Below are 576,716 nucleotides of genomic sequence, written 5' to 3' on the forward strand. Positions count from 1 at the left end.
TATTTTTTATCGCCACTACCGCTGAAAATGCTCTTTCGCACAAATAAGTGCTTGAAAATGGTAAATACAGTTTCAGTGCTTGTTCTGCTGTGCTGGGATACACCGTGAGATATTTCACCCAAAATAAAGGCTTATCCATCTTCTCAAAGTCATACTTCGCTGCAGAATCATTTTTAATTTCTAAGACTTCCTCTTGTAGTCTGTCTGGCAACACATCCACGTCAACGTGAAATGGATCTGTCGCTAACCTATAATAAATTTTATCATCACGACTGTTAGGGAAGTATCGTTCGAATTCATCAATGAGGTGCTGCAAATGGTTCGATATTTTACTCTTAGTATCAGTATCCTTAAAATCGTTTTGAAATCAGGCTTCTTCCAGGATTCCAAACAATCTGGGAAAGCAGGAATAATTGCAGGCTAAAATTTTACGTTTCCGTAGTTGCAACTTATCAGTAAACGCTTTGATGGCATCCCGATGAAAAATTATGTTTGACTCTCCACCTTGTTATTTCAAATTCAATGTGTTTAAAGATTCGAAAATATCTGACAGATAAGCCAATGCAACCTGAACACTGGGCTTACTAAATTCCATATATAATTCAGTTTGTTTGTTATTTTGCGAAAACTGCATCACTTTGTCCCGAAGTTCAAATTACCTTCCTAGCATATTTCCTTTTGAGAGCCAGCGTACTTTTGTATGAAATAAGTGTTTTATACTCTGCTCTCAAGTCTTCACAAAGAGCCGTAAATAACCTGGAATTTAATGCACTCTTTTTTAATACGATTCATGATTTTGATGCACAGTTTCAAGACATCATTCAGTTCCTTTGGAAGTGTCTTAGCTGCCAATGCTTGACGGTGTATTACACAGTGGATAGCAGTAACACTAGGGTTTTTTTCTCTGACCATCTGCACGAATCCTGAGCGACATCCAAGCATTTATGGGGCGCTGTCTGTGCATACGCCTATCAGTTTCTGCCATGATAACTCATTTTTACAAAAGAATTCAGAGACGGCTCTCATTATATGAATTTCTTTTGAAGTTGACTTTAACTCTGTAGAAAACAGCAACTCTTCTTTAATTGCTTAATTTTCTATATAGCGAACGAAAGCTAGCAGTTGGCAACAATTCGCAACATCGGTACTCTCGTCTAACTGTATTGCGAAAAACTGCGATTGTTTGACGACCGTAAGTAATTGATTTTGTACGTCTTCGGCCATATCATCAATCCGACGTTTCACAGTGTTGTCGGAAAGCGGTATTTGTGAAAGTTTTTGTTTACTTTCCGACCCAAGAACAATATCAGCAGCTTTCAACAAACAGGGTTTGACTAGTGTCCCTCCGATAATATGAATTTTCTTGGTCCTTGAAATAAGTAGCAATAACTCATACGAGGCTTCCAGTACCTTTTCTGATGTCTGAGCGAAGGATCCAGCAGCGTCAAACTTCATTCGTTTCAAATTATCACATTTTGCAGCAAAAAATTCCTTCAGCTTCTCTTTCAATGCACCATGCTTTGCCCACAAATGGCGTTCCAGACGAGGTGGTCTCATAGAATCATTGCTCAATACCTCATAGCAAATAACACATTGTGGCTGGTCAACACCATTTTTTGGATAGAAGCAAAACCGTCTTTGATATAATCATCATTATATTTACGTTTTTTCACGACACTCATGGTGAAGTAAAAAGAAAACAAGAAGTTAACAGTATAATTTCGTACTAACACTGACTTTACTGAGGCGCAACTGTGAAAGATTCAACGCGATTTCAGCAAAATCCAACACATCAGATGTGTCAACAACTGCAAGCAACCAACTGAAATAAAGGAAAGCTACTGTCGTCTGTCGGCACCTCAGATGACTGCCTGTGAGGAGTGGGGCGAAGAACGGGGAAGCCCAGCCGCAGCGCAGGTAGTCAGTGCACTGTCTGTCTGCGACCTGTTGGCCGAGCAGGGCTCTTGCTGGTCAGAAACGGGCTTTTCCCGGATTAGGGCGGAATCAGCCCACAGGTACCCTAAGAAGTTGCTACCTGTTCTGCGGTGCTGTTCTGAGCAGTGCAGCCTGGGGTTTTATGCGAAAATCGTTTTCGTGCCCCCTATCTTTTGTTACTTATAAATGAAACGTTATAAGTTTTGAGATAACATCAATGAATTGGTTGTCAGATTTCAAAGTAATTAAGTAAGGTCATGGATACACGTGACACATCGCTCGCAGCAAAGAACGTACACTAATTTCAAACGAAATTATGCCGCATTTCAAAAAGGCAGAAGAAAAATAACTGTTTTGTCAGATAAGTAATCTGAATGAAAGAGCTGTAGTAAAAAAAAATAGCCACACTGATGGACTTCATTGTCTACCTAGCTGGGTTATGTTTCATTGTTTGCAGTCACGACAATACAGCGTGAAGTACTCTGCTCAGAACGAACACTTGTACTAGTTTCACATTCACATCGTGCCAATTTTTCTGGTGACAAAGGGCATAACCCTGGTGTCCAAATTACGAACCCGCCAGTTCATTTGAAGCGTATACAGTCTATTAAAGTCACTGTAATCGCATCACATGGGGATCCGCGGGTTGACAGGATAATAAAACGCCATTTTTGCAGTTACGCAGTATAAGTGATTATTACACTGATGAACATAGCCTACTACGGCTAAAAGTTATAACATGATTACGTTCAGTTCATGTGTACAAATGTACGGAATAGTTAATACCTGACTTTTCTGTCTTCCAATTGTCAGAAGTAAGTTATTTGCAAATCTGATATATTAGAATTAACCCATATCGCCTTCGTAATTTTGAGAGTTTCTGTGTGTGACATTCTAAACGTGATCTTCAAAAGCTGTATGTTCTAGGATAGGTTATTGCGACAGGATTACGGGAAGTGGGACGCCAAACGATTGCATTTAGCGCCATAATCTATCATTAATACCTGCACATTCATTTTTATTAAAATATCTACATTAAAAAGAAATATTAGGTTTATACCGCTAACTCCACCCGCGCAACATCATCACGCCCCCCCCCCCCCCCCCCCCAGGGGGCTGCGCCCCCTAGTTTGGAAACTCATGTCTTACAAGGAAAGAGATAAACACATTGCAGCAGCGTCCAACATGTGTAATTACAACTCGTGCCTACACTAACTCAGTAAACAGTATGCTGTCAAGGAGATGTATACATGGGGGTTGCAGTGTTTCACAAACACCTATCGCTAACTTAGAATCATCTTAATTATGAAGCTGAAGTCTCGATTTTACACCCAAGATGCGTCACGAGGATGGAATACATCGCATAAACCTTCGTTTGTTTAGAGGAATGTGTCGAAACAGGATGGTCGCGTTTCATTACACGTGAGATTTCACTACACATGAGAGGTAAGTCCTCTGATGACCGAGAGGTTTGCTGTTATCCATCGCCAGTAGACAGTGCTTAAGTCACATACAGGACACGTGGTTGTGCATGAGTCGAATGCAGGCTATGTCACATGACCGTTCCATCCCGATAAAACACCTCCCACGCTAGAATGCATCATCAGTCTGCCATTACATCCAACCTCGTTACAGCTCCATCTCCATCGATCACACCGACTTCTCTCTCTCTCTGTTATTCTTTAATGCAGATACATGTAAGTTTAGAGGCAGATGCTTCTCTGTCTTCCTGAAAAGAGTCAAATACAGTAGTCATGATTTGGAATCTGTTACATCACCAACAACGGTATTCGCAAGCGGAAATATCAGTGTACTCTATTTGCTATTCCAGTTCTCATGTAAAGGTCTTCACAGATGGCATAAGTCTCTAAATACTCAGTGGTTTACAGCATGCTACACTTCGCTAGAGTTTCAGACTTCTAGAGAAATAATTTCCAGTCTATTTCTTCGAAATTATGCAGTCGAGCGATACTAATACTACGCAAGCGATATTGCTGTGTGCTTGAAATCGAGAAGTATCGCATAAATTGTGTGATGTTCTGGCAGACCATGTGAAATTATATATGTTCTTGTAATCCGAGACTCTGGAGATTTTGTAGAGAGCAAGCAAGCATGCAGGTCGGGGCCAGAAACCGTAACGCCTTTGTGCAAAGGGGAAACGAACCTGTCTTCGTACAACAGCTTGGAGAGCGATTCCAGTCCACTGTGGGCACTCTGGTCATGCGTCGGGAGCAGATGACTTGCAACTACCAGACCTTGTGGGAAATATCTAGTGCTGTGAGGAGTATATACTGAGCAGTCTGTCTTTGTGGTGTATGTACGAGTGTTTGGCGGTCGATAGCTATATGAATTATGCAAAATGGGCGATTTTCTATGGCGCAGCATTCGAACTGTACGTTTACTACATCGACACGGTACACGGTGATATATTGTTAGGTTGGAGATCGGTTTCATGCGTTAATATTCAAATTTCCGTTCCCAGTGGCAGAGTAGTGTAATGGAGTAAGAGTCTTTCCATATTTCTCGATCTGTAGGCCACTTTTGTATGGTTTAACTGTCAGTGCAATGTGGCGACATGTACAAAACAGTTTAGCCACTGAACATCTCGTCTGCAGAAAGAAAAAGGCGGACAGTGCTTCCACACTGGCAGCATCAGCAATTTGGGAGGTAAATTTAGTAAGAGCCGATCATAATGCTCCATTCATTCAAAAGACATCCTTTGTGCTGGGGCATATGAGCCTATATATAGGGGTGAGAACGTGTCGGAGACGTTTGTTGAAAGCAGGACTTAACGATTTCCACGGAGAGTAACACATGACGGATGGGATGCCACATTAGGACCATCATGAGGACACGTTATGTTCAGCCAAGAATTTCCATGGGGACAAGCTGAGACATCACGAAAGCTCCTACAAAAGTGACCATCAACTATTTCTGTGGCACTTTACAGTTTCTGAGAGGTCGACTTGACTCTTATTCACATAGCCTTGTGACATCAGAATAACACTGAGAACTTTTTAGATATGCCCACAAGGGTGAGCCGCTACGCAAACATAACTCACTTGATGCTGGACTTGCAGGTAGACAACAGTCACAGTAAACCCGTGCATGGCCAGAGGTGTCTCACATGTCCCATTCGAATCGTTAGGTGCAATCATCCCTGTGCTATTCTCGGAAGCATTTTGACAGATTTCTATAGTGTGACCTGTGACGTCTGTATCCACAGGTAGAAAGGTATTTCGCCAGAAATGGTAAACACGCACGTGCGACCCAGAGGGTGACTGTCTCTTAATTACATGGACAGGTGATATCAGTATAACACTCGAAGAACTCTAACTGCATACCCGAAAATAGACGCGACTTTCAATGCTGGCTGTAGGCATTAGTGGCCTGAGAGCAGTGGCTCGTACCACTGCACTTGTCTGTCTGGCAGAGACTCACAGCGGCGTCGGCATGTGAGCGCATTGGAGCCTCTATGTTGTAGTTGATGAAAGCGTTTTTTACATACACTGTGTGTTTCTCCACTATATTATTTTTGGCTGTTTAAGCATTGTGATCATCTTGGCAGAGCGCTATATATGCATTATTTCGGTGATTTATCAGTAGTTTTCAGGTCTGTGTGCTGTTTGCTGCATTATTTCGGTAATTTACCGGTTTTTTGCGTGTCTGTACATCAGTGTACTGCACTATTTCGACATTTATGAGTAGTATGCAAGTCTGTTGGTTATGTAGCATGACCCCAAGCACGTCAGGGCGAGTATTTTGTATCAGAGTAATAAATGAACTACATGAAATCTGTCCCTAAACAAATTGTGCCGAAATAAATACACTCCTTCCTCTCTCCAGCAATCCAGCACAGGCTGGGTCATTTTTTGCCATTTTTCCCCCAGACCGTCATCTTAGACTAGATCGCAGGAGGGATGATAGTGCCCTCTGGTGGTAGTAGTGTGTACTAGGTCAGTTGGACCTTGGACCTCATGGTGAACAGACTGGTTGGAGCTACTGTCTCAAATTGTTCAAGTAAATTGTTAGCGGAAGTAGCCCAATTGACCTAATTTCCCGCCAGAATTAGAACTTCCTGCCATGATGTCATTGCGACATTGCCACTTCTATCGACGCCATCTTGGATACGCCATCTTGAATAAATTTCGCAACAATGGAGAGCTGGGCCATAGCCCTGTTTTCCTGCTACTGATGGTTGTGTACCACCTTGTACAAGTGAGAACTGAGAACTGAAAATTTAAACTTGGGGACAGTTTTATGTTATTACTAGTGTCAAGGTGGACTGGTACCAGACTTCTGCGTATGCGTGATGAGTGTAAGGACTTTCGTTTGATCATTCAGCTTCCACATCATCAACAATCACCCACATCGTGCTGGTTACATGTATGCTTGTCCAAGTGATATTGTGGACAGATAATCATCAAGAATGTTAGTTGGCATAAACACTTGTGACTTAGAATGTAAACTGTGGAACCTGCAATTTTCTTATCATCTCAGAATATAGTTGTTCATACAAGATGTAGAACAGTGTTATGTTTATGTTATGATAAGAAGTACCGTACAATTAATTTGGAGAGTGAACTATTTGTTAATTAACAGAGACTGTTAATTTGGATTGCTGAGTGATGTCACGTTAGCTGTAGGATATGTATGCCAAAGAACTTGCGACACAGTGAATACACTCGTCTGATTCTTGACAGTGCAAAGAACCAGAGCTACGAAGTAAACATACTTCATAGAGATGCGCTTATGACGACGCTAGCGGCAACTATGTGTAAAAGTGAACACTTATTTGTCAGCCATTACGGTAGACGATGCTAGTGACATCTATGGCTAAAAGTGGAAACCTTTTTGGCAGTCATCGCCGTATGCGACGTGGTCGGCGCATCGGAACGTCGCTGCAAACATTACCACGCTTTGCAGAGAGGGTGCAGTGCTGATAGCGGCGCGGCGTCAACTGAGTCGGTGCTACGAAACAGCCACGGCCACAAGGCGAGAAGACAATGCTAAGTAAGTCACGCATCACAACGTTACCTCATGCAACTGAAGCATCGAGACTAATTAGCTGGCAGTGCAGATTGCATTCTGTAGCTAAGTATTTACAAAGAGTGACAGTTAAAATACTTTTGTTTCACTAAATTACGAGACGTTACTTACTTTGTCGATCATACAGTAAAGTAAATGTCACTGCCAGGCCCTGCTTATGTAGTGGTTTAAATAAATGTTCAAATGTATGTGAATTCCTAAGGGACCAAACTGCTTAGGTCATCGGTCCCTAGACTTACACACTGCTTAAATTAACTTAAACTAACCTATGCTAAGAACAACACACACACCCATGCCCGAGGGAGGACTCGAATCTCCGGTGGGAGGGGCCACAGTGGTCTAAAATTTTAACAACAGTTAGTTCAGTTGCACAACTGTATTTCCCTTACCTTATATTTCATTCTTTTTTCTTCTTTTACGTGGTCTTGTCAAGTTATGTGTGCTTCTGAGCACGAATTACAGTGTTGAATGCATGCGGCGTTGTAGTTTGGCTGTGGTTATTGCCGTACATTCTGTGCTATGAGTGTTACTGTGATTTGTTTATTTCTTGCTTGGGTGACTTATTTGTGGTTCAATATGACAAATAATGAGGTTGGTGCAACTGTAGTAGACAGGGAGGTGAAAGCAGACTCTTTAGGAGAGAGTAATCAGGTGGAGACAAAAATAAAAGTAAATAGTAGTGAAGTGTCGAAGGATTCCGGTATAGGGGACAGTAGTATATCAACAGAGATGGGAAGTCCTAATGCAGTGTAGTCACCAATCATGAAGACGCCCAGACGGGCTGAGTGTAAACTTGGGCCTGACCTGTCTATCGTTGACATGCTCAAAACATTATTGCATGATAACAAAAAATTATTGCACCATAACAAACAACTAAATGAAGATATTAAGCGCCAGAAAGAAGATATTAAGCGATCGGTAGAGCCTGAAAACAAACAATTAAGGGAAGATATTGTGTACCAGAAGGAAGATATTAAGCGATCGGTAAAGCAGATAAACGAACGACTCAGTGAAAAGGTCGACGAAACTAATGAGGCTCTAAAGAAGCTGACTGAGTCAAGTCATCAGAGGATAGGGGAACTTACCGTTCGGTTTGATGAGAACGTTGCAGACAATACTAAACCTTTTGAAAAGGCAGAATCGGATGTCATAGAAGTGATGGAACAACTTACTAAAAAGGTTGAGGTTTACGGCGAGTATTTCGAAGAACTAAATGTGAAAGTGAACCACTGTAAACGTAGGATATCAGCTGTTGTGCTCAACCCAGATGCTTATGCACTGCGAGTAGAAGAGGCGTACAGTGAGGTAGGAAAGACTCAGGAACAGGTCGGTCAGCAGGTGGAGAACCAAGTGAAATCACTATTACGTAATGGAAGCATTGCTGGAGGTAGCTTAATTGGTATACAAAATGACGAGGTTTCTCACAGTACAGCAGATATTAAGAACTTCGAACCAAATGGAAGATAGCATCCCAGAGGTTTCCTAGATCAACTTGAGGGCGTGTTACCTTAATTATGGGATGAGCAGAGAAAGGTAAGCTTTGTTGCAGCAAGATTGGAAGGTGAAGCTGATACCTGGGGTATGATAATAGGACATAAGTTGTGAAAAGGAATTTTTGCAGCAATATTGGTCGCGACGGAAGGGAAATGAAGTACGTAACAATCTACATCAAGGTAGAAGGTTTGAGAGCGGGCGTGGCCAGCACTTAAAGTAAATTTTTGAAGATTATTATGAGAGGAACTTGTATTTAGATGAACCAATGATGACAGAAGCAATACTGTCCCCAATCATAAGTAAACAACCAACTGGAGTTCAGGGTAAGTCGCTAGCAATCCCTAGAGATTACATAGAGGCAATGAAGTCACCCTTAGGACAATTACACACGTTGTATGAGTCACGAGGAACAGGAGGAGTAGAAGATGATAGAAGAGTATCAGGGAACAACGAACCCAATGCAGATACCCATTCACACCCTAACAATTTACATACTGAACGGCACTGGAATAATAATAATGGAAGGAGACATGACTGTGGTTTCCATGGCCGTGGTGGTCACAGAGCACACTGTGGTGGCTACGGATATCAGAACTCAGGGTACAATGCATCGGATGACCAGGTACGACTCTGGAAACATAGCAAGTGGAAAGAGTATATAACATATTTTGAGGGTACAATCAGTAGCCTACCTCATGACATGTGTGAATCTGTACATTTGTCACCTGCTATTGTCCACAAGTATAAACATTCATTTCTGATTATACGGGGTGTCCCAGCTGTCTCGTCCACCCAAAATATCTCTGGAACAATAACAGCTATTGGAAAACGACTTTCACCGGTATCAATGTAGGGCTGGGACCCATGAATGTACGAGGGCAGTTCAATAAGTAATGAAACACATTTTTTTTCTGAAACAGGGGTTGTTTTATTCAGCATTGAAATACACCAGGTTATTCCCCAATCTTTTAGCTACACAACACTATTTTTCAACGTAATCTCCATTCAATGCTACGGCCTTACGCCACCTTGAAATGAGGGCATGTATGCCTGCACGGTACCATTCCACTGGTCGATGTCGGAGCCAACGTTGTACTGCATCAATAACTTCTTCATCATCCGCGTAGTGCCTCCCACGGATTGCGTCCTTCATTGGGCCAAACATATGGAAATCCGACGGTGCGAGATCGGGGCTGTAGGGTGCATGAGGAAGAACAGTCCACTGAAGTTTTGTGAGTTCCTCTCGGGTGCGAAGACTTGTGTGAGGTCTTGCGTTGTCATGAACAAGGAGAAGTTCGTTCAGATTTTTGTGCCTACGAACACGCTGAAGTCGTTTCTTCAATTTCTGAAGAGTAGCACAATACACTTCAGAGTTGATCGTTTGACCATGAGGAAGGACATCGAACAGAATAACCCCTTCAGCGTCCCAGAAGACTGTAACCATGACTTTACTGGCTGAGGGTATGGCTTTAAACTTTTTCTTGGTAGGGGAGTGGGTGTGGCGCCACTCCATTGATTGCCGTTTTGTTTCAGGTTCGAAGTGATGAACCCATGTTTCATCGCCTGTAACAATCTTTGACAAGAAATTGTCACCCTCAGCCACATGACGAGCAAGCAATTCCGCACAGATGGTTCTCCTTTGCTCTTTATGGTGTTCGGTTAGACAACGAGGGACCCAGCGGGAACAAACCTTTGAATATCCCAACTGGTGAACAATTGTGACAGCACTACCAACAGAGATGTCAAGTTGAGCACTGAGTTGTTTGATGGTGATCCGTCGATCATCTCGAACGAGTGTGTTCGCACGCTCCGCCATTGCAGGAGTCACAGCTGTGCACGGCCGGCCCGCACGCGGGAGATCAGACAGTCTTGCTTGACCTTGCGGCGATGATGACACACGCTTTGCCCAACGACTCACCGTGCTTTTGTCCACTGCCAGATCACCGTAGACATTCTGCAAGCGCCTATGAATATCTGAGATGCCCTGGTTTTCCGCCAAAAGAAACTCGATCACTGCCAGTTGTTTGCAACGCACATCCGTTACAGACGCCATTTTAACAGCTTCGTACAGCGCTGCCACCTGTCGGAAGTCAATGAAACTACACGAGACGAAGCGGGAATGTTTGAAAATATTCCACAAGAAATTTCCGGTTTTTTCAACCAAAATTGGCGGAGAAAAAAAATGTGTTGCATTACTTATTGAACTGCCCTCGTACATATTTGGAAACATTCTAAAACGAAAGCATATGTGTTTTTAACACAAACTTATGTTTTTTTTAAATGGACCTCCTATATTTTTTCTTCAGCAATCCATAGCATGACAAAGCACATACACAATGGCGTTGATCGCATCGCAATATTCCCATTACATCCCGAGATATTGCGACGCGTTCACGCTTGAAACACCCGGCATGCGCTGCTAGCGCACGTCCTGAGGCTCAGGCGTGAACCCCATGCTGCCCGTAATCGCGATGTGATTGACATGCGTTATCACACTTCCATACTTATCAAGAGGTCCGAAACGAATAATACGGTCTGCTGCCATCCTGCATTAACGTCGTACATTCCAGCAGGTGTTTATCCCATAGGCTAGGGGTGATGCGGTTCTGTAACATATCTGTGTACCGCAACGTTAGTCACAAAGTTAACTTCGCTTATCGTTAATACGTTACTAAAAAGGTAATGCAGTTCAACGTTAAAACTTTACTTTACTGTAGATCTAGCGCAAGTGACAGTTAATCATTCACTCGTAATAGTAAAATTCATGTTGATGGTTTTAGTGAAACGAGCAAGTGGACTAAAAGTTTGACCGTTGTTTGGGTAAAAATGTTTTGATTTGGGAAGTTCAGGTAGGACATAGACGATGAATGTAAACATGTTTAACCAATTAGTTTTATTATCGCATAATTATCAATGTTATGTTTATCTAATGCGTTAAACGACAAATTGTTGCAAACAAATGTTTCTTAACATCACTGGGTAAAATGGCCCTTTGTAGAAACTTCCACTGTGATACCAGCACTACATACTAAACATAGCGTTCATATCTCATGTTCAAAGTGATGCCCATTGGCTTGCATACATAGGGTCACTCTGCGGATGAAGGATGCCCTACTTCGTGCTACTGTTTCCTCTTTGATGGCTGTACAAGCATCAATAAGGCGTTGCTTCATGTCCTCTGGTGTTGTTGGTTCATGCTGGTAAACAGCATCCTTCACTGCTCCCCAAAGAAAATAATCCAGCGGTGTAAGGTCCGGAGATTGGGCAGGCCACCTAACTGGGCCACCTCGTCCAATCCACCTATCAGGGCGTGCGCTAGCAGCGCATGTCGGGTGTTTCAAGCGTCAACTTCGCGTCTCAGTATCTCGGAATGTAATGGGAATATTGCGATGCAATCAACGCCATTGTGTATGTGCTTTGTCATGCTATGGATTGCTAAAGAAACAATATAGGAGGTCCATTTAAAAAAACATAAGTTTGCGTTGAAAAACACATATGCTTTCGTTTTAGAATGTTTCCAAATATGTACATTCATGGGCCCCAGCCCTACATTGATACCGGTGAAAGTCGTTTTCCAGTGGCTGTTATTGTTCCAGAGATATTTTGGTTGGACAAGATAGCTGGGACACCCTGTATATAAGCTTTAATGAAGGCACTCTAATCGAGTGAGACTAAAATAGGATGTGTTACTGCCATATGCAATATTATAATTTTTTCACTTTCTATCTGTTCAGTCTAGACTATATATATTACGTTTCTTCTTTCCCATACTATGATATGGTTAGAGTGATTACTAGTGTCTATAGGTTGTGCTACCCAAAAAGTTTTTCATTTAAAAATATCTTACTGCACCTGCTTAATGATTGCGTACCTGTTAATATTTTTGTGTTATTCACTTAGTAACTGAATTCAACTTGCAGGAGTTTCATATGTATATGTATATGTATTTTAATTAGCCAATTGGTGTATTATGTCAGATAGAACATTGTAATGTCTACTGTAGTAGTAACAGACTATGAGTAGGTTGAATAAGCATTGCTATCACAACACTGAGAGCGTCATTAACCTATTTCATGTATGCCAATGAACGGATTACCACGAGGCGAGAGTGGCGAGCAGATGACGACTATACTGCACATCTGCCGGTCGGCGAGCATCGACGCTACAGTCACTCTCCACCCCCTTGCAGTGCAAAGAACGCTACCTTGTGACGCAGTGTTGTGAGTAGTGAAAGAATATTTTTTTGCTGGATTTTTGTCGGCCTAGTGCTGATGGAGGTTCTCTAGCTTTTTTTTGCCTAATAGTGTCACCAGTGATATTGTCTACCTGGAGTAGCAGTGAACGTGTGTGTTTTTCTGATCGTTCTTTATCTCTTTCTTTCAGGCACCGCCTATCATATCTAACCTCTTGTAATTGTAAAACTTTCTGTTTCAGGGACTTAATGTTCGTGCGCCTTGTTATATTAACTATTTGTTTATCCGCTGTATTGTAACTGTGTTTTGCTATACAGGTTGCACTGTAGGTAGGGTACTTTTGCTATGTATTTTTTTTTTTTTTTTTTTTTGTTGGCAACCGTTTAATTAGTGGTCTTTATGTTTCCACGATTGTGAGTGACTCATGTCTGGTCCACAATATGGCAATGTGTCTATATCCGTGGGGTGGGGCAGTGTACCCCTTCCCCTCACACCAACTCTTTAAACCCCTGCAGGAGAGAATTTATTTTTTTTTTTTTTTTTTTTTTTTGGGTAAGCTCTTATGGGATCGAACTGCGGGGGTCATCGGTCCCTAAGCTTACGCACTACTTAATCTACCTCAAACTGAGTTACGCTAAGGGCAACACACACGCACACACACGCACACACACACACACACACACACACACACACACACACACACACACACACACACGCACACGTTCCCGAGGGAGGACTCGAACCTCCGACGGGGGGAGCCGTGCGGGCCGTCACAAGGCGCCCCAGTCCGCGCGGCTACACCACGCGGCTATCTGTATTTCGATTTCTCTTCGACAATTCGAAAAACTTTTTCGTGTGGGAATGTAAGCGTTTGTCATATCGCTGGTTTCGGTTGCGGAGTATCTTTGCTAGCGGCCGCGTTTTGCACAGTCGAGCACGGGACACGGAGCTGTTATGTTGTGCTGTGGGTAGCTCTACATGTGAAAGCCATTATTATGGAAGTTAAAGTGTGGCTTCAAGTGCTATTACAGTGAAGTAATCAGATATGAAGTGAATTCAGTGAAAAGGGGCGCCAAGAAGTAATTAAATATGAGCAGTGCCGCCGATAACGTATTTGAGTATCCACTCGCTGCGTGTCGTACCGAACAGCATGAATCAACAGCGCCGTGTTCGGCCTCCTGGTATGAACTAATGTGAATCATCAAAAATAGTTACCACAAAGGAGTGCAATCAAGTGCCAGTGTCTTGTAGCGAGCGCGAGAACGTGCGTTCGGTCATCGCGTTTTCGCGTCACCAACAGTCAGCTGCGTTGTGTCGGTTACGCGTACGCTCGTCCAAGTGATGTTGTGGACAGATAATCATCAAGAATGTTAATTGGCATAAACACTTATGACTCAGAATGTAAACAGTTCAACCTGCGATTTTCTTATCGTTTCAGAATATAGTTGTTCATACCAGACATAGGGCAGTGTTGTGTTCAATGTTGAGTGGTTCCCCTAAATCCGACAGCATTTTAGATACATAATTTCAGGCAAGCCAGCAGCAGTGTGGAGCATAACAGTACGACCGCCGCGGGAGTATCAGATACGTGGTGTGGACGGGGCGCACGGTCATGCGAGAACAGTTTAAAGGACCTCCACCATTTGTACCCCCGGGCATGTTACACTCGGTATCTGAATCTCAATCTAAATTGGTATTTATGTAAAATTTTGCCACCACCTGCAACATAATTACTACGCTTAAAATTTTCATTGGAGCGCCTAATTACATAAATGAGTACCAAGTGAAAGCTAAATAAACTTGACAGAAAAGAATTGGTATACCACTTGATATATTTATTCTGAGAGATCTGTTCACCTACTCAACCAAAGATCTACACACTGATTTGAAACTTAATGGAAAATAATAGTTTTATCTGCTGTTGTTCTTTGTATCTCGAAATAGTACCCCTGTTTCTTCTCTGTTCTTTGCACCTATCAGCTTCCAGACAGAATCTTTGTTTATAAAGTGTAACGTTTTACATGTGATGTACTACAACAGGGGAAGGTGTCTACGGCCATTGGCGGTATTTTACCTAAGTTTTATAGGCGCATTAACATTTAGGTTCAGCTTTTAGTCCAAGACTTCCAAAGAGCCGTGTGCCCAAACAGTATTTTGTGTGTCTAATGGAAAGTGGCACACGTTACCCCAAAGCTGTATCATAACACACAAGTCATATCGATCACATGTATCACTCAAGCAAAGAGTTTAGACCCCCCACTGACAGCGCGTGCACTCTTCGCCTTGGGAAGGATCTAAAGCCTGCGCGTGAGCGGCAGGGTGAGATGTGTCTAATATTACACTGTCAAGCATAGAGGGGTGCACTGGTGGCCGAGAGCGCCGCCATTGCCGATGCGGATGGTCAGCAAGGAGACAGTCTCGTAACCGCCGCCGACCAGACGAGATACTCGAGAGCGCAGTGTGCTGTTGTTGGCCCAGCGGGTCGCGGTGAGGGTCAAGGTTAGATGGACCGCGCCAAAGGCTGCTATCTTAGTCTCATCCACGCTGCCAGATGAATGGTGAGAACCTGCCGGGCATTTCATTTGGACTACATTTCCCCTCATTACTTGGATCCTACATTTGCCTAGGTGGTTAGGGTTTCAAGTGGCATGTCAGTGAGAAACTGTACACTGTTAGTTATGTGTTTAAACTAATGGGTGGAACTGGACGCTGTGTTTACCAAATGCATTTGCTCTCTGAGCACTGAACTACGAATATTTGTTGACTAGCTGCGTTAGTACTATGGCGTTATATAAAGCAGTGCGGATTGCTGAATTCATGCATAATTGATTCGCTTTGTTGTAAAGTGTAATTTAATTGTTTTCTTTGTGTTGTAGAAGCCTGTTATAACTGTACACGTTAAAGTAGCGTGGCAGGAGATACGGGTTTACTGGTGGGTTGTAGAAGTACCCGTCTGAGATGTTTTACCTCAGCTAGATGTCACAGAGTCAGCGTCATTTTCCTGAATGTATGGCACTGAAACATTATTTGTACCGCTGGAAGAAGGCAGCATCAGGTGTAAATTCAGCATTGTACTGCGTTTATTGTTACTGCTATTGCTTTGGGCACTTGTATTTTATTTATTCTTAATGGTTAATGGTACTGATTTTCTTGCGGAGTGGCGAGCTGAGTAGAGTTTGGATTTCAGAATACTGTCAGTTGGATGACAACCGAAGTTCAGCTTAAATAATCGAATTTTGCTTTAGTCTTATTAAAATCTTGGAATAGTGATGTGCAGTTCTTTAGTAAACCAAATTTAAGTGACTTTACACTGTTACTTGTAAGCGCCCAGGTCCGTTGTAATTCCATAATTTTGCAACTTAGTACCTGTACAAAGTTTTAATTGTTAATATTAATGCACCTGTTTGTGAAGTACCAATTTATGCAAATTGCCTTGGTTGTTTGATAAATAAATGTCATATAGAAGGGATCAGTGGCTTACCAATCAAAGATCCAAGTTTAACCCACTATTCCTAATATCTAATGCACCAAAATTTACATGGTGATGGAGGTTTCAACCTTTGAAACACATTGTGAGGATAAATTAAACAGTGGCTGGTAACAAAAAACTTTTTTCGATGTAAAGTTCTTACTCAGAGAGAGAGAGGCGAGGAGGAGGGGTGCAGAGGGGGGAAGGGGGGGAGTGGGCAATAAGCGCAATGTCCCTGCATTTCATTGCTGACCGTTTCTTGCTGCCCAGCATACGAGAGACTCCATCAAGAGCTTAGAAGAGGGATGTTCACATACCGTCATATCAATAGAGTATCTTCTGTGCTTCGATTTGAGATAAGCTGCGACTGGCAGAGTCATCTGTCGAGGGCAACACTGTATTGTTGTGAGATGTCATCAACTACAATGGACAGCTGCACTTGTTAGGTGGCCTTCACTGTAGCAAGTCACATCAATGCAATGACGAACTGAATGATGGCATTTTCATTCGGTCTCTACTTATTTATCAACTCCCAAATTCATTGCCAGTTAAAAACTGGCTAGCAACCGTACCATCCTAAACCTTCTTCATGGCACAGGTCACGTGGGCTGCGACCTCATTCGTCTACCTGGGTACTTCCCCCAGCACAGAGATTTATGTGGGGGAAAATCACCACCATCACTACATCAGGAATGAGGAGTCTTAGCACTCTCCAAAACTTCGGCCTCATCACTGGGAAGAATTATTCCAGAACAAATTACAACACATATGTTTTTTAGCACAAAATCCCATTTTGACAGATGTGAAAACTTAATAAGAAAAAATAGCTGAGAAAGTAATCACTGTATACAGTAGTGACACATACCACATTTGCTGGAGACAGCACCAACAGGGTGAAAAGTACAGAAGAGAAGCCTACACAAAGTAATGTGCAAGTGACACACGTAGAATCGTGGAGGACGAATCTGACGTAAGTGGACTAATGACAATAGAAGTAACTATATAATCAAGAGATTTGATGAAAGGAGCAGCACACTGGGAACAACTGAAGTTCCCAGGCAAAGAAATTTGTGACTGCATGCACCATATCCAAATGAAACGTATGCAGCAGAGAACAGTGTCCTCCTTACATGACATTTTACATCCACTAAATTGTTTCGTAATATTCGTTTGACAGTAAAATGACACTCAGTGCTTGCGCTTGTGTGCCTTGAGTCTCACAAATCTTGCAAGCACTGGAAAGTAAATAGGAATGTACACTATTACCGCAGATACATGACCATGAGCTGCTTGGTATGGAGAAGTGCACATGCGCCAACGGAAAAAAAAATCGCAACACCAAGAAGGCGTTGTGCGACATGAACAAAAGATGGTAGGCGTGTTTATACACCTGAAAGATGATGTCTATTCGAATTGCACGCCTGTTACATGAGTGTGGCTATAGTAGTGTCTTTATGAGGATGCGAATCTGGTTTGCTTTAAATACACCCTTAACGGTCGTGAGCGTTACTTACTTTTTGAGATTGGACGTGGTTAGAATACCTTTATCATCATCAACACGTCATTGACTTTGAACGAGATCTTGTAATAGATCTGCAGGAGGCTGCATGTTCGTTCTGTGACACTACAGAAAGACTTGGCATGAATGTAGCCACAGACTATTATCGCTGGTAGCGGTGGTCACGAGAATGTACAACCGCGGGCTCCAGACAACCACGTGGCACCACCAAGACCATCGTGTTCTGCATATGGCTCTGGCATATAAATACTGCATCTGCAGCAGGAATTTGAGAAGCAGTTGGCAGCACGAGCTGCTACAAATCGGTTATTTCAGCGACAGCTCCTAGCCACACGCACTGCAGCGAGCATACCAATTACCCCAAACCACCGCCATTTGCGACTTCAGTGGTGTCAAACAAAACCTCGTTCGATGGCATGTTGGAGGTATGTTGCTTTTTCTGATGAAAGCTGGTTCAGTGTCGGTGCCAATGATGGCCGTGTGTTGGCTAGAAAGAGGCGAATTGAGAGCCGGCAGCCAACCTGTCTGTGTGCTAGACACACTGCACCTATACCTGGAGATATGGTCTCGGATGCGATTTCGTGTGACAGCAGGAGCACTTTCGTGGTTATCCCATGCACCCTGGCTGCAAATTTGCACATCAGTTTAGCGATTTGACCTGTCGTGTTGCCATTCATGTATAGCATTCCTGGACAACGCTCATCTGCACACCGCTGTTGTAACCCAACTTGCTCTTCAAGGTGTCGACAAGTTGCCTTGGGCCTGCTCGAACACAATATCCTTCTCCAATAGAGCAGATATAGGACATCATTGGACGACAACGCCAGCGCCATCCACATTCAGTATTAAGCGCCCCTGTATTGACCGACCAAGTGCAAAAGGTATGGAAATCCATCACAGAAACTGACATCCAACACCTCGGTTACACCAGTTATTAATGTAACAGAATTTCACATTTTCAACATCTTACCCTTCACTTACATTCACCTGTAAACTTGAAGTGTTAATCACTAAATATGTTATGTAGGCAAATGTATTCCCGATATTTTGTTACTCTACATTAATTATTTTTTGTGTTGTAATTTTTTTCTGTCAGTGTATAAAATTACACATCTTAACACAAATGCTGAAGGAATCGCAAGATACTGTAGAAGTACACTTGGCAATTGAAGGCCAACACCTTGAGACAATATTTGGTATCATAGGTCTTTACCTCCCACATTGATTTCTGCGGTTATTTCACGCTGTACTGATTGCGTGTCAGCACTGACAACTCTATGTAAATGCCAATGTTCTCAGTTGTTACGCAAAGGCTGTGTTGCCCGTGGTGAGAAGTAATGCTTGAAAATAGGTATTCTCGGCACACTCTTGATACTGTGGATTTCTGAATACTCAATTCCCTAACAATTTCCGAAATGGAATGTCCCATGTGTCCAGCTCCAACTACAATTCTGGATTCAGAGTCTGTTAATTCGCGTCATGCGGCCATAATCACATTGGAAACCTTTTCACATGAATCACCTGAGGACAAATGACAACTCCGCTTTTCTTTTCATTATTGTGATTTCATTCCCCTGGCATGGGCAGGGGAGGGCTGTCAGCGGCACAATCCGCCGCTCTTCAGCCGAGTGACATGGCAACTAAAATAAGATAAAATGTTACATACATAAGGCGATAAAAATGGGAACATAAAACAGAGTAAAAGGAGAAAATGGAGGTAAAAATAGACTGACATGGAGACGTTCATGGGGGACAGTAAAAAAAGTCACCAGAATGTTAAAAAGCACAGTTGGCGAGTCTTAAAACACAAAGAAGACACTGAATGGACATGTACAGGTTAAAAGTCGGCCACAGTATTAAAAACACTCCACAACAACACACTTAAAACCCACTTGTAGCACACACAACGAAGAATAAAACTGCCAGGTGGGACCTGCCGAGGGAAAGGTCAGAGAGGATGGAAAATGAGGAGGAGAGCAAGGGGCAGCAGGGGAAGAGGCAGCATGAAGAGAGTAGGGGCGTCAGCGGGTACATAGAGAGGCAGGAGACACGTGGGGTGGGAGTTGAAGAGGGAAGACAGGGGACGGAGGGAGTGCAGAGACACTGAAAGGGGGCACAAGAGAGGAGGGGGAGTAGGAGGGGGAAGGCGCTCAGGAGGAGAGAGAGGGAGGAGAGGGAGCCCTGAGGAGGAGGCAGGAAGATGGGGTTAGACTTGGTAGGAAGGATAGATGTCAGGGTGAAGCTCATCATCCGGGAGGAGCTGACAGTGGAAGCTGCGTTGGGAAAGGAGATGGAGGGTATGGAGATGGAGAGAGGGTGTAACACAATGGTAAAGGCACAGCAACTGGTTACGGGTGGAGTGGAAGGGAGACGCCAGGGGGTGAGGGGGATCACGGCGGCGGACAATATAGAGTGTGCGGATGTGTTCATGGAAAAGAAGAAGGTGAGAGAAGGGGATGATGTCGTAGAGGATGCGCGTGGGGGACGGAAGGTGAATGTGGAAGGCGAGGCGGAGCGCATGGCATTCGAAGATTACAGCTCCGCCAATGCACTGCCTTTTTATACCTTGTGTGCCCAATACCGCTGCCATGTGTGTGTGTGTGTGTGTGTGTGTGTGTGTGTGTGTGTGTGTATGTGTGTATCGCTATCTCATGGGTTTTGCCACCTCAGTGTAATGTGGTCACTCAATTACAGCTTTTGTAGCCAGTCATTAGTTTCTGCATATCTACTGCCACATGTATCCATTTGAATCTTCATATTGCTGCCTAATTTTGGTGTTCATCTACAATTCTTCTCTCCATGCTTACCTCCAATACCAAACTAACTTTTCGTTGATGGCTCCAAAAGTGGGGTACTCCTGCCGATATCCTTGTCTCTGACGAACACTCGCAGTCGATGACAGCATACTGGGATCTATTACTTAAGATGTGTTTGAGCCATTCATACCTGAAGACCTATTCCATTCGCTGGTATCTTCGTCGACATTCTGCAGTAGGGCACCACGTAAAATGCATTCCACAAATCTAGAAACATGAGCTCTCCTGTAACTCTTCATCTATACCTCGCATTATATCATGTGGGAAAAGAGCAAGCTGAGTTTCACATGAGCGATGACTTTTAAAACCCTGCTGGTTTGTGGACAAAAACTTCTTGGTCTCAAAAAAATTTATTGTATTCGAAATGAGAATGTGTTCTAGATTTTTGCAGCAAACCAATGTTAGAAATATTAGTCCGTAATTTCTCGGGTCCGATCTTTTACCCTACTTATATACAAGTCACCTGCAGTTTTTTTAAAGTCGCTTGGGGTATTGCGTTAGGCGAGAGATTCACAATAAACTCAAGCTAAGTGTCCAGTACCCTACTCTTCGTAAAACCGAAATGAGGTTCCACCCGTGTCTAGCGACCTATTTATTTTCAACTTTTTCAGTTGTTTCTCTACGCCAGTGTTGCCTATTATTACAGTCTCCACACGGGGGTCTGTGCGATTGTCAAATGACTTTGTTCGATGGAAGCCATAGACCCACTTCGTGATTTTACATAGGACCAGAATTTTCCCAGGTTCTCAGTCACATATTTTGGTGAGGCATTACGGTGGCAGCAGTTTTACGCTTCGCACAATGATGTTTTCAGAGACGCACGAATCTCTGAAAATCTTGGCCTGCCACCTTCTGAGCGTTCTCGTTTGAACCGAGAGTGCAACTGCCTTTTGATTCCCCAGCGTTTTGCAAATTTCATTATTAAATCACGGTCGGTCTTACCCGCCCTTAATATGCTCACAATATGCGTTGTTCTCGACACCACGATTTAAAATCTTTTTAAATTTTGCCCGTAATTCCTCTATGTCCATCTACTGGAAGTTAGTGATGTCATATCACTGTCTAATTGAAATGGTAACAACTGCTTGTCTGCTCTTTCTAGCAGAAATCCTCTCCTAGCCTCCTATGCTGATTTATTGACTTCCATAAGCATATTGCTATAAGGACAACATGATCATTAGTCCCTGTCTCTCTACTGATGCTGTCGATAACGTCTGGTCTGTTTGTATCTACAGGGTGTAAGGTATTTTCGTTGCACTGGGCTGCTGAACTAGCTGCTCTTAGCAGCTTTCTGAAAACGATTGCAAAAGTACTTTGCAAGACTGACTAGCTGTACCCCTGAAATACATCCATAGATGTCCCATTCTACACTCGAAATGTTAATGTTGCCAATACTTTTCGCATCTGCAATGAAGACTCTCCCTCCTATGACATCTTATTAGCCTTTTCAATACAAGTCCCAAGCCCTGACAAATATCTGAAAGCTTGTGATTTGACGTTTTGGCCAGCTCTCGGTCTTAAGAATAAATTGAGTGAGAGACGTTTCTGGAGGGCTGTAAATTCGGGAACATTGTAACGACTACTTGGACAACCTATAGATAAAAGTTTGACTGCCGCTTTCCTTCCTGTGTATTGACTGGCGAATGTTGATAGGAGTCCCTCAAACTACTACCTAGCCTAAAGAACATCCATGTGCGCTCTTCAAGTACTCTGCTACCCGAGTAGCTGCTTCCTTTCTGTAAAACACGCCTGACTTATCAATGGGAGTCCTACAAATCCCCACCGATAAAGCAGGTCTGGAAATCTGCAACAAAGACTGTTGCAGAGTTGACCAAGCCTTTAGTAGAGAACCTCCACTCGGCTCCAAACTGGGAGACCCCGATCAACTCTGGGAACAATGCTGCAGTGTTCACCATATTCGCCAGTTGCCTGTATAAGCTGAGTATCATCTCAGAACCCATGTAACAAGCATAGTTTGTGCCGATGTGAGCCACAACTTGCAGAGACATGTACTCTTCATGCTTAATAGCCCATGCAAGGCCACCTCCAGATCTTGGATCACACCACCAGCACACATACCAAGACCACATTCGCTTTCTTTCCAGTCCTGAACACTATCTTCCTCAGGGGGTCCAATAAGTGCCTGAGAGAACTCCCTAAAACTAGCAAGCTCCTACCCAGCGTGCCTGTTAAGAACGTGCTGAAGGAAGAGCTACGTGTTCTCCAACAGGGCAAACGGGATAGGCCAGGCAGTCAGAGTTCACATTCGCCCTCCATGTCAACTGACACTAATGAGTGAACAACGGCCACTGACCCTGCTGTGAAGGCAGATCCGCCGCATTGGGTACACTAGAAAGTACCTCGGCAGTAGAGCCCCTGCATGTAACAACTGACATCTTGGGCATCCCATGCAACTGGCCGGATTCTCTGCCACTGCTAAACCCTACGGCACCAGCCTGGAGACAGCTGACCATAACCAATAATGCATTCAGCAGTTCACAAACTGTACCCAGCTCCTCCTGCATCCGTACACAGAATGCACATCTCTTACCCATGCTGAAGAAGCCATGCTGAATAAGTAAACTACGAATGCAGACAGACGCCTAGATATGCAACTTTAACAAGTGTCACCAATGGATGAGATTGCCTGCATTTACACTTAACTGTCAGATTAAACCTCTTCAATAGGAAAACACACAAATTTAAGAAATATGCCACTAGTAAAACATAGAAAAAGGTAGATACATAACTTGTTGCACTGTAGACATGCACAGACAACAACTGGGGCTTTTACTGCCCGGTAGCCAATACTGTTATAAAATCGTTTCAGCTCATTAGGTATGTATTGTAGAATTTCCTTTATATCATCTAGTTCCTTCTTCTTTATTGGAACATTTTGTACCATAACAGCTTAAATTTGACTAAACAGTTTATCAAAATTTTTGGCTACCTGTGACTATGATTTGATGCATGTAAGTATCGATGTTCCCAAATTATGTTACAAATATGGATGTTTCCCATGTCACACACATTAACAATCTGTTAAAAGTAAATGAAGTGATATATATTGTTTAAAAGAACCAAAAGCACAAAAGTGATATTCATAAGTTATTTTACAATTGCATATTACGTTTGTCGAAGCAAATAATGAACTCAGGAATCCACTTTAGGTTTTCAGTCGATAGTTTTACGGATGAATCGGCTGCTAAGTAGTGTGGCATGGACAGAACAAAATGAAAAGACAGCACTCGCGTACAGGATTGCCTGGTGTACATAACATAGCTGCGACATGTTTATCAATGTCAAAATATTTCGAGTGCTGAACCTGCATATGGGAGTGGAAGTTGGTGCAGCAGCAGTAGCTTTTGGGTCAAATCAGCCGCCATCAATATAAGTTGGAATCTGCAAGCAACGCAACTTTGAGGAAAATTCCCACTGCAAGCAACATGGTAGTAACAAAATAATTTCATCTCACTGGAGGCATGAAGAGCCTAGCCAGATACCATTCTGTAATCTCTAATTACAATATCACAACAAAAATGATAAACAAGGCAAGATTTTCTTTTGAATCTCAGTAACAAGTGTGTAATGAATATTGCAGTCATGAATGTCATATCTAGTTACTGAGTGGACATAGCTATTTAAAAATATCTGTTAAAATCTTTATCTTAAAGTCATAAACTGAATCCAAATTTCATTGACAATGTGATTAAATAATTTAGTATAAATCTAAATGGTCGCAAGATTGAGAATTATGATAATGCAAGACTGTCACACATGCATTTAGCTGGAAATACAGCTCTAACTTCATGCGTGTATATATAAAATTATATGGCTGCAATGTAAATTCACTTCATGGTTCACATTTTGAGGTTACATGTGTGTGTATATAAAATTATCTGGCTGCATTCCAAATTCACTGCATGGTTCAGATTTTGAAGTTACATTCACTTAAATTTCAATTATTCAATTTTTGTGAATACGTAACTACAAACTTTAAATATGGTAGTCACTGAGCTACATCAGAGTCTCACAGCTTGGAACCATCTTGATTCCAAGCAGAACATTGAATAGTGATCGTAATAATTTAAATTCATTTCAGTAACTGTTAAACACCCTCTGAAAGATAATGTCAAACTGCTTCTTCGAAGCTGTTGAACACAAACATTCATAGAATTAATCTCTTCTTTGGAGGGACTGTTGTACGGTAACATTATACTATTCTACAATCAGATTGTTAATGTGATTAGATTCAAAACAGAAAGTAGGCAGTGAAGTGTTTATTCAGTGTAATATCTTTTGTTTTATGCCAATATTATTTCAGATAGAGCCCCAGTATTCACACCACACTTTGGATAGAGGTCCATGAACTAGCAACATTCCGTTACTTTACAAACTGTGATCAGTAATTAAATATTGTTGGAGTCAGCAAAAATAGTGCAGATTAAATGGCAAATCTTGCCTGAGTGAACAAGACACACTGCTATTCTGAGAAAAATATTGTTGGAGTCAACAAAAATAGTGCAGATTAAATGGAAATTCTTGCCTGAGTGAACAAGACACACTGCTATTCTGAGAAAGGAAACATGGGGTCCAGTGAGGCCTTTTTCTGATGATATCGGATGCAGCAGGTGGTTCAAGCACTACACTGCTATAAAAAAGAGCAATACAGCAGCTTGTTTCTTCATAGTTCTGTATACGGCAAAGCATTTCCTTTACAGTAACTTAAAACATTATTTTGTACCATATTAAATCTCAGAGAGCAAGTACAGCTACTACAATAGTTTCATAGTTAAAATCAGACACCTTCCCTGCCTTAAAAACCTACAAAAGTTCAATTACAAGAGACTCTTGTACTTTAAAAATAAAAGATGAATTAGTAATACATGGAATCAGTGGTTTCAGTTACAAGGTCCACTATATGCTGCTTTATATCCACATAACCCCTTCTCTGACTCAATACCCTTCTAATGACCCGCTGTTATACCAATCAATGTGCACGGGTATAAAGATCAGTTACCTCCAGTAAAAAAAAAAATGTGGAAAAAATTTGAAGAGACCACTTTTCGAACTCACACACTCAAATGTAATTGCTAATATCTTTCTGGATGAAGTGATTTAAGTATGGTTTCACTGCAACACTTGAAACTAAGAAAATTTCTATGAGGTGAACATGCATCCAAGAATAAGCCACCATGACTGGTGGTGACATAAAAAAACTGCTTAATTTTTAGTCAGTTGCAAAAGGAACAGTAATATTAACTGTACCTGACTACTTTGATCACCTCATGAGTTTCATGGATCATAGAACTTAGTACCTACACTACTGAGATCAATTTGCATTCTGTCTCTGGTTATCAATATTTTAAAATGTTATTTAATGTCAATATTTAATTTCTTTTCAGTTTGATGCTTCTGATTTGAAGTATTTTCTTGATTTTTTGCAATATACCATGATTTCTACCTTACATATTGATGAGGTCTGTCTTATGAAATTTGCAACAGTTATCCACTCCTTACAGTAAGAGGCGTCAGAACACCTGAAAGTACTTATGAAATGACTGTTCTATTAAATGTTACAAGAACACTACACAGCATTAACAACAACGGTTCAATATGATACCAATACTAGTGATAGTGATGGTGTCATCACAGTATGTTTGCAATGAAGAAGTATATGAAATTTTTCAACTATACTAATACATTGTTTTGTTCTAAAGGCTATCTTATCCCTGAATCTACTTTATATTGTGGATCAACAAAGCAGTATCTATGTGTTATTTCTGATTTATTACATCCATTGAATATTGAATTCACTGTGACTGTCATCTGGATACACAAGAAGCATTAGTTTTTCTTTCTGCAGTCATAAAATACAACATACAGCTTTTAATATCAAGACCTTCTATATATCATGGAAGTTAATATAAACTGTTTTTAAAAAAATATTTCATCTGATGGAGAACATGCCATATAAAAGAATAAATCTTTCTGCACAGCAATCAAATTTTTCAACATAACTAAATATTCCCCCCATGAACCATGGACCTTGCCGTTGGTGGGGAGGCTTGTGTCCCTCAGCGATACAGATGGCCATACCGTAGGTGCAACCACAATGGAGGGCCAGACAAACATGTGGTTCCTGAAGAGGGGCAGCAGCCTTTTCAGTAGTTGCAGGGGCAACAGTCTGGATGATTGACTGATCTGGCCTTGTAACATTAACCAAAACGGCCTTGCTGTGCTGGTACTGCGAACGGCTGAAAGCAAGGGCAAACTACAGCCGTAATTTTTCCCGAGGACATGCAGCTTTACTGTATGATTAAATGATGATGGCGTCCTCTTGGGTAAAATATTCCGGAGGTAAAATAGTCCCCCATTCGGATCTCCGGGCGGGGACTACTCAAGAGGACATCGTTATCAGAGAAAGAAAACTGGCATTCTATGGATCGGAGCGTGGAATGTCAGATCCCTTAATCGGGCAGGTAGGTTAGAAAATTTAAAAAGGGAAATGGATAGGTTAAAGTTAGATATAGTGGGAATTAGTGAAGTTCGGTGGCAGGAGGAACAAGACTTTTGGTCAGGTGAATACAGGGTTATAAATACAAAATCAAAGAGGGCTAATGCAGGAGTAGGTTTAATAATGAATAAAAAAATAGGAGTGCGGGTTAGCTACTACAAACAGCATAGTGAACGCATTATTGTGGCCAAGATAGACACGAAGCCCATGCCTACTACAGTAGTACATGTTTATATGCCAACTAGCTCTGCAGATGATGAAGAAATCGATGAAATTTATGATGAGATAAAAGAAATTATTCAGGTAGTGAAGGGAGACGAAAATTTAATAGTCATGGGTGACTGTAATTCGTCAGTAGGAAAAGGGAGAGAAGGAAACATAGTAGGTGAATATGGATTGGGGGGAAGAAATGAAAGAGGAAGCCACCTTGTAGAATTTTGCACAGAGCATAACTTAATCATAGCTAACACTTGGTTCAAGAATCATAAAAGAAGGTTGTATACCTGGAAGAATCCTGGAGATACTAAAAGGTATCAGATAGATTATATAATGGTAAGACAGAGATTTAGGAACCAGGTTTTAAATTGTAAGACATTTCCAGGGGCAGATATGGATTCTTACCACAATCTCTTGGTTATGAACTGCAGATTGAAACTGAAGAAACTGCAAAAAGGTGGGAATTTAAGGAGATGGGACCTGGATAAACTGAAAAAACGAGAGGTTGTAGAGAATTTCAGGGAGAGCATAAGGGAACAATTGACAGGAATGGGGGAAAGAAATACAGTAGAAGAAGAATGGATAGCTCTGAGGGATGAAGTAGTGAAAGCAGCAGACGATCAAGTAGGTAAAAAGACGAGGGCTAATAGAAATCCTTGGGTAACAGAAGAAATATTGAATTTAATTGATGAAAGGAGAAAATATAAAAATGCAGTAAATGAAGGAGGCAAAAAGGAATACAAACGTCTCAAAAATGAGATCGACAGGAAGTGCAAAATGGCTAAGCAGAGATGGCTAGAGGACAAATGTAAGGATGTAGAGGCTTGTCTCACTAGGGGTAAGATAGACACTGCCTACAGGAAAATTAAAGAGACCTTTGGAGAGAAGAGGACCACTTGTATGAATATCTAGAGCTCAGATGGAAACCCAGTTCTAAGCAAACAAGGGAAGGCAGTAAGGTGGAAGGAGTATATAGAGGATTTATACAAGGGCGATGTACTTGAGGACAGTATTATGGAAATGGAAGAGGATGTAGATGAAGATGAAATGGGAGATACGATATTGCGTGAAGAGTTTGACAGAGCACTGAAAGACCTGAGTCGAAACAAGGCCCCGGGAGTAGACAACATTCCATTAGAACTGCTGACGGCCTTGGGAGAGCCAGTCCTGACAAAACTCTACCATCTGGTGAGAAAGATGTATGAGACAGGTGAAATACCCTCAGACTTCAAGAAGAATATAATAATTCCAATCCCAAAGAAAGCAGGTGTTGACAGATGTGAAAATTACCGAACTATCAGTTTAATAAGTCACAGCTGCAAAATATTAACGCGAATTCTTTACAGGCGAATGAAAAAACTGGTAGAAGCGGACCTCGGAGAAGATCAGTTTGGATTCCGTAGAAATGTTGGAACACATGAGGCAATACTAACCTTACGACTTATCTTAGAAGAAAGATTAAGAAAAGGGAAACCTACATTTCTAGCATTTGTAGACTTAGAGAAAGCTTTTGACAATGTTGACTGGAATACTCTCTTTCACATTCTAAAGGTGGCAGGGGTAAAATACAGGGAGCGAAAGGTTATTTACAATTTGTACAGAAACCAGATGGCAATTATAAGAGTCGAGGGACATGAAAGGGAAGCATTGGTTGGGAAAGGAGTGGGACAGGGTTGTAGCCTCTCCCTGATGTTATTCAATCTGTATATTGAGCAAGCAGTAAAGGAAACAAAAGAAAAATTCGGAGTAGGTATTAAAATTCATGGAGAAGAAGTAAAAACTTTGAGGTTCGCCGATGACATTGTAATTCTGTTGGAGACAGCAAAGGACTTGGAAGAGCAGTTGAACAGAATGGACAGTGTCTTGAAAGGAGGATATAAGATGAACATCAACAAAAGCAAAACAAGGATAATGGAATGTAGTCAAATTAAATCGGGTGATGCTGAGGGAATTAGATTAGGAAATGAGACACTTAAAGTAGTAAAGGAGTTTTGCTATTTAGGAAGTAAAATAACTGATGATGGTCGAAGTAGAGAGGATATAAAATGTAGACTGGCAATGGCAAGGAAATCGTTTCTGAAGAACAGAAATTTGTTAACATCGAGTATAGATTTAAGTGTCAGGAAGTCGTTTCTGAAAGTATTTGTATGGAGTGTAGCCATGTATGGAAGTGAAACATGGACGATAACTAGTATGGACAAGAAGAGAATAGAAGCTTTCGAAATGTGGTGCTACAAAAGAATGCTGAAGATAAGGTGGGTAGATCATGTAACTAATGAGGAGGTATTGAATAGGATTGGGGAGAGGAGAAGTTTGTGGCACAACTTGACTAAAAGAAGGGATCGGTTGGTAGGACATGTTTTGAGGCATCAAGGGATCACAAATTTAGCATTGGAGGGCAGTGTTGAGGGTAAAAATCGTAGAGGGAGACCAAGAGATGAATACACTAAGCAGATTCAGAAGGATGTAGGTTGCAGTAGGTACTGGGAGATGAAGAAGCTTGCACAGGATAGAGTAGCATGGAGAGCTGCATCAAACCAGTCTCAGGACTGAAGACCACAACAACAACAACAACTAAATATTTTTAATGAATCAGTCTTGTGAGCTGTTTCTTATATATTACATTCCTTTCTGTGTGGATTACCAAAAAACTCTCTGAACTATGTAGCTGTGTCCTCTGTACATCTGCTTCTGCTGTGTCCTAGATAATGTGTGACAAGTCTTTCCACTCATTATTATCTGCAGTGCTCTCTCTATTATTACAATTTTGTACATAATCCACTATCCTTCTTCTTAGGATATTGTGCAGGCAGTCTCTCTTTTCATGTACAATGACCACTTATTAAATTCTCTGTCTGTCAATATAAGCACATCAGCAAATCAATGACTTTTGTTACTTTAAATTGCAAATTATATGTTTTACTGAAAATCATTAAGTAACAAAAAATAGCCAGTAAATAAAGCCGAATAATAATAATAAATAATAATAATAATAATAATAATACTCTAACACAGAACAAATTGAGTAAAACTCAGGCTATCCCATCATAGTGTGTTGCAACTTTTATGATAGACAGAAAATTTAATCATATTGCACTACTGTTACTGTGCTTTCATTATAAACCCACATTTCAAATGCTGCACAGATCTTAAAATACAAGAAGTCAGTCTGAACATTTCAAAAAACTGCAGCACAGAACTGAACATTACTTTTTACCTAGGGTGCAATACAAAGTATTACAAGTTGGAACTATAGCAATCCTTGGTAATAACTGCAGAGGTTACATTTATTTTAAAACAATTGTCTTTTACACTGATGTAACAAGACAATACATACTGTGTGTTCTCCAACTGCAATAGCACTCATGTAACTATTAATTTTCAGGTCTTAACAGAGTTCACAAACTCAGTAAATAAAGCTCCTTACTTGTCACATGGCCTGTTTACATTTTTCACAGATGATATCATTTGTCTTCAATTTCTTCTCTATATCCTTTATCAGTTGTTCAATGTGATCTTTGTATTTCTTGTAAACCTCACAAACGAAATGCATGAAGACATTGGTCATTTGTATGCCGTTTATCAGATCAAACTGGCGCTTATCTACAAAGTTATGTATCTGTTTTTCAAGATTTAGAGCTTCATCATATGTATTGCACATTTCCTTAACAAGTTTACTAACATGGTGCCAGATAAGGTGCCACCATTTCGCATATTTATTGTCTGTCTTTGAGCACACCAGAACTGTGAGCTTGTCCACAACTGACAGCATAAGCATAACCTCATTTCTGCCTATGGTTATCCCTTGTGTTCCCTGCTGCAGCTGTGAAGTCAGTATTTTTTCTGCCTCCATTACATCACTGTCCTCAGATGTGTTCCTCCCAGAAGAGCCAGAAGTGTTAGTGCTGAGCACAGAATCAAAACGAGCTTTTAAGGTCGCATCAGATACTTTGCCCTGTGATGCCTGCTTGGCCAATGAGAGGAATTCTCTCCTTTGCTGTTTGCCCAGTTCATACAGTTTCATTGGATGTATCTCTGCACCACCATTCACAACTATGTTTCCATTTTCAGAAAAAACGGCTTTGTGGCCGCCAAAGTCTTTCCTTGTTCTGACCATGCCAGCAAAGAAATCATCCTTGTTATCAATGCTGCGGATGCCCCTAATAACTCTTGCATTACCATCCATTGGATTCTCACCAGTAGCTGCGGTGTTCTTCGCCAACTTCTTGAACTGTTTCCTGTGCCGGTTGCTTCTTAGACTCTTCTCAAAATCCTCCATTACTCCTTTCTGTGTTTCCTTGATTATTTGTGAAGCTGTCTGGAAATTGACTGTTGCATGAGCGAAAAACAACAGTGAGGCACTGAACTGGAAAACTTCTAGAGCTGTTGCCTCCCCCTCCTTGATGCGTTCACGAAGGCTGATGGCGCCAATACCAATACCTGTGGCATTGACAGCCAGTGAGGTTACGTTGAGAGCATTGCACGTTATTTGTCCTGTCTTGCTCATCACCTGGCCATTCCTCGCCAGAGTTGCTGCTCGACTCGCTGCCGCCCCAGCTGCCATACCGACCACACTGCCCGCCACAGATATCCACGACATGGCTGCCTGTGAAGTATAGAACAAGATGAAGGTGCTATACACTGCTAGTTCGAAGCATACACAAAATATCAGTACAAAAGGATGGTCATAAACTGCATGTTTACTCTGCCTGAAATGACTGTCTTCGATGGAACACTACTTTCTCTATGCCTTTGAGTGACACTGAAAAGTGAGGTATTCCATGCTAAAATCTTACCACCTACTCAGTGATGTGAAAAATTTACAAGATAATGAAATCAACCTCACAAACTAGAGTCATTCATGGTTAACAACTTTAATGAAAAGGTCACGAAATGTAATTGTATTTGTTGTGCCATTTATGTTGAACATCCCAAATCAAGAAAGCAAAATGAGAAAGGTAATGGAAATGCCATTTGGCTAGGACCTCCCATTGCGTAGACCAGTCGCCATATGCAAGTCTTTAGAGTTGACGCCACTTCGGCGACTTGCGTGACGGTGGGGAAGAAATGATGATGAGAAGGACTACACAATACCCAGTCCCTGAGCGGAGAAAATCTCTGACCCAGCCGGCAATTGACCAGGCCGCTAGGTTTGACATTCCATCGTGCTGACCACTCAGCTACTAGGGGCGGACATTAGACAGGTGTAAATCAAATGATATTTAAGTACCAAACGACATTAGCCAATGTGACTGTCTTTCTGTAACTTTGTTCTTTACGAACATATGAAAAACAGTACATTTCTTAAGACCAGAAGGTACACTGAACATGATGAAAGCATTTTATTGGTGATTATGATGCTCAAGTATGCTTTGTGATGATATTAAGGTATTTTAGACCAAAGCCTTAGCTAGAGGTCCTAAATTCAGTGTAGATGGCAGTGTGCAAACTCAAGACACACCCATCTGTTGCTCTGTATCATCTATTCTTCGAATTCATAAGCCTAGTGGCATTTTTTCCAATTGCTTTCAGCTTTCAGCTATTGGCTACACTGTTGTCTTGCTTTCAATTGATTCCTGTAGTATCAACGTAACTTTTTTTGTCTCTGAGCAGAGGATGCCTGGTCTTTTACAGTTTTCAAGTTAAGGTGTGGAGGACATGAATGAATGAAAGTAGTGAATATACTGAGAAGAACATTATGTTTGTCAGTGGCACGAGTACTATTGGAAAGGGGTTGACAGCAGGAAAAGCTTTGTGTGATCATGAATTTACCAAGCTCTCCTACCAAATTTCAGATATATAATTCTTTTCTCAGGGCTGCTTGTAAATTAATGATAGAGTAACATGTGACAGATGCAGGCAAATGTGGTGTGAATGTAAAGACTGGGTGCACAGCAGGACTATATTAAAGAAACTGTAAGTTCAATAACAGTTAAACACAGTTTCCTGTGATTTCCATTTTCTCTAGCCATATCTAGTTTTTCTCTGAAACCGTTTATCCCTTCTAATCGTCAGATGTCTTAGCACATGTGCATTAAGTGACTTTTTATAGATATTTGTAAAGGCTTCTATGGCCTCTTATTTTAAAAATTTAAGCAAAAAACCAGCCATTATTAAAACATTTTCAGGTGTACTTTGCTGAAGTTTGCCTTGCAAACACAAACCACTCTCCCCCCCCCCCCCCCCCCCCCCACTTGCGATTCCATTTTTGACCCTTTTTTTATAATTTAGCGAAATTTTTTTATTTGGACTAATGTCCACATTGTTTTTTCTCGGGGTACCTCAATTCAATATGCTCTCTGCCACGATGAGAATCCCACTAATCGTTTATTACTGAAATCGGGATTTATAGAATTATGTGCCCAGAATGTCCGGCCGAATGTATCTGACAGACGTGGGGGTTATGTACTAACAGATTCAGCGAATTCTTGCTAGCAAAAAGGGTAAATTAAAAAATATTCCCTCTCTGAACATTAAAAGCGTCAGGTCATCAGTCACGAAGTTTGGAAAATCTTATAATCTTGCACATAGAAAATAAAATTAAATTTGCTTGATTTCGAAATTTCAAACATTCACTTCACAATGCCTAGGCTTCTAAACGAACAGTTATTGTCGAAAAATCAGGCGCTGTTTGGCACTACGATCTGAATCTTCAAATCAGTTTACAAACTTATATTATTTCAGAAACAGGGCGTTCTTCCCGACTATTTGCACATAGGCTCCCACAGTTAGAAACTGTGGTGTTGCCACATGATGAGGTTCCTGGTACTACGACACGGTAGGCCTCAGCTAAAAATCTTGTATATGAACTGACATCATTCTTGTTTTAGGTAAAAATTGTGACCATCAGCATTCTTCTATATTTACCTGTTATAAATGCACTTAGCCCATTCTTTCCTGCGTGTAACTTTATGCAATTGATTCCTCACTCACGAGATTATTATTTAGCCATAGTTTTGTAAGTGTTAAATCTTATACTGTATGCTATGGGAACTAGTACGCTCTTTAGTTACCATCCCCCCACCCCCTAAATGTAATTTAGGATTTGTAACTTTTATGTTGTAGGGTTAAAGATTTTGTATATGGCCATTATACGTGTACTGGGTTTTGTAGTTTTCCTAGATTACCTGCAGTGCTTTTCAATACAGTCAAAATACGTTGCAGATGAACTAATAAATCTATCTTTTTTGCAACCATGAATATATTCTCTCTAGAAATAATGCTGTTGGGAATGTCACTCAGAGACGGCCTTTTGTTGGCAGAACATTTAGAAGATGCAACAAATCTAATAACACTATGCTTTCCCATCCTCTGCTAGAGAGTTGCTTTACAGTATGAGATCCTTATCACATAGGATTGATGGAGGACACTGAAAAGATCAAATACGGGTAGCTCATTTTGCATTATCATGAAATAGGGAACAGAATATCACAGATATGATATGAGAGTTGTCGTGTGAATCATTGTAAGAAAGGCTTTTTTTTGTTACGGCAAGACTTTCTTCTCCAAACGCTGAAATGTTTTGTTGACACCCATCTACATACGAAGGAATGATCATCATGATAATATAAGAGAAGTCAGAGCTCGCAGGTAAAGATTTGAGTGTTCGTTTTATCCATGAGCTATTCGACAGTGGAGTGGTAGAAAAAGAGTATGGATGTGGTTTGATGCAATCCCTGCCAAGTGCTTAAGTGAGCACTACAGAGCATGTAGACTCAAATTTACCTGTATATTTGATTAGATTAATTAGAGTCATTAAGTATCTATTGCTGCTTATTTGGAAAGAGATCAGTAGGCAGAAATGAAAGAGAAAAAATTGGAAGGTCAAGGAAAGCATGCAAGCCTGATTATTATCACTGTTGTTAAACTTTTAAGTTAAAGAAATCAAGTAAGCAAAAGCAAATTTCGGAGGAGGAGTAACAATGCAATACAACAGCAAATTTCTGAGAAGGAGTAACAATGCAACACAACAGATACCAGCGCTAAGGTTCGCAGACCTTGGGATGGGTGTAAGGCAGATTGAGAAAAAGCCTCCAAAATAAATGACCGCTATACTTAGCACAAAATATGGCTTAGGAGCTGGTAATATTTGAAATATCGTTTTATTGAAGAATGGTTGGAATGAAATGCTGAGATAAATTTTTTGTACTAAAATTAGTAGATGAGGAACACCGTTATTTGACAAAGGGAGACATCAATGGGACATTTATTATAACATCCAGGAACCAAAAAAATGGCTCTGAGCACTATGGGATTTAATATCTGTGGTCATCAGTCCCCTAGAACTTAGAACTACTTAAACCTAACTAACCTAAGGACATCATACACATCCATGCCCGAGGCAGGATTCGAACCTGCGACCGTAGCAGTCGCGCGGTTCCGGACTGAGCGCCTAGAACCGCTAGAGCACCACGGCCGGCCCATTCAGGAACATTGAAGAGGAAAACTAACAGGGGCACCGAAGATCAGAATATGTAAAACAGATTACAGGAGATTAGCCAAATGACTCTGACTTGAAAAGTAACACATATTCTTATCCCAATTAAGCCAAAACCCCAAAACATGGCGTGCCAAATGGTGGAGAAACTTTACATACCCACGTGCTGTGTGCTTTGTTGGAAAATAGACATGTTATTTTGCCAAACAGATTTTTCCACCGTATCTTGAGACATATTCATTTATCAAGCAAATAGCAACAGTTCTTTGCAATCAAATCTAACATTCACCTGTTTATTAATCCCTCTGATGTAACACAAGAAACTTAACAATCAAAACGAGTCTAATAACGTGATCTATAGCCAATATGTACACAATACACAATAATGACGTATCAAAAACCAAGACATTTACATTTCCGGTTTAAATTTTAACAAGCTTTCAGTGCCACTGTATCGAACAGAGGAAGATCTACTTATGGTTTGCATCTCTACATACAATGTTTAAGACATGGTTGTAACATACAGCCATTAATTATTTACAAAATAATAGAAAACTGGTACTAGCCAACTTCAAGAAGATTCGTTTGGGTTCCAAAGAAATGTAAAAACACTAGGCAATACTGACCCTAACACATTTTAGAAGATACACTGAAGAAAGGCAAAAGTATGTATATAGCATTTAGAGATTTACAGACAGCTTTTGACAGATTTGATGGTAATTGAAGGTATCAAGGACAGTCGGTGATAGGAACTCTGATAGTATTTGTCTGGCTTGTAACCCTGTACGTGGATGACACACCGTTCAATACAAGCTTTTGAAATGTGGTGCTTCAGAAGAACATATAAGATTAGATGCGAAGATTAGATAACAAGTGAGACGGTACTCGATAAAACTGGGGAGAGAAATGTTTATAACGTGAATTTCATCAGAAGAAGGTATTAGTTGATAACACACATTCAGAGGGTTGAAGGATGAAGGAGTTTTCTCTTTGGTCAGAGAGGGAGGGACAGGGAGAGGGAGAGGGGAAGAGAGAGAGTATGTGTGTTTCTTGAGATGGTGAGGATTAAAATGTCAGGAGGAGACCAACGCTTGAATACAGCAAGCCAGATTGCAGTAGTTATTCAGAGATAAGGAAGCTTCCACAATACAGATTAGTGTGGACAGCCGCATCAAACAATCTTTGAAGTGCGGACCACAGCAGCAGTCTGATTGAGTGTATGGCAGAGAGTACATACCAAGCTCATTTGCCTTTCCTTTTTCTGTTCCACTTGCAGAGCAGGAAGAATATGAATTTGCACCTCCACATTCACCATAACATCAATTTAGTTCTTATTGTATTTGCAAGCAGGATATACTGTAACAGCAGTAACAGTCAATTTAGTACATGCATCCTTGAGTGTGTCAATGTAGAAAGTTGCAAGTTAGAACATTAACGACGGGCTTAATGAGAAGTACATGAATCATGAATGGACTTCTTACACCGAGCTGGCGTAAGGTCAAAAGAAGGTAATCAGTAAGGTAACTTCTTATGCAGTAATTCTGAACTAGTGTAAGTTTGTTCGAACAGTCCACGGGTGTACTGCCGGTCCATAGCGTCCAACGGACACAATATTTCGGCGATCAGACATGTCGCCATCATCAGGTGCGCTGACGAACTGAGCTCCTGGGCGGCCGTCTTAAATCCCCTACCCTCGCGAGGCATTCTCTCTGCGGTCCACACCCGCGCGTCAGCGGTCGGTGAGACGCTGGCGTCGGCGTCTGTGGCGGCGTCGGTGTAATTGCCTCGTCCACCCTAGTCACCCGTTCGTTTCCTTTACTGAGCGTCTTTTTAATTAGACTCAATGCTGGTTCCCATGTCCTACTGAGGTTGTAGCTGCAATCTCGGCTGATGAGACCGTAAGTGTAAGTTTGACTAATATGGAAGTTAATTGGCATAAATGTATGGGAGATAGAAACAAAACACCTTTCTCGCCTTTTTTGTGTTACCAGTCCTCTGACTGGTTCCATATGGCCCGCCACGAATTCCTCTCTAGTGTCAACCTATTCATCTCTGAGTAGCACTTGCTTCCTATGATGTCAACCTCAGATTGTTATGGAGTCTCCTGGAACAGACACAGACTCAGGGCACAATTTAGTAACGATAAAGAATACATTGAAATTTAAGAGACTAGTTAGGAAGCACCAACACGCAAACGAATGGAACACGAAGTACTACAAAATGAGGAGATACGCTTTCAGTTTTCTGAGGCTATAGATACTGCAACAATTAATAGCTCAGTAGGCAGTTAAACTGATGAAGAATAGACAGCTCTAAAAATGGCAGCAACAGAAGCTGGAAAGAAAAACATAGGTAAAAGAAAGGTAACTGTAGAGAAAATACGTGTAACAGAAGAAATACTTCAGTTGATCGACGAAAGAAAAAAGTACAATAATGTTTATGGAAATTTTGGAGTACAGAAATACAAGTCACTTAGGAATATACTAAGTACGAAGTGCGGGGAAGCTAAGGCAAAATCACTGCATGAAGAATGTGAAGAAATGAAAAAAAAATTTCTCGTAAGGACTGATTCAGCGTACAGAACAACTGTCACTGAAATTAAGCAAGGGCAAAAAAATTAAGAGTGCAATGGGAGCTCCATTGTAAAATGCATAGCAGAGTGTGGATAGGTGGAAAGACTACACTGAAGGCCTCTTACAAGGGGACGACTTTTCTGATGAAGTGACAGAAGAAACAGGAGACGATAGGGAAGACAAAGGAGATTCAGTATTAGAATCAGAATTTGAAAGAGCTTTAGAAGACCTGGGATCAAATAAAGCATGAGAGATAGGTAGCATACCATCGGAATTTCTGAAGTCTTTGGGGAAATTGCAACAAAACGGCTTGGTGTGTAGAATCTGTGAGACTGGCAACAGACGAACAGACTTTTGTAAAAACACCATCCACAGAATTACAAAGATTTCAAGAGCCAACAAGTGCAAGAATTATTGCACAATCAGCTTAACAGCTCATGCTTCCAAGTTGCTGACAAGAATAACATACAGAAGAATGGTAAAGAAAACTGAGGATTTGTTGGACGATTGTCAGTTTGGTTTTAGGAAAAGTAAAGGCATCAGAGAGGCAATTCTGACATTACGCTCAATAATGGCGGCACAATCGAAGAAAAATCAAGACACGTTCATAGGGTTTATCAAATTGGAAAAGGCGTTCGGCGATGTTATATGGTGGAAGGTGTTCGAAATTCTGAGAAAAACGTGGGTAAGCTGTGGGGAGAAATGGGTAATATATAATATGTACAATCATCAAGACAGAACAATGAGGCTGGAAGATCAAGAACGAAGTGCTTGGATTAAAAATTGTGCTAGACAGAGATGTAGTCCTTTGTCCCTACTGTTCAGTCTACACATCGAAAAAGCAATGAAGAAAATAGAAGCTGAAGAGTGGGATTAAAATTCAAGGTGAAAGGGTATCTATGATATGATTCGATGAAGACAATGCTATTGTCACTGGGTATGAGGAAGTATTACAGAAACTGTTTGACGGAATGTGCAGTCTATCGAGTACAGTATGTGGACTGAGAGTAAACCGAAGAAATACTAAAGTAGTGAGAAGTGCCAAACATGAGAACAGCACGAAAGTTAACATTAGGATTGACGGTCATGAAGTATCTGAAGTTACGAATTTTTCAAAATCTAAGCAACAAAACAGCCCCCGGTAGACGAAGCGAGAATGACATAGAGAGACCACTAGAACTGACATAAAGGGATTTCCTGGCCAGAGGGGGTCTAGTGGTATCAAGCTTAAGCCTTAATTTGGGGACGAAATTTCTGATAATGTACGTTTGCAGTACAGCATTGTATGGTAGTGAAACATGGACTGTGGAAAACCCACAACGGAAGAGAATCAGAGCACTTTAGATGTGGTGCTATAGACGGATGTCGAAATTAAGTGAACTTATGAGGTAAGAAACGAGGAGGATCGCTGCAGACTCGAGGAAGAAAGGAATATATGGAAAGCACTGCCAATGAGAAGAGACAGGACGATAAGTCATGTGTTCCGACATTGGGGAATAACTTCCCTTGTACTAGAGGGACTTTTAGAGGAAGATAGAGATTAGAATACACCTAGCATATAATTAAGGACGTAGGTTGCAAGAAGACGAAATGTTTGGCACAGAAGAGGAATTCGTAGTGGGCCGCATCAAACCAGTCGGAAGACTGAGGACCAAAAATAAATAAATACAGTAAGACGTTACCTGACGATCGCTTAAGGGGTTGACGGTTTGGCCGTGTTTACCACGGTCGACCAGCGATTTACCACTGCGTGCCGCGCCGTAGAGGCCGCTAACAGCTCCACAAGCACCAGCTACCGCCATCACTGGTCCTAACGGGGTGACAAGACCGAGGAGATACACACCAGTCGCCCCTAACGCAGCCACAGTGCTGACCTTATCCGCTGCTTCAACCACCTGTAAACACAATGAAATTTCAACTGATGAATACAGGGTCTCACATTCATTTAGTGTCAATGATTATACACTGTGTGATAACAAAAGTATCTGGACACCTCCAAAAACATACGTTTTTCGTGTTATGTGCATTGTGCTGTCACCTACTGCCAGGTACTCCATATCAGCGGCCTCAGTAGTCTTTAGACCTCGTGAGAGAGCAGAATGGGGCGCTCCGCGGAACTCTCGGACTTCGAACGTGGTCACGTGATTGAATGTCACTTTTGTCATAAGTCTGTGCGTCAGATTTCCACACTCCTAAAGATCCTTAGGTCCACTGTTTCCGACGTGATAGTGAAGTGAAAACGTGAAGGGACACGTACACCACAAAAACGTACAGGCCGACCTTGTCTGTTGACTGACAGACTGCCGACAGTTGAAGTGGGTCGTAATGTGTAATAGGCAGACCATCTATCCAGATCATCACATACGAATTCCTAACTGCATCATGATCCACTGAAAGTACTATGATAGTTAGGCTGGTGGTGAGAAAATTTGGATTTCATGGTCGAGCGGCTGCTCATAAGCCACACATCACGCCAGTGAATGCCAAAAGACGCCTCGCTTGGTCTAAGGAGCGTAAACATTGGACGATTGAACTGTGGAAAAAACATTGTGCGGAGTGACGAATCACGGTACACAATATGGCGATGCGATGGCAGGGTGTGGGTATAGCAAATGCTCGGTGAACGTCATCTGCCAGCATGTGTAGTGCCGACTGTAAAATCCGGAGACGGTGGTGTTATGGTGTGGTGGTGTTTTTCATTGAGGGGGCTTACACCCATTGTCGTTTTGCGTGGCACTATCACAGCACAGGCCTACGTTGATGTTTCAAGCACCTTCTTGCTTCCCACTGTTGAAGAGAAATTCGGGGATGGTGATTGCATCTTTCAACACGATCGAGCACCTGTTCATAATGCACGGTCTGTGGCGTAGTGATTACACGACATTAACACCCCTGTAATTGACTGGCCTGCACAGAGTCCCGACCTGAATCCTACAGAACACCTTTGGGATGTTTTGCAATGCCGACTTCGTGCCAGGCCTCACCGACCGACATCGATACCTCTCCTCAGTGCAGCACTCCGTGAAGAATGCTGCCATTTCTCAAGAAACCTTCCAGCTCCTGGTTGAACGTATGCCTGAGAGAGTGGAAGGTGTCATGAGGGCTAAGGATGGGCCAACACCATATTGAATTCCAGCATTACCGATGGATGGCGCTACGAACTTTTTAGTCTTTTCAGCCAGGTGTCCGGATACTTTTGATCCCACAGTGTATTACTCCGTCGAAGTTTATGGTGCTATCTTCAATACGACCATTTGCTGGTATGTTTCCACGGTAGATTACTTTCTAGTGCGTTACATTTTGACTTTTGTATGGGAAATCCCAGCAGAATCCTAAGAGCATCTGGTAGAAATCAGCCTACATCTCCCACTGTGTGAGTGTATAGTCCTGGCCGACTCTCAGCTGGGACTAAGAGGCAAGCGCTTCGGTCAGAAGGAGTTTTGGAAGCACTGGGAACCAGGTAAGCAGATATTTTTCGTCACAACGACAAGACGGTTGAAATAGAATGTTTAACGTGGTTGACCACCAAATTTAGAGTAATAAATTTATATACGTCGGATCACAAGCCCAGGTGTGACCCCAAAGTTGTCGACAATCGCCTTGTAAATTTTCACAAAGTGTCCTTAGCCAAGGAGTGGCGATTACCAAATGGGTTAACTGCAGTATAGAACGACAAAATGGATCGCGTGTCTGACCACGTGCAGGACTGCTTAGACCCTAACAAACGATATTTACGATGTGGCTCTTCACAGTCTCCGCCAATCACAACCTTGCAGTGTCAGCTAACAAACAACTGCTGTATGGCAACAGTTTACTGTGTGTCTATTGAGGTAATAGTGATATATTCCATTTGACTGCTGACTTTGAATGCTTTCCTGGAAAAAGGAGAGCTACCTGCGGTAGAAATTTTTGGAAATTTGTGATCTAACTGCTAAGATCATCGGTCCCTAGGCTTACACACTACTTAAACTAACTAACGGTAAGGACAGTACACACATCCATGTCCCAGGGAGGACTCGAACCTCCGACGGGGGGAGCCGCGCGAACTGTGGCAAGGCGCCCTAGACAGCGCGAATCGTGGCAAGGCGCCCCAGACCGCACGGCTATCAAGCGTGGCGGAGAGTCATCTGCCTCTAAACTTAAATGAATCTGTGCTAAAAGACGACAGGAAGTAGATGCAATGATCGTTTGACAGGGAGAGAAGGAGTTGTTGTTGCAGGTCAATTATGAAGCATTTAACCATTTTTTTCTATTGTTCTCTTGGGGTGCATCAGTTGTATGGTACAGTCTGCGATCGACTCGTATACAATTCTGTGTTCCGTGTGCAACTTGCAGACTATCTAACTGCGATCGTTAACAGCAAACCTCTCCAAATCACAGTCATCAGAGGACTTCAAACTCCTGTGTGATGAAATATGTCTATCAGTGGAAAAGCTGTTTCGGTAGCCTCCTCTAGACGAATGAAGATGCATATGAAATAGCCCATTTCTCTGCGACATCTTGGACGAACGAACATGCATGTGAAACAGCCCACTTCTGTGCGACATCTTGGACGTAAATCGAGTCTTCGGTTTCATATTGGTAAGTGTTACTACACTTTTCATGTTCATACTATCCTAAATGCATGCAAGTGGATGATCAGGGAGAGGGCAAAAAAAAAAGGCTCAAATGGCTGTGAGCACAATAGGACTTAACATATGAGGTCATCAGCCCCTTGAACAACTACTTAAACCTAAATAACCTTAGGACATCACACACATCCATGCCCGAGGCATGATTCGAACCTGCGACCGTAGCGGTCGCGCGGTTCCAGACTGATGCGCCTAGAACCGGTCGGCCACACCGCCTGCCAGAGAGGGCAAGTCCTTGGAATTTTTTAGTAGGTTAGTGTAAAATATGCGGAAATATTCTCATAGAAAATCAAACAGCACATGGGTATGTTGGCAACATGATGATTTACATATGAAAAACTGTGGAAAAAAATAGACGATGACATAAAACCCATAAAATTCGAGGAGAACCTGGTATAACCACGAGAAATTGACGTGAGATACATAAAAACTGAGGGAAATACCGTGACATACGTAAAATCACGGAAATGTGGTGAAATTACGAAATTGGCTCAGAATACATAAAACCAGGGACAAATAACTTGAAAAAAGTACCGAGCAAAATCAATAAAATTGTGTGTTCTGGAGGAAGACGGCAGACTGATACTACTTATACACACCTCACTGGTGAAGGCAGGAAACGTTATAGAGATATGACATCAAGGCAAAACGGCAATATTATCCCGCACATAAGCAATACCATGATTTCAGTGTGCAAGAGCAAGTTTACAGAGCGTGGTGCTAAACTGCGGTGAGACCGTTACATCTCCTCTGGCTCCTGATCGTGGAGTTTATTTGCTCATTGTTTCTTTGTATGCATTTACAGTTGTCAACATTCATTTTATAGGGCTGTTGTGAACATACCATAATTTCTGAACTGTAGTCGGGCTTGACCTTCGTAAACAGCAGGCGTCATACTGCTCTTGAAACCTATGTAGTATTTGTGTTACAAAGAATCGCTGTTTTCTTTGGGTGTGCATGGTAGTAGTTTTATCACTTTACAGTTTGTCAGGATAATTTCTCTTAGAGATACTTGCATGGAGAATGTATGTCATGCTCTGGGAATATATTTCTTGCTTTGAAATATTAAAAGCGTTGTATTCCGCATGACTAATAGGTCGGAAGCCACACCGCTCTAGCGTTATAGCGTGTTTTAAGAGCAGAACCGTATAGCTTTAGGAATACATGTGTTAATGTTCCACGATCATTTTTTCTTACCAATACTTTCTTGGTACTGACCCCAGACACTAGAATAATACTTCTGAATATCAAATATCGAGCAGTTGCCGCCACTTGACACTTTATTTAGGGCTTAGCGCGACATTTGGTCTCTCAGTCACCGGGTCCGAGCGGACACCTCTTGGACACCGGTGCATGGCGCAGCCGCTGAATGACGTATCGCTTTGTGGGACCCAAGTGGCCTGTATTTGCGGTGGCGCAAGCTGGCGCTCTATGCGGGCAGTTGGTGGAGGATGACGGAGAGCACATGCTTCGTCATCAAAGCAGTTATTAACAGTGTAATTACGTGTGATTTCTGTTTCATGGGGATATTCCTTGCGCTATCAGAATAAAAAAAAAAACGAACTACTTAATTACTTCTTTGGACGTATTTTACAAGATCTGTATCTTTACAAACAGCAGAGAAAGATGAGCAAGAGAGATCCAGTCCCTGGAATAAATATTTTTTTATACATAAACATACCCTCTGCTATGTAAATGAATTTCCTATCTTGGTTCCCTCCTCTCCACTCTCCATCACAGAACCGCCAGTTTCCAGATTAAGGTGCGGGGGGGGGGGGGGGGGGAGGAGCCTGGGAGCGGAGCGTTTGAGGATTTACCAGAAGCAGAGGGGTTAACTAATTTAACAATTTAATCAATTAGTCGATCAACTGAGGCCTGAAAGTGTACCTTGTAAGGTGCTTCTTGCGTGAAGAAGACATTTTTACCAGTTTTCATAAATTATTGTCTCTTATTGATGTATTCACGATAGTTAGGAAGTGCTGTAGTCCGTAGCGGGCCATGAATCGGAGAGCATTTCCCACGCTGGCTGGCTAGGTGACGAAGCGACCATATGTAGTGCGTAATGGGGTGGGGCTCGGCGCTGGACCGTAGCAACAAGCGTTAGCCTGGGAAACATACATGACGTGAAGTACCGCCATCTTGGTGCCAAAGTCACCGATTTTGTTTATTTTTATTTAATAATTACAGTAATTTGTGACAACATGAATACTAGGAGGAGCCTCTGGATGTTTAAAGCTATTTATCATAATTTTGCCTCGAAATCCACGAACTGTAACGAAACTAGTAAGAGATACGGACTGCGCGCCAAAGTCGGCAGCCGGCGTTAAGAGCTCTTCCTGTCTTGTTCGATGGTAGCCATGCTCTCGGTTACGAGTAGTTTGTGACATGAGTGTTTCATTATTGATCTAACAGGAATAAAAGTGATATTACGGCATTCTGAATGTTAATTTCGAGTAAATAGATACCCCAAAGTTGACCGCAGCAGTTTCAGATAATTAGCTTCCACCGACAGAGACATCCAATACGCCAATGGAGAATCTGCACGGGACGACATTTACGAGAGCTGCACCGCGCACAGGTAGGAGGAAATCCGACGACACGACCCACCAAGGCGGATCAAGGAAGGTCCGACTTACACTCGCAAATTCCGGGTGGAAATGCTGACCAGTCATACTGTACGTCACATATACCACCCTCTACGGACTCACGGCTGAGTAATAACAGTATCAGTGTAGAAGAGAGCGGATCTTGCAACCTGTATCAGTGACAGGGAGGGGGCGCAGGGTTGGAGAGTTGCAGAGGGGTTGGTACGAGGAGGGGAAAGGGGTGGGCGGAGGTATCTCAGAAGGACAGATTATACCCAGGGGGTCAAATCCACTTAGCAGAACCATATGTTAAGGAAGAACAATAGGTTGTCCCTGAAGGTATAGTTGCCTCTGATGTAGGCAGCCCAAACTAATAAACTGTCCCACTACTGACAACCCCTCATTAAAGATGTCGGACGTCGTAGGCTGGGCAGACTAGTAAAACAGGACAGTCGGCGAACAGTAGTGGAACTAAGATCACACTTTAATGTTGGGCAGAGTACATAAGTACGTATGTGTCTGAACACACAGTGCACGATCATTCCTAACGATGGACTTCAGCAACCGACAACACAAGCATGTGCCAACATTAATACCACGAAATCGGGAATTACGGCTTAAATGGGCGTGACCATCGACTCTGGACGCTGGCGCAGTGGCACAGCGTTACTTGGTTGGTGAATCCCGACATCTTCTTCATCATACCGATGGAAGGACGCGAATCCGTCACGTTCCAGGGGAAGAGCTCCTTGTCACATGTACTGCAGGACGAGCCAATCTGCCGGCAGCTGTATTATCTTCTGGGGATTATTTACGTGGGCATCCATGGGGCCAGTGGAGCTGGTGGGAGGCACCATGACGCCCAAGGAGTATCTTACACTTGTTTCAGATAACATAAACCCCTTGACAACGAACATGTTTCCCAACAACAGCGGCATTTTTCAACAAGGTAATGCGCCATGTCACAAGTCCTGGAGCGTGATGGAGTGGCTGGAGGAACACTGTGACGAGTACCAATCGATGTTGTCGGCCCCCAATTTGCCAGATCTGAAATCTATCGGGCACATCAGGGACGTGGTTGAACGTGGCGTCAGAGCTCTTTGCACCCTTCCCCGGAATTTACACACGAATTGGTTGACTTGCGTGTGCTGATGTGGGACCACTTCCCTCCAGCGACCTACCCCGACCTCACTGCTTCCATGCCACGACGCGTCACCACTGTTATCCGTGCCAAAAGTGAGTTGGTTCAAATGGCTCTGAGCACTATGGGACTCAACTGCTGTGGTCATCAGTCCCCTAGAACTTAGAACTACTTAAACCTAACTAACCTAAGGACAGCACACACATCCATGCCCGAGGCAGGATTCGAACCTGCGACCGCAGCAGTCGCACGGTTGCGGACTGCGCGCCTAGAACCGCGAGACCACCGCGGCCAGCCCAAAAGTGGGCATACCAGCTGTTAGGCAGGTGGTCACAAAGCTCTGACTCATCACTGTATATTACCACAGTTACCTCTTCCATATACTTGTGTGCACCTCAGCCTCCCCAACCCTCTCTCCCCCAACTGCTTTTTCCCTTCCCCTTGTCTACACAGTTCTCCACTCAAATTCTCTTGTTTCCTAACAGCCATCGTCTGTTTGATTTCAATCTTCTTCTCTTTCATTATCCCTTCCATTTCTTATAATACCAAAAAAGGCTTCAACTGTGCTAAACTGATCAATATCCTTCTTAATGCCTCCAGTATTTTATTATTACCCTTATTATTAATATTACTATTGTTATTAATAATATAATTAACAGCAATAACAATAATAATAAAGCAAATTATTATTACTGTGACGTATGTAATATTTTTAATGTACCTAGTTCCCGTTCAGATGTAAGAGATGTAACCCTAATTTGGTCAGGGTAAATAAGCAACAAATAAATAAGTAAATAAATAAAAACAAGAAGTTCCTGTAGACGAGCAGATTAATGCAACAATATAATGATAATTACGTTAACTACAAAAGCGAAGCAGGAACAGTAAAGGAGTATGTTTACCTTATTGCCGGGTTGTGCTGCAGGTGTTACGCCCCATCCTAGTTGCACTTTGTCGTCGTCGTCGCCACTGTATATTCCGTTGAGAGGCCAGCAAAATTTTCCTTCGGGTAATTCATTAGATTTCAAGTAATCCTGCCACGAAGAATAGACGCGGCAATTCGTATCCACGAATTTCCACTTGGATTTCGTGAGCAATATTCGAAATACGGGATACTGCAGCACCTGCTTCTCGTATTCCACGAAGACAAATATAATGGCCATATCAAGTTGATCTCTCTCTTCCGTCTTCTCCTTGTTTACGTCTCTTATGAAGTCGACGACAGCCTTTATGGTTTTGTACTTGTTCTCACTGTATCCAGTGTGGGCGTTATCACATTTCGATTCTTCGTCTGGTATGCCACACAAGGCGTAACCAACTTTTCTATGCAGTATCAGCAGTCCCCTGCTGGTGTTTGTTTCGTACGCACAGACGTCCCCCAACAGCTCGTAGTATCGCTGCTGGTCTTCAGTTGGATCCCTGCTCCACTCGGACGCCATTGTACGCAATACTGCCTTCAGGGAACGTCTGCTACGTTTACCTGCAAGTAGAGAACACCAACTAATTAGTATATTTATAATAATTTCACTCAGGTTTGCAGAATGTGCACAGACTGCCTTAAAATGATACGACCGCGCATCTTCTTGTTACTATAAACGCAGTAAATCTTCTGTAGCTGAAGCAAACACACGGAGATCATAAGCTCACGTTAGTTGTGAGAGAAAAAAAAAAAAAAAAAAAAAAAAAAAAAGAAGAAGAAGAAGAACACTCTTCCACATCAGTATACGGGGCCGCGATGGGAGGTTAAACAGTGCTGTAGGGTTTCTTTCCAGTTTGCGCGTTGTTTACGCACATTGCATCAGTTTGCTACATTCGTCTGTCTCCGAAGAACGTCTGTGCTCTCACATCCCAAGCTCAGTGATCTGTTGGCAGTTCCCAGTTTCCACCAGCTGTCAATTACGGAGACGTTAAGCTGGTACTCTATATTGTTGGCCACCGAAAGTAACTTACAGAACGGAGTAAAACTGAGTCTTCGTAGTGGAGACGGTGCGATACTAGGTGACACAACACTACGTAGCACAATATACAGAGTGCACGGTGCAAGGTGCATGGTCTCAGAAAGAAAAGGAAACAAGAATCACAAACGGAAAACCTGTACTGGCGTTTAAAACAATCACCTTTAGATACCTTTAGGTACAACACACTTCAGAGATCTGTAAAGGGACATCCTCCTCTAGCATTACTTTCCCTCAACAGTAGCAGTCGATACGAGTAATATTTTTCGAATTTTGGCAGGTCAATGTTATCTCAGATGTTTTTTCTAAAAAATCTGATGTAGTTTTATACACAATATTTTATATATCAGGCTAAAATTTATGAAAAGGAGCTACTTTATTTTCGTTGTTACAATCGGTATGTACTAGCTCAAAATACACAGTTAATATTGTATTTTAGTAACATTTGAAATTACGAAATACTTGGCACACTTACAATTTCTATTATTAATTAAGCAGTCTACTACTGTTTATAATGTTTATTTCTGGATTCATTTACGAACTAATAATCGAACTAAATGGAAATTCATTTGTCAAGAAAAATTGTAAACACATTGGAATATTGTTATTACCACAGAGTGAAGTAGTAGTAAGCATGCCTCTGATGTGATCGGACGTATTTTTGTATTTCGGGCGAACAATGCAATTTCGGCTTTGTTAATGTGAAAATGCAAGAGACTGTGTGATGTATTAAAATTAGACAAAATAAATTAACGTAAAAACAAAAATTCAGCAACGACATTTCTCAAAATTATTGAGATCAACTGAACCATGAGAACCTAAAATGTGACCCCTAGACAAGAGCAACTGGAGAAAAGATAAGTAAACTAAAAAATTTATTGTAATCTTACTCTTGTCAAAGCTCCAGAAAAAACTTTGCACATTGGTGAAGAATAGCAGCAACCAAAACGGAGGGGTAGATGACACATCAGTTTGTGAAGTCAACAAACGCTTATCTTGCAAGTTCTCGAAGCACCTTGGTAACGCATTGTTGGATATCCTCAACGTCTGCAACGTTTTTTTAACAATTGTGCTTAGTCTGTCTTTGCTTACGTTTAGCTCTTCTGCTGTTTTTGTAAAAGACAGCAACAAGCAGTGGTCGCCCTCGTTGGATGTTGACACAAACGCAGCTCTTCCTCGACACAGTCTTTTCCGCCTCTAATACGCTTGAACGACACACACACACTCCTCTTTCTCACAGCTTCAACAACGTGCTCTTGGACTACCATTTCCTGTGTCTCCGTCACCGGTTTCCCTAATTTGAAACGAAACTTCATGTTAAGGCGTTGCACCATTTTGCGCTCCATTTTGCAATGACATGAGTGTGATGGATGTCTTTGAGAATGAGAGCAGAGTATGCACTACTGTTCCCGGACATTCACGGACGTTGAGGATATCCGACAACGCGCGACCACGGTGCTTCCAGCACTGCATAAGCAGCATTCGCTGAGAGCTTCCAATCGCTTGACAGCCGATGTCGGAGGTGTGTAGCAGCTATTGGTGATGACTTCACAAGACAGTAAAGGTATTTTGTTAGTAGCTCTTTTTTTCCTTTATTTTCTGAGGCCAGTCACCGAACTTATCAGATGCACCTTGTAGCTTGGAGCTTATTGTAAGACTTATGTATTACAGATTATTTGCTACGACAAGGAGTATGACTGGGAAGGTGAAGTACCCAGGACCCAAACTGCAGCAGTAACCACTGAAGATTTGGATGCTGCATGTAAAGGTTTCTAAAGTTTCCAGTTAACAGTGAGTTACCAGTTATCTATTATTAACGGTCTGCTGTGCACGAAGACTTTGCGAGCCGAACGCACCACATTAGAAAATTAATCTCGCTCTTGAATGTGCAATAGCGAAAGCCAAACGTACTTCAAAACAAAGGTGAAGAAGCAGTTGGAAGACTTTCACTAAACAACCACCAATCACAGAAATTTTTCAGGAAATTAAACGCTTCGCCAACAGAGGGAGGACTACGTGACGGGAATCCCAGACCACAACAAAGATGTGAGAATACGAGGCACGAGCGTTTGCAGTCGTATCCCCTCACAGACACGAGCGATGCATTATTTCATGCCAAACGTACAGCACCGGGTCCTGACAATATTAGCTCCTAAATGCGCATCTCACACCAATGGGAAACCACCACCTAATCAGTATCTCCAATGAAGTACGGGATCAGTCCGTCGTTGCCCATTGTATGAATCTAGCAAGAATTGTAACACTTAAGAAAGAAGAAAAGGACAAATAAAGTTGAATCCCATAGATCGATAACGTTGATGTCTACACGCAAAATATTAGAAAGTACGATTACGTATAGATTGGGGTAGTGGCTGAAAAAGGACAGGCATTCTGTCGCCATAGCAACTTCGGTTTAGAAGAGGAATGGGGACAATAAAAGTTCTGACCGACATTCGCAAGTTTCTAAGCGAAAGTAAATGCTTATTGGCAGTTTTCACACGTGTATCTAACGCACTATCGAGATGAACACATAAGCTGCTTAACTTTGGTGTGTCCAACAGATTTGATCAAAATATACAATAAGTGTTATCAAACCGACAAATCATCATCAGAAATGGCCTACAGACAATCGGATCGCAGACGACAATCACTGTCTTGCCCCCCAGGTTTCATTTTGTCCCCATCGCTTTTCAATCGGTACACACGTGGCAGAAAGGGCTAACAGTATGTTCGAAAACGCCGCACGTAAATACGGCACTTTTCTGGGGCTCATACTTCGGGTTTTATTGGTGACAGAAAGATAGGGTCAAAGTATTTTGGATATCCCTTGAGGTAGGGACCGTTCATATACCGAAAAGAAGGATCGTATTACTGCAACTATCCGACAAAATATGGTCAAAATTTGAATATTCCACACGTCCTCCAAATTAGGCAAATGGTGAAATCGGTTGGTTCTTTTTGCATTAGATGTGGTCTATGGCGCACCTTAGGGGGCTTATGGAGGTACCATTTACAGCAGCGGATATCTAAATAACTAACAGCAAAAAACCGCTCAAATTTTAATGGTAAAAACTCTAGAGATTTACCTAGAAGGACCGTCTTCCCGTTTTCATAAATCTTTATCCAACATCGAGAAACACCCCATAAAATATTGTTTTAGGCACCGAAATCGAGCCGCGAATGTCAGTACGGCTACGCATAGCAAAAACCTCTGAAATTTTGCGATGTATTCCTAAGACGCCGTTCGCGAAATACAGAGGTTCAATGTTACCCTACTTAAGCACGTAAAATTCGGTGTGAGGCGGAAAAGTAAGTGACGTAGCACAGAGAAACATGCTGTGAAGTGACTCCATCATCATCAGAAGAGTTCTGGGAACCCCGTGTTGTAGTACTGTGTTGTAAATTCTGTGCAAGTAAAATACGGACTGAGATGCAAAATTTGTTTTGCGTTTTTTTCAATTTCACATAAAAAACTGTCAAAATTTTTCTTGCTCATAAAGCTCTTCTCATACGAACAGCATGCCCAGCTGTGGCATGGAAAATAAGCGAAGCCGCGGGAAGATGCTTCTATCCGAGCACAAAAAATGAGAATATGTTCCTGTTTATTTAGAAGGGTGACCAAAAAGTTGGGTACCAGCTTACTCATTCTATCTTCTACTTTAAAAATTTTCCCAAAGGTTTTGGTATGCGAACACATTTTAGTTTTTTATGGTGAGGGAGATAAGGAGACAGTGGCAGTGGGAAAGGACTATAGAGAAGGAGATAGTGAAAGTGGGTGAGAGCAAGTGAGAACGATAAAGAGAGAGATAGTGACAGAGAGTGAGAAGATAAAGCAGCCGCGATAACGAATGAATGAGGCCGTGGCTGTTAGACAGAGCAATAAGGAGACAGTGACAGGGAGAGGAGACAGTAGTAGTAGTAGTAGTAGTAGTAGTGAAAGGTTCCTGTAGCCACCTTTCATTAGTCTGGTAGCCCATTTTCACTACCATTTCTCCTTCTTTTCCTTGTTTCTCTTTCCTCATAACTCTCATAGTGGTGTGATTGAATGAATGTGGTTGTGTGTCACGATGCTAGACGGTGGCGTAGTCTGTTGCAGAAAGTCTGCGATAGTCATACAGATTCAGCAACAGTTGTACAGAATAGCCAACTCTGGTAGTGGTCAAGTATGCAAAGAGGTTTGCGCTACTAGTGAGAAATCCACCTGCGTTAGGTTGGTGGCGGAAATGGCATCTTTGGGTTATCCGGGCCACGCGGAGCGTGGAGGAGGCTGGAGATGAAAAAGGGAGGCAGTCTACCACCGGTACGGGAAGCGTCCACAGCTGTGCTCCAGTCGAAGAAGGGTGAGTTAGACTGACCGCGTGGTGCGTTGTTACTTGGCGAGGAGAGAGCTGTTAGCTTTTGGTCTCGCTTTTCAACTCTGAAAGATTGCTATGCCTTGTCGCAGCAAGAAATGCAAAACTTTGGCAGATTTTTCTTTTAGTAAATTTCTATAGTAGACTTGGATCCACCGGAAGAGCGCCACACAAAGGTGTCGTTAAGAAGTGAGCACTCGCTTCTGTATGAATGTCTGTTTGCCTTCAGCTGTGCCTGTAGAAGCTTTCATTTTTTCTCGTAAAATTTTCCTTGCTTTATATATCTTTCGTCCGTGGGGAGCCGACCACGTGGTTGAACATTAGCGTTTGTTGGGCTACCGTCATCACTAACTGTCCGGTCTCATGTTTGTTTTAAAGAACGTTAACTGTTCATGATTGTGTGATGTGATATTGTTGCAACTTGGCCACGATACCTAGAAATTGCGTCTTCACAAACCACGTGAACACGCGGGTGTACTGCGAAACGTGTACCGTTTTACGAGTTATTGCGATCAGTTACTAGGCAACAGCAGTTGTATGAATGATTCACACCATTGATTTTAGGTGTTGATTATAACGGTGTATGTATCGATGGTCTTCTTTAATGTTTGAGGAATTAATGATACCAGGAATTGTGTACACGCCTCACATCCTTATCTTAGGAATAAATGATTTTATCTACAATTTTCTCTTGTGTTCCGAGGTTACGTTTTTGCACCTAAGCCACTCACCTCGTATCTTTCCCGTTAGCACATCCAACGCGTTTCCTTACGCACAGGTCCAGTGATTAGTTTCCCCTTGTATTTTATAACAAATGCTTTAGATTAAGTCTTATTTTCAGGTGCGTTGCTGGGAGCTGATCTTATGCAGTGTTCATGCATTTTCTATTTTATTTTAAACGTTTGATTGTCGTGAACAGTGTACGGGCAATACTATTAATTACATCGTATCCCCTATGAGCGACATCACAACGTATGCATTTTTGTGAGTTTTTGGTCTGTGATCAAATTAATTTATTTTCCGACTCGACCAAACCTTTGATTAGTTGTATGGTTAGAATCGGCGGCGACCCTAATCTTCTCACGTTAATTTCACAATCAATAAGCATTTCCATTCCCAATAATAACGTAATAACCCGTAGAAACAGGTTAGTTACATTAGTAGTAGTAGTTGTAGCAGCAGGACAAAATGAAAGACGCTGTGGCACACGAGACAGTGACAGAGAGACACAACGAGATAGTGACAATGAGTTGGACTGAATAAGAGAGTGAGAATGGACAAGTGGGAGTGGATGGGTACGAGCGACGTACTGCATTGGACCAGCAGCTGTGAGCGAGTTACAATTACGGGCACTTGGGGGAGTGAGAGATGAGGTGCATGTCAAAAGAGTACGAATATTTTTGCATGCCAAAATTTTTGGAAAAAATTTTGAACTTGTTGAAAGTCGAATGAGGCGGCTGATAACTCCATTTTTCAGTCAGAGTCTTTTAAACAGGAGCATATTCGCCCTTTTTGTCCCCCCAATAGCATTTTCCCGCTATTTATACGGTAGGAATATACATGACCTAGTGGGGGATGGCATTCAGATCTTGCGATTTGCTGTTGATCTCTTCATTTATGCAGACAGAGAGAAATTAAACCACTGGATTCTGACATACGACAACTAAAGGAGAAATCCGATGTTTTCTGCTAAATAGTAGGAAGGCCTCCATCTGAAAATTCACTAGACGTGCAGGCTTGACTCAAATAAAACGAGGCCCATACACATTTCAAGTCAAGAAAACTGTCACGTATCTAGGCTTGGAAATGGAACAGAAACTTACATAGAGCACACATGTTGGAAGAGTTAATATAGAAACGTGTGAAAGAGAATTAAATATCCTACGAGCAGTTACGAATATTGCCTGGGGGGCTGACCCCAATGTGACTAAGCATTTATCGAGCAGTTATCCGTGCCTACATGAACTAATTGTCAGCTATGGTTCTGCAAATAAGTCCACCCTATTGAAATTGGACAAAAATATTAAGGGCTCTGAATATGCTTCGATGTCGGTGCGATGAAACCGATACCAACAAATACACTGTTATGAGAGACATCAGAAACACACCCACACCTTCGATGGCGCTATCGCAAAAACATAATAATAGATCTTGGCTATGCAGAATATCTGGACGGTGGCAACAATTATTTTACGCTATTAGATAAACACGGTCTCGTAAACTGAGATATGGCCGGGAGAGCAATGTGGTGACTTCATGCTCCCCCACATCTGCATCCAGTGACGCCCTTGGTCTGAAGATGACACGATGGCCGGTCGGTACCGTTGGGCCTTCGTGGCCTGTCCGGGAGGAGTTTAGTTTCTTAATTATAACAGGCCGGCCGGTGTTGCTGAGCGGTTCTAGGCGCTTCAGTCTGGAACCACGCGACTGCTACGGTCGCAGGTTCGAATCCTGCCTCGGGCATGGATGTGTGTGATGTCGTTAGGTTAGTTAGGTTTCAGTAGTTCTAAGTTCTAGGGGACTGATGGCCTCAGATGTTAAGTCCCATAGTGATCAGATCCAATTGAACTATTTTTTATTATAACAACAAACAAGTGCTAACATACACCGGCCGGCCGGTGTGGTCGTGCAGTTCTAGACGCTTCAGTCTGAAACCGCGTGACCGCTACGGTCGCAGGTTCGAGTCCTGCCACAGGCATGGAAGTGTGTGATGTCCTTAGGTTAGTTAGTTTTAAGTAGTTCTAAGTTCTAGGGGACTGGTGACCACAGATGTTAAGTCCCATAGTGCTCAGAGCCATTTGAACCATTTTTTGAACATACACTGCCGGAAAAAAATTAGTGCACCTGGAAAGACGCCGCCGATTTTGACAGCATATGCCACCTGGGGGATAGTAGGTGAAGTGATAATGGTTTCATTGTCTGACAACATACAGCATAGTGGCGTAGCTACCAGAGCGCCATCTGCGTCTACCCTTTAATATGAAATGTTGAGAGCTGGAAGGCTCATTGTGGCACTAACATGTGAAGCAAGCAGCGATCATCGGAGACACACTAGTTCTTCTTACAACCAGGTGAGTGAGTTTGAAAGCCGTCAAACTGTGGAATTCAAAGTGGCAGAATGGTTCTTTCAGAGAACTGCCACACAAGATGGACCTATTGCGTTAGTTGTGCAACAGTGTTGGTAGTAGTGGTCACTTTGAACACTCTTATACCCCTAGACTAGGTTCTGAACGCCCACGCAGCACAGACGTCCGCCGGGATCGTAGTTTGGTATGGGCAGCAGCAGCAAATCATACAGCTAACCACAGCACAAATAAGAGAGGTAATGAGCCCACACTTGTCAACACGAACTTGTTAACAGTGGGACTACTGGCACGCACGCCTCCAGCCCATCTTCCACTAACGCCACAGCGTCGGCGTGCACAGCTCGACTGATGCTGTCAGAGCATCACTTGGAAAATGTATGGCGCGCCGTGGTCTTCGATAACGAAAGCCGATTCTGCCTGGACGCAAGTAATGGTCGTTTGCACGTACAGCGTAGACCTAGTGAGCAGTGTCTTACAGAGTGCATTCGTGCAAGACACACTGGCTACACCCCAGACATTATGGTCTGGAGAGTGGTAAGCTACAACATTTGTTCACCTTTGATGTTCCTCTGGTGGACGCTAAGCAGCGCTCAGTGCATGCAAAATGTTGATAGACCCGTTCTCTGGCCATTCTTGCAACAGTAAGGTGATGCATTGTTCCAACAGAATAATTCTCTCTCTCTCTCTCTCTCTCACTCTCTCTCTCTCTCACACACACACACACACACAAACACACACACACACACACACACACACACACACACACACACACACACACACACACGAAACTCGACGTGCTCTGCGAGAGTTGCAGCAACTTCCCTGGCCAGCACGACCTCCAGTCTTGTCTCCAATCGAGCACAAGCGGGATGTGGTACGACAAGAAGTAACTCGTGTGACTTGTCCACCAACAACTTTTACCAAACTGTAAACAGGGTGAGCAGGCGTGGCATAAAGTATCCCAGGACAGTATTTGCCATCTGTACAATTGACTGCGTGCCAGAGTCATGGCCTGCATTTCAGCCCATGGAGGCAACACCACATACTGATATGAGTGTTTCAGCATGGGTCGATATTTGGTATCTCAGAACGACTTACTCTACAGATCTGCGAACGTAAACTTTTCATGTTCTGCAAATGCACTGTAGTAGCAATAAATTTCTCATGAATTGGTAACCTCTAAATGAGCGTACTATTTTTTTTCTCAGTGTATGCTTTACATTACTGTGAAATCGAAGAACTCCGGCAACAGAGTTACACGTGCTATAGCTCTATCGTTTTGCAACTGTTACAATATATCAAAGTCAACAATGTGAATGATGCCGATGATAACCCTTCAGGGCTCGTGATAGTGATACAGCTACGCTTGGGACACATGAAGGACGCCAAAATACTGGTATGCAGATAGCGCCAAGAATGTATATGGCACTGGATGTGAATTCATAGGCCACACAACACAAGCTTGGGGACGTTACATGCTACAAGTTCGCATGAAGATGCATTGAGGGCAAAATTATTACCTTTCTGACTCTCGAGCAGCCGTAAAATCTTGAAAAACCATTTTACACAACAACCCAGTCGTTTATGAAATTCTGCAGGTAGTCGATAAGGTACAAACCCAGCAAAAATTAGTCATATTATCCCGGGCCAGAGGTCATAGTGGCAACAAAGAGGCTGACCAACTGGCTACCCAAGGCGCTGTTTCAGAAACGCCATGTTATCCAAAGATACAGCGTACAGAATTCATACGACGTCTTGAAAGAACGATGTGACTGATGTAGGACAAGGTATGGAGCAGAACAACCAACATCGAACAGAAACATTATAGAGCGATACACGCTGTGATTCCGTCAACGCATTGGTAAAGGAAGCACGTATGAAACGTCCCCTTAGAAAAATTTAAAAATGACAGTGCTGATAAACCTCTACGTTATTTGATTTTCAAACAGCTGAGCAAAACTGAACGTACTCAGACATTATTCTCTTTACTTATTCTGATCAACACTAAACTGACACACAATATTTTTAGCGCAACGCAATATGACTTTCAAAAATCCCTAAAAAAGAATGGCCTTGACTAACAATAACCTATACCTTTCATGATTCACTTACCTCACAAAAATCTTCTTTACTCGAACTACTGCAATACAGCGAGCGCCACTACTGCCAGCTAAATAAAGAATTCTAACTACTGCAGGCACTAACTACTGATAGGCATAGTTAGCAAATGAAAGATTTTGATAGAGAACAAACAATGTATTTACCTTAATAATGTTCATATACATATAAGTTCATGATATCCAGTATTACAAATTTACTCTTTCTGATAGACACGCTTTCTGATCGTCCGCTCTCAAACTTTTGCCATCTCTCTCCCCACATCCACCACTGCTGGCGGCTCACCTCCAACTGCGCAACGCTACGCACTGTTCACATCCAACTGCCCAACACTACAATAGCGAATATTCCAGCAATGCAAACCAGCCACAGACTTCACACAGCACAGTCAGTGATTTTCATATAGAGTGCTACGTGGCGTTACCAACATAAAAACCTAAACAGCCTACTTACACGTAGTGTCTAGAGCAGGGGCGGGCAAAAGTTGCACGCGGCTCATGAGCACACGGCGCTGCACGTGTGCTGCTCGCGTGCAATCGTCAAACGAGACAGTGACCACAGCCGGCGGGTTGCGGCAGGCTAAACTGCGGACGTTGAAGCGAAGCGACCACTACGTAGTGAACGTTGTATTTCAAGAACCGGAAAATGCAGAGTGAATCAGGGAAACGGAGAAGTACAGATATGCTATCTTTTAAAAAGGAATGGGAGAATCATTTTTTCTTTGTGCAAAAACGTGAAAATTCTAAATGTATAATGTGTGACAGTATCCTCGCTGGTCAGTCGAAGTTTAATATTGAACGCCATTATAATAAATTTCAATATGTTCCCGTCCTTAGTGCAATAAAAGAGGAATTTCTCAAACGATTTGCGGATATATCATACTTATCCCAAGGTTTTGAATAGTTCTCGAGACAATTTGCTGTTTCTGTAGATGATATTCATCCCAGTTCGCAAATGGAATTAATAGATCTGCACTGTAGATTCTACAGCATAATTCTCGTCTGAGAGACAAGTTCCTTTTGGCAAGACGTTTAATAGATATTTATCACGACTTTCCACAGCAAGAGTTTCCTTGTCTCCATCGTGAAGCCGCGGAGATAATGTCAATGTTTGGCTCGACATACGTTTGTGAGAGATTTTTTTCTGTTATGAAAATTAAAAGACTCGGTTAAGAGCAAACATCAGTAATGAAAATTTACGTAACTGTTTGCGTTTGTCTTAAGTAGAAATTTTGTTCCAGACATTAAACGTATTGTAAACTCCACCTCTGATAATTAAATAAAACGTATCGTAGATAATAGGTACTCTTTCAAACCACGATTTCTTTCAAGCAGCCGGCCGCGGTGGCCGTGCGGTTCTAGGCACTGCAGTCCGGAACCGCATGACTGCTACGGTCGCAGGTTCGAATCCTGCCTCGGGCATGCATGTGTGTGATGTCCTTCGGTTAGTTAGGTTTAAGTAGTTCTAAGTTCTAGGGGACTGATGACCTCAGATGTTATGCCCCTTAGTGCTCAGAGCCATTTGAACCATTTCTTTCAAGCACTCCTACTAACCTTATTCCTTCATTCAATAAAGCAGGCCAGGAAACAAAACGCATTACAGAGGAAGAAGCGGAGAGACGGTATGGTGGGGAGTGGAGAGAAGCGGGTGGCCAGCTTGCCCCTGTGTGCACGCAGAACACCTGTTAACTGCACACGTGCAAGTGCATCGCACACGTGCAGGATTCCTGCCCGCCCCTGGTCTAGAGGATCTTGTATTACCACTGCGTAAAGGTAAGTCAATCATGATCGCTTTAAAGAAATGCGATTACATCGCCTGAGAGCGATTCGACAATCCTCTTCGTGCTTGTGAAGAAGAAGAAGGAGGAGGAGGTGGAGGAGAAGGAGACTTGAACCATATAGCATTAGGATGTCCTGGAAAAACAGGATAGATTGGTCACTGAATCAGCTGAGTGCTATAAGGGTACATAGGTCCCCACTGCTTTAACGCTCTTTTCGGAAAAACCGACGTTAGGGTATATAGACTCATACACGGCTCTGGAGCAATTAGGAATGTCGATATAATAAGCCACGTGATAATCTGCTTCCTGCTAGTACGGCAGGGAAGAGACCAACAAGACGAGCCAACATGCGAGAGCGACCACTGCGAGGGAAAAGGAGCAGAAACGAGTAACCGCATTGCCTGGACGACGGATCCCAATCGAATGTGGCTGATTCACCGTTTCTTCGTTCACACCCAGGGCGTGTTCCTAGCTGCGAACCATGTACGGCCTCCGTCAGTACAACACGAGGTTCCCTGCCTGTCAAGCCGCAATGAAGACAAGCCTTTGGCAGCTATTCACCGACATCGTGGAATAAAACCGAATGTTCTCCGCATTCCCCCATGCGGTATGGACACAGTCGAGACCAACGTGAAACGAAGCCTGCTAGGTCCGCCAGTGACGTCACAGCCTGAGCGCTATGCACAAAGACAGGCGAGAAGCCGCTTGCAGTTCACGGTGTGGTCTCCAGTACAAATTTACGGGCCAAATGTTTGAGTTGTCAAACAGTGTGCATCTCACGAGAAGAAATTGGGGTAAAAACGATACACACCCTTCGTCAAAAATACCTGAAACACAACTTAACTTCAACGCGAATAATTGTTCGTTTTCGTCCTTTCGTGAAATGTGCAGCCTTGGACTACCACTCACTGTAAAAATACAGCCTTTAATTTACGTGGTATAGAAACATAAACATTCAGAAACTAATGCGTAAGATACATTGCAGCACATAAAACAGTATTAATTTTCAAAACGTGAATTTCGTCTAAACACAAGGCGATTGTACCTTATTTTAAAATAACTGTGTGAAAATATTTCCAAAAGAGAGTCAGATTTTTGAGGACAACTCTTATTTTTGGCACAAGAACATCTTATAGAAGAGCATGTATATTCAACCGTCTTTCCATAAGTTGTTTAAGTACTTCTGTGACAAAATACCCACACAGGCTAGGCACGGGTAGGACTGTCAGCGATAGATGACTTCTGAATTATATACACAAACCTTCCTCGTGAATCTATCTATGACTGAAAGCCGTATTAAAATCCTTGCTGTAATTCCTCAGCTAGACCTTCACATACAAACAGAAAATCGTGTTAGGGGACATAATTTTATATAATATTAGCTAACCCCCACTTGCCCACGATGTTTAGTATCAGCCACACAAAGTGATTAGCCCTGTGCCTTGTTGATAGTCGTAGCCAATGTAAGCCCCATGGGAAACTGAAGTCGCTTTTTTCCACTTATTATTTCATCCCCCACGCCCATATGGAAGCGGGGGAAGGGGTGGGACGTGGAGGGGAGGTGGAAGCTCTCACCAGTACAATACTATGATCTCCAGCCAAGGGTATCCACAAATACAGAAAACACGTGATAGAAAAATAAAACTTCGAGGACTGTTTACGTTTTAAGTTAAAAGATTAACGACGGAAAGCTAAAAGGACGGAAAGTACATCCGTGTAATGTCGTGTGGGGCCCCTGCGAGCACGCAGAAGTGCCGCAACCCGACGTGGCATGGATTCGACTAATGTCTGAAGTAGTGCTGGAGGGAACTGACACCACGAATCCTGCAGGCCTGTCCATAAATCCGTAAGAGTACGTGGGGGCGGGGAGTGGGGGAGGGGGTGGAGATCTCTTCAGAACAGCACGTTGCAAGGCATCCCAGATATCCCCAATAATGTTCATGTCTGAGGAGTTTGGTACCCAGCAGAAGTGTTTAAACTTAGAAGAGAGTTCCTGGAGCCACTCTGTAGCAATTTTGGACGAGTAGAGTGTCATTGTCCTGCTGGAATTGCCCAAGTCCGTCGGAATGCACAATGGACATGAATGGTTGCAGGTGATCAGACAGGATGCTTACGTACGTGTAACCTGTCAGAGTCGTATCTAGACGTATCAGGGGTCCCATATCACTCCAACTGCACACTTACCACACCATTACAGAGCCTCCACCAGCTTAAACAGTCCCATGCTAACATGCAGTGTCCATGGATTCACGAGCTTGTCCCCATATCCGTATACGTCCATCAGCTCGATACAATTTGAAACGAGACTCGTCTGACCAGGCAACATGTTTCCAGTCATCAACAGTCCAATATCGGTGTTGACGGGTCCAGAACAGGCGTAAAGCTTTGTGTCGTGCAGTCATCAAGAGTACACGAATGGACTTTCGGCTCCGAAAGCCCATCTCGATGATATTTCGTTGAATGGTTCGCACGCTGACACCTGTTGGTGGGCCAGCATTGAAACCAGCAGCAATCTGCGGAAGGGCTACAATTCTGTCACGTTGGACGATCGTCTTCAGTTGTCGTTGGTTCTTGCAGGATCTTTTTCCGGTCGCAGCGATGTCGGAGATTTGATGTTTTGCCGGATTCCTGATACTCACAGCACACTCGTAAAATGATCGTAATGGAAAATCCCGACTTCATCGCTAGCTCGGAGATGCTATGTCCCATCGCTTGTGCGGTAACTACAACATCACATTGAAACACGTATGTAACATAGCAGCGATGGCGAGGCATTGTAGCATCTGTGACCAGAGAGTATGCGCTTGACCGCGCGAGTGTTGCGAGCGGTTCTCAGTCTGTCAGTCAGTCGTTGCGAGTCTGTAGCTCTGTCTAGTTGAGGGCAATACTCTGTCTGTAGTCGTGGCAGTCGGTAGCTCAGTAGTCGTCATGCAGAGCGGTCGGTCAGTAGTAGCAGCCCAGTGCGGTTGTGTGATGTAGGCGGTCGGCAACACTGGTCAAGATGGTGAATAAGGTATACTATTAATTAATATAATCATTAGATAATGTAAAAAATTTATTTATTGTAATTATTCTCCAACAAGTCCCCCAATAATAATTTTTATTTCAAAAGCATTTTCTCAAAAATTTAATTTTTTATTGAACTAAAGATTTCGTTGCACTTCCCATTTCATTCCGCTTCTTTTGAAGAAAAATTTCACAAAAATCACAAAAAAAGAGAATATTATTATTTGCAATGCAGTTCCTCCAAGCGGTGCGCAACAACAAGAGCAGAAATGTGACATCCATTTATTCTGAGGTAAGACTTTAATTCTGATTGTTTTACACAGGCCCAAAGACCGATATTTCGGTTTAATTAAATTTTCTTATCACTGAATGGACTTTAATTTTTCATGAGGAATTTATATTTGAGTCAGATTGCGAATTTCACATTTTTTGTTGCCATTGTCAGTACATTTCATTGTGGGCAGGTTACGCTTAGAGCAGTGTCCATTAGCATTTGTATTAAGTATTGTCTTTTTCCTTTTAAAATTTCTGTGGGGAGGTTACACTTGGCGACACCCAGTCCAGGATCGTATTTCGTTGAGAGTCTTTTGAGCAACAGTCAGATATCTGCTCTTATTTGCTTAGATATAATTAGGATTTGGCGCTACGCTTTTATTAATCTTGTGACTTTCTTTCCACAGATCAACGACAATTCGTTTGCTCTGTTGTAATTGTGTATTGCTTTTGCATTGTGCTTATTTATTTTGTGAAAAATTGTGACTATAGCAAAAATGCCGCGAAAGACTGTGAATAGTGTATCGCGAGGTATTTTGAATGAAACTACCGATTTAAACAGCGTGACCGATAGTAATTGTCACACGCAGTATAATGATGACAATCCTGCGTTCACTGACAATCAATGCATTCCAACCACTAATGATGACTTTTGTCTTAATGATGAACAAACGAACTCGGTTATGTCGTCTGTTGATTTGACGACAATCGATGACGCGGGACGCTCTATTGTAATGAGCGCTGCCCAGCCTAACACAACCGGTTTATTAAATTTACGTGATGAACATACAAATTTGTCTAACGAAAATGAACAGGATGCACAAAGTAGGACAGATGTATTTAATTCCGAAACAATGACTGATAGTATACATTTGACTGACAAACCTTTTTGTAAATTTCAAAATGACCAAATGGTTACAGAAAGTGAAACAATTCCAGATCCACTATTGAACAGTACAGATAATAGAAATGGTAATTTTGGCTCGGATCCAATTATGGCAATACTGCTACAACTTAGGGAAGATAATAAACAACAGAGTGTAGATAACAAACAATTTAAAGAGAATTTCAAACAACTTAGTGAACAGCTCAGACAACAAAATGAAAAATTAGACGACAATTCCAGACAGCTTGGCGAACAAATTAGAGCCGTTGCCGCGCAATGCCATGACACTAAGGAACAGTTGCGCGTGGAAATTGAGGCTTGTTCAAAAAAAAAATAGCGAAGAAATTAAGTCTGTTGCGCAGGAATTAAGAGAAATGCAAACAGCCGCAACAGATACACTCTGAGACGAAATTAGCGGAGTCGCTAAACAATGCTCTGAAAAAGCTGCACAATTACGGGACGAGTTTAGAGCAATGACGGTAGAACTTTCGCGCACTATGGACGCAAAGATAGACGCGAAATTCGAACAGCAGAACACTCAGATTAACGAGCGCTTTAATCAGCACATACAGAACAGTGATACGCGTTTCCGCAGATTTATTCAGGATCAAAACAAAGTAAAACGACAAGTCATGGAAACAATCACTGCACAAAGACAAGAGGACAAACGTAAAATATTCGCGAAAGCGAAGACGTATGTAGACAATAATATTACTACAGTGTCCGACAAAATTAATACCATAGAACAATTGAACGCGGAATTACGGGATGAAATTTCTGACCTTAAATCAAAAACAGATACACACACAGTAAATATTCAAACAGTGACAGATAGATTCGAACAATTAGATCTAACACAGGATTGTGATGTCATCAAAGCTGATGTTAAAAAACTGAGCGAAACTACGCGTAAGTTGCAAAAACAGATTAATGCGTCCGATTCTAAAACCGACGATCAGGTTAAAATACTGACTGAAAAATGTGATGAATTGGCCAGTCGTATTGATGTTATCGAAAATACTAATGACAATAAATCAGATGATACTGCACCGGTTTCATTTAACCAAACACCTGAATTTCAAAATTTACAGCAGACAATTAATGAGATCGATTCATCTAACAACACGTTACGTAGGAAGTTATCAAATTTACAACAAGAAGTAACAGAGATGAAAAACATTTCAGTTAATAACATACCACAACAGACGCCACTTAATGAACATGTGTCAGACTCACGCAGCGTGTATAATGTGAGCAATTTACAGCAACTACGCGACTTAAAATCCGAAAAGCCACGCGAATTGAAATCTGAAAAGCTACATAACTTAAAGTACGAAATGACACAGACGAGCGGATTCACACACAAGCCTGAGCGTGTTATCAAATTCAGTGACGAGAACGTTGATTATAAGCAATTTGCATTTGTAAGAAAATGTAAGGAATTTAATAATGGCAGAACACAGATACACGATTTGCACTGTATACGACAATTTATTTTTGTACTTTCACCGCTATTATCTGTAATCGAGAAACTAGCTTTGAACCTGAGGCGACAATTTGCTATTGTATTTTCATCAGCATTGCCTGTAATGAGGAAACTGGAATTAGCACGGATACAACAATTTGCCTTTGGAATTTTACCGCTATTGCTTGCAACGCAAAAGCTAAAATTTATTTGCAGTGCGTAATAAACCTCAGGGGATTCATTACGCTTTAATGAATATGTGCCGTAGCGAGCATAGGGCCCCGAGCTGTAGTAGTGCTGTTTCATCTTTAGTCTTCTGCACTGCTGCCTTCTCTTCTACTATCCTTTATATCTATCAAAATTGCTCTTTAACTATTGCTCTACGTAGTATTAAGAAACGTGTAATGAAAACCCGATGTGACAAATTTTTACTGAAAGTGACAACATTCTTTAGGCACTCCCGTAATGACAACTACCGCCGTAATTTTAATAACAGATAAAGTCGTAATCATCAGTATGTGTAAAATTATCAGCAATAGGAACCATATTTTTGTAACAATAGATGTTTTTCACCACAACAGCATGAAAGTAAGCCGCTTAGCATACGTAACCAACAATGCTGTCTACAAGGTCAACCAAACTTTAATGTTTCGCCGCGTGCACGTATGGTCCCAGCTCCAACAAATAGTAACGCATGGCAGCAAAGAAATAACTACGTACAGATAACACACTATTTCAACTCGTATCGCAATACACCGTATAGAAATTACTATCACGACAGACGTAAAAAAATGATGAGCACAATTTTCAGCGTACATTTAATAACAGTCGATCTTATGAGCAGCAACAACATCAGCAACAACATATTATCATGAATGAAACAGACAATAGGTGTCATCCATAGCGTAACACGTCAGTGAGAAATAACAAAGCAGTTCATATAGTGGATATGCCACAACATTCTCCCGTAAATAATAACACGTACGATAGATTTTAACCAGATACAGCACAGATTGCATATTACAGTAACGCAAACATTACTTTTGACACGCAGAATTTTGCTCACGAGAATGTTATTTGAAACATGCTTTGTTGAATGCTCCACTATTATCGCACCCAGATCTTACCAGAAATTTTTCCATTGCCACCGACAGTTCCAACACCGCTTTAGGCGTACATATTTTCCAGGAAATTGAAGAAGATGGCTCTACAGTAATTAAAAACATCGCATTTGCAAGCCGCATTTTGTCATCTGCTGAGCGAAATTATTCCGTTACAGAATTGGAAACATTATGTGTTGTATGGGCTTTCACGAGATTTAGGCACTTTCTTTATGGCAGACATACCACTGTTTACACTGACCACAGAGCGATACAATTTTTACTTTCGGCCAAATTCACTCACGATAGATTAAGTAGATGGAAACTGTATTTACAGGAATTTAATTTTACAATAGTTCACATTCCCGGCACACAAAATGTTATAGCAGACGCACTATCGCGTTCTCTCGGCAACAATCAGCAAGACGTAGCAACCAACTTCTGCAAAACAAATTTCAGTGTCATGTACATTCAGCAAGTTGCATTTGAAAACTTTATTTCATCGTCATTACAGGACATAGCACAAGAACAAAATAAAGACAACGTGTGGAAAGAAATTAAACACCTTTGGCAAGATAAGAATAATGTTACGATTAGAAACCATTACACTATACGCAATGACGTTCTGTTTCGCCGCTCTCATCCTGACAGCAACAATTGGTTATTATGCATTCCTGACGAACTGGTTAACAAATTAATTTGGTACACTCATTTAAGCTACGCACATTACGGAGCACGAAAATGTTTTCTTATACTGAGACAGAACTGTTATTTTACCAACATGGAGAAACGTATACGACGAGTTTTAGCGTCTTGTAAAATTTGCCAGAAAGCTAAATCAGACACCACTTCACATATTCCTCCATTATATCCCATTATACCTGTTAAATTAAGACATATGGCCGCTGTAGATATTTTTGGTCCGATTCCCAGAACTAACAGAGGTTTTTGCTACATATTTGTCGCTGTTGAGCTTACTTCAAAATTTGTTACTTTCACTCCATTACGCAAAGCTACTGCTAAAACTGTTTCGAAAGCATTTGTAAAACATTTTCTATCTCATGTAGGGCATGTAATGAAAGTAATTTCTGACAATGGATCTCAATTTCGTAGTAGCGTATGGACACGCATGTTACGAGCCAGAAACATTTCTCCGATCTATATATCCAAGTACCACGCTTCTTCGAACCCCTGTGAAAGATTAATGAAAGAAATTGGTAAACTGTGCCGAATATACTGCCACAAAAGACATATTGATTGGGATACACACATACTCTCATTCCAAGATGTAATTAATTCCATTCCAAATGAATCCACTATGCTATCTCCGACTGTTATACTGAAAAACGTTGAACCACCGAACAAAATTAAAGAATTAATAGAATTTCCCAAAAGTCGCCGCCTACGACACCACGAAATAATTGACATTGCGCTGAAGAACATCAAACGTGCCGCAGAGCGCCGGAGAAGACAGCAAAAACAGGTTTGTAAACGCCGAGACTTTCACGTTGGACAGAAGATACTAGTACGTACACACTATTTATCCAGTAAATTAAAAGGTAAGTGCAGTAAATTTCAACTTCTATACGCAGGTCCATATCGGATTCGCAGCATCCCTCACCCCAATGTTGTACACGTCGAAACTTTGAGAACCAGAAAATCGAAAGGCAATCACCATATCTCAAACATTAAACCGTTTATTGAGTGAAACCACTGTATGATTCAACACACTATGATGTCATTTACTAATGCAATTAATTCACCTGACTAATTACTGATGATTATCGTATTTTTTCTTGGCAAGTGCCCGGCAAGGTAAGGTTAGCAGGTCGCTTTTCTTGTCGTTACACATCAGACCGTGCACATTTTCCACTTTTTTTTGTGTATATGATTGTACTCCAGTTTTGTTTGTACGTATTGTGAAATAGTTAAGATATAACACACAACAGTCGACTTTGACATTTTTTTTGCCCTATGACATCTCAACATCGTGACTGTTTAACATTTTTTTTTTTTTGCTACTGCATTGTATTATTCTGTGTACATTTTTGCATCTGAACACTGTCAACGTCTTTAACGTATTACGTTTTCTGTCATGTTATGCTGTATGGTTAATTGTGTCACCATAAACCAGTCATTATTTAGTGGGTATATGATTTAAATGCAAGACATTAATCTCTGCTCATCAATTTCAGAAAGAAATGATGCATGTAAGAAATAAATTCAACAGAAATGGGAATTTCACCTACGGGATAAACGAAAGGAGATGCAATAACTTTATGAGGAAGAGTAAATGGATCAGGATTGGCAGGCATTAACAAGAATATACAATACTCATCACAGAATAGCAGTCTTAACTAATTTTTTCTTTCAGAATACAAGGTGATTGATGCAGGCTGTCAGACTGAACTACACACCTTAGTTTTAGTGATGAAATATGCTAGAGATAAGGAATAGTTGTATAATGAGTAATGAAGTGATTTTTTGCAGATGATAATGAATACTGATGAATAATGATGAGGGAAATGGTATTATGAATAATGAAGTTTTTCTTTACAGGTGATGATGATAATGAAGTTATGATGATATGGATAATGAAGTTTTCTTTACAGATGAGGATAATGTTGAAGTTATGTATTTATGTTATGTAGTTATTTAAGTATTTGTTGCAGTTTGCTTTGACAGCAGGTGTAATATTGCATAGTAGGATGACGGAAAGTTTTGGAAAGGACAGCTATGGAGCACATTTTATACACATTTCACTACCTGTTAATTCGAAGTTCACTACTTTTCAGCATAGTGTGCGTTTCTTCTTTCAGGTTAATAATCCATTTTGTAATTTTTCCAGGAGAAGTTTTTCATGATACTTACTAAACCTGTTACTTATTATACCTGTTCTAGTACTTGCATTTTTATATTTTTACCCATTTGTGTCTATCGTTTATAAATGTGATCACATGTACTGCCTTGTTACATAATCTTGCTACAGCTGACTCATGACGAATGACGTTACCTATCCTCATTTGCTGCAATAGGTCAAAAGCAAATAGTGTTATGTTTCAGCAATTAATTATCGATCCCAACGCAATGCATTGCTACCAAAAAAAAATGTATTACCAGTCCCACATAATGTCACTAGTTTATGATAATTCTGAATAATACTGATTAGCTCTGAATAGTATGTCGCTTGAGTAATAACTTCTTAATGAGACAAAAAAAAAAAGTATATATTTAAAATTATGCTTTGTCACTAGCTAATAACTGCCACTGTTTATTGTAATGAGACTACTTATGATGTCCATGATTATTAATGCTATGACTGTAATTAGCTGATTTTTAATAATGACTTCGTAATGATCTGAATGATACTGAATGATGAACTGTTTTATTCTGTTCAATACTTGCTGGCCACTGAGTGCCAATAATTAATGTCACTTGAAGAATTGTTATTAATTATGCCATTAATTAGCCCTTTTTTTCCCATGTTGAGTTTTCATGTTTTGGTTAATGGCCAATGAGTGCCAATAATTTGTATCACTCAATGTATTATGTTAATGCTAGGCCAATAATTGACTCTCCTTTTCAACTAAGACTTCTGATGAACATTATTCTGTCGTACTAAATATACTTTGTAACTGGCCAAGGACCACCACTGTTTATTGTAATACGATCACCCATGATGCCAGCTAGTGATTCTTAATAGATTGGAATGACACATAATTAATTAACTATGGTACTGTTTAATAATGCTTTGTAATTAATTAAGGCTAATAATTCTTACTATATTGAAATGACAAATGATTAATTAATTAACTGTAATTAGACAAATGATTAATTAACGACAAATGATTAATTAACTGTAATTAGACAAATGAATAATTAACGACAAATGATTAATTACCTGTAATTAAACAAATGATTAATTAACTGTAATTAGACAAATGATTAATTAATGACAAATGATTAATTAACTGTAATTAGGAAAAGGCTAATGATTATTGGAATGACAAATGATTAATTAACTGTAATTAGGAGAAGGTTAATGATTCTTAATTATACTCTGTAACTGAAAAGAATGCGATTATTTCATAATGCTTTGTAACCAGGAAAAGAAGGCTACTGATTCTATGTAAAACAATTAATGAACATTTTTCTGTAATACTACATACATGGTACAGAAATGTTCAATAACTGGGCTATGAATGCCACAAACTACTAATTAAGTCTGTAATTGTCAATATTATGTGACTTGATGTCCTTCACCTCATAAGCTGACTACCCTGAATTACTGCAATGTCCATTTGTCCTGTTTATCCCAGTGATCATGGAGCACTATATTTGGTTTTGCACTAATTCTACATTGGTGTGCCTTGTAAGAGTGTGGTGTTGACACGACATGCTGTCCACCACCGTGAGCGATGAAGACGTTATTATGGTCGAACTGTTTGGTGTACCTAATGTACTGCCAAAATGAAAACGTGGAACATCACTACGACAGTTCAGTGTCTTGGCTACACTGATAAATTCTGATGGGAAAAGAACTTCAAGTTGTGTCACTTGGTGTTGTACTTCTGTGGAAAGATATGGACTTTCAGAACAGCTGTGTGCAATCTAAAGTGCTACAACCATGATGCAATCCTTCCCTTTCCTATCCTAATTCTTGTCACATAATGAAAATCATTTTTTTTTTTGGTAACATCATTTATGTTCATAGGTTATACATTTTTTCGACTTGTTGAACTCCAGTGCGAGTACACTTATGTCACTGGTCGACATGATTTTTTTGCCATTATGTTTATTTGTTGTGAAAATGCTAAAGACATTTTTCAGTGCGTGTGCACTTTGGACATGATTTTTTGCCATTATGTTTATTTATTGCGAAAATGCTAAAGACATTTATTTTTTCGATTTGTTCTGAAGTACAGTATATGTACACTTTTGTCTTTTATATTGTATATACATTTTTTATTTTCTGAACTACAGTGCATGTGCACTTATGTTAGGTGTTAATATGTTTTTTTACTGAACTTCAGTGCCTGTGCACTTTTCTCATTTTTCAATATGATTTGTATAACTTTTATGATTTCCTGATATGTTCATTAAGTCCACTCATGTCCCATAGTGCTCAGAGCCATTTGAACCATTTTTTGAACATACACTGCCGGAAAAAAATTAGTGCACCTGGAAAGACGCCGCCGATTTTGACAGCATATGCCACCTGGGGGATAGTAGGTGAAGTGATAATGGTTTCAACATTGTCTGACAACATACAGCATAGTGGCGTAGCTACCAGAGCGCCATCTGCGTCTACCCTTTAATATGAAATGTTGAGAGCTGGAAGGCTCATTGTGGCACTAACATGTGAAGCAAGCAGCGATCATCGGAGACACACTAGTTCTTCTTACAACCAGGTGAGTGAGTTTGAAAGCCGTCAAACTGTGGAATTCAAAGTGGCAGAATGGTTCTTTCAGAGAACTGCCACACAAGATGGACCTATTGCGTTAGTTGTGCAACAGTGTTGGTAGTAGTGGTCACTTTGAACACTCTTATACCCCTAGACTAGGTTCTGAACGCCCACGCAGCACAGACGTCCGCCGGGATCGTAGTTTGGTATGGGCAGCAGCAGCAAATCATACAGCTAACCACAGCACAAATAAGAGAGGTAATGAGCCCACACTTGTCAACACGAACTTGTTAACAGTGGGACTACTGGCACGCACGCCTCCAGCCCATCTTCCACTAACGCCACAGCGTCGGCGTGCACAGCTCGACTGATGCTGTCAGAGCATCACTTGGAAAATGTATGGCGCGCCGTGGTCTTCGATAACGAAAGCCGATTCTGCCTGGACGCAAGTAATGGTCGTTTGCACGTACAGCGTAGACCTAGTGAGCAGTGTCTTACAGAGTGCATTCGTGCAAGACACACTGGCTACACCCCAGACATTATGGTCTGGAGAGTGGTAAGCTACAACATTTGTTCACCTTTGATGTTCCTCTGGTGGACGCTAAGCAGCGCTCAGTGCATGCAAAATGTTGATAGACCCGTTCTCTGGCCATTCTTGCAACAGTAAGGTGATGCATGGTTCCAACAGAATAATTCTCTCTCTCTCTCTCTCTCTCTCTCTCTCTCTCACACACACACACACACACACACAAACACACACACACACACACACACACACACACACACACACACACACACACACGAAACTCGACGTGCTCTGCGAGAGTTGCAGCAACTTCCCTGGCCAGCACGACCTCCAGTCTTGTCTCCAATCGAGCACAAGCGGGATGTGGTACGACAAGAAGTAACTCGTGTGACTTGTCCACCAACAACTTTTACCAAACTGTAAACAGGGTGAGCAGGCGTGGCATAAAGTATCCCAGGACAGTATTTGCCATCTGTACAATTGACTGCGTGCCAGAGTCATGGCCTGCATTTCAGCCCATGGAGGCAACACCACATACTGATATGAGTGTTTCAGCATGGGTCGATATTTGGTATCTCAGAACGACTTACTCTACAGATCTGCGAACGTAATCTTTTCATGTTCTGCAAATGCACTGTAGTAGCAATAAATTTCTCATGAATTGGTAACCTCTAAATGAGCGTACTATTTTTTTTCTCAGTGTATGCTTTACATTACTGTGAAATCGAAGAACTCCGGCAACAGAGTTACACGTGCTATAGCTCTATCGTTTTGCAACTGTTACAATATATCAAAGTCAACAATGTGAATGATGCCGATGATAACCCTTCAGGGCTCGTGATAGTGATACAGCTACGCTTGGGACACATGAAGGACGCCAAAATACTGGTATGCAGATAGCGCCAAGAATGTATATGGCACTGGATGTGAATTCATAGGCCACACAACACAAGCTTGGGGACGTTACATGCTACAAGTTCGCATGAAGATGCATTGAGGGCAAAATTATTACCTTTCTGACTCTCGAGCAGCCGTAAAATCTTGAAAAACCATTTTACACAACAACCCAGTCGTTTATGAAATTCTGCAGGTAGTCGATAAGGTACAAACCCAGCAAAAATTAGTCATATTATCCCGGGCCAGAGGTCATAGTGGCAACAAAGAGGCTGACCAACTGGCTACCCAAGGCGCTGTTTCAGAAACGCCATGTTATCCAAAGATACAGCGTACAGAATTCATACGACGTCTTGAAAGAACGATGTGACTGATGTAGGACAAGGTATGGAGCAGAACAACCAACATCGAACAGAAACATTATAGAGCGATACACGCTGTGATTCCGTCAACGCATTGGTAAAGGAAGCACGTATGAAACGTCCCCTTAGAAAAATTTAAAAATGACAGTGCTGATAAACCTCTACGTTATTTGATTTTCAAACAGCTGAGCAAAACTGAACGTACTCAGACATTATTCTCTTTACTTATTCTGATCAACACTAAACTGACACACAATATTTTTAGCGCAACGCAATATGACTTTCAAAAATCCCTAAAAAAGAATGGCCTTGACTAACAATAACCTATACCTTTCATGATTCACTTACCTCACAAAAATCTTCTTTACTCGAACTACTGCAATACAGCGAGCGCCACTACTGCCAGCTAAATAAAGAATTCTAACTACTGCAGGCACTAACTACTGATAGGCATAGTTAGCAAATGAAAGATTTTGATAGAGAACAAACAATGTATTTACCTTAATAATGTTCATATACATATAAGTTCATGATATCCAGTATTACAAATTTACTCTTTCTGATAGACACGCTTTCTGATCGTCCGCTCTCAAACTTTTGCCATCTCTCTCCCCACATCCACCACTGCTGGCGGCTCACCTCCAACTGCGCAACGCTACGCACTGTTCACATCCAACTGCCCAACACTACAATAGCGAATATTCCAGCAATGCAAACCAGCCACAGACTTCACACAGCACAGTCAGTGATTTTCATATAGAGTGCTACGTGGCGTTACCAACATAAAAACCTAAACAGCCTACTTACACGTAGTGTCTAGAGCAGGGGCGGGCAAAAGTTGCACGCGGCTCATGAGCACACGGCGCTGCACGTGTGCTGCTCGCGTGCAATCGTCAAACGAGACAGTGACCACAGCCGGCGGGTTGCGGCAGGCTAAACTGCGGACGTTGAAGCGAAGCGACCACTACGTAGTGAACGTTGTATTTCAAGAACCGGAAAATGCAGAGTGAATCAGGGAAACGGAGAAGTACAGATATGCTATCTTTTAAAAAGGATTGGGAGAATCATTTTTTCTTTGTGCAAAAACGTGAAAATTCTAAATGTATAATGTGTGACAGTATCCTCGCTGGTCAGTCGAAGTTTAATATTGAACGCCATTATAATAAATTTCAATATGTTCCCGTCCTTAGTGCAATAAAAGAGGAATTTCTCAAACGATTTGCGGATATATCATACTTATCCCAAGGTTTTGAATAGTTCTCGAGACAATTTGCTGTTTCTGTAGATGATATTCATCCCAGTTCGCAAATGGAATTAATAGATCTGCACTGTAGATTCTACAGCATAATTCTCGTCTGAGAGACAAGTTCCTTTTGGCAAGACGTTTAATAGATATTTATCACGACTTTCCACAGCAAGAGTTTCCTTGTCTCCATCGTGAAGCCGCGGAGATAATGTCAATGTTTGGCTCGACATACGTTTGTGAGAGATTTTTTTCTGTTATGAAAATTAAAAGACTCGGTTAAGAGCAAACATCAGTAATGAAAATTTACGTAACTGTTTGCGTTTGTCTTAAGTAGAAATTTTGTTCCAGACATTAAACGTATTGTAAACTCCACCTCTGATAATTAAATAAAACGTATCGTAGATAATAGGTACTCTTTCAAACCACGATTTCTTTCAAGCAGCCGGCCGCGGTGGCCGTGCGGTTCTAGGCACTGCAGTCCGGAACCGCATGACTGCTACGGTCGCAGGTTCGAATCCTGCCTCGGGCATGCATGTGTGTGATGTCCTTCGGTTAGTTAGGTTTAAGTAGTTCTAAGTTCTAGGGGACTGATGACCTCAGATGTTATGCCCCTTAGTGCTCAGAGCCATTTGAACCATTTCTTTCAAGCACTCCTACTAACCTTATTCCTTCATTCAATAAAGCAGGCCAGGAAACAAAACGCATTACAGAGGAAGAAGCGGAGAGACGGTATGGTGGGGAGTGGAGAGAAGCGGGTGGCCAGCTTGCCCCTGTGTGCACGCAGAACACCTGTTAACTGCACACGTGCAAGTGCATCGCACACGTGCAGGATTCCTGCCCGCCCCTGGTCTAGAGGATCTTGTATTACCACTGCGTAAAGGTAAGTCAATCATGATCGCTTTAAAGAAATGCGATTACATCGCCTGAGAGCGATTCGACAATCCTCTTCGTGCTTGTGAAGAAGAAGAAGGAGGAGGAGGTGGAGGAGAAGGAGACTTGAACCATATAACATTAGGATGTCCTGGAAAAACAGGATAGATTGGTCACTGAATCAGCTGAGTGCTATAAGGGTACATAGGTCCCCACTGCTTTAACGCTCTTTTCGGAAAAACCGACGTTAGGGTATATAGACTCATACACGGCTCTGGAGCAATTAGGAATGTCGATATAATAAGCCACGTGATAATCTGCTTCCTGCTAGTACGGCAGGGAAGAGACCAACAAGACGAGCCAACATGCGAGAGCGACCACTGCGAGGGAAAAGGAGCAGAAACGAGTAACCGCATTGCCTGGACGACGGATCCCAATCGAATGTGGCTGATTCACCGTTTCTTCGTTCACACCCAGGGCGTGTTCCTAGCTGCGAACCATGTACGGCCTCCGTCAGTACAACACGAGGTTCCCTGCCTGTCAAGCCGCAATGAAGACAAGCCTTTGGCAGCTATTCACCGACATCGTGGAATAAAACCGAATGTTCTCCGCATTCCCCCATGCGGTATGGACACAGTCGAGACCAACGTGAAACGAAGCCTGCTAGGTCCGCCAGTGACGTCACAGCCTGAGCGCTATGCACAAAGACAGGCGAGAAGCCGCTTGCAGTTCACGGTGTGGTCTCCAGTACAAATTTACGGGCCAAATGTTTGAGTTGTCAAACAGTGTGCATCTCACGAGAAGAAATTGGGGTAAAAACGATACACACCCTTCGTCAAAAATACCTGAAACACAACTTAACTTCAACGCGAATAATTGTTCGTTTTCGTCCTTTCGTGAAATGTGCAGCCTTGGACTACCACTCACTGTAAAAATACAGCCTTTAATTTACGTGGTATAGAAACATAAACATTCAGAAACTAATGCGTAAGATACATTGCAGCACATAAAACAGTATTAATTTTCAAAACGTGAATTTCGTCTAAACACAAGGCGATTGTACCTTATTTTAAAATAACTGTGTGAAAATATTTCCAAAAGAGAGTCAGATTTTTGAGGACAACTCTTATTTTTGGCACAAGAACATCTTATAGAAGAGCATGTATATTCAACCGTCTTTCCATAAGTTGTTTAAGTACTTCTGTGACAAAATACCCACACAGGCTAGGCACGGGTAGGACTGTCAGCGATAGATGACTTCTGAATTATATACACAAACCTTCCTCGTGAATCTATCTATGACTGAAAGCCGTATTAAAATCCTTGCTGTAATTCCTCAGCTAGACCTTCACATACAAACAGAAAATCGTGTTAGGGGACATAATTTTATATAATATTAGCTAACCCCCACTTGCCCACGATGTTTAGTATCAGCCACACAAAGTGATTAGCCCTGTGCCTTGTTGATAGTCGTAGCCAATGTAAGCCCCATGGGAAACTGAAGTCGCTTTTTTCCACTTATTATTTCATCCCCCACGCCCATATGGAAGCGGGGGAAGGGGTGGGACGTGGAGGGGAGGTGGAAGCTCTCACCAGTACAATACTATGATCTCCAGCCAAGGGTATCCACAAATACAGAAAACACGTGATAGAAAAATAAAACTTCGAGGACTGTTTACGTTTTAAGTTAAAAGATTAACGACGGAAAGCTAAAAGGACGGAAAGTACATCCGTGTAATGTCGTGTGGGGCCCCTGCGAGCACGCAGAAGTGCCGCAACCCGACGTGGCATGGATTCGACTAATGTCTGAAGTAGTGCTGGAGGGAACTGACACCACGAATCCTGCAGGTCTGTCCATAAATCCGTAAGAGTACGTGGGGGCGGGGAGTGGGGGAGGGGGTGGAGATCTCTTCAGAACAGCACGTTGCAAGGCATCCCAGATATCCCCAATAATGTTCATGTCTGAGGAGTTTGGTACCCAGCAGAAGTGTTTAAACTTAGAAGAGAGTTCCTGGAGCCACTCTGTAGCAATTTTGGACGAGTAGAGTGTCATTGTCCTGCTGGAATTGCCCAAGTCCGTCGGAATGCACAATGGACATGAATGGTTGCAGGTGATCAGACAGGATGCTTACGTACGTGTAACCTGTCAGAGTCGTATCTAGACGTATCAGGGGTCCCATATCACTCCAACTGCACACTTACCACACCATTACAGAGCCTCCACCAGCTTAAACAGTCCCATGCTAACATGCAGTGTCCATGGATTCACGAGCTTGTCCCCATATCCGTATACGTCCATCAGCTCGATACAATTTGAAACGAGACTCGTCTGACCAGGCAACATGTTTCCAGTCATCAACAGTCCAATATCGGTGTTGACGGGTCCAGAACAGGCGTAAAGCTTTGTGTCGTGCAGTCATCAAGAGTACACGAATGGACTTTCGGCTCCGAAAGCCCATCTCGATGATATTTCGTTGAATGGTTCGCACGCTGACACCTGTTGGTGGGCCAGCATTGAAACCAGCAGCAATCTGCGGAAGGGCTACAATTCTGTCACGTTGGACGATCGTCTTCAGTTGTCGTTGGTTCTTGCAGGATCTTTTTCCGGTCGCAGCGATGTCGGAGATTTGATGTTTTGCCGGATTCCTGATACTCACAGCACACTCGTAAAATGATCGTAATGGAAAATCCCGACTTCATCGCTAGCTCGGAGATGCTATGTCCCATCGCTTGTGCGGTAACTACAACATCACATTGAAACACGTATGTAACATAGCAGCGATGGCGAGGCATTGTAGCATCTGTGACCAGAGAGTATGCGCTTGACCGCGCGAGTGTTGCGAGCGGTTCTCAGTCTGTCAGTCAGTCGTTGCGAGTCTGTAGCTCTGTCTAGTTGAGGGCAATACTCTGTCTGTAGTCGTGGCAGTCGGTAGCTCAGTAGTCGTCATGCAGAGCGGTCGGTCAGTAGTAGCAGCCCAGTGCGGTTGTGTGATGTAGGCGGTCGGCAACACTGGTCAAGATGGTGAATAAGGTATACTATTAATTAATATAATCATTAGATAATGTAAAAAATTTATTTATTGTAATTATTCTCCAACAAGTCCCCCAATAATAATTTTTATTTCAAAAGCATTTTCTCAAAAATTTAATTTTTTATTGAACTAAAGATTTCGTTGCACTTCCCATTTCATTCCGCTTCTTTTGAAGAAAAATTTCACAAAAATCACAAAAAAAGAGAATATTATTATTTGCAATGCAGTTCCTCCAAGCGGTGCGCAACAACAAGAGCAGAAATGTGACATCCATTTATTCTGAGGTAAGACTTTAATTCTGATTGTTTTACACAGGCCCAAAGACCGATATTTCGGTTTAATTAAATTTTCTTATCACTGAATGGACTTTAATTTTTCATGAGGAATTTATATTTGAGTCAGATTGCGAATTTCACATTTTTTGTTGCCATTGTCAGTACATTTCATTGTGGGCAGGTTACGCTTAGAGCAGTGTCCATTAGCATTTGTATTAAGTATTGTCTTTTTCCTTTTAAAATTTCTGTGGGGAGGTTACAACATTCAAACTCACTTAAATCTTGATAATCTTCCATTACAGCAGCAGTAACCGTTCTAACAACTGCATCAGATTCTTGGTGTCTTATATAGGCGTTGCCGAACTCAGCGCCGTATTCTGCTGTTTACGTAACTTACCAGTATCTTTGGCGTTTCAGTGTACATTCAATTTAAATACGCAGTTAAACTGAGGTCATGTTCGTCTATGAAAATACATTAGAGCAGTGCACTTTCACTTAACAATTGAAGGACCTGCTCTGGAAGAAAAATTGTTCTGGGAGGAGAGAGTATGTTCCTTAGAAGTTGGGGGAGAGGAGTTTGTACAGAGAGAGGGATCTGTCAGGTGGGGAAGCTACAGAGATGATAGATAGGAGGTGAAGCGGATAGCGGGAGTACAGACACTGGGAAGGAGAGAGGGTAAGGAGATGAGGAAGAGGAATGGTGTGTGGGGATGGTTGTGGCACAAGAAGGTCTGAATAGGAGTGGCTGTTGAAATAAAATGAGATAGGAGCTCTGATGTGGAGTGGAATGGGTGGGAAGAGGTTAGCGTTGGTAGGAGAGACAAATATCGGGGTGGATCTCATTATCTGGAAAAGGGACATAGTTGAAGTTGCGTTGAAATAGGATGTGGAGTGTGTGTAGAGGTGCTTTTGCGAAGGCGCAGCAGCGTACCAGGGCTGGTGATCAGAGGCAGAGGTCTACAAATCGTCCTTCCAGCCTGCCTGCCCCTACCTTCGCCGCAACGATTAAAGCCGTTTAGCGTACTGAAGCCCAGTGAGTTTTTAACAGACCAGCTTGCTTTTCCGCTAGCGTCAAGAGCTTCACAGGACCTGTACGGCCTAAGCACCTCACAACAGGTTGCAGCTGTAAATCAAAGGTGACTGCAGAGTAGCTAGGTGTGTACCTGCGTAGGTAGTTTCACTGTGGCTCATTCATCATGACGGCAGGAGCAGCAGAAGGAACGAACTAAACTTAAAGGAGATTCGGGAAGAATTACGAATTGAGGAATATATACCTGTCACGAAACAGAGCCCAGGTCCAGTAGGGGAAAAGGTAAACTTGTAAGGCAGCTTCATATAAATCGATAAGCGTCTCGCAATACAAGTTGTATAAAAAGTTACTACACATTCATTCGTCAACCTCGAGTATGTTACGACATGTTTGTAAAGTTGTCCCAGCAGTTTCCTCACTCCACAACTTTATTCCAAGAGGACAGAGACTTAGCGGCTAACAAGTATGTTGAAATGTGTGCTAAGCGCTTGAGGTCATTTAGCAGTATACAGGGTGTTACAAAAAGGTACGGCCAAACTTTCAGGAAACATTCCTCACACACAAAGAAAGAAAATACGTTATGTGGACATGTGTCCGGAAACGCTTACTTTCCATGTTAGAGCTCATTTTATTAATTCTCTTCAAATCACATTAATCATGGAATGGAAACACACAGCAACAGAACGTACCAGCGTGACTTCAAACACTTTGTTATAGGAAATGTTCAAAATGTCCTTCGTTAGCGAGGATACATGCATCCATCCTCCGTCGCATGGAATCCCTAATGCGTTGATGCAGCCCTGGAGAATGGCGTATTGTATCACAGCCGTCCACAATACGAGCACGAAGAGTCTCTACATTTGGTACCGGGGTTGCGTAGACAAGAGCGTTCAAATGCCCCCATAAACGAAAGTCAAGAGGGTTGACGTCAGGAGAGCGTGGAGGCCATGGAATTGGTCCGCCTCTACCAATCCATCGGCCACCGAATCTGTTGTTGAGAAGCGTACGAACACTTCGACTGAAATGTGCAGGAGCTCCATCGTGCATGAACCACATGTTGTGTCGTACTTGTAAAGGCACATGTTCTAGCAGCACAGGTAGAGTATCCCGTATGAAATCATGATAACGTGCTACATTGAGCATGGGTGGAAGAACATGGGGCCCAATCAAGACATCACCAACAATGCCTGCCCAAACGTTCACAGAAAATCTGTGTTGATGACGTGATTGCACAATTGCGTGCGGATTCTCGCCAGCCCACACATGTTGATTGTGAAAATTTACAATTTGATCACGTTGGAATGAAGCCTCATCCGTAAAGAGAACATTTGCACTGAAATGAGGATTGACACATTGTTGGATGAACCATTCGAAGAAGTGTACCCGTGGAGGTCAATCAGCTGCTGATAGTGCCTGCACACGCTGTACATGGTACGGAAACAACTGGTTCTCCCGTAGCACTCTCCATACAGTGAAGTGGTCAACGTTACCTTGTACAGCAGCAACTTCTCTGAAGCTGACATTAGGGTTATCGTCAACTGCACGAAGAATTGCCTCGTCCATTGCAGGTGTCCTCGTAGTTCTAGGTCTTCCCCAGTCGCGAGTCATAGACTGAAATGTTCCGTGCTCCCTAAGACGCCGATCAATTGCTTCGGACGTCTTCCTGTCGGGACACCTTCGTTCTGGAAATCTGTCTCGATACAAACGTACCACGCCACGGCTATTGCCCGCATCTCGTGGTCGTGCGGTAGCGTTCTCGCTTCCCACGCCCGGGTTCCCGGGTTCGATTCCCGGCGGGGTCAGGGATTTTCTCTGCCTCGTGATGGCTGGGTGTTGTGTGCTGTCCTTAGGTTAGTTAGGTTTAAGTAGTTCTAAGTTCTAGGGGACTGATGACCACAGATGTTAAGTCCCATAGTGCTCAGAGCCATTTGAACCACGGCTATTGCCCCGTGCTAATCCATACATCAAATGGGCATCTGCCAACTCCGAATTTGTAAACATTGCACTGACTGAAAAACCACATTCGTGATGAACACTAACCTGTTGATGCTACGTACTGCTGTGTTTGATGCTAGTACTGTAGAGCAATGAGTTGCATGTCAACACAAGCACCGAAGTCAACATTACCTTCCTTCAATTGGGCCAAGTGGCGGTGAATCGAGGTACTACAGTACATACTGACGAAACTAAAATGAGCTCTAACATGGAAATTAAGCGTTTCGGGACACATGTCCACATAACATCTTTTCTTTATTTGTGTGTGAGGAACGTTTCCTGAAAGTTTGGCCGTACCTTTTTGTAACACGTGCATACGCGCTCTAAACTTAGGGCAAACACTGACTGAAATAGGAAAAAAAGATATGTCTCAGTGGAAATTAAAAATCACATTCTGGTAGTATGCAACGTAGTGTAAATAATGCTTAATAAGAAAGAAAAAAGTCTTTCAGAATATACTTTTGAGATTAACAGAATAATAAAATCGAATTTCGGGTCTCCTAAAACGTATTTTGTTATTTTCAATTAACTATTTGGGTCACTTTGAGTGAATTCAGCGAATCCCCCTCCCCCTTCCCCCAAATACACATCCTTGAAAAATAATTAAAATAGGTGTAACTGGGGCCAAATTTGGTTGGAACACACTAAAGTTCCCGAGCGTGGTGCGCATTCGTAAGAATACTGTACTTGCATTCGGGAGGCCGACAGTTCAAAGCCGCGTCCAGCCATCCTGATGTATGTTTTCCATGACTTCCCTCAATCGCTTCCGGTAAATGACGGGATAGTTCCTTTGAAAGGGCGCGGCCGACTTCATCCTCCCCTCATCCAATGAGACCAACGGCCTCGCTGCTTGGTCCTCTCGCCTGAATCAACCAACCAACCCCAATAAAGTTACAGAAAATAGACTCTAAAACCTTTTTTTTAAGTTGGTGTTGTAGTATAATAGACATCTTCAGGTCCTAAGATGCAACGGATCTCGACTTTCGGAGATGGTTTTCATTACTACAGGAAAAATGTATTAGACATGACCTGATGACGGTTCCAATTTAGAGTAGGCAGTACTAGTCTAAAGAGAATGAAGTTGCAGAGAAAATAGTTCATATCGAAATAAATAAATAAGACCGAAATACGCCGAAAAGGAAAAAAAAGGAAAAATATAATCCACCATTTTCTCGCCTCCAATAACGCAGAAGGAATTCAATTTAATTGACGTTCGTCTTGTGATACTCGGGTATTCTTATCAACTTCCGAACGCTACTCAAAACACCACAGCAAAAGCGTACAGAATGAAATGCTAGTTAGGGTAGCACAGCGGGAAGGCGGGCAGACAGGCAAGACTCCCTAGCCTGCTTGGGTAGGGCACTGCTTGACTTGGATGGGAATAGAGCAGCCTGCATTGGACAGGTTAAAACCGGAATGTTTACACCTCTGATCACAGGCGAGATAGTGGGGTTATCGAAATCTAGTTTGGCCGCCGGAGCGGCCGAGCGGTTCTAGGCGCTACAGTCTGGAGCCGCGCGACCGCTACGGTCGCAAGTTCGAATCCTGCCTCGGGCATGGATGTGTGTGATGTCCTTAGGTTTGTTATGTTTGAGTAGTTCTAAGTCCTAGGAGACTGATGACCTCAGAAGTTAAGTCCCATAGTGCTCAGAGCCATTTGAACCATTTGAAACCTAGTTTCCGGATAGCGTAAGAAACGCAGAGGTGTTCGGTGTCGGCTGCAGTCGTTTTAAATCCAAAGGCGTATTTAAATCGCTGGGTATCGAGAGAGTACGAGGAATGAATAAGTCTATGCCTGCGGCATAGCCGGCCGAAGTGGCCGTGCGGTTAAAGGCGCTGCAGTCTGGAACCGCAAGACCGCTACGGTCGCAGGTTCGAATCCTGCCTCGGGCATGGATGTTTGTGATGTACTTAGGTTAGTTAGGTTTAACTAGTTCTAAGTTCTAGGGGACTAATGACCTTAGCAGTTGAGTCCCATAGTGCTCAGAGCCATTTCATTTTCAACCTGCGGCATACCAGTTGTTGATAGTGGCATATATTACGTTCGGCAATAGGTTCTTCACGGCCTGCCTTCTCCGGTTCATATGTAACAACGACAACTAATCAGTAAATTAGAATATGTAATCGTGTTCCTGTCAAATTCTCAAGTTTTCTTCCGCCCCGCGATCTAGTGACGTGTAATGGTACTGCATGCAAGACGGGTATAGCGCTATAGTTTATTCTCGCGACAGGCATTACATTCAGTTTATAACGATATATTTCGTTTGTTAGGCACTTAATTTTTCATTAATTTTCTGCCTTGTTTCATCTATATGTAGAAATTTGAAGTAAATAAGCCAAGAACGTTTATTGATATTTGGTAACAGCCTTTCCTCTTTGTCTATTACATACACGTATGTTTCAAGTTAGACGACGAAATCTTATGTAGACAGTGATCGAGTGAGAGAGAGAGAGAGAGAGATGTATGGATTTGTGCTGTGAAGCGTCTCTGTGAAGTCGTTTCATAAGACGGTTGTCGAATTCGGTACAACTTATTCACTTTACTACCTGATTTAACTCAATTCATGAACTCTTCCAGAAAGACTGAGCACTGAAATAAGGCCTATTGATAATTATATGTGTGTTTTAATGTGGGGCGGTTTTGCTTTGTGGGAAACGCTGAGTTGGTCATTGTCTGCTGGGAGCAGACGATATTGCTTCTCGTTCGAAGGAGAGCACAGGATGACCAACTTAGGTTTCCAATACCTGAACAGAGACGTTAACCCATCTTAGTCGAAGGCTGCTTTTGTGTGTGAGGTTCGTGACGGAGGGCTACCCCTCTAGTAGCTTCCGCTGCACGGGGAGCTAGGTAATCTCGAAAGAGAAAGGGGCACTCCGGTGAACGCTTGGTGAGTACGGATCGTAGCTCTTAAGGGGTATTTCAGGTGATAGGAAGCAGGTTGAGTTAGGACTTCGTCATGTTTAACTGTTGAAATACTTAGAAACTTCAGGTTAACTGAAGAGTGTGAAGTGAGTTATTTTTTTAATGATTTTTAATCTTATATTTTGTGGAAATTGCTTTTGTCTTTGTGTGTCGATTTTGTGCCACGTGTTTGGTAATCAATGACCCTTCTGGTCCACCATGGCACCGCAATAGGCTTTATTTTAACAGTTTGCTCGTTTAATGAGCTACAATTTCTGCACGAATATCTGTTCTTTCGTGCGCTTTCTACAAAGTAGCACAACAGTTTGAGTCAGAATGCACCACGTGCTCTAGTTCGGCCGTTTGCAAGCAGCAGACGCAGTTCGTATGTTAAATAATTATCGCACAGCCTCGTGTATTGGTTAAACCTCGGTCCAGATAGTTCATGCGTAAAATCGTAGAACAAAACTCACTGAGATATTTTTATGGTATTAATGCAAAGGAGATGATAGTATAATTGTTTCCCACCCCTGTCTTCTGTGTTTCTTCTTGCTGTAGTTAAATTGTGCTCTGTTTCATTCTCACGCAATTCTTACTTAAATATTTCGAGTCAGGCACCAGTTATGTGTAGTTAGGTTGTGCAACCAAATATTTGGTTACAATAAATAATCTACGTGAAAGATAAATTCTTTAGTGTCGATCTCACCTCCTTACTCCGATTTCCAATCCTGAATTAATAAAGTTGCTTCGTGCACGACATGGAGTGCTATTTATCTGGCTGCTTAAAGAAATTTGCGTACTTGTAGTTAAATTATTAAAGTAATTAAACTAATAATTTTCCATCTCCGATTTTTTCTAAACGGTTAGGAAGGGCTTGGGCTGGTGGCGACGTTGAATTTCTGAATTTTTATCATTAATTGTGTGAGAGAAGCAGCTAGAAATGCGAGATAACGTATATGGCTAGATGAGAAACGTTGTAAACATAGTAATAGGTTAGAGCTGCTTAGGTACGAACTTTCAGTGTCATCAGATGTGTGTTTCCAAACTACAGGTATCTTCAACGTCAAACTTCAGTATTAAATATGGGCTTTCCCATAAAGCGCTTCTGGACAGATCGAGTTAGTACGTCAGTGTTTGTTCTGCTTGTCGAAAACCCATCGTTACTGGCACAGAGTTCTTTCAAGTTATTGCACCCTTTTATGAATTTTAATGAAGGTGTCAAAGTATGTCATTAATGAAAATAACCGACGCTCGCCGGTAAATGTAAATGTCGTGTGACGAGGGCGTCCCGTCGGGTAGATTGTTCGTCGGGTGCAAGTCTTTCGATTTGACGCCACTTCGGCGACCTGCGCGTCGATGGGGATGAAATTGTTATGATTAGGACAACACAACACCCAGTGCCTGAGCGGGGAAAATCTCCGACCCAACCGGGAATCGAACCCGGGCCATCAGGAGTGACATTCTGTCGCGCTGACCACTCAGCTACCGGGGGCGGATTTCTCACCAGTACAAGAATAATTAAATTGAAACTGAACTTTATACTTGTAAGCAATCTTACATATTAACAGTTATTGGCGTCATGACGAACGAACAGTACCTAAAACACACTTTCAAGTACTTCCCACCACACACGTCACAGGAGTCAGATAATAAACAAATAGCAAACACATGAAACATGTTATATTAATTTTCAAAGATCAATTAAAGTAAGCTTGTCTATTGGCTGTGGGCAGAAATTTTTTGTTACGTTACTCATCTTAACACTGACTGTGGTAATTGATTGCAGAAAGATTGCTTGAATTTACTCATTGGGAAGGACTGCCAGTTACCTAGCAGTTACTATGGTAATTTTTTTGTAATAAAAGTTATAAATTATGCCACAGACTATAATTTAGAACTGTGCTATGAGAATGAAATTCAGTGTACAAGTTACGTAAAGTTTTCCTGCCAATTTCTTATTATGAAAGTTACTCTACTTTTATCAAGTGAATTAATATTGGCTTTTGCATCATTCTATTTCTGACATTATTCATACTGCAACCAAAGACTTCATTATTACGTAATTGTCCAGAAATTGTAAAAATTTAGTTTTGATAGTCTAAAAAATTACTGTTCACTTCATTTCCAGTTCATTTTATGATTATCTCGGTCCATACAAAGGGATAGGATGGAGACTACTTCGATGATGACTTAGGAAAATTATTTACATGACAATATGCACGGAAACAACGGTATTTAAGCTATAAAATTCCAACTACGCTGGTCAGCCTATTACACCTCTAGTTATAAAAAAATCTACATCTTACTTCACTTTATGATGCCTTTGGTTTCATTTAGCGGTAAAATAGGGCTCAGGTTGATCTTCTTGCCTTACTATAACTTAATATAACTTGATGTTATATCAATTACTCTTGCTGCATTTCTGCTTGCCCAATAAACGCCATACACATAACTTGCCCATATTAAACATCCGCCAAACCATCCATTTCAGTTTTCACTGCTCCGCACTCCGGAGACAGACTTTTTATCCGTACTTTTGCATGGCCACACTGGCGAATACACACAATCACCGACAGCCACAGTCTCCTCGCGACTCCGAACTGCTACTCGCGCGCCCAGCGATAATGCATTCACAGTTTATTACACTGTTTGACAATATCTTTCCCCTCACTAGGCCAGCATGTTTACTTTCAAAGTTTTAACATTAAATGCGTATTCTCTTTCTTAAATATCAAATAGCAGCTGTAACTTGACAACTTTTTTTACAAGAATAATATTCAGCACAACTAATAAAACAAACTTCGTAAACACGTAGAAAAAGTATGATCATCCGCAGAGCTGTGGTATTGTAAGCTCCTCCGGCATTAGTCTATCACTCGCGAAAGCTACCTCCTCGGCTGTAATCTCGCCATGATGTCGACTCGACGATGGCATCTCGGAGACGCAGACACAGTGTGCTCGATAATGTGGAAGTTAACTGTCCGCCCCAAGCTGCACTTGTATGGATGTTGATTCTTCATGGAACTTAACATAATCTATTTCGGAACACAGGTTACATAACCACATTTATCTAGGAGCCAAATCGCATCTAATTGATGATCGGATTGCAGATAGGGCCGGATATTGAAGAACCACTTTACCACGCACGAAAAAAGCTATGCGGAAAGCTACGTTGTACAGAGGCGCGAAGGAATTCAAACTACAAAATTGATGAGGCTTTCGTGGCCACTTGTTGACAAACTGCCCTATTGCCTTCTGTCTCGGGTTCTTCGGCCGACATTCGTCTGATGATTTTTCTAACGTTTCGCTAGCACGAGTGGCTGGCATTGTCAAAGCTTCACCCTCCATTGCTAGTGGTGAACTGGAGACGAGCTCGCGGCCGCCAACATCCGTGGGCTTCTCCGCGGTCATTTCCGGTGCGGTTCTCCTCTTGCTACCAGCGACGGTCGTTTGCTGCAGCACGGGAAGCCGCGATCCGTTTACCTTAAGGCTTCCTTCTTTCTCTTTGAAGGTATTCCCGTGTTTTTGTATTTCTATAGCCTCTCTGAACAAGCGGGTGTGATAGTGCTCCTCTACAGCCAGAACTTCCGTGTCGACGAATTCTACTACTTGGTCGTCTTTACACAGTGCGTACTCTGCCGCGGCCAATTTCTCCACCTGCCAGAACCTGCAATGTCGCTTTTTTTTCTTTGATCCTGGTTTTTATAGACCGTCCAGTCATTCCGACATAAACTTTTCCGCGTGTGCATGGTATGTGGTATATTCCCGACATTGGAAGTGGGTCCCTTTTCTCCTTTGCCGATATAAGACACTCTCCGATCTTCTTTGTCTGTTTGAAAATCGTCTTCACACCGTGTTTACGCAATATACCGCCGATTCTGTCCGTCACTCTTGGAATGTATGGAAGAAAGACCGTACCCGACATTTCTTTTTCTGGTTTGTCGCTTCACCGAATGTTTGGCTCTGTTACACTTCTAATATAGCTTGTGGAGTACCCTTTGCTCCTCAGGACACTTGCCAGGTGTTTCAGTTTGCGTCTGAGGTGCTGCAGCTCACATATTCGTCCTGTTCGCGTTACGAGCGTATTAATCATGCTTCTTTTCTGGCTCGGATGGTGGTTTGATAAATTGTGAAGGTATCGGTCCGTGGGTGTCGGTTTTCGATACACGCTGTGTCCCAGGTTTTCGCCATCCCTTGTGACCAGAACATCTAGAAATGGTAGTTTCTTGTCCTTTTCTACTTCCATGGTAAATTTTATGTTGGCATGGAGGTTGTACAGGTGTCTTAGAAAGTTATCGGGCTTTTCTTCACCATGGCTCCACACAACGAAAGTATCATAGACGTATCTGTAGCAAACTTTACATTTACAAGTCGCAAAGTATAGTGCCTGTGCTCCAAAATGTTCCACGAAGAAGTTGGCTACCAATGGACTAAGAGTACTACCCATGGCGACGCCTCCCAGCGATGATCCTGCTGTTAATCGTCAAATAAAGTCATCCGAAGATCGAAATAAATTGCAAAACGATTTAGATATCTATATAGTGCGAAAACTGGCAACGGACCCTAAATAATGAAAAGTGTAAGTTCCTCTAGAAAAATGGCTCTGAGCACTATGGGACTTAACATCTGAGGTCATCAGTCCCCTAGAAATTAGAACTACTTAAACCTAACCAACCTAAGGACATCACACACATCAATGCCCGAGGAAGGATTCGAACCTGCGACCGTAGCGGTCGCGCGGTTCCAGACTGAAGCGCCTAGAACCGCTCGTAAGGTCCTCTACATGAGTGCTGAAAGGAACTTCGGTTACACGATAAATCAATTAAATCTAAAGAGCATAACTTCAAGTAAATAGCTAGGAATTACAATTACGAATAATTTAAATTGGAAAGAACACATGCAAAATTTTGTGAGAAGGCGAGTCGAAGAATACATCTTATTGGCAGAACACTAATAGGATGCAACGGATCTACCAAAAAGACTGCCTACACTACGCCTGTCCGTCCGCTTTTGGAGTAGTGATGCCACAAGTGGGATATCCTTACCAGATAGGATCAACGGAATACATCGAGAAAGTTCAAAGAAGGTTACTACGTTTTGTATTATCGAGAAATAGGACAGAGAGTGTCACGGACGTGATACAGGATTTGGGGTGCACATCATTAAAACAAAGGCGTTTCTCGTTGCGGCGAGATCCTCTCACAAAATATCACGAAGTTTCTCCTCCAAATGCGAAAATATTTTGTTGACGCTGCCCTACACGGGGAGAAACGGCAGTCACATTGAAATAAGGGGAAGAAGAGCTCGCACGGAAAGATATGGGCATTCGCTTTTTCCGCGCGCTTTTCGAGTGTGGAATAACAGAGAATTATTGTGAAGGTGCTTCGATAAACTCTCTGTCGCGCTCTTAGGAGTGATTCGCAGAGTGTCCATGTAGATTTAGAAGTGGTTAATGATATTCATACATGGACATATTGCATCCCACTGATATGCACTAGATTAGTTTCCTAGATACATATGAATATCTACATCTACACCTAAATCCATACTCCGCAAGCCACCTGACGTTGTGTGGCGGAGGGTACCTTGAGTACCTTTATCGGTTCTCCCTTCTATTCCAGTCTCGTATTGTTCGTGGAAAAAAGTATTGTCGGTTTGCCTCTGTGTGGGCTCTAATCTCTCTGATTTTACCCTCATGGTCTCTTCGCGAGATATACGTAGGAGGGAGCAATATACTGCTTGACTCTTCGGTGAAGGTATGTTCTCGAAACTTTAACAAAAGCCCGTACCGAGCTACTGAGCGTCTCTCCTGCAGAGTCTGCCACTGGAGTTTATCTATCATCTCCGTAACGCTTTCGCGATTACTAAATGATCCTGTAACGAAGCGCGCTGCTCTCCGTTGGATCTTCTCTATCTCTGCTATCAACCCTATCTGGTACGGATCCCACAGTGCTGAGCAGTATTCAAGCAGTGGGCGAACAAGCGTACTGTATCCTACTTCCTTTGTTTTCGGATTGCGTTTCCTTAGGATTCTTCCAATGAATCTCAGTCTGGCATCTGCTTTACCGACGATTAACTTTATATGATCATTCCATTTTAAATTACTCCTAATGCGTACTCCCAGATAATTTATGGAATTAACTGCTTCCAGTTGCTGACCTGCTATATTTTAGCTAAATAATAAGGGATCTATCTTTCTATGTATTCGCAGCACATTACGCTTGTCTACATTGAGATTCAATTGGCATTCCCTGCACCATGCGTCAATTCTTTGCAGATCCTCCTGCATTTCAGTACATTTTTCCATTGTTACAACCTGTCGATGTACCACAGCATCATCCGCAAAAAGCCTCAGGTCATTTATGTATATTGTGAATAGCAACGGTCCTACGACACTCCCCTGCGACACACCTGAAATCACTCTTACTTCGGAAGACTTCTCTCCATTGAGAATGACATGCTGCGTTCTGTTATCTAGGAACTCTTCAATCTAATCACACAATTGGTCTGATAGTCCTTATGCTCTTACTTTGTTCATTAAACGACTGTGGGGAACAGTATCGAACGCCTTGCGGAAGTCAAGAAACACGGCATCTACCTGTGAACCCGTGTCTATGGCCCTCTGAGTTGGATTGGGTTGGGTTGTTTGGGGAAGGAGACCAGACAGCGAGGTCATCGATCTCATCGGATTAGGGAAGGAAGGGAAAGGAAGTCGGCCGTGCCCTTTCAGAGGAACCATCCCGGCATTTGCCTGGAGTGATTTAGGGAAATCACGGAAAACCTAAATCAGGATGGCCGGACGCGGGATTGAACCATCGTCCTCCCGAATGCGAGTCCAGTGTGCTCACCACTGCGCCAGCTCGCTCGGTGGCCCTCTGAGTCTCGTGGACGAATAGCGCGAGCTGGGTTTCACACGACCGTCTTTTTCGAAACCCCTGCTGATTCCTACAGATGAGATGTGTATTCCGATATCGAAGTACGTTGCATGAATAATCATGAATAAACTGCAGCGTGAGGAAATCCTTAGCCTAGCACACGACCTCTTCGTACGTTTTCTGAAGATAGATGTGAAAACCTACTTCTTGAAATTGAGTGATCCCATCAAAAGTATCCTCTCATTCCTTCACAGTCTTACACGGAAGAATGCGCATGTTTAAGCAACGGTTAGGGCCACGAAAGCCCGTCTCGGAACTCCGCGCACGTCGAACTGGAAAAATACGAGCGCTTCTCTTCGGAATTTACTGCCACGGTCGAGTCCCGGTTAATCTGCATCGGGTCTAAGCAGGTGTATTTGCATTCACGGAGTCTCGCGGGATGAACGGCGGAGACCCGCCGCGAGCTTCAAGAGTGCCGCACCTGGAATCCGCAGAGAGAAAGAGGGAGCCCCCCGCCAGCGATGGGCGCAACATCGTTGGCCACAATTCGCGTTCGGGGCACGTGCGGTTCTGACGGCGCGCCCGCACTGTAACTGGCATGACGGAGCCGCGCCGACACCTCGCGGCGAAACAAGAGGGCCGATAGGGGCTACGTGCTATCCCGACTCCTCGGACGTCACACGTCAGCGATCCACGCACGACACTTCCAGACACCCTGCCACGCGTGTCTTCGATACTAAGATCGCCAAAGAGAGGAACTCCAGAAGGTGAGCTTTCGACTAGAGATGGATGGTTCGCGAACGAACGGGTGCAAAGGAACGGTCCACCAAGATGAACGAAAGGACCGAGGAACGAATTCCAAGGAACGATCGGTTCATAGTTCACTTCGGTCGCGGCAGTCTACTTATAGTTCCCGGGAACTAAGAACGATCGGTTCATAGTTCACTAGTTCACTTCGGTCGCGGCGGTCACTTCGGCAGTTCTCGTTCCAGTCTCGGTCGCGTGCTCGTCTCAGTCTCCCTCGGCCGCACTCGTCGTTCTACGCATGACCACTTACCTGTCACAGTTCCACTGCCGACTGCTCCTAGTTAGTTCAGTATCGAGTTGTTCGTTTCGTTCATTCGCTCGCCTATTTTACATATGTTCCAAACTGTTCTTGTACTTGGTTCTGACTATTCAGCGTCCACGGCCGGTAATCAAAAAGTATTTTACAGTTACGTAAATTACATAAAAATTACGTTGTATGTAATAGGTACGTCTTTTCAGGTAACAAAAGGGCATATCAGCTCACTTCATTATATCGATGAACAGTAGAAGACATACTTATAACAGGGCAAGTTTTTTTTGTTATTCATATATTTTTTGGTTTCATCGACTTGATTTAGCAGCTAACTTTCAATAATTTGCTTAATTTTTAGTGTAAGAAATTCATATAAAACGATTTTCGTCTATCTTTCTCCTACAAAACATTACATTTAGGAAAGCTCTAATTATTTTTAAGTTTGTTTGTTTCCAATTTGCATTACCAGCTAGTTTGGTTTCTTTGAAAAAAAAAAGTGGGTTGTGGGTCATTTTGGCTCAGCAGGAAAAGCGGTGCCTCTCCATTCGAAAATACATAGATCGCCATAAAATCGTATTTACTTATTATCTCAAAACCATTTGTTCGGAAGGAGCTTTCAAACCAAAAACTTTATTACTGCCAACTTAATTATTATTATTATTGCTGCATAACTTTAGTAATGCAACATAACCTAATTTTTACTAAGCGTGTGACGTAAGTATGAGAAAACCACATTTTATTTTATGCTTCCATAAAGTCTCTACTTCGCCTACGAACTCAGAGACAACCTGAAGTATATACAGGGTGTAAACGATTATTGTTTACAACGTAGCACAGCTATGTAGTGGAAATCGATACGAAGAATTTTATACAAGACACTTGTGGTCTCTTAAGTTGGGAAACAGCCACCAACAGGTTTACAAGACTACATGAGCTATATAGCCCATGCGCATCGCGTGAGATTTTCATGTTCTCTTCTCCAGCTCTCTACAAGTCGTCATCGATTGTTTCGCAATTGTTGCTTGCATTAGCTTGTTATTTCTTCACTGCCTAATTATTACATGTTTGTCTGTTTGTTGTATCTGCTCGTAACGGGCAACACATCGTCCGTAATTGGCGAGCAGTCTGTACTCGGGGCCGGTTTTCCGTGCGCCACCTTATATGATTTCCCTGCGATCAGCCACACAAGGCTACGGTTGGCTAAACGAGAGGTTCTGCAGAATCACAGAAATTACTTCTAAAAGTGTGTAAGAATTCTGTAATGAATAAAAACTCTATACTCCAGAGGGGAGGCAAGGGCCCCCTCTTGGTGCCCTCCATCCTTCAGTCACCTACACTACTACTTTTCAGTTTTTCATAAGAACCATATACCAAGCACAAATGAACGGTTAACGAGTAAAAATGAACAGTTCCCAAAAACGAACGATCAGCAGTGAACTAGTTCCCAAGGATGAACGAGTTAGCCCATCTCTACTTTCGACCCCGGAGTCGATATCAGTATACACTGAAGAGCCAAAGAAACTGGTACACCTGCCTAATATCGCGTAGGGCCCCCGCGAGCACGAAGTGCCGCAACACGACGTGGCATGGAATCGACTAATATCAGAGGTAGTGCTGGAGGGAACTGACACCATGCATCCTGCAGGGCTGTCCATAAATCCGTAAGAGTACGAGGGGTTGGAGATCTCTTCTCAACAGCACGTTCCAAGGCATCCCAGACATGCTCAATAATGTTCATTTCAGGGAAGTTTGGTGGCCAGCGGAAGTGTTTAATCTCATAAGAGTGTTCCTGTAAACTCTCTGTAGCAATTCTGGACGCGTGGATTGTCATATTGTCCCGCTGGAATTGCCGAAGTCCATCGGAATGCACAATGGACATGAATGGATGCAGGTAATCAGACAGGATGCTTACGTACGTGTCACCTGTGAGAGTCGTATCTAGGCCTATAAGGGTCCCATATCACTCCAGCTCCACACGTCCCAGACCGTTACAGAATCTCCACCAGCTTGAACAGCCCCCGGTGACATGCAGATCCATTGATTCATGAGGTTGTCTCCATACCAGTACACGCTCATCCGCTCGACACAATTTGAAAAGCAACTCGTCCGACCTGGCAACATGTTTCCAGTCATCACTAGTCCAATGTCGGTGTTGACGGGGGCAGGCGAGGCGTAAAACCTTCTGCCGTGCATTCAAGGGTACACGAGTGGGCCTTCGGCTCCGATTACTCATATCGATAATGTTCCGTTGAATGATTCGCACGCTAACACTTGTTGATGGCTCAGCATTGAAACCTGCACTTCTGTCACGCTGAACGATTCTCTTCAGTCGTCGTCGGTGCTGTTCTTCCAGATCTTTTAGCGATGGCAGCTACGTCGGATATCTCATGTTTTGCCGGATTCCTGATATCACGGTACACCCGTGAAATGGTCGTACGGGAAAATCGCCACTTCATCGCTACCTCGAAAACGAAAACGCTGTGTCCCATCGCTCGTGCGCCGACTATAACACCACGTTCAAACTCACTTAAATCTTGATAACCCGCCATTGTGGCAGCAGTAACCGATCTAACTGCGCCTGACCATTGTCTCAGATAGGCGTTGCAGATCGCAGCGCCGTATTCTGCCTGTTTACGCATATCTGTATTTGAATACGCATGCCTATATCAGTTTCTTTGGCGCTTCTGTGTAGTAAGTAGTTTGAGCAGCGTCGCGCACCAAAGCAGTTTGGCGTGTGGCCGTGGGCGCCGGCCACCAGCGGCGATGAGACTGAGTCATCTTTTTCTTCCGCAAGCTGCGCCACAAAAAAATTGTTCAAATGGCTCTGAGCACTATGGGACTTAACATTAGGGGTCATCAGTCCCCTAGACTTAGAACTCCTTAAACCTAACTAACCTAAGGACACCACACACATCCATGCCCGAGGCAGGATTAGAACCTGAGACCGTAGCAGCAGCGTGGTTCCGGACTGACGCGCCTAGAACTGCTCGGCTACAATGGACGGCGCTGCGCCACAAACAAACATATCTTCTTACAGAGAAGTCATGAGGCGGCGCCACTAGATACCACTCCCAATGTGTCATGGATTTTCGAAATTTTAATTAACAGTCAATTAAGTTTAAGTCTTGAAATACCAAGAGAGGAGGTTGTACTTTATGCCTCCCTTTTGAAAATTTTGTAACCCAGTCATTTTATTATATTTTAGAATTCTGAAAAAAACTATTGTTTTTAATGAATTCTTCTAGCAAATTGCATATAAATTTCAAATTTTCGGCTAAACTTAGCCTAAAAATATACGTCTCAGTAGTACAGGTGTATTTCCCAATGAAGATCATATTCAGTATTTCCTGGGCCCTAGTTGCACACCAATATCTCTTTAAACATTATGTTGAGAGTACAAGTCAACAACAATGAATGGAATTCGCATTTTTTTGTTGTTGTGTTGGTCATAAAGTCAGTAATACAATTTCTTGAAAATGCACTGTTATTGCTAAGAATATATTAAAACGTGTTTCCAAGTTGTTGACCCTGATTACACATGGTACCTCTGTAAAAAGTATGTTGTTGTTGTAATTCAACAACAATTAATGAATTTTGTTTCTTTTTAAAAAAATTTTAGGATTGGCACATAGAACCGCTCCCCCCCTTCTAATGTGCGTTATATAAAATAATGCCTTGGTATTGCTAGGGTCAATTGTCTTGTCATAGTGTAACGTTTCGATCTATAGATCTGATGTTACTGGCAAAATTTTTATTCTGTCTTTTACACAGTTCTGTGTTGTTCACAGGAGCTTCCTATTATTACTGCTTACACATTTCATGTGGATTTCAAGTATTAATTTAATTTCACATATTGTATGTCAATTCACGTTTTATTGTCAAACGCTCAGTTTGCCATTTGAAGTAATTAATTTTAATTAATGATTATGCGTACTGCATTTTAACTGCTGAACTTACGATGTTGGTTACTCATGTACCCTAGCTGCAGTGCCTCCAACTGGCCTCAGTTATCTGTATAAATAGTGGAAGCGTCCAGGCCAAGACCAGCACTTACCAACTACCTTGATGTACATATTTTGTCGTTGATACCCACAAAAAACAGTTTTGTTGCTTGTATTGGTGTAATGCATCGCTGTCATTTTTTTTATTTTTCTTATAATAACACTAGGCCTGTTATAGATTTTGAATCAGGTAATTGAACTCAGCCAATCACACCACCGCTTTTCTGATGGCAATGCACGGACTTTTTACAGACTCTATGTCTTGAATTCGTAACCTTGTCGTCTGTCCATCCTGCTGTTAAGACTCCCTTTCCCTCAGGAGATAGTAAGGTCTGCGGTACCTTGCCGGTCTAGAAAGTCTAAGGTTCCGCGTCAATGGAATCAAAAGAAACGGCCAGTTTTTGATGCTCGAAACCTACCTCATCGAAACCTATTGGATAGTTCCCATTGGCATAGAATATGAAATTTGGCAAGAAGGAAGGTTTCACGGTAAAGGTTACGGGAACAATCCGAAAACTGTTAATCTGCAATCGTATCACATAAAAAAAATATTTTTTGTCATTACAAACTCGCAGTGCATTCGTCATCCGTCAGAAATCTCAGGAACTACTGTCGGGATCTTGATCTGGTTTTCAGTAATGGACCAGAGTAAACCTAGAGAAAGGTTTGTGTGTATAATTTACAAATATTTCGAGCTGAACTGCGATGAAGTCCCTCACCATTGAGAGAAAGATGCTTTTGCCACCTCACAGGGATGGGCGTTAGTCTGCGCGAGTGCCGCGCCACGGGGGCGGTGGCACGAGAGGTCCTTCACGAAGTGCTCATTCTACGTTCAAGCATTCCCTGATAGTCTATGCCTACAATACGTACAGAATCTGTTACGTTTCAGAGAAAAGTAACGCTGGTAACTGACGCAGGATTGCACTTCCATGGCTGGGGTTCATCTTCCGATATCCCAAGAAATATTCGTTCTAGCATTCCACAGAAGAATTCGACACTATGTGCCGGCCGCGGTGGCCGAGCAGTTCTAGGCGCTTCAGTCCGGAACCGCGCGACTGCTACGGTCGCAGGTTCGAATCCTGCCTCGGGCATGGATGTGTGTGCTGTCCTTAGGTTAGTTAGGTTTAAGTAGTTCTAAGTTCTAGGGGACTGATGACATCAGATATTAAGGCTCATAGTGCTCAAGAGTCATTTGGGCCAATTCGACATTGTGTCACTGCAATAACCCCACGGGCAGCTGTACCGTCTCCGTCTCTAGTGACTTTCGTCAAACCTTACCAGTAATCGCAACAGCGACGACAGCAGACGAATTCAATCATGTGCAATTGCCAATTAGCACAACATGTTAATATAGCTCTAAAATTAATGAAATAAATGATTACGCATGTGGCCAGGTCTGGAGCCCAACCAGAGCACGACCACCTCGTGCAGGTCTTTTTTAATTTAACGCCATGGCGGCGACTTGCGTGTCGATGAGGATGAAATGGTGATGAAGAAAACACAAAACCCAGCCCCGGATGCGGAAAAATGTCCGACCCGGTCGGGGATCACAACCGGGTGCCTCACATGGCATTCCGTTGCGCTGACCACTCAGATAAAGAAGCGGATAAGGAAATAAACGAAAATTTACAACGGCGAATGCGAAATTACACAAAAAAATTTACACTTAAAATTACAACATTCTCCAATGTATTGGAATTCTCGGGAAGCGCTGAGCACTCAGATAAGGAAGCGGATAAGGAAATAAACGAAAATTTACAACGGCGAATGCGAAATTACACAAAAAAATTTACACTTAAAATTACAACATTCTCCAATGTATTGGAATTCTCGGGAACGATATCTCGCCAGTATCAGTATCGATAACAGGCAAAAATCGTCGAGATCCCTGGGTGGATGAAACATTTGTAGACACAATTAAGTTCGTACGGATCCCGCAGAGTGCGTGACCAACTCGCACTTCTCCGGTTTTCATTTGTTTATTGCGGTCGAACAGAAAGCGACACACGTTGGCAACAAAAAATGGTGTTGGCGATGAAATCTTTTACGTAACACCATCGTTGATGTGCAACAAACTGAGCAGAAAGGAGTGTGTGTGTGTGTGTGTTTGTGTGTGTGTGTGTGTGTAAGGGCTTCCATACGGAGACAAGGCGGTGAGAGGGTGGAGGAGGAGGAAGGACGACCACGCCCCTAGCTCTCACGGAAAGAGGAAATATAGTCCAGTCACACGTTTTCCTTTCAACAAAATGTTTGAAAAGTCAGTATTATGCAGGTATTTAAGTGGGTTGGAACTGGACCTGTTTATCGGCTACCTGCAACTCGCCATTCGTCTTCGAAAATATTAAAAATAATGCATCCCTTCAGGTATTGTTCTCCCTCCTCCTTCAAATTATCGTATGGTCGCTCTTGAGAGTGCGTGTGTGTGTGTGTGTGTGTGTGTGTGTGTGTGTGTGTCAACAGCAAGCTGGCGTGCAGTCTTTATCGTGTGTGAACGCCTCTAGACAGTAGTGGGCGTTGCTTTGGAGAAGAGCTTCGCACAGTGAACACTAGCGCATGCAAGCGAAGCCAAGGGCACAGTGGCCTAACACGGCTCGGCTCAGTGAGGGGTGCACCCCTGGCTAATGGTGCCGTGTCGCACGCCCGCTGCGGCCGTCCCGTTAGGGGGTGGAACGTCCGGGGGGGGGGGGGGTCGCCGGCGGAGGAGGGGGGGATTAGCGGCGCCGTTGTTTGAGCAGCACTCGAACCCCGACCCCGCGAACGGAGACAGCTGCCGTAGCTCCCACACATGCGGCTGGCTGTCCTGCGGCGTGCAGTATGCGGGAGCACTTCGTGCACCTTCTCTCTATCAAGGACAGGCTAGAAAATTACGATTGTCTATTGTAACCGTAACGTTTCCCCTATTAAAGTGAGAAGTTCCTGACGCGATGCGTTACTACATCGGACACACTAATTGCACGTGTCGTAGTCTGTAGAAGTCGGCATGCGGAGGGCCTTAATGAAGAGGTAAACGTCAGCATGACTGCACTGCACTTTTTCCTGGACAACTAAGTAAAGGTCTACCTATCTCATCTAAAGCCATCTCTAGTTAAGGCAAAACGCATGGTTCAAATGGCTCTATGGGACTTAACAACTGAAGTCATCAGTCCCCTAGATTTAGGACTACTTGAACTTAACTAACCTAACGACATCACACACACATCCATGCCCGAGGCAGGATTCGAACCTGCGACCGTAGTAGACGCACGGTTCCGGACTGAAGCGCCTAGAACCACTCGGCTACCGCGGCCGGCCCTAAGGATATCACACAGATCCATGCCCGAGGCAGGATTCGAACCTCCGACCGTAGCAGCAGCGCGGTTCCGGACTGATGAGCTTATAACCGCTCGGCCACAGCGGCCGGCCAGCAAAAGGCATGGGATAGCAATGTGCACGCGGTAGTATCGCGTACAAAAGATATAAAAGACTAGTGCTTTGGCGGAGATGTGATTTGTACTCAGGTGATTCATGTGAGAGCATTATGATCGCAAGACGCGAATTAAAAGATTCTGAACGCGGAATGTTTGCCGGAACTAGAGGCACGGAACATTCCATTTCGGAAATCGTTAGGGAATTCAATATTCCGAGATCCACAGTGTCGAGACTGAGCCGAGAACGCCAAATTTCAGGCATTCACGCCACGGATAACGCAGTGGCCGACACCCTTCGCTTAACGACCGAGAGCAGCGGTGTTTACGTCGAGTTGTTAGTGCTAACAGACAAGCAACACTGTGTGAAATAGCCGCAGAAATCAATGCGCGACGTACGGCGAACGGATCCGTTAGTACGATATGGCGAAATGAGCCGTTAACGGGCTATAGCAGCAGATAACCGACGCACTGACCTCTGATAACAGCACGACATCGCCTGCAGCGCGTCTCCTTGCCTCGTGACCGTATCCGTTGAATCCCAACGACCGGAAAACCGTGGCCTGGTCAGATGAGTCCCGCTTTCAGTTAGGAAGAGCTGATTGGTAGGATCCGAGTGTGGCGCAGACCCCAAGAAGACATGAATCCAAGTCGTCAACATGGCACTGTGCGAGCTGGTGGTGGCTCTAGAATGGTGCGCGCTGTGTTTACATGGAATGGACTGGTTCCTCTAGTGCACATGAACCGATCATTGACTGCTTGGAGAGCATTTGCACCTATTCACGGACTTCCAAGTTCCCAAACAACGATTGAATTTTTATGGATGACAATGTGCCATGTCACCAGGCCATAACTGTTCGCGACTGGTTAGGAAAACATCCATGCCCTGAGTGTCCGACATGCCCCCATCGCACATTTATGGGACATAATCGAGAGGTCAGTGCGAGCACAGAATCCTGCACTGACAACATTTTCGTAATTGCGGACGGCTGTAGCGGCAGCATGGCTCGATATTTCTGCAAGGGACTTACGACTTGTTGAGTCCATGCCACCTAGAGCTGCTTAACCTAACCTAACCTACCTAACCACACGGCAAGAGCACATCCCACATGACATTCGGAGATATCCCATGACTCTTGTCACCTCAGTATATGTTCCCACTCAATTACGAGGCCTGTTCAGAAAGTAAGCTCCGATTGATTGCCAAATTGAAACCACAGTGCACATCAGAAATGTTTTACTTGTAACAATTAGTTACACCTTTCAGCTACTTCTCTACGTAGTCGCCGTTCTGACTTAGACTTTTGTCATAGCGTTGTACCAACTTTTCAATAGCCTCATCATAGAAGGCAGCCACCAGTGCTTTCCGCCAATTCTCCACGCTGGCCTACACCTCGTTGTCTGTGTCAAAATGTTGTCTTCAAAGACAGCGGTTCATGTGACCAGAGATGAAACTCAGGGGGAGACAATTGCGGACTGTATTGTGGGTAATCTCACATTTCCATTTGAAAACGATGCAGGAGCATCTTCATTGCCCCTGCAGAATGCGGCTGAGAATTGTCTTGAAGAAGAAACAGCACGACAGTTATGTAATGTTAGCTGCATAGCTTCAGGCGAAATTTCTCACCAGGCCCTCGTACTTGGCGGCAGACACTATTTTCTAGACATATTTACGCACTCACTGCGAGCTCAGAAATGAGAAGAGCGACGTGATGCTAACTGGGGTTATACTAGAGACACTACCCAACACATCTGTGCAAAGCTTTATCGGATTTTCATAGTCGTTTCCATTTCGCGACCGATCGGAGCTTACTTTCTGAACGCCCCTCGTACTTCTCTATTGACCGCACCTCCTAACACGCGATTCAGAGAAAGTGAGTTTTCAGTGGTCTTCGGGGATACTCCTAAATGCTACAATAAAGTCTCAATACATGGGGTGCCACCTCATTTATTAATTCAAACCAGTATGAGTGAAATAAGTATTTACAATGAACTGTAAACGAGAGCCAGTTTGAATTCATCAGACACAGTCACAATCATAGAACCTGATTATAACCCCTCAAGCACTGTAATATTCACAAAATAATTCACTGTAACCGTTTCCATTTCCCTCAAACAATCGGACTATTCAGAAGAGCACAGAGTTATTTTCTTAGCTGTAATACAGCTCTCATGATCCGTGCCTGTTCAAAATCTAGGCTGCTGACAAGTTTATCAAGGAGGTAGCGATGGGAAAAATCGGCCGGTTAAAATCGATATCGGTGTTTTAGTTCTGAACACCCGATATTTTTCGATATTTATGTGGTCTCTGTTGTAGCAGGTTTTTTTTATTTTCTACTAATAACCGAATAAAAAACCGAAACGTTAATTGTCCATAGCAGCAACGCTACCTTTTTCGTTTATAAATAAACCTTGCATTCTAAGAAAGAAGTAACTTTCATTTGTAAGATTTGGACTGGTTGAATTATTGCGTTATTATAGATAACGGGAAAATTGATCTGCGCTATTTTAATAACAGCGTCGACAGAAATAACATATGTAGAACGTAAACTTTCACGGTCGAGTCACAACAACAATACGTTCCGGACTTTTATGCCTTGGTCGAATGTATTTCACCTATAAACCTCACGTTTCGTCTCCATCTGCGGAGTGCAGTAGAGAGCCAGGGGGTGAATCGGCCATTCAAAGTAGCTACGATCCCGCTTGAAAATGTCCCCCGCAGATGGGAACGAATCGTTGGGTTTTAAGGCGAAATCCATTCGGCCACGGCGTAATAGCACGGAATATTTTGCTAACTGAGAAGTAACAAATACATGGCGTAAGGATTGGTACAGCACTGATGAGACAATGTCCCTGTTACCGTGTGTCAGGGCTTCAGGTACGTGCGTACGTGCAATGTGCAAAACTTGCCCCCACCTGATCTAGCCTATATGGCGGTTTTCCGTTGTTTTCGCCGGAGATCCGTTATATTACAGGATGACACCAATCCTAGTCTGGAAATACGAGGGTTGGAACTTTTATAGTGGCAACTATTTATTTACAGCTGGTACAAAATATATACGAGTTTGAAAGTTTTAGTGACCTTCAAATTAGTCACGAGCATTGTGCATAACCCGTTGCCAGCGATGTGGAAGTCGTAGGATACTCTTAGCAGTGCGAGTTGTGTTGACGGTTCGAGCGGCGCGGTCTATTGCCCGACAAATTTGTAGCAGTTCTGAAGCGAATGAGCTGTAGTGTTTCCTTCAGTTTAGAAATCGAGTTGAACTCACGAAGGCTGAAGTCAGGGGAGTGCAGAAGTGGTATAGCACTTAGCAGCCCCATCAGTCAAACAAATCAGCAACAGCTTGCACTGTACGTGCTTGAGCATTGTCCTACGAAATAATGGTCTGGTCCTGCAGAATGTGTCATCACTTCTGTCTCTGTGCTGTTCATTTTTGGAACACAACCCACGACCAGCTTATTAGAGACAGAAGTGATAAAACTTTCTGCAGCATCTTACCATCATTTTGCAGGACATTGCTCAAGCACGTACAGTGCAAGCTGTTACTGATTTGTTTGACTGATGGGGTTGATAAGTGCTATACCACCTACTGCACTTCCCTGACTTACGCCCCCGTGAGTTCGACTCGATTTTTAAACTGAAGGAAACACTTCACGGCATTCGCTTCAGAACTGCTACAAATTCGTCGGGCAATAGACCGCGCCGCTAGAGCTGTCAACACAACTGGCACTGCTAAGAGTATCCTAAGACTTCCACATCGCTGGCAACGGGTCATACACAATGCTGATGACTACTTTGAAGGTCAGTAAAACTTTCAAACCGTATCTATTTTGTACGAGCCGTAAATAAATAGTTGCCACTATTAAAGTTCCAACCCTCGTATTTTATTAAGCGAGGTAGCAATGAAGTACAATTCTTCATTTGCTTTTAAAGATTAAAGATTTGTCTCGCATTTGTATGAAGTAATAGAAGAGGAAGGAAATTATGGTGACAGTAATAAATTAAAAACTTAACAACAGTTCATTCATAGTAAAGAATAAAAATAGAAAGTAGCTGATCTGTCAGCTGTGTCGACATAAATTCCCTTTAGTGCTTGTAGCCCTTGGAAGAAACAGAGCTCTTCAACTTCAGTTTTCATCGTTTAGCAGTGACCATTCGTAATACCCAAATAATTGTAAGATTCCCGATTACAACATGATTTTTGAGCAGAGTTTCAAAAAATTAGAATCACTAGGAGAATACGGTGACTTTTTTGCGCTAATCACCGACTTCTAACTTTTCTATAAAAGCAGCGAATGTTGGACGACCTAAGCTTCCTTTTAGTTGGATATTTAAATTAATAGTTTGATTGTGTGTACCTTGAAACTATGACAGACAAAATTTTTCAATCTTTGATCGATTTCTACGTTTATTACATGAAGTAGAAGGAATAAAAATACCGAAAATCTGTTAATTCACAAGCCGGTTGTTTTGAGCGGTCTTGACAGTCATGTTAAACCGGCGTGGATAAAAACCAAACGGCCGGGGTGGCCGAGCGGTTCTAGGCGCTACAGTCTGGAACCGCGCGACCGCTACGGTCGCAGCTTCGGATCCTGCCTCGGACATGGATGTGTGTGATGTCCTCAGGTTAGTTAGGTTTAAGTAGTTCTAAGTTCTATATTTTCCATGACTACAGAAATACAGATAGGACAGCTAAACGCACGTAACAGTAGGCTGGTCATGCAGGAGCTTCGAAGGGTGGTGGAGGAGCCTTGATGTGCTCTGTTTGCAGGAGCCATACTCTCTTGCGGGGAATATAGCCTTCACTGCCATGAGTTGGCAAGTAGTAAGTTTCGGGGACGACCCGAAAGCCACCATCATAATAACTAACAAGGCACTGCGGGTAACAGTGCTCTCACATCTCTCGGGCGACCATTGCAATGTCATTGAACAAAGTCACCAATTGGCGTCATATACCTAACAAATATGTACTTTCAGTACGGTACAGACATTGACGTATACCTCGACCAACTTACGCAGGTGACAACGGTGCTGAGTGGCAAAAAGGCAGTTGTGGTGGCGGACGTGAACGCCAAATCCCCCCTGTGGCACAGTGGCACTCGAGATGAAAGAGGAGGCAAGCTGGAAGAAACTATCATGTCTCTACAACTTCTCATTGCCAATAGACCAGGAAACCTCCCCCCCCCCCACCTACACAGGAGGGGGAGGAGATGGAACCAACATTGACATTACGATGATGACAGCCAACATCGCTGCCAATGTACAAAATTGGATCGTCACTGACGGAGACACAACCAGCGATCACAATTTGATCATATTTACAATCTTAGAACGGGAATGCCACTGGGACATAGGGTGGGAAGTACAACTAAACTATAACAGGACCAACTGGGAACGCCTTGCAAGAGAGTTTGACCCTCCGACATGGCCAGAGGATGACGATGATATCAATAAACACGCCGAAGATCTGGTGGACGCTCTTACCAGGGCGATAAAGGCTGCTGTACCAACCAGGAGGAGAGCCGTTGTGGCTTCTCCATCACCTTGGTGTGCGGAGCTAGGGCAGATGCGTCAGTCTGTCAGGAGGGCGAGGAGGTATTACCAGCGAAGTGTCGTCTGGGAAGAAAAACAAAGATGGCTGCAAACATACAAGGAAGCCAAAGATCAGTTTCAGAAGGAACTGCGAGCAGTCAGGTTGGAAAGTTGGAAAAAATACGTGCACAGCCAATTGGCTATGGATCCCTGGGGCACTCCTTACAAAATAGTAAGGGAAAAAAATCAGGTCACCAATGGTGCTCTCCACTATCAGGGACGGAAACCGGATGACTGGGTCTTGGCAGGAAACTGCTGAGGTCCTCCTCCACTCACTCCTCCCTGATGATAAAGAGGAAGAGGACACCGAAGAACAACGCCTAATTAGGCAGGCTATGCAGGCAGACTACCAGACTAACATCATGGTGTACCCTTTCTCAGAAGAGGAAGTGGCAGCACACATAAAATCACTAAAGAAAGGAAAGGCCCCGGGACCAGACGGCATAATCGCGGAGGTGGTGCAATACCTCGCTCCTCAACTGGTGACACCTTTAGCAAGAATTTACAATGAGGCCCTGCGCCTCAAAACATTCCCCACAATCTGGAATCAGGCCAAGTCGTAATTATCAAAAAAGAGCAGGACAAAGACCCTAAAGAAGCAAAGTCCTATAGACCTATCTGTCTGTTGGACTTGTTAGGCAAATTGCTCGAGAGGTTACTAGCTGACAGACTGACAGCACACCGAGTGCTGTGCGGGATGAGTGACAGACAATTCGGTTTTCGGCAGGGGCGATCTGCTTGTGACGCAATTGCCCTCGCGTCCGAGGTCTGTGGGTCGTCTCCGCACAAGTACATAGTTGGCATCATGGTGGACATCAGTGGCGCCTTTGACAACCTGTGGGGGCCTTCGCTCTTCTCCTGCCTGCGGGAGAAGGAGTGTCCAGGGCTGCTATACGGCTGTCTTAGGAGCTATTGTATGGAAAGAGAGGTCTGGTTATCGTCCCCTAGCGGGCGAATTGGTAAGAAAATCACGAAGGGGTGTCCACAGGGCTCTGTCCTGGGGCTACTCTTTTGGGATATAAACATGGAGCCTATCCTGGAGAGCTTGGCGAACAGTGTGGATGTGCTAGAGGCGATAGGTTACGCTGACGACCTCCTTCTGCTGGTTGGCGGCCGAAGTCGCGAAGATCTCGAACCCAAAACTAATAGAACATTAGCAATTCTCACACAGTGGTGCCAAAACACGAGACTGACTATTGCGCCTAACAAGTCGACATATCTATTACTGAAAGGCCAATTGGCCAGGAATCCAACGGTGAGAATCGAGGGCTCACCGGTGATTCGGCGTCGTGAGGCCCGGTATCTAGGAGTAATAATTGATGAAAGGTGGAACTTTGCTAAACATATTGAAACAGCTACACAAAAATCACTAGAAGCTTTAAATAGTTTAATCATGATAGGACACAGCAGATTTCATCTTCCACCAGAGCTCATAAAGCTGTACCATAACACCATACTTGTTTCCATTGTGGGTTACGGATCCGGAGTGTGGGCACACAGGCTCACGAGGGTCGTGCCCGCCATGGCTGTGAGGAGGGTGCAACGCAACATGCTTCTACGCTCCACGGGAGCATACAGAACATCTCCGGGAGGGGCACTACTAACACTCATGGGGGGTTTGTCCCCTGGACATCAAAATCCGGGAACAAGCAGTTTTGTACTGGGTGAAAAGGGGAGATGTAGAAAAGACTGAGAGCATCTTGGGAGTTCGGGTGGGAGACAAGTTTGCAATCAAGAGAAGAGGAAGGCAAGAACTCTGGGACGCAGAGGCAACAGGCCGAAGGACTTACCAGCTACTCCCAAACATCAAAGAACGCCTCCAACTTTCGCACTTTCAGCCGAGTAAGGGATTGTTGCACTTCCTCACTGGTCATGGACCGTATCCGGTATATCTTTGCCGATTCGGGAAAAGGGCTACCCCCTCGTGTGACTGCGGAGCTGAACAGGGTACCCCGGACCACGTGATCTATGAGTGCCCTGTCTTCGATGACGTAGCCAGTGATTTAAGAAACCAGCTACCTAACAACAATACATATCAACTAATCAGAGACCCTACCACATTCAACATAATAAACCGCCTTGCCAGCGAGGTATCAGCAAAGGTCCTGCGGGAATATCTAAGGGAAAACATATGAACTATCAGACATGACAAGACTTAAGGCGACCCATCCCATTCCGCCAGGGCGTGGACTGGCCAATCGCCGTGACGGTAGGAATCCGCCACGCTCTGGAACAGGGGGAGGGAGCGCTAACACCCAAATTTGACATTGCGCACCGATGGTGACTCAGTAGTTATCTAACCCTATGTAGAAAATAGAAAGAATACCTTAAACAGAACCTGCAGCGATCTTCTAAAAGGGCAGCCCGGTGCCAGGGGCATGCTCACTGGGATTAGCTCAGTGGGCACGGCCACATAGTAGGTTTATATGCAATAACTGGCACGCCTGTAATGCTGCAGGAAGTAGCCTCTAGAGTAGTTAGTTAAGTCTAGACACTAGATCTTACCCATTAAGTAACTAACTTATAATTTCCTGTAGCAAGTAAGCTTATTAATACTAGAATTAGAAGTATAAATGCTGCTAATACTAACAAATGTAATGTAGATTGAAGACCCAATAATGTATAAGGTGGTGGGTTATGATGTAAGAAATAATTGGATAGAATAAAGATTTTTTTAAAAAGAAAAAAAAAGTTCTAGGGAACTGATGACCTCAGAAGTTAAGTCACATAGTGCTCAGAGTCATAAAAACCGATATAATCGAAAACAGGTTGTTTCAGCGATAACCTCCATCCCTAGAAGGAGGTACTAGACGCAGGTTCGAGGCGACGTTGTGACTGTAAGCGGTGCTTGTTTCCCAGTCCGGTGGTCGGTTCCAGGACACTTTCCAAAACCGTTATAGTGCTGCAAGCCACTACTTAGAGGTCAGAGGAAGTGGCTGTACTAACCTCAAAAAAAGTTCAAATGGCTCTGAGCACTATGGGACTTAACATCTGAGGTCATCAGCCTCCTAGAACTTAGAACTACTTAAAACTAACTAACCTAAAAGGACATCACACACATTCATGCCCGCGGCAGGATTCGAACCTGCGACCGTAGCGGTCGCGCGGTTCGAGATTGAAGCGCCTAGAACCGCTCGGCAACATCGGCCGGCTACTAACCTCATTCCGGGAGTGTATGCGCGACTGGAGACCCGTTATTAGACCCATATTACCGTGATAGTGTATATGCAACAATGCACAGAAACAATCCAGACCCGCCAACAGAAGTTTCCGAGTAAGTCTACGGAACAGCACGTCGCTTAATCTGCGTCGCGCACCTCACGGAGCTGAGAGAACGGCACGGCCTCGACTCGGTCTTTGCCACGCACTTTGGAGGCTCCGAGGTGACATCCAAGAAGCAAAGTGTTCGTACTTTTATTTTCTACCGGAAAATATTTTATTTGAACAACAAGAAAACGTTGTATTTACTTGCGGGATGAAGGAACCATTAACATTCCAGTACTACATGTGCGACATCATCTCAGCCGGCCGCTGTGGCCGAGCGGTTCTAGGCGTTTCAGTCCGGAACCGCGCGACCGCTACGGTCGCAGGTTCGAATCCTGCCTCGGGCATGGATGTGTGTCATGTCCTTAGCTTAGTTAGGTGTAAGCAGTTCTAAGTTCTAGGGGACTGATGACCTCAGATGTTAAGTGCCATAGTGCTCAGAGCCATTTGAACCATCATCTCAATCGCACAATCCTTAATTTGTTGACTGTTCGAGGCAGTAACATTTTCTAGACACCATAACTCTGATACTTTTTTGCTCATGGAGTTTACTGAACACAGGAGTGTATAATAGATACATGCCGTGAAGCTAAAACAGAAATCGCAACACAAAAGGTTGTGCGAAATAGTAAGCATGCTTCTATATCTGGAAGATCATGTCCATCCAAATTTCGCACCAGTCGCGTAAAAGTGGGTCTAGGAGCGCCCCTAGGAGAATGCAAATCAGGTTTGATTTCAATACACGCTGAAAACGGTCGGAGCTTTAGTTACCTTTGAGAGTAGACTTGGTGAGTTCATGTTAGTTAAGAATGCCTTTAAGGCGACAAAGACACCACCATCCACGCTTCACTGAGTTTGAAACAGATCAGGTAATAGGACAATGAGGAGCTGGATGTTCCTTTTGTGACATTGCAAAAAGAGTTGACAGGAATATAGCCACTGTACATGATTGCTGGCAGGTTGCAAAAAGACCTGGATCCAGACGGCCAAGTGGCGCTAGCGAGAGTGAAGACCTTCGCGTTCGCCTTATGGCCCTGGCGCTTGATACTCCATCTGCAGCAGCAAGTTGACCACAGCTGGCAGCACACTGACACAACGAACTGTCAACACATACCTTACTTCAAGGGCAGCTCCGAGACAGAAGCACTGCAGTGCGCATTTCACTGATCCCAAACCACCGCCATTTGCAAACTTCAGTGGTGTCCAGCGAGAGCTCATTAGATGGCAGTATGGAGGCCTCTTGTGTCTTCTGATGAAAGCTGGTTCTGCCTCAGTTTAGCGATGGCCGTTTGTTGGTTAGTAGGAGGCGGGCTAAGGACCCGGACGCGACCTGTCTGCATGCTAGACACACTGGACCTATACCTAGAGTAGCCTAATTGTCTATGGTCCAATTTCGTTCGACGGCAGGAGCACTCTCATGGTTATCACAAGCTCCTGGACTGCAAATTTGTCAGTCCGGTGGTTCGATATGTTGTGCTACTATTCATGGATAACATTCCAGGGGGTGTTTTCCAACAGGATAACGCTCGCCCACATACCGCTATTGTAATCCAAAATGCTGTACAGTGTGTCGACATCTTGCCTTGGCCTGCTCGATCACTTGACCTGTCTCCAATCGTGCACTCATGGGATATCATCGGACAACTCCAGCGTCATCCACAAACAGCATTAACCGCCCCTGTAATGACCGACAGAGTGCAATAAGCATGGAAGTCCATCCCACAAACTGACATCCGGCACCTGTGCAACACAATGCATGCACGTTTGCATGCTTGCATTAAACAGTCTGGCGGTTACCAGTAATTAACGTACCAGCACTTCCAATTTGCAATGGTTTATCTGCGTTTGTATTAACCTGTGATCTTGTATGATTAATCACTTAAACATGTTATCTAGACAAAAGTATTTCAGAAATTGTATTACTCTATATTGAAACGCCCCCTTAGAAAAATTTATGAATTACTGTGCTGATAAACCCCTTACGTTATTTGATTTTCAAACATCTGAGCAAAACTGAACGTACTCAGACATTTCTCTCTTTACTTATTCTGATCATCACTACCGCAACGCAGTCTGACTTTCAATAATCCCTACAAAATAATGGCCCTGACTAACAATAACCTATACCTCTCATGAATCACTTACCTCACAAAGATCTTCGTTACTCGAACTACTGCAATACAGCGAGCGCCAATACTGCCAGCTAAATACAAGATTCTAACTACTGAAGGCACTAACTTCTGATAGCATAGTTAAGTTCATGACATCCAGTCTTACAAATTTACTCTCTCTGATGGACACACGTCCAGATCATCCGCTCTCAAAACTCCACCATCTCACTCCCCTCATCCACCACTGCTGGCGGGTCACCTCCAGCTGCGCAACGCTACGCGCTGTTCACATCCAACTGCCTAACACTACAATAGCGAATATTCCAACAATGCCAACCAGCCACAGACTTTACACAGCACAGTCAGTGATTTTCATATAGAGCGCTACGTCGCGTTACCAACATAAAAACCTAAACAGCCTACTTACAACATTTATTAATTTTTGGTAATGCAATTTTTTTTTCAGTCAGCGTATTAAGTTACGTGGGATCATGGACACCACCAAAATGATAAATGATTGACGACAGCGTACATAGTTGCGTTTCTCTTACATTTCTTGCCCACATTACATTTTTATTTTGCTTCTACTTTATATCAGTCGGCGAAGAACATTCAGTAGCAGCAAGGTAGGGAGAGAGTACCGTGCACCGGATTGTAAATGGTTCAAATGGCTCTGAGCACTATGAGACTTAACATCTGAGGTCATCAGTCCCCTAGAACTTAGAACTACTTAAACCTAACTAACCTAAGGACATCACACACATCCATGCCCGAGGCAGGATTCGAACCTGCGACCGTAGCGGTCGCGCGGTTCCAGACTATAGCGCCTAGAACCGCTCGGCCACTCTGGCCGGCTACAGTTATCAAAGCATAGGACGCTTCAGTTTAGAACAGTTTATTGTTCGCAAGTCGAGTCCTGAGCCTGTATAGAGAAGAAGCCGAGGGAGACGAGGTCTGTGAGTCGACTTGAGATGACGTGAGGTAAGCACACAAAGTCAGTGGTGATAGGAAAACGAAAAGACACAGCCTCATAAACTGCAGTATTAGTAAAACCCGGAATTCCTGCAAATAGGGTAGAGCATTTTACGAAACCCGCCGCGTAACGGATAGGTAGCAGAACATAATAATAATAATAAGAAGAAGAAGAATCCACAGTCGCTATTCTTTTTTTTTTCTAAAGTCACAGCATGTGTACTGGAGTTGGTATATTTCTTGTAAATTTATCAGAGAGTCAAAAGAAAAGCGAAGTCTCGCCCGTTTTTCACTTAAACTGTAAAACACAAAATTAAATAAAACTATTTCGCCGTAGTTATTTTTCGCAGGCATTTACCTCGCGAACCGTTTCGAATGAAGTATGTGTCACTTACGTCTATACTACCTTCTTTGTTTCAAATGACCATTTATATTCAGTAATACTCCCTTTTCCTCTTAGAGCATCGTGCACAAATTGAGGCGAAAAAAGATATAACAGGTCCAATTTTTTTGTGAGAGCAAATACGATTCACACAAATTTTGGTGAAGTGCAACCAACACAATGTCACGCTTATAAGACCGAGGGCATCAAATTCAGAAATCACTTTTTTTTACTACAAGACATTAAGATGTATGTATGCATTTAGGTTGTAATTATTCTATAGTCTTCGCGTTACAACGTAAGCTTGCAACCGAAACTGGTCATAATAAAGGTAGCTGTTGAGATCACGACTGAATGATTTTTGGCTGGTTGATTTGGGGAAATGGATCAACCAGCGAGGTCATCGGTCCCATCGGATTAGGGAAGGAAATCGGCAGTACTATTTCCAAAGGAACATTCCCGGCATTTTCCTGATGCGATTTAGGGAAATGACGGAAAACCTGAATCAGGACGGCCAGATGCAGGTTTGAACCGTCGTACTCTCTAATGTGAATCTAGTGTGCTAACCACCGCATCATGTCGCTCGGTGAATGACTTTGGAACCCAACTACAAAAAGTAAGAATTAATGTGTCCACTAGATGTCGACCTTACTAAGATTACGTTTCTCACTGAAAGGCAGAAGGTTAGCAGTCTCGTTACTATTAATTTAAACAGATTTTGCACAAATTTGCAATTCTGCGAATTGGCTATTTTTCACTTAATCACACAATTTAACTGTACACATTGCAACAAAAATTGCAGACTCAAGTGTAAAGTCACTTATCAGTTGAACGTCAGTTGTCCGTTCAAAGTTTAATAACTCATACGAGAATTGGAACTTAAATAGTAGCAATTGTTTAATAACATCTTCTACAAAACAGCCAAATGTTTCAAAGTCTTGATGTTCTAAAACTAACCACAAGCACTGTGTATAACACGTTGTCAAGATGCTCTATTGCGAGTGGAACAGAAAAGGTAATGAGTAATAGTTGTACAAGATACCCTCCGTCACGCATCTTGCGGTGACTTCAATTTACGAATCAAGTTGAAGTCAGAAGTGCCTAAGACCGGAGAGAACTCGAACTATCAGCACAACTACGGCAGCTAAGGGTATCCCACGACTTCCATATAGCTGACAACGGCTTACACACAACGCTGGTGACTACTCTGTAGGACAGTAAAACTTTGAAACCTTTCTCTGTTTTGTGTAAGTTATAAATAAACAGCTACCACTACTACAGTTCGAAACCTCGCACTTTTTCCATCATTAATAGTATACCGCTTTATACCATGAATTTATGAGGAAATAGTTTTATACTCTCCCCTACCCCCATCTCTCTTTCTCTCTTTCTCTCTCTCTCTCTCTCTCTCTCTCTCTCACTCTCTCATGCAGGAACGCGTTCGCACGCACGCACACACACACACACACACACACACACACACACACACACACACATTCATTTTATGTGCTTTTCCTTGCGCCTTTCGACTCCTCTTCGTCTCTTATACAATAACACTTCACAACCTCACCATCGTTTCTGAATCAGCCACAGTATTAGCGCAGTATCGAGGAAAATAAAATTTATCACAACGAACTAAAGCAATTTTGTAAGCACGGTACAGGCAACGAACACCTAAGTTATTCCTAAATGGGTAACGTATCATCTAAAGATGATCTGAAATTGACATGTAAAGAATCGTATTTATTCCCCTTACGAATTGTTAAATCCTGCATAGTGTGACGAACACCCTTTTGCAGGACTACATTTTGCATGAAGACTTGTTAGAACATTATGCAGATGACCCCGTATTTAACGTTTTTTGCATCACGCTAAATTATTATCCCCCTATTAAACAGGTAAGTTGGAACATATTTTTTTATGTTCGTTCATGAAAAACTAAAATGATACCTGTGTGGACGTGGGTCACGGTACAGATCATTAATACCTACCAGCGTCCTAGGATTTCTAGTAACTGAGAAACACGCCATGTAATAGATACGACCATAAGTAATCAGCATAATCAAATTAGAACGATGTGCTTTGTCCAAAACTGTCGACCTTTGTCCTAGGCTGTCGACAGTTTTTGATAAGTAGGTCAGCGTATATGACTCAATTTATAGCTCGGATTTGAATCTTCCGCAAAAATTGGCAGTGTGTTTGCGAACATGCTGACCAAACGAACTGTCAACATAGAGAGGTTTGCTTCTAGTATTCGTGGTCACGCCCGTGAATCTGCTATGTGAACACAGTCATGGTCATTATAATTATTACACGCCACGAAAAATGTCGTTCCAAATAGTGACTTAAGCTATCCCTCAATGTCAGAATTGTCGAGCGCTCTTTCAAAAAATTGAGGTTTTGGGAACAAATGTCTTAATTCGTTGAATACCTCTGTCTGTCTTCAACATTTTCTGAATAATTAGAAGAGTTCATGTTATTAATAATTCATATGATATGTCTCAGTCTACAGAAGGTCGAATAGGCCTCATTCAAATGTTAGAATATTATAAACCATTAGAGAGAACGAGAGGAGGCGTATCAGAAAACATTCGTTACAATATCATTTATAATTACATGAAAATAATTAAAATAAAGAAATCATTAGAGCAATTATTGTTGTGTAAATTATTAGGATTTCATATACAATAGTGTGGTTTACAGCAGAAAATTGAACTACTGAAGCAAAAACCAAGGGACAATATTTTCACTTTTAATTTCAGTTTCCCGCTAATTTACAGACTGTCATTATTCCAGTTATTACAGCCTTCTGCAAAAGCCTATGGTATTCTCCTAGGAAATACAGTTCTCTTGCCCACATATGCTATGCGGGAGGTGTGACCACTCTGCATGGAATTATGATTGGAATTTTCGTATTTGACAAAAAGGTGTAAAACGCCATTGTCTATGCTAGTTCCATTGTTCGGCATACCTATTTATGTGTAGTTCAGGTGAGTTCTTTTATTCTGAACATCAACGTTCATCATACAGTTCCTGCACCTAGAATTGTCTAGGTCAGTTATGTCAGAACGGTTGGCTAATTTCGGACGATGTGGCAGTATTGCTTCATAACAATACAGTCCCTCTGGTCTAGTAAATTTCATACTTAAAGACATGAAATTCACACGATGATTTCTATTTTAAAATTTTTTAATATGTTACGACGTGTTCTAGGACTGTCATTGACACATAGGCTTCAAAAAATCTGCCTAAGAATGAAGTAAAAGGATTTTATTAACACGTGGAAGGCATATGTGTGATGCTATTAGAGAAATGAGAACTGAATATACAAATATCAGAAACTGTATTTACATGAAATAAAAATTACATCTGCGCACGTTATAAGGCAAACCGAAAATAAAAGAGAGTTCCACATTATTAAACATAAGTTGCAAACGCTTATTGCTGCAGTCTACAATGAATCCATCTATGCTACGTCAGTCAAGTTGAACATGATAATACACATTTATTGAAAAATTATGGCAGTCTTACATTAACGGTCTGCGAAGGAACATTTTAGTGAAGTTGTGAACGGACACGCACGAAAGTAGAAATTAAAACAATCTCGTGGTACCATTTGAATCTAGTATGAAAGTGGATTCATATGTCACAACGCAAGTTGTCAGGGTTGCCTTTATTTTTCATCTTTTGTCTATTTTGAAAATTTGAATTACTCTTTTCATATTGATTGACTGTTCCGTCGGTTCTTGGTAGAATATTTTATACATTATAAATGAGACAAACACAAAACTTGTGTAACATTCTACAAGTTGTAGAATACTACACCTGTACTGTATGATTTCATTCGCAACGTAATCTTTTTGTAAAATTATATTACATTCGTTCTCCCACATGCTCATAATGAATTAAACTGTAAAACGAAAATTCCGTCATTGCAATGGAACATCGGAAAGGAAATTGTCTACCAAAGATTAATGCCAACACGATTCCGTTTGACGTCGAATCGATGGGCCAATATCAAACGCCCTCCGAAGATTTTCAATTTTAATTTCACATCACAAGGAAAGTGTAATTACTGCGATTAATAACAAAAACCAGACAGAAAGTACGAGATATTCATTTATCATTTAAAAGAGTGTCACCATGAAAAACGTAGGTTCTGCCCTTTATCACCGAACGCTATAAAGAGCAGACTGTCAAACATACATGATTTAGAAGCAATTTCCTTTTGCCCAGAGGAATAATTATCTGACGAATTTCATCTGCATCGACATAAAAGAAAATCGTAATTTACCCGACGATCTTTGCATAATTTTACAGGCGTGCATCGGAATTGCTGTTTATCACAGTTTTAAAAGCTTTTGTTTGAAGAGGAGGAATGCATGTTAAAAATGGTGCAATACATGAGTTTGTTAAATCGCCATCCAAAGTTCCAATAACGATACTGACAGTATATATAGCTTTAGTGACTGATCCATTGTTGTAGCTAAATAGCTTTAGTGACTGATACACTGTTGTAACTAACTCCTTTTAAGTTGTACAAGTTTCTTAATATGAATTAGGATCCCAATAGTAATTTGATAATAACTTTGAGGTATCGACTTCAGAGAATATTCTAATCATTTAGAAACACATTACTACAAGCTGTACCGAATATGCATCATAATAACATTACTTAAATCCGACCAATTGTATAGAAAAAATAAATACGAAATTACAATATTCTACACTCCTGGAAATGGAAAAAAGAACACATTGACACCGGTGTGTCAGACCCACCATACTTGCTCCGGACACTGCGAGAGGGCTGTACAAGCAATGATCACACGCAAGGCACAGCGGACACACCAGGAACCGCGGTGTTGGCCGTCGAATGGCGCTAGCTGCGCAGCATTTGTGCACCGCCGCCGTCAGTGTCAGCCAGTTTGCCGTGGCATACGGAGCTCCATCGCAGTCTTTAACACTGGTAGCATGCCGCGACAGCGTGGACGTGAACCGTATGTGCAGTTGACGGACTTTGAGCGAGGGCGTATAGTGGGCATGCGGGAGGCCGGGTGGACGTACCGCCGAATTGCTCAACACGTGGGGCGTGAGGTCTCCACAGTACATCGATGTTGTCGCCAGTGGTCGGCGGAAGGTGCACGTGCCCGTCGACCTGGGACCGGACCGCAGCGACGCACGGATGCACGCCAAGACCGTAGGATCCTACGCAGTGCCGTAGGGGACCGCACCGCCAATTCCCAGCAAATTAGGGACACTGTTGCTCCTGGGGTATCGGCGAGGACCATTCGCAACCGTCTCCATGAAGCTGGGCTACGGTCCCGCACACCGTTAGGCCGTCTTCCGCTCACGCCCCAACATCGTGCAGCCCGCCTCCAGTGGTGTCGCGACAGGCGTGAATGGAGGGACGAATGGAGACGTGTCGTCTTCAGCGATGAGAGTCGCTTCTGCCAATGATGGTCGTATGCGTGTTTGGCGCCGTGCAGGTGAGCGCCACAATCAGGACTGCATACGACCGAGGCACACAGGGCCAACACCCGGCATCATGGTGTGGGGAGCGATCTCCTACACTGGCCGTACACCACTGGTGATCGTCGAGGGGACACTGAATAGTGCACGGTACATCCAAACCGTCATCGAACCCATCGTTCTACCATTCCTAGACCGGCAAGGGAACTTGCTGTTCCAACAGGACAATGCACGTCCGCATGTATCCCGTGCCACCCAACGTGCTCTAGAAGGTGTAAGTCAACTACCCTGGCCAGCAAGATCTCCGGATCTGTCCCCCATTGAGCATGTTTGGGACTGGATGAAGCGTCGTCTCACGCGGTCTGCACGTCCAGCACGAACGCTGGTCCAACTGAGGCGCCAGGTGGAAATGGCATGGCAAGCCGTTCCACAGAACTACATCTAGCATTGCTGCGAAAGGTGGATATACACTGTACTAGTGCCGACATTGTGCATGCTCTGTTGCCTGTGTCTATGTGCCTGTGGTTCTGTCAGTGTGATCATGTGATGTATCTGACCCCAGGAATGTGTCAATAAAGTTTCCCCTTCCTGGGACAATGAATTCACGGTGTTCTTATTTCAATTTCCAGGAGTGTATTTATTCGGGTCGACTCTGTCAAGCAGCACACCACTAATAATACTGTATACGAGCATTACAGATTTGTTTTTTCTCTACTTATCGGTATTAACTTGCGTTTTTTCTACATTTAGAGCAAGCTGCCATTCAACTCACCAAATAAAAAGGCTGTCTCAGTACTGAGCTCTATTAGTTAAAATCTCTTAAGGTGAAGGAGATAGTGTAGAGCTTTACCTTCGGGATTTATCAGAGTACGAGAACGTAATAAGAAAGCCCATACAGTCGATACTGTACAAGACGAAAGTTTGTATTTTGTTAAATATCATTAATGAAGAAACTGGAAACAACCATACGTTTTTTATGAATTATTTATTTCACCATTCAAAGTGTGACAAGAGGAAGGCAGAATGCCCGCCACCATTATATGAGGACTTCCGCTATCACCGCTTTAGATCACTAAAGCCCGCTTGCTAAATTTCACTATCATGTGACGTAGTATCTGTCCTACCAGTTGATCACCAATGTTACCACAGATACATCTTGACACAGTACTCTTTAGCAATGTTTTCTCTCATATTCAGATCGGTCATGTCCGAAACACGTTAATACAAAAAAGATTAACAAGTTTATTAATGACCTATAGCGGTGATAAAAGGACGTGCAGAATTATTTGTCCTTAACTTGTTGTGGGCCTAGGTATATCGTCTGAAGGTAGCGACGATTTCTCGTACAAATTTCACATTTTTTTGCCCTGTAGTGGAATATTCTAGACTTTGTTGCTTACAAAAGCTTTTACATTATATGAAAGGTCTACAGATGTCACTTACTTGAGGCAAAGTCTTACTTTACACATTCTAGCTTAGAGTACTCCTTCTTTGATAAATGAAACCCTGAACAATGAGGCGGCCGAAAAGAAAGCTGGTGGACACGTGTGTTGACGTGTCTCACGTTTACATCTGCACGATATCAGTTGGTAATTTGATTGGCTGCATCAAAAAAGAAGAAGGTACTATATTGGAACACCTCTACAGTTATCATGGTTATTGTTACAAAAATTCTACTTCTTAGCGTCAGTTTTTAAAAACTGTGGCGATATTCCAATAAAATACATTTTTTTCGTTTTGACTAACTATTCTGCCTGTGGCAGCATACATATTCAATCAACATAAATTATTGGAGTTTGGTGAAATTTTGTAGGTAGATTTGCTTTCGGAACTTCAGTTGCTCTCTCAATTTTCCAACAGGTCTGTCTGAATGTGGCCCAGCATTTTCAGTTTTCCAACAGATTCACCTGCCAGGGAAATGTAGTATGTCTACTCTATGTCGACATACTTTGCAAGTCTAGCTCGTGCATTATCTGTCACATGTGAGTGGGGCACATCTCTAAGCTGCAGTGTTACAGGTAAAGGATCTCCTCAAGTAAGTAAAATGTACAGACTGTGCATGTAATACAAACTTTATGTAATGGACAAATCGGCAAATATTTTGTTAGGCCAAGGGTAAAAAATTTGAAATTAGTATGAAAAATATTCGCTGTCATCTAATAATGGGCACAGGCTCAAAATTAGTGAATATGGAACAAAAAATTCATTCAAAAAGTGTGGCTGACGGCAGTTTTTTTCTTCAGTGATATTTACGAAATCACTCGCGTTATCCTCAAATCACCGTAGAAAAACAATGTTGTTTCGTATTTCTTTAATCACAGGTGCGGAACAATTGTGTAGATACTTACAGAAAGGAGATTGAAGTTGACATATTTAAAGAAGACGGAAGGCGAAAACATTTCTTACGAAACGTCGTGGACAGACTGCGAGCTGGCGCGGCAAGAAAGCCGAGATGATGACATTGAAACTAGAATGTTAGATAGCGAAAACAGATCCTCGCACTTAAAACTTATGGTTCCAAAAATCTTTAGATTCTTATCAGTACCAAAAATGTTGAACGTATGGAAATCCGGCAACAGATAACACCCCTTTACGTAGAAACGTAGAAGAAAACACTGGTATAACCAGGACAGGGTGTGATCTGTAAGATCAGTGATGTATGGTACTGTGACAGAATACTACAAAAAGGGGACTGACTTTAGATTTGCTGTAAAATGACTCGTTCCACGTCATTTCGATAACAGAATCGTTCAGATTATCTACGGAACAGGTAACTAGGTAAGTAACTGGTCCAATTTCTGCAGTGGCGAATGCGATATTCGGGTGAGTTCTTATCAGAGCATACGTAGCATTACTAGAAAACAAGATAGGGAGGAGAGCGAAAGAGTTCTCGCCCCAGAGTACTTTTTTCTAGACAAAAAATGGCGGGATTACATAGCGCCAGAAGGGCCCGAAGTGGAAGGAAGCAACCACCAGGACAGAGTAAAATATCCGGGTATCCCCTCCGCCAGAAGGAAGAAGCGGCAGCGGAGAAAGAGAGAAGGGCAGGCAGAATGTGGCTACGCAAGGGAAGAAATAGAGGAGAGGAAAATGCGGAGATAACGGACACTCTCTTCTCCGAGTCCGGTGCAACGAGTCGAGAAAAAAGTCCTAAGCAAGGACATTAACGACCGGAAAAGTCACACCGCGTGTCTGGCTCCCTTCCAAGAAAACCCAGATCTAAAGGTCTTCGTTTCAGTCCAGCAGCGCAGAACGTAACATGACAGTACGAGAATTGACAATGAATACGATAATCTGCCATCATCAATTACGTTCAGAAAATACGCGTGCAGTTTGCGTGCTGTGTTGAAAACTGTATTTAGTGCTACTAAGCAGAACAACCTCATCAGCAGTACAGCAAGGGCACATGTGTAGCTGACCCATCACACAGAGTAATAGCTCGCCTCCATGGTCGGGGTTGCTAACTCACCCATGTACGGTAGCGCTCGAGCCGGGGGTAAGCCAGTTCGAATCCTGGTGGTGGAGGGAAAAAATTTCACTGCTAGTATTTGTTTGGTAAGGGGAGGAGCGCTGGTTGCGTAAAGTTCCCGATCCCAGACCTTGCTCCAATGGTTTAAATACGAAACCTCCCCACAGTGTCTCAGGAAGTGAGGGCATGTGACCCTGTTGATGATCCGTCCATTGCATGGGGGCGTTAAGCTTGGCCAACCCCTTGGTGTTGATCGCGAGGAGTAGACTATGCGCCGGCACCACGTTTCGCCCTCTCCCTTCTGTCATCATCATCATCATCATCATCATCATCATCATCATCATCATCTAACACAAACATCACACTCCATTCCACGGTCCCTAGGTGAGAACTGTCTAACTCTTGCGTACAATAGCAGAAAATTGAAGTTGAAAGTGTTGCATATAGATAAGCATGTATATACATTCGCGCCACTGATGATGCCTCAACACAGTGATGAAAAACGCGTCTAGCAAATCAGTTACTGACTTTTGTCTGCTGCGTACACACTGTTGTAAGCTAAAAATCATTAAAAAAAATATATGGTATTTTATTCACATGAGTTGTGCCAATCACATGAGACTACCCGAATGCGTTAGCAGTTACAGTATTTTTCTGTGCCGGCCGATGTGGCCGAGCGGTTCTAGGCGCTTCAGTCTGAATCTCAATGTAGACAAGTGTAATGTGCTGCGAATACATAGCAAGAATGATCCTCTATCATTTAGCTACAATATAGAAGGTCAGCAAATGGAAGCAGCTAATTCCACAAATTATCTGGGAGTAGGCATTAGGAGTGATTTAAAATGGAATGACGATATAAAATTAATCGTCGGTAAAGCAGATGCCAGATTGAGAATCATTGGAAAATCCTAAGGAAATGCAATCCGAAAGCAAAGGAAGTAGGTTACAGTATACACTTGTTCGCCCACTGCTTGAATACTGCTCACGGAGATGAAGATAATCTCCAGTGGAAGGCTCTGCAAGAGAGACGCTCAGTAGCTCGGTACGGGCTTTTGTTGAAGTTTCGAGAACATAGAGTAGGGTAAACATAGTCATGTGTAGGGACTGTGGTTGTTGTGAGTGGACGCAAGGAGAATTGGCCACTCTTCGGGGGCAGGTGGAGGCTTTGTCTGTTAGGCTCATCGAGCTCGAGGCGCAGGCGTCGGCTAGTAGTGGCGTTGGGGCAACTGTGGTGAGACCTATGCCTACTTCGGTGGCCTTCGAATCACATGGAACCCCTGATGTCGCTGCGTCTTCCGGCAGTGAGCATCTTACCGGTCAGCCATCACTCCAGGGTGAATGGCGGACAGTGGTGGGCTCGCGCGTGCCTGGCCGAAAGGCGAAGGTGGGATCTGGCCGCGTGGCAGCTGCCTTACCCCTTTCCAACAGGTACGGGGTGCTTCCTAGTGGTGATGACATCGTTTCCGAGCCACCACAGGATGCCTCGCCTGTTGGGCCAGTGGCCGATTCTCCGGCAAGGTCCCGACAGTCACAGAGGGCGGGCCTATTAGTTATAGGGAGCTCCAACGTTAGGCGGGTTATGGAGCCCCTCAGGAAAATAGCGGGTAGGTCGGGGAAGAATGCCAGTGTGCACTCGGTGTGCTTGCCGGGGGGTCTCGTCCGTAATGTGGAGGAGGCCCTTCCGGCAGCTATTTAACGCACTGGGTGTGACCGGCTGCAGATAGTAGCACATGTCGGAACGAATGACGCCTGCCGCTTGGGTTCTGAGGCCATCCTTGGTTCCTTCCGGCGGCTGGCTGATTTGGTGAAGACAACCAGCATCGCACGCGGAGTGCAAGCTGAGCTTAATATCTGCAGCATAGTGCCCAGAGTCGATCGCGGTCCTCTGGTTTGGAACCGTGTGGAGGGTCTAAACCAGAGGCTCAGACGACTCTGCGACTATAATGGTTGCAAATTCATCGACCTCCGTTATTGGGTGGAGAACTGTAGGGCCCCCCTAGACAGGTCAGGCGTGCACTACACAGCGGAAGCAGCTACTAGGGTAGCAGAGTACGTGTGGCGTGCACACGGGGGTTTTTTAGGTTAGAGGGACCCCCCCTTGGGCGAAACGATAAAATACCTGACGGCTTACCAGAGAGGACATTATCATCGTTGATAAAGAACGTCCGTCCTCAGAGACCAAAAACAGGAAAAGTTAACGTAATATTGGTAAACTGCAGGAGTATCCAGGGCAAGGTTCCTGAATTAGTATCTCTTATTAAAGGAAATAGTGCGCATATAGTATTAGGAACGGAAAGTTGGTTAAAACCGGAAGTGAACAGTAACGAAATCCTAGACACAGAATGCAATATATACCGCAAGGATAGGATAAACGCCAATGGTGGAGGAGTATTTATAGCAGTAAAGAATTCAATAATATCCAGTGAAGTTATTAGCGAATGCGAATGTGAAATAATCTGGGTTAAGTATCAAAGGTGGGTCAGATATGATAGTCGGATGCTTCTATAGACCACCTGCATCAGCAACCGTAGTAGTTGAGCGCCTCAGAGAGAACCTGCAGAACGTCGTGAAGAAGTTTCGTGATCATACTATTGTAATAGGGGGAGACTTCAATCTACCAGGTATAGAATGGGATAGTCACACAATCAGAACTGGAGCCAGGGACAGAGACTCTTGTGACATTATCCTGACTGCCTTGTCCGAGAATTACTTCGAGCAGATAGTTAGAGAACCAACTCGTGAAGCTAACGTTTTAGACCTCATAGCAACAAATAGATCGGAACTTTTCGACTCCGTGAATGTAGAAGAGGGTATCAGTGATCATAAGTCAGTGGTTGCATCAATGACTACAAGTGTAATAAGAAATGCCAAGAAAGGAAGGAAAATATATTTGCTTAACAAGAGTGATAGGGCACAAATCGCAGAATATCTGAGTGACCACCATCAAACGTTCATTTCTGAGGAAGAGGATGTGGAACAAAAATGGAAAAAATTCAGAAACATCGTCCAGTACGCCTTAGATAAGTTCGTACCGACTAAGGTCCAAAGCGAGGGGAAAGATCCACCGTGGTATAACAATCATGTACGAAAGGTACTACGGAAACAAAGAAAGCTTCATCATAGGTTTAAGAGTAGTCGAATCATAGCTGATAAGGAAAAGCTGAACGAAGCGAAAAAGAGCGTAAAGAGAGCAATGAGAGAAGCATTCAACGAATTCGAACATAAAACATTGGCAAACAATCTAAACAAGAACCCTAAAAAGTTTTGGTCATATGTAAAATCGGTAAGCGGATCTAAATCCCCTATTCAGTCACTCGTTGACCACGATGGCACCGAAACAGAGGACGACCGAAGAAAGGCAGAAATACTGAATTCAGTGTTCCGAAACTGTTTCACTGCGGAAAATCGTAACACGGTCCCTGACTTCAGCCGTCGCACGGACGCCAAAATGGAAAATATTGAAATAAACGATATCGGAATTGAAAAACAACTGCTATCACTTAGTAGCGGAAAAGCATCCGGACCAGACGAGATACCCTTAAGATTCTACAGTGATTATGCTAAAGAACTTGCCCCCTTTCTATCAGCAATTTATCGTAGATCGCTGGAAGAACGTAAAGTACCTAGCGACTGGAAGAAAGCGCAGGTCGTTCCCATTTTCAAGAAGGGTCATAAATCAGATGCGAATAATTATAGGCCTATTTCGCTTACGTCAATCTGTTGTAGAATAATGGAACATGTTTTGTGTTCTCGTATTATGACGTTCTTAGATAATACAAATCTCCTTCATCATAACCAACATGGATTCCGCAAACAGAGATCATGTGAAACTCAGCTCGCCCTATTTGCCCAAGAAATTCACAGTGCCGTAGACACTGGCGAGCAGATTGATGCCGTATTCCTGGACTTCAGGAAGGCATTTGATACGGTTCCGCACTTACGTTTAGTGAAAAAAATACGAGCTTACGGAATATCGGACCAGGTTTGTGATTGGATTCAGGATTTCCTAGAAGAAAGAACACAACATGTCATTCTTAACGGTTCAAAATCTGCAGATGTAGAGGTAATTTCGGGAGTACCGCAGGGAAGCGTGATAGGACCTTTATTGTTTACAATATACATAAATGACTTAGTTGACAACATCGGTAGCTCCGTGAGGCTATTTGCAGATGACACGGTTGTCTACAAGAAAGTAGCAACATCAGAAGACTCGTACGTACTCCAGGAGGACCTGCAGAGGATTAATGCATGGTGCGACAGCTGGCAGCTTTCCCTAAACGTAGATAAATGTAATATAATGCGCATACATAGGGGCAGAAATTCATTCCAGTACGATTATGCCATAGGTGGTAAATCATTGGAAGCGGTAACGACCGTAAAATACTTAGGAGTTACTATCCGGAGCGATCTGAAGTGGAATGATCACATAAAACAAATAGTGGGAAAAGCAGGCGCCAGGTTGAGATTCATAGGAAGAATTCTAAGAAAATGTGACTCATCGACGAAAGAAGTAGCTTACAAAACGCTTGTTCGTCCGATTCTTGAGTATTGCTCATCAGTATGGGACCCTTACCAGGTTGGATTAATAGAAGAGATAGACATGATCCAGCGAAAAGCAGCGCGATTCGTCATGGGGACATTTAGTCAGCGCGAGAGCGTTACGGAGATGCTGAACAAGCTCCAGTGGCGGACACTTCAAGAAAGGCGTTACGCAATACGGAGAGGTTTATTATCGAAATTACGAGAGAGCACATTCCGGGAAGAGATGGGCAACATATTACTACCGCCCACATATATCTCGCGTAATGACCACAACGAAAAGATCCGAGAAATTAGAGCAAATACGGAGACTTACAAGCAGTCGTTCTTCCCACGCACAATTCGTGAATGGAACAGGGAAGGGGGGATCAGATAGTGGTACAATAAGTACCCTCCGCCACACACCGTAAGGTGGCTCGCGGAGTATAGATGTAGATGTAGATGTAGATACCTTCACCGAGGAGTCAAGCAGTATATTGCTCCCTCCTACGTGTATCTCGCGAAGAGACCATGAGGATAAAATCAGAGAGATTAGAGCCCACACAGAGGCATACCGACAATCTTTCTTTCCGCGAACAATACGAGAGTGGAATAGATGGGAGAACCTATCAGAGGTACTCAAGGTACCCTCCGCCATACACCGTCAGGTGGCTTGCGGAGTATGGATGTAGATGTAGACCGCTACCGTCGCCGGTTCGAATCCTGCCTCGGGCATGGATGTGTGTGATGTCCTTAGGTTAGTTAGGTTTAAGTAGTTCTCAGTTCTGATGACCTCAGATGGTAAGTCCCATAGTGCTCAGAACCATTTGAACCATTTGGACTTTTTTGTCATTCAAATCAAAATTTTATTGGGTCGCATCCATTTGCTCAAGATCCCTGAAATACTTTTCAGTCGTAGTACTACTTCAGATGGAGTACATGCAGTAACTGTTTCTAAACTACTCGACCAATAGATAATGGCCGGCCGGAGTGGCCGTGTGGTTCTAGGCGCTGCAGTCTGGAACCCAGCGACCGCTACAGTCGCAGTTTCGAATCCTGCCTCGGGCATGGATGTGTGTGATGTCCTTAGGTTAGTTGGGTTTAATTAGTTCTAAGTTCTAGCCGACTGATGACCTCAGAAGTTAAGTCACATAGTGCTCGGAGCCATTTGGACCATTTGGACTAAATTGGTGATCCCTTGATGCCTCAGAACTAGTCCTACCAACCGATCCCTTCTTCTAGTCAAGTAGTGCCACAAACTCCTCCCCAATTCTATTCAGTACCTCCTCATTAGTTATGTGATCTATCCATCTAATCTTCAGCATTCTTCTGTAGCACCACATTCCGAAAGCTTCTATTATCTTCTTGTCCAAACTATTTAACGTCCATGTTTTAGTATTGGAGGGCAGAGTGGAGGGTAAAAATCGTAGAGGGAAACCAAGAGATGAATACACTAAGCAGATTCAGAAGGATGTAGATTGCAGTAGGTACTGGGAGATGAAGAAGCTTGCACAGGATAGAGTAGCATGGAGAGCTGCATCAAACCAGTCTCAGTACTGAAGACCACAACAACAACAACAACAAGACACATTCCTAGATTCTGGCGATGTTCTGTTATCCATCGGACTTTGCGTTCTCCTGATGTCAGAATTTTATTTGAGTATTATTATTATTATTATCAGGCATTTTAGTGGAGACACTTACAGGTGCATTAACGTAACAGCTTACTAATAATTCATGTATTGTAACTTCATGGCAGATTGAAACTTTCATAGGCAACAGCTCTGCCGATTGTGTCATCCAAGCGCGGTTCACAACCTGTGCTCACAGCTTTACTTCCGCCAGTATATCATCTCCTACATCCGAAACTTCACAGAAGTTGTCCTTCCTATTTTGCCAGATATTTTCATTATACCGTGTACATTCTAGAAATGTTAACTTTTACACACACACACACACACACACACACACACACACACACACACAATTAATGACACGTGGAATAACACAGTTCCTCTTACAGTTGCCTGTTGGCAGCTGAGATTTGTTGCCTCCTTATCAAAACTTCTGAACACTACAGTGGCTGTTACATACAGCGCAAAATTGGTGTTAAAAAGTGTGTGTCTATGGTGGTTCAATCGCATGCCTTAAATAAGTCTCTTTGTGATATTTTTGTATTGTAGGTCTGAAAATTCTATAGCTAACTCAACAATGTCTCATACAAATTCTGCTTGTATTGTTATGGTGAGACGCGCATTCAATGACACATTTGATCCACAAACAGCTCCATCCGAAATGACCACTTCGCCGAGAGATTACAGTTCGGAAATGGAAGTTTAACGGTGACAACAAAATTTAATCTCCTCTGTTACAGTTTTTCTGTAACGGTTCTTTTTATGTGTTATTGGTTGATGACACGTTTTGAAAAGACGATCATTACTTGAGTCAAGGCAGGGCCACTCTGACGATCAGCCTCAACTGAGATCCCGAAGAATGTTGAACGAGTTCGAAACCTATGCAATGAGTAGCCGACTACATCAAAAACACATTCTACACAGCAGCTCAGGATGTCACGAAAGTCTGTCCTGACATAAAACAGAAAATTAACATTTCCTCTTGCACAATTCAACTCTGCCAACTTCTAGAAGCCACTGATGTGAAGCAGTAATATTCTTTTGCAAATGAGATGATTCACGCCTTTGATAATGGAAGAACAGTCGTTGAGGGTCAGTTTTAGTGATGAGGCACACGTCCATCTCCATGAGAACGTCAAAAAACAGAACTGGCCTCCTTATTGTCCCGATCTCAACCCATGTGATTATTCCTTTTGCGATTATCTAAAGGACGGAGTCTTCAAAGATACACCTGCAACACTCTAGAACTTTCATACTGCAATTTCTAGAAAGAGTCGTGCACTCAAAAATGGTGATATTCAGCAGTTCATTCATGGAATTCAGTTAAAGACTCTGAACACTCGTTGCTGCAAAAGGAAAGCGCTTTGAAAACCTTTCCCATTACATTTCAGATTGTCTGCTGTAGCATAAATATGATAACAAGAATCTATTACCCCACGTTATGTTGTGGTAGACAACTGCTTTATAGCACGTACTTTGCGGCACCCTGTACTACACCAGATCATACATTTCCAACTGATACGGCTTAATTACCTTTTCCAAAAGGGCCCATCAACACAGTTGTTAAGACATATGACTCGTATTTGTGAATGCTGGTGTTAACAATCAAACAGAGCCTCAAAAATACCTCAACGATTTTCTAACTTAGCCTACCCTACCCTTGTATAACAGAGTAAGTGTCTTTATCTTTTACCAACAACGAAAGACCTGTATTCAAGCTGTGTTCATTGTTGTAGGCTATATTCATGAGGAGGAATGGTAGAACAAAATAGTGCAGCTTCCGAACCCAACTCGGAATGGATGGAGGACATAGACCGACACACAGTCACACTTCGCACACTTACGTTTTTTCTTACACGTAATAAAATTCCATCATGTTGCGATTTCAAATCTACAAAAGTAACAAAGTTTTCATGTCATTTACGTCACTTGTGTTCTAAACAGGGTCACCAAGAATCAGCGACACTTGATAACAAAGCAAGTTTGCTAAAATAGTGCACCACAGAATTCAGTACTAGACGCGTCAACAGAGAGTTGCACTATTGTACGCGACTATACTAGATGCTCAGAAACAGTCTGAAAAGCTTGTAAGGGTGTTGCGGGGCAGCTTGTGCCGACAAGTAACTACACTATGAGATCAAAAGTATCCGGACACTTGGATGAAAATGACTTACAACTTCGTGGTGCTCTCCATCGGTAATGCTGGATTTCAATATGGTGTTAACCCACCCTTAGCTTTGATGACAGCTTCTACTCTCGCCGACATACGCTCAATCAGGTGCTGGAAGGTTTCTTGGGGAATGGCAGCCCATTCTTCACGGAGTGCTACACTGAGGAGAGATATCGATGTCGGTCGGTCAGGCCTGGCACGAAGTCGGTGTTCCTAAACATTCCAGAGGTGTTCTATAGGATTCAGGTCAGGACTCTGTGCAGGTCAGTCCATTACAGTGATGTTATTTTCGTGCAACCACTCCCCCAAAGGCCGTGCGTTACGAATTGGTGCTCGATCGTGTTGAAAGATGCAGTCGCCATCCCCGAATTGCTCTTCAACAGTGGGAAGCAAGAAGGTGCTTAAAACATCAACGAAGGCCTGTGCTGTGATAGTGCCACGCAAAACAACAAGGGGTGCAAGCTCATTCCATGAAAAACACGACCACGATATAATACCACCGCCTCCGAATTTGACTGTTGGCACTACACACGCTGGCAGATGACGTTCACGGGGCATTTGCCATACCCACACCCTGCCATAGGATCGCCACATTGTGTACCGTGATTCGTCACTCCACACAACGTTTTTCCACTGATCTACCGTCCAATGTTTCCTCTTCTTACACTAAGCGAGGCGTCGTTTACTTGTCGTCGTGATGTGTGGCTTATGAGCAGCCGCTCGACCATGAAATCCAAGTTTTCTCACCTCCCGCCGAACTTTGACAGTACTTGCAGTGGATCCTGATGCAGCTTGGAATTATTGTGTGATGGTTTGGATAGATGTCCGCCTATTACACGCTACGACCCTCTCAAACTGTCTGCGGTCTCTGTCAGCCAACAGACAAGGTCGGCCTGTACGCTTTTGTGCTGCATGTGTCCCTTCAAGTTTCCACTTCACTATCACATCGGAAACAGTGGACCTGGGGATGTTTAGGAGCGTGGAAATCTCGCGTACAGACGTATGAAACTAGTGACACCCATTCACCTGACCACGTTCGATGTCCATGAGTTCCGCGGAGCGCCCCATACTGCTCTCTCACGATGTCTAATGACTACTGAGGTCGCTGATATGTAGTATCTGGCAGTAGGTGGCAGCACAATACAACTAATATGAGAAATGTATATTTGGTGGGGTGTCCGGATCTTTTTGATCACAGAGTTTATCAGAAAAATCCTCGGTATATTGCGCCGTTACCGGGTTAATTGGCATCGAAAATGGTAAATCATGCCGTTGTGCGAGCAAATTCAAGGAGCCAGCCAGAGATGGTGTCGTCAACCAAGTCCTTCGTTTGGTTTCCCAAAACTAGACATGAGAGCCGTACAAAAACTGGACACGGGACGGTAGCAGTCTCGTGCGCTGTCATTCACGCTGTTGTGTCTGGTGGGGCACTTCAGTTCGCGCGCAACAGCCTGATTGGCTAACTTTAGTGCTAATTAACTCTGAAATGGCGCAACGTATCGAATTTTTTCCTCAACAATTATCTGTCAGTACAACTTTATCAGCAACATCATTACAAGCTTATCACGGAGAGGCGCAATGGCCCCGCATCGCATCCTATTGCGAGAAACATTCGTAGAGAAGGAGAATAATCGAAAAGTTTTTGGCGATTTTTAAGTTGCTTCCACGTTAATAGTACTGAATCCTGGCTACACTACGCACTGTTTATGTTACGAGTTGGGTATCCTTTCTAAGGGCAGCTATATGAATATACAGAGTGAGTCACCTAACATTACCGCTGGATGTATTTCGTAAACCACATCAAATACTGACGAATCGATTCCACAGACCGAACGTGAGGAGAGGGGTTAGTGTAATTGGTTAATACAAACTATAAAAAAATGCACGGAAGTATATTTTTTAACACAAACCTACGTTTTTTTAAATGGAACTCCGTTAGTTTTGTTAGCACATCTGAACATATAAACAAATAAGTAATCAGTGCCGTTTGTTGCATTGTAAAATGTTAATTACATCCGGAGATATTGTAACCTAAAGTTGACGCTTGAGTACCACTCCTCCGCTGTTCGATCGTGTGTATCGGAGAGCACCGAATTACGTAGGGATCCAAAGGGATCGGTGATGGACCTTAGGTACAGGAGAGACTGGAACAGCACATTACGTCCACATGCTAACACCTTTTTATTGGTCTTTTTCACTGACGCACATGTACATTACCATGAGGGGTGAGGTACACGTACACACGTGGTTTCCGTTTTCAATTACGGAGTGGGATAGAGTGTGTCCCGACATGTCAGGCCAATAGATGTTCAATGTGGTGGCCATCATTTGCTGCACACAATTGCAATCTCTGGCGTAATGAATGTCGTACACGCCGCAGTACATCCCGTAATGTGACACAGCGAAAGCTGAACTAGCGAAAAGCGAACATGGTAGGATATTCTAACTCCAATAAAGACAGCCACTGAGGCATATTATTTACTGAATTTATTTCGGGACTGTACCTCTCTGCAGCTAACGTCAAATTCCTTTCATATTACTTATAGGAAAGGTAGTATCTTGAAAAGACGTTATAATCAACTAATAAAACAGTCAAGATGGCAAGAATCATTTACTTAAAAACGATGACCGGATCGGCCTTGTTTCGCTATGCTACAGGTGTCTGAAAAACGTGGTTTCGGTATCGAGATCTATCATTCAACGACATTCCACGAAATCATACGTGTTGCCATGACACAGTTCAGTTAAATTTATTGACGCTTTTAAAAAGGCGGTCTTATCAGACGTGGCATGAAAAATACCTGAAATTAGTATATTTTGGTTTAGGGTGATCGAATCTACCGATTTTTCACAGTCTTGACCGTATTGCTATTGAAGTCATAGATTTTGGTCGTGAGCTTTCGTACTGTAACAAGAGATAATGTGAGTTAAATATGAGGCATAACACCAGCGATTCCCATTTGAGTTCAGGAAGCATCCCCATAATACTCGAATGCTGATCGAACCTAGCGTTGGCAAATCTAACAGAACACCTCTGAATTATTTCGACGTCTTCCTTTAATCCGACCTGGTGATTCGAATCCCAAACACTCAAACAGTACTCAAGAATAGATCGCATTAGTACTGTATACGGGATCTGCTTTATAAATCCTCTACACTTGCCTCTAGACTTCTCAATAAAATGAAGTCAACTATTCGCCTCCCTACAACCGACTTTACGTGTTCGTCCTATCACGTGTTGCTTTGCAACGTTACGCCTAGAGCGACAGCTACGGTCGCAGGTTCGAATCCTGCCTCGGGCATGGATGTGTGTGATGTCCTTGGGTTAGTTACGTTTAAGTAGTTCTAAGTTCTAGGGGACTGATGACCTCAGATGTTAAGTCCCACAGTGCTCAGAGCCATTTGAATAATTTTTTCGTTACGCCTAGACATTAATTCGACGTACCCGTATCAAGCAGCACGTGACCAATACTGCATCAGAACATTACAGGATTGTTTCCTGCTCATCCGCGTAGACTTACATAATTTATATATATATATATATATATATATATATATATATATATATATCAATAGGCAGCCCTATCACATTTCTCTAAGTCACTTGCTGACTATACCTTTGTCTCCGTGAACACTCCCCAGCCCATTACATCATATAGGCTTCTGTTAAAAAGTCTTAGAGCCACTCGCATATCTGAGAACCTATTCCAAATGTTCGGATCTCTGGTAAACCGCAGTGGCGCACCGTTTCAAACGTTTTCCGGAAATCTAGACATACGGAATTTGCCTGTAACCCTTCACCCACGGTTCTCCGAATGTGTGCGAGTAGGTCAAGTCTAGTTTCACTTTAGCGATGCTTCGTAAAGCCACGGTGGTCTGCGAACAAAACGTTTGCTGTCCCACAGAAATTTACTACAATTAAACAGTCGTTTATGACGTCACGATTTCCTCTGCTAAATTTTCTAAAATAGCTTCATTCTGCTATAATTTTCCCGTGATGTGCTGCGTATGACTGAAAGGTATCTTTGAATTTTTGGAGATAATTGATCATATGGCTTCGTTGGTCGTTCGGTTACAGCATGATTTTTAGTATTTTTGACAATATAATAATAATAATAATAATAATAATAATAATGATATCCAGTATTGGTTCAGGTATCCCTGCCTGTTCAATTTCAGGTAGGCTGCACCTGATCCTTCTATCTCTTTTTAAGACGCCCAATTTTTCTCCCCCTTGAGTACATTAGTGTACATTAATTTAAGTATTTGTTCATCTGATATCCCTCTTAATGTGTTCATGCCGTTTCTTTCAATACTCTGATATTTTATGGAGTATACTTTTTACGCCAATTTCATTTCTGAGTTCATTATTTATTCTTCATCCCATTTATGACTTTGTAACCAGCTAGCCGTCTTAAAGAGCCTCATCTCTGCTGCTTCAAGATCAGCTGTTAAGAGGGTAAGTCCCTCCCCATACATTAGTATCGGAACTGCCATCACGTTAGTGCTGTCTCTTTCCTGACATTTTTACAAGAGTTCTATTTATAGTACCTACCAACTGTTAAAATTTTTGCTATCTGTAATGTTGATTATTGGATGTACTGCACAGCATCTTACATCCCAGGTGTTTAAAAGTATTTATTTGTTCTAGCGTTTTATCACTATTAATTTTGCTCTTAAATGCTCCTTACTGTGGAATGCCATCATTAGCTTCATCTTCCGCTATTGTCATATTATACAAAATTTCTTCCTTATTTATGGACCAAATTGTTCTCTGTATATTATCGTGTGAGTCCGCCAAAATTCTTTTAACATCTGTGAACAGGAGTATATTTATAACTTTATTATTAAGCTTATAATGATGCACAACTTTATCCTGCCATGTCCTTAAGGCGTCTGCGGATACATTAAATAATGTGGGCGATAATGGACACTCTTGTCTCACTCCTTGAGAGGTGTTTCTCGCAAATGGACTTCCTTTTTGTCGTTTGATTTTGTTGTGCACAAAAACCCGCCAGGGTAGCCGAAAGCGCTAACGCGCTGCTTCCTGGACTCGGGTAGGCGCGCCGGCCTGGATCGAATCCGTCCGGCGGATTAACGACGAAGGCCGAAGTGCCGGCCAGCTTGGATGTTGTTTTTAGGCGGTTTTCCACATCCCGCTAGGTGAATACCGGGCTGGTCCCCCTGTTCCGCCTTAGTTACACGGCTCGCAGACATCTGAACACTTTCGCACTATTCCATGGATTCCACTCGACACAGACAGTTGGGGTACACTAATTCCGTCCCGGGAGGTACGGGGTGGCTTTAGGAAGGGCATCTGGCCACCCCTTAACCATTAACATGCCAAATCCGATTAACGATCGCTGACCCTGCGTAACTGCGGGCCAAGGCTCAAGCGATAGAGATTTTGTTGTGCATAAAATACTTCGTATTACACATAATAAATCACGTCGTATATTAGTCTTTCTAAAATTTCCGTAATTTAACTCCTGACAGTACCACAAGCTTTTGCGTAGTCAGTAAAGACCATGTGTGTGGAATGATCAGATTCTCTGTGGTTTCCATAACTTGGTACAGTGGAAAAACGCTGTGTAGGCAAGACCTTCCAATCCAAAACCCATCCTGTTATTTTGTAAGAAAAGCGTCTGAAAGTATCTTTAAAGTATTTATTACTTTCCCGTGTACCTTGTCTCCAGAGTTCGAAAGCCTAATACCTCGATAAATGTCACACGTACTGCTGTCCACTCCTTTTAAATGCTGGGACAACAACTGCAGTTTTCCAGTCTTCTGTAGGTTGCTGTATTTCCAACAAGTATTTACAAAATTTAACTGCTTCTGAAGCGTATTCAAATAATTCATTCTGTTGATGCTAATCATCATATGTCTCGTAGTTATTTAATATTTTACTTACGACGTGAAGGTTTTTTGGTCAACATATCTTCGCTTTCTTTAGGTTACTTTTAAACTGCTTGACAGGACTACGTAAAAACTTTAACAAAGAACTCCATCGTCCAGAGTTTTCCTCACGATTGCTTTCCGATGTAAGCTCAATTGCATGACCTTCTTAGGATGGCAAATTAATTTGCCGAAACTAGTTAAGAAGTTTGGTTAATAAAACTTTGTGCAGCTGAAGACTGATTATTCATATGATTAAAATCAAGTTATTCCACTTGAGGCTGCCTTTCGTGGTGTTTTACTTGGCAAAGTTACCTTTAATTAGGTCTTTCTGTTGGTTTGTAGTCTTTGTAGCGGGATTACACAATATATTTACACTTACTCCTAGTGCATGCGTCCCATGTTACACTCCGTACCTTCGGAGACGTGTGTGTGTGTGTGTGTTGCCATTTAACACGCGCTGTTCCCAAGGGGCATCGACGGGCGCAGAGATCTGTGGGCCCAACGAAAAAAAAAGCCCCCGGATCGCGTACGCCCTTTGCGAAGATGGAGGGCCTTGACCGAGTGACTGAGCGCCGGCTGATCTTCACCCCACCGTGTCCTGTCCTTTCTGTGCCCCTCTCCCCCCCCCCCTCCCTCCTCGCCAGTAATACCCCTTCAGCTCGCTTCACCCGTTCCCCGCGAGGGGCGCGACAGTGTAGGGCGACCGGTGACGAAGCGCAAGTCATTCTTCTTGTGCGCCGCCCCTGCAAACAACAGCGAGTCGCTCGCTGCGCCCGTGCGCGGCTGGCGGCGGAGATGGCGGTGGTGCTAGTTAGCGTTAATCGGCCAGCAGTTAGTCGTAATTAGTGGGCCTGGCTACAGGTTTAATTTAGATTAACGAGCTTTAGAAACACGTAGGGTCCGGCAAACTCACCCCTCCATTCCCTTGCCGGTATCGCCGACTCCTAACGACGGAGTAGCTACCCGACAACAGCTCAAAGGCTGTTAGCTTTGTCCAGGTACGGAACAGACCTGCAGTGGAAAGAACCCTTTTGGACAACCAGTCCGCTAACGAATTAACTTTTACGATAAAGTTTCAACTTATGGCGCACAAGCCCTAAATTATCGACTCATTGTACCCATGAAAAAAGTGCGCGACGAAGAAAGTAAGACGTCATCTTGATCTTCACTCCTGACCTGCCATATTCGACTTCAAACGGTACTGATATTCAGCGCCTTTTTTCTAAAAAAAAGTTTGAGGGTACTCCGACATGGGATATAATGCAGCGAAAATTAGTTATAACTGAAGCATGGGATTCAGTTGACTTTACGGCTTAAATGAAGCAAGCCATACCGAGTTAAACACAAACCTGCAAGAGACAGTGGTATCGAAAACGTCAGTTTACATCATCTCAAATGAAGCATGCGATATGAGCGTACGCATATCCGTTTAACACTACCATCGACCACTATTAGCGGGCGAGGACACTAAATGCTTGTGGAACTGGCTGCCAGCGATTCAGTTGTCGAAAATGGTTGCCGCAGCTTCGAAATGCTTGAAACAGTCAATGACATCGATTTTCCCACCAAAAACCGCACTGGTATAGTTCGTATTGCAATTACCAACACAAAAAATGAAGTAAAAAATTTACGTCCGTGAAATAAATCTTTAGCACTCTACCAAGTTCTCAACATCGTAAAAAAATTACTTTGTCGACGAAAAAGTTTAGGAGTACGTATCCACCAGCGTTCCCCCAGAAAAACAGCACTGCAGTGATATGATTATGGATAAACTGGAATACTGTACCACCACAAACTCTGCTGTCTTCATTAATAGAAATTTAACACTGATCAGGCGTTTCCCCCTTCATTTTCAACACCAGCGAGTGGAGCAAAGGAATTAACTGACGTACATGTCTTCAAGATCGATGTGCGGACTTCTGAAAACTGCAACCAAAGAAATGAATGCATAATAAAATAATTCATGATAATGGACGATAGACGATTAACGGTGAATACAATGAATGATGCCGAAAGGAAGTTATCAAAAAAGAATCGTGCCATTTTCCAGGGTGACGTAGTGGTCAGCGCATCTTGCTACTGAGCAGGAGACCGGAGTTCGAATCCTGGCTTTGATACACATTTATATTCGTCGCTTCAGTCTGCATACATACATACATCTCTTCCCTTGCTCTTTTTTGTATCTTCCTTTTGGACAAAAGTTGTTTGGTGTGGTTAAGATAAATGGGGCTCCCTATATCCCCCCCTTTCTATACACACACACACACACACACACACACACACACACACACACACAGAGAGAGAGAGAGAGAGAAGGAGGAGGTATGTTTCGTTACAGAAATCCCAAATACACATTTAGTCTTTTCAAGTAATTGGTTTAAATTCTTAAAACCGCTTCTTTTCGCCCACTACCAACTCGACCCAGAGGACAGACCTGGGCAAGCGATCGCTGCTTTGCTTGCAGCGGGCCCCCGTGCCAACGCAGTCCCCGCCCCCGTTGAAAAAGTGTCTGGAGCCCAGCACCCTACGGCACAAATCCGCCTGGGGTGGGGAGAACACGCTCTGTCGCTTTCATTATTTACGCAGAATCAAATGGGGCACACTTCGCGCCCCGACACGTAGCTGCAGACAATCCGTGAATATTTAAAGCCTTAAAAACCTCGGCAGATGGATTTTTCATGGAGTGCTGCGGCAGAGTTCTGAGAAATGGGACTGGCAGGTGGCTTTATGTTTTGTTGCGTTGCCGCAAGCACCAGCAACAGCAGGTAACGATCGGAGAGCTTCACATCTTTCAAAACTTTCTTCCGTTAGCTCTGCTTTACATTTCCGGAATGTGTTGTGTGTCTCCTTATGTACTGCTTGTTACACCATGAATATCAGCTAATCAGTATTCCGTAAATCTTGATTGTCTCCAGAAGTTTTCCTCATTTACTTTTCCAGTTACCAGGTTATGCAATCTACGATAGATATACGTGTATGCGTTAACAGTTCCTTCTTGCGTAAGATGTTTTTCAAAGATTCCAGTTTTATTTTCCATCCACAACATCCAAACTCCGCAGTCGCCTTACGGTGTGTGGCGGAGGGTATGTCTGTCGTTCCCCAGCCCCTCGTCCCCTTTCTATGTTCCACGCGCGAAACCTGCCCGTGGGAAGAGCGAATGTCAAAAACCTTCTGTATGAGCTCTAAGTTCTCTCATTTTATCGTACCGATCGTTTCTCGAGACATATTGTAGGACGTGTGTATTTCTATTGTCAAACCACAATTTATGAAAGATGTTTATATTTTATTAATAGGATTAAGTAGGAATAATTAATATTTGTCATGTTGGAAATAATTGCAGTAGCAGGGAATGTCTGCACCAAAGTATTGTTGGCAGGAGAGACCGCACATTGATATAATTTTAAAAAGGACGGGAAAAGAGCGGGAAAGACCGCGCACTGATACATTTTGTAATGGTAGCAGGGACTGTCTGCACGAGAAAGCATTGTTGGCGGGAGAGACCGCACTTTGGCGTTCGTAGGAAGTCAGTAGTAAGCGAGATGTGAAGCGAGTCGGTAGCAGGCCTGAAGCGAGAGGTTGAGAGGAGCAGTGTGTCTGCCAGCCACCAGCTATGTTTTACAAGAGATTATTAACGGATGTACAGAGACATCAGCTAACAATTATCATAAGAGGAACTAATATTATTGAATTATTTTTTTGAGAAACTCAAGACTACTGAAGGTATGTTTTCTCAATGCTAGTTGTAAGATTATTGTAAAAAGTAAGTCCTATTTGAACGTTTGTAAAATCATTTCATTCAGAATTTAATTAATTTTTCCCAGCAATATTCCATTACTGATTATAATCCATCCCAAAAACTTCAACGAAAAACTTTGCCAAATTTTATTGTTGTCAGGAAAAAGTATAACTAAGAATTACGCAACTTCAGTCAAATTAATTAAAGAATAACGTCAGCTTTGCTATTAAAGAATAACGTCAGCTTTGGTAATAAATAAAAAATGGCTCTGAGCACTATGGGACTTAGCATCTGAGGTCATCAGTCCCCTAGAACTTAGAACTACTTAAACCTAACTAACCTAAGGACATCACACACATCCATGCCCGAGGCAGGTTTCGAACCTGCGACCGTAGCGGTCGCGCGGTTCCAGACTGAAGTGCCTAGAACCGCTCGGCCATAACGGCCTGCGCTGTGGATCTCATTGAGGGACAGAGCGAGCTGAGTTTCGCAGGATCTCTGTTTGCGGAATCCATGTTGATTTTTTATAGAGGAGCTGTTCATTTTTCAAGAACATCATAACTCTTGAGCATAAAACATGTTCCATAATTCTACAACACATTGGCGTCAACGATATAGGTCTATAATTGTGTGGATCTGTCGTATGGCCTTTCTTAAAAACGGGAATGACCTGTGCTTTTTTCCAGTCGTTATGTACCTTTCGTTGCTCAAGCGATCTACGTAAAATTACTGCTAGAAGGGGAGCAAGTTCTTTCGCATAATGTTTATAGAATCTTATAGGTATCTCATCTGGTCCCGAAGCCTTTCCGCTACTAAGCCATTCTAGCTACTTTTCAATTCTGCGATCGGTTATCTCAATGTCTGCCATTTCGACGTTCGCACGACGATTGAAAAGAGGGACAGTGTTACGATCTTCCGCGGTGAAACAGCTTCGGAAGACCGAAATCAGTATTTCGGCCTTCTCTCTATTACCTTCCGTCTCTGTGTGGTCGCTGATAGAATGAATAGATCATTTGACCCACTTACTGATTTTACATACGACCAAAATGTCTTGAGGTTTTTACTCAGGTCGGTTGACATCGTCTTACTTTCGAAATCATTAATCTTCCCTCATTGCTCTCATTATTCTCATTTCCGCTTCGTTCAGCTTTTGTTTGTCAGCTAGGTTTTTACTTCTCTTGAATTTGAGATGATGTGCTCTTTTCTAACACGGCTATTAAATCATGGTGGATCTTTCCCATCCCTTAAAACCTTACTCTGAGCATACTTGTCATGGGAATATTGAACGACGCCTTTGAATTTTTTCCATTTGTTCTCCACATCTTCGTCCTCATCACAGAATGTTTGATGCTGACTGCATAGATATTCTGAAATTTGTATCCTGCCACCCTTGCTGAGCAAGTATATCTTCCTACCTTTCATAACATTCCTTGTAGGACCCGTCGTCACAGATGCTGTCACACCCTTATGATCACTGATATCTTCCTCTACGTTAACTAATTCTGTAAGTAAGGTCTGTTTGTTGCCAGGAGGTCGAAGACGTTAACCTCACGAGGTGGTTTTCTAAATATCTGCTCAAGGTAATTTTCGGACAAAACATCCAGAACAATGCCACACGATTCCCTGTCTCTGGCACCAATTTTGATGGCAAATTCTCCCAATCTATACCTGGAAAGTTGAAGTCACCCTCTATTACAACGGCATGAGCAGGAAAATAACTGATGATATTCTGCTAGCTCCGTCTGAAGCTCTCTACAACTACAGATCCTTACCCAGGTGGTCTATAAAAGCATCCTATCACCATTTTTCACCGTTACTCAATTTCACCCAGATTAATTCACATTCGGAATCCGTGATAACCTCGCTCGATTTCATCGAATTTTTTACTGGGATAAACACGCCGCCACCATTGGCGACTAACCTGTCCCTACGATAAACATTCCAGTCTGAACTTAGGATTTCGTTGTCACTGACGTGTGACTTTAACCTGCTTTCTGTTTGTTCTTTTTGTCTCGACGATGGGGAAGGAAATCGGTCTTGCCCTTTCAAAGGAACTTTTTTCTGGTATTTGGCTGGAGCGATTACGGGAACAATGGGAAACCTGAATCTGGATGGCCGGGCAGGGAAATGAATGGTCGTCCTCCCGAACGAGAGTTCAGCGTACCTTAACTGCGTCAGCTCTCTCGGTTTAAAAAAAGGAGGAGAACAGCACCGATTAGCAATCAGGGAAGCAGGTACAGCAGAATACCTAAAAGCAACAAAAGCAGAGTGAAAAAAGTGATTAACATGGCAGCTTGCAAAGGAGGTAAGAGTCAAGTGACCCCAGAACCAGCATACGGTGAGAAACGCCACAACCCGACCATCCCGCCACGCTTCGAATGCAATTTAAAACATAATATCTGAGAATAAACCCACTTTCGCTGAAAAAAACGGAGAAACGTTTCATCTGGCCGTGAGTCACCGCCAAAAATTGCAGAAGGTTATGCCAACATGGAAACCTGCAAGCAGGGAATATTTCTGCTAGGATATGAGCTACTGTGTCTCTGTGCAACCACAATGTGGAGATGACTCTTTTCGCAAAATAAAACTACAGGTTACAGTGGTATGTCTGATGTGAAGGCGATATACGATGATGGATTACTTCTGGAAGGAACGGGAAGAAGAACACCGTCCCAGCCGCGAGGGATTAGCCGAGCGGTCTAAGGCGCTGCAGTCCTGGATTGTGCGGCTGGTCCCGGCGGAGGTTCGAGTCCTCCCTCGGGCATGGGTGTGTGTGTTTGTCCTTAGGATAATTTAGGTTAAGTAGTGTGTGAGCTTAGGGACTGATGACCTTAGCAGTTAAGTCCCATAAGATTTTACACACTTTTGAACATTTTTTTGAACACCGTCCCAGTCTCCCTGATAGAGAGGGCAGTAGCCCAGCAAATGTTGTTTCATATCCAAGTGAAGTTCTATTTCGCATCCACAGTTCCGCACCTGCAACAGTCAAAGCTAATGTGAATGCGGGGCAGCTAATTGTTTTTCTAGTCAAACGGTTGGCCTGTTTATTTTCTGGCATACCGTTTGACTTGGGACCCAGAGAAAGAAGAGGAGACGAAGGAGATTGGTTTTTAATGTCCCATCGACAATGAGGTCCTTAGAGACGGAGCACAAGTTCGGTTTAGGAAAAGATGGGGAAGGAAGTCGTCCTTGCTCTTTCAAAGGTTCAAATGGCTCTGAGCACTATGGGACTTAACTTCTGAGATCGTCAGTCCTCTAGAACTTAGAACTACTTAAACTAACTAACCGAAGGACATCACACACATCCATGCCCCAGGCAGGATTCGAACCTGCGACCGTACCGGTCGCGCGGTTCCAGACTGTAGCGCCTAGAACCGCTCGGCCACCCTGGCCGGCTCTTTCAAAGGGACCATCCCGGCATTTCCATGAAGCGATTTACGGAAATCACGGAAAACCTAAATCAGGATGGCCGGAAGCGGGTTTGAACCGTCGTCCTCCCAAATGCCAGTTCAGTGCCCAGAGAAAGAGAACTGAGCAGGCAGTACGACCAAGGTCGGAGAAAACGTCATGAAAAGCTTACTTGCAATAGTAGTTTCTTTTAAACAAAGAAAGTCATATTGAGGAAGACCAGTCACTTGCAATAACGGCCGAAACGTTGGACGTTTTTCACATTGACAACACGGTCACAGGCCCAGAAGAATGTTATTGAGTGTGACAATTGCCTCAGAAGACCACGCTTACAAGGGTAACAATGATCAACAGCCAAGAGACTGCTCTGAGAGAGACTACAAATTAAAACGAATTCGAGAAAGTCTGTTTAATAAACGTAGGGCTGTGTTTATGCCTAAAACAGCTCCACCATAATAAAGAACTTTCTAGGCAGCAAATGTTCTTCCTTATAGACAGGTGACAAAAAAGAATATCCGGTCCTGTCCATAGTTTTAGAGTCGTCGGTGTAAATGACGGTGGCACCCTGGCACTCCTGAAGAAAAAGAAACAGACTGATCCGGCTCTCTCTCACCTCACCGTCAAGCAAACTATTTTTTTACCTGTTCCACTGCGCTAGCAGGCAGACTACGAGCAACACAGGCGCACTGCAGTAATACGCGCGTAAGTTTATAAGGTGAAATTTTTGGTGGTAGTATTCCGAGGTGCTACGAAGTCTTGAGACAACCAGTATTTCGCATAGTGCAACCTACGCAGAACGCACAGCTCTAATTACTGCTCTCAGGACGAACATACCACACGCTTTCATGCACAACAGCCGTTTACGGTGTATCACCGCTTTCTCAGACCATGCCACTATAGCCTACGTGAAGTACAGTATTATCTCTTTACAGCTTTCAGACCGAGTGAATCAACCATCACTCAAGACAAACTGACACACATACGAAAACACACACACACACACACACACACACACACGCACACGCACACACACACCGTGCAACCGGAGAACGTTGAATGGAGAGCTAACAAGCACTCAATAAAATCGGGCGGAAAAATCTATGGGATAACCTGTTCAACATAACGCATCATTTGATGGGACAGACCCTGCGGCAACAATGAATCGTCAGTTCAATAATGGAGGAAAGTGCCTAGGAACGGTGTTGTGGGGAAATAGCAGAGTCAGATAGATATACGCTGCAGTAATTATGCAGAGATGAAGAGGCTTACTCAGGAGAGACTAATGTGGTGAGCCGCACCAAACCAGTATTCGGACTGAAGATCGTTCAATTAAACATACAGTATAGTGAATTAAGATAATACCATTCTGCTTTTTAGAGAGCATCCTCTGGAACGGCTGGGAGCGATTGCGTAACAAATTAAGACAATCATATCACTATGGCCCGTTTGGGAAGTATGAAGAAAACCGGAGGAATCCTGCACACACGTTCTCTGGCCATCTGGGCTCAGTTAGAAGTGGGACTCACACTGAAGACTATTCTAATGCAGTCAATGATACTCCAGGCCGAATGTGTGTCTCTGCAGATGGCCCGTACAGCGTTGGGATCCCAATCGGACCGTCGCCCAGCATACGAGCTCACAACCGGGAGTGTTGATCTGGGAGAGCCATGTCTTTTCATAGCATCACCCCTTTGGTTGTCATTGGCGGCATGTCGGTATGTCGACGATATTCCACACCCCTTTCTTTGCGCTTTACGGCAAACCATTGATAGTTTACATTTCGGCAAGATAATGCCCCCCCCCCCCCCCCCCCCCCTCGTATACGGCGATAAGTTCTACTGTTTGTCTTCATGCTTGCTAAACCCTACACTGGCCAGCAACATCGCCAGATCTCTCCACAATTGAGAATGTTTTGAACATTATGGGCACGGCCCTCCAACCAGACCGGGATTTTGACGATCTAACGGGTCAGTTGGGCAGCATTTGGCACGATATCCCTAAGAAGGACGTACAACAACTCTTATCAATCAGTCCCAAGCCGAATAACTGTTTGCATAAGGGACAGAGGTGGACCACCGCGTTGCTGACTTGCTCAATTTGTGAAGCTCTTTCTCTTGAATAAATCATCGATTTTTCCTAAACTTGCATCCGTTTTCTAGTCTGTACATGTACACCCCATCTACCCATTTCCGTTCCATTCGGATAATTTCTTCACGGTGCGTCCTGTACATAGACGTGCATCTTAGCGATGAATTTAAGCTCATCTTTCATGACCCGACCTCACCAGAGCCTAATGATGTGAGAAAAAAGAGATTAGCAGTATCAGAGAAAAGTTGAAAGGTAAGGAACAAAGCAAGAGTACTGAAAATTTTGAATGCCGGCGCTATAAACACCTGGTCTCTTCTGGACTGATTGGACAGCTAATTGAATCAGTGGCTCCGCGAAACTGACGCAATACCAGCTAATGTGCTGTAGAGAGAAACATGTCCGGATCTATGTCAGTCTACCCCTACCACACAACCCATCAAAGACGATCTGACATAAGTCAGGGAGGTAGAGATTGTCAGCAGGCGACGGTGAACTGGGGATTACTGTAATCGAGGTATTCTAACAGTACTAAAATAATAATTAGAACTAACACTGATAACCGAAAATCTTCATGTTTTGGCTTTGCAGCTCTTGTAATTTTTTCCGTGGTTGCAGTTACAGTTATTGGATATAGTTTCCGCCTTTTACGCAAAACACTGTCTTTTTTTCTCTTGTTACCCAAATATGTTTCGGCATCTCAACGCCATTATCAGCTATCAGTGCAGGACACCATACAGACAGTCCTGCAAAACTATATTATGTTAAATCAATTTGTTCACTTAACAAAACCCACTGACGATGACACAGATGTGCAGAAACATGTTTGGGTAACAAGAAAAATTTTTTTTTTGCATAAAAGGCGGAACCTATACCCAAAAACCGAAAATATTACCTAGTTACCATGGAAACGGTTCGAAATAAAGAAGATTCCCAAGTCATCAACGTGTAGATAGATTAGTGGCATACTGGTAGGTCTGTAGGGGTTGGTCAACAATACTGAACCTATTGACCGAATACGTCAGTAGCAATGAGATACGAGCCTTGAATCACAAACGACCGACAACAACGGTAATGCAGCAGCAAAACAAAATTCTACAAACTAAGGGAACCTCCACGATAATAGAGGTTTTCTGGCAGGGAACGTTATTAATGCCTTCAGACATATTAAAATCTTGAAAATGTCACATACAATAGTGGGATGATACAGTTCTTGATCATGGACACAAATGTAAATAAGGAATCCACTATCACGACATTAGTAGGCTTTGCCAAAGTATACCTTCCGAACCTAATCTAGACGACAGGCTATGCTCCATTTAAACCTGTCACCGCAACCTCATAAAACAAATAAAACCATATACTAGTATACAACAGTCCAAAATATCTTTCCCTGCAATAGCCATCCCAACTAGACCTACGTAGGTCTAGCAAAAAAATTATGCAAGCCACCACGCTCTAGCAGAAAGACACACTATAAACAAAAGTCATCTCCAGAGCCATCTACGTAACATGTGATGACTCACGTAAAACAATACACGGATGATACACTTTCACTAGACCCGTCTGCACGACAAAATTTTAAGTAACTCTAAATTTATACAAAACTAAGGAATGATATATAAGGAAAAATACCATACCAAACAATCAAATATTATCACATATAGACGAAAACGTCCCAGACACCGCATGCGAAACCATGCGTCGGATGGAAGATACTAGCCATCTGTTTTGATCAGTGACTTTGTCAACACGCGACAGACTATGTTAACAAAACGATGATTAAATGTCACTTATTTTGCGTAGATCGGTACACGAGTTAAAAATCCTTATTAGTGTTTTTAGTTATCACATTACACAGAATGTTCATTTTTAATATCCACTGAGAGCTTAATATCGTAATTAAGCCACATGTTCTATACACATAACATTCCAACGCTTAAAATTGTACAAAAAACATATCAGTGTTGCTGCTAATAAACGATACCTTATAAACCCAGCACAAATACGTGGTTCAAATGGTTCAAATGGCTCTGAGCACTATGGGACTCAACTGCTGAGGTCATTAGTCCTCTAGAACTTAGAACTAGTTAAACCTAACTAACCTAAGGTCATCACAAACATCCATGCCCGAGGCAGGATTCGAACCTGCGACCGTAGCGGTCTTGCAGTTCCAGACTGCAGCGCCTTTAACCGCACGGCCACTTCGGCCGGCACAAATACGTCGACGTCAGCTCGTAAGAAATAAATCTATAGCGCCACGCCGAAAATTTACAACATTCTCTAAGAATTGACTTTACTTGCGTTTCCAGCGACCGAAAAGAACGGAATCTGCTGTCAGTTACTTCCGCCGAACCAGACATCTAGATGCACGCAACCGCCTATTAATAGAAGCCGTTAGTTTTGATCACTTCCTCTACAGTGCTGATGTTTTTTCCAGTCCTCTCCGCACTTGCTTATCAACAGACGTAAGTACCCACATTATTAATCCACATGCAAGCATCTATTAACTCCATCAAAGGTGCGATGCCACACGGATGTCTGTTGCCTCTGTGCTCCAGAGAAATATCGACTAGAGGAAAATATCGATCTATAAACATGGCGGCCCACTTGAGGTTCGACGATAAAGCCTTGGCCTTGAAGAGAAAGCAGATAACGCAACAAGGAAAACTGCTACTCCAAGAAATCTAATCCAAGGAAAGTTGGCTTTTGATAACGCAGTCCGTAACGGATTATTTGGTTCGTGAACCTAGAAAAAGTCATTTTGTATGTAGGCTGTTTAGTTTTTTTTGTTGGTAACGCCACGTAGCGTTCTATATGAAAATCACTGACTGTGCTGTGTGAAGTCTGTGGATGGTTTGCATTGTTGGAATATTTGTTATTGTAGTGTTGGGCAGCTGTATGTTTCATCCCCTTTGGAAAAATTATAAATGACTGTGCTGGAAAACCTCTACGTTATTTGATTTTCAAACAGCTGAGCAGAACTGAACGTACTCAGACATTTCGCTCTTTACTTATTCTGATCAACACTAAACTGACACACAATATTTTTAGCGCAACGCCATCTGACTTTCAATAATCCCCACAAAAGAATGGCCCTGACTAACAATAACCTATACCTTTCATGAATCACTTACCTCACAAAAATCTTCGTTACTCGAACTACTGCAATACAGCGGGCGCCAATATTGCCAGCTAAATAAAAGATTCTAACTACTGAAGGCACTAACTACTGATAGGCATACTTAGCAAATGAAAGATTTTGATAGAAGACAATCAATGTATTTACCTTAATAGTGTTCAAAAGTCATAACATATATATCAGTTCATGACATCCAGTCTTACAAATGTACTCTTTCTGATGGACACACGTCCAGATCATCCGCTCTCAAAACACCGCCGTCTCTCTCCCCACATCCACCACCACTGCTGGCGGCTCACCTTCAACTGCTGAACGCTATGCGCTGTTCACATCCAGCTGCCCAACACTACAATAGCAAATATTCCAACAATGCAAACCATCCACAGACTTCACACAGCACAGTCAGTGATTTTCATATAGAGCGCTACGTGGCGTTACCGACGTAAAAACCTTAACAGCCTACTTACAAGTTTTATTTTAATCTTCGGAACTGAAAGATAAATAAATAAATACTGACGGCCGTTGTGACCGAGCGGTTCTAGGCGCTTCAGTCTGGAACCGCGCGACCGCTACGGTCGCAGGTTCGAACCCTGCCTCGGGCATGGATGTGTGTGATTTCCTTAGGTTAGTTAGGTTTAAGTAGTTCTAAATTCTAGGGGACTGATGACCTCAGATGTTAAGTCCCATAGTGCTCAGAGCCATTTGAACCACCCTTAAACTTATCTACACAAAGCACCCACCTAGCAGCAAACGTCCCCTGAAACACTGCACAGCCTACATTTAATGTTTAAATATAACAGTAATAATGTTAGTAACCAAACAATTCCAGTGAAAAACCAAATAAATAAATAAATAAACTTCTGTTAAGAATTTGTTTTCAAAGTTATTTGAAGGTATTTTATTCCGGCCGTCGACAATCTAATGAAAAAACTTTTGATGATCTGTGCGAAAACAAATTAAAAATCCTACACGTAACTGATTGTGTCAATTATGTTACTCTCTTCGGAAAACTCATGTTTATGGAACTGATCGCTTTACGCACTGCTGGTCTGAGTCACGTTTAACAAATTGAATGTAAAAAGTTGTGCTGAATAATTCAAACGAAGTCGGAACGATAAAAAAATTTAATTACTGGGGATTAATCACGAAGGGATTCCCACAAGATTTACCTCTGGCTTCACTCCTGTTCCTTATATACGTGATTGACTTTCCACTTAACATTCAGCAAGCAGAGCTGGTACTTTTTACAGACGACGCTAGTTTTATAATAAATCCCAAAGCAACAGGAGAGACAATAGATGATATTTTTCAAAGAATTAGAAAGCGGTTCTCAGAAAGTGGACCTTTCCTAAAGTCTGAAAACACACAATGCATGGATGAACGCTTGTCCGGGAAGAAGCGCTTTACTGTGCTTCAAACTGTTAACTTCAGCTACTTTTGCTCAGTATAATTGCTAATCTTGGGTACAAGCATATTTCCACTTATTGTCTTATGGAATAATTTTCTGGGCTAAGTCGCAGCTTAGAATGTAAGCAGTGACTGCACAAAAGCGAGCAGTAATAATAACGTAATTTACCGTTCGGCGGTGTAGCTGCTCGGACAAGCCTTGCGCACCGGCCACGCTCCGTTTAGAGCGCGTTTTGTTTACATCCGATGGCTCTTTCTCACCGGAAGGCGAGACGCACAGTAGACCAAAAGCAAACGAAATCTTAACGTTTCATGTGCAATATAGTGAAACTAGATCCCCGCGAGCGGACGGGAATTCACCTATCAATAATGGCCAGCGTCGTATACGTAAAACTCATAGACGGGACAGCGTGTGACAGACTCATTCCACGAAAACGTGGGTGTGGTTTCTGTTGATCATGCCGGTTTCGGAGGGAGAACGGTTCGTGTATTCGAACTTCCGTTCGAAGTTCCTGCGGACATGGTTATGGGCACGTCCTTAATCATCCTGTGGAAAATAGACCAGCTTCGAGACGTATCCCATACTCAACGGAGTGCGCCAAATAAGAACTGAACTCCGGAAGCACATACCATCTTATGTGACAATAGGTGGCTGTCGAGCCATCGTTATATACGATGGTCAACGGAAAACTTGCTCTGGCTGTGAGCAGGAAGGCCATGTCCGAATTGACTGTCTTCAACGACGTCTCGTACAGCTACCTCGGAACACACAGGACTCGCGACAGCAGATGACATCGCTGCCTATTACGCACGAGCAACGTGCATGACGCGCCTGACAGGCCCTTGCCCGTAGAGTCTGCGAGTATCGCCCCCGATCGCACGTCACTGACGGTGCAGATGACCCTGTCACTCCATCAGACAGACGCGCCACAGCAAAAAAATGGCTCTGAGCACTGTGGGACTTAACTTCTAAGGTCATCAGTGCCCTAGAACTTAGAACTACTTAAACCTAACTAACCTAAGGACATCACACACATCCATGCCTGAGGCAGGATTCGAATCTGGGACCGTAGCGGTCACGCGGTTCCAGACTGCAGTGCCTAGAACCGCACGGCCACCCGGCCGGCTGCGCCACAACAACTGCGGAGCCACGGTCCTATCACGCTCCAGTCGAACCCATCTTCAGAGATGGAAGCGGACCCGTAAGACGATCGCACTGAACAGCATCCCTCAGCAGACGTGGAGACTCCACCACGAAAACGGCGCCGGCCGGGGTGGCCGAGCGGTTCTCGTCGCTACAGTCTGGAACCGTGCGACCACTACGGTCGCAGGTTCGAATCCTGCCTCGGGCATGGATGTGTGTGATGTCCTTAGGTTAGTTAGGTTTAAGTAGTTCTAAGTTCTAGGGGACTGATGACGTCAGAAGTTAACTCCCATAGACCAAGACGATGAACAAGACAGTGGGAATGATCATGATTCGTTTCCACCGACTGGCCAGGACAACGTCACACCCAAAGCGTATGTGCTACAGACGGTGGAGAAGCCGCCACATCAAAGAGACGCGATGGGTACAATTATGCAACAGTATGACGTCCCACTTTCAGATGAATGCCCGTCAACAGCGAAAGTCCTCACCAATGCATTAAAAGATTGGGCACAAGAAATGGACCATACTGATATAATGCATGAGGTCGACGTTCAATTATTGGTTCCCACAGAAAAAGAGCCAGGATGATACCTTGTCTGTGGCGGCCAAATACGCTGTGTCATGTGGTCCCGGTCCAGGAAGAGTGTTCCTAGACAGCGGATTCGTAGGTCCGTGACTTCCAAGCAGTACACAACCGATGTCACACGCCTACCGCACTGGTACAGTTAACATCAATGGTATTGGCAACCCAGAGAGATCCAAAAGCTACACGATACACTGCGGGCAGCGGCCGTCGACATAGTTTGAATGCAGGAGGTACGAAACGATGCCCCAGTTTAGTTTGACAGGTTACGACGGTAGCGGTGGCACAGCCATACTGTTAGAACGCTGTCAAATATTTACCATCGACCCATGTTGTTGCCCTGACTATAGGAGATGTCCGTTTCGTGAATGTTTACGCACCATCTGACTCACGAAGAGATACGAACGCACAACCTTTTACGCACAGGAAGTGTCATCGCTACTTCGAGGAGGTCAGGAGAATTGTACAGTCGGCGGCGACTTCAACTGCGTTCTGCGGCCCGAGGACCAACGACCAAATTTCGTCTCTTGCCCGGCCTTACTAGTACTGGTCCGGGATCTTGCACGCACTGGGAAATGACGCACGGTGACAGCCGTGGATGTAAGTACTTTACAAGCCACTCAGCCAGTCAATTAGGCAAGGTGTGTGTGTAACGTGGGCAACGCTAGGCGACGATTGACGCTGAGGTGTGGCCTACGGTCTTTACAGACCACCAGGCTCACAAAGTCATCTCCACCATCGCTCTGCCAAGACAAAAGACATTGTGCAGTAGGGGCCCGTGAAAGCTCAACGTGACCCACCTGCGGAATGAGAAGTGTTTACGGCGTCAACGTTCGAACGATTCAACGCTTAAATGATGCCTCTGGTGCTTTACACATAACGTTCACACGATATGTCAAGATACGTAACATTGGCAACGGGCGACTTCCGAGTTTTATTACACAGCCGTACGTGAGTTGCCGACGCAAACACCGTCTCCCGACCGTCAGCAGGCTGTCCAACGTATCAAAGCATAAATGCTGCGTCTTACGACAGTGAAGATGGAAGGAGTTATTAAAGTATGTGCGAGGATGCTCGACGGATTACGCAACGAACGGTCGTCTTCACACTATACAGTGAGAGAAAGAAGGCAGCAGCTACCTACACTTATACACGATATCGAAATGGCACGTGGATTGAGAGCCGCGTTACAGAAGGATATTGCACGTGCTTTCACTCAACACTATAGCAGTTTCTATGTGGAGGTCCAGCCGGACAGAGCAGGACTGGCAGACATCCTTCGCGAAATGCCAGCGGACAAGCATCCCACTTAGGTGGACGGCCTTATGGCTGAAATCACCATAGATGATCCGGACGCTACCCTAAAGTGCGGTGCGTTAAACAAATCCCCTGGATCGGATGGGCTTCCTCTTGAGTTCTACCGCACCTTTGCTCCTCTGATGGGATCAACGTGGATACACCTACCTTAAGTGTCCCTACCGAGTTCACAGAGGGTATCATGATACCCGTTCCAAAACCAGGTGCTGGTCGTAGACCACAAGACTACCGGCCATTGACATTATCGAACGGGGACTACAAAATCTTTGCACGTATCCTTCGTGCTCGCTTTCAAGCGGCGATAGAGGACGCAATACATTTAGATCAAATGTGTCTAGGTGGGAAGAGCAATATACACACAGCGCCAGGGGCATAAAGGGATGTCATAACAAAAAAATGGCTCTGAGTACTATGGGACTTAACATCTGAGGTCATCTGTCCTCTAGACTTAGAACTACTTAAACCTAACTAACCTAAGGACATCACACACATCCATGCCCGAGGCAGGATTCGAACCTGCGACCGCAGCAGCAGCGCGGTTCCAGACTGAAGCGCCGATAACCGCTCGGCCACAACGGCCAGCTGTCATGACACTGATGTCGGCATGTAGATTACGAGAAGCCCTTCTGACAGTGGATTTCGATCACGCTTTCGACCGAGTCGGCCATGTTTTCCTATGCGGGGGTCATGGAACGGATGGGAATCCTCTGGACACGACGTTGAGGCTGATTCATGGCGCACTCTCTAGTCTTGGTGAACGGTGCTAGCTCAGGACTTATCACGGCCCAGCGCTCATTGCGGCAAGGTTGTCCCCTTTCGGCCATCTTATTTGCAGTCGCTCTTGGACTTACACTACACGACCTCCGACGACGCCTTGAAGGCGTCCAACTACGGATCACATCTTTCCAATGCCGTGCATACGGCGACGACGTCGTTTTTTGGTGAAGTCAGGAGACAAAATCAAGGCGGCGCTGGAATAGCTTCAGCAGTATGAAGCGGTGGCGGGTAGTGTCATCAACCTAAGAAGGACCCGATGTATGGAAGTGGGCAGAGGGCTGCCATCAGGGACAGCAGTGCCCATCACCAAGGACCCCAGTCTCAAGTGTTTGGGAGTGGTATTCCATGGAAACATACGATGTACAGCGGCGGATGATTATCGATGGCTACTGCCACATTATGTCATTGTCTTTTTGGCACCAAAAATAAGTCGCCTGCCACACATACTGCCGTTGCCCAGAACGATCACGTCAAGACTACATTAGGCCTTCGGACATTTCGTGAGTGCTGACTTCCTCCTTAAAATTAGCTACGATACCTTGACGCTGCCACTGAGAGGAGGAGGCATTTCTTAGTACGATGCAACGGTATTGGAGAACCGAGCACGTCACATTAATGGGCACTGTGATTAACGAAGTGCCCCCCACCTCCATTCACTCTGCCTACCAGTCAATGTTGTACACATCACGGCACACTTTCGGGACTTCTTCGTCGATTACAGTTACGTTCACGACAGTTTGTTGGAGACCAGGCTGCCCACAACAAATGATATATATCGCAGCTTCCTTCAGCAACTATCTCGCAGTGTGGTCTAACAGAAGTAGCCGGCGATAAAGTGGCAGCGGTTTATCTTCCCTCTCTCCCTACAGAGGTACGTGCGTTGTGGCTATGTTGTGGTGAACGGCAAATTCCTGAATCGTCAACGACTGCACTCTATTCACCTGGTCGACACGCCTATATGCCACCACTCCGACGAGCACCGTTTGGTTTGTGGCAAGGCAATCGACTGTTGGCTTCTAACGAGGGAAAATTCAGGCCCTTTTACTGCATACGGAGCACACGGCGATCAAAGCTGGCGACCGACTGTTCCTGGACAAAGTATACTTTCTCACCGCCAGGACAAACGACGTGAACTGGATAAAGGGGTGCTGACGTAGTATCTGTATCGCAACAATGACAAGAACGTCATAAACTTCTGATACATACTGCAAGAGCGACATGTGATCTTGCGGCGACCCGTGAAACACAGAACACGTTTTTCCAGTTACTTGGGTTCGTTATTCACAGACCCTCCGGCTAGCTCGGGTGTTCCGGGTATGGGAAGTGAAATGAGAAGATAGCTCAACGTTCATGAACTTACGTTTATGCCTGATGTATTCAGGGGACTATATATCGTTTTTAAGTTATCGTGAAGCCGACCTGGATACATGCCAACAAGGCCGTTGCAGGGTCCCGTTCCTTTTTTTTTCTTTTTTTTCGTGCAGAACTCTTTAAATCCAGACGGCGTTGGGAGCCGTTTTTACGTTTGGACGTATTGAAGGGCACCTTTAGTTTCTGCATGTTGTATCTTGCATTTATAAAAGACAAAAAACGCAACAAGCACAAAAATCTTCAAATAAAAATCAAATAAAACTTTAAAAGATAAAATAAAAAAAACATTTCATTCCTTGGACCACATCCCCAGAAAATGGAGGGAGGAGACATTGTGGCCAAGCCTCAGGTTGCGACCCCTGTCCGCCCCACCTACGCCAGCCCATGACCTAATCCCATACAAAAAAGTGGGTAGCGTCTTGGACTAGTAAACTGGGAGCGGGTTCTGACACCGCCACTGCTTATTTTTTTTAATAAAAATGATCAACAATGGCGGCCGAAGACTGCCACCCTTAGGGTGGGAAATTGACCCCAAAGCGCAAGAATCAGCAATGATCAACGGCATGAGGATTCAATAGGCTATGGAAACCACTGCTTGAAAGATACATAATGTATATCCACAGGACATGTGGCATGCAAAGTGGCCTAATAATCTCTCCTTTGACAAAACTTTCCGGACTAGTCTCCCATTCGGATCTCCGAGACAGGACTGGCAATAAGGAGATGATCAGGAGAGAAAGATAGAATAACCAAATAACGCGTAACGTTCTACGGGTCAGGGCGTGGAATGTCAGAAGTTTGAACCTAGTAGGGAGCTAGAAAATCTGAAAAGGGAAGCCCATGACTAGATATGGAGGCGATCAGTGAAGTGAAATGGAGAGAAGACAAGGATTTCTGGTCACACGTGTATAGAGGTATATCAATGGCAGCAGAAAATGGTAAAACGGGAGTAGGATTTATTGTGCTGGCTCTGAGCACTATGGGACTCAACTGCTGAGGTCATAAGTCCCCTAGAACTTAGAACTACTTGTTGTTGTTGTTGTTGTTGTCTTCAGTCCTGAGACTGGTTTGATGCAGCTCTCCATGCTACTCTATCCTGTGCAAGCTTCTTCATCTCCCAGTACCTACTGCAACCTACATCCTTCTGAATCTGCTTAGTGTATTCATCTCTTGGTCTCCCCCTACGATTTTTACCCTCCACGCTGCCCTCCAATGCTAAATTTGTGATCCCTTGATGCCTCAGGACATGTCCTACCAACCGATCCCTTCTTCTAGTCAAGTTGTGCCACAAACTTCTCTTCTCCCCAATCCTATTCAGTACCTCCTCGTTAGTTACTACTTAAACCTAACTAACCTAAGGACAACACACACATCCATGCCCGAGGCAGGATTCGAACCTGCGACCGTAGCGGTCGCGCGGTTCCAGACTGTAGCGCCTAGAAACGCTCGACCACCAGCGGCCGGCATTTATTGTGCATGTGAAGGTAGGTCAGAGAGTGAGTTACTGTGACCACTTCAGTGAAATCGACAGCAAACCAATACCGATAAAATAATTCGTGTGTACAAGCCAACGTCGGAAGCAAAAGATGAAGAGATAGAGAGAGTATGTGAGGATGTCGAACAAGTAATTCAGTACGTAAAGAGAGATGAAAATTCAATAGTTATGGGGGACTGGAGTGCGGCTGTAGGGGATGGAGTAGAAGAAAGGGTTGGAGGAGGTTGAGAGCATGGTGAAACATTCCCTTGGAAAATTTTTATAAATGACAGTGCTGGAAAAACTCTTATGTTATTTGATTTTCAAACAGCTGAGCAAAACTGAACGTACTCAGACATTTCTCTCTTTACTTATTCTGGTCATCACTAAAACTGACACACAATATTTTTAGCGGAACGCAATCTGACTTTCAATAAACCCAACAAAAGAATGGCCCTGACTAACAGTAACCTATACCTTTCATGAATCACTTACCTCACAAAAATCTTCGTTAGCCGAACTACTGCAATACAGCGAGTTTATCAGTTTATGACATCCAGTCTTACAAATTTCGTTTTTCTGACGGACACGCGTCCAGATCGTCCGCTCTCAAAACTCTGCCATCTCTCTTCCCACATCCACCACTGCTGCCGGCTCACCTCCAACTGCGCAACGCTACGAGGTGTTCACATCCAACTGCCCAACACTACAATAGCGAACAACAATGCAAACCAGCCACAGACTGCACACAGCACAGTCAGTGATTTTCATACAGAGCGCTACGTGGCAGTATCAACATAAAAACCTAAACAGCCTACTTACAATGGTAGTAGGAGTGTGGGAGAGGAGAAATTCTAATAGAGTTCAGCAACAGATTCCTGATAGTATTAGCGAATACTTTGTTCGAGAATTACTAAAGAGGCATGCTGGGAAAAGGCTCAGAGATACGCGAAGACTTCTGTACGCAAAATTTTATCCCTATCAATTCACTTCCGTGAATAGACCTGAAGATGGTGTAATGGAATACCGAAACTGTTTGAAAAATAAATTAAATGCAAAAGTGTCAGCTGCAGGTTCATTACATCTTGAACATTCAGTCTTGGTAACCACCTATTACAAGGACGGACATACTAAAGTATAACAAGTCGTGATCATTACCGCACTGTGTTCTTACTGACCCATCGACTACAGCTACTCAATTTCGCTTTCTCGCAACACATCGCTGATCTCGGATCCCATGAGGGTCATTTAAAATGTCACTAGAAAAATAGCCATATTTCTCAGTGGACATGCTGGCTCAGTGTTCCGCAAGAGCCAACCACTACACGCATGCAGCAGCAGATTAGCGGGTGGACTATCTGATTAACAAACGGCATGGGGGCGCGCACTGTGGCTAATTAAAGGGCAGGTGGATGGCCAGGTTTGTGGAGGGGGCTGGAAGTGGGAGGGAGAGGGGGAGGGGTTAAGCCAACCGCACCCCTGCTGCGTGCCTGGCTACAGTGGGCGCACCATTTTTGATCCAACAAGCTGTACGAACAACCACGGCCGGCGGCCTGGCAGTCGCCAGTGCAGTTACTTACTCATGAAAAGGTTTTAGTACCACTACCAGTAAAAAAAAAAATTATTGACAGTGAATTATTTATTTAGCGACATGGTTCGAGGTGATATCATCAGGTTGTACTGGCATTACAGAAACATTTAACGTAAGTGTATACAAATATTAAAGTTTCTTTACATGACTGTTGTGATCATCCTCTCCACAAGGTGATCACAACAGACATGTAAAGAAACTTCAGTATCTTTTCTACTGATAAAATTCTCTCGCATGGATAGTCAGGCAGCAGTTAAGAGTTGACGGTAAATTGAGTTCATGGTTCAGAGTAGTTTCAGGGGTAAGACAAGGCTGCAACCTGTCTCCACTGTTGTTCATATTGTTTATGGATCATATGTTGAAAACAATAGACTGGCGGGGTGAGATTAAGATATGTGAACACAAAATAAGCAGTCTTGCATATGCGGATGACTTAGTTGTGGTGGCAGATTCGATTGAAAGTTTGAAAAGTAATATTTCAGAGCTAGATCAGAAATGTATGGACTATGGTATGAAGATTAGCTTCTCCAAGACGAAAGTAATGTCAGTGGGAAAGAAATATAAACGGATTGAGTGCCAAATAGGAGGAACAAAGTTAGAACAGGTGGACGGCTTCAAGTACTTAGGATGCATATTCTCAAAGGATGGCAACATAGTGAAAGAACTGGAAGAGAGGTGTAGCAAAGCTAACGCAGTGAGCGCTCAGCTACGATCTACTCTCTTCTGCAAGAAGGAAGTCAGTACCAAGACTAAGTTATCTGTGCACCGTTCAATCCTTCGACCAACTTTGTTGTATGGGAGCGGAAGCTGGGTGGGTTCAGGTTACCTTATCAATAAGGTTGAGGTTACGGATAGGAAAGTAGCTATGATGATTTCAGGTACTAACTAAGGAGGGTGTCCACAATGAGGAAATCAAAGAAAAACTGGGAATGAACTCTATAGATGTAGCAGTCAGGGCGAACAGGCTTAGATGGTGGGGTCATGTTACACTCATGGGAGAAGCAAGGTTACCCAAGAGACTCATGGGTTCAGCAGTAGAGGGCAGAAGGAGTCGGGGCAGACCAAGGAGAAGGTACCTGGATTCGGTTAAGAATGATTTTGAAGTAATAGGTTTAACATCAGAAGAGGCACCAATGTTAGCACTGAACAGCGGATCGCGGAGGAATTTTATAAGGGAGCTATGCTCCAGACTGAACGCTGAAAGCCGCGGTGGTCTCGCGGTTCTAGGCGCGCAGTCCGGAACGGCGCGACTGCTACGGTCGCAGGTTCGAATCCTGCCTCGGGCATGGATGTGTGTGATGTCCTTAGGTTAGTTAGGTTTAAGTAGTTCTTAAGTTCTAGGGGACTGATGACCACAGCTGTTAAGTACCATAGTGCTAAGAGCCATTTGAACCATTTGAACGCTGAAAGGCATAATCAGTCTTAAATGATGATGATGATGATGATGAATTCTCTCGCACTTCCAGCCACGTCACGTGGTTAAAAACCTGCGAGATTTCGACAGAGTGCTCCTCTGCCATTGTCAAATGTTGACTGCCGTATTTTTGCCCTTTGTATTTAGGTTACAGCCGGCTTCGTCCCCGGTAGCCAGCGCAGCGCCGTATAAGGTAAAATTTTGGTTACAAGACACCGCGGCTGCTTCATCCTTCCCTAGTTGTGCTTGGATGTAGGCCGCCGTATGCTTTTATTTGGGCGCTGTCAGAAAGGTTTATCTCGGTCGCTTCTTTTTTTAACGCTGTCCCAGAAAACAGTTGTCCGTTTAACAATGATGACTCATAGAATGCAATTCGGTGTCTGTTTTCCAGAATATTTTCTGTTACCGCCGATTTCTCAGTGTAGGTCACTCAGAAACACTTCCGTGTTGTAGTGCGCTATTCAATAATGCAAATTGTCTGTCCCACATAAAACTTCCCACAGTCACATGATATTTTGTAAATCATCTTTCACAGGTCTCATCAGTTGCCGAATTTTTGCTGGGGACCTGAAGACAGAATTGATTTTACACGAGATTCTGCCATGGAGCTGTACCTTCTCTTACATTCTTTGCAATTCTGGTCGAGATATCGCTTAGCGTTAAACGCAGTATTTAATCAAAAATATTTACACATCACTCTGTAATTCTGGACTGACCACTAGATGTTACGACATGCGGGCAATCAATAAAAAGGGATGTGGGGAGTATTAAGCTGTCAGTAGCGGAATAGTTACTGCAGAATGGGTCGATCAGTAGAGTTTGATGACTTCGGACGTCGACTAGTCATTGGAGTAACAGATCCACCATGGACATTTCAAGCCTTCTTAAGCTGCCCAAGCCGATGTCGATTTGCATTTCCCAGTGAAGTAGTGTAGGTCCTCTCCTATGTCTGATATATACAGGATGTTTCAATAAGACCATGGAAAATGTAACAGGACACAGAGAATGCTCCACTAAACAAACTTTCGGGTAGGGAAGCTGGGGCCGGAGAAGCCAGCCTAAGGAGATATGGAAGTAAACTTGTCTACCGCTTTTAGTATAATAATTTTCCGGTTTATTTACAACTAACATGCTACAAGTTTACACGCACTGTGCTGTTTATTTACATGTACATTCTTTATTTCGTGCAAGGAAACAAGGAGGACGAGGCAAATTACTAGGAAGTCATGATGCAGGTTTTGTTCACTTTACTTGTCCATAAGGTGTCTCTGTTGTATCGCATTTACATTGTCCCATGCCGTGAGAGGATGTGGATACAACATGACGATATGTGGATGTCCGCAACCATCTCAATGCTGTATTCCCTGGTCTCTGGATTGGAAGAGGAGGTCCCATTCCATGCCTGCGAGGTCACCTGACCTGAATATCCTTGATTATTTCCTATGGGGATATCTAAAGTCATGTGTGTATGAAACCGCAGTGGATAGGGAGGTAGAAGTAGTTGCCAGAATTGTAGCTCCCTGTGGTGTGATTCTAAACACGAGATATTTGCTAGGCAGCTTCAGAATCTTGTTCGCCGATGCCATGCTTGCATTGAGATTGTTGGCCGTCAGTTTCAGCACATTTTGTAAAATACAGTACAAATGTCAATGATGGTATTTGCAGATACCTAATGTAAATACCTACCCCCATGAACAATGGACCTTGCCGTTGGTGGGGAGGCTTGCGTGCCTCACCGATACAGACAGCCGTACCGTAGGTGCAACCACAACGGAGGGATATCTGTTGAGAGGTCAGACAAACGTGTGGTTCCTGAAGAGGGGCAGCAACCTTTTCAGTAGTTGCAGGGGCAACAGTCTGGATGATTGACTGACCTGACCTTGTAACACTAACCCAAATAGCCTTGCTGTTCTGGTACTGCGAACGGCTGAAATCAAGGGGAAACTACAGCCGTAATTTTTCCCGAGGGCATGCAGCTTTACTGTATGATTAAATGATGATGGCGTCCTCTTGCGTAAAATATTCCGGAGGTAAAATAGACCCCCATTCGGATCTCCGGGCGGGGACTACTCAAGAGGACGTTGTTATCAGGAGAAAGAAAACTTGGCGTTCTACGGATCGGAGCGTGGAATGTCAGATCCCTTAATCGGGCAGGTAGGTTAGAAAATTTAAAAAGGGAAATGGATAGGTTAAAGTTAGATATAGTGGGAATTAGTGAAGTTCGGTGGCAGGAGGAACAAGACTTTTGGTCAGGTGAATACAGGGTTATAAATACAAAATAAAAGAGGGCTAATGCAGAAGTAGGTTTAATAACGAATAAAAAAATAGGAGTACGGGTAAGCTACTACAAACAGCATAGTGAACGCATTATTGTGGCCAAGATAGACACGAAGCCCACGCCTACTACAGTAGTACAAGTTTATATACCAACTAGCTCTGCAGATGACGAAGAAATTGATGAAATGCATGATGAGATAAAAGAAATTATTAAGGTAGTGAAGGGAGACGAAAATGTAATAGTCATGGGTGACTAGAATTCAAGAGTAGGAAAAAGGAGAGAAGGAAACATAGTAGGTGAATATGGATTGGGGCTAAGAAATGAAAGAGGAAGCCGCCTGGTTGAATTTTGCGCAGAGCATAACTTAATCATAGCTAACACTTGGTTTAAGAATCATGAAAGAAGGCTGTATACATGGAAGAACCCTGGAGATACTAAAAGGTATCAGATAGATTATACAATGCTAAGACAGAGATTTAGGAACCAGGTTTTAAATTGTAAGACATTTCCAGGGGCAGATGTGGACTCTGACCACAATCTATTGGTTATGAACTGTATATTAAAACTGAAGAAACTGCAAAAAGGTGGGAATTTAAGGAGATGGGACCTGAATAAACTGAAAGAACCAGAGGTTGTACAGAGTTTCAGGGAGAGCATAAGGGAACAATTGACAGGAATTGGGGAAAAAAGTACAGTAGAAGAAGAATGGGTAGCTTTGAGGGATGAAATAGTGAAGGCAGCAGAGGATCAAATAGGTAAAAAGACGAGAGCTAGTAGAAACCCTTGGGTAACAGAAGAAATATTTAATTTAATTGATGAAAGGAGAAAATGTAAAAATGCAGTAAATGAAGAATGCAAAAAGGAATACAAACGTCTCAAAAATGATATGGACATGAAGTGCAAAATGGCTAGGAAGGGATGGCTAGAGGACAAATGTAAGGATGTAGAGGCTTATCTCACTAGGGGTAAGATAAATACTGCCTACAGGAAAATTAAAGACACCTTTGGAGAAAGGAGAACCACTTGCATGAATATCAAGGGCTCAGATGGAAACCCAGTTCTAAGCAAAGAAGGGAATGCAGAAAGGTGGAAGGAGTATACAGAGGGCCTATACAAGGGCGATGTACTTGAGGACATAATTATGGGAATGGAAGAGGATGTAGATGAAGATTAAATGGGAGATATGATACTGCGTGAAGAGTATGACAGAGCACTGAAAGACCTGAGTCGAAACAAGCCCCCCGGAGTAGTCAACATTCCATTAGAACTACTGACAGCCTTGGGAGAACCAGTCCTGACAAAACTCTACCATCTGGTGAGCAAGATGTATGAGACAGGCAAAATAGCCTCAGACTTCAGGAAGAATATAATAATTCCAATCCCAAAGAAAGCAGGTGTTGATGTGAAAATTACCGAACTATCAGTTTAATAAGTCACAGCTGCAAAATACTAACGCGAATTCTTTACAGACGAATGGTAGAGGCCGACCTCGGGGAAGATCAGTTTGGATTCCGTAGAAATGTTGGAACACATGAAGCAATACTGACCCTACGCCTTATCTTAGAAGAAAGATTAAGGAAAGGCAAACCTATGTTTCTATCATTTGTAGACTTAGAGAAAGCTTTTGACAATGTTGATTGGAATACTCTCTTTGAAATTCTGAAGCTGGCAGGGGTAAAATACAGGGAGCGAAAGGCTATTTACAATTTGTACAGAAACCAGATGGCAGTTATAAGAGTCGAGGGGTATGAAAGGGAAGCGTGGTTGGGAAGGGAGGGAGACAGGGTTGTAGCCTATCCCCGATGTTATTCAATCTGTATATTGAGCAAGCAATAAAGGAAACAAAAGAAAAGTTCGGAGTAGGTATTAAAGTCCATGGAGAAGAAATAAAAACTTTGAGGTTCGCCGATGACATTGTAATTCTGTCAGAGACAGCAAAGAACTTGGAAGAGCTGTTGAACGGAATGGACAGTGTCTTGAAAGGAGGGTATAAGATGAAGATCAACAAAAGCAAAACGAGGATAATGGAATGTAGTCGAATTAAGTCGGGTGATGCTGAGGGAATTAGATTAGGAAATGAGACACTTAAAGTAGTAAAGGAGACTTGCTATTTGGGGAGCAAAATAGCTGATGATGGTCGAAGCAGAGAGGATATAAAATGTAGACTGGCAATGGCAAGGAAAGCGTTTCTGAACAAGAGAATTTTGTTAACATCGAGTATAGATTTAAATGTCAGGAAGTCGTTTCTGAAAGTATTTGTATGGAGTGTAGCCATGTATGGAAGTGAAACGTGGACGATAAATAGTTTAGACAAGAAGGGAATAGAAGCTTTCGAAATGTGGTGCTACAGAGGAATGCTGAAGATTAGATGGGTAGATCACATAACTAATGAGGAGGTATTGAATAGAACTGGGGAGGAGCTTGTGGCACAACTTGACTAGTAGAAGGGATCGGTTGGTAGGACATGTTCTGAGACATCGAGGGATCGCCAATTTAGTATTGAAGGGCAGCGTGGAGGGTAAAAATTGTAGAGGGAGACCAAGAGATGAATACACTAAGCAGATTCAGAAGGATGTAGGCTGCAGTAGGCACAGGGAGATGAAAAAGCTTGCACAGGATAGAGTAGCATGGAGAGCTGCATCAAACCAGTCTCAGGACTGCAGACCACAACAACAATGTAAATAAACAATTACACAGTAATGCGATGTTATATTCCTACTATCCCCTTAATCTGATTTCACCGACCTCAGATTCCCAACCTGAAATTGTTCACTGGTGCATCCTGCATGTTCTGTTAAATTTTTGCACGCTCTTATGGAAACGTTCCGTGTAAACGACTTAGGAGACAATCTGACCAGTCCTCTTAGACTGTTTGCAGATGGTGAAATTCTGCAATGATTTAGACACGATGGCACGAAAAGTGTCAACTGACTCTTAATAATGAAAATTGAAGTCATTCATCATAGTACTAAAAGTAATCCGCTAAATTTCCGTTCCAGGATAAAACACACGAATCTAAAGCCTGCGAATTTAAATAAATACTTACGGACCGCAATTACGAATAATTTAAACTGGGAGTATCATATAGATACTGCTGTGGGAAAAGCGAACCAAAGACGGCGATTTATTGGCAGAAACTTATAAAATGCAACAAATCTACTGAGGAGACTGCATACACTACGATTATTTGTCGTCTTCTGGAGTACTGCTGCGCGGTGTGGGACGTCATGAGACTGGGTTGAACATCGAAAAAGTTCAAAAAGGGCAGCTCGTTTTGTATTAATGCGAAAAGGGACAAAGTGTCACGGATACAATAGGGCAGTTGGGATGGCAATAATTAAAACAAAGGAGTTTTTCGGTGCAGCAGGCTCTTTGCACGAAATTTCAATTACAAACTTCTTCTCCGAAAGCGAAAATATTTTGCTGGCGCCACCTACATAGGGAGGAATGATCACTGTAATGAAATAAGAGAAATCAGAGTTCGCACGGAAAGATTTATGTACTCGTTTTTCCCGCGCGTTGTTGGAAAGTGGAACGGCAGAGAAATAGCTGGAAGGTGGTTCGATGAACTCTTTGCCAGACACTTAATTGTGAATTGGAGAGCAGTCATGTACGAGGGCTGTTCAAAAAGTAAGGTGACTTTTCAAATTGCGCAGGTAACGTACATTCGATTATCGATTTTTTTTTTGTTATGTTGGAACAAATGTCCCGAACATACGCTCACAGTTTCAAGTGTACAGCATACTTCGTTTGTTTTTGACAGGTAGAAAGGTTAGATGTGTTTTAGTATGCTCGGCGATTTTCGATTGTTAGAAAAAATGGCGCGAAGAGTTTGCGTCAAATTATGTGTAAAAATGGAATCAATTGCTCTAAAACACTTGAAATGTTGACAGGCATACGGTGAAGCTACTGTAAGTAAAAAAACATGTTTACAAGTGGTACAAGCTCTTGTAAGATGACCGAGAAGATGCCAATGGCGAACCTCGCTCTGGAAGCCCCATCACATCAGTAACAGATGACAACGTCAAAGCTGTGAAGAAACTGTTTCAGAAAATCGTCAAATTACCATAAGAGAAGCTGCTGAGGATGTTGGCATATCGGTCGGCTGGTGTCATGCAATTTTTCGGATGTTTTGGGCATGAGACGTGTGTCAGCGAAGTTTGTTCCAAAACTTTTCAATTTTGTTCAGAACAACCGTCGCATGAGCATCGCTCATAGCTCAATGATTATCCTGTTTGCTCAAAAGGGTCATAACTGGTGACGAAACATGCGTTTACGGTTATGACGTCGAAATCAAAGCCCAATCGTTCCAGTGGAAGCTTCCCAGAGAGCCAAGACCGAAAAAAGCACACCAAGTTCGATCAAATGTCAAAGTTTTGCTCACTGTTTTTTTTTTTCAATTATCGTGGCGTAGTGCATCATGAATTTTTGACCCAGGGTGATACGGTCAAGGAGTATTACCTTGACGTTATGCGCCGTTTGCGAGAGGAAATAGGCAAAAAACGTCCGGAATTGGGGAAAAACAATTCATGGGTTTTGCATCACGACAAGGTACCTGCTCATGCGTGAGAGAGATTTTTTTGGCCAAAAACAACACACGAAAATCATGCCTCAGCCACCACATTCACCGGATTTAGTCCCCTGCGACTAGTTCCTGTTCCCAAAACTGAAGAGACCTATGAAAGGACGAAGATTTTCAGTGATTGAGGAAATAAAAACTGTTTCGCTGGAAATACCCAAGGCTGTACCAACATGTGCTTATGAGAAGTGCATCGAGGATTGGAAGAAGCGTTGGCACATGTGTATTATATCTGAGGGGGAATAATTTGAAGGGAACATGAATACTGACTAATAAATCGGTATTTCTTCATAAAAAATATAGTGTCGCCTTACTTTTTGAACACACCTCACACATGTAGATGTAGTAATGCGGCTGCGAAGTAGTCACGCTAAGGAACAGCCATAGCTAAATCAAAACCAAGCAGACCTCATGTACTGACGGCCATGGACTGTCGAGAACTGCGGAGAGAAGACGTAGAAAAATCGCATAAAATCAGCGCAATGAATCATTCGTGAGTTACGGAAGTCCTGCCAGCAATCCAGTTGGCAGAATGACAGTGCGTGGGCAGTTAAACTGATCTAGCAACCTCCCGTAAGCCACACATTTCTGCAGTTAATGCTACGCAACGTGTTAGGGGCTGTAAAGAACGACGTCAGTGGATGGTGGATGAATGGCAACGAGTAATCTGGAGCGATGAATCACTCCAAACCCTGTGGCAATCCGATGGAAGGATCTGAATTTGGCGAATGCCTCAAGAACATTACGTGTCACCTGTGTAGTGCCAACAGCGAAGTGCGGAAGACGTGGTACTACGGTTTGTAAGTAGCCTGTTTGCATGTTGGCAGCGTTGTAGACTGTGATAATATCGCTGACAGCCCTCTGCACCCTCGACAAGAAATTCTGTGGTTGGACGGACTAGCAGTTAGCGAGTGGGTAGGGAAGTGTACGGACATGATACTCTTAGCGAAGACTCTGTGTTCGTAGGACCTGCATTGTAAAGTGAGATGAAATGATGTGTTTACAAGAAAATACGCAAAGCAATGTATGATGATGGATGTTTGGTTGATAATGTTTGGGCAGTGGAATTATTGATACCTACAAAGTTTTTGGAACCGGAATAAGGTAAAATTTTCTAAATACATTCATTATTCTAAATACATTGTTTGCTCTTCAACAAAATCTTTCTTTCGCTCACCATATGCCGCCTAGTAGTTAGAGTCTATAGTAGTTAGAATCCTTTTATTTAGCTAACTGTAGTTGCTACTTGCTGTAGTTCGTGTTATGAAGATATTCTGTGAGGTAAGTGACTTATGAAACAGAACGGGGTTTGCAGTGTTGAGATCCGTGACTGAAATGAGTTGAAGCAATTAAAAAGAATTGGAGGTAGTTTCATACGAGGGTGGTTTGAAAAATTCTCGGAAATGAATAGAAAAAAATACATCACTGAATTTTTTTTAAATTTTTCAATGTATTCTCCTTGTAGATTAATGCACTTGGTGCAACGATGTTCCATTGCTTTTATCCCATCTCGAAAATGAGTTTCCTCCAGGCCTGCAAAATAATTGTCGACTCCGGCTATCAATTCTTTGTTTGAAGTCAATCTTCATCCACCAAGAAAAATTTTCAGGTTTGGGAGGAGATGGAAGTCTGACGGAGCTCTATCACATGGATAAGGGGGGTGTGGCACCTGTTCATACCTTAGTTCGTGTAATTCTGCCACGGCGACGGCACATGAGTGTGGGCGCGCATTGTCTTGATGGAAGATGACTTTGTTCCTTGCAAAACCTGGCCTTTTTTCGCGTATCTTTTGTTGCAGTTTGTCCAGGAGGTTACCACAGTATTCTCCTGCAATTGTTTGCCCAGTGGGGAGATAATGTACAAATAGTATCCCCTTCGCACTGATGCCATGACCTTTCCAGACAAAGGAATTGTCTTTGCTTTCTTTGGTGACGGAGAATCAGCATGTTTCTATTGCTTTGACTGTTTTATCTCTAAGGTATAGTAGTGCACCCAAGGTTCATCTGCAGGCACAAACCGGCGCAAAAATCTTGTTCGTTTCTCCTAAAACGGGCCAAACATTGTTCCGATATGTCCATTCTCATGTGTTTTTGATCCAGTGTCAAGAGTCGCGGCACCCATCTTGCAGATATTTTTTTCATTTCTATTTCTTCACATAAAATGTGATATACCCATTCAGATGACATCTGGCATGAGCAATTTCACGCACTTTCAATCGACGATCCTGCATGACCATTTTGTGCACTTTTGCAATGATTTCTGGAGTAGTGACACATCTTGGACGACCACTGCGCGGATTATCATCTAAGCCCTGCCGACCAAATTTAAATTCATTTGTCTACTTGGCAACAGTTGAATATGAAGGAGCAGAGTCCCCCAGAGTATTCTGGTTCAAATGGTTCAAATCGCTCTGAGCACTATGGGACTTAACATCTTAGGTCATCAGTCCCCTAGAACTTAGAACTACTTAAACCTAACCACCCTAAGGACATCACACACATTCATGCCCGAGGCAGGATTCGAACCTGCGACCGTAGAGTATTCTGGAAATCGGCATGAATGTCCTTTGCTTTTCTATCTTTCTGTACGAAATACTTAATCGCTGCTCGAATCTAGATTTTTTTCCATCTTCGCAAATCACTATGCGGGAACAACAACAGTGCCACGTCACCGCCACAGTTTCCAAGAGCACTGACGTGGCACGTGTTTACGGGCAACAGTCCAATGAATATCACGTGAATAACTCGTTGCGCTAGTGGTGATTCCGAGAACTTTCCAAACCGCCCTCGTGTTTCTTTAATTTCATGTTTTCTGGATTTGTATTATTATTAGGATTTCTTGCAATTCAGGGCCGTTATTTTGTGTCAATTATTAGAAGTCATGTTGTCAATGTAGAACAGTCAGATTGCGTTGGGCTTATATATTGTGGGTAATAAATGAATAGGTTAAATTTGTCACTGTAAGAGAAAATTCGGTATGTCAGTGTTTAAAAAATAATAATTTAAAAGGAAGTTTCAGGTTTAGAGGTGTTTTTCGTGAATAGGGCGTGATTCTCTTATTGTGCTTAAGAAAATGCTAAATGCGGAATGATATGAACATTTTTTACAGCCCTTTGAACTGCGTATAGCAGAGCAACAGTTACACGACGAGGATTGTCTGCATCAGCACGGTAATGCGCCCGCTCTTAAAGCAACATCTGTGAGGCAATGATTTGTGGAGCACAACATTCCCGAAACAGACTGGCCTGCCAACAGCCCCGACATGAACCCTCCCCTTTGGGATGAGTAAAAACGTAAATATTTAGACCCGAGCGTCTAAAATCACTGCCGTCTCTCATTTCGGCTTTTGATAAAGATTTGGACATTTCATTGAAAGTGTCTCCATCAGAGTTCATACCACCGTAAAAGTGAACGGTAGAAACATACCATATTAATGTCCAGTAATAGGTACCCGGATGCTTTTGATCAGATATTGTACTTTGAGTTACTGCATATCGCACACCGGCAATAAAAATGACATTAAATAAAAAAACGACGGTTTATAGTTTTTGTCACTGAGAAATAGAAATACGTGCGAAGTCAACGTGCATAAAAAAGCCACGTCTCTATTTCGCAATTTGTCCACTTCAGAAGGAGGTGTGTGGGGTCCCCTGTGGGCTACTTCGTGACCCGCCACAGCAAGAACAACTTCACTGCAGCGTTGCCACTGGCAGTTATTTGGGGGTCATTCTGAGGTGAACCTTTTGATGTATAATATAAACTGACTGAAATTTTTAATATCATTGGTTATTACAAATTAGAATATATGTTCTTGGAGGTACGCACCTTCTGTGCAACCAACTGAAGACAGTTTATTTGTTGCCATACACGTTTCGCTTCATTTATTTGGGAAGCGTCATCAGTGAGTGGCCTGTAATACATGTTTCCTTTTTTATAATACATGTTTCCTTTTTTACATACAATAAACGTACCATGTGGTGGACATGATGCTATATTACATTTTGTCGTATCTTTCTCTAGTAGTTTTAGGTTATAATCAACTTTCGTGGCATACTGCTAATTCATGTGTGTGTGGTCCTGGAGATGTATTCTTTAGTTTCCATACTCCAGCTGGCCGGTTTCTGGCGTTCTTGGCCCCACATTTGTCACATCGTATATACAGGGTGGCGCAAGGAAACGGGAAATTTCGAAATAACATCATTTCCATGAATAAATTCATAAAACTAGTAATTTATTAATGAAAGTGAATGTATTCAGTGTGCCATTATTCAGTATGTCTTTACAATCAAAATGTCCAAAAGTGTTTCTTTACTTTTTAAAGATGACATCGGAAAGATGTGCTCCCATTCGGCGTTCACACTCTAACAGCCTGTTATGAAAACTCTGGAATGCGCGGTGTAGCAAATCTTGGGGAATGGCAGTGATTTCGTTTTCAATGTTCTCCTTCAGTTCATGGATTGTTGCAGGACGTGTACGGTACACCTTGCCTCTAAGATATCCCCACAGGAAGAAGTCGCACACACTAAGATCAGGGGATCTCGAAGGCCATGCAATGTCACCGTTACGTGAAATAATGCGTCTTCCAAACAATTGACGAACTGCTGCCATCGATTGTCGAGCAGTGTGTGACGTGGCTCCGTCCTGCTGAAACCACATGTTTTCGACGTTAAGTTTAAGCTCGTACAGTCTGGGAGTAAAGAATGTTTGAAGCATTACAACATATCGAGCGGATGTAACTGTCACTGCACTACCATCCTCACGTTCAAAAAAATAAGAGCCGATAACACCATGACATGATACAGCACACCAAATTGTGATCTTGGCGCTATGTAGTGGTCGCTGGTGAAACAAGGATTGTCCTGTGCCCAATAACGAAAATTCTGTTTGTTCACGAATCCGTTCAGGTGGAAATGGGCTTCGTCTGATATCCATAAGTTACCAAGAAAATTCGCGTCCTCGTTGATTTTAGCCAATATCTGGCTACTAAACTCCATACGTGACGTTGGGTCTCGTTCATGTAAGTGTTGCACAATCTGCAACTTATAGGGATGGAAGTCTAATTCGAGCAGCATTCTTTGTAAGCTTCATCGCTTAATCCCTAGCGAAGATGCATGCTGTCGAACGGAGCGGCGAGGACTTCTCTCGATTGCAGCTCTAGCAGTTGCAATGTTCTCTGGGGTACGTACCGTTGGAATGCCACGTGGAGGTTTCTTTTTCAAGGCAGATCCTGTTTCTTCAAAATTACGCACCCACGTTGTAATCGCATGCGCAGATGGGACACGTCCATGATGTTCAAGCTGGTAATGCTGTCGAAATGTTCTCTGCGCGACAGTCGCACTATCACCATTTTTGTAAAACGCTCTCACAGCTACTGCTCGTTCCGCACCAGTCCAATTCTCCATGATTACTAAATGGCAATGCGTTCACATCAATTGTGCAAAGTTTCGAAAATCTGCCGGCGCTACAGTGCTGCCAACTGTAACGTTCAAAATTTCCCGTTCCCCTACGCCACCCTGTATATCACTTGCACTTTCCATTTTGTGATCAACGTATGTTTGTTTTCAGTGTGTAGTGTTGCCAACTGTTGTTGAATGTTTGTCTTTTTATTTATAAATAGAAAGTAAATAAAATAAAAACATTTACATACAGTAATATGGTGGTGGTGGTGGTGGTTAGTGTTTAACGTCCCGTCGACAACGAGGTCATTAGAGACGGAGCGCAAGCTCGGGTTAGGGAAAGACTGGGGAGGAAATCGGCCGTGCCCTTTCAAAGGAACCATCCCGGCATTTGCCTGAAACGATTTAGGGAAATCACGGAAAACCTAAATCAGGATGGCCGGAGACGGGATTGAACCGTCGTCCTCCCGAATGCGAGTCCAGTGTGCTAACCACTGCGCCACCTCGCTCGGTACAGTAATATACGCACACATACACACACAGTCATAAAAAAAATCACCCTCTCAGCAAAGAATCACAAAGTTAGACACAGGAAATATACACACACACACACACACACACACACACACCACAAATGAAAAAAATCAAACCAGAACACAAACAAAAGGAAGTCAAACACACAAGAACAGTTGGCAACGCTACACACCGAAAACACACATATGTTGACCACAAAATGGAAAGTGCAAGTGATATATCCGATGTGACAAATTTTTGGTGCAAGAACTTCGGATATCGGCCAGCTGGAGTATGGAAACTAACCAATACATCTCCAGGATCACACACACAAGCTAAAAGCGCTGCAAATCGTAAGTACACTGAACGATAAGTTCATATTACGAACTTAGTTCTACAAACTTTTAAAACACAAGAGAAAGATACGACGAAATGTAATACAGCGGCATATTATATCTACCACATGATACGTTTATTGTGTGTAAAAAAGGAAACATATATTACAAGTCACTGACGATGCTTCCCAAATAAATGAAGCGAAACGCATCTGGCAACAAACAAACTGCCTTCAATTGGCTGCACAGACGAGGCACACCTCCAAGAATTTAAAGCAACTAAGGAAAAGACGGAAAACAGAAAAAAATGACGATAGAATATATGTGCTTATACAGTGTCTGTATCTCACATTACGGTGTCATTCAGACATTCATGACTGTCGGATTGAGCGGACACTGTTTTGACGATTACAGCTGTTGCAAATATTACGAAATTTTGTGCGTTTCAGCGCACAAGGAAAAAAAAATGGCAACTTGTGCTGTGAAGCAAGTTCTTAATGAATCCCTTCCCTTGGCGAAAAATATTGCTAAATTATATGAGCCCATTTATGATTCATTGCTTTCGTAAATTGTGTTCCCTATATTGCCCTAATTGATGTTCCACATTAAATTGTATTACATTTTGCATGTCGTATTTTTCTAATGCAACAATTTAAACTTGTCTTTCATTTTTTATTTTAGCTTAAGCACTAATTTTGCCTGATGGAGGTTCGAACGTCATATTTAATTAGAGTAGGTAAAAAATATGTTATTTGGAGTGGAAAAATGGCAAAAGTGTTACATGCTGGAGCATAACAAAAACAAAAAAAGTTTAGAAAATTAAAAAAATATGACAGAACTCAAGGTATAAATTAATAATTACATGGTAACACCTGGCATTCGACAGGCACAGAGCTACATGACCATATCACTGCTGTAGAGTATACATGAAATTTACTACCAAATTACTTACTTGAAATTTAAAAGATGTACACATTATTTTATTACAAGTTATATAGATTTCTTTAAGTCGATTTTTTCTTCAAGCATTTTTGAGTTCTGTCACTGCTCTCAGCAGGGTACAACTTAATTTGCTTTGTTAAACTCAACACTGAAAGTACAAAATTAATAACGCAATGCAATTTATGTAGTAGACAGCATTTTCTAGCTGTACATACTGAACTACATCACTGAACGTGTTCCCAGCAGGGACCGGTTCGACATACAGGCAGAAGATGGACACACACCCCACACTAATCTCCAGTAACACCCATACTTTCGATGAGAGAGAGTGTAGTTGTAGCCGTTTGTAATCACTACAGGGTCAATCAGTAACTATTGCCAGCTAGAATAACTGTGAAAATATGATAGGAGCTGAAAGTTTGTGAGACAAAAGTTGCATGGGACAACGGGGTCCACAATATGGCGTTGGTTTTTTGTTGCTAGATGGGGTCGCCTTTTTTTTAATAGGATGCTATAGTTTGGTATTTATTTTCTGATACTGGCTATCGAGACGAATCCAATGATGTTTAACAGTAAGGTCTTTGAATTTCAATGATGGTCACAATGTTGCATGAACGTCCATTTACAATAGGTGTTCGAAGTGATGACTGTTGGTATCAATGCAGTGCTGCAATGTTCTTATCATGAACTGAGTGGTGTTCCTTATCACATATCTTCAGGTGTGGTTGGAACGTCTTTATAAACAATGTCTTTTACGAATCCCCACAAGAAAAAGTCGAGAGGCGTCAAGTATGGTGAATGAGCCAGCCACGACACATCTCCCCCGCGTGCATTCCAACGACTTGGGAATTGTCTCTGCAACTTATTTCTAGCCATCAGGGAAAAATGTGCCGGACACCCATAATGTTGATACCAATTTCTGTTCCTTGTTCCTAAAGATATTTGTTTTAATAACAGATCTAGCACCTCCTGCAGGAATGTGGTGTACTTTCTACCAATAAGATTTCCTTCGATGAAATAGGAGGCTACAATTTGTGTCCTCCAGAATCCCACACCATAAGTTCCCAGACCCTAGTTTTTGGTGTGCAACTTGCCGCAGCGAACATGGATTTTCAGTTGCCCAATAATACACTCCTGGAAATGGAAAAAAGAACACATTGACACCGGTGTGTCAGACCCACCATACTTGCTCCGGACACTGCGAGAGGGCTGTACAAGCAATGATCACACGCACGGCACAGCGGACACACCAGGAACCGCGATGTTGGCCGTCGAATGGCGCTAGCTGCGCAGCATTTGTGCACCGCCGCCGTCAGTGTCAGCCAGTTTGCCGTGGCATACGGAGCTCCATCGCAGTCTTTAACACTGGTAGCATGCCGCGACAGCGTGGACGTGAACCGTATGTGCAGTTGACGGACTTTGAGCGAGGGCGTATAGTGGGCATGCGGGAGGCCGGGTGGACGTACCGCCGAATTGCTCAACACATGGGGCGTGAGGTCTCCACAGTACATCGATGTTGTCGCCAGTGGTCGGCGGAAGGTGCACGTGCCCGTCGACCTGGGACCGGACCGCAGCGACGCACGGATGCACGCCAAGACCGTAGGATCCTACGCAGTGCCGTAGGGGACCGCACCGCCACTTCCCAGCAAATTAGGGACACTGTTGCTCCTGGGGTATCGGCGAGGACCATTCGCAACCGTCTCCATGAAGCTGGGCTACGGTCCCGCACACCGTTAGGCCGTCTTCCGCTCACGCCCCAACATCGTGCAGCCCGCCTCCAGTGGTGTCGCGACAGGCGTGAATGGAGGGACGAGTGGAGACGTGTCGTCTTCAGCGATGAGAGTCGCTTCTGCCTTGGTGCCAATGATGGTCGTATGCGTGTTTGGCGCCGTGCAGGTGAGCGCCACAATCAGGACTGCATACGACCGAGGCACACAGGGCCAACACCCGGCATCATGGTGTGGGGAGCGATCTCCTACACTGGCCGTACACCACTGGTGAGCGTCGAGGGGACACTGAATAGTGCACGGTACATCCAAAGCGTCATCGAACCCATCGTTCTACCATTCCTAGACCGGCAAGGGAACTTGCTGTTCCAACAGGACAATGCAAGTCCGCATGTATCCCGTGCCACCCAACGTGCTCTAGAAGGTGTAAGTCAACTACCCTGGCCAGCAAGATCTCCGGATCTGTCCCCCATTGAGCATGTTTGGGACTGGATGAAGCGTCGTCTCACGCGGTCTGCACGTCCAGCACGAACGCTGGTCCAACTGAGGCGCCAGGTGGAAATGGCATGGCAAGCCGTTCCACAGGACTACATCCAGCATCTCTACGATCGTCTCCATGGGAGAATAGCAGCCTGCATTGCTGCGAAAGGTGGATATACACTGTACTAGTGCCGACATTGTGCATGCTCTGTTGCCTGTGTCTATGTGCCTGTGGTTCTGTCAGTGTGATCATGTGATGTATCTGACCTCAGGAATGTGTCAATAAAGTTTCCCCTTCCTGGGACAATGAATTCACGGTGTTCTTATTTCAATTTCCAGGAGTGTACATGTTAAGCAAATTAATACTTCCATGATTCGTGAATGTAGCCTCGTCAGTAAATAAAATAAAATTAATAAATGTACCATCCCTCTGGATCTGATGTTGAACCCATCGGCCGAATTGAATACAATGCATACAATCCGTACCAGTTAATTCTTGGTGGAGACTGATATGGTAATATGGTATTTATGGCGATGTCGAACACGAACAACACTACTCTGGCTCACGCTAGATTCCCTTGCGATTTTACCTGAACTAACACAAGGATCTCGAAATACAGTGGCAACCGTACCAATTTCCGTTTCCTCGTTAGCAACTTTCCTTTGCCGGATATGTTTTCGACACTTTAAAGATCCAGTTGTTCTCAATTTATCATACACATATGTAAATGTACGACGTGTAGGGTGAGTACGTTGAGGATATCTTTCAGTGTATAAAAATCTAGCTCTCACTGAATTTCTCCATAAATGAGAAGCATGTCAACTTGTTCTTCGATGGAATACATCATTCACATTCGCTTGATTCGACGATACTAGTCTCACCGTTCCTATTAGTGTTGTATTGCGAAACCGTAGAATGGTGTTTACATGTGAGTGGCACATTAGATGGACACGCCGTATTTGCAAATATTTACTATTTGCACGATATACGAGAGAGAATCGTCAGACCATGTGTTTCGATAAGTCCCGAAGTGATAACGAATACCACTCAATCTATGATAAAAAGATTGCAGCACTACATTGATACTAATGGTCATCACTTGGAACACCTTCTGTAAAAGGACATTCATGCCACTTTTGTGATCTTTGTTGACCTTCAAAGACCTTACTCTTACACATCATTGGATTCGTCTCGATGGCCGCTATCAGAAAATAAGTACCAAAGTATAGCTTCCCATTTAAAAAATAAAGCTTGTAACTAACCTGTTTCTACGGGTTATTACGTTAAGAGTGGGAATGGAAGTGCTTATTGATTGTGAAATTAACGTTAGAAGATTAGGGTCGCCACCGACTCTCACCATACAACTAATCAAAGGTTTGGCCGAGTCGGAAAATAAATTAATTTTATCACAGACCAAAAACTCATATAAATACATACGTCGTGATATTGCTCATAGGGGATGCGATGTAATTAATAGTATTTCCCGTGCACTGTCCACGACAATCAGCCATTTAAAATAAAATAGTACATGCATGAACACTGTGCAGAAGATCAGCTCCCAGCAACACACCTGAAAATAAGACTTAATCTAAAGCATTTGTTTTAAAATAAAAGGGGAAACTAATCACTGGACCTGTGCGTAAGGAAACGCGTTGGATGTGCTAATGGGAAAGCTACGAGGTGAGTGGCTTAGGTGTAAAAACGTAACCTCGGAATGCAAGAGAAAATTGTGTATAAAGTCATTTATTCCTAAAATATGGACGTGAGGCATGTACACAATTCCTGATAATATTAATGCCTAAAACATTAAAGAAAAGCATCTATACATACACCGTTATAATCTACACCAAAAGTCATTGGTGTGAATCATTCATACAACTGCTGTTGCCTGATAACTGATCGCAGTAACTCGTGAAACGGTACACGTTTCGCTGTACACCCGCGTGCCCACGTGATTTGTGGAGATGCAATTTCTATGTATCGTGGCCAAGTTGCAACAATATCACGTCACACAATCATGAACAGTTAACGTTCTTTAAAACAAACATGAGACCGGACAGTTAGTGATGAGGGCAGCCCAACAAACTAATGTTCAACCACTTGGTCGGCTCCCCATGGACGAAAGATACATAAAGCAAGGAAAATTTACTAAAAGGCAAAGCTATAAATGTTTAGAAAGATGAAAGTTTATACAGGCACAGCCGAAGGCAAACAGACATTCATACAGAAGCGAGTGCTCACTTCTTATCGACACCTTTGTGTGGCGCTCTTCCGGTGGATCCAAGTCTGCTATATAAATTTACTAAAAGAAAAATCTGCCAAAGTTTTGCATTCCTTGCTGCGACAAGGCATAGCAATCTTTCAGAGTTGAAAAGCGAGACCAAAAGCTAACAGCTCTCCCCTCGCCAAGTAACAACGCACCACGCGGTCAGCCTAACTCACCCTTCTTCGACTGGAGCACAGCTGTGGACGCTTCCCGTACCGGCGGCAGACTGCCTCCCTTTTTCATCTCCAGCCTCCTCCACGCTCCGCGTGGCCCGGAAAACCCAAAGATGCCATTTCCGCCACCAACCTAACGCAGGTGGATTTCTCACAAGTAGCGCAAACCTCCTTGCCTACTTGACCACTACGAGAGTTGGCTATTCTGTACAATTGCTGCTGAATCTGTATCACTATCGCGGACTTTCTGCAGCAGACTACTTCACCGTCTAACAGCGTGACACACAACCACATTCATTCAATCACACCACTACGAGAGTTATTAGAAAAGATAAACAAGGAAAAGAAAGAGAAGTGCTAGTGAAAATGGGCTACCGGACTAATGAAAGGTGGCCACCCTTTCAGGCTGACCTCCTTATCTCTGACGCGACCTCACCCTGCAGCAAAAATCGAACTTTACACTATGGCCCCTATTGTCCCATGCAACAACTGCCACACAAACTTTTCAGCTACTATCGTACTTTCGGAGTTATTCTAGGTAGCAATAGTCAATGACTCACCCTGTATATTCACTTTGAAATTCCCTGTATTCTAGTACTTTAAGTCTACGATCTGCTGCTAATGTTAGAAATATGTGCAGCTGCTGCTTGTCGACAACTGGCAATACGGCAGCCGAGTACGTTCTCTGGCGACGGCAACAGCAAACACAGATGGGGCGTGGTGTGCAAACTGCCACAGGCCTCGGGTGAGCCACGCCGAATCGTTGGCATTCAGCGCAGCGGCGGCGGCCGGCCAATCAATCAATCAGCCAGTCAATCAATCAGGCACGTAAGGGCGGTCGGGCCGTGCTCCGAGGTGCGTGTGATAACGGCGGATGATCTGTATTCCGGCCGGGACGCCCCGGTCGCCCTCTTGCACCCTCCCTAATCACACGCCATCCTGCCCGCCGACGACGCCCTCACCACGCACGCGTCATCAGACCCGCACGAGTACACACACAGACACACACACACACACATCACACACGGCGGTGCCCTGCAACACATTATTCTCCATAAAGTATTCACAGCGAACAGCGAGAAGTTGGGAAAACATAATTCATAGTACGCATGTTGACTGTGTTGGTACCATAGTGACGCAGCACGAAATTATCGAATGGGAGCGAATGCCGCGTCTTACCACCTCACCAAGTTTCCACTCCTCCTTACCCACAATGAACGCCTCCGTACGTCTCACACTATCCACAAATTCGGGAACAGCAATACCGACCTTACCTCTATAATTTCCAGTTCCAGAATAATCATTTGCGGGACCAATTTACTTGTGGTATATTTTACTCAGCGGGATGCAATCACCACTAAACCACGTACGTCCTCAGGAAATGTCAGATTTTCAACAGTTCTCCGTACAAACATAGCAAAGCAATGACGGCTAATGTTACAAGTCCAGATCTGTCTATCAGCCAGACTGTTTTCCCTGCAGCTCCTGCAAAAGCTGCTACCCAACTTTAGGAAGATATTAGTCGGTCTTCTTTGGAGTATGAGAAACACTAAAAACATTACGGAAAAGATAAAGAAATTTATGAAACTTAAAAGTTTTCTGTCTCGTAGACCCCTAAGAGGAAATAAACAATCAGCTAAACTTATCAATGAAAGCCGTTTACATTCACTTCTTTTATATTCTAACAAACCAGAAACCAAATTAGGTAATAATCATGGATTATTACCTAATAGCAGAGCTAATGCAGAATATAAATTTATGAATAAATGAAAACGTTTGGAACATATTAATAAGACTAAAGATAAACAAACTGAAAAGGTAACAGAAGCATTGACAAATGTAGTTTGTACTATTCAAGAGGTAAAAGAAAAAGTGCGACAAATACTAACACATAAGTATTCCGCAAAATGAAAATGTTGAATTCAGACAAATGTTTGTTATTTTATGATTACTGGATGAACACTTCGATTATTGTTATTATATGATTACTAATATGCATTTGAATACAGACATCCGAATTCTGAAGAAATTTTAAGATCAGAATATAATCCAATTTCCATCTAAACAAAGGAAGAATAGAAGAACTGAATGTACATGATTTTATTAAAATTATTTTGCGTAAATAGTAGATATTTCATAGGAACAAACAATAGAAGATGTAATCATTGTGCTATAAGAAATTTTGGCAACAAGGTCTTTTTATATATATACGGTCTAGATCGTAATTTCTTTCATTTCTTTTGAATGTTATCAGTTTTGGTTATCGCCGGCCGGAGTGGCCGTGCGGTTCTAGGCGCTACAGTCTGGAGCCGAGCGACCGCTACGGTCGCAGGTTCGAATCCTGCCTCGAGCATGGATGTATGTGATGTCCTTAGGTTAGTTAGGTTTAAGTAGTTCTAAGTTCTAGGCGACTGATGACCTCAGAAGTTAAGTCGCATAGTGCTCAGAGCCATTTGAACCAGTTTTGGTTATCGTAAGAACCATTTGACCACAGGTAACCTGTGATGCTACCGGGTGTGGGTCCTGGTTCGACGTATCTCCGTGGATTTTGGGCCATTGTTAAATGATGAAGGATTAGAAATGCTCACTTACGTTTATTGGGTTGTGGTGTTATGTGCCACGACGCTTCGTTCCCGCCATAAGCGAAAGTAACGGGTGCTACATGCTACTTGTCGTGTATACCAGGCCCAACGTCACTTACTTATGAATAGAGACATTTACAAATTAATATATAGTTTGATGTTACTGTTAATACACTATTTTATTGAAAAATATTTATTACTTTACAAATGTCTCTACAAAAAAATTCATCTTCAATACTTTGCTTCTCACGTTATTGCAAAATACTTTCATCTCGGCAGCTAAATCATTTTGTGACCATCGCGGGGGCGACCTAAAGTCGCATTTTAAAATGCTAAATGATGTTTGAGGACCTCGAACACGTATCCGAAAGAACGTCACGATTTATCTTCCACTTAGGACTCATATTTATTATCATCGTGTTGAACGGTATTCACTGGCGCACTACCAACTATCTAACACAATTGAAGCGCGAAGCATTGAACGTAACTCACGTCTATAACAAAACCATAAAACAATTTTCGCAATAATATTTCTAATACTCTTGATGATGGTTTGCAGAAGGTGTTCGAACGTCCTACCCTAGTAATGACTACATTCATTATACAGTTATTGTAGTAGGAGTCTTTCGCACATTTGAGACTGATGTTGCATTCACTTGATTGCAGCTAATATCCGGAGAATAAATTACCCACCGATGTCAGCTCTAGGCACGTACACAAAAACTTTCGAAATATGCTGTATTTGCCTTATAAACTAGTGGTATATGAATCGGTTAGTCCCTGTCAGCTATCCACAAGACAGGAACTACATCAAAAGTACCAGTCTCCTCTGCGAAATGTAAAGATACTCTAATTACAAAAGAGGTGCAGGCTCATCCTCAGAAGAGCAAAAACGTCGGATATTGTAACCCTCGAATTGTCTCTTTTTTAACCATAATGACCACCCAAAGTTTCAGTGACAATGAGGTCGTTTACAAAGAAGAAAAAGCACTAATACTTACCTCAGTTAATTACCAAAGGTGTTCCTTTACACACAAACTTGGTTACCGCGTGCGAACGATGCTGCCCAGTAACAGCGGAAAGGAAGAGATGTTTAGTGTCAATCCCTAAAATGAAAAGAGGAATGCTTGGCTTAACGTCGTGTATCACAATTACAGGATGCAGTACATTTATTACACCGAAATTCTGGTTCGTCCCTAAAAGGAAAAGAAGAATGCTTGACTTAACGTCATGTATCACAATTACATGATGCAGTACATTTATTACACCGAAATTCTGGTTCGCGTCATCGTAAATATTGACCTCAGATGAGTGAAGTGCCAAGTGGAAACGAATTAAGTTTAATTCTGACATCACGGAATGATCAGTACCAGGATCGTAATCTTGCTTTTTGTCATTCATGAAAAACGCTCTACCATTTGATCCACCAAGATCTGCTGGAAGCTGTGAAGTTTGGAAGATTGCGAGAGAGGTGTTACAGGGAGGCCCGCACTGTAAGGCATTACGAGCGAAAGTCTAAGACTCGGGTCTTGGTCACCGTCGCACTAGAGAAAGCATTCAGATGGATCCCATCATACGTCTATCTAACCCTCAAATTTACACGAACGTTTACTAAATAAGTTAGAGAAGCTGGTAACCAGCATAGGAAGGCCATAATGCGTGACGGTACCAAATACACCGAAACGCCATATAAACCGGTAAAGGCATGCGTATTCAATATGTAAAGAGGCAGAATATGGCACTGCCGTCAGCAAAGCTTATATAAGACAAGTGCCAGCAGCAGTTGTTAGATCGGTTACTGCTGATAAAATAGCAAGTTATCAAGATTTAAGTGAGTTTGAACGTCGTCTTGGAGTCGGGGCACAAGTGAGGAGATACTGTGTCTCCGAGGTAGCGATAAAGTGCGGATTTTCCCGTACAATCATTTCACAGACGTGCCGTGAATATCAGGTATCCGGTAAAACATCAAATCTTCGACATAGCTGCGGCCAGAAAAAGATTTTGCAAGAACGGGACAAACGACGACTGAAGAGAATCGTTCAGTCCGACAGAAGTGTAACCCTTCCCCAAATTGCCGCAGATTTCAGCGCTGGGCCATCAACAAGTGTCAGCGTGCGAACCAGTCAACGAAACATCTTCGATAACGACTTTCGGAACCGCAGGCCTACCCGTGTACCCTAGATGGCTGCACGACACAAAGCTTTACGCCTCGCCTGGGTCCGCCAACACAGACATTGCAGATTATGTTCTAGGAGCTTCAGTCCGGAACCGCGCTGCTGCTACGGTCGCAGGTTCGAATCCTACCTCGGGCATGGATGTGTGTGATGTTCTTAGGTTAGTTAGGTTTAAGTAATTCTAAGTCTAGGGGACTGACGACCTCAGATGTTAAGTCCATAGTGCTTAGAGCCATTTGAACCATTTTTTTGGACTGATGATGACTGGAAACATGTTGCCTGGTCGGACGAGTCTCGTTTCAAATTCTATTGAGTGAAAGGACATGTACGGTTATGGAGAAACGTGGAGAATGTGCAGTTGGAATGATATGAAATTCCTGACACGTCTAAATACGACTCTGACTGGTGACACGTAAGTAAGCGTCCTGTCTGATCATCTACACCCATTGATGTCCATTGTGCCTTGCGTGGGAAATTCCAAATGGACAATGAGACAAGCCACATGTCCAGAATTGCTACAGAGTGGGTCCAAAAGCACTCTTCTGAGTTTAAACACTGCCATTGGTCACCAAACTCTCCCGACATCAACATTATTGAGCATATCTGGGATGCCTTGCTGTTCAGAAGAGATCTCCACCCCGTCGTACTCTTACGAATTTATGGGCAGCCCTGCAGGATTCATAGTGTCAATCCCCTCTAGCACCACTTCAGACATTAGTCGAGTCCATGCACGTCCTGTTGCGGCACTTCTGCCTGCTCGCGGGGTCCTACACTATTACACAGGTGTACCAGTTTCTTGGCTCTTCGGTGTATAACATCATTCAACTTCAGACACTACCTGATCAATAGTATACGGCATCTATATCATGCGAAATCGACTACTAGATGTTGAGAGAGTATAAAAGGAGGCTGAGAGTATTGTTTGTCTGTAGGGAATCAGTGACAGCAGAATAGGTCGGGCAGGAGGGCTCAGTGACTTCGAACGTGGTCTAGTCATTGGATGCCACCTCAGTAACAAATTCGTCAACGACATTTCGAGCCCTCCATGTCGACTGTGGAAGTTGAATTGCGAAACCAAGGCCATGCAGTCCTGAAGACTAAGACCGTCGAGGGCTGTGGAGGATGCTTGTAAAAAAATCACATTACATCATCGGAAGAAATCACCTGCGACTTACTAAAAGCTATCCCCAGTAGAGCTGACACAATGCCTGCGCGTGGGGAATTAAACAAGAATGGTGAACAATGATCCAGTAGTTCCGGAGAAGCCACACATTTCTGCAGTCGAAGCCAGGCAACGCGTAGGATGACGTAAAGAGCGACACCACTGGACATTAGATGCCTGAAAACATGTGATTTGGATTCACGCATCACGCTATGCTCTGTTGCAAACCGTTGGAAGGGTTTGGATTTGACAAAAAGTCCGGAGAACGTCCCTGCCGTCATTTGTAATGCCAACAGTGAAATACGGGGAGGTGGTGTTATGGTTTGGGCGTTTTTCGTTGTTAGAATGTGGTCCTCTTACTTCCCGTAAGAAATGCTAGAAGTGGAAGGATATGAACACATTTTGCAGCACTGCCTACAGTAGAGGAACAGTTGGAGGCGAAAGTTGTCTGTATCAGCATGAAAATGCATCGTGCCATAGAGCAGCATCTGGGAGGCAATGGTTTCTGGACAATAACATTCCTGGAATGGACTGGCCGACGCAGAGTCACCACCTGAACCCAATGGACCATACACCAGCATCCAACATGACTATCTTCTTTGGTTTCGACTCTCGAGGAAGAATGGGCTGCCATTCCATCACAGACATGCAGACAGGTCACTGAAAGCGTTCACAGTAAATTCATCAGAAGGTCAAAGGGTGGACACACCCCACACGGATTTTCACGAAGAGAGGTATCAGGACATATTTTTTCACACAGTGTGTACTCTATCCGACTACAAAGTTACGAGACTGTTTCATTCCTGTCGTATTAGTGACATCAGCGCAGTAACTGCGGTGGCAGTTTGAACTAACAATTTTAAACAACGAGTTAGCTGTCAGCGGGCAGTGTTATGAAGTGGGTGTGCGGCTGCAGTGTGCAAGGTCGTTGTACCACACATCTGAATGTACATATATCAAAAAAAGTTTTGCAACACCCTGGTTCCCAACTCCTGAAGATAGACGTCGGCTGTGGATATTGTATCACAGACATAGTCCCTTTGACTGTTCAGAGATGTCACTATACCCGTCCAAAGATGTAAACAACCATGTACGAGCAGCGCCCATTAGACGGAGGGGGTCCGACAGCCGATCAGTTCCAGTCATTTCACCAGGAAAGAGGTACATGGCTCGTGTTGTCTGTAGTTTAACAGTGCCTAGACGGTCAGTAACTCGGTTCGACCGCGTCCGCATTGTTACTTTGTGCCACGAATGGTTCTCAACAGGGGAAGTGTCCAGGCCTCTCCGAGTGCACCAATGCGATGTTGCTCTAACATGGAGGAGATACAGAGAGACAGGAACTCTCGATGACATGCCTCGCTTAGGCCGCCCAAGGGCTACTACTGCAGTGGACGACCGCTGCCTACGGATTATGACTCTGAGAAACCCTGACAGCAAAGCCACCATGTTGAATATTGCTTTTCGTGCAGCCATAGGACGTCGTGTGCGCAATAGGCTGCATGATGCGCAATTTCACTCCAGACGTCCATGGCGGTGTTCATCTTTGCAACCACGACACCATGCAGCGCGGTACTGATGGGCCCAACAACATGCCGAAAGGACCGCTCAGGATTGGCATCACCTACGAATGTCGCATATGACTTCAACCAGACTATCGTCAGAGACGCGTTTGGAGGCAACCCGGTCAGGCTGAACGCCGTAGACACACTGTCCAGCGAGTGCAGCAAGGTGGAGGTTCCCTGCTGTTTTGGGGTGGCATTTGTGGGGTCGACGTACGCCGCTGGTGGTCATGGAAGGCGCCTTAATGGCTGTACAATACATGAATGCCATCCTCTGACCGATAGTGCAACCACATCGGCGGCATAGTGGCGAGGCATTCGTCTTTATGGACGGAAATTCGTGCCCCCATCGTGCACATCTTGTGAATGGCTTCCTTCAGGATAACGACATCGCTCGATTAGAGTGGCCGGCATGCTCTCCACAGACATGAACCCTATCGCCCGTCCCTGGGATAATTTCAAAGGGCTGTTTATGGACGACTTGACCCACCAACCACTCTGAAGGATCTACGCCGAATCGCCGTTGAGGAGTGGGACAACCTGGACCAATAGTGCCTTAATGAAGTTGTGGATAGTATCTAACGACGAATATAGGCGTGCATCAGTGAAAGAGGATGTGCTGCTGGGTGTTAGAGGTACCGGTGTGTACAAGAATCTGGACCACCACCTCTGAAGGTCTCACTGCATGGTGGTACAACATGCAATGTGTGATTTATATGAGCAATAGGAAGGGCGGAAATGATGTTTATGTTGATCTCTATTCCAATTTTCAGCACAGGTTCCACAACTCTGGGAACCGAGGTGATGCAAAACTTTTTTTGATGTGTGTTGTAACGAACTGAATATCTCGAAACCAAGACATTCCCCAGAATATTATGAACAGAAGAGTGCAAGCAAAGTTTGTTTGCACTACTCGACTCCCGAACAAAAACAATGACGTGTCGACGCCTGCTGCGACTTGACTGCAACGCAAACACGTGGATCTTTCTTTTCTGGAAGAAACCATCGCGGTTGACGAGACCTGGTGTTATCAATATAAATGTAGCACAAAACGACCAAGTTCAGAATGAGTCTCTGGTAGCACAAACGATCAAGCTCAGAATGGGTCTCTGATGGTTCGCCAAAATCGAAGAAGGTGCAAATGTGACGCCCGAATGTAACAGCATCTGAAAGAACTACTTTCATGCACTGTTGTATGAACGTTCTGAATGTTGTACTCGATAAGATTGGACGTGGAAGGGGGGAGGGGGAACTTCTAGAACAACTGAAGCATTAAACCATCTTAATTATTAATTCAGTCTGGAAACTTTTTGCAGCGATGTGAAATAGGCCGCAAGCACTTTTCAGTGTGTGGCGGAGGATACTTTGTACCAATATTACCGATTTTCTGTTCCATTATAGATTCGCGTACTGAATGAGGGAGAAGCCTCTGTACGTGCACGTGTCTTCCCTTTCTTTTTCTTGAGCTCCCAGCGAAAAATATGCGACAATGGTAGCAAAACACTTCATGTCGAATGCGGATTCTCTGATTGTATACGGCGGTGTTTCGCAAAAACAACGTCGCCTTTTGCCAAATATTTTCATTTGAGTTTTGCAAGCATTTCAGTTACACTGTTGTGTTGGAACCACCACCCTTTTACTATCCTAGCAGGTTGTATCTGCACTGGTTTGCTGTCCGCTGTTATGCCTTTTTGACAAGAACTCCAAACGTAGAGCAACATCTAGAAATAGTTTCAGTAACTTGTTGCGTGGCATTCCCTTCAATGATATAGTGCACTTTCCCTTGAACTGACTTTACTTGTAAGTCCTCTTTCGTATCACTATTTGGCTACAAGCAAGTACCTAAGGACTGTAACTTGGTATGCAACAGGGTGACTCACGTAAGACATAACACCCCTTTTAATTCGTAATACTCCTTTTATTTCGTGGGTGGTTCCAGATACCGCAACGAGGTTTCCCGCAGTTGACAGTATACTGAACAGCTGGCAGCGCTTTGTATGGATAATGCGCTAAACTTTGGTATCAACCGAGATATTGAAACAAATACGGTTTTTGTTTTAATGGAACAGTATAATTTTCGTAACTGCATTCAAAAGTCACAGTGACAAAGCGCTTGCTAATACTGACGTTGAAACCTTACGCAGGCTGCGTCGTCATACGCAGCAAGACAGACCTATGCTACCAATAAGGGGATTACATGGCAGTTGCATCTTGGTATTTTTTTATGTTTGTGGTTCGTGAAGATCAGTACTCAAATGTACCACCCCAAAGCAGTTCGAAGGAACTATCAAAAGTGTTCGAGAAAATCGGCTTTGAAGTTTCCGACCACTTTGAATGTGCCAGAATAAAGAAGATATTTGTGTGGCTCCATTTGGTAGTGTGTTCGCTCGCTGCGTGGTGAATCTGCTTTCGAATCTTGGCGGAATCAAATTTTTAAACAGAGAAGCAAGTGACTACATGATACGAGGTGTGGCTAGAAAAAAACCGGACTAGTACTGGTGAAACAATAAAACGAATGCAATAAGGCTGAAAGTCGCGTGGCCTGTCACGTGACTCTCGCTCCGCCTACTGCTCGAGTTTCGTCTGCCTCCTGCACTCAGTCTGCCCGTGGTGTCTGTTTTAAGTAGTTGACGTTTTGTCTGTGCGTCGGAAAATGTTGAGTGTACAGAAAGAACAGCGTGTTAACATCAAATTTTGTTTCAAACTAGGAAAACCTGCAAGTGAAACGTTTGTAATGTTACAACAAGTGTACGGCGATGATTGTTTATCGCGAACACAAGTGTTTGAGTGGTTTAAACGATTTAAAGATGGCCGCGAAGACACCAGTGATGACACTCGCACTGGCAGACCATTGTCAGCAAAAACTGATGCAAACATTGAAAAAATCGGTAAACTTGTTCGACAAGATCGCCGTTTAAAATCAGAGCAGTGTCTGAGTTAACAGGAGTTGACAAGGAAAGTGTTAGGCAGATTCTTCATGAAAGTTTCAACATGAACAAAGTGTGTTCAAAAATGGTTCCAAAGTGTCTCACAATTGAACAGAAGGAACGCCGAAGAATGATTTGTTCTGACATCCCGGAAAACATTGAAAGTAATCCCACCTTCTTACAAAATGTTATTACTTGCGATTAATCGTGGTTTTTTACTTACGATCCCGAAACGAAACGCCAATCGATGCATTGGAAAACTCCTGGTTCTCCACGACAAAAAAAAGCACGAATGTCAAAATCGAAATTCAAGGCAATGATGATTGTTTTTTTTGACATCAAAGGGATTGTGCACATTGATTGGGTACCAGAGGGACAAACAGTGAATCAGAATTACTACATTAGCGTCCTGGCTACCCTACGTTAGCGAGTACGGAGAAAACGGAACGATTTGTGGAGAAAAAAGTCATGGATCCTTCAGCAAGACAATGCCACAGCTCACAGTGCGTTGTCAGTGAAGACGTTTTTGGCAAAACACAACATTCCCATCTTAGATCATCCACCCTACTCACCTGATTTGGCCCCCTGTTACTTTTTTCTTTTCCCTAAAGTCAAGTCAGCTTTGAAAGGAACTAGATTTGAGACTGTTGAAGCAGTAAAAGAAAAAGCGACGGAAGTAATGTATGGACTTACCGAAAATGATCTGCAGCATTGCTATGAACAGTGGAAAATTCGTATGGAGCGGTGTAGAGACCGAGGAGGAGAGTACATTGAAAAAGATAACATGAAATTGTAAATAATTGTAAATAAATGTTTTTTCCAGCATCAGTCCGGTTTTTTTCTAGCCGCACCTCGTATGCCATTGTATGCTGTGACTTTTCGACGGCTAACATCGTCCGGCGTAGTTGGGGCTGTATGCTAGATTGCTTCTTCCAGTGATCCCCATGGAAAGAAATCAACAGAAGTCAAATCAAGGGATCTGGCCGTCCATTGTACTGAACAATTCCGTCCTACGCAATCATGTTCTCCAAGTGCCTGATGTGGTGACAGATGATACGGGCGGAATTTGCGTCGATGCAAGGTGCGAATGACACTCATCCGGCTGCTCCCACACTCCATGGCAAAAAGTCTCGTGACACTTTGCAGTCTGATTAGTATCGTAGCCAGAACAGCTTCTTAATTAGGTCTGTCAGTAGCAGTCTTCGCACTCTTCCACTGACGTTGAAGTTGCCTGGTCGCAGTAATGACCTAACAATTCGTTGCAATTGTGTGGCGCGACGGACAGCGACAATCATGATAGACATTCCTATACCGCCGCCGCGCACTTCTTTGACATTCGCCGTAGAAATGCTGCATGTACAACTTCTCCTCAGTGGTCGGTTTTCGTGCCAATTAATGGATGAGTATTAAGTTCCGATGTGTTTGTTACCGTGCTCTGTGTGGCGAACAACAAAAAATGGTTCAAATGGCTCTGAGCACTATGGGACTTAACTTCTGAGGTCATCAGTCCCCTAGAACTTAGAACTACTTAAACCTAACTAACCTAAGGACATCACACACATCCATGCCCGAGGCAGGATTCGAACCTGCGACCGTAGCGGTCTTGCGGTTCCCGACTGTAGCGCCGGCCGGCCGGCGGCAAACAACAAAATTTCCAAAAAAATGGCTATATTTCGCTATATAACAGCACTGGCACACCCAGAAAATCAACCTCACCACAACTGAATGTAATGCATCTGATGTTGGCAACGTGGTGCCGAAACGCGTTGTGCTATTTAAATGCTCTCAAAGACAAAAAAATTAAAAAATTAAAAATAAAAAACGACGGTGCACTACGAAGGAGCTACGAAAATTGATCAGAAATTGATATTCATACAGTTACTGATTGAATATGCAACATTGCAAGCTTTGGCGGCCGACGGATGAAATGTGTGTCGCCGTAGCGCAGTATTACCGCGTAGCGGGCAGGGATAGTAAACAGGGGAGATGTCGACATCACGACACAAAGCCTTTGTGAATTTCGTTCCGTGTATTCAGTTGGACAGCAAATGTCTCTCGCAGACAGGAGCGTGACAAATACACCCCGATGTCACTTTTGAGAAAGGACACGAAGTTAGGCTCAAAGAAGCCGGTTGGAGTAATCGACGAATTGCTCGACATTTGGCTAGGAACGATGGATCTTCTCGACGATGTTGGCAGGAATGGGTGAAAAACGGCCGAGCACAGCGTCAAGAAGGAAGCGGTCGACCTAGGGAGACGACTGAGCAACTGTCAGAGAGGCACTCACAGCCCCGGATTCACCATTATCATCGATCCGTCGGGCAACTGGTGTTTTCAGCGGCCACAAGGACCATTAATAGGCGGCTGACAGAAATGGGGCTGAGTTCACGCCGCTCCTTGCGCCGAATACCTTTGAGTGTACACCAAAAAGCTCGTCTGCTGAGGTGTCGGGTACATTCGGCCTGGAATCGGAGTAGAATTGTCTTCAGTGATGATTCCCGCTTCGAAGTGAGCCCTGATAACCAGCGAGAACTTGTATATAGACGCCCCAGCCAATGGTGGGACAACAACCTGCCTGTCGCCCGCCATACGCTCCGACAGCCAGGCGTGATGGTCTGGCGTGCCATTCCACTTCATAGCAGGTCACCTTTGATTGGCATCCGCGGCTCACAACACGGTGATATGTCGACGATATTCTGCGCCGCGTTTTGTTGCCCTTCATTCCAAGCTACCCCAGTCTTAACTTTTCAGCAAGACCAGTGCTTGCCAAGTCCTACCTTGGGCAACAAGGTCACCGGATCTCTCCCCGATTGAGAACGTTTGGAGCATTATGGGCAGGTTCTTGCAAGCGGCTCGGCAGGTCGACCTTCTAGCCCCCCCCCCCCCCCAATTGCACAGAATTTCGCGCGATATCCCTCAGGACATCCAACAGCTGTATCAATCAATGCCAAGGCGAAGAACTGCATGCGTAAGGGCCAGAGGTTGACCAACGAGTTATTGGCTTGCTCAATTTGTGAAGCCCTTTCTCTTGAATAAATCCTCCAATATTTCTGAAATTTTTCTTGTAGATACATATATCCATTTCCGTCCCATTCGGATTATTCCTTCGCGGTGAGTCATTTTTATTTTATTTCATTTTTTTCTTTTGTTGTTGTCTTAGACTTTATTAGTATGAAGTGAATCAAGCAGCAGAAATTATGTCACAAACTGACTCTACCCACCAACAAGGGTCTCAGTTCTATCTATATATGTTTTCTTGACTAATGTGCTCTTCGCGGCAGACTACACACTCTGTTACGAGGGAGAAGGATTAGGGTTTGACGTCACGTCTGCGACGAAGTCATCAGAGACAGAGCACAAACTTTCCAAAGGAAACGTTCTAGGTGTCAGAGTGGGATCCGAACAGCCATCCTCCTGAATGCGAGTCCTGTCTCTTACCGCTAAGCCACCTCGCTCGGTTGTTCTGTTACGAAACTCTTATATTTGTCTCTCTTGGTCTGAAATAACATCACGTGCATTCTTTCACGTAAGTCTCGTGAATCTTTCTCGTGGTGCCAAAAAAAAAAAAAAATCGTCGAGTCTCTTTCGGACGCAGTGGGGTTCTTGAGAGTGTGCATGCATGCTCGATCCTCTCGGGGCATCTGAGAGTTCCTTTTCATAACTGGACAATACCTGCGAATTGCCCGAGAACAAAGAACGCTAGAACGGCATCTGCTTCTTTTGTGCGGCGGGGCTTCGATCGCGGACGACTCCCTGGAGGCCAGCACACGAGCCCATTGTTCCGCTCCAGCTTTGAAGCTGCCTCGTTATTGCTGATTGAGAACCTGCAAGCAGCTCTCGTGAAAAAGGATGGCGCTACGAGGGTGAGTGGCCCAGCAAGGGCAGCAAAGATAGTATATGCGCAACATCTTGACGTCACAAGCGCTGCGTGCATACGATGCATATACAGGGTGTTACAAAAAGGTACGGCCAAACTTTCAGGACACATTCCTCACACACAAAGAAAGAAAATATGTTATGTGGACATGTCTCCGGAAACGCTTACTTTCCATGTTAGAGCTCATTTCATTACTTCTCTTCAAATCACATTAATCATGGAATGGAAACACACAGCAAAAGAACGTACCTGCGTGACTTCACTTTGTTACAGGAAATGTTCAAAATGTCCTCCGTTAGCGAGGATACATGCATCCACCCTTCGTCGCATGGAATCCCTGATGCGCTGATGCAGCCCTGGAGAATGGCGTATTGTATCACAGTCGTCCACAATACGAGCACTAAGAGTCTCTACATTTGGTACCGGGGTTGCGTAGACAAGAGCTTTCAAATGCCCCCATAAATGAAAGTCAAGATGGTTGAGGTCAGGAGAGCGTGGAGGCCATGGAATTAAGCGTTTCCGGACACATGTCCACATAACATCTTTTCTTTATTTGTGTGTGAGGAATGTTTCCTGAAAGTTTGGCCGTGCCTTTTCGTAACACCCTGTATATGGCTGTTGTGTACTGTACACAGATCCCAAGTGGGAAATTTTGAGCTGTTTATGAGCAATCTGGATTCCTTATTGTGCTATCTGTCAGACAGCAGCAAACAATTGATAGCCTGTGGTGACTTCAGTGTAGATTTTCTAAAGGATTTATATTAAAAGAACGATCTGGAAATCTTATTTGGATTCTACAATTTGGTCTTAGTAATAAACTTTCTAACAAGGGTGGATAAAGACAGTAGGAATCTCAAAGCAAGAAAATACGAGTAACTGATTAATCAGTAACAAATGCTGCCTTTGATCATGATGCACAGTTAGGGAGGATCTATAACAAACTGCCTTACAGTATGAATTCTCCGTGGTGGAAATCAGTTAGAAAAATTGATCAGTCAAGGGCAAATCATTTTAAGAACGGCTTACAGAAGATGACCTGCAACGTAATTTATAATGAACCAAATGCTTCCGTAAAATTCGATCTATTCCATGATATAGTCATATCAATATTAGAAAATAAGCTAATCACCAAGGACACGAAAGAGCTATGTAAAAAAAAAAGGGAAGGGAAAAAATGGTTCACTAGAGGGATTAAAGTGTCTTGTGAAAAGAAAAGGAAAACGTATCTTTTGGCAAGAGCAAGTAGGGATCCTGAGCTAGTTGCACACTACAACTACTACTACTCAGAATTACTAAGAAAGGTTATCAAAAAAATCAAACATCATGCACATTATGTCACAAATCAGTACTTCCGACAACAGTCTTACAATTTCTTCGAAGCGTGATAAAACATTAGTTGAAACTTGTGTCTTCACAAACATAAACACAAAAAAACCAAACAGAGAGACATGCAAAATCCGGGAAAATAGGAGACAGCAACATTTCTCCACGGGCAGTGGACACAAAACTGGACAATATAAAGAGAAGAACGGGTAAAAATACACGTGTATTATCCCATACATTTGTAATACGAGGGTCATTCTTAAAGTAATAACCGATTTGCAATGGAATAAGAGAAACTTTATTTGTGAACATAAATTACATCACAAAGTACAATATGAACATGTTTTCACTTTCCAACATAGTCACATTTGACAAGTCATGGCATTGGATCCCAGCATCAAAGAACTCTGCTGTCTGACCGTCAAACCAGTTAGTAACAGTTTCTTTCAACATAACATCATTTTCCAAGCGCTTTCGACCAAGAAATTGCTTCAGTTTTGGAAACAGATGTGAGTCTGATGGTGCTAAGGCAGGGCTGAAAGCTGGATGATCCAGTAATTCCCAATGGAACTCGTCCAGCTGCGTCTTTCTTCTTGCCGAAAAGTGAGGCTGAGTATTGTCATCAAGCGAGACGGCGCAATGTTCAGCACACTAGACTTGTAGTCGGGGTGGGGACTACGGTTCAAACCCCCGTCCGGCCGTCATGATTCAGGTTTTCCGCGATTTCCCTAAATCGCTTCAGGCGAATGCCGGGATGGTTCCTTTGAAAGGGCATGACCGACATCCTTACTCTCTTCCTCTCATCCTTCCGTAATACCCGTAATGGGGTACCGAAGACCTCACCGTTTGGTCCTTGCCCCCCCCCCCCCCCCCGCCCCCGCGGAATCAACAAACCAGCCGAGCATTGTCGTGGTCGTGAAGCAGAAAGACGCCGCTAGACAGCAGTCCTCGGAGCCGATTTTTAATATCACGCCTAGGCTTCACAGTCCCTCTCAGCATATATTGTCATTCCTCTTGGCAAAAAGTGTAACAGAAGAATGCCTTTCCGGTCCCAAAAGAAAATAATGGCCATGAATTTCCGCGTTGAATATTCTTGTTTGCATTTTCGTGGTTTCGTCGGGGAGTTTGAATGCTGCCACTCACTGGACTGACTTTTATTCTCTGGAGTGTAATGCACAGTCCACGTTTCATCGCAGGTCACAATCTGACTCAAGAACTGGTTACCGTTCTTGCGACAGCGCTCCGAAACGGACAAAGGAAGAACCTGGTTTCGCGAACTGCCGCATCAACTTTTTGTGTCAAGTCTTCATTCATGACAGTAGGCCATACAAATCTCTCTTCATCGTGAACATTTTTCTTTCCTTTATTAAGCAGCCTACACTATTTACTCACATTTCCCTGCCGCCGTTGGATAAGCAGCTGAGCAGCAAGTCGTATTCTCCTAGCTCACTCATTTGTTACATAGTTTAATTCTTAATTTCTTTGCGTGTTTTTGGTACTTGAATTGTTTAATTCATAAATTTCGGGCGTATTATAGTATTTGAGAGTTGTAGCATCGCGTTTTAGTACCTGAATAGTGTAAATTCGCGCAGTCGTTTGTCTTCTGTTTTTGTTTTGAACGGCCAGTGTCGGTTGGTCACAGCGAGTGTGCTCCCTGCCGCCGTTGGATAAGCAGCTGCAGCAGCAAGTCGTATACTCCTAGCTCACTCATTTGTTACGTAGTTTAATTCTTAATTTCTTTGCGTGTTTTTGGTACTTGCATTGTTTAATTCATAAATTTCGGGCGTATTATAGTATTTGAGAGTGTAGCATCGCGTTTTAGTACCTTAATAGTGTAAATTCGCGTAGTCTCCTTCCGCTGTCGAGCAGTGTCAGCAGTGCGCAAGTAGCAACATTACTGCATTTACTAGGCAATCTTGTATTTTAATAACCGTTTAAATTTTGTTGATTTGTTTGCGCTCTCTGTAGATTAGTTCAGACGTTCTTTGCAAAACAGTTTTTAGCATGGATAGGGACTGCAACTGCTGTGTTCGGATGCAGGCTGAGTTGGCATCCCTTCGCTCCCAGCTTCAGGCAGTGTTGGCTTCGGTCACACAGCTTGAGACTGTTGCCAATGGGCACCACTGTGGGGGTCCGGATGGGGGTTTGTCGAGGACGGCCAGCTCGTCCCACACATCCCCTGATCGGACTAAGACTGTGGTTGCCCGGGATACTGCCCGCATTGAGGCTGATCCCTCACCTGTGGTAGAGTGGGAGGTCGTCTCAAGGTGTGGCAGGGGGCGAAACACATTCCGGAGGGCTGAACGGAAAGCCTCTCCAGTTTGTCTGACAAACCGGTTTCAGGCTCTGTCTCAGGCTGATACTGATCTTCGGCCTGACATGGCTGCTTGTCCTGTTCCAGAGGTTGCCCCTCAGTCTGCAAGATCCGGGCAGTCGCAGAGGGTGGGCTTACTGGTAGTTGGGAGCTCCAACGTCAGGCGCGTAATGGGGCCCCTTAGGGAAATGGCAGCAAGAGAGGGGAAGAAAACCAATGTGCACTCCGTGTGCATACCGGGGGGAGTCATTCCAGATGTGGAAAGGGTCCTTCCGGATGCCATGAAGGGTACAGGGTGCACCCATCTGCAGGTGGTCGCTCATGTCGGCACCAATGATGTGTGTCGCTATGGATCGGAGGAAATCCTCTCTGGCTTCCGGCGGCTATCTGATTTGGTGAAGACTGCCAGTCTCGCTAGCGGGATGAAAGCAGAGCTCACCATCTGCAGCATCGTCGACAGGACTGACTGCGGACCTTTGGTACAGAGCCGAGTGGAGGGTCTGAATCAGAGGCTGAGACGGTTCTGCGACCGTGTGGGCTGCAGATTCCTCGACTTGCGCCATAGGGTGGTGGGGTTTCGGGTTCCGCTGGATAGGTCAGGAGTCCACTACACGCAACAAGCGGCTACACGGGTAGCAGGGGTTGTGTGGCATGGGCTGGGCGGTTTTTTTAGGTTAGATGGCCTTGGGCAAGTACAGAAAGGGCAACAGCCTCAAAGGGTGCGGGGCAAAGTCAGGACATGCGGGGACCAAGCAGCAATCGGTATTGTAATTGTCAACTGTCGAAGCTGCGTTGGTAAAGTACCAGAACTTCAAGCACTGATAGAAAGCACCGAAGCTGAAATCGTTATAGGTACAGAAAGCTGGCTTAAGCCAGAGATAAATTCTGCCGAAATTTTTACAAAGGTACAGACGGTGTTTAGAAAGGATAGATTGCATGCAACCGGTGGTGGAGTGTTCGTCGCTGTTAGTAGTAGTTTATCCTGTAGTGAAGTAGAAGTGGATAGTTCCTGTGAATTATTATGGGTGGAGGTTACACTAAACAACCGAACTAGGTTAATAATTGGCTCCTTTTACCGACCTCCCGACTCAGCAGCATTAGTGGTAGAACAACTGAGAGAAAATTTGGAATACATTTCACATAAATTTTCTCAGCATGTTATAGTCCTAGGTGGAGATTTCAATTTACCAGATATAGACTGGGACACTCAGATGTTTAGGACGGGTGGTAGGGACAGAGCATCGAGTGACATTATACTGAGTGCACTATCCGAAAATTACCTCGAGCAATTAAACAGAGAACCGACTCGTGGAGATAACATCTTGGACCTACTGATAACAAACAGACCCGAACTTTTCGACTCTGTATGTACAGAACAGGGAATCAGTGATCATAAGGCCGTTGCAGCATCCCTGAATGTGGAAGTTAATAGGAATATAAAAAAGGGGAGGAAGGTTTATCTGTTTAGCAAGAGTAATAGAAGGCAGATTTCAGACTACCTAACAGATCAAAACGAAAATTTCTGTTCCGATACTAACAACGTTGAGTGTTTATGGAAAAAGTTCAAGGCAATCGTAAAATGCGTTTTAGACAGGTACGTGCCGAGTAAAACTGTGAGGGACGGGAAAAACCCACCGTGGTACAACAACAAAGTTAGGAAACTACTGCGAAAGCAAAGAGAGCTCCACTCCAAGTTTAAACGCAGCCAAAACCTCTCAGACAAACAGAAGCTAAACGATGTCAAAGTTAGCGTAAGGAGGGCTATGCGTGTAGCGTTCAGTGAATTCGAAAGTAAAACTCTATGTACCGACTTGACAGAAAATCCTAGGAAGTTCTGGTCTTACGTTAAATCAGTAAGTGGCTCGAAACAGCATATCCAGACACTACGGGATGATGATGGCATTGAAACAGAGGATGACACTCGTAAAGCTGAAATACTAAACACCTTTTTCCAAAGCTGTTTCACAGAGGAAGACCGCACTGCAATTCCTTCTCTAAATCCTCGCACAAACGAAAAAATGGCTGACATCGAAGTAAGTGTCCAAGGAATAGAAAAGCAACTGGAATCACTCAATAGAGGAAAGTCGACTGGACCTGACGGGATACCAATTCGATTCTACACAGAGTACGCGAAAGAACTTGCCCCTCTTCTAACAGCCGTGTACCGCAAGTCTCTAGAGGAACGGAGGGTTCCAAATGATTGGAAAAGAGCACAGGTAGTCCCAGTCTTCAAGAAGGGTCGTCGAGCAGATGCGCAAAACTATAGACCTATATCTCTGACGTCGATCTGTTGTAGAATTTTAGAACATGTTTTTTGCTCGAGTATCATGTCGTTTTTGGAAACCCAGAATCTACTATGTAGGAATCAACATGGATTCCGGAAACAGCGATCGTGTGAGACCCAACTCGCTTTATTTGTTCATGAGACCCAGAAAATATTAGATACAGGCTCCCAGGTAGATGCTATTTTTCTTGACTTCCGGAAGGCGCTCGATACAGTTCCGCACTGTCGCCTGATAAACAAAGTAAGAGCCTACGGAATATCAGACCAGCTGTGTGGCTGGATTGAAGAGTTTTTAGCAAACAGAACACAGCATGTTGTTATCAATGGAGAGACGTCTACAGACGTTAAAGTAACCTCTGGCGTGCCACAGGGGAGTGTTATGGGACCATTGCTTTTCACAATATATATAAATGACCTAGTAGATAGTGTCGGAAGTTCCATGCGGCTTTTCGCGGATGATGCTGTAGTATACAGAGAAGTTGCAGCATTAGAAAATTGTAGCGAAATGCAGGAAGATCTGCAGCGGATAGGCACTTGGTGCAGGGAGTGGCAACTGACCCTTAACATAGACAAATGTAATGTATTGCGAATACATAGAAAGAAGGATCCTTTATTGTATGATTATATGATAGCGGAACAAACACTGGTAGCAGTTACTTCTGTAAAATATCTGGGAGTATGCGTGCGGAACGATTTGTAGTGGAATTATAATATAAAATTAATTGTTGGTAAGGCGCGTACCAGGTTGAGATTCATTGGGAGAGTGCTTAGAAAATGTAGTCCATCAACAAAGGAGGTGGCTTACAAACCACTCGTTCGACCTATACTTGAGTATTGCTCATCAGTGTGGGATCCGTACCAGATTGGTCTGACGGAGGAGATAGAGAAGATCCAAAGAAGAGCGGCGCCTTTCGTCACAGGGTTATTTGGTAACCGTGATAGCGTTACGGAGATGTTTAATAAACTCAAGTGGCAGACTCTGCAAGAGAGGCGCTCTGCATCGCGGTGTAGCTTGCTCGCCAGGTTTCGAGAGGGTGCGTTTCTGGATGAGGTATCGAATATATTGCTTCCCCCTATTTATACCTCCCGAAGAGATCACGAATGTAAAATTAGAGAGATTAGAGCACGCACGGAGGCTTTCAGACAGTCGTTCTTCCCCCGAACCATACGCGACTGGAACAGGAAAGGGAGGTAATGACAGTGGCACGTAAAGTGCCCTCCGCCACACACCATTGGGTGGCTTGCGGAGTATAAATGTAGATGTAGATGTATTACCTGCACCAAAAAATTCGACAATCTGCCGGTGAATTTCACTAGGACGATTTTGTTTTGCATATAAGAACCGAATAACTGAGAACACTTCGCAATCGGCGGGACTGACATGGCGACAAACGGAGCAGTGTAACCATGCAAGCAACACCGGCAGAGACGTGAAACGTAATGGCGGCGCAGTGAGGGACTGGCCAAGAGTTGTCAATGCGTGGGCACGATGCGCTATCGGTGCATTATTAATATTGGAATGGGGAGTCTACAACTAACAAAGTGCAGAAAAAACTGAAACACTAAACTAAAACACAATACAAAATTACTTACATCTCTTTGAAAATGCCCCATCGGAGTTGTATTAATGTCCACTAATGGATGGCTGGATATTTTCGATCAGATGGTGTGTTTTGCGTTTCTGCATATTCTTTGTTTGGTTAAATTCGAAAATAAGAATGTGAATGTTATAAGATAAAGCTGTTTATATACTAGACCATATTTCCTAGCGGTACATACGACACCCGAGTATCTGCCCCAGGCGGCAATTTCGGGATGCGCCAGATTCATGTTCTCGAAGAAAAAAACCTTGTTTCAAAAAGCGTCTAGCATCTAGCGCACGTTGGATCGATTATTCATATGATTTTGAAATGCATCCCTGGTGGTATTTGAACACATTCTAAATTGATTTTTGAATGAATCATAAGTTGATTTTTGACTGCGTGCATAGAATACGTGATGTCGCTGCCAAGGGAATCCCCATCGCGTCTGGAAATGAAAATCTTTCCCGCAGACAAAAGACGACGACGCTGTACGAACTGAACCGAATAAACTCGAACGACTGGATGCCAATCACTGTTTGTTTATGTGGTTGATTGGGTGTGCGAATTATCAGCGCTGTTATAATTACTAGCGACATCTACAGAGTGAGACTACCAGAGTTGAAATAAACGACTAACAGGTAAGAAAGATTACATATTAATCTTTTCAGTGTATCCAAGCAAATGAAATTTCGACAACAATTTTTTGCCAGATTGCTACACTACGACGGGCCAGTTGTACAGTCCCTGCTTAGCAGCCGCTTTAAGTTCTACTCTCCGAATAGCGCGGAAAATGTGTAGCTTATTCCGTTTTATCTAACAGACAGTGACAAAATAGAGGTAATCAAATCGAGAAACCATATCAGTCTTGGATGCTACTCGTATTAGCACCTTTTTCTGTATTAGACAATGACATTTTAATTTTTCATGTAGGAAAACGTTTGACGAACTTTCACAGAAAGGAATGCACGCCATGTAAATCTGTAGCAAGATCAGAGAGAAAAAAATGCTGGAACTTAAGGATTGAAGAAATTGGTACTGTCTTGCTTGTCACTTGTCTTTATTGGTTTGATGTCTCCTGTATTTAATTTTATGTGACACAAAAAGGAAGTTGTTAACTAATGGGAAATGAAGAGTGGAAATTTTCTGTAGAGTTCTTACTCTACTGTTTACAAATAATCCCATCCAGTATTAACTGTGAGTTTTTACCACAAGACATTTTAACTTCCACTATCCTAAATATAGGTTTGATGGCTGCCATTACAAAATATATTGTTGTGACTGGTTGGTTGCAGCTCCCCATGTCATTCTATCCTGTGCCACCTTCTTCACCTCCCAGTAACTACCGCAACCTACATCCTTCTGAATCAGTGTATTCATCTCTTCGTCTCCCTCTACGATTATTACCCCCCGCACTTTCCCGCCAAACTGGTGATCCCTTAATGTGTCCTACTAACATATCCCTTTTTCTAATCAAGTTGTGCCACAAATTCCTCTTCTCCCCAATTCTATTCAATACCTCCTCATTAGTTACGTGATTTACCCATCAAATATTCAGTGTTCTTCCGTAGCACTACATTTCGAACGCTTCTATTTTCTTCTTGTCTAAACTATTTATCGTCCATGTTTCACTTCCATATATGGCTACACGCCAGACAAATATTTCGTAAAAGACTTCCTGACAAATCCATGCTCAATTTTAAGAAATTTCTCTTCTTTAGAAACGCTTTCCTTGCCATTACCAGTCTACATTTTATATCCTCTCTACTTCGACCATCATTAGTTATTTTGCTCCTCAAATGGCAAAATTCATCTACTACTCTAAGTGTCTCATTTTCTAATCTAATTTCCGCAGCATCACCTGATTCAATTCGACTACATCCAGTTCTCCTCGTTTTGCTTTTGTTCATGTCCGTCTTTTATCCTCCTTTCAAGAAACTGTCCATTCCATTCAACTGCTCTTCTGTTTCTGACAAAATTATAATGTAATCGGCCGACCTTAAAGTTTTTATTTCTTCTTCTTGGATTTCAATTCCTACTTCAAATTTTTTCTTTTGTGTCCTTTACTGCTTGCTCAATATAAAGACCGAATAATATCGGAGGCTGGCTACAACTGTGTCTCACTCTCTTCTCAACCACTGCTTCGCATTCATGCCCCTCGACTCTTATAGCTGCCATCTGGTTTCTGTACAAATTGTAAGCAGCCTTTCGCTTCCTGGATTTTACCCCTGCCACCTTCAGAATTTGATTTCGTGTATTCCAGTCGACATTGTCAAAAACTTTCTCTAAGTCTACAAAAGCTATAAACGTAGGTTATTCTTCCCTTAATCTATCTTCTAAGTCGTAGGAGCAATAGTGCCTCGTGTGCTCCACTGTTTTCTATGGAATCCAAACTGATCTTCCCCGAGGTCTGCTTCTACCAGTTCTTCCATTCGTCTGTAAAGATTTCGTGTTAGTATTTTGCACCTGTGAGTTTTAAAGTGATAGTTCCGTAATTTTCACACCTGTCCACGCCTACTTACTTTGGGATTCGAATTGTTACTTTTTTTTTTTTTTTTTTTTTTTTGAAGTCTGAGAGTATTTGGCCTGTCTCATACATCTTGCTCACCAAATGGTAAAGTTTTGACATGGCTGGCTCTCCCACAGGTGTCAGTAGTTCTAATAGAATTTCGTTTACTCCCGGGGCCTTGTTTCGATTTAGATATTTCAGTGCTATACCAAATTCTTCACACAGTAATATATCTCCCATTTCATCCTCATGTACGTCCTCTTCCATTTCCATACTCTTGCCCTCAAAATATTCACGTTTGAATTCCACAGAGCGAAATACAGTGATATGCGATAGAAGAATGCTATGTGAAGTGGCGTGGTATTGCACTTCGGCAAGTCCAAATAATGTTTTGCATTTCATCGAACATATATGTTTTATATATCAAACTCTTCAGAAGAATGTGCGCTACAAAATGAACATATTTTTGAAAAATGGATTTCATTAAATTTTTGACGTCCTATCTCAAACGCTCGAGAGGGTGGGGCGGGCACCGCTATCAAGCTTTTGCCCCAGTTCGGAAATATCGTAGATCTGGGGCTGGATTCATTTCATCACTATTGCTACCATGACTGCTTCTATACTCCATTAATCACAAGAATATACCTGATGCAAACAAACACAGACGTGATGATTGGTCAGCAGCCGTAACTCTCGTAAACTGCTGTTGTTCTGCTCTTGGAAGCAGGTCCAAATTATGTAATCGCTATCTTATTACTATGTCACTGTAAATGAAACTTTAAGTCATTCTGATGAATTAACAGCCATCAAAATTGTTCTTAATTATAATTTAGCTAAGTAATTTTTATTTCAAAAATCGTGTACAGTCACACTCTCTGTAAGCGCAGCATGTGCTCCGACTGTCCCGCTGTTCACATGTACCCCAAAAATGGATGACTCTGCTTCCGGCTTCGTAGTGAAAAACGCACGCGGAACGCCGTTAAGATGATCTTAATGTTTTTCACAACATTACAGAGAAAAATCAGTTTTGAGGTTTTTCGAGCAACGCGATGTAATAAATATACGCAAGAAAATTTTGCTTTCATTTGCAGCATAGTCGACAGAGTCGTAGATAGTTGTGGTGGGCGGCGGTCCGAAACCCGGTATGATCTACAATTTCTTTTTGTTCGGTTTGAATACCTAAATCATTCAAATATCAGATTTATCAAATATGTGGTAATTAACTCATACTTAACACCGTTTTTTCAAGAAAAATGTACGTCTCCTAGTTTCTAATTACATATCACAGGCAGAATTCTAGTTTTCATTGCAAACACACACTCTTAATTATCGATATATTATAAAAGATTGTTCAAGATTTTGAAGTTAAGAAAGCATTACACAATTAAATTTTTTGGAGAAAAACGAAAAATTATATACTCTTCGACTGAATATGCCAATTGTTTTATGGGGCAGTTGTTATCTCACACGAGCCCGAATGATAAGGAACATGGAAAACAATAATTTTCACGGAGTCGAGCACACTGTACAAATGCTGCACTTCTACAGCTGTCACGGCAATCTGAACCCAACAGAACTGACCTGGAGCCAAGTTAAGGGATATGTCACGAGAAATAACAAGACATTTAAGTTGTCGAACTTACTGGAACTAATGCACGGAGCTTGGCGACACGCACTGCCGAAGGATGGCGAATTACAGAACAACGAGTCATAAAAGAGGAGGAAATGTGGACTTTTTGGTAGCTTGAGATTCTATTGCTAATCGGCTCGCTATCAACGTAGCAGTACTGCAATATACCACATTCCTCGGAGTCCGATACGGAAGAAGTTTGGAGGTTACCAGACGACTGACTGTAATCCTCCAGTGGCTCCAATAAAGCAGTGCACTTTTACGGCGCACATAGCTCATGCAGAAATATTACGCCTTTTAAAATCAGGAATATTGATCTCTCGTTTTTAATTACAGTACTATGTTAGCTAAGATCGAGAGCATGTTATTTTTACCAGCAGATCACCCATGAAGCGTATCGCCTGAGTTTTACCATTATTTCCTTCTGTTCATAGCGTATTGTTCTCAGCCCGCCTCTATTCGCGTCTTTATTACGGATTTTCATATCACTGCAGGTTAGTTGGACCAGGTGGCTAGCCAGTGCTTTCCAAGTTAAATGCGCTGGTGAAGCTGTTGTCCCGTACTATCGCTGAGTCGATGTATGCGTAACGCACAGCATAAAACGTATCCTCATTATCGTACTTGACGGTACTCCGGACAGCTTGGCTTCTGCTCCACGTGAAACGAAATCCAGTGAGGTTCCAGCAAACGCGGAAGAAAACATGGTGTAATGTTTACACGAGGTTTCTTCTTATGATGAACGGAGTATTGCGAACACAGGAGTACAATACTCTGCAACAGAAAACACTCTCGATTGCGCTGCTCTATGTTAAGTGACAGTTGGAGTATACATACGCCTGCGCGAGGATATGCCGTTGAAGGACAAGTTCCGCGTCTCGTTTCAGTGGCGCATGGCGGAAACAGTCAGGCAACTACTTCGGCATCACTCGTGTGACATCGGGTCGGCTCGGCTCGGTTCGGTTCAGCTCGGCCTGGCTGGCAGCCGCGGGCCACACGTGCGCGGGCGCGCAAATTCGGCGGGACTTAATTTGTCCCCGTAATTAGTTGGATGAGCCGCACATTAGGTGGCCCCGAGTCCCGGATGGAAACATTAGCGTCGTCCCTGCCGTGCGCTGCTGCCGATAATTTGATCGCCTGCGGTCGTCGATAGGAGCGGCGACGGTGCGGCCCGCTGTGGCCTGCGAACCCCGGATAGCGGTCCGCCGGCCGAATCCTGCTGCGAGCCCCAGGTAACCCTGCTGGATACAACAGAACGCCACTGCCGGACTCGGCTCTTTACGGGCAGCCATCTCACTGATGACATCAGTTGTGCTTCAGGCGCCGAGAATTAGCGGGCTGTTGTTAATGAAATGACGCGTGCACGGGGGGCAGTTAACGAGCTGCTGCTGCAGTGTGTATACGGGGGAACGATCACTTGAGCACGGTCTGAGTGATGGCAACAGATAGATTGAGAGTTCTTTAAAAGGCAGATAGTATTGAAACAAGGGCTTAAAATGTCATTTCCTCGATCTGTTCTTTTATTCTCAGAGTACTTGAATACTGATAAGTGTAACCAACGGCTGTATAGTGTAACGGGACATCGTCCTCTAGCATTATTTTTACTCGACAGTAGTTGTCGATGCTAGTATTATTTTTCGAATTTTGGACACGTCAGTATGATCTCAGGTGCTTTTCTGAAAACTTTCATATACTTTTATACACAATATGTTACATTTCAAGCTAAAATTTATGAAAAGTAATTATTTTGGATGTTATGATCGATAAGTACTAGTTTAGAATGTACAGTTAATATTTTTTTTACGAACATGTGAAATTACGAATTATTTGGCACCCTTAACATTTCTATTATTAATTATGCAATCTAGTACTGTTTACTATGTTTATCTCTGGATTCATTTATAAAACAATAATCGAAAATAACAGTAATTCATTTCTCAAGAAAGATTGTAAACCCTTTGGAATGTTGTTATTTCCGCTGAGAGAGACAGTAGTAAGCACGCCTCTGATGCGATCGGACGTATTTTTGTATTTTGTGCGCACAATGCAATTTCGGCGTTGTTAATGTGAAAAATCAAAAGACTGTATGATATACTAAAATGTGACAAAATATATTAACATTCTGCAACAACAATTTTCGAATTTGTTTAGATCCATACAACCATGAGAACCTAAAATGTGACAATTTCAGCTTCAAGAATCAGACCCCTAGACAAGAAGAACTGGAGCCAACTCTACATGAAATGATTAGTAAACTAGAAAGTTTATCGTAATATTCGCTCCTCTGAAATCTTAATAAAAGACTAATGTTGACAACAGCTGCAATTTGGAAGGAGGGGGTACATTACAATAGTTATCCGTCGTCGTTTCTCCAAAAAAATGCCACCAGTTTCGACGCCAAAAGGCATCACCTTCAGGCCCCAAGTGTAATGTGCCATCAACATACGAACCACAATGACAGAGATCAAGGTAGTCTTCAAATGGAAATAGTACAACTTATTAAGCACGCATGCTAGCATGTCCAACCAAAAAAAGGCGAATGCAGCGGGGCCAAAAGCAACTAGATTCCGTTATCGGTGACAAGCCCACCAACGGCCAGACGATTCCGTTATCGGTGACAAGCCCACCAACGGCCAGACGACGCTGATGGCACATATGCTTGTGGCCTGAGGATGTCGCTTTTTGGCATTGAAACTGGTAGTGTGTTTTGAATAGATGATGTTGGATTACAGTACAGGTGTTTATTTCAGTTATATTATTCAAGTACTTCCTGTCTGGCTGCTATCCTACCGTTCGTGATGGATTACCACAGAGTTTATTCTCAGAGATTTTCTATGCAACAAGATTTTGTATTAAATGTTGGCTGGTGGCATGCTAGGAGAACTATTTTAAACTTGGGTAACAAAGCGAAGATGGCAGTTTATGACTTGGTATGTGATTTTACAGGTCTGGAGAATTACCAGAAGAGTTTGTTAAATGCATGATAGAACCATTACCTAAAAACCCAGGTCCAAGGGCGTGTAAACAATAAATATAGAGACAATTATCTGAAGACCGGTACGGTTTTAGAAAAGGTGTGGGAACAAGAGAAGCAATATTGGCACTGAGGCAAGTGATAGAGAAACAGCTGAAGAAGGGCAAGAGTATATTGATAATATTTGTAGATCTTTATAAAGCATTTGACATTGTCAGCTGGAATGTATTATCGACAATCATGAATCGTCTTTAGAAAGAGAAGACTTGTACAGGGCGAACATTATAAAACCGACAAACTGGAGGGATGGATTCCTGATTGGAAATGGAGGAGAAAAGGTCCATAAAATGTGTCCAGAAATGGACGGTGTGCATTCAGAGTCAGGTGATAGGGATAGTAGTGGTTGTAACGCAGAATACACATAATCGTACTTTGGCTTAGACCATGTTGGCAGGCAGTTGCCTGGAGCTTCTACTAGGGTTCATCTTAATACCCTTTAGAACCCAGCTCTCCAAAACTGATGCACGCACAGCCTGCCACCTGCCTGCACGTTCGTCTGTCTGAAAGGACCCATCACCACACAAATGCCCAGCAAGGGCTTGAAATGTTGTGTGATGTGGTTGGTGTCTGTGGAGGTACTTGTTTTGGTGTAGCCGTGCTGCCTCTCGACTGTCTCCATCTGCTTGGCCGTACACAAACACCATCTCGGATTGTTCCCGACATGAATACTGGGCTATTCTGCTGCTTGCAATACGCTGTGTCAATCACACAGCGTGTAACACCCAAGGAACACGATGCATGTGGTCAGAGGAAATGTCATTCAACATCGCCATCTACTGTGGCAACGATGCATTTCAGGACATATGTTCAAAGGACCTTTCTTCCTCCAATTCAATCAGAGACCCGTCCCTGCAGTTTGTCGGTTTTATTAATGTTCACCCGATATACAACACCCACATTCGTGAAATCGTAGTAGTTCACTGCGGTAATAACGCAGAACCAGCTAGGATGCGAAATGGGTACGGCAAGGTTGCTCCTTATTCACATACTTATTCAGTCTGTACAGACAGAAGGCAAACGACAGGATGAGAGGAGAAGAAAACATATGAGTAAAAATTCATGGAGATAAGGTAAGACATGCAGAGATTTTCCGATGATACAGCAATAATTGCAAAAAGTTAAGGAGGCCAAAGAAAAATTCCTGAACCCAATGGATAGAATAAGGGAGGATGAATTCTGTATTGTTATAAACACACATAAAACAGAAGCTCTAGTCTGCAGTAGAAATAAAGAAAGCAAGACTGGTAAAGTTGAAAAATGAAACAACTGAGGAAGTGAAATCAGGAGTGATGGAAGAAGCTACAAGGAGATAATAAGCAGAATTTCCCAGCCCAACAATGCTGTTAATAAGAAGAAAAACATATTCACTACAAAGAATATAAATGTTGAAGATCTACGTGTGGAGCAGTGCAACATACTGCAACGAAGGTTGGTCGATAGAAGTGAGAGACGAGAATCGTTGCAATCGAAACATTGTGCTACAGAAGAATGAAGAAAATCAGCTGGAGAGAAATGATTACGAACGAAGAAGTTAGAGCAAGAAAAAAGATGCTTCAGGAAACATTTAAAAAGAAGAAGAACTGAGCTGATGGGCCATACAGTCCGACATGATGGTCTGTTGAAAACAATAACTGAGGGAGCAACAGACGGCAGAAATTACAGACGAAGACGAAGACTGGAGTGCATTAAACAAATAATGGAGGACATGAATTGTCCTTCATACTAAGAGCTGGCACGATACGCGCACAAGCGAGAAGAATTGGGAGTTGCTGACAACCAGCCTCACAGTTGCTGACTAAGAGAGAGAGAGAGAGAGAGTGAGAGAGAGAGAAAGGGAGATTGCTTAAACAAGATTAAATCACTTAGCACTAAGATGGAGTTTACAGTCTACCAAAAAGATTAGAATGTTGACTTGTTTTTGTCTCGTAATTGTCCTTATAGTATTATTTATTTATTTTTGTTTGGCCTTTTGTTAACAAACTATTAAGACACAAACGACGTACATTAAGCCTAACATTAAGATGAGCTGAATCATCACTTCAGATATAAAATTTACCTAGCTAATTGTACACATTAAAATGACACAGTGTCGTTGCAATTTATCACAGATAATGAAAATAACTGATATTAGATAAGTGACTGCGTACACTACTCTTGCCCGTCCTCTTTTGGAGTACTGCTGCGCGGTCTGGGATCCTTACCAGATAGGATTAACGGAGTACATCAGGGAAGTTCAAACAAGTGCAGCTCGTTTTGTATTATCGTGAAATAGGGAAGAGAGTGTCAACTGACATGACGCAGTATTTGAAGTCGCATCATCAAAAAATGGCGTTTTTCGTTGCGGAGGACTTTTCTCACAAAATTTCAATCACCAACTTTCTCCTCCCAAAGCGAAAATATTTTTTTGACGCCGACCTGCGCAGGGAGAAACGACCATCACAATAAAAATAAGGGAAATCGGAGCTCGCACGGAAAGATATAGGTGTTCGTTTCTCCCGCACGCTGTTCGAGACTGGAATATTAAGAAATATTGTGAAGGTGGTCCTATGAACACTCTGCCAGACACTTAAGTGTGATTTCGAGAGTATCAATATAGGTTTAGATGTAAGCAGTCACATCTAAATATTAACTGTGAGAATAAATCCAAAAAGAAAACCGCTTATTTTTGGGTTGTCGATACGTAAGGGAGACTTGATGGAAATCAAGTGAGGGCGTCAGTTCTCTTCAATTTATGTAGAAATGCTTCTCTGTGTGCACTGTATTTCTTGATATGGTTAATATCTCCGGGCGATTAACTGTCGCTGTTGCAGTTAGTGGAATCTACCAGACGAGTTCTGCCTTCACACGCTGGGAAGGTGTCATTGTTAAGGTAAACGTTTTTGGTTCGATTATTCTTGGATTGACCAATTCACTGCAGGCAATGCCGGAATATTTCCTGTGTACCCTTTCATTTTCCATTAAAACTTGTAAAATGGAGCACCCAACTTCTTATGCCATACTCGTATGTTTTTTGAAATTATTGTTTTCTTATTAATTTCATTCTGACATTTCGTATTCCCATACTGAATTTTATGTTGCTGCGTAATCTGCGGCACGTGTCACTGGCGCATATTTCAAACTGAATAAAAATTAAATAAATAATTGGGCTCTAATTTTTCTTCCACTGAAATTTGTCGCCTCCATTAATCGCTACGTTGGCTGCCTTTTTACACGCCCCAACTCCTCCTCCGTTAACGAAGAACTCTCCACGACCGTCTTTACTGATTTATTCTTACTGCCAGTATTTGGTAATATGGTTGCCTATTTACACCTGCTTCTGTTGCACAACATATGATTTCCATACAGCAAAATATTCATCCATTTACATATTAACACTTGTCGAAAACCTCGTTTCGTTACCTCTACGGCATTTATGAAATATTAGGAGACAGGAGAGTAGGACATTTGTGATACAGAATGTTCTCTGTCTGTTCCTTCTTTGGTTTCTCTTGTTCTCCGATCTAGAGTATGAGAAAATTATCTACTACATAATGCCATTCATTAAGCATTCTGAATACATCATCGCACTACAGGCAAATTAAAAAGTAAGGGATGTATCCAGTGTTATTTATTGTATGGCTGAAATAGTTATCTGCTGCGTAAAACAGCTGCTTGGAAAAATGACAGCATATCTAGCGCCGTAGATTTTCGTGGTAAGTACCGATCCATCCCATTTGCTTTAAAACATCAAATTTCCCGAGGAGCGTCATTGTTGATAGCTTTGCAGCACGCTTCTGTGTGTTTACTAGGAGTGTTTGGAATTTTTCTTCTATTATCAGTGTTCTGTGTGCTTGTACACGTTTCATGGGATGAATACTGGGGACTGGTGAGTTCCTCACTTGCTATGGATTATCAAGATAGTATCAAATAAACATGACCTGCGCGTAAGCCTGCAACGAGCTACGTGCGGTATCACAAAAATAGCGTAACATACCATTTCTAATCTCTCGTGGACGGTTAGAACTGATGTTGATAACTGCAAACCTCGGACTACGCCCCGTGTGAAAATTAGAACACTGCACGAAACAGCGTCGGCTTGATTCAACAGACAATACATTACTGGTTGGGGACTTTTTCCGCAATCCAGTATCCAAAGCCATTTGCAGAGATACACAGTTTAAATATCGAAAAAGATTCTACTTGTTTGTTTGCCGGGAGATCAGTCTAGCGGTCAATCCCTGGCCTTCATTTCGGCAACTGAAATTCTGGCTTCAGTATCGGAGAGACTTATTGTGTCTGCAAACACTTTCAGTCTGAAAAAGCGAATGGGATAGAGATGGGCTACTGAACTACCTCCGCTGTGGCATCCGAGTCGAAAACCGAACGCTTGCTAGACTACCTTAATTTGACACTACGGTCTGCCTCACCTGACTGCTGCTTCAGATATACAAGTGGAGGACAAGGCCTGTGAGCGTCTTGTGAAAGTACAAGGTCGATTTCCTCCCCTATCTTTCCTTGAAAGGTTTCATCCACGTCACACCTGATGTTGCTGATTGCCTGCACAATCAGATATTCAAGCTAAAATACTCAAAGGTGTGTTTCAATTATTTTTAAACTTAACTGAACATTGGTTCGATTATCATGTGCCCTCTTCTTCAGAAGTCTTTATGTATCATACGATAAACATCAATAAAATACTGATAAATCGAATGTAAATTAGTTCGGTAGCTTTCCGAGGATTCTGTGGGACAATTTAACAGCATTGACATGCATATGAATTGACCGCTGTGGCTGTGGTATGCTCAATGTATGTTCATGTCAATCGATTTCCATTCCAGCAAACACACTTGTTCCTTCTCATACTCAATGACGATGATGCGCAGTTGCTGAAAGAGTCGAAAAATTGTCTTTAGTAAAAAAATTCATGTGACAGGAATTACGGGATGGATCTACATCTACATACAAGTACACTATGTGATCAAAAGTATCCGGACACCTGCCTGAAAATGACTTATTAAGTTTGTGGCACCCTCCGTCGGTGATGCTGGAATTCAATACGGTGTTGGCCCGCCCTTAGCCTTGATGACGGCTTCCACTCTCGCAGGTATACGTTCAGTCAGGTGTAGGAAGGTTTCTTGGGGAATGCCAGTCCATTCTTCACGGAGTGCTGCACTGAGGGGAGGTATCGATGTCGGTCGCGTTCCAAAACATCCCAAAGATGTTCTATAGGATTCAGGTCAGGACTCTGTGCGGGCCAGTCCATTACAGGGATGTTATTGTCGTGTAACAACTCCGCCACAGGCCGTGCATTATGAACAGGTGCAATCACCATCCCCGAATTGCTCTTCAACAGTGGGAGGCAAGAAGGCGCTTAAAACATCAACGTAGGCCTATGCTGTGATAGTGCCACGCAAAACAAGGGGTGCAAACCCACACCATGAAAAACACGATCACACAATAACACCATCGCCACCGAATTTTACTGTTGGTACTATACATGGTGGCAGATGACGTTCACCAGGCATTCGCCATACCCACACCCTGCCATCAGATCGCCACACTGTGTACCGTGATTCGTCATTCCACACAACGTTTTCCCACTGTTCAGTCGTCCAATGCTTACGCTCCTTACACCAAACGAGGCGCTATTTGTCAATCACCGCCGTGATGTGTGGCTCATAAGCAGCCTCTCGACCATTAAATCCAAGTTTTCTCACTTCCCGCCTAACTCTTATAGTACTTGCAATGGACCATGATGCAGTTACGCATTCCTGTGTGATGGTCTGGATAGATGTCTGCCTATTACTTATCGCGACCCTCTTCAACTGTCGGCAGTCTCTGTCAGTCAACAGACAAGGTCGGCCTGTACGCTTTTGTGTCCCTTCACGTTTCTACTTCACTGTCACTTCGGAAACAGTGGACCTAGGGATGTTTAGGAGTGTGGAAATCTCGCGTACCGACATACGACACCCAATGACCTGACCACGTCCGAAGTCCGTGAGTTCCGCGGAGCGCCCGATTCTGCTCTCTCACCATGCCTAATGACTATTGAGGTCGCTCATATGGAGTACCTGGCAGTAGGTGGCAGCGCAATGCAGCTAATATTAAAAAAAGTATGTTTATGGGTGTGTCTGGATACTTTTGATCACATATTGTGTTTACTCCGCAAGCCATCATACGGTGCGTAGCTTAGGGTCATTCCCTTTCCCGTTCCACTGTATAAATGCCTCCGTTCGAGCTCTAATTTCTCTTGTCTTCACGGTCTCTACGCTAAATGTACGTTACTAGCAGTAGAATCGTTCTGTAGTTGGCCGCATATTTTTTCAATAGTGTTACACGAAAAGAACGTCCCCTTCTCTCCGGGTATTTCAGTTTGAGGGTTTCTCGCGTGCTATTCGGAGCTTTGTAACAAATTTTGCAACACGTCTCTGAAGTGCTTTAATCCAAGCGGGAATGGATCCCAAACACCCAAGCACTACTCAAGAATTCGTCGTACTTGTGTTCTGCACGTGATGTCCTTTATAAATGAGCTACACTGGCCTAGAATTCTCCCAATATACCGAAGATTAAAAAGGGTGTAAAGCAAGATTAAGAAAAAACAGTCACACCATAATGTTCAATCCCAACATCCATGAAGCAGAAGCAAAGACGAAAATAAAAGAAATGTTCAAGAACGGGATTAAAATTCAAATTGAAAGGATATTAATGATAAAATTTGTTGATGACATTGCTATCATCAGTGAAAGTGAAGAAGCATTACTGGATCTGTCGAATGGAATGAACTGTGAGAAGCTTAACTTCAGAATTGGGTATCACGAAGAAGACGAAGGCAAGGAATTTACCTACCCTGGCACCAAAGTAACCCATGACGGACGAAGCAAGGACGACATCAAAAGCAGAGTAGCACAGGCAAAGACGGCATTCTTGGCCAAGAGAAGTCTACTAGTATCAAACATAGGCCTTTCCTTGAGGAAGAAATTTCTAAGAATGTGGGGAAACCGGAACAGAAGATAATCGAAGCATTTGAGATATTTCACTGCACTATCCCATTTGAGGTGAGTTGAAAATTAGGTGCACTAATTAGAGTAAGAAATGAGGTTATCCGCAGGATCGACTAGGAAAGGAATACATGGAAACCACTGAAAGGAGAAGCCAAAGGATGATAGGACATCTGATAAAACAACAGGGAATAACTTTGATGGAAATAGAGGGTGCTGCAGAGCGTAAAACTGTTGAGGAAGACAGAGATTGGGATACATCCAGCAAATAACTGAGGACATAGGTTGCTAGTGATAACTCGGAGATGAAAACGGTGGGACGAGAGAGGAATTTGTAGCGGGACGCATCAAGAAAACAAAGGACGTCGGCCACTCTCCTTTCCTACTGCCAACCTCTCGTGTTCGTATCGCTTTGCCACGTTACACCTAGCTATTGAATAGGTGTGACTGCGTCATGCAACACACCACCAAAACTGAATTCGAACATTGCAGGACTGTTTCTTCTTAATCTTCTGTGCCAACCTAGATTTTCATACATTTACTGCAAAATGACCATCCAGCAGACTTAACAGAAATTCTATCTGCATGCTCCTCCAGTCACTCAGCATAAACGCTTCACCGAACACTAGTGTCATTATTCTAAGATCACTTTTTGCGATCACAATGTCACATAATTGTAAGTATCCACATATTCATTATTCGTCAAGCTTAGGTGTCCTTCACTTGTTTCCTAAGAAATCGGAAGGAAGAAGGAAGGAACATTTAGAGTTTAGTGTCTCACCGACGACGATACCAGTCGAGATGGAGCGCAACATCAGGTTGGGAAAAGATAGGTTCTTTCCTAAGGCACCGATCCGATATTTGCGTAAGCGATTGAGGAAACCACGGAAAGTGAGGAAAACCACGGAAACCTAAATACATATCGCTGGACTGAGATCTGAACCGCCTCCCGAATGTCTCACCACTGCGCCACTTGCCCGGCAATAAACATCGCATTTTTAGCCTAAAAATGTCACAGCACACCATCTCCTACGGTACGTGCGTACACACGTCGTGTCGGTATAATGGTGCCAGCACCACTGGAGACTACCAATGCACTTTGTGGCATCGACACGTGTACTGTAACCGAGTGCCGGGCGTGGGAACTCGGCTTAATGTGTCAAGCAAACGATAACAATGACAACATAAATCAAAATGATAACGGAGAGCAGATAACAATAAGAATAAAATTAGTCTCAAAGTAAAAGGAGATATCAAAGTTTCACACACTTTAGATAACCTTCATAGACCTCTTGCGTAAACATTCTTTCGACTATCCGCTTCATAATAATATGATCGCATTGTATTGAACTGGGGACATTTCTGGTTTTATGTAACAAGCTGTTTGTAAAGTTTCCCTGAATGGCGTTTCTTGAAGAAATTATTATCTGATAGATGATTGTAATTCTCTTAATGATTTATCTATGATGCAAATAAATATGTTGAAATGAAATGGTCACTGTATGGGCCAAGTCTTTCCACTCCATTTATATTAAAGGTTAAGGAATTCGCAGTTGAAAAAGAAGTAATGTACCAACTCCTATAGGCCCTCTGTTGTTCCTTATCTTTATAAAACATTTAAGAGACAATCTGAGCGGCCGTCTGAGTTTGTTTGCAGATGATCCTGTCGTTCATCGTATATTAAACTCATCAGAAGACCAAAACAAATTGTAAAGCGATTTAGAAAAGATATCTGAATGATGAGAAAATTGGAAGTTGATGATAAACAATGAAGAGTGTGAGGTCATCCACATGAGTGCTAAAAGGAAACCGTTATACTTCGGTTACACGATAAGTCAATCTAATCTGAACGCCGTAAATTCCACTAAATACCTAGGAATTACAATTATGAACAATTTAAATAGGAAAAAAAACACGTAGAAAATATTATGGGGAAGGCAAACCAAAGACTGCGTTTTACTGGCAGAACACTTAGAAAATGTAACAGATCTACTAAAGAGACTGCCTACACTACGCTTGTCCGGCCTCCTTCGGAGTACTCCTACGCAGTCTGGGATCCTTACCAGATAGAATTAATGGAGTACGTCGGGAAAGTTCAAAGAAGAGCAGTTCGTTCTCTATTATCGTGATATAGAGGAGAGAGTGTCACTGACATCATGCAGGATTTGGGATGGGAACCATTAAAATAAAGGCGTTTTTCGTTGCGGCTAAATCTTCTCACAAAATTTCAATCACCTCCTCCGAATGCGAAAATATTTTGTTGACGCCGACCGACATAGGGAGACACGATCATCATAATAAATAAGGGAAGTCACAGCTCGCACGGAAAGATATAGGTGTTCGTTTGTTCCACGCACTGTTCGAGAATGGAATAATAAAGAATTTATTGTGATGGCGTTTCGATGAACCCTCTGGCAGGCACTTAAGTGTGATTTGTAGAGTATCCATGCAAATGTAGAAGTACAAGTAGATGTAGAAGACGTTATTCGTAATAGCAATTGCGGTAGTCAGGCTATACCGCCAGGTGGATGGGCAGTTGATGGACCAAGGATGTTTCTGGTGCGATTCCAAAAAGAAGATTTGAACGGTATGCTAATTGAAAGTGGGTAGATGGATTTACAAACACGCTGGAGCAGTATAGTTAAGTACAGCAGTCTAGAGTAGGGGTGGGCAATAGATTTTATTGGGGGGGGGGGGGGGGGGCCACTTTGTAGAGGCAGAGGTTAGCGAAGGGCCGCACCTTTTAAAACGACTGCATGCATTAGTTATTTTAGCATTTCAGAAAAGGTATTAATTGTTACATCAAAGTTCTGACTGTCTTGGCGGACTGAACAGCTACCTGCCCACATCTAGTCTATAGTATGTTTTTCCTCAATGAAATAAGCGATGAAATTGTTTTTATAATTAAGTTTTCCAGACCTTCGGTAAAACGTATGGTGATCGTTTAATAGTATTTTAGAATTCAAATGGTTCAAATGGCTCTGACCACTATAGGACTTAACTTCTGCGGTCATCAGTCCCCTAGAACTTAAAACTACTTAAAACTAACTAACCTAAGGATATCACACCCATACCCGAGGCAGGATTCCAACCTGTGACCGTAGCGGTCGCGCGGTTCCAGACTGTAGCGCCTAGAACCGCTCGGCCACCCCGACCGGCGATTGCTAGTTCAATTATTATTATTGCTATAATAGACCACGTCCACCTTATGGAAGGATTATGATTCATTTGCGTCTCTGCGTTGCATGAATTTACGTTAGATGTAGAAATATAATGGGGCCAATGTTCTGCGTTCCTGAAACATTCAATTCAAAAAAATTGTCAGGCCTTGTTACCTAGCGCTAAAGCGCATGCCTCGAAACTGGAAGGTCGCGGGATGGAATCTCGATCGGAATGCAGTATGTTCAGACTTTATCGGTAGGATTACTGGATAGGTTTAGGGCCAAGCAAGGCACCGAAGTGCCTTGAACCATGTCTAGTTATTACTATTGAGCCGTCTACGTGTAACGCCTGTGCTATCAGTTTTGCTTCTCCCGCCTCTAGCCGGCCGCGGTGGCCGAGCGGTTCTAGGCGCTGCAGTCCGGAGCCGCGCGACCGCTACGGTCGCAGGTTCGAATCCTGTCTCGGGCATGGATGTGTGTGATGTCTTTAGGTTAGTTAGGTTTAAGTAGTTCTAAGTTCTAGCGGACTGATGACCTCAGACGTTAAGTCCCATAGTGCTCAGAGCCTTGCTTCTCCGGCGCTGGCTCTGCTTGTAATATCGTCATCTGCCGCCGCGGTCCGACTTCCTCGTGTAATCTCTCGCTATCTCCAAACCGCAGCAGCTGTTCAAACTTTCCTCTATACTTCGTTGCAACAGCCTCATTTTTGTTATCTTTCTTACAAAGGTCTTCCTCCAGGTGTCCGTAATTTTCTGTCGTGAGATAGTTTTCTGTCGTGAGATAGCAGTCTTAAATTCCTTTTTATGTTGTGTATCACATATTTAATCAAAACATTTGCTTTTCCACCTTTTTTGTCATTTGGAATTACTTAATTCCCGTGATCATATTAGTTAGAATAACGAAGTAGTTCAATCCTTGGAGACGCTAGAGACATTTTCCTTGTTGAAAAGTTGGGGCAGCGTCCACTAAGTGTCCTCGAAACTGAAGGGGAGGTAGCAGCTCCGCTGCGAGGAGCGACGTTAAAGGCCGAGCCTCCTTTCTAAGATGTTCTCTCATTGCGGAAGTCTACAGACGTTTAAAGCAGAGGCGGAAACGCTGTGGGTGAACACCGAGATTCACGTTCTGGCGCTTTGTCTTTCCCACATTTACAGAAATTAAATGCTTTTTTTCGGAAGGGGAGGGAGGGGGGACAGTGTTCTGACAAGGGACCACGATTTGATAAACAGGGTATCAAACTCCTTCAGAGGCTCATAGGTTCATATAAGACTGTATAACGCTCTTCTATTCTCAGGTTAAAGTCTCGTTCATGTTACATCCAGTGTGCACTTTATCCAACACCTGTCACCTGTAACGGGGCATACCTTTCTAGCCTCATTTTCCCTTAACAGTAGTTGTCGATATCAGTATTATTTTTCGAATTTTGGACGCCTCAATATTATCTCAGCTGATTTTCTGAAAGTTTTCATGTAATTTTATACACAGTATATTATATTTCAAGCTAAAATTTATGAAAAGGGATTGCTTTATTTTGGATGCTATAATCGGAAGTACTAGTTCTGAATGTACAGTTAAAATTATTTATTTAGAAACATTTGAAATTACGAATTATTTGGCACATTTAAATTTTCTAGTATTAATTACGCAATCTAGTACTGTTTACTATGTTTATTTCTGGATTCATTAGTGAAATAATAATCGAAACTTATATAAATTCATCTGTCAAGAGAAACTGTAAACCCTTAGGAACATTGTTATTTCCGCCTTTAATGTGAAAATATCAAAAGACTGAACGATATACTAAAATGTGGCAAAATATATTAGCGTACGAACAAAAATTCTGCAACAGCAATTTTCAAATTTATTTAGATCAATTCAACCATGAGGACCTAAATGTGAGAATTTCAGCTTCAAGAAACAGACCCCTAGACAAGAAGAACTTGAGCCAACTTTACATGAAAAGATAAGTAAACTAGAAAGTTTATTGTAACCTTCTCTCATCTGAAACCTTCATAAAAGACTAATGTGGACAGTAGCTGCAAGTAGAAAGGAGGAGATGGATTACACACCGGACCCGGACCATAGTCAGAAGTTACTCGTTTTTAGATGAAGATGCTACATACTTAGCGATGATTTTCTCTTCCCTCTTCAATTACCTTTTAACAGTCTCTCATAGCTCTCTCGCGCGATTTTGAATTCGTGTAACAAGTCGCTACCGTTACCAACGCAAGACAGGCTGGCACAAGAAAACGGTGATGCCAGTAATCAACGTGCTGTACATTGTCATCGCAGCTATTATTTGGTTTCATTTCTCTATCCAATGCAACATTTCAGCGAACATTCTTTTAAACAGGTAACCTCACTACTTTGAAAAGGTCCTCAAAGCTTTATTTACTAATCTTTTTGTCTCCGAATATCCGCTACAACGCACGAGTCTTTCTAATCTCACTCTCCTAATTACGCCAAGATAACCAAATTGTTTCGTCTGCTCGCGTAACACTAACCTGACTATTGCTCTGTTATTTCGAAGTGGAATTTTTTCCTCGCTGAAGATTCTTGAAATTCATAACACGCAGTCAAAGTCAATTTAGACAGTCGTTTCGTTGCCTACGCTTACACCAGAACCCCAATCGTATTTTTCAGTCTGTAAAAATAACTGTCCAAGTTGTTATAATACATGTTCCAGATATATGTGGCTGGTTGTTCGCGCTATGCACAAGATGAAGCAGTCACTTTAAAAATGAAAATCTGTCCACAAACAAGCTGGAAAAGAGTTTTCACGCCCCCAAAAAATATTTTCCTCTTGTCCTACAGTGACGACATTATTGCCCACTATAAGGTACGACCAATTGGAAAGGTGACGTTCGCTGTAGCGGCGTTGAATGTACTCCTGGAGGATGATTGTTTTTACTGACGTACTTCTAGTCTGTTGATATGCCCAACTGCACAAGCTGAGTTAACAGATTCGCAGCAGTTTCCTCATTTCTGTAGAGTTGTTCCCGTAGATCAGCACAAAGAGTAGTCATCCAATTTCTTCGCGGAGAAGAGGAGCATGCTTCATAAATTTATTGCAAGACGAAAGAGATTTAAGGAGACCAGTGTCTCGCATGGTCAACAATATTCCAATGGGGTTAGCGTTATGAGGCTTGATTTGTGGCCAAGAAGATCTTCGGACTCTTTCAAAATTTCAATGGGAGATGCTGGAACATTCTTGTTACAGCCCCGTATCTAGCCATGTGTCTCGCGTATTTTCGGCCTCTTCAAACTATCTCTGAAAGGTCAGTGGTTCACCTGTGACAAGGAAGCGCAGAACACAGTGGAAATCTGGATCCGTCAGCAACGCAAGAGATTCTACACTGAATCCATCTCCTCCCATTCTTCGCTTTGGGACCAGTGTCCCAATATTAGTCGCAATTACATTTGATGAATATTTCCAAATGAACGAGAATTATACTATTGTTATTAAAATTTCTTTAGATATAACAGTAGCCTCCTTTTCATTTGTGGTCACCTTATACGTAGGCAACCTTCAGTTTTACCTAAGTGCAAGTTCAACAAATCTGCGCACAGCCATCCAGAAAATAAATACTGACTTACTTGCTTTATCAGGATGGGCGCAGAACATACATTTGAAACTTGACTCATTTAAAACGTAATCAATCATAGCCGCTCACAAAAGAAGTACAGTTCAAGGAATATCTTCCACCCTTAATCCTAAAGAGGATAGAAATTATCTTTTCGTCTTCTGCAAAGAATCTGGGGATAATTTTGGCCCATCACTTACACTGGACTAAACACACAACCGGAGTGAGTAAGAAGCTGTCAACATCACTTAATTCATTACAGAAATATAAATTATAAAAAAGTATTTCTTCTCGAACCTAAACTCGTAGAGTCACTAACACTCCCCATCGTTGATTATGGTGATGCTACTCTGCAAGAAGTTTCGTATGAGAGCTCCGGCTGGAACTGTCGATGAATGCTTGTGCGCGATAGATTTCTGATGTACGCTATTCCGACCGTATCATTCCTTGCTAAGAACGGCTAGCTACGTGCCGATAAGCGTAGAGATTATACTGCCCTGTACTCGCTGTATCGTCTTCTCAATTATTGCACTCGTTCCTATTTACTTCCAACCCTCACAGTGCTGCTCATTCTCCACAACCCTCCCTCACCACCACTTTTCCCTCCCCTTGTCTACAGAATTCTCCACTGAAATTCTCTTTGACAGCCACAGCCACTTTAATTTCAACCCACTTGTCTTTCGTTATGCTTTTCACCTCTTATAACACCAAACAAGGCTTTAAAAGAGCTACACTAATCAATATAATTCTTAATGCCGCTTTTGTTATTATTATGCTGTTATTATAATTTGATGTAGTAGTAGTATTAGAAATATTATTACTGAAAATTAAAACTTTTTATTGATAATGAAAACTGTTATCACTGATTTTGTTCTGCAATAACTAATTAATAACATTCCTTATTTTATCATCATTATTGTTATTATTGTTGCCAATTATTGTTTTCATTAATGATGAGAACTATTATTACTGTGTCCGCAGCTCGTGGTCGTGCGGTAGCGTTCTCGCTTCCCGCGCCCGGGTTCCCGGGTTCGATTCCCGGCGGGGTCAGGGATTTTCTCTGCCTCGTGATGACTGGGTGTTGTGTGATGTCCTTAGGTTAGTTAGGTTTAAGTAGTTCTATGTTCTAGGGGACTGATGACCATAGATGTTAAGTCCCATAGTGCTCCGAGCCATTTTATTATTATTGTGATTGTTAATGCAGTAGTTTTTGTATATGTTCTGCTGGTCAGATTTAAGAAAGGCCACATAAGCAACAATTAAATAAATTAAATAAAAATATATACATCGCTTGATAGGTCGAAACGTATTATCTTTTGTCGTGTGTTATATATAACCTAACCTAACCTAACCTAAAACTGTATCCCTGACAGTCGTACATATACGACGACCAACAGCCGGCTGACACCTGCTGCTGGACACAAAGGCCCCTCCTGGGCCTACAGGCGCCTCTGGTAGTGACTCAGGCGAATATATATACACAGGGTGGTCCGTTGATCGTGGCCGACCGGAATGGCCGAACGGTATTAGGCGCTACAGTTTGGAACCGCGCGCCCGCTACGGTCGCGGGTTCGAATCCTGCCTCGGGCATGGATGTGTGTGATGTCCTTAGGTTAGTTAGGTTTAAGTAGTTCTAGGGGAATGATGACCTCAGAAGATAAGTCCCATAGTGCTCAGAGCCATTTGAACCATTTTTTTCCATTGATCGTGACCGAGTCAAATATCTCACGAAATAAGCGTCAAACGAAAGAACTTCAAAGAACGAAACTTGTCTAGCTTGAAGGGCGAAACCAGATGGCGCTATGGTTGGCCCGCTAGATGGCACTGCCATAGGTCAAACGGGTATCAACTGCGTTTTTTAGAAATAGGAATCCCCATTTTTTATTACATATTCGTGTAGTACGTAAAGAAATATGAATGTTTTAGTTGGACCACTTTTTTCGCTTTGTGACAGATGGCGCTGTAATAGTCACTAACATATGGCTCACAATTTTAGACGAACAGTTGGTAACAGGTAGGTTTTTTTAAATTAAAATACAGAACGTAGGTACGTTTGAACATTTTATTTCGGTTGTTCCAATGTGATACATGTTCCTTTGTGAACTTTTCATTTCTGAGAACGCATGCTGTTACAGCGTGATTACCTCTAAATACCACATTAATGCAATAATGCTCAAAATGATGTCCGTCAACCTCAATGCATTTGGCAATACGTCTAACGAGATTCCTCTCAACAGCGAGTAGTTCGACTTCCGCAACGTTCGCACATGCGTTGAAGTTACGTAGGAAATCAGCATACAATGCACCATTTAGATTGCCATCGATAAAATGGGGGCCAATTATCCTTCCTCCCATATTGCCGCACCACACATTAACCAGCCCAGGTCGCTGATGTTCCACTTGTCGCAGCCATTGTGGATTTTCCGTTGCCCAATAGTGCATATTATGCCGGTTTACGTTACCGCTGTTGGTGACTGACGCTTCGTCACTAAATAGAACGCGTGTAAAAAAACTGTCATGATCCCGTAATTTCTCTTGTGTCCAGTGGCAGAACTGTACACGACGTTCAAAGTCAGAACTGTACACGACGTTCAAAGTCTTCGCCATGCAATGCATGGTGCATAAAAATATGGTACGGGTGCAATCGATGTTGATGTAGCATTCTCAACACAGACGTTTCTGAGATTCCTGATTCTCGAGCAATTTGTCTGCTACTGATGTGCGGATTAGGCGCTACAGCAGCTAAAACACCTACTTGGGCATCATCATTTCTTGCAGGTCGTGGTTGACGTTTCACATGTGGCCGAGCACTTCCTGTTTCCTTAAATAACGTAACTATCCGACGAACGGTCCGAACACTTCGATGATGTCGTCCAGGACACCGAGCAGCATACATAGCACACGCCCGTTGGGCATTTTGATCACAATAGCCATACATCAAAACGATATCGACCTTTTCCGCAATTGGTAAACGGTTCATTTTATCACGGGTAATGTATCACGAAGCAAATACCGTCCGCACTGGCGGAATGTTACCTGATACCACGTACTTATACGCTTGTGACTATTACAGCGCCATCTATCACAAAGCGAAAAAAGTGGTCCAACTAAAACATTCATATTTCTTTACGTACTACACGAATATGTAATAAAAATGGGGGTTCCTTTTTTTAAAATAACGCAGTTGATATCCGTTTGAACTATGGTAGCGCCATCTAGCGGGCCAACCATTGCGCCATCTGGTTTTCCCCTTCAAGTTGACGAGTTTCGTTTTTTGTAGTTTTTTTGTTCGACGCTTATTTCGTGAGATATTTGGCCCGGTCACTGTCAATGGACCACCCTGTATATGGCAAAGCAAGTTTATTGGTGTCAAATTGACATAAATTCAGGAGGATGTTTTTTATACTGTGTATCTGTAACACAAAATTTTATGGTTGAAAAAGAACGAAGTTTTGAGAACCAGATAAGAAGAAATAGAGCTGGCACGCACACACGTGTGTGTGTGCGCGCGCGCTCGCGTCTGCGTGTGCTTGTGTTTGTTTGGGTGTGTATGTGTGTGTGTGTGTGTGTGTGTGTGTGTGTGTGTGTGGTGGCTCTATTTCTTCTTATCCGGTTCTCAAAAGATCGTTCTTTCTCAACCATAAAATTTTGTGTTACAGATACACAGTTTCAAAAACATCTTCCTGAATTTATGTCGATTTGTCACCAATAAACTTGCTTTGTTGACGAAAAGTTCATGGTCAGAGACGATCTACTTCCGATATCCTTACACCATCTTTGGCGATTTTGCTTTACACAGGATGAGCGTATTAAAACTAGCTCCGAAAATATTTATGAGTCTGACGTGAAATTGATCTTTGTTAAGAAACAGCAGAACCATCCTTAACATAATATGCTGGAAACCGTGAATTCTGCGAAGCAACTGGTTGCTGTCACATGTCAGCGTACGCACGTCTCTCGCATGGTACGTCCTGAGCAGTGAGAACTTCACTGCGACGTTACGAATTGAATTACGGGGAGCAGGCGTATTTGGTGACCAATTGCGGAATTATGCATCAGAAAATACCCATCAACAGTTTGAATAGCGGTTGCAAAATCTCAAGATTGGTGTTTGGCGCCGCCGTTTCTGGTGTCCGCACCATAACAAGATTCTTTGTTGAGTGTGCTAACAGGTATGTCTAGAAACTGTTTAACTTGTATGCCGAATACGGAAGTTGAAAAAGAGAGAGTCAGAGAGAAGAGAGGGTGATATACAGGGTGTTACAAAAAGGTACGGCCAAACTTCCAGGAAACATTCCTCACACTCAAAGAAAGAAAATATGTTATGTGGACATGTCTCCGGAAACACTTACTTTCCATGTTAGAGCTCATTTTATTACTTCTCTTCAAATCACATTAATCATGGAATGGAAACACACAGTAACAGAACGTACCAGCGTGACTTTAAACATTTTGTTACAGGAAATGTTCAAAATGTCCTCTGTTAGCGAGGATACATGCATCCACCCTCCGTCGCATGGAATCCCTAATGCGCTGATTCAGCCCTGGAGAATGGCGTATTGTATCACAGCCGTCCACAATACGAGCACGAAGAGTCTCTACATTTGGTACCGGGGTTGCGTAGACCAGAGCTTTCAAATGCTTCCATAAATTAAAGTCAAGAGGGTTGAGGTCAGGTGAGTGTGGAGGCCTTGGAATTGGTCCGCCTCTGCCAATCCATCGGACATCAAAGCTGTTGTACGGTCACCAAATATGTTGTTGAGAAGCGTACGAACACTTCGACTGAAATGTGCAGGAGCTCCATCGTGCATGAACCACATGTTGTGTCCTACTTGTAAAGACACATGTTCTAGCAGCACAGGTAGAGTATCCCGTATAAAATCATGATAACGTGCTCCATTGAGCGTAGGTGGAAGAACATGGGGCCCAATCAAGACATCACCAACAATGCCTGCCCAAACGTTCACAGAAAATCTGTGCTGATGACGTGATTGCACAACTGCGGGCGGATTCTCGTCAGCCTACACATGTTGATTGTGATAATTTACAATTTGATCACGTTGGAATGAAGCCTCATCCGTAAAGAGAACATTTGCACTGGAATGAGGATTGACACATTGTTGGATGAACCATTTGCAGAAGAGTTCCCGTGGAGGCCAATCAGCTGCTGATAGTGCCTGCACACGCTGTACATGGTACAGAAACAACTGGTTCTCCGGTAGCACTCTCCATACAGTGACGTGGTCAACGTTACCTTGTACAGCAGCAACTCCTCTGACGCTGACATTAGGACTATCGTCAACTGCACGAAGAGTTGCCTCGTCCATTGCAGGTGTCCTCGTCGTTCTAGGTCTTCCCCAGTCGCGAGTCATAGGCTGGAATGTTCCGTGCTCCCTAAGACGCCGATCAATTGCTTCGAACGTCTTCCTGTCGGGACACCTTCGTTCTGGAAATCTGTCTCTATAAAAACGTACCGCGCCACCGCTATTGCCCCGTGCTAATCTATACAGCAAATGGGCATCTGCCAACTCCGCATTTGTAAACATTGCACTGACTGCAAAACCACGTTCGTGATGAACACTAACCTGTTGATGCTACGTAACGATGTGCTTGATGCTAGTACTGTAGAGCAATGAGTCGCATGTCAACACAAGCACCGAAGTCAGCCGGCCGAAGTGGCCGTGCGGTTAAAGGCGCTGCAGTCTGGAACCGCAAGACCGCTACGGTCGCAGGTTCGAATCCTGCCTCGGGCATGGATGTTTGTGATGTCCTTAGGTTAGTTAGGTTTAACTAGTTCTAAGTTCTAGGGGACTAATGACCTCAGCAGTTGAGTCCCATAGTGCTCAGAGCCATTTGAACCATTTGAACCACCGAAGTCAACATTACCTTCCTTCAATTGGGCCAACTGGCGGTGAGTCGAGGAAACTAAAATGAGCTCTAACATGGAAATTAAGCGTTTCCGGACACATGTCCACATAACATCTTTTCTTTATTTGTGTGTGAGTTATGTTTCCTGAAAGTTTGGCCGTACCTTTTTGTAACACCCTGTATACGTATGACAAACTTCTTCCCTCAAAAATAATTCTCTTCTTCATACCTCCTCTGTGTTACCACAGATAACGTGTCACTGACCTCATTTGTACTGAGATTGTTGTAGACGCGAGGTGCCTATTTACTTCCACCGCCCTGAGTGCAATGCGTAAATTTTAATAAATGTTTACCAACCTGCAGTCTTCTATAGCTGTTTCCCCTGGGCAGAAAACAGCACGAAGGTCGTGATTCCATCCTGAGGCTGTAAGAAACTCTTAGCGAGGTACTGTTATTTTTAGCAATGATTAAATTTCCAATCAGTTTGGTTATACAGGATGACACTGGTTTTTTATTAGCAGCCGGCCGCTGTGGCCGAGCGGTTCTAGGCGCTACAGTTGAAAGGTGGCTACACTGAGTCACAGAGCCAGAGATTGCGCCAAAGAGTATTATTCAGCCGCCTCCACTGGCGCAGCAGTAGTTCAGAGGATGTCGAGAGCAGTCGTTGCTCTGTTGGGCGAGAGAGTAGACGATCGGAGTGTTGACTGAAATGTTGTACTGTTCGGTTGGTGTAAAGTATAGATGGAAGAAGATGCAACTGTCAGAATATATTTGAGAAAGGAGATGGGCTTTTGATTTATGATGCTGGTGTAATGGTATATTTTCGTCAATATATAATGAGGTAAAAAGGTATTACAGTTTTCTTTAATAACAATCCCTCTTGCTCACAGGTACAGTCAACAAAGCATCTGGCTCGTGTTCATTTATTAGACTTGTAATTCTGGTTTCTATGTGCAATTATATTATTTCTGGTTTTTCAATTAGTTCATTGTAAATGGTGTTTAAAATAATAAAATAAAAAAGAGCCGAGCCAGATACATGTACGTTGAGTCACACTACCACACAAAGAACAGTTACACTTGTGCTTTGTTGTTTCGTAGCTTTTATAGTTGCAGGGGATTTAATTAATCAATTGTGTTAATGTAAATTCCTTGTCATTCTTTATTTTTATTTTATGTAGTCAGATTGCGTGCTAATACTAGTCAGGGCCCACCGGTTATGAGACTTCGTAACCGGTCACACAGATAGTAAAATTATTGCATTTATTCATTAATATTAGTCTTTTCTTTTTAATTAAGCCCCCATGCACAGTCCGGAACTGCGCTGCTGCTACGGTCGCAGGTTCGAATCTTGTGTGTGATGCCCTTAGTTTAGTTAGTTTTAAGTAGTTCTAAGTCTAGGGGACTGATGACCTCAGATGTTAAGTCCCATAGTGCTTAGAGCCATTTGAACCATTTTTGAATTTTATTAACAGAACACAAGAAACTAAACAATTAAATTCTAATTTATAGTCACAAATAATTTTTGTTCCTCAAGCAATTAATGAATTGCGTATTTCTGCAGTTAGAATCGCACTGTTCTGAGCTACACGTCCATACAACCATACTTGCTAATAAAGTCTTAACCTGAGACCGACCGCGGCAGACATGTCCGTCCTCCGAGGCTTCCGAACCACCTCTTATCTTACAGCCGAACCAATTCGCCCGCCATCCAACTTAGGCGCGATCCGAATATCACCGAAGTGCTTCGTTTACCTTTTCGTTTAGCAGTTGTTTATTATCCTGGCGGTTATTAATACTTGTGAAATAATGGAATAATGGCACGCTATTGAGAGATGCTTTAATTTCATCGGTACCTCACACCACATTACATCTTGCCTTCTCAACCACTCTAAAAGGAGCTTTTTGTAGCCGAATATGATGGCTGCAAAGCCAGAAAAATTACACTAACAACACGCACAAGACGAACGACTGTACGGATATTTTCAGCGAGACAGGAACAGCACACACTGCTACGACACGTTGTCATGAGTGCATGAGGTGTTCGGTGAGGAGAGGACAATCAGCAGAACCAGTGCAAACTCCTGGCCTCCTTGATAGCCTGACCTTAATCGCGTGATTTTTACCCCGGCGGAAAATGGTACGGTCAGGCGTACTCAAAAAATACGTGTTACAAGAACTTCAGCAGAATACTGGAAACGCTATTGCTGCTTTTGTTCTAGGATAGCTACTACGAGTGTCTCACCAGTTTAATAAATCGAGAAGAGCGCCGCATCGAGGTCAATATTGGCCATTTTCAACATCTTCTGTGGTGTCCGTTAACAAGGCTTAATCCAGCGTCAGTCTTATTGAAAACATTTTCTCTACTGTTCTTTTTAACTTTGGACCAGTTTCTGTGGTACATTAGGTGACCATTTAATAGGTAGAAAGTCTTCGTTACTTTTGACCTTACACTCTCATTCAAGTTTTGGAAATTTCTTTCACTTTCTTCAATGTTTCTTTGTCTAGAAACTTAGATACATCGTGAGTGGGGCTTTATTCATTTGTATTGAGGTTCTATTTACAACATTCACTTATTATATTCAAATAAAACTGTTACATCCTTGAGGCTCTTTATACAGTGGACCGCACGCTTGAAATCAGAGATTAAGCACCAAAAGTTAAAAGTTCTTATTCACTATGGGTCTTAGAATAATCGGCGAACGAAATCAGGTACCTAAGCAGTGCGCGGGCGATAGGATCTCTTGTAGACCGCATCGGTCGACTGTGAGCTTGAGTAGGACTTAATTCGCAGGCGATAGGATCTCTAGGATGCACTCTGGGGAGCTAGAATCAGTCCTCTGAGGAAAGACACATGAGTCACGTATCTATTTTTGGCGCTCGACCTTGGCTGGTCGCTGGTGTACGCAGGTTTCTAGAGATCCTATCGCCTGCTTACGGCTTAGGCACTGTGCTCCGCCATGGGTATACAGGGTGACACAGAATAATGGGAATGTTTGGAATGAGTAGTGGCAGCCATGGGCAGGTGGCACCACTGCGGGTTCGTGATAGCGAGTAAGTAAACAGTCTGTCATTACAGTAATCACGGATCAGTGGAACGGACAACAGCGTGCATTAGCTATGAAAATGTTTTATAAAAACAATGATAGCTTGGCAGCGGCGCAGAGGGAGTTTCCACGTTTTTATGATTTAGGACGTCATGATGCCATTCCGTCGGAACAGGCGATAAAATGTTGGATTAAAAACTTTGAAGAGACTAGATCTGCCCTCACGAAGAAACCAACAGGACAACCAAGAGGTGTGCGTTCTCCAGCGAACATTGATGTTATACGTGAGCGTCTCACGGAGCCCACGGCGTTCAATTCGTAAGCAAGCAGCAGTGGTTGGAATGTCCCGGGAGAGTGTTCGCAAAATTCTTCATCTTGATTTAAAATTTCACCCGTACAAAGTACAGATGATGCACCAATTGGAGGACAACGGTTATCGGTTATGATTAGGATTCTGTTAACAAATGACAACAAAAATAAACAATGACGATATATTTCTAAACAAGTTGTGGATGTCAGGTGAGGCATTTTTTCATTTCACAGGTTATGCGAATAAACAGAACTACCGTTACTGGGTAAACACAAATCCTAATGACGTTCACAAGCGCCCTTTACTCGCTAGTAAAGTGACAGTATCGTGAAATGTTTCATCACATGGGAACATCGGACCGTATTTTTTCGCAAACGAACAGGGAAACACAATAACTCAATGCCGATCGTTACGTGGAGACGTTATGAGTTTTCGTTACACCTGCACTGGTTCCAACAGGACAGGACAGAGCGACATCACACACTGCACGGCAGTCAATTGTTTGGCAACCGTGTGATCTCACGATTCGGTAACATTCGCTGGCCCCCTTGATCGCCAGATTTATCCGTTTGTAATACTATCTCGTCGAGAGCAAAATCTACACGACTCGACCAAGAACTCTGGATGAGTTAAAACAGAGAATTCGGGATGCAATTCACAGTATCCCAGCTGAGACGTTGCAGCGGTCAATGAGGAACCTCAACAGCAGGTTTCACGAATTTATTGGTACAGAAAGACGCCATCTAAAGGACGTAATTTTTTAAAAATGATAAATGCCATCAATTTTTCGTAAATGGCAATATTGTAAGGCTTCAATTACTATGAATGCAATTTCTTTCCTTCATCACTTCTAGCTTTATTCGATTGTGAAAATGTTCCCGTTTTTCTGTGTTACCCTGTATAAGGCGAGCACACTCGCAACTTTGGAGTGGTCTGGATCGGGTTGCTGCACAGGCAACTGCAATGAACGCCGACATGCCTCCACCAAGAAGATATCGTCGTCGTTCACGACATACAGTCAATAGACGATATTGAGTTGACTACGTCATCTGGTGATAAGAAGATTAAAATACTTGTTAGATTGCAGCTGCTTATTCTGTACGTGATGGTCCACGTAATTTGAATTTTACTTTGGATGTTGAGAGGTCGCATGAGCCCCCTTTCATATTTCTATCTTACTCTGAGTAATTCGATTTTCCTCTCTAATTGCATGCGGTGAAAAGTTGCTATTCCTTCCCACGCGGCCTCACGCAGCGTCTCTCGTCACCCGGGTGGTCCGGTGACAGGCGGGTACTTCTGATCTTGAAAGGATTAAGCCGATGGGTGTGAGGGAGTCGAGTGGATGCTTTCCAGACACCGACATTGTCATAAGAGGGGGGCGACACGCCCACAGGGGCCTGACGGAGCGGCTGGGCTAGAGACTCCGTTACTTCGCAGAAACTTAGTGAAAACACTTTCTGGCGGGCTACCAGCGAGGCGTGGGAGTGACTTGTGTTCCGAGGCAGTCTTGGCGGGCAAATTCCCGCGTTTTCTGCAAAATCGTAACTGTGATTGGCTCGCTCAGGGCATAGCTCCGTGACGTAGCAAAATCGGTGCAGAAATTGGCGCCAAGAATCTCCATTGGTGGACTAGTAGTGCTTCGGCAATAGAGTGGAATTTTCCGCCGGTTTTCAAGTTGCTGATTGGAACGTTTAACCACGGCCAGTGTCGTGGGGGCGGGAATGTTCTGTGTTCGGCGCGTACGGGTGCTCTTGAGAGGGTCGGCTCTCGCCTTTCGGTCGGAGTAGGTTACAAGACTGAGCTCTCGCTACTCTGGACAGCCTGCCTTCCGTTGGCTGTCTAATATACTTTTATTTAATTGTGACTGTTTGACGAAGCTGCTGAAGTTTCGACTTCAACGTAAGTTTCCGAGTGCAGTTGGCAATTGAGCGTTCTGCGTACAAGCGGCCTATGTCGTCTGTCTTGAGCAGTTTTGGATAAGGTTGACTGTATCAGAGTTACTGTGTGACTTCGCTTGTTAAAATCAATCACTATACCATCAGTGATTGTGTGGCGAGCTTTCTTCGTCTCCCTCAGAGGCGCGTTTGTATTGCTAGGAAGTCTTTAGTCTGGAACAACCAGACCAGGATAATTTGTTTCGGGCTATACTCGCGTCATTATTATCACCACGACGGGACGTCGAAGCAACCAGCCATCGCCTCCGGTACGCCAGATCGTGTTCTTGCTGTTAAGAAGACAGCTTGGTAATGTATGTTCGCAGCACCAGAAGATTGGGGATTTTCCTAGGTGATAATCAGAGCTCAGCAGAGCGCGCCTGTTCGTTATTTTCTTTGTTCTGTCTTGGGTGTTCATTGTCTGAGTTCTCACTACTGTAGCAGCAATTAATGTTGGGTTGGCTGTGTGTTTCTCTTAAAATTTGAGTTGCAAGGAATTGGCTCCACATACCACTTCGTCATAAATGTCACAATCTAGTTTATGGACAACTTCACCTTCACAGCATTTATTTGAGTATCCAATTTGATGTATTGTAAATGTTTCATGTGGTTTGTTTATTATTTTGAGTTTAGTCATAATAAATCAAATTGTTATTTTGGACAGAACTTTCATTCTGTTAATCGATAGAGCAACTCTTTCATTTCTCACTATGTTATTGAAACATTCCTCTATCTAATTAATTTCTATCCAATTAAATTATTGCAGGTGCCAAACTCTTTTCTACTCCACTTGCAGGGTCGATTACAGTCAGTTCGCGTTTCTTCTTAATACATGTGCAACAGCAAAGGTCGGAGTTAGAAAAGGGGGCGCTTAGAGCATCATTTCCATATGAAGATTCTAGAAGAATTTAGTGTTAAACACACTGCTAGCCCTGGCACCTCGCAATGTTAATGATACTTTTTCTCATGGTAATGGTTAGTATACAGTAGCTACGGTTAGGTGACATAAAGGTGTAATTAATGTTCTTGGGCTTGAAAGCCTTTTCTGAACGTGATGTTATAGCTTATCATACCTCTTATTTTGAAGAAGTAGCCAATAAGGATTTTGAAAAGTCTTTTTATATCTCTCCATCTGCATTCAGATCCAGTCGCCCAAGTATGGCTTAGGTATCTAATGTCGTTCGCTAATTGATCCCCCTTGGGGAATTCAATGTATAAGAAATTTCACTTTTGTCGCTTAATCTCTGATTTAAAGCGTACGCTCCACGGGATAGTGGTGGTGGTTAGTGTTTAACGTCCCGTCGACAACGAGGTCATTAGAGACGGAGCGCAAGCTCGGGTTAGGGAAGGATTGGGAGGGAAATCGGCCGTGCCCTTTCAAAGGAACCATCCCGGCATTTGCCTGAAACGATTTAGGGAAATCACGGAAAACCTAAATCAGGATGGCCGGAGATGGGATTGAACCGTCGTCCTCCACGGGATAAAGAGACTCAAATATGTAACAGTTTTATTTGCTTACAGTAAGTGAATGTCGTAAAGTCATACGTCTGTACACGAGATTACCACACTTCTAAACATCCCTAGGTCCACTGTTTCCAACGTGATAGTGAAGTGCAAACGTGAAGGGGCACGTACAGCACAAAAGCGTACAGGCCGACCTTGTCTGTTGACTGACAGACACCACCGACAGTTGAAGAGGGGCGTAATGTGCAATAGGCAGACATCTGTCCAGACCATCACACAGGAATTCCAAACTGCATCAGGATCCACCGCAAGTACTATGATAGTTAGGCGGGAGGTGAGAAAACTTGGATTTCACGATAGAGCGGCTGCTCATAAGCCACACATCACGCCGGTAAATGCCAAACGACGCCTCGCTTGGTGTAATGAGCGTAAATATTGGACGACTGAACAGTGTAAAAACGTTGTGCGGAGTGACGAATCACGGCACACAATGTGGCGATTGATGGCAGGGTGTGGGTATGTCTAATGCCCGGTGAACGTCATCTGTCAGCTTGTGTACTGCCAACAGTCAAATTCGGTGGCGATGGTGTTATGGTGTCGTCGTGTTGTTCATGGTGGGGGTTTGCACCACTTGTTGTTTTGCGTGGCACTATCACAGCACAGGCCTACATTGATGTATTAAGCACCTTCTTGCTTCCCTCTGTTGATGAGCCATTCGGGGATGGCCACTGCGTATTTCAACACGATCGAGCACCTGTTCATAATGCACGGCCTGTGGCTGAGTGGTTACACGGCAATAACATCTCTGTAATCGACTGGCCTGCACACAGTCGTGACCTGAACCCTATAGAGCACTTTTGAGATGTTTCGGAAATCCGGCTTCGTGCCAGGCCTCACCGACCGACATCGATACCTCTCCTCAGTGCAGCACTTCGTGAAGAATGGGCTGTCAGAAGCCTTCCAGCACCTGATTTAATGTATGCCTGCAAGAGTGGAAGCTGTCATCAAGGCTAAGGGTGGGCTAACACCATATTGAATTACAGCATTACCGATGAAGGGCGCCACGAATTTGTAAGTCATTTTCAGCCAGGTGTCCGGATACTTTTGATCAGACAGTGTAGTAAGAATTTGCAGAAAGTCGTGCACAGAACTGATGAATGGTGCAAGTGGTGGTAGTTGACCCTGAACGTAAATAAATGAAACATATTGCGCATACATAGGAAAAGAAATCGATTACTGTACAGCTACACTATTGATGACAAACAGCTGGAGACAGCGTATGCCACAAAATATCTAGGCGTAACTATATGGAGTACTCTTAGGTACAATGACGACATAAAACAGATAGTTGGAAAAGCAGACATCAGACTCCGATGCATCAGAATAATCTTAAGGAAATGTAACTCATCCACGAAAGAAGTGGCTTATAAGGGGCTTGTTCGACCGATTCTTCATCTATCTAGGATCCCTGTCAGGTGGGACTGGCAGAGGACATAGAGAAGATCCAACCAAGATCGGCGCGTTTCCTCACGGCATCGTTTAGCTGGCTAGAGAGCGTTACGGAGTTGCGAAACAATCTCCACTGGCCGACGTTACAAGAGAGACGCTGTGCATTTACTACTGAAATTCCGGGACGGCACTTTTCACGAGGAGTCGGACAACATATTACTTCCCCCCACATACATCTTGCGTATTGACCTCGACGAGAAAATTAGTGAAATTAGAGCCAATACAGAGGCTTACCGACAACAATTCTTCCCACGCACTAGTTGCGAGTTGAACAGGGCTGGAGGGATTTGATAGTGGTACCGAAAGTACTCTCCGCCACACACCTTTAGGTGGGTTGCGGATTAAGATGTAGATTTAGATATTCAGTTCTCGTAAGTTTATATCGAGTGGCGTTTCGCAGCCTCTCATTTTCCTCGCTTTCATCCAGGTTTCGGAGGTTACACAAGACTGCAGCCCAGCGACACAGAGAGGGAGGTGGGGGTGGGGGGGGGGGGGGGGGGGGAGACTGCACTCCTCTCGGCTACACAAGACAAGGCACAAACTACGATCCCTCCCTTCACTGTAGGATGATGTAAGCAGTAGGAATAATTTGAACGTTACGGTGTTACTGATACAACTGCAACAGTGACAGAGGACATACAAAGAACATGGCAGGAAACTGAATACAAACTCGGTATTCTTCGTGCCATAAATGGTTCACATGTCGAGGTGTACTGATGATTATTATATAAATTCAGTGAGATTGAGTCCGCCTTGAAGCAAAACACTTCGTTATTTAACTTCCTGGCAGATTAAAACTGTGCGCCGGACCGAGACTCGAAGTCGGGAACTTTGCCTTTCGCGGGAAAGTGCTCTACCAACTGAGCTACCCAAGCACGACTCATGCCCCGTCCTCACAGTCTTAATTCTGCCAGTACCTCGTCTCCTACCTTCCAAACTTAACAGAAGTCCTCCTGCGAAGCTTGCAGAACTAGCACTCCTGGAAGAAAAGAGAGCACTTGCCCGCGAAAGGCTAAGGTCCCGAGTTCGAGTCTCGGTCCGGTACACAGTTTTAATCTGCCAGGAAGTTTCATATCAGCGCACACTCCGTTGCAGAGTGAAAATCTCATTCTGACTTCGTTATTTGTTTGCTTATTTATTCCTCAAACTGGTTTCGGTGACAATTATCACCACTGTCAATTTTTTTAATTTAAAACATGCAGAAAATTGCATAGTTATTCAAACACAGTAACACATTATTACATTTTTACTGTTCGTTTTTTGAATTATAGTTTTCTATGGAGACTTTCAAACTATCTTATTTATTGTATGTTACGGCATGTTTTAAGAATTATTGTCGTTATCTGTGGGATATTTTCTGTTCTTTTTTCTGCTGCCGTTTTTTCTCAGCGTACATCATGTCGTCTTCAACTGTGTGAGCAGATGTTAGTAAACAAATACTAAAAGGTGAACTTAGTATGTCAGCGTTATACACTTGGGGCTGCGGTGCTGTTGTGGAATCCAGTTATTTGGTCTGTACTGGGCTGTTACTTAGTTATTCGTGTACTCACGTTCGCTGGACGCCATGCAGCTGATTATATACACAGAAAAACAAAACTTTCGCACTTTGTTTCTGATTAAGAACATTACGCCATCTTTCTGCTCGCGTGTGTCGCGAGAGGTGTGTCGCATGTTGCGAAAAGACTATATGAAAACTGTAGCGGGACTTACGACGACTTCTGTTCCTTACATATGTCTCTGTGTTTGATGGGGAAGTGGTTCTTTTGCGTGTGTGTGCTTTTCTGTTCTGTCCTTGGTCAGTTCTCTCAGAGCGCTAAAGTGTGTGTTGTTGCAAAGTTTATGTTTTCGTTTATTACATTTTTCCCCTCCAATGTAGCATTTTGTACGTAGTAATTTTCTTCTATTGTCAGTTGTCGGTATAAACTGTTGGTGTACCTCAGAATGTGTCAGACGGTGATATTTGTCGCCGAAACTAGTTTGGGAAATAAATAAGCAAACAAATAACAAGGTTCTTCCAGTAAATTTCGGGTTCGCAGCCGGCTACAAACCCGATACTTACTGGAAGAAAAAATACGCCTGGAAAATTTCATCATCATCATCATCATCATCATTTAAGACTGATTATGCCTTTCAGCGTTCACTCTGCAGCATAGTCCCCCTTATAAAATTCATCCATGATCCCCTATTCAGTGCTAACATTGGTGCCTCTTCTGATGTTAAACCTATTACTTCAAAATCATTCTTAACCGAATCCAGGTACCTTCTCCTTGGTCTACCCCGACTCCTCCTACCCTCTACTGCTGAGCCCATGAGTCTCTTAGGTAACCTTGCTTCTCCCATGCGTGTAACATGACCCCACCATCTACGCCTGTTCGCCCTGACTGCTACATCTATAGAGTTCATTCCCAGTTTTTCTTTGATTTCCTCATTGTGGACACCCTCCTTAGTTAGCACCTGCAATCATCCCAGCTACTTTCATATCCGTAACCTCAACCTTATTGATAAGGTAACCTGTATCCACCCAGCTTTCGCTCCCATACAACAAAGTTGGTTGAAAGATTGAACGGCGCACAGATAACTTAGTCTTGGTACTGACTTCCTTCTTGCAGAAGTGAGTAGACCGTAGCTGAGCGCTCACTGCATTAGCTTTTCTACACCTCGCTTCCAGTTCTTCCACTATGTTGCCATCCTGTGAGAATATGCATCCTAAATACTTGAAATCGTCCACCTGTTCTAACTTTGTTCCTCCTATTTGGCACCCAATCCGTTTATATCTCTTTCCCACAGACATTAATCCCGTTTTGGAGATGCTAATCTTCATACCATAGTCCTTACATTTCTCATCTAGTTCTGAAACATTACTTTGCAAACTTTCAATCGAATCTGCCATCACAGCTAAGTCATCCGCATATGCGAGATTGCTTATTTTGTGTTCACATATCTTAATCTCACCCAGCCAGTCTATTGTTTTCAACATATGATCCGTAAATAATATGAACAACAGTGGAAACAGGTTGCAGCCTTGTCTTAACCCTGAAACTACTCTTAACCATGAACTCAATTTACCGTCAACTCTTCAAAATGGTTCAAATGGCTCTGAGCACTATGGGACTTTACATCTATGGTCACCAGTCCCCTAGAACTTAAAACTGCTTAAACCTAACTAACCAAAGGACATCACACAACACCCAGTCATCACGAGGCAGATAAAATTCCTGACCCCGCTGGGAATCGAACCCGGGAACCCCAGCGTGGGAAGTGAGAACGCTACCGCACGACCACGAGCTGCGGACCTGTCAACTATAACTGCTGCGTGAGTATCTATGTAAAGACCATTAATTGCTTGCAAAAGTTTGCATCTTATTCATAATTTCGTAGAACAGACAATAACTTCCTCCTAGGAACCCGGTCATATGCCTTTTCTAGATCTATAAAGCATAGATACAATTCCCCGTTCCACTCGTAACACTTCTCCATTTTTTCCCATAAGCTAAAGATCTGGTCCTGACAACCTCTAAGAGGCCTAACCCACACTGATTTTCATCCAGTTTGTACTCAACTAATACTCGTACTTTCCTTTCAACAATACCTGAGAAAATTTTACCCACAACGCTGATTAAAGAGAAAATTTCGGAAGACGCAAATAACAAAGTGTTTTGCATCAGGACGGACTAAATTCCTATATTGTTGTTTGGCTTTGACTAACTTCAAATAGCTGATGCCAGCTTTATTTTTCCTCAAAAAATGCCACTAAGTAGACCACAAAAAAAAAATGGCTACTATGGCAGTTAATCCGTCACCCGGATTCGGTCACAAAGTCGCGTCGCTGTCCCACAAGTCAATGGACTGCACCATACGTTTCATCGCTGTAGTCAATCGCAAGAATCTCGTACTACGGTTTTCGTCATCGGACAATTTTCGATCAAATCTGGCAATACTGTGCGGAAGCCAGAAGAAGGGGCCTTTCTCGCGGCGGAAAGGGCGCCGGGCGAACAATGCCGCGCTGGCGGCGGCGGACGAAGGGGCAGATAAGGCGGCCGGTTTCCATGGCAACGGGCCCATTCTTTTCCACTCGAGTACACACTAATCACCGTTTCCAAGGAGGCGCACCGCAGCCGCTGCTCATTTGGCCACAATACCGGCGCCGCTGGGCCTCGAGCTGAACGGCAGAATTGCCTGGTCGCCGGACACAGCGCCAGGAATTAGCCGTTTGATATCTGGAGGCCGACTCTACCGCAGAACCTGGAGTCAACTCTCCCTCAACAACACAACTGATTGTACACTGGTGAAAAAAAAAATGTGCACCTGGGAAGACGACGTCGATTTTGATCCGTTGGCCGGATGTGCCACCTGGAGGTTGGTATACCCGCGCCGGCGAAACATTGCACTTGAGAGTTCGCTTTTTGTCTAGTTATGTTGGCTATACTGTAATAGCGATGTTGCAACAGCAGCCTCTATACACACAGCAGACGATACAGTTTTCCGTCCCGTCTCGTAAATGCAAGCCATTGAGCAATTACAGTGTATATAAAAACTCGTTTTTAGTTGTACTACAATGACAGGAAGTAAACAACCGTATAATAATGCATGTAAAACATAACAATGCACACCCTTTCGATAACGGAGCAAAGAAATACAAAAAACAAGCATCTGACGACTGGTACTTTAAAATTAATAATGTACGTAGTTTACAAAATAAATAATAACCGAGATTGCAATAAATAACCAATATTAGTAATTTTTCACTGACCAATTTACAGCGATAATGGCGCAATTCCGTCCAGCTCGCCATCGTCACTGTTGTCCGATTCATCGCCAAAACCGTCTTCATCAGCAAGACAAATCATTAATTGTTCATGGCCACTGATAATGCCTTCTATTATCTGTGCTGCTCGTATAAGCTTCTCGACATGCTCTACTTTTTTTCTCCATGACGCTGCATCCACAGTCACAAGAGCTTCACCTCTGTTATTGTAAAGGACTTGTTGTTGTTCCTTACATACATTTTTGCATCACTCCATATTAACTCAATAGGGTTGAAATGGCAGTGATATGGTGGCAGCCTTATTACAGTATGACCCTGCTCCTTGGCAATTTCGTCTACTACATATGTAGGTGTCGTAGGCTTATTTTCTTTAACAAGAGAATATAATAGAACCTTTGTCATACTCATATCCGCTGCAATATTTCGAGCCTGTAACCACTGCACCATAACTTCTTTCCGATCATTTGTGGTTGGGGCTTTGTTCTGTATCACTGAATGATATGGAGCACTACAATTGTTGTAGGGACAGGAAATTGTTTTAAAAGGTTCCTGGACCACTCAACAAATCGTGTGTGATCCGTATCTTCATGGTAATCACCAGTCTTTTTTGATCTAAAAACTAAAAGTGCGTCAGGGACAAAAGCACTGGGGGAGCCTGCATGGACTACAATCAATCTAGCTCCTCTTCCCGCCGGCTGATGGCCGCTACTGCTGGGTGTGTTATCCGTCCAGCATTTACTAACAGCTTCCCCGGCATTAACCCACGTTTCGTCTAGCCAAATTGTGGAATGAATGTCTCTGCCCACAATTTTGTGCAAGAAAATGCTACGAGCGGTAACAATACGTGCCCTCTCTAACAGTACTTTGCGTCCGTCAAGCGTTTTGTAACGGAAACCCATATTTTTAGCACAATTTTTAGTTATGTTTTACCACCCCTGAAGAGTTCACTTTCTTTTAAAGAGACTAATAACTTAGCTACAGTCGGATACTCTTTTCTGCTGTAGTAAGCATAAACATGCCTACGAATTGCATCAGTCTGGAAAGAATCTAAATCTGCGATAGGACTAGGCTGCTTTTTCTTCTTTCCTGGGGTTGTTAAAAATGTATTATTTGATCCAGACAGCTCGGAATCATTACGGCTCACTTCAGAATCTTCCAAGTTTTGTAGTAATACTCCCTTACTTACTACGGTTCTTGCACTAATTCCAAGAGTTTTCGACGTACGTTCCACCACTTTATCGGCAGGAATTGATGGCTGTCCATGAATGCTTACGTAGTTTTTCTCCTGCTCGTAAAACTCACGAGTTCTGCGTAGTAACTCCAGTGCCTGGCTGTTTAGCGGCACCCCTCGACGCAAAGGATTGTCACTAGGTGAACGAAGTCTTTACGGTGGCATTTTCCAAGTATGTAAATTCACAACGTAACAAAAGTCACAACGATACAGAACACAGTACAACGAAAACACGCAGTAAACAACATACAATTCACGTTGTATACACATTCACTAAACAAAGCCGGCAACGCGGGAACTTTGACGTCACAGCACGTGAGTAACAGCAGTGCTCACTGCGCTGTGATTGGCTGGCGCCCCACGCTGAACGCCTAGCGCCTATCGTTCTTCACTTTTTACTCTGTTACGCTGCCAACTTCATACGCAAACGTCAAGTGCAATGTTTCAGCGGCCCGGGTATAGATGTGCTGACTATGGTTTCAACGTCGTCCGCCAACACGTAGCGTAATGACATAGCTACCAGAGCGCCGTCTGTGTCTACTCGCTAATAGGGAATGCTCACAGCCAGAAGGCTCAATGTGGTGCAAACGTGTGAAGCAAGCAGGCAGCCATGACGTAGAGACGTACTCGTGCTTCCTATAGCCACATTGTGGCCTTCCGAGTAGCAGGATGGTCCTTTCGAAGATATGCCACACAACTTGGACGCGCTGCGTCAGTTGTGTTGGTATCAGTGGTAACGGGAATATCCCTACATCCGGAGACGAGGTTCTGGACGTCCACGCAGCATGGACACCAGCCAGGATCGTCGTGTCAAGGGCAGCAGTGGCAGATCGTGCAGGGACAGACGTTCAACACGAACTGTTGTGAAACAGAGTGAGACTACGAGCATATACACCTATAGCCCGTCTTCCACTCATGCCACAACTCCAACTCTCGACTGGTGCCTTCAGAGGGTAACTTGGAATGGTGCGTCGTGGTCTCCAGCGATGAAAGCAGATTCTGCCTACATGCAAGTGATTTGCGCCTAGGACGTAAACCTGGTGGGCGCTGTCTCGCAGACTGCATTCGTCCAAGACGCACTGGCGCCACTCTCGTTCACTTTTGGTGTTTCTGGAGGGGAGACTAACCAGCGCTCAGTGCGTACAGAATGTTGTTAGACCCGTTCCTTTGCCGTTCTTGCAACAGGGATATGATGTGTTCCTCCAACAGGATAATACTCGCCCAGACACAGCCTGTGGAACTCAATGCGCCCTGCAAGGCGTGCAGCAACTGGCCAGAACGATTTCGGACTTGTCTCCAATCAAGCACATGTTGGATACGATGGTGCGAGATAAAAGTGGCTCGTGCAAGTCGTCAGTCAACAGCTGTTACAGAACTTCGAACAGGTGTTGCGTAACATGTCCCAGGACAATATTAGCAGACTGTAAAATTGACGGGATGCGAGAGTCAACGCCTGCATTGCCATCTGTGGATGTTACACCACGCAATACGGGTGTTTCAGCATGGGTCGCCGGCCGGAGTGGCCGAGCGGTTCTAGGCGCTACTGTCTGGAACCGCGCGACCGCTACGGTCGCAGGTTCGAATCCTGCCTCGGGCATTGATGTGTGTGATGTCCTTAGGTTAAGTTTAAGTAGTTCTAAGTTCTAGGGGACTGATGACCTCAGCAGTTAAGTCCCATAGTGCTCAGAGCCATTTGAACCACTTTAACCAGCATGGGTCGATACCTGGTACCTCCGACTATGATCTATAAATGTAATCATTTCATCTACTCCATATTCATCAATAAATCTTGAATGAACTGGAAACCTCTGAAAGGGCGTAAAATTTTTTTCCTGCAGTGTACACTATATCATCATAAGTACTCACAACCCCTTTGTAATGCGGAATTGACTATTAGATGTCACGGGGCCTGGATGCGCCGATATAAAAGGAGGCAGGCACTATTGTCACTAGAGATAGGCCAAACAATTATTTCGGAGTAGCAATTATCGCGGATGCGGTTATTTCTTTACACCAGTTACTTTCAACAGTTATATGTAACTATCAGTTATTTTTACAACCGAATTCCCCAGACGGATAAACATTAAGCTCCAAGCGTCAGGAGAACACGAGCTGCTAGATATCCGTCGCCTCGCGTACGCCCTAACTCGTACTTTACGACAATTTCTCTCGAGAGTATTTCTTATGAGTGGGACTGTTTGGAATGTTTTTGCTAACATTTCTCGATTTCTTTGTATTTAATTCGGTAGTCGTGCAAATTGATTCTGGCGCACGGTACCAGGCTAACCAGCTAGTGCATTTAAAACACGTACCCGACTTATACGATAATAGTTGTTGGTGACTTTAATTTGCCCTCGATATGTTGGCGAAAATACGAGGGCAGTTCAATAAGTAATGCAACACATTTTGGTTGAAAAAACCGGAAATTTCTTGTGAAATATTTTCAAACATTCCCGCTTCGTCTCGTATAGTTTCATTGACTTCCGACAGGTGGCAGCGCTGTACGCAGCTGTTAAAACGGCGTCTGTAACGGATGTGCGTTGCAAACAACGGGCAGTGATCGAGTTTCTTTTGGCGGAAAACCAGGGCATCTCAGATATTCATAGGCGCTTGCAGAATGTCTACGGTGATCTGGCAGTGGACAAAAGCACGGTGAGTCGTTGGGCAAAGCGTGTGTCATCATCGCCGCAAGGTCAAGCAAGACTGTCTGATCTCCCGCGTGCGGGCCGGCCGTGCACAGCTGTGACTCCTGCAATGGCGGAGCGTGCGAACACACTCGTTCGAGATGATCGACGGATCACCATCAAATAACTCAGTGCTCAACTTGACATCTCTGTTGGTAGTGCTGTCACAATTGTTCACCAGTTGGGATATTCAAAGGTTTGTTCCCGCTGGGTCCCTCATTGTCTAACCGAACACCATAAAGAGCAAAGGAGAACCATCTGTGCGGAATTGCTTGCTCGTCATGTGGCTGAGGGTGACAATTTCTTGTCAAAGATTGTTACAGGCGATGAAACATGGGTTCATCATTTCGAACCTGAAACAAAACGGCAATCAATGGAGTGGCGCCACACCCACTCCCCTACCAAGAAAAAGTTTAAAGCCATACCCTCAGCCGGTAAAGTCATGGTTACAGTCTTCTGGGACGCTGAAGGGGTTATTCTGTTCGATGTCCTTCACCATGGTCAAACGATCAACTCTGAAGTGTATTGTGCTACTCTTCAGAAATTGAAGAAACGACTTCAGCGTGTTCGTAGGCACAAAAATCTGAACGAACTTCTCCTTCTTCATGACAACGCAAGACCTCACACAAGTCTTCGCACCCGAGAGGAGCTCACAAAACTTCAGTGGACTGTTCTTCCTCATGCTCCCTACAGCCCCGATCTCGCACCGTCGGATTTCCATATGTTTGGCCCAATGAAGGACGCAATCCGTGGGAGGCACTACGCGGATGATGAAGAAGTTATTGATGCAGTACGACGTTGGCTCCGACATCGACCAGTGGAATGGTACCGTGCAGGCATACAGGCCCTCATTTCAAGGTGGCGTAAGGCCGTAGCATTGAATGGAGATTACGTTGAAAAATAGTGTTGTGTAGCTAAAAGATTGTGGCATAACCTGGTGTATTTCAAAGCTGCATAAAACAACCCCTGTTTCAGAAAAAAAATGTGTTGCATTACTTATTGAACTGCCCTCGTACATGTTTAATTCCGGAGGTACGCATGAAATAAAATAAAAAAATGGTTCAAATGGCTCTGAGCACTATGGGACTTAACATCTATGGTCATCAGTCCCCTAGAGCTTAGAACTACTTAAACCTAACTAACCTAAGGGCAGCACACAACGCATAAAATACCATCCGAAATTGTGCTAAGCGCATTCTCTGAAAATTATTTCGAGCAGTTAGTTCAAGAGCCCACGCAAGTAGTACACCGTTGTGAAAACACATTTGTTCTCATAGCAACAAATAATCCTGAGTGAATAAAGAGCATCAAAACCGATCCACGGAATACTGAACACAGGGTTGTCACAGTGACATTGAATACAGTAAACCCAAAATCCTCGAAAAATAAGCGAAAAATATACCTATTTAAAAAAAGCAGATAAAAATTCACTTGACGCCTTCCTGAGAGACAATCTCCACTCATTCCAAATTAATAATATTAGTGTAGCCCCGATGTGGCTTAAATTCAAAGGAATGATATCGGCAGCAATTGAGAGATTTATACCAAATAAATTAACAAACGACGGTGTTGATCCTCCTAGGTACACAAAACGGGTGAGAACACTGTTGCAGAAACAACGAAACAAACATGCCAAATGTAAACAGATGCAAAATCCCCAAGATTGGCGATCTTTTACAGAAGCTCGAAATTTAGCGCAGACTTCAATGCGAGATGCCTGTAATACAACGAAACTTTGTCTCGAAACCTGGCAGAAATTCCAAAGAGATTCTGGTCGTATGTGAAGCATGTTAACGGCAAGAAACAATCAATGCCTTCTCTGCGCGATAGCAATGGAGATAATATCGAAGACAGGGCTGCCAAAGCAGAGTTACTAAACACAACCTTCCCAAATGCCTTGAATAAATATTCCAGAATTCGAATCGAGAACAGCTGCCAGTATGAGTTACGCAGAAGTTAATATCCTAGTAGTAGTGAGTCAACTTAAATCACTTAATAAAAGGAAGTCTTCTGGTCCAGACTGTATACCAATAAGGTTTCTTTCGGAGTATGCTGATGCATTAGCTCCATCCTTAACAATCATATACAACCGTTCGATCGACGAAAGATTCGTACCAAAAGACTGGAAAGTTGCACAGGTCACACCAATATTCAAGAAAGGTAGCAGGAGTAATCCACTATATTACAGGCCCATATCGTTAACGTCGATATGCAGCAGGATTTTAGAACATATATTGACTTCGAACATAATGAATTACCTCGGAGAAAACGGTCTATTGACACACAGTCAACATGGGTTTAGAAAACATCGTTCTTGTGAAACATAACTAGCTCTTTATTCACATGAAGTGCTGAGTGGTATTGACAAGGGACTTCAGGTCGATTCCGTATTTCTGGATTTCCGGAAGGCTTTTGACACTGTACCACACAAGCGCCTCGTAGTAAATTGCGTGCTCATGGAATATCGTCTCAGTTATGTGACTGGATCTGTGATTTCCTGTCAGAGAGGTCACAGTTCGTAGTAATTGACGGAAAGTCATCGAGTAAAACAGAAGTGATTTCTGGCATTCCCCAAGGTAGTGTTATTGGCCCTTTGCTGTTCCTTATCTATATAAACGATTTGGGAGACAATGTTTGCAGCCGTCTTCGGTTGTTTGCAGATGACGCTGTCGTTTATCGACTAATAAAGTCTTCAGAAGATTAAAAAAACTGCAAAATGATTTAGAAGAAATATCGCAATGTTGCGAAAAGTGGCAGTTGACCTTAAATAACGAAAAGTGTCAGGTCATCCACATGAGTGCTAAAAGGGACTCGTTAAACTTCAGTTACACGATAAATAAGTCTAATCTAAAAGCCGTAAATTCAACTAAATACCTAGGTATTACAATTACTAACAACTTCAATTGGAAGGAACACATAGATAATTTGTTGTGGGGAAGGCTAACCAAAGACTGCGTTTTATTGGCTGGACACTTAGAAAATGTAACAGACCTACTAAGGAGACTGGCTACACTACGCTTGTCCGACCTCTTTTAGAATACTGCTGCGTCGTGTGGGATCCTTACCAGATAGGACTGATGGAGTACATCGAAAAAGTTCAAAGAAAGGCAGCACGTTTTGTATTATCGCGAAATGTGGGAGAGAGTGTCACACAAATGATACAGGATTTGGGATGGACATCATTAAAAGAAAGGCGTTTTTCGTTGCGATGCGGAATCTTCTCACGAAATTCTAATCACCAACTTTCTCCTCCGAATGCTAAAATATTTTGTTGACACGATCACCAAGATAAAACAAGGGAAATCAGAGCTCGTACGGAAAGATACAAGTTTCATACACGAAGGACAGTGTTATCATACCACCAACCGATGATAAAGTGACTGGAATTTTAATGGGAGAGCTCCAGACTTACATGTCTTATACACTGAAGCGCAAAAGAAACTGGTACAGGTATGCGTATTCAAATACACAGATATGTAAACATTTAGAATACGGCGCAGTTAGCGGTAACGCCTATGTAAGACAAAGAGTGTCTGGCGCAGTTATATCGGTTACTGCTGCTGCAATGGCAGGTTATCCAGATTTAAGTGAGTTTAAACGTGGTTTTATAATAGGCGCACCAGCGATGGGACGCGGCATTTCCGAAGTAGCGATGAAGTGGGAATTTTCCCGTACGACCATTCCGCGAGCGTACCGTGAATATCAGGAATCCGGAAAAAACCTCAAATCTCCGACATCGGCTGCGGCCGGAAAAACATCCTGCAGAATGGGACCAACGGCGAATGAAGAGAATCGTTAACGTGACAGAATTGCAACCTTTCCGCAATCTGGTGAAGATTTCACTGCTGGGCCATCAACAAGTGCGAATCTTTCTGCGAAATATCATCGATAAGAGCTTTCGGAGCCGAAGGCCCACTTGTGTACCCTTGATGACTACATGACAAAAAGCTTTACGCCTCGTCTGGGCCCGTCAACACCGACATTGGCCTGTTGATGACTGGTCGGACGACTCTCGTTCAAATTGTATCGAGTGAATGAACGGGTACTGGTATGGACACAAGCGCATGAATCCATGGACCCTGCATGTTATCAGAGGTATGTTCAAGCTGGTGAGGGCTCTGTAATAGTGTGGGGCGTGTGTAGTTGGACTGATATGTGACCCCTGATACGTCTAGATACGGCTCTGAAAGGTGACACGTACGTAATCTGCTCACCTGCATGAATTCAGGCTCATTGTGCATTCCGACAGACTTGGGCAATTCCAGCAGAACAATGCCACACCCCAAACGTCCATAATTGCTACAGTGTGGCTCCAGGAACACTCTTCTGAGTTTAAACACTTCCGCTTGACCATATCTGGGATACCTTGCAACGTGCTGCTCAGAAGAGATATCCACCCCCTCGTACTCTGATTTATGGACAGCGGTGCAGGATTCGTGGTGTCTATGCCTTCCAGCACTACAGACATTAATTAAGTCAACGCCATGTTGCGTTGCGGCATTTCTGCGTGCTCGCGGGGGCCCTACACGATATTAGGCAGGTGTACCAGTTTCTTTGGCTCTTCAGTGTAATTGAGCTGAAGTTTTGAAACGTACACTAAGCGATAAAAGTACCTCCACACCTATTAGTGTACGTTAATATGGGGTCTGTCCACCCTTCGCTTTTATGACGGCTTCTACTCTGCTGGCTCACTTTTAATGAGTGTCTGCATGTGGAGGGATGGTTGTAGCGATGTTGGACGCTGGGGTTTGGAGCCGACGTTCGTACTCGTCCCAAAGGTGTTCCATTGTGTTGACGTCGGGACTCTGGAAAGACCACCCTATTAAGGAATGTTATTGTCCACAAACTGTAAAACATCATTATTAAATCATTATTTTGGAACAGTGGAATATAGATTATAGAAGTTACTAATAATTTTTTTTAATACCATAATTAACGTGTGACACAATGAGGTGGAGGTTAAAGTTTATGGGGCGAATGCATGAACAGGATCTTCCTCGCAGTCCTTGGCACTGACAGCAAAAATTTAGATATGTGCATCACATCTGCTGAAATAATACGTGGGAATTCATAAAAAAACAGAAACTGCCTCATTATTCGATTCACAACAATAAATGAAATAGCAATATAATAGTGGAACTGGTCAAACACAAGCCACTGGCAACACGAAATCTTTCAGTTTTTGCCAGTTCAGACATAAAGAATCCAGCAATCGAGTGATTTAAGAACGGAAAGTGTAGTGCACCCGATTTCATTGGGTTGATTTTTATGGGGTTGCGGGAGTGGGCAAAGCAAGTGTCACTAGGGAGAGCAGTGATGTAGAGGAAGCACGTTTTCTAACAAATGTCTACCATCAGTGGGAGTAGCTAGATTTGTTTTCTGAGAAGGAGTCGTGGGTATCACTCACGATGCAATGTGAATTGTTTCTTAATTCTACAGAAAAAGGTTGTTAGAAATAAGCAGCACCAACTGTGTCACTGACGCCATAGTTCTTGGTTTAATAAAACGCCCACAAATACTAAGTGTCATTTATCCTTCGTCATTTTGAGAATAAAAGTGTCCAACGAAAATTCTTGTTCATTGTAAAGTTTAGTTAATCCCTAATGCTGATTATTTGCAGGGGTTTGGGGAGGGGGGGGGGAGGAGGGAATCAGGGGCGGCGTGTACTAGCTGATACCTGATGGCCCTCAGGGGTAACTGAGGTGACATTCAGTGACTAAGTCATTGATCGAAGTCAAGGTGCTCTGCTGGTCGAACAATTCTCACGCAGCTTCTTGTATCCTCACCTCATTTTATAAGGGTACACGTCACGCCTATTGGTCAATTTCGTTTTACATTAGGGTGTCCATGTACTTTCGATCACATAGTGTAGTGTTAAGAATTAAAAATGTGTCAATCGAAAACAGTAAACAAAGTGAATGTAGCTCAGGCACATCGCAGTCGAGCTTGCTACCACGTTTCGTGTGATTAGTGCGCTGGTGCTGTAGTTGCCAGATGTCTCGTATCTTTTACGTAAAAAGCGAGCGAGCCAGCGGCGCGGCAGACTAGGAAGCTGACAACGGACGCTAGCTATCACGTGACATAAGCGGGCTGCTGACATGCGCAAGAGCCTGCAGCTGGCGACGCCTGCCGCTTCTCGGCGAAGCTTCGTGAAGGGAAGGTAGTATACCGGTGGAAGCAACTGTTGGTGTTGAAAATTTTTTCCTGCTTTCGTCTTTTTTAAGAGGCTATTTTGGTATATTTTTCGCTTTTTTCATGTCATTTCGTCAATAATTTCGCTAGATTTAATTTCCACTTTTCAGTAATACGTATTATATTTGTAGTGAACATCCTTTATTTTTACATGAATTCAAAGAGCATGAAATTACACACCTGATGAAAAGGCATACATCAAAGCACTGATATATTCCCATTCTCAGAAAAATTGCAGAACAAGTTTTTTTTCTTAGTTTGTAATAAGAAAAAGGAACAAATGTTTTTGTGTTACCTGGTATGTGTGCGCCCTTGAAATGACCTTGGCCTTGTTTCCGCACAACCAGATGACAGGGCTGCGCTTAGCAAAGCACTGCTTGCGTTATTTGGCGCATTAGATACTATGGTACAATGGATGTTGTCTGTGAGCAAAGAGTGAACATTAAGTTCTGCGTTACGCTCGGGGAAAACCGCTAATAACATGTGGACAATGATTAAGCCAACTGTATGCAGGCGTGGCACTTTCAACAGGTGTGTTTCTGTGTCGTACAAAAGGTTTCTTGAAGACAGAAATTCAGTGCCAGATGATCCGCAGCTTGTCGTCCTTCTAAAGCACAGACTGGTGCAAATGTGGAGCGTGTACGGTAGTTAATGCAAAAAGATCGACATGTAACTGTGCATGCGACATCAGAAGAACTCTTAATTTGAATCGTGATGCGTGTTATAAGATTTTACACAAAGGTTTACGGAAACGGAAACTTAAATGCTCATCCCTCAAACACTAACAGACGGCCGGCCGCTGTCGTCGAGCGGTTCTAGGAGCTTCAGTCCGGAACCGCGCTACGGTCGCAGGTTCGAATCCTGCCTCGGGCATTGATATGTGTGATTGCCTTAGGTTAGTTCTAAGTTTAGGGGACTGATGACCTCAGATGTTAAGTCCCATAGTGCTTGGAGCCATTTGAATTTGAACTAACAGACAAATAGAAAGAGGAAAGACGAATTTCTGCTGAACTACTGGATGGAGCCAGACGCGATCCCACATTTCCGTCGATCCCACATTTCTGTCAAAGATTATTGCTGGGTATGAAAGCTGGTATTTACTAGTATGACCCTCACACAAAGCGTCAAAGTGCTGCATGGCGGAGTCCTGGATCACCAGCTTCGAAAAATAGTCAGACGACAATGTTCGAGAACAAAAACGATGGTCACATTCTTTGACAGCAAAGTTTCAGTTTCTCTCCGGATCAAAGAGTGAACCAAACTGTATACGCTGAAGTCTGAACACATTTGCGACAAACAATTCCCCCCATGATTTTTGGCATTCTCAGGACTGATTCTTACTGTTTGACAATGCAAAACCCCTTACTGCTTTATCTGTTAGACAATATCTGGCCAGACATTCTGTTATTGCCATTCCACATCCGTCAAATTCTCCCGACCTCTCGCTTTACGATTTTTTCTTGTTTCCGCGACTGAAAAGGCAACCGAAGGGCAAGCTTCATCAAGATATCGCAGACATCCAACGCACTGTGGAATATTTCTGGCTTATTCAGCCAATATATTCGGCTCCAGGAAGCTATTCCCAGGGCAGTGGAGATGCAAGAACATAGAGATGACGCAATGTGGGATGAGGTACCGGTGACAGATGTTAGATTCGGTACCATTCCCGTGAGAAAGACCGCCTGCATGATGCTGCTGATCTGTGACTGGCTGCTGCGTTCGGCGGTAGGGCGCCAAAACGTTAAACTTTAGTTGCTATTATTAATTAAACCTGTCATCCAAATTACTTCATTTTTTAAAATAAACATCTCTCAACACCCAGCTACCAATCAGTCATTTCAAAATTATTAAAATAAAAGTATTACTAAAACAAAAGACTGACGATATTACTGCCGATGCACTTCGGTGGCGTTCGGGTCACGCCTTGCTGGCTTGGCGCGCGAAGTGTCTCGGGCAGTCCGGCTCTCCAGTTCTGACCGTTCCAGTAGACAGGCATGTTGTCTGTTACAGCAGTATTTGTTTAATGCAATTTTATTTACTACAGTTCCGACCGTAGCTAGGTACAGACATGTTGTCTGTAATAGTAGTATTTGAGTCATGTAATTTTATTCTCCAGTTCTGACGGTTCCAGTAGACAGACATGTTGTCTGTGGCAGGATGTATTTCATGTTATTTTAGCCAGATATAATGACTGTGGAAAGATATGTTCAATACGTTGTGATCAAGAATAGTGTCTCTTGTCTATATCAATAAAAATGCGAGTGGCATCCCAAATGAGTTATAGTTTATTCGTAGCAGCAGTTCCTTGCGAGGTTATTTTCAGCCTCAAGAAAAGGAATCCACGACCTGCGAGCTGTTTTCTGCGCTGGGGACATCATCATCATGAAGACAGCAGGTTAGTGAAGTGTACAAGAACTTATGTATTCCACACAGGGCAGTGGAAACAACAAGGCACCTATGGTGTACTGCATGCACAGTACAAATGTGCTCAGTGACACGTCATCTGCAGTAATGCAGAGGAGGTAAAGAAGGATGAAAGTATTAACACGATCTCACCTTTATTCCTTTTTTCTTGCCGTAACTGTGACATTGCAGCTGAAAATTTTCCAGCTCCCTTCTGAGACCTCCAGAAACGGTGGCAACTGCGTATAGTTACCTAAGGGGACTACTTCGTTAGGAGCTAGGAACATTACTAGGTAATTTTCGATTTTTAAAAAAAACCTATCCCGTAACTTTTGTGACAAAGAAAGTACGTTGAACTTATATTTCGTCATGTCCAAAATTGTGTAATATTACACAAACGTGGTATATATTCGTTCAATCACTCTCTCATCTTCGGATAACCAAGTTTATACAGTTGAAAGCTCGAGTTGTTGATAAAGTGAATTCTTCTTTATCGGTTTCCGCTCGTTTTGCTGCTTCACTGGCGTCTGTGAGAATAACTTGTCTTTTGATGCCGGTCGTCCTTAGCGTCTTCTCCATGCTGTTCTAATGGGGAGACTGTGCGGCTGGTGCCGGCGGAGGTTCGAGTCCTCCCTCGGGCATGGGTGTGTGTGTTTGTCCTTAGGATAATTTAGGTTGAGTAGTGTGTAAGTTTAGGGACTGATGACCTTAGCAGTTAAGTGCCATAAGATTTCACACACATTTGAACATTTTCTAATGGGGAGACCAGTTATTAATATGTTTTATGCATGTGTCCTTTCTCTGCCACTCAATTTGCACATTGCAGCGTTTGCATATAAGTACCTTTCCAGTTTTGTCAAACTCGTAAAATCCTTCTGATGAAAAACTCTTTTCTCGTGAAAAACTGTGATTAACATATTAATAGACTGCAGCACAAACACAAATCACAAATAATACTGCATGCACCGCCGATCGGCGACAATTTCCAATAGGCAATACACAGCCAGATCAAGGAATGAGCCGGACATTGTTGAAAGTCGTACTTCGTTGTGCAGGAAATGAAATTAGCGATACTCGAAACTGTATAAGATATCGATAAATATCGGGGTGCCGCACACTCGATCGTCATCGATATTCGGATTTTATTGCGTAACTGGAATTTCCGCCGTTAACTTCAAATGATGTGATCCCATACAATTTTGTCGAGTATTTCGCGATTTTGTTTAAAGGTTAACTTTTTCGCGTTTTGTACAGAATCTGTAAAATTTCATAAAAATTTCGCGACTTTGCGAAAAACAGGCACCTCTGTTCGTCTCTATGGAAGCGAAGAGCCTGTTGTTGCACGAAGAATCTAAAAGGTATAGATTTACTGATGAAATCAGCAGCAATGATCACGTCTACTGTTGTAGTAATGACTAATGCTCTTCTAGACGAAGCACACCTAACACGGATTTTAAACAATGAACCTAAATCACAGTAACATTGTGTATGTATATTATTAATATTTTAGCTGGATGCTTTCTCGCTACGGACAATTTGCGTCAGTGACAGTCTGGCTAAAGAAACTAAATGAATCTGCACGCTGGAAAACATCTTGAAAATAGCAACTCATGACGGAAAGGAAGAAGCTGCAGTTACTTCGTTAATAGTAAAGGTGTTTTCTACTCCATACTGAGACATTTTTCTACTCATTTTCCCCTAGCTGAGTCTGATTGTCGCAGTCAATTAATATCATTAGCTTATTCTCCTCTATCGTATGATGAATATCCTTATTCGAAGTGTCTAGGGCCGTTTGAACATTACCGGAATTCTAGGGTACTTTTTGTAGTGTTAAATTTACCTGTCACTAATTTTCATATGACAGCAATAGGCAGCACATCTTTACCTAATACAGCTGATACCAAAAAATTCTCGGACAGCGAATATTTTTCGAATTATTTCGTACAGATGTGGATCGTCAATAAGGTCTGTTATTTTCCAGACAGGAATACGACGATAAGAACATTAGTGTCGATTCCTTGTAGTCCTCCTAGTCTACAGGTAAAAATTTTGGCGAGCATTTGTTGATGAATGTAGTGGACTATGGTGTAGGGATGTAGACAGTGCGAGATATGGAGGTTTGGGTCGGTTTGGGGAGTGTGAGCTGATAGCTGAAGTGGTTAAGGCGACCGCTCGTGACAAGCGATAAATTCCGGTTTCAAGATCCGATCCATCAGAAATTTTCATATGTCACTAACAGGTAGTACATACATCTATACCTACCATAGCTGATGTTAAGAAATTCGCAGTCAGCGAATAAATTTCGAATTATTTCTTACAGTTGTGGATTCGCCAACATGGTCTATTCTTTCAGATATTTAAGTATGTAATATAACTAGATCGTTTTCCAAGGAAAAACTACCTGAAGCTGAGGAACGGGACAGTGTAACACTCGATGCCGGCATGAAGGTTAGTCCTCTGGGAATAGTACCAAAGATATCAGCAGGCTTAATGCAGACGAACGGGTCACAAACAGTGGCACATCGTCCCATCCCATGAACATAGCGGCGATGTTCGAAATTTAATACAGTACTGTTTATCTCGTGTTTACATGAAGATAGGACCGGACCTAAACTGCTCTGGGCCGTGCATCTGTGCCTTCACACGTATCTCGTTCTCGCGCCTTTTATGGATCCGGTTTAGCCGAAAACCATAACACACGCTCACTCTCTGCTCTTTCCCACGAAACAACAGCGACTACCTTTAAGAGTTTACGGCGGATCCATTCTTCCATGGTATATTGTACATTTTGTGACCTGCTTTTTCCTGAATCGTTGAACATGTAGCTACTCTATTTGGCCCAAGACGTAATGGAAGTCTTCACTACAGCACGGGTGGTTTCTTCGTCGTAGCAATATTAGGCACACATACAGCGTCATAAGCTTGTATTTTGTGCTTGTGATACCACTGAAAACAACCTATTTAGATACATCGTGAATAACGAGAATCTGTTGTTTCTGGACGTAAAATCCTGCATTAACCAACGTACCAGTACTCTCAAGAAAACGATGTGCTGAATATTCTATTGTTCAACAGTTTATTTGCCAACCAGTGTCATTTCTGACAACGACCGTGAGGTAACGCGGAGCTGACAAAAAATGACAGATTTCACAATTCAAGAAAAATCACGAACATGCTTAGTTCCGAGCATACTTTCTACCATAAAGTACGGGCAACAAGAAAAAAAAATGAGGAAGAAGTCAAGCTAAAATACGTTATCTAGATTGAAATCTGCAGTCTAGGCATGAGAAATAAATTGAGAAATGCTTTCTTTGCGTCTTCCACAGCAATTTCGATAGGACTTGGCATTCTTTTACCCAATTAAGGGAGTCAAGATCTTTGTCAGTGATTGCAGTTTCCTTTAACGATATATTTCACGCCTACAAAACGATATATTTCACGCCTACAACAGTTAAATCAGGATTATTTACAATGCAATCCTGCGGTCGTTTTGACAGGTAATTTTTAACAAAAAAAGAAAAATTTATTCTCGTGGAGGAAAAGTTTTTTTTTCGTATTAAGTTAGCACTGAAATTACACTTATGAATTTTTTCACGAAGAGGGTTCTGGATCTGGGACAAAATGTATTATCACCGAGACAGAAGTTCATGATATATTATGCAAGTAAATTTCAATTACCTTATTTTCTACCTAACCGTACTGCCTCAGAAACTTGCGACTGCGGAACAGGTTTATTTATTAATCAGCAAACCCCCATTCGAACTCCCTTGTGTAATATAGTTTCGAACGTCTGGTTACTTTACAGAATAATGATTTAATGTGTTAGATATTTTACGCTAAACATGTAAGCGAAAGAAAGTGTATAGAAGGAAGTCTCTACATGCTCTCTTTTATCAAGTACTGGATGAATATAGTCTGGACACTTTGCGCTCTGTTTACGCAAATGCTAGTTTTTCATGCATATCAAGGTCTATGACGTGTTATCTGCCGACGTCTGTGTAGTACACTGATACTATTTTTTGCAGGTACACTCAGTGATATGTGTGGATAATGCCTGCAAAAAGTAGCGAAGAACTTATTCATTAATACGTCGTCCCTGGTGATGAAGTTTCCCTGCATGAATAGCAAAAGGTAGTAAGTGACAAACTCCTTTCCTTTGATAATTTTGTGGTGGAAGTCAGCGAGAAAAAATTACGTAAGCGTTTTGAAATTACGTGTAAAGTTTGATGGAAGTCGCTAAGTGCATTCATTCTCAAACACTGGACAATTAAAGTCTGCGAATTTTTGCGCGCCGTTAATTAGGCTGGCTCCAGACATACAAACAAAACCGTCAGAACAGGCCTTGAAGGCCCAAGGTACCGACCGGCCGCCGTGTCATCCTTAGCCCTTAGGTGCCACCGGATGCGGATACGGAGTGGCATGTGGTCAGCATTCCGCTCTCCCGACCATTGTCAGTTTTCATGACCGGTGCCGCTACTTCTTAGTCAAGTGGCTCCTCAGTTGGTCTCTCAAGGGCTGAGTGCATCCCGCTTGCCAACAGCACTCGGCAGGACCCGGACAGTGTCCCATCCAAGTCTTAGCCAAGCCGACAGTGATTAACTTCAGTGATCTGACGGGAACCGCTGTTACCACTGTGGCAAAGCCGTTGGCGCCTCCAGACATACACAGTTCCCAAATGAATACTTGTCTTACTGTGCTGAGCCTTTAAAGTAATATTATACCTCTTAATGAGTAGATTTTGCATGTTTTATATTTTTAAATTCAGTGAATAACTATAGAAAATATTGAAAATCAAATTTTTGTTGCTCCTGGTTCAAATGGCTCTGAGCACTATGGGACTTAACATCTGAGGTCATCAGTCCCCTAGAACTTACGCTACTTAAACCTAAGGACATCACATACATCCATGCCCAAGGCAGGATTCGAACCTGCGACCGTAGCAGTCGCGCGGTTCCGGACTGAAGCGCTTAGAATCGCTCGGCCACCGCGGCCGGCTGTTGCTCCTGGAAGTCATTCGATAGGCAACCAGCGAATGGAACTAGGTGACCATGCCCCAGGTCACTCGTTTCGCATTCACTCCAAAGAAAGACGACGCACCGCACACGAAGGAATTATCCGAATCGGACTGAAATCGGCAGATTTCATGTACAAGTACAGACAAATAAATGATTACAATTGCTGAAAAATTGAATGAATTATTCAAGAGAAAGTTTTTCACAAATTCAGAAAGTTAAGCGAGTTCGGCTTGGCGTTGATTGCAGAGTTGTTGGATGTCCTTAAGAGTGATGTCGCGCCAAACTACTTCCAACAGTGGCCGGCCATTGTGGCCGAGCGGTTCTAGGCGCTTCAATCTGGAACTGTGGGTTGGATAGGTTTAAGTAGTTCTAAGAGGGGACTGATGACCTCAGACGTTAAGTCCCATAGTGATCAGAGCCATTTGAACCATTTTAACTTCCAATAATCGCGTTAGATAGTGAACATCCCAAGCTGGTTGGAGGACATTGTCCATGATGCTCCAAATGTTCTCAGTTGGGGGAGAGATCCGGTGACAATGATAGGGTTTGGCAAATACGTCTCCAAACACATCTTCAGTATGGAATCTCACTGACTAGAGTAGAATAGTCTTCAGTGAGGTAAAATTGTCTTCAGTGATGAGTCCCGTTTCGAACTGAGCCCCGATAACCAGCGGAGACGTGTCTGGAGAAGTCTCGGTGGTGGGACACCAACCAGCCTGTCGCCGCACAATTACAGCGCTGCGATACGCTGACGACATTCTACGCCCTATTCTGCTGCCCTTCATAGCAAGCCATCATGGGCTTACCTTTCAGCAAACTAATGCCCGCTCGCACCGGCGATAGCTTGCCTTCGTACTTACCAGATCCTATCTTGGCCACCAAGGTCGCCGGATTTCTTCCAAATTAAGAAATTTGGAGCTTAAGGTTGGCTCTGAGCACTATGGGACTTAACATCTGAGGTCACCAGTCCCCTAGAACTTAGAACTACTTAAACCTAACTAACCTAAGGACATCACACACATCCATGCCCGAGGCAGGATTCGAACCTGCGATCGTAGCAGTCCCGCGGTTCCGGACTGAGCGCCTAGAACCGCTAGACCACCGCGGCCGGCTGGAGCTTAAGGACAGGGCCGTCCAGCTAGTTTGGGAATTTGACGATCTAACGCGCCAGTTGGAGAGAATTTGGTACGATATCCCCCCAAGAAGACATCAAAGATCTCTAGCAATCAATGACGAGCCGAATAATGCTTGTGTAAGGGCCAGAGGCGAACCAACGCGTTATTGACTTGCTCAGTTTGTGAAGCTCTTCCTCTGGGGAAAATCATCCAAATTTTCTGACCTAACAAGGAACAAGGAAACAGAATTGTCTCCACCCCCGGTCTCAGTTCAAACGCTTACAACAGTCAACGCTGGAAATTAACTTCTTAAAAAAACATGTACAGGCATGTGCGAAGCCACTGAAATGTAGCATTACCTGTATTCGCGAGTATTCCACAAGCAGTTTCAGTTTATCATATGCCGCTTCACCAGCAGGTTTGTGAGCTGGATTACTGAAGACACATTAAATTCTGTCGCTCATTTCTGTTTTGACACAGGCAAAATAGGTGTTGTCATATGATCTACACGTCCGTCCACTTAAGATTTTGCTGTGAGATATCCTAAAAGACAAGACGCTGTGAAACGTGTCACAGCACTTGCCGCATTCTTCAGACTGCCCAATTCTCCTCATACAAGTAGCTGCTAATGTGTTTTGCGGTTGTACCGGTTACAATGAGCACTTACGGACACAATAAAATGCTAAGGAAGCTTCTCTCAGCAACTGTTTTTGTTGTTGCTGTGATTTCAGACGGCAAAACTGTGAAGCCTGTTACACTAGTGGCCATTAAAATTGCTACACCACGAAGATGACGTGCTACAGGAGCGAAATTTAACCGACAGGAAGAAGATTCTGTGATATGCAAATGATTAGCTTTTCAGAGCATTCACACAAAGTTGGTGCCGGTGGCGACACCTACAACGTGCTGACATGTGGAAAGTTTCCAACCGATCTCTCATACACAAACAGCAGTTGACCGGCGTTGCCTGGTGTAACAACTGTTGTGATGCCTCGCGTAAGGAGAAGAAATGCGTACCATCACGTTTCCGACTTTGATAAAGGTCGGATTGAAGACAATCGCGATTGCAGTTTATCGTATCGCGACATTGCTGCTCGCGTTGGTCGAGATCCAATTACTTTTAGCAGAATATGGAATCGGTGGGTTCAGGAGGGTAATACGGAACGCCATGCTGGATCCCAAAGGCCTCGTCTCACTAGCAGTCGAGATGACAGGCATCTTATTCGCATGGCTGTAACGCATCGTGCAGCCACGTCTCGATCCCTGAGTCAACAGATGGGGACTTTTGCAAGACAACAACCATTTGCACGAACAGTTCGACGACGTTTGCAGCAGCATGGACTATCAGCTCGGAGACCATGGCTGCGGTTACGCTTGACGGTGCATCACAGACAGGGGCTCCTGCGATGGTGTACTCAACGACGAACCTGGGTGCACGAATGGCAAAATGTCATTTTTTCGGATGGATCCAGGTTCTGTTTACAGCACCGTGATGATCGCATCCGTGTTTGGACACATTGCCGTGAACGCACATTGGAAGCGCGTATTCGTCATCGCCATACTGGCGTATCACCCGGCGTGATGGTATGGGGTGCCATTGGTTACACGTCTCGGTCACCTCTTGTTCGCACTGACGGCACTTTGAACAGTGGACGTTACATTTCAGATGTGTTACGACCCGTGGCTCTACCCTTCATTCGATCCCTGCGAAACCCTACATTTCAGCAGGTAATGTACGACCGCATGTTGCAGGTCCTGTATGGGCCTTTCTGGATACAGAAAATATTCGACTGCTGCCCTGTCCAGCACATTCTCCAGATCTCTCACCAATTGAAAACGTCTGGTCAATGGTGGTTGAGCTACTGGCTCTTCACAATACGCCAGCCACTACTCTTGATGAGCTGTGGTATCGTGTTGAAGCTGCACGGGCAGCTGTACCTGTACACGCCATCCAAGCTCTGTTTGACACAATGCCCAGGCGTATCAAGGCCGTTATTACGACCAGAGGTGGTTGTTCTGGGTACTGATTTCTCAGGATCTATACACCCAAACTGCGTGAAAATGTAATCACATGTCTATTCTAGTATAATATATTTGTCCAATGAATACCCGTTTATCATCTGCATTTCTTCTTGGTGTAGCAATCGTATTGGCCAGTAGTGTATTTATGTGGGCTCTTGTAATTTTTTCAGTTTTGTCGCCGCTCTCTGTTACCCAAAAACTCTTGCCGTAGATTCCACGTCCATTTCCTGCCAGTTCATTTCGTTCGTTTAGCGATATCAAACTTTTGTTGCGACCCAACAGCAGGTCGCGACAAATCTTTGTTCGTCATCAACTTCATAGTGTACACAGCGTATAGAAGTAAGTCAAAGAAGAAAACACTGCAAACTTTTCATCTGAAATATTTTACAAGATTTTGCAAAGTGATCCACGTAGTAGATTGGTTTCTTTAAGTTCGTTGATGCTAACGGCTAATGGCTACTACAGTTCCTTATCAACAGACGAACCTGATACCGGTATTACTACGACAAAAAAACACAAATCATACGGTTTGGAACTCCCAGCTTCCTCATTTGTAAGACTCTTGGGGTTAATTGACTCACATTGTATAAGAATAATATTGTTCAAATGGCTCTGAGCATTATGGGACTTAACTTCTGAGGTCATCAGTCTCCTACAACTTAGAACTACTTAAACCTACCTAACCTAAGGACATCACACACACCCATGCCCGAGGCATGGGAAATCACAATATCCTTTAACAATGAAATATTTTGCGATGGACAAATATGTCATCAGAGAAAGTAGTCACGATTATGGTATAATGGCACGTAACTGAAAAAAAAATCAATCGAAGCAGTTTGGGTGCATAGATCCTGAGAAATCAGTACCCAGAACAACCACCTCTGGTCGTAATAACGGCCTTGATACGCCTGGGCATTGTGTCAATAAGGAAGACCGTAGCGGTCGCGCGGTTCCAGACTGTAGCACCTAGAACCGCTCGGTCACACCGGCCGGCTTAAGAATAATGTGATTAATCGGTAAGAACGAGTATACTATCACGAATGTATCACATTCGGAGTATTATTGTCTGCTTCAGTTCTCTAATTGCATGCACGTTACACAAATTTGATTCCTGAAATAAGCACACAATTTTATTCAGATTGACGGTAACTCGTTGTCAAGCTGTTTTGATACTGCATGATAATAAGCTGTTGCAAAGTGTATACTGATTTAGTACCGTTCAAGCGACTCCAAAAGATCCTGCCAAGCACATGAGTCAGTAATTTGCATATTTGGTGACTAAGAATAGCATTATTTACGGGTTACATTAAACATGTTGTATTCCACTTGTTCTTCGAGTCTCACTGAACGATGTATGGAGAGCATCCGATGGCCATGGAGTCAAAGTGCACAACTGAAACGGCCTATCTGAAGAATTGCACGTTCGTCATAATACTTGAATTTTAAACACTATAATTCTTTATTTGTCTGGCTATGATACCTGCAGCTGCTGTATAATTACCATTACGACTTAAAATTATGTACTATGGTCTAACATAAGACATTTATTTTCCTTTACTAGGCCTGACTTGTTTGTGGCCCAAATGGAATATAAAATACTCTTTCCTTTTATTTAAATTCAGCTCAGAGCTGACCACATTTCAATGGACTGCTTGTTTTCATCTGTTGCCCAGGCTAGGCCAGTACTTATTGTTCAGACCGATTACTCTGTTTCTCTAAATTGCTCGTCTACCGTGACTATTTTCCCTGATGTCATATTTGTCCATAGGAGAACAATTCCTTCTCAAAAGATATTTTGGTTTCCCCGACCCTCCGACCCTCTTACCCACATCCCCTCATCATTGTCGTTCGTCTTTCCTAGGCCCTAATGTCTTCCATTTTTTTGAGTTCACCAGTAGCCTATACATTTTCTATTCACTCGTATGGCGTCGATCACGGACAAATTTTCTGGATTTATTCCAGTTCCACAGTACTTAAGTTTCGCTTCTTTTTATAGTAATTTTTGGATAATTCGTACATTGTCCCCGTCTTCCTTGTCCTTTCTGTGTTATTCATTGTCCTGATTACGTAAGCTCCAGTACTCTCTTAATTGTTTAATATTTGATATATTTTGTTTTTTGATTCTCCTGTTATCGATTAATCTTATTAATCTGCTGTAAATAAAGCGTTTTTTGATAGCAGTGTCAGCCACTGTCTAAGAAGCAATTAAATAAAGTTACACCGAGGAAAAAGATGAACCTGCGTTTCGCAAAAGGCAGTGCTGCAAAAATCATGTTTCTTCCTTATTTGGCTTCGATTGATTTTTTTTTCAGTTACGTGCCATTATACTATAATCGTGATTATTTTCTCTGATGACATATTTGTCCATCGCAAAATATTTCATTGTTAAAGGATATTGTGATTTCCCATGCCATCTCATCATTGTTGTCCGTCTTTCCTAGGCCTTATTGGTTTCAATAAAATATTCCTTCTTTTTCTGTGTCCACCAGTAGTCTACATATTTTCCGTTAAATAGTATGCCGTCGGTAACGGGCAATCGTTCAGGATCTATTACAATTACATAATACCTAACTTCTGCCTCAACTATAATCGGTTTCTTATTATGGTCATTTTCTGATAGTTCATACACTGTTCCCATCTTCCTTGTCCTTTCCGTTGGTCTTGTCCTCTGTCCTCACAGCGTAAACGCCAGTACTTTCCGTATCTGACGTTTTCTTGTTTTTTGACCTTCCTATCTTTTAATCTCATGTTAGCTCAGTAAATATAGAGTTATTTGAGACTAAAAGTCGACCATTGTCTAGGAAGCTCTTAAATAAAGTTAAACTGGAGAAAAAGAGGAACCTGCGTTTTCAGGAGGCGGTGTTGCAACAACCATGTTTTTTCCTTATTTGGCTTCGACGTATTCTTTCAGTTCCATGCCATTATTATGTAACCGCAACACTAGAACTGACTAGGTGCGGCGACGTGTTGGCTTGTGTTTGTACCATAAACGTGCGACGTAAAATTTGTTCCGTGTATACAAAAATGCTCCGAGGGGTAGAGTGAAATAGTTGCAAACACTGAAGTTGCATTTACACGGGCCATATTTTACTGCAATGTATGGCCCAGCAGCGTTGCCGTCAATATTGCTGCACTGTGACTGCAAAACGCCGCAATAGTGCGGTATGGGGTCAAATTGCAGAGAGCGCAGGCTGTTGCAGGACAATTCCCAAGTATTGCCGATGTTCTGCCAGTGTTGGCCACCAAAGGCGGACAATATTTTTTATGACCGGGTCACACCAGCCTTTGTCCCTCTCACTCTCAGCTTCCTCCCTCCTCCTCAAATTGACAGCACTGCTGTGCCAAGTTACGTAACATCAGCTGCGAAGCCGGCCGGAGTGGCCGTGCGGTTCTAGTCTGGAGCCGAGCGACCGCTGCTGTCGCAGGTTCGAATCCTGCCTCGGGCATGGATGTGTGTGATGTCCTTAGGTTAGTTAGGTTTAATTAGTTCTAAGTTCTAGGCGACTGATGACCTCAGAATTTAAGTCGCATAGTGCTCAGACCCATTTGAATCAGCAGCTCAGACCCATTTGAAAGATGTTGAGCACTGAATTTTTTTTTCCTGCAGGAATGTTGAAGCGGCCAAACGAGATAAACACGAATTGTATAAATATGATGCATACCTCTATAGAGTTATGGAACACAAAAGGTAGTACGTATAGAGCCGGAAATCTGGAGAATCGCGTTCTCGTTTCTTCCGTCGTAGTAGATGATTGGCAGCTGTAATCCATATTATTATATTCCACACAAGTTCTTACTAAGGCTTCTGTTTTTACGTTTTTCGTCTGTGTTTCTAGGTTGATCGCCAGCAACTTGTCAACTGCATTTATTTATTATGGTCTTTGTGTACTTCTCACGTCCCAGAAGTCTGTTCGCAGATGTATCAAAATTATGACATTCATTTTTCTATCACCGTACTGTTGTTCCACAATAAAATATTGTCATACACATTTGATTGTTATTTCTTTAACTGCTATAATGAATTCCTTCAGTCCTTCCATCATGAATTATCTTGAACAGGACGCTCTTCTCTATGGTAACCAGCACGCGTTTCGAAAAAACTAGATCGTGTGAAATTCAATTCTCACTTTTCTCGCATGGCATCCTGAAAATCACGGATCCAGGTAGTCAGGTAGATACGGTATTTCTTGATTTCCGAAAACATTTGACTCGTACCACATCTGCGCTTATTATCAAAAGTACAATCGTCTGGGGTATCAGGCGAAATTGGTACCCGACTGAGGATTTCTTGGTAGGGAGCACGCAGAATCTTGTCTGGGATGGGAGTCATCGTAAGATGTAGAAATAACTACGGGTGTAACTCAGGCAAGTGTGTTGCGTCTTTCGTTGTCCATGTGGCACATTAATGCCCTTGCGAACAACATTATTAGCAACTTCCGACTTTTTTGCATATAATGCTGTTAACTATAATGAAGTTCTGTTTGAAAGACGCTGCATAAATATTCAGTCACATCTTGATAAGATCCCAAGATATGACTGAATATTTATGCAGCTTCTTTCAGAAAATATTTAATTATAGACAAACAGCATCATATGCGAAAGGTCGGATGTTACTAATAATATTGTTCGCATGGTCATTAATATACATAGGCAAAGATTGGCAGTGGTCTTCAAATATTCAGAAATATAAAATTGTGCGCTTCACAAAATGAAAAAAACATAGCACCCTACGACTATATCATCAAGAAGTCACAGCTGAAATCGGTCGACTGACACAAATACCTGCATCTAGCACTTTGCAGATCTATGAAATGGAATGGTCACACAGGCCCCGTCATGTGTAAACCAGTTGGTAGACTTCGGTTTAATGGTTGAATACTCGGAAATTGCAACCAGTGTACAAAGGAGATCGCTTATACACTGTCCAGTTGACTTAGTGTGATCACCTGTCAAAAGCCTGAATAAAGCCGTTATTACACCATCAATTTTCTTTGTCCAATATCTTTGTCAAAGAAATTTGATGGTGTAATAGGGAACTTTGTCAAATGTCGTCAAATATTGGATCAGATCTCGGGCCTCGCTGTAGATTTGATCAAAGAAGTCACTTGTCTTCTGTTCACAGCAATGTGACATGTTACCACGTGGAGCGCTACCATCGCTGCAGCTTTCTGTCATCTGTCGTGTTTTTATAAACATTGACAGTAAATACAGATGGTGTGTACCGACAAATACAATATTAATAGAGATGTATGAAGCTGACGAGGCGCTTTAGAACGTAAGGCACCCTGAATACAAAAATAGATTAAGAAGATTGGAGGCCTAACCAAACCTAACCTAACCTAGCCTAACCTAACCCTCTCGTAGCAAGGAATCGGAGTGTTACAGTGAGCCTGTCTTCTGCAGATATAGCAGTTCTTAAGTGAGTATTGTGCTTTGTGATATGAAGATACACTTCACTGAGCACATACAGAAATGTATACTCATCCATTCTGAAGTAATTGATGTACGACTTGACGTCCTCCACTATAAGCTCACGTAACAAGTTTTGTTGAATGTTTTTATGGTGTCGTCGTTTAACCCACGGCTTCACCCAGGTACGTTTCCTTTTTTTTCCGCTTCTCTTCCGCATGTGCTCACAGTGCAATTGTGGTACATGCAGCTGCTGCGGTTAATAACCAGTTGTTGTAGTCAGCCATCTTGAACTTTGACGAAAAATGTGATGACAGTGTAATACCCTTTTTAGGAAGCACGTCGAAGATCTTTGGCAAATATAGTTGACGAATATCTTACCACATCTTTGATCAAATCTTTGACAAAGAAATTTGATAGTGTAATCCCGGCCTAACCTCCTTTTGCAGCGCCGACCGCTACGAGGCGGTGCGGGAAGTGAGACAGTGCAGTTCTGGTAGGCCCGGACAAGTGTGTGGATCCACACCGACTCCAGCGCAGTGGCCAGCTGCACTGGGTTTCTCGGTTGAGGATCGGAGGCACGAACAGCCCGATCGAGATTGTCCCACAGATTCTTGATTGGGTTCAGACTCGGGGAGTTCAGTGGCTAAGAGAGTACGGTAAATTTATCCTGGAGCTGTTCGACCCATGCACGCACACGTCGAACTGTGTGACACGTTGCATTGTCCTGCAGGTAGATGGCATCTAGTGCCAAGGAAAAACAGTCAGTATGTAGAGGTGGTCATGGTCCCCGAGGATAGATGCATACCTGTGTTAATCCACCGTGCTTGTCAGAATAAAGAGATCACACAGCTTCACAGCTGTCAAGTAACGTTGTTACGAAGTAAACTTTCATAATTCGACAACTTGACAAATAACTGATCCAGCACAATTTGAACACGTGCTATAGCTCCACAAAAATCAAAGGAGCAAACTTACACAGTAGTGTGTCAGCAACTGAGACATCGATGTCATATGGATATCAGGACCAACTGAAATAACCTGAAGATGGCAATTACGCTGAAACAGGCCTATCGTGATAAACAATTTAATCGAACACAGCACAGTCTTGGTCTCATAGTAAATATGTAATGTCCTTATATACGACGCAGTGGTCTCAGATGATTACAAAATAAAACCATTTTGTCTGTATATGTGATTCCTTAATGTGAAAATGAACATCACCAATTCCGGGAGCTAGCTTTTGAAAATAATCGTGAGTACTCAAAATCACAGTTCACAAACGCTGAAAACTAATCCTTCTGAAAATGCAGGTATTTTTGAATGAACAACACTTGATAAAGATGATTGTTTATAAGGTTTTTCTTCAACACTTCGCTTTGATACAAAAATAATCCACAATCCACACACAATTGTTGTGTTCTTTCAAATCTTCGTGTAATTTCTAATTTTCACTCATACTGAATGTGTTCCTACGAACAGGGAATCATTTAATGGATATGTTCGCCACAGTGTGAAGATTCAAGTTTTTTGCTTCTTGTTTGTGGATATGCATGACAGCATTGTCGTTCAATTTCTCTTGCGTTGCTTTACGTTGTTACGCAAGTACGTTTTTGATTCAAGGTCGGGGAAAGAAGGTTCTACTGTGCATTATACTTTCGTACAGTTAAAACGATATTTATTAATTTCATCGCTTCTGGAATCAATTCGCCCTGTAAATATTTGAGGAAAAGAAACTCAGTAAGTCTTCGGTATCTCCAACGAAATAATTTTTAGCTTTACAAACATCTAACATCATATTTCTGTACGAAGTTAATCATTCTGGGTCAAAATCATCATTACAAAATTCCTTCACATAACTGCAATCTTTAATTTTCAAAGAAGAAATATTTCTGTTTCTTTGACATGAGAGTTGGCAAAAGCATGCATTTTGATCACTTCCAAGAGTACCATACTTCATCGAAACGAGAGGAATTTGTGCAGAAAAGCATTCAGAATTTCAGTTGGCTCTAAAATTTTAGTAAGAACTGTAGTGACAAGTACGAATTCAAAAGAGCAAAGAAAATTTACGAAATCTTTAGTTTTGGCACTGACATCAAATTTTTCGAGCTAGAGATCTTCGAAGAACAAAATTAACTGTTCATAATTCTGGAAAATACTTTTCAACAATGTTACTCCACGGCAAAGAGGCCGAAGAGCTACAGGATGAGTAGAGCCTGCATTTTGGGCAGCCTGCAGAAACTTGAATATAAATACTGCTAGTCGCTTGGGGGAAAAGTGCACCATATTGGTCACCTTTCCCACATTTGGTAGATACTCTCTCACCATGGCCTAATTTTGGATTGCCTCTTGAATCACGAGGTTCAAAGAGTAGGCCAAACACGCAGAACTCGCTGCTCAGTTTCTCTGATTTTTCCTTGTAACTATGAATAAGCGCCGCTCCATCAGTAGCAGTACCTCCGCATCGCTTGATGTCTAGAGAAAAGCGAGTGGGAACACCCATTAAAATTGTCAACAAATACTTCAACTGTAGTATATTCAGTATTACAAAAACCAAAGAAACAAAGCGTATCGAAACTTGTTCGTGTTGACAGATGTCGCTAGTTTCATCTAAATGATGCCATGTTACGCAGAAAAAAAAGTGAACTAAACTTACTGTTCTACAAAGTAGACAGTTTAAATGTCTGCCGGCCGTTGCGTGTTGGGTGGAACGTTCAAAATCTTTCCGGGCATTTCCGCGAGAAGTACGCTTGACCACATCATTTATTTCTAGAAGACTGAGAAACGCTATGCCGTGATTGCATGGGCCAAAGCGAGGGCGCGACGTCAGAACTTCCATAATGGTGAATTTTCCCCCAACTTTTCTTTTTTTTATTGTTATTATTTGGTCTATTTTATTTTCCTTTCCTATTTTGTGTGTGTGCAGAGCACCACAAAAATAATTCGGGGAGGGTGCGCCAGCACCGGAGTACCCATGGAGTCGGCGCCTCTGGCACCAAGCACTCTTTAACGTCTATTTTATGTAGAACAGAGCCCTTACCGGAGTCCAACCGACACTTTTATCACCAGGCGGCTGTACCCTCACCTCGTTAAAACGATGAGATATTGACAGTCTATTACTGCCATCAAAATGTCTTCAGAGCTGTGCTACTGTGTTCCAGATCAACATTAAGCATGGAAAAAAAATATTTTTCGAAATACCTTATCTTATTATGTGCCACCACAATTCCATGAAATAACCACACCGGTAAACTACTGACAAATGATCATCGACAAATTGTCAAAGCCGAAAAACAAATCTTCTACAGGCATCCGGACGTATTTATACTGAAAACACGGAGGAAATTGTCGTGCTTACCTCCAGTAAAAAACGACGTGTATTTCCTCATGCAACGATCTCACGTCGTTAGCAGTCGATAAGATAGCATTTAACTTGTACAGGAGCTTTTCTCCGCACAAAGTATGCCACGATTCTCGTTTAACTGGCGTCGTATAAGACGAAATAACTTTCAATCTACAATGTTACATTTCAGTCAGTAGGAACTTGATCTTTGTTAGAGTGTAATGGTATCGCAATGTGCATTGAAAACGGTAGGCAACCAAAGAAGGGGTTGGGTTGTTTTGGGGAAGGAGACCAGACAGCAAGGTCATCGGTCTCATCGGATTAGGGAAGGACGGGGAAGGAAGTCGGCCGTGCCCTTTCAAAGGAACCATCCCGGCATTTGCCTGGAGCGATTTAGGAAATCACGGGCAACCTAAATCAGGATGGCCGGACGCGGGATTGAACCGTCGTCCTCCCGAATGCGAGTCCAGTGCGCAACCAAAGGAATTCCATTTACTGCACGCTCAATCAAATAATTGTTGAGTAAATGCAGTTCAATCTCTGATGGTCCATCATGGCCAGGGGACATCGGCTGGTTTAGTAATGTCATTGTCAATAAAATTCACCAACAGTCATGTACTTTAAGATATTATTTTATTTTATTGTGACGGTTATCAGTTTCGGAATTTCATTATGCCACCTTCAGACCCCATACGAGTCTATCCAAATAAACGAACTTGTCGTACAGCGCCAAAATCACTGGATATCAATTGTATAACGATTGAATTCACGATATCCAGTGATTTATGGCGCTTTACAACAAGTTGGTCTATTTGGATACAAGTGTATCAGGCCTGAAGATAGCATAATGAAATGCCAAAACTGGTAACTGTCACAATAAAATAAAATAATATCTTAAAGTACACAGTTGGTGGTGAATTTTATTGACATTGCAAATGCAGTTCATGTCAACCTATTCACGAGAAATATTTTGTTTATCCTACCATAACTTGTTCAACCTAAAGAATTACCGCTACAACAATCACAACCACTCTCTCCTCACCCCCTAATTCATACAATCCAAATTCCATCTGCCAAAAGAAGGTTGTATATTGTCCTACGCAATTTTTTTCGGTACCCCAATATTATCGAGTTTACGAAACACCGATGTTCTAAATTCCAGCTATCCACCTTTGAAAGATTTTCCTTGAATCACTTTGGGGTAATGCTGCGACTGTTCCATGAACATAGCAACACTTCCAACTGATCTAGCACCTCCTGAGATGACAATGCTGTCGACCAAACGCATTAATGTGAAAATAGAAATCTGACTATATTCCAGTTGCTACTATTCTTCGTTAGCACAACACGTAGCACATTCATTGCAATTAAGTACCTTGATACAACTGTTGTTGTCGCTATTGTTGCGGTCTTCGGTCCTAAGACTGGTTTGATGCAGCTCTCCACGCTGCCCTACCCTGTCCAAGCCTCATCATCTCCGAATAACTGCTACTACCTACGTTCTTCTGCCTCTGCTTAATGTATTCATTTCATCTCTTGGTCTTCCTCTGCGATTTTTACCCCCCCATGCTTCTCTCCAGTACTAAATTGGCGATAAAAAATGGTTCAAATGGCTCTGAGCATTATGGGACTTAACGTCTGAGGTCATCAGTCCCCTAGAACATAGAACTACTTAAATCTAACTAACCTAAGGACATCACACACATCCACGCCCGAGGCACGATTCGAACCTGCTACCGTAGCGGTCGCGCGGTTACTGACTGAAGCGCGTAGAACTGCTCGGCCACAGCGGCCGGCCAATTGGCGATCCCTTGTTGTCTCAGAAAGTATGCTATCAACCTATCCGGTCACCTAGTTGGGTTGTGGCGCAAATTTATTTTCTCCCTACTTCTATTCAGTACCTCTTCATTAGTTACGTGAACTACCCACCTAATTTTCAGTATTCTTCTGTAGCACCACACTTCAAAAGCTTCTGTTCCCCTCTTGTCTAAACTGTTTATCGTCCAGGTTTCTCTTCTGTACATGGCTACATCCTAGACAAATACTTTCAGAAAAGACTTCCTGACACTTTAAATCTAAGCCTATATTCAATGTTAAGAAATTTCTCTTCTTTGGAAACGCTTTTCTTGCCATTGCCAATCTACATTTTATATCCTCTCTACGTCGGCCATCATTAGTTATTTTGCTGCCCAAATAGCAAAACACATCTACTACTTTCACGTGTCTCGTTTCCTAATCTAATTCCCACAGCATCACCTGATTTAGTTAGACTGCATTGTATTATCCTTGCTGCAATTCAAAACTACTATTCGTCTATTTAATCCATATGCTAGCATATCTGTGAAGTAGTATGACACGTTAAACATAAGATGGGTAGCATAATTACAAAATGAGAATCACTTTTGAAAGTGACTGGTTGTCTGCGAATTGTATGAGACGGTAATGCTGTTTCACCTGTCACACAGATATGGAACATCCCTTCGACTAAAAACCTATGCAACCGAACTTCACCAAACTATTTACCCTCAGTGGTGCCTAAACACTGTTTTTATACAATAATGTACGATTATATTTGACCCTTCGTACGTCGCTTACAATTGTTGCTCATGAGAATAATGTACATGAATTCACATACTGCCAATCACAAAGACGTATTGCACAAAGGAATGTTGTACATATGTAACGACGGTAATATTAAACGTGCTTACCTCTACAATTAGTAGAGTAATAAGCAGTGCTGTTAGTTGTGCTAAATGGCTGATTACTCACAAGTGAGCACTCTTCACACAGCAACCAGCGTACGCCGCAACACGCATCCGAGAGCGCCTGCACTGCAAGTGGCAGCGGAGTCAATGTCTTGCAACTCTGTACTCCAACAATACACGTACGGACACCGGGAATCCCCGCGCTTCTCACCCGATTGGCTGCGTCGTAGCAGGAGCTCTGCTCATTGGTTACCTCTACAGGGCTGACCTCTCGCGGCTCTACACTGAACAGCTGGGCGCGGCTGCGCGACGTGGCAACCGCGCGCGGATGCGGTATGCGCTAGAAGTGGCTCGCGTGACGTCACTCGCGGGCGCGGCATTGCTCCGCCAGCTGCAGGCTGACTGTACAGTCACTGCCTGCCTGCGCGGCGAGAAAGCGTAACGTGGCGCGTCAGTAAAAACACAAACGCCTCTGTGGCGAGGAAGACCTGCACGTCGTCTGCAGAGTGCCTATAATTTCTGTACTGTCATTCGGTGATCCTGTCGACGAACTAATAGAGAAATATCACGCTATTCGAGCACTGCGGATTTATCAGTATCAATAACCTTGGACGTTTCGTTACCATGGCAGTATCAAACAACAACTAATCGTAGCACGTGCAGAGGTGTGATCAGAACAGCCTTGATCTAGGAACGACGTTAAACCAGCGCGTGGACACTTCAAATACTGCTACATGTTACTTGGAACTATTCCCTCTTCATTATAAGTTTAATATGTAAATAAATATTTCGCTGTGTATTCATCCACATTTTTTGTTAGCGCATGAAACGTCCTTCCCGTGGAACTTAAATCACGGATACGACTATTTCGGTAGATTCGTGGTGCATTTTCGCAGCGCTTTTCACAAAATCGCCTAATTTTCCTTAGACACATAGTTGTCGTGTTCTCGTCATACCACGAGTAGACCGCTTACCTATATTCTGTTTCCAGTTACCAGTACCTCATACTCGGGACGCAGAAACTATGGTCAACTCGGACGTTACTTCTGAAATGGATTTTTTCTAAAATTTTTCTAAGACAAACAGCTATTTGTTTTCCGCTGCTTTCTAATTATTTTCCGCGCAGCTTCATATATTTTCACAGCTAGTAAAAAACGGCAACAGCACTTGAATTCGACTCACGTGGCACAGGACGCTATTGTCCAATAGAACGCGAAACAAGAACTACTCGTTTATCTTTTATTCATGCATAGATTTTACTTGGCAGGTTTTTTTCCTTCTGGATGCCCTATCCTCCTGACCAAGTTCCCTGCTTTCAATTGCTACTTTTAACGTCACAAGGACCGTGGTATTATCTGGTACGCACTCCTTACGCTACGCATTTCGTAGATATTAAGTACACAGAAAAAGGGGTAGGGACATTTTTATTGACGTTATCATTCTCTTGCACAATTGTATGTTTGCATATAATGTGTACTACTACTCTGTAAATACTTCAAAATTATTAGATTCTTGAGATTAATTATTTATGAAATATTACATTCAGAAGATTAGTCATTTGTGTCATCCTATTTTGCTAACTGCTGTTAGTTTGTTACTGACCCCTCCTTCACGTATGCCTATTACGTGTCTAATACTGAAATAAGAGTGATTGTCTAAAGGTTCTTCCTTTAGCAGCTTCAGAATAGCTTGTCAAGGACACCCAATTTTCCGTATTTTATTCAAGTCAGTAATTTAAAAGCGTGGTGTGTATGCAGATTTTTTATAGTTTTTGCACTTAACGGCTTGATTAAAATGTGGCGTTTTTTCTCGAAAGCCTTTTAGCGTAGCTCCTGTTTCGTACATTTTGGATGACAAATCCATCACCCCACGACCTCAGTAATTCCCTAAGAGTCTCATCGTTTCTCGCTGATATATTAACGCTCAAATTTCTCCTTCTTTTGTCAATTATTTTTATGATTGTAGATAAATTATGAAATGGTATAGAGGATAAAATGATCGTCTGATAGCGATACAAACCCTGGGGCTTAAAATTCATCCCAGACATTACCAGAGGATGGTTCAGAGAACTTTTCACGGTTACAAGTATTACACTCACCAGTTATCAGCAAAAACATGGAACGATACATGTGGGTATAGAGACCACCAGTGGGGCTGCATTCTACGTCCGCCATCTGCACGCAGCAAAGAACTGTGTGTTGGAGACAGATAGCTGAGTGGTGGAATAGCTTACAGAAGGCCACACTAGATTGCACATCAGTGGGGGTAATCCAGGCCAGACTTAGGAAAGGCTTTAGGGTATGAAAAGCCTGGAAACTTCGTAAAATCCACCGCAGGCAACAGACGAAAACGCACTACACACGGATACCTTTTGAGCATATCGGTTTCAGGGACCCTCTTTCACCATTGGTTTGTTATAGTGTTGCTGCATTCCGTTTGGTTTGTAGCCGCAGTTAGCTTCGTGTGTGTGTTGCACTGGAAGCAGTGCATGGCAGTGCAAGGGTCGAAGGTATGGGCTGTATGCCTGCTTCCATTCGCTCACGGTAGCTGCTACTGTCAATAGTAATGCCCTCTCTAACCCTCCTTCAACTCCTCATTCATTCCTGTTCGATTCTCTATAGGGCTGTGTTTTCCAACAGTGCTAGTTGTGCGTTAACACTGTGGAGAGGTATTCTGACGAATAGTTGGCCGACATGCACCCTGTGTACGGGTTCACTGATTGCAGTGGAACAGCGGTGCAGTGACTCTATGCTTAACCGACGACAATCATATCACCACTCTTTTACAACAGGGGGTTGTTGCGTTGTCCTCTGTTGTGTGTTGTACGTTTTGGTGATTCCATATTGCAGCCTCTTTCACTGTTGTGACGTCATTTTTACAGAAACAAGGGTGACCGCGGCAACAAACCGAATAAATCATTACTGTATTACTCCGTTAAAAAAAAAAAAAAAAAAAAAAAAGAACGCCGGAGACAGTGGGTCACTTATACACAAATGCTCACAAGGTATCCCTGAACAAAATCCGAAAGTTTATCGATGGTTCAACCTCATCTAAGGAAAGGATAAATTACGACTTGGCAAGAGCGTCCGCACGATAGTTTCTGTGGAGGGGAGCATATGGGGGGAAGGGGAAGAAGCACTATTTTTAATTTGCTGGAAGGAACTTGTAAGCAACCATAAAAAACCTTCAGTTCCGATCTGTCAATAACATGCCTAATACCGACTTTCAAATCATTTTCTTGAAAGAAAAACACCTGACTACACTATAAACTATGTGATCAAAAGCATCCAGACACCCCTCAAAACATAAGTTTTTGATTTTAGGTGCGTTGTGCTGCCACCTACTGCCAGGTACTCCATATCAGCGACCTCAGTAGTCTTTAGACTTATGAAAGAGCAGAATGGGGCGCTCCCCGGAACTCACGGACTTCGTACGTGGTCAGGTGATTGGGTGTCACTTGCGTAATACGACTGTACGCAAGACTCCCACACTCCTAAACATTCCTAGGTGCACTGTTTCCGATGTGATAGTGAAGTGGAAACGTGAAGGGACACGTACAGCACAAAAGCCAACCTTGTCTGTTAACTGACAGACACCACTGATAGTTGAAGAGGGGCGTAATATGTAATAGGCAGACATCTCTCCAGACCATCACACAGGAATACCAAACAGCATCAGGATCCACTGCAAGTACTACAACAGTTAGGTAGGAGGTGAGAAAATTTGGGTTTCACGGTAGAGCGGCTGCTCATAAGCCACACATCACGCCAGTAAATGCCAAACGACTCCTCGCTTGGAGTAAGGAGCGTAAATATTGGACGACTGAACAGTGGAAAAGCGTTGTATGAAGTGACGGATCTCGGTACACAATGTGGGGATCCGATCGCAGGGTGTGGGTGTAGCGAAGGTCCGGTGAACCTGATCTGCCAGCGTGTGTAGTGCCAACAGTAAAATTCGGAGACGATTGTGTTATGGAGTGGTCGTGTTTTCCATGGAGGGGGTTTGCGCCCCTCGTTATTTGCGTGGCACTATCACAGCACAGGCCTATATTGATGTTTTAAGCACCTTCTTGCTTCCCACTACTGAAGAGAAATTAGGGGCTAGCGACTGCATCTTTCAACACGATCGAGCATCTATTAACAATGCACGGCCTGTGGCGGAGTGGTTACACGACAATAACATCCCTGTAATGGACAGGCCTGCACAGAGTCGTGACCTGAATCCTACAGAACATCTTTGGGATGTTTCGGAACGCCGACTTCGTGCCAGGCCTCACCGACCGACATCGGTACCTCTCCTCAGTGAAGCACTCCGTGAAGAATGGGCTGTCATTCCCCAATAAACCTTCCAGCACCTGACTGAATGTATGCCTGCGAGAGTGGAAGCTGTCATCATGGCTAAGGGTGGGCTATCCCCATACTGAATTCCAGCATTACCGACGGACGGCGCCACGAACTTGTAAGTCATTTTCAACCAGGTGTCCGGATACTATTGATGACATAGTGTATTTTCCCCTTTCCTTCACTCCCAGAAGAAAGGAGCCGTGGCCCCCCTCCCCCCTCTCTCGTCCCCATGGGTATGTGCACACACGCGTGTTGGTAATAAGAAGAAGCAGTGCTGACAGAAATCGAATATTTGCCCAAATACAGGATACATGTGTAGTGTGCAAAATGTTGGATGGGTCGCTGGATAAAGTCATCAGCTAAATGCAAAATGAGCTCATTAATCTAATATTACGCGCTTCGACATTTGCCACCATAAGATGTCTGTTAAAATAAAATAAATCAAATATGACGTAAAATGGACTATAAAATCAACATGGACGTACAACTAAACACATTATAATCGTATGAAGACACATATCCTGGAAACTGAAGTAAGCAGTGGACATAATAGTTACATGTTGTGGTGGTAGAAAACATGAGCAGACTGATACAATAATCCTGACCATTATACCAAATAAATTAACAAAGGACGGAGCTGATCCTCCTTGGTACACAAAACGGGTTAGAACACTGTTGCAGAAACAACGAAACAAACAGGCCACATTTAAACAGACGCAAAATCCCCAAGATAGGCGATCTTTTACAGAAGCTCGAAATTTAGCACGGACTTCAATGCGAGATGCCTATAACAGTTTCCACAACGACTGTTTGTCTCGAAACCTGGCAGAAAATCCAAAGAGATTCTCGTCGTATGTGAAGTATGTTAGCGGCAAGAAATAATCAATGCCTTCTCTGTGCGATAGCAATGGAGATACTATCGAAGACAGGGCTGCCAAAGCAGAGTTACTAAACACAACCTTCCTAAATACCTTCACAAAAGACGAAGTAAACATTCCAGAACTCGAATCGAGAACAGCTGCCAACATGAGTAACGTAAAAGTAAATATCCTCGGAGTAGTGAAGCAACTTAAATCACTTAACAAAAGCAAGTCTTCTGTTCCAGATTGTACACCAATTAGGTTCCTTTCGCAGTATGCTGATGAAGTAGCCCCATACTTAACAATCATATACAACCGTTCGCTCGCCGAAAGATCCGTACCCAAAAACTGGACAGTTGCACAGCTCACACCAATATTCAAGAAACGTAGTAGGAATAATCCACTAAATTACAGGCCCATATCCTTAACGTCGATATGCAGCAGGATTCTAGAACATATATTGTGTTCGAACATTATGAATTACCTGGAAGAAAACGGTCTATTGACACACAGTCAACATGGGTTAAGAAAACATCGTTCCTGTGAAACATAAATACGTCTTTATTCACATGAAGTGTTGAGTGCTATTGACGATGGATTTCAGATCGATTCCGTGTTTCTGGATTTCCGGATGGCTTTTGACGCTGTACCACACACGTGGCTCGTAGTGAAATTGCGTGTTTATGGAATATCGTCTCAGTTATGTTACTGGATTTGTGATTTCCTGTCAGAGAGGTCATAGTTCGTAGTAACTGACGGAAAGTCATCGAGTAAAACAGAAGTGATTTCTGGCGTTCCCCAATGTAGTGTTATAGGCTCTTTGCTGTTCCTTACCTATATAAACGATTTGGGAGACAATCTGAGCAGCGGTCTTCGGTTGTTTGCAGATGACGCTGTCATTTATCGACTAATAAAATCATCAGAAGATCAAAACAAACTGCAAAACGATTTAGAAAAGAAATCTGAATGGCGCTAAAAGTGGCAATTGACCCTAAATAACGAAAAGTATGAGGGCATCCATATGAGTGCAAAAAGGAACACGTTAAACTTCGGTTACACGATAAATCAGTCTAATCTAGAAGCCGAAAATTCAACTAAATGCCGAGGTATTAACAATTACGAATACATTAAATTGGAAGGAACACATAGAAAATGTTGTGGGGAAGGCTAACCAAGGACTGCATTTTATTGGCAGGACACTTAGAAAATGTAACAGGCCTAATAAGGAGACAGCCTACACTACCCTTGTCCGTCCTCTTTTAGAATACTGCTGCGCCGTGTGGGATCCTTACCAGGTAGGACTGACGGAGTACATTGTAAAAGTTCAAAGAAAGGCAGCACGTTTTGTATTATCGCGAAATATGGGAGTGAGTCTCACAGAAATTATACAGGAATTGGGCTGGAAATCATTAAAAGAAACACGTTTTTCGTTGCGACGCAATCTTCTCACGAAAATCCAATCACCAACCTTCTCCTTCGAATGCGAAAATATTTCGTTGATACCGACCTACATAGGGAAGAACGATCACCAGGATAAAACAAGGGAAATCAGAGCTCGCACAGGAAGATATAGGTGTTCATTCTTCCCACGCGCTATAAGAGATTGGAATAATAGTGAAGGGTGAAGGTGGTTCGGTGAACCCTCTGCCAGGCACTTGAATGTGATTTGCGGAGTATCCATATAGATGTAGATGTAGATGTACAAATTTGGAACACTGGATGCTGTTACAAAAGTGGATATGGCACTGTACAGCACCACCATATCAAGTACAATAATTAAACTAAGATAATGCAAAGCAATTTACGATGAAAGAGAGAAAAGTTTACAAAAGAAAAGCGTAACGTAAAATATTTTACGTATTATAATTAACAGCTCAAAATGGTTCAAATGGCTCTAAGCACTATGGGACTTATCATATGAGGTCATCAGTCTCCTAGAACTTAGGACTACATAAACCTAACTAACCTAAGGACATCAGACACATCTATGCCCGAGGCAGGATTCGAACCTGCGGCCGTAGCAGTCGCACGGTTCCGGTCTGAAGCGCCTAATTAACAGCATTCTCAGAGTGACTATTGAACTGATGAGGGTACAAGTGTTCGACGAAGTTACGTAACGACATAGCTTTAATTAGTGATATATACAAATATATTACATAGACAAATAACACCCATCATGATTAAAAAAATCATGGCTTACAGATGACAAGTGTAAAACAAATTACCTGAACAGCATAGTTCACTGCCTATTCTAAACGAAATGTAGCGCCAATATAACTACATGCACTCCATGACACAAATACTGAAAAAGAATTAAACAGTTAGTACCGACATATTAGCTTTAGAGAACAAAATAATTTTTTTATACAGATCTACACAACAGAAATGAATAATCACCGTGGTACTATCTAGAATTATAAGCGGTATGTAACGTTTTATTTATAAAAGACAATGCAATGTTAAAACGACCAAAGGTTACGAGCAAAGACTAAAAATTAAAGCTGTAAATATAACGATAAGCCGTTATGAGCGCCTATGTAAAGTGTAAATAATGCAATAAAAGGGAGTCAGGTGAGGGCGAGGGCGTAGTTGAAATTAACATTTTGAAGGGGAGGCACGGGAGAGAAGCGATATTTTGATACAGGAAATCACCATAAATTTTGTGGAAATAGGGCAAAATTCTGTGTCTCAATGACATGGAGAGTCGACAACAGTTTTGGTTTCCTCCGCTATCCTTCGACCGTCCCGAACAAAGAAGTGCAGTGGACGAGGAAATTGGTGCTTATGTCACGGTTTATGTGTTAGTTGGAAGCTAAATGCGCTCGAGAAACGACAGATGTGGACGTCGATAACAGTAGTCTACGCAAAGCTATAGTTACGCATTATTATTCGTAACTGGGAGGGACGGGTTTCAAATTGATCTTTAGCCACCACCCGCTCTTAGTATCCCGTAAATCTCCCCATGATAACACTTCAGTCTGATCCCTGCGTGTTCTTTCCTCCATGTTTCCCGAATCTGGATAGTCGCTACTCATCGGCAAGTTAGCAAGACATCGAAAACACTCGCAAAAAGAAAGCATCAGTATCTGTGTGTTTTGACATCTCCCCTTCAAGACTGCGTTATGAACTGGAGCTTAAGTCGTCAGTTCTGTGCTATCTGCACCCGCGTAGATAATTTATATTCCTGTTCTCAAAATGGACAGTTTAATACGAAATGATGCAGTTTTATCTTCAGTTGACACAAACAAGGGCGTAGTTCCTTTAGTCAGCAAGTAGTATGATAGCTGTAACAATTTTCTTACCCATAAGTAGTAAACTATTCCATTCCAGCATTAGAGACGTTTTAGTGAAACCCGCTCCTCAATTTGCGTTTCTGAGATTGGTGTTTTTTTACGGCATAAATTATCACACTGCGAGTGAAGATTTGTATTTTCGATAGGTACATTCTCAGAACTCTTTTTGTCGATAACATCGTAATTCTGTCATAGACGGCAGAGGATAAGGAAGAGCAGTTGACGGAATTGATAACGTCTCGAAAAGTGATTACAAGATAAACATCAATAAAAGTAAAACAGTGGTATCGGAACGTACTGGAATTGAATCAGGTGATGTCGAGGGTGTTAGATTAGGAAATAAGACACAGAAAACAGGAGATGGAATTGTTAATTCTGCAGTAAAATGAAGTGCTGATGGCCGCTGTAGAGGGAACATAAAATGGGGACAGGCAACAGCAAGGACAGAATTTCTGATAAAGAGGAATTTGTTGACACTGAATGTAAATTCAAATGTTAGGAAGTCTTTCCAATGTATTTGTCTGCATTGTAGCCTTGGACGGAAGAGAAACAGCGACGACAAGATTCTCTGGTGTCGTACTTCAGTGTGGTACTACAGGAGAATGCTGAAGGGAAGACTAGATAACTGAGGAGGAGGTACTGAAACAAACAGCAGAGAAAAGAAATTTTTTGTAGTACAGCTTGATTTAAAGAAGGGCCGTGCGGCTAGAGGCGCCATGTCACTAAATGCGGGGCCACCCCGTAGGAGGTTCGAGTCCTCCCTCGGGCATGGGTGTGTGTGTGTTGTTCTTAGCGTAAGTTAGTTTCACTAGTGTGTAAGTCTAGGGACAGATGACCTCCGCAGTTTGGTCCCTTAAAGATTCACACACATTTGAACACATTTAAAGAAGGAATCGGTTGATGGGATACATTCTTAGGCACCAAGGAACTTTCAATTAGTAATGAGGAGAAGTGTAGGGCATAAAAACTGTAGACGGAGACCAATATTGGACTACAACTAGCAGATGAAAGTGGCGGTAGGTTACAGTAGTTATGGAGAATGCAAATTCCACAGAATAGGTTAGCGTGCTGGTTTTCATAAAACCAGTCTTCGGATCGATTTTATTTTATTTTATTTTTGCACGATGCTTTTTGACACATTAATCTACTTTGTACACTCGAACACCTAGCCAATGTGGTCTTCTATTCCATGGCCTGCGAGGTCGCCTGATCTGAATCCTCGATTATTTGGAAATATCTAAAGTCACTTGTGTATGAGACCCCAGTGGATACGGAGATGGAATTAGTTGCAAGAATTGCAGCTGCCTGTGATGTGATTCGAAACACACCAAGGATATTTGTCAGGGTGCGTCAGCCGATATTACGCTTGCAATGAGGTTTATGGCCGTCAGTTTCAGCACATTTTGTAAGATACAGTACAGATGGTACGTTCATTGTACCATTGAAGGTATTTGCCATTAACTGTAACTGTAACTAATATAAATAAAAAAGTACACAGTAATTGTGATTTTATTCCTATTATCTGCTTAAGCTGGCTTCTCCAACCCCAGGTTCCCTACCTCAAATTGTTCTGTGGAGAATCCTCTATGTCCTGTTAACGTTCTGCAGGCTCTCACAGAGACGCCCTGTATGTGCCAGTCGGTCGTACGGAATCAGCGAAGTGAGGTGGGTCGGTGACGTGACAGAACAATAGAAATGAGCTATCAAGTTTGGACGTGCCCGTGACGACACCGCGAAAGATGTTGCCCCGTTCCTTTCTGAATCAATGCTGAATGTCCAATGTCCCTAAGCGAGTAGTGTACCAGTAACAGCTGTTTAACATGGCGTAGGAACAGTGTTCGTACAGGGATTCCAGCTTCCAGGGAGACGAGACGAGTCAGCGTCAGTCGGTTTCAAACCCGACATAAACTGCTTCTGTCAATGAATGCAGGTCCAACTCAATCTGTTTCTGACCGAACATTGCCAAGGGAACCGCTAGCAACGGACATATGGGGTTAGATGCTTCTCAAAAGGACACTGCTCGTTGTGACACAAGAAACTACACGTCTTCAGTAGGCCAAACGACGCAGACTGGGCAGCAACTGACTGGAGACGTGCATTGTAGTTCTACGAGTGAGTTTTGTCTGTTTAGGAATGATGCGGGGAGCAGAGTGCACTAACGTCCTAAGGACGCGTTAAGCCCACCGTGTATCTGTCGTACAGTTTACGCTGCGGGAGGCTGTGTGATTTTTTTGGGGCTTTTTAGAAATTAGGGAACGTTTTGGCATTAAAAAAAAGCTAAGTGTAAGAAATACATTTTATTATATACATCTGAAAGAGCGACTGACACTACTTTTCCACATAGTCACCACACACATTGAGGCACTTATCATAGCGGAGGACAAGCTTCGAAAGACCTTCGTCGTAAAATTCTGCCGCCTGAGACTTGAGCCAATGAGTCAAGCCCGCCTGGAGTTCCGCGTCGTCATCAAAGCGCTGCATTGCAAGCCAGTTCTTCACCTTGAGAATAAAATGGAAGTCGCTTGGTGCAAGATCGAGACTGTAGGGCGGATGAAGGAAAATCTCCCATTTGAATGAATAAAGGAGTTCTTTAGTGCGGTTTGTCGTGTGAGGTCGGGCACTGTCGTCCAAAAACAAAAGTTTGGACGTCAGCTTTCCTCGGCGTTGTTTTGAACTGCTCTTCTAAAGCTGTGCAAAGTTTGACGGTACCGGGCAGAATGTATGGTTGCTCCACGTCCGAGAAAATCAATAAGAAGCACACCTTGCCTATCGCAAACACTGTGCCACCAACTTCCTTGCTGACAAGATTTGCAAACATTTTCTTGGTTTTTTGGGGGAACTTGTGTGCCTCCACTCCATGGACTGCAATTTTGTGTCGCAATTGACGTGTTTCACCCAAGTCTCGTCCCTGGATACGATTCGATCCAGTAATGGATCATCATGTTTGTGGTAGGCCTCCAGAAATGTCAACGTTGCCCCCACTCTCAGTTCTTTATGGTGCTCTGTAAGCATTTTGGGCACCCATCATGCACAAAATTTGTGGTAGCCTAGCCATTGAGTGACAGTTTCAAACAACAAAGTCCGTGAAACTTGCGAAAAAGAAAGTGAAAGCTCCGTTATTGTGAAGCGACGGTTTTCACGAATCGTTTCATCAACTTTAGGAACAAGATCGTCAGTCACAATGCTCGGGAGTCCACTCTTCTCTATTATGAACGTTGGTTCAGCCATTTTTAAACAGAATGCACCATTTCCGGACGTAATATTGACTCATTACGTTGTTTCCGTACACTTCGCACAGTTCACGATAAATTTCTATAGGTTTAAGGTTTTTTGCCAACAGAAACCGTATCACAGACGGCACCTCACAACTAGCGGGATGTTCAGTGGCAGCGCACATTTCAAATTCGAATATCGAAAAAGCAGACGCGCAGAGACGTTCCCGCTGTCACGGATGGATGCCGACTGAACTGCCACGCACGCACATACCAAACTGGAACCACGCTGTTTATTTCGACTTCTTTGGTGACCAAATGTCACCCTTTCTTATGCATCTTCATTGTGAGTTTTCTGTGGACACTCCCTTTTTCCAAGATGACAACAGTCGCGTACGTTTCCACATTACCATTGACTAATGTCTTATGAAAAATTTCTGAGGTAACTTATAAGTAAAATAAAATTTGAAATGTAGACGGCTGAAGGTGTTTTTGACGTGACGTTTTGTACTGAACAGCCGAGGTCCCTCGACCATATTGAATAAAGATGAACTTACAGAGAAAAGTTAACACTAATTATACAGAGAAAAGTTAACACTAATTATATACAGGGTGGTCCATTGATGGTGACCGGACCAAATATCTCACGAAATAAGCGTCAAACGAAAAAACTACAAAGAACGAGACTTGTCTAGCTTGAAGGGGGAAACCAAATGGCGCTATGGTTGGCCCGCTAGATGGCGCTGCCATAGGTCAAACGGGTATCAACTGCGTTTTTTTAAAAAATAGGAACCCTCATTTTTTATTACACATTCGTGTAGTACGTTAAGAAATATGAATGTTTTAGTTGCACTACTTTTTTCGATTTACGATAGATGGCGCTGTAATAGTCACCAACATATGGCTCACAATTTTAGACGAACAGTTGGTAACAGGTAGGTTTTTTAAATTAAAATACAGAACATAGGTACGTTTGAACATTTTATTTCGGTTTTTCCAATGAGGACCTCTGTGAACTTATCATTTCTGAGAACGCATGCTGTTACATCGTGATTACCCGTAAATAAAACATTAATGCAGTAAATGCTCAAAATGATGTCCGTCAACCTCAATGCATTTGGCAGTACGTGTAACGACATTCCTCTCAACAGCGAGTAGTTCGCCTTCCGTAATGTTCGCACATGCATTGACAGTGCGCTGACGCATGTTGTCAGGCGTTGTCGGTGGATCACGATAGCAAATATCCTTCAACTTTCGCCACAGAAACAAATCCGGGGACGTCAGACCGGGTTAACGTGTGGACCATGGTATGGTGCTTCGACGACCAATTCACCTGTCGTGAATTATGCTATTCAATATCGCTTCAACCGCACGCGAGCTACGTGGCGGACATCCATAATATTAGAAGTACATCGCTATTCTGTCATGCAGTGAAACATCTTGTAGTAACATCGGCAGAACATTACGTAGGAAATCAGCATGCATTGCACCATTTATATTGCCATCTATAAAATGGGGGCCAATTATCCCTCCTCCCATAATGCCGCACCATACATTAACCCACCACGGTCGTTGATGTTCCACTTGTTGCATCCATCGTGGATTCTCTGTTGCCCAATAGTGCATATTATTTTGGTTTACGTTACCGCTGCTGGTGAATGACGCTTCGTCGCTAAATAGAACGCGTGGAAAAAAACTATCACCATCCCGTAATTTCTCTTGTTCCCAGTGGCAGAACTGTACACGAGGTTCAAAGTCGTCGCCATGCAATTCCTGGTGCATGGAGATATGGTACGGGTGCAATCTATGTTGATGTAGTATTCTCAACACCGACGTTTTTGAGATTCCCGATTCTCGCGAAATTTTTCTGCTACTGATGTGCGGATTAGCCGGGACAGCAGCTAAAACACCTACTTGGGCATCATCATTTGTTGCAGGTCGTAGTTGACGTTTCACATGTGGCTGACACTTCCTGTTTCCTTAAATAACGTAACCATCCGGCGGACGGTCCGGACCCTTGGATGATGTCGTCTAGGATACCGAGCAGTAGCACACGCCCGTTGGGCATTTTGATCACGATCATACAAGTAACATCAACACGATATCGACCTTTTCCGCAATCGGTCCATTTTAACACGGGTAATGTATCACGAAGCAAATACCGTCCGCATTGGCGGAATGTTACGTGATACTACGTATTTATACGTTTGTGACTTTTACAGCGCCATCTATCACAAAGCGAAAAAAGTGGTCGAACTAAAACATTCATATTTCTTTACGTACTACACGAATATGTAATAAAAATGGAGGTTCCTATTAAAAAAAAACGCAGTTGATATCCGTTTGACCTATGGCAGCGCCATCTAGAGGGCCAACCATAGCGCCATCTGGTTTCCCCCTTCAAGCTAGACAAGTTTCGTTCTTTGTAGTTTTTTCATTTGACGCTTATTTCGTGAGATATTTGGCCCGGTCACTACCAATGGACCACCCTGTACACATCTCCTGTAAACAGATTTGTCCATGATTTCGGTAAAAGAATCATTCAAATGATCGATGGAACATGTAGCTAACCAACTAACTAACTAGAGGAAACGAATACATTTCTGAGAATTTAGAACTGTAACAAGAACAACGAACAACTGTTCTCATTCTGGTTTCGAGTGTTGCCGACGAACCAGTCTTGTTCTCTGATGTGACATTCGAATACTCTGTTTCAGTTCTCGAGTAAGCGGAGAACACGTTCGAATCGAGGACTAAAAAGTCCTCGGTTCTCGGATTGCCCGACGTGGCCCACATGTTGGCGGTTAACAATCGAAATCAGTCTTCAGACACAGTATTAGACCATTGATGCTCAAGGCAGCTGATTCTGGCGGCTGAGGTTTTTCTTTTCTTTACGAGTAGATCAAGCTTCTCATGGCACACCTGTAGCAGGGTGAAAAGTGAAAATTGTAACGTCCCCCTAGAAAAATTATAAATGCCTGTACTTACACTAACACACAATATTTTTTGGCGCAACGCAATCTGACTTTCAATAATCCCTACAAGAGAATGGCCCTGACTAACATTAACCTATACATTTCACAAATCACTTACCTCACAAAAATCTTCGTTACTCGAACTACTGCAATACAGCGAGCGCCACTACTGCCAGCTAAATAAAAGATTCTAACTACTGAAGGCACTAACTACTGATAGGCATAGTTAGCAAATGAAAGATTTTGATAGAGAACAAACAATGTATTTACCTTAATAGTGTTCAAAAGTCGTAATATATATAGCAGTTCATTATATCCAGTATTACAAATTTACTATTTCTGGCGGAAACACATCCAGATCGTCCGCTCTTAAAATTCTGCCATCTCTCTCCGCACATCCACCACTGCTGGCGGCTCACCTCCAACTGCGCAACGCTACGCGCTGTTAACAGCCAACTGCCCAACACTACAATAGCGAATATTACAACAATGCTAACCAGCCACAGATTGCACACAGCACGGCCAGTGATTTTCATACAGAGCGCTACGTGGCGTTACCAATATAAAAACCTAAACAGCCTACTTACAAAATGTGCAAGACGTCAGAAGTGAAGTGCCCACGGTCTAGCTACGATCGTTTGCACTGACGTCAGGTGTCTAGTGTTCGACACGCAAGACTGTCACCCCGACGGCCAATATGTCTCTGTAGCATGCGCGTTTACCCCACAGTACTGTGTAAAGCAATATAAAAATCTTGCAAGAGACGTTGAGAATGGCTGAAAGGTAGTCAGCAGAAGCATCGTAATGAGAATTAATAATATCCCGATCGCACGCCTGAAAAATGGTAGAATATTCGATCCGCCAGGAAAGCTTCAAGAAATACGAGCACTCGCAGCCATTCTATCTGTCTTATCACGTTCCCGATAAACTTTCCTCCTACAGCCTACTGCGAGTGCTGCTACTGTTAGTACTTTATTACTGAATTCAGAAGAGAAATATCTCTTCGACTAAAGCAGTAATGTGGCGGCCGTGACTCATGCTATTACCAATTTGCGTAAGGCTACTGAATATTACAGACTATAAATAGTGAAACTTCGGAATTTAACATTAGTCCTGCAAGAGAGTTTAGCCAAGCAACAAGCGACAACAGTTCTTTCTTCTGTCTTTAATATCTAGCCATCAAGTGTGCATAAAACAGGGGAGAGTACCAGGTACTTCCCTGTAATCGCTGTTGGGAGTTCGCCTGCGGGAAAAACACGCTTCTGTGGCGAGCGGTGATCTCCTGGTAACGACAGAGTCTGCCTGTACTATTCTGATCTGTCAGGGCCACAAGCAGAAGTCTAGATAATTTGATTTACCATCGAATGCGTTTTAAAAATACTATGAGTAACTACGGCGTATTATTGCGGTTGCAAAGTAGCCCAACCTAAAGTTATACGAGCTCGAGTAAAATGCTAACGACACACACTTTAAGCATGAATTTCTTCATCTACATCGACGCGATTACTCTGCTATCCACAATAAAGTGCCTGGCAGAGGGTTCAATGACCCACTTTCAAGCTGTCTCTCTACCGTTCCACTCCTGAACGGCACGCGGGAAAAAACGAGCACTTAAATTTTTCTGTAGGAGCCGTGATTTCACTCATTTTTTCGTGATGATCATTTCTCCCTATCTAGGTGGGGTGGGTGCTAACAGAATGTTTTCGTAATCGGAGGAGAACTGGTGATTGAAATTTCATGAGAAGATCCCGTCGCAACGTAAAACGCCTTTCTTTTAATGATTACCGTTCCAATTCACATATCATGTCTCTGGTACTATTTCCTCTATTTCGCAGTAATACAAAACGAGCCGCCCTTCTTTGAACTTTTTCGATATCATCCGTCAGTCCCAACTGATGCGGATCGCACGCCGGACAGCAATACTCCAGAATAGGGCGGACAAGCGTGGTGTAAGCAGTCTCTTTAGCAGACCTGTTGCACCTTCTAAATGTTCTGTCAATGAATCGCAGCCTTTGGTTTGCTCTATCCACAACACTATCTATGTGATTGTACCATTTAGGTTGTATGTAATTGTAATCTCTATGTATGTAGTTGAATTTACAGCCTTCAGATATGTGTGCCTTATCGCGTAATCGAAATTTAGCGGATGTCTTTTAAGACCCGCGTGAATAACTTCACATTTTTCTTTATTCAGGGTCAATTGCCAGTTTTCACATAATAGGGATATCGTATCTAAATCATTTTGCAATTCGTTGTGGTCATCTGTAGACTTTACAAGACGGTAAATGACAGCATCATCTGCAAACAATCTAAGAGGACTACTCAGATTGTCTCCTATGTCGTTAATACAGATCTGAACATTAGAGCGCCTATACCACTGCCTTAGGGAACGCCGGGTATTACTTCTATTTTTACTCGATGACTTTCCGTCTATTACTGCGAACTGTGACCTTTCTGACAGGAAATCACGAATCCAGTCGCGCAACCGGGGGGGGGATATTCCATAGGCACGCAGTTTGGTTAAAAGACGCTTGTGAACAATGGTGTCGAAAGCCTTCTGGAAATATGGAATCAATTTGACATCTCCTGTCAATAGCATTCATTTCTTCATGAGTACAAAGAGCTAGTTGTGTTTCACAAGCGAGATATCTTCTGTGTCCGTGCTGACTATGTGTCATTAAATCGTTTTCTTCGAGGTTATTCATAGTGTTCGAACACAGCATGTGTTTCAAAATCCAACTGCAAATCGACGTTAGCGATATGGGCCTGTAATTCAGCGGATTACTCCCATTTCCCTTTCTGCTATTGGTGTCACTTGAGCAATTTTCCAGTCTTTAGGTACGGATCTTTCTGTGAGCGAGCGGTTCTATATAATTGCTAAATATGGAGCTATTGTATCAGCATATTCTGAATGGAGCCTGACTCGTATACGATCTGGGCCGGAGGTCTTGGCTTTATTAAGTGATTTAAGCTGCTTTGCTACACCAAGGATATATACTTCTACGTCTCTCATCTTGGCAGTTGTCCTTGATTGGAATTCTTACCTTTTTATACGTAGTATAGGGATGCGCAGAAACTGATCGCAATTGCTAATGCTGTCGTGAGGCTCCTAATGTGGAAGATCGCATCGTTTTGCTAGCTTATCAACCTCTTTTTTTTTAGGCAAGTATCTCCGAAAGGGAGCATTAATGATGCCAGTCAGATGTGGTCCACCGCTGCAAAAATAGTACCTACTTAAAGTAATTACAATTTTATAAATTATTTGCAGACTTGCTAGCAGCAATATAACTTAAAGAATGTAGCTGGACCTTGTAAAAGGACACCCTCCTCTGACATTGCCTTTCCTTACACAAATACCTGATACCAAACAGTATTTGCGAATTTTGTATAGGTTAAAATTATCCCAGCTGTTTCACTAAAAGATTTTCGTATGATTTCTATACGATGTATTATTTTTCAGGCTAAAATGTTAAAAAGAAATTAATTTGTTACAATCGATATAGCTGAAATTATTCTTCTCTTAGAAATATTTTTAATTATGAAGTGTCTGGCATACTTAAAACTCATATTATTAATTGCACAATCTAACGCTAATTATTAAATTTATTTCTGGATTCATTTACAAAATCATGGCATAATTTGGTGAAGATTCTTCTTTTGTCAAGAAAGTTTATAAAATCTTTTGTTATGTAAACTCTTTGGAATTTAAAACTTCCTCGCAGATTAAAACTACGCGTCGGCCCGAAACTCGAATTCGGGACCTTTGCCTTCCGCGGGCGAGTACTCTACCATCTGAGCTACCCAAGCACGACTCACGACCCACCCTCACAGCTTGAGCTCTGCTAGTACTTCGTCACTTAGCTTCCAAACGTCACAGAAGGTCTCCCGCGAACCTTGCAGAACTAGCACTCTTGGAAGATGGTGGAGCACTTGCCCGCGAAAGGCAAAGGTCCAGAATTCGAGTCACGGTCCGGCACACAGTTTTAATCTGCCTGGAAGTTTCATATCAGAGTGAAAATCTCATTCTTTGTAATGTGTTAGTACCGCAAAATGAGTTGGTAATAGCGGGCATGCCTCTAATGGAAACGAACAAGCTGGCAATAACAATGTAATTTGTGGTGTTATAGAAGTGGAAACTGTAAAGACCGCGTGATAGAGAAAGAATATGACAAAAAATAAAATTCAAGAGTAAGAAGGCAAATCTTCAAACATTATTATGTCAACTGGAACCCACTAAGTTAAAGAAATTCAACCACAAGAATCTACCCTAGACGTTAATGCAGCCAACAACAAGAAAATGAAGATAAGTACAAAAGCTGTTTGGTGTATATCTTGCACCAGTCGAAGCTTTTGAAACTAATGAAGAGACTGGAGAATTTAATGTTGACATGTGGGAGGGTGAGACTAAAACCTGTTTATAACAAACTAGCTAGGCGCTAACGAATACCTTTGAAATTGATTTGTTTATTCAGTAAACAAGAAGCGTGGTTGTGGCACAAGTTATTTCAGTAAACTGTAGCAGGCAGCCAAATTCACGAAGCAGACCCAAAGTATCGCAAGTAGTTCCCAACTAATTCTGCAAATTACTGATGTGTATCAATAACTTACGTCCGTCCGTAGCTGTTCGGGGGTGCGGCTGACTGCCAGGCAGAGGAACCCGGGCTTGATTCCCGATTCTGATAAGTATTTTCTCTTGTTGGTAGGACTGGAGCGGGGTGCTCTCAACCTCGTGGTGCAACCAGAGGACCTACCTGAGCGGGTAGTGGCTGTTCCAGGTCACGGCGGCCGGGAGGCTGTGTACCGATACCATGCCCGTCCACACCGCATCCAGTGACGCCACTGGTGGAAGATGACACGGCTATCCTTCTGTACCGATGGAACTGCGAGCGCCAGCGGACGGAGTTTACGAGTTTATTTTTAACAATTAGATGAATACCCGACATTCTTGGTTATGTACTTAATCCAATTTTCAGTTAGTCCATCTAGCCGGCAGTTGTGGCCGAGCGGTTCTAGGCGCTAAGGTCGCAGGTTCGAATCCTGCCTCGGGCATGGATGTGTATGATGTCCTTAGGTTAGTTAGGTTTATATAGCTTTAAGTCTTAGGGGACTGATGACCTCTGATGTTAAGTCCCATATTGCTTAGAGCCATTTGAACCATTTGTTAGTCCATCTCCTTCTTCTCCCTCTCTATGTCCATCTCCTCCTTGAATTTCTCTCTGTCCATCTGCTCCACCCATTCTCCGTCCACATCGTCCATGCCCCATCTCTATCCATCTCCTTCTGCCCATCCCTCTGTCAATCTCCTCATCACCCTTATCTCTGCCAATCTGCTCGTCTCCTCTCTGTCCACCCGCTCCTTCGCCCTCTCTCCATCTCATACACCCCTCTAATTTCACCTCCTCCTAGACCACTCCTCCACCTCGCTATCTCTGTCCATCTTCTCCTCTTTCCTTCTCTCTCCACATTATCACACTCACCCCAATAGCAGGCTGGTGGTCTCTACCCCTACAGTATATCTTTCCAGACTGTAAATAATAAGTTAACCAGATTTGACTGAAATCGTGAAAGGATGTGGCTTTGTCAGTATACATTCATGTCAAATGTATTTCAGATATATTAACAATTGCACAGGTTTTCGTACATATACAGGGTGTTTCGAAAAGAGCTTTACAACTTTGAAAATTCGTATAAATTAATTCATAAAACCTAAAGAGGTGATTGTAGTGTCAATTTGTAGGGAAATACATCAAGTTTTGTCTCGCGTAGTTAGCTAGTGTCGAATCGCACTGTAAGGAGCGCTAGCGGCACTTGGGCAAATGATGACTGGCTTCATTGGACCCGAGCCGCTAGCTGTGTGTTTTGGTTTGAAGGATCGAAGTCGGCGACAACAGTTCAGCGGGATTTCCGTACCAAGTACACTAATGATCCGCCTAGTAGGCCTACAGTTTATGAGTGGTATTAAAGTGAAACGTCCCCTTCGAAAAATTAAGAATGGCTGTGCTGGTCAACCTCTTACGTTATTTGATTTTCAAACAGCTGAGCAAAACAGAACGTACTCAGACTTTTCTCTCTTTACTTATTCTGATCAAAACTAAACTGACACACAATATTTTTAGCGCAACGCAATCTGACTTTCAATAATCCCCACAAAAGAATGCCTCTGACTAACAATAATCACTTACCTCACAAAAATCTTCGTTACTCGAACAACTGCAATATAGTGAGCGCCAATACTGCCAGCTAAATAAAAGATTCTAATTACTGAAGGCACTAACTACTGATAGGCATATAGTTAGCAAATGAAAGATTTTGATAGAGAACAAAATGTATTTACCTTAATAGTGTTCAAAAGGCATAATATATATCTTAGTTCATGACATCCAGTTTTACAAATTTCCTTTTTCTGACGGACACACGTCCAGATCGTCCGCTCTCAAAATTCTACCATCTCTCTCCCCACATCCACCACTGCTTGCGGCTCACCTCCAACTGCGCAACGCTACGCGCTGTTCACATCCGACTGCCCAAACTGCAATAGCAAATATTCCAACAATGCAAACCAGCCACAGACTGCACACAGCACAGTCAGTGATTTTCTTACAGTGCGCTACGTGGTGTTACCAACATAAAAACCTAAACAGCCTACTTACAAATGTTTTGTAGAAACACGGTGCTCGGTAAGACATGGGAAATCATCATGTCGTCCAAGTACATCTGACGACGTCTTGATCGAGAGAGACAATGTTTTATCAACAGCCCTACGAAATCGACCCGGCACACATCTCGCAAACTGTAAATCCCACATACCACTGTTCTACGTGTGTTGAGAAATCGTTTGCATTTGAAACAGTACCGACTGACGATCGTACAAGTAATGAAAGACACTGATAAAATTGCTTGCAAGAACTTCTGTGCGGATATGTTAAATCGATTGCATGAGGATGAACATTTCTTGGACAAAATCATCTTTTCTGGCAAGTCCACTTTTCACATAAGGGGCAAGTTTAACACACATAACGGTAGGATTTGGAGCAGTGAAAATCCACATCAAACATTGCAACAAGTTTGTGATAGCCCTAAACTGAACTTTTATTGTGCATTGAGCAGGAACAAAGTGTACGGCCCCTTTTGATCTTTTTTGGTGAGAGAACCATCAATGGGTTAGTGTACCTGGATTATGTTACAACAATTTTGGATTTTAAAATTTTAAATTCTAAATTTGTGGGAAGATCTTATGGGACCGAACTGCTGAGGTCATCGTTCCCTAAGCTTACACACTAGTCTAACTTAAACTAACTTACGCTAAGGACAACACACACACTCATGCCCGAGGGAGGACTCGAACCTCTGAAGGAGACAGCCGCGCGGACCGTGACAAAGCGCCCTAGACCGCACGGCTAACCCGCGCGGCCCAATTTTTGATACCAGAGATCGATGAGGATGACCAAAAACGAAATATTCACTTTATGCAAGGTGGTACACCACCCCATAACTGGCTGACGTCCGGGATTTTCTCAGTGACCGCTTTCAAGGTCAATGGATTGGCCGTGATGCGCCAATAGTATGGCCCCCATATTCCCCAGACCTGACTCCACTCGATATTTTTATGTGGATTTATCAAGGATATCGTGTTTGCACTTCCCGTGCCGGCTTCTCTACCTGAAATAAGGCAAGATTTTACGCGGCCACTGAGTAAGTTAACACCTGCGATGCTACAGCGAGTTTGGGAAGATATTGACTTCCGATAGGATGCGTGCAGTATAACCAACGGAAGCCACATACAACGTCTTTAGTTTAAGCTAAAAAAACTTGATGTGTTTCCTTACAAAACAGCACTAAACCCAGCACTATATCTTCTTTCATTAAATTTATATGAATTTTTAAAAGTGATAAGAGTCCTTTTTGGAACACCCCGTATGTTTGCAGTTTCATTTCCACGCAGCTCAATGTTTATGACGTCGTATCTCCTCAACTATGAACTGTCCAATGACATAATTTTGTCGGAAGTAACAAATTATATCGTCATGCTTTATGCTTTAGTTTCTCACATGTCTAAGAGTTGGTAGCACAAATATCCTGAAATATGTGTCGTACAATGTTATATTTTTGCAGGTACATTCAGTAACATATGTGGATATTGTCTGCGAAATGTGTTGTGAATAGAGTTAGTAGTAAGGAAGTAATAAATTAAAACGTCATGCTTCATGCGGCATATGTACTGTATCTACAGCGAAAATGTAATTAGTGATAAACCGTTTTTCTTTCTTCATTTTATGGGGGTAATCATAGAGAATAATTTTCTTACAGGCTTGAAATTATGTGTACAGTTTGTTGCAAGTCTCTAAGTGCACCCATTCTCAAATAATGTATGACTGAAGTATGGGTTTCGCTCGCTTTAGGCTGCATTGATTTTTCAACCCAAACACCATCACTCTGAAAAGTGTATGGTTCTAACATCCACAGTGATTCTTTTCAGACAGTGAGTGACACGTGTACCATGTTAAGTTGAGATCGGTCCAGTTGTTTAGGAGATATACAAACATACATGATTCATACATTGTTGTTGTTGTGGTCTTCAGTCCTGAGACTGGTTTGATGCAGCTCTCCATGCTACTCTATCCTGTGCAAGCTTCTTCATCTCCCAGTACCTACTGCAACCTACATCCTTCTGAATCTGCTTAGTGTATTCATCTCTTGATCTCCCCCTATAATTTTTACCCTCCACGCTGCCCTCCAATACTAAATTGGTGATCCCTTGATGCCTCAGAACATGTCCTACCAACCGATCCCTTCTTCTGGTCAAGTTGTGCCACAAACTTCTCTTCTCCCCAATCCTATTTAATACTTCCTCATTAGTTATGTGATCTACCCATCTAATCTTCAGCATTCTTCTGTAGCACCACATTTCAAAAGCTTCTATTCTCTTCTTGTCCAAACTATTTACCGTCCATGTTTCACTTCCGTACATGGCTACACTCCATACAAATACTTTCAGAAATAACTTCCTAACACTTAAATCTATACTCGATGTTAACAAATTTCTCTTCTTCAGAAACGTTTTCCTTGCCATTGCCAGTCTACATTTTATATCCTCTCTACTTCGTCCATCATCAGTTATTTTGCTCCCCAAATAGCAGAACTCCTTTACTAATTTAAGTGTCTCATTTCCTAATCTAATTCCGTCAGCATCACCCGATTTAATTTGACTACATTGCATTATCCTCGTTTTGCTTTTGTTGATGTTCATCTTATATCCTCCCTTCAAGACACCATCCATTCCATTCAACTGCTCTTCCAAGTCCTTTGCTGTCTCTGACAGAATTACAATGTCATCGGCGAACCTCAAAGTTTTTATTTCTTCTCCATGGATTTTAATACCTACTCCAAATTTTTCTTTTGTTTCCTTTACTGCTTGCTCAATATAGAGATTGAATAACATCGGGGAGAGGCTACAACCCTGTTTTACTCCCTTCCCAACCACTGCTTCCCTTTCATGTCCCTCAACTCTTATAACCGCCATCTGGTTTCTGTACAAGTTGTAAATAGCCTTTCGCTCCCTGTATTTTACCCCTGCCACCTTTAGAATTTGAAAGAGAGTATTCCAGTCCACATTGTCAAAAGCTTTCTCTAAGTCTACAAATGCTAGAAACATAGGTTTGCCTTTCCTTAATCTTTCTTCTAAGATAAGTCGTAAGGTCAGTATTGCCTCACGTGTTCCAGTATTTCTGCGGAATCCAAACTGATCTTCCCCGAGGTCGGCTTCTACTAGTTTTTCCATTCGTCTGTAAGGAATTCGTGTTAGTACTTTGCAGCTGTGGCTTATACATCTGTATAATTTGTATTGGTTTGCAGTTCGTCTACGACCACACTCGCGGTAAAAACCCAGGTCCTGGCGGACTCGCGAAATATTCAAAGCCGTAAAGCGTCCCTACGCGGCCACTTGCCACAGAAAAATACAACACAATAACTTTCTAAACACTCTTACTACAAACAGACCTTCCCACCTATTCCAGCCGAAACATAGAATCCTATGTCGCGATGGAGTCGTAAAACTATTTAAGCTCCAAAATTTGTGCAGTGCAGCCATTTACTGCCCAAAATCCCTGAAGACCGACAAAATTTACAAAATCGCACCCTCGAGCCAGAATATTTACTCTACCGAGCTTCTAGCATGTGTCCTTCAATCTTGGGTTATTTCTGTTCAGCCTTTCCCGACGAAATTCTGTACCACATTGAAAGCCCACAATCAGGAAATTTCTAGCGACGATTTGCGTGTTTTGGAATGTCTGTCCGAGCTATTCAGAATATCATTCATTGATTTCTACGGTTATTTCACGCTCTGTTGCTTGACAACTCTACCCAAACGGCACTGCTGTCCGTCGTTAAGTGAAGCCCGTTGGCCACTGTGTTGTCCGTAGTGAGAGGTATAGCTGAAATTGGGTATTCTTGGCACACTCTTGAAACGGAATATTGAATTCCCTGACTATTTCCGAAATGGAATGTCCCATGCGTCTAGCTCCAACTGCCGTTCCGCGTCCGACGTCTGTTAATTGCCGTCGTGCGGCCACAATGACGTCGGAAACAGTTTCACATGAATCACCCGAGTAACAAATAGCTCCGTCAGTGAACTGCCCTCTTATACCTTGTGTATGCCACGCCACCGCCATCTGTAATGTGCATATTGCTATCCTATGACACTTATCACCTAGAAGAACTGGTAAGACGGACTGCTAGGATTTTTATTTTTTTAGATTACTAATGTCGTGTTCCAACAGTGTGCAACAGTGCATTCAAAACCAAATACAGGTATCCATTCCGTAACCTTTGAGTTTCTTTTGAAGTCGCAATGCTCCCTCGGTGAAACCACAGTAATACTATTATTCTGCCCGTGCTGCAAAAGCAACCGTTCAAGTATGTTTCGAGAACTTCGTGCAGTGGTCTCGGCGCTACTCCATTCAGCGAGCGTGAAGAGAGCAATTCTGCGCTGTTTAGTTTTCCTTGACACAGCTTGTGTGAACGTGCCACGAGGCACAGCATGCGCTGGGCTCACCTATTACGAAACGCGTCTCGTAACCCAGCGCACAACGGCAGTTTTCCTGCAGTGAACGAGCACTGATAACTTGGCACCGCGCCCGGAGCCAGCGCATGTGACCTCGAGACTTGGTTACTTCCAGCGGCGAAATACAGTACCGTAATAGACACTGTGTTAACCCATTAAGTACCAGTGTCCTATTTTGAGGACAGAGCACATATTTATTTATAAATACATAATAAATTATTAATGTGCAACTATTACTGTTCTACGTCATTTGTTGATGCTTTTTATAACAAATGTATGCTTACAGGAAATTAAAAGCAATAAATCCTACCATTAATTGATTATTGAATACCAAGGCACACTTTTCGTTATTACAGGTATTTACTTTATTGACAACTTAGTAATATTTGAAATATCTGGCAAAGATCTTTTTGTGATTATTTATAGTCAACAATATGTCTTTTAAACTACTTGCATTATTAGCTCAATTGGGGTTATATTCATTGTTTTCCACTCATATAAAATTTGGTGTACTCGAAATAGGACATTGGGACTTGGTGTTATCATTTCAGGTATTTTCATTTGAATATGAAACTCTGCTACTGCAGATGTATTTTCTTTTTTAGATCGTGGTAATTTTATCAGATTTTGTTGCTGAGGTAAGGAACGACCCCTCTTTTATAAATATATATTACAGGATATGAAGTTACTTTGATGGTGGTGGTGGTGGTGGTGGGTAGTGTTTAACGTCCCGTCGACAACGAGGTCATTAGAGACGGAGCGCAAGCTCGGGTTAAGGAAGGATTGGGAAGGAAATCGGCCGTGCCCTTTCATAGGAACCATCCCGGCATTTGCCTGAAACGATTTAGGGAAATCACGGAAAACCTAAATCAGGATGGCCGGAGACGGGATTGAACCGTCGTCCTCCCGAATGCGAGTCCAGTGTGCTAACCACTGCGCCACCTCGCTCGGTTACTTTGAAATTTACAGTTTATTATGTAAGTATATTTATGAATACGTTACCCAGTAGTAAATAATACAGTTCCAGATGGACAGAGGTATTTACACATACCCTTTTCTGTAGTTTGTGATGATGTATTACTCTTTCATTTCACTTTATTCTATTACATTTTATTTCATTTCATTTTATATAGATTATAATGGCCTTCAGACGAGATAGATACCTCACTAACCAAGAAATAGAAGAAATAATAAACAGTGACGCATCCTATAAAGTGGTGTCAGATGATCAGGACCATACTGATATCACCGTATGTCCTCCTGAAGTAGACTATATGACCAACGAAGAAGAAGGTCCAGATGATGTTACTGGAATCGTGGAAGTCTCAGATGTGCCAGGGGCTATTGAATAACATTACGTTGCATCAGAGAATAACGAAGAAACTGTATGTAAAACATCACTGCCAGGTACATCCCAAGTTTCCAGAAGTAAATCGAAGAATGGCCCTCGTAAATGTCTGCCTCTTCTACAGACTACTACGTGGGAAAAATGCACTGGATTTACTGGATTTAAGACGTGCTGTTACAGTTACATACCTGAAATTGGACACTGGAAGACCGAATATTGGATGTCCAATGGAATACCCATCAAGTCATTTGAGAGAGATGGGGGGGGTGGTTGTTAGTGTTTAACGTCCCGTCGACAACGAGGTCATTAGAGACGGAGCGCAAGCTCGGGTTAGGGAAGGATTGGGAAGGAAATCGGCCGTGCCCTTTCAAAGGAACCATCCCGGCATTTGCCTGAAACGATTTAGGGAAATCACGGAAAACCTAAATCAGGATGGCTGGAGACGGGATTGAACCGTCGTCCTCCCGAATGCGAGGCCAGTGTGCTAACCACTGCGCCACCTCGCTCGGTATTTGAGAGAGATACCAGACATCAGGCCTGATGGAATTAGTCATATGATTGACCAAAGAAACATGCAAAGAAGATGTGTAAGAGCTAAATGCAATGGGAAACCAAAAACATACTGTATTAAATGCCGTGTAACACTGTGTGTGAAGTGTTGTGTAACATTTCACAAGAAATAAATAGTTAAGACTTGAATACAGTTTAGTATGCTATCTGATACTGTTAGATCCCAGTGTTCTATTTTGAGGACAGCCATTATATCAGCATGTATAAATATTCTTTGGCTTTTTTGTACTTATTGTGGTTCATACACTATGTACATTATAATTCAGGAATAAAAACTTCAATTTAAAAAAAATTAATTTAGGACTTAATGGGTTAAAACTTCCTATACAGTATGCGACAAACAATGATGTGCGACAATGGAGAAAGACTAATTGTCTACCTTCTAGCGTAAATATGGCGCAAACATCGTTAATACTGTTGTTACTCGTGTGTTCTACACAACGAACCGATCCAACGAAGAGACTATAGTAATCCATCGAGGACACTAGGACAGCAGCCAGACAGAAGCAATTGCATATTGAAAATTGAAACCAGCAGGAAATTCAAACGTAGTTTATTCAAAACATGCTACCAGTTTCTGCGCGAAAAAAGCGTCATCTTCATGGTCCCTCTACATGAAAACACGCATAGCTTGATAGTAAAGCACAATGGTAGTACTGACATAAAAAATCACAGTTTGCGACTAAAATAGGAGTAAAACACATCATAACAGTACACAATAAAAATTTACTGTCGTTACCCATACGAAACAAAATTCAGCGTCTGATAAATGTGGATGTCAAACTGCATCCAATATCCGTTCTCTCGGGGTAACTCCTCTACAGCATTGTGGGAAATCCTTTGCAGAGCTTGAAAGGAAAGTGGGAAACCCAAGGCGAGCTGAAGCTTTGACTCCGTAGCGAGATGTAGTCGGATGACGCAAATGGTAACACGCTGCTTGCGAAGGACAAGGATCCCGATAACCGGCAGTCAGTTTTAACTCGTCATATTCTATTTACGGACGCTGAACTCTAGTGAAAGTGGGAGGTGCTAAATAATAAAATACGAATGCTCACCTTTAAAAACGAAGTTTAAGTGAGATACATAAAACAATTTCTTGTAAATCTGCTACTGTGCATTGTCTTCGAACACAGGGGTTGAAGCTTAACGTTTTATTCTCCATCTTTGCAAAGAATGTACTTGTGTCTTAATAATTACACTGTGGACATCACGGATTAGAACGGCGCTCATTTGTATGTTTGTACATCCAGTGTCTCGCCTAGAACCTTATCCCTGAGGTGTTCCATTTTCTCTAAAGCGGATTTAGGAGTAAAATCGCCTTACTGGCACTAGATAGCTTAAACTCACAAGGCTACCATCATCTAGAAAGCTATTGGCGAATGGATTAGGGGCTTATACCTGCCTTAGAGATAATGCAGGCACTGCATTTCGAAGTCGAATCGTACATCATTCATGTACGAGCCGACCGTGCACACTCTAGTCCCATATTTACTTCATATGTGGACAACTGAAGAGAAGAGCTGTCTCCAAATCTATACCAACGTAGATGAATGGCCAGTAAGGTTAAATAACTACAGAGTCTCAAGTAATTCTTTACATAGTTTCTTTCTTCGTGGTTCTCTTAATTTCGCATTTTTTCCATCACAAACGACCATCTATACTCTTTAAACCTTTTCATAGCCTTAATTTAGTCAGTACCGGAAAATTTTTAAGCACTTGGAATAAATTATTTAGCAGGTGGGTTCCATAAAATTTTCAGTTCTCTTCTTATGGGATTCTACCACTTTAGCTATCACTTTAGATCTGACTCAGTTAACTTTCTCCTATGAAGATCGCTTAATCAAGACAATGAAAAAGAAAGAAATATGGTCTTTCGTCTTCATTTGCAGTTATAAACTATTTCTTATTCCCTACTTAATCACCTCATTTAACGACTAAGAAACTCCTAAAACCAATTCACAAGTATGTGTCTTTATTGTTAATTAGGCCATCTGTCGAATCCCAGATGCTATCATAAACCACTTGTCCCAAGAATGTGACAACATAGGAAGTTTCAAATACTTGTATTCTTCTGCATTCTTTGTAGCCAAAAATTCTACACAAGGTGCGTAATTTATAAAAATTGTCTGGTGTGATTGAGAGGGGATATATTCAGTGTTTGAAAATTTTGTTCCACATAATATTCTGAAGCTTTCTTCTGAGATTAGCTTAGTATGACTGGAGTTCAAACAGCGAACATGTCTAAAACATATCCGACATGTGAAACAATCTTGTAGCCTACCCATGCACAATCTGATCAAAAGTATCCGGACATTCCTATGTAAGCAGAATTAAACACTAGATACCACGGGGAGGAGGAGGGGGGGGGGGGCGACACGCCAGTACAAGAGAAGGCGGAAAGTCTTGTGTAGTCAGTAGGGAAGTAGGAACAGTTGAATGGATAGGTTACGACACTTGAGTGATATCGAACTTAGACTGTATACTGTGTTCATCATAAGATTAAACCTGATATTACACCATGTATTCTTCTTCGCTTGTTTGAATCTCATTGGATTTCGTTTCACGTGGAGCGGAAGGGAAGCTGTGTCCAGCACAGGGCGATCATAAGGATACATTTTTTGGTGTGTTACAGGCATATGGCCTTAGCGATAATGTGGGACAACAGCTTTACCAACGAATTTAACTTGGACAGCACTGGCCAACCATCCAATCCAACTAACTTGCAATGATGTGAGCAGTTGCAGTTCAGACATAAAAAGAGACGAGCAGAGAAACAATATAACTTCGAATGTCATTTAATTTTTAAAGAGGATAAAATATTATTTTTGCAAAACTCCCTCACTACCGTACACTTCTTATGTGTCCAGACGGATATCATAAAATGCTCTCGTCCTCATCTAATATACCGGTAGTATTCTAACTACAAACAAGAGTGATGAAAATTCCTAACTTAAACACAGGGAAATTTTTCTGAGCGAGCTGTGTGTGATGCAAAACCATACTGCAGGGATTACACCGTATTGTTGAATACTAAAGCCAGTGAAGGTATTAATTACAGTCAGTTGTCTGATAATCTCTTAGCATCTTCCTTATCCGAATCCGAAAAGTATATTTTGGTTCTGGAACTGTCATCTGCTACGTTGATAACGAGTCGATCAACAACAGAATCCACAAAGCTACCCAGGTGCCGCGTTTTCTCTTCCTCTTTCATGACATCCCGTTCTATATCCCGCCAGCGGTTGGCAATGACAAGTGAAAAAGCTGCGTGCGTTAGTTCCAGTAAGTCTGGCAGCTTAACAGTCTTGTTATTTCTCGGGCCAAATCCCTTAACTTGGCTCCAGAGCAGTTGTGTTGGGTTCATATTGTAATAGTACAGTGGAAAATGTAAAAATGCACCATTTGTATGGGATGCTCGATTCTGTGAAAATTATTGTTTTCCGTATTTCTAAGACATTTATCACGCAGGTTAGTGTGAGACTACATCTGTGATATAAACCAACGGGCATATTCCAAAGAAAGACTATGTATTGAATATCAAGAGCTCATATGGAAACCCAGTTCTAAGCAAAGAAGGGAAAGCAGAAAGGTGGAAGGCGTATATAGAGGGTCTATACAAGGGCGATGTACTTGAGGACAATATTATGGAAATGTAAGAGGATGTAGATAAAGATGAAATGGGAGATATGATACTGCTTGAAGAGTTTGACAGAGCACTGAAAGACCTGAGTCGAAACAAGGGCCTAGGAGTAGACAACATTCCATTAGATCTACTGACAGCTTTGGGAGAGCCAGTCCTGACAAAACTCTACCATCTGGTGAGCAAGATTACAATCCCAAAGAAATCAGGTGTTGACAGATGTGAAAATTACCGAACTATCAGTTTAATAAGTCGCGGCTGAGAAATACTAACGCAAATTCTTTACACACGAATGGAAAAACTAGTAGAAGCCGACCTCGTGAAAGATCAGTTTGGATTCCGTAGAAATATTGGAACACGTGAGTCAATACTGACCCTACGACTTATTTTAGAAGCTAGATTAAGGAAAGGCAAACCTACGTCTGTAGCATTTGTAGACTTAGAGAAAGCTTTTGACAATGTTGACTGGAACACTCTCTTTCAAATTCTGAAGGTGTCAGGGGTAAAATACAGGGAGCGAAAGGCTATTTATAATTTGTACAGGAACCAGATGGCAGTTATAAGAGTCGAGGGGCATGAAAGGGAAACAGTGGTTGGGAAGGGAGTGAGACAGGGTTGTAGCCTCTCCCCGATGTTATTCAATCTGTATATTTAGCAAGCAGTGAAGGAAACAAAAGAAAAATTCGGAGTAGGTATTAAAATCCATGGAAAAGAAATAATAAGTTTGAGGTTCACCGATGACATTGTAATTCTGTCAGAGACAGCAAAGGACTTAGAAGAGCAGTTGAACGGAATGGATAGTGACTTGAAAGGAGGATATAAGACGAACATCAACAAAAGCAAAACGAGGATAATGGAATGCAGTCGAGTTAACCCGTGTGATTGTGAGGGAATTAGATTAGGAAATGAGACACTTAAAGTAGTAAAGGAGTTTTGAAATTTGGGGGGCACAATAACTGATGATGGTCGAAGTAGAGAGGATATAAAACGTAGACTGGCAATGGCAAGGAAAGAGTTTCTGAACAAGAGAAATTTGTTAACGTCGAGTATAGATTTAACTGTCAGGAATTAGTTTCTGAAAGTATTTGTATGGAGTGTAGACATGTATGGAAGTGAAACATGGACAATAAATAGTTTGGACAAGAAGACAATAGAAGCTTTCGAAATGTGGTGCTACAGAGGAATGCTGAAGATTAGGTGTGTAGATCAGATAACTAATGAGTAGGTATTGAATAGGATTGGGGAGAAGAGGAGTTTGTGGCACAACTAGACAAGAAGAAGGGATCGGTTGGTAGGACATATTCAGAGGCATCAAGGGCTCACCAATTTAGTATTGGAGGGCAGCGTGGAGGGTAAAAATCGTAGAGGGAGATCAAGAGATGAATACACTAAGCAGATTCAGAAGGATGTAGGTTGCAGTAGGTACTGGGAGATGAAGAAGCTTGCACAGGATAGAGTAGCATGGAGAGCTGCATCAAACCAGTCTCAGGACTGAAGACCACAACAACAACAACAAATTAAATTGTTTATTAAACGTCTTTCTTAAAATATCGATAATTAACAATTTAGATTTGAAATGAAAACAAGAATTCCGCGTGATATAAGTAATTAGAAACAAGAAAACACGCATTATCAAAAAAATCATGATGAATTTTACAACTATGAGGCGTAGTTATTTCAAATTGAACGAAAATAAGGATAACCAAGGTGAGACTTGAACCAGCGATCCATGAATAGGCCCCGATTGATAATCTACTACGCTACCAATTCCACTAGACATCCAGTATATATACGTCAGCTGTATCGAATATAGTCCCTTGGGGAACTTCAAAGCCTATTTTTTTCTGTAAATTTACTAAAAACATTAAGAACAACCTATTTCTCGCCAAATTTAAACCACGTTCCACCTGTGTGTTTGACTGCGGAGCAGGAAGCAGCCTTAGTAGGAAGCTGTCTAAGCAATTTTCATAGCGTGTATCAACACCGCGATATTCAGAGCACAATGCAGAGGCTGTTACTCTCCACGATTTTTGAAACAAAAACTACACAGATAAAACGTGATTAAGAAAAACTTGATGGCTGTTAATACATTTGAATATCTCTAAGTTTCATATAACGTAGCTCAATAATAATAAATCTAATACATAAGTGGGACCTATTTCCAAGACCATAATAACATCACACTGTACGTGAACTACGGCTTCTGACAAATCATCGCGTTTGTGTTTGTTTACAGCAGGTTTATTTTTATGATGAACAGAGTATAGTCACTGAATGCCACCCAAGTAACAAATTCATCAGGACCATTCTTCCTTTCTAAAGCTACTGAATTCGGCTATTGGTAGTGTTATTGTGAAGTGGAAACGCGAACGTACTACCACAGCTAATCTGAGACCAGGCTGATCTCCTGTATAGCTCGCGCAGGATATGGTGGCCCATGCGCAGAGACCACTTTTCGTCCAAAGCACTGGGCGAGTTCATTCGTTTAATCAAAAGGGGAGGCCGACAAGTGTTTTCCACCTTTCGGCAGGTCAGCGATGACAGAATCGAGGCGGGCACCAGGTAATCTTTCTCATACGGTTTTACAGAAAGTATTCTGTAAAAAATTTCTTTTTGGTTTACTTATACCTATATGTCTCAGGTTCATGATGTGCCCATCATTTCGTTAATGGTCATAGTAGTTGTGATATTTATGTGAAGGTAAGACACTGCGAGAGGTTCGGAAAGGTGATCAATGAAAAATTGAAATCGGTATGATATTGCGTGTGGTGCATATTACAGAATACACTACTGGCCATTAAAATTGCTACACCAAGAAGAAATGCAGATGATAAACGGGTATTCATTGGACAAATATATTATACTAGAACTGACATGTGATTACGTTTTCACGCAATTTTGCTGCATGGATCCTGAGAAATCAGTACCCAGAACAACCACCTCTGGTCGTAATAACGGCCTTGATACGCCTGGGCATTGAGTGAAACTGAGCTTGGATGGCGTACACAGGTACAGCTGCCCATGCAGCTTCAACACGATACCACAGTTCATCAAGAGTAGTGACTGGCATATTGTGACAGGGCCAGTTGCTCGGTCACCATTGACCAGACGTTTTCAATTGGCGAGAGATCTGGAGAATGTGCTGGCCAGGGCACCAGTCGAACATTTTCTCTATCCAGAAAGACCCGTACAGGACGTGCAACATGCGGTCGTGCATTATCCTGCTGAAATGTAGGGTTTGGCAGGGATCGAATGAAGGGTAGAGCCACGGGTCGTAACACCTCTGAAATTAACGTCCACTGTTCAAAGTGCCGTCAGTGCGAACAAGAGGTGACCGAGACGTGTAACCAATGGCACCCCATACCATCACGCCGGGTGATACGCCAGTATGGAGATGACGACTACACGCTTCCAATGTGCGTTCACCGCGATGTCGCCAAACACCTATGCGACCATCATGATGCTGTAAACAGAACCTGGATTCATCCAAAAAAATGACGTTTTGCCATTCGTGCACCCAGGTTCGTCGTTGAGTACACCATCGCAGGCGCTCCTGTCTGTGATGCAGCGTCAAGGGTAACCGCAGCCATGGTCTACCGAGCTGATAGTCCATGCTGCTGCAAACGTCGTCGAACTGTTCGTGCAGATGGTTGTTGTCTTGCAAACGTCCCCATCTGTTGCCTCAGCGATCGAGACGTGGCTGCACGATACGTTACAGCCATGCGGATTAGATGCCTGTCATCTCGACTGCTAGTGATACGAGGCCGTTGGGATCCAGCACGGAGTTCCGTATTACCCTCCTGAACCCACCGATTCCATATTCTGCTAACAGTAATTGGATCTCGACCAACGCGAGCAGCAATGTCGCGATACGATAAACCGCAATCGCGATAGGCTACAATCCGACGTTTATCAAAGTCGGAAACGTGATGGTACGCATTTCTCCTCTTTACACTAGGCATCACAACAACGTTACACTAGGCAACGCCGGTCAATTGCTGTTTGTGTATGAGAGATCGGTTGGAAACTTTCCACATGTCAGCACGTTGTAGGTGTCGCCACCGGCGCCAACCTTGTGTGAATGCTCTGAAAAGCTAATCATTTGCATATCACAGCATTTTCTTCCTGTCGGTTAAATTTCGCTTCTGTAGCACGTCATCTTCGTGGTGTAGCAATTTTAATGGCCAGTAGTGTATGTTGTTGCATATGAAGTTTAGCTAACATATTGAATTTTTGTTTAGACTTGGCCAGAGGTATCTATCTGTCACCAATCTTGAGAACATTGATGTGATGTAGCACACTCATTTTCTTCACGCTGCGCCAGCGATAAAGCCAAGGTGAGATAGCCACAACATTCCTCATACTTCATAAACAGTTTCAGATATCGAAATGAGGTTTTGGCAAATGATAGCACGAAAAGGGGAGAATATTTTACCATATCGTTATTATGGTAATAATATTCATTATCTACTGTGTTATACCAATAACTACAGACTTTTTCGGTGAAAGAATTTTTAAGGGCCCTAAATTACTGGTGAAACGAGAAATGCTATGCGTTTTCGAACAACATGTGTGAGGAGATTACACGTTTTTTTATACTGAGGATGTGCTTTCTATAAGCTACTGACTTTACTTTTTCTCAGTAGCTCACTTAATAAACCACTGTATCAGAATTCTCTGGCAACCGTGTCAGCACAATATGTAAGTCAGGTGAGACAGTGTGAGCTCCACTGTGTTTTGGCAAAAGAAGCAAGTTCTGCCATGGCAGCCAGAGAATGTGTAGGCTTTATTCAAACTTCGCCACTCGTGACACGTCAGTGAGAGTTACAAATGGTTAACAAGCCAGACGAAAATAAATCACTGCATTTTCTGTGGAATTCTTTTTAAATACTAACAAAAGTACAGGTAACAGAAGATCTTTCTGAATGATCACAATGCAAGTGTGGCCGTGGAGGGGCTCTGTTTAATAATTACAAAAAATATGAGTGTAGTATTCAGTTTAGAACGGTACTTCGCATGCAGTTCTCGGCATTTCCCCTACAGCACTCCGAGCGATCCCCCCACCCTCCCCCCACCACTGCCGCTGTCGCCACGCTCCCCCAGCCGAATGTGCATTTAGCGGCCATGACATTTTCTGCTCACTATAGTGCCAGACTGGCATGGGGAGTGTCGAGCACTGCGGAGGGCGTTTTTAAAGTATTGCATGAACTCAGTGCAAGGAATCACTCCTAAGTGATGGACTGAAGAACAACAATGCACAATGGTCGAGCGGCTCCCCGTAAGCCACACATTTCTGTAGTCAATTCTAAGCGACACTCGAGGTGGTGTTAAGGGGGGGTAGGACTTCAAACGGGCCGACTTGGAGCAGGAGAGGCACCACAGGACGTTTTATTTTCTACTGTCTATACTTTTGCAAATAAATTCATAAAACTTTGTCAGCATGACCAGGAAGGATTCAGGATTCACACTCATAGCAGTGGAAGTGCAAAAACATAACAAAATAAATTTTTTTTAGATATGAAATTTCTTCATTTTTTCACTTACTGTTGGCTGCATTTGTTGCTATAGGTACAGTAAGAGAAATTCTTTGATGAATTTTGCACAGCATACAAACCATACTTACAGGTCTATGAAACTCCTGAATTTTCCAAATCTATTAAAAACTGTGACAAAAATTGAGATAACTAACTACAACATTTGATTTTTTTCTAAACGTAAAGTTTAAAACGTAACAGCTCATTCATTTTGTCATAAATTAAATAGATTCTAGAGTTTCAGACACTTGTAAGTATGGTTTGAATGCTGTGCAAAATTCATCGAACAGTCTCTCTTACTTATGAAGAGAAGTGTACCTATAGCAACAAATGCAGCCAATAGTAAGTGAAAAAATGATGAAATTTCACATCTAAAAATAATTATTTTGTTATGTTTTTGAACTTCCGCTGCTACGAGTGTGAATCCTGAATCCTTCCTGGTCATGCTGACAAAGTTTTATGCATTTACTTGTAAAAGTATAGACAGTGGAAATTAAAATGTCCTGTGGTGCCTCTCCTGATCCAAGTCGGCCCGTTTGACGTCCAACCCCCCTAAGAGAGGCGCCACAGGACAGTGGATGACTGGTCTGGAGTGATGAATTATTCTGCACCCTCTGGAAATCTGACAGAAGGTTTCGGATTGGTGAATGTCTGGGGGATATTACCTGCCATCATGTGTAGTGTCAACAATGAAGGATGAAGGAGGTATTTCGTTTTTCGTGATTAGGATATGGGCCCCTTATCCTGCTTTTGTAAACACTAAATATGGAAGGATGTACTTTTTAGAGCATTGTGTACTGTGTACAGAAGTGAAACAGTTCGGAGATGACGGTTGGATCAGTGTGACAAGGCACCCTATCGGAAATCAGCATCTGTGGGATTCAGTACCGGTTAGTAAAGTTCTGCTCATGCATGTCTCAGTTTTTATATCTTCTAATATCCGTTATTCAAGAAATGCAACGCAAATGCGAATGTAGAACGTGGAACCATGATGATGTTAAAGACTTTCAGGAATGATGGAGAAGGGTAAATGTTTGAGTTGGGATAAAAGACCCTGGTCTGGAAATGACCGAGTAGACTGTTGTAAGCGAAAATCGTTCTGATAGCTCGGACAGTGGAATGCCTGTGTCGATACTGTTGTTGCTAAGACTGTAGAGTAGGCGAACACGACGAGCATTTTGATCTAGAGATTGGGGTAATAGCACTACTACTCCACTGCAAATGGAGTACTGTGTACCGACGTGAGCAATGCTGGTGTACAATGTCTTTACTGTAGTAGATTTTCAGTCTGTGTTAAAGTTGAGAAGCTAACGTCAATCAGACCTCACCAAATGGAGTTGCACCCAGTGCTGGAACTGGCAGACATGTCGTTCGTGTATGGGTAAGCAAATGGAAGCAGCAGAGAAGCGGAAAGTCTACAGGACCAGATATTCGTGTAGAAGACATCAGGCTCACATCATTATTTCCAAGCCTGTTCCAGTGAGTAAGTGAAACAGGGCAGTTGGTACCACTGGACGACTAACTAGACAGACTGCTGACTTAGAAGACTCAGTGCTTGCTCGAGTGAATGGGGCGCTTGCAGTTAGCACTGGATCAATTACAGACGAAATGAAAGTTTCGCAGTGTACTGTTACGGGAAAAGCACCTAAACCCCTTACCATCCACAGGCAGTGCATACTTGACTCCTTGTAGGTTCAGCCAATGGTCCTTGCAGCGCCTTACAGTTGATCCTCATTTTCCTGCGGATGTGCTTTTGACGCATGAAGCCTGTTTCACCGGAGATTGAATGCTAAATAGTCGCAATTGTCATGTTTGGGCCGATGAGTATCCTCATGCTACAGATGTGAAGAGTCATCAACACAGATTATCAATCAATGTGTGGGCAAGCACAGATAATGATTACGTACCAGGCCCGTTTTTTCTTCGTCTCCGCTGAAATGCATCAGTATACATAGTGTTCACCAGAAAAATGCTGTTCAGGATTCTGGTGCGTATCCCCCTTGCTATTCGTCAATGGACGTGGTTCCAACGTGACAGAGCCCGACCACAATTTGGACTCAGGGTTCTTAAACAAATGGATCGGACATTCCCTGCAAGGTGGGTAGGCAGAGGAGGCCCCGTTTCGTGGAGATCTGGTTCACCTAATGCCACCTCACTTGATTTATTCTTGTGCGGCCAAGTGAAACGCCTTGCGTACGAGATGCCTCTTGAGACTGAAGAGGATTTCCTGGCAAGAATTCTCGCTGGCTGCGACACTGTTCAAATGACACCGGGGATATTAGAACGGGTACGACAAAAATTTGTGCTGCGATGCTATGCTTGCATTCCCACTGGAGGACGCCCTTTTGAACAGCTATTGTAAATGTAGCAGCGTGTGAAACTTGTGCGTGTATTCATTATTACTGATTAGGGATTTTCGGTCTATCTGACATCGAATTACGTACGCTGCTACTGGTCAATCAACAGAGGAAATTATCTGAGCGTATTCAGTGCGAATTCTGTGCGTCACGATCAGGGTTCGGAAGCTGAGGCCCTGAGTTTGAGCGCTGCGCAAAGCTAAGGCGGAACTTGAGTAGACTTTCGCTTATGCCTCTTGGCTATGTTGTTTCCAGTCTAAGGACCCTCATCTCAAATACGTATTCTTCTCTATCATTTCTGAAATTTTGTAGCATCATAACGGAAGCAACTAAATTCTGAATATAAATTAAAGGGGTCAAAGCATTGTGTAAGTTGTTTCTTTCGCGATGAATATTTCCTCTTCTGTCATTATTTTAAGTTCGTGTATAAAATGAGATAAAATATTCCACACTCCTTTTCATGGTGACTCTGGTTCAGCAACACGGGGACGAATGTGTTTGAGCTACAAGCTCATGGACGAAGAGACAGTTGTTCTACCAGTAAAGTTGTACGAGGGCAGTTCAATAAGTAATGCAACACATTTTTTTTCTCGGCCAATTTTGGTTGAAAAAACCGGAAATTTCTTGTGGAATATTATCAAACATTCCCGCTTCGTCTCGTATAGTTTCATTAACTTCCGACAAGTGGCAGCGCTGTACGGAGCTGTTAAAATTGCGTCTGTAACGGATGTGCGTTGCAAACAACGGGCAGTGATCGAGTTTCTTTTGGCGGGAAACAAGGGCATCTCAGATATTCATAGGCGCTTGCAGAATGTCTACGGTGATCTGGCAGTGGACAAAAGCACGGTGAGTCGTTGGGCAAAGCGTGTGTCATCATCGCCGCAAGGTCAAGCAAGACTGTCTGATCTCCCGCGTGCGGGCCGGCCGTGCACAGCTGTGACTCCTGCAATGGCGGAGCGTGCGAACACACTCGTTCGAGATGATCGACGGATCACCATCAAACAACTCAGTGCTCAACTTGACATCTCTGTTGGTAGTGCTGTCACAATTGTTCACCAGTTGGGATATTCAAAGGTTTGTTCCCGCTGGGTCCCTCGTTGTCTAACCGAACACCATAAAGAGCAAAGGAGAACCATCTGTGCGGAATTGCTTGCTCGTCATGTGGCTGAGGGTGACAATTTCTTGTCAAAGATTGTTACAGGCGATGAAACATGGGTTCATCACTTCGAACCTGAAACAAAACGGCAATCAATGGAGTGGCGCCACACCCACTCCCCTACCAAGAAAAAGTTTAAAGCCATACCCTCAGCCGGTAAAGTCATGGTTACAGTCTTCTGGGACGCTGAAGGGGTTATTCTGTTCGATGTCCTTCCCCATGGTCAAACGATCAACTCTGAAGTGTATTGTGCTACTCTTCAGAAATTGAAGAAACGACTTCAGCGTGTTCGTAGGCACAAAAATCTGAACGAACTTCTCCTTCTTCATGACAACGCAAGACCTCACACAAGTCTTCGCACCCGAGAGGAGCTCACAAAACTTCAGTGGACTGTTCTTCCTCATGCACCCTACAGCCCCGATCTCGCACCGTCGGATTTCCATATGTTTGGCCCAATGAAGGACGCAATCCGTGGGAGGCACTACGCGGATGATGAAGAAGTTATTGATGCAGTACGACGTTGGCTCCGACATCGACCAGTGGAATGGTACCGTGCAGGCATACAGGCCCTCATTTCAAGGTGGCGTAAGGCCGTAGCATGGAATGGAGATTACGTTGAAAAATAGTGTTGTGTAGCTAAAAGATTGGGGAATAACCTGGTGTATTTCAATGCTGAATAAAACAACCCCTGTTTCAGAAAAAAAATGTGTTGCATTACTTATTGAACTGCCCTCGTAAGTCGGCTGTTTAGGTTTTTTTATTGGTAACGCCACGTAGCGCTCTGTATGAAAATCACTGGCTGTGCTGTGTGCAGTCTGTGGCTGGTTTGCATTGTTGTTTGCTATTGTAGTGTTGGGCAGCTGGATGTTAACAGCGCGTAGCGTTGCGCAGTTGGAGGTGAGCCGCCAGCAGTGGTGGATGTGGGCAGAGAAATGGCGGAGTTTTGAGAGCGGATGATCTGGACGTGTGTCCATCAGAGACAGTAAATTTGTAAGACTGGATGTCATGAACTGCTATATATATATATATATATATATATATATATATATATATATATATATATATATAATGACTTTTGAACACTATTAAGGTAAATACATTGATTGCTCTCTATCAAAATCTTTTATTTCCTAACTATGCCTATCAGTAGTTAGTGCCTTCAGTAGTTAGAATCTTTTATTTAGCTAGCAGTAGTGGCGCTCGCTGTATTGCAGTAGTTCGAGTAACGAAGATTTTTGTGAAGTAAGTGATTTGTGAAACGTATAGGTTAATGTTAGTCAGGGCCATTCTTTTGTAGGGATTACTGAAAGTCAGATTGCGTTGCGCTAAAAATATTGTTTGTCAGTTTAGTGTTGATCAGAATACGTAAAGAGCGAAATGTCTGAGTACGTTCAGTTCTGCTCAGCTGTTTGAAAATCAAATAATGTAAGAGGTTTATTAGCACAGAAATTCATCAATTTTTCTAAGGGGACGTTACAAAGTATTGCTCCAAGGCATACTCAAAACGAGAAAGAAAAAAAAATCTGGCTCTCTCAACGCCAATGTCATTTGTAGCCATCCATCTTCTGATGAGTATCGGAACAGCGGTTACAATTTTTATGTGCAGTGATGATGGTACCCTCTGCAGTGCCTATTAGTTTTTTTTATAACTGAGAAATAGTGTGCACAGCTGCAGGCATCATCATTATTGCGCAAACATTCTGATGTATAGGACGGAGCAATAGCACGTTAAAAAAAGGCTGCAGGCTAATCAGCGAAAGACGACAGATCTGGCTGAACGGAGAAGTGAACCCTGGTCCTCCTAACTGAGAGTCGAGTGTCTCCGAATATCAGTAGAATTATCACAGTACTGTTGAGATATAATTGCAACTGTGGCGAGTGCAAAGTTCAACGCTACGACTGTTATCAAGTGGGAAATATCTGAGATCATTATCTATTTTGGATTGCTGATAGAAAGCAAAAGCCAGTCTTAGAAGAAGGTACTCCCATTTTATAACTGCAGTGTAAATGGCTGTTGCCTATTGCCAACAAAATTTTTATGGTGAGAATATTTGAACTTAGACAGTATGTCCAATAAGAAGTTTGTTTGCGTGGCCATCCTCCGCAGCAAGTATAGAAATACTTGTTCTGTAAATAAAACTGCCTTTTCCTGCTGCCACTTAATTTATTTTTCCCAGACGCGTTTCGCCTTTTTCTTGTTCTGAGGCACCATCAGTGGGATCTGCAACGATACAGTTTGCTTATTTTTAGATTTTTTAGATTATCAAACAATTCACGTCGTAATTTTTATGTAAAAAAGTAATTACTTACCATTTGCCATGATCTGCGTTTCCTCTCATCAGGTCTGGAGGTCGCATTACCACTTTATTACCGACATATAAGCACAGGTTTGAGTTGTATAACCTTTTGGTTTGCAGTCATGTTCTCTTGGGTGTTCTGCAAATATGCTTAGATCGGAAAAAGAAAAGCCGGCCGTTGTGGCCGAGCGGTTCTAGGTGCGTCAGTCCGGAACCGCGGTGCTGCTACGGTCGCAGGTTCGAATCCTGCCTCGGGCATGGCTGTGTGTGCTGTCTTTAGGTAAGTTAGGTTTAAGTAGTTCTAAGTCTAGGGGGCTGATGACCTCAGATGTTAAGTCCCATAGTGCTCAGAGCCATTTGGCAAAGGAAAAAAGGGAACTACTTGCAATGTCGCATACCATGCACATGTGGAAAATTTTATGTTGGGATGACTGGACGATCGATCAACATCTTGATCACAGAACATAAGCGACATTACAGGCTGGGGCAGGGGGAGAAACCGGCTGTGGCAGAGCACGCGCTGTGTGAGACCGACAACGTAGTAGAATTTGTGGACTCGTAAGCTCTGGCTGTAGAGGATAACTATCACACCCGCTTGTTCAGATAAGGTGTAGAAATACACAAACACGAGAAAAGCTTTAACAAGAAAGAGGAAAGCCTCAAGGTAAACGGATCCTGGCTTCCTGCGCTGCAGCGTACCACCGTCGCAGGTAGGGAGAGAACCGCACCGGAAATGACCGTGGAGACGACTATGACGTTGGCGCGCCAGGTATACAGGGAGAGTCACCTAACGTTACCGCTGGATATATTTCGTAAACCACATCAAACACTGACGAACCGATTCCACAGACCGAACGTGAGGAGAGGGGCTAGTGTAATTGGTTAATACAAACGATACAAAAATGCACGGAAGTATGTTTTTTAACACAAACCTACGTTTTTTTTAAATGGAACCCCGTTAGTTTTGTTAGCACATCTGAACATATAAACAAATACGTAATCAGTGCCGTTTGTTGCATTGTAAAATGTTAATTACATCCGGAGATATTGTAACATAAAGCCTTCCCCATGTGATCACCGAAAGTTAATAATTATTACAAATGTTTTCAGGAGATCGACTGACAATTTTCGTCGCACCGAGACTTCGAAATTGCTTCACTACCTTATGGAATTTAAGTTAAGCTCAATTCAATCAGGATAGAAAAGTATTGAACTGTGTGAATGTGATAAGCCTGCTTTGTGAATGAAAATTCCCTTAACATACGCATGTTTTTACTATCCTGATCAGTGAAGCTAAATCAGGCCTGTGTGAGAGAGGTTTTTAAATTTTTGAATACCGCAACAAAAAAAAAAATATTAAAAGGTCTATAGTTCTGCAGATCTATTCGACGTCCCATCTTGAAAACGGGGATGACCTGTGACCTTTTCCAATCAATTGGAACGCTACGCTCTTCTAGAGACCTACGGTACACCGCTGCAAGAAGGGGGGCAAGTTCCTTCGCGTACTCTGTGTAAAATCGAACTGGTGTCCCATCAGGTCCAGCGCCATTTTCTCTTTTGAGCAATTTCAATTGTTCTTCTATCCCTCTGTTGTCTATTTCGATATCTACCATTTTGTCATCTGTGCGACAATGTAGAGAAGGCACTACAGTGCAGTCTTCCTCTGTGAAACAGCTTTGGAAAAAGTTCTTTTCTCCTTTCCGGTTTCTCTTCCTGCACTGTTTTGTACTTTACTGCTCCCTCTAGTGCAATAGCAGTTAATCCTAGATTAACAGCTTTGGAAAAAGTTCTTTTCTCCTTTCCGGTTTCTCTTCCTGCACTGTTTTGTACTTTACTGCTCCCTCTAGTACAATAGCAGTTAATCCTAGATTAACAGCTTTGGAAAAAGTTCTTTTCTCCTTTTCGGTTTCTCTTCCTGCACTGTTTTGTACTTTACTGCTCCCTCTAGTACAATAGCAGTTAATCCTAGATTCTTTACTCACATGTCCTACCATCTAGTCCCTTCACGTAGTTAATTTCATCCACGTATTTGTTCTCTCACAGATTGTTCAGAGAACCACCTAAGTTTTTACCTTATACGTTTGATTTTTAGCATTCTTCAATAACTCAATCTTTGAAACACTTCAGTTTATTCCTTACCGGTATTTATACAGTCCTTTATCCACATTCCTACTATTCTCTGATCCAAATGTACCTTCTAGACCTTTATTTAGAACTAGCAGACTTCTTACAGATCTCTGATGGCTTCTCACGTCTTCCTTGATTCGCCCACCATGCCTTAGTCAGCTCCCAACGTAGCTAAATTCCTTCACTTCCTCTATCACATGGTCGCTAGTTTTGATGTTAAACTGCTTGTTAACTTCATTTTTGCTACTATTCAATATTTTCGTCCTTCTTTGATTTAATGGAAATCCGTAGGAGAGAATGGATGGGCAATAAGAGTACATGGAAAACCTCTATGCGGTGAGGACTTTTCTGATGACAAAATTGAAAAAGAAACAGGGGACGATAGGGAAGAGATAGGAGATGCAATATTATAGTCCGAATTTAAAAGGGCTTTGAAAGACTCAAGATCAAATGAGGCTGATGGGATAAATACATTCCATCGGAATTTCTAGCAGCATCGGGGAAAGTGGCAGCATAACGACTATTCACGCTTGGTGTGTAGAACGTATGAGACCGCCACTATATCATCAGACTGTCGGGGAAAAAAAAGCGTCATCCACACAATTCAGAAGTTTGCAAGAGCGCACAAGTACGAGAATTATGGCACAATCAACTTAATACCTCATCCATCCTAGCTGCAGACAAAGATAATATACGGACGAATGGAGAAGAAACTTGAGGATCTGTTAGATGACGATCTATTTATCTTTAGGACATGTAAAGTCACCAGAGATGCAGTTCTGACGTTGTGGTTGATAATGGAAGCAAGATTGAGGAAAAATCAAGGCACGTTCATAGGATCTGACGACCCGGAGGAAACGTTCGACAATGTAAAATGATGGAAGATGTTCAGAATTCCGAGAGAAATAGGGATAAGCTATAGGGAAGCACCGGTAATATGGAATATACAATAACGGAGAAGGAACAATAAAAGTGAAAGGCCAAGAACGAAGTGCTCGGATTAAAAAGGGCGTAAGACAGCGACCTAGTCTCTGACACCTACTGTTTAGTCTATACATAAAAGAAGCTGTGATGGAAATAATAGGGTTCAGGGGGGGGGGGGGGCGGGGGGAATTAAAATTCGGAGTGAAAGGATGTCAATCACAAGATTCGCTGATGACATTGCTATCCTCAGCGAAAGTGAAGAAGAATTAGAGGATCTTTTGAACTGAATGAAGATGGTTCAAATGGCTCTGAGCACTATGGGACTCAACTGCTGAGGTCATTAGTCCCCTAGAACTTAGAACTAGTTAAACCTAACTAACCTAAGGACATCACAAACATCCATGCCCGAGGCAGGATTCGAACCTGCGACCGTTGCGGTCTTGCGGTTCCAGACTGCAGCGCCTTTAACCGCACGGCCACTTCGGCCGGCAACTGAATGAAGAGTCTAACGTGTACAGAATATGAAATGAGAGTAAATCGAAGAAAAACCAAGGTAAAGAGACGTAGCAGAAATAACTTAACATCAAGATTAATGATCACGAAGTAGGTTGAGTTATGGAACTCTGCTACCTAGGCAGTAAAATAACACATGACGGACGGAACAGGTAGGACTTAAAAAGCAGACTATCACTAGCAAATAAGACATTCCTGGCCAAGAGATGTCTACTACTATCCAACACAGGGCTTAATTTGAAGAAGAAATTTCTGAGAATGTAAGTTTACAGCACAGCATTCTATGGTAGTGAAAGATGGACTGTGGGAAAACTGGATCAGAAGGGAATCGAAGCGTTTGAGATACAGCGCTTCAGGAGAATGTTGAAAATTAAGTGGGAGGTTTTCCGCAGAATCGGCGAGGAAACGGATATGTTTGGCAACACTGATCAGAATAAGGGACATGAAGTTAGGACATTTGTTAACACATTATCGAAATATGAATTATTTCATTTGTATCGTAATAAACAACTTCATAACGTACCTTCTTGTATTCTTGTTAACACTGGAGTTCTCTTTAGATTTTTATACTGTTAATTTGATGAGCATCACTTAAAAAGTCAGGTTAAAATAAATGGTTCAAATGGCTCTGAGCACTATGGGACTTAACTTCTGAGGTCATCAGTCCCCTAGAACTTAGAACTTGAAAGGGTACAGTACTGCCCGACATTGAAAATAGGTACAACATACTTCATTATTTTTGTCAGAACAACACTTTTTTTGTAAAATAACTCAGTATCAATTAATACAGCGAAGCCGGATACCAGTGTGGGAAAGAATGACAATTTATTTATTTAATTGATCACATGTGCACTCCCACAAAATAAATCCCTACATCCAGTTTGGTGAGATCTGTGAAATGAATAAATGTATGGTCGTCTGCTAACCGCAGATAGTGAATGTGAATATATGATCGTCTTTGAGTCGATCCTTTGGCCACCTTTGGTGGAACCAAAGAGATAAAATTTACCAGAGCTTTGAGCGCCTGAAATGTGGCTGACCAATACGATAGCAAGGTGCTTCCCCCACCTCGACAGAGATAGGAGAGGACCTAGAGAACGGCCATGTTTCGGCACTCTGCCGCTGGATCTTGTGGTGTTAAGACCTGTTTTAGTTGTGCTCCGTAATGACGAAAGAGTGGAGACATGGTATGCATGTGGAATATTTAAGAGTAGCTTGAAATAATAATTTCTCTATTTCAGGAACTTTTGTGGGGAGAATTAAATGTCAGGCAGGTAATATTAAAGGGATTGTAGTAATCTTTGGAAGTGACCAACGGTCACAATGAAACCACGTATAGCAATAAGTTGAAATACTTCCGTGTGCTTAAGTTAAGCTGAATTACTAGCGTGTGTACAATAAGTTGAAATATTTAAGAAATAGTGTGTGTACCATAAGTTGAAATATTTAAGAAATGGCGTGTGCAGGACTTGAAATTAGAGACGAGTACTTCCACATGGTGAGTACTGTGTGAGTCTCAATCTGTGTATGAGACAAAGGATAAAGAGAAGTACTCGTCCATGGTATCAGTTGAGGACTCGTGTGTGTGATGAATACGTTCTTAATATTACCTTGCGTGATACGATTCCGTGTGACGCTAGATTCGAACTCTGAGAGAGAAGCAAGGTGAGTCGGCCATCTATCCAGCAACGCCACTTGGCTTGCATTGCACAGGAAGACGTGCATATATCTCCAGAGTTCATAGTAGGAAAGTAGAATTACGAAGTGGGGCAGTGTCGTGTGAAACTGGGATAGATATTGATTGAAGTGGGAAAGCTGAAAGTGATAATGTTATGACTATTCCCTGTGTAGTATTTCATGTTATAGTGTGGTGTATGTCATGTAATTTGGGTATGTGTGGTTTGCATGGGAGAGTAGCGAGGTAGTTTCAAAAGATTAGTGGGTTATGCTTGTTCCTTCGGTACCGCTCGGTCTGGAGGAAAGTTTAGTGATGACGATTGTGAGAGTCGAAGTGTGAGGTACAGTAAAAGATCCACCATCCTATCCAGAAAGTGCACTGTAGCGTTAAAAATAATTACGAGACCATAATATAGAGATTCACCATTGTAAAGCCATGCCCACTGGGCGGAATTTCTCATGTGCTATTGTTGTAGGTTATAGAATTTGTGTGTTTAGGTTAGAGAATTTATCGGAATAAATAAGATAGTGAAAAGAAAAAGATTGGTGGACTTTTCCTTCAAATTGTATGTTGTAATAATGTCCCGAATTTATAATGTGTGCGCCATTCATATTCAGTGTGGTGGGCCATGTTGATAACAGCCGTTAAATAAAAGACAAAAAGAAAATGTGGTATTGCCAGTGCGTAGTGTACAGTCAGAGTTCTGTAAATTACTGATAGTCAGATGCGTGATTTCGTTGCGTATTAATCATATAGGAGGATAACTTGTAACTTAAGTGTGAGTACTAGAGTTCATGTTACTCGATAAATAAGAATGAATCCACTCGCTTGGTAGACCACTCATCTTGCAGGCCTGACTGCTTGATGCCACAGTATGAGCAAGGCATGTGGGTGCCTCTCATAATTTCCACCCTGCCAGGATATTTTGTGCCAGGATATATTTTGCCAGGATATTTTGCTGTTGGGGTTTGCTGGTAAGATTTTTTTAATTTTTTTTTTTTGATGGAATATATTGTGATAGCGATAGGAAGTAAAAATGCAATTTCTTTCTGGATTGGTGAGGATCTTTTATTTTTTTTATGTAATTAATTGCTATATCGTCTAAGGCTGGAAGATCGTGGTATAATTTTTTTTTGCGTAATGTCCGTAGTAACTAGGTCGCAGTCGAAAAGTGTAGCCACCATGGAGAATAGCGATTCTGGGGTGGACGTAGCAGTGCAGCAGGAAGTAGCTGTTGACCATGGGTTAATGAGCGGGGACGGCAAGCACTCAGAAGGGGTTGAATTGTTCAGTGCACCGCTGCAAGGAGGTCCTTTGAGTGGCGGGTTTTGTTCACAATCGGGGGCTTTTCCCGACGATGCGGGCGAGCCAGGACTAGGTCAGGTATGCAGTGAAAGTGCAGCTACCCTTAGGGAAGCTACGGTTTCACAGGCGAACGAGGTGAGTGCGTCGAAAGTAGCAAATGACAATGTGATACTGCAGTTTTTACAGAAGATGGATAAAGATTATAAGGAAAGATTGGAAGTGATGGATAGGGAGTATAAGGAGAGAGATAGGGAGTTTAAGGAAATATTGGACGTGATGGATAGAGATAATAAGGAAAGATGGGAAGCGATGGATAGAGGTAGTAAGGAAAGTATGGAGGCATTGGATAAGGGAAATAAAGACACAATGAAGAAGCTACACACAGTTATCGATGAGCGTCTGCCTGCAGTTAATAATCAGTTAGATGAGGGGGAGAAGAATCTGGGTGCGTTGAAGCAAGTATGTGACGCCGTGAAAGAAAAAGCTAATAATTTGGAGGTACAAGTATTTCCAATAGAGAGTGATACTACTGAGTGTAGGGACGTGTTGCCGGATGAGCGAATCAAAGAGGTAGTGGTCAGAATGAATACGATTAGTGCAGATGTAGAAAAGCTCAGTATAAGAGGCGAGACAGGCTCTGACAGTACGCAGCGAGAGGTTTATGCCAACCAGGGGGAGATACAATCACTATTACAACTTAAAGAGGCGCAATTAGAAATAAGTAGGAAACATAGGGAAGAACTAGCACAGTTGCAATTAGCGTGCAGAAGCGAAGGTGAAACACCACCAGGTAGATTGCAGAGGGAGATTGAGATAAACTCAAAAAGCGAAAATAGGCAGAAAGAGGAAGACGAATTCAGAGAGTCAGAAGAACGGTTGTGTCAGATAAAGCAGGTGGCAAACCCAACTGGGTATAGTCCAAGGCTGTCTCAATTTCAAGATTCATTACCTTCATCGTGGGGACTGCCCCTCAAAATGAAGTTTGTGTGTAACCATTTGAGGGACGAGGCTAGAGCGAAAATGCAGGAAGTTATTAAAGACTGTAGTAGCTACAAGATATCTTGTGACAAGTTTTTAAATGAATTCTGGTCGCAAAGTAAGCAGGACCAGGTTACGCAAAGCATATTGATGATGCCAAATGGTGACGAAGGTGGTATAAGAGATCCAGAGTCGTGCTATCAGGAAATGCTGAGACGAAATAGGTATTTGGATGTGCGATACGAAACTGGGGAGCACATTAGGATCTGTATAGCGAAGTTGCCAGTGAGACTACGCAGAGATATGGTGATAGCAGGCAGAGGTTTAGACGATTCTGCGTCACTTCAGCACTTGTTACAGGAACTGGGTAATGAAAGCAATATCGTGAACGGAAACACGACTCATAGGTCAGATAGTGTCGAGGATAGGAACGGCAGAAACTATCAGAATGACAGGAGAGCATGGAATCCTGGCCTTTCTTTCTTGTCGTAATAGATTGATGGATAGGAGAAACTAATCCAACATATTGGCCCTTAGCATCTTGCCTTAAAACACATGCAGCTGGCACTGAAAATTGTCTATGTAGCATACTCTACTAATATGTAGGAATGCAGATACCATACTTCTGATCAGAGAATAAAACACCAGTAATGGCATCTGTTAGGCTGGTCTCTCAGAGCAAAATTTGCAAATCTTTATTTCGAACAGTAAAGTAAAAGAACTGTTTCTTCAAAGAAACCAGTTGCTAAAATGTTATGTAATAATGCCAAGGAGTCCAGTATAATTAGTGTGATTTGACTATTGCAGGTACTTAACATGTAATGTAAAAAGTAAACATTGTGATCGAAGTTTTTAAATTAGATGCCATCTGATCTATAGTATGTCATTGTCGTGGTGACAGTTATAATGAAGTGCTGTGTATGGTTGTTCGGAATCTGGTGTTAGTGAAAGAGACCACTAGCACCAAAGTTTCTAACACTTGGGCTGTCCCATCTCTCCCAGCTTGTATATTTTCTGCACACATTTAATTTTCATGTAAACTTAGATTCCTAACTAGCAAATTCCTTACTGTGTATAGTGGACCATTCAGAGTGAGGCGGATTGTCCATGAAAATGCTGTACTGATTGAGACAATCAAGGGAAAACAATCTCGTGGGCTTCATCACATTTCTAACATCATATTATGGAAAAGTTAAGGATAGATCGAAAGTAGGCAATTTATGGTAGATAGTCAGTGTATTTATTTGTGGCGTGTAACGTTGTGCAGGGTCAAAATCGAACATAAGAATTTTCAGGCGGGATGTCAGGATGTATGACGGAATAGACTGGTCGAATGAGTCATGAACAGGAGTCGACAGAGTGGTGTATGTATGTATTTTTTGTCATATGAATAAGGATCAAGCAGAAACGACGTGATGATTAATGAGTGGATAAAGATGGTGGATAGAGAAGCGACGTGATAAATAGTAGTGGATAAAGGTGATATTTAAGGAGAGAAGCGACGTGAAGCAATGTGATTAATAAAGAGAGATTCGATGTGATGAAACAGTGGTAATTAAAGGTGAGTAGAATTAATAATGTGGAGATGTCTTAGATGTATGTTACAGAGAGGCCTGTGTATGCTGCAATAGAGATTGATGCCAATGGCGAAGGAAGACCAGGAAATGATGGAGTAATGGACGGACGGAGAGCCGAAATACGAATGAAGAGATGAGGACAACTGCACAATGTGAAAGGACATAAAGGGAGTATGAGATCCAGATGGTGAACGTTGTGGAATACTGATGTAAGATGTAATATAAGTGTAAATCTAATTCTTACCATAATATATGCAATTTGGCAAAAAATAATTTTTGTTGTTCTTGTTGTTGAAGCCTGGTACCAGTATAACTAATCGAAACGGTACCAAGAATGTGTACATTTATTTTGCAGGATGAATAATTTGTGTATTTTTTGTTCTTAGATGAAATGTCGCAATTCTAAGTGATATTTAGCAGGAGGAATAATCGGTGAAGTGAATGCAGAGGTAAGTCGATGGAGAGAGGTGCCAGAGTGAAAGGACGAATTCGGAGACTGGAAAGCTACCTCCGAAACAGCTTCATGTGTTATGTGGTTGAGTATAAGGGAGCAAAGGTATGGTATGTTGTCGTGAGTGTGGTGGTGTTAAGGCTAGCTGACTTCTAGACCTATTCTGTTAGTGTATTAATGGATTGAATGAGAAGGAAAATGTGATGTCTGGTGAGTGAGAGTCGTAGAGTAGTGTGATCAATGCGCACACTCCTGTAAAGGGGATGCTACCGATCTGTAACTAAAACATTATTGTGTATTGTTTGATTTGGATGAACCTCGATGGCAGGTCAGGATCTGACATCGTGTGGATGGTTCATACATGTCCTAGAAATGTTGTTATATATAATAAAATGTAAAATATATAAAGACATACTAATTTCAGTCTGTCACAAGCACAAAGGTGCATTGTATGTCGTAGATTTAGAGTCATCAGTTTCTAAAATGTTTGTTGTGTCAGGATGTTAAAGTAGTTTACTATTTAATAACATGTGGTAGGTAATTGAGAGCTGTGTACATTATTTCTTTTTTTTTTTTTTTTTGTTAGAACACTTTCAAGGGGTATTAATTTCAGTCTGTCACAAACACAAAGGTTCATTGTATATTGTAGTTTTAGAATAAACAGTTTCTAACATTTTCACTGTGATAGGATGTTGAGTAGTCTACTATTTTGTATTGTAATTATGAGTTGTATAGATTGTTTCTTATTCCTTTTGTTCTTTATTTTACACGTTCATGTTTTGTATGAGGGACGACAGGTACAATCAATAGCACAAGTGTGGGCTGTATATAGAAAAGGGATAAACGTTGATGTTGTATGTGTAGAAAACTAGGGTGTATAGTTTTACGTTTTTTAGAACAAAGATTCTTTTAATACCAATGTATCTAATAGATCATACATGTAATCAATGAGTATTTAAATAATGTAAGGATATCCTTTTGTCTGTAATGTTGCGAGATGCACGGAAGGGTCTGACTGATTGGCTGTCGTAACGCCCATACCGCTAGCAGGCCGAGCTGACGTCGCCATGGCGACGGGCGACAGAGCCGCGGCACTCCGCACTCCACTGCCGGTCGGGGTACACTCCACGTACCCGCTACAGCGGGTCAACGGCCTGGGGCGACATGCACGTACCAGTGGCTGCCATTCATAAGTTCCACCACCCTTACGACTGGAGACAGTATCCCGCAGAGACAACAGCGGGTGGTTTCTTCTGCCCAACGGCGGAGCGACGGCAGAATGAACGACGCGCGGCAGAGTCCGGCGGGCATTTTTTACCAGCAACTATTAACTAGTACTGGACTGTGGAGCCGTGAAACAAGACGACTGCTCGTATGTCTCCATAAGTTGGAAAGTGAAGGACTGGTGTTCCCACGTTGTGAGTGGTGAAAAAGATTTTGTCTTTAGCAGACAGGACGATCGTTTTGTTTTGCCTTGACCACTGAATGGTGGGATCCATAAACTTTTGGCAGTGACTTTTAAGTGTGCTTTGTGAATTGCATGTGGGATACTTGGTATACTTCAAGAGGACAGTTGTCTTTTGGTGACTAATTATTGTATGAACGCAAGAAACTAAAGTGGGACATTGACATTTGCAATTGTAGTAGGAGACATTTCTTGAATTGGTGCGGGAATAAGTGCTGTTTGTTGGAAATTAAGACTTTTAATTACACCATGAACTGAAAGGACAGAACCGTGGGTAATAGTAGTTGTAGGGCCATTTCTGGACGACCAGATTCGTGTGGATGGTACGCTGAGAGTGACTATGACATTTGTGTTTAATGTGAGATACAGTTTACTGTTCAGTGCGTGTTCAAAATGCCAATTTGAGTGACTTAAAGACTTTCGTCCGGGTAACCATGGGAGAGCTTTGACACCAAGACAGTGTTTCTAGGGAACCTGTCAGCAACTTTTTAGACTCCAAGAAAATCACAGAATGAAATGATTCCGTGTGACTCACAAGATAGGGAATAATGTATTTGTACTTGTAATTGTGTAAATTTTTTTTTATATGTTTCATTCCTGAAGGGACAGCAAGTGTAATTGTATTTCATTAACATTTGTGTTTAGAATAGTTAGTGTTTTTTTTGTTTGTTTGTTCTGGGTTATCAAGTTCACGTAGCATTTTTATTAGAATATTTGGTACAATGATGCTTTAATTATTAGCCAGTGGCGTAATACTAATGTAGCAGCTCTTGTAGCATTGATCAGTAAGGTTGTCACAGGGGAGAAGAGTTTGCATTGCACAACAAATATCGCAATTAATTGATGCATTTTGATGTCGTGGACAGTAACGATCTTGTTGGTGTGTTGACTGAAGCCACTTATTTTATTATCACAGTGGTGATATTTCACATTAAAGTGTAACGAAGGCTAGTCGAAATGCAAGTTCTTGTCGTCTAAATGTGTGACAACAGAGAAATGAGCACTAGAGTAAGATACGAGACCTACTGGTGGATTCAAGCACTTATTGCTAACTATTTATTGCGTGTGTTGATATGGAGCCTGGCTTCTACGTGTAACTAGTGTACGCAATTTTTTTTTCCTTTTGTTGATTTTGTTTTGTATTTAGACATTGCCGTGTAAAGATTATTACAACGCAATTTATGAATGTCAGATTACTTGTTCTGTGTTTGGACGGTGAGCTATTTAGAATTTCACGAGTACAATTAGTATTTTTTTATTTTTGTATTTGTTTTAGAATTATTGAAGTTTGGATTACTCCTAAAAATAACGGAGATCCCGGTAACTAAGCCAATTTTTATCTCACCATTATTTTTTATTTGTATGATGTGATGTTTTATGTGTCATTTGAATTGTTGTAAATATGTATGTGTATCTTACTCCGGATTGTGGAGAGTACAATAATGCAACAACTGTGTCAATAATTTGGTAAAGTAACAGCATTTGGTCATCTATTTGAGGTCACCAGGGGCTAAGGTCTCCTCCTGGTTATTTTGATGACTTGCTATGTTTGTTTTAATACAGTTTTCTTAAAAAAAAAATGTTCAGAACTACCCTCGCATTGCAAGGATAGTACCGTGCCATTTTTTTCTGCATGGGTAGCCGGTGGTGAAAGGGTACAGTACCGCCCGACATTGAAAATAGGTACGACATACTTCATTATTTTTGTCAGAACAACACTTTCTTTTGTAAAATAACTCAATTTCAATTAATACAGCGAAGCCGGATACCAGTGTGGGAAAGAATGACAATTTATTTATTTAATTTATCACATGTGCACTCCCACAAAATAAATCCCTACATCCAGTTTGGTGAGATCTGTGAAATGAATGAATGTATGGTCGTCTGCTAACCGCAGATAGTGAATATATGATCATCTTTGAGTCGATCCTTTGGCCACCTTTGGTGGGACCAAAGAGATGAAATTTACCAGAGCTTTGAGCGCCTGAAATGTGGCTGACCAATACGATAGCAAGGTGCTTCCCCCACCTCGACAGAGATGGGAGAGGACCTAGAGAACGGCTATGTTTCGGCACCCTGCCGCTTGATCTTGTGCTGTTAAGACCTGTTTTAGTTGTGCTTCGTAATGACGAAAGAGTGGAGACATGGTATGCATGTGGAATATTTAAGAGTAGTTTGAGATAATAATTTCTCTATTTCAGGAACTTTTGTGGGGAGAATTAAATGTCAGGCAGGTAATATTAAAGGGATTGTAGTAATCTTCGGAAGTGACCAACGGTCACAATGAAACCACGTGTAGCAATAAGTTGAAATACTTCCGTGTGCTAAAGTTAAGCTGAATTACTAGCGTGTGTACAATAAGTTGAAATATTTAAGAAATAGTGTGTGTACCATAAGTTGAAATATTTAAGAAATGGCGTGTGCAGGACTTGAAATTAGAGACGAGTACTTCCACGTGGTGAGTACTGTGTGAGTCTCAATCTGTGTATGAAACAAAGGATAAAGAGAAGTACTCGTCCATGGTATCAGTTGAGGACTCGCGTGTGTGATGAATACGTTCTTAATATTACCTTGCGTGATACGATTCCATGTGACGCTAGATACGAACTCTGAGAGAGAAGCAAGGTGAGTCGAACGTCTATCCAGCAACGCCACTTGGCTTGCATTGCACAGGAAGACGTGCATATATCTCCAGAGTTCATAGTAGGAAAGTAGAATTACGAAGTGGGGCAGTGTCGTGTGAAACTGGGATAGATATTGATTGAAGTGGGAAAGCTGAAAGTGATAATGTTATGACTATTCCCTGTGTAGTATTTCATGTTATAGTGTGGTGTATGTCATGTAATTTGGGTATGTGTGGTTTGCATGGGAGAGTAGCGAGGTAGTTCCAAAAAATTAGTGGGTTATGATTGTTCCTTCAGTACCGCTCGGTCTGGAGGAAAGTTTAGTGATGACGATTGTGAGAGTCGAAGTGTGAGGTACAATAAAAGATCCACCATCCTATCCAGAAAGTGCACTGTAGCGTTAAAAATAATTACGAGACCATAATATAGAGATTCACCATTGTAAAGCCATGCCCACTGGGCGGAATTTCTCATGTGTTATTGTTGTAGGTTATAGAATTTGTGTGTTTAGGTTAGAGAATTTATCGGAATAAATAAGATAGTGAAAAGAAAAAGATTGGTGGACTTTTCCTTCGAATTGTATGTTGTAATAATGTCCCGAATTTATAATGTGTGCGCCATTCATATTCAGTGTGGTGGGCCATGTTGATAACAGCCGTTAAATAAAAGACAAAAAGAAAATGTGGTATTGCCAGTGCATAGTGTACAGTCAGAGTTCTGTAAATTACTGATAGTCAGATGCGTGATTCCGTTGCGTATTATTCATATAGGAGGATAACTTGTAACTTAAGTGTGAGTACTAGAGTTTATGTTACTCGATAAATAAGAATGAATCCACTCGCTTGGCAGACCACTCATCTTGCAGGCCTGACTGCTTGATGCCACAGTATGAGCAAGGCATCTGGGTGCCTCTCAAACTACTTTAACCAAACTAACCTAAGGACACCATCCACATCCATGCCCGAGGGAGGATTCGAACCTGCGACCCTAGCGGTCAAAGTCAGGTTCAAAAGAAAACTAACTTTAAGATGGATATTGGTAGAGCGTGTTTTCAAAACGAGATCCTAGGTCGATTACCAATTATGTTAAATGCAAACACTACATTTTATCATTCCATAAACAATCATTCCATAACTAAGGTCCACAACTAAAACATAGAATTGGTTCATTAAAATGAACGGTTTTATCATTAATATTGGGCTTTGTTAATCGCCTGCATAAGGAGATCAACATGCAGTCATTTGTTTGAAATTCTTGTTAATTCCGCCATTTTCAGGCATTTCGACTCGGCAGGATACACACTGTGTTAGTGTGCTAGTCAGTATACGTGTTTGTATTATTGTGATCAAAGTATTGTGCTAAAAGCTGTGGATTGTACAATGTGTAGAGATCAATCTATCGGTGAAATAAAGGGATCATTGTAACATAGTTTGAGGGGCAGAGTTTTTATTTCCAGTAAATTCAATCCTATTAAACAATATCTGCACAGAGGAGATGAGAATCCTAGGAAAATCCTACAACGCAACTTTAACATGCAGAGAAATTCGGAAATTTGTGGTTAGTTCCTATGGGACCAAACTGCTGAGGTCATCGGCCTCTAGGCTTACAAACTACTTAATCTAACTCAAACTATCTTACGCTAAGGACAAAACACACACCCATACCCGAGGGAGAACTCGAACCTCCGACGGGGGGAGCTGCGCGAACCGTGAAAAGACGCCCTAGACTGTGCGGCTACCCCGCGCGGTGAACATCGGGAAAATCGACGCGATAAAATATAAGTAAATTATTTGTTTAAAGCAAATCTTTTATTTTTGTCACAAATTTGGAACGTGTTGGCTAATATCATGTAAGATGGCAAGAACTATACCCCTTGTAGAGAGTATAGTATGGACGTATTGGAATTTAGTGTCAGGTGATGATTTTAAAGTAATTCACACGACATGAAAACTTTGTGGAAACGCATCGATTTACTGGAGGCTAGTTTACCCCAGGGAAGTACTCATAATTGACCGTGGCCGCCGGGGGGGCGGCTAAGGGAAGCGACAATAGGCAGCTTAGGGTGGCTCAAGCTCTGAGAAAGTGGTAAGGGTGTGCGGCCTCCAGCTGCCTTAAGATGAGTGACAGTGAGTGGGTGGTTGACCCCGCCTCCATGTTGGTGTACCGGGAAACAGACGGAGAACTTTTATGCCTGTTGATAAATGTCTGTCATCCCGTTTTCTCTTAAACATGCGAGAAAGCTGCGCAAAGCTACGGTGGAGCGGTCAACAGAGGTCAAAATATGCGTGTTCGTGACTATAGCAACTTCACGCTGAATTCACGGTCCGCAGAGTCCGAAGCAAATCAGGTGAAGAGCGACAGAATGAAATACACTGGCCTTCGATGCGAGCGTAGGACCAAGGAATTTGAAGTATTCTCCTGGGAGTCAGAATTCTGGAAAACTTGGTGTTTGTGCAGACGCTAACCTTGATGGGCGGCCTGGGAGGAGCAAAATAGAAGTTGAGAGGAAGGGAAATTTTGTGGGAATTTGTTCACTTCCCAGAGCAGGCATTGGTCGGCGCTGGGAAGTGACGCATAATTAACGTGACTGGCGCTGCAATTGGCGTAAGTGATTTTGCTGGAGGGGAAACCGAGCCGAAGAGTGGACTGTGAGAAGCCTCCGTAGAGGTCTTACATTCCCAGCTTGCCTAGAGTGCGGATGTGGCGTTCTTTACTCAGCTTGCCTGAGTAAGAGTGAGCATCTCTGTGGTTTAGAACTTAGCAAATGGAACGATTGAGCTTGGAGATAGAAAGTTTTGGTTCAGCTATGTACTGAGCAAGATAGATAGGAGTGAATAGACGAGCGCAGCCTTGCAGCATCATGAGGTCGGCCGATGTCTGCACAACGACACCGCTCCGCCACGCTGAATTCGGTGATATTGCGCCCGCGCCGGCCATTGATTAATTTGCTGGATCACGTCGGCAAAGTTTCCACGAGGGTTTCATGGGCCGTGTATTGTAGAATTCTTCTCGCACTTGGCATTACGCCTGGGTCAGTCGATAGGAATTACTTCTGATTTAATGCGCTTTACTCCATGCAAACACAATTTATTACCTCTGTCTGTTAGGAGGGTTATGTAATGTGATGACTGAAGGTCGTGAGTTAAAATAAATCTGTGCTAATCGACTGTATCTGTTTTCAATCAAGTAGTTGAAATCCCAAGTCACTTTCTTAATTAATTTTATGTTCAACATTTGCATCTGGTGTCCAATAGCTGAATATAACATCAATGTGCACCCCTTTTTAATTAAAAGGGATCAATTCTGAATCAATTAATGTAAACACTGCCACCGCATTTCAATCAGGAGTCACAGGGCCTTATTACTTTCTTTGCGTTATCTGACATTGCGGCAGTTTTGCACTCTCTGTTGATCTGTTAGTCAATTACCTGGGGTGTACACACACCAAAACCAGATAAGTGACGGGTTGGGTGTTACAATCACGTCGTGCATCAGAGTAACAATGGATTTCAGCTCAGATCTGTGACATTTCGAAGGTGAGGTACATAGAGAGACTCTTTCACAAACCCCGACAACAAAAGATCACAAGCAGTGAGATCAGGCGACCTTGGATAATCGACCCGTAGTTGAGGCAGCTCATTGTTAAGAAATGTTCTTGGATTCACGTGCCATCATGAAGGACTCGTCACAATTGCATCCTGTGTGGCTTGAAACACAAACACGATCTCGAAACGCGACAGACAGACACATTTCTGTGGACTGCGAGCAAAAACTCTGTAGAATGCACTCTACATGCCGAACGAGAACACTTTGCCGACGTGTTGATTTCACCTAACATAAGCAACCAGGCACTTACAACTGCTGGCGCTACCGTCGAATGCTCTAAACTCTACAAGATGCAGTGCTGTACTCTCGGCGAAAATTACGCCACACAACTGTAACACTGAATCACACCTGTTGCATTGGAAAACGCAAACCGCAATTATTTGCTGTGTTGTTACCATCTCGAATTTTCGCTAACAAACGAGTGAGATAAACTGCCACGCAGACCCCTACCAGCAAACTCGTGAACTAGCAATTTACAACAGCCGTCAAGGTAAAATTTTAGTTTCCTTGAGGAAATTAAAGTGTAGTTAAAGCTTCAATCTGCATTCATGTAGAAGATGTAGTTTCATGAAATCGGATGCATACTTTTGAAGTACTCTGAAGCTTGGTTTCCACCTCTCCCAATAACTTCAAAACTTCTACAGAAATGGTATGTAACCGTCTCGAATTATGCCTCACAAGTCTTCCAAAGCTCTCCCAAAATCTGACTCGAACATCAGATCCCTCATGCCCTTTGTCCTTAACGAAAACCATTTCACCTACTATCACAGACAGTTGCTTAATGTCGTAGGGACCGTCTTTTTTCTCTTTACACCTATCCACTCTCACCTCTGCATTTTACTGTCGAATTCCTTTCTCACTCTTTATACCGACGTCATTGCCTTTAAATTCTACGAAAGTTATTTTCACTTTCCTACAAGGTGAATCTGCCCTACCGAAGATCATTTTCATGCAGACTTCCTGCAGCATTTTCGCATTAGCTTCCTTGCCTTTCTATTCGTTTCATTCCTAAGTCTTTCGAAACTGACGGCATATCTCAGTGAAACTGTCATTTCCTTTGGTAAAATGAATGAAAACACCGTCTGGATCACTAACAATAATTAAAATACAAATGTTTAATAATAAAAAACTATTGATCATTTTGGTGTTTACATCCGTCCTTCACATGCAACTTAAATCACTCTATTACTTTCCTTTCCCGACCAGTTTTGTATTTCCTTCATTCGTCGATCGATTTAAGTATATGTTCCACCTCCCTCCCTCACTGGGGCTACGAATATTACCTTAGCCACATTTTCTTCGGTTGGTAAGGTTACCAGTCTACTGAAGTGGTGTCTTCGGGAGCAGAATTTGCATCGAAAATGAAAACTTTACTAACGAGTAAGAACTTATTTTTCGTTTATCGGCGTTTGACTACGCCGCTACTGCCACACACGTAAATAAATCAGAATTGCATACAACTGGTAAAGATAAGTAAACCAAATTGATAAAACTAAAAATAGTGAAGATAACATAAGACAAGGGCAAAACCAGCTTGAAATAACAATCTGAGATTACATTAAATAATGTAGTTCTGGCGAGTTAGTGCATATCCCCCATTTCGCTTTCGTTAGAAAAAAGTTGAGACCTTGATATACTGCAATGTGCGTGGTTGCTAATAAGTGACCAAGGATACAACCATACACAGACATCAGCGTAGCTTTGTACCGGAGTGTGAAACAAAAATACAGAAAAGGTTTGAATATAGCAATCAGGAAGTGATAAAAATGTCATAAAATAACCACACCAAACTGTAACACTTATATTTTGTGTGAAATTACAGCACGTAACGTTCTTCTCTTCGGCGCCTCTAGAAGCACATTATTACATGTATACTTGAATAAGACACAGGGTGACCGAATAAATTAAGTGTTTTATGTTACCAGAAATTCCTTCGCCATTATATTTTTGCGTCTACATTCGTCTCTCTCAGAGAAATTCGGACGCGCTTCGTCTTTCACACTTTCTTCAATACTTCTGCATTCTTCCCGACAATTCTGTTGAATTACAGCCTACTGTTCATATTCCTGAATTGTGATCTGAGTCTGTATCTGCTCCTGGGTACGGCATACGACCCATTGTCTGATTTCACACTTTTTAAACCATAATGCTATGTACTGGTTGTCTCTTACAAGGATTGCAGGTATCCTTTCCTCAGTGTTTCTGAAGACATGTTCAGCTTTGCCTCTGGGTGCCTAATGCCGCTGTGTAAAGTATGTACAAGTCTGCGCTGTTGTCGTAATACCGTGTATACTGCTGCTGGAGGAATCACAAGTTTTTCACTATTTCGCAATACGTGAATCGTGGAGTCATACGGGATAGTATCAGTCGTTTAGAGGATTTCGCTACCGGGCGTGTACTAAAAGTAGGTAAACGCAGACGTGCTATTTAAAGAAACACACTTTCATCATCATCTCCCAATTGACCCAAAAGATGCCTACTATCTTCCTCTGTAATTGGAAAAAGCATTCGACGTCAACCTCGGGCCCGAAGTGTCGCCGACACGTGCGAAAAAAAAGGCCAGAGCTCTGAAGTTCATGTAAGGTATTAGGTGTGTTAATGATGTCACACGGGAACCTATTTTTACCACGATTCTGCCCAACGCCATTGTGGATGTTCCTCACAATGGGAAGGTTGTCCACACTCCCTCTTACCCTCATTTCATCCCTTCTCACGACGCCTCTGCGACGGTCAGAACCATTGTACCTATCGATTAAATCACACGGGTTTCGTGCGGGTGGCCGAGGAAAACATTTCAGATACATCACCGTTGAGAATCGAAATGAAAATGGCTCAGCGGGAGGCATAAAGGGCGTAAGTGAAACTCCCCTTCCCTCGGGACGTCGCTTCCCGCACATTTCGCGGTCAAAAACGACAATTTGCAGTGCAGTGGGCGTCGGGACGACTTTGTCGGCAATCTTTGACACCCTTGTCACTCACCGGACGGATCAAATCTTCTCCAAGGACATCGTGTGCCTGCAACCCCACTGAAGGTGACCACACCCCTTTGGAGTGTAATGTTGTTCAGGCGTACGGGGCAGAACCATAGCCAATCGACGGAATCTGAGCCTCTACATCTACATCTACGTGATTACCCTGCTGTTCACAATAAAGTGTCTGGAAGAGGGTTCATGAACCACCTTCAAGCTGTCTCTCTACAGTTCCTCTCTGGAACGACGTGCGGGAAAGAACGAGCACTTAATTTTTTCTGTGCGCTTCCTGATTTCTCTTATTCTATCGTGATCATCATTTCTCCCTATGTAGGTGGGTGCCAACAGAATGTTTTCGCAATCGGAGGAGAAAACTGGTGATTGAAATTTCATGAAAAGATCCCGTCGCAACGAAAACGATGATTAATGATTGCCACTCCAATTCACGTATCATGTCCGTGGCGCTGTCTCCCTATTTCGCGATAGTACAAAACGAGCCGCCCTTCTTTGAACTTTTTCGATGTCAACCTTCAGTCCCACCTGATACGGATCCCACACCACACAGCAATACTCCAGAGTAGGGCGAACAAGCGTGGTGTAAGCAGTCTCTTTAGTACACCTGTTAAACCTTCTAAGTCAGGCTGTTCCAACCGAGCTCCAGGGAGCCGGAGCGCTCACTGCGGCAGCTCGGAGCCCGCGTGGAGGGGGAAAGCGAACTCACTGCCCCCTGGCCGCGTGCAGCCGTAATAATCCGTGCTCAATGACAGCTATGACTAGCCGCGGGAGCTCTGTACCTCTATTGGAAGATACCTTTCTATTCATTGAGAGGGATGGTCGACCGCAGTGTTTTGTATGTCATAAAGTATTTAATTCTGCGAAGAGATACAATATACAGAATTAAATACAGTCAGGTAGAAGGCGTTGCACGCAGAGAACTGGTAGCCAGGCTTAAGAACGACATACCAGTAGACGTATGTTTAAAAACGGATTCGTAATACGGAGGGTATGAAAACATGCAACATAGTTCGTGTTCTGTAATGCACCAAGAGGCACTGTGTGCTGAAACAGTAGAGCTAGGTGGCGTAATGAAAGATGTCGTGAACTGTGTGAATTTTGTGCGTCGTCAAAGGATTCCTGAAAGATGTGGAAGTGGAGTATGGGGATATATCTTACCACAGTACAGTTCGTTGGCTGAGTCGGGGAAAGGTTCTTGATGTTTTCTTTGCCATTAGTGAGTAAATACCCATTTTCTCGAAATGAAAGGGGAAGAAATGCGTGGTCTGAAAGATATAAAATGGATATCAGACCTGGCGTTCCTAGCTGACATAACTATGCATCTGAGTAATTTAAATATGTCATTGCAGGGCAAAGGGCAGCTAATCGTTGACATGCACGACCAGATCAAAGTGTTCATGGAAAAGTTACGTTTATTTGAGAGACAGATGAGTAATGGACATCTAACGTTCTTCAATCATCTTGCTTCTTTAAAACTACCTGATGGTACTACTTTCGGCGATTACCAAGCAAAGTTAAAGCAGCTCATCACGTCGTTTGAAACACGATTCCGAGACCTCACTAGTTTGGAAATGGAACTTAAGGTATTCAGCACTCCTTTTTCAGTTTCCACCGATGACTTGTCATCGTCGCTTCAATTGGAGATTATTGATTTGCAAAATTCAACTTTGTTGAAAGAGAGGTACTACATCACATTGTATTTGTCACGATGGTAGTGTTCATTACAGAAAAAACATTTCCCAAACTTCACAACAATGCCGCTCAGATCATGTGCATGTTTGGATTTACGTTTTGATGTGAGCAGCTTTTCTGAGCAATGAAAACAGTTATAAAGTAAGGAACGATCGCTTCTTCAGGATGCAACAATGAAGGCCATCCTCCGCATTAACGCTGCAAACACTTTGACGCCTGATATTTCCGATCTTGTAATGAAAAGAAAATGTCAAGCTATAGAGGCCCAATCAATTTAGTATGCAATTTCTTGTAACATCGTATTTCCTGGTGTAGCACGTCACCACGTCTTAGCAGCTAAGAGTGTGGGGTTTTCGATCTTGTAAGACGCAGCTGGCACATCAAAACCCTTGCCTTGCCGCCTGCCTCAGCCAGCCGTGCCACGTGCCGGCGTGCCGGCCCACTTGACTGGTCACAGCGAGCGACGCGGCTCCCTGGAGCAGGGAGCGCTCCGTGGCTCACAGCGGAGCCCACGAGCTGGAACAGCCTGTTCTAAGTGCTCTGCCAATGAATGTCTTTGGTTTGTTCTACCCTCAACATTATCTTTGTGATCGTTCCAATTTAGGTTATTTATAATTGCAATCCCAAAGTATTTAGTTGAATTTACAGCCTTAGGATTTGTGTGAATTGCCACGTAATCGAAATTTAGAGAATTTATTTTAGTACTCATGTAAATAACTTTACACTTTTCTTTTTTCATTCTCTATTGGCACTTTTAGCACCATGCAGATATCTTATCTAAATTATTTTGCAATTCGCTTTGGTCATCTTATGACTTTACAAGGCAGTAAATTACAGCATCATCTGCAAACAGCCTAACAGGACTACTCAGATTGTCTCCTATGTTCGTCAAAAAAGTGTTGCATCACCTCGGTTCCGAGAGTTCCGGAACCTGTACTGAAAATTGGAATAGAGATCAACATGAACGTCATTTCCCCCCTTTTAATTTCTCATGAAAACCACATATTGCATGTTGTACCACCATACAGCGAGACCTTGAGAGATGGTGGTCCACATTGCTGTACACACCGGTACCTCTAATACCCAGTAGCACATCCTCTTGCATTGATGCATGCCAGTATTCGTCATGGCATACAATCCACAAGTTCATCAAGGCACTTTTGGTCCAGATTGTCCTACTCCTCAAAGACGATCCGGCGTAGATCAGTCAGAGTGGTTGGTGGGTCACGTCGTTCACAAATAGCCCTTTTCAAACTATCCCAGGCATGTTCGATAGGGTTCATGCTGGCCACCCTAGTCGAGCGATGTGGTTATCCTGAAGAAAGTCGTTCACAAGATGTGGACGAATGCCTCGCCAATATGCTGCCGATATGGTTGCACTATCGGCCGGAGGATGGCATTACGTATGTACTGCTGTTACGGCGCCTTCCATGACCACCAGCGGCGTACGTCGGCCTCACATAGTGCTACCCGAAAACAGTAAGGTGCCTCCACCTCGCTGCACTCGCTGGACAGTGTGTCTAAGGCGTTCAGCCTGACCGGGTTGCCTCCAAAGTCTGGTTGAAGGCATATGGGACACTCATCGGTGAAGGGAACGTGATACCATTCGGCATGTTGTTGGGCCCATCTGAACCGCGCTGCATGGTGTCGTGGTTGCAAAGATGTACCGCACCATGGACGTTTCGCGCATCATGGAACCTATTGCACACAGTTTGAGCCGTAACACCACGTCCTGTGGCTGCACGAAAAGCATTATTCAACATGGTGGCTTTGCTGTCAGTGTTCCTTCGAGCCATAATCCGCAGGTAGCGGTCATCCACTGTAGTAGTAGCCCTTGGTCATCGACAGTTCCTCTATCTCTGTATCTCCTCCATGTCTGAACAACATCGCTTTGGTTCACTCCGAGACCGCTGGACATTTCCTTTGTTGAGAATCCTTCCTGGCACAAAATAATAATGCTGACGCTATAGAACCACGGTAATGACCGTCTAGGCATGGTTGAACTACAGATAACACGAGCCGTGTACCTCCTTCCTGGTGGAATGACTGGAATTTATCAGCTTTCGGACCCCCTCCGTCTAATAGGCGCTGATCATGCATGGTTGTTTTCATCTTTGGGTGGGCTTAGTGACGTCTGGGGACAGTCAAAGGGATTGTTTCTGTGATACAATATCATCAACGTCTATCTTCAGGAGGTCTGGGAACCGGGGTGTTGCAAAACTTTTTTTGATGTGTGCAGATCAGGAATAATAGAGGGCCTATAACACATCCTTGGGCAATTCCGGATATTACTTCTGTTTTACTCGATGAGTTTCCTTCTATTACTACGAACTGTGGCCTTTCTGACAGGGAATCACGAATCGAGTAGCACAACTGAGGCGATACTCCATGGGCATGCAGTTTGGTCAGAAGACGCTTGTGAGGAACGGTGTCGAAAACCTTCTGGAAATCTAAGAATATGAAATCAGTTTGACATCCCCCGTCGATAGCACTCATTACTTCATGAGTATAAAGAGATAGTTGTACTTCAAGAAGAACAATATTTTCTGAATCCGTGCTGACTCTGTGTCAGTAAATCGTTTTCCTCGAGGTAATTCATAATTGTTAATGCGTCAGGATTGGCCAGGAGGGGAGATCTGTAGGGACCCATAAAGAAAACATATTTGTGTATGCTTGAAAGTTTAATGCCGTAAACAGGCAGGCCTAGCGAAGCCGCCGGGACTGAATGGGCTGCCGCCCAAGAGGGCAGGTTTGGAAGCTGCCAGCAGAAGAGACCGAACGGCGTGTCCGCTCCCGGCAGCTGGCCGCGGTTCCATCCTCACTTGACCACCTCCAAGCCTCCCTATTGGTCGGTCAGATCGTAAGACGCGCAGTTCGGCAGCGTTACCTCGTCAGCAACACGTGCGTTAAGCTGCTGATGGTTCAACACGTGAGTTTCAGGGTGGTTCTATCTGGTTTTGGGCAACGTGACTGAGACGCTGCAACTTACCGTCAGGCAGAAGGCACTGACGAACATGAAGTGAAAAATAAAAATCAAATTTTTATACTATAGCTCAATTCTTTTATCTTCGCGGTTCGCGCATGCCCGCCCAGACGCGGGAGATTGCTGCGTTGCCAGTTGTACGCGCCAAGAGAAGCAGCGCCATAGTATAGTTCGCAAATGTACGTTTAGGGGGGGGGGGGGGGAGCGCGCAGTTTATGAAGTAAAGCCACCACGGCCGCATTAACCCTTTCGCTGCTACAGAGACGTGCTTCCCGAATTCAGCGATGTGCGCGATTTTGTTATCATTGCACTGCTCTCGTGTGCAGACACATGGTGTTTCGTCTGCTTTGACACACTTTATCATTCGATTTCACAAAAACCATTTGGCCCAAAAATTAGAGTTTTACACATCTTCTTGACTGATACCTCCCCCCTCTCCCCCCCGCACCCCATAAATGACTTAATTTTGTTTCGATGTTCAAAGCAGTTACTGTGCAGCATTAGATGTAGTAAACCATTGCACAAAATTTTGAAGAGCGTATACTTTCTGTATGGTCGATTTTAGTTGCCACTAGAAATTTCAAAAAAATTACATTCAAACGAATAAAATTCATGAAGTAAGACACTTCGATATTGTTTTTAAAATAAAGAAAATACTAAGCACCGATCAAGGTTTGAACTCAGAACCCTTCGCTTAACATCCAAAACTTTAACCATTACACTAACGCAGCTCGTCATTCACTATATCTCCCGTAGGACTTTAAAATATCACGAAAACTACCGACAAACACTGTTGGCATGATTATGAATTACTCACGTTTCGTCGAAGTACAATATGAAATAAACAATTACCGCTGTTCTTTATTGCGAAAAAGCGTTTAGTGAGAATGATACAAACACCTTTCCTTGCTATCGCCTGAATTAGGAGGCTTATTGCTTATTTGGTTTAATTAATTAATAGAGTATGAAGCAACTGGTATAAAGAATGCGTTTTCCAAACTTTCTATAAAAGAAAGTCTGCTATCAAGACATTACTTTTGTTCAATTACTTTATTTATGACTGAACATTTCTAAAACTGTAGACACTCGTTCGTGCTCTGCACTGCAGTCGAGCTCTGGCAACGTCGTTCTCTGTTCATTGGCTGACTGTGTTTTGTGACGTCAGATGTGCAGAACGAACCTAAACTCGGCCGCCATCATAAATGCAGGAGTGAAGCATGGGGGGGGGGGGGGGGGTGGTAAATTGACAGTTACTGACAATAATTAGGTGATGAATGCTTACTTGACAAAATTTGGAACCGAGCGAGGTGGCGCAGTGGTTAGACACTGGACTCGCATTCGGGAGGACGACGGTTCAATCCCGCGTCCGGCCATCCTGATTTAGGTTTTCCGTGATTTCCCTAAATCACTCCAGGCAAATGCCGGGATGGTTCCTCTGAAAAGGCACGGTGGACTTCCTTCCCCATCCTTCCCTAAACCGATGAGACCGATGACCACGCTGTCTGGTCTCCTTCCCCAAACCAACCAACAAAATTTGGACGAAGGCGGATTGTGCGGCGGTGGTGTGGGACGCTGCGAGTAGCGCCCTGGTTGCGGCGATCACCTGTTGGCGGTGGCAGCGGTGGAGGTCGCTGACCGCGACAGGCAGAAGCGCGCTGTGCCGCACTGCAACTTCTGCCGGAGCGTAAAAGGCGGGGAGTTACGGAAGGGTCGACGCACAGATCAAGATGGGGAAGGGCGGAAGGAGTTAACACTGGTAGAGCACTTCACACACATATTTTGTTGATTACATCTAAAGGAGGGCCATGCCTCTACTTTTGCCGGCCGGTGTGGCCGAGCGGTTCTAGGCGCTTCAGTCTGGAACCGCGCGACCGCTACGGTCGCAGGTTCGAATTACGCCTAGGGCATGGCTGTGTGTGATGTCCTTCGGTTAGTTAGGTTTAAGCAGTTCTAAGTTCTAGGGGACTGATGACGCCAGATGTTAACCTTCATGCGCTCTCTCTAGAAATAGTCACGCGAGCGCACGCGCGGGCGGTCGGCCGACCGCCCGAGAGTTTTCATCAGTCTCTTCAGGTTTTCCGTTTTTTACGGTAATATTTCTATAAAGTATCGACATATGATATCTCGCACAACATTGCAAACACATTTGTAATCAATATTATTTATTTAACAATAAAATATACAATGGAATACAAAAAGGAAGCCAAATACCCAAATGAAATATAAGAACATTTCTTTAATTGTAACGTTTTGGGACTATATAATGTAATACTTAAGACTAGAATTATTCACTGTCAACTCGTCACAAGAAAAGATAATTTTGCTTTGAAAAAAGCCGCTGTTGTCGGCTTCTAATCCCTCTCACGTACTTCAGAGTCACTGCTACCTCCTGCCAGTGCTTGACGTGCCAATTTTTGCCTTTCAATATAAATATTCGTGTACCTTACGATCCCTTCTACCATTTAGGGAGTTATTATACACTGAAAACTTTCCAGTCGAGTTTCACATTGTGTGGCTTGTCCTCTAGAACCTGGTAGCGTTTTGATCATATTTTTTGACTTTGATTTTGTGCTGGTAATATTGGCACAAAGCTTGCCGCTCTTCTTTGGACCTTCTCACTCTCTTTAATCAGACCCAACTGGTAAGGGTCCCATACAGAGAACAATACTCTAAGACCGGACGGACTAACGTATTGTAAGCTATTTCCCTTGTTCAAAGACTGCGTCGCTTCAGGTTTCTACCAATAAATCGCAATCTAGAGTTCGCCTTACCCGTTACTTGTGTAATCTGATCATTCCATTTGAGATCATTTCGAATAGTCACACCCAGATACTTGACTGATGTTACCACTTCCAAAGACTGATCATTTATTTTGTACTCATACATTAATGGGGATTTTCTCCTTGTTATACGTAGTAGGTTACACTTACTAATATTGAGAGATAACTGGCAGTCATTACACCACGCATTTATTTTCTGTCACTGATGACAGGGCCACTAAAGCAGAGTTATTAAACACGGTTTTACGAAACTCCCTCGCCAAAGAAGACCAAGTAAATATTTCTCAATTCCAATCAAGAACAGCTGCCCAGATGAGAAACATAGAAGTAGATATCCTCGGTGTAACAGACCAGCTTAAATCACTTAATAAAGGCAAGGCCTCCGTTCCAGATTGATGACAGGTTCCTTTCAGAGTATGCTGATACAATAGCTTCATATTTAGCAGTTATGTGCAACCGCTCGCTCACAGAATGTTCCATACCTAAAAACAAGAAAATTGCTCAAGTCACACCAATACTAAAAAAGAGAAACAGGAATAATCCGCTGAATTACTAACTTCGATTTGCAGTTGGGTTTTGGAACATTACTGTGTTCGAGCATTAGTGCAGTGGGGGTCGTTACTGAATGGGTTTACTAGTATACAAATTTGATTTTTACTTTTTACTTCATGTTCGTCAGTACCTTCTGCCTGGCGGAAACAAACCACAAAAACGAAGCGCATCGTTAAAGGGGTTCAAATGGTTCTGAGCACTATGGGACATAACATCTTAGGTCATCAGTCCCCTAGAACTTAGAACTACTTAAACCTAACTAACCTAAGGACATCACACACATCCATGCCCGAGGCAGGATTCGAACCTGCGACCGTAGCAGCCCCGCGGTTCCGGACTGCAGCGCTAGAACCGCACGGCCACCGCGGCCGGCGTTAAAGGGGTGTCTTCCAGTACATCGACATTTAGTTTGGTTGCGCTTTGCGGTTCCGAACCTCCCCCGATGAATGTACCACCCTCCCACACTCCATCTAGTCTTGCGTACCTTCATATCCAACTACCTACTCTTTTTCCAAATTCATAGATGGCTTCACCATTATGCGCTCATCACACCCCCTTCAACCCTTCTTTATCGTTTCATTGGCCAATATTATTCGCAACAATCATTAAATCCGCTAAAATCAACTAATTTTTATGGACTACGTTTAGCAACTGGTCCGTTACAAGGCCCCAAGGCGTCGTTTACTCAGAACGCGCCACTCCAGGCTAGCTCAGCGTTACACGTGCCTCGCAGCTGTTCCGCTATCTACCCGCCACATGCGCGCACTGCTGCTATCTCAGCACTAACTTCAAACCTGCTTCTGTCGGCTCTGTTTCTGCCTCCAGCCAGCTTCATAACGCTACCTGTTTTCCCCAGTACAGAGCCTGATAAATTGTTTCACCACTCTGTATTATATGCCTTTTGCATGCTTAACAGTGTTGAGCGATGTCCGACCCATTATGCGTTGTCAGTTGATAGCTAGTTAATAATTGGTACCAATAACTTATATATTTTTTTCTTCCCTTATGGTTTTATATTAGGTGTAACATTTTATCATCAACTTTCTGCGCAGCAACGCCCTTGCTATATCCCATATGTTTTGCTTGCATGTATTTTTATAGTTTATGCCATTTGTGTTGTATAATATATACTTGTACCTTATATTGCCAACCCCAGTATGTAAAGGCCCACCACAGCTCTGGATTTTAGATATATTGCCTTACACCAATACTCCCATCATATAAGACTCCCCCTACAGTCGGGATAAACGACTTTATGAGTTACGGATTCTAGAATCCTATTATGCGCCATGTTCGTGCCCAGAGCCGGACTGGCACGTTTAGAAGTGAGTGAAGCACCCTAGTTATATAAAATACCCAGTAGAGAAGAGTTGAATGAGCCCCTGAAGTTGAGAAGAAGTGCGCTACCCTCTCGCTGTTGAGCGGTAAGCGAGATAGATTTTGCGGTAGGAGTCATTAAGTTTCACCCAAGTAAATAAAGAATAGCAGTTTTCACCCCACATGCTTGTTACACACTTAAGAGTTCACGCAGACGAATTTAGGTTTCGTTGTTATTCACCCTACTTGTTACGAAGTAATTGATTGAGAAAGTGAAGTTGTTACGAGGGAACACGAAAATCGACACCGCTACCATTTGTGTACAGTGCCCCTCCGTGCGTCCACTTTGGTGTCTAGTCCAGAACTGTCCGCTTTCGCGTCTGCACCAGCACTGTCTGTCTGCCCTTATCCGGCCGCGTTTCCCGCGTGCCGGACATCGTCGCTCAACTGACTAGTGCAGTTCCCTCCCCTGAAGCCGTCCATCTGATAGGTTAAAGCTTATTCTACATTATTTTACATTTTAACATATTTAAATAATCAAAGCATGACCACTTTCACTTTCTAAATAAAGTAACAATAATATCTATTACATAATAAACGTTAAATTCTTTTACATAAAACCAATACAATTTCCTTCTTCCTATCAATGTCATGGCCAGTAGCCTTAGACCAATGTGCTTTCTGATAAATAAATAACGAACAAAAGTAGCTATTATCCATTAAACTTAACAACAAATATTTTATTACCTGATGATTCAATAATGTGTCATGATTTCATCGTTCAATGTGTTTTGTGTGGAGGAAATGATGATCTGATGCTTAACTGAAAACAGTAATAATTATAATTTACTATATCTTTTAAACAAATGAAGTTATAGAGTTTACATTTACGATATTTCTCATTTTAATGATGCGATTTTAAATAAAATGTCGATCATTAAGATCGACCAAAGCGTTCAGATTTTAGCATTGAGGCCTTTGTTACACAATTTGTTCATTTCACTTTAACAGTAAATCCTAAACTATTATGGATATGATCAGTATTTAAGTTTTAATGGGATCACCATGAAAATTTAAGAAACATGGTAGATTAAAATTACTGTGGCTTCATTCCCTGAATTACTACAGAATAAAATAGTTTTCATAAATGTTTCCCCTTACAGCCGATCTTAAGTCCGCCATATTTAACACTACTACGCCTCCCTGGGCACAAACGGTTCCTACGGGGTTTCCCTATGACGTAGGTTCTCGTCTGTCTCATTCGCACACTACAGCACTTAGGCCTGATCAGCCTGGCCTCATTCAGCACAATAGACGCCTGTGTATTCCCCCATCTCGTGGCGAATCTGCGGTATTTGTGTCACACGGTTCTGAACGACAGGACTTGTTTCACAGTCCCCTGAAGGCTGTCTCTTTCGGCCGTATACTTAAATGAGAGCGAAATGCTCGTTAAATCTCAGTAAGGAAGAATCAGTTCGCAAAGAAGTGTGTTACGGAAGTTCAAAGGAATGAAGAAATGCGGTTGAAATTCTCTAATGCTATAGATGCTGCGATATAAAGTAGCTCAGTACCCCATTCTGTTGAAGAGGGATGGACATTTCTAAAAAGGAACAGTCACAGAAGTTGGAAAAGAAAATATAGGTACAAAGAAGGTAACGGCAAAGAAACCATTGCTAACGGAAGAAGTACTTCAGTTGGTCGATGGAAGAAGGAAGTACAAAAATGTTCAGGCAAATTCAGAAACCCAAAAATTCAAATCACTTAGTTCAAGAAACAGGATGTGCTGGGAAAGTAAGACAAACTGGCTGCATGAAGAATGTGAAGAAATGGAAAAAGCAATGATTTTCAGAAGGACTGACTCAGCGTACAGATACGTCAAAACCACCTTTGTTGAAATTAAAAGCAGTGGTGATAAAATTAAGAGTGCAGATGGAATCCCACTAATAAATACAGAGGAGAGAGCGTTTGAGCGTACAAGATGTGGGCGGAGATCAGAGTGGCAGTTGCCAACCGCAGAGCACGTGGCTGGTGGTTGCTACGGGGCCGTGGCGAACGGCTAGCGTTAAGCGGCCTTGGGGAAACCCGAGTGGACGCTAGGCATGGACGCATATGGCCGTGTTTGCGCGCTTGGGGAAATTTATGTTCCAAAAGAGTGACACGGAGGTGCGAGATGGCACTCATGGTCAGAAAAATATGTAAAGCTAAATTATCTAGGCGCACCACCAAAATATGTAATTGTTTAAAAGTTATTGTTGTCTAAAAAATTGTAAATATAAGAAATTTCATAGCTAATATCTCGACAATGCTTTGGCCAATTAATATGAACAAAGTGTTTACGGATGCGGCTAGTCGAGCTGCATCGAGCAATCATAGCCAATTTAGCATAGTGTGTAACATTTTTGAATGGAAGGTCGGAATATGGGATTCGACTGTGAGGAACTGTATTTTTGGCAAGAAATAAATTTAAAGAGAAGAAACCAGTGGCAGGATGCTAAAGTTTAAAGAGGTTGATAAGTAATCAAGTATGTAGTTTATTTGTTTATTTATGTTTAGTATCAAAAATCCGGGAAAAGCAAAATCATCCCACAAGAACGTTATTTGTGGGCAAACGGTGGCAGATACAAAAAATTGGACTTCAGATTGTTATTGCTCCGAAAATTTCCATATTTTTCAATGTATCATAAGTGTTTTTGTGTTTAGTTTTAGAATATTCGTAATTTTTTTGTTAACCATTGTTTTGCATAGGGTGGCCATCTTTGATGACAGGGTAGTTGGTTCTGAGCAACGCTTCAAGTCGGACGTGCCGCGGATGTGGGTGTAGTAGTCGGTTGGTAGCGACGTTCGGGGACAAGGATCTATGTAGCGACGTTCCAAAGCGATCAAGTAGAGCGCAATATAGTGGTTTAGGACACCAGACGAGAGTGTATTTTGTGATCTGTGAACAGACTGTCGAGTGCCGTGGTCGCGACATTTGAATTTTAAAGTGAAGTGTTGTAGCATAAGTTATTAACGGCCGCTCTTACGTAAGAGCCCCCAGACTGCATTTTAAGTGTTTAGTGAATATACTTAAGAAAAATAAATCAACGTGAGTGAGTCAATATTTTAAATTGCACCGCAATACCTGTCTTAGCAACAAATAATCCTGAGTTAATAGCGAGCATCAAAACCGATTCAGGGATTAGTGAACACAGAGTTGTTGTAGCGAGATTGAACACTGCAATCGCAAAATCCTCGAAAAATAAGCAAAAAATATACCTATTCAAAAAAGCAGATAAAAATTCACTTGAAGTCTTTCTAAGAGACTACCTCCACTCATTTCAAATTAACAATATAAGTGTAGACCAGATGTGGCTAAAATTCAAAGAAATAGTATCGGCAGCAATTGAGAGATTTATACCAAATAAATTAACAAACGACGGACCTGATTCTCCTTGGTACACAAAACAGGTTAGAACACTGTTGCAGAAACAACGAAATAAACATGCTAAATTTAAACAGACGCAAAATTCCCAAGTTTGATAATCTTTTACAGAAGCTCGCAGTTTAGCACGGACTTCAATGCGAGATGCCTATAACAGTTTCCACAATGAAACTTTGTCTCGAAACCTGGCAGAAAATCTAAAGAGATTCTGGTCGTATGTGAAGTATGTTAACGGCAAGAAACAATCAAAGACTTCTCCGCGCGATAGCAATGGAAATACTATCGAAGACAGTGCTGCCAAAGCAGAGTTACTAAACACAGCCTTCCGAAAAGCCTTCACAAAAGAAGACGAAGTAAATATTCCAGAACTCGAATAGAGAACAGCTGCCAGCATGAGTAACGTAGAAGTAAATATCCCCGGAGTAGTGAATCAACTTAAATCACTTAATAAGTGGAAGTCTTCTGTTCCAGACTGTATACCAATTAGGTTCCTTTCGGAGTATGCTGATGCAGTACCCCCAAACTTAAGAATCATATACAACCGTTCGCTCGCCGAAAGATCCGTACCCATAGACTGCACAGGTCACACCAATATTCAAGAAAGGTAGTAGGAGTAATCCACTAAATTACAGGTCCATATCGTTAACGTCGATATGCAGCAAGATTCTAGAACCTATATTGTGTTCGAACATTATGAATTACCTGGAAGAAAACGATCTATTGACACACAGTCAACATGGGTTTAGAAAGCATCGTTCCTGTGAAACACAACTAGCTCTTTATTCACATGAAGTGTTGAGTGCTATTGACAAGGGATTTCAGAGTGCTTCCGTATTTCTGGATTTCCAGAAGGCTTTTGACACTGTACCACAAAAGCGGTTCGTAGTGAAATTGCGTGCTTATGGAATATCGTCTCAGTTATGTGACTGGATTTGTGATTTCCTGTCAGAGAGGTCACAGTTCGTAGTAATTGACGGAAAGTCATCGAGTAAAACACAAGTGATTTCTGGCGTTCTCCAATGTAGTGTTACGGGCCCTTTGCTGTTCCTTAACTATATAAACGATTTGGGAGACAATCTGAGCAGCCGTCTACGGTTTTTTGCAGATGACGCTGTCGTTTATCGACTAATAAAGTCATCAGAAGAACAAAACAAACAGCAAAACGATTTAGAAAAGAAATCTGAATGGTGCGAAAAGTGGCAATTGACCCCAAATAACGAAAAGTGTGAAGTCATCCACATGAGTGCTAAAAGGAATTCGTTAAACTTCGCTTACACGATAAATCAGTCTAATCTAGAAGCCGTAAATTCAACTAAATACCTAGGTATTACAATTACGAACAAATTAAATTGGAAGGAACACATAGAAAATGTTGTGGGGAAGGCTAACTAAAGACTGCGTTTTATTGAGAGGACACTTAGAAAATGTAACAGAGCAACTAAGGAGACTTGCCTACACTACCCTTGTCCGTCCTCTTTTAGAATACTGCTGCGCCGCGTGGGATCCTTACCAAGTAGGACTGACGGAGTACAACGAAAAAGTTCGAAGAAAGGCAGCACGTTTTGTATTATCGCGTAATATGGGAGAGTGTGTCACAGAAATGATGCAGGATTTGGGCTGGAAATCATTAAAAGAAAGGCGTTTTTCGTTGCGATGGAATCTTCTCACGAAATTCCAATCACCAACCTTTTCCTCCGATTGCGAAAATATTTTGTTGACACCGACCTACATAGGGATGAACGATCACCACTATAGAATAAGGGAAATCAGAACTCGTACGGAAAGATATAGGTGTTCATTCTTTCCAAGCGCTATACGAGATTGGAATAATAGAGAATTGTGAAGATGGTTCGATGAACCCTCTTCCAGGAACTTGAATGTGATTTGCAGAGTGTCCATGTAGATGTAGATGCATTGTTTTGTTATACTCTATTTCAGCTTAAATACTGATTTTACGACGGGTGTGAGCTGGCACCCTACGACGAAAAACGTAGCCAAACATTGAGGCCAGCCACATCTCTGGACCGCTCAATTACCCTGAGTGTAACAAATATATATACTTTCGTGTCAAAGCACTTGGGGGCTCGAGCCGAACTATTCAAACCTCAATTTCTAGTGCCCAGTACAGTCGTAAGCGGATATACGTGGAAAGAGTAGATTGAAGGCCACTGTGAGGGGGAATATCTGTCTGATGTGACAGAAGAAGAAACAAGAGTTGATATAGAAAAGACATGGGATTCAGTATTGGAATCAGTATCCTAACATTTCATGGAAAAGGCATGGGATTCAGTATTGGAATCAGTATCATAGCATTTCATGAGAATTTCTAAAATCATTGGGGGAAGTGGCAACAAAGCGACTAATCACGGCGATGTGCAGAATATATGATTTCTGGCGATATGCCATCTGACTTCCGAAAAGATGTCTTGCACACAATTCCGAAGGCTGATAAGTGCTAGAATTATCGCGCAATGAGCTCAACAGTTCATGCATCCTATTTCCTGAGAAGAGCAATACAAGGAAAAGCCAAAGAAACTGGTGCACCTGCCTAATAATACTGTGTTGCCCCCCCCCCCACCCCCTCCTCGCCCGAGCATGCAGAAGTGCCGCAACACGATGTGGCATAGACTCGACTAATGTAAGTAGTGCTGGAGGGAATTGTCACCGTTAAACCTGCAGGGCTGTCCTTAAATCCGTAAGAGTACGACGGGGTGGAGATCTCTTCTCAACAGCACGTTACAATGCATCCCAGATAGTCCTGATATTCAAGGTACACTCGTGAAATGGTCGTACGGGAAAACCCCTACTTCATCGCTACCTCGGAGATGCTGTACACCATCGCTCGTTTGCCAACTACATTATCACGTACAAAGTAACTAAAATCTTGATAACCTGCGATTGTAGCAGCAGTAACCAATCCAACAACTGCGCCAGACACTCGTTGTCTTATTTAAGCGGTGCCGACCGCAGCGCCCCATTCTGAGTGTTTATATATCTCTGTATTTAAATACACACATCTGCATACTTATATCAGTTTCTTTGGCGCTCCAGTGTATTAGGACTGAAAAGAAAATTGGGGATGTATTAGACGACTATCAGTTTCGCTTTAGGAAAGGTATGACGCTAGAGAGGCAGTTCTGACGTTGTGGTTGATAATAGAAGTAAGACTAAAGAAAAAAGGACGCACGTTCATAGGATTTGTTGTTCTTGAAAAGGCGATCGACAGTGTCACATGGTGCAAGATGTTCGAAGTTCTGAGGAAAATAGGGGTTGGTTACAGGGAGAGACGGGTAATATACAACTCGTACAGTAGCGAAGACGACATAATATGAGTGGCAGACCCAGAACGAACTGCTCGAGTTAAAAAGGGCACAAGAAAGGGATGCAGTCTTTCGCCTCTACTGTTGAATCTATATACTGCAGAAGCAATGATGGAAGTGAAAGAAAGGTTCCAGAGTGGAATTAAAATTCAATGTGAAAGGATATCAGTGGTAGTATTTGCTGGTGACTTTGCTATTTTTAGTAATCGTGAAAAGGAATTACATGATATTTTGAATGAAATGAACAGTTTAATGAGGACTGAGGGTAAATAAATGAAAGAAAGACTCAAGCAATGATAAGTAGCAGAAATGAGAACCGTGAGAAACGTATCAGGAGTGGTGATCAAGAGGCAGAATTCTACTATCTAGGCAGCAAAATAATCTATGTGGACGGAGCAAGGAGAACTTAAAAAGCAGACTAGCTCTGTCAAAAAGGGCTTTCCTGGCCAAGAGAAAACTACTAGTATCAACCATAGGCCTTAATTTGAGAAAGAAATTTCAGAAAACGTGCATTTTGAGCAGGTCGTTGTACAATAGAGAAACATCACTATGGGAAAACCGGAACAGAATAGAATCGAAGCATATGAGATATGATGCTACGGTCAAATGCTGAAAATTATCTGGACTCATAAGGTTCGGAATGAGGAGGTTCTGCACGGAATCGGAGAGGAAAGGAATATATGGGGAACACTGATAAGAAGAAGGGACAGGGCGCCTGGTTATATGTTAAGACTAGAGAAATCTCCGAAGAATTTGGTAAGATTTGTAGATGAGATGAAAGGAAGATAACAGAAATAAATAGCAATAAAAGTATGGATAGTGTTAACAATGTGACAGAAATACTGGTTCACTGCTGGAAACAAAGAAAACAACTAAGATTTGCCTAGAGGTATACTGCACCGATGACAAAACCTCCTCTTTAATACAGAGGGCTATTAAAGACGCTGGTTACATGGCATTTTATTCCAGAGTCACGTGGCTGAAGTGGGGAAGGAGGTGGAGAAGGATTTAATGCTGAGCATGCGTACAAGATGCTGGACGCATTCTAAGCGGTATTTTAGTTATTAAATTGTGGTACCTATTTGATAAGTGAGGAGAAGTGCTGTGCACACCAGTGATTAACAAAAAAATGAAGAAAATACGGTGTATGAAAATTATGTCACCCATCTGGTCCCATCCACTATTATTGATCTTAGGAACCGCTTTGGATATGCATTGAGCAACGGGTCACCACCGTTTTCAGGGACGAAGGGTGACCTACATATTACTTGAAAAGACGTTTGTTATTTAATTGCCCATGACTGTACGTACATAATATTTAGACAAGACGGTGAAATCCACTGCCAGTTTTCCGAGTACTGATACTTCGATAATACGTGAGTACAAAAAATTATTACAGTAAATGTTTGATTTCGTTCTACAGAAACTAATTTTATGCGCTAGCCCTGTTGTTCGCAACAAGTGTTTGTAACGGATCCGTTTCGTTTGCATCTGCCGATCTCAGTGTTCCACGTGAAGTAAGTATGAACACAGAGATGACCGATGCTTTCACCTAACCGAAGTTTTTGATTTCTGTCAGTGAACCAGACCCAAAATCACAACACATTAGATCTAGGCTGAAAGCAGTCATTCGTATGGGTACGTCAGCCAATCCATATAAATCGAGAAAGAATTATGTAAACACTTCACCACTTTATTTGTGATAAACGGAGGTTCACCAATCTGCATAATGTGTAGTGCTGTCCCACTGCGAAATTGCTGGCCGTACACACGTCTTCCGGGTTTTCGGGACAACTAAGATTCACCTGTTGTCGTTGTTAAAGTGGGGAGTGGATCTAAAGTGGCAAGACACAGAACATTTTTTACACGCAGTTAGTTTCTAACGCATCAGCTTGTAATGTTGTTGCATTAATGTGAGGTGTAAGCGGTGCTGATATTCAAGACCATAAAAGCGGTTTAAAAGCTGTGAGCTGTCTGGGGAAGTTAACCTTGCATTACTGAGCAACTGTTTCACCAGGTATCCAGTCTAGTTTACCAAATTCCCAACCAGACTAACATTAATTACAATCTTTTAATAGCCATACGACAACCGGTGATATATATATATATATATAAAAGAGAAATAAAAAGAAATAAATCAGTTTATATTTGGAAATTTATTTTAACATTGATCATTGAAATTTCAGCATATTAAACTTTATTCATAACTGAACTGGTGCCTTATTTAGGATTGTGAAAATGTGAGTTTGTAATCTTACAGAACACATCAAATATGGAGCCAAGATTGGGAGACTGCATGCAACACTGCATTCATAAAATAACACACGAAGAACGTTGAAACATATGCAAGAGGAAATTAACCACAACCAACCGATTCAATTTTCACCCAAAGAAGTTGCATTCGTAGCGCAATCCTGTCCGTCATGTAATTACACTGGTATACTAATTTCATACTAACTCTCTGTGAAATCTTCCCGAAAAGAATAGCTGAGGGCTACTTTGATGATTACACCACATGCTTCACGTGGTCAACTTGGTTAACACAAAGAGTGTAACTGCACAGTAATTTTGATAATTAAAATAAATTATATCGAAAAGCAATTTACAAAAGAAAAACCTCGAACTGGTTACTATCGTCTTACTATTAACCTGATGGGTCAAACAATTGTATAAGCACGTGGTACTGGTCTCACAAAGTACACCCCACGTGGGTTGAACATAAAGAAAAGTTGCTACATTGAAAAATATTGTCAAGACGAGATGTTATAATCTCACGCACATTCGCATTTAAGATTGATGATCTTAGAGTTACTGATCAACACATGGTTCCACTTTACTCACAAAGTAGTGACAAAGCAACTACTGGAAGATATTCTGAACTTCACACTCGAAATACACTGGGTTGCAATTTAAGATAAGATTAGATATTTTAGAGCTAAACCTGAAATAAAGGTGATTAAATTTTTAGTTAGGCTGAACTTAAGAAATCCATTGTCCTACGGACTTAGCAGACACGCGCTTAGCCGGAGATCTTACCACTTCAGACGCTCGCCGTGGACCGACTGACCTGGGCCGCTACAGAGCGTGCTTAACAGATACAAACGGAAGTGACCAGAAAGGCAGCTTCCTATACCAACATGACCAGCGACGGACAGGACCATACTAAGAATAGAAACCTCTCTGCTTTTAGAAAGCGTAGCTACCTGTTCCGACGTTGGTCCTACTGTTCTCTAGCAGACAGGATTGTCTGCTACCATCAAGCATGCAACTAGAAATACATTTGCTCATTCATCCTCTCACACAGAAGGGAAGGGGGATGACAGTATTGACAGTATCTTATGATATACAGTATATAAAAGAAAGCGGATGTAGGTTCTGTATGAGACTGTGTGACATGAATTACTTATAAACTGTGTTTTAAAGTGTAGTAGTGTGACAGATCGTTCTTGTTTATGTGTAAAAGTAACACGTTTCACTGCTCAGTCTCCTCCCAGATAGTCAGAAACACCACAGTAAATTTATAAGTGGAATGTATGCCGTAAATGACAACAGATTTAAGAAATTAACATGAAAGGAATCCAACAGAGACCTTTCAAGCTCTTTTTCAGCAGTAAGGGGTGTAATAGTTATGGATGTTGACAAAACCGCTAAAGAGAAACAAGGCATCGTCTGACGACAATAAATTGCCAAAAAGTCCCGGTAATTTCTCATGTCACAGCTAAACGATTTCAGTTAACTCCGTTCTACGCTGAGTAGTTTTAGAGAAAAATATTGTTACACTCCGTTCACCGTAAGAATAAACGTGATGCAAATGGCTCTGAGCACTATGGGACTCAACTGCTGTGGTCCCCTAGAACTTAGAACTATTTAAACCTAACTAATCTAAGGACATCACACACCCATGCCCGATGCAGGATTCGAACCTGCGACCGAAGCAGCAGCGCGGCTCCGGACTGGAGCGCCTAGAACCGCACGGCCACCGCGGCCGGGCCGTGATGCAAACAAACACAAACGTGATGACTGGTTAGAAGCCGTAGCACAGGTATACTACATCTGCATCTACGTGATTTCTCTGCTGTTCACAATAAAGTGTCTGGCCGAATCTGCAAGGAACCACCTTTAAGCTGTCTCTCTACCGTTCCACTCTCAAACGGCGCGCGGGAAAAACGAGCACTTAATTTTTTCTGTGCGAGCCCTGATTTTTCTTATTTTATCTAGATGATAATTTCTCCCTATGTAGGTGGGTGGCAACAGAATGTTTTCGCAATCGGAGGAGAAAACTGGTGATTGAAATTTAATGAGAAAATCCCGTCGCCACGAAAAACTCCTTTGTTTTAATGATTGCCATTCCAACTCACGTATCATGTGTTTGGCACTATATCTTCGATTTCGCGATGATACAAAACGAGCTACCCCTCTTTGTACTTTTTCTATGTCATCCGTCAGTCCCACCTGATGCGGATGCCACACCGCACAGCAATACTCCAGAATAGGGCGGACAAGCGTAGTGTAAGCAGTCTCTTTAGTAGACCTGTAGCAGTCTTTGGTTTGCTCTGCCTACAACATTATCTATGAGATCGTTCCAATTTAGGTTATTTGTAATCGTAATCCATAAGTATTTAGTTAACGTTACAGCCTTCAGATTTGTGTGACTTATTGCGTATCGAAATTTACGGCATTTGTTTTAGAAGTCATGTGAAAAACTTGACACTCATCTTTATTCAGGGCCAGTTGCCACTTTTGGTACCACACAGATATCTTATCTACAACATTTTGCAATCTGTTTTGCTCATCTGTTGACTTTACAAGACGGTAAATGACAGAATCATCTGCAAACAATCTAAGAGGGCTACTCAGATTGTCTCCTATGGCGTTAATATAGATCAGGAAGAGTAGAGGGCCTATAACACTTCCTTGAGGAACACCGGATATTACTTCTGTTTTACTCGGTGACTTTTCCTCTATTACAAAGAACTGTGACCTTTCTGACAGGAAATCACGAATCCAGTCGCACAACTGAGGTGATATTCCATAGACATACAGTTTGGTTAGAAGAAGCTTGTGAGGAACGGTGTCGAAAGCCCTCTAGAAATCTAAAAATATGGAATCAATTTGACATCCCCTGTCCATAGCACTCATTACTTCATGAGTATAAACAGCTAGCTGTGTTTCGCAAGAACGATATTTCCTGAATCCTTGCTGACTATGTGTCAATAAATCGTTTTCTTCGAGGTACTTCATAATGTTCGAATACAGTATATGTTCCAAAATCCTCCTGCAAATCGACGTTAGTGATATGGGCCTGTAATTCAACGGATTACTCCCATTTCCCTTTTTGGGTATTGGTGTGACTTGTGCAGTTTTCCAGTCTTTAGGTACGGATCTTTCTGTGAACGAGCGGTTGTCTATAATTGCTAAATATGGAGCAATTTTATCAGCATACTCTGAGAGGAACCTGACTGGTACACAATCTGGACTGGAGGCCTTGGCTTTATTAAGTGATTTAAGCTGCTTTGTTACACCGAGGATATCTACTTCTATATTTCTCATCTTGGCAGTTGTTCTGGATGGAAATTCAGGAATATTTACTTCGTCTTCTTTGGTGAATTGGTTTCGGAAATCTGTGTTTAATAACTCTGCTTTAGTGGCACTGTCATCAGTGGCTTCATCGTTGTTATCGGGCAGTGAAGGTATTGATTGCGTCTTGCTACTGGTGTGCTTTACATATGGCCAGAATCTCTTTGGGTTTTCTGCCAGATTTCGATACGGAATTTCGTTTTGGAAATTATTAAAAGCATCTCGCGCTTTATTTCGAACTTCTTCAAAACTTTGCCAGTCTTGGGAATTTCGCGTTCTTTTAAATTCGGCATTATTTTTTCGCTGCTTCTGCAACAGCGATTTGACCCGTTTTGTGTACCATGGGGGAATCAGTACCATCACTTATTCGTTTAATTTATCTCTCAATTGCAGTCGATACTATCTCTTTGAAATCATTCCACAAATTTTCTACGCTTACATGATCAGATTGGAAGGAGTGAAGACTGTCTCTTAAAAAGGCATTAAGAGCACTTTTATCAGCTTTTTTAAATAGATATACTTCGCGTTTCTTTTTTATGGTTGTAGGTGTTACGGTATTCAGCGTAGAAGCAACTGCCTTGTGGTCGCTAATCCCTGTATTCGTCACGATACTCACTATATGTCCACAATTATTTGTTGCTAAGAGGACAAGATGCTTTCGCAACCATTTACGCTTCGAGTGGACTCATGAACTAATTGTTCAAAATAATTTTCTGAGGAAGCATTCAGTACAATTTCGGATGACGTTTTATGCCTGCCACCGGGTTTAAATGCACAATTTTTCCAGCACATCGGGGGTAGTTAGAAGTCACAACCGACTATAATTGTATGAGTGGGGTACCCATTTGAAATGAGACTCAAGTTTTCTTTGAACTGTTCAGCAACTATATCTTCAGAGTTGAGGGGTTCGGCAAAACGATCCAATCAATAGTTTCATCTGATTGTCTGGTATAACCTCTACCCATACTATTTTGCAGAAACTATCTACTTCAATTTCACTACAAGGCAAACTGCTTCTGACGGCAATAAATATTTCACCATCAACTATACTTAATCTATCCTTTCTGAACACTGTTAGATCGTTTGAAAAAATTACGGCTGAACTTATTTCCGGTTTTAGCCAGCTTTCTGTACCTATAACTACTTGAGCTTCAGTGCTTTCTATCACGGCTTGAAGCTCTGGTTCTTTCCCAACACAGCTACGACAATTTACAACAACAGTATCGACCGTTACTACAACTACCTTGCTGTGTTTTACCTGCCCCCTTTTAGACAGACGCCCTTTATGTGGTTCCCTCAGACGTCTAACCTAAAAAACCGCCCAGTACCTTTTACACAGCCTCCGCTACCCGTGTGTAGTGGTCTCTTGACCTATTAAGCGGAACCGGGAAACCCCCCACCCGATGGCGCAAGTCAAGGAATCTGCAGCTTCTGATTCAGACCCTCCACTCAGCTCTGCACCAAAAGACCACAGTCGGTTCTATCGATGATGCAGCAGATGTTGAGGTCTGCCTTAATCACGGAAGCAAGACTGGCAATCTTTACCATTTCCGCTAGCCGCCTGAAACCAGAGAGAAATTCCTCTGATCCAAAGCGACGCACGTCAGTGGTACTGACATGAGTCACCACCTGCAGTTGGCTGCATCTTGTACTCTTCATGACCTTCGGAAGCACCCTTTCCACATCCGGAATCACTCCCCCCACGTACGGACGCGGAGTGCACACTGGCTTCTTTCCCCTCCTTGGCAACCATGTTCCTAAGGGGCCCCATTACGCGCCTAACGTTGGAGCTTCCAACTACCAGCATACCCAACCTCTGTGAATGCCCAGATCTTGTGGGATAAGAAGCTTCCTCTGAAACAGGGTGGACGACTGCATCCGGCTTAGAGACACCGTCAGCGACAGATAACGCCCGAAACCTATTCGTCAAACGAACTGGGGAGGCCCTACGATTGGTCATTCAGAAAGTTTTTTGCTGCCTGCCGTACTTCGGAATGGTCTCTCACTCGATCACGGGTGAGGGGTCAACGTCAGTGCAGGCAGTACCTGGAGCAGCCACAGTAGTGGACCGATCAGGGGACACATGGGCGTGCTCGACGTCCCTCGCATCCCTGTGTCTGATCCCCCACAGTGATGCTCCTTGGCAGCAGCCTCAAGCTGTTGATGGAAGCCAACACAGCCTGGAGCTGTGAGTGAAGGGTCACCAACTCAGCTCGTATCTGTACACATAAATCACAGTTCCCATTCATTACTGGGGTCGCTCCTGTTTGAAGCTCATAAAAATATGCAACAAACGAATGGTGTACTTGATTTATTAGGAGCAGGGATTTGGAGTGCTCTCTCACTGACGATCTAACCGAGAATGAGCTACACTAACCAACCACTGGTATTGTGACGCTCTCGAAAGTAGGGCCTATTTGTATATTAAATGGTTAAAATGGCTCTGAGCACTATGGGACTTAATATCTGAGGTCATCAGTCCCCTAGCACTTAGAACTACTTAAACCTAACTAACTTAATGACATCACACACATCCATGCCCGAGGCAGGATTCAAACCTGCGATCGTAGTGGTCGCGCGGTTCGAGACTGTAGCGCCTAGAACCGCTCGGCCACTCCGGCTGGCTTTGTATGTTAGATTTATTACTACTAAGTTACGTTAAATGAAACTTTAAGATATCCAAATGTGTAAACAACCATTACCATTTTTCTTTATGATGCTTTAGCTATGTAGTTTTTATTTCAAAAATCGTGTACAGTCACAGTCTCTGCACTGTTGTGCTCTGATTGTCACGCTGGTAATACGCTGCTTGAAAAATAGAGGCTGCTTTTTGTGGTAGTGAAACACTAAAAAGTGCTGAGAAATAGGTTGTTCTTAATATTTTTCATAAATTTACAGAAATAGTCGGCTTTGAAATTTTCTTAGGGACTGTATTACATACAGTTGACATATACATCCGCATCTGATGTATAGCGGAGTCGGTAGCGTAGTTGATTATTAACCAACAATAGTTCGTGGTTCGTTGGTTTAAGTCTCAATAGTCATTTTTTTCGTTCAATTTAAAATATTCACATCTCGTAATTGTAAAAGTCATAATCATTTTTTGTGAATAATGCGCGTCTTCTTGCTTCTAATTACATATCGCACGCGAAATTGCTGTTTTCATTTCATATACAAATTCTTAATTCTCGATTTTTATGAAAGATTGTTAGTAAAGGTTGCTTAAATTAACAGCTATTTAAAATAACAATTTAATTTTTAAGGGCCCGAGAAACAACAAGACAGTTAAGCTGCCGAGTGTATTGGAACTAACGCACACAGCTTTTTCACAGGTCACAGGCAGGAGATAGAACGGCACAAAATAAGAGGAGAAAATGCGGCGCCTAGTTGGCTTCGTGGACTCTACTGTAAATCAACTCGTTATCAACCTAGCAGATGACAGTTCTAGAATTGAAATGTATTTCTCGGATTCTGATAAGGAAGGAGCTAAGAGATTATCAGACGACTGGCTATAATTAATGCCTTCTGTCGCTTCATTGTTCTACAGTACAGTGGAATCTGAACAGTATGCTTTTGTGTCACACATAGCTCGCTGAGAAAAATTACCCTAGTTTTAAGTTAGGAATTGTCATCACTCTTGTTTGTAAATAGAATACTATGCCAGGTGAGAAGGAGATCATTTCATGCTTTTCGTCTGGTAAGCTAACAGGCGCGCGGTAGTGCTGGAGTTTTGCCGAATATTATTTCGTTCTCTTTAAAAATTAAACGGCATTCGAAGCTATATTGTTTCTTTATTCGTCTCTTTTTACGTCTGAACTGCAACTGCTCACATCATTGCAGCTTAGTTGGACCTCTGGCTGGCCATTGTCGATGCGCCAGTAAGGCTGTTGTACCGCATTATCGCTCAGTCTATGTGTGTGTGACACAGCGTAAAACGTACCCTTATGATCGTACTAGACTGTACTGGACACAGCTTGCCTTTCGCTCCACGTGAAACGAAATCCAACGAGATTCAAGCAAACGCGTAGGAACACACGTCGTAATGTTTATATCAGGTTTGTTCTTATGATGAACAGAGTATAGATTTAGGTGCAACCTACTTCTTGAAAGGGAAAACTTTTTCATAACTGCTGAAAGTGTATGAAGCCTTAGGCACCTGTCGTGATACCTTTAACGCAATTTCGGGTGAACTCCGGGTAAACATCTCATTAATGGCAACAATATTGTCCTCCCATTGATGACACTGTCCGTTTTATAAGCTTCAGATGATAATTTTCAGTGGTTCATTAAGAGGACATACGCAGTATCGCCCGAAGATTCCACGAATGTGCAAAGAAAGTAAGGGGGGAGGTGGTATTGTCAGAATAACTGCTACAGCCCTAAACTTAAGTAATTTAAGAAACCACGAAAAAAAATATATATTTTAAATGCTGAGCGTATAGGATGTTTCTACCTCGCTTCTCTTTGAATATCTGCAGCTTAAAAGCAAGTCAATCTAGATCGGATTGATAGACGTAGAAAAAAGATTACGGCAGCACTATATATAACAAGATGAAATCTCCGTGCTCCAGCACTGCCGTCTTATAGCATGGTAGTTACTGGGTCGTACATGATTACAGTCACTTTCCTGCGACTGTCCATACTACAAGTCTACATGTGGAGCTTGCCTGCGGCATTACAGTCATAACAATGTTCTGCAATTTATTGTCAAATGATTCATGCTTCACTAAGTTGTAGCTATGTTTGTGCTTTCCCTAATTAATAGAAACGAGGTGTATTGCGGTAGAGCTTCTCAGTAAATAATTACGTTATTACAGATGCTTTCATTTTTCAGTACCGTTAGGCAGATGGTGACGAAAACAAATTGCATTTATTGCCTTTTCAATTTGTTACTCACTTTTTCTGCTTTCCACCAAATTACACACTGCCTGGCCAAAGGAGTGTAGCACCCTGAAAGCCATGAGTAAACGAAATGGAATTTCGCGGGCTGAGATGGTGTGTATAGTTATTTTTAGTGATTACAAAATCGAATCACTTTTACAAAGAACATTGCCGAGTGAGCCCACTAGTCGGTATGGCGTTGCAGCCTCTTGGGTTATCGCAGTACTCGGGATTGGTAGTTTCGTTAAATTCTGTATTTACAGTGATTAACCAAAAAGTAAATACTGAATACTGCAATATTATTTACTCTGTTAAATATTGTGGGCTAGCATGAGACTCTTAAATAACCCAGTACCACGAAAACGCACGTACAGATACAGGATATTCTGAAGTACGGATATAGGATATTCTGAAGTAGGCACGAAATAGTATTTTATACACAGCGCGCGACTCACCACCGTCTAACAGATAGTTCGCGTGAGCGCTGCTATTATGGAGAGAAAATGTGCGTGCTTTTACGCGAACTGTAATGATTAATTTGGTTCTCAGGAGCTACTGGTCATTTATGTGCCAACTTTCACAAAGAAACAGAGATATTTTTATGCTTATTAGACGGAATATTTTTCTGTATTTACTATTCGTTATCTGCAAGGCAAAAACTGAGGAGAATCTCATCTGCCGTTAACAGCCAATCTTAAACATACTGAACTCAGAATCTCATCTGCCGTTAAGAGCCAATCTTAAACATACTGAACTCATTCAGTACGAAAACATTAATGAATGGAATTTTTGTTTACTTTACTAGCTTTGAAACTATTAAAAGATCAAAATAGAGAAGTTCCCGCATTTACATTTAATATTACATACTGAATTTCTAACTAAAAAATATCGTCAGCGTAATGGCCGACCAAATGCTGCTAGGGAAAGAGAGCTCCCCGCAACACGAAGTTCTGAAATAGTGTTATTAATTACAATTAATGGTGGCTATTGTGGGAGGTGTTCACTACTTCAATAACAAACACTTTGTAATAGCAATTGGACATATATTCTGATAACTTACAGACTTACATTAAATATCAGACTGTGCTACAATGGCGGCCTTCCTCTTGACGAAACAAGCTAGGAAAAAAATCTAACCCAAAAAAACATTATCTCTGTTCTTCTTCATCATATTACACAGATACTATATACAAAAAGGCTATTTGTTAAACGCATCGCTGTTTGCAAGCTTTACAGATAATAAACTACACTATTTAATATACGATATTCATCGCGCATGCGGACCTAGTCTTTCTGTTTTTTTTTTCACACCAAAAAAAACCTTTCAATTTTTCTCGAAATGTCAATTTATGTGACGTTCGGTCACATGGGCCCCCTAGTGAGGATGTAAATAGCAATGTTTACTTTTTTACGTACAGTTTCACTAACCTATCATAGCATTAGTTAAGTGTTACTGTTCACATGAGTATGGTAGGTACATTTGGACTCAATTCACAATTATGTGTGTCATATACAGCTCATGTGTTATAGACATGTTTCGATTTCTCCTCTTTATTACAGGTTAGTACGTTTACTAGGTTAGTTGGTTGATTTGCGGGGAAGAGACCAAACCCCGAGGTCATCGGTCTCAGCAGATTAGGGAAGGATGGGGAAGGAAGTCGGCCGTGCCATTTCAAAGGAACCATCCCGGCATTTGCCTGAAGCGATTTAGGGAAATCACTGAAAACCTAAATCAGGATGGCCTGACGCGGGATTGAACCGTCGTCCTCCCTAATGCGAGTCCAGTGTGCTAACCACTGCGCCACCGCGCTCGGTTTTTTGGTTTAAAAGGGGGTGGGAAGGGACCAAACTGCCGTTTACTAGGTCTAACCCTACTTTTTAGCAAGAATTTGAACAACCCGGAATCCTACAGACCCGATACAAATTTGCTTACGCTCCCCCATTTCGGTTACAGGCTTAAAGAAAAACGGTTCAAAAACTCCCCCCGGAGCCTTTGGATTGTTGACATCTAAGCTTTTTATACTCTTAGTTACTTTTATGCTGATAGTATAGCAATTGAATTAATCAACAAAGAAAGATATACATATACATCACAACAAGTAATATATAGTAACTGAAATTACGTACACAGTACGTTTTTCTTAGAATAACAAGGTTCGAAAAATATTGGTCTGCGCCTGCAGTAGTTGTAACTGTCTTGTCACACATTTTGTGTAACATGCACATATACCTCACAACAAGAAAGAGATGGTAATTGATATTACGTACACAGTACGTTTGATTTGAAATATTAAAGTTCATCTTCATGAAGGAATATTTGTCGAAGCAAGCAATATACGTAACTGTCTTGGCACACAATTTGCCTAGTTTACAAAGTTATTTGTGATATACGTTTGGTTTTACACATGAAGTCAGTTTTTTCAGTTTCCATGTCCTTTGCACACTATGTTTGTTACAAGTTTACATTGTACTTAGTAATTATTATTTATTTCGTCGTAAACAATAAACACATTTCGAAGTTTCACCGAAGTAGGAGTCGTCGATGATGGTGTAGTGGTTGAGTTCTCGGCGAATCGTTGATGCGTGACGACAGAAGTGTGTACGGCAGCCTGCCGTAAGTAGCGACAGTTCGCTGACCGGCGCCGTGACGTCCTCGTAGTCAGCTGACGATCAGTCGCCAGGCGCCACGCGTCAGCTGGGCAGTCAGGAATGTCGGCCGGCCGCTGACCTTGCAGACAACATCAGTTCATCAGCAAAGCAGGACAAATACACGTATCAAAGGTGCTGAAAGAAATGTTATTAATTTTTCAAGCACTCCTCAATCATTCGTGTATACGGTTTTTGTCTGCACTGATGTAATGTACTAAACTAAGAGATCCAGTTCCTGAAATAAGTTTCTGGCTCGAACTCGCACAGTCCACCATTTCAACTTGCTTTCCCTTAAGTGTTCACTACTCTGCACTACACACTGTCACTGTGGCAAGCGTCCATGTGAGTACATTGCTGTGACACCTTTTCACTTCGCTACGCCGGCACTACGACGCCTCTAGCGTTCGTTTGTCGGCCGCTGAATCTGCAGTTCGTTGTGCGCTACCCATAGCATCCTTTCACAGTCCACTTGGGATATTCCGTTCATAGGAAGTTTATCTGGTCCACATAAACATTTCTTCACATTATGAATGTCAGTACTATTTGCGTATTAAATTATATACCCGGCAGAAGGCACCACGATGTATCCTGCTAATTTTATTTACATTAACTCACTGTACTTGTACAACAGTTATACACTGCGAAATACAGTCAACACTCACTGCGTTAGCACACAGTCTAATGTTCACTTTTCAAATCACATTCCAATTAGTGATTCACCTTATCCATATTGCACTATGTAAGCGTCCGGACAGTTTCATCTATAAGTTGGAACATATTAGCACATATTACTTAGGCTATATAAGAAATATGGCTTTCAAATTACATAGTAATATTTCATACAATAGGTAAATCAAAGTTATTTCTAGATACGGCTTTTCACTATGTATCAAGTGACTGATCTAGCCAGCACCTCTTATTTAAAGTTTCGACCAACTGGTCTTCCTGGACCCATGAGTTTAGTTGGTTTTCACGTATGGTATTTATAACCATTCAACACTGATTCACTTCTTTTGTTATTGTTGCACTCGCAATTGCCTTGCTGGTTCACGTGTGAGTGCAAGCGCTTCCAAGACGGAATCTATGCAGACATTAATCATTTGCCATACCTTCGATTATTATACTCTTTAAAGGATAAATCGTTAGATTTCACACATTCTGCTAATGATCCGCGGCTGGTATGTGTTTCCAGGAACCATACACAATGCTTTTTTTTCCATTTTGTGCAAGGCGCCACTAAACGGATTCATTTACTAATACTTTGTTTACATGCACACATTTAAATGCATGACTCTCCTTCACAAGAAACATACTCACACACATACTTAAAACTACCATATATACATACCTGAAATTAACCTTAACTAGCTCTGTGTTTACACCTTATACCTAATCTCTGTAGATTACCCCTCTTCTTGGTTCCAGATCAGAAGCACATGCACTTACACCCTTACCTTTAGTAACTGATATTGCGTGCTGCTGCGTATATCTCGGTTGAGACAACTGTATATATTGAGTCAGCTGCAGGTCCAAAATCTTCACTGCATCGGTCCCGTACAGTTCTCGTTCGGGTGCAAGTGTTTATGTTGGGGTGCATGGAACAATGTCACACATACAGGACTATTTCTTGCACCAGACACATTATAACATACACAGAAATATATTTTACTAATATCTTTGAAATTTTTTCTCATAAATACAACTATATCTCAGTTATTCTTTATGTACCGAATATTTATGTGCATAACTTTGGTACATAAAAATTCGAGCCCCGCGTTCTTGGGCGTCACATATTGTGGTACTCGGGATTGGTAGTTTTGTTAAATTCGATGTTTACAGTGATTAATAAAAAAAATATTGAGTAACGCAATATTATTTACACTTTTGAATGTTGTGGGCTAGCATGAGACTCTGAAATTACCCAACACCACGATAACATACGTACGGACATCGGCTATTCCGAAGTACGCACGAAATAATATTTTATACACATCGCTCGACTCACCGCTCTCTAACAGATAGTTCGCGTGAGCGCTGCTATTATGGAGAGAAAATATGCGTGCTTTTACGCAAACTGTAATGATTAATTTGGTTCTCAGTGGCTACTGGTGATTTATGTACCAACTTTCACAAAGAAACTGAGATTTTTTTTATGCTTATTAAACAGAATATTTTTCTGTATTTACTATTCGTTATCTGCAAGGCATAAACTGAGGAGAATCTCATCTGCTGTTAAGCGGCCAATCTTAAACATACTGAACTCATTCAGTACGAAAATATTAATGAATGTAATTTATTTTTACTTTACTAGCTTTGAAACTGTTATAAGATTAAAACAGAGAAGTCTCCCGCATTTACCTTTAATATTACAGACTGAATTTCTAACTAAAAAATATCGCCAGTGTAATGGCCGACCAAATGCTGTTGGAGAGAGAGAGCTACCAGCAACACGAAGTTCTGAAATAGAGTTATTAATTAGAATTAATGTTGGCTATTATGGGAGGCGGTCGCTACTTCAATAACCAACACTTTGTAATAACAATTGGACATATATTCTGATATCTTACAGACAGACTTGTATTAAATATCAAACTGTGCTACAATGGCAGCCTTCCTCTAGACAAAACAAGCTAGAAAAAAAACTAACCCAAAAAAAAAACATTATCTCTGTTCTTCTTCATCACATTACACAGATACAGTATACAAAAAGGCTATTTGTTAAACGCATCGCTGTTTGCAAGCTTTACAGATAATAAACTACACTATTTAACATACGATATTCATCGCGCACACGGACGTAGTCTTTCATATTTTTTAACACACAAAAAAACCTTTTAATTTTTCTCGAAATGTCAATGTATGTGACGTTCCGTCACAGGGTGTGGATGCATTCACTGATTCGATTGGGAATCGCTTCATAAAGCTGTTGCATTCTCTTCGGCAAACTGGCCGACTACTATTGCAACAGCACCTTGATATCCTTGATACCAGCATTGGGGCGGAGTTGATGTCCGAGCAGGTTCCACATATGTTATGTGGGGTACAGAACTACGTAGGTACCGCAGCATCACACAATAGGTAGTAGAGACACGCGGTATGTGTGGGCGAGCGTTATCCTGCTGAGAAATAGCAACATGTTACCGTCCCATGAGAGGCTGTGCTGTCAGAGTTCCCTCAATCACTACAATCTCTACCACCTGTAACCTGAAGTCATACCCGATGGTTCTCCACACCATGGCGTCAGCAATAACACCGCTGTGCCTCCCTAGGTCGCCGCCATACCCGTCGTCGACAGTCTTCTAGGGCGGTGAAGAACCGCGATTTATCACAACGCAATAAAACGCCCTTCATCAGCTCTCCCTACCACGGCACTACTTCAAACGCAGCCATCTATGATCTAGTGTTAACAGCAGCCTATGCATACAACAGTAATTCCCTAGTCCACTCGCTGTTACTGTCTGACCAATGGTGCGGGATGACATAGATTTTTGTAGCTAGTCTATATTACTTGTTCTCTGATGTCAGGCGCAGATGTGAAGGGGTTACGATTTGCTTGGTACTCAGCATATTGATACGCTCTTATGGTGATCAGACGTGATCGACTGGAACGTGTAAGACGAGTATGCCTCCCCTCACATTCCTATGCAGTCCAACACTGGGCCACTGTCACATCCGAATGTTCCGCGAATCTGGATGTTGCCTGGTTACAAAACTAAACACGAACGACACTACTGCGCTCCGGTGATCAATCTAAAAGGCCCAGTGAAATCTTTACAAGTTTTCACGCAGAGTAACTTACGCTACGCCTACGTGACACAAGTTGCCTGTCTTTCAGAACCGAAGCAGTTGTGTCCAATTAAAGCTGCTGACGAGACGCCTTGAGCCCTCTGCTGGAACTGCTACGTATGTGGGCACTGGAGGTTTGTGCAGTGCAGAGCGGTTGCCTCTCTCTCTCTCTTGTGGTCCACACCTAGAGCAGTACGTAGGTCTTTCTTGGGAGGCAGAGCCTCCGGCTCTGAGTTCCATGACCGACCACCAACATCAATTAACATGAACCGTCTCGCTTTCCGTTGCCCATTTCAGTTAGTTGTTCGACTTCCTTGGCTGGCTGCAACCCTGCGCAAAATGACGTCCGACCATGTCTTCTGGGTGCTTCACTTGTTTTATCAGGCAGTGTAGTCTGGTAGGAGAAACTGTGCTACACTTCCAAATAAGGAGAAAGGCAGTTGTTATGACCAAACGAGTTGACAGGCGTTAAGTGATATCCGCAATTGACGGAACGCTGTAACTTCTTCGGATAATGCAGTGAGAGCAATTTTCTCACGCGCGTATACGAACTGAACGGTTCTTCCAAGCAGCAATTCCGCAGGTACTCTAGAGCTGTAGAGAGGGTTCATGCATAAATGTATATCGTTACTCTAAAGGACGTCTTGCCGAAGACGCAGAAAATCTTCCGATTATGCATGCTGAGGTGACACTGCAGAAAGTCCGTACCGAGTCCGTAGACACTTACGGTGGAGTTTCTCTGTTTTGATGACGAGCATGTGAAATGCCTAATTGTTGTGTAAGACAACATCTCACTTATCGTGAAACATTTTCTCATCTACGGTAATATTACAGCAACGAATTAATGTCCACCAGACATTACACCTTCGCTAAAGTAACTGACAGTGTAAGCAAGCTGTTAATGTTTTCTTATTGGTAACGCCACGTAGCGCTCTGTATGAAAATCACTGGCTGTGCTGTGTGCAGTCTGTGGCTAGTTTACATTGTTGTCTGCCATTATAGTGTTGGGCAGCGGCAGCTGGATGTGAACAGCGCGTAGCGTTGCGCAGTTGGAGGTGAGGTGCCAGCAGTGGTGGATGTGGGGAGAGAGATGGCGGAGTTTTGAAATTTGTAACACTGGATACCATGAACTGCTATATACATTATGACTTTGGAACACTATTGAGGTAAATACATTGTTTGTTCTCTATCTAAATCTTTCATTTGCTAACTATGCCTATCAGTAGTTAGTGCCTTCCGTAGTTTGAATCTTTTATTTAGCTGGCAGTAGTGGCGCTCGCTGTATTGCAGTAGTTCGAGTAACCAAGATTTTTGTGAGGTAAGCGATTTGTGAAACGCATAGGTTAATGTTAGTCAGGGCCATTCTTTTGTAGGAATTTTTGAAAGTCAGATTGCGTTGCGCTAAAAAATATTGTGTGTCAGTTTAAGCACAGTAGCGTATAATTTTTCTAAGGGGGCGTTTCATATGTCGACCCTTAGCCGAGGATACCTCACTGGAATCTTCTGATTTTTTCTTGTAGTTTGTGTAATTAGTGTAGCTATTGTTTATTGCTAGTGCGTAATTGTAGAGAGAATCTCCTTTGTAGTTGCAGTCTTTCATTGTTGTACAGTAAAACTGTTGTGGCATGCATGTAGATTTGCACCAAGTATTTCGCAGCTGCGCTTGCAATTAACTACATATTATTTTCAGTGCTATGTTAATGTGTTCTCTTATTTTGCTCTTCAAATTGTGCTTTTCTGTGTTATCGTGTGAAATATTGTGACAATAATGGCGTGTGAAAAACGTAACACTAGGCTTCAAAGTAAACTGAGAAATAATAGTGACGACGAGCGTAGCTTATCAGCACCACTGTGTAGTGAATTAACAGACATTCGAAGTAGTAATTTGGTAATTGTGCATAGGGAAATGGAGCGGGCGGCAAATAATGGTGTAGACAGTGAAACAGGTAGTGAACAAGGAAGCATTATCGATCGATCGGTCGGCAACAGCTCGCCTCAGGAATCCGAAATGACAGAACACAATATTGCAAATACTGTAGACTTAGGTTTTGGGTCCTCACCGTTTTCTCAAATGAGTCAAGACACATTTTCTGCTTGTCAAAATGTGAATGTTGCCGGTGAAAATGCACTGTCAAAAAACATAGAGAAACAGATTCCAGACACTAAGACATTATTATTGCAATTAATGCAACAAATGGAACAAAATCAGAGACAAATGGGACAAAGGTTTCAAAAGTTAGACACAATGGAACAACCCCAGAAACAAACACAGCAACAGTTAGACACAATGGAACAAAATCTTCAAAAATTAGACACAATGGAACAAAATCTTCAAAAGTTAGACACAATGGAACAACACCAGAGACAAACACAGCAACTGTTAGACACAATGGAACAAGATCTTCGGAAGTTAGACACCACACTTGAACAAACACGTGAAGATTTAACTACTGAGATACATAACATTGAATCGAAATGTCAAAAAGTCTGTAATGACGTAAAAATACAAATTTGTGAGCATTTTCAACTTATTTTTTCGCGGCATGAAAATGCATTACAGAATCACGAAGCAGCCATAAAAGAACTGCAAACCATTGTTCATGAAAATCATGAGACCTTGTGGGCTAAAATTGACTCAGTTGCATCTACCGATTCGGTTACGCAACTTGCAAAAACTCAGGAAAACTTAAAGGACACAGTAGATTCGATTTCAACACAAATGGACACTCTGAAACTTGGTTCAGAAAAACACACTGAGGAAATGTGTTCACTATCGGAGAAAGTAGCCGAACTTTCGGATCAGGTCACTAACATATCTACAAAGGTAGATGATGATCTAAATGACACAAGACCCGTAGCCTTCACTGACACAGAGGAGTATGAACAAATTAGAAAATTCAAACAAAATCAAAATCAAATCAATACACAGTACAAAAGAGAAATCCGGGAAGTACAAGATCAGTTGACGCAGGTAATACAAGAATTACATATTTCAGAGGACACTCCCGCTACAGTACAGGAAGAGGGACATAGAAATACGGAACAACCACAAAAAAATAACACAGGACACTTCGGAAATTATGAAAGAAATTGGCTAGATGCATTGGTCTCAAGCTACACAAGACCGAGTAAAACATAGCATCATAATGATGAAACGTTTCGAACAATCTGAATTTGCCAGTCTTATGAAATATTTTGAAGACATGTTGCATAAGAATAAGTATCTTTCAAACCCATACAGACCCTCAGAACTCATCCGCATTTGCTTAATCAAACTGCCTGAACATTTACGACATATTATTTTAGCAGGACGTTGCAAAGACGACATTGAAGCTTTTCAGGGACTGTTACAAGAACTGAAAATTGACACTGACAATCGCGGAACGCGAAAACAGGAGTACAACAGTTACAGGTCACATCTGTCACAATTCCGCGATGACAGAAATAATAAATGGACCCGACAAGGCTATTCTTACAACGTAAATCGTGACCAAAACAGACACCAGCCATATGACAACCGTTGGCAGAGTAGTAATAATTACAGGGAAAGATCACCTCTCTGCGGTAATGACTATCATAGAGACAATCAGAAAAACAGACAATATGGGAACCAAAATAATTATTATCAAGGGAGACAGAATAACTTTAGACGCAACTGTCCAGTGCGCAGTTACGACTCAGGGAGAAATTCTCCACCACGTGACCGACAAGAAAGAAATTATGGAATCTACCGACATGACGACAGACGATATGATCGTAACGACAAACCTGAACTGCATCAGAACTGGCGGGATTTAAACAGGGTAGGGCCCTCTCGTCACGGTGAATTTGTAGAAGTTAGGTCTCCAAATCCCAATAACGACGTGCGCCAACAAAGAGACAATAGGCAATGACTCACACCGCTGGCAGCCACAAAACGTACTTATGAAACTGATGATGCAGCTGCCGTAGCTAGTAATTACGTAAAAATGGAAGACATTAGGGACATCTTACTCCAGGAACACGACATAAAACTTAACAACATTGCATATCCTGTGATTCACATTACTGTAAATGACGTAACATTTACGGCAGTACTTGACTCTGGCAGTCCCGTTTCAGTAATTAGTGAAACAGCTTTTAGCAAGTGCAACAAATCGAACGATTGCCCCACACTTCCGTTATGTAAGATTAAATTACAAGGTGCAATCTTTGGAAAAAGTGTAGATGTACGCCAACAAACCAACTTAGAATTCTTTTGTCAAAGCCACAGCTTCTCTATGAACTTTCTTATTGTTCCATTACTGTCGACGGAAATTATACTGGGAGTAGACTTTTTGAATGAATACAAAGCAATCTTAAGCTTTCAAGATGCTGAAATAAGTTTAGAGAAAGAAGGTAAGTCAATAGCTTTGAAATTTGAAGACTGGCTCTCAATCCATGACGAGGAAATTAATCGGCTTTACCTTCTGTTAGACAACAGTTCGGAATTTTCTACGGAACTAGACACTAACAATCACTCTGCAAGTACTGACAGGGATGATATCGACGGCATATTGGAAACTAATGAGTTAATTCAGAATAAAATTCAAACAATTGAGAATTGTAATGACACTGATAGGCAGGACCTTTTTGAGATTTTACAAGCACATTCCACAGTTTTTACTCACAAATCAGGAACAATCAAGGGATTTCAATACCTATTTCGTGTTCGTGAGCATACTAAATTTTGTGTTAGACCTTACGTAATTCCAGCACATTATAGGGACCGTGTTAGAACAGAAATACAATCTATGCTTGATGAGGGCATTATTGAGCCTGCAGTAAGCTCATACAACAATCCGTTACATGTTGTTGAGAAGAAAAATGGATCTATCAGGCTTGTCTTAGATTCGAGACAAATCAATACTATCATTATTCCTGAAACAGACAGGCCGCAGATGATGGAAGAACTTCTTCAAAATTTTAATGGTGTAAAAGTGTTGTCTTCCATTGATCTCAGATCCAGCTTTTATCAGATCGAACTTCATCCAGAATATAGAAAATACACAGCTTTTCTTTGTTTCGGCGTTTGTTATCAGTTTCGGAAACTTCCTTTTGGTTTGAACATTTCTTCGGCAGCATTCATTCGCGGGCTAAATTCCATATTACCTGAGTTCTTAAAACGTCACATCACCTTATATGTGGACGATATTCTGATAGCAGAAGCCTCATGGGAACAACGCAATTGCATCCTTAACAGCGTGTTACATATTTTTGCAGAATCTGGAATTACGGTTAACTTGGAAAAGTCTGAATTCGGTAGGACAAAGGTGAAGTTTTTGGCACATATTATTTCTTCTGAAGGCATTCAGCAGGATCCTGAAAAGTTAGAAGCAATCAGAGCCATTCCAGTTCCATCCACAAAAAGACAAGTCTGCAGTTTTCTAGGTCTCGTAAATTTTTACCGTCGTTTTCTGAATATGCTAATTCTTGTTACACCAAAACTTTGTTCTCTCACTGGAAAAAATGCTATTTGGAACCGGGACGAACAAGCACAGTTGGAATTCAATTCTTTGAAAGAAGCGTTACTTCACGCGCCAATACTAGCTCATCCAGATCTGTCACAAGATTTCTGCCTTAGTACGGATTCTTCTAAAGTCGGTCTTGGTGCCCATTTATTTCAAGAAGCCATAGAAAATGACATTACTGTTCAGAAAACCATTGCTTTTGCTAGCCGAGTGCTAACAAAATCTGAAAAAAATTATTCCGTTACTGAATTAGAAGCTTTAGCTATCGTTTGGGCATTTAACAAATTCCGTTTCTTTCTTTCTGGTAAGCACGTAAAAGTATACAGTGATCATCATGCATTACAATTTCTTATGTCTTCAAAATTAAATCATGACAGGTTAAAACGTTGGGCATTGTTTCTGCAAGAATTCCGCTTCACAATAGTCTACATTCCCAGCAAGGAGAACATTGCTGCAGACGCGCTGTCACGCGCACCGGCTGGGCTTGAGAAAAGTAACACAGAAGGCAACATCGAGAAAAATTTCAGTATTATTTACATTCAGAAAGTCGCCTTTGAAAACTTCATCACCACATCTTTAAAGGACATTGTTCATGAACAAGATAAAGATCCGATTTGGAAAGACATCAAAAGTAAATGGCATGAAAAGCCGCACACTCAGATTCGGCATTATTATCTGGTTAGAAACAACATATTGTTCAAACGCTGCACTGTTGATGACAAGCTATGGGTACTTTTCATTCCTGACGATTTTGTTAATAAGCTCATTTGGTACATTCATTTCAGCTATGCACATTTTTGTCCACGAAAATGTTATAATTTTCTTCGAACGACTTGTTATTTTAACAATATGGAAAAGAGAATTCGAAGAGTCTTGTCTATTTGTAAACTTTGTCAAAAGGCGAAACCATCTACTATCTCACATCGTGCTCCGTTGTTTCCTACTATTCCTTCTAAATTAAAAGAATTTGCTGCTGTTGATCTCTTGGGATCCCTTGTCAGAACATCGAATGGATTTTCGTACATTCTAGTCGCTGTTGAACTTACTTCAAAATTTGTTTCTTTCACTCCGTTACGTAAAGCCACTGGACGGTCTGTATCCAACGCCTTTGTTAAAAATTTCTTACGTGAAGTTGGACACGTTAGTAAAGTCATTTCAGATAACGGACCGCAATTCAGATCTGCTGTTTGGTCACGCATGCTTCGTAAACATAAAATCAAACCTATTTTTATTTCATTGTATTCACCACATTGTAACCTCTCCGAACGGATTATGAAAGAAATCAATAAGCTTTGCAGACTTTATTGTCACAGAAGGCATCAGCATTGGGACAGATATTTACACTTACTTCAAAACGTGCTGAATGAAATGCCTCATGACTCCACTGCTTTACCACCTACTCTTGTACTGAAGAATGAAGAACCACCGAACAGAATCAGAGAGCTTGTACCTTTCCCGAATACACGTAAACTTCGACACAAAGACATAATTGATTTGGCTCTTAAAAATATAAAATCTGCAGCAGACAAAAGCAGAAAACTACACGGTAAAGCAAATGCAAAGAAATTATATATTGGTCAGAAAGTTCTCATTAAAGCTCGTTCATTGTCACATAAGAAGAAACGCTTGAGTCACAAATTCTTTCTAGTTTACAATGGACCTTACAGAATCCGACGTATACCACATGATAATTGCGTTGAAGTTGAAACTCTGCGTACTAGGAAGAGTAAAGGTTTACAACACATTTCACATGTAAAACTGTTTATTGAAAGATAATCTGCTTTTTAACTTTGTTTTTGCCATAAAACGTTTCACTTCACGTTACTAGTATGCTTTAGAAACTGTTACCATGCAACAATGTTTGAAGTTAAATATCCAGTCAAGAACCAAGAGAACTTATTTAAACAGAAATTACGAATGCATTGTTATTGTGAACAGACGACACAGTGTTATTGTGTGTGTACATTCTTGCTTGTTAGTTGCACGATTACGTAATGACTATAAGGCTCACATACTTAGAACATATACTGGTACTGCTAATGAGATTCTAATGCAACATTTTGGTTTACTTGAAAATACATTCTGGATTTAAGGTACTTTCTGTGAGATACCAGATGAGACAGTGGTTAGTTTATGTGACAGCTACACGATTTTATCACGACGCTACTAATGAGTGACAATTTACAATGATGCTTTTGCGGTGTTTCTGTTTCATATCTGCACAGTTTTTCTGTATTATTCTGGAAAGTAAAACATGTGTTAGTAGTAACTTCTGTGGTATAGTTACAATGAGACAGCCTTTTCTGTAGCACAACAATACGTTACAGCACAGTAATTTCTTCATCACAACAATAAGTGTAATAACTAAGATATCTATACGCAAAGCATTTCACTTTTGTTTATCATGAGGTAGGTACATTGACTTCTGCAGAACTTAGCTTTCGGAGGTCAATAACTACGACACTTCCACAGAGATTATCTTACAGTAAGACGCACATTTAGCGCTACAGGACACGTATTTGAGTGATTAATTTTGTACTTAAATCACTTATTTTTAAAGATATTTGAAGTACAATGATACAAAGGTTTTCCGTAATACATTTCATTCCATTCTTGTAATCTGTAGCACCTGAGGGTATAATTACATTAATCCTCAGGGGGGTACACGCTTACTTTGTGTATCATGTGTTTGGCAAGCACAAGGAGCCCTAGCTAATATGGTATTTGTTTATACAACTTTACACATCGGTACCATATTCCTCTAACACATAAATCATATAGCTATCTGATTATTTGACAGAGAAACAAACATTCTTTTTACTACATCAGTGACAGATGTTTACGCAATTACACAGTTGGATAACTTCACACTTACAAAATTGTATTTGGTCTGTACTTTGTGAACTGTTCATATTTTTTCAGACCCATTGTGATATTATGAGAGCTTTGAATGATATATTTGGTATGGGATCATGATTTTTAAAGTACGTTTGAGGCAGATGACACTTTTGACATGAGCAGAGAATTTTTTTAGGTTTTGAAATTATTGGAGGAAGCTACGACGATTTTGAGAGTTGACTGAGGTGTTATGATGTTATTATTACGATGACTATGTGTATTATGCTGTTGAGGTATGTTTCTGATCAATAAGCTGATGCTATATAAGGAATGTGATTACGTGTTTATATGTGTATGAATAATGAATAGAAGTTAGGGACTCTGGTTTGTGAAAAAGGATGTTGGAAACCGAGAATCGTACTTTAAGAGTTATGAAATGTATGTAAATGCCTGAGTGTATTACAATGCCGACGAAAATTTCTTGGACACTGTTATATCAATAGGATTTTGTTTCTACACATTTGTAACGCAAATTCTCAACCTGTGATTTTTTTTATGTGAGACTGCCACTGTAACGGAAACTGCTGTCGTAAATATTTCAGTTAGAAAGGTAAGCGACCCAGCTGAGAGGTAGTCGTCGGATAAAAGAAAGCCATTAGGTGAAAAAAAAATAGGCCATTATCCTCGCTATTGACATTTCTTTGTCGAAAGCATCGCAAATACGACACGCTCAAACTGGAAAACATATGATAACACTGTGGCGCTCTTAATTTATTATATTTACTGAAATGTCTAATGAAATGACGAGAAATATTTTATGTCTATACACCTGATTATGACTACTGTCTTTCTAGTTGAGAGATTTTCTGTACTACCTTATGAAATGCCATATGGATACATATTTGCTCATTTTCTTTAATATCTAGTTTCTAGCTTCACTGCAGCATTGGTTAAAATAGAATTTTATAGATGTACTAATATAAATATTTTCTGTCTACAGATCCAGTAAATACTAATTTTGTAATACATTTCCCAAAAATGGGGGAGCACAAAGACATTTCCCTTCACAGGAATTGCAAACGGAATTTTCTTTTCAACTACTTGGTAATTTTTTTTGTAGAATAACTTCTTGTGGTGCACCACTTTAATTAAATAGACATTAAGATGTGAATATACATTTTCCTTGTCTGCATTGTTGTCTTTAGTGTAATGTTTTTTTCTGCTTGAGCTACGTCATGTTTAGATATAAGTTATTTCATTTGCTGCTGCTGTTAGCCAGGCATAGTGTTACTGAATGTGACTTTGTGTTACTCTGCTAAGCCAGTTTACTATTGATTTATTTTTCTTGTTTGCTGCTCATTGCCTTATATTAGTTGTAATACTGTTGCTTACTTTGCCAATTTGAATTTTTTTGTCATTGCTGTTCGTGTTAATTGTTTTGTGCTGCTGCATTGCCTCATCCCTTAGTTTAGCATCTGAGCTCAGTAGATTTAAGTTAGCTTAAGAGGGGGTAGCCTATAAGAGAATGAGTTGCGATGAATTTGAAGAAATGCACTGAGAGGTTATACGAGAAAAATACAGAAAGCATGCTTGGATAGGATTTTTTTTTGGCTGGAGCAAATATCGAAATAAGACGAAAGATCTATGGAATGAAGTTTTGGGTTGGACTGCAGTACCAAATGTTACACTGAAAACGAACCCTGTCCTTTCCTTTTGTGATATCCCACTATGTGTTTGTGTACCCTTGTGTATTTGTTTTCTTCCTGTCTCTGTGTAGTTTCATAGAATTTTTTCTTCTTCTAATACTAAGCTACATTCACTATGATGAGGAATACTGTTATCCTCAAATATAATTGGCATTAATAATATGTTATTTACCTTGTAAATATGCTTAGACATTATTTATTCTGTTTTGTTTTAATGCTCATGTGTAAAGTTGATGTTTCAACAGTTATTCTGATCTTTTATGTATTTACTTATGTCATAATTCCTGTAACACTGATGTATATGTTAGTTTGATTCTTTTGTAAAGCCTGTACCACAAATGTTATCTGTATTGTTATGTTCTTTAATGATGTATTTTGTACCTTTGGTATTGTATTTTTATGTTATAAAATTGTAATTGACACCAGTTCATCAAATTAAGTAACTTGTAAGTTACATTTCACTGCGCATGTTTCTGTTGGTCATAGTATATGGACAATATGTGAGAAGTAGGGACTGATAGTGTTTGCACGTGTGTTAATAATTCGGCAAGGGACTGGATAACAGCATTGCTGGCTCTAAGGACAATTCCAAAATCTTTGTGAGTGCACAAGTGGTGGTTTATGGACATGCTATATTCTCCGCAAGACTCTTCGATGGTGAATGGGCACCTGCACAGTCGCATCAGATAGCTGCTGGCCGTCTCTACATGGGCTACAGTGGGTCTGCATCTTTGATGACCCACCAATACCATTATTTCTACAGGGACTACAGTGGGTCTGCATCTTTGATGGCCCACCAATACCATTATTTCTACAAGGACTGCAGTGGGTCTGCACCTCTGGTGGCCCACCAATACCATACTCTCTACCAGGACTACAGTGGGTCTGCTCTGTGATGACCTACCTACCAATATTCTTAAAAGCGTCGAATGACTCTGCTGTGGGTTTGCTCTGTTGTGGCCCATTACCTGTCAGCATGTCAAGAGTCAGCACTGTCTTTCCGTTGGAAGGACAACACTACTTCTTCAAGACTGCATGGAAATCCACTACTTCCGTGTGCATTGTCTTTTACTGCTCAGACTTTGAGAACAGAAATGGCAGTTTCACTGTGATGAATGATCAGGACTGTCTTTATGGACTGTGGGAAAATTTTAGCTTTTGACCAACATTGTATTAATAAGTGTGTGCATTTGATATTTTTCTTACTGTAATTATGAAAAAATTTTTCAAATCTGTATTGGCCACTGCCCAAAACAATTTGTAAAATTTTTTGTGGGGAGCATGGGGGCTATGTAAGTAGGCTGTTTATGTTTTCTTATTGGTAACGCCACGTAGCGCTCTGTATGAAAATCACTGGCTGTGCTGTGTGCAGTCTGTGGCTAGTTTACATTGTTGTCTGCCATTGTAGTGTTGGGCAGCGGCAGCTGGATGTGAACAGCGCGTAGCGTTGCGCAGTTGGAGGTGAGGTGCCAGCAGTGGTGGATGTGGGGAGAGAGATGGCCGAGTTTTGAAATTTGTAACACTGGATATCATGAACTGCTATATACATTATGACTTTGGAACACTATTGAGGTAAATACATTGTTTGTTCTCTATCTAAATCTTTCATTTGCTAACTATGCCTATCAGTAGTTAGTGCCTTCCGTAATTTGAATCTTTTATTTAGCTGGCAGTAGTGGCGCTCACTGTATTGCAGTAGTTCGAGTAACCAAGATTTTTGTGAGGTAAGCGATTTGTGAAAAGCATAGGTTAATGTTAGTCAGGGCCATTCTTTTGTAGGGATTTTTGAAAGTCAGATTGCGTTGCGCTAAAAAATATTGTGTGTCAGTTTAAGCACAGTCGCGTATAATTTTTCTAAGGGGGCGTTTCATAACAGTTCCGTAAATGACTTAATGTTATTTATTTTACAAAAGTCAAGAATAGTTTAGACACTTGTTGAGGACAGCAGCTTGAATGAAGACGGTGACACAAGACACACAGTCGATAATGACGTGTTTCAGATCTGTGGTATGTTAAAATACGTTATCGAGGAACTGGAGTGGTAAATAAACTGGGAAGTATACACCTTGATCGTAAAGGTAGTTCCCCCCACTTACAGAGCTATACAAATGAATAAACGTTCCAGTAAAATGAAAAATGTTATGCAATTGCTCTGAATGCTAAGATCAGAGAAACATTGCAGTAAAAATCTTGAGCTTAAAGATGACAAATTGTCATTATAGCTTACATACTTTCGCATAGTTATCAGTAAATGAATGTCATGATTGCCAGGCTGTATTAATCTGTTTATTACACGATCAGAGTCGCTCCTTATCAGAGCATCTAGGGTGTCTACATGTAAAGAAAAACCAAAACAGAGAACAAAGATTCTTACAAAAACTACTGTAAATGAAGTACTCAACATGTATAACCTATTGAGAACTTACATTATGAAATCACAATCAAATGTGTAACAACTCTCAATCACTTTCAACCATCATGACACAAGCCAGTCTCTCCAGTTAACTATAAATCAGGAGTAATATAGTGTCCAGTAACTGCGTGGCGAAGCACCTTACAATACTGATGCAACATGCGATTCTTAGCATACTCAATACATCGCCAGAGTAGTAGGAAGAGATACAACACAGAGCCGAAGAGCCCTGGGTAATTTTAAATCAGAGTGTTACTCGACCTATGGTATATTAAAATCGCTGGCTCAATGACAAAATAAAGAGTAGAAGTGAAAAACATGAAGATGTGAACTATTTTGCATACTACCTTTGGTAGAAATAGATTACATCGTATAACATAAAATGTTCAAGAAGAATGAACCAACCATCTGTCCAGCCAACCAATCATGGTATCTTACATCGTCATACATATACATGAATGAAGTAAATGGAAACATGAAGGAATTATGGTCGAATATCACATGTCATCACGCTCTTAAAAATATTTTACGTACGACCCATGGTCACTGCAGACAAAAACACAGTATACAATGAAATGTTCAGGGAAACTAAACACTATCCAGATGATCACAGGTTGGCAGCTCTGCAGCCAGGCGGAGGCGCGTGTACAGAGCTCTCACTAAGTTAAGCGTTTAATATTGAAATAAGAACTAGTGTAGTTAATATTACATTTTAGACTAGTGCATTTACTTCTTATCTAAGGTATCTATTGAACGTTTCGTTTTTCTAAAATTAATTACATCGAAAAGGAAGTATTTCGTAAAGGCCGGCAGTCGCAAGTTTGTTTACATACTTAGGCGTAAATTTCGTACGAGCGTAGATATTTGTTTTTGACTAGACTTACCGCTTCAAAGTTAAATTAATTCGTGTCTATCATTCAGAATTTGTGTGGTTAATTAAAAGTTTCTGAAGGAAGTTTATAGGTTTGCTTACATTTGTGTTTAATTATGTATTAGTACAGTTTACAGAATTATTGTGTTGTTGGTTATTTTCTGCTTTTGTGTTACGTTTTACTATCAAACCAAGTGTGACAAGTGTGGTGGTTGCCGTAGAAATTGGAAAGAGGGGGTGTTCTGTATAGATTGCAGGTTGTGGTTTCATTGGGGCGAGTGCAGCCGTGAGGAAACGAGGGTAGATAATGAGGCTCTTCCATGGCAGTGTAGGTTATGTAGAAAGGACAGAAAAATCGCGGAAGAGGAGGCAAAGATTTGTGCCCTTAAAGCTAAATTAGAAATCGCGAATTTTGAATTATGTAAGCTAAGGGAGGAAAAGGACTCTGGGCGATGGGAAAAGGTAGCAAGAAAAGGACGAGAAAAGGAAACAATTGATAAAACTTCTGAAATTCATTTAGCAAATCAGTTTGGCTTGCTGTCTGAAGTAGTGGAGGAAGGGCCTCATTCAGATGTAGTTGAATGTATGTTGAAGCACAATACTAGCTTAAAGAAAAAAGACAGGTCTGGATCAAACCAGAATAGGAGAAGAAGAATACTGCTTATAGGCAGCAGTCATGGGAGGGGTGTGGGCCAACGGCTTCAGGAGAAATTAGGGACAGAGTACCAGCTCACAAGTTTTGTGAAACCAAGTGCTAGCCTTAGCCAGGTGACAGAAAACTTAGGTCAGCTATGCAAGGACTTTGAGAAGGAATATCAGGTAATTATAGATGGGGGAACAGGAAACAGCCTGGCTATGAATCCAAGATATAGTATTAGAAGTGATCTGGATAAAATAGGAGGAGAAACTGGGCACATGAGTGTGGGGTTTGTGGAGGTCTTTCAGCCCCATGATCAGCCCTGGTAAACACTGCTGTAAGTCGTGTTAACACTGAGCTGAACGGGATGCTCCAGACACCAGCAAAGTTTCAAATGAGTGTTGTTCCAGTTGATGTTGGTAGGTGGGGTTACACTACACATGGCCTGCACCTTAATAGGAAGGGGAAAGATAAGTTAGCTTCTCTATTAGTAGATACTGTAAGGGGGGCCACAGTCACACAAGGAGTGATCCCTGTGGTTATTGGGACCAGGCAGACAGGGTTTTAAGGTTAAAGCCAAATTCCAGACAGACAACAACCAAGGAAAATAGAAGAAAACAAACTTCATGCACAGGAAATAGGGATAAAGCTAAGGGTGGTATCTACTTACTTCACCAAAATATCAGGGGAATAAAAAATAAAGTAGATGAGCTGATAATGTGTTTAGATGATCTCAAAAATAAGGATGAGATTGATATACTTTGTCTGTCTGAGCACCATGTAACTGTGGGATGGAAAATGTCAGTATGAATGGGTATCTTACACTTGTAGATTTAGTATGGATAAAGGAGGAGTTGCCATTTTCATAAAACAAAGGTATAAATACAGAACAGTTGAAGTAAGCAAATTTTGTGTTGATCAGCACTTTGAGGTTTGGGCATGTCAACTTAAGCTAGATAATGTTGTTTTGATGTTAGCAACAGTCTACAGGTCTCCACTAGGAGATTGCGAGGTATTCATAAAAACGTTTGACTCCCTATTATGCAGTCTGTCAGACAAAAAGAAGAAGTTATTAATCTGTGGTGATTTCAGTGTTAACTTTCTAAGCAATTCTGATAGGAAAAGTGAACTAGAAGTGTTGCTAACAACATATAACTTAGAATCAATGATCAATTTCCCTACACATATAGCTCAGGACAGTTGTACTCTAATAGATACTGTATTTGTACAGCAAGAGGATGTAGAACAAACACATGCTTTCCCTGATGTAAATGGATTATCTGACCATGATGCACAACTGATTAACTTACAAAACTTCAGAAACAATTTAGTAAAAGTGTGAGGGTGCTCAACCCGGTATCTATAGATCACTTCAGAGAAAGTTTAGGAAATGTAAACTGGGAAGGTGTATATAATGAACGAAATGCTACTGATAACTGCAGCATATTTCTTGATAAATTTATATCCCTTTTTGAACATAGTTTTCAAAAGAAAATTACTAAATGTAACACCACAAACTTTTCAAAGAGACTTTGGATTACTATAGGTATTAAAGTGTCTTCAGAAAGAAAAAGAAAACTATATGAGACAGCAAGAACTAGTAAAGATCCAGAAGCAGTTTTACACTATATAAATTATTGTAACATACTGAGAAAAGTTGTAAGGAAATCAAGAAATATGTATGTTAGAGAAGAAATTAAAAACTCCAGCAATAAAATCAAATCAATGTGGAATGTTGTTAGAAGGGAGACAGGAAAAGTAACCACTGGGGTAGGTAGTATTACTGTTAAAGACAGTACACAGGTAGCTAATGTATTTAACAATCACTTCTTAAGTTTAGGAGAAAAAATTAGTGAGAACAGTTCATAAGAAAAAGCCAGACAGTACATGGAAAATTCAGTTTTGAAAAATTTTAGTCAGATTAAGTTTCATCTAACAACCTCTTATGAAATAAGGAAAATTATTAAATCTTTGAAAAATAAATGTTCTGTTGGAGTAGATGACATCTCTAACAAGTTGTTAAAACAATGTGGTGCAATTACAGCTGATGTTTTGAGTCACATATGTAATGCATCGCTGACTCAGGGTATTTTTCCAGATAGGTTAAAATATGCCATTGTCAGGTCTCTCTACAAAAAGGGGAAAACCACAGATGTCAATAATTAGTGGCCAGTATCCTTTCTTACAGCATTTTCAAAAATCTTTGAGAAAGTAATGTACTCAAGAGTGGTTAGCCATCTCAACAGTAATGTGACACTTAGTAAATCACAGTTCGGATTTCAGAAATGCTGTTCCACTGAGACAGCAACATACAATTTCACTGTCCACATAACAGAGCCTTTAAATAGTAAAATGTCACCAGTAGGAATATTCTCTGACTTATCCAAAGCATTTGATTGTGTGAACCATGACATTATGTTGAAGAAATTACAATTCTATGGTATAAATGGAACAGAATATGAGTGGTTTAATTCATATCTACAGGAAGCAAAAAGCCTCTTTCTATGCTTCAGGTGATTCAAAGGAATTTGACACTTCATCTAACTGGGGTGAAATTACATCAGGTGTTCTACAAGGTTCGATCATGGGTCCCCTCCTGTTCTTGATATTTGTGAATGACCTCCCTTCTTATGTGAAAAAAGAGGCTGAAGTGACACTGTTTGCTGATGATACAATCATAATCATTAATCCAGTAAAAGAAAGTCTGATAGAAAATGATACAAATAAGGTCTCAGGAAAAGTTATTAATTGGTTTTCGGAGAATGGGCTTACCCTGAACTTTGAAAAAACACAGTACATCCGATTTTCTACTGCAAAAAGTTCAAATGGTTCAAATGGTTCTGAGCACTATGGGACGTAACTTCTGAGGTCATCAGTCCCCTATAACTTAGAACTATTTAAACCTAACTAACCTAAGGACATCACACACATCCATGCCTGAGGTAGGATTCGAACCGGCGACCGTAGCGGTCGAGTGATTCCAGACTGTAGCGCCTAGAACCGCTCGGCCACCCTGGCCGGCTGGACAAATGTATAATTCCTTCAATAAACATAACACATCAAAAGAAGTCAATAGCCATACTAAGTATTTGGGTGTACATATAGATGAGAATCTTAATTGGAAAATTCATATTTTGGATCTCCTAAAGTGACTAGGTTCAGCAACTTTTGCAATCAGAATAATTGCCAATTTTGAGGATGTAGAAATTAGTAAGCTAACATACTGTGCATACTTCCACTCTGATGTCATACGGAATAATATTCTGGGGCAACTCTACACTTAGGCAAAAGGTATTCACTGCTCAAAAGAAAGTAGTTAGAATAATGTGTGGGGTTCATAGTCACACATCTTGTAGGCATCTGTTTAAAAGGTTAGGAATTCTTACAACTGCTTCACAGTACATTTACTCAGTAATGAATTTTTTCTCAACAACATGGATCAGTTTAAAATCAACAGCGACATTCATGATCACAATACCAGAAAAAAGAAAGACCTACACTATCCATGACTTAACCTATCTTTGGCACAGAAAGGGGTAAAATATGCTGCTATAAAACTTTTTGGTAAATTAGCAGATGACATAAAATGTCTGACAGACAGCAGTAATAGTTTCAGAAACAAATTGAAATCATACCTTCTCGACAACTCCTTCTATACCATAGATGAGTTCTTGAATATGAGTAAATATATCTGGAGATATAATATACGCATTTTGTGCCATTTAAGGGAATGGGATAGATAACCGAATTATTTAGGTATAACACTATAATGTAAACAAAAAATGGAAAAAACCTGATTCCTGTGCGCATTTTTTGTGTATTTGACACATTCCACATCATAACAGTTTTCCTTGCTACTGATTAATGGAACACATAACTAACTAACTAACTATATCCTGACAATCTCGTAGCAACCTTAAGCAAACAAGGTCATACTCCTTGTGTTATCTTACTTACTTACATCATCTGCATAAAATACAGTTAATCACAGCTTGAAAATGATCATGTATAACCTAAAATAAAAGTTCAACTTGAGAGGAGAAGGAGATTTGAAAGATGTAGGGAAGGAAAATTAGTGTTTAACATTTTGTCGACATCAAGGTCATTGGAGACGGAGCATTCGAGTATTTCAAGGATAGGAAACGATAGAGACCGTGCCCTTTCAAGGGAGCCATTCTGGCGTTTGTCTGGAGAGATTTAGAGGAATTGCCGACAAATTAAATCTGGATGGCCAAACGTGGATTTGTACCGTCCTCCTCTCGAATGCTAGTCCAGTGCGTTAATCCCTGTGGCACTTCACTCGTTAAGAAATTTGTGTGGCCATATACTGAAACTAGAACCAACATACAATGTACAGACCTTGTAGTCATTCTGTTTACACCTTCAATGCAAATTAGTTAGACAATAAGAAATACAGCCTAACTTTTGGTGTTGGTTTCAGTCCTGCTACCATTTTGGATGATACCCCACTGACGCCACAATAAACCCTATTCGGCTGAGGCACTTATTAGGCATCCAATATATAGTCACATTACACACTACCATGCTGCACACTACCATCTGGAGTCCTATAATGGCACAGGGAGCAAATATGTAGACATGAAGAGTAAAAGTGTATAATTAACATTTGTTGTTTTATTTAAGTACTTTCAAGAGTTTAAACATAAAAAATTCTTAGGCATATATTTTCAGAACCCCCTCATAGCGTTTGCAGTGGTGGTAATTAATGAAAATTTTCTTGTGCTTTCTCACTTTGTTGTCATCTTTCAAACTCTTTGAATCTTGTATGTGTTAAGATTGTTTGAATGGTGTATAACAATTGGTAGTTTGGTCAAATAAGTCTTGAAGGTGACAAATAGCTTCTCATTCTACAATGGTGTGCTGTATTCAAAGAATACTTATTGAGTGGGCTTGCTCAGTGATACCAAAAGTACTGAATGTATAATGGTATAGGTTACTGCATCAGGACATGTATAGCAAAGATGACTTTGATACTTAAACATTTGTATGAGCTATTATCATCATATGCTTAAAATTAGCAGTAGGGCTCTTTTTATGTTGTGCAATAATAATAGGCTGAATATAACAGGTGTTTTAAATTTGTATGTTGTTGTAGTACAGGGCTAATGATCTTTATATTTGGAATTGCTTATTGGTAAGGATGAATGTATGGTGCTGTTGTTTGTGTCTCATGGAATCAATACTAGAAATGAGAATAATATTCTTGTAGAAAAAGGTGTGCATTATTCAGGAACACACATTTTCAGTAACTTGCTAGCAACCATAAAAAGCTTAACGACCAATGAAATTAAGTTTAAGAGAAGCATAAAGGATTTATAGGTTGCCAACTCCTTCTACTCCATTCATGAATCATGAATTCCTCAGTAAAACCGACTGATTTTTGCGTACATACATACATACACATATATATATATATATATATATATATATATATATATATATATATATATATATATATGTGTGTGTGTGTGTGTGTGTGTGTGTGTGTGTGTGTGTGTGTGTGTGTGTGTGTGCAAGTACAATCTAACTTTTGCACCATTTTGGTGCAGTAATGTGTTCATTGTAAATTAGTATTGTAGTTGTTCTATTTTACGTTTATTACCTTATAAACAAAAAAAACCATTTTTTAAAACTCAGTGCATTAATGCGATCTTAGTAAATGGGTCTTTGTAAAATGATTCTTTCATATAGTGTTCATTAAAAAAAATGACAATCATTTCACTTGGGACCTGTGGAAGGTACATTAGCTTATTTTTTCCACATGTAAATATTTGTCATGTAGTATCGTTTTTCTGACATACTACATTGTGGAGGACATCCTCACTATAGCAGAATTGGAATGAAAGTAAATCTAATCTAATCTAATCCAGGAGCCTGAGCTATTGCGATTCTGATACAGAGTATCATTATAATGTGATAATGTCACCATATACTAGAGGGAAACATTCCATGTGGGAAAAATATATATAAAAAACAAAGGAATGGCTCCATACCCTCTCCTGTAAAACCCACATCCCTTAGTCTTTCCCTATCCTTCCCTTTTCCCTGATGAAGCAACCTTGGGTTGTGAAAGCTTGAATACTTGTGTGTGCGTTTGTGCGTTTTTTATTGTATCTTTCTCGTTTGGTATGTTACAGCATCTTTGTTTTTTGTATATGTATATCATTTTATAGTAGAAGTTTTAACAATGTTCGTACATTGATATGTAGGTTTCACTTTTAGTGCTTGGATATTACATTTCCTTCACCTCGGATACTGAATTTTTTATTTTACGGTATATATGATCATGATTAAGGTAGGATTGATTGTATTTTATATAGATGAAGTAAGTTAGATAACTTAATGCTATATAAGTAGTTTGCTTAAAATTCTTAGGTCATTTTCAAGATGGTATGTTCAGTTTTCCTGAACATTTTATTTTATGCAATGTTCTAGTCTACTTTGACCATCAGTTGTATAAAAATTGTTTTTAAGAGTATGGTGGCGATAGATTCCTATTGGACAAAACTGCTGAGATCATCAGTCCCTAGGGCTACACACGACTTAATTTAACTTAAACAAACTTATACTAAGGACAACACATACACCTACACCTGAGGGAGGACTCGAACCTATGATGGGGGGAGCCATGAAAACTGTGGCAAGGTGCCTCAGACTGCATGGCTACCCCATGTGGCTTAATAGTATGTCAACATGGGTTGTTTAACCATTACATTGGTATAGTGATGTCTTCTTTTTCCTGTTTAGTCTTTTTATGCATTTGTGTGATGATGTAAGATACTATGATGCTTTGTAAGTTGTTTACAAAAGGTCGTTGGTAGTATAGATGGTGTGTTCATTCTTCTTGAGTATTTTATGTTATACAATGTTGTAATGGACTATGACCATATGTCATATGCAAAATAATTTATATCTCCATGTTTTACACTTGCCTCTTTATTTTGTCATTGACTCAAAAATATTAAGGTACAATAGGTCGAGGAATTCCTATGCTTTAAAATTATAGTGGGTTCTTTGGTTCTATGTTATCTCTCTCCTTACTTGTGTAACTACTATGATTGTACTCAGTGTTCAGTATTGAGGATCAGTTTTGCAAAGTATTTTGCCACAATATTACTGGACACCAAATATCTTCTGATTTACAGTTAATTGGAGAGATTTAGTTCTGTCATTATGGTTGAGAGATGTTATGAATTACGCTATGTATGACTATGATTTCACAATTTAAGTTCTCAGTAGACTATAAAGGTTGAGTACTAGATTTACGATTGTTTCTTTTAATGGCTTATTGTGTTTATTTTGGTCTTTTGTTACAGGTACACACCTGAACATAGCCTGTAAATGAGCGAAACTGGCCATGTTATAAATTGTTTAATACAACTGTGTACAACCATTGCTTTTAAACAATTTTTACAAGCTGTCAATCATCACTTGCTAATCATAAATAAATTTCAATCTTCCTAAATCTCACATTTTGCATCAGTGTGTCATATACTTCTATTCAGATCTCAAATTCTGTGCTTTTGTCATGGTGTCTGTGAAAGATATAGCAGTATATGATTCTCCTTTAGACAATTGCTCGTAGGGTTGAGTATTACATGGCACTTGTAGTGATGTAGTACTTATAGCTAGCCTTAGCTTGTCACCTACCGGAGTCTGGCAGGGGTTACAACATATACCACTACATCACTTCTGCAAACAGAAGTGCATCAACAGAATTGAACATATGTGAAAATTTAAAAGCAGCTGATCACTTTCATTTTTTGTTCTATTTTTAGTACCTTAATGTCAATTTATTTTTGATTAAATGTGATTTCTTTTTGTTATATAATTATAATTAGGTAGTCTCACATTATTAGAGCTAACAAAAATAGAATTGTGTAGAATTGTAGAGGATAGTCAGAGCACTGAATGTATCACACGAGCTGCATTAGATGCAGAACAGTGCATATCACTTCCCTGTTTCCCTGTTCTATTCACAATTATTGCATGGCAAAAAAAGACTGTTGATGTGCCAGAACTGTGTCTGTGTGATCTTTCTCTCCTGGCAGAACTGTCAAAGGTGCTCCACCTCATGTCATACAACTACCTTTCTGCAATTTATTTTATGAAAATATAACAAATTTCATGATATTATAAATATGTTTAATGAAAGTGAAGCCTAATTCAAAAGTATTACTTGAAGGAACTACTGCAACTACATGCAACAAATTAAATGTATCATTGTTGTAAATAAATTACAAATTGTACAGACTTTATAAAACAGTGAAAATAAATCAAAATCTCTATCTTCAAACAATGGAAAGTCCAGGGTGAAATAATAACAACTTAGAAAGGATAGATTGCTGCTTATCACATAGAGGAGCACAATGTAAAAGATTGCTAAAATACTACAACTTTCAGATGAAATCTTTATGCTGCACTAGGAAATAAATACTTTTGCAACAGCTACAACTCATACACACATGGCTATGAAGCAGTCATTGTGGAGAAGAACACCACAATGAGTGGTAAGTTCAGCAATTGTGTGGTCAAGCTGATTTACTGCTGTAGTTTCTCAGTGACCATTTATGCAACCAGACAGCTTGTTAGATGTCATGTGACACAGAAAGCAGCACCATGGTTGGTAGATAAAATGGCTGCTCTTGCAGGTGTCTCTGCCTTTAGTGGGGTAGAAGATGCCTGTGGCAGGACTAGGCTGGACAGTAGTGGGATGATGTATGGTACAAATAATGCATATAGTGCATCAGTATCTACTGCATGGATATGAGCCTGGAGTCAAAGGGTTGGGAGCAATTGTGGAATAGGCATGGACAAGGATATTGCATAGGTTCAGTGGACAGACTCATACCATTGTGTCAGGAGTTGAGAGTATGGTGTGGAAGATATTCCTCATTTCAGGGTATGATGACATATAGTCAAAGTCCTTGTCGAGAATTTGATTATTTTGCTCAAGTCTTAGGTGATAATGAGTCATGAGAGAAGGGATTTCCCGATATGGAACGGATAACAGCTGTCAATGTGGAGATATTGATGGTGTTTGGTAGGTCTGACGGGGACAGAAGTGCTGATGTAGCGTCTACATCGACGAAGGTGGCTCCTTGGGTTGAGAACAACCAAGTGAAGCGAGTGGGACAGAAAGTGTTGAGTTTCTAGAGGAATGTGGATAGGTTGTCCTCACCCACAGCCAGATGCAGGGATGTCATCAACGAATTTGAACCAAATAAGGGGTTTGGAATTTTGGATGGTTGGGAAGGATTCCTCTAGATATCCCATGAACAGGCTGGCATAGGATGGTGCCATGTGCGAAACCATTGCCATGCAACAGGTTTGTTTGTGGGTGATGCCTTCAAAGGAGAAGTAATTGTAGGTGAAGGTATCGTTGGTCATGGCGACTAGGAAGGAGGTAGCAGGTCTGTAGTCAGCTGGGCATTGTGGAGGTGGTGTTCCATACCAGGAAGACTTTGGGCATTGGAGAAAATAGTGTAGAGAGAGGTGGTATCAATAGTCATGAGCTGAGTGCTGGGTGGTAAAGCCACAGGTACTGTGGAGGCTGAGTGTAGGAAAAAGTTGGTATCTTTTAAGAAGGAGGATACAGTAAGGGCAGTAGGCTGAAGATTTTGATCTATGATAGTAGATATTCTCTCTGTAGGGAACAGTAAACAGTCACAATGGGATTTCTAGAGTGGTTGGTTTTATGAACTCTAGGAAACATATAAAGGTAGAAGAGCAGGTAGCTGTGATGGTGCGGAGGAGATAGGTTCGGGGGAGAGGTCTTGGAATGGACTGAAACACTTGAGAATGGGTAGAGATCCTGGTGGATTTTTTAAATTGAGTCACTGTGGAAAGGTTTGTAGGTGGACACATTGGGTGCTGGTTGAATCCCTCCGCCAGATAATCCCTAAAGTTTATAATCACAGTATTGGAGCTGTTTATACATTTTGGGAATTATGAAGAGGTAAAGTGTGATGCTAGGAAATTCTGAAAAGTTAACACTGGGTGACTCGGGGCTGTGGGGGTGGATGATGCTTGTGTCATGGATACAACACCATTATCAGGAAATAATGTGATGGAAATTCCGATGCTATCAACCAGGATATAAATATGTTTACAGAGTATATCATAATTAAGAGTGAGAATGAGGCTAGTAAAAGTGACCTATTATGACTCAACCTAAAAAGTTGTCCGATAAACATGGGTCGGCAAAATGAGCGGTTAGTGAGATAGCTGCAAATGTTTGTTTATGAGCTGTCAGTGACATGAGTGTGAAACATTGTACAAGATAATGCAAATGTATTTGAAATGATTAATTCCCCATCCTAATGTGCTTAGATTTCACCATCACAACATTCATCCCACAGAGTTTGTTTCCCAGAGAAGTGTCCACAGCAAAAAAACTATGTAATTGTATGTTGAGATCCGAATGATAGAGAAATTGTTTGGGATATTTTCAGAGTGTATGTTCGTCCCTATAATTCTTCTCCTTGAGTACATGCCGCACTGGGAGTAACTGTGCAAAGGGCAATGGGAGACATTTTCTTCTGACATTGACTGATCTTCTCAGACATTTCTGAAAGTATTTGAAAAAAGGACTGGCAGCAGTAGATTTGTTCTCTGCTGCCTTAGAATTGTTTCTTGCAGCTGTACACTTGGACAGATTCCAAACAATGGCAGCTTGGCTGAGGCATCCAGTTGCCTCCATCATGTGTGTGTATGTATGTGTGTGTGTGGGTGTGTGTTAGAGAGAGAGAGAGAGAGAGAGAGAGAGAGAGAGAGAGAGAGTGTGTGTGTTTGTCTGCGTGAGTGCGTGATGTCCTGCACAGCTATCTGGGTGCAGCATTGCTGAGCGGTGGTTTAATGCTGCTGCTTCTGACACTGATGTCCTCCAGGCTGAGGTCCGGCTGATGTCAAGCGCTGTGGTGACTGTGATCCACTGTGAGAGTGCAGTGGAAAAGAACGCTTTGTCCAAGAGCGTGGCAGGCCACGTGGTGGAGGCAGCTGTGCCTCAGGGCAGGCTACCCTGATGTGAGGTTAAACTGCATACACCATACAACATTCTGGACAGCACCCCAAGTGTCACAGTCCCATGGCGGTAGTGCTGCGATGTTATCGCAAGAGTGTTAGTGGCTAGGTATTCATACACTCATAGGCTGTGCTACGCCTTGCAACACCTATGCTGAACACTTCTTTGTAGGTGCTGCTGTGTCATCTACACTACTGGCCATCAAAATTTCTACACCAAGAAGAAATGCAGATTCATTGGACAAATATATTATACTAGAACTGACATGTGATCACATTTTCACGCAATTTGGGTGCATAGATCCTGCCCATGCAGCTTCAACACAATACCACAGTTCATCAAGAGTAGTGACTGGCGTATTGTGACGAGCCAGTTGCTCGGCCACCATTGACCAGACGTTCTCAATTGGTGAGAGATCTGGAGAATGTGCTGACCAGGGCAGCAGTCGAATATTTTCCAGAAAGGCCCATACAGGACCTGCAACATGCGGTCATGCATTATCTTGCTGAAATGTAGGGTTTTCGCAGGGATCGAATGAAGGGTAGAGCCACGGGTCGTAACACATCTGAAATTAACGTCCACTGTTCAAAGTGCCGTCAATGCGAACAAGAGGTGGCCGAGACGTGTAACCAATGGCACCCCAAACCATAACACCGGGTGATACGCCAGTATGGCGATGACGAATACACGCTTCCAATGTGCGTTCACCGCGATGTCGCTAAACACGGACGTGACCATCATGATGCTGTAAATAGAACCTGGATTCATCCGAAAAAATGACGTTATGCTATTCGTGCACCCACGTTCGTCGTTGAGTACACCATAGCAGGCGCTCCTGTCAGTGATACGGCGTCAAGGGTAACCGCAGCCATGGTCTCCGAGCTGATAGCCCATGCTGATGCAAACGTCGTCGAACTGTTCGTGCAGATGGTTATTGTCTTGCAAACGCCCCCATCTGTTGACTCAGGGATCGAGGCGTGGCTGCACGATCCGTTACAGCCATGTGGATAAGATGTCTGTCATCTCGGCAGCTAGTGATACCAGGCCGTTGGGATCCAGCACGGCGTTCCGTATTACCCTCCTGAACCCACCGATTCCATATTCTGCTAACAGTCATGGGATCTCGACCAACGCGAGCAGCAATGTCGCGATACGATAAACCGCAATCGCGATAGGCTACAATCCGACCTTTATCAAAGTCGGAAACGTGATGGTACGCCTTTCTCCTCCTTACACGAGGCATCACAACAACGTTTCACCAGGCAAACCCGGTCAACTGTTGTTTGTGTATGAGAAATCGGTTGGAAACTTTCCTAATGTCAGCGCGTTGTGGGTGTCACCAGCGGCGCCAACCTTGTCTGAATGCGCTGAAAAGCTAATCATTTGCATATCACAGCATCTTCTTCCTGTCGGCTGAATTTCGCATCTGTAGTACGTCACCTTTGTGGTGTAGCAATTTTAATGCCCAGTAGTGAATTTCCATACCTCGCCTGGCTGGCAGACGGGTGTATTATGCTTTGTAGGGCGTAACATCTGTGCTGGCCTGCAGCTGGCTCGACTGTAATTCCTTGTTGCTTTGCATGTTGGTCGGTGCTCAAGATACTGTACTGTATTGCTCATCTGCCCCATCAACCTCTATTCTTGTGCTACACCAAACTGTCATCCATTCATACACTTTAAATACGTTAGTTCAGAACTGCTATTTGACATTCATTAATGGCATAATTTCAGACTCTGAGTTCATCACTTTTGTGATTAATCCTTTGTGTATGGGAAACAGTCTCTTATTGTAGTATGTACAGTGTCACCATAAACGTCCATTGCTTATCTGACACATCTAATGTCTACTGAACATACACAGCAGTTGTTTTGTTTACTTATTGGTACCACTGATGACAATTCGTTGTTATTACTCATGCAGATTCACTCTCGAGAAAACAGAATTGGCGTACTCCAAATTCACCGAGAAGTACAACAGAATCTTCTGGCTGTGGGAATTCATAGCTACATATGGTGTGCAGTTGACAAATCTGGTGCTTTGAACATGTCCTGGAAATGAACGCAGAACATCTATGTTCTGAGCATAATATCAGAGATGGGATCAGTCATGTTCATGCAGTTCTAGATGGCCTTTCTACATTAATTTATCTATGCATCTGTTGTATAATGCAAACAGAGACCTTACCTTTTAGATGGGACTGCGTCAGCTAAGCATTTTCATCGGCTTCCGAAGGAGATCCGTTACTAGCAGAAGTGTCGTCCACTACATCAAAGCTGTGTTGCAAAATTTACCGAGAACCTCCTCGTGTACTATCAGCAACGGACTTCCAATGGTATAAATGAAGACCGACGCTGATAGTACGCAACGGTGCTCTCTCTCAGATCAGAAACGTGAGTACCTTGATTATGCAGGTACTGGCAATCTGGTATGCTTTCATAGTGCTGTGCAGTCGACTTACTTCTCTCCATAAGAATTCTTCAAGGTCGTTGAAAGACATTTTCTCAGATATCTTCACGATTTTACACTTGCTATATCCTTGTCCTGTCGAGAGAGTTCATCTTGTACCATGTTGCATTTCTGTCTTGTGAGGAAAAGAACCTTTAAAATGGAACTCTTTTCCCATTTTGCTTTAGTTTATTTTTTTTTTCATTTGAAGATCAGTTTTCCTCAGCTGAAGTTATGCAGCTCGACGTCAATTCCATTTTACTCAGATGTATTTCTGATCCCACAAAAGCTTGTGAGTTCCAGCTAATGGTAGTTGAAATAGAATTCTGTGATCGCGCCACGCTGCAACTAGAACTAAAGAGCCAGAAGAATTTTATTCAAGCAAAATCCTACGCTCATCCTTTTTAAATGACTAACTGGAACTTTTGTATCTTCTTGGAAACAGCTTTCTTTCACAGAGAGTGACTCTTTCACACAGTATTTTAAAAGTAACACTCGACATTTTTTTAATCTCCGGAAATTTGAAGAAAAAAGAAATCATACACGCTTTGCTCATTTCTTTAAATTCGAACGTAATGGATGTTAAATACTCAGAAGTAACAAAATGGTTCAACTTAATTGATAATTTTTTTATCGTCATTAGAGTGCAGCTGAAGAAGTAAGAATGAAAACTGATATGCGTAAAAACTACTTGATTTGATGCGGCCCGCAACGAATTCTTCTCCTGCACCTACCTTTTCATCACAGAGTAACAAGTGCAACCTATGTCCTCAATTATTTGCTCTACTAACTCCAGTCTATGTCTTCCTCTACAGTTTTGACCCTCTACAGTGTCGTCAAGTACCATCGAAGTTATTCCCTGACGTCTTATCAGATGTCCTATCATCCTGTTCCTTCTTCTTGTCAATGTTTTCACATATTCCTTTCCTCACCGATTCTGCGGAGAACCTCCTCATTCCTTACATTATCAGTCCACATAATTTTCAAAATTTTTTTCTATAGCACCAAATCAGAAATGCTTCGATTCTCTTCCTTTCCGATTTTCTCACAGTCCGTACTTCACTACCACACAACGCTAAGCTCCAGGCGTACATTTTCATAAATTTCTTCCTCGAATTAAGGCATAAGTTTGGTACTAGTGGACTTCTCTTGGCCAGGAATTCCCGTTTTGTCACTGCTGCTCTGCTTCTTAAGTCCTCGTCGTTCCGTCCGTCATCGTTATTTTGCCACTTAAGTAGTATATTTTACTTAGGTTCATCTCCTTCGTGGTCACCAGTTTAAGCTTCTCTCTGTTCTCATTTCTGCTAGTTGTCATTACTTCGATTTACTCTCAAACCGTATTCAGTACGCATTAGACCATTCCATTCAAATGATTCTCTCTCAGTTTCACTAGGAATGAGAGTGTCATCAGCGGTTCTTATGACTGATATCCATTCTACTTGAATTTTAGCTCCACTCTTGAACACTTCTATTTTCGCCATTGCTTCTTCGATGTATAGATTAAACACTAGAGACGAAAGACTACACCCCTGTCTTACACTCTTTTTGATTCGAGCACCTCGTTCTTGGTCTTCCAGTCTTATTGTTCCCCTTTGGTTTTGCTTCTTCGATGTATAGATTAAACACTAGAGACGAAAGACTACACCCCTGTCTTACACTCTTTTTGATTCGAGCACCTCGTTCTTGGTCTTCCAGTCTTATTGTTCCCCTTTGGTTCATTTACATACTGTATATAACCGTCTTTCCTTATAGGTACCCCTCTGTTTCCGGAATTTCGAAAATCGTGCACCACTTTACATCATAGTACACTTTTTCCACGTTAACAAGGAAGGTGTTTTGACTTTTCTTCAGTCTTGGCTTCTTTATCAAGCGCTACCTCAGAACTGCCTCGCTGGTCCCTCATCGACATGAAATATATCCTCAGTTTTTTTTCCATTCTTCTCTACATTATTGTTGTCAGCAACTTAGACGCATGATCTGTGAAGCTGATTGTGCAATAATTCTTTCTCTTGTCGGCTCTTGCAGTCTTCAGAACTGTGTGGATGCCTCTTTTTTCGAAAGTCTGATAGTATAATGTGAGTCTCATACAGCCTATACACCAACGTCAACAGTCTTTTGTTGCCAGTTCCATCAACGATTTTAGGAATTCCGATGGAATGTTATCTATCCTTTCTGTCTTGTTCGATCTATCCCAAAGCTCTTTTGAATGCTGATTTTAATACTGGATCCCCTATCTCTTCCACGTATCAGCTCTCTCCTCTGCTTTTAACAGTGGAACTCCTCGTTGTACTCTTTACGTTACCGCCCTTGCTTTTAATTTCACTGAAAGTTGTTTTGACTTTTCTACATGCTGAGTCAGTCCTTCCAACGATCACTTTACTTTTCTATTTATTCGGCTTTTTCCTGTAGACATTTCACATTGGCGTAACTGCACTTCTATATTCCTGCATTTCCCTTAATATTTTTGTCCTCCCCTCTGTCATCGGTTAACTGAAGTATTTCTTGTGTTACACACGGTTTCTTTGCAGTTACCTTCCACGTATCTACGTTTCTGTCTCCAACTTGTGTGATTGCTCCTTTTAGAGATGTCCATTCCTTTTCAACTGAAGTATCTAATGAGCTATTCATTGTAGCAGTATCTATGACCTCACAGAACTTCAAGTTCATCTGTTTATTCCTTAGTAATTCCGTAACCTACTTCTTTGCCCATTGATTCTTTCTGAGTATTGTCCTAAACTTCAGCCTACTTTTCATCATTACTAAATTGTGATATGAGTCTATATCTGCACTTAAGGAACGCCTTAAAGTCCAGTAACTGATTTTGGAATCTGTGCTCCACCATGATGTAATTTAACTGAAATCTTGACGTATTCCCCGGCCTTTTCCAAGTATACTTCCTTCTCTGTTGATTCTTGAACATAGTATTGTTTACTACCAGCTGAAATTTGTTGCAGAAATCGGTTGTCCTTTGTCCTCCCTCGTTCGTGCTATCAAACCCCTATTACCCCATAAACGTTTCTTCTATTCCTTTCCTTACAATGGCACTCAAATTCCCCTGACTATTAGATTTTCATCTTCGTTTATTTACTGAAGCACCTGCTCAATGAGCCGGCCGAAGTGGCAGTGCGGTTAAAGGCGCTGCAGTCTGGAACCGCCAGACCGCTACGGTCGCAGGTTCGAATCCTGCCTCGGGCATGGATGTTTGTGATGTCCTTAGGTTAGTTAGGTTTAACTAGTTCTAAGTTCTAGGGGACTAATGACCTCAGCAGTTGAGTCCCATAGTGCTCAGAGCCATTTGAACCATTTGAACCTGGTCAATGACGCCGCCCACTTTTCTTATTTCTTCATCTTCTGGTAGCGAAGTCGGCATGTATACCTGAACTACTGTTGACGTTGTTGGTATGCTGTCGATTCTACTGAGAACAACCCTATCACTGAACTACTCACAGAAACTCATTCTCTGTCCTATCTTTCTATTCATGACGAATCCTACTTCCGTTATACCGTTTTTTCCTGCTGTTGAGGTGTCCCTATACTCATCTCACCAGATATCCTTGTTTCTTTCCATTTTACTTCACTGAAAGGCATTATATCTACACGGAGCCCTATAATTTCCCTTTTCAGATCTTCTAGCTTCGCTACCACGTTCGAAATTCTAACATTCCACGTCTCGACTAGTTGAATGTGATCATTTCCTTGGTTATTCGATATTTTTTCTCATGGTCACCCACTCCTTGGTATGCCCTTCCTGGAGATGGAATGAGGGAATAATCCAGAATATTTTGCCAATGGAGAGATCATCATGACACTTTTTCAGTTACAAACCACATGTCGTGGATTCACATTATGTGTCTTGAATGTAGTGGTTTCCATTGCCGTTCTCAGTTGCCGACTCTTCCACGGTTTTCCATCCCAAGCCCAAGGGAGCGCCCTGAAGCTTGTTTGGTCCCCTCCTTCCTTGACAAAGTCATTGGTAGAATGAGGGTGACTTCTTATGCTATAGCATAGCAAACACTGAGCGATCAACATGGAGTTTTGAACCTCGCAGAGCAGTTTGATGCCGATGCAGCCGCCTTCATCTTGGAACCGGAGTTGTGATGAAGCCCCTCATTGCCACATACCTCATCGCTCAACTCGAAAACAGGAGCGGTGAAGCAGGTAGCAGGGAGCGGCATCACCAACGTAGAACTGGGAACCATGGTTTGCTGACGTAATGAGTCGAAAATGATAGAAGTAATACACTGAAAACATGAAAGCATTAGCAGGTACATGCATGGTACAACTGAATGCTTTTAACAACAGAACAAGGAAAGTGTATGGTGATTATACGACGACCTAATGACAATACACAGGTATTGAGGAACTTCAATATGACGCCTTCTTGTCACTGTATGAGAGTCTTCGGCTGTCTTACTGCGGGGTATAAAAAACAGCTGATGGGTCGCTCAAAACATATTACTATTGTCTTGCAACGCCGATGTTGTGTGAGCAATACTGTCAGATATTTCGGGATGTCATAATAGTATTTTACTTTAAAATGAAGTTAAATAGTTTCTAATTCACTTTTCAAGAAGTCAGTGACATTTTTGCAAATTTAAATTCGTAGATTTGCAAAACGGAAGATGCAAATTTCCAACTGTACGATCAATAAATAATCAAATTAAACGAATTGGTATTGATAATCAATTTTTTTATGCGTATGACACATTTCAGGAACGTATTATCATTTGTGGTATGTGTCATTAAAGCTTTGTGAGACGTATTCTCGGAGACTATGTTCGGCCAGTGGTTTCATTGGTTGTTTTACTAGTGCTACAGCCATTAGGATAGTTCCTAATACTTACTCTCGCTGAGTGACTTGCTATGTGTAGAACTGCAGACAATATCTACGAAAATAGAACTCTTAGAAATGCATACTTTAATATTTATAGGATAAAAGAAGAAACTTCACGAAGCTTCGACTATTACGGAGATTCACATTTAGAGGCACTGCTGTGTTATTTTTACAGAAACGTTGATAATAATAACAACGTCGAAATGTATACGTTAACTACTTCTTTTAATACCATAGGCAAATCACGTCTGAACTTTAACACCCTCTGAGTGCTGACCAGGTGACATGCGATGTTACTGAAGAATGTTGAAAAATCAGGTGTACTTATAAGATAGGCCGGCCGGGGTGACCGAGCGGTTCTAGGCCCTACAGTCTGGAACCGCGCGACCGCTACGGTCGCAGGTTCGAATCCTGCCTCGGGCATGGATGTGTGTGATGTCCGTAGGTTAGTTAAGTTTAAGTACTTCTAAGTTCTAGGGGACTGATGACCTCATAAGTTAAGTCCCATAGTGTTGAGAGCCATTTGAACCATTTTGAATAAGATATGAACAAAATGGTTCAAATGGCTCTGAGCACTATGGGATTTAACATCTGTGGTCACCAGTTCCCTAGAACTTAGAACTACGAAAACCTAACTAACCTAAGGACACCACACACATCCATGCCCGAGGCAGGGTTCGAACCTGCGACCGTAGCGGTCACGCGGTTCCAGACTGAAGCGCCTAGAACCGCACGGCCACACAGGCCGGCAATAAGATAAGAAATAACAGTTTCTTCACAAAATCGGCGATGAAAGGTACATATGGAAAACATTGACGAAAAGGTAAAAGATGAACGGTCATGTGGTAATGCGACAAGGAATCACTTCCATGTTAGTCGAGGGAGCAGCAGAGGCTAAAAACTGTAGGGGAAGTCGTAGACTGGAATACATCCAACAAATAATTGAGGACGTTTCCTGCATGTGATGCTGTGAGAAGAAGAAATTAGCACTGGAGAAGAATTTGTGGTTGTTTACATCAAAGAAGTCAGAAGGGTGATGATTAAAAAAGAATCTCACATCGGCACGCCGGCCGGCGTGGCCGAGCGGTTGTAGGCGCTACAGTCTGGAGCTGCGTAACCGCTACGGTCGCAGGTTCGAATCCTGTCTCGGGCATGGATGTGTGTGATGTTCTTAGGTTAGTTAGGTTTAAGTATTTCTAAGTTCTAGGGGACTGATGATCTTAGAAGTTTGATCCCATAGTGCCCAGAGCCATTTTTGAACATCGGCACGAATGACGCATGCCACTTGCCATCTTAGGCCATCTTCGGTTGCCGCAATCAGCTAGCTGCCTTGATGAAGAAAACTAGCCTCGCGCAGATTATCTTTTCATCTTCAGTGGCGAAACAAATGTAAAAAGCTATTTCTTATGTGACCAAGTACAACTACATGTATGCGTCACTTTCACTGGGCTAAGTCGACCTTATCACGCTTTCAGCAAAACAGCCCAGAGAGGGCGACGATGGGTGAATGCTTACTCCAGTCCCTTGATGTGATGAATCGTCGTAAATGTGGTAACCATTCTGGCGTACGAATTAAAGCAGCAATTCATTACAATTTTATTATAGTATTAGAAATTAATCCTCCCTTTCCTTTGTTGAAAGTGGGAACCTGTTAACTTCCTGTTCATTATTTCCACATGTATTCCGAAAACTACTTAACAGTAACCTCCCCCAATGGTAAAAGTCTGCTGGCCTTGTAAAGTATGCACTGAAGTGTGCGAGAAATTACAGTTCACTGGGAGAAAAATAAATTTCTTCCTTTGCACTTGAAAGTAACTGAAACAACGAGAAGAAGCAGCAGCAGGAAAATTCCTGTGCTGGAACCAGAATATATTTCTTCTGCATATGTTCTTCAAATGAATTTTGTCTTGAAACTTCCTGGCAGATTAAAACTGTGTGCCGGGCTGAGACTCTAACTCGGGACCTTTGCCTTTCGCGGGCAAGTGCTCTACCAACTGAGCTACCCAAGCACGACTCACACCCTGTCCTCACAGCTTTAATTCCGCCAGTACCTCGTCTCCTAACTTCCAAACTTTACAGAAGCTCTACTGCGAACCATGCAGAACTAGCACTCCTGGAAGAAAGGATGTTGCGGAGGCATGGCTTAGCCACAGCGTGGGGGTTGTTTCTAGAATGAAATTTTCACTCTACAGCGGAGTGTGCGCTGATATGAAACTTCCTGGCAGATTAACACTGTGTACCGGAACGAGACTCGAACTCGGGACCTTTGCCTTTCGCGGGCAAGTGCTCTTCCAACAGAGTTACCCAAGCACGACTCACGCCCCGTCCTCACAGCTTTAATTCCGCCAGTACCTCGTCTCCTACCTTACAAACTTCACAGAAGCTCTCCTGCGTGCCTTGCAGACCTATTGAATAAAGCAAGCAAGTTCTTGTGGATGTAGATTGAGGTAATTACACAATATGATCAAAAGTATCCGGACACCTTGCTGAAAAGACGTATAAGTTCGTGGCACCCTCCATCGGTAATGCTGGAATTCAACATGGTGTTGGCCCTCCCTTACCCTTGATGACAGCTTCCACTCTCAATCACGTGCTGGAAGGTTTCTTGGGTAATGGCAGCCCATTCTTCACAGAGAGCGGGACTGAGGAGAGATATCGATGTCGGTCGGTGAGGCCTGGCACGAAGTCGGCGTTCCAAAACATCCCAAAGGTGGTCTATAGGATTCAGGTCAAGACTCTGTGTAGGTCAGTCCATTACAGGGATGTAATTGTGGTGTAACCACGCCGCCACAAGCCTTGCATTATGAACAGGTGCTCGATCGTGTTGAAAGATGCAATAGCCATCCCCGACTTGCTCTTTAACAGTGGAAAGCAGGAAGGTGCTTAAAACATGAATGTAGGTCTGTGCTGTGATAGTGTCACGCAAAACAACAAAGCCTACAAGCTCCGTCCATGAAAAACACGACCACACCATAACACCGCTGCCTCCGAATTTTACTGTTGGCACTACACACACTGGCAGATGACTTTCACCGGGCAGTCGCCATACCCACACCCCGCCATCGGATCGCCACATTTTGTATCGTGATTCGTCACTCCACGCAACGTTTTCCCACTGTTCAATCGTCCAATGGTTACTCTTCTTACATCAAGCGAGGCGTCATTTGGCATTTACCGCCGTGATATGTGCTTATGAGCAGCCGCTCAACAATGAAGTCCAAGTTTTCTCAACTGCCGCCTAACTGCCATAGTTCTTGCAGACGATCTGATGCAGTTTGAATTCCTGTGATCTAGATACATGGCTGCCTATTACACATTATGACCCTCTTGGACTGTCGGCGGTCTCTGTCAGTCAACAGACGAGGTCGGCCTGTACGTTTTTGTGCTGTACGTGTCCCTTCACGTTTCTACTTCACTATCACATCGTATACAGTGGACATATGGATGTTTAGGAGTGTGAAAATCTCACGTACAGAGGTATGACACAAGTGACACCTCATCACACGACCACATTCGAAGTCCGTGAGCTCCGCGGAGTGCCCAATTCTGCTCTCTCACGATGTCTACTGACTACTGAGGTCGCCGATATGGGGTATTTGGCAGTAGGTGGCCGCACAATGCACCTAATATGTAAAACGCATGTTTCTGGGGGTCTCCGGATACTTTTGAGCACAGAGTGTATGCAGAGATGAAGAGGTTTGCACGGGTCAGACGGACAACGGGATCTGCATACAACCTGTCTGCAGACTAATGGCCACAACAATAACAGAAACAATATTGACCATATTAGAGTTCGAAATTTTTCAAATTTACGAGTAAACTTATCTTCATTCTTTTAGATTCCACATTTAAACTATAATCCTCTTGATTTTTAATATTGCATCATTAAAGGTAAGGGCTATACTTTACATCACCTAGTCAGCTATAGATAATTTCAATTTTTCTAACAGCACTAGTGGCTAGATACATCAATGACAAATAACCATGTAGTAGTCGATGCTGTAAGTGTACACATAAGCCGAATAGGAACGAAAGCATATTATAGTGCTTAGTAGTGCAGAAACGTTCTAGTAAAAATTTATAGCAATAAGGAGATGTTGTGCACCACATCACACATAACAGTAAGGAGAGTTGGGCTACAGAGTGGTGTGACAGCTGTCTTTGCAGGAAAGCTGGAAAGGCGCAGAAATGATTAGTGAACAACACAGAAAGCAAAATCTTAAGTTGTATATTTCTAAGCATACATAGATTCATTGCAAATATTGCATCAAGAAATAGAGTCCAGCAATTACAAATTCAGCTAAGGCGAGGGTCCTTAAAGTAAAGACAAACAATGGTGTCGTAGCAAAGAGGCTACAATCACAAGTGGGTTGAGCGGCTGCTGCAAGCCGTTTTATATTGCTGCTGCAGAGGGCGCTAGTTGTATGGAGCTACTGGAGGAGTGGCTCAGCGGGCACACACCATTGCGTCCAGCAGATCCTAAACGATCACTACCAGCATCTAACGGAAACTTGCAATTCCGCTGTTAACTGTGATGTGCCAGTAGGCTGGTGTCGATACGTGATACCACAGTGAAATTCTTCAGTCACCAGATAACATGAACATCGTCACTGCAGCAGGCTCAAGGAACAAGGAGCAATGTCTATGGTAACTCGTTTAGCCATGAGACTATGCCTGTTGTACAACGTATAACACCAGCAAGCATAGGCTCAAAGAAAAACGTATTCCCAAGGTACTCTCAGGAAAGAGTCTCTTAAAGCTAGCTAAGCTTTATTATATACTAACACAAATACAATTAATGTTGTACATACATGTGTTATCTCTTCTTTTGTATATGTCCAAAAGTACAGACACTGTGAATTAAGACACAAAGGAATTACATACTGTAAATCCTCTGCGAGCGCGCATTGATTTAAATCAGTGGGAACAGTTGAACATTTGTGTTGGACTGGGATTCGAAGCGAGGTATTCTGCTAACTAGGGAGATGCGCTGACCACTGCGCCACCCAGGCACAGAGATCATAGCAGCTGCACGGACTTTCCCAGCACGCATCCCGTCAGATCCAAATTCTCATGTTATTCACAAACTACTAATGTAGTGCTCCATGCACATTAATCTCACCATTCGCGGCATTTCGCTTATTCCCGTAAGATTTCGAGCTTGGTGGGCATCTGCACTGAAGAGATCATTGGCCACTTCGCCTTAATTATAGATATACGTAATGTCTGTTCTTTTGGGAATCGCCACCATGACTTGAATAGTTGTTACACTGACTCCTGATATACTTCTGAAATAGTCTTGAAATACACTGAAATTTGATCTTCACAAAGCTAGGCGAAAAGAATACTTTGTAATGATGATTTTATATAATCTTCAACATGAAATTAAAAGAAATGATATTCAGAAATAAGATCAGACAAGCTCTCTTCGAAAAATCTCATTTCACAGGCGTCCTACATACAAACCAATATACTATGATTTTGCATCATCTCCTCCACACTTTTGCTAGCATTTATTTTTCATCAATGAAAAAGGGCATCGGTACCTTAATAGAAGAGATCTGCATCAGCTCCCCGCTGAGTGAGCACGTTGAAAACAAACTGGGAATTGACTGCTACTCGAGAGCTTTATCAGTTACTCAAATAGGACAGCTGTACACATTCATTTTGTGTTGCTGAAGATATTCTAACACATTTATTACATTTCAGAGACCCTGAATCCGAATATGGCTTCATTTTTCCTGAAGTGCCTCCAGGTCTGAAAATATTTACGTTATTAGATTTTAATTAAATGCTCCCATTGATGTTGATTTTCCGTCAGTATCTTGATATTTATTTTCACATAAGGTTTTTACAGTCTTTAAAATTTCACAATTAAAATTCTATTAAATTCTTTAAAATTTATTTAGTATTTTTATTTTACCTGTTACAGGAACATATGAGTTCTTCACAAAGAGGATGCATAAACAACCCCAATGTATTCTGTTATATTTGCGGTGAATACTGCAACAAAGACGGAACACCACAGACTTTGTAAAGACGGCATATATTGCATATTTTGGGATACAGCTTGGAAACCAAGATAGAATACGGGGTCCCCATGCCGTTTTTAAAAATTGTGTAGAGTGTCTTCGGCAAAATGGACAAAGAGAAGGTTTAAATTTCGGCGTACTAATGCTCTGGCAAGAGCCAAAAAACCACCACGATGACTGTTACTTTTGTGTTGTACATACAAAAGGAATCAACCGACACAAAAAAGGTCAGCGGGAGTAGCCAAATTTAGAATCAGCCAGGAGACCTGCGGCACACAGTGATGAAATTCCTGTACCATTGTTTACTAAACTACACAAACTTTTAACGTCAGAAATTGAGGAAATACAGGAGTTGGAATGCAGTGGAAGTGAATATGAAGGAGCTATTTCTATATCTAAATTGTTCACTCAAAAGAAACTACATGATTTGGAACGAGATCTTCATTTGTCAACGGTTGGGGCAGAGCGTCTGCCATCCAGGCTAAAGGAAACAAACTTAGTCGAAAAGCGAAAATTTCAGTATACTGTACAAGGGAAGCAGGTCTTCTGCAATACTTCAGCCAAGACGAAGAACTTGTATATTGCAATAACATTCCCGGTTGAGTCATTCAGATGGGATTACAGAAACATCGACCAAAAGATTGACGGCTTTGTATAGACAGCTCCACCAGAAGGCTGAAATGTGTCTTGTCACACGCCGTTAATATCTTTTCATTCATTCCCATTGGCCACTCGACAAAACTGAAAGAGGAATAAGAAATTATCAGAATCGTATTGTAGAAATCATGCTATGATGAACATCAATGGCCCATTTAGTGTTGTCTAAAGATGGTAAAAATCTTGCTTGGGCAACAGAGTGTGTACACGAAGTACCCTTGTTTTATATGCGTGTGGGACAGCAGAATAAAATAAGACTATTGAAGCAAAGTGACATAGCCTTTAAGGGAAGTCTTGTCACACGCCGGTAATATCTTTTCATTCATTCCCATTGGCCACTCGACAAAACTGAAAGAGGAATATGAAATTATCAGAATCATATTGTAGAAATCATGCATCTTTCAGGAGACATTGGTTCAGAGAGAAAATAATTCTCTGCCCGTTGCATATGAGGTTAGGTCTGATGAAGCTGTTTGTTAGGGCCCTAGATAAAGAAGGCAATTGCTCAGAAACATATGTATACTTTTCTTGCACTGAGCGCTGAAAAACTGAAAGCAGGTGTCTTTGATGGGCCGCAGATTCAGAGCTGTCGGCGTGGCATAGTTGCATCTTAGTTCCGAAAATCTTCTTAGGAAAAACGGCGAACAATTATAAAGAAATTTTGAAGAACTTATTGACAATCTTTAAAAAGTAGAGTGTTCGCATGAGTACCAAAGTGCATTTCCTCCACAGCCACTTATCAAGTTTTCCAGGTAACTTAGGTGATTACAGCGAGGAGGAAGTGGAGACGTTCCACGAAGGAGTTAAGATAATGGAAGACAGATATCGATGCAGGTGGGACACACACACATGATGCCCGACTACTGTCGGTGCCTCCAATGCGATTGTCTTGAAGATCAATACAGAAGAAAATCAAACCGGCATCCTTTCATGAACAACTAACCTCTATAGTCTCACTGAATGTAGGCATACTGTCTTGACTGTTACGAAGTAATGCAACACACTTAGTCAATTACAGTACATTATATATTATTGTAGTGTTATCTGAGACAGTAATCGTGTGGTTTGTGATCAGGACACGCCTTCTCAAACATGATATTGCTGAATGTTTATATTCATCAATAAATGTTAAATTGCCACAAAAGGAGACCCAGATTAGCAAAACAGAGACCATATTCGCATTCAGTAACACAAAGTGGTCCTAAAACCATTTAAAAATCAGGAAAAATGAATGGCGTTTAGTGGTGTCGTTTAGTAACTGGCGGGTGAAGTCCACGGAAGCTCAAGGCGTTACTTACCTCGTTTAAAGAGATATCTGCGAAACGTATATGGGGACAATATTCTTTTCTTTTTATGGTAGTAGAAGCAACCTGCAGAGAATGTAACTGGGTACATTTGAAATGTGATGCTAGTGAAGAATGTTGAAAATCGGTTTCGTAAATATAGAAACGCGTTAGTGGACAGAACAAGACAAAACGAAGACTGTGGGAAATTCTAACCTGTAGAAGAACAAGTCAGTGGAAATCCTGCAACTGTGCACTTGAAGGTCTAGTAGAGGGTGGTAGTTGGGCAATACGAATACTACATAGCGGAACAAAAGTAAAAGGTCACTTCTTAGAAATCTCGCAATTGTATCCCATTCCGAGGCATAAGATCTTTCTCTGTAATGATGCAAAGCCGTGGCGCTCACAATCGATACTAAGTGCCTCTCTGGGTTGACATAAAGACGTCAATGAAACCACCCCGTCTCTTGGGGCGTTGGTTGCGACACATTTCACTGTCGAAAACGACAGGCAGCAGTGCAATTAGTGACAGTACGACGTTCTTGATAACGTTCAACCTGGCTGCCACCCTCTGAGCGCTTCAGCCTTACATTAACGACATAGTGGAGCCGCAACCACGCTATACATGATCTGATCCCTTTGGAGTGTAGTGACACCGCAAGTTTTCCTCTGGTATACAGGTGGGATCACTAGGGACCATTGAGAACCATTCTACGTAATCTGAGTGTGACCCAAAGCAGCAAAGGGAAGTTGACGCCTCTTTGGCGATCATGGGAACCAACCTCCCACCCCTCTCCACGAGTTCGGCATCGCACCTTTGTTGAACACTACAAATATACAGAGTCCGCCAGAAAAATGTATACACTCTTTGCCAGGCTCTATCGAGGTACCGATATTGTCGTTCGAGATGGGTTACGAGTGTGTTGGAGTATGGAGTTTGGTTCAACAGATGTTAGTACTTTCATGTCCTCATTGAGAAAACAAGATGGCCGGAGCAATCGTGACATTCGAGCAACGAAAATGTATTGTGAAGTGGTCTTTATAGTGTGATAATGTCACTGAAGTGCAACGTCAGCGAAGGCGGGAGTCTGAAACAGAACCGCCAACCGGCCTAACAATTAAACGCATCGTTGACAAGTTTGAATTGCATGGAACGATTTGTGATATTCACAAAGGAAGATCAGGAAGACAGCGTACAGCTACAAGTTGTGCTTTGTCGGCTCTCTTGTTGAAAATGTTTGTTAATTCTCCACAGAAATCTGATATGCAACGTGCACGTGAAGTGGAGGTTTGCAGTACAAGTGTACTAAGAATTCTGGAAACTGCAAAGTGGAAAGTTTACATTCCACGATTACTGCAAGCAATTAATGATGACGATCCTGAACGTCGAATGCAATTTTGCGAATGGTATCAGATAATGGTAGCTGATGACGAACAGTTGGTGATGAAGATAATGTGGAGTGACGAGGCACGATTTAAACTTAATGGAACCGTGAATCGGCATAACATTGTGTACTGGGCACCGGAAAATCCGCATGTTTATGGGGATAAAGCGGTCAATCTACTAGGAGTCAATGTGCGGTGTGCACTATCATCTAGAGGCTTTTTCATTATTGCTTGTGTTTCTAGCATTTGTAGACTTAGAGAAGTATTTGACAATGTTGACTGGAATACGCTCTTTCAAATTCTGGAGGTGGCAGGGGTAAAATTCAGGGAGCGAGAGGCTATTTACAATTTGTACAGATACCAGATGGCAGGTATAAAAGTCGAGGGACATGAAAGGGAAGCAGTGATTGGGAAGGGAGTGAGACAGGGTTGTAGCCTTTCCCCGATGTCATTCAATCTTTATATTGAGCAAGCAGTGAAGGAAACCAAAGAAAAATTCGGAGTAGGTATTAAAATCCATGGAGAAGAAATAAAAACTTTGAGGTTCGCCAATGACATGGTAAGTCTGTCAGAGACAGCAAAGGACTTGGAAGAGCAGTTGAACGGAATGGATAGTGTCTTGAAAGGAGGATATAAGATGAACATCAACAAAAGCAAAACGAGGATAATGGAGTGTAGTCGAATTAAGTCGGGTGATGCTGAGCCAGTTAGATTAGGATATGAGACACTTAAAGTAGCAAAGGAGTTTTGCTATTTGGGGAGCAAAATAACTGATGATGGGATGATGGTCGAAGTAGAGAGGATATAAAATGTAGGCTGGCAATGGCAAGGAAAGCGTTTCTGAAGAAGAGTTATTTGTTAACATCGAATATAGATTTAAGTTTCAGATCAAGTGGACGATCAATAGTTTGGACAATAAGAGGATAGAAGCTTTCGAAATGTGGTGCTACAGAAGAATGCTGAAGATTAGATGGGTAGATCACATTACTAATCAGGAGGTATTGAATAGGATTGGGGAGAAGAGAAGTTTGTGGCACAACTTGACTAGAAGAAGGAATCGGTTGGTAGGACATGTTCTGAGGCATCAAGGGATCACCAATTTAGTATTGGAGGGCAGCGTGGAGGGTAAAAATCGTAGAGGGAGACCAAGAGATGAATACACTAAGCAGATTCAAAAGGATGTAGGTTGCAGTAGGTACTGGGAGATGAAGAAGCTTGCACAGGATAGAGTTGCATGGAGAGCTGCATCAAACCAGTCTCAGGACTGAAGACCACCACAACAACAACAGTCTCACTGGAGAAGTGTACCTGAAAATGTTAGCCACATCAATTTTTCTGCATACTCGTATACGTGCGCATTATGGAGCACGTGAAGAGGTCGCCTACCAAAAGGACGGGGCGCCACCACACTATCACCAAGCTGTACGAGCTTTCCTGGATGACAATTTTCCGGGGCATTGGATTGGACGAAGAGGGCCCATTGAGTTCCCTCCACGGTCGCCAGATCTAACGCGGCGGTCTCCACTGTAACATTGACTGACATAGTATTGACGACCGTCAGTCGTTCCGTTACGTGTATAGCCGCCAACGGTGAACAATCTGAACATTTAAAGTAACCATGCGCTAAACTAAAGGTTATGTAGCATGTGTGATCAATAATGGGTGGCAGTTTCCCAACTGGCCAGCTCTTCAGGTGCACTATACACTTGATAGATAGTGCTGGAGTAGACGGGAGGCCACTGGTTAGTTTTCTCTTTCGTCTTGAGACACTGTGTCCAGGTCAGATAATGAGCACTAATGAACACATAAGTAATACTTTTCGTTTCTTGAAGTGTGTATACATTTTTCTGGCGGACTCTCTATACCTGTCGAATACATCGACTACAGTTTCGGTCTCGCATGTGTTCTATCGCCTGAAGGTAGGCAAACTCCACTTAGAGGGTATCAAAGGAGCTGCCTTATTCTCAGACGCTAGAGCAGCCACGAGGCAGAATCTGTGTCGAAGTCCGTGACAGGTATATTTTCAACATACCAAATAAAGGCGTTGCGGAACTTGGAAGGATATTCGAAGGATCCTTTGCCGTTTAATTAATGCACAAATTAATGTTGCAACTTCCACGATCGCGCATCTGGACGGTGCCTGGTAGTTGAGGCCTGCACACTAGAGCAAACATTGCGGACGCACTGCGATCCCAAGGGGTCATATCACATTTTGTGGGACTGGAGCCCCACAGGGATCTTAAGGTAAGGTTGAAACACCCAGAGGATGGCTACAGTGATGATAATTATCAAGATCGTCCTTCTGTTGCTCATCGCACTGCAAACGGTCGTGTTCGGCAGCGAAATTTGTTGATTCTGAGCGATGGTGCGTCTGAAATGTTTTCCTCGGTCACCCTTAAGAAAACTGCGAGATTTAGATGCTGTCACCTTCCCATCGTGTGACACTCCCACGGTTGGGCTGAGCAGGACTATGGTGAAATCTGGCACCATTGTGACATCTATAGCCCACCTTAAAGCTCAGATGAGCGTCCGAGATGTGGCCTTTTTCTTCCGCATGTGTCGACGCCTTCCTGTTTCAAGCATCGCCGATCCCTAGGGTGGCGACGCAGGGGGCCACGGCTTTGCACCGTTACAGGGGAAGATTGTAGGCACCTTTGAGAAAAATTTCAACATATGTGTCGGAATGGGAGGCAATAACTGGGTTTTTTAAAAGGAATCCTTTAATTTTGTTTCACAGTGTACAGTATGTGGTCAAAAGTGTCTGGACGCTGGCTAAAATGACTTACAACTTCGAGGCGCCCTACATCGGTAATGCTGTAATTCAGTATGGTGTTGGCCCAAGCTTAGCCTAGATGACAGCTTCCACTCTCGCAGTCATAAATTCAATCAGGTGCTGGAAGGTCCCTTGGGGAAAGGCAGCCCATTCTTCACGGAATGTTGCACTGAGAAAAGAGATTGATGTCGGTCGGTGAGACCTGCCACGAAGTCGGCGTTCTAAAACATCCCGAAGGTGTTCCATAGGATTCAGGTCAGGAGTCTGTGCACGCCACTCCATTACAGGGATGATATAGTCGTGTAACCACCCCGCCGCAAGCTCTGCATTATGAACAGGTGCTAGATCGTGTAGAAAGATGCAGTCGCCATCCCCAAATTTCTTTTCAACAGTGGGAAGCAAGAAGATTCTTAAAACATCAATGTAGACCTTTGCTGTGATTGTCGCAAAACAACAAGGGGTGCAAGCTCCGCCCATGAAAAACACGACGCCACCGCCTCCGAATATTACTGTTGGCACAACATACGCAGGCAGATGACGTTCCCCGGGAATTCGTCGTACCCACAGCCTGTCATCGGATCGCCACATTGTACCGTGATTCGCCCCTCTACACAACGTTTTTCCACTATTCAATCCTCCAATTTTTACACTCCTTACTCCAACCGAGGCGTCGCTTGGCATTCACCGCCGAGATGTGTGTCTTATGAGCAGCCGCTCGACCGTGAAATCCAAGTTTTCTCACCTACCGCTTAACTGTCATAGTATTTTCAGTGCATCCTGATGCTGTTTGGAATTCCTGTGTCATGGTCTGGATAGATATCTGCCTATTACACATTACGACCCTCTTCAACTCTCGGCGGTCTCTGTCAGTCAACAGACGAGGTCAACCTGTACGCTTTTGTGGTGTACGTGTCCCTTCACGTTTCCACGTCACTACCATATCGGAAACAGTGGACCTAGGGATGTTTAGGAGTGTGAAAATCTCTCGTACAGACGTATGACACAGGTGACACCCAGTCACTTGATCAAGTTCGGAGTCCGTGAATTCCTCGGAGCTCCCGATTCTACTCACTCACGATGTCTAATGACTACTGAGGTCGCTAATATGAAGTATCTGGCAGTAGTTAATAGCACAATGCACCTTAAATGAAAATCGTATGTTTTTGTGGGGGTCCGGATACTTTTGTTCAGATAGTGAAGAACATGAAAAATAGAATTTACAAAATATGGATAGTTACATAGCGGTGAAAACACACAAAGTAGAAAATGACAGAGATGAACATAACGGCAGCTAAAAGAAATGTCGCCGCAACAGCAGTCACAAGTAAATGTGGTAAACTTGTCTGCCATCGAAACATGAGAAACCGTGCGTATCACATAAAATATGTTCTACTTACAAACCAGTTGTGAAATAGGTTCCAGGAAGTTCAGCTTAACATTAACGTGACTTCATCTCGCAAAGAATGGTTCCGTACTGGTCACTTAAAGACCGTTTTCAAGAAGGGACGTCGAACAGATGTGCAGAACTATAGGCCTATATCTCTAACGTTGATCAGTTGTAGAATTTTAGAACACGTATTATGTTCGAGTATAATGACTTATCTGGAGACTAGAAATCTACTCTGTAGGAGTCAGCATGGGTTTCGAAAAAGACGATCGTGTGAAACCCAGCTCGTGCTAATTGTCCACGAGACTCAGAGGGCATAAGACACGGGTTCCCAGGTAGATACCGTGTTTCTTGACTTCCGCAAGGCGTTCGATGCAGTTCCCCACAGTCGTTTAATGAACAAAGTAAGAGCATATGGACTATCAGACCAATAGTGTGATTGGATTGAAGAGTTCCTAGACAACAGAACGTAGCATGTCATTCTCAATGGAGAGAAGTCTTCCGAAGTAAGAATGATTTCAGGTGTGCCGCAGGGGAGTGTCGTAGGACCGTTGCTATTCACAATATACATAAATGACCTTGTGGATAACATCGTAAGTTCACTGAGGCTTTTTGCGGATGATGCTGTGGTATATCGAGAGGCTGTAGCAATGGAAAATTGTACTGAAATGCAGGACGATCTGCAGCGAATTGACGCATGGTGCTGGGAATGGCAATTGAATCTCAATGTAGACAAGTGTAATGTGCTGCGAATACATAGAAAGAAAGATCCGTTATCATTTAGCTACAAAATAGCAGGTCAGCAACTGGAAGCAGTTAATTCCATAAATTATCTGGGAGTACGCATTAGGAGTGATTTAAAATGGAATGATCATATAAAGTTGATCGTCGGTAAAGGAGATGCCAGACTGAGATTCATTGGAAGAATCCTAAGGAAATGGAATCCGAAAACAGAGGAAGTAGGTTACAATAAGCTTGTTCGCCCACTGCTTGAATATTGCTCACCAGTGTGGGATCCGTACCAGATAGGGTTGATCGAAGAGATAGAGAAGATCCAACGGAGACCAGCGCGCTTCGTTACAGGGTCATTTAGTAATCGCGAAAGCGTTACGGAGAGGCGCTCAGTAGCTCGGTACGGGCTTTTGTTGAAGTTTCGAGAACATACCTTCACCGAGGAGTCAAGCAGTATATTGCTCCCTCCTACGTATGTCTCGCGAAGAGACCATGAGGATAAAATCAGAGATTAGAGCCCACACAGATTCATACCGACAATCCTTCTTTCCACGAATAATACGAGACTGGAATAGAAGGGAGAACCGATAGAGGTACTCAAGGTAGCCTCCGTCACACACCGTCAGGTGGCTTGCGACTATGGATGTAGATGTAGATGTATTTTTTTTTTAAGACCTCAATCTTCTGACTGGTTTGATGCGGCCAACCGCGAATTCCTCTCCTGTGCCAGCTTCTTCATGTCAGAGTAGCACTTGTAACGTACGTCCTCGGTTCTTTACTGTATGTATGGCTCAAATGGCTCTGAGCACTATGGGACTAAACATTTGAGGTCATCAGTCCCCTAGAACGTAGAACTACTTAAACCTAACTAACCTAAGGACATCAAACAAATCCATGCCCAAGGCAAGATTCGAACCTGCGATCTTAGCATACAGTATGTATTCCTATCTCTGTTTTCCTCTACAGCTTTCACCCCCTACAATTCCCTCTAGTGTCATTACTACCTGCTGTCTTAATTGACATCCTGCGATCCTGTTCCTTCTTCTTGTCACTATTTTACATGTATTCCTTTCGTCGCCGATTCTCCATTCCTTACCTTATCAGTTCACTTAATTTCCAACATTTTTCTATAGCACCACATCTCAAATGCTTCTATTCGCTTCTTTTCCTGTTTTCGCACAGTCCATGCCTCCCTGCCATACAATGCTGTGCTGCAAACGTACATTCACAGAAATTTCGTCCTCAAATTAAGACCTATATTGAATACTAGTAGAGTTCTGTTGGCCAGGAGTGCTCTTTTTGCCAGTGCTATTCTCCTTTTTATGTCCTTCTTGCTCCGTCCTTTAAGGGTTATTTTGCTGCCTATTCATCGGAATTCGTTAACTTCATGTACTTTTTGATCACCTTTTCTAATCTTAAATTTGTCGCTGCTCTCATTGCTGCTGCTTCTGATTACTTTCGACTTTTTTCGATTTACTTTTATTCTGTATTCTGTACTACGACTGTTCATTCTATTCAGCATATCCAGTACTTCTTCTTCACTTTCATTGAGAATAATAATGCCATCAGCGAGTCTCATCACTGACGTCCTTTCACCTTGAATTTTAATCCCATTCTTGAACCTTTCTTTTGTTTCTGTCATTGCTTCTTCGATGTATAGATTGAAGGGTAGGAGCGGAAGAATATTTCCCCGGCGTTATATGGAAGTGCAATGGTAGGAAAATGAGTGAAACGTTGCTAAGTAGTACTAGTAATACTTTCAACAATACACTAATAAGAGACAATGACATACACAGAATTTAATGTCGTAGCTGAACGATATTCTGTATTAACGTAAAAAAGCTTACTGCATTCGTCATGTCTACGTAAATACAGTATATTCACTGTGACATGACCGTCACATATTGCAATGCCACATTTATTCATTTCAGTGACAGCATGTTTCTTTTTCATCTTTACGATGGTGGTTTGTTGGGCCGCGTGTGTGTAAGAGGACTCCGCATCGAGCAGACAGTCCTTCTGTATCGCTTGAGGGGCTCATTGTTAAATTTCACTGTGTCAACGAAGACTCAATTGCGGGTGGCCGAGTTTTTGGTGTCCGTTTGAACGGCTCAACCTACTGTCCTTAACGTTGGCGAGCGACACCTCTTGGACGTCGGCAAACTCCTGTTCTTCCCCCTTCTGCAGATAAGTGAACGCGAGAATCAGGCACCTCTGTGCTGGCCTCTCGTGGACCGATGCCCGGCCAGAGAAAGTTGGAGCGGCGCCCCCGTTTCAATCCAAAATTGTGATTCAACCAATGGGATTCTGTTGGTTCACCTAGCTTAGGGCGCGGGCGAACCGGCATATCGGAAATAACTAATTTTCAGTTCAACACCAACTACGTAAAGGAAAATACGCTTGGTGTGCGAACAAAGGGTAAATTTGCTGTCTCTTCTTAGATTTTTAGAAAATTTTGTGGACTTCTCGGCCTTTATGTTGACAATAGTGTGATTTTTCAGAAGTGGAGGAAGGAATTTTTTGGAGAGTGCGCGCCGGAGGTTCTAGTGGTACGGACGCCGATCGTCGGAGACAGGAGCCTCCTGCCATCTGTGGTATGTTTGCAGCACTCTGCTGACTTGGAGCGGTGGTCAGTTTACGTCGTCTGCGAAACAGCGGTCCGAAATCTAAGCAGTTCCTCTCTCATACATTTGAATTTACAATATAAGTAACTGTGTTAACTCGAATTGGCATTGAATTTGTTTAATCTTGCACCTAAAAATGTAAGGACATATCGACGCTGTTGCTTCCATGCAGTCTTCCTTCCAGAAGCGCCCATCCATTGTGCTACTCTCATCCAGTTGGTCAAACTAATTTCAACGTCAATTGATTTATTTCTTTCGTTGTCGAAGTTTCTTTCAAATTTGCGCAACTTAAGAGGACACTCAGATTCTGTGAAAAGTTGATTGTAATCTACAATGTCACCATTGGTTTAACACACTGAAGTGCCAAAGAAACTGGTTTAGGCATGCATAGTCAAGTACAGAGATATGTAAACAGGTAGAATACGGCGCTGCAGGTGGCAACGCGTATAAAAGACAACAAGTGTCTGGTGCATTTATTAGATCGGTTACTGGTGCTACAATGGCGGATTATCAAGATTTAAGTGAGTCTGAACTTCGTGTTATAGTCGGCGCACGAACGATGGAGCACGGCATCTCGGACGTTGCGATCAAGCGGTGATTTTATTGTACGGCCATTTCACAAATGTACCGTGAATATCAGGAAGCCAGTAAAATATCAAACCTCCGACATCGCTGCGGCCGGAAAAAGATCCTGCAAGAACGGGTCCAACAGCGAATGAAGAGAATAGTTCAACGTAACAGAATTGGAACTCTTCCGCAAATTGCTGCAGATTTCAATGCTGGGCCATCAACAAGTGTCAGCGTGCAAACCATTCAACGAAACATCATCGATATGGGCTTTCGGAGCCGAAGGCCCACTCGTGTACTCTTCATGACTGCACGACACAAAGCTTTACGCCTCGCTTCGGCCTGTCAACACCGAAATTGGACTTTTGATGACTGGACGAGCATCGTTCGGACGAGCATCGTTTCAAACTGTACCGAGCGGATGAGGTAAGGGGTGGGTAAGGAGATGAGCTCATGAATCCATGGACCCTGCATGTCAGCAGGCTCTGTAATGGTGTGTGACGTGCGTAGTTGGAGCGATATGGGGCCCCTGATACGTCTAGATCGACTCTGACAGGTGACACTTACGTAAGCATCTTGTCTGATTACCTGCGTCCATTCATGTCCATTGTGCATTCCGACAGACTTGGGCAATTCCAGCATGACAATGCGACATACCACAAGTCCAGAATCGCTACAGAGTGGCTCCAAGAACAGACGTCTGGGTTTAAACACTTTCTCTGGCCACCAAACGCCCCAGAAATGAGCATATTTGGGATGCCTTGCAACGTGCTGTTGAGAAGAGATCTCCACCCCTCGTATTCTTAAGGATTTATGAACACCCTTCAGGATTCATGGTGTCAGATCCCTCCAGTACTTCCTCAGACATTAGTCGAGTCCATCGCATGTCGTCCTGCGGCACTTCTGCGTGCTCGCGGGGGCCCTAGACCATGTTAGGCAGGTTTACGAGTTTTTTGAATTTTCAGTGTACTTGCTTAGTTTAAAAGAAAAATCAGATTGTGCTAAGAGCAGAGTTATTGTAACTAGCCAGTTTCATAAAACGTAAAACCATAAAAAATGCTATTAAACACAAATAACTTTGCGACGCTTCTTGTCCAACTTTAGAATAAATAGAAGAATTATAGCAGATCAGATTTCCATTGAAAGACCCTCATCTTGTCTCATAGCTTCCTGGTTAGATAGGATACAATCAACCTGGTGTACTATCAAGTTGTCGGGTATGTACTGTTGTCAGATTTGTCGGTGATACATTGTAGTTTTACTAGCTGCAGCAGGAGGAGCTTGAGCATACACGCCCTACCAAACATCTAGAGTTGTAATTTAAGACGAACTCTTCTTCCCCCATCCTCTCCCCTCCTACTTCATCACAGTTGGGTAGTATTGGATTCAACTATTTGCATACAATTTACAGAGTTTTCATGAAATGTGTTGATGTTTAAGTCTAAAACCTTTTGTCATACTTAAAATTTATTGGAGCATGATGAGTGACCAACAATTATTTTCAAGTGATACCTGAAGTTGCCAAATATATCACCTTTATAATCGTGAGAAAGAGGACAGAGTACGTGTAACAAACACATATGGTTACACACTACTTTGCTACACTGTGGCAGGGACATTCAAAAAACAATCATGTGACATTAAAACGTATTTAAAAACAGTGCCCTGTTTACCAAAATTAAGTCGGCTGGTGAATTTGGGAGATTCCCTCCATAAATTGAAACTGGTCGAATCTGGGTAATCATCATGTACGGATAAATTTTAACTTTTGGTATAAACTCACAGCCCCAACAGAACCATAGTTTTTATCATAAAGAATTTCTTTGTGGCTGTGAAAACTAAAGTCTTCTGAAAAGGTTGATACGTAACTTTTCTATGCTGGCATGAACTGTGTACTGAAATTTTATCTCTGCAAGCAACAGATCAAATGATAAATATACAGCTGTTTGAGACTGCATGCTAAGTTTTAAGGAATAGGTTTTAAATATCGATACAAAAAACGATTGCGTCTTCATCGGATCACTAACAACAATGAAATTCCTGATCTCTTTCATTTATTCACGGAGAATATTGTAGTAGTTGTTGAATAGGGGCTGTAAAATACTGTTAATGATAATTCCATAAGTACCATATAAGGAAACAAACCGACCAAAGGGTTGTCTATAAGAAATTATTAGGAAAAATTCATATTAACCATCAGCTATTTTTATTTTGACATTGATACTTATCGGTTTCGGTTTCGGTCGTGCACCATCTGCACAGGACATAAGGCAAAAACAGATCACCTGAACATATAAATCTCTTTTCTGTGAATGTTGTCCACAACCGAAACCGAAAGACATTATGGCTCAAACAAAAACAGCTGATCGTTAAAATGAATTTTTACAATTACTTAACGGCTCTTGAATGTCACCTACCCAAAACATTTAAAAGATTATTGGTGGCAGTTGCATGTGTTAAGCCAAGGCAAACAGTACTGACACAATGACGTGTATGGAGCTGTTACGGTTGACATTTGGCTTTAATGTAGGAACGAGAAGATTATCGTTTAACATCCAATCGATAGCGACGTTACTATAGACGGAGGACAAGCTTCAATTGGGGAAGGATGGAAAAGGAAATCGGCCGTGCCCTTTCAGGGGAATCGTCCCGGTATTCACCTTGGGCGATTTAGGGAAACCAAAGAAATCCCATACTGGTTGGCTAGATGGGCATAAAATGCGATCCTCTACCCAGAAATACGCTTTCGAATGTTACCACTGCGTCATCTCCCTCAAAACATGTAGGAAGAAGAGGTGGAAGAATAAGAAGTGAAGTTTCAATATTGTTATTCTGTGTACAGTAACTGTACTGACAGTACATTAAAGTTCCTTTACTTTTACTGCTCCATTACGTCATTGACCTTGGACGTTTGCCTTACTACTCAATTAACTTAAATGAATATTCTTAATTGGCATAAAGTATCGGTGCATAGTAATCCATTCGCAAGTAAGATGAAAATAAATATGCGTTACCAGACAATAACCTACAACCACATAACAGAGTAAACAAACTGAGATTTGCGCGAATTGGAATCGCAAAAACGTACCGTAGAGCTTTATAATTAAAGGCTGACATCAATTACTGTCTGATCTACAGTGGTTATTATATTATGTGTAACCTTTCAGCGTTAATTGCGATCGCATGTCACCCATTTCAAATAAATGAGCTACCATAATTATCGGTAAATAATTACATTTACAGCTGTGAAAAGTCAGGGCTACAAAATGAAAGAGTGGAAGCAAAATCCTGGAAATGACTGACAACGCATGCCGTATACTAATTAATCGGAAGAAGGTAACCTTCTCTGAATACAAGTTATTGGATTAACCCATGTTTTTCATTTTGATTACCATTTTGTGTTCCAGTTGAAACGCAGCAAGCTATTTCGCATGCTTTTTATCATTCTGTATGAAGTTGACTAAGCAACGAGAGAAAGATAATAGCGCACATTACAGGGGCATTTTTTTACTGAAGTAGGTCAAATCCCAGGGAATGGAGATAGTGCGTTGTTTGTAGCAACATTTCTTTTCATTTTAACTTAGTGCTGGTATGCTTGTTTTTCTGGATGACGTTTTTGAGTGTGGTAAGGGATAGAACTGACAGATTGCTACGAAAAAGGAGCGGCTCTCTGTCGTGAGTGGAGACTGCGATCTCAAGCGCCGTGATGGCGGAAGTTGAATTGCTAGCGATCAGCTAGGGGGTCCAACGGCTATTGTGTGTTGTATAAAAAATGGTTCAAATGGCTCTGAGCACTATGGGACTTAACTTCTAAGGTCGTCAGTCCCCTAGAACAGAACTACTTAAACCTAACTAACCTAAGGACATCACACACATCCATGCCCGAGGCAGGATTCGAACCTGCGACCGTAGCGGTCGCGCGGTTTCAGACTGTAGCGCCTAGAACCGCTCGGCCACCCCGGCCGGCCTATGTTTTATAACCTGAACTGCGGCCCGAGTCACCATTCCAAACAGCGTGAGAGCTCTGCTTCTAAAAAAACATCGCTCGCTTCCCGAAGAAACACGGAGTGCTGAAATAATGGTCCTAGCCTTGTGTGTGGCGCTCTAATGACAGAGGAAGTTTGATGCCAGGGTGGCGTTGGGTGCAAAACCGTCCCATTTGTGACGTCATTGAGACAGAGTTGAAGCGACAGTTTTTTAGTAGTGGGAAGGCGATTTGTGACGTAATTGGATCGGTATCATGATGCCTTGTCTTGGCGAGATTCTGTGTTATGGAGGGAATCCACGCTATTGGGCCGCCATGTAGGTACGCACTTTTCGTCGTTGGTGGACATGTACGGCTTGGAAGGAAAATGTTGCTGGTTGTAGGAATTCACTGGAAACTAAGGAGACGATGGTTAGAGTTCGCGGTCGATGGAGTTCGAAGAGCACAGTTGAGATGCTAGAATCACTGTCCAGAGAACGGATTTAGCTCGCTCACGTCCTCTGGAGTAGAGCCACATTCACGTCAGCGACACGCAGCACAGCTGGTGAGCGTAAGTCGCAGCGCTGCGTGATAGGGCATTCCTGGTCTGCACTTGCGAGTACGATGACGTTGGCAAGACGGGGCGACCCACCAGCACATGGGCATGTGAACATGAAAGATTTATCCGGCTAAGACGAAGTCAGCAGTGGCAAAACACTGTCATGTGTAGCAAATAGACAGAATTCCGAGAAGCCCGCATACTGGCTAAACAGCTTCTCATCTTTAAGAGGAAAGTTAAAAATGCGATGAAAATAGCCAAGCTACCTGCTAACGTAAACAGAGAGGACGGTTACCGCCGTCTGGCTTGTTGGCTGCCAGCAGTAACGGCGCTACGCAACGGTAGCTCGCGCGAAGCAACACACAGGCGTCAGGTACACGGAGTACTGGCATGCCTCAGCCAGCACTTGCCAATGAGTAAACAGCGCTGCGTCAGAACTGGTGCACGTTTCCCGTTCGCCTTTTTCCACCAGTGGCAAGCAGTGAAGCAAACTCCAATCAAGAACGTCTATTTTCACCAATGAAAAGAAAGTTGAAAACACCAATAAACGAAGTCTAGCGCCCATCATTCAGCAGTAGAAAAAAAGAAAACCTGATGAAGGCCACTTGCAATAGTGGCCGAACGTCGGGAGTTGTACACATTGACAATATGGTCACAGACCCGGAAGAATTTTATTGAATGTGAAAGCCTATACTTACAAAGAAGCGTCTACTGTTTCTTCACCTAGAAGCGTCTATTGTTTCTTCACCTACTGATAGGCAGTCGTTGACATTCCAGCAGCCACTCCTGATGCTCCAGGAACGACGTCCACGTCTGCTTGCCCTGGCACATGTCTTAGCGCGTGTCTTGTCGAGGCACGTGGAGTCGAACCGTGGACTGCAGAGCCAGCACTGGCAGCCGTGGGGTGTGATCGCGGACAGCGAGCAGCAGCAGAGGTTTGCCCGCACAGGCTCGGCAGCTAGGTGGCCCAGGCGCGAACTGCGGATCCCGGATGGGCGGCCTGCAACGGCTGGAAGTTAGCTGACAGGTGGATCTTTGGCTGGAAGGCTCTAAGTCAGCAGCACTCCGACCTAGGTGTGACTGGCAGACCGGCAGCTTGTAAAGACCACGCCTAGCAGCGAGACCCTGATGAGGATGACTGGTGCATACCTCCACACGTAGCTGACTGCAGCTTGTGAGTGACATCGCTTGTCTAAAAAGGGCAATACTTAAGCGGGTTCGGTCTGGCACTATAACTGGAACGGCGTTGCTCTCTCTCTCCCAGAAGTCACAGCGGAACCGAGGCGCGTTGGTCTGGTTGCTTCGCAATCGTGTCACCACCGCCTCCGTGGCTTAGTGTCAGTGGTATCACAGCCCTGCCTGTGCTATGATGGTCGGTGACTTCTGCGGTGTCACCATAATCTGAATATTGCTTCTTACGCAAGAACACCTAACTTTTCCTTGCCACTGAGGTTTCTTGCATCTCGCTGTTCTGACGTCTCCTGCTCCGTTGGTTACGGGTGTCTTTCTCTAAGCCAGGCGTAATTGTGCCACAACCCATCAAAAATACCTAATGCGCAAATCAAAACCGAACACTCGCCGCAATGGGAATGGTTGCATACGAAATTAATCACCACATGTGTTAAGACATTTACCCCTCTGAGTAACGAGATGATTAATTTCTGTTTAATGAAATGCCAGTTGTTAAATGTCAACAACTTTTTGAAACACTTTGACACACATGTCACATAATTTGCAATATGGCAGCTCCGGGCTACGCCGTTATATTCAACGCTTTACAACACATTAACACAGTTTTCACTTTCCATACTCTTTATAGACACTGCCCACGACACGTGATAACTAATAACTAATACCTTCACTTTATATCTTGTTTAACAGCTGGAATATTTACTCGCGACTGTTCTTTCAATAGCCGCCCCGGTTACTCGACAGTGTGTTTTGAGTGGCGCCTCACTACTATCTCGCCCTCTCTTCGCCACGGACAAGAGGGACCCCACCTTTCTCCCTCAGCCAATAAGAACACTTCAAGGGACAAGATCCGACTATTCGGCAGTAGGATCCTACAATCTGAGACAGTGTTTCGAGACAAACTTCCGTCACAATGTCCGCAAACGTGACGTCATATATATATATATATATATATATATATATATATATATATATATATATATATATATATATGACGTCACGTTTGCGGACATTATTTATATATATTTTACAGAGTGTTACAAAAAGGTACGGCCAAACTTTCAGGAAACATTCCTCACACACAAGAAAAGATGTTATGTGGACATGTGTCCGGAAACGCTTAATTTCCATGTTAGAGCTCATTTTGTTTTCGTCAGTATGTACTGTACTTCCTCGATTCACCGCCAGTTGGCCCAATTGAAGGAAGGTAATGTTGACTTCGGTGCTTGTGATGACATGCGACTCATTGCTCTACAGTACTAGCATCAAGCACATCAGTACGTAGCATCAACAGGTTAGTGTTCATCACGAACGTGGTTTTGCAGTCAGTGCAATGTTTACAAATGCGGAGTTGGCAGATGCCCATTTGATGTATGGATTAGCACGGGGCAATAGCCGTGGCGCGGTACGTTTGTATCGAGACAGATTTCCAGAACGAAGGTGTCCCGACAAGAAGACGTTCGAAGCAATTGATCGGCGTCTTAGAGAGCACGGAACATTCCAGCCTATGACTCGCGACTGGGGAAGACCTAGAACGACGAGGACACCTGCAATGGACGAGGCAATTCTTCGTGCAGTTGACGATAACCCTAATGTCAGCGTCAGAGAAGTTGCTGCTGTACAAGGTAACATTGACCACGTCACTGTATGGAGAGTGCTACGGGAGAACCAGTTGTTTCCGTACCATGTGCAGCGTGTGCAGGCACTATCAGCAGCTGATTGGCCTCCACGGGTACACTTCTGCGAATGGTTCATCCAACAATGCGGTAATCCTCATTTCAGTGCAAATGTTCTCTTTACGGATGAGGCTTCATTCCAACGTGATCAAATTGTTAATTTTCACAATCAACATGTGTGGGCTGACGAGAATCCGCACGCAATTGTGCAATCACGTCATCAACACAGATTTTCTGTGAACGTTTGGGCAGGCATTGTTGGTGATGTCTTGATTGGGCCCCATGGTCTTCCACCTACGCTCAATGGAGCACGTTATCGTGATTTCATACGGGATACTCTACCTGTGCTGCTAGAACATGTGCCTTTACAAGTACGACACAACATGTGGTTCATGCACGATGGAGCTCCTGCACATTTCAGTCGAAGTGTTCGTACGCTTCTCAACAACAGATCCGGTGACCGATGGATTGGTAGAGGCGGACCAATTCCATGGCCTCCACGCTCGCCTGACCTCAACCCTCTTGACTTTCATTTATGGGGGCATTTGAAAGCTCTTGTCTACGCAACCCCGGTACCAAATGTAGAGACTCTTCGTGCTCGTATTGTGGACGGCTGTGATACAATACGCCATTCTCCAGGGCTGCATCAGCGCATCAGGGATTCCATGCGACGGAGGGTGGATGCATGTATCCTCGCTAACGGAGGACATTTTGAACATTTCCTGTAACAAAGTGTTTGAAGACACGCTGGTACGTTCTGTTGCTGTGTGTTCCCATTCCATGATTAATGTGATTTGAAGAGAAGTAATAGAATGAGCTCTAACATGGAAAGTAAGCGTTTCCGGAGACATGTCCACATAACTTATTTTCTTTGTGTGTGAGGAATGTTTCCTGAAAGTTTGGCCGTACCTATTTGCAACACCCTGTATATATTGACTAGTGAGCTCAGATTTGTCGTTATGTTAAAGTTACATTTGTGTAAAGTAATTTTTTTATTAATTTAAAGTTGGAGCCATAAGGCTCTTTCTCTTTTAAATTTTTGGAATTATTCTCACTGCCTTTACAAATGAATAATCGGTGTAGCTCAGCGCAATTTGCAAATACTAATTAATCATAATGTTGTTACCAGTGCTCTGTTTTGATCAACGAGGTGGAAATCAATTTTGGTGTCCTCAATGTCGTCAGCATCCCACTCCAACAACCCAAGTGCCCTGCTTACCAATCCCATGCCTTGCAAGTTCCTTTGAAAGGCCACCGCCGCTTTACTTCTCTATCATTCCCCAATCCGAGCTTGTGCTCCGTCTGTAATGACCCCGTTGTCGTTGAGACGATAACGCTAATCCCCTTCTCCCCCTCCTCCTACTGCTGCTTGTATACACGCTACCAAACCCTACCTTTAGCAGTAAGGTCGCCGGGTCCCACCAGCTGGGGATTTTTACGGTGCAACGCACCAGTTGGATATAATCTGGAACCATATCTCTCAGAAGGACATTTAACAATTCAATCAGTCAACGCCAGGCTGAATAACTGTTTGCTTAGGGGCTGAAAGTAGGGCAACACGTTATGACTTCCTGAATCTGTGAAGCTCTTTCTTTTGAAAAGATTATAACACTGGCCTGCCGTGGAACAATCTAACGTTACCTTCTGAGAGGATTTTGAAATTTTTACCGTGCGAGTGTCTAATGGATAAATGTATCGGACTAAAATTTTGAATATGGTGAAATGAACAGAAAAACTAAACAGACTTTAACTTTGGGAGTTAATGAAAATGGCAAAAATCATATGTGAATGAAAAAATGAACGGTCGCCAGCCCAATTGGGCACATTAATTTGGAAATATATGTTTAAGAAAATTGAATAATGGTTATTAAAGTTACTTTCATTAATATTTCCCTTTGAATAGCGCAGAGGACACAAACTGACATAGGGTACTCTGAGCTAAGTGTAGTTATCAATAACACACAGTCCAGTAATTATGAAAAGCAAATTTGCACTAAATTCATGCTAATAGCAGCTACAATGAAGATCATTACTTAAACAAATACTGAGATGTTACTGCATGAAGTGCACAACTAATTTTGGACATGAGGGAATTCTATCTTAGCTCACATGTAAAACCGCAAATAAAGATAATTAATATCATCATTACACTATTTATACTCCTCTTTATATATATATCAAATTTCCTTAGCAGCAGTAATAGCTCAATTATCTTCCTAAAATGTGAAAATATGATGGGGACCCATAAATTAGTATAATGTCACTAATCAAGCCCTATGATTATTTTGGTAGAAAAAAGTAATCCAAACAAAGCTACTCCTTAACTTCGCTTGGAACAGTTTATATTTTACTTTGCAAGGAAAGAAATTCAACACTGAACTTAATTAATTAAAAAAAAAGAATCATTCATGAAAGCATCAACACTACAATTTGTTTAAAATGAGCTTAAGTTATTTGCCTTTTATTATCACCTGTGAAGCAGATATTTTGGACAACAACATTTACACAGTCTGACACTGTATTCTCACAAAACCATACTTCGCAATAAACAGAGAGTACCTTAGTCTAATCCTATCTATCTTCATTTTAGTGGTTTTAACTTCAACTTTTACTAACTTTTTCACATTTTACAAACAAACAAGAAACCACTTTGAAACACTTGAAAGCAATAATTGTTCATTTAAAACAGGATACGCGGTTTTAGTAGCACTTAGGAGAGGACCGTGCATAGGTTCGTGACCAGGAGTGAAGATGTGGTTCTGAACACAGATTTATAGCATTTGGATTATTATTAAAACCACTCACATGAATTAACTGGTCCATGCCCATATACATACCTGGATGTATGAAGTTAGTGAAGCAGTGGCGAAGTTTTGGTGGCAAGCGACATGGCAGCTAATTGTACTCACGGCTCTATAAAATCTCTTCTTGGTGTCGGACTTTCAACATATTAGAGACATTCCTTTTTGCCGAGAATACCAAGTAATAGCCAGATCTACATCCGAGGGAAAAATCCCTTGCAAAGTAGCTTCCAATTGCCTCTCTTGGCACCGTCATAGTGTACTGTGCTACAGCTAGCCACTTACTGCATACTGTTCAGACCAGGGAGCTGCATAGCTCTACCGCCAGAACCACCTTTTACATCACGCCATGCCACTTCTGTTGCGGAGGGACTTCACTAAATCCTTTACATTTTACAATACAAGTGCCCTGAGCATGAAACATCTTCCAATAAACATTGTCTTTCTTATAAACATTCACATATTATAAAATTTCATTATTTGAAAAAATCGTTTTCCTCTTTTCATATATATATATATATATATATATATATATATATATATATATATATATATATATATATATATATACACACTCCTGGAAATGGAAAAAAGAACACATTGACACCGGTGTGTCAGACCCACCATACTTGCTCCGGACACTGCGAGAGGGCTGTACAAGCAATGATCACACGCACGGATCAGCGGACACACCAGGAACCGCGGTGTTGGCCGTCGAATGGCGCTAGCTGCGCAGCATTTGTGCACCGCCGCCGTCAGTGCCAGCCAGTTTGCCGTGGCATACGGAGCTCCATCGCAGTCTTTAACACTGGTAGCATGCCGCGACAGTGTGGACGTGAACCGTATGTGCAGTTGACGGACTTTGAGCGAGGGCGTATAGTGGGCATGCGGGAGGCCGGGTGGACGTACCGCCGAATTGCTCAACACGTGGGGCGTGAGGTCTCCACAGTACATCGATGTTGTCGCCAGTGGTCGGCGGAAGGTGCACGTGCCCGTCGACCTGGGACCGGACCGCAGCGACGCACGGATGCACGCCAAGACCGTAGGATCCTACGCGGTGCTGTAGGGGATCGCACTGCCACTTCCCAGCAAATTAGGGACACTGTTGCTCCTGGGGTATCGGCGAGGACCATTCGCAACCGTCTCCATGAAGCTGGGCTACGGTCCCGCACACCGTTAGGCCATCTTCCGCTCATGCCCCAACATCGTGCAGCCCGCCTCCAGTGGTGTCGCGACAGGCGTGAATAGAGGGACGAATGGAGACGTGTCGTCTTCAGCGATGAGAGTCGCTTCTGCCTTGGTGCCAATGATGGTCGTATGCGTGTTTGGCGCCGTGCAGGTGAGCGCCACAATAAGGACTGCATACGACCGAGGCACACAGGGCCAACACCTGGCATCATGGTGTGGGGAGCGATCTCCTACACTGGCCGTACACCACTGGTGATCGTCGAGGGGACACTGAATAGTGCACGGTACATCCAAACCGTCATCGAACCCATCGTTCTACCATTCCTAGACCGGCAAGGGAACTTGCTGTTCCAACAGGACAATGCACGTCCGCATGTATCCCGTGCCACCCAACGTGCTCTAGAAGGTGTAAGTCAACTACCCTGGCCAGCAAGATCTCCGGATCTGTCTCCCATTGAGCATGTTTGGGACTGGATGAAGCGTCGTCTCACGCGGTCTGCACGTCCAGCACGAACGCTGGTCCAACTGAGGCGCCAGGTGGAAATGGCATGGCAAGCAGTTCCACAGGGCTACATCCAGCATCTCTACGATCGTCTCCATGGGAGAATAGCAGCCTGCATTGCTTCGAAAGGTGGATATACACTGTACTAGTGCCGACATTGTGCATGCTCTGTTGCCTGTGTCTATGTGCTTGTGGTTCTGTCAGTGTGATAATGTGATGTATCTGACCCTAGGAATGTGTCAATAAAGTTTCCCCTTCCTGGGACAATGAATTCACGGTGTTCTTATTTCAATTTCCAGGAGTGTATATACACTCCTGGAAATGGAAAAAAGAACACATTGACACCGGTGTGTCAGACCCACCATACTTGCTCCGGACACTGCGAGAGGCTGTACAAGCAATCATCACACGCACGGCACAGCGGACACACCAGGAACCGCGGTGTTGGCCGTCGAATGGCGCTAGCTGCGCAGCATTTGTACACCGCCGCCGTCAGTGTCAGCCAGTTTTCCGTGGCATACGGAGCTCCATCGCAGTCTTTAACACTGGTAGCATGCCGCGACAGCGTGGACGTGAACCGTATGTGCAGTTGATGGACTTTGAGCGAGGGCGTATAGTGGGCATGCGGGAGGCCGGGTGGACGTACCGCGGAATTGCTCAACACGTGGGGCGTGAGGTCTCCACAGTACATCGATGTTGTCGCCAGTGGTCGGCGGAAGGTGCACGTGCCCGTCGACCTGGGACCGGACCGCAGCGACGCACGGATGCACGCCAAGACCGTAGGATCCTACGCAGTGCCGTAGGGGACCGCACCGCCACTTCCCAGCAAATTAGGGACACTGTTGCTCCTGGTGTATCGGCGAGGACCATTCGCAACCGTCTCCATGAAGCTGGGCTACGGTCCCGCACACCGTTAGGCCGTCTTCCGCTCACGCCCCAACATCGTGCAGCCCACCTCCAGTGGTGTCGCGACAGGCGTGAATGGAGGGACGAATGGAGACGTGTCGTCTTCAGCGATGAGAGTCGCTTCTGCCTTGGTGCCAATGATGGTCGTATGCGTGTTTGGCGCCGTGCAGGTGAGCGCCACAATCAGGACTGCATACGACCGAGGCACACAGGGCCAACACCCGGCATCATGGTGTGGGGAGCGATCTCCTACACTGGCCGTACACCACTGGTGATCGTCGAGGGGACACTGAATAGTGCACGGTACATCCAAACCGTCATCGAACCCATCATTCTACCATTCCTAGACCGACAAGGGAACTTGCTGTTCCAACAGGACAATGCACGTCCGCATGTATCCCGTGCCACCCAACGTGCTCTAGAAGGTGTAAGTCAACTACCCTGGCCAGCAAGATCTCCGGATCTGTCTCCCATTGAGCATGTTTGGGACTGGATGAAGCGTCGTCTCACGCGGTCTGCACGTCCAGCACGAACGCTGGTCCAATTGAGGCGACAGGTGGAAATGGCATGGCAAGCCGTTCCACAGGACTACATCCAGCATCTCTACGATCGTCTCCATGGGAGAATAGCAGCCTGCATTGCTGCAAAAGGTGGATATACACTGTACTAGTGCCGACATTGTGCATGCTCTGTTGCCTGTGTCTATGTGCCTGTGGTTCTGTCAGTGTGATCATGTGATGTATCTGACCCCAGAAATGTGTCAATAAAGTTTCTCCTTCCTGGGACAATGAATTCACGGTGTTCTTATTTCAGTTTCCAGGAGTGTATATATACTGTCGTATGTCCGGCCTTTGTATCTGCACAGTGAGTGTACTAATGTGTGCAAACTTAGCTTAGCACTTAGCGAGCAAATGGACAAGACATCTTTACTGTCTTCTCAAGCCCAGGGTGCCAAACAGACCTTCTAACTAAATATGACCCTGGCCCTGTTACGCAGCTAATATCAGGCGCGGATTGTAACAAAAATCGTTAGAAATGCTACTGTCACGTAACTAGAATGCGTGAATTAATAAAAGTGAATGTTTGGGGTGTAATCTAGAAAGACAAAACGGCTATTACCTTTTCTATTCTACATATAATTTATCAACCGTTGCTTTCAGGGATCAAGTGATAAATAACAACCATGTTCAGATACTTTAGGAACTTAAAAACAAAGTATTTAAGTGTTGGGCATACTGAAATGACGATTATTAAAATCGTTATCTCTACACAGGAAAAATTTTAATCACAGGATAGAATGATTATTAAAAATCCTCATCAGCTCATTTAAATCTATGTTGTCATAGCTGGTGAGTGCACTGGGTTGGTGGAGAATAATTTTACTTTTTGAACCAATGAAAAAAAACTCTCATGTACTCAATGTGAGGATAGGTTAGTACCCTAGGTTTTGATATTCAATGGTCAAAGCGTACACAAATTGGAGTGAGCAAAATCTAGACTCAACATTTACTGTGGCCTAATGCGCATTTCCTGTGGCCGAATGCGCGATGGTACTTTACCAAGAGGCATCTGCAATGGCGTTGTCTCTGTGCTGTATCTGAAACACTAATTCCTTACTCTGGCCTCGACAGAATTCACTCAGTCGCAACTTCCTGTGTTCTGTAGAATTTTAATCTTTCCCTAGTCTAAATAATGGCCATTGCACACTCTCTATGGGTTGGAGCGATGTGCACAATTTCTTTGCCCGCAAAATTCCCACAGGGATAATTAACTACCGATTTGCTATCTGTCGCCATGATACTTGAAGCATAACATCCTCACTTCACAGAAAGCAAAGCTCTCAATGCCCTCGCTTATTTCCACACAATTGTGTGGTCTGCCGTGAGACGAGAGAGAGAGAGAGAGAGAAATTTTACGTCTCAAAATGCTTTTATATAATGGGAATCTCTGCACCGTGTCTCATCTGTGTCGCCAAGTCTGGCTTCAGCTAATCACCATCTCGCTAGAGGCGAATAAACATTTTTATTTTTCTTACTGGGTCACAGCCTAGCCCTGTTAATGATGTGCAGCTATTTACCCTCAGTCCCGGCCTCATTTATGTTAATGGGGGGTGTAAAGCTAGTTCGCGTCCGTAGTGTAACACTACACGTGCACCCTGGGTAACGCTAAATGAACTAGCACATACTGGCAGTCAGATAATCTGAGGATCTCATGACTATAAGACACTTTCAATAAGAGTTATGTCACCAGACAGACCAAACGGTCCTTCTCTGGTCCCTCTGACCAGAAAACTCGGACCCGTGGTTCGAATTTGTCACATAAACATAGAAGGCATAAGCTATGCTATCTATCAAAACTATTAAAGAATGACAACACTGACTTGGTTGCTATACAGGAAACACATTGTGATACAGTGCAACAACTAAATAAAAGGGGCAAAATACCAGGCTATGAACTGTTGGGAGCGACCTATCATAGGTCTTATGGAGTAGCCACATATGTCAAACAAGATACTGAAAACGCTTTCCTAATTTCTACATCCACCAACGAAGACATTCATAACATTGTCACAAAAATCGGAAGCATTACTGTCTCCAATATTTATAAGCCACCTGCTACACCTTGGCCAGCACACGTTCTTCAAACTCAGCCACATCCTGCTGCATAAGTTGGAGATTTCAATAGTCATCATGAGCAGTGGAAGTATAAAGCCAATGATGCAAATGGAGAAGCACTAGCAAAATGGGCAGAAGACGAAGACTTAAACCATGTATTCGACGCTAATGATCGATTTACGTTTAGATCAGCTGCCTGGAGACAGGAATACAACCCTGACCTGTGTTTTGTCTCGTCCAACAAGGGAGACCGACCTCTCATGGGCTCACGTAGAGTTCTGCCCGACTTTCCGCACAGTCAACACCGTCCAGTCATAATAGAGGTAGGAATTCAAATTCCCCTAATTACCTCTACTCCTCGCCAAGATGGAATTTTAAAAAAGCCAATTGGACTGGGTTCTCCACAGATCTGGACAAATGTTTGGGATGGATACCACCTACTAGCAAAAATTACCAAAGATATGTTGGTGCCGTGATAAGCACGGCCAAGAAGCACATACCAAGAGGGTACCGGAAAGAATATATCCCTGGATGGTCCCAAACCAGCGAAGAACTATACCAGAGCTTCCTTGAATTCGGAGATCAGGAAATAGCGGATGAACTGCTTCACAGCTCGGATGCTGCCAGAAGACAAATGTGGACGGAAACTGTAGAAAGCCTCAAGTTCCAAACATCTAGCAGGCAAGCATGGTCACTGCTGAGAAAACTAGATAGCAGCCCACTAGCACAACGACAAAAAGCAGCTGTAAAACCAGATGTCACAGCTGCACATCTAGTTAATACTTCTAGGACACCAAAGGATAAAACGCATACAATCCAAGTGAAGCGAGAACTCAAAACCTTAAAACATGAAGCCACAGAAACTGAACACTCTCGCCCTTTCTCTAGCGAAGACATACAGAAACCTCTGAAAGATGTCAAACCAACAAGGGCATCAGGTTTCGACAACGTTCACCCTGAATTCATAATAAACTGTGGCAGGTATACAAAAGTATGGCTGGAGTAATTAAACCCACTCCAACGCAATGGCTCCCAATATTAAGCCACATCCCGCCGCCACACCTGCGACGTACTGACGCCCTTGTCGTCAGATAATAGATTATATTAATATGGTTGATGTTTGTTTGTAATCCGTAAACTTTGTTATATTACTAATGTTGGTTTGCAATTATTGACGTTTGTTATATTAGTGATTTGTCTGTCTGTTTCTTATGTGTCTGTATTGCCATACGATAAATAAATAAAATTATGTTAAAGGGAACAATGTATTGTTCTGGCCTTATCGCTTTCTGCACTGAAGCTCGCCGTTCTATTGCTGGGCTTAGCCATCTGCTCGATTCATCTCCGAAATGTGTTTCACTTTAACATGATTGTTCCATGCTATTGTCCATCTTGGTAGAGATTGTTTTGTTAGTTTTCGGTACATGAGATTAACTGCAATTGCCATTTCTTGATACAATATAATTATTATTTTCTGAGGATCTCATACTGTATCGTCCTGTCGTTATGGATCAAGCTCATGTAAGGTCCATAAAATCCGGACGCCTTACAATATTACAAAACTCTAAATTTCCTGACACAAATCAATTACCTCAACTAACACAGAATGCACACCCCATAATTGCTGGTACACAGTTACATAATATAAACATACTTCTAATCGATTCAAGTGCTACAAAATCATCCAGTTTTTCTGAAATAGTAATTAGTTGTTGGTCTGTGCATGTAATTCACATCTGTCGATTTCCCTCCCATTTGGATGATTCCTTCGTGGTGCATCGTCTTTTTTATGTATTATAGTGTATTTGGTAGCTGTCTGTCACCATCTGCTTAAAAAATGATTGTGTCGCTCTAGTCGATATACTAGTCACAAGAGAATTTAACAACCATGCTCTTACATTTATTCTAACGTCTTTGTTGCAATTGTTTTCCATATGACTAGTTTCGACGACAAAAGATTGTCATAGTCACGTACAATAACTTCATAATCCACATTCATAGGTATTACTCGTTGTACATCCCACAGAAACCAAATTAAAAATAAATAAATAAATGAGCAATCGTCCTCACGAGGATCACCACAGCGCCCCACACGTCTTACCTGCACACTCATCTTGCAGCCACGCCTCCTCCATATAGATCGCTTTACCGCTCTGTTCACCTCGGCGTCGCTGGATTGCGAGAAGCCACTCTGCCCTTTGGCGCATTCACCAGTAACAGCCAGTTGGCGCATGGACAAAAAGCAGAGCGACAAGCGCCAATGCAAACGAGGTGTACCATCAAAAAGGTCAGTCCTCTACAAGCATCATTTACACTGGAAAACAGAATGAAATAAGAGGTAACGATAAAGTCCTACTGAGCTTTTACGTTGCTGATATTCAGTGTGGCGTCATTAACTCTGAGAGGTGAAATCGTGAGGTCTACTTGTTTAACTGTCGCTGCTCCCGATAAAATTACGAATCTTCTGAAGCCATATAGACAATAGATATTTCAACGCACTCGATGTCTAATGGCAAGGTAGGCATAAACGAAAAGGGGAGACGAATTTTCTAGTCTTTCGTACGGTATTAGACAGATTTAAAGATACTGCTCGACTAACACCCAAAAATAGAGACGTCAGACTCTCAGCCCGGTACCAGACGTTGTATATCGATAGAATGTGACTCAAAACACCGATTTACACTACTGGCCATTAAAATTGCTGCACCACGAAGATGGCGTACTACAGACGCGAAATTTAACCGACAGGCAAAAGATGCTGTGATATGTAAATGATTAGCTTTTCAGAGCATTCACACAAAGTTGGCGCCGGTGGCGACACCTACAACGTGCTGACATGAGGAAAGTTTCCAACCGATTTCTCATACACAAATAGCAGTTGACCGGCGTTGCCTGGTGAAACGTTATTGTGATGCCTCGTGTAAGGAGGAGAAATGCGTACCATCACGTTTCCGACTTTGATAAAGGTCGGATTGTAGCCTATCGCGATTGCGGTTTATCGTATCGCGACATTGCTGCTCGCATTGGTCGAGATCCAATGACTGTTAACAGAATATGGAATCGGTGGCTTCAGGAGGCTAATATGGAACGCCGTGCTGGATCCCAACGGCCTCGTATCACTAGCCGTCGAGATGACAGGCATCTTATCCGCATGGCTGTAACGGATCGTGGAGCCACGTCTCGATCCCTGAGTCAACAGATGGGGACGTTTGCAAGACAACAACCATCTGCACGAACAGTTCGACGACGTTTGCAGCAGCATGAATTATCAGCTCGGAGACCATGGCTGCGGTTACCCTTGACGTTGCATCACAGACAGGTGCGCCTGCGGTGGTGTACTCAACGACGAACCTGGGTGCACGAATAGCAAAACGTCATTTTTTCGGATGAATCCAGGTTCTGTTTACAGCATCATGATGATCGCATCCGTGTTTGGCGTCATCTCGGTGAACGCACATTGGAAGCGTGTATTCGTCATCGCCAAACTTGCTTATCACCCGGCGTGATGGTATGGGGTGCCATTGGTTACACGTCTCGGTCACCTTTTCTTCGCATTGACGGCACTTTGAACAGTGGACGTTACATTTCAGATGTGTTACGACCCGTGGCTCTACCCTTCATTCGATCCCTGCGAAACCCTACATTTCAGCAGGTTAATATAAGACAACATGTTGCAGGTCCTGTATGGGCCTTTCTGGATACATAAAATGTTCGACTGCTGCCCTGGCTAGCACATTCTCCAGATCTCTCACCAATTGAAAACGTCTCGTCAGTGGAGACCGAGCAACTGGCTCGTCACAATACGCCAGTCACTACTCTTGATGAACTGTGGTATCGTGTTGAAGCTGCATGGGCAGCTGTACCTGTACACGCCATCCAAGCTCTGTTTGACTCAATGCCCAGGCGTATCAAGGCCGTTATTATGGCCAGAGGTGGTTGTTCTGGATACTGATTTCTTAGGATCTATGCACCCAAATTGCATGAAAATGTAATCACATGTCAGTTCTAGTATAATATATATTTGTCCAATGAATACCCGTTTATCATCTGCATTTCTTCTTGGTGTAGCAATTTTAATGGCCAGTTGTGTAGTTCGTGTTGGGTGCTGTCGTCGAGTGCAACATGTGTAAACGGTAATTGAAAGTAGCGCCAGAGTTGTGGAGAACAGTAAATGCGTCTCTGTGAGAAATCTCAGATGTAAATCTCGCGTGAGCGTGAAGGTAGAGCGTTCAAACCCCACTGATGGCAATTTTTTTAACTGCTTACGCTTGAATCTGTTACATGGGAGAACGTTTTCCTGACGTGTAAAACTACTTGTCGGAGTTTTTAGCAAAGTTCTTTTGGCAGTCTGCTGTCGTTTTGTTAGGTGAACGTTACGTACTGACTACTGAACTTATTACTTTGTTTATTATTAATTACTGTTGTTACCATTGCTTCCGCGCTTATGATGTAATTGTTTATTTTTCTGTTCTGATTGTATATCCAGTGAAACTACAAATGTGCAGTAGAGGTTAACTACTTGCAAAGAATCAAACCGAAATCAAACTGCCAAGAGAACCAGGCTGTAAGTCCAGACAGCCCCTTTTACATGTTACTAACACGTTGTCCTATGTAATACTTTCACACATAATAGAGTAAAAAAATTGTTAATAATGATGTTTGAATCCGGGACCATTAATAAAATGATCTACCGCTCCCCACGGAAACAATATTTATCACCATATCGCAGTATGCTTTTGACGTGCTCCATAGTTCTGCTGTTACCTTTAATTAACGTTTACACCCGCTCTGCTGGACGACAATATATAATAGGAACTAAATCGGAATTTTGGTTGTTACTCTGTCGAAATACAACGTTTGGTACCGACCGAAGTGTCTCACCAATGGAGGTTTGGGTGTAAGATGTTCTTCACAAGCGGGTTAAAAGTTTACGAGTGTGTTGATAGCCATACGAAGGTGGCAGTAGCAGAAATTTTATTTATCTGCAAGCAGCTGCCGGCCGTTGCGGCCGAGCGGCTCTAGGCGCTTCAGTCTGGAACCGCACTGCTGCTACGGTCGCAGGTTCGAGTCCCGCCTCGGGCATGGATGTGTGTGATGTCCTTAGATTGGTTAGATTTAAGTAGTTCTAATGGCTCTGAACACTATGAGACTTAACATCTGAGGTCATCAGTCCCCTAGAACTTAGAACTACTTAAACCTAACTAACCTAAGGACATCACACATATCCATGCCGAGGCAGGATTCGAACCTGCGACCGTGGCGGTCGCGTGGTTCCAGACTGAAGCGCCTAGAACCACTCGGCCACATAAGTAGTTCTAAGTCTAAGGGACTGATGACCTTAGATGTTAAGTCCCATAGTGCTTAGAGCAATTTGAACCATTTTGCTAACAGCTGTTACAAGCATACTGAACAAGTCAGGTTATTAAGATTTCAAAACAGAAAAAAAACATAATTCATATATCCATTCATACAGACATTTCCATGTTGAAGTCTATTCTGATAAGGGTTGAGCAAGTAGTCTGCCATCGCCTTACGGTGGTAATGGCACGGGCCTTTGTCGGAACTATTGGGGTCATTCTAAGACGACACGGACGTGTGAAGTGAAAACCGTGGAGGGGTCGTAATGTCATTGCGTGTGGAAGATGGTGTGGTTCTTTTACGAGCTCTGACGTCCCAAAGTCACCGCCACAGGATCATGGGCGCACACCCAAGCGAAGACAAACCGAACACTTGCCCTCAGGGGTGCTGAAAATGGAAGAGCAAAGGGTTGCAGTGTGTACAACAATAAATAATTTGTTTGCAAAACAGCGTTGTATACTGCTGATAAATCGTGCAAAGTTTTGCTGTTTTAAAACGACTGGCCTTGTATTTCTTGTATTGAGATTATGGAAGCTCCAGTGTCCATTCGGAGGGTGCCTTGCCTTAGGAGTTAGTGTCTAACGTCCCTTCGACAAAGAGGTCATTAGAGACGGAGCACAAGTTCGGATTATGGAAGGATGGAGAAGAAAATTGGCCTTGCCCTTTCAAAGGAACCATCCCGGAATTTACCTGAAGCGATTTAGGGAAATCACAGAAAACGTGAATCAGAATGGCCGGACGTGATTTTGAACAGTCGTCCTTCCGAATGCGAGTCCAGTGTGCTAATCACTGCGCCGTCTCGCTCAGTAACTTAGGTTTTACGTGGTTCCTCTACAGTACTAGGTAATTCAAAAGAGAAACGAACCCGGGACTGTAATATGATAATCGCTGAAGGCACTGTAATGTTATTGCCTACGGAAGAAGTTAAGAGCACAGGGGCCCAAAATTCGGTTCTAGAGGGACTAGCGATGTGACGACCGAGGAGGGAGAGAGGTATAGCCCAGGCTTTGACTGTCGACTGCCATGAGTGTGGCCGAGAACAGGGTAACAGAGACTTCAAAACAAGAGCAAAGGGGTGTAGTGCGCTTCCAAAGGTCATGGCGTGACATGAGCTATTCAAGGGAAAACGTATGCTGTTGCCCGATGACGCACGACCAGAATCGCCACGCTGCATTACCCATCCTATTGCCCAGCCCTAATTATTGAAGACGAGCAAGTTACTGTGGCAGCCATTCTCCCAGGGGTCGAACTGAGCTTCGGAATGGCGCCGGAAATTCACTGTTCTCCCTACGCTTGTGCCATTCTTCCAAGAATTTCCAGCTCCCGATCACATTCCCCTGTAGATAAACGCACTATACGCCTTTTCCTTTCTTTTGAAGCCTCTGGAGCGGAAACCAAGCTCACTCCAGTGTAGTCAAGTACGATAATACGTCTCATGCTGTCATTTGTGCCCACATCAACTAAGGATGGTTAAAAATTAATATTTCCCATGAAAACTGAAATTTTACGTGCAATATGTAACTAGAAAGAAGAATATATGCAGTGCATTTTTCATAGAATATGATATTTAAAGGTGTCTTAATTATCATGTATTTGACAAATTTTATACTCAAAAGATGCAGTTATTCCCAGCTGAAAGAAAAGAAAAGACGACGAAATCGAGAACTGAACCAGTTATCTATGTATGAGCTCTCCTCAACAACGATTCTAGAACGCTACCGATTCCTCTATGTACCCTATTTTCAAATAAGGCTTTAAATTTAGTAAATAATGTCCTCGGAAAATTTCAAAGCCGATTTTTTTCTGTAAATCTGAAAAAAAACTTTGACGGCAATCTGTTCCTCGCAACTTTTTAACGGTGTTCAACGTGCGTGTTTCACTACGGAGCAAGAAACAGCGTCAGACATTTTCACACTATGTATCAACAGCGCAGCAGAACAGAAAACAACAGTACACGATGTTTGACATGAAAACCACGCAGTTAAGGTAGGACTAATAAAAACGTTGATGGCTCTTAATTCGTAAGAATACGTTAAAGTTTCATTTAGCTTAACATAGTAACAAGATATCAGATACATTAACAGGACCTACTTCCAAGAATGTAAGAACAACAGCGTACGTGTGCTACGCCTACTAACCAATCTAAGGTTGTTACGAGGCGGTAAAAAAAAAATAAAAAAAAATAAAAAAGAGAAGAACGGAATAACGCCGTGGACGGAGGTTGTGTGGTACGAATTTCTGCTGCTGGGCGTGTATAGCACAACTCTTTGCCAGTTCAGTGACTATGTTATCGACCTGGGTTGTTCTGTTCATCTGCAGTGATTATTTTTGCTAGCGCTGTTTTGTTCTTGTTTCCCTTTTTATAATGGCAAGTTTAAGTGAACAAAGTGCAGCTGCGGAATTTTGTTTGCTACTGGTAGAAATGCATACCAGCTTACCAAGACGACGGTATGGGAAAAACTCAAGCGTACGAGTGGTTTGCTCGACTTAAAAATGCGACAGGTCGACTGATGACGAACATAGTTCTGGACGCCCCTAAACTGCCCGAATCGAAGCTATTGAAAAAATTCGAGAGCTTGCGCTCACAGACCGTCGACAGACAATTGATCAACTGTCAGAGATTATTGGGTTATCTTGGAGTTCAGTTCAGAGAATTTTAATGGAAGATTTGGGAATGAAAAGCGTTGCTGCCAAGCTAGTTCCTCAGGTTCAAAAGGAACGTCGAGTTGAAACATTTCGTGCTTTGAATCAATAACTTGAGACTCATCCATACTGGGTTACGATCCAGAAACAAAGAAACAGTGAAGCCAATGGAAGACGTCATCGTCACCCCGTCCAAGAAAATGTCCTAAAGTCAAATCAAAAATCAAAACAATGTTATTGCTTTTTTTGATGCCATGGGCGTAGTTCATTCGGAGTTTTTTCCCCCAGATCAGACCGTAAATTAAACCTTTTATTTCGAAATTTTAAGAAATCAAAAAAGTGTTCTTCAAGAAAGACCCGATTTATTTCAGACAGGTACTGGTTCTTCCACCACGACAGCGCACCTGCACGTACAGCCATATCTGTTGAAGAGTTTCCAGCTGAAAATGTCACGGTTCCGCTGCCCCACGCACCTTACTCGCCTGACCTGGCTCCTTGCTATATTTTCTTATTTTCACGCATGGAAAGAGGCATGAAAGACACCGATTTGACAACACTGAAAAAGTCGAGAAATAAAAATGACGGAGGAGCTGTCAGCCATTTCTAAAATGACTACAAAAAATGTTTCACGCATGGAAAGAGGCATGAAAGACACCGATTTGACAACACTGAAAAAGTCGAGAAATAAAAATGACGGAGGAGCTGTCAGCCATTTCAAAAATGACTACAAAAAATGTTTCGAACAGTGGAAGCAATAGCGGGACAAATGTATTAGCTGTAATGAAGAGTACCTTTAAGGGACTAGGGTTGTTTTGTAAACAATTTGAAAAATATAACTTTTAAAAAATAATTCAGGATTTTTCGGGTAACCCCTCGTATTTTTTTGCATCAAGATTACTCTTATGCTGAACGAAGAATACTGCAGTTGACGGAGGACAAGTGCTCATATTGAATTCCAGTATAACCGATGGAGGCCGCCACAGACTTGTAAGTCATTTTCAACCAGGCGTCCGTATACTTTTCATCTCGTGGTGTAATACTGTTTTGCGAAGAACTTATTTAATGATATAAAAAGCTTATGCTACACTGGTCACACATTTCTCACTGCCAGTCACCAAATACAATATACAGTATACACATATTATTTCATAATATCGCAATGCACACACTACTGGCTGACATCTGTTCCTACATCTACATCTACATTTATACTCCGCAAGCTACCCAACGGTGTGTGGCGGAGGGCACTTTACGTGCCACTGTCATTACCTTCCTTTCCTGTTCCAGTCGCCTATGGATCGCGGGAAGAACGACTGCCGGAGAGCCTCCGTGCGCGCTCGAATCTCTCTAATTTTACATTCGTAATCTCCTCGGGAGGTATAAGTAGGGGGAAGCAATATATTCGATACCTCATCCAGAAACGCACCCTCTCGAAACCTGGACAGCTAGCTACACCGCGATGTAGAGCGCCTCTCTTGCAGAGTCTGCCACTTGAGTTTGCTAAACATCTCCGTAACGCTATCACGGTTACCAAATAACCCTGTGACGAAACGCGCCGCTCTTCTTTGGATCTTCTCTATCTCCTCTGTCAACCCGATCTGATACGGATCCCACACTGATGAGCAATACTCAAGTATAGATCGAACGAGTGTTTTGTAAGCCACCTCCTTTGTTGATGGACTACATTTTCTAAGGACTCTCCCAATGAATCTCAACCTGATACCCGCCTTACCAACAATTAATTTTATATGATCATTCCACTTCAAATCGTTCCGCACGCATACTCCCAGACATTTTACAGAAGTAACTGCTACCAGTGTTTGTTCCGCTATCATATAATCATACAATAAAGGATCCTTCTTTCTATGTATTCGCAATACATTATATTTGCCTATGTTAAGGGTCAGTTGCCACTCCCTGCACCAAGTGCCTATCCGCTGCAGATCTTCCTGCACTTCGCTACAATTTTCTAATGCTGCAACTTCTCTGTATACTACAGCATCATCCGCGAAAAGCCGAATGGAACTTCCGACACTATCTACTAGGTCATTTATATATATTGTGAAAAGCAATGGTCCCATAACACTCCCCTGTGGCACGCCAGAGGTTACTTTAACGTCTGTAGACGTCTCTCCATTGAGAACAACATGCTGTGTTCTGTTTGCTAAAAACTCTTCAATCCAGCCACACAGCTGGTCTGATATTCCATAGACTCTTACTTTGTTTATCAGGCGACAGTGGGCAACTGTATCGAACGCCTTCCGGAAGTCAAGGAAAATGGCATCTACCTAGCAGCCTGTATCTAATATTTTCTGGGTCTCATGAACAAATAAAGCGAGCTGGGTCTCACACCATCGCTGTTTCCGGAAACCATGTTGATTCCTACAGAGTAGATTCTGGGTTTCCAGAAACGACATGATACGCGGTGAAAAAAAATAAATATTTTTTTTTTAAATTCTACAACAGATCGACGTCAGAGATATAGGTCTATAGTTTTGCGCATCTGTTCGACGACCCTTCTTGTAGACTGGGACTACCTGTGCTCTTTTCCAATCATTTGGAACCTTCCGTTCCTCTAGAGACTTGCGGTACACGGCTGTTAGAAGGGGGGCAAGTTGTTTCGCGTACTCTGTGTAGAATCGAATTGGTATCCCGTCAGGTCCGGTGGACTTTCCTCTGTTGAGTGATTCCAGTTGCTTTTCTATTCCTTGGACACTTATTTTGATGTCAGCCATTTTTTCGTTCGTTCGTTCCATGCCTACGATGTACGATTTTTATTTTGTGTATCACAAGTTGAAATTCGCTTGCATGAAAAAAAGTCGGGATCCCTCCATAATTAGGCGTGAAGCTCCGAAAAGTGTAAGATATTAGTATTACACCTCGCATAGCTTGTTAGTAACGCTTCCAGAAGAGAACAGAAAAAAAATTGAGCGGAAGTGTGGTGTGGAATGACAGCGATATTGTTATAAGGGGCGATCAAAAAGTTTCCGTTTGAGGGCGTTGGTGCAGCGCATATGCAACCCAGCTCGACTCCAGGGCGTGTCTATTAGAACCGACATGCGTTTGAATGGAATCTATTTGATCGCCGTTTTTGTCATTTTTTACCTGCGTTACATTTTTTACCAAGCCTCCGTGTTAACTAAGTTACCTTTTACTATATTGACTGTATATTTACATTCACTGTCCAGTCACTGTGACAACCAGTCAAATGCCTGAATATCCATCTTTCGCAGCGCGAGGCGTGCAGGAAGAGAGTTAATAATGTACTGGAAGATAGCGACTAAGATGTGGAGTAATGCCGACTCAAGTGCCGTGGGCAGCTGCACTGGGTTTCTACGTTGCGGACCCATGGCGCGAACAGGCCGATCGTTCGGTTAAAATCCGGAGAGTTCGGTAGTCAGAAGAATAGGACTACTGTAAACTCATCCATCTGCCCTTCTAACCACACACGAACACTGCGAGCTGAGTGACACCTTGTATCGTCCTGCTGGTAGATGCCATCGTGTCGAGGAAAAACAAACTGCTTGCAGGGGTACAAATGGTCCCCAAGGATAGATCCACATTGTGTCGATCCATTGCGCCTTTCAGAATGACATGATAATTCACGGTATGCCACAAAAACATTTCGCAGATCATAACACTCACTCTACTTTGCAAGGGTGTTTGATTACAGACGTTTCATGAAGAACACGCTAATGGCCATCTGTTCAAATGGTTCAAATGGCTCTGAGCACTATGGGACTTAACATCTGAGGTCATCAGTCGCCTAGAACTTAGAACTACTTAAACCTAACTAACCTAAGGACAACACACACATCCATCCCAGAAGCAGGATTCGAACCTGCGACCGTAGCGGTCGCGCGGTTCCAGACTGAAGCGCCTAGAACCGCTCGGCCACACCGGCCGGCTGGTCATATGTCAGATGAAGCATACATTTACATCCACACGGATATTGTACAAATCACATTTAAGTGTCTGGCAGGAGGTTCATCGAACCACCTTCAAAATAATTCTAAATAATTCTCATATTACCCCCTCCCTATGTAGGCAGATCTCAACAAAATAAAAATGTTCAAATGTGTGTGAAATCTTATGGGACTTAACTGCTAACGTCATCAGTCCCTAAGCTTACACACTACTTAACCTAAATTATACTAAGGACAAACACACACACCCATGCCCGAGGGAGGACTCGAACCTCCGCCGGGACCAGCCGCACAGTCCATGGCTGCAGCGCCTTAGACCGCTCGGCTAATCCCTCAACAAAATATTTTCGCATTCGGGGGAGAAAGTTGGTGACTGAAGTTTCGTGAGAAGATTCCGCCTTTGTTTTAATGATGTCCACCACAAGCCCTGTATTATTTCATTGACACTGTCTCCCCTATTCTGCGAAAACACAGAACGTGCTTCTCTTCTTTGAACTTTCTCGATTACTCCGTCAATCCTGTCTCGCATGAATTCCACATCGCGCGGCAGTATTCTAGAAGAGAATGTACAAGCATAGTGTAGCCAGTCTACATTACGGCTACATCTACGTGTCTACTCTGCTATTCACAATAAAATGCCTGTCAGAGGGTTCAATGAACCACCTTCAATCTGTCTCTCTACCGTTACACTCTCGAACGGCGCGCGGGAAAAACGAGCACTGAAATTTTTCTGTGCGAGCCCTGATTTCTCTTATTTTCGTGTGGTGATCATTTCTCCCTATGTAGGTGGGTACCAACAGAATGTTTTCGAAATCGAAGGAGAAAATTGGCGATTGAAATTTCATAATAAGATCCGGTCGCAACGAAAAACGCCTTTGTTTTAATGATTGCCACTCTAATTCACGTATCATGTCTGTGGCACTATCTCCCTTATTTCGTGATAATACAAAACGAGCTGCCCTTCTTTGAACTTTTTCGATATCAACCACCAGTCCCACCTGAAGCGGAGGCCACACCGCAGAGCAATACTCCAGAATAGGGTGGACAGGCGTGGTGTAAGCTGTCTCTTTAGTAGACCTGTTTGCTCGTTCTAAGTGTTCTACCAATGAATCACAGTCTTTGGTTTGCTGTACATTACCTATGTGATCGTTCCAATTTAGGTTATTTGTAATTGTAATCACTAAGCATTTAGTAAAATTTACAACCCTCAGGTTTGTGTGACTTATTGCGTAATCGAAATTTAGCGGATTTATTTTAGTACTCATGTGAATAACTTCACACTTTTCTTTATTTAGGGTCAACTGCCACTTTTCGCGCAATACAGATATCGTATCTAAATTATTTTGCAATTCTTTTTGGTCATATGATGACTTTACAAGACCGTAAATGACAGCATCATCTTCAAATAATTAAGAGGGCTACTCAGATTGTCTCCTATGTCGTTAATGTAGATCAGCAAAAACAGAGGGCCTAAAACACTTCCGTAGGGAACGCCGGATGTTACTTCTGTTTTAATCGATGACTTTCCGTCTATTGCTACGAACTATGACCTTACTGACAGGAAACTACGAATCTAGTCGAACAACTGAGGCGATATTCCATAGGCACGCAGTTTGGTTAGAAGACGCTTGTGAGGAACGGTGTCAAAAGCCTTCTGGAAATCTAAAAATATGGAATCAATTTGACATCCCCTGTCGATATCACTCATTACTTCATAGGTATAAAGAGCAAGTTATGTTTCACAAGAACATTTTCTGAATCCGTTCTGACTATGTGTCAATAAATCGTTTTCTTCGAGGTAATTCATAATGTTCGAACATAGTCTCTTTAGTAGATCTGTTACATTTTCTAAGTGTTCTTCCAATAAAACGCAGTCTTTGGTTTGCCTTCCTCACAAGATTTTCTGTGTGTTCTTTCCAATTTAAGTGGTGCGTAATTGCAATTCCTAGATATTCAGTTGAATTTACGGATTTATATGTAACTGATTTATCCTGCACCTACAGTTTAACGGATTCCTTTTCGCACTAATGTGAATGACCTTACATTTTTCGTTATTTAGGGTCAATTTTTGCACCATGAAGATATGTTTTCTAAAGCGTTTTGCAATTTGTTTTGATCCTCTGGTGACTTTACTGCTCGGTAAACGACAGCATCATCTATAAATGACCTCAGACGGCTGAACAGATTGTCTTCTAAATCGTTTATATAGATAAGGAACAGCAAAAGGCCTATAACACTACCTTGGGGACGGCATAAATCACTTCTGTTTTACTCGTGACATTCCGTCAATTACTACCAAGTATGACCTCTCTGACAGAAAATTACGGATCTAGTGACATAACTGAGGCAATATTTCATAATCCTGCAATTTCACTACAAGTTGCTTGCGTGGTACAGTGTCAAAAGCCTTCTGGAAATCTAGAAATGCAGCATCAATGTGCAACTTTCCAGTCTTTGGGTGCGGTTCTTTCGTCGACGGTTGTATGTGTTAAGTAAGGAGCTATTGTATCAACATACTCTGAAAGGAACGTAACTGGTGTACAGTCTGGACAGGAAGACTTGCTTTTGTCAAGTGATTTAAGTTGCTACACTACTCCGAGAATATCTAATTATACATTACTCATATTGGCAGTTGTTCTTGATTCGAATTTTAGAGTATCTACTTCGTCATCTTTGGTGAAGGAAGTTCGGAACGCTGTGTTTAGTGACTCTGTCTTGGCAGCACTGTCAACTATGGGGTTTCCATTGCTTTTGCTCAGAGAAGGCATTGACTGTTTCTTGCCGCAACCATTCTTCACATGGGACCAGAATACGGAACAAAATGTGATTCATCTGAAAAGGTCGCCAGTCGCCACACATTGTATGTCCCGTTGAGGTACTGGCGTGCAAATTCCAATATTCGTGACTGGTGAACAGCATGGGCGCATGAACCAAGCAACTTCTGCGGTGGCCCATACACAGCAACGTTCAGAAAACGATCGTTGAAGAGACGCTGTTGGTAGCCCCTTGGTGCACCTGCGTGGTCATTTGCCTAACAGTTGCATGTCTGTTCGCCTGTATACATCTCACAGCCGTCGTTCATCCCTGGGCCATGGTTCACGACAGTTGCCCCGGCGCCAGTTGTGGGCAGCGCCATTTTACCACGCTCTGTATTCTTTAACCATGGCGGCACACCAAGAGTTTATAGATTTAGCCATTTCTGAAATGCTTCCACCCTTGGCCCGAAAGCCAATGATCTTGCATTTTTGGACGTCAGGTACATCGCTCCGTTTCCGCATTAAGACCACGTCGCCTGTGTTCACCACGGCCGGCAATCGTGGTATAATGAAGTATCATGATGAAACGCTTTGTATAACCCCCACTGCCAGTGTTGCCAACTGCCGTCTGTGAGTGATTATTGCACGTTGATGTCGAACGTAGGTGGTGGTTATATTAATGTTACTGGATCGCGTATAATCATGGTATAAAAAATGGCTCTGATACCTATGGGACTTAACATCTGAGGTCATCAGTCCCCTAGAACTTAGAACTACTTAAACCTAACTAATCTAAGGACATTATACACATCGATGCCCGAGGCAGGATTCGAACCTGCGACCGTAGCGGTCGCGCCGTTCCAGACTGAAGCGCCTAGAACCGCTCGGCCACCCCGGCCGGCAATCGTGGTATAATGAAGTATCATGATGAAACGAACATCTATTTATCAATACACGCATATACGTATTAAAAAGTAAGTGCAGTGAACTCATTACACTTATAACTCTTTGTCGTCATCGGTAGACCGACAGTATTTGGTGTGGTACCTTTAATAGAACCATGGAAAACTTAGTACAGATTTCCAGCAAGCAGATCTTACGGAGGCAGTAAGTCGACTAAAGGGCCTACGTGCACTTGTCCGTCCTACTCTGGATTATAGCTTTGCAGTATGGAACCCTTGCGAGATAAGACTGAGAGAAGACATCGAAAAAATTTAAAGACGGCGAGTTCACTCCCTAATATCACGAAACAGGGGGAGAGTGGCACGGATATGATACACGAGTTGGGTTGTCATCAAAACAAAGGCGTTTTTCGGTGTGACTAGATCCATTTACAAAATTTCGATCACATACTTTCTCCTACGACTGGGAACACCTTTTTGTTGACTCTCACCTACATCGGGAGAAATGACCATCTTAAAAAAAAAAGAAAAAAATCAGAAGCAACAACTGTTGATTTAATTATAATTATATATTAATACCTTCAGTTGCTGGCGGGCACTGATATACGTATATCAACGGGGACAGGTGAAAATGTGTGCTCCGATCGGGACTGTTTAAATGGCAGACGCTCTATCCATCTGCGCCACCGAAGGCACAGAGTACAGTGCGACTGCAGGGACTATCTCGCCCACGCCTCCCGCGATACCCACATTCTCATCTTATATGTACACACACTACATTCGTAGTGTCCCTACCCAACACACTCATTACTGGTGAAAGACATTCTTACCAAGCCCCGTAAGATTTCGGGTAATATGTGTGCATCAGCACAGAAGAGGAAGGTCATGGCCGGTATTGCCAGAATTATATACTCATATGGATATTGTGTCTCTTCTTTCGGACATGTCCTTCCTCTTATGTGCGGATGCACACATATTACCCGAAGTCTTACGGGACTTGGTAAGAATGTCTTTCACGAGTAGTGAGTGTGTTGGGTAGGGACACTACGAACGTAGTTTGTGGACATATAAAGTGAGAATGTGGGTCTCGCGGGAGGCGTGCGCGAGATAGTCCCTGCACTCGCACTATCCTCTGTGCCCTTGGTGGCTCAGATAGAGCGTCTGCCGTGTAAGCAGGAGATCCTGGGTTCGAGTCCTGGACGATGCTCACATTTACGCCTGTCCCCGTTGATATATATATATATCAACGCCCGTCAGCAGCTGAAAGTATTAATATGTAATTCTAATTTCGTTCTATGCGGCTGCAGGTCCATATAAGTGTACAGTTCTTTTAGGTTGATTTAGGTGTATGAGTTCCTCTCGTGTTATTCATGAGCTGAACGGTCGAAAATTATTCCGAAAGTGGCTTGATGAACCTTCTTTCGCCACGCACTGGGTCTGGATTGCAGAGTAGTCATGTAGGTGTAGATACCACTTTCCGCCACTAATATTTTATTTTTGTCCATGATAATAGAATACGAACAGAAACAATTTTTATCGCAAAACATGTCTGTTTCAACATAGGTGTGCATACCAGAGCTGTCAAAGGCTGCAGCACCAGAGAATCAAAGGTAATACAGTCTTCACGAGGTAATATTTGACCCTGCAGCAATGTATACGCATTGAAGATATTTTTTACCAGCTGCGCTAAAGCCACTGCTCAGTAACTGGCGCTCAAACTTTGAACCACGATTTCTAGAAACGTTTGAAAGGCGCATCACACTACAGCAGAATTTGTCATATTTAAATCTCGAAGCTTGGAAACAGCGGCGGTCAGCAGGAAAATCGTAAGCGCGGGATGAACGAGGATTCCTTCCTGGGTACTCGCGGTGATATGCTTGGAATCTGGTAATAAACTGAAAAATCCTAGGAAAAATACGCTAAATGTCTTTCACATATACGATAAATGTCTTTCACATATACGATAAATGTCTTTCTAATAGAATACGAGAGAACTAAATACATCACGTTAACAGCGGCAATGAGACGGGATCACTGCAAACCAAACTATGATTGGAAATAAATTATTTCAAACTTATTGAGATTTCTGATCATGATAGTTTCTGAAAATTATAACAGATCAACGTCACACTCGAGTTGCGCTAATGATGCCAGAAGTTATGACCATTTTTCCGTTGCTGTTTGAAGCGTCGTGGAGTACGAGGTTGACGTCACAGGGCGCCACTCACTCTCTTGCTTATTGCAGAGGAAAGTTGTAGACACCGTTGAGCCAAATTTCAAGCTTCTGCATCGCAATGAGAGACAATTACGGGGTTCCGAAATAGTGATCCTTTAATTTTAGTGCGCAGCGTATTTACGATCACGTATCGTTTGAAATCAGAGTCCTACAATGATATTTCATTTGACTAGTACGGCGTTAGCGATTTGTTGTTTTTGTGTTGTTTGCTATTCGCGAGTGATCGCCAGCTCGTTGTTAAGTTGGCCCTTGTACTCCACGTGACAGCTCCTCACAGTCCCAATTGCAGACTGTTCTTTTGCACGCCTGCTAACCCCCGCCCTCAAAGCACGGTCAATGGAATTATTTCTGTAGTATCGGTGAATGCAGATTAGGGCGTTATCCTCAGGAGGGGGAGACAGGGGGAAATCGGGGTATCGGCCCCAGGCGGCAATTTAAGGATGCGCCAAATTCATATTCTAGAAGAAAAAAATCCTTGTTCTACAAAGCGGCTAGCATCTAGCGCACGTTGGTCTATCGATTATTCGTGTGATTTTGAAACCCATCCTTGTTGGTTTTTGAACATTTTTGAACACATTATCCAAGCTGATTTATGAACGGATCATAAGTTGAGTTTTGAATGGGTGTGTAGTGTATGTGAAGTCTCTGGCAGGGGAATCCCCATCACATCTAAAAATAAAAAAACTTCCCCCGCAGACAAAAGGGGACAGCGCTATGCGAGCTGAGCCGAATAAACCCGAATGCTAATAGCTGTTTGTTGATGCGGTTGATTAGGTGTGCCAATGATCAGTGTAGTTACAATTATTAGCGTAATCCATAGATTCAGACTACCAGAGAGGAAATAAACAACTAACAGGAATAACAGCTAAGAAAGATTACATATTATCATCTCGGTATATACCAGAGAGAGCCTTGGGAGAGCCAGTCCTGACAAAACTCTACCATCTGGTGAGCAAGATGTATGAAACAAGCGAAATACCCTCAGACTTCAAGAAGAATATAATAATTCCAATCCCAAAGAAAGCAGGTGTTGACAGATGTGAAAATTACCGAACTATCAGCTTAATAAGTCACAGCTGCAAAATACTAACACGAATTCTTTACAGACGAATGGAAAAACTAGTAGAAGCCAACCTCGGGGAAGATCAGTTTGGATTCCGTAGAAACACTGGAACACGTGAGGCAGTACTCACCTTACGACTAATCTTAGAAGAAAGATTAAGGAAAGGCAAACCTACGTTTATAGCATTTGTAGACTTAGAGAAAGCTTTTGACAATGTTGACTGGAATACTCTCTTTCAAATTCTAAAGGTGGCAGGGATAAAATACAGGGAGCGAAAGGCTATTTACAATTTGTACAGAAACCAGATGGCAGTTATAAGAGTCGAGGGACATGAAAGGGAAGCAGTGGTTGGGAAGGGAGTAAGACAGGGTTGTAGCCTCTCCCCGATGTTGTTCAATCTGTATATAGAGCAAGCAGTAAAGGAAACAAAAGAAAAATTTGGAGTAGGTATTAAAATTCATGGAGAAGAAATAAAAACTTTGAGATTCGCCGATGACATTGTAATTCTGTCAGAGACAGCAAAGGACTTGGAAGAGCAGTTGAATGGAATGGACAGTGTCTTGAAAGGAGGATATAAGATGAACATCAACAAAAGCAAAACAAGGATAATGGAATGTAATCTAATTAAGTCGGGTGATGCTGAGGGAATTAGATTAGGAAATGAGACGCTTAAAGTAGTAAAGGAGTTTTGCTATTTGGGGAGCAAAATAACTGATGATGATCGAAGTAGAGAGGATATAAAATGTAGACTGCCAATGGCAAGGAAAGCGTTTCTGAAGAAGAGAAATTTGTTAACATCGAGTATAGATTTAAGTGTCAGGAAGTCATTTCTGAAAGTATTTGTATGGAGTGTAGCCATGTATGGAAGTGAAACATGGACGATAAATAGTTTGGACAAGAAGAGAATAGAAGCTTTCGAAATGTGGTGCTACAGAAGAATGCTGAAGATTAAATGGGTAGATCACATAACTAATGAGGAAGTATTGAATAGGATTGGGGAGAAGAGAAGTTTGTGGCACAACTTGACTAGAAGAAGGGATCGGTTGGTAGGACATGTTCTGAGGCATCAAGGGATCACCAATTTAGTATTAGAGGGCAGCGTGGAGGGTAAAAATCGTAGAGGGAGACCAAGAGATGAAAACACTAAGCAGATTCAGAAGGATGTAGGTTGCAGTAGGTACTGGGAGATGAAAAAGCTTGCACAGGATAGAGTAGCGTGGAGAGCTGCATCAAACCAGTCTCAGGACTGAAGACCACAACAACAACAACATATTCCAGACAACCAAATTCTGACAGATAATTTTTGCGTTATCGTTACACTACTAAGGAGTGGTTATGCAGTCCCCGGTAACCAGCTGCTTAAGTTTTTTTGTGAGAATAGTGCGCCAAACACGTAATAATTCCTAACCGTAGAATAAACGCGGGATAACAAGCCGGTGATTCTGGCAGCATTAGTGAAGTTAACTGAAGAATAAATATTGACAATGGCAGGAATAGTTACAGAATTACTTATGACAAGATTGTTTGTTAGAACGCGGAAGGAGAAGAATTCTATGGAAGAATGTGACGATTTGAAATTTATATAAATATTTCGTACTACTACTTCTCGAACTCATGTTTGAGAAACTGGAGAGTATTAATGAGATGTGAAACTATTTCCTAACATAAAACGTTTTGCTTGTAGTAGGCCTAATAGGCATTTGATATTGGTGCTTCGTGAATTATATTGTGTTGTGTTATTTATGCAAATGAGGTAGGTGGAAATGGAGTGTGTTGCAATTGGTGCAAATTAGAAAGGCCTACTTCGTTCTGTCTAGCAGACAGTAACAAAACAGATGTAATCAAATCGAGAAACCACACCAGCCCTGGGTACTATTCGTATTAATACCTTTTTCAGTATTAGACAACGATATTTTGATGTTTCATGTAGCAAAACGTTTGACGAACTTTGGTGACGTAATAGATTCTTCCGCAGAAATCAAAGCACGCCCTGTAAATCTGTAGTGAGATTAGAGAGAAAAAAATTCCAGGACCTAAGGATTTAAGAAATGTGTACCGTCTTGCTTGTCTCTTGTCATTACTGGTTTTATGTTTCCTATGTTTAATTTTATGTGACGCAAAAGAGGAAGTTATTAACTAAAAGGCAATAGAGAGGGCAAATTTTCTGAAGAGTTCTTATTCTGCCGGTTACAAATAAACTGACCCAGTATTTACTGTGATATTTTTTAAAGCGGGAGGGATATCAAACCGGCCTCATGGGAGCAGGAGAGACACCACAGAAAATTTTAATTTCCACTGTCTTCACTATAGGCTTTCATTACAAAATAATCACGTTTGAATTCCACACACCGAAATACAGTGACGTGCGATAGAAGAATGCTGTGCGAAGAGGCGTGGCACTACACTTTGGCACACTTAATACCAAATAACATGCCTCCTAGGAGGCAATGCTTCCGTTTTTTCGATTCATCCGTACCCTGGGACCCTCTCACAGATGTATCTGTAACTACCCCTGGAAGTGTTAGTCTGTCCGCTCTTTCCCGTGCCCGCACCAAAGCGCGATTGATCGCGATTGCCTATTTAGGCGCGCGCCGAACGATTCGAAAGACAGTCGGCGCAGCAGCGAGACGCGATAAGAGTTACGCTGGTTACCGAGAGAGGGCACTGACGCTGTCAGTCGTCATCATTGGAGTACTGGTCGTGCCGTGGTCCATGGTGGGCCGTTCCAGTCCGGACTTTGTTTTGGCTGAGCACGGAAGCAACGCTCGTGGGTGAACGACGTGGTGTGATACTTCACGCTGATAGCGGAACTGGCGCTTTGCTACGTCTGAAGAACAGTGTAGCCGTTCAGAGGCCAGAATACAACCGTCTGGACGTTCAGAGTTTCAATCTGGGCACAATATCTACTGCCTCCTGAGCCTCATGGCCGGCCGCTGTGGCCGAGCGGTTCTAGGCGCTTCAGTCCGGAACCGCGCGACTGCTGCGGTCGCCGGTTCGAATCCTGCCTCGGGGATGGATGTGTGTAATGTCCTTAGGTTAGTTAGGTTTAAGTAATTCTAAGTTCTAGGGAACTGATGACCTTAGACGTTAAGTCCCATAGTGGTCAGAGCCATTTGAACCATTTTTGAGCCTCATGGACGGAAAGAGGGAGTTAGGTTTTCGAACATGTCAAGCAAAGCAGTGGTTTCTGCACTGTGTATGCGGAGATGCCTTCTGTCTGTCGCTGTCACCTTCAGCTGTGTTAATTCTGGTGGGTAAGATGTTTTCCTATCCAGGGTCGTTCTTGTACGATTAACTGTTGGGTGGCCCTTCACGACTTCCGCGTTGAGCTGTGGTGCCTTAAATCTGCTGTCGTGATTGTGTGTGGGAGTTCCACGCCCTGTAGGTGGCATTGCACTTACAAGTAATACCTGTCCCCATTGCGTAATTTACTTCGTATAACTTACGAGAGCTGTGTGTTCAAACTGTATGGAGCTTGCGTCCGGGAAATTTTGCTGCACTAATATCTGTTTATTTAAAGTCCATTGCCTGTCAACTTCTATAAGCACGACTGTTGTATAGTCCGTTATGTTGTTTGAAGTGTATTGAATTGAACAGCAGCTTGTGTAGTCTTAACTGTGAGTCAAACAAATTACCGGTAAATGTTGCTCTTGCAGTACTTGGCTACGTACTGTTTACCTCTGCTCAACTGTGTGTGCTAGCAGATCAAATTATGCCGTTGTTGTTATTTTAAAGGCGTAATTTTATTTCAACCTCTCAATGAGCTGTGCTTTTACGGCTTTGCGCACTGCTACAGTACTTCGATAAGCCTCCTACTTAAACCATTTGACGATTAAAGTTGCAATGAAAATGACTTACGTGCTTTAATGTAGTGCGATTTACTTTAAGAACTTCGGGCTTATTGACTGTTTGCAAGGCTGTACGTTAATATCTGATGTAACATCTTGCACGGAAGATATTGGCTAGCTTCACAGTTAGTGTAAAACGGGCCATGCTCTAATTGTTCGTTTGGTGTTTTATAGAATGAACTCGTTGTTTTCTAAGCCGGCTGGGCTGCGACTCACGCAGTGCCCCGTGACCAGTACACCTAAGTGGGTCTAAGACCGTGGAAAGATGCTAAGTTTTAGCAGTACTGTAACTGATGCATGTATTCTACTTGTAAGCAATTCCTTGCTGATTTTAAAACTGTGACTTGTAAATCTTATGTTTGGTGTTTCAAACTATTCAAAGATTCCCTTCCCCTTTCGGAGCCGCCAGGCGTGTTAGTCCTCCCTCGGGCATGGGTGTGAGTGTTGTCCTTAGCGTAAGTTCCTTTTAGCTAGATTAAGTAGTGTGTAAGCCTAGGGATCGATGACCTCAGCAGTTTCGTCCCATAGAAACTTAGCACAGATTTCCAGATTTCTAAAGTATTTCACTGAACAAGTAGAATACTGAATCTGAAAAATATTTACCTAAAAGTTTTTTTTAAAAGAAAACTATATTCTGCCACTAAGTTTTGCCACAAGCTAAAGCGTAAGTTCCAAGTTTAAAAAATTCTTTTATTGAAGGAAATCACTGCCAGTTATCTTAAATTAAAGTATATATTCTTAAACGTTGCACTTATTGCTTTGCAAGATTATTATGAAGCTTTGACTTTACGTAGTATTTGAACAATTAGTAAGTTGTAATAATGTTGTCTCTGTGCTATTACCAGTGTTGGTTCTTTGAATGCCTGGTAAATAAATCCTCTGCAGACTTGCTCTTTTCACTCCCCACAGTCTTGAGATCTGCTAACATGTCAGTATGATCTATATAACGTGAGACTTATTACGGTATATTGATAATTTTTACTCATGCACCGTCTGACAGCAACTGAATAAAACACAATTTTAGTGCCATACGCGTTTCGCCTTTATTTTCTGCAAGGCACCATCAGTGGCATGGAATATGTACATGTGTTAGCTATTTAATTTACATTTTTGTCACTGCGCCTATAGGTTATAAACAGTTCTAGTGGTTGGTATTTCCAATTAAATAGTAATGTTTTGAACTGTACTTACAGGTTGCATGGACAATTTCTTACATATTACGCTCCTGTAGCATTTTTGGTGTTGTTCTTCATCTTATGAATGCCTATTTGTGGTTTTTTTGCCCACATTCCACAGCACTATGAACTGAATGCTTGTTCAATGCAATGTTTTGGTTTCTGTTGCCGACTGTCAAATGTTTTTCCCGAAGAGCGAATGTTATTGCCAAACTCTCGAGAGTGATTATTGAAGTACCCGTAGTGTGTTCGTGTATGCATTTGTGTGTGCGTTTGAGTATGTGTGTGTTTGTGTGTGTGTGTGTGTGTGTGTGTGTGTGTGTGTGTGTGTGTGTGTGCGCGCGATGGTGTGACATATATATATATATATATATATATATATATATATATGGTGTGGTATAATTTTTTTTTAGGGCTGTGTGTGTGTGTGTGTGTGTGTGTGTGTGTGTGTGTGTGTGTTCAGATGGTGTGGGGAAGAGTTTTTTTGTTTTATGTTATCATTTCCTTTATTGAGTGTAGTAGGGAGCCTGTGCTGATGTTTGTTTGTTCATTTATCACATGTTTGTTTTCTGCTGTGGCTTTCTGGATGTGGAAGTTTTCTTGAGTTTGTATAAGATGTTTGTCATGGTTGCTTATTCTCATTATTTTAATTTCTTGTTCCATGTTTGTAGGATGATGGTTATAGTGTTTTAAATGCTTTGCAAATGTGGAATGGTTTGTTTCATACTTCCAACATCTGATATGTTATTTGTATCTTGTTTCAAAATTCCTGCATGTCATGCCGATGTATACTGCATCACAGCTTTGACATTCAAGTTTATATATTCCTGATTGTTGGAATTTGAGACTTGGAACTTAAGACTTCCCCACGTATACCGATGGTATTCTACTATAAATGTTCTTTAAATGCAGTTTTATATCTGTACATTTATTAGATTAGATAAATAGTGCGTTGACTGGACTTTTTCAGTTAAATCCATAGAGGACCCGGTAGGCAGACATTGTTCTGCCACAGACCACGCTAGCAAAATTCTATATCTATTCAAAATTTCGACCGTCGTTTCTCTGTTAGTTGCGGCAAAAGTCGTCATTTAGAAGCAGGAACTGAATTTGCTAATCCATAAGCTCTCGGTGAATTCAGCGCTGGTAGTACGACATTACTTGACGCGCATTACTTGAAAATATTGCCCTTCTTTGTCCATTTCACCGATAATAGTTCTCGAATGCATGGAATAGTAAATATCCGGTTCATACTCAAACGTGAGACGAGCGAATGTAGAACGCGTTAACGCACGATGTGCTCGCATGCACTGGCGATTCCGTATTCTGCGCGCGTCGCTGGCAGTTGCTGCACCTGCCTTTGTCTCAACGCTCTTCATTTTCAGTTTCACGTAAGTTTGCCATCCAGTCCCGTGCGTTTGCATCGTACGGCGAGTGTTGCTTTGATGCCCCGATGTTGATTACAACCTGACTGTTCTGCGTACGTCGACAAAAATCTGTTCGTGCTCTTCGTGGCATATTTATGTACATTCGCAAACTGTGAATATGAGAAAGGCACAAAATATGAAGAACGAATATTTCATGTAGATTATTTCATGCCAATTTGAAGAATACACTTACTTGTGTACATGCCACGAAATGTTTAACTATTCATAAAAGTTGAATCATCATCGAAATCGCCCAAATGAACGCTGAATGAGACATTTTATTTAAGAGGTTACAAGGAATGTCTCCCGAATGAACGTGTGTATAAATCGTAATTCGAGCAATGAACCTTCCAAGTTTCCACAAAATATTATTTCTAACACACTTCCTTTGTTTTGTGAATATCGAATTAATCGAAAAGTAATTGACTCAGTATCCACGCAATTACAATACACGGAATATATCAGAACCCAACCTTCAGAAATCGAAATGTGAAAATAGTACCAAGTTGCGACGTAATGAGCTTGCTCTTGTATTGATGCGTAAGTCGGTATAGAGAGGTGCTAGGAGTCTGAAAACTGAGGATTATGTTTTTTATGTGAGGAATGAAAAAAAAAATTGGGTGTCGACTACAGCGCCATCTACCGGTCCAATATAGCTAAGAACCACCCAGATTATCCCATAAATCAAAAAAAGTCCCTAAAATCGGTCAATTCTTTCAGGAGGAGAAGAATTACGAACAAATGTACACTGTACGTTTACATATAAAGGTAATACTTGCACCCAATATTTATTACTTGTAATTTTGCAAAACCAGTATCCAGTAATAATTTACTAGTGCCTTTTCGTTTTAACCCGTTGCGTAAATCTTAAAATTACTTGTCTGAGTAAATGGGGAGCGTTACGACTGCCGAAAAGTCCAACCGTCGGACATTTAAGACAAGTTGTATCCATTACAAACTGTGTCTGTTTGAGTTCCGGTGACCGAGCGTAGTGTCACAATATCCAACACCGGTATCACATTTGGGAAACGAAAGTTCAAATCCCCATCCGATCATCCGTGATGAGTCTAAACTACTCTGAAAATCACATGAGTATTCCTGGTTATTTCACCCAAGTACAGCCAGTTGTACACACAAACATCCAGTAGGCTACACCAGCTACGGATCGTACTGCAGCAGTCGCAGGTGACAGTCACAGCGTACGAATAGTTGGTGTTTTTACTTTCCTAACACGCTGTATTCTGAAAAAAATGATGTGCTATTTAAAGAAACAACTCTCTGCACATTTCAACCTTTTGTTTAGAGTAGTGTTACTGGTGGCATGGGTAGCACACCTGATACTTCACGTTCATGAAGTTCGTTTTTTCCTGTGGAGGATAAAAACCGCTGTTATGAATGCAATATAATCTGGCCGTTTGTGTTATCTACTATGTGCTGCAGTTAAAAGAATGATTATACTGCAAATAGGGTGAGAAAGTAGCACAGCCAAAGCCAATAGGGCCACCTGCTAGTCTCGCTCAGTAAATTAAGCGAAATAGAAACAGTTATTGCTACGCAGAATATCGCAGCATCAGTGCTACGATGCGAGATTAAACATCCCGACATATTCGCTTATAAATTTTGATGTGGCTTCATTAGGTCCATGATATTATCTGCACACAAGCTTTAATTTTTTCAGTCCGAACTACGTCGTTCGATGTGATCGCCGTTCTGCGCTTAATGTTTCTGTCGAACTTAGTTTGTAAAACGCAGTGATTTATTTAATCATCTCGTTTCCACACAAACGATTTCCTCCCCAGCTCTGCATTTCTCTCACTCAACTGACCTATTACTCATCTGGCTACAAACTAGTTTAGGTACGTTAGCTACTTATGCTGAAATACTGAGGTGTATGCTGTGGGAGATCTATTTCACTTCCACTGATCATTCTGCTGGTCTTCATGCTCCTTCTCCCACGCTGCCTCCATACACTTATATTGACTCCTGGTTGTTACAAGATGGCTTCATTTGTTCAAGTCATCTTTCGTAAAGCGCTCTATCAAGTTTTTCCTTCCTATTTTTCAGTTATGTTTTGAATGAATTAGTTGATGATTTGATGAATTTAAAATGGCTTTGAGCACTATGGGACTTAACTTCTGAGGTAATCAGTTCCCTAGAACTTAGAACTACATAAACTTAACTAACCTAAGGACATCACACACATCCATGCCCGAGGCAGGATTCGAACTTGCGTCCGTAGCGGAAACATTTCCGATCTTATATTCATTCTCCGATACTTCCATGAATCCAGTCTTCAGTTACCAACATTTTCCTTTCTAGAGAGGACCCAGATTCGAAAAACACACATTTCTGTGGACGAGACTGTCATACAGAAATTCGAAAGTGAGTCATCATTGGTGTTTTAATTCGATGGAGAAAAAAGATAGAACGTCGCTGTATATTTTCATTTGCACTATCTAAACGTAATAAGTACTGACATAACTGATGTCAGAGGAAGATGCACATTACAATGATAGTTTTTAGTCGTATAATGCAATCATTACCACTAAGAAATATGTAGGTTACAATTCTGTAACAGTTTCATCGTAGGATATGGAGGAGAATATGTTATCCACAGTCGCTGACAGAGAAATGAAATTTTTGCTACAATGATCATATCGAGTCAAAGAGTAGAATCAGGTCTTATCGTTGGAACGTTCCAGGTTATTTTACTTGACGGTGGACTGTGCAAAATTTGGAGTCGATTGGGAGTTTTCGTCACCTAGGGCTCAGATGTTTCAAACATCCTGCCAGCCATATTCTCTCGTGGAGCAAGCTGTTCATTCAAATAAAAATTTCATTACTGCCTGGTTTATTTCTATGTGATGCATTATAACGTCAATAATATACTTAACTTATATTACGTGTTTAGGTTCACGACGTTGATTGCATCAATTATAGAAGTAAATGATTCTGTCATAACCGTTAAAATATCTGTTAGACACGCATTGAAGTTACTTTATGGTTTCTCAGTAGCTACATCTCAAGAAACCGGATAAATTTGGCGGAACACTTTGTAGAAACTGATGATGAAAGAGAAAATCTTGATAGCGGCCAGCCACCAAGGAACAGTTCTGGATCCACACTTTATTTTTCAGATAAACTGTTCTGATAACTGACTTCCGTCACTCGATTCTAAAATGAATTTTTATGCGACATTTTACTATTCTAACTTAGTACTTGAGTACACGGATATGCCGAAACGTCATTGCGAGATCGAATGCCGCGTACTAGTGTTTCAGACTGTTGACATGACACAAGGTAAAGGAGGGTTGGAACTTTAATAGTGACAGCTCGTAGAAAATAGGTACATGTTTCAAAGTTTTACTGACCTTCAAAGTAGTCACCAGCATTGTGTATAACCCTTTGCCAGCGATGTGGAAGTCGTAGGACACTCTTAGCAGTGCCAGATGTGCTGGCAGTCCGAGCGGCGCGGTCTATTGCTCGACGAATTTGGAGTAGTTCCGAAGCGAATGCCGTGAAGTGCTTCCCTCAGTTTAGAATTCTAGTTGAACTTACGAGGGCTTAAGTCAGCGGAGTGCTGTAGGTGGTATAGCACTTAGCAGCCCCATCAGTCAAACAAATCAGCAACAGCCTGCACTGTACGTGCTTGAGCATTGTCCTACAAAATGGTCATGTCCTGCAGAAAGTGTCACAACTTCTGTCTCTATACTTTTCATTTTTGGAACACAACCTGCGACCAGCTTAGAGCCTATTAAAGTTCCAACCCTCGTATAAGCGGAGCGGCGACGAATGAGTAATCTAAAGACGATAGAGCTGCAAATGGGTAAATCCACGGATACAAGCGATTTTGACAAAGGCCAGAAAGTTTTGGCTCGGCGACTGGGATCTCGGAAACGACGAAGCTGGTTTGCTGTATGCGTGTTCGTGTCGTCCATGTAAAGTATTTGAAAGATGTTGAACCGAATAACAGACAAGGGCTTGGACGTGCGCACCTCGTGACAGAATGCGAAGACCGGAGGCCTGCCCGCTCTCTAAAACAAGATTAGCGGCGCTCTGCGGCAGGTCTGACGACTACTGTGCTGGTGGAGGCGCAGGTGTTTTGGAGCACAGCGTTCAGTGCACATTGTCGTCGAACATGTGGCTCCGCAGCAGACAACACCTTCTTTTTCCCATATTGACCCAGCCACATAATTATGATTGCTGGGGGCACAGAATCATCAAACTGGGACTGTGGATCGATGGAAACGTGTCACCTGACCATTTTAATCGCGTTTGTTGGTTCAAAAGGTTGGTGGTCGCGATCCAGGTAAACGGCTGCTGGAAATGAACGCCGTGCCACGGACACAAGACTGTTAAGGCATTGTTACACTGCGGAGAACAACCAGCCCGGCCTCCACGGGACCTACGGTACCAATCTAAGGCACTATAATGGCTGTGGGCTTTATGAACATTACTGCGGACCCCTTATGTCTTTCCTGAAGGCGATCGCATCTTCCAGTAAGATAAGTAACCTTGTCACAAGGCTCAAAACTGCTATAGTGGCCTGATCTGAACCCGATGGAACACTTCCGGGATGCTGTTGTGGACCGTCTCAGCGCCGAAAAGCCACCTCCCAGTAACTTATGGGAATTACATGACTTGTGCGTAGACAACTGGTCACGAAGCATAGTTGTTGTGTTGGCTTCCAGCGCGGAACTGAGCGGGTAATCGTAAAGTTTTGTCTCATCGAGTATCGTTTATACGAGGGACGATCAGTAAATAATACAACACACTTTTTTCCGAGAGCAGGTTAGTTTTATTCAGGATTCCAATACACCACATTATTACGCACTCTTTTGGCTACAAAACCCTATTTTTCAACATAATTACCCTTACTGGGAGGGCCTGTATGCCCACAAGGTATCACTGTACTCATAGACGTCAGAGCCAACGTGTTGCTGCATCAGTAACCTCTCTCATCATAAACGTACTGCTTCCAGCGGAGTACTAACTTCATTGGGCCAAACAGATGATTCTTGATTGCTCTTTATGGTCTTCTGTTGGGCGGCAAGGAACCAAGAGGACACACCTCAGAATACCCCAACTAGTGGACGTATGCGTCAACGCCACCAACAGAGGTACCCAGTAAAGCAGCAAGGTGTTTCATTGCGATCCGTCTGTCACCTCGAATGCGAGTGTCCGCACGTTCTAACATTGCAGGGGTCACAGCTGTGTGCGACCGGCCGGCATGTGGGAAATTGGACAGGTCTGCGCAAACTTGTTGCGGTGATGATAGATGCGTCGTCCAACTATCACTGTATTTTGTTCACTGCCAGGTCTCCGTAGACATTCTGCAAGCGTCTATGAATATATGCGATGCTCTGGTTTTCCACCAAAAGAAGCTCAGTGACAGCTGTCTGCTTGGAACGCACCTCCCTTGCAGACGCCATTTTGTAGGCTAAGTATAGCGCCACCACCTGTCGGAACTTCATGGAACTGAATGGGGTGAAGTGGAAATATTCCACGATGTTCAACAAAAGTTCCGCTTTTTTCAGCCAAAATTTCAAGAAAAAAAAATTGGTTGCATTACATCGTATCTCAGATCTGAGATAGAGTCGAGGGGCAATTCACATTCGTTGTATGGTACACGGCGAAATAGTTTTCGGATTTCACCACAAATGCCAATAGGTACATTTTTTTAAAAATTTGAAATCTTATGGGAGTTAACTGCTAAGGTCATCAATCCCTAAGCTTACACACTACTTAACCTAAATTATCCTAAGGACAAACACACTCACACCCATGCCCGAGTGAGGACTCGAACCTCCGCCGGGACCAGCCGCACAGTCTATGACTGCAGCGCCTTACATAGGTACATTTGCTACTAGTTACTATCCTTTGAATTTTTCGCCTTTAAATTGATGTTGAACTGGTGGACAGTATGTAAGTCCCGTTTTAAAAGTTTTATAAGTAGAGTTCTGGCCCTCTGATTCCCTGCTGAACATAATCGCAAATCCGGTGACCTTCAATACGCGTTACAGGACTGAGTGTAGAAAACTTAATTGCATTTCAGGTATTTATGTCTTAGGATACCATCACAGATAGATATTCTCCGCTAACAGAATGATGCAGTCTTGGGGAGTCCTTAGTTTCTTCATTTTGCTTGAAAAACTGACAGAAGAATCACAAGCAACGTTGACGCATGGCGCGTTGCTCTGCGCAACGAGGAAACAGCCGTATTTAATACAGCGGCCTGCTTCCCTGTTGCGCTAAGCACACACGCCTTAAGTCGATTTATTCAACTCCGGCTGGTTTTTCGCAAAAATTAAATTGAGAAAAATGACATGTGGCTACTAACTGAAAAATAAATGATTGTTACGATTTCTCCATTGATAAAAGATCCCCGATTCGTCCTTTATTCTGATCTACGGTAGAGAACTACCGAAGCGGAGGTGAGCCGGACGAAGGCTGCCCCTGGGCAGTCTGAATTTTATTTGACCGTGTATGCCCTTCTCTCTTAGTCTCACTTACGCGCACATATTAGCCAATCTGTTTGACAATCGGTTTGACTGCGTATCAAAGCCAGCGAAGTAAATGATAAGAAATCTATTTCTAGCGCGCAACAGATAGCTGCGATAGGAATTTACTGGTTGCTCGACCGGCATGCGACTTACGTGAGCTGTGCAATCAGCCCTGCTATTCCGTTAAGATTTCCTTTTAATAGAGGGTATATTCAAGATTTATGTCCAGTTTATATTACCTGGTCGCGTCAGAGTGGATGAACAGGGCAGCGGTTGTGGGTGGTTGGCTATGATCAGTCTTTTCGAGATCTACCTGCGATGGCATTAATTTATTCATTGACACCGCGAGCAAGTCAGAGGCCAGACTGAGATTCGTTGGAAGAGTACTCAGGAAATGCAGTCCGTCAACAAAGTAGTTAGCTTACAAAACACTCGTTCGACTTGTACTTGAATGTCGCTCATCGGTATGAGATGCATATCAGATAGAACTGACAGAATAAATAGGGAAGATCCATAGAAGAGCAACGTGTCTCGCTACAACTTCTTTTAGTAAGCACGAAAGCGTCACAAAGACGTTCAACCAAACCTAGTGGGTGATACTGCAAGACAGACGTTCTGCGTCGCTTTGCGGTTTATTGCCCCGTCGTCGTAGAGAGATAGAGAAAGTACGTGAGAATACCGAACGGGAGATGTAAAGTATGTGAGAGAACCAAGAAGGAACAACAACAATGGAAAACAAAGACTGTACTGTTGGTGTTAAAAAGGGTGTAAAATAGGGATGACCTCATTAGCCCTTATTGTTCAATGTTTACATGAAAGAAGTAATGACGGAAATAAAAGAAACCTTTAAGTGTGGGATTAAAATTCAAGGTGCACGGATACCAATGATACGATTCGGTGATGACACTGTTACTCTAGGTTAAAGTGAAGAATAATTACCGGAGGTGTTGAATGGCATGAACAGTCTAATGAGTACAGAATATGTACTGAGAATAAATCGAAGAAAGAGGACAATGATGAGGAGTAGCAGAAATGACATAAGTGATAAACCTAAATCCGAAATTGGAGACCATCAAGAAGTAGGCGAAGTTAACGAATTCTGTTGCATTGAAAGTAAAGCAGCACATGACGGACGAAGCATGGAAGTCATAAAAAAGGAGTCTAGCGCAGGCAAAGAAGACAGTGTTGGCCCAAATAAGTGTACTAGTATCAAATATAGGGCTTAATTTGAGAAAGATATTTCTGAGAATGTACGTTTGGAAGACAGCGTTGGATTTTAGTGAATCACTCACGGTCCGATGAAAGGAAAAGAGAAGAGTTGAAGTAATTGAGTTGTGTTGCTATGGAAGGATGTTGAAAATTACGTGGCCTCATAAGGTAAGGACTAAAGAAGTCCTCCGCAAAATAGGTGAGGGAAGGAACATACCGACAAGAAGGAGGGAAATGGTGGTACAGGACACGTGCAACGACATCGGCGAACAACTTTCATGGTGCTATAGAGAGCTGTGGAATCTAAAAGCAGCAGGGGAAGACATGCTTGGAATTCTTACAATAAGTAAATTGGGACGTAGGGCGCAGTTGCAACAACTCTGAAATGCAGAAACTGGCGTAAGTGAGGAATTCATGGCTTTACGTATCAAGGTAGTCAGAAGACCGATCGATAACTAAAACCAAAAACGGCAAGTGTTTCAACATTCATTGCTGCAAAAGTTGTGGTTAGATGGCTCTACTTCATTTACAGGCCGTTTCTAAAGCTACAATCAAATCACGATATTAGGATCCAGGTTATTACAAGAATTAATTTAGTTTATTAATTTAATCTGTAGAATCGTCCAATGTAAAATAAATTCTGCTTCATATTAGTGGTCAGATATAATAGTCAGTATTTCCGAATTCTCAGGATTGATCCCCACGGATTGAAGTGCGGAGCAAGATGCAGACGAATCGTGTTTCCTCAGTCAAAAATAACAGAAATATGGACGTTAGAAGCCGGAACACAGTCATAAGAGCGTCTCCGATATGTTAATCGGTATGTTAACTATATCGAAGCAAATACACAAACAATACATGTCCAAAAGAACAGGTATCACATCTATACAGACGTCCGCACGGATTAACAGCGTTAAGATCTCTTCGGTGCGAATGCACACTCCCTCTCCTGAACTCTTGCTGGCTTCCAGAAAATGCTGGTGAGCAATGAGTACGATGTACAGGGGGCTCTTTGTCAATAGTGTGCGACAAGATAGCCGAAGTGGTCAAGGTGACGGTTCACGAGGCGCGCAAAACTGGGTTCGAGTCCCGGTCCGGCACAAATTTTCACTTCCAGGCATTGAACTTATTTCAGTGGATAGTAGCGGCCTAATCAAAAATTATTTAATTTCATCATTTGTATGTAAGACAACAGGATCATGATGGCGTGTGTTCTTTTGAACACATACGAAAGATCAGGCACCATATATCAAATAGTAGTAGGAATCTTCCAACTTGTTACGAGGAATATTCAGCGTAATTATTGCACAAAAATACGCCTAAAGGATAAAAAACAGACCAAATCAGAAAATAACGGCTTGCTTATAATGAAAGCTGGGAACAAAACTGTAATGGAAAAGTTAACAGCGTCTTCTGTCAAGGAAGCAATATTATCCCAGGTGCTTATGACCAAACTTCCTCTGTTTAACACGTTATAACACGGAAACTAATCACCGTACGACAACCAAACTTGGTAACATTAATGCCAAGGAAATGGGGAAGAGAAATAATGCAGAATCAATTCGGCTGAAACACTTGTAATGAGCTGCAACGGTACATCACACTGTTACATACCGGTACCATTACTGGCGTGTGTTCTTGGAAGAACCCTGGAGATACTAAAAGGTATCAGATAGATTATATAAAGGTAAGACAGAGATTTAGGAACCAGGTTTTAAATTGTAAGGCATTTCCACGGGCAGATGTAGACTCTGACAACAATCTATTGGTTATGAACTGTAGATTAAAACTGAAGAAACTGCAAAAAGGTGGGAATTTAAGGAGATGGGACCTGGATAAACTGAAAGAACCAGAGGTTGTACAGAGTTTCAGGGAGAGCATAAGGGAACAATTGACAGGAATGGGGGAAAGAAATACAGTAGAAGAAGAATGAGTAGCGCTGAGGGATGAAGTAGTGAAGGCAGCAGACGATCAGGTAGGTAAAAAGACGAGGGGTGGTAGATATTCTTGGGTAACAGAAGAAATATTGAATTTAATTGATGAAAGGAGAAAATATAAAAATGCAATAAATGAAGCAGGCAAAAGGAATACAAACGTCTCATAAATGAGATCGACAGGAAGTGCAAAACTGCTAAGCAGGGATGGCTAGAGGACAAATGTAAGGTTGTAGAGGCTTATCTCACTAGGGGTAAGATAGATACTGCCTACAGGAAAATTAAAGAGACCTTTGGAGAAAAGAGAACCACTTGAATGAATATCAAGTTGTTGTTGTTGTGGTCTTCAGTCCTGAGACTGGTTTGATGCAGCTCTCCATGCTACTCTATCCTGTGCAAGCTTCTTCATCTCCCAGTACCTACCGCAATCTACATCCTTCTGAATCTGCTTAGTGTATTCATCTCTTGGTCTCCCTCTCGATTTTTACCCTCCACGCAGCCCTCCAATACTAAATTGGTGATCCCTTGATGCCTCAGAACATGTCCTACCGACCGATCCCGTCTTCTGGTCAAGTTGTGCCACAAACTTCTCTTCTCCCCAATCCCATTCAATGCTTCCTCATTAGTTATGTGATCTACCCATCTAATCTTCAGCATTCTTCTGTAGCACCACATTTCGAATGCTTCTATTCTCTTCTTGTCCAAACTATTTATCGTCCATGTTTCACTTCCATACATGGCTACACTCCATACAAATACTTTCAGAAATGACTTCCTGACACTTAAATCTATACTCGATGTTAACAAATTTCTCTTCTTCAGAAAAGCTTTCCTTGCCATTGGCAGTCTACATTTTATATCCTCTCTACTTCGATCATCATCAGTTATTTTGCTCCCCAAATAGCAAAACTGCGTTACTACTTTAAGCGTCTCATTTCCTAATCTAATTCCCTCAGCATCACCCGGCTTAATTAGATTACATTCCATTATCCTTGTTTTGCTTTTGTTGATGTTCATCTTATATCCTCCTTTCAAGACACTGTCCATTCCATTCAACTGCTCTTCCAAGTCCTTTGCTGTCTCTGACAGAATTACAATGTCATCGGCGAACCTCAAAGTTTTTATTTCTTCTCCATGGATTTTAATACCTACTCCGAAAGGCTATTTACAATTTGTACAGAAACCAGATGGCAGTTATAAGAGTCGAGGGACATGAAAGGGAAGCAGTGGTTGGGAAGGGAGTAAGACAGGGTTGTAGCCTCTCCCCGATGTTATTCAATCAGTATATTGAGCAAGCAGTAAAGGAAACTAAAAAAAATAAAATTCGGAGTAGGTATTAAAATCAATGGAGAAGAAATAAAAACTTTGAGATTCGCCGATGACATTGTAATTCTGTGAGAGACAGCAAAGGACTTGGAAGAGCAGTTGAACGGAATGGACAGTTTCTTGAAAGGAGGATATAAGATGAACATCAACAAAAGCAAAACGAGGATCGTGGAGTGTAGGCGAATTAAGTCGGGTGATGCTGAGGGAATTAGATTAGGAAATGAGACGCTTAAAGTAGTAAATGAGTTTTGCTATTTGTGGAGCAAAATAACTGCTGATGGTCGAAGTAGAGAGGATATAAAATGTAGACCGGCAATGGCAAGGAAAGCGTTTCTGAAGAAGAGAAATTTGTTAACATCGGGTATAGATTTAAGTGTCAGGAAGTCGTTTCTGAAAGTATTTGTATGGAGTGTAGCCATGTATGGAAGTGAAACATAGACAATAAATAGTTTGGACAAGAAGAGAAGCTTTCGAAATGTGGTGCTACAGAAGAATGCTGAAGATTAGATGGGTAGATCACATAACTAATGAGGAGATATTGAATAGAATAGGGCAGAAGAGGAGTTTGTGGCACAACTTGACAAGAAGAAGGGACTGGTTGGTAGGGCATGTTCTGAGGCATCAAGGGATCACCAATTTAGCATTGGAGGGCAGCGTGGAGGGTAAAAATCGTATAGGGAGACCAAGAGATGAATACATTAAGCAGATTCAGAAGGATATAGGTTGTAGTAAGTACTGGGAGATGAAGAAGCTTGCACAGGATAGAGTAGCATGGAGAGCTGCATCAAACCAGTCTCAGGACTGAAGACGACAACAACAACAACAACAACAACAACAACCATTACTCCTACAAAAGGGGCTCAATATGGCGCCCATCAGTGCCATTGGAGTCTGAAAGAGAAGGATTTTATTCTGTACAGCAGAACGAAGCATGTTCGTTGGTAGGCTGGCTACCTTTCTTTATATGCTGCGTTTCAGGTCAGCACATGTGTGAATGTTCCCCTGGTAAACCCCGTCCTTCAGGTAGCTCCACATCCAGAAGTCACAGGGAATAAGTTAAAGGTGATCTTGCCCACCAAGGATTTGGAAACTATCGGCTGATAATTCGATCCTTTCCAAATGTGGTTCGGAGAAGCAGGTGAACTTCACTTGCATGAAAACTGTTGAATTCAATACCTCTTCCTGTAGGGTGGTTATGGTATGCTGGCGCAGCGTATCGCAGTAACGCTAGTCAGTCACACTGCACATTTTTGGTCCTTGAGCGCCATCCAGTTAAAAAAAGAACGGGCCAATGATGAAAATACTCGTGAAGTTGCTCCATACGGTTACATATTCACCATGCACAGGAACCTCATACACAGTGACTGGCGGTGACGATCCCCACACCTAGCAATTCTGTGTGTTCATCTCACCCGTCAGACAAAAATGGGCTTAGTCTGTCCATAGAATGGTCCAGGGCCAGCCTAGTCAACTTCAATCCTTTGCAAGAAAGTGGAGAGCAAAGATAACACGTTGTTGTACGTCCTTTGATGCAAACTGCTGTACCATATGAATCTGGTACGGATACCATTTGGGTACACTCTGTAGAGTGGACCAAAGGATGTTCAACTGTCGTGACACAGCAAGCGCACTGCCTGATGACCGGGAGTTGCGTGCAGTGTTATCTGCCATAGCAACAGCGATATCATGAACCACCTGTGGTGCAACCGTTCGTCTGCCGCTTCCCGGAGCGACGCCCAGTTCTCCAGTTAATTTAGACTTCTTCCTTATGCTCCGCACAGCAGGTGGAGAAAGAGGATCCTTCCGTAATCCTTCCAGTCGACGATATTCTCAAAGTGCAGCTGCAGCATCACTGTTGTTTTGACAATAGAGCTTCACGTTAATGGCCTGCTCTCTTTGTCCAAGCTCGCTTTGACACGGCAACAAGTGCACTGCGACTGTGTGAGACTATGAATAAGGATGACTGATCACGGCACCTGGTGGCCGCAGTTGGAACTAGACGGTGGCGCTGTGACGCATAGAAATCATGCACCTCATACTCTGGACATTAGTGCTACGAAGTTTGGTACTCGTACGGTAAGAATTCTACAATCTAAGTGAACAGGTAAAGTACAAGATGAAGAAGTACTAAAAACAATAGGTGAACACAGAAATTTGTAGTGAGACATTTGCCTTGGCATTCAGTCATTGTTATTTCCAAACTAGAGAGAGCAGTGAAAGGAAAAACTAGTAGAAGCAATCCTGAACTAGAGTATGCAATACAGATTACAGACTATGTTGACTCTAGTAGTTGCGTAGAGAGCAGCACTACACGGGGAAATATAGAGCATGTCTCCAAACCAGTTGACAGACAGATCACTTACATAGCATACAGCGATTTCTTCTACACAGCTGCGACTTAAATCCAATTCAACTGCCGTGGGCAAAAGCAAAAAGTTTCGTTGAGGAAGAAACATCTTGGATATTGAGAGTAAGGCTGTATTTACCTCAAACTGCAAGTAAATGATCTTCTGTTTCTTCTTTTTTTTTTTTCATTGTGACATGATTGATTTCCAGGCTGTTTGCCTCATCTTCAGATGCACTTTATCTCACGAAAAAGTAAAAGAAGTCGGTTCAAATAGAGTCCAGTTATTGCATGACTTATTAAGTGTTACAGCTTCCTTCACAGCTTCTGGTTATGAAATTATGTAATGTCCTTAAGTTAAAATCATAAGATAAAGAAAATTACGATATCTCATAGACACAGGTAGGCAAACAGGTACAATGGTATTGTAAATTATATATTTCCCATTATTTGATAGTGTTGGCATTTAATTTATATGCTGAGTTAAGAGGTGTGCCTGTCACACTCGTGACGTTGTGCACAGAAATACAAAAATGTCATTTATTAAAGTATTTTGATCATTTATCCCCACGTTATACTCTTCAATCCCTTATATTCTACGGGCCCCATATTACTGAAATTTTCCAACCGTGACAGGTAAAATTCGATACAATTCTGCGCTACATTGGGTGGATGGTCGTAAGCAAATATTAAGTATGCTCTTCACCTATCAGAACTTAATAAGGTAAACAACAGTTAATAAAACAAACTGGGATTCTTATATTTAATATATGTTGTACTATCCTGTTTCACATGTGTTTAATCTAATCTAATGGTGCTCATATAAGATTCAAGCGCAAGTCAGAATAGTGCTGTCACATAAAATGATAAAGTGCTATTTGAGGAGATATTACTTTTTGCTCAAGGCCTTAACACACTGGTGTCGCAACAACTGCAGATCACAGGGTAACCACTGTACACGAATGGCTACCGTAATTTACACGTCATCCTACATCCTAAAGCTGTCTGCCAAAATCTGCCTGACAACCGGACAATATAATGGTGCATCAAGTTTACAAAATTCGATGTGCGTGGGTATTTAACATCCACTGAAAGGGGTACAACATCAACAGAAGACGAATGTGCTACTGAAATGGCTCTATCCAAACCAGGAATCTGCCATGATTACGAGCCGTCTGTCAGACGGCCATAAACTAATAGCACGAATCAGGCAGGCCTATAGGTTTGGTATCCTAATGTACATTTTTACTGTGACAAAGAGGTGTTAATTAACCCCTTACCATCGTATAACTATTGGATGCCTATGACTATGTGAAGCTGTAAATTTATGTACATACTGACTTTAACGTAAAGTCATTAATTAATCTTGCCTCTAGGAGAGATCAAGCAAGTTGTAATAGTTAATAGATAAGTGACGCACTTGTACTTTAGATGCAGCGGTCTGTTATAATTTTTTGATGTGAACAAGTACGTCTCAAAATGAGGCCCGTATCCTCGAAATCAGTCGTGTTACAATAAAAAATTGAAGATCATTTAACTGCAGTCTGAGGTAATATCATTTTTACCGCTATCATACGACTGCGTTCCCGCAGTTCCGTCAACGACAGATAGGTTAAATATCCTTGGAGATATTTGTGTAACATATCACTACAGTTATTTAGAGCAGCTAAGTAACATTTTTATAATTTTATAGCAAAATTAACTGTGGAAAAAGTGTATAACATCACTTGTACCCAGTGTTGAAAGTTCTGGAACAGTAATTTCAGATGATCGGTATGGATTTACAGCCTACATATAGAGAAACTCGAGAGTACTGATGTTGAGGTGGATGCCACGATCCGCTCCGAATCCTTTGGCGTAGGCAGCTCCGCGTGCAGAGACGTTGATATGGCTGCCTAACCGGCAGGCGTCTCGTATGGTGCTAGATTCTGTTCTTAAGAGTCTGAGCTCGTCCTGCACAGGATAAATGAGGACAGCATTAGAATAATTCATTATCTTATGTTGTGCTGAAATATAATACAGAACTTACTTATTGGGCGCATACAGTTCTGATATAAATATCATTAAGGAGGAAAATTCAGGCTCTTAGACTAGCTGGCGGTCTACGAGCATGACTAGATGAACATACGGTCTCTGGACAAGCTACAAAAGTGTCGCTACGAACAGAAACTAATTATTCTGTCCAATTAGCGTTATGTGATAAAAATTATTTGATCTGACCGTTTCCACGAACAAATGTTTACTCATATTCCCCTCAACTCAAAGCGCTTCCGAAATTACTGTGTTAGTACTCTGGAGGCGCGGGGTCGAATAACGCTTGTGATAATACTCATTTAGGTTTTTCAATGATGCCCTACGTCATTCGTGTTATTACCGTGTTGGTTCATTCACGAAGACCGCGGCAGATTCCTTAGAACGCTTTGATTCTAACGTTCCGTATCTGCTGACATCAATTTATTAGCACCCTATTTTTCAAAAGGCAAATAAGGGCAAGATATATTGCACAATCAGTTTGACAGTTTATGCATCCACGTTAATGAGAAGAATAATGTGCAGGAGAATGGAAAACTGAGAATGTGTTAGATGACGATCATTTTAGTCTTACGAAAGGAAAGGAAGGACAGGCCGTTCTAAGGTTACGTTTGATAATGGTGGAAAGACATAAGAAAAATCAGGACACGTCCTTATGATTTGTTGATACTGACAAAATATTCTAAAATGGAATAAAATTTTCGAAATTCTCGCGACAATTGGTGTAAGATGTAGAGAAAGATGGGTAAGAAGCTGTATATACAATAACCAAGTAAGAAAAATAAAAATCAATGACCAAGAACGAAGTATTCAGATTGAAAAGGGTGTAAGACATGGATGTAGCCTTTCACCCCAACAGTTCTATCAATGCATCCAAGAACCAATGGCGGAAACAAAAGAAAGACAGTGATATAAATGATAACACTGCTATTCTCAGCGAAAGTTCAGAAGGATTACAGGACGGTCTAAGGAGCACATACTGTGGATTTTGAGACTAAGCCGAAGAAAGACGACATAAATGACAAGTGCCAAAATGTCACTAACATAAACTTAACATGAAATTGACAACCACGAAGTAGAGGAAGTGAGGGAATTTCGCAGCATTGGAAACGAAATAACACTAGCTCAACGAAGGAAAGTGTATATAAAAAAGCAGACTAGCAGATGTTAAGAGGCTATTCCTGGCCCAAAGAAATCTACTAGGCCTTAATTCAAGGAAGAAATTTCTGTGAATATACGTTTGGAGCACACCATTGTATGTTAGTGACAAGTGTGGGTAAATCGGCACAGAAGAGAATCGAAGCGTCTGAGATGCGGTGCTACAGGAGAGTGTTAGACATTAGTTGAACTGATAGGGTAAGGCACGAAGTGCTCCTCTGCAGCATCAGCGGGGAGAGGAACAAGTGGAAAACACAATAACAAGGTACAGAAGGATAGGATACCTGTTAAGACATCTGCGAATAACTTCCACAGTATTTTAGGGAGCTATAGAGGGTAAAAGCTGAGGATAAGACGGATATAGGACTATTCCCAAAAATAAGTTGAAGCCTTTGACTGCAAGTGTTACCCTGAGACACAGGAGAGGAACTCGTGGGGGCCCGCAGTTTACGAGTTAGAAGACTTAAGATCCAAAACAGTAAAAGAATTAGACGAAAGCGAGACGAGTAAGGACCGACAAAGCGGGAATTTTCACCACGCAAATATAGGAATCGAAATAATAATACTAACAACTTTGGGAACAACAGCAACGGCAAAGAAAACCCACATGCAGATCAGAATAGCAAAAACGGAAATGGTCAAACACCTTACAATAAATGGTTCAAATGGCTCTGAGCACTATGGGACTTAACATCTGAGGTCATCAGTCCCCTAGAACTTAGAACTACTTAAACCTAACTAACCTAAGGACATCACACACATCCATGCCCGAGGCAGGATTCGAACCTGCGACCGTAGCGGTCGCTCGGTTCCAGACTGTAGCGCCCAGAACCGCACGGCCACTCTGGCCGGCCTTACAATAAAAAACGTAGTTGGGAAGAAAGATACCATCCCAGATATAAAAACAACAACAACAGCAACCAGAACAATAAATGCAGGTCGAACGAAGGTCGGTGGTCTAACCAAAGTAATAACGCGAACAACCATAACTATCCGGTGCAATTGATGCAAGCTTCAATGCCACAACCACCGCCCGTCAACAATATTACGTATCAATGTGACAACCGCAATTCCATACAGAATGCTAGTGCCATACCGCACCATGGACAGACAATAACAGTAGCATAATAATCGTTGAGATGACAGGTGAAGACAGCAATAACATTGCGCGACCGTCAAAAGAGAAGCGACTGCAATAAGCTCCCAATTGTTGGTCGACGGACACCAGATAGGGGGCACATCTAGAAGTAATACACAAGACACTGTACGACTGCTGAGGTACCAGGATGGAAATAGTATGCAACAGGATTTGTTAACCGAACTAAACTAATGTAATAACACAGAAGTGGCTGTAGCACACACCATTGTACAGGCAAGAATCAATGAAATTCCGATATATACAGGTGCTACTACAAATGCCATGAGCTACGATATTTTTAAAGTCCTAAGTCAAAACAGCTAATTGCCTACGTACCCAGTACAAAACTGTCGTGTTACTGGAGCCATTAGTACACAGACACAACACATTCAATACCAGGTGTTGGTAGACGTATGCCCCGGAGAAGAAAACAAAATGTGCCATTCTGGTAGTTAAAGTATTGCGAGTGGCCTGCATCCTGGGGTGCGCCTTTCTTAGCTCGAGCAAGGCACAAATTGATCTCTCAAGCGGAAAGATTTGCCTATTGAATGGAAACAGTGCTGGATTTGGTGCGAACAGAAAGTATCCCTAGTAAAGATTGCCAAAGCATACAAGTTAAAAGCGGACGGCTGCCAATATTACAAGTAAGCAGTGACTTAAGGGGACAAGAAGAGTATAATGCACATGTAGTTCCTGTTGAAACATTTAGCTGGACAAAAACCATTGACGGCAAAGTACAAGAATCAGATTATTTGACCGGATCACAACGGCAACAACTTATACAGTTATTAAACCATTACAGTGAAATATTTTCCGAAAGACCTGGAATCATCAAAGGGTACGAGTACAATGTAGATGTGTTTTCCCATGAAATATATTGCCAAGCTTCATATTCTGTTCCGTGGACCAAAAAAGAAGCAGTAAAAAGGAAATACAAAAGGTGGTGCAATGGGGAATTATGGAACCATTCCTATCACCACATAGCAGTCCTCTAGAAGCTGTAGCCAAACACGGTGGAAAAATTAGACTTGTCCTAGACGCGGGGAACATAAATAAAATTATCATACCCGTGAGGACAAGGCCAGCGAGCCTAGAGGAAAAAATCCAAAAGTTTTATGGTGTAAAATACTTGACCTCGATAGATTTGCGAAGCAGTTATTGGCAAACCCCGTTAAAAAAAGAATCTAGGAAATATACCGCCTTCCATTTCAACGGAAGGAGCTACCCATTTAGAATATTACCCTTTGGACTTAATGTAAGCGCAGAAGTATTCATTACCGCGCTGGATCAAGCGCTAGGCGCAGATTTGTTAGAAAAAATGACTCTTTACGCGGACGATCTTTTATCATTATAAAGGATCTTTTATCTTTATAAAGGATATACTCTTCCCCACCGTCTTCTCCACGAATCGCTAGGGCTGAGTAATTTTATAACATAACAAGTTTTGTAAATAGGTGCTGATATGTGGTTTACAGTTGATATTCAGCGCAAAAAGGTTTGTTCAAGCTATCACTGATCAATTAAGCAAAGGTAAACAAAGTTTGACCTGCTTGGTACTTGGAGATGGGTGGCGCTGAGTGCTATTGTCTCAGGGGCTCAGTGGCGTCTAGTAGACTGGCTTCCACGGTGCCCATAGGTCATGCGCCATTATTACATTCATCACCACCCCTGAATAATAACACTGCAGCTAGAGACATCTTCTGTATGAGTGATGAATTTAGGAGTAACTAATATCGGGCCTATGCCCATCGCCAAAAGGCAGCGAGAATTCCATATTTTGTGTCGAGGCCAATATTTTGTGTCGAGGACAAGTTTTATTTTGTACATTACAGCAGAGATGTCTGCATCACTGGTATGTGATATACTGAACCATGAGACAGATTGCTTCATTGATTGTTGCATAATGTACCGTGAGTTAGAGTGTTTAGCTTCGATCACTGTTCATGAAGAGTAGGCTGAAGTTCAAGAAAATCTTTCAGAAGACTCAAGATGCAAACAGGTGGGATACTGAAGTAGTGAGGAGTGATGGAGTGTTTGAATTTCTCTAAGGCTGTGGAATCTCGGATACTGAGTACCACAGAAGGCGGTGCAAATGAAGGGGACTGGACATTACTAAAACGGGCTATCGCAGAAGTTAGAGATACAAATACAGGTACGAAGAGGTTAACTACATTGGAACCTTGTAACGGAAGAAGTACTTCAATTGACTGACGAAAGAAAAAATTACAAGAAAATATGAGTGGGACAGGAATACTGTGTCATAAGTCATTTAGGAATGAAATAACTACTAAGCGCATGGAAGCTATAACGGAATGATTGCGAGCAAAATGCGAAGAAAATAAAAACGAAATGGTAGTTGGTAGGACTGATTCGGCACACACAAAAGTCAAAACATCATTGTGTGAAAATAAAAGCAAAGCGTCAGCATTAAGAGTGCAAGTTGAAGTTCGTGTTACTTGTCAGCGGAGCTTCAGCCGTGATAGCTGTATATGTGTTTGCCGGTTCGCAGTGACTGTGCCTTGTGTAATTCAGTTTTAAGTTGAAAACTAAAACCGAGTCAGGCCGGATTACACATAGTGATCAGAATTCTTACAGCGAAGTCGAATCTCTGCTAGGAAATAACACAACAGAAATTTACAACGCTTTGAGAGAGGTTAGTGGTAATAGTCTAGACTCTAGTGGCTCGTATCACAGCATCACGGCACTCTGCTCGTTGCCGCAAAGGTCGGGTAGGCACTGAGGACAACACAGAAAGTTGAAGGCTATCAACTGCAACAGACTACAGCTCTCAGGCTATTGTTAAAGATGTATTGGGAGAGGATTGTCATGCGAGGAAATTGCATATGATACGAGAATGTCTGTTACTTCAGTTCACATCAAGAAAACCGAAAAGTTAAAGATAAGAAAATTTGCTGCTAGATGGGTCGCGCGTGATCTGAATGAAGAGCAGAAAGCAGATCGCAAAAAAAAAAAAAAGTTGCAGAAGAATTCCTTGAAGATTATCGAACAGAAGGAAAACAGTTTCTGAAAAGGACTGTTGCACTTGATGAAACACGGATACGAGATTTTGAGCACGAACTGAAGTCTCAGTGGTCAAAGTGGGAAAGTTCCGACATTCCACGCCCGAAAAAATTCTGCCACCAACAATTTACGGTGAAACTTATGAAGATCTTTGCTTATGGCATGAATAGAGTCGTAGCTACAAGTAGACTGCACCATGGGACATCTGTAACAAGTGAGTACTACAATCTGTGTCTGCAAAATATTTTTATCTCGAAATTCCGCCGATGAAGACCTGACATGCTTGCAGCTGGTGTCCTCATTTTACACGGTAAAGCATGACCGCATATTGTCCTACCAGCGAGACAAATATGGATGGGAAATATGATCCCACTCATCATATAGTCCCGATCTGAGCCGACCAGAGATGTTTCGCAAATAGAAGGTAAACGTTTTTAAGCAACTGATGAAGTTTCCAGTGATGTGTCCTGAGTAATCGGACAGCTCAACAATAAAGGTCTCCAGTACGGAGTATAGATGTCGCGAAAACGTTGGGGGGTCTCGTCAGCAAGAATGGAGATCACATTGAAGGACAGTGAAGGTATTTTGTAAAATAAACTATTTCCTAAAATTCTGTCTTACAGTGTGCAGAACTTTTTCAACGAACCTCGTAGCAATAATTGCCGTTTCTTACTAGTGTAATAACCATAGATTCAGAAAGGAGAAAAGTTATCCATAGACAGTGAGCAGTGCTCCCCACTATAGTTACACTGGATTAAGGCTGGTAGCGACAGGGCGCTCGACAGAATAATATCCATTTGGCGACAGACGCATAAACATGTTCAAGATGTTCGCTGTTTGTCACAGCTGCCGATAATGTCGACGCAGGACAAGTTCGATCTGTGCACAAAGGACTACTCGTTCGTGCGGTGATCGAACTCATTCGACGCCAGGAACGTAATGAGATGGTGATGTTAGTCTTACCCATGCGTCACTTTTTGCTTGGCAGCTTAAGTTGTACACAAAGCACTGGACTAAGTGACGAGCATTCCGTCTCATTTTGTGTCCCAAAAACGACGCTGCATCGCTGAGGAGCGCCTCAAAGTATGACACAGCAGCCTGGTACTGTTATTAAATGAAGTAACCAGGCCACTGCGTCAAACCTCGGGGTGCTCAAGTTGTGGAACCAGAGTAGGCGTTCAGACGTCACCAGTAGCTGAAATACATAACGCGTCCAGCACTCGACACATTAATCTGAAGGATGAAACAATAAATGTAAGAATAAATATTCGTCAAGTACTTCGTCTCATCTTTAACGCCGACGAGATCTATATTTACGAAGATGAAGACAATAGAGTCATTCGATAGATGAAAAGACGGTCAACACCCGCGACTGCCTTAACGTGCCTCACAGAATGAGTTACGTTCCATCGAAATATTGCCATTCAAACTGAGAAACTCCGCTGGATTACATCAGTTAAGCTCAGTCGTGTAACATGTTAGTTGTCGCTAATGATGATCTGGAAGTAGAATATGACACAATTAATTGCCTACAAGAATTTTCCTCATTCTTCACTTCAAATTAAAATACCTATGAAATTTTGTCAGTATTCTTTCTACAATCACTTGGCACGAAGCGACTTTCATCTCACCCCCAAGAAGAAAGTCTGGCTGGTTATTCAGTGCTTCAGGACCCTGATGATAGGATAAAGAAGCTGTTGATGCAGTACGACAGACGATTAGAATTTAGTAGAGGTTGAAAATACCGCTGCAATTGTAAGACTTTCTCTTTATTTTTCAGTGCTTGAACCACCATCATCGGGAGCGATACTGAAAATAAACAAGAGACCAAAGCTAATAATAACTTTTAGGCGATATGGCATTTTATCAAAAAGCGGAAGGGCTAGGTGCGGTAAATCAATGTCAAGGCGACACGAAACAGTACAATACATCGGACGACTGCTTGGGTAAAGAAATATACAATGAATACCAGGACACTTATGCTTTGTGCAATGGTTATGAGCACCGCGATGGAGAATACAGGACGTGCACCTTCACCGCGCGCAGTGCACCGAGTAGCGTACACGAAGGAGGAAGTAAACTACTTAAACATGGTGGCAAAATTGCTGGCATCTGTCGACGGGAAGAACAACGCGGACTTTCTAGCCCGACTGTTCACTATTTCAATTAGTGATTTGCATGCAAAAGTAAAAAAAAAGAAAAGCATCACAAAACAGTTAGAGGAAAAGAGCTGAGAGTACATTACGAATGGTAAAGGAACATGTTGAACGATAGCAAAACTCCTAACTGGAGCTTTAAATTGACGTCTTCCAGTTAAAAGCTTTACTACAGTTCTGTAATGATTCTGTTCAGCATGTCCCTTTAGCACTCTTAACGCTTTTCGTAGAACTGTTTTGTGATACTCTTTTTTTAGTTTTGCATGTAAGTTACGAATTCAAATTGTGAACTGCCATTCTAGTTTACCTCGCGCTGTTCTTCTCGTCAACAGATGACAGTACTTTTGCCAACCTGGTTTACCGCTTTGTTTCCTCCTTCGTGTACGCCATTCGGTGCTCTGCGCTCACTGATGGGACACCATCGTCTGTATCCTCCAAAGTGGCGCTCGTGAGCATTATGCAACGTGTAAGTGTCCTGGTTTTCATTGTATACTTCTTTACCCAAGTATTCGTCTGCGTGTATTGTCTGGTGCCACTTTGACATTTATTTAGGTTTTATAGCACCTATCCAGACTGCTGTTTTCTAAAATGTTGTACGGTACTTCTTCTTTTTTGTTTTCTCATGTATATTGTTGCGTCTGAAATTGTTAAAATTATTGTTAGCTTCGGTCTCTTGTTTATTTTCAGTATCACACCTGATGATGGATTTGAAATAGCCCGAACCCGTTCGAAGTTTACGCAGTGAAAAATAAATAAAAACCTTACAACTGAAGCGGTATTTTCAACTTCTACTATAATGCTTAGTTGAGGATCCCCCTGCAGAAGGACTGATTTGAATTTAGCTGGCGACTATGTGGAGAAGCAATGTCGATATGTAAATGTCGATTTTTTATATATATATATATATATATATATATATATATATATATATATATAAAATTAACAATTTTCCTTTTTTGTTAATAACAATTCGGACGTTAATTTACGAATAGCCCCTCGTATAAAAATGCCATATTTACTTGTCACGAGTTACTACTGTTATTTAATGAAGATGGACGGATGGCAAGAAGTGCCAGTATACTTCATAAGAGCAGTAGTTAATATGTACTCCCTCCAAACTTGAGGCACAGCTATCTAGTTTATACGAATATATAGAATTCCTGCACAAGAAATAATAAACATGAATCGAAGATAGACAGAAAATCGTTTACCGAAACCAAGATAAACGCGCTACAGCTACAGCAGTACTAGTGTCTTCGCTGTGTCTCGTTAGTCAATTTTGAGAACCAATATGACAACTCCAGAGCTACTCAGGTTTTTACAGGAAACACAAACTGGTTGAAAAATTGACGTGCAGGACTAAACATAAAATAAATGTTCTATAAGTGTATAACCTGGAGCAATGAATTAAAATTTTTGCCAGTGTCAGGACTTGAACCCAGGGTCTCCCGCATACGAGGCAGATGTGCTAGCCATGACAACTGCAGCTTTGTCAGTTTCATACCTGCACGAATCACCTAAGTGCAATGCCCTACCTGACGCAAACTTAAGTTCAAATCCTCAGCTCATTTTCGCGTTCTCACGTTGTCACTATTTCCGAGGCTCTCCGACATTGGAATAGCACCCCAGTTGTACATATAATAGGGAAATCGTGCCTGTATGTCAGGCATAGGTGGTCTGTTGACCTAATGTAATAACATTTTTCCAGAGAAGCGGAAAACGGGCTGGAGATTTGGATTGGAGTTTGTGTTAGGAAGGGCGTTGGACTTCTGTAATCCATGCAGCTACGATTGTGTAATGGCTAGCACATCTGCCTAGTAAGCAGAAGACGTGGGTCAAATCCCGGCCGTTGCACGAATTTTCATTCATTGCTTCAGCATCTGTCCTTATCGAAGATAAAGTTGAGACTCACATGTTTCCAGAAAGTCTACAGTCCTACTTCGTTATGAATCCAAATATTTAATTTCACTCTGTCGGTTTTACATTTAAATACACCGAACAAATACTGGATAATCCACTCAATGAAATGTCATTAGTTGGCGAATAATTTATTTTATTGTTTACCAACAGATGAAATTTCATTGAATGACCTACCCATAATTTGTACAGTACTGTTTAACTTAAGCATTACGGACGCATGCATCCTACACGACTTCCAGTCGCACCTTCAGCCCTACATTTCGTGACATTTTCTCGATGACGTCCACTAAAGAGAATTCCTTTTCACACCGTGAAGGAGGCTGCATAAGATCATTCTACGGAAACGCTGACCACCAAACAGGAAAACTTTTCAATTAATATTAGTCACTGAACGCTGTAGCTTATGGCATCTAAAAATTTCCTAGTTTCTTTAGGCTTGTTGCAGACTTGTTTTATGACTAAGTTTGCGATCACAGAACAAGCATAGAACAATATTATGTTTAAGAATATTTCGAAAACACGCTATGCAGTGTCCCCTACAACACAGATGTAAAAGACAGAAGCAGAATTAAAGAAACCTAGTTATATCACTCCTATGTGAATGCAGTTGGTGCACTAATTTAGTGTTTCGTGAGAAACATGTAAACCTATCAGATTCAGGAAACATAAAAACTAAAAAAGACGAAGTAGGTAGATTAAAAGCGTGAAAATAAGGAAAGATTACACAAAAGCTAGGATTAAATTCAATTAAAAATCAAATACGTATCGTCGATCTAAAGTACAGCACGAAAAAGAACAATAATTGTTTTTATTACGCAGTGCATTTTGCTGCCTAAGCTGTTAGTAATAAACTAAGATATATGTAAAAATAACATCTCAGCTGCTGTTACGAAATACTTTAGTTTCCGTCACTGATTACTTTCTTTGAACATCTCCAGGCAACATGTATCGAGGACATTGCTGACTACTTTGGTACACATGATTACAATTTTTTTCTGTATTGTTATGTGGTGAACTGCCAGCAGCGCCATATATGATAAAAAGGATGTATTTTGATAGCCTTTACGTAACATTACAGATGTTGGTCCCCTTTGTTGTTAACATTAAAATCGAAGGACTACAAGATAAAGATAAAAACAAAAATATGTATTTAAAATATGGTGCAGAAACGGTGACAGTATGGCAAAAAAGAGCGCTACACGCTAACTAAAAAGCTGAACAGGATGGTGTAGCGACGTTGGTATGCGTTGGCATAGGGGCGGAAGTACGCCAGTGTAGGTGATCAGAGGGGAAACAACAGCGTTAATGTAATCTGATTTCCAGATAGTGCAGGATATGCAGAGCATTGTCAAATTGAAAGACAGGCGATAAGTCATGTTAAAATGTGTGGATAAAAATCCTGGGTCAAGATCGCTAAAACTCCTTTCCTGATTACAAGTTTCAACTCGTTGACGAGTCATCTTCAGACCAATAGAAATTATTGTTTTATTCCGTGTGTATCAGCCACCAGACATTACACATCGCCATAATCTGTTGAGCTGAATAATGGCTAACGTACGCTATGTAGCCATGGCGACCTACTTCAGTGGTACGTGAGAACAATGGCGATTCAGCTCAACAGACTATGACGATGTGTTATGCTTGATGACTGATAAACACAGAATGAACCAATAATTTTTATTAATCTTAAGATGGCTCATCAATGAGGTGCATCTAGTAGTCAATAAAGGAATTTTAGCGATCTTGATCTAGGATTTTTTTTAAACATATGTAGAGGATGTCGCTGTGGTGGAGGAGGGGGGAGGGGAATTTGATGGGACGGTAGAGGATCCGCGTGGGGCGTGAGGCAAGGAATGCGGAGTGCAAGGCGCCAAAGGATTAAGAGGGTGTAATGGGTGGAGCACCTATCCAGAGCAATGTGGTGTAGTAGATGTGTTTCCTAGATGTTGAGTATGGTGGATGGTCGCAATCCAAATGTTTGTTGTTTTAGTCTAGTTTGGGTTTCTGTTGGGTGCTTTGCAAGTGCGGCTTGAAACCACTTTCAGTAGTACATTGTCCCATGCCAATCCTTGTGACAGAATAATAACGAAAACAAATATTTCTACAGTATAACGAGGGAGGACCAACCTAAAAAGAATCAGTTACACATCGACAAGAATTTCTTCATAAGGGTGCTCGGGAGGAGGGGGGTTGGCGGGGGGGGGGGGACGTCGTGAAGAGTAAAGCGAAAGTTACGGAAATTGCCTTCCGCGAGCTAGTCAAACGACCTTTCCCATATGGCCCTTTCTCATTGGTTCTATACCTTCAATGTATTGCGCTTAAAACAGACTGTTTATAATGAAATGACGGGAAAGAATTTTCGATGAAAACATTGACTTATGATATTTACGACATATTAGAAACTTAATACTAAATAAAAAGATGAATATGAAATCTGTGTATAGTAATGTACATCTGTAATGAAGTAGTGAATATCGAACCTAGGGTTGGGTTATCACTTGGAGTAGCTTCTCCGCCTGGTAAAGAAAGAAGTCATTTAGTGACAGTATTTGCATACAAGAGATGTTACTCGTCTCCGTTTGGCCGTTGGTGACCCAGGCAATGTTTCATGGGCTTTTTAAGGTCCAGGTGAATGACCATTCACTTGGGGAAATGTAAAGTCCAGGCAAAGAGAGTTAGTGGAAGGCCCACGCTAAACAGTCTGTCGTTGCTGTTCTTCAACTTAATCAGGCTGTAATTTAGTTAATATTACATGAGTTAATACATCTGTCGCCTCAGCTGCTTCGGGCTGTGTACTGAAGTGGACTCGACCACATAGTCTTCATCTTCTGTGTCAAAACCGTCGTCGAAGTTGGAGTACGATCCTTGACATAGGTGACACAGTTTCGACCAAAACAGTCCTGCTACACCCACACGGACCACGGCAACCTGTCTTGCATTTACTGGATATGAGTTGAAGAAGCCTCTCTGGAGCCAGGAGTTTCGGTGTGGGAATGGAAGCCAATCCATCGATTGTCAACCTCTACCCCCACCGCTCTAGATCCAAGTACTACAGAGTATGCGCTTGATGGGGGCATCTTGTTGCTCATATGGTCGAGTGAACAAACTTTCGAACAAATTTGCGAGTCATACATCCATTACGTACGAAGTAAGTACAATTAAAGTGCACCAATTCTGTTCGATGGGTCCTCGAGTGGACACAAGACTACCAAGTTCATGGAGTCCTTAAGGAGAACTACCAAAACGCCGTCCATGGAGATAAAATGTAGCAAAACAATGACACCAACAGTTTCGCAAGCAAATTTTCTATCGAATGCGAAAAACAAGTTTAGAATAAGCGCCATACGTTGACTAAATTTAATGAAAGTAGAATCGCCTCCATGCATGCAGATGGTTTCACTCACAGCGGTGTCACAATTTTGGGGGAAGTTGTTGACCTTCTGGTCATAATGACGAGACTTCAGACTCCCCTGAATGTACAAGGCAATTATGAATTTACCACTACCAGCTGTTATTTGTTTTGGACGGGCTGAAAGATCAGTTAATTTAGTAATGTATGATTCGAGATCCGGGTTTTGGGTAGGGCCTTGATAAATTTAACTTTGCCTTCGCTGAACCTGTGGACAATTTCAAAAGTGTCATCGATGTGGCGTTCAGCACTGCCATTATACAATGTGCAATTATATCTAATGTTTCCTCAAGCTAGGGAGATGTCCAGCTCCACAGCTTCTCTACCACCCAGGAAGCGCAGAGCAGAAGAGTGTTGCTAACCACATGCTCTTCCTACACACAGTGAGTGGTTGTGACTCTATGGTGGTAACCACCCAGCCGCAATAATCTTCAAGATGAGGTTTAAGCAATTCCTGAATTCAGCCTACAAGGCATCAGCAAGTATGACTTCCATTTCTACCACTGAAGCTACAGCTAACCAACACATCATCATTTTCCACCAAGTGCAACAGTGTGACACCCCACCCGTCACTTGTCTGGTTTTGGCGTGTCTTCACCCCAGGTAATTGATTAACAGATCAACAGAGAGTGCAAAACTGCCGCAATGTCGGATAACGCAAAGAAGTTAATAAGGCCCTGTGACTCCTGATTGAACTCTGGTGGCAGTGTTGACATTAATTGGTTCAGAATTGATCCCTTTTAATTAGAAAGGGGCGCACATTGATGTTATATTCAGCTATTGAACACCAGATGCAAATGTTGACATAAAATTAATTAAGAAAACGACTTGGGATTTCAACTACTTGATTGAAAAAAGATGCAGTCAATTAGCAAAAATTTATTTTAACTCACATTACATGACTCTCCTAACAGGTAGTGATAATACATTGTGTTTGCTTGGAGTAAAGCACGATAACTTAAAAGTAATTCCTATCGACTGATCCAGGCGTAATCTGAAGTGCGAGAAGAATTCTACAATACATGGCCCATGAAACCCTCGTGGAAACTATGCCGATGTGATCCAACAAATTAATCAGTGGCCTAACTCAAGCCGGAGCGGGCGCAATATCACCGAATTCAGCGTGTCAGGGCGGTGTCATTGTGTAGACGTCGGTCGACCTCGTGGTGCTGCAAGGCTGCGCTCATCTCACTCCTAGCTATCTTGCTCAGTACATAGGTGAACGAAAACTTTTTGTCTCCAAGCTCCATCGTTCCGTTTGCTAAGTGCTAAACTGCAGAGATGCTCACTCTCTCTCAGGCAAGCTGAGTAAAGAACACCACGTCCGCACTCTAGGCAAGCTGGGAACAGAACACCTCTACGGAGACTTCTGCCAGTCTGCTCTTCGCCTCGGTTTCCCCTCCAGCAAAATCACTTACGCCAATTGCAGCGCAAGTCGCGTTAATTATGCGTCACTTCCCAGTGCTGACCAATGCCTGCTCTGGGAAGTGAACAAATTCCCACAAAATTTCCCTTCCTCTCAACTTCTGATATTTAGCTCCTCCCTGGCCACTCATTAAGGTTAACGTCTGCACAAGACACCAATTTTTCCGCAATTTTGACTCCCAGGAGAGTACTTCAAATTCCTTGGTCCTATGCTCCCATTGGAGGCTGTCGTATTTCATTCTGTCGCTCTTCACCTGATTTACTTCAGACTCTGTGGACCATAAATTCAGCGTGAAGTTGCTATAGTGACGAACATACATATTTTGGCCTCTGTTGACCGCTCCAGCGTAGCTTTGCGCGGCTTTCTCGCATGTTTCACTGAAAACGGGACAACGGACATTTATCAACAGGAGTACAAGTTCTCCGTCCACTTCCCGGTACACCAGCATGGGGTCAACCACCCCCCCCCCCTTCCTCACTGTCACTCATCTTAAGGCAGCTGGAGGCCGCACCCCATTACCACTTTCTCAGAGTTTGAGTCGTCCTAAGCTGCCTATTGTCGCTTCCCTTCGCCGCTCCCCAGCTCGGCTGCGGCCAACTCTGAATACTTCCTTGGGATAAACTAGCCTCCAGTAAATCGACGTGTTTCCACCAAGTTTTCATGTCATGTGAATTACTTTAAAACCATCACCCAACATTAATTATTCCAATACGTCCATACTATACCCTCTACAAGATGCATTGTGCCTTGTCAGTCATTTTTGTTCAGCCCTACTGTTCAGTCAATGTGAGTTCAGTGATCTTTAATGACTTCGTGTAGGGGGCATAGTTCTTGCCATCTTACAACAGTGAATCGTAATATGAGCACCAAAAAGTGCCCATCGATCACATATGCAGTACTACTTGGATCCAGAGCAATTTTCGTGGAGGGAGACGAGAAATGAAACCCACGTCTCCCTAGAGGCTTATATCTTCAAAATGCAAGAGATTGCTAAGATTGATCTGGGTGAAGGCGAACAGGACTGTTCCGCACGAAACTGTGCCAACAATGTGATGGGTCGTACTCTAACATTGACTATTTTTATACAGAAGACGAAGATGAGCTGCTTACAATAGTGCAGTCTGAAGCAGCTGAGGCGACAGAAGGTGTTTATTCATGTAACATTTGACGGGATTGTGAAATTTCTAATTCAATTTTTTTAATAATAAGATTAATCATTCAATTCAATTTTTTTAGTTGAAGAACAGCAACAACCTTCCACAGCTCCTGACGCTTTGCCTGGACAGTCTGTTGCCCAAGACCCTTCACCTGGACCTCCTAGTGCTCATGAAACACTGCCTGGGCCTCACCCAGCGGAGAGGAGAAAAGAAATTGCATATCGGTACAGGTGTAGGTCAGACCGTAGATGCTTATTTCATTATACTGTTTGACTGTCTTTTGTGTCCACATTCTATCACGAAATGACTTCCTTGTTTTCCAGACGGAAAACCTACCCGAAGTGATGCACGAACACTGTGCTCGAGTTGCACTCATTTTATGACACGTGTATATTACTATATACAGATTTAACGTTATACGAATGCATGCTTTCGTGGCGATATCCATTAACATAATATTCTCGAGTTTCAAGTTTCGTCAAGTGGTTAACTGACCACAGCACTTTCGGCAGAGATCTGTTCTGCCATTGTCAAGTGGTCGACTGTAGTCTGAATTTTTTTTCTTTATTGTATTTTCCCTTTATACAAAGGTTGGCTGGCAGTGGTGTACAAATGCTGCTCTTTGGCCAACAGAAAGAAAACATATAGCGAACATGAATACACAGAAACAGAAATACAAGAATGGTGAAAACAGAAGACACACACAAGAATAGTAATGAAGGCGTTCGTCGGAAGGCATTGGTTTCAGAAACAAGGTCCACAGTGCACACAGACGAAGGTAATTAGTTTGACACTCAAATGAAGGAGCACACCGAAGATCACACTGGCGCACAGAAATGAAGAAAACCCCATTGCCCTAAGCACTGGTGACGATCTTCAGCACAGAAAACACTGAATACACTTGATGAGGTAGGGGGGGGGGGAGGGCTGCCACCAGGTGTAGGGGACAGGCGGGGGGACGGGAAGGAGGAGGGGGGAAAAGCCAGTGGGAGAAAAGAAGGGAGAGGGGAGGGGAGAGGGTAGTGTTAGGTGTGGAATCCTGGTGAGAGGGGGAGGGAGGAAGTGGGAAATATGGGAGAGGGGAGGGGGAGGAAGAAAGGATGTTGAGAAAGAAGACAGAGGGAGCCCTGGAGGGAAAGGGGGAGGAAGGGGAAGGGGAGGATTAGATCTGGTAGGAGGTGTCGTCTGAATGCTGCTGCCGTGCTTATCGCTAGGGGTCGCGCTTTCGCCAGTGACGTCATTGGTGCCTAGGCCTGCGCCGTATATGGCAACGTTTTGTGGCGCGACGGCCGCGTCGCCGCCTTCAAGTCCCCAATCACAGGATCCCAGGCCTTACTCAGCTGCAACCCACCGCCTTTACTGAAGCTCTCGTCCGATATTTTGATCTCTATTGCTTCACTTATTACGCTATCCCAGAAGCCGTTGGACCATTTAATAACGCATCGAATGCAATTCGATGTCAGTTTTCCAGTGCACGCACTGCTACAGCGAATTTTTCGGGATAGCGTGGACGGAAACACCTTTCATATTATATGCGACGCTGTTAAATAGTGCAGAAAATTTTACGGACATAAAACTTCCCACACCCACACGGTATTTTGTAAATCCTGGTGATTTGAGGAATACATTATCTTTCACGGGCTTCATTAGTTGCCGAATTTTGGCCGGGGGCCTGAAGACTGTGTCGATTTTATGTTTTATCAGGAGCCAGATGATCTTCCCCGTCACTGAGTCACAAACCGGTAAAAACGCTATCTTCTTCGTGTCTTCTTCGGAGGTGATGTGCTTCCGCGGCTTAGATGAAACTGCTTTCGAAATTTATCGTTTGCTGTAAACGTTTTCTTTGAAAACTTCGTTAAGTGGCTCAGTTCCCTCGGCCGGTCTGAGGCGTCTGAGGCGGTTTCCAAGGTTACCAAGGTTCTCAGACCAGACCGTTTCCCTGCTGTGTTGTGGCAGCTGCTACCCAAGCAAAGCTCCCGAGTTCGAGTCTCGGTCTGGCACACACACACTTAATCTGCCAGGAAGTTTCATATCAGCGCACACTCCGCTGCAGAGTGAAAATCACATTCTGGAAACATCCCCCAGGCTGTGGCTAAGCCATGTCTCCGCAATATCCTTTCTTTCAGGAGCGCTAGTTCTGCAAGGTTCGCGGGAGAGCTTTTGTAGAGTTTGGAAGGTAGGAGACGAGGTACTGGTAGAAGTAAAGCTGTGAGGACGGGGCGTGAGTCGTGCTTGGGTAGCTCAGTTGGTAGAGCACTTGCCCGCGAAAGGCAAAGGTCCCGAGTTCGAGTCTCGGTCGGGCACACAGTTTTAATCTGCCAGGAAGTTTCATATCAGCGCACACTCCGCTGCAGAGTGAAAATCTCATTCTGGAAACTCTTGCTCATATGTATTTTTCGTTCTAAATTTACGTTTAACAGATGTTCTTACACCAGTGGAGACTAAGTTTTGACCTGGGTTAAGCAGATACACGATTCCCATATTTTTACGTCAGAATGGTCAGAATGATCTCCGAAACAATCTCTCTTTATTTTAACAGAGCGAAAGAGTTTATTTGGCTCGTCCTTCCTTTCCTGAGGGTTGTTATTCTCAGGGGGGGGGGGGGGTTGGCAGCGGGATATTGTCTCCCAGCCCCCCGTCTAGTTATGCCCCTGTTATTATAGCTGGATTATTATAGCTGGATTGTTTCGTTAATTGTGCGGTGACTATTTACCGCATATCGTCTTGAGATAAATTCCGGTGTCCGATTTCACTCGTCGACTTTGTGCAATGACGTCGCACCTAAGACAAAGACCCAACATATAGGCAATCTATGAAAGCAAAGGATCGTGCAAGTAAACACATGAATTGGCATACGATAAAATTGCAATCACTATTCACGCAAGTATTTACTGAATCATGAATTATATCGAAACGAACTGAAGATAACGGATATAATTGAGAACAAGAATTAGAAACAAATTTTCACGTGTGATAAGAAGTATTCCCGTAATTTATGCGAGTAGAAAACCACAGAGAAGCTTTAAATTGCATTACAGCAAAGCGCATGGTCAAGTCACACTGTTAAAAAATAGCTTTAATTTTGCTGTTAATCATTGAATCTAATGAGAGAAGGCAGGAAAGTTGGGATTTGGGGCGGGGAGACTCTAAAATGTAATAGAAAAGCAGGGACAATGAAATGAATGACAACAAATACTAAACAATAGCATGAAATGTGGAGAAACCGAGACTTTAAATTCTAAAAGAAAAGCCAATACACAAATAACGAATACCTACAAAAAGTAACAAATATTGTAATCGATAGTTAGAGTGACCATATGTACATAAATTCCAGTTACCGATTCCAACCGCTCCATGATTCATATGTAAATTACTTTTTCAGGAGTTGCATGCACTGAAACGTAATAGTAGCTCTACATTTATAATTCCTCTCTAAAACTACTGCAGTGTATAGCAAAAACTGGAATCGGTAACAAGAACTGAACTTCTATACACGTCAATTCTAATTACCGATTCCAATATTAGTAACTTTTTTTGTAGTTCAGGGAGCAATTACAACTGAAGAAATCCCGTTAGCCGACATTTTAGTGCACACACCTAATGAGAAAACTATCTAATTAATGAATTGGCTTGGTAACTAGAACTGATCTATATAGGAGGTCAGATGGTTCATAATTTTGGACATTTTTACAGTAAATGTATGGACTACGTTTTTGTATGATATCTAGATTTCTTATTGATCTCAGAACTACTACGAAAAGATAACTAATATTGTAGGTACAGCTTCCAAATGTTTCTCTTTTTCATTGTAGTGAAGAGAGTAACACCATTTGTAGAGATCCTGTAGCACATTAGTGCACACAATTGTTGTTAAAACGGTCTAAGTAACGAACTGGAGGTGCTTGGAATCGGTAACTAGAATTTACCTGTATAGTCAATTGTAGTTGCCGATTCCAGTGTTTGCTAGACCCAGGTTTATGTGAATTTTCGTTACTTGTATGGTAGTCACGTTAGATTTTATAATTATTATTAACAGTTAAAGTTATTTCACAGTATTATGAATTCATCATGCGTTATACTGTGATGGGTTTAAAGGTTCTACGTTCTTTTCTTACTCGCATAAATTACTATAACAATTTATTTCAACATGTATAGTTCTCTATTTCTGTTCTTATTTATTTTCCTTACCTTTAATTCTAGTCGGTATAATTTTTGGCCAAGTAAATTAATCACGTGAACTGTGACTGTAATTTTATCGTATGTTACATTCGTTTGTTTACAAATATGATGAGCTGCTTTCAAAGATCGCCTGTATGTAGCCTCTCTGCCATAGATATGACGTCATTTTTTAAAGTCGAAGTGTGGAATCGGACGCCAGGATTGGCCCTCGTCTTGGAGTAAAAAATAGACCGCAACATGATGCAGTTCTCAACAATACAGCAGCCTCTTGAGCGGCCGACGCCGTTGCTTAGCATCAGTTTGAAACGAAGCGTCTGTCGAGCAATGTAAATGTGTCCATTCCCAGTCAACATGACCACAAGCAAATCGTGAAACGCAGAAAGAGCACGGGGCAACGACAGCAGTCAGAAGGTAAGCCTCCATCAGTCATCTGAGTTCTGCCTTTCCACGGCAGCACAAACGCAGACACCAAGTCGTGTGCAACTTTCTGTTGACGCATAGCATTTGTACGAGGGTGAGTCAAATGAAAACCTTACATTAGTAATAACAAATCGAAATTTCGCGCCGTTATCCTGTAAGTTGGTAAGCGTGCGACAAACAGCGTGCAGAATGGCCTGTAGGTAGCAGCATAGTGCAGATGCACACATACCGTCGTAGTATCAGTATAAAGATGGCCGCCCCACCTGCGGCATGGACCAAGGAAGAACAGCGTTCTGTTATTCGGTTTTTGCGTAGTGAAGGTGTGAAACCTATTGAAATTCATCGACGAATGAGGGTTCAGTACGGTGATGCATGCTTGTCACAGCAGCAAGTCTACGAATGAAGTAGGAAGTTCGCAAATGGTGTGACTTTAGTGGAAGATGCTCCTCGTCTAGGTCAGGCACAACGAGTTGTGACTCGACAGAACATTGCAGCAGTTGAAGCCATAGTGGAGGAAAAGCGCCGAGTGACACTGAATAACATTGCAGCATGTTTACAGATTACTCATGGGTCAGCACACTACATTGTGCATGAGGTGCTCCAGTTTCACAAAGGGTCTGCAAGATGGGTGCCACGGCAGCTGACTCCTGAAATGAGAGAACGACGTGTTGATGCTTGTGAAGAACTTATTCGGCGCTTTGAACGAGAAGGTGACGGCTACCTTGCAAGAATCGTTACTGGGGACGAAACTTGGGTTCACTTCCACTAACCAGAAACGAAGAGAGCGAGCAAGGAATGGCGCCATACTTTATCACCAAGTGATTTACATATGTTTGAACCACTCAAAGACGCTGTAGGAGGAAAGAAGTTCCGTTCTGACGAAGAGGTACGCCACGCGGTGCATTAGTGGTTGCGCTGACTACCAAAAGAATTTTTTTATAAAGTAATTTATGCACTTTGGAAGCGCTGGAGGACTTGCATTGAGCGTGGGGGAGATTATGTTGAAAAGTTATACAGCTTTGTACCACTTCTGCACAATGAATAATTTCATTTAATTCACCCTCGTACATTTAACGAACATTCGCACCTTCGACACTGAAGTTACATTGAGGATAATTTTATTTTGCAAGACAGACATACACATTGTTTATCAACAGTTGCATTTTTTATTGAAGAAACATGAATTTTATAAATCTTGTAATTACAAAGAAATCCGAATGCTTTAAATTATGCATTCGGAGTTACTGGAGAATTGGATACAGCCCGTTGGTTTTGACCAATGACGTCAGAAGTTACCAGAGATTTCGTATTGCAGAGATTTAACGGAAAAGACTAATGTTGAGAAATAAAATTATGCAGCACTGAGAAAACAGATGGTAGACATATAGCACGTACATTCATATTTCGGACAAAATGATAAGTATATCGCTTCTTTGAATGGTAGTATCCAATTCTTCGGTTGACCTATATAACTGAACTGAAAAATGGAATACTAGACCAAGAAAGAAAGGAAGAGAAAATATTGACACAACTGATGGTTGCATGGACTACCTCAGTTAACGTATATGAGTTGTATCCTGAACTTCAGTTGATCTGTATAGGTTAAGTGCACTGCGGGATACAAATTTAACGTATGTCGACGTTTTCCCCTTCGCTAGAACTAGCACCGCATTCTTCAGTTGACCTATGTAAATCAACTGAAGTACGGGATACAAATTTCACAGTTCTTCAGTTGATTCTAGTACTAGCGAAGGCGGAAAGACCGTCACACGTAAAATTCGTATCCCATGCTTCATTTGACCTATGTAGGTACCTATATAGGATACTAACTCTAGCGAAGACGAAAAATAGCGACATACATAAAATATAGCTGAACTGAAGTGCAGAAAAACTACCTTCGTATGTGGTATAAGATGCCATTGTTACGTCTTTTCGTCTTTGGTAGTACAAGTACCCTGTTCTTCAGTTGACCTACATAATTGTGTCAACTGGAGTAAAGGTTAAAAATTTTTCGATTGTCTGTCTTTTCGCCTTCGGCAGTACTAACTAGTATCGACTGAAAAATATCTTAGTAATACTAGTGCTAGCTAAGCGAAAAAAAGCGACTGCTATAAAATTTGTATTCCGTACTGCAGTTGACGAACCTTGCATCTAGAGTTCCATATTCACAGGAATAGATAAAACCATACGTACAAACGAAAATCAAAAAGTAAGAATTGTCCAGAATGAAAAACAAATGCTCCAAAATATCTCAAACTCATCGAGAATGAAAATAAGTACCGAATGAATTGGAATGAACAACTGTTTTAAATTAATGTAAGCGACAAAAATTATACACAGTGTCTAGTCCCGTTCTTTAAAAACGCATCCATATATTTCAACTTACAATGAAGACGCCTCGCCACAGAAGATAACCGATTTATTATCTGTGGGTCGAAAATAAAGACATTAGTCTATGAATAAACTAAGACGTCATTGGTCAAAGCCGACGGGTTGTATCCCATTCTTCAGTTGACCCATACTTTCTCCTATGACCATTCCTTGCCAAGAGATTTCTGTGTTCCTTCGTATACAGTCTGTTCGATAGGTTGAGTTTGTCGCCATGGTGTCCTGAGACAGGAAATTACACATTTTATATGAATTTCTAACGATTATAGACAAATTTCAAACATAAAGCTTTGTTTTTTTCAAAAACTATTTTCCTTATAAATCTTAGATGTCTTATAAAGGGAATGAAATTCGATTCGAAATTGGTGTTTCTGGTTACCGATGCGTATAATTAAATAATGTTGTTCGTCTTTCGTTTCTGTGCGTCCGGAGTTCATATCCCCAGTCCCATTACAATGCATCCCCGTTTTCTTGGCTTCTCGTCTCCGAAATATTGAATCGCTAGAGGTTGCTGGAATTCGAGCGCTGCTAATACGTTGATTCTTCTCGCTGCCACCATTGGCGACCAAATGATAGGTTGCGCAATAAAACTATTGTAATACTATAGTTGTCACTGTTGAATGCTGTTTTTCATTTCGCTGATAAATAATTTGTAACAGTATCATTCAGACACGACATCTTGCCATTACGTAAGGGCCCCTCCCCCTACCCAATCAGACACAATAAATATTAACCGTGCACTCTAAGAAGACACTCGAAACAGTGACTGATAAGAATAGGTGTTTCGAAAGACTGTGTACGATTTCTGACTGAAAATCACATGTTACCAATCGCTACCGGCGTAACCTTTCAGTATTGTATGTAAAGAGTGCCTTCATTGAACGTATTAGTAAATTTACATTATTTCTCATTCAAGTACATATAACATTTCTGCTATCTTCATCTTCACTTATTGAGTGTGCTTTCGTTCGTAGGTACATAGGCACACTGAACACAGCATGGTCTGCTAACAAAAGTTGATTTAATAATTTGCTATTTCTGCAGCAGAATGATTTCCAATTTTGATTTGTTTAATAGAGGGAACGACTTCATATGATTGATAGATTTTACTGTTTCTTACATTTTAATTTTTCCGTTTTTTCCTTTCTTTCTTTCAGACGCCTGGGCCACTCGACCTTGGGAGGCACTAGCTCAGTGCGGCGATTGGCCCATTCTAGTTGCGCACCTGCGGTCAAGGTCGTCCTTCAGAAGTTTATTTGGGTCAAACATGAAGAACGTTTGCAAACATATCACACTTTTCCGTGGGATTAAGCTCAATGTGTAAGGATGAAGGTAAGATCCGACAAATTATTTGTAACTGAACAGGAAAAGGGCGCATTGTACCTGGGTTTATACTCGTTTGGAGGGCGTATCAGTATACCATGTGGAATGTAATGACATAGACGAAGTCTTCGATGATGAGACTGAAGTGAGATAGAAAACTGAATCGTCAGAAGAATTAATTTTGTGTAGAGGAAGGTCTTAACATAAATATAGGGCAGCTTATCGTCATTGTTGATTAATTTTAATGACGAAGAAACTGTGACTGAGGTGAAAGAAAATTCCAGAACAAATATACTGAAGAGCCAAAGAAACTGGTACACCAGCCTAATATCGTGTAGGGCCCCCGCGAGCACGCAGAAATGCCACAACACGACGTTGCACGGACTCGACTAACTTCTGAAACAGTGCTGGAGAGAACTGACACCAAAATCCTGCAGGGCAGTCCATAAATCCGTAAGAGTAAGAGGGGGTGGTGTTCTCTTCTGAACAGCAAGTTGCAAGGCATCCCAGATATACTCAATAATGTTCACGTCTGGGGAGTTTGGGGCCAGTGGAAGTGTTTAAACTCGGAAGAGTGTTCCGGGAGCTACTCTGTAGCAATTCTGGACGAGTGGGCTGTCGTATTGTTATGCTGTAATTACCCAAGTCCGTCGGAATACACAATGGACATGAATGGATGCAGGTGATCAGACAGGACGCTTACATAAGTCTCACCTGTCAGAGTCGATTCTAGACGTATCAGGGGTCGCATATCACTCCAATTGCACACGCCCCACAGCATTACAGAGCCACCGCCAGCTTGAAAAGTCCCCTGCTGACATGCAGGGTCCGTGGATTCATGAGGTTGTGTCCATACCCATACGCGTCCATCCGCTAGATACAATTTGAAACGAGTCTCGTCCGAGCAGGCAACATGTCTCCAGCATCCGGCTCCGAAAGCACATATCGATTATGTTTCCCTGAATGGTTCGCACGCTGACACTTGTTGATGGCCCAGAACTGAATTCTGCAGCAGTATGTGGAAGGGCTGCACTTCAGTCACACTGAGCGATTCTCTTCAGTCGTCGTTGGTCCCGTTCCTGCAGGATCTTTTGCCGGTCGCAGCGATATCGGAGTTTTGATGTTTTACCGCATTTCTGATATTCACGGTACACCCGTGAAATGGTCGTACGGGAGAATCACCACTTCATCCCTAACTCGAAGATGGTGTGCCCCATCGCTTGTGCGCCGACTATAACACCATGTTCAAACTCACTTAAATCTTGATAACCTGCCATAACAGTAGCAGTAACGGATCTAACAAATGCGCCAGACACTTGTCTTATATAGGAGATGCCGACCGCAGAGCCGCATTCTTCCTGTTTACATATCTCTGTATTTGAAAACGCATGCCTATACCAGTTTCTTTGGCGCTTCAGTGTATAAGTGTGCTATATCTCAGACGATATAGTCCTTCTGTGAGAAATTATAATACGAAAGATTAGGATATCCTTGAGAAATGCTGTAAGAAAGATTAGGAGATTCGGAAAGGCCAATGGAATTGAGGGTCTATTTAGCAATTAATAATACTCGTAGAGCAGTCCTGTTGCGATCGCAGTCTTTTTCTAATTACAAATATAAAGGAATATAATTGATAATTGTGGCTGTCGTACTCACCACAAACGTGTTAGGGCAAGGTGATTTTCTGCTCTGAGCAGTGCTGCTGGCTACCGAGAAATGGTTAAAGTAATATACGATTTAATGGGTGTCAGCAGGTTTGACAGAGAAGCTCGTCCTGTTATTTTGTAGTAAAGACTTTCCTTATTTTTGGTCATCTGATGTAATGTCATTTATATTATCCTCGCTAACTAACTTAAACGTAGAATAATATTTTCTTACAATATCAGTGTTTAAACAGCATCTTTTGGATTGCATATGTAGTTTCTTTTCCTTCGGTTTGGTAGATTTATCTGAGAACCACTAATGTCGAATTGACGTCCAACATTATATGTATGTATGTTCGTCATGTCCTTCTAAACCATTGGACTGATTTCAACCAAATTTGATACACATATTACTTACTGCCTAGAAAAGACCGCTGTGGGGTAAGGACCACTTACATATTAAAAGGGTTGGGATGGGAGTGAAAAAGCAGCGTAGCGCACTACAAGCGGATACCCATACTTTACTCATCCAGACTTCAGAATGAGAACACTTACTGACTTGCAGCAAACTTTCCACATTATTTCGAACCATTACGAATCCTGTTCTCGCTGAAACACTCCACAAAATGATGAAAGGAAAAAAAGTTTGTCGCTTAGAACATTTTCACTATTCTTTCAGGAAAACTGCTGCATTATGCATGTTATTAAAATGTATTACTTCCTTGCCACTAATTCTATTCGCAATGATTTTCGCGGACAGTATCCACATATGCCGCTGAATGTAGCTAGAAAGAAATGTATCTTTGTGCAACACATAGTTCAGGAGATGTGATGCCATAAACACTGAGATGTACGAAAACCTGCCGCATTGGGCGTGACGTTTTAATTTAATACTGGTTTACTACCAATTTTACCCATAAGACATTTCGCAGAAATGAGCCACATATACTTGTATCTCGAAATTCCATGTAATTGTATGACATATAGTTCAGGAGTTCTGAAGTCGTAAAAATTGAGTTGCATGAATATAAACCTTCAATGCAAAATTCCAAAGAAATGCAGGTAAAATGTGTGTATAAATACGTGTCAGACATCTTAAATACACTATGTCATCAAAAGTATTCGGACACCCACAAAAACATACGTTTTTCATATTAGGTGCATTGTGCTGCCACCTACTGTCAGGTGCTTCAGCGACCTCAGTAGTTATTAGACATTGCGAGATAGGAGAATGGGACGCTCCGTGGAACTCATGGACTTCGAACGTGGTCAGGTGATTGGGTGTCACTTGTGTCATACGTTTGTAAGCGAGATTTCCACACTCCTAAACATCCCTAGGTCCAATGTGTCCGATGTGATAGTGAAGTGAAAACGTCAAAGGACACTTACAGCACAAAAGTATACTGGCCGACCTCGTCTGATGCCTGCACAGAACGCCGACAGTGAAAGAGGGTCGTAATGTGTAATAGGCAGATATCTATCCAGACCATCACACATATATTCCAAACTGCATCACGATCCACTACAAGTACTATGATAGTTAGACAGGAGGTGAGAAAACTTTGATTTCATGGTCGAGCGGCTGCTCATAAGCCACACATCACGCCGGTAAATGTCAAACGATACCTCGCTAGGTGTAAGGAGCGTAAACATTGGACGATTGAGAAGTGGAAAAACGCATTGTGGAGTGACGTATCACGGTGCCCAATGTGGCGATCCGATGGCAGGTTGTGGGTATGGCGAATGCCCGGTGAACGTCATTGAGGGCTGGTTTCTCAGGATGAGGCAGGATAAGGTTACGATTGTGGACGGGGCCGTAATCAGTTACTTTCGGTTGCACAACAAATACGTATACTTTACTTAAAGAAATTAAAATTTTAAAACAATCTCTTAAAGAAACAAAATTGATTCTATGACGGCTGAACGCTTTGTCACAGAAAACAATTTCCCAGTTTTAAGGCCGAAGGCCACCAACTATAACCTCAAACAACAAACGGCAGAAGGCCTGAATTAGAAGTCAGACGAACAATTCCAAATAGCACATATTAAGATACATACTTAGTTTTAAAGCAGACTGTAAGACGGCTGAAGGCGTTATTATAAAAGAAGTGAAATTATTGCTCGGCTGAAAGCCACAAACAATTTCAAATAACAAACGGCTGAACGCCTTAATTAGATGTCAGCAAAACAATCCCAAATAGCACTTTTAAAATAAATCCCTTGCTTTTGAAACAAGTTTGCTTAAAAAAAGTTACTGTATCATGGCTGGAGGCCTTATCACCAAAGAAGTGAAATTATTGCTCTGCTGAAGGCCACACCAACAATAATTAGAAAATTACAAATATCCTTAAAACATACATCACTATATTAGGCATCAGTAAGAACGGTTCTTAGCAAGTGTTCCAAGGATCGGCCTGGCAAGGTAACTCAAACATAAGGTAAGGTGAGACAGGCAGCCAAGAGGTGTACTCACTTAACTGGATGGTAACTCGAACTAGGGGCAAATTAAGCGCAGACCGACCGACTAACCAATCCGACTAACGTCCGATCACCGATACAACCACTGAATATTTTTGGAGCAAGTGTGAATAGACAGACAGCACTACGTCTTCAGAAAACACCCAAGGCCGAAGGAAACACTAGAACCCAGGTAGACCTCCCAATAAAAAAAAAAAGAAATTCACAGTACAATACAAGAGGCTAGCTACACGCTGTGTCGGACAGCATCAACACGACGAGAAAGGGTACACTGCCGGAAAAGTACGCTAACCTCCAGGGCGGCCACAAGGCAGAAAATACCACTGGTTGCACTTCACTAATAAGAATAATACTATTCAATGATGAATAACAAATAAAGAAGGCTGTAATGTTTCACCGCCTGGAAACACTTAACTCGTTGCTGCCAGGCTCAGCGGCCCTGGGAGCAACAACCCGCCGACCAAAGGCGGGATCTCAGAACAGTCGAGGTGGCATTAGCAATTAACTCTTCACTCACCTTAAACGTCCAGGGTTTGGTATGTAGCTATCCCTCCTCGATCTGGCAGTGACAGCTCGCTGCCAGCGGAACCGGCTTGCCCTTGCGCTGCTCGGACCTGCTAGCTGCTGCGCCACCAGCCGACCTGATGTCCGTTCACAATCTTATCAAATTCAGTACGCAGACAGCATTAAAATAAATGCTCATTCAGAACCACAAGACACACACACGGACCCGGGAAAACAACTCCACGAACAGCACACAATACTTAAACCAGTCACTGTGAAACTACACGGACAAAGTATAAGTCGACACAAATACAGTGAAATCAGAAGCGTTCGGAAGACCAAATGCACGTCGCCCGCTGCGACGACCGACCGAACGAGCAACCAACGGTTGTCCGCACTCAAGTCAGGGACCGGAAAGATTCCAGTATAAATCGTCGACTGACAACTTATTGCCCTGAGGTCACTTCGACAGGCAGACACACACAGGTGAAAGTTGCATTACTCGAATATCACGGTCCATTCAACTAAAACTCGCTAAATTCGGTCCACGAAGTGGTCGTGCACTCTCGCGACCACATCCTTCCGTCGGACAGTGCATGTGTGTCGCCAGCCCTCGGGCAAGTACTCGCTGTCCGGATCTCACTGATGCTCCGTCCCAACTCCACTGGCTCGACACACGACGACCCGGAAATACTAGAGGCCGCTCCAAGTATATTACCACAGTACGCGCTATCGATAAGCACTGCTGCTGCCACTCACGGACAGACCAGGCGAGCAAACGTAGTGGCGCCAGTGAACACACTAACAAAACGAGACGCCACTATCGCTATTACAAGATGCCAAGCTATGAACGGCATCAGCGGGTGCCGCGCACGGCTCAGTCATCTGCCAGCGTGTGTGGTGCCAACAGTCAAATTCGGAGGCGGTGGTGTTATGGTATGGTCGTGTTTCCCATGGAGGGGGCTTGCACCCTCTGTTCTTTGGCGGGGCACTATCACAGCACAGGCCTACATTGATGTTTTGTGCACCTTCTTGCTTCCCACTGTTGAAGAGCAATTCGGGGATGGCGATTGCATCTTTCAACACGATCGAGCACCTGTTCATAATGCAAGGGCTGTGGCGCAGTGGTTACACGACAATATAACATCCCTGTATCGGACTGGCCTGCACGGAGTCCTGACCTGAATCCTGTAGAACACCTTTGGGATGTTTTAGAACGCCGACTTCATGTCAGGCCTCAACGACCGACATCGATACCTGTCCTCAGTGCAGTACTCCGAAGAATGGGCTGCCATTCCCCAAGCAACCTTCCAGCACCTAATTGAACGTGTGCCTGCGAGAGTGAAAGCTGTCATCAAGGCTAAGGGTCGGCCAACACCATATTGAATTCCAGCATTATCGATGGAGGGCGCCACGAACTGGTAAGTCATTTTCAGCCAGGTGTCCGGATACTTTTCATCACGTAGTGTATATGTGAAATACACTGCTGTCAAAAATTAAATTAACAAACTGCTTTTTCTCCGTCCTGCGTCTAATTCACGATGTAATCATACAAACTGTCAACAGATGTTACGATCGTGTTCTGCACGGAAGATAGCATTCCGATCAACGGACAACAACGTCAGCAATGACGTCAGGGCACGTATCAAACGGGGTAATGTTTGCAGGGTAGTTCAAAATGGTCAAATGGCTCTGAGCACTATGGGTTGGTTGGTTGGTTTGGGGCAGGAGACCAGACAGCGAGGTCATCGGTCTAATTGGATTAGGGAAGGACGGGGAAGGAAGTCGGCCGTGCCCTTTGAAAGGAACCATCCCGGCATTTGCCTGGAGCGATTTAGGGAAATCATGGAAAACCTAAATCGGGATGGCCGGACGCGGGATTGAACCGTCGTCCTCCCGAATAGCACTATGGGAATTAACATCTGTGGTCATCAGTCCCCTAGAACTTAGAACTACTTAAACCTAACTAACTTAAGTACATCACTCACATCGATGCCCGAAGCAGGAATGAAACCTGCGACCCTAGCGGTAGCGCGGTTCCATACTGAAGCGCCTAGAACCGCACGGCCACAACGGCCGGCTGCAGGGTAGTCCCAAATCTACAATCGCCGGTTAAACAGTCACAGACGGTGGAATATGGCACACAGAAGACGCCTACCAGTCTCTCTGCCGCGGAGGGCCATAGGAAGAATGAAAGCTGGAGAGTCGCAAAGTGATGTGGCCCGATGGCTTAATGTGAATCTTTCTGTTGTTTCTCAGATGAGGCGACAGTTTATAGAAACCGAAACTGTGTCCCGGAGACCAGGACAGGTCCGACCACGTGCGATGTCAGAGTGGACCGGTTTTTGGCTGCAAGGGCACGACAGTAGCGCCTTAATACTTCACTGCAACTGGCATCTATCCTCGCAGCATCCCTTGGACGTGTTGTTCGAGGCAAACGGTGTAGAGAAGGCTTCAGCACAGTGGTCTTTATTGTTGGAGACCTGCTGTCTGTTTGCCTCCGGCGTGTCTTCACAGGAGGGATCGCCTAGAATGGAACCGTCAACATGCCACCTGGACGGTCGAACGGTGGACCAATGTTCTTATCACAGATTGAAACATCCCCTTAGAAAAATCAGTGCATTACTGTGCTGGTAAACCCCTTACGTTATTTGATTTTCAAACAGCTGAACAAAACTGAACGTACTCAGACATTTCTCTCTTTCCTTATTCTGATCATCACTAAACTGACACACAATATTTGTAGCTCAACGCATTCTGACTTTCAATAATCCCTACAAAAGAATGGCCCTGACTAACAATAACCTATACCTTTCATGAATCACTTACCTCACAGAAATCTTCGTTACTCGAACTACTGCAATTCAGCGAGCTCCAATACTGCCAGCTAAATAAAAGATTCTAACTACTGAAGGCACTAACTACTGATAGGCATGGTTAGCAAATGAAAAATTTTTTTCGAATCTGTATTGGCCACTGCCCGAAACAATTTGTAACATTTTTTGTGAGGAGCATGGGGGCTACGTAAGTAGGCTGTTTAGGTTTTTATGTTGGTAACGCCACGTAGCGCTCTGTATGAAAATCACTGACTGTGCTGTGTGCAGTCTGTGGCTGGGTGGCATTGTTGGAATAGTCGCTATTGTAGTGTTGGACAGTTGGCTGTTAACAGCGCGTAGCGTTGCGCAGTTGGAGGTGAGCCGCCAGCAGTGGTGGATGTGGGGAGAGAGATGGCGGAGTTTTGGGAGCAGATGATCTGGACGTGTGTCCATCAGAGACAGTAAATTTGTAAAATTGGATGTCATGAACTGATATGTAACGACTTTTGAACATTATTAAGGTAAATACAGTGTTTGTTCTCTATCAAAATCTTTCATTTGCTAACTATGCCTATCAGTAGTTACTGCCTTCAGTAGTTAGAATCTTTTATTTAGCTGGCAGTATTGGCGCTCGCTGTATTGCAGTAGTTCGAGTAATGAAGATTTTTGTGAGGTAAGTGATTCATGAAAGGTATAGGTTATTGTTAGTCAGGGCCATTCTTTTGTAGGGATTATTGAAAGTCAGATTGCGTTGCGCTACAAATATTGTGTGTTAGTTTAGTGATGATCAGAATAAGGAAAGAGAGAAATGTCTGAATACGCTCAGTTTTGCTCAGCTGTTTGAAAATCAAATAACGTAAGGGGTTTACCAGCACAGTAATTCACTGATTTTTCTAAGGGGAAGTTTCAAGATGTGTCGCAATTTGGTCTGGAGGGTGACTCTCGGCGGATCGTATCTTGAGGACACACGTGGAACACGATTTCTGGATCCAAAGATTATGCAAAATGACCGATATCGAGGATGATTCCTAATGGTGTGGGCAGGGATTATGCTGACCACCAGAATACATCTTCATGAAATTGTACGGATGAATCAGCAAGGTTTAACTGCTGTCAGGTACCGTGAGGAGATCTTGGATCTCACGCACGGTTGTTGCGAGGTGCTGTAGTCTCAGATTTCGTACTGATGGACAATAATGCTCGATTTCATTGAGCACAGGTGATGACTCTTTTTTGTAAACGGATGATATTGCAGCATGGCGTGGCCTACTCGCGTTCCCGATTTGAATCCCACAGAGCATGTCAGGGATGCATTAGGGAGACAGGTTTCATCACATCAGCATACACCAGCCACTCTACAAGACTTGTGAGCAGCTCTGCATGAAGAATGGGCGTTATTGCCTCAACATGAGACTGAGGACATCATTCACAGCATGTCCCGTCGTTGTCAGACCTGTCTTGTTGCCAGAGGTGGTCACACACATACTCAGCTCATTAATCAGTTGTCAGAATGTGTGTGTAATTCCGTTAAGTTGAAAAAAAAACGAAAAAAATTTGTGTCTACCGTTATGGGTGTTGCATTTGGTTATGTCTGTATTATTTACATGGTTTCTACTTTATTATCACCTTTTTATACTGTTTTGTGGCAAAATAAACGTATCCTTGCAAAAGTTCCGTTTGTTGCTTTAATTAAGGACGCCAGTGTATATTTGACAGGTGCGTACGCGGGCAGATCCACGGGAAAAAAGGCTCATTTAAAATCCTGGAACGATTTCAGCCAAAATGTGTACACATATTAGTTACTATGTAGAAAAGTGTACTGTGGAGGGTATAACCACCAGGCTCCTATTGGAGTGGGAGTGATAACGTGAAGAGAGAAGTGGAAGGGGGAGGAGATGGGCAGAGAGAAGGGGAGAAGCAGATAGATAGGTGGGAAGAGAGGGACAGAAAGAGAGGCAGGACGAGGTGAACAGTGTGCATTGTGGAGCAGACACAGTGAGAGAATGGGTTTGGTGGAGGCCGGCATTGGTGGGGGAGGGGGTGGGGGGGAGAGGGATGAGGGCGAACCGGGGGGGTGGAGGGGGAGGGGGAGGGGGAGGGGGAGGGTGAGGTGGACGCAAAGAGAGGGAATGAGAATATGGACTAACAGAAGAATGAAATAAATTCTTGTACATACCCAGACAATGCTGGGTACTCGGCTAGTTAGAGCAACGCACATGGGATCCTGTTGGGATGGAAAATGTGATTAAGGTGGTGAAGAATGATAAGATTCAATTTTCACAGCAACAAAGCATTGTATTGTTCCATGTAAAACGTTGAAAAGAAGACTTCTACGCAAAAACAGAGAGCAGTAGGTAGCAAAAGAGATTACGAGAAGAACAAGAACTTCATTTAATTACATATTTTTGAAAAGTAAAAGCGATATTATGGATTTACACTGAGTGACGTTTATAGAGTAACATTCTAGTTGGTAAAGTAGAATTAAAGAACACATCGATTCTGCACTAATAACCAATACGGAACAGTGGCAATGCATCGTTCTCAGTATCCACTTAAGTTGGGAAAAGTGGACACTTCGTTAACTTTCAGAAAAATGCTTATAGCTCTTATGTATTATTTTCTTTTAGACTTAAAATATTATATGTGATCTCTCATAACATTTAAATTAAAAATTTTTAAGCGACAAGCTTCTAGCAGCAACCATGGATTGAAGAGAATTCAGTTTCTCTTAAAGTGGCCACTTTCCCTGTCCTTCCTCTACCAGTGATTTTCGGCTATGTTGCTGGCGTGTAAATTACAGCAACTCGCTGGGCAGATGAATTAAGTAATCACCAATACATTAAGGAGGAGGGAAGGATTTAGTCTAGTCACATTCGATACCTGACGCATTAATTACGGAGTTAGGGAACAGTTGGTTTTCCTATGCTTGTCAAGACCCACACTGCGAAAAGTGTTCAAAATATTATTGGGATTCTAAGTTTGGTGCTTACTAATGGCATGCACTACTAGTAGATGATCACTGAAAACATAGCATCCTCTATTAACGCAAGTTAAGCAACATTTTACTAACAACAAGTAAAATTATTACTGTCTGAGTATGAAAAGGTGATTTGACTAAGAACGCACACGAAATGAGAAACATTGATATTTTGTTCGATAATTGTATATATGACTCTTTGAAAATTTAACAAACCGAATAACGCAGCACAAAAGATATAGTCACTGTCACTAACTGATTTGATTAACCGCTTAAAGAGCGTTTCTTTTTTTAAGTAGTATTTTCCGTCCATCCTCAATATACCCTGTTAACAGCATTCTTCACGTAAGCAATGCCACAATACGCTTTGGCAAACAGTTATATTTTAAAACTTATTTCAGTACGAACTGGCTGCTGATAATTTAATTACGTTCAATAGTTACAATGGTAGGTAATCTGTCTGACCTTAGTTCATAAGATTAGATTAAATACACCTTTCGTTCCTTGGATCCGTGGTGAGAATTACAGAAATACAACCTACAAACAGAATATATATTTGGTCTGCAGTCCTTCCACAGACGTAAGCAAAATGACGTTCACGTTTGTTGAAGACGTAAATATCTGTTTTTACTTAGGAGGTAATTCCAAACCTTTCGCTATTATGAAAATGTATCTATTTAATGTACGTAAGATGCTTCGTGGGCTATTTTAGCTACGCATCACCAAACATTAGACAGTTCACAACTCACATTGCTACATTGAAGTTGTGAAGAAATTAGATGTTTGACAATAAGCCTTTCCATAATAACCATAATATACACATCAAATAGTTCTAGTAAGAAATTCGTCAGTGTAATAGGAGTTCGCCACCAACAAACTCTTTGGGCTTTGCCTAACTGAACATTATTAGTAGTCGAACATAAAATGGCTGCTACCAAGTAATTTGAATCTTTGTGTTCCCGAATGATGGAAATCTTTCTGGACCATAGAAAGTTACGGTAAATCTTTTTGAGCAAAATTTTTATTTGTAATATGGCTTCCATGAACTGAACTGTTGAAAAAGAGTTACACTATTAACGACAGACTGCCTTAAGGAGTAACCTATAGGCAGTAGAAATTCTTTGAACAGACAACCTACACGTTTTCATGTTATACGCTTTTGGACTGGGATAACATTAGCTTGATGAATAACCCCGAGAAAGTGATGCTGTACAACATTTTGGAATGAAAGTAAGCAAAGTGTGCCTCCTTTCTTATATTTGTAACTCCTCTGCTGTCCACGTGCGCATCGCAGTCAATGATTTGTTCCGGCGCTTTAGCATTCCTGAGGTGTGCTGCTCCCAACTGAATTTATTGTCAAGTTGTAATCCCAAAACTTTAACACTGTTAACCTCTTCTCTCTGTTTGTGGGCATATTTGAGGCAAATGCTTGGAAGAGCCCTCTTACAGGTACTGAACCACATACATTGTGTTAGTACATTACTGATGTGTTGCTTAAGCGGTGCAAGCACAGTATAGATGTCACTATACTAATAGAACGTAGTATAAACAGAGGAAAGTTACCTGAGATCTACAACAACAGCCGTCAGTCGACAATGGAATAAAATCTTCTTCGTTTGAGACCACTTGCAGTCTCCATTCATTATACTTCATAGTAACACGATCCATATTCCTCTGCACTCTTGAAACATTTCTTGTGTCATCGACAGACATCAGAGGGCACTACAACAACGAAGACTTTGTTCTTTCTCGTTCGCTTTGTTACAATATATCTTTGGTTTTGAGATGGGCAGCGTGGAGTGGCCGCGCGGTTGCAGGCGCCATGTCACTGATTGCGCGGCCCCTCCCCCCGGGGGTTCGAGTTCTCCTTCGGGCATGGGTGTGTGTGTTGTTTGTAGCTAGAGTCACCAGATGCAATTGTTTAAAAAGGAGGACAAACAGCTTCAAAAAGGAGGACAAAAGAAGAAAAAATGAGGACAGATCAAACGGAACAACTGCAGAAGAGGATACCACCCGTCAGCTTTGGACAAGTCACGTGACAGCTGGGAATTACCAGCAAAACTAGTAGTTAATTGTTACTGATGGTCAGGTGGTGGTTAACTGAGCAATATAAAAAAAATTCAAAACATTGATTGTGGTTTCAGTGTGGTGTCAATTGTTTTGTTATGTCAACAACACGGAATCGTTTACAAAGCGAAAAACGTACTGCCATTAACCTTCCTTTATTTGACGCACCACTACCAACATCTACAATTCAAGCAATTTCTTACCTTCATTGGCCACTGAGACGTACGTTCCAGCTCCACATATCTTATATTCCACTTCAAATTCATTTCTCCCTTTCTTAAAGCCGGATATTTGCAGGAAAGGACATCAGAAAACGTTCACTTTCGTTTAGGCACAGCCAAATATTTTACGTAACTCACTAGATTAGAATTTCACTCACAAATGACACGTGCACTACAGGAAGCCAAGCCAAACAAAGCGAAGATAGGAAACGAAAATTTTAAAGAATCGATATTTGCATTCGCTTATGAATGAACCTCCATGAACCATGGACCTTGCCGTTGGTGGGGGGGGGGGGGGGCGCTTGCGTGCCTCAACGATAAAGATAGCCGTACCGTAGGTGCAACCACAACGGAAGGGTATCTGTTGAGAGGCCAGACAAACGTGTGGTTCCTGAAGAGGGGCAGCAGCCTTTTCAGTAGTTGCAGGGGCAACAGTCGATGATTGACTGATCTGGCCTTGTAACACTAACCAAAACGGCCTTGCTGTGCTGGTACTGCGAACGGCTGAAAGCAAGGGGAAACAACGGCCGTAACTTTTCACGAGGGCACCAGCTTTACTGTATGGTTAAATGATGATGGCGTCCTCTTGGGTAAAATATTCCGGAGGTAAAATAGTCCCCCATTCGGATCTCCGGTCGGGGACTACTCAAGAGGACGTCGTTATCAGGAGAAAGAAAACTGGCGTTCTACGGATCGGAGCGTGGAATGTCAGATCCCTTAACCGGGCAGGTAGGTTAGAAAATTTAAAAAGGAAATGGATAGTTTAAAGAGTTAGATATAGTGGGAATTAGTGAAGTTCGGTGGCAGGAGGAACAAGACTTTTGGTCAGTTGAATACAGGGTTATAAATACAAAATCAAATAGTGATAATGCAGGAGTACGTTTAATAATGAATAAAAAAATATGAGTGCGGGTAAGCTACTACAAACAGCATAGTGAACGCATTATTGTGGCCACGATAGACACGAAGCCCATGCCTACTACAGTAGTACATGTTTATATGCCAACTAGCTCTGCAGATGATGAAGAAATCGATGAAATGTATAATGAGATAAAAGAAATTATTCAGGTAGTGAAGGGAGACGACAATTTAATAGTCATGGGTGACTGGAATTCGAGAGTAGGAAAAGGGAGAGAAGGAAACATAGTAGGTGAATGTGGACTGGGGCTAAGAAATGAAAGAGGAAGCCGTCTGGTAGAATTTTGCACAGAGAATAACTTAATCATAGCTGACACTTGGTTCAAGAATCATAAAAGAAGCTTGTATACATGGAAGAATCCTGGAGATACTAAAAGGTATCAGATAGATTATATTATGGTAAGACAGAGATTTAGGAACTAGGTTTTAAATTGTAAGACATTTCCAGGGACAGATGTGGACTCTCACCACAATCTACTGGTTATGAACTGTAGATTAAAACTGAAGAAACTGCAAAAAGGTGGGAATTTAAGGAGATGGGACCTGGATAAACTGACTAAACCAGAGTTGGTATAGAGTTTCAGGGAGAGCATAAGGGAACAATTGACAGGAACGGGAGAAAGAAATACAGTAGAAGAAGAATGGGTAGCTTTGAAGGATGAAGTAGTGAAGGCAGCAGAGGATCAAGTAGGTAAAAAGACGAGTGCTAGTAGAAATCCTTGGGTAACAGAAGAAATATTGAATTTAATTGATGAAAGGAGAAAATATAAAAATGCAGTAAATGAAGCAGGCAAAAAGGAATACAAACGTCTCGAGAATGAGACGGACAGGAAGTGCAAAATGGCTTAGCAGGCATGGCTAGAGGACAAGTGTAAGGATGTAGAGGCTTATCTCACTAGGGGTAAGATAGATACTGCGTACAGGAAAATCAAATAGACCTTTGGAGAAAAGAGAGCCACTTGTATGAATATCGAGAGCTCAGATGGAAACCCAGTTCTAAACAAAGAAGGCAAAGCAGAAAGGTGGAAGGAGTACATAGAGGATCTATACAAGGGTGATGTACTTGAGGACAGTGTTATGGAAATGGAAGAGGATGTAGATGAAGATGAAATGGGAGATACGATACTGCGTGAAGAGTTTGACAGAGCACTGAAAGACCTGAGTCGAAACAAGGCCCCGGGAGTGGACAACATTCCATTAGAAATACTGACGGCCTTGGGACAGCCAGTCCGGACAAAACTCTACCATCTGGTGAGCAAGATGTACGAGACAGGCGAAATACCCTCAGACCTGAAGAAGAATATAATAGTTCCAATCCCAAAGAAAGGTGATGACAGATGTGAAAACTACCGAACTATCAATTTAATAAGTCACAGCTGCAAAATACTAACGCGAATTCTTTACAGACGAATGGAAAAACTGGTAGAAGCCGACCTCGGGGAAGATCAGTTTGGATTCCGTAAAAATGTTGGAACACGTGAGGCAATACTAACCTTACGACTTATCTAAGAAGAAAGATTAAGGAAAGGCAAACCTACGTTTCTAGCATTTGTAGACTTGAAGAAAGCTTTTGACAATGTTGACTGGAATACTCTCTTTCAAATTCTAAAGGTGGCAGGGGTAAAATACAGAGAGCGAAAGGCTATTTACAATTTGTACAGAAACCAGATGGCAGTTATAAAAGTCGAGGGGCTTGTAAGGGAAGCGGTGGTTGGGAAGGGAGTGAGACAGGGTTGTACACTCTCCCCGATGTTATTCAATCTGTATATTGAGCAAGCAGTAAAGGAAACAAAAGAAAAATTCGAAGTAGGTATTAAAATCCATGGAGAAGAAATAAAAACTTTGAGGTTCGCCGATGACATTGTAATTCTGTCAGAGACAGCAAAGGACTTGGAAGAGCAGTTGAACGGATTGGACAGTGTCTTGAAAGGAGGATATAAGATGATCATCAACAAAAGCAAAACGAGGATAATGGAATGTAGTCGAATTAAGTCGGGTGATGCTGAGAGTATTAGATTAGGAAATGAGACACTTAAAGTAGTAAATGAGTTTTGCTATTTGGGGAGCAAAATAACTGATGATGGTGGAAGTAGAGAGGATATAAAATGTAGACTGGCAATGGCAAGGAAAGCGTTTCTGAAGAAGAGAAATTTGTTAACGTCGAGTATAGATTTCAGTGTCAGGAAGTCGTTTCTGAAAGTATTTGTATGGAGTGTAGCCATGTATGGAAGTGAAACATGGACGATAAATAGTTTGGACAAGAATAGAATTGAAGCTTTCGAAATGTGGTGCTACAGAAGAATGTTGAAGATTAGGTGGGTAGATCACATAACTAATGAGGAGGTACTGAATAGGATTGGGGAGAAGAGAAGTTTGTGGCACAACTGGATTAGAAGAAGGGATCGGTTGGTAGTACATGTTATGAGGCATCAAGGGATCACAAATTTTGCATTGGAGGGCAGCGTGGAGGGTAAAAATCGTAGAGGAAGACCAAGAGATGAATACACTAAGCAGATTCAGAAGGATGTAGGTTGCAGTAGATACTGGGAGATGAAGAAGCTTGCACAGGGTAGAGTAGCATGGAGAGCTGCATCAAAGTCAGGACTGAAGACCACAACAACAACAACAACATATAGGGAGATCAACGATAACATCGACGATCCTGATGCAACCTACTAACATCGCCGTCGTGCGTGTTTATCACGAAGGTTGTGCCAATAGTTAAAGTATTTAAGGAAAGAGCAATAGAACGGGACGAATTGTAAATTTAACTGTATTACACTCAACTTTGCGAAGAAGCCGGACACTGCAAAAATCCGCCCGGACTCCGGACAAAGAGGTAAAAAGTAGGACATATCCATATTAATCAGGACGTCTGGTCACTCTATTCGTAGCACATGTTAGTTTAAGTATTGTTGAAGACTAGGGACCGATGACCTCAGCAGTTTGGTCCCTTAGGAATTCACACACATTTAAACATTTGAACATTTTTGTTTTGACGTGGACTTGCGATACTAGTTCCCAATTTTACTTTGGCGGAACGCCAATCTCAAAAGTGTAAAGTGAGGAAAAATTTACGATCGTTCTTTCCGACAATCTTCTCTACTCGTTGTACACAACAGTAGGCACAAAAATTTAAGACAGAACCCAGAAAATTTACACAGGCATGAACAATCATTTAGCAGGAAGTATGATAATATTGTACATACAGATGCAGTTGCTATTGTCTATTTCCAAATTATCCTATTTTAAAGTTGAATATAGCGTTTTGTGAATTGCCGTGTAACAAAAGGTAGTGTGTCAGATATGAAGAAACTAAAAACCAATTTCTTTAATGCAAGTTTTCCTCTTTATGGCTACTTTCCTCTTTAAGGCTAATTGAAAATCGTTTCGAGATACGAAGTACTCTTCATCGGAATATAAGTTTTTAAAACATCTATATTAAATACACAACTCGCGTAGTAGGCTTTATAATAGAAAATACGTTGGAAAAAATGTCTTCTTAGCACTTCAAGATCTTCAGCTTCTATTACCTTTGCTAGTTCCATCACAACTCACCCTTCCACCTGCTTACAGAAACACTAAGTGTGTTCTAGACTGTCTGCCATCACACAGCACAGAAGAGGTTTGCTAGAAATATCAGAATGGTAGACGCAGCAGAATATGACAAATAACTCTGTTATATAAGGAGCGGGATTGTGGAAGATGTCCTACGCATGTGAGTCATCAGAAATGTGTTAACAATAACGGAATAAGCTTTCTTAGAAGTGCAGCTCAAATGCCATCAAAAATCGACATGGAAATGAGGAAGCTGTGCAAGTGAAGCATACCATTTTATGCAAGTGAGACACGGACAGTAGAAAATTTAGCCAATGGAACTGAAATTATCTGAAATACGTTGAAGCCTTTTAAATGATACAAGAAAGAAAAGAGGAAGGAAATTTAAAGAATCTGATACGGATATGAGTAGGAGCTGTATTAAAACGTATACAAATTGTTCACTCGCTATTTGAAAAACTAGTAGAGGATTTGGACAAAGATTCTAATACGCAAAATTATTTTCAGGACCATCAGTATAGTAAGTGTAAGAAATGAGTAGATTAATTCATTGTACGAAGATGAAACCGAGGTAGTAGGAAGAATGATGAGTAGTATAGAATGTGACTAATATTTCACTCTAAAATACTTTTCACTTTTAATGATATTGTGTTTGGAACTGGGAACCTAGAAACGACGGAGAGGCTTCATTCCCGCCGTAGCACTCAGCGGTTCACAACCCCCCAACAGGCTACAGCAGTCCACTCACCCCACCGTCGCCCCACACCGAATCTAGAGTTATTGTATGGTTCGGCCCCCAGTTGATCCCCTCTCCCCTTTTCCCTGGGATCGTCTCATACCAGACGAGTGTAACGCCAAATATTTGTGTAATAGAGTTATTGTGATGTACGCGTACGTGGAGACAGTGTTCACGCAGCAATCGCCGACATAGAGTATCTGAGGCGGAGTAAGGGGAACCAGCCAGCATTCGCCGAGGCAGCTGGAAAACCGCCTTAAAAGCCTTCCACAGGCTGGCCGGCACACGGGACCTCGACACCAATCCGCGGGGCGGATTCGTGTCGGGGACCGGCACGCCTTCCCGCTCGGCAAGCAGCGCGTTAGACCGCCGCGCGGGCCTTTTTTTAATGATATTGGTAATCTGTTTTGATCTTGAAGAACAGTGAGAAACGATTATATTATGAAAATCAAATGTTTGTAAAACAAACTCGTTTTCATAACTTCTGTGGCCAGTGAGATAAAGGATTTATTTCTTTAAAGTAATTAAGATGTTACAGTTAAGACACCAGACATGCAAGCCTCCAAAGTGGTACCAAGTTAAAGGGTTTGGATTAGTATCAGAAGTTAAGCGAGTATATAAAAGCCTGTAGAACTCGACACAGAATGGTTCCCATTTAAACACTGCGCAACTCGTCCCACCATTAGCACCACCATAAGGCTGAACGAGATTCCAAAATTTTCACGAAAAAAAAATTTCAAAGAAAAAATGCTACCAACGAAGAAGGAAAAACATCAGTTCCTGCAATTAGTGCAATAAACGTGAATGCTAGTCATGGTGATCTACGAGAATATGTGGTAGTAATCCAGAAAGCTTTTAGGATGCTTTCTCACAAGTATAAACGCTAGTCAATATTGCACTGTATCATGAGCTACTCGGCAGAGATTTTCGACGGAGTACTCAGTGATTTCATCAGAACGACAAAAATATTGCATGTAAAGTAGTGCTCATCTTTAAGATTAGGTACATAAACTGCAGTTACGTTCGTTTAATATACTTGCATTAGCGGATTATGGAAGACACTTACTGGCATAGTAAGGTTTCAGTCCCTGAAAATGGACTTTGCTGGAGCCTTATCCTTAATTAGCGTGTTTCCGTAGTAAGTCTTCAGTACAAGGACACAATTAACTAGTTATTTCCAAACCGTGAGGGGGTGGAGGCACCCCCATTCAGAGTTTTTGCATCACGATGGTTGGTAAAACGCTGTTAAGCTTGTTTCTCTGGTGTAGTGTACACCATGTGGTCTACAGGGAGTTTGTATGACAGAGGAAGGCATGAGATAGGGAACACCTGTTGTATATAAGGCGATCACTCAAGACGTATTAAGACCAATGACCTCATCAGCATTGTAGCGATAAGAAAGGGCTAAGATGTAAATACTTCGCAAAATAAACTCTTTTAAACTACAATGAACAGAAACTTAGCAACACGTAAAGAAGTTATTCTCGTTTACAGTCAAACGGTCTTCAGATTTACTCATCTTACATGCTACTGAATGAATAGTCTCTTACATCAATTTTAGTAAAAATAATGTATTATTTGATTTTCACTCTAAATATTAAGTTTTATGTACGAATTTTAATACATTACTCCTTGGGTTTCATGCCGTTTGTTGAACATTATGGCGAAGAAATTTTATTATCTCAGTGTTAACTGCGGTTGTACATTTTCAAGGTTGCCAAAAATGGCTAAGACATTTTGTAATCATCTGGACCCGGTGCGTGTAAACGTCTTTTGAGGACATAAAATATTTATATAACAAGTTACGCTGTTATGAATATTAGTTTTATGTGAACTACAGGCCTATTTCAGCTTTAGAGTCAAATGGTTCAAATGGCTCTGAGCACTATGGGACTTAACATCTATGGTCATCAGTCCCCTAGAACTTAGAACTACTTAAACCTAACTAACCTAAGGACATCACACAACACCCAGTCATCACGAGGCAGGGAAAATCCCTTACCCCGCCCGGAATCGAACCCGGCAACCCGGGCACGGGAAGCGAGAACGCTACCGCACGACCACGAGCTGCGGTCAGGTTATTGCAAGAGAACACTGTAAAATTTTGGTATATTCGTTGTACTACATGTAAGTTACGTTTTAATAGAATTATTTTAAATTCGTTTTCCAATCCTAATTTCCATGCAATATCGTTGTTTCTGTTGCTGTCTCTTTATTACTGATTGCGTTCCAAGTTGTTGTGGCAGTAATAATTAGTTTTGCAATATGTTATGACTTTTGCTGTAGTAAACTAGCTGGCGTTTAGTGGCAGACGTTGTGACAGATGATCAGAGATTTTGTTATTTCTGTTGCTATCCATCTGCTTGCTGATTACACCTTTCGTTGTTAGTCTAGAAATACTCAGTTGCGTGTTCTGTTCTGACATTTCTTTAATAATAGTCAGAAATAAATTTAATTTCCATTTGAAATTACGCGACAGCAGGTATGTCAGATGATCAACGATATTGTATGGTTACATCCGCTTGATGACAATTGTATTAGCGATGTTATTGGGTTATAGTGAATAGATATATGTGCTGCTGTAACGTAACGATGAAGCATGACATTATATCTTGATCCGGAGACGCAAAAACTGCCGTCGAGAGGCGAGTAAACTACCGGTTGGTAAACCATTCGAATAGCAGCAACAAATCATTCCATAATATGTAAGTAGGCTGTTTATGTTTTCTTTATGTAAGTAGGCAGTTTAGGTTCTTATATTGGTAACGCTGCCGCCACGTAGCGCTCTCTGTATGAAAATGAAATCACTGGCTGTGCTGTGTGCAGTCTGTGGCTAGTTTGCATTGTTGTCTGCCATTGTAGAGGGGCAGCTGGATGTTAACAGCGCGTAGCGTTGCGCACTTGGAGGTGAGCCGCCAGCAGTGGTGGATGTGGGGAGAGAGATGGCGGAGGTTTGTAATTTGTCATGAACTGATATATATATATTATGACTTGTGATGATATTAAGGTAAATACATTGGTTGTTCTCTATTAATATCTTTCATTTGCTAACTATCCCTATCAGTAGTTAGTGCCTTCCATAGTTTGAATCTTTTATTTAGCTGGCAGTAGTGGCGCTCGCTGTATTGCAGTAGCTTGAGCAGCGAAGATTTTTGTGAGGTAAGTGATTTGTGAAGGGTATAGTTTAATGTTAGTCAGGGCCATTCTTTTGTAGGGAATTTTGAAAGTCAGATTGCGTTGCGCTAACAAAATATTGTGTGTCAGTTTAAGGACAGTCGTGTATAAATTGTTCAAAAAAGGGGACGTTTCATATGTCGACCCTTAGCCAAGGATACCTCACTGGAATCTTCTGATTTTTTGTTGTAGTTTGTGTAATTAGTGTAGATTTTGTTTATTGCTAGCGCGTAATTGTAGAGAAAATCTCCTTTGTAGTTACAGTTTTTCATTGTTGTACAGTAAAACAGCTGTGGTATGCATGTAGATTTGCACCAATTATTTCGCAGCTGCAATTAACTAGATATTATTTTCAGTGCTATGTTAATGTGTTCTCTTATTTTTGATCTTCAAATTGTGTTTTTCTGTGTTGTCGTGTGAAATACTGTGACAATAATGGCGTGTGAAAAACGTAATACTAGGCTCCAAAGTAAACTGAGAAATGACAGTGAAAATGAAAGCAGTGTGTTAGCGCCACCGAGTAATGAATTAACTGATGTTCAAAGTAGTAATTTGGTAATTGTGCATAGGGAAATGGAGCGGGCGGCAAACAATGGCGTGGACAGTGAAACAATTAGTGAAGAGGGAAGCATTATCGATCGATCGGTCGGCAACAGCTCGTCTCAGGATTCCGAAATGACAGGACACAATTTTGCAAATACTGTAGATTCAGGTTTTGCGTCCTCACCGTTTTCCCAAATGAGTCAAGACACGTTTTCCGCTTGTCAAAATGTGAATGTTGCCGGTGCAAATTCACTGCCGAAAAGCACTGAGGAACATGTTTCAGACACCAGTGCATTGTTATTACAGTTAATGCAACAAATGGGACAAAAGCTACAAAAGTTAGACACAACACTTGAACAAAATCAGAAACAAATGGGACAAAATCTTCAAAAGTTAGACACAATGGAACAAAATCAGAGACAAACACAGCAAAAGCTTCAAAAGTTAGACACCACACTTGAAAAAACACGTGACGATTTAACTACTGAGTTACATAACATTGAATCGAAATGTCAAAAAGTCTGTAATGACGTAAAAACACAAATTTGTGAGCATTTTCAACCTATTTTTTCGCGGCATGAAAATGCATTACAGAATCACGAAGCAGCCATAAAAGAACTGCAAATTATTGTTCATGAAAATCATGAGACCTTGCAAGCTAAATTTGACTCAGTTGCATCTACCGATTCGGTTACGCAACTTGCAAAAACTCAGGAAAACTTAAAGGACACAGTAAATACTCTGAAACTTGGTTCAGAAAAACATACAGAGGAAATAATTTCACTATCGGATAAAGTAGCCGAACTTTCAGATCAGTTCACTAACTTATCTACAAAGGTAGATGATGATCTGAATAACACAACACCTGTAGCCTTCACTGACACAGAAGAGTATGAACAAATAAGAAAATTCAAACAAAATCAAAATCAAATCAATACACAGTACAAAAGAGAAATCCGGGAAGTACAAGATCAGTTGACGCAGGTAATACAAGAATTACGTATTTCAGAGGACACTGGCGCTCCAACACGGGAAGAGGGACTTAGAAACACGGAAAAGCCGCAAAATAATAACACAGGGCATTTCGGAAGTTATGAAAGAAATTGGCAATGTGCACCGAATTTTGAGATGGAACGGCCGACACGACCTAACAATGACCGATATGCGACTCGCCGACATGATGATTTTGACTATAAGCTGTTCATTACTGCACGTAAATTCAAAACATTTAAGAATTCTGGCAACGACATTCATCCACAAGCATGGCTCCATCAAATCTCTCATTGTTTTCCTCCCAACTGGTCATTGGATCACAGATTAGAATTTATGTGTGGCTACTTAGAGAATGAACCAGCTGTAAGAATGCGGTCGGTAATTCACGATTGCCACAGTGAAGGAGAATTTTACCATGCCTTCCTCTCAGCATATTGGTCTCAAGCCACACAAGACCAAGTAAAACATGGTATCATAATGATGAAACATTTCGAACAATCTGAATTCTCCAGTCTTGTGAAATATTTTGAAGACATTTTGCACAAGAATCAGTACCTATCAAACCCATACAGCCCCTCAGAACTCATCCGCATTTGCTTAATCAAATTGCCTGAACATTTACGACATATTATTTTAGCAGGACGTTGCAAAGACGACATTGAAGCTTTTCAGGGACTGTTACAAGAACTAGAAATTGACACTGATAATCGCGGAACGCGAAAACAAGGACACAACAATTACAGGTCACATCCGTCACAATTCCGTGACGACAGAAACAATAACCGGACACGACTGGTCTATTCTTACAACGCAAATCGTGACCAAAATAGACACCACCCGTACGACAACCGTTGGCAGAGTAATAATAGTTACAGAGAAAGATCGCATTTCCGTAGTAATGACTATCACAGAGACAATCAGAGAAACAGACAATATGGGAACCAAAACAAGTATTATCAAGGGAGGCAGAATAACTTCAGATGCAACAGTTCAGCGCAGAGTTACGATTCAGGGAGAAATTCTCCACCACATGACCGACAAACAAGAAACTATGTAAACTACCGACAAAACGACAGACGTGAATTTCATCAGAACTGGCGGGATTTAAACAGGGCTGGGCCCTCTCGGCAAGGTGAATTTGTAGAAGTTAGGTCTCCTAATCCCAGTAACGACGCGCGCCAACAAAGAAACAGACAATGACTCGCACCGCAGGCAGCCACCTGCGCCTGCTGGCTCAGGGAAAAATAACATAGACACTAACCTTGAGCAAATTTTAGCATTCCTTACCGACGTATACAACATGATAATTGCTTTGAAGTTGAAACTCTGCGTACTAGGAAGAGTAAAGGATTGCACCACATTTCACTTGTAAAACCGTTTATTGAAATATAGTCTGCCTTTTAACTTTGTCTTTGCCATATAACTTTTCACTTTACATTGCTAGTATGCTTTGTCAGACTTAGAATCTGTTAACATACAACAATGTTTGAAGTTAAATATCCAATCAAGAACCAAGAGAACTTATTTAAACAGAAATTACGAATGCATTGTTATAGTGAACAGACGTCACAGTGTTGTTGTGTGTGTACATTCTTGCTTGTTAGTTGCATGATTATGTAACGACTATAAGGCTTACATACTTAGAACATTTACCAGTACTGGTAATGAGATTTTAATGCAACATTTTGGTTTACTTGAAAATACATTCTGGATTTAAAGTACTTTCAGTGAGATACCAGATGACACAGTGGTTAGTTTATTTGACAGCTACACGACTATATCACGATGCTACTAATGTGTGACACAATTTACCTTGTTGCTTTTGCGGTGTATTTGTTTTATACCTGCACAGTTTTTCTGAATTCTTCTGGAAAGTAAAACATATTTCAGTAGTAACTTTTGTGGTATAGCTACAATGAGATTGCCTTTTCCGTAGCACAACAATACGTTACAGCACAGTACTTTCTTCATCATGGCAATAAGCGTAATAACTAAGATATCTATACATAAAGCATTTCACTTTTGTTTATCATGAGGTAAGTACATTGTCTTCTGCAGAACTTAGCTTTTGGAGGACGATAACTACGACACTTCCACAGAGATTATCTTACAGCAAGACGCACATTAGCACTACAGGACACGTATTTTAGTGATTAATTTTGCACTTAAATCATTTATTTTTAAAGATATTTGAAGTACAATGATACAAAGGTTTTCAGTGATACATTTCATTTCATTGCTGTAATCTGTAACACCTGAGGGTATAATTACATTAATCCTCAGGGAGGTACATGCTTACTTTGTGTACCATGTGTGTGGCTACCACAAGGAACCCTAGCTAATATGGTATTTGCTTATACAACTTTACACATCGGTACCATATTTCTCTAACACACAAATTACACAGCTATCTGATCATTTAACTGAGAGATAAACATTTTTTTTCTACGTCAGTGACAGATGTTTACGCAATTACAGAGTTGGATTACTTTACACTTATGAAATTGTATTTTGTCTGTACTTTGTGAACTGTTCATATTTTTTTGGAACCATTGTGATACTATGCGAGCTTTGAATGATGTATTTGGTATGGATTCATGATTTTTAAAGTACGTTTGAGGCAGATGACACGTTTGACATGAGCAGAGAATTTTTTTAATTATTGGAGGAATCTACGACGATTTTGAGATTTGACTGAGGTGTTATGATGTTATTTTTACGACGACGATGTGTATTATGCTGCTGAGGTATGTTTATGATTAATAGGCTGAGGCTATATGAGTTATTTGATTATGCTTCATATTTATAATGACGAAATATTGACGAGTGTCGATGGATACATATATGTGTAATAAGGTAAGGAGTAATGCGTAGTGGGTAGGGACTCTTGACTTGTGAAACAGGATGTTGGAAACCAAGAATCGTACTTTAAGAGTTATGAAATGTGCGTAAATGCGTGACTGTATCACAATGCTGACGAATATTTTATTTGGACACTTATATTTATAGGATTTTCTTTCTACAGATTTGCAACGCTAATTCTTGACCTGTGAAATATTTTTATGTGAGACTGTCACTGTAGCGGAAACTGTTGTCGTAAATATTTCCGTAAGAAAGTTAAGTGACCACCTGCACGTAATGCGTCGCGGGCACCCACCTGGGCGACAGCCGCCCGAAAAAAAAAGCCATTAGCCTTTCAGCGGCACAGGTAGAAAAAAAAAGGGGAGGCCATTATCCTCGATATCGACGTTCCTCTGTAGAAAGCATCGCAAAAACGACACGATAATGACAAGTGTCTTTCTACGAGAGTTGAGAGCTACTGACTTACGAAATGCCACATAGCTATTGAATGATGTTTTATGCTTTGGTTTGCGTAATTGCTTATTTCATTTGACATCTGTTTTCCAGCTGTGTTGCAGCATTGGTTTCATAAAATAAAATTAAATGCATTTGCTAATGTGAACACTTTCTGTCAACAGATTTATTAAATAATTATTTTCTGATCCACATTCTTCGAAAAAGGAGCTCTTGGAATGGAGAGAACAATAAGAAGGGACTAATAACAGTAACTGCATCTATAATTTTCTTTTCAAGTACTTGGTAATTTCTTTTGTAGAATAATTTGTGGTGCACCACTTTAATTACTTAGACATTAAGATGTGATTATATATTTCCCTTATCTGCATTGTTATCTTTAGTGTACTATTTTTTCTGCTTGAGCTATGTCATGTTTAGATATAAGCTGCTGTTTGCCAGGCATAGTGCTACTGAACTATAATTTGTGTTACTCTGCTAAGCCAGATTTATTTTTTTATTTGCTGCGCATTGCCTCATATTAGTTGTAATGTTGAATTGCTTGGTAATTTAGATTTACTGTAGCTTGCTTTGCGATTTTCCATTTTTTTTATTGCTGTTAATATTAATTGTTTTATGTGCTGCTGCATTGCCTCGTCCCTTAGTTTAGCATCTGAGCTCAGTAGATTTAAGTTAGGTTAAGAGGGGTAGACTATATAAGAAACTAACTATTATAAATTTATAAGAAATAGGATACTGTACAGTGAAGAAAAACTATTATTGACAGAGGATGTGAACAAAATACAGAAGGCAGGCTTAGATAGGACTTTTTGGGAATAATGATGAACAAAGGGAGATCTCCAAGAAGTAAAGAAAGTTTTGTTCACAAAACACTGCAGTAAAACAAACCCTGTCCTTTCCTTGTATTATTCCGCTATATGTTTGTGTACCCTTGGGTATTTATGTTTTTCCTGTATTTATATGTTTATCTGATAAGACTTATGTTGTAGAATTTTTCTAATACTAAGCTATATTCACTATGATGAGGAATACTGTTATCCTCAAACATAATTTGCATTTATAATATGTTATTTTCTTTGTAAAGATATTTAGACATTATTTATTCTGTTTTGTTTTAATGCTCATGTTTGAGGTTGATGTTTCAAATGTTATTCTGATCTTTTATATATTTACTTATGTCATAATTCCTGTAACATTGATGTATATGTCTATTTCTATTCTTTTGTAAAGCCTGTTTTACTACAAATGTTATCTGTATTGTTATGTTCTTTAATGATGTATTCTGTACCTTTGTTATTGTATTCTCATGTTATAAAATTGTAATTGACACCAGTTTATCAAACTAAGTAACTTGTAAGCATTCATTTCACTGCACACATTTCCGTTGGTCATAGTATATGGACAATATGTGAGAACTAGGGACTGATAGTGTTTGCATGTGTGTTAATGATTCAGCAAGGGACTGGATAACAGCATTGCTGGATCTAAGGACAATTCCAGAAACTTTGTGAGTGCACAATTGGTGGTTATGGACTTGCTATATTCTCAACAAGAATCTTCGATGGTGATTGTGCACCTGCACAGTCACAACAGATGGCTGCTGGCCATCTCTACAAGGACTACATTGGGGCTGCATCTTTGGTGGCCCACCAATACCGTAATCTCTACCAGGACTACAGTGGGTCTGCTCTGTGATGACTTACCTACCAATATTCTTCAAAACTTCGAATGACTCTGCTGTGGGTTTGCTCCATTGTGGCCCATTACCTGTCAGCATGTCAAGAGTCAGCACTGTCTTTCCATTGGAAGGACAACACTACTTCTTCAAGACAGCATGGAAATCCACTACTTCTGTGTGCATTTTCTTTTACTGTTCAGACTTTGAAAAAAAGAGGAAAAACACTGTAATTTTTCAGTGATGAACCAGGACTGTCTTTATAGACTGTGAGAAAATTTTAGCTTTTGACCAACGTTGTATCAATAAGTGTGTGCATTTTATATCTTTGTTACTGTAATTGTGAAAAATTTTTGTCAAATCTGTATTGGCCGGTGCCCAACACCATTTGTAAAAATTTTTTGTGGGGAGCATGGGGGCTATGTAAGTAGGCTGTTTATGTTTTCTTTACGTAAGTAGGCTGTTTAGGTTCTTATATTGGTAACGCCGCCGCCACGTAGCGCTCTCTGTATGAAAATGAAATCACTGGCTGTGCTGTGTGCAGTCTGTGGCTAGTTTGCATTGTTGTCTGCCATTGTAGAGGGGCAGCTGGATGTTAACAGCGCGTAGCGTTGCGCACTTGGAGGTGAGCCGCCAGCAGTGGTGGATGTGGGGAGAGAGATGGCGGAGGTTTGTAATTTGTCATGAACTGATATATATATTATGACTTGTGATGATATTAAGGTAAATACATTGGTTGTTCTCTATTAATATCTTTCATTTGCTAACTATCCCTATCAGTAGTTAGTGCCTTCCATAGTTTGAATCTTTTATTTAGCTGGCAGTAGTGGCGCTCGCTGTATTGCAGTAGCTTGAGCAGCGAAGATTTTTGTGAGGTAAGTGATTTGTGAAGGGTATAGTTTAATGTTAGTCAGGGCCATTCTTTTGTAGGGAATTTTGAAAGTCAGATTGCGTTGCGCTAACAAAATATTGTGTGTCAGTTTAAGGACAGTCCTGTATAAATTGTTCAAAGGGGGAGTTTCAAATATATTGCACACTTACAGTTAATGAATTTGTCTTACCGGCATGTGCCATTATAAAGCAGCAAGTAGTGACAAATTTGATAAGTATTTTATGTCGGGGATTAATAAAATTACAAACAGGGAATTTGTCTTTGTTTTACGAGACCATGGACATTGTTTACCACGGTAAATATGAAAATACTTTCAATAAGACCAAAAATTAAGTGCGGTGAAACCACTAGACACTTCAGTCTTTATATCGAAATGATACGTCGGTTTTACGGCAATAAGCGGGAACTGACGAGTGTTGCAGAGTTACTTCGTAGTCCTAGTTGTCTTCTTAGAAACAGTTGCAGAGTAGCTCTCATCTCTCATACTTGAAGCCAAATACAAGTCGGAAAGACTAGAGCAACTCTGAAGCCGATCTGCGCTCTTCACTGTCGCCGTTGCGTTAGGGACGTCAAACGCCAATTTGACCCTCCTCAAGTGTCGGCGCTAAGTGTTTGACTACGTCAGAAACAACACCACTACAACTAGTTGCTCACTTGCCTGAATGCCATCTGTGATACCTCAGCAACCAATGGTAGATGATTGCGAGGTTGGTTCCAGCGAAGCTCTTCTACTCTGAACTTGGTGTTGAAATGCAAGTACAGAATAGGAGAGCAGCACTGGAACCCTGACCCCAGCTAAGATCTGCCGATGCCTTCATGAGACTGCAGTACAGACAATGACGCTGTTGCATGTGGACAGACTCGCTTCTCAATTTCTTCTGTAAAAGCAGACCTTTGATCTGGCCTGCCGTTCTGTACATACCTCTGGGCTGTGACTGCACGAACATCGCAAACCTGCGGCTGTTTTCGCTGATGATCCTCTTAAGAAACTTGATGCTGAGATGTCCGCTGAGAACAGTTCACTCCAGATCACTTCCGGACACGTGTGCTAAAATCTCCCGCCTGACCCTAGAGAGAGTCTACTGTTCAGAAATCACTGCCGCATGTCAAATGCATTTCAGTGATTGACGGAAATCGTGCGAAATTGCGTATTATGCAAGAAAATTATTAGATAGCAAATGTCACACATAGTAGTAAACTGGATGGTATACTGTAAGTGAAGAGCACAAAATTGTAGATGTTCTATTGTATTAATTGAGTTTAGTAACCGGTTTTTAGCATACAAGGCCACTATTAAATCTAAAGGGGATACAGTACTGGTTAACAACGTTGAAAAAGATATTACATATGGAGCATAAAGTGCAAACGCAGGGTAAATGTTATCTAGGGCAACGCAGTTATAACGTAATGGAAAATATCAACAATAGATTAATGTAGAGATTACAAACCAAAAACCCGCTAACAATAAACATAAAAAAAACAGTGTGAGTGTGTGAAGATGCGAGAGAGAGGTGGACAACATTCGCAATGAACTGCATGCAACAGAAGAGAAGTTGTACAAGTGGAAAAAGACCTAATTTCATACACAAAAATTTAAATTAAATTAACGTCCATCACAAAATAAAATATATGCAGGACAAGAAAGTTAAAGAATTACTCGAAGAGTTGATACATTTCGAAGATGATGCAGAAACAAAGTAAAAGATAGAATAGACAAGTGGATGCAGAAACATAGTAAAAGATTGAATAGACAATGAACAATAATACATAAGCTAAATTATAAACTTCCTGACAGATTATAACTGTGGGCGAGGACCGTACCCGAACCTGGGACCATTGCCTTCAGCACTTGTAATGGAAGCAGGGAGTTGGGCCATACAAAATGAATCGCGCAGGCGACTGAAAGAGTGGACAATACAGGGTTAAATTTATTGATCAAATTACACGATAGTGATCGCAGGTATAAATACCATAAGTAGTACAACATAATGACTGCGAGTTACTAAAAGAATGACTAACGGGATAGGGCTACTAAAAACTGAACTGCTGCAGCAAAATTTTAACAAAAAAATCTCCAAACTGAAACTTCCATAATATAGTTTCTGGTAATCAGAGACTCAACAGGATGTTATTAAGACAAGCATTTTGTAAAACTACAAACACTAAGTACAGAATTATTATTTTTATAGAACTATGATACAGTCATCTTGATTTATCCCCTTTATCGAACAAACCATAATCGAAGAACCCATTGGCCTTTCTACGCAGGCCATAACCCATTAGATGAGTGTCGCATATGCCTTCAACCACGCAATCGTCGGAGGCGTGTTTGGAGGCAACTCGATCAGGCTGAACGCATTAGACACAGTGTCCAGCGAATTCGGCAAGGTGGAGGTTCCCTGCTGTATTGGGTTGCATTATGTGGGGCTGACGTACGCCGCTGGTGGCCATGGAAGGTGCCGTAAGGCTGTATGATAAGTGAATGCTAGCCTCCGGCTGATAGCTTAACCATATCGGCAGCATATTGGCGAAGTATTCGTCTTCGTGAACGACTATTCTAGCCCACGTCGTGCACATTTTGTGAATGACTTCCTTCCTGATAACGACATCGCTCGACTACACAGCCAGCACCTTCTCCAGACATGAACCCTATCGGGCATGCCTGGGATAGGCTGAAAAGGGCTGCTTATGGAGGACGTGACCCACCAACCTCTCTGAGGGATCTAAGTCGAATCGCCATTGAGGAGTGGGACAGTCTGGACCAACAGTGCCTTGATGAACTTGTGGACAGTATGTATCCGAATCACAAATAGTGTTGGTATTTTACAAGAGGTAGACCGTGACAACGGCAGTGAACAGTTCCAAGAAGCTTCTTCAATGAACTCACACAGAGGCACAATATAATCATACCTCAATTCAGACGTCGCCTTCGTCATGTTTACATGACCACAAACCCAGTTATCACGTTTTCCGATCAAGCGTTGATACTTCTGCCATGACACAGCTTGAGCTGGGCAGCGAGCACACAACTTGTTCCCGACCAATTATTTCGGTCCACCAGCCCTCTCGCCCGCCACGTTTCCGGCTTGCCCCGCTCCGTGTCAACATCCACTTCACTCGTGGCCGACTACCACGCCAGAGAACCTCCGACGCTATCCAGTCCGTGGAGAAGTCATTGCCCCTTGACACCAGTATTGATGAGAGCCGACATGGCACCCAGTGAAATGGCCTACTGATTGAGCTATCCAAGCATGACTCACGGCCCGCTCTCAAAGTTTCACTCCCATCAGTATCTCTGCTTTCCTAACTTCACAGAAGTTCTTCTGCATATGTTGACGGACTAGCACTCCTGGAAGAACGGCAAACGTTCCAGGTACGAGTTCCGGTCAGACACACGGCTTTAACGTACCAGGAAATTCCAAATCAGCGCACCCTGCGCTGCAGAGCGAAAATTCATTCAGGGAGCTAAGTTTATCACTTTTGTGAAGAATTTCTCTTACTGTGTAGAAGACCTATATGTAATAAATAAAAAATTAGAACATAATAATTGGACACAATTAAAATAAAAGAAATTCAGGAAAAAGGGAGGAACAGGATAGAACAGACAATTTGGTAAGAATCGAACAAATGTGAGGTTTAAGTTCAAAAATGGTTCAAATGGCTCTGAGCACTATAGGACTTAACATCTGTGGTCATCAGTCCCCTAGAACTTAGAACTCCTTGAACCTAACTAACCTAAGGACGTCACACACGTCCACGCCCGAGGCAGGATTCGATCCTGCGAACGTAGCGGTCACGCGGTTCCAAACTGAAGCGCCTAGCCGGCTGAGGCTTAAGTGAAGTTCAGGAGAGGGGAAGTACCTAACTGTGTTTGGTCATCTAACTGTAAACAAGTACTGTGTGTCAGATGTTCGTTGACTTCAAGAGATTCCAGAGGATTACGTTTTTTGTCTTTGTGTGGTAAGTAGAGGACATGGGACTGTGGCAGATAGCCGTGGCCCTCCCTCACTCAGTGCATGCTCGGCAAATGTTGAGTCAGTATTCTGTTAACTCCAACTGCGTTCATCTTTAGCCAAACTAGTCTTTTTCTGAATGAACAATAAAACTTATCACACAACTGACAAGTAATTTTATATACATCGTTGTTTGCTAATAATGGGTCTTACCATTGCTATTAGCAATATACACATGTAAAAAAAGTATTGCATCACCGCCATTCCGAGAGTTCCGGAACCTGTACAGAAAATTGGAATAGAGATTAACATGAACATCATTTCCGCCCTTTTTATTGCTCATGAAAACCACACATTGCATGTTGTAACACCATACAGCAAGACCTTAGAGGTGGAGGTCCAGATTGCTGTAAACACCGGTACCTCTATTGCCCAGTAGCACGTCCTCTTGCAATGATTCGCGCCTGTATTCGCCGTGACATACTATCCCCAAGTTCATCAAGGCACTGTTGGTCCAGATTGTCCTACTCCTCGATGGCGATTCGGCTTCGATCCCTCAGAGTGGTTGGTGGGTTACATCCTCCATAAAAAGCCCTTTTCAATCTATTCCAGGAATGTCCGATAGGGTTCATGTCTGGAGAACATGCTGGCTACTCTAGTGAAGCGAAGTCGTTAACCTGAAGGAAGTCATTCACAAGGTGTGCACGATGTGGGCTCGAATAGTCGTCCATGAAGACCAATGCCTCGCCAATATGCTGCCGATATAGTTGCACTATAGGTCGGAGGATGGCATTCACTTATCATACAGCCTTACGGCATCTTCCATGGCCACCATCGGCGTATGTCAGCCCCTCTTAATGCTACCTCAAAAACCTTGCTGAAGTTGCTGGACACTGTGTCTAAGGCGTTCAGCCTGACCGGGTTGCCTCCAAACAAAGCGGACGTGATAAAACCACGGTATTGATGGTTCAAATGGCTCTGAGCACTGTGGGACTTAACTTCGAAGGTCATCAGTCCCCTAGAACTTAGAACTACTTAAACCTAACTAATCTAAGGACATCACACACATCCATGCCTGAGGCAGGATTCGAACCTGCGACCGTAGCGGTCGCGCGGTTCCAGACTGTTGCGCCTAGAACCGCTCGGCCACTCTGGCCGGCGCGGTATTGACCCTCTAGGCATGGTTGAATTACAGTCAATAAGAGCCGTGTACCTCCTTCCTGGTGAAATGACTGGAACTGATCGGCTGTCGGACCCCCTCCGTCTAATAGGCGCTGATCAATCCTGGTTGTTTACATCTCTGGGTGAGTTTAGTGACATCTCTGAACTGTCAAAGGGACTGTGTCTGTGATACAATATCCACAGTCAACGTCTATCTCCAGGAGTTCTGGGAACCAGGGTGATACAAAACGTTTTTTGATGTGTGTGTATGGCTCTGGTACTTATTTCATGTACCACGCTCCCTTCCTATTTTCTTAAGGTCTTTCTTCTTTCGTGAAACAAGAAGTAAATACACCAACAAAAAGGTCCTAGCACTTCTGTAATTCTGACCAGATCTAGGTATTAAGAGACCTGTAGAAAGGCATGGACATCATGCATATGATAGAAAATGAGTTAGCAACAAACAAAACGAACACGAGGCAGCTGAAGCATCGTAAAAAAAGAGAAAGACGACTTGCTTAACATGAAAAACTGTAACTACGTAGAAATGGAACAGATGAAATATTTCGCACACAACAGAACGTGTGATCGTCGAGGCAAGGAACATAAGTAGAAATAGCGTTGTGCTGCCAAAGGAGAGCTCCATTGGAGTCAGGTATTCATACACAAAACAGGAGAAAATTTCTTGACCCTATGATTGTGAACCTGCAAAGTACAGTTTTTTACAGATGTGATCACCCGAAATCCGGAGAGGAAGAAGCTGGAGGTATTTGAAATGTAGTGCTATCAAAGAACGTTAACAATTAAGTAGACAAATGACGTATGAAATGAAGTACTAGAATGAATAGGTGAAGATATATCTCCATGGTGGACCCTTAAGAAAAGAATAGAAGATTAAAGAAGAAGGAGGAGAAGAAAAAGGAACAGGTTACTGGGACATTTGCAACTTTATTGCTATAAGGGAAAGTTAGGGAGGAAATATACCTTGATGGAAATAGAACACATAGCATCATGAATCTCCAGTCCGACATACAGTATATCAAGATGTGTGCAGATATCAACATTTGTGGACATATCTAAATTTGTGTACTTCTTCATCTCAAAACATTCATTTTATTCCGATCTGATTTAATCAACATCATTATGTGATGTGGCTTTCACGACCACGTGTACAGTCCTGTATTTGTTGTCGCATGCAGTCTGGAACCACGCTACCGCTACGGTCGCAGGTTCTAATCCTGCCTCGGGCATGGATGTCTGTGATCTCCTTAGGTTAGTTAGGTTTAAGTTCTTCTAAGTTATAGGGGACTGATGACCTCAGAAGTTAAGTCCCATAGTGCTCAGAGCCATTTTTTTGTTGTTGTCGCATATAAGTAAACAACCTGCGATTGTCATCTTGTTGAATTTACTGCCATGCCTGGAAGACAAGTGACGCAAATTGTTGAAGTCTGCTGCCTGGAAGCCGGGATGAAAGTATTTCTTCCCACTGCATCCCAGCCATATTCTGCACATGAAAAGTCAGAGGAGCAGAGAAGCCAATCAGGTTCCTAAAGCCATTCTCGTTTTTAGTGTTAAGAAAATAAAATAAGACTCCTATCGAACAAGAACTAGTACCTACTACTACGCCAGTAAAAACGTGTAATATTCATAGCCAGCGAAGAAACTTGATTGCACTATCTGGCGACTAGGAAGAGCTGCTCAGCTAAAGTCTGCATCAGCTACGCATGAAAGTATCTGACATTCTCAGTCGGAATCTTACACTGATCACTTCGTAGAAAGCTGAACAACCTGCTCACAAAATCTATACATACTGTATCAGCAATGATTCACAATAAAAAATTCAAGATCATTAACAACAACATAAAACAAATAATAATTCCAAAGAATGGAAAATTTGAGTTATTTGACATCGCCAGTTACAACACCAGTATGCCTATTCCAAAAGAAGCAACAATTGATACTACAGAAAAAATTTGCTACGATATAGAAAATTATCCATTACACGATTACAGGAGAGTACTGAACTGCGAAAACTAGTAATAAACCAGAAATACTTTGAATTCAATAATGTTTTATACGTCCAAAGAGGGAGAAGTCATGGGGTGTAACATAGCTGGCACCATAGCTGCTACGTTTTTAAACATATTAGGATAAAAACTTTTTAACACTGCAAACACACTTGCAAAGAATTTTGTATGTTATTAAGCCGTTATGTTGATGTCACCCTGCTACTAACAGATGGTTACGACACAGACATTCGACGTTACACAGATTATTTAATGAACTTCATCCCAACGTGAAATTCACAACGCAAACAGGAAACAATAAAACGATCAACTTTCTGGACCTAACAATAAAAAACATGCACAACACACATTAATTCGTAGTCTACAGAAAATTTACGTCATATAACATCATTAACGCAAATTCCTCTCATAAAAAAAAACAACACAAAATTCATGCATTTATACCACGACAAGGAAACTGATTAATCTGCCATAGTAATCTGCAGTACAGGAATAATACACAGCAGAACAAAACAACTTAAATTGCAACATAGTCGACTTAATATATGATAAATACAACGAACCAATACATTTTAAAATTCATAGTGACATAAAATTAACAAGATTGTACCAACGAAACAGAAACTGACATCCACACCACAAATATATGTGGGAAATACATTAAGCTTAACACATTACTACAGAAAGCTACAGTAAGATTTGGAATAAATTCTAGTGTCCGAGCCCACTCGTCGGCTTCGAGTAATGACGTCATATCTAAGGCAGTGACTCTACGTATAGGCAATCTATGAAAGCAACGAATCATACTCGTAAACAAACGAATGTAGCATACGATAAAATTACAATCACATTTACGTAGTTATTTACTTAGTCATGATTGATATCGAAACTAACTGAACGTAACGAAAATAATTAAGAGCAAGAAGTAAAAGAAAAACAAGTTTTCATGTCTGGTAAGAAGTATTCTCGTAATTTATGCGATTAGAAAAACCCAGAGAACCTTTAAATTGCATTTCTGTAAGACGCATGATGCACTCATTCTGTTATAATACAGCGTTAATTTTATTATTAATTATTGAACATAACGGGAGAAGTGCAGGAAAGTAGGGGTTTTGGGCGGAGAGAAACCAGAATATATCAGAAAAATGGGAAAACGAAATGAATGACAACAAATACTAAACAGTAGGATAAAATGTGGAGAAACCGACACACTAAATTCTAAAATAAAAGCCAGTACATGACCAACGAATATCTACAAAAAATAAAGAATACTGGAATCGATATCTAGAATTAACTTATGTTGGTAAATTCCAGTTACAGATTCCAACAGCTCCATGATTCATACGTAAATTATTTTTCGAGTTGTATGCACTGAAACGTAGCAGCATTTCTGCATTTGTGGTTGCTTTCTAAAATTACTGCGGTGTATAACAAAAATTGGAGTCGGTAACTATAACTGACTTTCTATATAGGTCAATTCTAGTTACCGATTTCAATATTAGTAACTTTTTTGTGGTAGTTCAGAGTGCAATTACAAGCGCAGAAGCCATATTAGCCTACATTTCAGTGCACACACGTGCTGGAAAAACGATCTAATCAATCAGTCATCGAATGGCTGGAATCGGTAAGTAGAATTGACCTATGGGGGTCAATTCTAGTTACGGGTTCTAATTATTCGATGGTTCATAATTTTTGACATTTTTGCAGTATATCTGTGAAGTGTGTTTTTGTTGGTTTTCTAGGTTTCTTATCGATCTCAGAACTATTATATAAATCTAATAAACACTGTAGGTACAACTTCCAAATTTTTCTCTTTTTAGTAATGAAGAGAGAAATGCCGCATGTAGAAATCCTGTAACACTTTAGTATACACGCTTCTTGTTAAAACGATCTAAATAATGAATTGTGGTCTGATTGGAATAAAGCCGTATAGGTCAGTTCCAGTTACCGATTCTAGTATTTGTTAGATCTTACTTTTTGTCAGTTTTCGTTACTTGTTTACTCGTTCAGTTAGATTTCGCAATTAGTATTAAAAGATAACGCTGATTCATAATACTTCATCATGCACCATACTGTACACGATTTAAAGGTTCTCTGTGCTTTTATTATTCGCATAAATTAAGATAATAATTTGTTTCAGACATATATACTTCTCTTTCTTGTTGTTATTTATTTTCTTTATCTTTAATTTTTGTCGGTATGATTTGAGACTAAGTCATTAATCACGTGAACTCTGTTTGTAAATTCATCGTAAGCTACATTCGTTTGTTTACGAATATGATCAGTTGCTTTCAAAGATTGCCTCTATGTAGCGTTCTACCTTAAGTATGGCGTCACCGCTCAAAGCCGACGAATGGAATCGGGTGCTAGATTTGGCCTAAGATTTGCGTACCATACTGCGCACAACTTAGGAACAAACATCCACTCCGAAAAAACTAAACCGCCAGTGCACACATAACATACCCAGGAGAATACAAAATTAATTATAATGACTGCGAAAAATTTTATGTAGGTCAAACGGTCAGAAATTTCAAAATCGCATACCATGAACATACCAGAAACAGTGACACAAACCCATTCACAGTCTTCAACCATATGTAAACACAAAAATGACAGTGTAAACCAGATCGAAAATGCGATGCAAATTCTGTACGTAACACCAAAGAGCCAATAATGAACTTTTTAGAAGAAATCAAACCTATATATACACACGTACGAATATCCAGGAAGACGATTTTTGGGTCAACTGAAGAACGGGATACAGCCCGTCGGCTTTGACCAATGACGTCATAGGTTACTCATAGATATTGATGTCTTTACTTTAGAGCCACTGATAATAAATCGCTTGTCTGCTGTGGATAAGCGGCATCATTGTAAATATTTAAATGTGTTTTTAAAAGACAGCACTAGATGTTGCGTAAGATTATTTTCGTTTGAATTTATCTAAATAATTGGTTCAATTGGTTCTTTACGTATGGTTTCGTCAGCTGCATTATGGAATACAAATTCTGCAGTTGTTGCTCTTTTTCCCTTTCCTTTCACTACGATTTTTTCGAGTCTATACCAGCGCTACTGAAGGCGGAAACACCGAAATACGAAAAATTCGTATCACGTACTTCAGTCGACGTATACAGGTCAACTGAAGTACGGGATACTGGTGCTAGCTAGGCGAAAAAAGCGACATATATAACATTACTATCATTTATCTATGTAGGTCAACTGAAGAATAGGATACTACTGCTGACGAAAACGAAGAAATCGACGTACGTTAAATTTGTATCCCGTACTGCAGCTAACCTATACAGATCGACTGAAGTTCGAGATACACCTCACATATACGTCAAATATTCCTTGCTAACGTTACTTCTGTCCCTTTTTATGTACTTTTTACAGAAGTACTAGGATTCAAACAAGCGATATCCTTAACGTTATGATCGAAATATCAATGTTCGTTATATATGTCTACCATCTCTTTTCTCTCACCTGCATTCCTTTGTTTATGAACATCCGTTTTTGCTGTTAAGTCTGTGTAATAAATCATTTCTGGGAAATTCCACCGTCGTTGGTCAAAACCGACGGGTTGTATCCCGTTCTTCAGTAGTCCCAAGACTTTTAATGAACAATCGGATTTAAAACATAAAAATTAAATTCATAACTTTACTGAAATCATAGATCACAATAGCGGATAAAGCAAATTATAGGCGAAGATAACAGCAGTGAACATTAGCAAAGAATTTACCACTACCACACATTCCACAGATGAATAAGCCAGTTACGTAACCATATATCAACGTGGATTTAGCTGTCAACTGAAGCTGTCAAATTTACGGAAAATATTAAACAGGTCTTAATGATTATTGCTCCACAACAAATTCCACTGCTGAGACATTACAAATCTAGAGAATAACGACTTCGTCGGCACTTCATCTACGATACACAGCAATATCTGGCATTGAACAGCGACAGCATTAACTGTGTGTTATGGGGATGAGTGCTACGAAAGATACATACAAAATTATTGTTAGTTGGCCGGCCAGAGTGGCCGAGCGGTTCTAGGCTCTATGTCTGTAACCGCGCGACCGCTACGGTCGCAGGTTCGAATCCTGCCTCGGGGATGGATGTGTGTGATGTCCTTAGGTTAGTTAGGTTTAAGTAGTTCTAAGTTATAGGGGACTGATGACCTCAGAAGTTGAGTCGCATAGTGCTCAGAGCCATTTGAACCATTATTGTTAGTTACGAACAGACATAGACATAAGCATTAAAATTCCGTTTGTTTGTAGATAGCCATGGAACCGAAATAAGCTTGCAGAACCAGAAAATAACATCCAAATAAAAACTCTTTGAATATAGCAGCGTTTTGGCTTACTATACACTCAATGTCCTTGCAAGACATCTGTAACGCTGCAGGCCCATAAGAAATAAAAAAGCATTCATAGGAGGTGCACTCCTGAAGCTCTTTGCGAGTTGATCAAAGAAACGGCAATTCTATGCTTTCCAATAGATAAAAACCGATATTATGTAAATGAAATTACTCGACAGAAAGGTTTCCGTTGTTTCTTTCACCACTAAGATCCAGAATGATGAAGCGATCAGTAGAATTTCGAAGCTGTCATATGTCATATAGTGACCAGACCCGATACAGCACTCTGCCACCGACGAATTATTGGGCTGTAAAAGTCAAATGTACTCAGAGTTTCTCACTCTTTGTACACTTGACCGAATGTATAATTTTATTAAATTTTAATATGACTCACACAAGCGATCTTCATGATCTCATATGCCATCTAGTAACATATGGATACATTACTGGCATGAATTAGCCAATATAATGTTTGAACATTAACTTCCCTGGTGCAAAACGGAAACTGACTTAAAATGTGAATAACAAACGCGAAATACATACAAGCTGATTAGGATGAGAACGGTGCGAGTCTTCCTAATGTGATAGGAAGTCCTTCTATATTTACAGATCATATCAGTACTGTTATTTTTAAAGGGGGTGGTATTATTTATGAGGGATAAGGAGATGACGTGAAGGCATAATTCGTTTAAAGATAGGTTGTCTATAACGTTGATTTAATACAAAATCAGATCCTCAGCTATTATAATAAGTCTGGTGGGTTAACACTCTTGCCTTGTGGCGTAGCACACTTGTATTATGGCGTGATCTTTTAAACGACATGAAATATACATTTGAAAGGAACAAGAAGGATATTATTTAATCAAATGCACAGATGCAATTAATTTGAGTTAAGATGCAACAATTAATTCAGTGGACAAGAAAAAAATACAAAATCGTTGTGTGGAACCTAGAGCAACACGGTGGAATGCGGTGTGCCCCGCGAATTGGTAATCTTCACATACAATGGGACAAAAACTAAATCCCATTGATGGCCAGGAGCCGATCATACGTGTGGGCCGTCTTCACATTCAACAGCACCTCTCTCTTACGATGAAACTAACATACAAAGAGGACATGCAACGGCGTTAGACAAGCTCCCTTACAGTTACCTCACTCTGCTATAATTTAACCGAAAGAAACGTTACATTAACACCCTGCTGATTCAGCTCATTTAGCAGTGCAGAATATGTGTACTCACCATCGCTAAAATTAACTAGTATTTAGTTTACCGACCCGCGGTGGCTGATAGCCTCAGTGATTATTCGAAACGTAAGTTACACAAGAATTCATTGTAATTCAACTTAAATTAACGCACGGTAGGTCCATCTCATTTAACAATGCAGTATTTGTGTACTCAACATCACAGAAATGAAACAGCATTAAATTTAGCGACACGTGGTGGCTCATGGTCGAGTGATTACTAGGAACTCGATTTTACAGTAATTCAACGTAAATTAACACACGGCGGATTCATCTCATTTAGAAATACAGGATCTGTATACACACCGTTGCTCAGATCGACCAGCATTTAATTTAGCAACACGTGACGTTGGAGGGCCAGAAAAACTATCAGAAATGCAACTTAAATAGTAATTGACCATCTCAACTTAAATGTAACATATGACGTTTGTCTAAATCAGAAACCAGAACCTGAATGCATACCATGGGGAAGATAGACAATATTTATTTAGTGGAGTCAGGACCAAAACTTACTAAATATTCGTGAATGGTATGCCTCTCCTGCGTTGTTCCTATCCGAATTTAAATGAAAAGTACCGTATTGTATAACACCCTATTTGCAGTTTCGGCATAGGGAAAGACCATCACCACCATTTACGTACCAGGCACGGCAAAAGGGTGACGAACCACACTTTGTCTCCAAGGTTGGAGGGGTCAGGAAGTCGGATATGTTGCCAATACTTGCGTTTTATATTAGCAGGAGCCACTTACTTGCAACTTCAGCTATGTCTCTGGCTCCTCCCAAGGAATCGAAACAGTTAAGATTTTTCTACACACTAATAACACCAGGACACACTCTGTCTACAAGACAGCGAGTTTCAAACATTTGTATGCTCCTCGTTACACAAACACACACACACACATACATACAATGTTGAGAAAAAGAAAGGGGATGGAGGATGGAGCTGCATTAAGGAAGATGAAATAAATACACACAACCGCCTTCTTCCTTACCCGACGCTCGATTGTAACTTTACAAAGAGAAGAAAATCCGCGTAAATTGAGCATTGAGTGTGTACAAACGTAATTACACCCATACACAGAAGAGCCAAAGAATCTGGTACACATGCTTAATATCGTGTAGGGCCCCCGCGAGCACGCAGAAGAGCCACAACACGACGTGGCATGGACTCGACTAATGTCTGAAGTGGTGCTAGAGGGAACTAATACCACGAACTCTGCAGGGCTGTCCATAAAGCCATAAGAGTACGAGGCGCTGGAGATCTCTTCTCAACAGCACGTTGCAAGACATCTCGTATATGCTAAATAATGTTCATGTCTGGGGAATTGGGTGGCTAGCGGAAGTGTTTAAACCCGGAAGAGTATTCCTGGAGCGACTGTGTAACAATTATGGACGTGTGGGATGTCGGATTGGCCTGACAGGACGCTTACGTACGTGTCTCCTGTCACAGTCGTATCCAGACGTATTATGGATCCCATATCACTCCGTGCACACATCCCACACCATTACATAGCCTCCACAAGGTTGAACAGTCCCCTGTTGACATGTAGGGCTCATAGGTTTATGAGGTTGTCTCCATACCCGTACACGTCCATGCGCTCGATGCAATTTGAAACGAGACTCGTCCATCCAGCCAAGATGTTTCCAGTCATCAACAGTGCAATCTCGGTGTTGATGGGCGCAGGCGAGGAGTAATGTTTTGTGTCGCGCAGTCATCAAGGGTATACGAGTGGGAGTTCGGCTCCGAAAGCCCATATCGATTATGTTTCGTTGAATGGTTCGCATGCTGACAGTTTTCGATGGCCCAGAATTCAAATCTGAGTAATTTGCGGAAGGGTTGCAATTCTGTAGCGTTGAACGATTATCTTCCGTCGTCATTGGTCCAGTTCTTGCAGGATCTTTTTTCGGCCGCAACGATGTCTGAGATTTGATGTTTTATCGGATTCCTGATATTCACGGTTCACTCGTGAAAAGGTCGTACGGCAAAACTCCCTCTTCCTCGCTACCTCGGAGACGCTGTGTCCCATCGCTCGTGCGCCGACTATAACACCACGTTTAAACTTGCTTAAATCTTGATAACCTGCCATTGTAGCAGCAGTAATCGATCCAAACTGCGCCAGACACTTGTTGTCTTGTATAGCTGTTGCTGACCGCAGCACCGTATTCTGCCTGTTTACGTACCTCTGTACTTGTACACGCATGCCTATACCAGTTAATTTGGCGCTTCAGTGTAGATGCTTCATCCATCCGCGCAGTTGAGAATATCGACGATTTTTGCCTGTTATCTGCATCGATACTGGCAAGATATGCACATATATGACATACATGGCCGATCTTTTGATGCATTGATGCAGAAGCCATAAGCTTTTTCGTCGTCAGGGGACCGTAGACTTCAATGTGTGACATAAATTACAGCTTGAGCCGTCTACCGATTCCTAAGAAAAAGGGGTATTAGAACACAGACAAACAGACAGAAAAACAAGACAGAAAAAGTAATGGCCGTATCTTTTGATTGTAGTGACTTGATAGCTTGAGGTTTCTACACCGTCAGAGGACCTTCGTAAGTGACATAAATTTCAACTTAAGGTGTCCATCTGTTCCTAAGAAAAAGTGGTTTTAACAGCCAGAAAGAAAAACAGACGGATGGACATCGAAGTGATCCTATAAGGGTTCTAATTTTACCGACTGAGGAACGAATCCTAGAAATAAAAAAAATGTAGGAGTAAGAACTCATCAACCGTAAGTAATTGTACTTATTGTCACATGTCAGTACCTGTGGTGTTCCGCACATCTCTCATGGGCTGTACACGCCGTCTCTCGGACGGATGAACCGGCACACTCGCAGTGGATTTGGGAAACCCTGATGGAGCATAAAGTCATCCTCGGGTTTAAAAGGATGGGTATGAGATCTGAACTTTCAGTACGTCGACTCACTCGGAAGATGGCCTAGATGGCTGAAAGGTATACGGCCGAAAATCCTATGAAGAAATTAAGAATTTGCTGCTGTGCGACCGATATCTGATAATCAGTCTGTGCGCCGCAGAATTTGGAGTATCGGGTCTGTTTACATCTGTTGAAATCGCGAGACGGAATTCTTAGTTATAGGTATATATTTACACTGATGACCTAAAATATTATAACCAGTGTCCTCTGCGAGATTGGATGCCACCTTGTGACGCTGTGGGCACCTCACGGGGTAAAGAAAATATATAAGTGGATCAGAAAGGAGAACCGTTATAGCGACGACACGGGTCCCAAATGGGGAAATCCACTGACGAAAGTGATTCGGACATAGGGCAAGCTGAGCTAGTGCGGTAAATGTATTTGACAATGTCTGTATAGTTGGATGCATATGTCCTATAGCCATGCATGAATGTCTGAATGAACAGACACTGCTGACGATTTTCAGCCGTTTTAAATAATGAAATATGTTCGCAAACTGAGAATTTAATATTACGTCAGCTGTATGGTTTATTACAGACAGATATACATTTGTGCCAGATCGGCTATGGAACCCAGATTTCCCGCTTATCACGAGCAGTCTCCTAACCACTTCTGTTATCCGTGCACGCTTCTCAGACCGATCCAAGCATCCATATGTCACGGTACTTCCGTCCCATAGCGTTCGCATACCTTTCGTATGATTCCCGCATAGAGAAAGACAGCGCTGCTCTCATCAGTATGCTTTGTCTTGGCATGAGACACAATTAGTGCATTGTCTGTATTTCACATTGTATAGTACGATGCAAATATCCTTCAGGCATGCATACATTTACTACAGCTATAACACGTCAGTAGTGTCTGTTCCTTCAGACATGCATGCATAGAATTATACACACACATGTGGAAATAACATGAATGGTGTGCGAGCACTGTGGGGTGTAGGAACTACGACATATGGAAGCTTGGATCAGTCTGGCAGGCGTGCACGGATAGCCGAAGTGGTTAAGGTGGCCCCTCATGGCAAGTGGGAAATCCGGAAATGGCGTAGGTGCAAGCTGTTCACGTTCTACTTTAAGCGAGCATCTATGGAAAATGGAAGAAGGACAATGAAATCACAAGTAGGAGACAAAGTGTTTGTCGTTCATGCTGCACTCTACTGTCTGACGTAGCGTGGCATGTCTAATGACACAGTAAAATAGGGCGCAGGCAAAAGTGATTCAGAGCACACCGCACATCATACAACATCATACAGACAACACATTCGTGTTGATTCATGACGTCATCAGTTAAGAATGCAGTTGGCAACTGATCATCGAGATTGGACCATGTGTCAATGGAAACGTATCAAATGGTCGGAAGAGTCACTTGTTACAGCAAGTTAAGGTTTGTGTCAAGAGACGCCATCATTCAGTTGAACTGCTGCTCAAAACATGCACAAAGCACCGGACAAGTGATGGTGGGAGAAATATTATGGTATGGGGGATATTCATACGGTTTCTCTGGTACCTGTTGAAGTAATCGAAGGCACGTTGACAGCTGTGGATTATGTGAACACTATTGTGAACCACTTGCTTCCCTTCATGCTTGATATCTTCCCCCGCAGCGTGCCATCTTCCAGCAGGATAACTGTCTGTGTCACAAATTCCATACCGTGCTACAAGAGCGTGATAGCGAACTCAGGTCGATGTCTTGACCACTAGAATCGCCGATCTGTACATGATAGAAAACATCTTGGATGTTATCTGGTGTTAGCTCTGGACCCACAAACCACCAATCTGTTGTTTACAGGAATTACGTGATGAGTGGATAGACGTATGGCTCCACAGACCTATGAAAACCTACCAAGGAACTGTCGCATCCATGCTACCCAAGAACAATGCTATCTTGCGTTCCACAGTACTCTAACACACTGTTAAGCAGCTGGTCACAATGTTTTGGCCTACCAGTATACAATGCATATCGTAAGTAATGGCGTAACTGCATAGAATTAAAAGTACACTATACTAGATAAAGAAGTCTCAGTTAACAAAGGTCTGCAAATCAATCGTTTGCGAGATTATTGCGACTTAAGTGGTTACCAGCCTCTACTGACATGACTCTGTGGAACCAATCATGCCGTCTCGTGGTGTAGTCTTTGTTTACATTTTCAAGCGTGGAGCTGTAAACATATTGGATACAACAGTGCACGGAGTGCCACTCAACTCAATTTTTTGCGGCCGTCAGTTGTGTTGTGCGAGTGTTGTTGGTAACATTACAGTAACGAGGAATATGCGGATATATATCTCATGTATGGTCGGGCTAGACATGGTACGTGAGGCCGCACGCTTGACAAGGAAGTATACCCTTGTAATGGAACAATATACCCAAAGGTTTTAATAATGATTCTATTCGTAGTCGCTTCCGATACAAATATCGGTCGATTTATCTTGAAACAATAGGTGGAGGTTAGTAATAGAGATACGTTTGTAAATTTTTAAAATGTATTACTTTTCACATGTCAATTAATTTAAATTGATGAAAAGACGCAGTCTCTGTTTCTTTAACTGTGAGCGACTGCTCTACTCCGAGGTTTAGACAACGAGAAAGAGGGGCAAAAAATAAAAACAGATTCGCCACTGTGGGACCATGGAATGGTTTCATTCAGAAGTAATCACCACATTCGTTAAGACATTTATCTCACTCGCCCGACTGAAGCCTACAACCACAGAGGTCTCTCTTCAGGTCGTCAAAGATGTGAAAATCACATATTGAAAGACTAAGACTACGTGGGTGCTGCGGTGTTTCCCAAGCAAACAGTTGAATAGAAGCTTTCGCCCGACTGGCAATGTGGGGGCGGGCGTTATCGTGCAACAAGATGATTCCATCCGACAGTGTTCCAAGAGCCAGAGGGCAAACAGCAAAGACAGCGGCGGAAACATCCCACATCAGTCACGGTAGGAAGAATGTGATGATGGCAACACTTCAAGCCACATGGACTTCTTATTATATCTTCCAAATGTAATTTGACTTGGAATTCAGTCACCCCATTTTGTGTGTACTATGACGTGGACACACTATGGGCATGGGGTCTAGCACTGACAAGAAACACGCATAGTGCTACTCCGCACACCAAACACGCATAATTGGCAGTGCACATTTATTAAAGTACCCGCCATGATGTCTATAAAGAATGCGAGATGCTAGGCCCAAACGTGACAGCCCTATGGAAGAAAGTGTTGATGTTACCATAGCAATGAGCGTTGTTATAAAGTTTAATGAACAAAGTAAGAGCATATGGACTATCAGACCAATTGTGTGATTGTATTGAAGAGTTCCTAGATAACAGAACGCAGCATGTCATTCTCAATGGAGAGAAGTCTTCCGAAGTAAGAGTGATTTCAGGTGTGCCGCAGGGGAGTGTCATAGGACCGTTACTATTCACAATATACATAAATAACCTTGTGGATGACATCGGAAGTTCACTGAGGCTTTTTGCAGATGATGCTGTGGTGTATCGAGAGGTTGTAACAATGGAAAATTGTACTGAAATGCAGGAGGATCTGCAGCGAATTGACGCATGGTGCTGGGAATGGCAATTGAATCTCAATGTAGACAAGTGTAATGTGCTGCGAATACATAGAAAGATAGATCCCTTATCATTTAGCTACAAAATAGCAGGTCAGCAACTGGAAGCAATTAATTCCATGAATAATCTGGGAGTACGCATTAGGAGTGATTTGAAATGGAATGATCATATAAAGTTGATCGTTAGTAAAGCAGATGCCAGACTGAGATTCATAGGAAGAATCCTAAGGAAATGCAATCTGAAAACAAAGGAAGTAGGTTACAGTACGCTTGTTCGCCCACTGCTTGAATGCTGCTCAGCTGTGTGGGATCTGTACCAAATAGGGTTGATATAAGAGATAGAGAAGAACCAACGGAGAGCAGCGCGCTTCGTTACAGGATCATTTAGTAATCGCGGAAGCGTTACGGAGATGATAGATAAACTCCAGTGGAAGACTCTGCGGGAGAGACGCTCAGTAGCTCGGTACGGGCTGTTGTTAAAGTTTCGAGAACATACCTTCACCGAAGAGTCAAGCAGTATATTGCTCCCTCCTACGTATATCTCGCGAAGAGACCATGAGGATAAAATCAGAGAGATTAGAGCCGACACAGAAGCATACCGCCAATCCTTCTTTCCACGAACAATACGAGACTGGAATAGAAGGGAGAACCGATAGAGGTACTCAAGGTACCCTGCGCCACACACCGTCAGATGGCTTGCGAAGTATGTATGTAGATGTAGATGACGTTAATATTGCTTTAAGTAGAACTTAAGACGGGTATTTTGATAAAATAATATTCACAGCCTAGATTTAGGTCCTCAGTCTTGCACTTATGCACACTCTGTAGCAGAGCCAGAATGTGGTACCCAAAGTGCTCCTCTAGGGCATCAAATACTTTCCTGCTTCGACATGGCCGAGCTCCGTCTTGCATGAACCACAACTTAACTAAATCAGGGTCATTGATAATGGGTGTGAAATAATCTTCCAAAAACTTCACGTACCGTTCAGTAGTCAACGTTTCATCAAGGAATATTGCACCGATTATTCCGTGACTGGACATTGCATACCACACAGTCACTCGTTGTGTGTGAAGAGAATTCTCCATCGTTAAATGAGAATTCTCAGTCGCCCAAATGCGCCAATTTTGCTTATTGACGAAACCAACCAAATGAAAGTGGGCTTCGTCGCTAAACCAAGCCATTCAATTCCCAGCACGCCTCGCGGACAACCGTGCAGTTTGAACGTCCTCACACAAATCGTTCAGAAGTAATAGTTCAGTAATTATGATCCTGTACGACAATGAACAATTAGCAGTGCTGGGCACTACCTTGCACACAGTGATGATGAGCTGCGAGCAGTATCTGCGCTGACTGTAAACCGTCTCTTTTTTGCACATGCGTTCACTCTCCTCCATAAGACTGAGTGGCACATGTGACAAAAGCGACAAATTCCCTACAACAGATACTGCCGGAGAGAACAGTCGAAAAATGGTTAAATGTAAGATAAATGGTTTTAAAAATCAGATAAAAGACTAGCAATACTAGCAGATGTTAATGTAAGTCATGTTGATAAAAATGCATGGGATCCATGCTGAGCATAAAGACGTTTTTGTCCTCTATCAGCAAACTTCTCGTGATTTCAACAATAGTAACATCAATATACAATCCATGTGTACAGTTTTACACTGCATCAAAGTGCTCATACGATACCAAATACCACCGCATTCAGAGTGAAATAACATTACTGGTTCCTCATGCACACTGAAGAAGTGGGTTATTTCAAGTCGTCTTGTGTCACCATATCTCCCTCCCTCCCTCCCTCTCTCTCTCTCTCTCTCTCTCTCTCTCTCTACCGACTACCCCATCTGTAAAAAGACTTTTTTATCTGTAAGCGTCGGTGTGATGCAAAGTCACTCCTCCCTCTATATAAATAACGAATTCCATATATTTTTTTCCAAGGACTGCGATCTCTCTCTCAACCCTTAGTCCAGTCTAACAGTGAATGTTCTAGGGAGGAGATGGTGCTGTGATTTTGATAATTTTCTCTTTCTCGTAGCTTTGTTAGTAAGTTTGAAAAAAATTTCCAGATGCTGTGATCTAGTGCTTATGTCACAAAAAATTAACTACTTCCTAAGTATAAATACAGATCCTGGATTTTACCGTATTTTTCATATTCTTATCCATTTTTCCGTATTTTTCCCATAGTTTTGATGTTTTACCTGATATTCCATATTTTATGTATTCAATACATGAGCGTACAAGTGTACGTATGCTATTCTTCCTTACATCACCAGATGTGGTTTGCTATTATTTTACCATCCAACTGTGACACAGATTCCCAACCCAGTCATGCTGTCTACAACCTATAATTTTTCTCCAAATGTCAACTGTAAGTGGCAAAGCCACAAGCACATCGATGGATTACTGTGGGGTTAGAGTGTTGATGTAATTCTGTTGCAAACAAACTATAACTCAGAGTCGCTATTTTGTGTGTGTGTGTCAACTTGCTGCATATTCCTTACAATCCAATATCTGACTTCGGTACCTCTGCCTGGCATGAAATAATAAAGCTAGAAGCTTCCCATGTCTCTGTGTGTTTTCCAAGTATATCCCCTGCTCTTGTGATTCTTGAACAGCTTTTCACCATCACCATCTGAAATTTATTGCAGAACTCAATTACTCTTTCTCCTCTAACATGCATCTAACCAACCCAATATTGTCCAGTAGCCTTCCCTGCTATTCCCTCCCGTACATACACGTTCCAGTCTCACATGACTATTAGATATTCATCTTTCTTTACACACTGAATTACTTACCGCATAGCCGGCGGGGTGGCCGAGCGGTTCTAGGCGCTACAGTCTGGAACCGCGCGACCGCTACGGTCGCAGGTTCGAATCCTGCCTCGGGCATGGATGTGTGTGCTGTCCTTAGGTTAGTTAGGTTTAAGTAGTTCTAAGTTCTAGGGGACTGATGACCTCAGAAGTTACGTCCCATAGTGCTCAGAGCCATTTTGAACTTACTGAATATCGTCATATACTTTATCTGTCTCTTCATCTGGTGCTTGAGGCGCTGGCATGCATACCAGAACTATCGTTGCCGTCCTGTCGAATCAATTCTATTGCTGAACTGTTCACAGTAGCTCACTCACTGTTCACCTTTCCTTTTCATAATGAATCCTAGTGCTGTTGCTGATATTATCCTATGTTCTTCTGACTATAAATCCTTGTTTTCTTTCCGATTCGCTTCACTGATCCCTACTAGATCTAGTTTCAGCCTTTGCATTTCACTTTCCAGATTTTCTAGCTTTCCTGCTTCGTTCAAATTAATTTCATAGCAGCACCTTTGGTACCAGTCACCAGGTGGAAATGATTACGCTTATAATTATGCAACTGTCAAGGCGTTTGCTGGGTTGGAAAAGCATTCGCGGTTATACCCTATACGTTAAAGTTCGATGGGTGCTCTACCCTGCAGGCTGTGTTGTTAATTGTTTGAGATAGTACTTACCTCCCAAGGTGCGTATACTTTGTAACGCTGTGCTATTTCTTATACATAAACGTTATTTTTATTGAGAAGCTTCAGAATTTTGCAGTGACGTCAATATTTCTACCCGTGTAATAACGACCTCGTTTTAACACACCCTAGTACTGTAACGATGGGTTTGAGAGAGGTTATACATTGAGTTACAGTATTTCTTTTTGGTGTTTCGGCCTGGGTAGTTGTATCGAGATGATGGACTCACACAAGTCACCTAGAAGCGTGGATAGACTAACAATTTGCAAAACATCTAATAACTCGTCAGAATCAAATTTAGAAACAACGTCATGTTGGAAATCAGTAAAACTACAGTGCTTATAGGATTTCCACCGACGGGTTCATTTCTGTCATACATTAAGACGTCACAAATACTAGTAACGAAGTTGTGTCGCACCAGTGATAAATAATAATGTCACATGCTTCATGGTTTTTGGCTCAGAGCATCAAGACGTTGATGTGATGTTGACGACACGTCTTAGTAGTTTGATAAAATATGCAATTTATTATGAAGATACGAAAAATGTGAAAAATATGTAAAATTATTGAAATTACTCAAAAACATGGAAAAATACGGAAAAGGGGTAAAATGTGAGTAAAACTGTGGAAAATATTGGAGAAAGAGGGTAGGTACATGTATGACTGGGAGTGGTCTTTGCTGGGGCCTCACCTGACGTCATATTAAGTCTTCATTACCAGATAGAGCTCGAAGGACATTAAAAAAGGAAAAAGGCAACCCTGCGATCAGGCCATGGAGACCATGCGATAGTCGACTGACCGCCATTTCATCCTCAGTCATTCATCATTGGATGCAGAATGGAGGAGCATGGAGTGAGCACACTGCACTCCTGGCCTTTTGTCGACGTGCCGACCCTACATCTCATATCGTAGCTCCTCAATTGCCCTCACGAGGCTGAGTGAACCACAACCCAGCCCTCTCACCAAGGAAACTTACGGCAGTTCCAGGAACCTAATCTGTGTCCCCTGCAGGAGGGTATGTCGCGTTGACCACTCAGCTGCAGATATGGAACGAGGGGCATGCCTTAAGGCAATTTGTTCAAACAAGTGATTGAAATGCCTCTGAGCACTATGGGACTTAACATCTGAGGTCATCACTCCCCTAGAACTTAGAACTACTTAAACCTAACTTACCTAAGGAAATCACACACATTCATGCCCGAGGCAGGATTCGAACATGCGACCGTAGCAGCAGCGCGGTTCCGGACTGAAGCGCCTCGAACCGCTCGGCCACAGCGGCCCGCTGGCAATTAGTTATTAACTAATAGGCACAACCTGATCCTTTCCCTGTTGCCCGTATCCATAGTGGACACCCCCACAGAAAGGTCGCAGTTACAGAAGATCAAATTTTGGAGGGGCTGCTTCGATTTCATTAGACCAGGGGGTGAAGGTTGTGGAGGGGAGGGAGAGAGTGGAAGGAGGAAGGGGTTGCAGTTCCCGGGAAGAGGTAATGTGGGGTGTGGCCTAGATTATACGTCACGCAGATGTGTAGCCTGACACTGGATGTGTAGCCTAGTACCTCCTTAGCCTATCAATGACCTTAAGATAAGGTCGTTATCTGTGCTTGAAACCGCACCGATCATCCATTTACGTTTACACAGAATCAAGTCCTTGATGGCTGGTAACAATAAAGTCGAAATTATCTTGCAAACGGTTCGTCTACGCACCTAAGTTTACTGAGGAATTATTACTTCTAGTATCGTGTACTTTCAATTGTAAACATGTACACCAGTAATTACGACATACCTTTCTTCCATACTGTTGCGTTGAGATTTGCTAGTGCCTCTGTCAGCAAATCAGAATGCTATAAACATTTGTACGAAAGGTGGTTCTCCAGACGTAAATACCTCTCTTCGTGACGTTCGCCTGATAAAACCTTTTTCATGGTATTAAAATACTGTAGAATATTATAAAATATTGTAAAGTATTGTAACACGAAGGACACACAATGAGTGTAGATCACTTACCAATGAAAGGCAAAGGTCCCGAGTTTGAGTCTCGGTCCGGCACACAGTTTTAATCTGCCAGGAAGTATCATGCCTGGGATAGATTGAAAAGGGCTGTGTATGGACGACGTGACCCACCAACCACTTTGAGGGATCTACGCCGAATCGCCGTTGAGGAGTGGAAGAATATGGATCAACAGTGTGAGTAGTATGTTACGACGAATACATGCTTGCGTCAATGCAAGAGGATGTGCTACTAGGTATTAAAGGTACCGATGTGTACAGCAGTCTGGACCACCACCTCTGAAGGTTTCGCTTTGTGGTGGTACAAATGCAATGTGTGATTTTCATGAGCAATAAAAAGGGCCTAAATGATGTTTATTTTGATCTCTATTCCAGTTTTCTGTACAGGTTCCGGAACTCTCGGAACCGAGGTGATGCAAAACTTTTTTTAATGGGTGTATAAATGTCAGTATTAAGTAGATAATAATAATAGAAAAATGTATGAGCGGGACTCGAGCCAAAGATCCATCGATTACAGAATAAGAACGCTAACCACCCATCTCGAGCTCTCAGTAGCAACCCATCGGTACATCTCTGATGAGTGAAACTTATCTTGCGATGTTCCCGAAATCGAATGAGTAGTGCATCTTACTACTTACACATTGCATTCTCCTAATGGACTACTAAACTTATACAGAGTTTGACGTAAATCCGTGATCGGAACGTCGTGGCCACCCCTTATAAGAAGGAGCTTGCGCTGCTTGATTGAGTGACAGAACCGACACGTTGGGCGCTCCGCACACTCACCCACAGCCAGCCAATCTGCAGGCAGCAAAATCTGGCCAGACGGTATCAAGAGAGTGATTATCAAAAATCACGCCTATAACTGTACAGTATTCAGGAAGATATCTTAACGATTAACACAGAATTAAAACAACACGTAAACTACTCCACTAAAGCGATCTTCAAAGGCGACTCTATAAGACATAACTTTGAGACCAGAGAATCGCCTTGAGGTTTTTCGAAACGAACAGAATTTCTTTTTACACACACCAGGACGCACCAGACGAAACCTTACCGGCCCAGATATTAATACACTCCTGGAAATGGAAAAAAGAACACATTGACACCGGTGTGTCAGACCCACCATACTTGCTCCGGACACTGCGAGAGGGCTGTACAAGCAATGATCACACGCACGGCACAGCGGACACACCAGGAACCGCGGTGTTGGCCGTCGAATGGCGCTAGCTGCGCAGCATTTGAGCACCGCCGCCGTCAGTGTCAGCCAGTTTGCCGTGGCATACGGAGCTCCATCGCAGTCTTTAACACTGGTAGCATGCCGCGACAGCGTGGACGTGAACCGTATGTGCAGTTGACGGACATTGAGCGAGGGCGTATAGTGGGCATGCGGGAGGCCGGGTAGACGTACCGCCGAATTGCTCAACACGTGGGGCGTGAGGTCTCCACAGTACATCGATGTTGTCGCCAGTGGTCGGCGGAAGGTGCACGTGCCCGTCGACCTGGGACCGGACCGCAGCGACTCACGGATGCACGCCAAGACCGTAGGATCCTACGCAGTGCCGTAGGGGACCGCAACGCCACTTCCCAGCAAATTAGGGACACTGTTGCTCCTGGGGTATCGGCAAGGACCATTCGCAACCGTCTCCATGAAGCTGGGCTACGGTCCCGCACACCGTTAGGCCGTCTTCCGCTCACGCCCCAACATCGTGCAGCCCGCCTCCAGTGGTGTCGCGACAGGCGTGAATGGAGGGACGAATGGAGACGTGTCGTCTTCAGCGATGAGAGTCGCTTCTGCCTTGGTGCCAATGATGGTCGTATGCGTGTTTGGCGCCGTGCAGGTGAGCGCCACAATAAGGACTGCATACGACCGAGGCACACAGGGCCAACACCTGGCATCATGGTGTGGGGAGCGATCTCCTACACTGGCCGTACACCACTGGTGATCGTCGAGGGGACACTGAATAGTGCACGGTACATCCAAACCGTCATCGAACCCATCGTTCTACCATTCCTAGACCGGCAAGGGAACTTGCTGTTCCAACAGGACAATGCACGTCCGCATGTATCCCGTGCCACCCAACGTGCTCTAGAAGGTGTAAGTCAACTACCCTGGCCAGCAAGATCTCCGGATCTGTCCCCCATTGAGCATGTTTGGGACTGGATGAAGCGTCGTCTCGCGCGGTCTGCACGTCCAGCACGAACGCTGGTCCAACTGAGGCGCCAGGTGGAAATGGCATGGCAAGCCGTTCCACAGGACTACATCCAGCATCTCTACGATCGTCTCCATGGGAGAATAGCAGCCTGCATTGCTGCGAAAGGTGGATATACACTGTACTAGTGCCGACATTGTGCATGCTCTGTTGCCTGTGTCTATGTGCCTGTGGTTCTGTCAGTGTGATCATGTGATGTATCTGACCCCAGGAATGTGTCAATAAAGTTTCCCCTTCCTGGGACAATGAATTCACGGTGTTCTTATTTCAATTTCCAGGAGTGTAGAAGCAGAACTTCGGAACCATGCATTTTTACAAGCAAAGGTTCACTAATTTGAAAGAAGAGACGAAGAAACACAAAAAGTAATACCACAATCGGTGTGTAGCGTTTCCTTACCATAATCAGTCTGATGCTAATGTATCTCGAAGTGTGTGAGCAGTCCATATTGTTTGCCTTTTATGTATTCTGTTTTAAAAATTTTGTGACTAAAGCTTTATCGCTTGATATTTAGTTCTATAAGTGAGATGTCAGATTGAGAGTTTTACTTCTGATGAAAGCATTCATGGCAGTGCCGAAACCTAGTTCAAAAGACTTCTTTTTTTGCGACCGAAGGCTGCTATTGTTTAATTTTAGTGTTGAGAATATCTCCACCCCGTCGTACTCTTATGGATTTAGGGACAGCCCTGCAGGATTCATGGTGTCATTTCCCTCCAGCACCACTTCAGACATTAGTCGCGTCCATGCCACATCGCGTTGTGGCACTTCTGCGAGCTCGCGGGGTTCTACACGATATTGAGCAGATGTACCAGTTTTTTCGACTCTTTAGTGTATAATGAACTACAGAGAAAGAAAAGACATATAGGTGAAGGAAAAGCTAGTGACAAGGTTGGCAACACTACAAAACACGATAAATAAATAGTGAACAGAGGTGTATGAAACTGTGTGTGTTAAACGTAAAAAATGCAGCGTCACTATTAGTGATTAACGAAGGAAGCCAAAAACGTGCTAGAAGACGGCATTTCTTGATGGAGGCAAAGAACCTAGCTGAATAATTTATTAACGAACTGTTTTTGATCTAGAAAACAAATCAAACTGTGAATATATTTAGTTACAGACCACTGAACATGCTTTACTTCAATAAAGCGAAAAGTGTCTGTTGATAAAAACAATTTTCTTGTAATTGTAACGACGGAACAAAATTACTACAGATACGAACGTATAATGCACTAGCATATGTAGTTAATTGTTGAAGAACAATGAGAAAGACCCCAGGACTGACAATAAATGTAAAAAAAATGGAAAGTAATTCCACAAAATAAGACCAGAACAAGCTTGGGGAAATGTAAATCAGTCCCTGCGAAACAGCGATAGCAAAGCGACAGAACTAAACCAGAGAAAGTCTAAGACCCTATATTCTAAAGGCGATTTCTGGTATTAGCACGTTTATCGAAGATCTTCTCTAGAAAAACATCTCCGCGATTATAAAAGATACAATCACTAGGCATCATTTGAAAAGTAATTAAGTGTTTGAACAAGTTCCTGAATGTGGGCTTTCAAAGAGAATCTATCTGAACAGCTAGAAATTTGACTGTTCAGTTTCACTTATCATATACCAATTCTGTGAAATTAAAACGTCAGGTTTTGTTCAATTGTGTGTTAGAAACTGTAAAAATTGAGTCTTACTGTAATTTAGCCATGAACGTATGTCATGAACTGCACTATTTGAAAGAGAGCCAATGTTGCACACAACATCCTTTACTACCACGCTAGTGACATCATCAAACAAAAATATTTTAGAATTACCTGTTATAGCAGAGGGCATGTATTTTATATAAATAAGGAAAATGAGTGGCCCCAACACTGATCCCTGGGGCATCATCTACTTCATTATTCCCCACTCAGACCTCGCATTACAGCCATTCTCAACACTGTGAATAATGACCTTTTACTGTTTTTTTTATTAAAGTAACAGATGAACTAATCTTGAGCCATAATGGTCCAACTTCTGGAGCATATTTCGTGATCAGCCCAATCAAATGCCTCAGTTAAATCAAAAAATATGCCTAGCGTTCGAAAGCTTTTATTTAATACATCCATTACCCCACAGAGAAAAGAGAATATACCATTTTCAGTTGTTAAGCCATTTCTAAAGTCGAATTGTAAATCTGATAGCTACATATGTGAAATAAAATAGTCAATTATCCTTATATACACAGCTTTTTCAATAACTTTAGCAAACGTAGATGGCACAGAAATAGGTCTAAAATTGTCTACATTATCCCTTTCACCCCTGTTATAAAGCGGCTTTTCTTCTAAGTACTTTAGTCGATCAGGAAAGGAAAAATTACAGATATGGCTAAATACAGGGCTATCATGTGCAGGGCAGTACTTTAATATTCTGCTAGGCTCACCATCATATCCATGAGAGTCCTTAGTCTTCAGTGATCTGATTATTTACTCAATCTCCCCCTTGTCATTATCACAGAAGAGTATTTCAGACAGCAACCTCGGAAAGACATTTTCCAGAAGAATTATACGATTCCTTGTAGAAAGTATTTTTTTTTTTAAATTCACCAGCAACGCTTAGAAAATGATTGTTAAATACTGTACATGTATCCGGCTAATCGTAACAGAAATATTTTTACTACGAACTGACTTCATATCGTCGACCTTGTGCTGTTGACGAGACACTTCGTTCAAAATTGACCATATGGTTTTAATTTTAGCCTGTGAATTAGCCACTCTATTTGCGTACCACATACTCTTTGTCTTCCTAATAACAGTTTAAGTGCTTTACAATACTGTTTGCAGTGGGCTACTGTAGCTTGACTGAAAGATATCTCAGATAGACACAATCATTCCGGATCAGGAACATGAAGGACGGTTAGAGTTAACAGAAGCAGTGGTGGCACAGCCACCTTTCTGAAAAACACACTGACGCACTCGCTCGACAATTTGCCCCCACTGAATACGCTGAAGGCAAAGACCCCGCAGTGCTCACAACATACGGTAATAGTACATCTACAGCTACGTCTACATCTACAAAATTACTCTGCGATTCACAATTAAGCGCCTTGCGAAGGGTTCATCTAACCACTTTTAAGCTACTTCTCTACCGTTCCACTCTCGAAAAGCAATCGGGAAAAAGAACACTTTACATCTTTCCGTGCGAGCTCTGATTTCTCCTATTTTATTACGATGATCATTTCTCTCTATGTAGGTGAACGCCAACAAAATATTTTCGCACTCTAAGGAGAAAGTTGGTGACTGAAATTTCATCAGAAGGTCCTGCCGCAGCGAAAAACGCTTTTATTTTAATGACTGCCATCCCAGTTCGTGCAGCAAATCCGTGGCACTCTCTCCCTTATTTCGCGATCATACAGAACGAGGTGCCCTTTAGATGTCCTCCGTCAGTCCTATCTGACGTGGATCCCACACCGCACAACATTACCCCAGAAGAGGGCGGAGAAGCGTAGTGTAAGCAGTCTCTTTAGTAGACCTGTTACATTTTCTAAGAGCGTCAATAAATCACAGTCTTTTGTTTGCTTTCGTCACAACATTATCTACGTCATCGTTCCAATTTAAGTTATTCGTAACTTTAATCCCTAAGTAGTTATTTGATTTTAGTTCCTTTAGATTTGCGTGATTTATCGTGTAACTGAAATTTAGCGGATTCTTTTTAGTGCTCAATACAGTGCATCATCCAGATATCTTGCCTAAGTCATTTTGCAATTAGTTTTGATCACCTGATGAGACTCTACTTGCAGCGCACTTACGTCCTAACGATCCTCTAGACCAAAACAATCTAACCGCGACCTTTGAGAGATTCGAAGAGGTACTGAACAGAAAATATTTCGCCTGGAATTGTAAACAGAACAACTCGAAAGGATAGCCTAAAACAGAGGCACCGCATAATTTCATATGGCCCGGTGGCACAATAGGCGTACCGCACAACAGAAATCACAGACCGAATGTACTAGACATCACAATCCTAAGGAAAGTGACGTTCGAACCGTGTCTCGGGACGATAAATGGCTTGTTATCCGACCACTTCCCGGTGATCGGATGGATAACAAATGCATTGGAGCCAACGCTTTCCCAAAATAAGAAAGCCACTAACTGGGACCAATTTGAGACGTATCTAAAACAACAATGTCCTGCCTTCTGTCAGTGTCGGAAGCAAAGCTGACTTTTGATCTAGCGATCAACCCATTAACTGAAAAAATCAAGAAACTGAATCGGACGGCTAAGGTAACCACAGATTTTTAATCACAATACAGTGAGGAATTTTCTCCTTTGTTGCAAAATTTAAAAACTAAAAAATAGAGATTGCAAGCCGTGCCTCCGATTCAGGGATTCACAAGACAAGAGAGAAGTAAAGTGTCTCACCAGAGAATTTCATAGACGTACAATCGAGTGGGGGAACGAAGTATGGGAGGACCGCATGGAGACTCTTGTTGAACAAGCACGTAATGACTGGGAGTTAGTAGGCCTTGCAGGCTTAATCTTTGATCCGTTCCAAAAAGCAGATTGTTTGCTACCACTTGCGTGACACAAAACACGCTAAAACAAAGAGACTTACGGTATCGAAGACGAAGGAGTATCTACAGTTTGCGAAGAGGAACAACGCATAAGGCAGACTCGCAGAAACACCAATCCTATAGTCACAATGCCAGCAGGGGTACGAAGAATGATCAGAAACTTGAAAATCTGAATATAAATTCAGCCCCAGATCCTGACCGAATCTCTAACGAACAGCTCCAACACTTACCGCGGAAAGCCCTCGTATTATTGACGAGGACAATCAACGGCTGCTTCCTGAATAAGTATTTCGCTAAAGCTTAGAAAATAACAAGGGCGGTACCAATACCCAAATCGAAGAAAGACTCAAGACAACCAGTTAACAAAAGATCGATCAGCCTTCTGCCAACAATGTCTAAGACCTCTGAAAGAATAATATTATACAGTGAAGGCAGCCAGTTGTGGTAAATTACATCATAAGTTCCAAACAAGTTCTCTTTCCAGATGCACCTGTCCTCTGAGCTACAATTACTGAGAGTGACAGAATACATAGTGTACAAAATGAACCGCGGCTACTACGCTGATATAGTATTCCTTCATGTGGCGTGACAGACTGAGGACGGTCAAACTAATATAAAAATGGCAGTCCTTGGCGTAATTCCAGATTACTTAATTAAACAGACAGACAGTTTCCTTTCGGACAAAAGGTTTTTCGTGAAGATCAGTAGCCAAAGGTCAAATACGAAATACCTTGATCAAGGTATTCCACAAGGCTCTATCGCCTATCCTGTTCAAAGAAGGCGAAGGAAAGCTTGCTTCCCACAAATTTCCGAAGTTTGAAAAAATTCAAAAGGAGATAGATGGGAGAACTGAGCGAGTGTGTAGCTCTTTCGAAACCCAGCCAGTGCACAGCCAATGGTTGGTTGGTTGTTTGTGGAAGGAGACCAGACAGCGTGGTCATCGGTCTCATCGGATTAGGGAAGGAAGTCGGCCGTGCCCTTTCAGAGGAACCATCCCGGCATTTGCCTGGAGTGATTTAGGGAAATCACGGAAAACCTAAATCAGGATGGCCGGACGCGGGATTGAACCGTCGTCCTCCCGAATGCGAGTCCAGTGTCTAACCACTGCGCCACCTCGCTCGGTGCACAGCCAATCTGTGATCTATAGTATTGTACTGGTTGAAAGTACTACACTGACGCTACTCGCCATCACTTGTTTAGTTCGCCAAATAAACGGTTCAGCAATATGAGGACGACGAACCAGTACTTTATTCCCATCCAGACAACGTGAGATAAAAAAATCCTGTAGAGGTTAGTGGTCATATTATTTGGACAGTCAGCAACTGTTCCACATTGATCCCACTTTTTAAAAAATATGTTAACTGAAATCTATTCACGATGCGTATCGCTATTTCCATTATCAGAAAACAACAATTTTTTTCTTTTGAGGAGGCGCATGATATCTCGTCATTTCGGCCAAACTTGCCAGTAGCTTTTGTAGCCGAAGCACAGACCCAACGAAATATTTTTGGGAAGTTTTCTAATTTTATAATCTGACCGATGGTGGAGTTACCAGCACGCATTGTGTATGGATTTAAATCAAATTAAAATGTCTGCGATCAAGTAGAATATTTCAAAATTAAGCATTTAGAAGCATTCAGAAATGACGATACCCATTTAATACTCAACATTGCACCAAAAAAAGATAAACAATGTTCTTATTTTCTCTATGCTCTATCATGTTCTCAAAACAACTGTGCCGATAGTAAGTTTATCCCCTCCATCCCATTTCATATACAATGCCACACAGTGCTTGAAGTTCAAATGGTTCAAATGGCTCTGAGCACTATGGGACTCAACTGCTGTGGTCATAGGTCCCCTAGAACTTAGAACTACTTAAACCTAACTAAACTAAGGACATCACACACATCCATGCCCGAGGCAGGATTCGAACCTGCGACCGTAGTGGTCGTACGGTTCCAGACTGTAGCGCCTTTAACCGCTCGACCACTCCGGCCGGCCAGTGCTTGAAATCCTTCGGATTATGCCCCAAAGTTTCCATACACTTCGTATTTCACTCGATCCTTTATGTCTGAAGAAAAAGAAAAAGGAAAAGAGGTAGACATAGACAGAGAGAGAGAGAGAGAGAGAAAATGGCCCACATAGTGCATGGAAATCAGTCCTCCGGATTGTGCTAAACTAAAGTGCTCCCAAAACCATGTTGAACTTCATTTTTCTGATTATGAGGTATGTAGTAAACAGTTTAGAATAGCGATGAAGAATTTTCATAAATTAAATCTATTTGTCACACTTACCACAATGACCTTTCATACATCACACAATGCTGCACAGTTCTTCAATAGTTTGAACAACATTGACAGAGTGCTCACACTTACCAAGAATCAAGCTGGTCAACAAAGCATATTGCTGTTTCGAAGAAATTGTGCCCAACTGTTGTATGTACCCTTGTACTGCAGCATCTTTCCACTAATCCGTCACGTGACAGTAGCCTGTGACAAGCGTTCCAGTGGTGCTCACCCTGTCATCATCAGTTCCAAAATATGATCACAAGGAGAGCAACACCAGACAGCCTGCCATCACAAATCTCATCGACTGCAGTCGGTGTAGATCGATGTTCCATCCTTTGGCAAGTAAGCATCGTCACTGTAGAGAGGTTAACATTTAGACCTGATGAAGCTCTACTACTAATAATACTCTCCTCTGAAACTTCTGTAACACATTTCGTTACTAGTTCACTCAAATCCATTACTGGCTGGAGCTGCCCAGGTCAAAGACAGTGTAACTTAGCAGTGAAATTATTGAAGGCTTTTCTTCATCTTGAAAATACTGCTACAAGGAACACTGTTGACCACTACACCAACAGATCCATCGAAATATGCGACAAGCGTGAGTTTCAAAAAACAGTTCCTACATTACGATTTTGAAATATCCATGAACATAATCAAGTACTTATATGTCTCTTGAGAACCGGATTCAGAATTTATCAAAATACAAACTACTTCAAGCAGTGAAATCTCTCAGAACAGGACTGTTGTCACGGTTATGGGTTGTGTATATGTATAAACTTCGTAATTACGTGATATTTCATTTACTTTTGCAAAGTTTGTAAGTTTTTTGTCATCAGTCAGCCGATTTGTTTAATGCAGTCAGTTCACGATTTACCCTCCCATGTTAATCAGTTCACGACAGAACGGTAGTTATTCTGAATGTCCTCAGTAGTTAGCTGTCTACAGGATGTCCCTGAAACTTCGCAACAAACTTCGAAGTGTTATTGAGGGTGTCCTCAGGAACAAATTGAGGAGATAAACCTGTGTCTGGAAACGTCATCCAGCGACGCTACAGAGCGTCGGAGCCATAAGCGACAGCGCCTGCCACTAGGCCATCCGTTCGACAGCAAACGTAAAATAATCAGGTCACATGCGAAGTTTAAGAAAGGTTTATTTAAACTGATTATACACTTGTACAAGACAATGCCATCTTATGATATAAAAAGGATAAAATTGTGGTTCTCTTCCTTAAAAGATGAAGTCTATGCCCCTATTCTTCCTAGCAAAGTGGTTAATTACGTCGTCAATAGGACAATCAATGTCCGGATGAGTGTTCAACAGAGCTAAGCTATTACGTCGATCCTCCTTCATCGTCGACCTCAGCCATGTCTTTGTACGCCGCAATGTTGAAAAACGTCTTTCTAATGTAGCAGTAGATGCAGGTAGACAAGCAAATATTTTGTACAGCGTGTGCAAAGTAGGATAGTCAGATCTAGGACAGACAGACAACGCTTGCATAAAAGAATGATAATACAATATTTTTACTGAGAAATTACTACACTATGTGATCAAAAGTATACGAAGACCCCCAAAAACATACGTTTTTCGATTAGGTGCATTGTACTGCCACCTACTGCAGGTACTCCATCTGTGCAACCTCAGTAGTCATTAGACATCGTAAGAGAGCAGAATTGGGCGCTCCGCGTAACTCATGGACTTCGAACGTGGTCAGGTGATTAGGTATCACTTGTGTCATACGTCTGTACGCGAGATTTTCACACTCCTAAACATCCCTAGGTCCACTCTTTCCGACGTGATAGTCAAATGGGAACGTGAAGGGACACGTACAGCACAAAAGCGTACATGCCGACCTCGTCTGTTGACTGAGACCGCCTTCAGTTGAAGAGGATCTTAATGTGTAATAGGCAGACATCTATTCAGACCATCACACAGCAATTACAAACTGCATCAGGATCCACTGCAAGTACTATGACAGTTAGGCGGGAGGTGAGTAAACTCGGATTTCATGGTCGAGCGGCTGCTCATAAGGCACACATCACCCCGGTAAATGCCAAACGACCCCTCGTTTCGTGTAACAAGCGTAAACATTGGACCATTGAGGAGTGGAAAAACGTTGTGTGGAGTGACGAATCTCGTTACACAGTGTGGTGATCCGATGGCAGGGTGTGGGTATGGCGAATACCCGTGAAAGTCCTCTGCCAGCGTGTGTAGTGCCAACAGTAAAATTCTGAGGCGGTAGTGTTATGGTGTGGTCGTGTTTTTCATGCAGGTGGCTTGCACACCTTGTTGTTTTTGCGTGGCACTTTCACAGCACAGGCCTACATTTCTGTTTTAAGCACGTTCTTGCTTCCCACTGTTGAAGAGCAATTCGGGGATGGTGACTCCACCTTTCAACGCGATCCAGCAGCTGTTCACAACGTACGGCCTGTGGCGGAGTGGTTACACGACAATGGAAATGGAAATGAGCGGTTGGCGTCATTGGCCAGGAGGTCCCTTGCGGGGCAGGTCCGGACTCCTTGGTGCAGATTTTATTACATTCAACGCCACACTGGGCGACCTGCACTCCGGATGGGGATGAAATGATGATGAAGACAACACAACACCCAGTCCCTGAGAGGAGAAAATCCCCGACCCAGCCGGGAATCGAACCCGGACTCCTAGGACGACAATCCGTCTCGCTGACCACTCAGCTATCGGGGCGGACACACAACGTAATGGACTGGCCTGCACAGAATCCTGACCTGAATCCTATAGAACACCTTTGGGGTGTTTTGGAACGCCGATTTCGTGCCAAGCCTCACCGACCGACATCGATATCTCTCCTCACTGCAGCACTACGGGAAGAATGGGCTGCCATTCCGCAAGAAACCTTCCAGCGCCTGATTGAAAGTATGCCTGCGAGAGTGGGAGCTGTCATCAAGGCTAACGGTGGGCCAACACCATGTTGAATTCCAGCATTACCGACGGAAGGCGCCACGAACTTGTAAGTAATTTTCAGCGAGGTGTCTGGATACTTTTCATCACAAAGTGTATTATTAATACTTCACAATCAACTGATCACTCCCACTCTTGACTAATCTTCACACTTGCACTTGCTATAACTAGGATTTTTACTTATTCATTCTTCAGTTGTAATCTTTCTGCTTATGAATGTAAACCTGCTTCCTATTCAGCGAATAGTCCGTATTTATATGTATAAGAAAACAGTAGAATATTGGCGACTTCTCTCGAGCAAAAGCCAGACAGAATAACGTATCGAAATCATTAGCATGTCCACGACTTCTCTCGTAAGTCGCGTGGAGTGGCCGCTCGGTTAGAGACGCCATGTCACAGACTGCGCGGCCCCTTCCGCCGGAGGTTCGAGTCCTCGCTCGGGCATGGGTATGTGTGTTGTTCTTAGCATAGGTTAGCTTAAGTTAGTATAAGTAGTGTCTAAGTCTAGGGACCGATGACCTCTGCAGTTCGGTCCCTTAAGAACTCTCACACACACTTCTCTCGTAAGTATGTGTTAGCTATCTATGTGCCAGACAGAAACGTATGAAATACGATGACGGGGACGCGCGTGCTACATAAGAAAGTACAACTACTCGATAACTCGATTTAGTCGGGTCGACTGGCGAAAGAATATCGTGCTGGCGGGGACGGCGCGGGTTGCAATGCGGGCGGCCGCGCAATGAGGTTGGGGTGGCGGGGCGTGGGTGGGGTGTGAGGGAGGTACGTGTGCCCCGTGCCCTCCTAATGTATCCGGAACTGTTACTGAATAACAACATTGCGACATGTTCCGCCTACGGTTCGTCAATGTACAAAGTCACGTTTGCGCCTATATCTTCAACGCTATTTAGCGCTGTAGGATGACGTTTCGAGATAAGGTTTCCTATCCCTGATTCGTTTCTCAAGACAACCTTTACAATCCCTCCCAGTTTGTCATAACATTCCTGGGACAACCTGTATATCCCATACTCCGTCTCCTCTTTACGGGTCTCTGTAGCGCAATGAAATTATGACGTCTTAACGATTACCCCGTTTCGCTCTTTCTTCCCCTTCACATTTTCCACATATTCCTTTCCTCGGCTGTTATGTGGAGAACCGAACAGATTTTTACTTACTCTAACCACTAAATTTTCAACATCTTTCTGTAACACCACATCTTAAGCCTTCGATTCCATTCTTTTCCAGTTTTCCCGTAGCCCATGACTGGGTTTCGTAGAATTTTAAGCTCCAGACTTACATTCTCAAAGCTTATATTCCCTAAGTTAAGGATTATTCACGAGGGTAGTAGTCTTCATTTTTCGAAGAATGCTGTGCTAATCTGTCGTTCGCACGATGTCCATCATGCGTTATTTTGGTTTTATGATAGCCGAATACGCGCATTTCATCTACTACGCATTCGGTGGCAAGATGATCGCTGAAATTCTTGCTGCTCCATAGCTGTAGTTTGTAATACTTTCAAATGTAAAACACTGTAACGGCAGTACTTAGCCAGCAGAGGTGCAGCTTAAGAATATTTTCAATCTACAGTCGTAGCAGACTGATGTTAATGAAGGATTTTGTTTTCACTACCATAGTTTACTGTTATCTCCGAACGTAGAAACGAGGCTTAGTACACAGTCGGCAACAAGGTAGTTACAGGCGAAGCACAAGTACGGATCACAGTAACAAGTGTTGGCCGCACTGCATCGACTGTTTTGTGTCGTCTGCTACGGGCTGCTTCCATTACAGCTCATTAGTAAGCGACTATCCGGGTCACAGAACCAATTAGACCAATTATCAGTTGGAGGTTGCCAATCTAACGCTTTGCAGGGGCAACAAGAACATGATTTTCAATATTTTATCTGAATAGTGACTGAATTAAAAAATTTAAAGTGCTGACATAATCTACTCGTTAAGAGGTTTAATCTTACGTGGAAGATTCAACACAGTTAGGCAAGTATTACAGTTACAGACTGTGTAAACGTCTTCAGGTAGCATGATTCACTACGCGTAATATATTCAAACAGTGCCTGAGAATGAGGGTAGTTATTGATTTGCAACTAACTTTACACATAATTCCAAACCTTTAAGAAACTTTTTCTCCCGAACACTCCCCAAAAATGTTGAAAGGGAAGAAAGTTATCGCTGACTGCATTCTGGATAATCACGGTGTAAAACAGTCGCATCGTGTGGTGATGTTTTAATGTATTCCTTCGTATCTACTAACTCTCTTCCCAATACATCTTGTATACAATATCCGCATATAGCTCTCAATGTACATGCAAAATTGTACCATTGTACCATACATGGTTTGAGAGAAATGACCTCACAAACAACGTGGTGCATGAAAAAGGAACTATTGTTTAGAATGGAGCGCAAATTACTCAGAATATACGCATCCAGTATTTAACAACGAGAGCACTTATCGACTTCCTTTACTGGTTGTTCAGAAACCGCTAACGCCTCAGCTTACAACGGGGTGATGAAGACTGGTTTTATGGTGTCGTGTGGTGAAGTTTGGTGACCTCTGGTGAGATCCCCTTTAACCTACTTTACGGTGATGGCAGGGGAGACCAGGTCTACCTCCACTAGGCGGCCGGTGTTGTTGAGGATCATGGCGGAGATAGTCTGATGCGAAGGCGTGGGTGAACTTGGCAGCGGTACGCGATCTTCACCGGCGCTTACTGAGGTCCAGTTGAGGTGAAGCCTCTTATGACAAGGACAAGTTTGTTTCCGGGGCCATCCTCCGCAGCTAGCATAGAAATACTTGTTTTCTAAATAAAACGTTGTTTTTCTGCAGCCACTTAATTTACTTGGCTTGGCTTGGTTCAAATGGCTCTGAGCACTATGGGACTTAACATCTGAGGTCATCAGTCCCCTAGAACTTAGAACTACTCAAACCTAACTAATATAAGGACATCACACACATCCAGGCCCGAGGCAGGATTCGAACCTGCGACCGTAGTAGTAACATAGTCACAAAGCTAAACAACAAAATTAAGAGTAAAATAAAAGCAGAAAGCACCAAACCACAGACATCAACACAACAGAACCAAACACAAACACGCATTCCCATAACAACCACACAGGATAGTCAGGAAAAGATGAAAGAAAACACAAGATGGTACACAATGACTTACAAACATAAACTCACCCATAAAATCACCAACATTTTCAAAAGACAGGGAATAAACATACCAACATTTTCAAAAGACAGGGAATAAACATAGCATACACAACAGACAATTCTGTACAAAACTACACCCCGAAACTGACTAAAGCTGAGACATATACCAGAAAGCAAGTATATATCAACTACAGTGTAACAGTTGTGAAGACAGACACATAGGATGAATAGGTAGAACATTTGATGCCAGATACAAAGAACACATGAGAGCCTGGAAATAGGGAACAAACCACTCCACATTTGCAGAACACCTAAGAGAACATGACCGCAAACCAACCACTAGAGAAGACAAAAATAAAACACACCTTCTAACCCTGCAAGAAAATTACCACATACAGAAAACGAAAGCAGGAAAGAAAACAATGTTGAATGGTCAAGAAGTACACCTGCCAAGCAATTCATTGTTTACACTAATAGATAAAATAATAGAATAACGCTCCCAAAGGGGATTAATATAATAATACCATCCAATATAATAAAAATACCACCCAACATCTTTACACTCTCTTATCCATGAGCTCCTCCACAGAACATTGAAACGAAGAGTCAAGTCAGTTGTCACCAAAGCTTTCAATCACTCGCTAACAGCTAGTAGATTCATATTCAACACCGTACAATTCAAATCTCCACCGCCCCCCACAACAAAAAAATCACGCTGGGGCTCTCTGTCTCTCTCTCCATCTCTCTCTCTCTCTCATACACACACACGATATAAACATGAATAGCAGTTGATTTTGAACACATACTTTTTTAACGAAATTAAAATTATATTAATACCTTCAGCTGCTAACAGGCGTTGATATATATCAAAGGGGACAAGTAAAAATGTGTGCCCAGACCGGGACTCGAACCCGGGTTCTCCTGCTTACATGGAAGACGCTCTATCCATAATTTTTTTTTGTTCGTGGTGGACGTCTGATGATACTCGTTCAGGTTGTTCGTTGATCCTTTCACTCAGTTTTTTATTACAGAGGGTAGCTAAACCCTCTGACCGTAAATGCTGAGCCACCAAGGGCACAGGGGATAGAGCGACTGCAGGGACTATCTCGCGCATGCCTCCCGCGAGACCCACATTCTCACCTTGTATGTCCACACATTACATTCGTAGTGTCCCACCCCAAAACACTCATTACTCGTGGAAGACATTCTTACTAAGTCCCGTAAGAGTTCGGCGAATATGTGTGCATTCGCATAGAAGAAGAAGGTCATGGCCGGTGTTGCCAGAACTATATACTTATATGGACATGGTGTCTGTTCTTTCGGACATGTCCGAAACAACAGGCACCATATCCATATAAGTATATACCTCATTAGGTTGGTAGCAAGTAGGTAAACACACCAAAGAGGAGGAAACATGTAATGGAGTTGCATTATTTATGTTATTAAAAGCAGTGTCCGAAGAAATAGTCATAACGAATGGCAAAAGAACAATAGTACACAACAAAAAAGAAGGAGAAACATGGTGAACAGTGCGAAAAAGGTCATAACTCAAAGTTGTGCTTATATGTCGGTAATAAAGTGATAGTGCGACCTCCAGACCAGATGAGAGGAAACGCAGATCAGCAAATCGTAAGTAATTACTTTTTTACATACAAAATCTCGACGTGAAATGTTTGATAATCTAAAAAAAAAAAAAAACTGTATCGTTATAAATCCCACTGATGATGTCGTAGAGTAAGAAAAAGGCGAAACGCGTCTGTTAAATATAAATTAAGTGGCAGTGGGAAAAGACGGTTTTATTTGCAAAATAAGTATTTCTTAGTGCAGTGTTTCACTTACACTGAAAATTTTTCTTTGCAAATCAGACTATTATCGGATTATATTACATTGAGTTTTTGTTTTTTTAATTATTTAATAGAAATAATTTTCTTGTATTATATTGTACAATTTAAAACTCTGCAACGACAAAAGGCAGAGCTAAGCACTATCTGTCGGCGAATTAAGGGAGCTATAAAGTTTCATTTAGTTGTACATTTGTTCGCTTGAGGCGCTGTTGACTAGGCGTCAGCGTCAGTTGATGCTAAGATGGCGACCGCTCAACAGAAAGCTTTTGTGTTATTGAGTACAGCAGAAGTGAATCGACGACAGTTGTTCAGCGTACATTGCGAACGAAGTGTGGTGTTAAACCTCCTGAAAGGTGGTGTATTAAACGTTGGTATAAGCAGTTTACAGAGAATGGGTGTTTGTGCAAAGGGAAAAGTTCTGGACGGCCGAGAACGAGTCATGAAAATGTAGCACGCATCCAGCAAGCATTTGTTCGCAGCCCAGGAAAATCGACTCGCAGAGCTAGCAGAGAGCTGCAAATTCCACAATCAACCACATTGGCACTTATCTGTCCGTAACTACCTGAACGTCAACTACCCGAGGCGATGGATCGGCCGCCAGGCAGCCTGTGACAGAGCACTTCTTTTTTTTTTTTTTTTTTTTTTTTATTTATTTATTGTTCCGTGGGACCACATTTAGGAGAAGTCTCCATGGTCATGGAACGAGTCAATACATGAAATTATAACACGATTGTAGAAACAGATAAAATATAAGAAACATATTCAGGCGACAAGTCGTTAGTTTAAATAAAGAAAATCAAGAATGTAACACTGGAATTTGCTTAATTTTTTAGCTCTTCCAGGAGCTCCTCGACAGAATAGGAGGAGTGAGACATGAGGAAACTCTTCAGTTTAGACTTAAAAGTGTTTGGGCTACTGCTAAGATTTTTGAGTTCTTGTGGTAGCTTATTGAAAATGGATGCAGCAGAATACTGCACTCCTTTCTGCACAAGAGTCAAGGAAGTGCATTCCACATGCAGATTTGATTTCTGCCTAGTATTAACTGAGTGAAAGCTGCTAACTCTTGGGAATAAGCTAATATTGCTAACAACAAACGACATTAAAGAAAATACATACTGTGAGGGCAATGTCAAAATTCCCAGACTATTGAATAGGGGTCGACAAGAGGTTTTCGAACTTACACCATACATAGCTCGAACAGCCCGTTTTTGAGCCAAAAATACCCTTTTTGAATCAGAAGACTTACCCCAAAAAATAATACCATATGACATAAGCGTATGAAAATATGCGAAGTATACTACTTTTCGTGTTGAAATGTCACTTATTTCAGATACTGTTCTAATGGTAAATAAAGTGGCATTTAGTTTCTGAACAAGATCCTGAACATGGGCTTTCCACAACAGCTTACTATCTATCCGTACGCCTAGGAACTTGAACTGTTCCGTCTCGCTTATAACATGCCCATTCTGTCTGATTAAAATGTCAGTTCTTGTTGAATTGTGGGTTAGAAACTGTAAAAACTGAGTCTTACTGTGATTTAGCATCAAATTATTTTCCACAAGCCATGAACTTATATCATGAACTACATTATTTGATAATGTTTCAATATTACACACAAGATCCTTCACTACCAAGGTGGTGTCATCAGCAAACAGAAATATTTTTGAATCACCTGTAATGCTAGAAGGCATATCATTTACATAAATAAGAAACAGCAGTGGCCCCAGCACCGACCCTTGGGGAACGCCCCATTTAACAGTGCCCCATTGGGACTGAACATCATTACCACTCTCAATATTGCGGAGGATTACCTTCTGCTTTCTGTTCTTAAAGTAGGAGGCGAACCAATTGTAAGCTACTCCCCTTACTCCATAATGTTCCAACTTCTGCAGTAATATTTTGTGGTCAACACAGTCAAAAGCCTTCGTTAAATCAAAGGAAACACCTAACGTTCGCAACCTTTTATTTAATCCGTCCAAAACCTCACAGAGAAAAGAGACTATAGCATTTTCAGTTGTTAAGCCATTTCTAAAACCAAACTGTACATTTGACAGCAAATTATGTGAATTTAAATGCTGCAGTAACCTTGTATATACAACCCTCTCGATAAGTTTAGCAAACACCGATGGCATAGAAATAGGTCTATAATTGTCAACATTATCCTTGTCTCCCTTTTTATAAAGTGGCTTCACTACCGAGTACTTTAATCGGTCAGGAAACCGACCACTCCTAAAGGAAAAGTTACAGATATGGCTAAGTACTGAGCTAACATACGTGGAAGAATACTTCAGTATTCTGCTAGATACCCCGTCATATCCATGAGAGTTCTTGGTCTTTAGTGATTTAATTATTAACTCAATCTCCCTCTTGTCAGTATCATGGAGGAGCATTTCAGGTAACAGTCTCGGAACACTTTTTTCTAAGAACGCTTTATGATTCGCTGTTGGGACTAGGTTTCTATTTAGTTCACCTGCTATATTCAGAAAGTGATTATTAAGTACTGTACATATTTGCGACTTATCAGTAACACGGACATCCCCACTACGTACTGATTCTATATTCTCGACCTGTCTCTGCAGACCAGCCACTTCCTTTACGACTGATCATATGGTTTTAATTTTATCCTGAGACTTAGCTATTCTATCTGCATACCACATACTTTTTGCCTTCCTAATAACTTTTTTAAGCACCTTACAATACTGTTTGTAATGGGCTGCTGCATTTAGATTTTGACTGTTTCTAACGTTTTGATATAATTGCCACTTTGTCCTACAAGATATTCTTATCCCTTTAGTCAGCCACCCAGGCTGCCTGTTTGTGCTAGTACCCTGTTTTGAACGTTCTAACGGAAAGCAACTTTCAAAGAGCACGAGAAAAGTCTTGAGGAAAGCGTTATATTTATCGTCTACTGTATCAGCACTATAAACATCTTGCCACTCTTGTTCCTTGATAAGGTTTTACAAAAGTCTGTACAGCAACTGGATCAGCTTTCCTAAAAAGTTGGTAACTATATTTAACATGTGTTGCAGCACAAAAATCTTTTAGACTTAAAATTTGTGCATCATGATCTGAAAGGCCATTCACCTTCTTGCTAACAGAATGCCCTTCTAATAATGACGAATGAACAAAAATATTGTCTATGGTTGTTCTACTGTTCCCTTGCACTCTCGTTGGAAAGAATACGGTTTGCATAAGATTATATGAATTAAGGAGGTCTACCAGCATCTTTTTCCTTGCACAATCACTTATACAATTAATATTGAAGTCACCACATATCACTAACTTTTTGTATTTCCTATAAAGTGAACCAAGAACCTCCTCTAGCTTTAGCAAAAATGTTGTGAAATCGGGATCTGGGGATCTATAAATAACAACAGTAAGAAGTTTAGCTCCACTAAATTTAACCACACCTGCACAACATTCAAACACCTTTTCAGTGCAGTACTTTGAAACATCAATTGACTCAAATGGGATACCGTTTTTCACATACATGGCTACTCCCCCACACCGCAAAGAGCTCCTAGAAAAGCTGCCAGCCAACCTGTATCCTGGTAAAGGAAGCCTCTGAATTATCTCCTTATTTAAGAAGTGTTCAGATATACCAATAATTTCAGAGTCAACATCTATAAGCAGTTCACTAACTTTATCTCTAATACCTTGTATATTTTGATGAAATATACTAATTCCCTCATTAATCGGATACCCAAGCTTTGTAGAAAGTGGTTTCTTTGTTAGAGAGACTTCCCTTAAGCAGGAATACCTATCAGCTGACTTCAATCTAAAAAAGGTACAGCTCTAACACCCACAACTACCGGAATTTTCCCATGAGTGATCCCACCACCCCCACCTATGCTGTCACCTATAAGTTTTGCCAACCTCCCCTTCCCATACCTGTTGAGGTGCAGGCCATGTCTAGTGAAACCCGTCCTACTGATAGACTCCACCGACACCACTGAAATGTGACTCATGCCTTCTGTCATCAGCGCACCCCCAAGTCTCATGTTATTACGCCTGACGGCTGTATTAAGATGAGGCCGATCGTGACGCTGAAACAGTTCCACGAAATGCACATTCGTGTTGCCAGTCTGAGTGGCTATCTTTTCCAGGTCACCATCTATGTCATACTCCCCATCCCTATCAATACTATTACCAGCCCCACCCACAATCACTACCTGATCCTCTTTAGTAAAATCCCTACATAACCCCCCTATGTTAAAAGTCACCTGAGCCAATCCTGCATTAGGTTTCACAATGCTGGTGACCTGGTACTCACTCCCCAAAACTTCCTGCAACTGCTGGCCTACACCTCTACCATGAGAACTACCTAACAGCAGAACCTTCTTCTTTCTCTTAGACTTTGCAACTGTCCTAGCCACCGTAACTGCTGAGGTCTGCTGCATACTTCCTACATCTACAGCTACTAGAGATTCCTCTCCACTAGACTCTGACAGTTGGTCATATCTATTACAAACACCAATAGTAAAACTATCTGAAAATCTCCTTCTCCTAGCAGATCTCTTGCCAACAGCCAACTCCCATTCCCCAACCCCCTTCTCCCTCCCCATCCTATCTAGCTCCTCCTGTGCGTTTTTCAACTGCACCTGAAGGGCACAGATCTTACGCTCCTGCTCCTCTATCAACTTACTCTTGCTACATAACCTGCAGTTCCAGGAGAGGATCTCACCAGAATGCCCACTGGCTTCCCCACTGCATTCCCCCCAGTGAAAATACTTCGAACAAGTCTCACACCGCAATCCACTACTCACGAACCTACGGCAAAGCCCACACTTCTCACTCATGGTAAAATTTTACAATTATTGAAACAAGAAAACAACTTTATCTAAGTTCCGCTACTACAATAAGAAGATGTTAAAAACTGACTACAATTATCACAAACTTGCTCTACAAGGGAATTAACTACTGTTATTGACAGTATTAATCAACAACAAATGAGAATATAACAAAATACTAACACAGAAAGAAAATCAAACGTCTAATGACAGTAACGAACTGAAAGCAGTTCGCAAAAATTTCTTCTGAAGTTATTTCATCGGAAAACACCAAGAACACCGGTTGAAGACTACTAAAGTTCCTAAATAAACTACTATACACAAACAATTAATTAGTACTTAGCTTTCGATGCGCCGCTACAGCTGCAACTAGTCAGCGCGGAATGTAAACACGGGTAAGAGGCCTCCAAGAAGCCCTGATCTTACCCCCTGCGATTTTTTCTTACGGGGGTATATTAAGGATATGGTGTTTCGGCCACCTCTCCCAGCCACCATTGATGATTTGAGACGAGAAATAACAGCAGCTATCCAAACTTTTACGCCTGATATGCTACAGAGAGTGTGGAACGAGTTGGAGTATCGAGTTGATATTGCTTGAGTGTCTGGAGGGGGCCATATTGAACATCTCTGAACTTGTTTTTGAGTGAAAAAAAACCTTTTTAAATACTCTTTGTAATGATGTATAACAGAAGGTTATATTATGTTTCTTTCATTAAATACACATTTTTAAATTTGTAGTATTCTTTTTGAATCACCCTGTATTAGTATATTTTGTAGAACTGCCTTTTTAAACGAGTGATATTTTTCAGAGCTCGAGTTCTGACCCCTTTTTCCGATAATTCTATATGCTACAATTCGGCAGAATAATTCCCTACGGTAAGAGATGAGGAATGGGCAGGTCATCTTATGTGACTGGCTGGTACTGCTGAGTCGTGACATGTCGGGTATTAAATATGTCCGAGATATGTTTAACTGATAACTTCTTAACGGGCTTATGACATTCACTGCAGACCTTTTATGGATTCATAAACCACGTGGAGAGAAATTCACCAGGAAGGTATCGAAGCCTTCTTTCATACCATACCAGGACGTTTATTTGAGCTGAGGTGTCAAAGTCACAGGTCAAGTACAGTTGTCTGAGAAAAATCACTGAACTCAAGTGGGATACGAACAAACGTTGGCATATCTTCGATTTGCGACCGCGCCAATGACGTAATGTATCCACTGACAGTGTATCCGATTTTATATCCACATTTATACACTTAATCAGAAATTCACAATTACGTCTTTGGAAGAGGGTTCATAGAACCACCTTCAGACTATTTCCTGACGGATCCACTCTCGAATAGGAAGAATGGAAACCTAAATTTTTCGTCCGAGCACTGATTTCTGTTATTGTCTTACGACGACTATTTATCCCTATCCAGACAAGAGTCAATAAAATACTTTGCCTTTCGGAGGAGACAGATGGCGACTAAAATTTCGCGAAAAGTTCTCGCCGCAATGAAAAACTCTTTCGTTTCAAAGATTGCCTCCACAACTCGCTTACCATTTCTGTGACCCTGTCTCCGTGGTTTGTTGATAATATAAAACGAACTACGCTATTCTGAAATTTTCCTACATCTCATCTCGTACGGGTGTCATTCTTTGCAGCAATACTCCATAAGAGGATGGGAAAACATAGTGTAGGCAGTCTCTTTGGTACATTTGTAACATCTTTTAAGTGCACTGCCAATAAAACGGAGCTTTGAATTCGCCTTCCCCATAAAATTTGTGTGTGAATTCTAATTTAAGTTCTTCGTAATTGTAATACCTAGGAATTTAATTAAATCTACAGTCTTTAACTTTATGTGATTTGCATCAGCATCTACATGATACCTCTGCGTTTTATAATTTTTTATACGAGGTCACTCCTAAAGAAATGCACACTATTTTTTTAAAAATACAGTTTTCATTCTGTATGTGTGAAAGTTTTACAGTGTGTAGATACATCCTTCCCGCTTGTTTTCAAACTTAGTTCAACCTGTTCCCGTGAGAGGCGCCGTCACAGCATGTCTTCAAGACGGCTGCTACACTTGACGTTCGTCAGAAGCAACGTACTGTCATAGAATTCCTGTGCTGTGAAAACGAGACCGTGGGAAACATCCACAAGAGGTTGAAAAAGGTTTATGGAGATGCTGATGTCGATCGCAGTACAGTTAGACTGTGGGCAAGCAGGTTACGTGATGAAAGCGGGCTCAGCAATACTGAGGATTGTCCTCGCAGCGGCAGGCCTCGTACTGGACACACTCCAGACATTGTGCAGATAGTTAACGAACTGATGACTGCTGACAGGCGCATCACAGTGAACGAATTGTCACGCTACGTTGGGATGAGAGAAGGAAGTGTTTGCAGAATACTGAAAGTGTTGACGTTAAAAAAGTTTCATGCCAAATGGGATCCCAGGATGTTGACAGTGGCTCACAAAGAAACAAGAAAAACGGTATGCAGCGAACTTTTGGAACAGTTCGAGACTGGTGGAGATGAATTTCTTGGAAGAATTGTGACAGATGATGAAACATGGCTCCATCATTTTTCACCAGAGACGAAGGGGCAATCAATGGAGGGGCATCATGCAAATTCACCCATGAAAAAAAATTTAAAACCACACCTTCTGCTGGAAAAATTATGGCTACGGTGTTTTTCGATTCCGAAGGACTCTTGCTCGTGGAAATCATGCCAAGTGCAACCACCATAAATTCTGATGCATATGTGACGACACTGAAAAAACTTCAAGTTCGACTGAGTCATGTTCTACCACATCAGAAAAATCAGGATATTTTGCTGTTGCACGACAATGCATGGCCATATGTCACTCAAAAAATCATGGAAGCGATCACAAATCTCTGATGGACAACACTGAAACACCCGCCTTACAGTCCTGACCAGGCTTCATGTGACTATCATCTCTTTGGGAAACTGAAAGACTCTCTTCGTGGAATAGGGTTCGAAGATGATGACTCGCTTGTGCACGCTGCCAAACAGTGGCTCCAACAGGTTGGTCCCGAATTTTACCGTGCAGGTATACAGGCGCTGGTTCCAAGATGGCGTAAGGCAGTTGAGAGGGATGGAAATTAGGTGGAGAAATGAAAATATTGTTCCTAAAGGATGTATTTACACACTGTAAAACTTTCAAACATGTAGAATAAAAGATGGATTTAAAAAAAAATAGGGTGCATTTGTTTTGGAGTGACCGACGTAATTAAGTGCCTGTCAGGGGGTTTCATCGAACCATCATCAAGCAGTTTCTCTACCTTTATATTCTCAAAAATCATGGGAAAGAGAACACTTAAATATTTCCCTGCGCGCTCTGGTTTCTCTTATTTTATTATGATCATAATTTCTCCCAGTGTTGATCGGCGCCTACAAAATATTTTCACGTACGGAGGAGAAATTGGTGACCGATATCTCACGAAAATATTCTGCCGCAAAGAAAAACTCCTTTGTTTTAACGATTGCCACCGTAATTAACGTATCATATCCGTGACATTCTCTTCCCTACTTTTTCGACGTCCTCCGTTAATCCTATCTGACGCGGATCGATTATCGATCAGCAGTACTCCAGAAGAGGACGGACAATTGTAGTGTAGGCAGTCTCTTTAGTAGTCTTGTTGAATCTTCCAAGGCTTCTGCCAACAAATCGTAGTCATTTTCCACTACATTACCTACGTGGCGATTACAATTTCAATTATTCGTAGCCGCGCGGAGTGGCCGCGTGGTTTGAGGCGCCATGACACGGGTTGCGAAGCACCTCCCGCTGGAGGTTCGAGTCCTCCTTCGGGCATGGTTGTGTGTATAGTTGTTGTGTACATAGTTCGGCGTAGTCAGCGTATACACAACATTCCCAATAGAGCGCGCCCCACTAAGCACAACAGCGCAGGCGCAGCGTTCGTCCGTCTCCGCACTACGAGATGGCGCTGCCATAAGGACGGACCTAATTCTGCTTCCGGCGAACCGTGTATTAATATGTAACGCACCCAATGAGATTGCTGCTAACGTAGAACCTTTTCTCCTCGCGGATCACACTCGCGCAGTGATACCTGAACGCGCGAGGTATTATAACGAGTGTACAGACGTCCGATTAGTCAGTCTGCATCAGTCTGTACCAGTCTGCATTAGTCTGCATTAGTCTGTACCAGTCTATAGTCAAGTTTCAGTTTGCACCTAATAAGAGTATCATATTCCTGTACATAGCCATGAAGACAATTGTATAGACACTTTGTCAAGTATCAGAGATATGTGAGAATAAGATTAATGTACCAAGACCAAAGGAACTTCAGATTGTCAATTGTAAACAGCATCCAGAATCAAGTTAAGTAATTTCTATGATTTTTATTATTTTAAAAAATGTATGTGAAAGTTAATCAAGTTCTGTTTAAAGTTGGTCACCTTCAATCTGCTACTCTAAGCGTGAAAGTGGCATTTCTATCGTCTGACCTAATGGCAGAAGATGAACACGCCACGATAAGACCCCGAGACATATTGCTGACACTCGCCTACTTCGTTAGAGGGACAAGTCAAATAATCTGATGG

The 576,716-nt window shown here is 42.3% G+C and overlaps 1 protein-coding gene across 4 annotated transcripts; it reads right to left on the reverse strand.

The window, feature by feature from the left end:
- Window positions 1-29,777: 29,777 nt before the first annotated feature.
- On the reverse strand, window positions 29,778-272,036 carry LOC126485104 (uncharacterized). Of its 4 annotated transcripts, none has more exons than XM_050108727.1 (5): window positions 271,847-272,033; window positions 181,677-181,781; window positions 47,478-48,055; window positions 39,901-40,113; window positions 30,468-31,814 (listed from the first exon to the last, which is right to left on the reverse strand). In XM_050108727.1, exons 3-5 carry the CDS (start codon window positions 48,012-48,014, stop codon window positions 30,639-30,641), a joined length of 1,926 nt encoding a protein of 641 aa, XP_049964684.1. In that variant the 5' UTR covers window positions 48,015-48,055; window positions 181,677-181,781; window positions 271,847-272,033; the 3' UTR covers window positions 30,468-30,638. The 4 variants fall into 4 exon arrangements, with proteins under 4 accessions (XP_049964687.1, XP_049964684.1, XP_049964686.1 ...); XM_050108729.1 differs by lacking the exon at window positions 271,847-272,033 and adding an exon at window positions 271,786-271,804; XM_050108730.1 differs by lacking the exon at window positions 39,901-40,113 and having other exon boundaries at window positions 29,778-31,814; window positions 271,847-272,036.
- Window positions 272,037-576,716: the final 304,680 nt, after the last annotated feature.

This window comes from Schistocerca serialis, chromosome 6 (genome assembly GCF_023864345.2).
Source record: "Schistocerca serialis cubense isolate TAMUIC-IGC-003099 chromosome 6, iqSchSeri2.2, whole genome shotgun sequence".
Classification (NCBI taxonomy): Eukaryota; Metazoa; Arthropoda; class Insecta; order Orthoptera; family Acrididae; genus Schistocerca; species Schistocerca serialis.

Bases quoted from the DNA above. Each gene is read 5' to 3' on its own strand.
- LOC126485104 (XM_050108728.1), bottom strand. From the start codon at position 48,014: ATGGCGTCCGAGTGGAGCAGGGATCCAACTGAAGACCAGCAGCGATAC. The intron at 40,114-47,477 runs GTAAACATACTC...TTGTGTTTACAG, and splicing joins CAGCACAACCCGGCAATAAG to GTGGTTGAAGCAGCGGATAA. The intron at 31,815-39,900 runs GTAACGTCTTAC...TATACTTCACAG, and splicing joins ACCCCTTAAGCGATCGTCAG to GCAGCCATGTCGTGGATATC.